A 569,155-nucleotide genomic window follows, 5' to 3' on the forward strand; every position below is an offset into this window, starting at 1 on the left:
TTTATTTGTAGAAATAGGATTTTAGCATGTCAGCAGTATTATATCAAAAACATGACCTAAATAATAAAACCATTGCATATGCTAGCAAAGCATTGTCACAGGTAGAGACCAAATTTAGTGAATGTGAAAAAGCGCTTCTGACCACTGTCTGGGCATTACAACAGTTCCGCCCCATAATTCAAGGTGAGCCGGTGATTGTTGAAATAAATCACTAGCCATTGCAATTTTTTCAAAGTGAGAGAATCAGATCAGGAAATTTGGCCCAGTCACTTCCTGGACATTAGCACTTCAGGGATTTCCTGTAGAAGTGGGATATGGACAAAATAAAAATGAGCCCAGTTGCTCAAGGACTAGCAGAGTTGCATGATTGTGCAGCTGTCTGTGAGCCTGATGACACAGAGATAGAGACAAGTTTGAATGAATGTGAGCAATCCCCACACAAGGCATTCAACGAAGAAACATGCAAGGATTTACGAACTGTGTATGTAGATGGATGTGCATACCATGTAGAAAATCATACAGAAAAATAGCTTGTAGCAGAATAGGAAACATATGGTTTAAATGTGACAACATTCCAAGAGTAAGCATGAGGATAGGTCACAAAAGCAGTCAAGTGCCAGAATTGACCTCTATTTATAAGGCAATATCTACAGTAGTAGAAAATAGACACAAAGAAATAGTTCTAGTAACTGATTCTGACTATGCATGAAATCCTTTTGTGGAGTATATACCTGCCTGGAAGGTGAAAGGCATGCTCACCTATAACAAGAAGCCACTTAAACATGGCAAGATGATTCAGGCTATAGACAAACTTGTGTCAGAAAATGACCTGATAATCCGTTGGAGGAAACTACGTAGTCATTTGAAAACACTAGGTGAGTATAGGGAAGTAAATGATAAGGCAAATAACTTAGCCAAAATTGGAGCTGTGATGGGGGAGTTATTACCTATTGAACACCTGCTTGGTGAATACAGGTTGATGTGATAACACATTCCAAAACTCCAAAAATAGTTGAACTGCCTGTGGCACAATGGAGTTTTGATGCTCCAGATCAAGACTTGATCAAAACACAAAAGGAAGATCTTATTATAGGCCCATTCTACAACCATTTGCTAGAAGCAGAACAAAACCATTTGCTAGAAGCAGAACAAAATCCTCTGACTGAAGGGGACTACAAAGGGAAAGAGGAATTAAGGGTGCTATTAAAAAACAAAAAGATAATTAGGGTACAGGATGGACAGATGATTGGAGAATCTTTGACAGGCCAAATCCAATGGGTAGTGGCTTTCTCATTTCAGGGATTGATGTTACATAATGCCCACAATTCCATAACTGCAGGACACAGAGGTTGACAGAATACCTTGGAAATTTTAAAAGATTACAGCTATTGGCCACACATGTTCCAAGATGGTGAGCTCTACACCAGAGGGTGTTTAGTATGTGCACAGTTTCAACCTGCGTCACCAGCTCATAAAGCACCATGGATGAAAAGGGGCTTGACACTCCCATGATCTGGTTTACAAGTCGACTGTGTCAGGCCCGTGAGGAGATCAGCAAGGGGAAACAGGTGCATTCTGACAGTCACTTGTCCAATGTCTAAATGGGTGGAGTGCATTCCAGCTCCAGACTGCAGTGTGCAAACGGCGGCCACTTTACTTGTAAATCGTATTTGTTCAAGGCTTGGTTTACCTCAAAGTATAGAATCGGACCGTGGAAGTCATTTCACTAGTGCAATAATGACACAAATATGGCAAATCTTGGGAGTGCAGAGGAAGCTACACATTTCTTACTGGCCCTCCTCTTCAGGGGGAGCAGAATGGTGTAACAGATCGATAGTTGATATGTTGAAAAATGTTGTAGCAGGATCTAGTTGGGATTTGCTGCTTCCATTTGTACTAATGGCTCTCAGGTCGACATCCTCTAAATCAACAAATCTCAGCCCCCATGAAATCTTGACAGGAAGACAAATGGTTTTGCCACAACATTTACACTTCATGAATATGTGGAAGAATTGAGAATGCACTTGCAATAAGCGTTTGCATTTGCGCAGTGAAATTTGGAAAAGGCTGCTGACGGTGCAAAGACATATTATGATAGGAAGGCATCTGCGAGAGAATATGAAATAGTAGACCAGGTATACACACTTTGGAAAGAATAAACATGAAAACTCTAAATTCCTTGCAGCATGGGAAGGGCCATATAGAATTGTACATAAGGTTTCACCTGTGGTCTACAGAATTGCTAAAAAGGAGGGAAAATTAACAGTGGAACAGTTTGTCCATGTTAATCATATTAAGCCCTTTCACCCAAAACCTGAAGTGAAAAGACTAGAGCGGGTTGAGACTAGCAGGGAGTGAAAAAGTGAAGCGCTTACCTATTAAATCGAATAAGCAGAGCAGGAGTATAGGTGTAAATAGTGCGAAGATGTCAAAATGAGATTTAAAGAGGTAAAAAAAGGGAAAATATATAAAGTTAGTGAACATAAATGTAGGTAAGTAACTAAGAGAAAGGAGTGTGGTGTTTGAGACTGTTATCTGAAAAATACCATGTGACAGTAGTGTGCTTAAATCATGTTATTTTCATTTGGTCATAAGGAGATGGATGTATTATGTATTTGGTATAATCTGCACTTGTGTGCATAACTGAATTTGATTCCAGATATCCCAGAGAGAAAGGAAAAGTAAAAGATTTGATCTGCTTGATTCTTAAGTTGTCTTTACGTTTTACCCTAGAAAAAATTATTGTTTTCCCTGTTAGCGCCGGATCTTTGGAGCACCGGATCCCTGGAGGATACATCTGGGATGGATTCCCCTGGAAAGCCCCCCTTGACCGAAGAAGGGGGTGAAGATGATGACCCCGAAAGATGTGAATATGAGAACCCCAAGGGGAAAGTCTGATTACAAAGAAAATTACGACTGGCTGTTTTTTTCCATGTAGCAGAACAAAAAGGGAAGTCTTTTGGCTACTTTAATTTACCTGATTAGACTTATATTGCACATCAATGGACCTGTAGGCATAATGGCACGGACAGAACACAAAACAGATACTTGTACAAAATGGCCAGAAAAAATAAGAGCCATGAAGAGTAGGCGGACAGGACAGGCGGTGCTTAAGCAAACAGCCAGGTCTTTAACTTTTTCTTAAAAGGCTCGAGCTGCTGTTCGAGCCTTAAGTCAAGCGGGAGGTTGTTCCAGGCGGCAGGATCCGCTGCTCCAAAGGCTCTCTTTTCTGCCTTCTTCGTTGTACTTCTAGGATTTGTCAACATTTGAAGTTTGTTAGATCTGAGTGTTCTAGAGGACATCTTATACACTAACAGGTCTCTCAACTAACTCGGCATGGTCCCCATAAGACACTTGAAGGTAATCATGATGAGGCAAAAGCGAATTATAGCCTCCAAAGGGAGCCAACATAGAGCTCTTCTTGCCGCTAAGACATGATCACGTCGCGCCAGACCCGCAACAACCCTAACGGCTCCATTTTGGATCACCTACAAATGATTAATTTCAGCTTTACTAATGCCAGAGAGGAGACTACAACAGTAGTCAATTTTGGTGCCTATTATGGCTCTCGCTAATGTTTCGGCATTGGCCTGAGAGATAAGGGGGCGCATGTGAAAGAGAAGTCTGAGATAGTAAGCAGCTCCCAACACCACGCTCCCATGTGAGCTTTCATTGAGAGATGTTGATCTAGAATAACCCTGAGGGATTTCACCTTTTTGAGTGTGTTAATCTTCACATTGCCTAGATGGAAACTCAGATAGACAAAGTCCTGTTTGGCAAGTACACTGGGGACCCTACAATCATTAGCGCAGTCTTTGACCTGTTAAGGGCTAGACCCTTCGCAGCCATCCAATTTTCTATACAAGTATAGGCTTTGTTTAATCTGGCTGTGTCTGATGCGTGGGACCCTTCCAATGGGATGACACACTGGGTGTCATCTGCAAAATTGGTGAACCAGATCCCTTCCTGATCCACATTGGAAAAAAATGGAACAGTGAAAATATTATAAAAACAGGGGGAAAGACTGTCTCCCTGAGGTACTCCGTAATCCGTCGGTATAGCTGCAGCTTCTGCAGTTTCTGAGCATACGCAGTTTAACCTGTCCTGGAGAAATCATGTGACCCAGTGGGAAGCTGCTAGGGAGAAAAAAGCCACATCTTCGAGACTGGCGACCAACATATTGTGGTCGACCAGGTCGAACGCGGTAGAAAGATCCAGGAGCACAAGCATAGAAGCCAAGCCTTTATCCATTCGCGAAAGGAGCCTAGATTAGAGTTCCAGGAAGGCTGGCTCAGTACTATACCCAGCCCTAAAGCCTGATTGTTGGCAGTTAAGGATGGGAAACGAGTTGAGATGGAGGGCTACGTGATTATAGGCCACCTTACCCAGTATCTTCAGTAAAAAGGCTGTGTTGGTCATGGGCCTATAGTTCAACGGGTCATCCCTGGGAAAGTCGGATTTCTTTAATAGTGGTGTGACCCAAGATCGTTTAAGGTAATCAGACACAATGCCCTCATTAAATGATGCATTACCAAACTGAAGTATGGCATTGATAAGGGAGCGGGCAAGTTTTAATGATGATAGCTGAGTATGGGTCCCATTTACAGCTGGTGGTCTTAAGATGCACAACCACTTCTGTCAACTCCTCCAGGGAAATCGGGGAGAAGGTGAATTCAGGGACAGTAGGACATTGTTTGAACTCACTACAGCTTGAGGTACTAGCCACCTTAGCATGGACACGTTTTTTACCCAGGACCCTGGACTTGATGCCCTGTAACTTAGCACCCATCGTGTCCTGGATCCCTTGGCACCATGCTGTGTCTTTCACTACTGCACCCACATCGGGGTCTGAGGTGGACTTGTCTCTGATTTTGCTGCAACAATCCTGCCAATGGAGGAATTCTTTTTAGCTTCCAAAAGAGCTGTTTTATATGCTGCTTTATATTCAGCCAGTCGACTAGGGATGTTAGCTGTAGTAAAGCTTAGACAGACAGGATTTGAGTCTGTGAAGATTCGGTGTAAACCAAGGTTTATTCTTGGGTTGTACTCCTCTATTCCTCAATTGTACAGGGGCCAGACAATTGGTAATGTCTGTGAGGATGGAGATCAGAGCTTTTGACATACTCTGCAGCGGATATGAGGGGGGAATTGGATGCAGTTGCCTAACAGTGGGTTCATGTTTTTCAGTTTAAGTGACTGCGGATTTCTGCCCTTAGTGGTGATCCCGTTTTTACTTCTGTTTTTGACTGGGAAAGGTGAAACAAAAACAAAATTAATAAAATAACGGTCTGACCAAGGGCAGGGGATGACCTATAAATCCTTGATGGACACGTTGGTGGCAGATACCCAATCACGAGTGTGGCCTAAGCAGCGTGAGGGCTGATAATTAAATTTGTCCAGACCCAAATTGGTCAGGGCTGACTCCAGTTCGCGGCCCAAATGATCATCCTGGTGTCCAAGCCAGTGATTAAAATCACCCATGACAATGAAGCTCGAGCATAGTTTAAGGCAGGACACTAGGTTGTTAGATAATGCATGGCCAAAATATTCCACAAGAGAGGGGGTCTATAGATCACTAATAAGTTAAGAGTTGACTCAGCATTGAGTCCGATTTTAACCTGAATGCCTACCATAATGGTTCATTTTTGTTCTTAAATTGTCAGGTGGGATTTAAAAATCAGAGCCACCCCCCCTCTACCCTCAACCCTATCTGCCCTCAACATAGAATATCCCTCAGGGATAGCCAGATTGAGTACAGGGCACGCGGCACTATGAGCCCAGGTCTCTGTCAAAGCGCGGCTTCTGTGTCTAAATCTTCAATATGTGCTGCATACTCAACAGCGTGTTTCAGCATGAAACGAGTGTTAAGTAACATGCAAGACAGTTTATGGATGGGTAGGACTAACCAAGGGTCTTTAATGGGCTTGTCATACTGTTGGTATTGGTAGCTATGAATGCTCCATGTGTCATGTTTGCAGAAGGACACGTTCTGATAGAGCCGGGACCGGCATCAGGAATTGCAGTGAAAGAAGCACCAGGCTTTATATTAGGGAATTGAAGGTTGTTGTACCAGAACATGTATATTAGCCTAAATCCTGATTTAATCATTGAAAAGGTCCTTAATGGGTCAGAAATAAAATCAGAGCAAGTGATGGAATGGGTGCAACCCCGTAAAGAAGAAGCTCAGAGGGCAACCAAAGAAATAATGTTACAGTTAGAAAAGACTGAAATAACAACATCTAGAGGTGTTAAGCAGGGTTGCCCCTTAGGAGCAACGCTGTTCAACCTATTTATCAAAAACATAGGGAGAAAAATCGACAAAGTGAGAGCATTTCTACCAAACATCAATGGTAACCCCCTGAGCTAAATGTTGTACGCCAACGACATAGTACTGTTAGATCTTTCCCCGATTGGCCTACAGCGGAAGCTCTCTGCATTGAGTAAATACAAAGAAGAAAATAGTCTTACGTTAAATGCAACAACAAAAAAAGAGATCCTTGCACTGCAAAATCTAAAGGGAGCAAAAAGTAAGATTGGGAACCAATTTACAAAGACGATTGGTCAAGAATCTGTAAAACGTACGCTCCAGGCACAATATCTGGGTGTATTAATTAACTCCCATCTAACAGATGTTCCACTGGTTAAAAGAATTAAGAGCAAATATACATTTTTGGCGGTACAAGGAGCTATAATACATAAAAAGCTAGATAAATTCTCACTGAAACCAGTGGTGGAATTTTACAAAGCAAAGGTCAGACCGACCCTGATATTTGGCTGTGAAACAATGCTGGTGTGCCCTCACTCAACATGGTCCGCATGCGAGAACATATTTTGGAGAAGAATCTTACAATTGCCTAGAGGTACGCTGACGGCTTGCATCAGATACGAGCTAGGCTTAACCTCGAGCAACGCAAGGGTTCTGTGGAACACGCTCTCCATTTATCAAAAAGTTATTGGAGCTGACGATCTTCCTCAGTATAAAATCTTGAGTGTACCTGCACAGGAAGCAGGGGAATCAGTCTTTGACAAATGGAAACAAATTTGTGAGTCACTCCTCGAACAACTAAACTCGAACAAAGAAACCTTGGTAAGCAATCCGAATGCTGTAAAAAAAAGCCTGTGGGATATAGACTGGTGCGAAACAGCAGATCAAAGATCTATGCATAAATGTATGGCACAAGCCACATCTGAAAAGAGAGCAAGAAATACACTCCCAAAGTATTTAGAAATATTTCCATGTAACATGTAGCGAATAATCTTTATGAAGCTACGTTTAAATCTATTTTGTACAAAAGAGATTCTCAACCTGAGAAACAAGAGTCCAGAGGATAATTCCCAATGTAGGTTCTGCAATACATGTAAAGAAACATTGAAACATCTAGTGTTGTATTGCAGGAAGCTTAGAGATATTAGAACCACATACATGGGTAGTGAACTTGCTAAAAGACCGCATTTAAATGGTGAGGAATGGTGGAATGTGATGGCAGAAGGGAGTGATAAAAAGCTGACCTTTGCACTAACATTCTACCTAGAACAACTGGAAACTAGGTTAAGAGCCGAAGAGTGATGATCTGAAGACGTAAATTAAAACAAAGATGGAAACATCAAAAACCTCATTGGAAAAAGACTTAAGAGGCCCCTGCTTATTGTTGTGGACGTTTTGTGCTGAAATTGAAGCTTCTATTGGTTTTTTAAACAATCAAATGACTGAGTTGACGTGTAACAAGATTTGAGAAATAATACATTTTAAAAGTTTGTAACAAACTGTATAAAATGGAAAAAAGGAAAAAGAAAAAAAAGAAAAGACTTTTATGAGTTCATCTATTGTTAAAAAAGGAGGGGAAAAAGGATGACTGGTTTATTAGTGGTGACAATTGTGATGACCATAATTGGCACTGTGGTGGGCACGGCAATATCTACAGCCAATGCTGTATCTGTGAGCACACTGAGTAACAAGGCACATGAATTGAGTTATGATTTCAAAGAGTTGCAACAAACTTTAAATGGGCTCAGGGGTGGACAGAAAGAAGTGATCCGTTATATGAATGAAACAATTCTGGCTCTTAATGAGCAAGCCACAATATTAGAGCATAGTACCAATATCATTTTTAAACATGATAAACTGCTGCATGATATTTCAAATGTGGTAACTCCATTTGAAAGCATTATGAGAAAGTATTTACGGAAAATTCAAAATGTGGTATCTCAGTTGATTCACAGCCATCTACCTCGGTATTTTGTGTCATCTGATATCATTCGTCAAATGATGGCACGGATCACACAAAGGGAGGTGGAGATAATCCAAGAAAGAATTGTGTTTGAAATAGGGAGTGCAATACCATTATATATTAATATGGAGAGAATGGAAATAGGTTTCCTACTGTGCATTCCGTTTATCACCCCCAGAGATGATCTATCAAACTAAATTGGTACGTAACATAGGTTTTTGCCAAGATGACAAATATGTAAAGATTGTAACTCTAGAGATTGTAGCATTTCAAACATGGCAACCTGAGGTATATTTGATACCAAAGTTAGATACCTTTGTAAAATTCAAGGAACAGAATTATATATGTCCAGGCAAGCCATTTATATTTGATGCAGCGGATGCTATTTGCGGGTTGAGGTCAGATCATGGGTTTTCTAAGGGATGTGAGGTGATTATAAGTAATACAGAAGTTGAGTTAGCCCGTGCTAGATTGATTAAGGATAGGTGGTTAGTGAGGTTAGTGAGTTCTTTGATGACTCACCTTAATCATGGCTCTTTTATTGTGAAACTGTAGCAGCATAGCGTGTTCTACATATCTATCCCTAAAGATACAGTGGTGTCAGTGGGTGGATTGAGTCTGTTTCATGCCGATGGTGATTTGTGAGAAGGGAAAGTGGAGAACATTGATTTCTTTCAGAAAAATACCTTTCCTATTGATCCAGATATTCAATTCTTACTGAAACATAAAAGCATACGCACCATTAGAATGAATCTGAATAAAGATAGCATTACTGTGAGCAGCTTAGGCCTGATAGCGGCAGATAGGTTCAACTGGGGGAGCTGGGTGGAAAGATGTTTAGTGATATTGGCAGTTCCATTGGTGATTGTTTTGATATGGTTGATTGTACTTACCATGAAGATGAAAATGATGATGTTTGTTGTAATGGCGATGGGGAGAGAGTAGATCCAATTGGGAGAAGCACATGTGTTTTAGAGCATATATGTTTGTTTTTCCTGCAGTGATTTCGGGTTATATCGCTGCGGAAAAAAAGGAGGCGATGTAGGAAGAATCTAGACTCTGCATTTCAACATCTATGCTCTGCACTTCAGCATTCACATTTTAGCAAGGGTTTGAACTTCAAATAGGGCCAAGGGTGTGGGACTCATTGCTGGACTCAAGAGTATGAGTCTCAGGCTGAATTTAAATAGATGCCAATGCACAGAGCACATAATAGAAAATGATCACTTTGCTCCATGATGTTATTTTAATGGGCTGAGCTGCACTAAATAATATAACACTAACACAAATCTAATGTACTAATTAATCCAACCCATTTAACATGTAACAGATTCCCATAGTATCATTTAGTGCAAAATAGTCCAGGAAATAAGCTGGATGCAAATTGAGTGAAATGCATGATGCTCTGAAAAAGGGAAAGAAAAATGATTTGAACATGCAGGCTGGGTCTTTGTTGTAAGCTGAGGAATGTGAAAATCTGTTATACTATAATTATGGCATTCTATTGGAGAAGGAAGCACAAGAAAAATTGATCATTTTCTCTGCAGCAATGTAGTTAGCACATTGAGAAATCATGTGATGTTTTAGTGGGATGATCTGGTCAAGGGCAGGTGCTCTTGGCTGACAAGGGGTTTGATAAAAAGGGTTTGAATCAGAGTTAGAGAGGCAGTACCTTGCTTGCACTCACTGATGGAGGAGCAGAAAGCTTGTTCTGGGCTGACTATCCTGCTAACCCTTGTTACGAAGCCAAGGTTGATTTAGCAGAGGTTGGCAAAGATAGAGCGTTGAAAGCCATTGCAGGAAAAACTTTGCTTACATTGTGAATTACAACGTGGGTGTACATGACACTCTGTGTAACTTGCATAATTATAGTTTGTGATAAAGAACAAGTACAAAAAGGTAATTTAGTCTCATTGTATTTCTTCGGCATTCAGTCTCTTTGATTTGACATGCATAGAGAGATAAGCGTGCAGTAAGAAATGTCTCAAAGCAAAGTTAACCGCAGTAAATTGTTTTACTTAGAGAGGCTGAATGAACGTTTTGTATTTCATTTTCATGCTTTACATTTGTTAAAACATAGCCAAAAGGGCATACGCGTGATGTTCCGAATAAAGCATCACAGGAGAGCATGAGCCATTTATCCAGAGTGTTTTAAGTCCAGTATTTGTTTGTTGTTAGTGACCCTGGTGAAATAATTATTAGGCAGCATTCTGCAATTGGTCTCACCACTATAAAAATACCACCATAACAAAATACCACTATAGCAAAATACCACAAAATACCACAACATCCTAGATATAACCCCAAAAAATACATCCTACACATTTTCCTGTCCAGAAAACAACATTTTAAATAACACTGGAGAAAAGGTCTGCTTTAGATGTGTTGATGGGAATGCTGGATTATTTCCCATGTTTTAGTTATGTTTGAGTGCAGCAGATTTTTGGGAACAGGTTCTTCTGCAGTTATCTCCATTCACTGGGACTGAAGATCCGTACGGCTCTTTAGGGTGTTAAAACAGTGGATATCAATCTTTGTTCAATGGCTCATCTGACGATCTCCTTGGTGCACTCAAACACATGCATTTTAATAACATGGAACTCTAATTCCCCATTATCAATAGATAAATGATTGAAAGAATGATTGTGATGCACTGATTATGAATAGATGTATTGTGAACATGTTTCTCCTAAAGTGCGACCTAAGGCTATTTGGACACCTTTGCACATTGTTTACTATATAATGACAATTCCAATATTCCTTTACAAAATAATGGGAACGTTTGATCTTGCACTGTAACCACTGTTTAAAGATACTTGTTCTCTTTTGTTGAGCTATGTAGTATGGTGTAAAGTTGGCCGCTATATGTCTCTCACTTATATTTTAGGAATACTTCTACATTCGTATTTACCATGTTCAAAGCACTTTGGGTCTGTTTTGGGGATGTGTGAAGGGAACAATAATTACTACTGTTATGATTGAAACATATTAAGGAATGTGAGCATGATGTTGTTCTGGGGTGTGCACTTTTGTCAACTTCATTTGTTACAGTTATCTTTCTCTTTTAAGTGATCAATAAAAAGAACAAATGACACTTCAGAAGATATATCATGAAAACAATCCGTTTATACACATATGGCTTCATTCCGAGTAGGGCGGTAAGGGATACCGGGCACCACCTATGGGGGCTCAAATGGGAATGGGGAATTGCTTTTTCAATGGGGACTTACCGGTCCCGCAAAGGTCGGACTACACCGGTAAGTCCCCATTGAACTAGACCGGTGCCGGTACCGTTATTGGAGGCAGTCATGGCGCAAATAGCGCCATGACTAACTCCAATCTCGGAATGAGGCCCATACAGATTTAAAGAGAGTGTTAAAAAATAACCAGTGAACTATATACATTGACAAGCAATATTTAACTAAAAACAGTAAAAAAAATATTTGCAAAAGTGGAAGTATCAAGGTAAATGAAAAGTATATGTAATTAGGACCCTCATCGTGAGCTAATCAACTAAAGGTATACAAATGAGCAGAATATTGTTTTGGAATGTTCCTGTTAGGCCGAGTAATAGTCCACATGCATGTTTCGGCTATGCAAAAGAAGAAAACCTTCTTCAGGACCAGTAAGTTCAAATGGCTCCTTTCTTATATGGGGAAGTTTAATGAGCAAGGGACCACTTTTTTATTTTGGGGCTTGTGGGATGTGGTCAAAACATGATAAGAAAAAACAATTTCCCAAGAACAAGCTACCTATTGGTGTCACACATATGGGCTTGAGGTCTAGACAAAGATTTGGCACATTTTGACAATAATCTTGTGTTTGAAACAAATATCACAAGATATAACACATAGGCTAGTATTTTATCACAAATATATTAACTTTTATTAATCTTCATAAAATATTGAGCCCGGTGGGTTCAATTATTAAAAGAACACAAAGAACAATAGAGATAAATCACAATCCTGTTAAGTAGCATGAAACAATCATATGGAGATAACACAGTGTGAGTCAACTTGTTTCATCCTGATCCTATATCAAAACACTATTGTTTCTCAAGGTGATGTTAGTCATTCTAAGGGTGACTTGTCAACATGAATATTTTTATAGTGAAGCTATTACAAAGAGTCCCCAGTTGGTACAGTCTGTGGGCATAAGCCCATCTATACAAAGTGTCGACAGGATAGCTCTGTTTCCAGCCTTATAGGTACAAAAAACAAAAACGTTTTTTTCATTTATAGCTGACTGTTGTCCATTCAGCCAGTGTAGGACCAAAATAAGGCTTTCATCAGGACACGTTAGAGAGGTGTTTTTGACCCAAAACTCAGCGTCTTCACAGTGGGTTTCGAATATTAACTGGAATATCTCTAGAGACAAACAAACCAAAAGATTAAAAACTAGCTGTGTTTGAGATATCATTCATAAACATGCCTCACCACCATTTCTATGACCTGCCCTGTCTTCTCTTGATCATTGTGCACCCAAGAAGAAATCTCTACGTGATTTTTCATATATGACTATGACAAAATTAAATTAAGTAAGTTATTTTGTGTTGTCTTTGTTGTCACTTTTAGAACACCTTAATGTGCACATACATTTCCTATTTTTGCATAATTCTACTTTTGTTGATCATTTCATTGTAACAAGGTGTTTGTTATTTTTAATACCTTATAGTGTAGCTGAAGTTTGTTGATTTTTTTTTTTTTTTTTTTTTTTTTTTCAAAAGGTTATTTCGAGGTCTTAAAGTACCTCCTCCATTTCTGTCATAGCGGAATGTGTCAACAAATGACCTTCCATGGCTAAAAAGGAAAAAAAAAAAAAGGAAAAAAAGGAGAAGAGTGCATAAATGCACATGAGATGTGGTGGCACTATCTCCAAAAGATTTTTTATTTATTATTCCTAATAACCTATTAGGATGAGGGCCTGTGTCACTCTTCCTACCTTCCGTGAGCGCTGAAGGGGATGTCATCAGCGGAAAGTTAGTGGAATAGCCGGCGTGATGCAGAAATAGTAGCATTTGTTTCGAACGCCGTTCCGGAAAAAAGCCCGTGCTGAAAGATAACAAAGGCACATGGAAAGTTGTAAAATAAAACTTTTCCAATGTGTGCTGCGGTGTAAGGCAACTTCCTATGCAGAAAGACTTACTATTGCGAAGAGAACGGGACTGTTGCTTCTCAACCTCAGACGATCGCGTTGTCTGTAATGGAATGTCTCGACAGTCATGTGATCTTTTTTACATCTTTTTAAAGGTTTAGGGACGTGCCGCTGACGTGATGACGTCTGGCCGGATGGAATAGAACTACACCCCGGACGTCTTACAAAGACTTTTTGTGTAAAATATACCGCCATTGCAAAGTCAGGAAGACCGCATGGCTAAACCGCCATTACCAAGTCAGGCTAACCGCCTGGCTATACCACCATTATACGATCAGGCTAAACGCGTGTCAGAATGTTGTATATATCAAAGAAAGGCGGAATGTTAGTGTCATTATGAGAGATGTTGTTGAAGATCATATGTTCATACTCATTTTGATAAAATAAGATTGTTGCCACCTCTCATAGGTGCAGGATTGGAATTATTTGGACCGGAATAGACCCTAGATATAAGGATGTTCAAAAAGAAGAAACAGAATTACCACGTGATTATTTGTGTAAAAAAAGGTTCCATTCAATGTACAAATTTAGTCCACTGTTAACAGAATCTTGTTTGTGGATCCATTTTTGTTCTAATTTACGTAAATTGAGGTCCCTGTCTCCCCCTCGGGGATGTTGATCGAGAGTTTGTAGGACAAACCAGGTAAGGTCATTGAAAGAGTGTTTCATTTTACTATAATGATCTACTAGTGGTTTGTCTTTGATGTTATTTTTAATACATGAACGATGTTCTCCTATTCTCGTTCTGATGGTACGTTTGGATTTTCCAATGTACATAAGATTACATGGACAAATGATGCAATAGATTACCCATTTCGTTGCACAGTTGGAAAAAGTTTTCAAAGTCCATGTTCCTGTTTTTACTTCAACACTTTTGACATTTTTAGTGAAATTGCACATTAGGCATTTTCCACATTTAAAATGGCCTACAACTGGCGGAAGACTCCATAATGTGGGTTGAGTCAAAGACGTGGTGGGTAGTCTCGGGTACGTGTGAACCAATCTATCCCCGATATTTTGTAGCCGTTTAAACGCAAAACGGGGGGGAGGGATAGAAAAAGCTTCAGTATTAATCATTTTCCAATGTTTGAGAATAGTTCTCCTCAAGGCATTACTGATCGGAGTGTAGGTTGTTACACAGGTGATTTTTTCTAACTGCACACGGTCCTGTTTTACAAGGCAGGCAGCTCTAGGGGTGTTTTTTGCCCTTTTATAGGAGTTGAGTTTTGGGTCAAAAACACCTCTCTAACGTGTCCTGATGAAAGCCTTATTTTGGTCCTACACTGGCTGAATGGACAACAGTCAGCTATAAATGAAAAAAACGTTTTTGTTTTTTGTACCTATAAGGCTGGAAACAGAGCTATCCTGTCGACACTTTGTATAGATGGGCTTATGCCCACAGACTGTACCAACTGGGGACTCTTTGTAATAGCTTCACTATAAAAATATTCATGTTGACAAGTCACCCTTAGAATGACTAACATCACCTTGAGAAACAATAGTGTTTTGATATAGGATCAGGATGAAACAAGTTGACTCACACTGTGTTATCTCCATATGATTGTTTCATGCTACTTAACAGGATTGTGATTTATCTCTATTGTTCTTTGTGTTCTTTTAATAATTGAACCCACCGGGCTCAATATTTTATGAAGATTAATAAAAGTTAATATATTTGTGATAAAATACTAGCCTATGTGTTATATCTTGTGATATTTGTTTCAAACACAAGATTATTGTCAAAATGTGCCAAATCTTTGTCTAGACCTCAAGCCCATATGTGTGACACCAATAGGTAGCTTGTTCTTGGGAAATTGTTTTTTCTTATCCTTTCTTATATGTCCAATGGAAAGGACATGCTGTGTTAACAGACCCACCACCCCTACAGAGAAGGGCAGACTCTATAACACTCTGGAGAGTCTCAAATCTATCAGACAACAATGGTTTGGGCAGGCGGGAGCCTAGGTATGCCCTAAGATTAACATTTTAAGCATGTTTGAATCACTAAGGGGATGTAGCGCTGAAAATCTCTGCTATATTTGTATTATTTAAAGAATTTATCATGAGAGACAAGTAAAGAAATTCCGGACTGGAGCATGCTACCTTTGTTTCACTCTCAGAGTGCTTATTAGAAATACTTGGAGTTGAACAATGTGATGTAAACTTGGCTCCCAAGGATAAGGTAACATGGTGTACACCCACAGGCAGCTGCTTCTTAGCAGAGGAATGCAGGGCATTCTCGCCCAGGAAGCCGGCTAAAGGACAGAGGCAAAGGGCAGCTCCTTGCTCGGCAGCTCATGCCCTTGTCTGCCCCTGTTCGTCCATGGCCGACCGAACAAAGCACCCTACAGCTGCAACTACGATAAGGTGGTACGTGCTGTGAACAGAGCCACTACTGTACTCATTTAAAACCCTGCCACTGCCACATTACCACCATCATAACACTGTGTAGATTACCTGCTTCACCTGATAGCCTGATAGAATTATTGGAAGTTATCTGTGTGCAGCACTTAGATGTATTTTGGGGGTAAGAAATGTGCTACTCTTAAACTGATTGTTTGGGGCTAGGAAATGTTTTGCACTTAGCTGCATTTTGGGGGTAGGAAATGTGTCACACTTAGATGGGGTAATGTATTGCACTTAACTAGCCATAACAAAAACTCAATATTCTGCATACTCACCTTCAAACTCCAAACTAAACATAACCCTCCATTCGGCTCCATTGACCCAGCGATGCTCGGACAGGCAACAGCCTTGACATTGAGCAATGATTGAACTACAACCATACAGGCATATCTCATTCCACTTTCCATGACTCAGATTACTTTCCTTGCCTTGAGAAGGAATCTTAGGGTTCGAAACACGTGTCGGCTGACCACTTTCTAGACTATTTGTCTACCCTTTGTACATTAAAAAACACTATCTCAGACACTGCATCTAGCGTGTAAATTCTTGTAATCACAAAACTCTATGAAAATAAATCGCAGCAAGGTAACCAGGAATTTCTATTTTCTTAAACATAACCCCACCTCTACCGCACCACAAACTGCACACACTTCACAAAACCCAACATGACACCAAATACAAGCACACACAAAGCACCCATGCACAATCATATCCCAACACCACATGATGGCTACTAACCAAAAACGCACCAATGCTCAGTGACTGTTTTTTCCAAACTGAAGCTGCCAACAGCCCATCAAAGGTCTCTTGTTTGTCTCCCTCCAAATCCCCCTAACAAATCAGGCCCCCAACCCTCCTTCCATTTCAGATCCGCCAGAGCGCCAAGAGACCATGCAAGGGGCAGCAGTGCGCAGTACAAGACAACATAACATAACACATTTCCTACTTCATGCCAAACAATTGGTGAGCAGAAAGCTCCTCTAAAAATGAAGTCAGTAAGACCAAACAATAACCATCAGAAATGGTTTAACCCTACGTTAGTTGAGCTAAAAAAAAGAAAAAAGCAGAAGAGAGGAAAGATAGCAAAAGAACCATCACAATGCAATAAAGACAGTTGGAAAAAAAGTGATAAAGCTTACAGGAAAGGTATAAGTGAAACAAACAAATTACTTTAACGAAAAAATTAAGTCAGCAGAGAATTCAACCAGCAGACTGTTTGAAATCTTGAAAACAATCAAAAAACCCAAAGCTTTAGACCCTTTATTCTCACTGTCCCAGGGAGACCGTGACAGAGTACAAACAGCTTTCACAGATAAAATCAAGAAATCTAGGGACGTGCTAAAGGAAGCGCAAAAAGCCATACTCGGCCAAGCCGATCCACCTATAGTCCTCGAGACAGCAAATGATCAGGAATCTTTCAACTTTCATAATATCACCACAGAAGAAATGATAAAAACCTTAAACTCATTGAAACCCAGCACATGCGCTGAAAATATCACTGCCCCTAAACTCATCGTGTAAAATATAAATATCTTTGCTCCCCTTCTCACTAAAGTCATGAATGCATCCTTCCGGGACAGCTGCGTCCCAAGCTAACATCAAAACAGTGACCATCACACCCCTGGTCAAGAAACCGGAGGCGAATCAAAGGGACCTGGGTAACCTAAGACCGATCACAAACTGTAACTTCATTCCTAAGGTACTAGATAAGATTGGCATCTCCCAATTTCAGACTTTTGTAGAGGCAAACGAGATCCTACATTGCCAGCAGTCGGGCTTTCGTGCGTGACACAGAACCGAAATGGCAAAGCTTGACTTACAGTCACACATGCTAAGCGTTATTGAAAAGGGTAACACAGGGTTACTTATACTACTCGACCTCAGTGCAGCATTTGACCTTCTGGATCATAATCAGCTTAAACTAGCACTGGAGAAGGGTGCAAAATGCTCTAAAGAAGCTACTAACTGACTAACATCTTTCCTTTCAGATAGAAAATCCAAGGTCCACTGGAGCGATAATTTCTCCTGTGAAGAGATCATGAGCTGTAGAGTTCCACAAGGGACACACCCATCACCGATTCGTTTTAACCTTTATATCAGGTTCCTCTGCGTGGTCCTTGAAAAAATCGGAGCATTTTTCTCTAACTACACTGATGATACCCAGCTGGTGGTCGAATTGAGTGAGAATTACCCCCATGATAATTGCAAAGTTGAGGATCTCTACAAACAAATAGAGATCTGGATGAACAACAACTGGCTCTGTTTAAACACCAAGAAGATGGAGCTAATGGTCTTCGGAACAAAACAAGCTGGGGCTAAAATAAACCACCAATACAAAGCCTTCAGCGTCAGCGTAACCGATTCCCAAATCAAAGCTATTAACAAGGTGAAAACATTGAGGATCCACATGGACGCCTCCCTGAGTGCGGAAACACAAGTCATGCAATTAAACAAGACCTGCTCCTATTACGTACGGCTCCTCGGGTTAATACGCCCCTACCTGAGTGTGGAAAACTGCTCGGCCACGGCAAGAGGGACCATATTGTGCAGAATGGACTACAGAAATGCACTCTTACTAGGAGCAAACAAATGACTTATTTCCAAATGACAAATAATTCAGAATAACGCGGTAAGAATCATAAAAGGGAAATCAAAAACATAACATATTAGCGAATAACCTTCCGACCCAGCTAAAATTAGAATCCTCCTACACACTCTTTCGTAAAAAAAAACTTAAAACCCACCTATTCAAATAAACTCCCCATGTGTTAACTGAGCACCCAATGAAAGTTATTTTGTGTTAAATGGGTGTCCAGTGGCCTGTTTCATACTTCATCTATGTCTTAATGATGCGCCCAAATGCCTGCGGGCTTACAGCGCTGTATAAACAAATAAATACAATAAAATAAAATAAAAACATGATGCCTTCACCGACTGGCACGGTTGATCATGGCATCATCAGGGCGAACGTTGTTTCTATTTTATGCCAGCAGCCGGACAGATGATCATAACGGTGGAAAAGTGATGAAATACACCTGTGGTGCTTCCTCAATGTATACATATCTCATACACAACATGCTGAGGCAGGGAGGAACTACTATCTAAAGAAACACCACCATCAAAAGGATTGCACTGCGCTCTGGCTGCTGTTACAACATTTGCACGAGCAAGAAACGTCCACTTCAACCCACATGGAGGAAGAGTCTGTAGCTGCTGGTGTCCAAATGAGGGCTCGCCAAAGCCATTCGCATATTCTGCAGTCTGTCTGATAATATGTGCACAAGCCACTTGCATGGGGGAAAGGTGACTCAAAACCTCAACATGCCACATCGTTTTCAGCAAAATTCCCCTCCCTCTTTTTGCAAGCGAGCCGGTTGAAACTGCTCACCTGCGCCTTGATGACGGCTGGGATTTCCCACTCAGAAACGCATTGGAAACTCCATCTCCATTAGGAAAACATCCCTTCAAGCGGAGGTGTTGCCAGGAGGACTGGCAGGCCTATAGCCCTGGGTCTTTTGGTTGTAGCCCCGGACAAAAGCTTGGGGGCTACAACCAAAAAGCTAGCTAGCCCCGAGTCCCAACAGACGTGACATTAGCATAGACCCGAATCTTTTCCAGACCTAGCAACACCCCTGCCTTCATGGGGCAATGCGTGCTTCCACAAAGAGGCATCGTAGTCGCTACATTACTCTTTGTTTCCCACGTACTTTGTCCTAAATGTACTAATCTCGATTCTCCCCAAACTTCACTGCTGCTCTCGTTACTAGAACCCCCCACCAAACCCAGGCCACAGATTCTCCACAGTGGGAGGCGCCATGTTGCTGTGTGAGGTATTATCTAGCAATAGATACACTGACATAGTCATAACCATGGACCAGAACCTGCTGCATAATTTCACCGAATATTTTTAGTGAGTGCAAATTCGTGACATACGGCCAACGTATGAGAGGGAGGGCATGATTGAGCCAATAACAGTGAGACTCCTCCTCAAAGCTTTTTTGCAAGTGCAAACACATTTCTTGTCCTATACAACCGGGTTGCATACACGCAAATTGCATCTGATTCTCAACAAGGCCACAAATCGAAACGTGCATTCAAACACTTGCACTTGGGGTTCTGCGACGGGGTGGTCACCAATGGGATGAGCACTAATGAACCCCCAAAAATGTTCACCTGGACAGTGGCAGCGTCCAGATGAGTGGCAATGGACAGGCAATGCAAATGATTTACACAAGTGCCCGTGTAGAGAATGGTGTTCCTCAACACATCACCTGCTCCTTTCCTTTGGTCCTAACTTTACCCTTGTTCCAGCCAGTCATAAAAGAAAATCTGCTCGGTTTCATTGACCTTTTTAGCAATGTATGCTGGAAGAGGTCACGTCTGTCCCTGTTTGGCATTATTTTGCCCATCACATGTGTAATTGCAAATAGTTTTACACTTTCTCTTCTCTCGGAGTAAACTCCCTGTCATGGACTTGGTCCTGGCAAATTTGCCCATTTTTGAACTGCAGTCGGGTGCACTGTGTGCATGGGATTCTTTGTAAATCACTCTGTGCGCACACGCAAATTGCTCCTGTCGCGCTCTGGTCCGGTCGGGCAGTTTCCTTGATAATCTAGATCAGTGTACATTGCATCCCTGTGCACTATTCGTGCATAGCATGTGAAAAAATATTATGTGTGAGCCAAAATCAAGATCATATGGGGAAAAGTTGATATTAAGCAATTTAGCTCTATACCCATAACAATGACAACATTTCATATCATTTCAAGTGATGCACACAATTATTCTGCAGAGAAAACCTAACCCAAATGAATACATCAAAGAGTAAAGTAATTGAATGGGGCAAGGGATGTGGCAAGTTAGCAAGGACCTTTTACGTGAATTATGAACCATTGGAACAGGTGAATTCTTTCATTTAATTAGGACCCACATTCTGGCAAAATCGGGGCAAGCTTGCGGTGGCATCCTCCGTTTACAAAGACCTTTAGAACAGACTTAAAATGGGAGTCGAGGTCATTGTTGAAGAGGATGTCTATGGTGTTTATGGTTACTCATCTTGTGGCCCGCCAGATGTTTTGGACTTCTGCTCCCAGGTGCTCTAGCCAGCTTAGCAAGTGATGAAGGATCATGGGAGTTGTAGTGCAAAATATCCGGAGGGCCTCATGAGCAGTATCTGGCCTGGCATTGCATAGATAGGAATAAGATGGATGTGAGCACGATGTTGGGCATGCCTGCATCTGCACTTAGGTTTGCAAGATTTTGGGTGCAGTGAGAAGTCTTGGGGAGTGGGATATGGGGTATGATCTTCTGGAAGAGGGAGTAATGGAATATGGATGATAGGGATTGACAGGTCAGAGGCGAGAGGGGGATGGACACTTTCTACCAAAAAGCATTCCGTGCTCGACAGAGCACAGCAAATGATGGGGCTAATCCACGTTGCAGGGGATGGTGTGATAGAAAGAGGGGTGGATGTTTGGTGAGGAAGAAGGTGGCACTTTGATAGTTTGGCAATCTGATCAACCACATCAATTTGTTTAAGAAGGAGAGGACTAGGATAGAAAATTCTGCATAATTTTCTTATTTTTAAAATACATTAGAAAAGCCCATCCCTTGAAAATTGGGAGGACTGGTTTCAATCGCATGAGCTGGAGATTAGGAGAAGGAGATTGTGTGAGAATTAAGGGATGGTACAAGTTGTTCATTGTGCCGGACGCTGACAGGATGGTTGCAAATTAATTTTAGCTGGATCACATTTCTATCTTTTGGAGAATTGAATTTAGAAACGTAATGCATCTGTTAAAAACATTAGAAAGTGTGCTATTTTACTCTGGTCGAATTTATAAAATTGGTCACTGGTTTTTTCTAGTTTGAGTCGTTTTTGTTGTTTCGAACACCCCCACAATTGCTACAAAAAGGTCATCAGACAGATTGTTGGTGAAAACTAAGTGAAAAAGTTACCTGCATTTTTACTTACAGCCAATTAAATTGAAACCTGAAGCACATTCATTTAACCCCTTTACTGGAGTTAAATGGGTTGTCCATTAAACATCCTCTGTATTATCTTTTCGTTCATTTTTGGTGGATTACTTTTTTTTAGCAAAAGTGAAGCATGTTTACTTCAATTTCACATTAACTTTGTTGATGGACAAAATTCACATTATGTTTTCCAGCCTTTTCCCCTGCAAATGTGCCAAAGCTGTAACTGTAAAAGAATTTCATAATTTTGCAATTGTGCAAGGCACATTGTGGGATAAAAACAACCAATTTACTATTGAGAGAATTAATTTTGCTTACCATTAGTAAATGCTACTTATGGGTCTATTTAAATGGATAAAACAGAAAAATACAGCAGGAAACATGTTATCTTACTCCACATGGGCACAACAGATGCGCAACAATTGATGCAATGAGTCTGCTGTACCTATCATAGGCAAGACAAAATGTATGGGAAACAAGACAAGAGCTATGGCGGCAATGGCCTAGAATCTCCCAGATTGATGGAGGGATTAGATGAAATAAAAGATAAATTCTGTACACATTTATTTTGTTTGTAGCCCTTGCACGCTACTCTTGTTTACTGTAAACGATCAATAGAATTATACCATTTTACAATCTTATAATGTAGACATATTCATTTTTCAATCCTCAGGGAATATGCAAAAAAGAAAAGTAAAGGAAAAAAAAACTGAAAAAGCAAATGGGCTCGCAGGTTGACAGGGTCCAATCATGTGCATTCATCTGCTTGATATCGAATTGATGGCCACTAACTTGACGCAGGCACAATGACAAAATCCTGCATGAGGTATTGACTATACGTGAAATAATTGATGGAGGGCTGATCACTATCAACATTGGAAAATAACTGATATGGACGTGATCACGAGTAACATAACCGCTCGAGGCCTCATTGCTAAGGAAATACCAGGTGGGCGCATGATATCTGGCAAAATAATTGTCTAGAGCCTATGTTCGGCCGCATAACTGGTTGGTGAATGATTTCTGCAACAAAAAAAAAATAAGAATCTGGCAAAATAATTGGTTGAAACGTGATTTCTATAAAGTTAACTGATGGGACTATATTTGCTGGGAAAAAGACTGACCGTGACATCATTACTGGAAGATTAACTAGTTGGGCATGATTACTGGCAAAAAATAGATATGTGTACAATTAAAATAACTGATGACGACATGATTACTGGCAAAATAAATGATTGAGCCAATCATTATTACTATTATTATTGGCCGGGAGGATAGCTCAGGGGCAACACGTTTGTCGTGGAGCAAGACAACACAGAGCAACATAGATCCAAATCCCTGCGGTAATAAGAGCGTTACAAAAGATTAATGAATTCATTATTGTTTGCGTGTATTCGGGTTTTCTGTTTTATGTGACTTCACCATCACAGAGAGTTTATAGTAGGGGCACAGTGACCTTTAGCGGATTGGAAAAATAACAATAATCAGCACGGCTGTAGTGCGTGGGAGTGTAAGAGCTGTCATCGTTCTCCTGATCTTCATCTGGTCTAACTCAAGGTGCAGAGTGAGCAGCAGACAGCAGAGAGCGTTGGTAATAGAGGACTCTAACACCAAAATATCGGTACTTGTGTTGGTGGGTTGTTAGCAGGATTTGGGAGGCTGCCTCTACTAGTTTAGTGAACAGTTTGGTGCAGGGCTCTAAAGGCTTTGTGGGCCAGGCAGAGAACCTAAACTCTTTTGGCCTGATTCAAAAAGCTGTGCACTGAAGCAAAATAAACGATGGCAGTGAGGATCCCAGATTTGCACCTGCTATTTTATAACTGACTCACTAAGTCCAAACCTGGAGCAAACCTAGAGATGTCAGGGGAATATCAGTGTGGGGTGTGGAATGCAACTTTAGGACCTAAACTGAACTTTCCTGGGAAGTTATGCCTCAAGGTGAACCAGGGGAAATTCCAAGATGCACCACTGAGCCTGTTTAAAGGGTCTCAAATTGAGCAGAGGTGCCATATAACACTGCCCATGTGTTACAAAGATTGTGTGCACTTCACAATAAGCCAACTTTCAAAATAAAAGCGAGCAAGGGCATGGGTTCCCCATATGTGGTAACCCAGGGGAAGCTATGAAACTAAGCTGGTATTGCTTTGTACTGCAGGTTTGTAATTAGGACCCTCATCGTGAGTTAATCATCTAAAGGTATACAAAGGGAGGGCAAAACAACGATCTTACTAGGCCTTGTGTCATTGAGCTCGCGCATTTAGGCTCAACAGGTGGAAACACATCATTCCAACACTAAGAACTCCCTACTGGCTAACAGTTAAAAGAAGAATAGACTTCAAGGCACTCTGCATTGTCCACAGAGCTCTTTAGGGATACAGAGCCTAATTCACACAAGCAAAGATCACCCAATACCAACAAAGAAAGACTCTAAGATCCCGCAATGGTTTACAAGTACAGGCCACACTTTACACCAGAGGGAGACACTGAGGGTCAGCCTTCACCAACATGAGGGACACACTGAAACACTCTACCAGAAGAAATTCACAAAATCAAGAACAACGTTATAATGTATGGGGACATATATGTATGGGTACATTATTCCCTGATACCCCTTATATTCAGGAAAACACAGAAGACCTGGCTTTTTTAATGCCTAATCAACTAGGAAACCACCCAACAACCAGAGGAGCTTTAGCATTTTATGTCAACCAACAACCCAGAAGCAAGCACAAGACAGCTACACATGGACTGAGCCTCAAGTAATTTTTCCCAGGGAATATAATAGTAGATCCCTCTACCTCACCACTTCAAGGGAATGCCATACCAGCTCCCTCTGTCCCATCTCCACCACTATGTCACTGAACCAGGGTTGTCGACCCAGCTCTTTAAGACGAGGTAGCAATACTTTGAGATGAATGGGGATGCAGAAGATACCCAAACATCAATAATCAAACTAACTCAGGAAGTTGGCAAAAGTGTAACTGTTTTAATGTCATTTATCTAAAACAGGGAGTACAACGGACATCAGCGGACGTCTCACAGAATGATCTCCAAGCAATTTATGAAAAACATCACTTTTATAGCAAAAACTCATCATTGCTGACGTTAACCAACGTAATTGGTAATGTCATCCTAAGTGGCAAACTACAAAAACCTAGTGACGAATGTGATAGGCTTAGAGGGAACATCTAGGTATACGTTCCATACAAATCTAAGAGAGTGATAGGTTTATGAACATCAGGTGGGACTATTAAGCCCACTCTTCAAACAGGTCCCTATGAACGTCACTAAATACATGATGTGATGTCTCATTGGTTACACAAACTATAGGGCCCTTAACTACGTGGCCCCCTACAATTGGTTGGCACCCTCATCCCCATCAGTACTTTTCCACATACGCCAGCAGCACGCAAGCTGGACTTCCAGGTGCCGTTGAGCTGGTCATAGCCATAGCTTCTCACCAATTAGCATATCATCCATAATCACATGAGTTGTCTGCACGCCAATTAAGGCTTTGAACTTGGCCTGGGAAATGTTTTTTGCTCTGAAGAATATGAGAGAGTGGAGGCACGCTCTGTCTCCTTGCGTAGGTGTGGTTCTCATTTTTGTCCAGTTTCATCCCTCCATGTGACTGAAGACCACAAAATTGAGCTTTGGTGTATTTAAAATACTATTATTTAATGAACCTCTGACATCTCCCTTGTTTTCGTGCACGTCCTCTGAGCAGGAGTTTCATTCTTTCACACAATTGTAACTACTGTCAGATCTTCCGAGCCAGGGCGGCCTTGACTTCTTGGGGCTGGTCCATCCTCGCCCTTCTGAGATTCACTCCTGTAATTCAATTGTAGAGTAGAGCACTCGCTTTGACATCCATGCAGAGCCTGCTGACGCAGGTTCGCCAAACTCAGCCTTTCATCATCCCGAGGTCGATAAATGAGCACCACACGTCGTGGGTGATAATAAGCAGTGCTCAGATGCCTGAGGGTTTGTAGGGCTATATATATGAAAAATTATTATTATTATTATCATTATTATTATTATTATTATTGTTTTTGCTTTTCATCTGCGACACACTGGAAAAAGGCCTTCCTTTCCTTATCCAGCTCTGCTATAATGCATAGTGGAATCATCCATCATTCACTCACTCCTATATATGTATACAATGTCGCATGCCGCAAACTATGCACTACATAGCTAGCCTCAAGAATACTTTGTCTACTTGTGTTTCTTTGCATCTGTACAAAATAACTTGGTATCTTCATCGTTTCTGTAGCATAAGCCTATTCATCTCGAGCCCGAGATGTTGCTTATCTTTGATACTTTCTTGATCCCTTATAGAATATCTACATTTTCTTGTCTTTGCATCTTTTCTGGATACACCAGCCTTACTTCATGTGATGTCACCAATCTGCTTTTTCGTTCATTTGTCCTGTTTCTTCAGGAATTTCATTGAAACGGCCATCATACTGTCTTGTATGCAGGTATGGCTTTCTCAATGGGAACCTTGCTTCCAGGATCCTCCTTGGTATTGTTGTTTTCACGTGTTTCACATTTTGGTTTCCAACATATAGGCAATATGGGTGAGGTACTTGGGGGTGGGGGGGTACTTGACTCTTTCTTTACATCACTCTTTCGCCACAATGGGACTCATGACTGCCCAATGTATACCAGACTTTTGCCAGACCATGTGGGTGGCCTGTCTCTGTCCTTTTTCACATGTGAGACTATCCTAAGTGCCACACCTAGAGGCCTACGAAACACTACCCAAGAAACTACAGGTGATCTCTTTTGTCTCAGTCAGTCTTTGCCAATCTTACCAACTAACCGTTCAAATTTTGTGTTCAAACGTGATACACGCAAAACAGCTAAGCTACTCACACACTGCCTCTTAACACTCATGTAACCAATCTGCAAACAGAACACTACACCTCTACAACAAATGTACATAGAACTGCCCCTGGCCAATGCTTCCTAACACTGGGCCCAAACTGCTCAGTGCTCTTTACTAGAAACCCACACACAGGCTGCACTGAGGGTATTCCCAGTCAACTCGTATTTCCCCAATAGCATAGCAATTTCACACTTTCCCGCTAAAACTGACTAATGGAATCCCACCCACTCTCTTTCAGAGCCATTGGAATGCCTGGAGATCATGCGAATTCCAGCAGGTTCCGGTATAAATCCTAATATCATAACATAACTGGCATCAGCTGGAGCAGAAGGGCACCTGCAGTGTATGCACATGGTTCTGCCAAGCAGAGTCTATTCTGAGCTGCTTCCAGCTCCAATGGAGTGAGAATATCTTGGGTTTCACTTTTGTTTCACCAAACAGCATTGTGAAGCACTGAATGTAGAGCATGCAGAGATAACGGCAACAGAAAGGGCTCAATTGAAGGTCAACACAGAGGCAAGAAAGATGAACTGACCATTAAGGACAGGTTGGCTGGCTGAAAGCAGGCATATCAATGGAGCGAGGTGCAGAGCATTGTCACAATGGTATGTAAAATGATGACTGGCTTGGAGCGAGCAGGTGGTATGAGTGGGCTGGAGGACAAAGGATAGGGAACACATTAAGAATACAGCACAAATGTAAGGTTGTGAAGCAGAGCCTGAGCCGGAAACAGACATGACTTACCTATTCCCTCAACTCACTCGTCACAGACAAATAATGAATGGAAACATGACTGCTGATAAAATTCTGCATGGGCCATAGGGGCAAGGTTTCTGGCAAAATGATAAGGACTCAACAGCACTCTTACAGGAACCCCTTGGGATCACTACATTTATTTATGTATAGAAATCACAGGAAAAGCAATGCAATTTTGCCACAAAACGCGTACAGAATTTACCATTAATAATAGAGCGGAGGACATGGGTCCTTTACAATGGGTTGAGAGAATGTGACTTGAAGACCAGATGTTGCAGGGGAAGGTGGACACAGAAACCAGGGATGAGGACAGGACAGAATTACATAGGAATGGGATGGTGGCGGAAGTACTGTATTAAGGATGGAGAGGTGACGGAAAGTGCTGTAGGGCTGTCCATGAAGGATAGGAAGAGAGGAAAACAGGGTGATGCAGTGGTGTAGAGTGCTAGGAAAAAGGTTCTTAAGAAAGAAGGAGAGCTGTGAGGTTGGATTTAAATAAAGGTAGAGTTGGAGTAGTATGGACAAGGAGAAGAAGAGCATTCCAGAGTAGGGGAGCCAGGAAAGAGAGAGCAGAAACGAGAGGGAGCACATGTGGCTCGGGTAGTGGCAAGGAGGTGAGCTGAGGATGATTTTAACGAGCGAGGATGAGAGTAGGGAGTGAGATGAGCAGATAGTATGGTGGGGTGAGTCCATGGGTAGTTTTGAAGATGAGAAGAAGTTTATACTTAGCACTTTGTTTCATAGATAGCCAGACAATCTGACGACGGGCAGAGGAGGTAGACGTAAAGCGAGAAAGGATGGAAAGTGTGCGGACCACTAAGTTGAGGACTTTGTCCGGAGATGAAAAAGCATATTTGCGAAGGCCATGGACGGGACTGGTGCAGCAGTCAAATTTAGAGGAGGAGAATAGCTGTTTAGCAGTATTGAAAGGAAGATGATGTTGGATTTTTCTGATAGTAAGGAGGCCGAGTCTGGCTGCAGTGGAAGATTTGAAGATGAAGAGCGAGAGCTTGTATGATGGGTCACCAAGGTTACAATGCGTCATCAAGGTTCCGACCAGAAACATAGTAAGGAAGGTAATCAGGAGAGAAGAGAAGAAAAGGGGGAGAGGAAGAGATAGCCTATTTAGATGGCAAGTAGATAACTACAGTCTTAGTGGAGTTGAGCATGACTGAGTTAGATGCCATTCAATATTGGATGGCAGAGAGAAAGTTTGACCTTTTTGACAACAGCACATCAGACAAGGAGGGAAAGGAGAAGATCTGAGTGTCGTTAGCGGAGATTTGATAGGAGAAACCATAAGAGGATATCATGGTTCTAAGAGCTGAAGTAGAGAAGTGGACCTTGGGGACCTCCACCAATAAAGGGGGCTAAGAGAGTAAGTAAGGCTGTTACAGGACGCCTCAAAGTGTCTGGGGGAAATTATGAAGCAAATCAAGCAAGGGTCTTATCTCTGATGCCAAGCAGAGATAATGTTGAGAGAAGGTTAGAATGGTCAATAGTATCGAAGACAGCAGGGAGGTTGAGAAGAATAAGAATGGATGAAAGGTTTGCATGCCAAGCGGAAGAGATGAAGTTGCTGATATTGAGGAGATGTGTCTCAGTAGAATGCAGAGGCCAGAAGCCAAATTGAAGAGGGTTCTGGAGGTTATAATAAGCAACTCAGCGAGTCGATTGAATACTACTCATTCTAGGATTTTGGAATTGTGTGGTAGAAGAGAGACAGGGCGAAGGTTGGCAGGACAGTTAGGATCTAGACCAGAATGATGACAGTAGCTGTCTTATAGGTTGAGGGGAAAGTGGCATTGTCAAGACAGGCGTTCAAGAGGGAAGTAAAATGTAGAGCAACAACAGGAGCTATGTGCTTCACAATGTGTGGAGGCAGTGGGTCAGTGGGGGCACAGGAAGGGTTAGCCTTGAGGAGTAGGGCAAGAATCTCATTAGGGTTTGTGGGGACAAAGGAAGACATAGTAGCAGGAGAGAAGGGTGGGAGTGGTGGAGAAAAGTGAGCAGGAGGACAGGATAGAAGGTAATTAGCTAGGGTTTTGTGAATGGTAGACATTTTAGAAGCAAAGTAAAAGCCAGATCATTTGTATAAAGAGTAGAGGAGATGGAGGTGGGTTTAAGATTTCAGAGAATTGAATTGATATATTTTTGCAGGTGCATAGGTTGGGAGGATTGAGACAAAATGAGATATCAAGGTCATGTTTGGCAGAGTCAAGAGTAGAGGAATAGTTGGAATAGTTATGAAGAGCAGTGAAATAGAACTGGAGATTAGTGGCGTGTCTTGACCTTTGCTAAGTACGATACTTTTTCTGTATTGTTGTTTTCAGGGTGCGGATGAGAAGTGCAATCCAGGGCCGTGGAGGGGAGGATTTGGGAGTGAGTGTACTAAGAGGGCTGTGAGAAGAGAAGGGAGCATAAAGAGCAATGCTAAAGTTAGTGATGACTTCTTCAGTGGATGGAAAGGTAAGTTCAGCATAGGAGGAGAGAGAGGGTGTGGGTCAGAGATGCAGTCGGGGAGTTTGGAGGAGGGAAACCTGTACTTAGTAATAGTTGTAGTAGACAGAGAGACTGAGGAAATAGCAGAAGTGGAGACTCAGGCAAAGACAATAGAGTTATGTGATGAATCCTGCAGTGTCCACACAAAAACTATACCTAAAGGTCTCCTCCCAGGTGGCCAGGCAAAGGCAGATGCTTCTTGTCCTGACCCTGGGGGTGGTATTAGCCGGGAGGATTACCTGGGAGGATAAAGTGCCCAGAGGAACAGGAGCACTCCGTTGGATGAGACGCAGTATTTATCTTCTTCAAGGAATGAAGTACCAGGAGTACTAGAATATGTGATGTCTTGCTGTCAGAGAGAGCTGTTATTTTCCCAAGTAAACTATCTTGACGTGGGTGAAAAACATCATAGCCAGTTATCTATTAGGAATGAAAACAATCCTTTTAAAACCACTGACATTCATAGAGATGAAAGCTCTTAAGAGTCTCAGGGGAGCCTTAAAAATAAGTCTGTAAACATTATTCACTTAAGCTCTGAAAACCGTAATTCACAAGTAAAACGAAATTATTTACTAAATCCTTATAATACACCTTTGGGGAATATAAATAAGGAAAGAGAGAAATGTGATGTTGATCTATCCGTTAGTAAAACTGATTGTCACATTATGGACTCCAAGTAAAAAAAAAACCAAAGTACTTGGACGAAGAAGAGGGACTGTCAAGGGTTTTGACCCATGTTGAATTATTAGATGGGGTAGATGTGGGGATGAGCTGTCGCCGCCCATCATTCTATCCCAGAACAAAACTAAATCAATAGACTGGGTGGATGTGGGGATGAGCTGTCGCCGCCCATCATTCCATCCCAGAACCAGGAAAACCGCGCGGTTGTGCGCACACCAAAATGGTTGCCTAACCTGCCACCCACCAGTGCCAGCATGATGGACCGGAAGCGCCAGGGGTGAAAGGTGGTGTCAAAGGAAAAATAACAGTGTTGTTAGACCAAAAGCGCCTTAAAATCACCTTTGTTTTCCTGAATGCAAGCTCAAAGTGCCTATTTCGAACATTGCAGGATATTCAAAAATCTTACTGAACACCAGCAGACATCTGGCAGAATGAAGTGTTGTGTGCATACAAAATCTGGGAAGATGAAGAGCCCAAAACAATGTTTATAACAAAACTGGCTGAGCTGTGGATGTCAGCAGCTTAATTGAAATTGGATTTAAAACCACTAAAATCGAAATGTTTAAATTAAATGAGTGACCTACTTTTGAGTGTCACATAGTTTGCAAATGTTAAATGTCATGGTTTTGAACTTAGAATCAGCATTGTAGCTGCATGTGTAAAAATTGTACATTTGATTTAAACTGGGAACAAACAGGACATTTAGCTGAAGCTTGACTTAAAGAAATTGAATTCTGCCCGACAATTACCCCCGACAGGAGTTGAACTGGCTCAGCAACTCTTCCCAGGCCTGGCTGCATCCTGCTGCCCCCACCAAAAGGAGATCACACCTCTCTGATTGAATTAAGGGAGGGGTACCTGCAGACTGGAAGTTGAACAAAGCCCTGTCCTGGGCTCAGGAAAATGTTATATTGGGGGGGTCGTAAAATGGGAGAAACTGGGAGGGGCAGTGCCTGTGAGAGCCAGCTGAGCTTGGGGGAAGTGGATAAACCAGTTATTCCACCATGTGATGTGGGAAGCCACACCCCTTTTTGACCAGGGCATAATTTTAAAAAGATAGATAACTCATAGTGCGGACTGGTCAAAATTATATAAATAATATCATTATTCTTAGGATTTTTCCGTGCACATTTTAAAAGGCGTTAGGACTCTGTACCATGTTCTCAGGCAGAACCCCGCTATTTATTGCTATTGCAGACACTGTGATTAAGCTAGACAAATGAAAATTTACTGGAATGTGTGTAGAAGGGGGGTGTACAGTTGTGTCAAATCTGGAATGGTTTAAAGGTCGTTATCTGGATGAAAAGGGGCAGAATTCTGTCAAAAGTGGACACGACATCGTACAAAGACAGGGATCGGATGGTTTGGTACTACAGAAAATATGTTAACTGGACCTATAATATTAGAAAAATGGTACATAGATAAATGTGTGTTTGGATCAAATATAGATTTGTGTGCAATTTGACAGGGGAAGGATCCTCGGACCATAAAACCTACAGCATGGGTGCACAACATACGGCCCGCGGGCCAGTTGCGGCCCGCCATGCTCTTTTGTCCGGCACGCGAGGCACAAAGACTTTCCTAATGGAGGGCGGCCTGTGGCCGCCCTCCATTAGGAAAGTCTTTGTTGTCTTCCGGGCCGGACAAAACACTGGCCCTCATTGGCTCAGCACACACACACACCACGTCGCTCCTACGAGCCACGAAATGCGTGTGTGCTGCACCAATGGAGGGCCAGCACTACGGCTGGCGTGGTCCATAAGGCTTGATGCCGGAAGGCATTTCAGCCTTGGACCACGCCAGCCGTAGTACGAGTCCAGCGTTCCAGCTTACCTGCCGCTTACCTGCCTGCCTTCCAGCACGTCTCCGGTAAGTGGTCTGTTTGTGTTTGTGTGTCGGGTCTGTTTTGCTTTGTTTGTGTGTGTATGTTGCGAGGGGGGGTCGGATGTGTGTCGGATGTGTGTCGGATGTTTGGATTTTAATGTTTTTTGTGTGTATGTTGAGATGCGGGGGTGTCGGATGTGTGTCGGATGTTTGGATTTGAATGTATTTTGTGTGTATGTTGAGATGCGGGGGTGGGGGGGTGTTGGATGTGTGTCGGATGTTTGGATTTTAATGTATTTTGTGTGTATGTTGAGATGCGGGGTGGGGGGTGTTGGATGTGTGTCGGATGTTTGGATTTTAATGTTTTTTGTGTGTATGTTGGGGTGGGGGCGTGTTGGATGTGTGTCGGATGTTTGGATTTGAATGTATTTTGTGTGTATGTTGAGATGCGGGGATGGGGGGGGTCGGATGTGTGTCGGATCTCTATGAATGTTTGGATTGTAATATTTTTTGTGTGTATGTTGAGATGCAGGGGTGGGGGGGTGTCAGATGTGTATGAATGTTTGGATCTGAATGTATTTTGTGTGTATGTTGAGATGTGGGTGTGGGGGGGTGTTGGATGTGTGTCGGATGTTTGGATTTGAATGTATTTTGTGTGTATGTTGAGATGCGGGGGTGGGGGGGTGTTGGATGTGTGTGGGGGGTGGGGGTTTGGGTCTGTATGTTTGCATGTTTGAGAGTGTGCTGAGTTGGGGGGTGGGGGTTCGGGTCTGGTTGGGTGCTTGTGTGTGTGTGCTGATTTGGGGGGTGGGGGTTTGGAGTTGGGGGGTGGGGGTTTCGGGTCTGTATGGGTGCATGTTTGTGTATTTGCTGAGTTGGGGGTGGGGGGTTCGGGTCTGTGTGTGTGCTGAGTTGGGGGGTGGGGGTTTGGGTCTGTATGTTTGCATGTTTGAGAGTGTGCTGAGTTGGGGGGTGGGGGTTCGGGTCTAGTTGGGTGCTTGTGTGTGTGTGCTGATTTGGTGGGTGGGGGTTTGGAGTTGGGGGGCGTGGGGCGTTCGGGTCTGTATGGGTGCATGTTTGTGTGTGTGTGCTGAGTTGGGGGGTGGGGGTTCGGGTCTGGTTGGGTGCTTGTGCGTGCCGATTTGGGGGTTGGGGGTTTGAAGTTGGGGGGGGTTCGGGTCTGTATGGGTGCATGTTTGTGTGTGTGCTGAGCTGGGGGTGGGGGGTTTGGGTCTGTGTGTGTGCTTATTTGGGGTGGGGGGTCGGGTCTGTATGGGTTCATGTTTGTGTGTGTGTGCTGATTTGGGGGGTGGGGGTTTGGAGTTGGGGGGTGGGGGGTTCGGGTCTGTATGGGTGCATGTTTGTGTGTGTGCTGAGTTGGGGGTGGGGGGTTCGGGTCTGGTTGGGTGCTTGTGCATGTGTGTGCTGATTTGGGGGGTGGGGGTTTGGAGTTGGGGGGTGTGGGGGGTTCGGGTCTGTATGGGTGCTTGTGCGTGCTTATTTGGGGGGTGGGGGTTTGGAGTTGGGGGGGTTCGGGTCTGTATGGGTGCATGTTTGTGTGTGTGCTGAGTTGGGGGTGGGGTGTTCGGGTCTGTGTGTGTGCTTATTTGGGGTGGGGGGTCGGGTCTGTATGGGTTCATGTTTGTGTGTGTGTGCTGATTTGGGGGGTGGGGGTTTGGAGTAGGGGGGGTGGGGGGTTCGGGTCTGTATGGGTGCATGTTTGTGTGTGTGCTGAGTTGGGGGTGGGGGGTTCGGGTCTGGTTGGGTGCTTGTGCATGTGTGTGCTGATTTGGGGGGTGGGGGTTTGGAGTTGTGGGGGTTCGGGTCTGTATGGGTGCATGTTTGTGTGTGTGCTGAGTTGGGGGTGGGGGGTTTGGGTCTGTGTGTGTGCTGATTTGGGGTGGGGGGTCGGGTCTGTATGGGTGCATGTTTGTGTGTGTGCTGAGTTGGGGGGTGGGGGTTTGGGTCTGTATGTTGTCATGTTTGAGAGTGTGCTGAGTTGGGGGGTGGGGGTTCGGGTCTGGTTGGGTGCTTGTGTGTGCGTGCTGATTTGGGGGGTGGGGGTTTGGAGTTGGGGGAGGGTGGGGGGTTCGGGTCTGTATGGGTGCATGTTTGTGTGTGTGCTGAATTGGGGGGTGGGGGTTTGGGTCTGTATGTTTGCATGTTTGAGAGTGTGCTGAGTTGGGGGGTGGGGGTTCGGGTCTGGTTGGGTGCTTGTGTGTGTGCTGATTTGGGGGGTGGGGGTTTGGAGTTGGGGGGGTGGGGGTTCGGGTCTGTATGGGTGCATGTTTGTGTGTGTGCTGAGTTGGGGGTGGGGGGTTCGGGTCTGTGTGTGTGCTGATTTGGGGTGGGGGGTCGGGTCTGTCTGGGTGCATGTTTGTGTGTGTGCTGAGTTGGGGGGTGGGGGTTTGGGTCTGTATGTTTGCATGTTTGAGAGTGTGCTGAGTTGGGGGGTGGGGGTTCGGGTCTGGTTGGGTGCTTGTGTGTGTGTGTGCTGATTTGGGGGGTGGGGGTTTGGAGTTGGGGGGGGTGGGGGATTCGGGTCTGTATGGGTGCATGTTTGTGTGTGTGCTGAGTTGGGGGGTGGGGGTTTGGGTCTGTATGTTTGCATGTTTGAGAGTGTGCTGAGTTGGGGGGTGGGGGTTCGGGTCTGGTTGGGTGCTTGTGTGTGTGTGCTGATTTGGGGGGTGGGGGTTTGGAGTTGGAGGGCGTGGGGGGTTCGGGTCTGAATGGGTGCATGTTTGTGTGTGTGCTGAGTTGGGGGGTGAGGTGGGCCAGGGTGAATAACATCAGAGACAACTGGCAGCCTTGCCTGGTGCCCTGTAGGATCACACAGGCAAGTGAAATGTGTTTGCCAGTGCAAACCCTGGCCACTGGCCTGATGTATAGCAACTGCACCCAGTGTGTAAATCCCGGGCCAAACCCAAATCGGCATCACCATGTAGCTCTGTTCCCATTTAGTGATGCTCTTTGGCATTCGCTGCAGTCTCCTAAAGATCATACTCCTAGGTCCAGAATTGTCCCTGGACGTGGTATGATAGTAACAAATGTTTGCCCCCCACCCCCACTTACTATCCCCTCTCCCTCTCCAGCACTATCTGAAATGTCGTCAGGCCTAGTACAATAAAAGCTTGTTTTGTTCCTCTCCCTCCTTTCTACTCCCCTCTCCCTCACCTTGTGTAATTCTCCGGCTCTACCAGAAATAAACTATCATAGCATATCATTAGAGATGTTGGGCCAGAGTGTCAAGGGTCAGCAGTAGGTGTGGTTATTTGTACATTCCTAAAGCTTTCAAAATCGGCTGCAGCCTTTTCTAGTAAGGTCCTGGATGATGTCTGCTCCTGTAATTTTGCAACTAAACCTCGATCAAGCGTTTGAGACCCATTGAGTGTGGGTAATTGTTACCTTTCTACAACCCCATCAAGCATTGTTCAGGGGGATAGAAGCACAAGCAGAAACTATTTCTCTGGCGCTCCTGCCAGTTTTGCCCTGCCCAGGAAGAAACTGAGATCAGTTTCTTTGTATGTTCACTAAAGTAATTGGTCATCCTGTGATAATTCCTTTCAAAAGCTCATAATTTGGCAACAGCTTGTGCTTTGAAATGTTATTTTTTTTTTAAAAGTATGTCCTCAATTTCCACCTTAATCTCAAACATAGCAGGTTGATATGCTATGCAGCCCGCTATTCCTCAAAGTATCCATCAATAAGTGCATGAAAAGGTATGCTGGCAAGGCTATGTTCTTTATCTGATCTTGTTCTTTTGTCGCTTCTAGGATTCTCCAAAAAGTATATAATTTGTATATACTCTAGACTTGGACCGTCGTAGTGGGAGCATAACAGTGGATTTCGTATCTTTATCCAAAGATGTCCCTGCCAATGTTTAGTGCAGTAAAAAAAAGAAAGATTGACCAGGAGCACCATCAATTTAAGGATGAGTGGACTGAGAAGTTTTTTTTCATCGAGTCCAAACCTGATGTGTACTCGTGTCTCATTTGTCTCGAACGCATAGCAGTCCCCAAGGAATATAATATCCGCCGCCATTGTGAATCAAAACATTCACAATATAAGGATTTGCAGGGGGAAGCGAGAATTAAGAAAGCTGGGGAGCTAAAAACACAGCTGGCTAAGCAACAGGGTGTTTTTGCCCAGAAAAAAAAAGAATCTGAATGTGCCACCTTTGCGAGTTATAAGGTTGCTCGGCTTATTGCAAGGTCAGCACGTCCTTTCACAGATGGGGATTTCGTTAAAGACTGCCTGATGGAGATTTGCGAGGCAGTGTGTAAAGAAAAAAAAGATGTTTTTACAAATGTTCCCCTTTCACGTATGAGTATCCAGCGGCGTATTGTAGATATGGCTGACAATTGTTACAGCCAACTGAAAATGCAGTGCAAGGATGTCAAGTTCTTTTCAGCTGCCCTTGATGAGAGCACAGATGAAAGTGACACAGCCCAACTCTTAATTTTCATTCGTGGGGTCGATAATCAATGCAAAGTATTTCAGGAACTGGCTTCCCTGGTATCTTTCCATGGCAGGACTACTGGTGCTGACATTTTTAATGCCTTTCAAAAAGTCATTGATGATTTAAATTTGCCATGGGATGCGTTGGTAGGCGTGACGACTGATGGGGCGCCAGCCATGGTTGGGGAGCAAAATGGGTTTATTGGCTGCTTGAAAAGGCACTTAGGCGAGAAGGCTGTCCATTTAAAAAATTATCACTGCATAATCCACCAGGAGGCATTATGTGCAAAACATTTGAAATTCACTCAAGTGATGGACTTTGTTGTGAAAACGGTTAATTTTGTCCGTGCACGCTCTTTAAATCACCGATTGTTTCAGGCGTTTCTAGAAGAGGTAAAGGCGGATTATGGTGATGTCCTATATCACACCGATGTTCGATGGCTTAGTCGTGGCAATGTGCTGAAGCGATTCTTTGCTTTACGGCACGAAATAAAAGCATTCCTTGATGAAAAGGGAATGGACACTTCTGTCATGCTAGATATTGACTGGGTAGCCGACTTTGCTTTTCTGACTGACCTTACAGGCCATTTCAATGATTTAAATTTACAGTTGCAAGGAAGCCAAAATCTCATATCGGATCTGTTTGAGGCAGTTTGTACCTTTGAAATAAAGTTAAGGCTTCTGACAGCCCAACTGGAGAAAGGGATGCTGGCACACTACCCCGCATGTGCAGAGGTTTTCCCCCATGACAAGTATGGAGGGTGGTATCGGCATGTGAAGGTCCTGAAGGAACTGCAAAATGTTTTTGAGAATCGTTTCTTACAATTCAAATCCCAGCGAGCCTCTTTTAAACTTTTTGCAGACCCTTTCTCAGCTGTTGTTGACAGTGTGCAACCTGAACTGCAACTGGAACTGATTGAACTTCAGTGCTGTAGTGCCCTCAAAAATAAGCACAGAGAGATGCCTTTATTAGTCTTCTATCAGTCTCTGGACACTGCGCAATTCCCCAATCTTTCACGGGAAGCATTAAAGATGGTTTCTATGTTTGGCAGTACTTACATTTGTGAGCAAGTTTTTTCACAAATGAAACTACATAAATCCAGCCTAAGGACAAGACTAACTGACCAACATCTCCATGCTATCCTGAGAGTAGGAACAACCTCACTGGAGCCCGAGATCCAGAAACTGACAGCTGAGAAATGCTGCAATGTTTCTCACTGATCAACTATGTCTGGTTCACTGTTTCATCCTGTATGATTTGGGAAATGTATAGTACAACATGTAAGTTTTAAATACAAATAAAACGGTACACCTCCAAAAAGATGTTTTTTCCAACTGCCATAGTGTTTGGTTGGGGGTAAGGGGGTCCTGGGGCATAGTGTTTGCTTGGGGGTGAGGGGGCAATGGGGAATAGTGTTTGCTTGGGTGTGAGGGGGCCATGGGGCATAGTGTTTGGTTGGGGGTGAGGGACATGGGGCATAGTGTTTGGTTGGGGGTGAGGGACATGGGGCATAGTGTTTGGTTGGGGGTGAGGGTGCCATGGGGCATAGTGTTTGATTGGGGGTGAGGGACATGGGGCATAGTGTTTGGTTGGGGGTGAGGGTGCCATGGGGCATAGTGTTTGGTTGGGGGTGAGGGGGCCATGGGGCATAATGTTTGGTTGGATGTGAGGGGGCCATGGGGCATAGTGTTTGGTTGGGGGTGAGGGACATGGGGCATAGTGTTTGGTTGGGGGTGAGGGACATGGGGCATAGTGTTTGGTTGGGGGTGAGGGGGCCATGGGGCATAATGTTTGGTTGGATGTGAGGGGGCCATGGGGCATAATGTTTGGTTGGATGTGAGGGGGCCATGGGGCATAATGTTTGGTTGGGGGTGAGGGGGCCATGGGGCATAATGTTTGGTTGGATGTGAGGGGGCCATGGGGCATAATGTTTGGTTGGATGTGAGGGGGCCATGGGGCATAGTGTTTGGTTGGGGGTGAGGGACATGGGGCATAGTGTTTGGTTGGGGGTGAGGGTGCCATGGGGCATAGTGTTTGGTTGGATGTGAGGGGGCCATGGGGCATAGTGTTTGGTTGGGGTGAGGGACATGGGGCATAGTGTTTGGTTGGGGGTGAGGGTGCCATGGGGCATAGTGTTTGGTTGGAGGTGAGGGGGCCATGGGGCATAATGTTTGGTTGGATGTGAGGGGGCCATGGGGCATAGTGTTTGGTTGGGGGTGAGGGACATGGGGCATAGTGTTTGGTTGGGGGTGAGGGACATGGGGCATAGTGTTTGGTTGGGGGTGAGGGTGCCATGGGGCATAATGTTTGGTTGGGGGTGAGGGGCCATGGGGCATAATGTTTGGTTGGGGGTGAGGGGGGCAAGGGGCATAATGTTTGGTTGGGGGTGAGGGGGGCAAGGGCCATAGTGTTTGGTTGGGGGTGAGGGGGGCAAGGGGCATAGTGTTTGGTTGGGGGTGAGGGGGCCATGGGGCATAGTGTTTGGTTGGGGGTGAGGGACATGGGGCATAATGTTTGGTTGGGGGTGAGGGGGCCATGGGTCATAATGTTTGGTTGGGGGTGAGGGAGCCATGGGGCATAATGTTTGGTTGGGGGTGAGGGGGCCAAGGGGCATAGTGTTTGGTTGGGGGTGAGGGACATGGGGCATAGTGTTGCACTCCAAGAGTGAACCCAATAATAAAGCTAAAACAGGCACAGTTGGGAGATGTTCATCTTTGGCTTTTTGAGGAAACCTGACTCAATGAAGGCCATACTCCTCTTGGGCAACCCAAATAGCAAACTGTAGCAGTCCAAAATAACGGCATGTCCAATCTAGGGTCAATAAAATATATATAAGTTAACTAAACATGCGAGATACAATAACTAAATAGAAATAAATTATAACAATGGAAAATGTGTAGTACAAAATGTAAGTTTGAAATGCAAATAAAAATCGTTACCCCTCAAAAACATTGTTTTTCCATGTGTTTAGTAGAAATTGGGGGTTTAAAAAGCCTCCTGCCACGCCCCGCCTACCGCCTCGCCCACATTTACTTTTCGGCCCACTATAGCCCTCATGTAAGGTACTTTCGGCCCTCTGTCAAAATCAGTTGTGCACCCCTGACCTACAGCATCACTCTGACTCCATTTCCTTCCCCCAATCAAGGGAGAGAGGAGGAATTGGCCAATGATAAGTGAGAGGGGCAGGTTTAGTTATGACCAGGCACACACCCATTTTCTAAAGACATAAAAAGGACCACTGAAAGACAGACAGGAGATTCACTTTCCACTTTCTTGCGGGACGCTTTGCCGGGAGACTCCAGACTTCAAATCCATCAACCTCCAGAGACCAGAGATCCAGAGAGACCAGAGATCCAGAGAGACCAGAGATCCAGAGAGACCAGAACTGTGCAGTGCTGAGAGCAGAACCAGAGACCAGACCGCTGTGAAGAACCGCTAGCAGAAGTCCAGCCAATCCTGACCCGATTGGTGACGAAGCCATTCCTGTCCAAAATCTAGTGTGAGTACCCAGCTAGCACTGTGCCAAAACCAATCTCTTAGTGTAAAATAATGTAATTAAAACTATTTTAACCTATTTAGAACTACCTCATAGGAATCGTGTGTGTCATTCTGTCCTTTTTAAAGCTGAAAACTGTCACCTGTCATTTTGAACCTTTAAATTTCAAATCCGAAATACTACCTTCACAAAATCGTCCGTATCTCCGGAACCGTTTGTGCTAGGAGCGAAATTTAACTTTTATCCTAAAGCTAAGACTCTGGGCTTTCCAACGACTTGCTACTCCTTATAGGGCCTCCGTAATTATGCTCGACGCACACGATTAAATTTGCCGCGATTTGACATTTTGCACAATTACAGCCACGTGTAAAAATCAGTAGTTCCTTGCTTTCTTTTGCTAAAATTCGTTTTAACCTGCTAGTTACTCATAGAGCATTGCTAAAGTGAGCCTGAACTAATATAAACTAGATATCACCCACCCTGAACCTCTAGAGGGAATTAAAAGCATTTTTAGCACATTTCTCACTTCATTGTCATCACATTCAAAGCATTTTGGGCCTGTGTTTCAAACCTCTACCTGTTTTCCTCTAAGCTTGCTGGGGGGGAGCTGCATTTTGTATTGCATTTTGTTGGGATTCTTAGAGACTGTGTGCTCTCCTTCCATTTCTTACATTGCATAGGGGGGGTGAATTGTCAAGGAAAAGTGATTACATTGTCTTTTGTTGAAGCCATATCAAGTTATTTTCTGTACTGCATTTCATTCATCATTGCGTTTCCTTGAACCATATAAAGCATTCTTTCCCACCTTATTCTTCTGTTCCTATTCATAAGTAACCAAGAACTGTGCTACTGTAGGATTACCTCTTGCTGATTACTGCTCATACTCACAAGTGTACTATCCATTATCAATTTATTTATAGAAGTGTGATATATATATATATATATATATTTGTTTAATTTTTCAAATACACCTTTTAAATTTGCAAAACAAGCCTACTTCTTGGCTCAGTGGGGTCAAGGGGGATTCTAAGAGAGGGGTGTTATACAAGGGTTCATCATCCAGATTATAACTTGCCATAAAAATATATAAATAAGGGCTTCCCTTGGGCATCCCAGACAAGGCACTGACTTAGTGGGATTGCATGATTGGAGTCACTTACAAAGTGGGGGCTCGTAGCTGGGATATTCTGGATTAGAATTACCACTTGTGCAGCTTAATACAGTGTGTCAACTGACCGGATACACATATCCGATTAGATCACCACGCTGTTTTACACTGTGAAAGCACTCCTCAAAGGAACGCTCTAAGGAAACGGTCTGTTTTGCAAAATAAAATACAAACTTCTGTAAGTCAGGAAGGAACTCAAATTCAAGAATGACGACCTTGGTAGATATGAATATAGCTAGGGAGCATCTCTTACATAAACTGTTTGTGAGAGGTGAATGGTCTGAACAGGACCAAAATATATGGTTGCAGGCGATCACACAACAGGTCACTACAACTGGGTCAGAGATGTGGAGAGATCAGGGTCCCTTACATGTGGGCCTGAGTGAACTATATATGGCCCCTAAGGCCAAGGATGAGCACAACAAGATTGCCAGGGTAGCGCATATTTATATTTACATATGGGAGCCATGCAGGACAAATGTGCTGAAGGCCAAGATCTGGCAAATAGGCAACAGATGGCGTTAGAAAAGGCCCAATCTGACCTGGTCTCTTCTGAGCAGAGGCTGCGCAGAAGCCAGGAGTCAGAAAACGAGAGTAGACAATACATCATTAAAATGAAGGAGGATATGGATATCCTGCAACAGGAAAAGCTGACCAGGATACCAGAATTCTGGCTTTGCAGAAGGAGCACCAAGACAGTTTGGACTCCTTACTTCAGAGCCAGAAAAAGCTGGAGCAACAGATAGATTTCAACAGGGCATGCACAAAGCAGGTAGACACCCTGCAAAGCCAATTGGATAGAGAAAAAGAGGAGAGCAATAAACTGATTCTGAAAGACCTGGACACCCAGACAGAATTTCAGGAAGAGGGCCAGAAAGCTGGTGCCTTTCAAAGGCAGAGTGACGACCTGGCGGCACAGATGCAGGCTCTTAGTCAGGAAAGGGACACCTTAGGCCAGGAAGTCTGCCAATTAAAAGAAAAAATTGAAGAAAATCACCTGGCCCTCCAGGGGCTGGGTGACCTCCAAAAAGAGCATCACGACTTGCTAGAGCACACCAGGAGGGTGGAGGAGGCTCTGGCAATAAAGGAGCAGGCCAGTAGGGATGGGACTCAGGAGGTAACCCTCCTGCAGCAGAGACTGGCCCAATACTCCAGGACCAATCAGGAGGCACAGAGAGAAAATGAGGCTCTCTGTCAGCACAATGATAGGCTCCAGCAACAGGTAGCCATGCAGGAGAGACTGATAGAGTCTAGTAAGGCCTTAACTGAGGAACTGAAAGCGCAGGCTCTTGCATTGCAACAGGGAGCAGGGGCTGATAGAGATGAGGTTCGCTGGGAAAAGGAAACGCCTGAGCATAACCTCAGGAGCCCTGGTACCAGAGGCCTTCATCTCTCCCAGTCCCTGGACTCTGCCACCCCCATGTCCCCTGGCGCGCATGAGCACAGGGCCACAGGAATGGCAGATTACCATCCAGCCAAAAGTATGGGGCTCATAGGCCAGTGCCACCCAGGAATGGAGGGGCGGGCATCCGGGTATGGGCACCCAAGCACAGTGCAATTTAGTGGGGAACCCCAGGAGAATAGGCCCATTAAGGGCATCCTGAAAACCTCTGCCCAGTTAGGTCTGTGGGGGGGGCACCCATCAAATCCTGGCAGCAAGGAGGGATCTGAAGACTCCTCTGAGCGTTACAGGGCACAGGAGACCAGGTCCCCACATTCTGCCAGCCATTCCCAGGCTCGCAGAATCCGGGAAAACCTGGAAGATCAGACGGGCACCTTTGGGAGCAGTGCTTCAGAGTCAGAGGATGAATGGACCAGGGTTACCCGAACCAAAAAGGCCAATAAGGCAAAAAGGGCCTTGCTTAAGGACCCATTGAAACAAATAAAGGCAATAAGGAGTGTCATCACGCCTTATCATAAGAATGCCAAGTATTCTGTTTGGGAACACTTGGAGCTCTATGAGCAAATGATGGAGACTTTCCATTTGAAGGACAGCAGTAGCTGCATCCAGTACGTCACATGGACATTCTCCCCAGAATACTCCAGGTTCTTTGCAGGGCTGGAGGACCAAAACCATTCAAGATGGTCTGCATATAGGGCGGCCATCTTGAAACATTTTTCTGTTCATAGAAATCCTCAAGAGGCTCGAAAGGCAGCCTACAATTTGCAATGTGGGGAGGATCAAGCCCCACAAGAATTTGTGCAAGAATTGAAGCGTGCCTTTGCGCAGACCACCAGAAGGGTGCGCACGGACAGCAGAGAATTTGTCAATACTTTTTTCCATGCCTTGCCCAAATACATCATGACCCAGCTAGTGAGAGATTTTCACGAGAAGAGGTCACTAGACTGGGTCATTGAACAGGCTACCCGGATCTATGAGGTGCTGAAGCCCATAGAAAATAAAAGTAATGCGCAGAAAAACCCCAAAACCAACAGCACCCCTGCTGCTGCCAAGGTGGCGGAGGTAAAGGTTGCCCCCGTTTTAGATTTGGAGATGGGGGGGCCTAAAAACCTGCCTGCACCAAATAATTCACAGCCCAGAAGGCCCTCGGGCCAGTCACAGACAGGGAGTCGAGGAGGTAGTCCCACAAATGGGGTCCCCCGCTCCCCTGATTATGTAAGTCCCCGCTACAAGGGAAACCGACCCATCCTGGGTTATGTGTGGACTCCTCCAGTCCAAGGGAGGGGATCCAGCCAAGCACCTGACCCAGGGAACTTCCCTCCTAACTTCCCCCAGGAGGGCATAAATTCACTAAATCCTGGGCAGAACTTTTTTCCCAGGTATCCACCCAATTTCCAGCCCCAAAATCATCCATCCTTCTTTCCCCAATTCCCTGAGCCCAGACAACCTAATCCGGGAGAGGGGAGGCCAAGGGTGGAGGGGTACCCAAATCTTCCCAATCCGGGGTATTACCAGAGAAGGGATAGCTACCCTTCCCGGGATCAGCCCAGGGGAGAAAATAGAGCCCCGTATCAGCCTGAGCGGGTTTCACAACTTGAGCGCCAGGTCCAAAATATGGCACGGGATCTGGGTCACATACTGAGGGCTCAACAGAACCCTCAGATGAGCATGCCACCGCAGAATGCCCAAAACTCTGGGCCTGGTGCTCCAGAACAATGACGGGGGCAGCACCCCGATAACCCACCGGTTCCCAGGGAGGAGGCACAAGGGGAAGGGGGGTGCAAAGCCTGGGAGGAAGCTTCCTTCCCAACTTGTAAACAGCCCCTGGAAAACCAGGAACGGGAAACAAAATCTCCTACCCCTGAAAGTCTGCCACCCAAAGAGCAAAGACGAGGTAGGAGAAACAAAGGACCCAAACAGACCCATTTTGTGGAGGAGGTACAGGTCTTCCAATTTGAGGGAGAGGGATCCTCAGAGGACGCTGGGAAAAGGATCTTCTCCTTCAGAGATGGGGGAACTCCTCCCAAGGAAAAATGGGTCCCAAGAGATTCCAATCCAGACTGGGTAGATGTGGGGATTGAGCTGTCGCCGCCCATCATCCTATCCCAGAACCAACAAAACCAAAAACCCCTGCTTCAAACCCATCCGGGTGACTGCCTCCCAAAAGGCAGGGGCGGCCCAGAACCGGAACCAGGGGAACCTAAAACCGAATCAACAGACTGGGTAGATGTGGGGACTGAGCTGTCTCCGCCCATCATTCTATCCCAGAACCAACAATACCAAAATCCCATGGGTCCAACCCATCCTGATGACTGCCTCCAAAAGGGGGGGGGAGGGGCGGCCCAGAACCCGAAACCAGTTGCCAACTTTTTCTTTCAGATTCCCCAGGCTCTCCACAGAATTCTGCCCAAATCTCTTCGCTAGTAATGTCCAAAACCAGAAAGTTAGCCCACCAGTTGTCCAAAAATGTGCATTATCTGTGCCCCCTTGAGGAGAAGGAGGGAAGATACTATGCCCCGGTACAAGTACAGGGGCAGGGTACAATTTTGGCACTGGTGGGCACTGGATCCCAAGCTACCCTTCTGTCCAAAAGGGCCTTTGATGAACTAAATGCAGGAAGGGGGGAGAATTACCGTATTCCTCTCACCTCTCTTCCTGGACAACTGCAGAACTTTGACGGGAAGGAAATTCCCGTCGAGGGGACTGCAGAGTTGGACATCAAAATTGGGCGACACAAGGTGAAACACCCTGTCATAGTATTGACTCCAGCGGGCACCCCTTTTTTACAAGGGAATGACCTTCTGAGAAGGTTGTCACCCCTAATAGATCGCGTAAACAAGGTCCTCTGGACCCAGACTAGCCGACCAATAAAATTAAAACAGAGTGTCAACCATGTTAGTTTAAACGGCACCTGCCACATGGTTGAACAAAAATCTGACCAAGTAGAATTTCACTTCCAGTACAACCAAATTCCAGACGTGACAGTAATAGCAGTAGGACAACAGACTGGTGATGGGGGGTCCTCTCTATTTCTGAAAATCAACCTTCCTTCCAGTTTAAGGTGGTATTCCACACTGGAAGGAAACACTCTGAAATTCTTTACTAATCCACAATCAGAAACTCCCACTCCTATAGTCCAGAAAGATGTGAAATCAGCTCAGAGCCTGGCTGATATTCAGCAAATTGGAGATCAGTTGTTCATCCCTTATCAGTTAAATGATGGGAAGGACTCTGATCTCGCTCGAGTGTGTGTGAACTACGGTAAGAGCTTCATCGGCGAAGCCATGTTCCGCAAACTCCCAAAAGATCCAGCCATTCTCACATTCAAACTGATAGACAAATGGGAAATGGACCTGGAAGCACCTAATTCCAAACATCTCCTGCCAAGCAGGTGTATGCTCAAAATCTCCATTGGCAACAAGAGCATAGTCCATAATTGTTGGGTCGTGCGAGACGTCACTGCCGCCTTTTACTTAGGCAGTGACATTCTCAATCGCTTCGCCATTAGTTTGGACCTAATAAACTTCAAAGCTTGGTCCCGATTAGCGGATAATCCCATGGGCTTTGATGATCTAGAAAAAGCATTTAGGTCAGCTCAATTGCTACCTTATGCAGTTGAAATTCAGCTTAAAGAGGAAGTCACCATCCCAGAAAGGACCCAACAATTCTCCCTGGAAGTGAAAGTTAAAAGAGGACAAAAATGGAAAAACCCTGATGCTTATATTCATCTAGATGCTTCTCTCCAACAGCAAGGGTTGGGGGTAAACCCAACACCATTAGTCAACATAGAACATGACACCATTCCAATAGAGGTGGATAACAGCTACTTAAAGAGTATTACTCTAGCCGCAGGCACCATTATTGAAATGGCGGTTGATGACCGACATTTCTCCATTGATTTAGGAAATGAACTCTTAGGACCAATCCCCAAGGACTGTTTTGACAGTGACAATGAGGACAATACAACACCAGACAGGATTTTCACCCGGCATGGGGGGAACTTCCTGGTGTACACTTCTTGCCCTTATGGTAAGGAAGATGTGACTTGTGACTTCAGAGGGGACGAGGTGATTTTCCAAGTCCATGAGGGCTGCCTTTCCCACCTGAAGCCTCCAGTCCAAATCAGCACTCTGACCAGGGACTTCTCCACACAGCTGGAGGAGGCCGCTGAGATAGCCAAACCAGAGGTCTTTCCAGGCTTCAGGCAGATGGTGGAAGAGAGAGTCAACCTAGCTGATGCCTGTGTGACTCTGGAACAGAAGCAAAAGTTGAAACAAGTTTTCTTGGATTTCCAAGATCTCTTTGCGGTAGACTCATACGACTGTGGTCGCACCGACATCCACACAACAACAATTCCCACGGACCCTGGAATGACTCCAGTGTTTGTGAAGCAATATCGTTTGCCTCTCGCATCCATGGAGTCCCTTACTGAAATAATTAAGAACCTTGAGTCCCGGGGAATAATCCGTCCAGTCCACAGCACTTTCAATAATCCGGTTCTGGGAATATTGAAGCCAAACGGCCAGTGGAGACTCTGCGCCGACCTTAGGGAGCTCAACAAACGGGTCCATACTTCCCGATGGCCTCTGCCCTACATTGACCAAGGGCTGGCCCAGATCCAGGGGTCACAGGTGTTCACTGCAATAGACCTGACCAATGGATACTGGACCGTGCCTGTCAGTAGGGAGGACCAATACAAACTGGCTTTTACCTTTGGGGGACAGCAGTACACATGGACCCGGACTCCCTTCGGATACCTCAACTCCGGCAATGAATTCAACATTTTCCTACATAAGGCCATGCCCGACCTGGATGCAAGGGGTAACCTAGTTTATGTAGATGATGTCCTCATCAAATGTTCATCTGTGGAGGAACACATAGCGGAGATCCGTTATGTTCTGACACAGTTGAGGGCCGCCGGAGCAAAACCTTCTTTTCTGAAAGCACAGTGGTGTAGAACCCGTGTTAATTTCTTGGGGCATGAGATTACTCATCAGGGTCTCTGTCCGCAGGAAAAGAAAGTGGAAGCACTTCAGAAACTGAAAGAGCCCACCACTCTGCGGGAACTAAGGAGCCTCCTTGGACTGACTAATTACAGCAGAAAGTTCATTGAGGGCTACGCAGAGATCACCAGACCCCTGATTCATCTCCTGAAGGGGGGGTCAAGTGCGAATGGGGTCCAGAACAAGCCGAGGCAGTAAGACAACTCACAAGAAGCCTCTCACAAGCGCCCTGCCTAGCTTACCCTGTCAGAAACAAGGAGTTCTTCCTGGAGACAGGGTTCTCTAATACGTGCTTGACGGCAGTATTATACCAAAAGCATGACAAGGTCAATAAAGTAATCTCCTATGCGAGCAAACCTTTATCCTCTGTGGAGGAAAAATTCAACGATTGTGAGAAGGCACTCCTGGCAACGGTGTGGGCATTGAAGAATTACCGCCCGTTCATCCAGGGGGACCACATCATAGTGGAGACTCCACACCAGCCTCTGCAATATCTCTAGAGTGACAGAATCCGGGCCGGAAATGTGAGTAATTCCCGAATTACTTCCTGGATTCTGTCAATGCAAGGCTTTCCTGTGGAGGTCAGATATGGCCAAAACAAGAAGAGTCCCCTCGCGCAAGGTCTGGCTGACTTGCATGATTGTGCCAGAGAAAACTGTCTCGAGGAAGAAAGTCTAAAAATCAAGGACAACATGGAGGCATACCTTAATTCCCCACACAAAGTCTTTGAAGAAGACGAGTGTGAGGGAATGCCCACTGTCTATGTGGATGGATGCTCTTACCATGTTGACAACAACGGGGAGAAAGAACTGGTGGCCGGCGTAGGGAATGCATGAGTGAAGGAGTTTCCAGAACCCTCCGCTGGATACAAAATTGGTCCCCGAAGTGGTCAGGTGGCAGAATTGATGGCTGTGCATCAGGCCATCCTCACTGCTGTCCAACATCAACTCCACGAACTGGTCATAATCAAAGATTCGGATTATGTACGGAACGGGTTCGTGGAGCACCTGGTCAATTGGAAAACCAGAGGCATGTTATGTGCTAATAACAAACCCCTGAAACATGGGAAGCTAATCCAAAATATTGATGACCTGGTCACATCGAATGGGATGACCATCTACTGGAAAAAGATCAAGGGTCATTCCAAAGTAGAGGGACCAGACAAAACTGGAAATGACTTAGCTGATCAGCTGACCAAAACCGGGGCCATCCAAGGGGATCTAATAGAAATAGAGTCCCTGTTGGGGGAAATACAGGTCACTGCTATCACTAGGTCCCAGACAAACGCTCACAATGATCTTTCAACTGCACAATGGAGTAAGGGGACCCCTGATGCTGATTTGATTACAGCTCAGAAAGGGGATCCAATAATTGGTAAATTTTACCAACACATTGAGTACCCTGAGAACTTTCCCCTGACGGATACCGATTACATTGGGAAAGAGGACCTAAGAGTGTTGATGAAATGTCCAAAAAGGTTCCGAATCCAAGACGGTTTGTTGATAAGGAAATCCCAAGCTGGCCAGCCATGATCAGTGGGTGGTCCCTACCTCATTCCGAAACCTGGTGTTAAGTCACGCCCATGATGCGGCCACCGCCGGTCATAGGGGGTTTCACACAACACTTGAGATCTTAAGAGAGGTTGCATACTGGCCACACATGGGGCAGGACCTCGACCAATACTTGAAGGGGTGTCTTGTGTGTGCACAATTTCAGCCAACATCCCTCACACACCGGGCGCCTCTCCAAAAGAGGGGGATGACACTGCCATGGTCAAATTTTCAAATCGACTTCGTAGGCCCTGTAATTCGCTCGTCTAGAGGAAACAAGTACATGCTGACCGTTACATGCTTGTTTACCAAGTGGGTGGAATGTCTCCCGGCCCCAAACTGCAAGGCAGAAACAGCAGCTGCCCTGTTGATCAATCACAACTTTTCCCGTTTTGGTCTACCTCAAAGGATTGAGTCAGACAGGGGTAGCCACTTCACCAGTGAAGTAATGACAAAGATGTGGGAGATACAGGGGGTCAAAAGGAAGCTACATATTGCTTACCGGCCAGCTTCTTCTGGGGCAGTAGAACGCTACAGCCGAACCATTGTGAGCATCTTAAAAAAGTTTGTGGCAGATTCTGGGCCAAGTTGGGATATCCAATTAGCTCTGGTCCTGATGGCCATCAGATCGACCCCTTCATCTGCAACTAAAATGTCACCATTTGAGTTGATGACTGGACGCAAGATGGTGCTTCCCCAGCATTTGCTCTACAGAACCGAAGAGCAAACGTTGATAAATGCCTCCACAACTCATGAGTATGTGGAGAATTTAAGGAAACACCTCCAACATGCTTTTGCCTATGCTCAGCGGAATCTAGAAAGATCAGCCGATAGCATGAAGACCCACTACAACCTGAAAACCACCAGGAAAGTATACGAGGTGGGGGACCGGGTCTATCTATACAATTTCCAAAGAAACCTGGCCAAACAGCGAAAATGTTTGCCTACATGGAAGGGACCGTTTGAAATTATTGACAAAATCTGCCCTGTAGCTTACAAGATCCGCATCCCCAAAGGCAGTTCGGCAGAGGGGGAAGACAAGTGGGTACATATAAATCAGCTAAAGTGTTGCCATCCCAGGAACACACTGCAGCAACTGGAGGAGTCCTCTGCAATACCAGAGGGGACCGCTCCAGATTAATTCAGTTCCCATCTTAGAATATCCCACATATAGTCTCTCAAATAATATGATTGGAAAAAAAAATGTTTCATGATGATATCTTGTTTTTCAAAATAAGAATGCTATGATCTATTCTCGTGATTTATAAAATGTATATGTCGCTCCACTATGTCAATAGTGGTGGAAAAATGTCTATGAATAGGTATTGCCGCTTTTGCTTTGTCGTCCTAGGAGAAAGAAAACCTGGAGACTGGCCAAGGAGGACGACCGGGGACCGGGAGCAAAGATCCGAGGGGCCCGGGGTACCGCCCAATCCTCCCATCAGGACCGGCGAGGAGAACTGATCGATCCAACTGGATGGAGGAAAAGATGCAGAACTGTGCCATCTACAGAATTGGGTGAAGATGATGCGGACATACCAGCGTGTGGATCAAAATATTCTTTGCACCCGACTCCCCCTCGACTCAAATTCAAAGTGCAGTCGGGCGGGGGGGCTTTGTCAAGGGTTTTGACCCATGTTGAATTATTAGACGGGGTAGATGTGGGGATGAGCTGTCGCCGCCCATCATTCTATCCCAAAACAAAACTAAATCAATAGACTGGGTGGATGTGGGGATGAGCTGTCGCCGCCCATCATTCCATCCCAGAACCAGGAAAACCGCGCGGTTGTGCGCACACCAAAATGGTTGTCTAACCTGCCACACACCAGTGCCAGCATGATGGACCGGAAGCGCCAGGGGTGAAAGGTGGTGTCAAAGGAAAAATAACAGTGTTGTTAGACCAAAAGCGCCTTAAAATCACCTTTGTTTTCCTGAATGCAAGCTCAAAGTGCCTATTTCGAACATTGCAGGATATTCAAAAATCTTAGTGAACACCAGCAGACATCTGGCAGAATGAAGTGTTGTGTGCATACAAAATCTGGGAAGATGAAGAGCCTAAAACAATGTTTATAACAAAACTGGCTGAGCTGTGGATGTCAGCAGCTTAATTGAAATTGGATTTAAAACCACTAAAATCGAAATGTTTAAATTAAATGAGTGACCTACTTTTGATTGTCAAATAGTTTGCAACTATTAAATGTCATGGTTTTGAACTTAGAATCAGCATTCTAGCTGCATGTGTAAAAATTGTAAGTTTGATTTAAACTGGGAACAAACAGGACATTTAGCTGAAGCTTGGCTTAAAGAAATTGAATTCTGCCTGACAACTACCCCTGACAGGAGTTGAACTGGCTCAACAACTCTTCCCAGGCCTGGCTGCATCCTGCTGCCCCCACCAAAAGGAGATCACACATCTCTGATTGAATTAAGGGAGGGGTACCTGCAGACTGCAGGAAGTTGAACAAAGCCCTGTCCTGGGCTCAGGCAAATGTTATATTGGGGGGGTCATAAAATGGCTTCCTCTTGGGAGAAACTGGGTGGGGCAGTACCTGTGATAGCCAGCTGAGCTTGGGGGAAGTGGATAAACCAGTTATTCCACCATGTGATGTGGGAAGCCACACCCCTTTTTGACCAGGGCATAATTTTAAAAAGATAGATAACTCATAGTGCAGACTGGTCAAAATTATATAAATAATATCATTATTCTTGGGATTTTTCCGTGCACATTTTAAAAGGCGTTAGGACTCTGTACCATGTTCTGAGGCAGAACCCCGCTATTTATTGCTATTGCAGACACTGTGTTTAAGCTAGACAAATGAAAATTTACTGGAATGTGTGTAGAAGGGGGGTGTACAGTTGTGTCAAATCTGGAATGGTTTAAAGGTCGTTATCTGGATGAAAAGGGGCAGAATTTTGTCAAAATTGGACACGACATCGTACAAAGACAGGGATCGGATGGTTTGGTACTACAGAAAATATGTTAACTGGACCTATAATATTAGAAAAATGGTACATAGATAAATGTGTGTTTGGATCAAATATAGATTTATGTGCAATTTGACAGGGGAAGGATCCTCGGACCATAAAACCTACAGCATCACTCTGACTCACATTTCCTTCCCCCAATCAAGGGAGAGAGGAGGAATTGGCCAATGATAAGTGAGAGGGGCAGGTTTAGTTATGACCAGGCACACACCCATTTTCTAAAGACATAAAAAGGACCACTGAAAGACAGGCAGGAGATTCACTTTCCACTTTCTTGCGGGACGCTTTGCCGGGAGACTCCAGACTTCAAATCCATCAACCTCCAGAGACCAGAGATCCAGAGAGACCAGAGATCCAGAGAGACCAGAGATCCAGAGAGACCAGAACTGTGCAGTGCTTAGAGCAGAACCAGAGACCAGACCGCTGTGAAGAACCGCTAGCAGAAGTCCAGCCAATCCTGACCCGATCGGTGATGAAGCCATTCCTGTCCAAAACCTAGTGTGAGTACCCAGCTAGCACTGTGCCAAAACCAATCTCTTAGTGTAAAATAATCTAATTAAAAATATTTTAACCTATTTAGAACTACCTCATAGGAATCGTGTGTGTCATTCTGTCCTTTTTAAAGCTGAAAACTGTTACCTGTCATTTTGAACTTTTAAATTTCAAATCCGAAAAACTACCTTCACAAAATCGTCTGTATCTCCGGAACCGTTTGTGCTAGGAGCGGAATTTAACATATATCTGAAGGCTAAGATTCTAGGCTTTCCAACGAATCTAGAAACGACTTGCCACTCCTTATAGGGCCTCCGTAATTACGCTCGACGCACACGATTAAATTTGCCGCGATTTGACATTTTGCACAATTTCAGCCACGTGTAAAAATCAGCAGCTCCTTGCTTTCCTTTGCTAAAATTCATTTTAACCTGCTAGTTACTCATAGAGCATTGCTAAAGTGAGCCTGAACTAATATAAACTAGATATCACCCTCCCTGAACCTCTAGAGGGAATTAAAAGCATTATTAGCACATTTCTCACTTCATTGTCATCACATTCAAAGCATTTTGGGCCTGTGTTTCAAACTTCTACCTGTTTTCCTCTAAGCTTGCTGGGGGGGAACTGCATTTCGTATTGCATTTTTTTGGGATTCTTGAAGACTGTGTGCTCTCCTTCCATTTCTTACATTGCATAGGGGGGGTAGTGAATTGTCAAGGAAAAGTGATTACATTGTCTTTTGTTGAAGCCATATCAAGTTATTTTCTGTACTGCATTTCATTCATCATTGCGTTTCCTTGAACCATATAAAGCATTCTTTCCCACCTTATTCTTCTGTTCCTATTCATAAGTAACCAAGAACTGTGCTACTGTAGGATTACCTCTTGCTGATTACTGCTCATATTCACAAGTGTACTATCCATTATCAATTTATTTATAGAAGTGTGATATATATATATATATTGTTTAATTTTTCAAATAAACCTTTTAAATTTGCTAAACAAGCCTACTTCTTGGCTCAGTGAGGTCAAGGGGGATTCTAAAAGTGGGGTGTTATACAAGGGTTCATCATCCAGATTATAACTTGCCATAAAAATATATAAATAAGGGCTTCCCTTGGGCATCCCAAACAAGGCAATGACTTAGTGGGATTGCTTGATTGGAGTCACTTACAGGACGCAAAGGCACAAGACTGCAAGGTGCAGCCCATTATGATAAGATATGGCATTTATAACACACCTATACACAAGTGTTTCAAGGTGCAATGAGGCAAGCGAGGGGGAACAAAGGGAAGACAGAGCCAACGATCTTTCTAGGCCATGTGACATTGAGATTGCGCAAGTGCAGTGGAGAGGGGTGGGGAAAAGTGTGAGGGGAAAGGGGAGTGGCAGTGCAGTACATGGGATCAAACAATAAAAGAAGTGCGGCCAGCTGGTGGCAGTGCAAGGGTAAGTGCAGACAGCAGGTGTCCAAAGTGCTGGTAGGGGTACTGTAGGGTTACAGATACAGACCCAAAATAGGGAGCAGTAATGACCCACACCCGAGGGAAACTGAGAAGCATAAAAGGCCCCCTCAAGTGAAGGCCATAGGGAAGAGTAGCAGCAGGAGGTGGAGGAGCCATGGTCTCTCCATGTTGAAGCAGAAGCAGAATCTGGAGGAGAACAGAGATGCCGGGACCACTGTCAAGCAGTTGCTGGTCCTGAGAGGGTCTTGAGGCGTGATTGTAAAAGGTTGCGCAGCAGGAAACGTTGAAGTTGGAAGCTTTCTCCCTGAAGGCCGTAATGCAGAAGTGACACAGTGGGAAGCATAAACTTTGAAAGCTTTGCCCGAAGTAAGGCTGGCTGCGGTGACAGGTAAGCACAGGAGAGCTGCTGGAGCATAGGAAGCTCCTTTGTCGAATGGCGTATGTCGCAGGAGACCAAAAGAGGCAGGTTGCCGAGTCACGCTAAGCAGCAGAAGCAGAAGACCTTAAGGCAGCGGACTTGCACGGCAGACCCGGAGAGTTCATTGTTCAATTGTGACCCCGGTGCGTCCTATAATCATCTGCTCGCCAAGTCGGGGTGTTCCAAACAGAGAACGAGTGTACAAAACGTAAAAGAGATAATTAGCTCTTATTTTGAATACTGAACCATTGTGAAGTTAGCTAATCATGTATATTACAACAAAGCTGATGCAAAAAGGAGGAGGCAGAATAAGAATGTGAAGAGGTGTGGGTGTGAGTGCATGGGTCAGAATAAAAGTCAACATCATAAAAGGCAATAGTCAGAGAAAACAGTGCAAGCAACTATTGCCAAAGCCAGCACAGACTTGTCCCAAGGCAAGTTAGAAAAAAACAGCATTGCCAAAGCCAAGGAAGTGCACTTAAGATTTCAAGTGTTTGTGAAACATATTGCCCGCACATAACGAGGGTCCTAAGAGGAACTGACTTAAACACACATGGCCAAAACAAAAGAAGTGTAAGAGTAGAGAAGAACCATTATCAGCACTTGGTTAATATTGAAGTAGGGAAACAAAAGTGGCTGGAGGGCTGCCCTTCTGGTAGGAGGTATTCAGAAGGAGTGGAACATAACCCACATTGTGTGTGGCAATAACAAGAGTGTAATCATCATCACCAGTGTGTTTCTTGTCCCAGAAGATATACTTACACATTGAAGTTGTGAAGAAAAAGACATTGTTATATGGTGGAAAGCAAGCCGATACCACTGAAGTACTTGTAGTAGTTAGCAGTCACATCTATCCTAGCAAGAGAGTACACCAGGACAATAGACCCTTGTAGTAGTAGACCTGGCAGGGGAGTGGACCAGGAGAAGATTAATGAAGTACTGCAGTATGATTAACAGTCACGAAGAAGTGGCAGAAACACTGTGTTTTGATGAAAAGTTACAGATCATCCTGACAAATTAATGTTGTTGAATCAAGCGTTATAGGAACTGCTGCAGAAAAACTAACATAGTTAGTGTTTTGTGAACTGCCAAAGTATGTTTGGTTCATGAAAAGAAGTCAACCAACTTCTGTCTAACCCAAAGTGGGTAAAACTAAAATTAAAAAGGTTTGATTGGATTCAAATATTACAAGTGGCAAATATGTCTAAACTGACGGCACACTTGCCTCTGGAGGGTTGGAAATTAGACTATGTTTCCCCCTACCTGAAGCAATTCCCAGATAAAAGAACACGAGAGAAGTTCCTTCAAGCACGGTTGAACTTATATCCGACAAAAGAGATCCAAGCAATAAGAGGCCTGTCGGAAGACAAGTGCTGTCGATTTAGCAGAAACCGGGAGGAGTACGAAACATTGACTCATATTGTTACAGGATGCCTTGGGCTGAGAGAACTTTGCACCATATGTTTTAGGTATCTGTTTTCAGACTTTGAAGTATCTGACCATGCAGGATGGTGGCCCTTGTTGATAGATGGTCAGTATGTAATTGCACTTAATTGCACTTGTTCAATTTCTTGAGAGACTGTCCTTTGAATTGGGCTCAGTGAATTGATGTAATTTAACTTGATTTGAATCATATTTACTTCTTTACTTTTTTTTGTTTCCTGTTTTATACTGTTTATTTGTCAAATGAGATATATTGCTAAAAAATTGTTAACAATTTATATGCAATAAATAAATAAAAAAAATAAGTTGCTTTAATTGGTAGCTGAATCCAAGTTGGAACAAGCAAAACTGTATTGTAATTTTTGTTATCAAGTGGAACAAACAGAACTGTGTTGGAACTTTTGTTGTCAAGTGGAACAAACTGAACTGTGTTGGAACGTTTACTCTCAAGTGGAACAAACAGCACTGTGTTGAAACTTTGTATAAGATAGGATTTCCTTCTCACTTTGGAACTGTTGAACCGAATCCTGCTTGAATCGGGGGAAAGGGGGTATTCACCCAGATTATAAGGAGAGACAGCCATCAGGCTGTGAACAAAACTGCTACATTTGTGTTGTCTTTTGAAGTGCCATATATAACCTTGTTTAGTTATTGTATGTATAAGTGTGAGGCACATTAAACTTTTGTTAGAGTGCTTCCTTTAGTTTATTTTAGGTAGGGAAATCCTCATCAGGGTAGGGATAATGAGGCGATTTCCTAACTTTTTAATAAAATGACATCTTTTAAAAACCCTTTACAAAGTTGTCCACCTTACATTTATGTCCCCTTGCATAGACAGGAGGGAGAAGGCATGGTGGAGACATTAGAGGCAGAGAGTTGAAAGGATTTGAAAATAAGGTCCAGGTAGTTTCCATTTGAATGGGTGAGCAGAGAGTGGACAGAAGAAAGTGTGTGGTTAAGTAGACTAGAGTTAAAGTCAGTGGATAGAGCAGCAGAGAGAGAGGGGATGTTGATGTGGTCGAAGAATTGACCTACCAGACCAGGTGGCCGATAGAGAGAGCTAATATGTATGCCATAAGGGCAGTGATTATGGCGATAGTTTATTCGAATGATGTAGAATTAGTGGGAGATAGGGGTGTAGCAGAGATAGGAAGTTTGGAGAAGGAAAACCGTTCTATACCACCACCCCTGCTAGTGGGGCAGGAGTGAGTGAAGTTGTAGTCAGGGTCATGTAGAGCAGCAAGGGTTGCAGAGTCAGAGGGAGAGATCCAGGTTTCATTAAGGGTAATGAGGTCAAGAGAAGAAGAATGAGAAAGGAAGAAGCCAGATATAAATGAGTTTTTATTGCAGACAGACTGTGCATTCCAAAAAGCAATAGAAAGAGAGTGAGATGTAGAAGCATAGCGACATTGAGTCACAGGACTAGAGAGGCTCTGGGGGTAGATGTGAGAAGAGGAAGTGACATGGAAGTTAGGGTTGGAGTAGGATTTGTGAATAGAAAAATGAGTGGAGCGAGAAGAGAGGTGGCATCGAGTAGAGGAGATGATAGGGATAGGAAGAGAGTTGATATGGTTCTGAGCGGATGAAGAGAGAAGTAAGAGGGAAATGAAGAGATAGCATGCGAAGTGCATTGTGAGGGTGAAGATGAGAAGAACCAATAAAGGGTACTTACAGACAAGTAGCAGGGCAGAGCAAAGTAAAGGCTCATATGCTAAGAGGCGGAGAAGCAGGTCAATGGCTGGCCTTCACCTTTCACAGTTCCGGCCTTAACTGGGATGCCCCTGGCTGGACGCCCCCAGGGAGTTCAGAAGGGATAACATAAACTCTCACCACCTTGTCCCCTAATGGTGTGTCACTCTGATATTGTTTTTTTTTTAAACTTTATTTTTGGTTGCAGTTCACATTACACACGTGTGAGTGATATAGGATGTACACAGTATAAACTTTGTTATCTTCCATTCAAGTACATACATAAAATAACATTGCATTTTCTGGCATTAGACGTGTATTGCTGGAGTTAAGACCCAAAGTTCCGTCGGAGTCGGGTTCTCCAGCACCTGGGGAGGTGGTATGAAGGTAAGTTCGGAATGCTGACCATATATCCTTATATCTACACGGAGAGGGGACTAATCCTATGTATGTTTCTTCACATTTGTGAACATATGTCAGTGCTGTTAAGAATTGTTCTACGCTAGGAGCGTGGGGACTTTTCCATTTTTGCAAAATACATTTTTTAGCCACCACACATGAAATGTTGAATAGCCTCCTGGTTTTTTCTGGGAGCTTTCCAATGTCGCCAAACAGGTATTTTTGGGGGTTGAGTTGTGCAGGGACTTGGGTAATGTCTTCCAGTATGTTTGCTACTGCCTTCCAGAATCTAGTTATTTCAGGGCAGGCCCAGTACATGTGGTATGAGTCAGCTTGAGGGTTCTTACATTTGGGACAGTTCGTGTTTGTGGACTCCTTAAATTTAGCCATTTTGACAGGGGTATAGTGAAGTTTATTAAGCATTTTAAATTGTATGAGTCTGAACCCCGCATTGAGGGAGACTTTCATTGTAAGGAGGCAGTATCTGGGCCACGTTCCCTCCTCTATTGCAATGCCCATGTCTTCTTCCCAGGAGGTCTTTATATTATTGGAGGATTTCGTGTGCGTTTGGACGATGTTGTATAGTATGGAGACGCCTACGTCGGGTTGTGCGTGAAGTGCTTGATAGCAGGGGTGCTCGGGCGGTTCAGCCGGGAACGATGGCCAGCGTTTTTTGAACGCTGCTCTAATACGGTGATATTGTAACATGACCAGTTGACCCCTCCCCACTGTGTCAGCGAAATCCTCAGGGGTAACGAAACTACCATTCGGGAACATAGCTTTCATTGTGATGTCATAGTTTGGAATCCAGGCTTTATGTATACCGGGGTCATACGAGGGTGCGATGCCCAGGAAGTTCCATAATGGAGTTTGGGAGTCATAGGGGATTTCAATGTGAAGGCGCCTGCTGATTGCAGCCCAAGCTTCTATTGTGCAAGATGCGGGGTCAAATTTGCATTCATCTTTGTGAGATTTCGCGAAGATTATGGATCGCAAATCCGTTGGGCGGACCGAGTGCCGTTCTATGGGAACATGTGGTGCTTCTATTGTGGGGTTCTGCCAGTATTTGGCATACTGAGCCTGTGACACTAGGTAATACAGCTCGTAATCGGGCGCTGCGAAGCCCCCCATGTCGTAAGGTTCACAAGTTTTTCCCATTTAAGCCTGTTGGCACCCCCGTTCCAGATGAAGGTGGTTGCTATGGATCAAAGGTTTTCAAAAAAAGTTTGCCTGGCCATATCGGGATGTTGTTAAAGATGTATAGCAGCTTGGGGAGGATTACCATTTTGAGTACTGCAATCCTACCAGCCAGCGATATGGGCAATCTAGTCCAGATTTGGAGTTTAGTGTGGATCGTCTGCATTGTAGCCTCGTAGTTATCTATGTATAGTGATTGTTTATCTCTAGATACCAGGATCCCCAGGTATCTGATGTAGTCAGGGGACCATTGTAGGCCATGTGTGTGTGAGGGGCGGGTGGTGGCCTGTGTCAGTGGGAAGATTTCAGATTTGGCTGTATTGATTTTATAACCTGAGAGTAAGGTGAAGTCCTGTATTACTGCCAATATGGGTTCTAAGTTGTCCTCAGGCTTGCGTACGTACAATAAGGCATCGTCCGCATACAATGAAATAGCTTGGTAGCTGCCGGCCATCTTAATGCCCCTCAGTTCTTGTTATCTCCTGCTCGCAGCTGCCATTGGTTCGATAGTGAGTGCAAAAACGATGGGGGAGAAAGGGCAACCCTGTCTGGTGCCTCAATTAAAGTAAAGTGGGTAGAGAGGGTGCGGTTAGTTAGGACCCTAGTTTTGGGAGATGTGTAGAGCAGCCTGACGCAGTGTGTGAAGTATGGGTCAAAGCCAAGTTTTTTGAGGACCTCAAACATATATGTCCATGAGACAGAATCAAATGCCTTCTCGGCGTCAAGCGAGATGGCCACTGCCTGTGCGTCTGGTTTGATTTGTGCCATAATTCCGAACAGTCTACGCAGGTTCAGGGCAGTGGATCTCGTAGGAATGAAACCACATTGGTCAGGGTGTATCAGGGTTGTCATTTTAGGGAAAAGTCTATTTGGGAGAACTTTTGCGTATATCTTGGCGTCTGTGTTTATAAGGGACAGTGGGCGATAGGACGAGCGGTCATGGGCCGGACGTCTAGGCTTCAATAAGACTGTTATGACTGCATCAGTTATTGACTCTGAGAGTGAGCCGGAGCTCAAGGCTTCCTCCCATACGTGAGTCAATACAGGGGATAGTATTGATGTGTATGTTTTGTAGAGGTCGGAGCTTAGGCCATCAGGACCTGGGGTTTTTCCAGCCACCAGTGACTTAATTGCCTCAGCGACTTCCTCACTAGTTATTTCTTGTTCCAGGGCGAGATTACCCTCGGGTGTGAGTCTAGGGAGATTGATCTCATTCAAGTATGTTTCAATGTCCACCTGACTTCGTGTATCGTGGTTTGCGTATAGGCTGGTGTAATATTTAGCAAATTCAGCGTTGATTCCTTCCTCTGTGTGCACGGGGTCGCCGTTGTCTGTAATGATGCTAGTGATGAAGGGGGTTATTTGCGTTTGTTTCGTAATATACGTGCCAAATGGTTTCCTGCTCTATTTCCTTCACTGTATTTACGGGCCATAGTCGGGGTGGACATGTATTGTAGTTCTTGGGTGGCTAGTTCATTGAATCTAAGAAGGTGTGAATTGATATTGGCCAACGTGTTCTTGTTGTGTGTTACACTATAATCATTTTCTAGGGTTTTCAGGTGTGCTTCGGTCTTGTTCAGGGTGGATCTGACGCTTTTCAGGAGGCCAGTGGTTTTAGACATAAGATTACCCCTTACCCAGACCTTAAATGTTTCCCATACCGTGGCCCACTTCCCCACCAACCCCGTGTTCAACTGAAAGAATTCCTCGATCTCAATATGCAATAATTCAACCACATTAGGATCCTTCAGGATATTTGGGGGCATTCTCCAGCGCGGAGCCGGACGTTTAACGTTCTGGAGTGATATCTCAAGCGTGACTGGGGAATGGTCAGAGAGTGTACGGGGAAGAATTTCACAGCCCACCACAGAACTCAGCAGGGGAACGGATATAAACCAGTAGTCTATCCTGAATTCAGAGTCATGAACTCAGGAATAGAAGGTATATTGCCGGTCTGTAGGGTGCACCCCCCTCCAGGCATCGGTCAGAGCCCTGTCCTGTAGGGCTTGATGTATGGTATTGGAGGATCTGGTGAGTGTCCTTTGTTGGCTGGAGGACCTATCCAACAGTACATCCAGGACGGTATTAAAGTCTCCACCCCACAGCACCCATGTGTCAGTTGTTGTGTCGATTTCGTTGAAGAGATGAGTGTAAAATTCAGGATCGTCTGAGTTTGGACCGTAGGAATTGACCAGCACCAATTTTTCCCCCGCCACTGTGCCCCATACCACAACGTATCGACCCAAGGGGTCGGTTTTACTTTTTTCGGGGGCAAACCCAAGGGAAGGGTGCATCAATGTAAGGACACCTCTGTTCTGTGATGAGTACTCAGTATAATACCTATTATCCCCCCATTGTTTCAATACATTTTCACTAGTCTCCCGCAGTGCATGGGTCTCCTGAAGCCTTACTATGTGCGGGTGGTGCCTGTTAATATATGCCCCCACTTTACTGGATTTTGCCCTATTTTTTAGACCTCGGATATTCCAGGTTAACAGCTTAAGTGTCAACCCGCTGTGAGTGTGGGGTCTCTGTGCCATATTGATGAATCAAAGTCAATCTTGGGAGGAAGGGGTGTCATCATGGGGGGAACAGCGCGTGACATTGTGACTGCGTTTTTAACATTAAACACAACAGTTAACTGCTTTCCAAAATGCCCAACAGGGGCTTTCGACCTGAACAACCATATATCTGGCCAATGAAGCCAACCCCGGTTCCCAGTACATACCCCCACCCACACCATCTGGCCCACCTTGATGATGAACCCCATTTAAAACTCTGTGGCTTCACTCGTAGAGGGGGATGAGTGCTGCAACACTGCTTTCGTAGCCGAGCACATCTCATCCAGCTATCTTTAATCATTGGAGAGCGATAAAAAAACAATATTGAAAGAGCAGTTCTGCCTTACTCCGTTGGAACAAAAGTGTGCGTCCTGCTGAAGAAGGAATGTGGTTAAGTGCTGCGGTCGGTCTGTGTTCCATGACGATACCTATACCGGCCGATGGAGAAGATTTTGATCAGGATCGTTTCCTCCAGGGGGTAGGGGAATGGCGGATTCCACATAGGCCAGTGCAGCTGCCGGGGAATCAAAGAAGTGCGCACGTCCGCCGTGTTGTATGCGTAGCTTTGCTGGAAACTATAGAGCATATGGGACTTGTCTCACCCGCAGCTGACGTTTGATGGATTCATATGAGCGTCTCTGGGTTTGGACTCCCGCAGAGAAATCCGGATATATATGTATATTGTCATTGCCGTGTCTCAAAGGGCCCTTTTCTCTTGCCAGTCTCAAAACAGCGTCTCTATCTCTGTAATTCAGTAGTTTTGCCACTATTGTGCGAGGAGGGGCACCTGGTTTGGGCGGTGGGGCCAGAGTGCGATGTGCCCGTTCGACAAAGAATTGAGGAGAAAAGGAGTCAGACCCAAGGAGGGTCCTCAGGAGGGTTTCGATTTGGGTTTCCATCGGGCCTTTGCAAAAGGATTCTGCTAAGCTGATGATTCGTATATTGTTCCTTCTGGACCTCGATTCCAGGTCATCACACTTATCACAGAGTTTGTTCATTTCGCTTTTCAAGACAGTGATGTCATGAGTGTTTTGGTGGGTTGAGTCCTCATTTGCACTTATTCTGTTTTCGGCATCCGTGATTCTGGCGCTTTCCTTGTCTACCCTAGCTTTGAGGGAGCCTATTTTGGAGACGATATCGTCTAATTTTACATAAATTGCCAAGAAGCCGTTTTGGACCGTTTTTAGTAGATGGTCGAACTTGGAGTCTTCTGTGTTAGGAGGGTCAGGTCAGGGTCAGGTCGTTGTCGATGGGCTCATGCCCTCTGGGAGTGCTTGTGAGTTTGTAAAGGGGTCCATCGGCCCGGTCTTCCTGCCTTTAACCACATTTTTTCCGGGCATCATGCAGGTGTCCACCTATTTAGATCAGTTGTGGAGAGGATCGTGGGTGGTCACTGGGGGACGGTCCACCCCTGCTTCTAAGTGGGCCTGCGCTCCCGCCGCCACTCCGGTCGGGTGGTTTCAGCCGCGACAGTGACGGGTCTCAGGCTATGGTGGCCAATCTGTCCCGCCACTTGGCAAATAAATCGGTATGAGCAGCTATAGGAGGAGTGTCAGAGGTTACTCGCCTCTATGATTTAAATAGCCTTAAACGTGTACCAGGGTTCTCCGGAATGGACTGTGACTTCACACGTATTTGCGTTGTTGCAATCTTGCCAATCTTATAGTCTGCCCGATCCTTATTGCTGTGCCGCAAGGCAGCAGGTTTTTTGTGTGTCAAGGAGTGGGTTGCTCCGTGGGATGCACGCCTGATGGTGTTGTCCAGATTGTTGTATGGATTCTAGAGGCGCCCGGCCTCAGGGGCGAGGTAGTCTCCACACATGCGGAGGGCACTTATGTGTTGTAGGAGGGCTTTTCCCTGTAATTGATTTTTCCTTTTTCCCTTTTATCAAGGGTACCTTCTAGCGAGGCTTCCTGCTAGAGTATCAAATGGACTCGGATCCGATGTTTATTCCGCGGGCCGGACCCCGTTATCTTGGTCACGGCAAGCCGGACGGCCTAAAGTAAGGGACACTGGGCCTCATTACGAGTCCGGCGTTAACCGAGGCGGTAAAACCGCCTGGTTAACGCCGGACTCGTATTACCATTCCGCCTCCGTGATTCCCGGAATTACCGGGGCATCACAACCCCGGCTTTCCGGGAATCACGGAGGCGGAATGGTGTAAATCCCCATTCCCATTGAGTCCTATGGGACTCAATGGGAATCGGGATCATGGAAACACCGGCAGCATCTTGTAATGCTGCCGGTGTTTCCTCGTCCGCCTGCAGGCGGGCGGTGTTAAACCCGCCAGGTCAGACCTGGCGGGAACATCACCTCCCGCCTGCAGGGGTCGGGATCAGGCGGTCCGGAAACAACGGTGGCGGCGGGTTTACCGCCACCGTTATTTCCGGACCGCAAGGGTCGTCATGAGGCCCACTGTCTTTTATTGATTTTTTGTTTCTTCCCCCTGCTTCTCGTTTCTCAGCCACTGGGACCAATGGAGCGAAGGACGCCTCCGGCGCTGGGTAATTAAGGGCTAGTTTGGCGGTGTAACACAGGATGAGCTCCGGGGACAAACGGCGCTTCTCCTACCAGTATGGATCGCCGTCTTCGTAGCGTCGTGCCGTCTCCTTCCCAGCAGCTGCCAGTCGGTGCGGGCACAGGCTGAGGGCTTCTCCGCCTGCCGTCTCAGCGGAGCCGGGGCCGCCCACTGCAGGGCCCGCTCACCACCTGGGACTGCAGCACTCACGTTGTTTCCCCTGGAGCCGCGGAGCAGTGCGGGGCTCTCCTCTCGAGTCGCAGCTCGTATCAGGGCACTCCGAGTCCGATTTCACCCGGTGTTTTTCCGGTGGGTGTAGGACAGCCACTATTGTCGCTGCTGATGATCTGGCCGTGCAGAGGAAGGCAGAAACAGGATGTATTTATGGAAGGATTGTACGCCGGATAGGAGCCCCACACTCAGGCGGCCATCTTGTTCCACAACAGCACCCCCTCCGTCACTCTGATATTGTTAACAAAAAGGTCTGAGAGCCCCTCTATGGAGCACTAACACGGCCAAATAACCTGTTCTATGGGAAGGTGCCCCCTCGGGATGGTCTACAACCATGTTTCAGCTCACTGTACCTTTCACAGAGGAGAAATATCCATTTGTATGTCAGTCTGGTCCCACCCACTTAGGCAGTCCAGCACCAAAATGATAGTCAATTCTCCCCTGAACAAGAGTACCAACAGCAACCCCCAGAAATGAGTTTTGGCCTAGTTGGGCCTCATCAGTGAGGTGAAGCTGTGCCACTCTAAGCACATTGAGCAAGGGGTCCAAGGTCTGAATTACTCTGGAAAACCTAGGGATGACACACACTCTCATCACCTGATTGCCTAGCCCATCAGTGGTTGGTCTCTCTTATATCATCCCTGGTGATGCTGGGATGAGGCGATTTCTTCCTAATTGTGTTCCAAGAGAAGCCTTGTGTGGCATTCGGCTGGAAATTGTGCTGATCAACGATGGCTGCAGGAAGTGATGTCACCAATCCAAGATGACCAGTGTAATTGAAGTTTTCAGACAGAAACTGAAGCCAAAAACCAGAAGGGATGACAAACGCTCTCATCACCTGATCACCTAGTCCATCATTGGTTGGTCTCTCTAATATTGCCCCTGGTGTTGCTTGCAGATGCAATTTCTTCCTGATTGGTGTTCCGAGACGAACCTCTTGTGACCTCTGGCTGGAGATTGTGCTGATTCAAGTGATGTCACCATTCCCATGTTTATTTCCTAGTGGGGTTGTACCCCTACTTCTGTGAACCTTTGCATAAATTCTGCTCGCATTGACTGTATGGACTAAATAGTCCTGTTCTTTTCTCTTTGTAAATTGCATTGTTTTTGTATGTTTTTCATGTTGTATGTACTTATTAAATTGACACATTGTCTTGTTACAAACTAACAATTAAAGCAAGTTTATAATTTTTTTATGCCAATGTACTTTTTCCCCCTTTTTTTTGCTCATAAAGGTTACTTTGACTGGTGAGAGACCAGTAAATTTTGAATTTGATTTAATCTATTGTTTAGGCTACCAGGAGAATAATACTGTTAGCTCCACCAATTATATTTTTTGACTTTGTATGTTCAGGCACACCCTTGTGTTTATAGATGTCTGTTTGCTCCATTTGAGTGCCTGTACGTTTTGGAGTCCCTCTTTTGTTTATACCAATCCAAGATGGCCACCGGAAGTGATGTCACCAATCCAAGTTGGCCACTGGAAGTGAAGTTCCAGACAGAACATGAAACCACAAACCAGAAGGGATGACACACACTTGTATCCCATTGTTTACATCTGTGCTCCACAAGTTGGTAATAGGGTGTGTAATGATATTAGGCAATGTATAGATGCTTTGACACTTTATCAAGGTGATTTATTTGATCAAGTGGTGGGTATTTGAGGGTTTTCCTGGCCAGGGAAGATTTTGTTCAGTCAAGTGCTGCCATTAAATACCTTCAGTGTAGGGAGCGACAGGGGAGTCTGTGTGTGTGTGAGTGTGTGTGTGTGTGTGTGTGAGCAGGCAGGCCTCACCATCCTTTATCCTCCCCAGACCATCCCTCCTGGCCTCCTGTCTCTGTACTGCACTCATAGATGGGCTCTGAGTGGTCTTACCCCACGAGCTAGCTCTGCAGTCCGAATCCTGTTGCAAGAGCACAGCTGGAAGAGCCACAATAGGTATAGATGGCAAAGAAACAAACTTACTCATGGGTTGAGCTTAGCTCTGTGATGGCATTCTCTGTGCTTTGCCCCCGGTGTGTGAGGAATCCACTAACCTAGGAAAAGATTCACCTAGGCATACATGGGTACTCCCGGTAGATGGTATCCAGTGCCTTTTCATAAAGTAAAACACAGCTTACTAAAATCTGTCCACTCTCTGATGGGATGGAACATGCAACTTTATTAACGTTCAGTCCTTTTCGAGATTACTTGATCACTTTGATATCTTCAATATTTCTGGAACCACAGTGGATGCCGTAACAAATTATTTGATTTATATTTTTCTGGTTGCCACAGAGACACAGGTAATCTCCAACAAATATGTTTATTAATAAGGCAATTTATGGGCAACATAGACTGGCGCATTGCTTTCCCCACGCTCATCTACAACTGCTAAAATCTTCCTGCTGCCCACAACATTTTATAATATCGCTACCTGTTGCGTAGAAGGTGACACTGGTTGTGTGCCACTCGACATGGAACAGTCTATGTAAAACATGATATAGCACCCTTTTTTATACAAGGAGCAAAAGCAAAAGCACACTATGCATTTCAGTAAAGAATGTGCAGAGAGGAATAAACTATATAGCAATTAATAATAGCATAAATAATCCTTGACCTTGGTAGGAACACCAGCGTTGTCCCTAAGGTGTTCCCTTGTTCTTCATCTAGTGCACGCCTCACCCTTGCTTGCCTCAATATTTGCTTCTGCATGATTGTTTTCTACAGCTCCATCACTCCTACTACCTCCTAATGCATTACCAGTAGTGTTGGCACCCACTTCCTACTTTAGAAAATCCACATTACGCACAGGCCCTGGCCCAGTAACTGTTCCATGCCCTTCAGTGCATTCTTCCATACCTTTGTCATTTGATCGTTCATCCAGCCACCATGAGACTTCTGCCAGTACCTCCTCCACAACGTGCAACCACTCCCTCCTTATTCCATCACTTCCCATCACTTACCTTAACAGTAGTGTGGTTGGCATCAGTAACAAATTCAGAATCATAGTACTGCCATGCACCTTCTGCAACCTTGACCAGCTTCCTTACGAGTACCTCATCACCAACTTGCTCATCTGCTTTCCATGGATAATGCTGCAAGTTCTCCCGTCCTGCCATGAACCTGCCTCCACAAGGCCTCTCGGTAGCCTGGTAAGTGTGTTCTGAGGCCTGCAAGCCTCCATTGCTCCCTCCTCCTTCTCCCCGCCTCCCAGCCTTCCCTTGAGAATTGCTCTTTCCCTCTGCCGCACGATTGGCTACTGATACTGGTTCATCTCATCCATCCACAGCTCCTCTTTACTGAAGCCCCTAGGGCAGCCGGATAAGGGTATCTCCCTAGGCAACTCCATCGCCTGTTTGCCTGTTCGCCCTGGGTGCACAGCCAGACAAAACCTGCTTGCTGCAACTATCAGGTAAGCTGTGAAGATGTGGGTGCACAGTCAGTGCTGAAGTCTTGCCACTCTGTTGAAGGTAGTTGCATTGTGAGTGTAGCCACTGTTTTAAATCCAGCTGCGCTTTTAATTTTTCCATTGTTTTAAATCTAGCTATGCCCTGAATTGTGCCACTGCATTGAATCTAGTTGTATTGTGAGTGAAGCCACTGTTTTCAATCCAGCTGTGCCTTGAATTTTGGTACTGTTTTAAATCTAGAAGCGCTTGGAATTTTGCCACTTTGTTGCTCCTAGCTGCATTGTGAGTTTAGCCACTGTTTTAAATCTAGCTGCTCTTTGAATTTTGCCACTGTTTTTAAACCAGCTGCACTTAGAATTTTGCCACTGTGCTGACTCTAGTTGCATTGTGAGTGTAGCCACCATCTTGAATCTATCTTCCCCCTGAATACTGCTACTGCCTTAATCTAGCTGCAGTTTTCATGTAGCCACTGCTTTGTATCTAGCATGCTTTGGAGCTTACCACCATCTTTAATCTAATCGCCAGATCATGCTGATAATGCTGCAGGCTCATAACCACGAATCTAGCCGCCAGAGCAGAGGCAGCAAACTATCCATCATACCAAGCAGCTCCATGGTTAGAGGGGCACTATGGCACACCAGAAACCTGGCCAACTTCTCTCCCTGCCCACTCCCCCACCGTATGCCACACTCTCCACTTGTCCAGCTTTCTGGAGGAATACTCCCCTCTCCACCCATCCCCCAGAAACCTTCCTCTGCACCACCCTCACAGACCTCCCCATACCATCCCAGTCCACCCGCTCCCTGCCCTCTCAACCCTAACCCATCAAGATCTCTGCATCCCAAGTGCTGCTCGGACTACCTTCACCAATACCGCTCTCTCGGCTGCTCCGCTATTGCACAGGATATTTGTTCTAGAACCGCCGCCGTCACAAGTTCACTCTTGAGAGATCGTAGGCACTGGGTATAAGGCACTCTCCCGCCGAGTTTCGTTCACCTAGGTGCCCTAGGTCTGGAATTAATAGAGTACACCTGAACCTGAGTGCACAAGGTCACTGTGTCGCCCAGCCGTGGTGACGAACTTCGAGGGTGCGCTGCTGCTGTGCCCCCCTTTGCCCTGAGAGGAGCTGCATTGAAATTGAGTTGATCCCTTCACCAGGAAAGGAGAAATCGTCACTTTTCCGCCATGGAATCATCCCTGGAACTCAGCCTGTGAAAGCCGCAGACCGCACAATTGCAGCATTTGAACCCGCAACGAAGGTGGACTCGACTGCCGAAGTTTGGTCCAGAGTGCGCCTTGGGTCGTTGAGTACTTGCAACCCTTACCGATGGCCCCTGGCGCACCCATCAATTTTTACACACGAGTGTCCCCTGAGGGACACTCACCTTTTATTGAGGTAACCTGTGCTACTGAGCTATTCCCAACTCTTGGAGTCTGCTCTGCCCTCTTGGGGAGACTCTCCTTGAATAGTGGGAACTTATTCTTCACTGCCTCACCTACCTTCCTGAGCTGCTACAGCCCCTGCAAGAGACCCCGTTTTTGCCCAACAGCATGATTGCGTGCATCTGCATCCAAAAGTACTTTTGAGCATAAGGCCTCACTCGTCTTAGGGACTGAACTGCCTTTCAGTTAGGGTTGATAAAGTGAAGGACTGTCTAAAGTATATTTGCACTGTTTGCTCCCTTTCCTTACAGGTTGTGGACCCTTACTGTGTGCCATTCCGTTAGGACATTGGTATCTGTATACATGTTTTATAGTAGTGTTGTGTTGGTTTAAGTATTACTGCTGATCTTTGCTTGTGTTTGATTTAAAAGGCCTGTAATACATTTATATGTATTTTTTATATATAACGACCAAGAGTAATGTGTAGTGTCCTTCACTGTGTGTGCTCATTGTGGGTTTTAGATCACCCTCACACCTCCTGAGACCTAGTCTTGACCACCGCCAATGCTACTTTGATTGGTCTGGTTTGTCCAGAATGTTACCCTGTTCCAAGAAACTAGGCTGGTCTTCTCAATCTGTGCCCACTAGGTCAGAGTTCAGAAATCCATCTTAACAACCAGACCCGCTCATCCCTGCACACTTCACCCTATTTCCCCCCCAGATGCTTGCCTACACCTCTCACTTACACCATTATGACCTCCCCCAACTCACCCAACCCAGTGAAACCACTCTTCAATCCATCCTCCAACACCCCTGGCACTGACCCCATTCAGCCCTCTCAACACTCTTTTGGAAAAAGCAACCCAACATCATCTCCAACCTTACATCCGCCCTTCCTCGTTCCTATCTGCCTCCACTCATCTACAACCCCTCTTGGTGACCGTAGTCTCCACCCTGCACCCACTCCAGCCTCCCTTCCCACTTCTGATTCCACACCTCTGATGAGTGACCCATCTGCAATTCCCTCACACACACACACCATCCACTACCCTCCACCAGACCAGACCTCCCCCTAATAAACACACATCACAAGCACTCTTCTCACACACTCAAACATTGCTAATATCCCCACTGGAAGCTAGCCTGTTAGATGGGAAACTGCTGGGGAAAGTGGTCACTGCACTTTACCAGGTGATCAACAACTTCACCGCCACTCCCCTGAGCTAGCTGAAGGAACGTTGGGAAAGGGACCTGGGAGCAATTGAAGAGGAGGCCTGGGCGGGGGCATTGGGATCAGTAAGGGAAGCAGTAAACTAAAACTGGTTCAGTTTAAGTTTATGCACAGGGTGTACTTCACCAGAGTCAGGCTCCATAAGATGGGGAGAGCAACGGACCCCAACTGTCTGAGGTGCTGAGAGGAGGCAGGCCCCTTTTTCCATACCACATGGGCTTTCCCTAGGCTACAGAGGTTCTGTGGGATGGTCCGGGAATCGGTGGGGGAGACAGTAGGGAAAGAGATACCAAACTGTCCAAGGTTTTGTTTGCTGCACATATGGGGGGAAACAGACTTCACTGGCAAGGAGTTATGCCTGATAAAGACTGCATTGATAGTGGCCAAGAGAGACATTGCTGCAACTCACGGAAGGGGGACAGCTCAGGGTTTCGCACGTGGCTGAAGGGCATAGACCATTGCTGTGAGATGGAGCAGCGGGTGTACAGAGACAAAGTTTGCCCTCGCAAACATGAGCAAATCTGTTGAAATGGAAAGAGGTAAGTTGAAGGGGTGGCACTTCACACAGGAGGTGGGGGGAAGACAGGGGTTTCTCTGGATGTTGTTCTGTACCTACTTTGTTAGAAAACACAATAAAAAAGTTTTATAAAAAAAGAAACATTGCTACAGCCTCCTTGCAACAACAGAGACACCTCATCCTCCCCTAACAGGATCACCCCTCCTATCATCCCACACACTACTCCCCTCACTGCCCACCCTAACTTCCCACAACTCACACTGATCCCCCCACTGGGCCTCCTCAAGGGGATCCCTGCCCAGCCCCCCCTTGCATGCCTGTGCCACTCCCCTCTCAGAGGGCCAACAACCTCTGTCCATCTAATCAAATTTCATGCATCCTAATTAACCCCAGATCTGTCGCAAAAACCGACACAACATATATAACTTAATTTTCTATGAAAACCCAGGCATCCTTTTCATCGCAGAAACCTGGTTCTCCAGGCTACACACTAATCATGCACAACAGACCAACAGAGCAGGCGGGATCGCCATCCTCTACAAATTACACCTCACCATCTCACACTATGAGGAAGACACCTGTTAAGCAGATTGCAAATCTCTCCAAGTGAAATGTATCACCAGTCCCTGCCTTACTCACAGCTTCTTACTCATACACAGACCTCCCGGCTATAACAGAAACATCACTGATGCTCTGAGCGACTCCCTGGTCGCCCACCCATCCCTCACCATGTTAGGAGATCTCAATGTTTGATTGGATGCCTCACATAACCCCATGACATGACCGCTCCTTGGCAACCTGGAAGCCCTCAACATGACACAACCGATATCAGGTGCCACTCACACCGCTGGACATACCCTAGATGCAATATTCAGCTCCTACGATCTGATCTCCATGATTCTCCCTGACCACTTATCTGGACAGACCATGCAGTCATCTTTTTCTAGCTATCAACTGCAATCCCTCCTCTCCGCTTGACTAAGTCTGGATCATCCACCTGCTGTGTAACAAGGCCATATTAACTCCGTATTCGGCTGATTCCCCGCTTGCCTTCCTTTCCCAATCTCCCTCTCAAGGGAGGTCTGCCTTCCATCAGCTTTTTTGACCTATGGCTCTCCAATGCTCTCTGACTACTCACCCCCTCTAGATCCTCCTCCCACAGACAAACCCTCTCGCCCTCCTTCTGGCAAATTACAGATCTACCTCTAACAACTGCTTCATAGCCAAGCTTATTGACTAACAGCCTACTCTCAGCTTTGCCTCTTCACTGAATGCAACCTCCTCCTCGACCCTATCCCAGTCTGGCTCCAGACCCCTTCGAGGAACTGAATCATCCCTAGTCTCCATCTGGGATGACCTAAAAAAACACAGTCTCAGAAGGCTGTGCCGCACTTATCCTTCCCGACTTCTTTGCTGCCTTTGACACTATCAACCATTTCATCTTCACAGACAGACTCCACTTGCTCGGCATTAAAGCCACAGCATTAAGGTGGATTTCTTCCTTCCTCGCTAACTGATCACAAATCACCCTCATTTCTCCATTCTCCTCGCGCCCCCTACCCTGTCACCAAAGGGGTACCACAGGATGTCACCTTATCCCCCTGTACTTCAACCTCTACCTGAGCCCCCTCCCTACTCTCATTCGCTCACATGGCCTAACCTGCCAGAACTATGCAGATGACACCCAGATCATCTTCAAGATCCCTAAGAGTTCTTCTATCCCCCATCCCGACCTCACCTCATGCCTCTCAAAAATCGACCACTGGATGACGTCTAAATACCTCCTCCTAAACCCCGGAAAAAACAAAATAATGATCTGTGGGAAGACGGCACTCTTCACCCAACCTATCCCTTGACCGTCCTCCCTAGCCCTTCCTCCTGCCGCATCCAACTCAGTAAAGAACCTGAGATGTACCTTGGATGCAGATGTGACACTTTCACACCACATCTACTATGTGTCTAAATCTCGCTATATACACTTCTGCATTCTCAGATGTATATTCCCTTACCTCTCCTACCCTCACAGAGTCCTAGCAATCATAACTGTTGTCCTCTCCCACCTAGACTATGCTAACTCCCTTTACCTCGGCGCCCCACCATATCAATTCAGAAAGGTCAGCTGGGGCAAAATGAGCTTTGTTTGAGGGGGAAAACATTGATGAACTGTGTTGCAGTTAAAGACTCAATTCCAGTAGGGTGCATGTTAGGCAATGATCTCCCTGATCCAGATGTAGTCGCAGCAGTCAATAGAGTGAGAACTCTACAAGCAGCACCAGAAGAAGCACTTGAGGCCATAGGCTGTGGGGTTCTTCCATCTAGAGAGTGTAAGAGAGCATTCTTACCGGTAGCTGCCAGTCGAGTCCTGAAGTTCCCTGAGGCACCTACTCCTGTAGAAGAGGGCCAAGTGGCCACTGCAGTGTCTACCAATGCAGCAGGGGATGCTGTGATTTCAGGGTTGCCTACTGGCATAGAACCAGAACCTAAGATGGAGTACCATGTAGCTTCAGACCAGAAGGCCCTGCTAGAACTGAGCAGGTTGCCCATTGCTGGGGGCCCAAGTCAGATTTAATTTTTCCAGGAACAGAGTGATTGTTCCACTCTGGTGGGTCTGTGGAAGCAGGATGGGGTAGGCACAAGGTGAAAGACCCGGGCTTTTCTAAAACAGGGAGCAAAAGCAGGGCGACAGCCCAGTCTATTTGAATACAATGAACAGGCGTAAGGCGAGAGCCCTGGCCTGGTCAAAAACAGTTAGTCCAAGAATTCCGAGGCAAGAAACAGCCAGAAGTGTGTTATCCTCCCAGGCCTCCTCCCAGGCCAGATTTCCCAACAGACGTGGCCCCTGAAAATCGGACTGGTCACTTAGAGGTGACCGGGACATATGACCGCTTGTTGGATAATTTTGCCGGCCTCCGGAGGGTGTACAAATGATAAAAACAGTATGCTCCTTCCGTTTTTTCCAAGGTTCTGGTAAGTCAGGAGTGCTGCCTGAAACCCCCACTTAAACCTCCTACGTGTGGTTGTTAGGAAAGATTTCTTAATTGTGGGTAATTTTCCTTCCATGTGGCAACCCCTAAACTTTTTGCTGTTGTTTTCACCGTGATCTAGACTTTGCCAGTGAAGTGCAGCCTTCTGCCGCACTCCTCTGGGCTTTCGCTCCATTCTTACGGGGAAACTGACATGCCCTTAAGACAGTCAGTACCGGGAAACGTTGTTTTCCGTAGTTCTTATATCATGTTGCAGCTTTCGCGCAACATGGCACAAGAGGGCACTGTAAGCTATGTTACTGCTCTCTTGGTTCTCTAGTCTTCTACAGGCCCTAGACACCCCCTTTGGATTGTTAACGAACGGTGCAAGTGAATCACGGACGGGACTGGTGACAGCAATCGTTTCTTTGTGTTTTGAGCTCCTTTTGCCTGTTTAAGCGCGTTTCTCACGCTTAGCCCAAAATGGTTTGTCCTGCCCTCTGACCGGCTTGCCCCCTTCACCTTCCCCAGGTCGAGCCGACCCGGGGCCTTCCTTATTTGGGCATGTACTTTCCCGCGAAACACAGATGCTTTCGCGGGCTTCTACAGGCCTTGTGTGTGCCTCCAGGATGTGGGCTGGGATGTCTGGTCCCAATACACATCTTGGGTGCCAGAGAGTCTAGTGTGTCGTGAATGCCTGGGACCACTGTGGTCCGTGATAGGTCCACGTATGGTGTGAGTGTTTTGTGAGCAGATCTCCCATTGGGTCCCCTCCGTTTTGGCGCGAAGGGAACCGTGGATAAGAGGAGGCTGGAAACACCACTATCATGTCGATCTCCTGAGTTCTCACGAACGAAGGAATACAGGAGCCAAGTATCCTGCAACTACGAGGCTGAACCGAGGAATCGCTGGTGACCCGCTGAAGGACTGCTCCTCTGCACTGCTGTCGCTTTGTGAAACTCTTTCTACCTCTGATCGAACGAGAAGGGCTGTACTGGTACTTCGACCCTTTGGAATAGTGGGAACAACTATTCTCGGCATCTTCACCACCTCCTGCACGTAAGCCTTCGGAAGTGTCTCTGGGCCATCCAGTGGACTGACCAGCCTACCCAGGAGTCTTGCTCTGTAACCGCCGTCAGGTTGCTACTGTATTACGAGTCCTTGCCGCTCTCACACGATTCGTACACTTGGCGTTCCCAGGTCTGAAGTGAGAAGTGTACTTTGGGCTGAATTACACACAGCCGCTTGTTGCCCTGCTGTGGTAACAATCTGTGCGGGTTCACTGCATTTGGGACATCCTCAACTCTAACTTCTGCTGCCGCAGAATCTACATGACACCGAGACGTCCCCTGCTCGCATCTGAACCTGCCAGCACTGAAACTGACGTGGAGAAGCCTGGGTCTTCCTGCATGGGGGACCGGTGAGTAGCATCGCTAGGAACTGGTCGCCCTCCTGCAGTAGCCCGTAGCTTTTCATCGCTGTGTTAAAAAGCACACCTTTTCCGTACTTGCGCTCTGCTTCTGCCCACAGTGGAGGCTGCGCTTGAGTCGCGGAGCTCTGTTCATCTTCAATTGTTCACCAAACTGAACTGCCTGATTCCCTTGAAGAGACTCCCCTTTGCCCGTTGGCACCAGCGTGTGCAGGTACTGCCTGCCAGCTAGATGTTTAGTACTGGAATGATGGTTTGAGTGTGTCCCCTGTTCTAGAGTTGCCAGACTATGAGCAGGGAATCATATGCCAGATGGGTACCTTTAAATTGGGAATTGGAGCCAATTCATTGTAGCTGAGCTCAGAAGGGGTTAATCAGCTCATTGCCTAACTTAGCAGGCGGCTGATGGGAAGAAGGAGGAACAAAGACACAGTTAAGAAGAGTCCAGGGCTTTGGCTTTGGGCCATATACCTTCAAATATCCCAAATGGACATATTGTCTAAGCCTGGATCGCCACGCGTCAGTATATTTCCTCACCTTGAGGATGAGCCAGACCCTTGGAAGGGTGAAGGTCAACCATTTTGGGCAGGGGCGGGGGTGTGTGGCAGAAAGGCCATCTGCTAAGGGTGGGATAGCCCGAGCTGTTTTGGTTTTTACTGTTATAAAATGATACAGGTAATTCTGCTTCTGAAAGGGAGGTTTGCTAATCAAACCCCCTTTTGTAAATGTTCCATGACAAAATCATAGTGCACACATAGTCCTTTGCTGAGACAGCCTCCTGGCGCTGTCAGCATCTGCCCTCCGGTGGCACAGCGCAGGTTCAAAGGTCATTTGTGCATTCCTGACTGCTGCTGCTGGAATCTAAAGTTCCCGCAGACATAGGTGGCTTTTTAAACTTCTGCACCTCTGTTTCCAAGATTAATAATTCTTAGTCAGTCTGGTGGCACACAATTATGCAGCAACAGTAAGTTGATATCGCACTAGTGCACGCTCTGTAAGCAGGACCCAGCTATGATAGGACTGATGTGTATTGGTGTCTGTCTGACTGTTTGCACAGCTGCTACTTGGAACATTGGCCAGAATGCTGTCTCTTTGATCCCCATGCAGGAAGGGCAACACATTCCCCCAGGGCATGGGAACCCTGCCTAGGAGATCTTCTGTAAACTGTTGTTTCAAAGGCAGCACTGACATAACAAAACCACATTCACACCAGGATGCTGTTCACTGGAGTTCCTTTAAAGACGGTGGACATGGGAAGGGAGCAGAGCTAAAGTAGCATAGATAGAAGGGTGTGCCAGGAGTGGGGTTCTACCATCTTGGGTCTGTTAGCACTCTCTACCACTTTCTCTGCTCCATTTCCTGCAGGCAAAGCACTCTGGGTGTGATGACAGAAGGCAAATGGAATTTCTTACAGCAGCCTGGATTGGACCCTTTTCTGGCAGGCTTGCTTTGGACCAATCCCCTTTTACATGTTTCCATCATAAGGAAGTGGCACCTTCTTTGGAGTGTTACTAGGACAAGAATGATTCACTGCACCTCTGTTGGCAGTATAGTGTGCTCCAAAGACCACTGCCGTAGAGATGAAGAGGGAAGGCATCCAAGGCAGGGGAGAGCTCTGTCCCCTAACCATCCGTAGGGAACAGTGGGGGTGAACTGCTGTAGACCAAGGCAACTCTTCTGGTTGCACTGGAACTAGGACCCAGTTCACTGGAGGTGAAGGATTCCTTGTTGGTGCCAGCCATGCTCCCTGGAGTGTGAGTACAGAACTGGAGGGCTCACCTTGTCCTGGACCCACCACATTGTGACTCCCAGCAATCCTGAAGCCCAGATGCAGCTGGAATACTGCTTCGCTGCCATAAGGCATCTTCAAATGTGATCTACCGCACTTGACACACTAAGGGCCACCGCAGGTCCCATTGTGATGCTTTTGGAACCCTGCACATCTTTGCCTCGCGAGCCATCCATTGTTTTTTTTATAAACTTGATTGAAGAACCTTTTTAAACCATTGTACTTGTTTTTGGTTTGCTACTATTATCAGCCCCGGCTGAAAATAATATAATCTGGCTCTGCCGGTGCTACCAAAAGAGGTGAAGGAGGTACACATTTCAGGCTGTGCCTGTTTTTCCCTTTTGATTCGTATCACAGCTGGTTTAGTAGTGGCGGGGGGGGCTGATTAAGCAGTTAAGTCACAACTCTTACCTGTACTCCCGCAGAGAATTTATTATTTCAACACTGTGGTTTTGCAGGATATGTCTTTAATACTTACACTATATGTGGTCTCTCCCTTTTTCCCATTCCACTTGCCCACTTTCTCTCTCTCTTTTTTTTTGAAACCCCTTCCTATGTATCACTCAGCCAACGACACCCTTTCTCCCTTTTGTCTCTTTCCCTGCCCTCCCCCTCAACCCCTCTCTGGTCTCCGTCTCCAGCCCTTTGTTCTACTTCACAGCGTCTTCTCGCCTCTCTCTTCCTACTCCCCATTCCTTACTTACTTAAACTCCCCCTCTGATCCCTTTTTGCCAACCTGTCCATTTCCTTCCTTCCTTCCTTCCTTCCTTCCTTCCTTCCTTCCTTCCTTCCTTCCTTCCTTCCTTCCCTCCCCTCCTCCCCTCCTTCCCTCCCTCCCCTCCTTCCCTTCCTTCCCTCCCTTCCTTCCTTCCTTCCTTCCTTCCTTCCTTCCTTCCTTCCTTCCTTCCTCCCTCCCTCCCCTCCTACCTTCCCTTCCTCCCTCCCTCCTTCCCACCCTCCCCTCCCTCCCTCCTTCCTTCCCTTCCTTCCTGCCCCACCCTCCCTCCCTCCCTCCCCCTTCCCTTTCCTTCCTTCCTTCCTTCCTTCCTTCCTTCCTTCCTTCCTTCCTTCCTTCCTTCCTTCCTTCCTTCCTTCCTTCCTCCCTCCCTCCCTCCCTCCCCTCCTACCTTCCCTTCCTCCCTCCCTCCTTCCCACCCTCCCCTCCCTCCCTCCTTCCTTCCCTTCCTTCCTCCCCCTCCCTCCCTCCCTCCCTCCCTCCCTCCCTCCCTCCCTCCCTCCCTCCCTCCCTCCCTCCCTTCCTTCCTTCCTTCCTTCCTTCCTTCCTTCCTTCCTTCCTTCCTTCCTTCCTTCCTTCCTTCCTTCCTTCCTTCCTTCCTTCCTTCCTTCCTTCCTTCCTTCCTTCCTTCCTTCCTTCCTTCCTTCCTTCCTTCCTTCCTTCCTTCCTTCTCCCGCCTTCCTTCCTTCCTATTCTTAGACCCCCTTCTCACAAGTTTAAAGTTCACCTCTTCTGTTTATGAGTGCAAGCGCGAGATCATTTATAGACAGGTAAACGCTGCACACGCAGTGGTCCATGCGGTCATGACCTCCAAATCCCCTACACAAGCACAGACCTGACCTGAAACAACACATGGCATTTCGTGCAAAGTTCACCGAGAACAGCTAACTCTGCAGTCCCCTTCTATGGGCTGCGTTGTGCGCCTTTAACCAACTCATACATACATTAACCTAGAGCGCTGGCCGTGCATGCATTATAAAACCCGGACTGGCCGGGCTGAGGCAGACATCTCACCGGAGGCAGAGACCTTGGACTGGACTTCACAGAGGTAATGCGACCGTGCCAGAGTGGAGCAAACAGGGACAGGGCAAGGCAAGCCCGCCTTAGTCTAGCAGATCAGTCATCGCAGACCTATCACGATATTCAAGTTGGTCTTGATTTAGCACGCAGGTGAAGGAGTACTGTAGCACATGGGCTGCAGGTGTGCACCACTGTCAGGAATGCCACTGCAATGTACATAATGCGGGTGCGTGGCTGCTTCATATTCTACGCTGGTGGGTCTCACTGCATAACAGAAGGGATGCAGTCCAGTACTCCGTGATGTGAGGCGATGCAATCCTGTCTCTGTGTTGCAAGATCAAAGGTGATGCAGCAATGACCCTGTGCTCTATTGCAACATAGGGGACGTGCCACCGTCGCCAGGGCCTCATGGTAGTTGCAACTCTAGGGTCTAATACAGAAACGCCTTGGCAGTAGTGTCCCTGTGCTGCAGTGCAACACAGGTGAGGCAGTAGTGTGCCTGTGCTATATTGCAACATGGGTGCTGCGCCACAGTCACTTCGGTTCTAGTAGTAGTTGTAACTTCAGGGTCTAACACAGAAGAGGTGAGGCAGTAGTGCCCCGGTGCTGTAGTATAACAGAGGTGAGGCAGCAATCTCCCTGTGCTCTATTGCAACATAGGTGATGCACCTCTGTCCCTAGGGTCTCATCGTAGTTGCAACAATAGGGTCTAACACAGAAGAGGTGAGGCAGTAGTGTGCCTGTGCTATATTGCAACATGGGTGCTGCGCCACAGTCACTATGGTTCTAGTAGTAGTTGTAACTTCAGGGTCTAACACAGAAGAGGTGAGGCAGTAGTGCCCCGGTGCTGTAATATAACAGAGGTGAGGCAGCAATCTCCCTGTGCTCTATTGCAACATAGGTGATGCACCTCTGTCCCTAGGGTCTCATAGTAGTTGCAACTATAGGGTCTAACACAGAAGAGGTGAGGCAGTAGTGTGCCTGTGCTATATTACAACATGGGTGCTGCGCCACAGTCACTACGGTTTTAGTAGTAGTTGTAACTTCAGGGTCTAACACAGAAGAGGTGAGGCAGCAATCTCCCTGTGCTCTATTGCAACATAGGTGATGCACCTCTGTCCCTAGGGTCTCATAGTAGTTGTAACTATAGGGTCTAACACAGAAGAGGTGAGGCAGTAGTGTGCCTGTGCTGTAATGTAGCAGGGGCCAGTCATTAGAGTAGAGCAGTCCTTTCTCTGTGCTGTAGTACTGCAGCAATGCTGCATTAGTGTGCATGGGAGAGGCTGTGGTATAGCATAATAGATATGTAGGATCAAAGAGACCCAATGGATCATGGTATTCAAATCCCAATGTACTGGGTTCCCCAGGACCATTGTGCCCAACCCTCTTTGGTGGTGCAGAACCAGTCACGGCACTAATGTGGTAAAACACCCTGGGCCATAGTGTTAAAACATCTGCAGTGGCTGTAATAGTATGATAGGATGCCCTGGATCTTTGTGCCCAACCCAAGGCAGTGGTGTCAACCCCCAGCTGTGGTAATGTAATAGGGCGCCTTGCTCATCGGGTCCAACCCCCTGCTTTGGTATGGGGTCTTTGTTGTGCTAATGTAGTAGAGAATTCTGGCTCATTGTGTGTTCTGGATGACTGGCTTAAGAGGGTTCCATGTAATAATGTCCCCCCAAAAACGTCTACTGAAAAAAAAGTAGCTGTTACATTGAACATGCAGGGGACACCCCCGCAACCTCAGTTTTTTTTTTTTTTTTACAAGGGGAGCAGCGGACATCCCCGCAACCCGTCCCCATACATAATGTCACCATATATAATGTGGCCAATGGCTTTTCCCGGCGACATTATGTGTATCGGGACATTATTACCAGATACCCTTAAGAGGCACTGCAGTGGTACAGGACCCATCACTGTAATGCATTTGGGACTGCGGAGTCATTGGGCCTCATTACGACCCTGGCGGTAGAGTGATAACGGCGCCGGTAGTGCTGCCGGCACCGTTATCACTCTACCGCCACATTACGAGTTCTGCTCGCGGGGCCGCCCTGTACGCCTGGTCAGACCAGACATGCAGAGCGGCACCCGCTAGCAGAACAGGATGCTAACAACGGTCCCGTTATTAACAGGACTGTTGTTAGCATTCTCCCCATTCCCATTTAGCCCTATGGGGGCTCAAATTGGAATGGGGACGTACCGGGTCCGGGTCCCGCGAATGGTAATTACCTGCGCCGCAAAGGTCAGAATGACCCAGTAATTCCCATTTTTCGGGTCCCGGACCCGAATTTGGGAGTAGCCATGATGCTAAAAACGGCATGGCTACCTCCAAACTCGTAATGAGGCCCATTGTAATGTAATGTAATGTAATGTAATGTAATGCAATGCAATGCAATGCAAGTGGTCTTGTATAACGCCCTTTTGCCACTATTGGCGATCTCACTGCGCCTGTCCAAGCCCTGTCCTGGAGAACAAGCTATTGCTTATGTATGAAGAAGCGACCATTGTTGTCTTGAAAGAGAGTGCATCATAGCCTCTTTGTACTTATTTAAATGCTCCACTGAAATATATCCCTTGCTAACGCTTCCAAAGTTATTTCTCACTTTACCATGGGGCCAAACACAAGTTGGCCAGCACGCGTGCAGAACACAGTTGCACTTTACTATAGATGGTGCATTGAGAAACACATTTAAGAATATCAAAAGTTTGAAGCATGGTTGGAAATTGCCCTGTATTGTATTTAAATATTTTGCCATGATGTGTGATTCGGGCTTGCTGTACTTGGGGGGATTGTGTGAATTTCTACTCATGGCTTTGTTTTCTTTGGTTTTGTAATTGAATATTTATACGCACATGAGGAAGGGCGCTCAGCCAATCAGGTGGCTTTAAATACGGGTGACAACTGCCAGTCAACGCCCACGTTTTCCCAGGGTACTCCCTGGGTTCCACCATCTTGATTTTCCTGATAACCCCTTAGCCCCGCCCTGTTGCTTCCCCCTGCCCCCACCCTCGCTCCAAAGACATCCTGCATGCCTTCCCCCACCTCCCTACTTCCTACCAACTTACCTGCTGGACTGGAGCTTTCTGATTCAGTCGCAGCGCTCCATACCCATCCTTGATACCCACCATAGAAATAGAAAAGGGACTGAGTCCCTATTACTTGCAGTGGCCAACTTTATTTTGGAGACAGGAGAGAGCCTGTCTCCAGTAAAAATCAAAATACAACTATTCTCACCACAGATGGACCCTGGGGCACAAATAGCTATCACCCCCTTGTCGGGGGTGCGTACCTGGCCGGTAACATCCCTGAACCCTCGCCGAGACCCGAACAGCTCAGGCTGTTGGCCATTACCGGCCACAAATGCCCCCTGACGTGGGGGTGATTAATATATTTTATTTTTTGGAAGATTGCAGAAAAGACAAACCGAGTAAAAACTGCCCAAAGAGCTAGCAAAGAGATGTATAATTATAGGAAGTAAAAGCAGAGATCTCAGGGGCTAGGTGGGCAGAAAAGAGATGAAAACTAAGATGTGACTGAAGGACCTAAAGCAACACTAACCGTAAGATTTCAAAATAATGGAATGGGCTAGGAGGGACAATCAGGTGGTAAGAACCAGGATTCAACATGGAAGTAAGAATGTGCCTGAATTTTATTTTCCTAAAATCGACCACCTAGTGCCTCTACTTACAGAGTTTGTACAGTTGCAGTGTTGCTGTAGTTCCATAGAGTAGTCACATAGTTGATATCATTACTAGCTCTACGTGGTGCGCTCCGCTACACCAGGCTTGGTGCCTCCTTGATAGCATGGCTTTACCTGGAAAGAGCAGGTCTTCCAGTCATCCTGCCTAGTTCCTGAAGTAGCCGGCTTGGGTTGACCTTTGAACCCACTGAGGTAACTGTAGGACAGGTCGGGAGTTTGACAAGGGTTACTATATGCTTATGGATTCCGAGAAGAGCTAGCACCGCGTCAAGAGTGGCCTGTCTTCAAGACACAACTGGACCACCACAAGAAAACATTGCAGGGCAGGAAGGCTTAAACAAAACATAGGTGACGGCTGGAAGGTTCAGAATTTATCTTAACCTTTGGCATAGTTGGGTAACCCATCAGACATCATTCTGCAGCCTGCAAATTCATGCACAATAGCACACGGGAGTCTACCGAGCCGTAAATCCCACCCATGCTCAGCGAACAGTGCAAACCAAACTGAAGCTGTCAACAGGACATCACCACTCTCGCTTTACCTCTTCCCGCTATGCCCCTACTAACCCATCCCACACTCTTTCCTTTTCAGATCTGCCAAAGCGCCAGGAGACCACTCCAGTGGGGTATAAATGATCTTTAACCAGGGCTCAAGTCGAGGGTGGTACACGCAGGGGGATGGAGTCTACCCACTTTTTTCATAGGGTGGAGCAGGGGGATGGAGTCTACCCACTTTTTTCATAGGGTGGACTCAGTCGCCCCCAGCTAATATGAGAAACATTGATTGTCCTCTTTGAATTTATGCATTAAAGCTGAACTCGGATTCGAACCACAGTCATCAGGTTTGCAGGCTGGACACTTCACCACTGCACTATATAACCTGATGAAAATTAACAAACAACTAAATATAAATTGTCCAATTTCGGCACTGTAGGTCTCCGGGAAAACATTTGTACTGGTTCTTGGAGTTTAAAACATGCACCCCTTTTAACGTTTTCAGCCAATTTAATGAAATGTGCATATTTCACCTTGATATACAAATTTCTGATGACGTCACATCCCATTGCGTTTTTTGAGGAGTTCCCCCACTTTAATTTTTAGAACTTGACCCCTGTCTTTAACATTAACATGAACATATTGAAAGGGGAAAGACCATATGCAAATCAGTCATGGGCCCTCATTACAACCCAGGCGGTAAGTGTTTAACGGCGCCGTAAAGAGCGTCCGCGCCGTTAAACACTTACCGCCTGATTACAAGGTCCCTAAGCGGGATGGTGACTTTAACACCTGCTTTTTGCAGGCGTTAAAAACCAACCCGCTAAGGGACCTTGGCGATAATTACGGCAACCGTAATTTACGGTGCCGTAATTATCACCTTCCCCATTCCCATTATGCCCTATGGGGCAAAAATGGGAATGGGAAAGGGGCCATTGGTGAATGGGGAATTACCGCCCCACTCACCTTGTAATGGGGCGGTAATTCCGCCATCCACCATGGCGGAATCGTAACCTTAGCGGCATGGACCATGGTGCTAATAGCACCATGGTCCTCCGCCAAGGTTGTAATGAGGGCCATGGTCCCACCCCAAAAGGGAAGTCCAACCTGAACTGCATGTTCACATCCCTTCTGCACAAGATCACATGCAACACAGGACATGTTTGGGCGCCATCAGTGAGGTGTAGCTTGGGTCTCAAACTAGAAGGCTGCAGGGAAAGAAAACAGAATGTCGGAACTCGATTGAAAGTGTCAGTGGCTCTACTTATCCCCGCCCCACCCATCCCAGGAAACATGGATATCCCCCCCTCGCAGCTTTTCCTATAATGAGCACACCACCCAGTACTTACTTAGTCCCTGAAGTACCCTCTCTGGGTTCACCCTGAACCTCCAATTAACCCTATGAGGTCACTGTGATACAGGGAGGGGGCTTGGGAAGGAGTAGTACGTGCACGTGATTTCAAGAAGTGTGTAGCACTAGTTTAAGAGGGGCCATTATGTCATACACCACTGGGCCCCAAAGGGAGACATGGTGGGGCAGGAAGGCTGCTAGTTCAGCGGGCACGGGCCAGGTGACTCAGTGTGGAATTTACAAACAGAAGCCTCGCTCAGTACTTTAAGTTGGCAGGGATAGTCGGGGCCAGGCCCCAGCAGTCACCTAAAAGTGGGGCAGAGCTGGGACCCAGACGGGGCCCCCCACCACACCACAGCAGGACACATTATCTCACCACAGCCATGACGGGAGATGCACCCGCCATTTTCGAGTCAGGAAAGCTAACAGAAGTGCCAGCCAGCCAGTCGCAGCTCTTGCGAGGGGTCACAGAAGGAAGTAACTGCCCTTTTGTTCCCCCACGTCTTCCCCAGGTCACCGAGGCATCTTTGACCTTCAGCGAAGCTGGGTACTCCATGCAATATTTTGATGTTTTTAAAAGATGGCTTAAAAAGTACAAAATTCAAGGCATCATTTATAAAGCTTTGCCAACGGACAAAGATGCCTCGGACTTTGTCCATCCTCAAAGCTTTATAAAAGATGCATTGAATTGTGTACTTTTCAGGCCATCTTTTATTCACACAGAAACATTTCTATGCTTAAAAAAGATGGCTTGAAAAGTATGCAAACCATAAGGTACGTAGTGGTATGTGTACTTTTCAAGCCATCTTGAAGTACACAAACCATAGTAAGGTATGCAAACAAATATATAAATGGAATCATTTATATATTTGTTTGCATACCTTACTATGGTTTGTGTACTTTTCAAGCCATCTTTTGTGAACATATAAACATTGAAACATAGAAATATATAACATATTTCTATGTTTATAAAAGTTGGCTTGCATATCACACAAATCATAGTAAGATAAGCATACAAATATATAAATGCTTATATATATCTATATATTTGTTTGCATACCTTACTATGGTCTGTGTACTTTTCAGGCCATGGCCATCCTGCAAGCCACACCCCCAAATGAGGCCAGACCCCTCGATTTCTTACCCCACTTAAAATCCTGGCTTTGCTCCCTTGGCAGAATCCTCAGGGCCAAAAAAATATGTCTGATGAAAAAACATTCATCAGACCTTGGGTCGCCAATGGTGTAGTGAAGACTACTTCAAAATTTAATTCTGTTCATTTACTGCTGAAAAATAGTCTGTGCGATTCCATTTATCTGACTAAATGAATAGACTAACAAAGTCTTTAATAATTCTATGAATAATTTTAATGTCAGAAGTTCATCTTAGAGTGAGGAGGCAGAATTCAAGCAAATTGCCAATGCATTTCGGACCAGACTTTTGGTCCTTCTTCAGGGCGAATTCTATTTTACAAAAAACAAACAAAAGTACCTATTTTAGTCATTGGTGTATGCCAAATAAGGCTATTACATTCATTGTTCTTAAGCGTCAGAGTCACATTCATTTTTGGTTAAAGAAGTGTTAAGTCTCATGTATTAAACCTTAGTACAAGCGTTATCACTGAACCACACGTAGATGTCCAACCCTACACGCTTTACACTTAATTATAGCACAAGTACCTGCATTTAGATGAACCTTAGCCTCATATCTTGATGTGGCCACCTAAGATAACCTGTCCTTCTTAAAAAGGTCCAAAGTACGATCACATTAATCATATTCAGTTCACACTAAAATTTTCTTTAGCTTGCATTCTCTGCAAAAATATAGAGAAACACCTTCTTGCTAGTGTGTACTTGCTTACAGTGTGTCAGATAGCTACAATAAGATTGCATGTCATAAGTACGTGAATATCAATGGTTAACGTTCATACCTTATCAGAGAAGTAGTCCATCTTAACACATAAGTCTGTGTAGTGCGGCAGTAAATGCGATGTGATCATAGTTAGAAGTGTGTTTCTAGCGCACCTGCTCTGGTGTGAGTAGGGCTTGCATTGTAAGAAAATGTGTATAAGCAGTTGGATTGCCAAATAGTGATTGAGAAACAGGAAAAGCTGATTGTGCTGCGATCGCTTACCTGGATGTAGTTCCAGCGCGTTCTGTTGCTGAGGTTTTGGCGGTTCGAAAAAGATGCGTTACTAAAGTAACGCTAATATATGCAACGTAACGTGCGTGCACGTCATAACGCGACGATGCCTGGCGCTCCTGGTCGCCCAGGCCACCTGGATAATGTTACTAGCTCTAAAACTAATCGTTCTAAAGTTACAACAATGCTAAAAAATAGCGCTGTAAAATCGTATTTAGATACTAATGTGTGGTTGTTGAAAAGGATGATTAATGCAACTTACCATGATGGGATTATTAGTAGCCTTGTACTAGGTTTGAATATAGATAATCTTCAAGTTAGACCGTACTCTTTGTGTGTGGCTAGAAGTCTATATATACCCCATCTTTTAAGACTTTTTTTTAAAATAAGAAATAAATCTACAAAATGTAAATAGCTACCTGAAATAAGCAGAGCTGCCCCCAATATTCAGTAAATTGCGTGCAGTCATGCTTACCTCAAGGTTTGTAAAATCAACCGTGTAAATTCGCTTGCTAGTGCTGAATAATCAACCACAATATTTGCTAATGACTAGACCGCTGCAGTGCTCAGAAAAACAAAGAAAATGAGTTATGTTCACATGAGTTAGAAAGTGAATGTTACCAATTAAAGAGACAACACAAAATGTAAAATGCAGAAAAATATACTAAATCATTTTTCTAATCAGTGCTTCTGAGATCCACATTCATGCCATCCAGGCATGTTGCACTTTATCTGGTTCTTTTTCCCATACAGCATAACATTCTAATTTTGCATAGATGTTTAGACATAGCAATGCAAATCCAATTCTTCATTCAATCCACGAGGAGACACCGTGTCTAATCCAATAAGCTTCACCTTGTTGTAATTTCTTGGTCACGCTGATTCCAATGTCTGATACATCAATGACTTTCAAAATTTGAACACACATTTGTGAAACTTGATGGTTCACTTGATTGAAGTGTCTGGCAACTGGAGAGTGCTGATTTTTGGTTCTAATGTTGGATTTATGCTAATTCCATCTGACTCGAGCTTTCCTGCTTGTCTGTCCAATATACAACATGCCACAGGGGCATTTAATGCAGTATATAACCTTTTCTGTCATGCAAGTTGAATAGCTCTTAATTCTTATCTTTTCTCCAGTTCTGGGATGCGTCACGGTGTCGCCTTTACTAATATTATTGCAATCACTGCATGACATGCAAGGAAAAGTTCCTTGTTTCTTTGAAATGAGACTTTACTTTGGTTTAGTCTTGACAAGCACATCTCTTAGATTGCTGCTCCTTTGGTTAGCAAAGACTGTTTTTTCTTCAAATATATTTTGTAGCTTGTCATCACAGGTCAGTATAGGCCAATGCTTGAGTATAACTGTCTTAATCTTAGGAGACTGCACGCTATATATACTCACATATACAGGTGGGTTTTCTGTGGTGGTTTTGATTTTGGTAGCCAGCAGTTTAGATCTCGCCTGTGACCTTACTTTTTCTGAAGCAGCTGACAGTTCATCTTCTTTGTATCCCCGCTCCTTGAATTTGTTCAACATTACTACTTTCTCATGTTCATATTGGCAGTCTGTATTGATAATTCTCTTTATCCGAAGCAGTTGGCTATATGGTAGGCTCTTTATTGTCGCTTGAGGATGAAAACTCATTCTATGTAAGAGGTTGTTTTTGTCTGTCGGTTTATGATATACGTTGGTGTTGCATGTGGGTGCTTTAGGGGTCACCAGAACATCAAAAAAATGAATACTGGGATGTCCAATCTCAGACGTGAATTGTATCCTAGAATCAATTGAGTTGATATATGACAAAAATAAGTTTAGATTCTCTTGGGTATCATTCCAGATCAAAAAGATATCATCTATATATCTCCGCCAATGTTTTATGTACCTTTGCCACACCGGGTGTTTGATGATGTGGTCATTTTCAAACTTCAGCATAAATGAGTTCGCATATGTGGGTGCTATTGTTGCCCCCATTGCTGTTCCACTTATCTGTGAATAATACTGTTTTTCATATTGGAAGTAGGCTTTCTTTGCAATAAATTCCAATAGTATCATGATCCATTCTTTTGAGGCACCTACCTCTTCTTCTTGGAGTAGCAACCATTCCACTGCCTGCTGTCCTAGACATTGTGGAATTGAAGTGTACAGGCCATTGACATCAATAGTTACTAAGAGGTCATGTTCTTCTAGTTCAATCTGTGCAAGTCTATTGAGAAAGTCTGTTGTGTCCTTGATATAAGTGGGATGTTTTTGTATAATAGGTTGCAGAATGGTATCTATGTAGATACCTAGTGGTTTAGAATGCTTTGAGTAGCAGCCACTATTGGACGTCCAGGTGGTTTAAGAAGTGACTTATGGATTTTGAGAAGCAAGTACAGGTGTTGTGTTTTCGGAAAGCTCTGTGTCAGAAAAATGTTTGTTTTATCGCTTATCCATTTGTTTTCTTCAGCCATCTCTAAAATCGCTTTCAAGTCTTCTGTGATTTCTCTGATTGGATTGCATGGTAATATCCTGTATACCTTTGTGTCATTCAATTGTCTTAGGCATTCTTCTCTATATTCATCAGTATTCATGACTACTAATGCCCCACCTTTGTCTGCCGGGCGGATAGTGATAGTCTCATCTTCATATAAGTTTCTGATTATTGACAGTTCACTTTTGTTAAGATTACGGAAACTTGGAGTTTTAAACGAAATCTTCTTCAGGTCTCATAAAATAGCTTCATGGAAGATATCAATTGTTCCATCCGGTAACAGTGTTATAAATTGACTTTTGGGTTTCAGTTCCAGATAGTTTTTAACTGTCTCTGTATCTGGGATGTCAACGTCTGCAAAATATGCCTTCAATTTGATTTTGCGAATAAACTTGAAGAGTTCTATTTTGGTATTAAACAAACTAGTGCTGAATGTTGGTACAAAACTAACTCCTTTCTGTAGGATGTTTCTCTCTGCCATGCTTAAATGACGATCAGATATATTGATAATTAGGTCTTCCTGCTTGGATACCTGTTTGGTAGTTTCTCTGTGCTTCCTTTTCCTGCCAATCCTCTGGGTTCTTTTCTTCCTTTGTCCTTGTGTAAAAAAGGCTGCCTAAGTGGTCTATCGTCTCCTGTTGCAGAGTTCTCTGTGGTAGTTGTTTGTTCATCATTATTAGAGGGAGTTGGAATTCTCGATGTACTGGGACCTGGTTGAGAGTCAGAATCAGAACTTGATTGATCAGAGGAGATTTTAGTTTGCTGTGATTGGCCTAGTATTTTTCCATCCATGTGTACACCTCATCATTGTGGTAGTCATAGCTATCCCTCTTATGCTTGCACATTTTTTTATTTTCCAATTCTGATTTATATTGCTCCAATTGTCCATTGATGTCATCTAACCTGGTTACCATGTCTTCTCCACTAAGGCACTTACTCAAATCTGTTTAAATTATCTCAATGTCAGTTGCTATGACTTTCAATTCATTAGCCAATTCTTGCATTGTTAGGAGAATCAAGTCTAGTGAACATTTATTGAGAATATTCTCCCATTTACTTACAAATTCTTTGTTTTCCTTGCAAAGGGTTGGACGTATAGTCATTCGTAATCCTCTAGGGATACGTTGTGATCTGTAATACTTTGTTAATGTTGTAGCATGCAGTTTACGATAGATCTCTTTCCTGATCAGGTATTCTGGCTGTTTGATTTTCTTATTCGGATCTGTATTTGTTGAACTGGTACTTGTGTCTTTGATTAGATTTAGAATTGCTTCTGCTTCCTCTGTCGAAAAGCCCATTGTCTGTACATGTTTATCCGTAATTTTTGAAATATCATCATACGACATATTAGCGTTGCGATGCAAAGTGCGTGCCTCCGTCCTTGGTAGTGTAAAGAGTGAGACAAAACAAAAAGGTGTGGGCGGGCACTGCTCGTTAATTCAAGTTGAACACGTAATTTAGTATTCCTTAAGAAATTTATGGCCAAACCAAACAAAGCCAGTGTACACTTACACTGTAGTCAACTGTAAGCGAAAAAATATGTCAGATGAAAAAAACATTCATCAGACCTTGGGTCGCCAATGGTGTAGTGAAGACTACTGCACAATTTAATTCTGTTCATTAATGAATAGACTAACAAAGACTTTAATAATTCTAATACTAATTTTAATGTCAGAAGTTCATCTTAGAGTGAGGAGGCAGAATTCAAGCAAATTGCCTACCTTACTATGGTTTGTGTACTTTTAAAGCCATCTTTTATAAACATATAAACATTGAAACATAGAAATATATAACATATTTCTATATTTATAAAAGTTGGTTTGCATATCACACAAACCATAGTAAGATACGCATACAAATATATAAATGCGTATATATATTTATATATTTGTTTGCATACCTTACTATGGTTTGTGTACTTTTCAGGCCATGGCCATCCTGCAAGCCACGCTGCCAAATGAGGCCAGACCCCTCGATTTCTTACCCCACTTAAAGTCCTGGCTTTGCTCCCTTGGCAACTATGAAACGCCTGTTGTCTCTGTCTCTCATTGTGGGCCTGCAGGCCTACACCGTGTGATCATGGTCCTGTGGCCCTGACCTGCAGGCCCCACACTGTGTGACCATGGGTCTGCAGGTCCCTGCTGGTCTGGGCCCCCCCAGACAAGCCTGGTGCCCTGGTTCCAGCCCAGGCACCCACCATCCAGGATGTTACCGGAATCCAAGGTGCTCCGGCACCTAGGCTGTGCCCCACAACTACCTATAAGTCTGGGTAACCCCGGCGCACCAGTGACCGCCGCCGGCCCCACAATTATGGCGATGAGGGAGTGGAATCCCTGCAATGTCCCCAGCTCCATTCCTGTCCCTCATGCCCTTGCATGCTTTGCCCTGGCAAGGCCCTCATTCAAGAGGCTGCTAGTGCTCTGAGGGAGCAAGCCACACCCCCCCCCCCCCCCCGCAGCCTCCGCTGCAAGAAAAAAAAGTGTTGGGCTGCCCCGCCAGGGGGAAGAGAAGAGAAGCGGCAGCGGATGAGGAGCCCTGCTGGTGGATCCTTCCTGGCCGTGGGCCTCTGCGAGGAGGGTGCTCATGCAGCCAGCCTGCAACCCCCTGCAGCGTCTGCCACCAGAAGAAGGAAGATACTGTGCGACCGCATTTGCCTGCACAGAAGGAAGGACTGCAAAGCACTCCATGACAGCGCCCCCTTTGATTATCCCGGCCCGCTGGCAATGGAGAGAGAGCAGCACTCCATGACGGTGAATGTGATGATGGCCCCTACTGGTCCCGGGCCCAGTGGCGGTGATAAAATGTGCAGCTCTGTGTCAGAGCAATGACAATTAAGAATGCGGCCCCTGCATAAAGCCTGGGCCGTGTGGCGGTGAACATATGAAGTGCTCCGCTGTCAGAGCTTTTGAAGAGGTGAGGCTCCCTGCGTGATACCCGGGACTCTGGCAGTGATTCTAATGCAGTGCTCTGTGCCGGAGTAAAGATGAAAAGAAGCCCCAGAAGAATACCGGGCCCAGCTTGCGGTGAGCGAAAAGAATGAAGCTCTGCGTGTCAGTGTTATAATAAAAATAAAATGTATGGGACCCTCCGGATCTCGGCCCCCTCGGTGGTCCTGTATTTGTGCTCCTGACATGGGAGCAGGGTGAATGGAGCAGACTCCATTTCGAGGCAATGGAAACAAATGTATATGGCCCTCTGCAAATCCCGGGCTGCACAGCGGTGACATTTAAAGAGCTCTGTGAGAGCTGGATGAGGAAGGTGGCCCCAACACCCTCCCACTAGCATCACCCTGCCACCTGTGTCACCCTAACACTGGTGTGCACGCTCCTGCCGTGGAGAGAACTGTCCTGCAAGCGGCCCCAACACCCTGCCACTAAAGTCACCCTGCCTGCCCTACAGGTGGCTTCAACACTTAATGTCCCCTGCCTGCCATACAATCCGTGTGCTACCCGTGCATCCGGGGCCAGGGATGGTGAATGCCAACCCCTGGAAAAAGAGGGGGAAAGTGTGTGGCTGATGCTGCTCCAGGAAGAGCAAGTAGCCCACCGACACCCAGCCACCAGTGTCACCATGCCTGCCATACCATTTTAGGACCAGGCCAAAGTGGGCTCGGGGGCAATACCTGCCGGCCCCCTGAGCTTGGCCAACAACTTGTGTCTGACCAACCAACACATGCAGCCCTGACACCACCACCACCAAGAAGCAGTGGGCAAGGTAAGGGTTGCAGCTCCTCACGAGTGCTTGTGCCCCCTTCTGTGCCCCTGTAGCAAAGTAACACTCCTGACTGGGGAGCATGGCCAAAAAAGGGGTGTGAGTGATATACTGTCACTCGAAGCCCTATTAACGTCATGTAGCGACCCCTAGACGACCCGCATCTCGCTGCCTGCCCAACATCAAGGGACTAAGCCGATGTGGCCCTGGTGCCTGCCAGATGCGGCTTTGCTGGCCTTGAACTGTACCAATAGACATGGACCCGTGAAAGTGACTCCTGAACGGACAATGATTGAAAGTCAACTGGTCTCCTGCAGTCCTGCAATTGCTTAAAGAGGACTCAGTAAACATGGGTATTGATGCTGTGAGCCTGCATATTAGCTACATGCTTAAAGTGGTCTCAGTAAAGAACAGTGATGTGATCCCGCAGTTTGTAGGCATGCTCTATATGGTGCCAGCAGCTAACAATGGCGCCATTCAGTGGTTGCAGTTCCGTACCCCAGGTTCATAAAGAGTTTTATAAAATGTGGTAGAACTGCCACCATTCCACCGGCGGTTCACCAACTACGACTGTCACCCACTGAGTAGGTTTAGAGTGTGTTATTATGTTTTATGTCTGTAACTATCTGAGTAGCTAAGTATGTATCAGTGGCATATCCTACTATCTGTCTACCCCACAATTCCCAAGTGATACGTATTGTCATTCTGTAACCGGGGGCTTGGGGGGTGGGAGGGGAATCATGTATTTCTCAGTAACGTTTGTTTTGTTCGTTATGAAAAAGGAGGAGTGTGATGTGTGACCCTCCCATGTGTATTTCCCTTTTAACATGGGCATGAGTGTATCATGGCCCAAGCTAATAAAATCAGCCCCTGCAGGCACGTGCAGCAGAACGGCTGCAGACTCCAACTATGGAACTCCTGTTGTCTCTGTCTCTCATTGTGGGCCTGAAGGCCTACACCATGTGATCACGGTCTTGCGTCCATGGCCTGCAGGCCACACACCATGTGACCACGACCCTCACAGCCTCACAGGGCCCTGCCCTGCAACTACCTATAAGTCCGGGTGACCCTGGCACACCAGCATGGTGCTGCGCCCCCCAGCATCAGTGAGGCTGGCCGCATGACCACCGCCAGCCCCAGAATACCAGGGACATTTATTTATTGGGGTGTTATAAAGCATTACGTTGTTAGCAAGCTGCTTCAAAGCACCCTCAGAAGTGTGCAAAAGCAATAGCACAGATTACCGCTAACCACAGCTTGCGAATGCCACTTAGAAAGGCAGTTAAACATTTTAGCAACAAGGCGTGTGCCTGCATGTGACTGCTAGTGCACGGAGGGTACAAAGTTGAGGGGGGTCCATGGTCATGTCATCCTGATGTGCTCCCCAGGAGGCTCATATTGAGCATGAGACCTGGAAGGCTCTTCAGCTTAGAGCCGTTAGGGTAGCATGCATGCAATGGATGGTTGCAGAATAACTCTGACACCAAATAATCAAACCAACTCATGGAAGATGGCAAAGTTTACTGTTTTAATATCAATTGTCTAAAACAGGGAGTTACAACGGACATTAACGGACGCTTGCTCGAACTTCTCGGCTCATTTCACATAAAAACACATTTATATACTAAACATTCATCATACGTGACATCATACTACGTGGCAAATGAGAAAAACCTACGAAGAGTTGTGATAGGCTCAAAGGAAGCATCTAATTATACTTTTTATTAGGGGTGGGATTAGAATTGCATGCTTACCTCTAAAATGTGTCATCTTCAACACTATTAAGTAAACGATATATCATTGGCTCTCAAACTATAAGACCCTTCGTTATATGGCCCTATACAATTGGTTTGGCATGCTCGTGCTATGCCTGGAATATTCGGTTCACTTAGCAGCACGTAAGCTCAGACCCATGTGCCAGGAGGTGGACTTGACTTTGCCTCCCTAGCCAATTAGCCCAACGTCTCTCATCACCCATGCCTTCTGCCATGAAGATTGTCTTTGAACTTGGCCTTGCAGTGTATTCTTGTCTGTGGGAATATAAGCATGCACTATTGCTTGTTCTAGAACTCCATGTCCAACTCTATTTCCATCCTTGGTTCACGTGACAGGAGACCATGATTTGGGCCATTTTGCAGCATTTAAATGTCTTAAATTAATAAAACTTGGCGCGCCTGGTATTATTTCTTTGCGCCTTAACAAGGGATGATTCAGTTTCTCACGTTCACTGACTTCATGGATAGCTAACCGGCCTTGGCTGCTTTGACTTTGATATCAAACCAAAGAGCCTCACCAGAGCCATCTTAAGCACTTTGGGGGCCCATGCACAGACACCTCTGGGGCCCCTCTCCAACAGACCAAAGAAATTAAGGGATATAGAATATCTGGTGTGCTGCACGCCGTGTCACGATAACAACCCATAGCTTGATATGCTGCCTCACAGAGATCGAAATAAGCATGGTAAACTTCCTTTCAGATACCTTACACTCTTCATTCATGTTGTAATCAGAGTGATAAACAAGTAGAATTTCAAGGGCAACATTAGCAGTCTACGCGAGCGTACTTGTGTACAAGCATAGGTACAGCAAACATTTCATCAATAGCAGCCATGTGATGTACTGTGCTGCAGAGCTTCTGGGCGGGATGTGTTGTGAGAATCTAGGCTGTTCTAGGGCGCACAGTCCCACGGGACCTGAAAATGATACTGCTGGGTATTTGGGGTGAAGTGAACCTCAACAAATATGAGAAGGCTTTTCTGGCAGTGGCCATGGGTGCAGGGAACCGACAAACTGTGACACCTTAGGGCTCTGTGGCGGAACTTAGTCTGAACAGATGGTCCAATGAATTGGACAGATGTGTGTCTCTAGAGCAACGTATATATAATGCCAGTGGGTGCCCAAAGAAATTCCAGAAAGTCTGGGGGAGGTGGATCGACGTTTGATGCCTCAAGACTGTACACTTCCAAACTCCCTTCGGACACCAAGGGAGCTTTTAGTATCCTCCCCTGGAAAGATTGATTCTCCTCCCAAACCCCCCTGCAGTGGGAAAGGGTCAATCCTGAGTGGCTCGAACGCTGATTCTGTGAATATGCCTACTGTATGTTATGTGACTATGGTGGTTGTTTGACGTTGTATTTTGTTTCCTAAACACCAAATAAAAAGAGTTATAAAAAATTAATAATAAAAAAAAACAAATAACACCCACGTGGAAAGCATACTGGACATAGTATAACTGCAGGGCACAGATTTTATGACAAAGGTACACATAATCCAGAATAGTCTGAGATTAGCTGCCTCCGAGACAGCAAAAGTGCTCAAGCATGGACACAGACGACCAATGGGAAGCAAGGATACAATTACACATACCATAGCATACAGAGTGGATGACGATTTTAAGATACCAGGATGGTGCCTGTATCCAGACAGACTGAGATTAGAAGTGGGACATGGTTTTCAAGCAGTTTTGCCATTCGAGAGCAAAGAAACAGGTGGCTGTGGTGTGCAATATATCAATGCTCACTATCATTATAGAGGAAACAACACTATAGCCAGTGAAACAATGAATGAGTCTTTTTTAAAGATCATACCCTGACAACGAAATCACCCTGAAGGGCTGACAATTTTGAAAGGTTTAGGGACTTGCAATTTTGACAAGTGAGGAAATACAATATTAAATGAGATACCCAGGATCACACATTGATTAAGACGGGAAGCTGGTATTCGTACCCACAATTTCTGCTCTTTACCAATTTATTTTCTAGTTTTTACATTGAACTAAAATAATCCCATTTTACAGAACTGACTTGGAAAATATGAAAATCACATAATCCAATATAAACATTTGTAAAAACAAAACTATATAGAAACATATTTTTCAAAATGGGAATGATTCCAGCTTCATTGGCCCTCATTCCGAGATTGGAGGTAGCCATGGCGCTATTTGCGCCATGGCTGCCTCCAATACCAGGTCCGGAACCAGTCTGGTTGAATGGGGATTTAACAGGACATTCGACCTGTGCGGACCCGGTAAATCCTCATTCATCCAACCATTCCCCATTCCCATTTGAGCCCCCATAGGGCTCAATGGGAATGGGGAAGGCGCTAATAACGGGCTAGTGAATAGCAGGCCCATTATTAGCACCCTGGTCCCTTAGCGGGACCCGTAAAGGACGTGTTGTGACCACACGTCCTTTACGGTTCTGCTAAGGGACCTCGCAATTGGGCGGTAAGGGATTACCGGCACCAGTCTCCTTACCGGTGCCCGGTATCCCTTACCGCCCAACTCATAATGACCCCCATTTTCTCCATCATCAAGGAAAATATATAAATACCAGCATACTAATGGATGTGATCTTAAAAGATTTCAGATAGGTTTCTCTTTTGTATTGTAAAGCTTTAAATACACCACAAAAACATGCTTTTGCAAGGTGTCTTTAAAAACGTGCAGAAAAAACTTTGAATTGTACAAACAAGCAAACCGTTTTGTTGTCACATAAGCAGACCCTGAAATATGCTCGTAAGAAGCCTACAATATCTGGTCTGCTCTCTTCTGTCTAGAACTCCTTCCACTCAAATGGCCTACATGATAGGAAAGATCAGGTAATTGGCCAAACAATGCCACCAGTACGTGAGAAGAAATCTTTTCATAGAAGGCAGTGCAGTACTGTCAGTGATATAAGGTTTGTCCAGGATCACTGTATCGTCTACTGGCAAAGCCAGGATCCAAGCATGAATGCTTTGGTTCCACAGTCTGGAATTTGGATACATAAACACCTCTAACACTTTATTGTCATCATTGGAGGTGCCTGCCTAGGTTTTACAACTCCCCATCTAAACAAACCAATTTCTAGACCATCACCATACTGATGCTATGTTAGTTTCTATAGCAACCGCTATTTAGTGCAGATACATTGGTGATGATAACACCAGGAGTGCTATAGAACAAAGTACATTTACATGCAGGCTTAACAACTTCATACATTGGAAACACTGAGTCGGCCTTGCTGGAATTTGGTATTGTAATCTTGCATGTGAACGCATATCTCTGCAGTGAGTGCTTAACACACTGAGCTATCCTCTGAACCATCGGGACACTCAAATGTATCAATATGTATTTCAACTTTGGCTATTCCACCTGATCAATATAATCCCCACAGAAAGGTGAGATGGCTACAGGTGTTGTGCCACGCAAACTATGTATACCACAGTGAACATAGCATTACAGGATGAAAAGATCAGAACAAAATGTACTTGTCAACAACAGACAGAAAATAAGTTTAGCCTTAGCAGCACACCATAGAAAATCCTGATGTTTGATACTTAATTTTGTTGACTTAGGGAAACTGACTTTTTTTTTAATAAGGTTCGTTCATGGGGCCCCCTCCAAGGTGGGGGCTTGGGGAAAGTGCCCCTTTTGCCCTCCCATGAAGACGTCTCTAAACCTCGCCATCCATATCCACGGTCTCAGCTAATTCTTGCTGCGACACAGTTCTCAGCTTCTCTTCTCCATGGGTCCGAGCTTACTAAATTCATAACATTGATGTCTAGTTCCTATACAATGGCGGTTCCACCTGCAGTCTATTCACTACGTATAGCCAGCTTCTATGATCACCTAATCTACTTGCATTGCTGCATCTGTACAATTATGGAACGACTTGCATTTTCTGCAGTGCATCACACACAGGCAATCTTCTTTTCGCACATGAAAGTTTACTCGATTCTTTACTTCGTCGTCAGTTTCTATAAGGTCCATGCATTCTCTTCAGCCAGCCTTCACAGTGCATCGTGTACGACTCTCGTGACGTCACCAGCTCCTCTTTCTCTTATTTTCATATCTCTTCAGGGAGTTCCTCCCTCAGATTGTCGTCTCTTCGGGAATACATTTGATAGGGTTTTCTCAGTGGGTACCTTCTTTCGAATATACGCAGTGGTATGGTCACAACCGCTGTTGTCAAACATGGCACAATCTCAGGCTTCCAACATACAGGAGGTAGGGGGCGGGATTTCCTGCAGAGACATGCAGCTGCTCCTCTACACTCTGGTGAACAGGAATGTTTTCAGTGATGTTCCACGTTTTCTACGGTTTTGGGGTCCTGGGGCCATGGGAAACAACAGAGACCCTGCGGGCAACCGAGGCTCACTCTGTTTGCTGCAGCTGGACGAACCGTGCATTTTCCGGGGATTTGAACATATGGTAGCGTCTCAAAGCACATGGAAACAAAAGAAATATAGCATATTATCCCTACTTAACACACCAGAACAAGCAAAAGAAACATTGCTTATAGTCGCAAAGTGTGCAACTGAGCTCTGTGCGCATCTGGAGTTTCCACTTCCACTGAAGATGCTGCTGTGTGCCAGAGCACATCTGGCAATACACTGCCAGGCGTGAACAGGTTGATCACTTACCGGTCATCATTTGTCCAAATCCATGTCTTTCTTGTCACAGTCCTTATTTACATGAGACAAAGGGCCTGATTCATGGAAATCGTAGCGCAGTGCAAAGTTACTTTGCACTGCAAAAGTACTCTTTGCCCAGCGCTAAATGGGCCTAAATCACTGTGCAAAGAATACATGGCTCTCGGGTGGCTTCTTTAGCTTGGCAAGAGCCCTTTTATCGGATGATTGGTTCTCGCTGGGGGGTGGAGTTGGCTCGTAGGTCTGGAGGCTACATCAATCATTACTTATTTACTTGAGAACTTTGTGTGTCCTGGTTTCGGCTTAGGCTTTCGTAGGGTCTTGTGAACAGCATATACCGATTCCTTTGGGTAGTAAGCGCCACGCCTCTGTGGCCAAGGCTGCAAATGGATGCCCTCCCTGCCTTCCCTTTGTATTTCGGCACCCTGAGGAAAGACGGTATGACACTATTGTAACTGTGTTTTAATTCATGCTTGTGGCATTTTCCAGCTGAGTTCCGTACCCTGCTGAGAAAGATCCAGTAGGCTGTGCCAGCTGCCTTGAATTGAATCCTGCACCTGACTGGCACCCAGTGACTGGCACAATGCAGGTGTGACGCGTCCCCTCTTGTCTACTCACAGAATCTGTCAGGGGGCGGCAGCGTTATACTCTGTAGACCCCCCCCCACCCCCAAAGAGATCTTGCAAGGCACACATGTTTTTGTCACGTTGTTCAATTCTGTAATTATGTAAATGGGTTAATCAGTGTGTTTTCTTATGATGTACAAAAGCTGTTCATTGATGTTCCTATTAATGTGAGACATCACCTATTATATCGAATACATTTTGTAATATATTTGTAGAAGTGCTGCCTATACTTTTTTACTTTGTGGAGCTTCCTTTGTTTAGACTTCTCAAAGGTATACTGGAGTGGCCCATACAAACGCTCTTTCCGTAGGCAAGTTTCCTTACAACCAGGGAGAAAACTATGAGAATTCTGTGGAGTAAAAGGAGGAAAGGCAGAAAGTGCCAGGTGGATGTCAGCTGAAAGGGGCATTTCCTGGGTAGGGATGTGATGTGTAGCTGCAGTCTTTGGGAGCTGCCCATGAGGATTCTGAGGTTCTCAGCACTTTGGTTGTCTGTGGGTCTGCTTCCACCTCTTCTGTTCTGGACAGGGAATCAGGGCTTGTTGCTTTAGTGGTGCACATCACAGTTTCTATTTTGCTTCAGTTACAGTTCAGTGAGCTCTCGGCCATTCACAAATCTACTGGGGCGCGGGGGGGGGGGGGGCGCTCAATGACGTCTGGTAGTGCTTTCCAGTTATCTGTTACAAGTTTGAAGACAATGGGCTTCATTATGAGTTTGGCTGTGTGGTCAGAAACGGTGGTAATTCAGTGGTAACAGAGTTACCACTGCATTACCCCCACATTACAGCACTGCCGAACTAAGGGTTTGGAGGTAAGCTGTAGAAAAAACCTCCAGCAAAATGCTGGACGTAATCCGCCACTTTACTGCCAAAAAAGGGCAATTTCGGCAGAAATACAGCCGGTGGTAATTCCACTGAAATCCCCATGGAGGCCTATGGACTCCATATATGGGGACTAACACTGCCACACCGCCACTTGTCATCTGGCGGTAATTCCGCTGGACCAAGTGGTAGTAAAGGTCAATCCATTTTGTGCTATCTCTGTGGATTTACCGCAGAGATACGACCAAACTTGTAATGAGGCACAAATGTGTTTGTCATTGGTGTATGTGAGGCAGTTTTCTCTTATGAGTCTCATGAGCTGTGCCATGTTCATTTTGAAGAAGGCCTGATGGCCATGATTTCAGCAGTTGCCCGTGGAGATCTAGTTTGCTTGAAATGCTCTGTATGGATAGAATCTCACTAGCCAACGTTAAGCAAAGTCAGTCAAGCCAGATTCCTCCAGGGCTTTGATGAGCTTGCTGTGACTGATACTGTTGAATGGAGTGGGGGTGCCATATAAGATCAGGGCTCATGGTCTGTTGGCACTCATGCTCTCCTTTTGGTCATCCCAGAAGGATAATAAGCTGTTTCTCTTTGCTTGCATACTCTGAACCAACTTCCATGCCAAATGTTGCTTGCTTCGAAGTGGCTGAGTAGTTGGGGAAAGAAAACCTCTCTGGGAGCTTTTCCAGTTAGAGGAAGTTATATGTAGGACAGTTCGCTGGATCATCTGGGTTCCCTGCCACACTCTTCAGGAGGATTTTGATTAAGCGCCTTTAAAGGCTGGAAGTACCACTCCTTGTAGGTAAATATTCAACAGTGCCACTGTTAGGTTATCCTCATTTTAGGAGTTCCTATCCGACATGTAGCCTGCCAAGTGTGTCCCTCTTTGTGCTCATTACTTGAGGTGCTTGGCTTCTAGGTTTGAGATCAGGCACCTTGTTGTAGGGATGGTGCTGTGAGAATGTGCCATCTCGTAAGGGTATTCAGGCCCTGGCTTTTTTATTTGTATTAACACAATCTCTGACAGGGTGATCTGCTAGACAAATCCCCCTTTCCTAAACTCTATGCAGCACCTGCTCTCCAGTGGCCTAGAGCAGGTTCACAGATCACAGGTGCCCTTTTGACAACAGCTGTGCCAGCCATGTCACTTCAGTACAGAGGCAGACTTTATTTAAAATCATCTGCACCTCTGTTCCAAAACCACATAGTCATGAGGAATTGGCAGTTTAATCTTTAAACATGATCCCATTCCTGAGTTTAGGGTATGGTGGATAATAAGTCACATAACTATAAGAAGCCACATCAGATTGTTATTATACATGTGGCAGCTCTCTGAGCCCAGGCCAGCTGTGGAAGGAGTGTGTGTATTCTGGTAAGGCGGTCTGGCGCTGTTAGCCTGCAGGACAGGAGACTGAATGACTATGCCTTTCCTTTGATCCTTTGTGAGGTCTGGTAATGCATTGCCCCATCAGGACAGCCTCCCAGCAGGAGAGGGTGTGGGAAACAGGAATCAAAGGGCACACCCATCCCAAAAGGAATAGCCTCATGTCAGGGTGCTGAATATCAAAAGGGGCATTGATGCCACGGACAAAGGAAGGGGCAGGGTTAGTGTAGAAAGACAGAGCTCAGCATAGTTGGGTGAAGATTCCACCATCTTGTTTCTCTCTATGCTGCTCTTTCCTTCCTGTCCCCTCGGCTTCCTATTGAACAAAGGACTTTGGGTATGATGTCAGAAAGCAAAGAACTCTTGTCCCAGGGACAGGCATTGGACCCCTTAAAGCAGGCTGCTTTAGTTCAGTCATCTGTGGACCTCTGCCTGTAAAAGTGGGGGCCTCCCACTCCTTCTTTGATTCACCTTTAGACAAACACTTAAGGGAGAATTCATTGTACCTCTGTTGGGAGAGTTGACTTTCCAAAGTCCTCAGCCAGTGAGGTGAAGACTTAGTTTCCAAGCTAGAAGAAAGCTCTGCTCCCTAACCATCCCCAGGGCACATTGGGGGTTGCCTGCTGCTGGAGCAAGCCCTACCTCTCTCCCATCCGACCAGTACCCAGAACCACACCATGCTGCAGGACCCCTGCAGGGGAGTGTCATCTTCTCCATGTTCGGAGCATGAGGACAAGGATCAATCTTGTCCCTGAGCCACTGGATTTGGACTCACAGCAACCTGAAAGCAAAGACAGCCAGGATCCCTGTGTTTTCATCATCAAACAGCTATAAGACGTAATTCGAGCCTGTTCCGCTCTGTCGAATCAACAGGACCCTCTGGAGCTGCCTTTGACCCACTCCTGATCTTTGAGCTGCTTCACTGCACTTTCTTACCAGTTTGCCAGAGCCCTGCCCTAGCTGAGCATGTTATTGCCTCAGCACGAACTTGAAACTCATCGCTGCACCAGCCATGTTCAAGCCACTTTTCAAACCACCAGCATCTTCATTGCCGATCCACATCCAGAGTCAAACTGACCCTGGTGGCCTCGTCAAACTGCACCCTTCAAACGCTACATAGAACTGCCTGACTCAAACTGCACATCTTTGTTAAAGAGAAGAGGGGAGAGAAAGGATCCCTGGAAAACACCACCTGGGGTGGAGAATTATTGGAAAGGAAAGGACTCCGAGACACCTGTTAAGATAGGATGCGTTAGAGAGTCTGTGTGCGTGTGGGTGTGTGTGTGTAAAAGTGTGTGTGCGCGTGCGTAGATTAAGCCTTTGTATAGTTACTTGGGTTTGTACACTCCATCACAGAGTGCTTATGTATATTTATGTGTATAACATGCACCACACACTGAATTGCTTCTGCAACAGTGGAGATATTTCTCAGACAGTGTCACAGAATGGAAACCCATGGCTACATACTTCAAGCAAGACAGACGTGTAAAATCTGCTGATGCGGTACTGGTGGGGAGTTTGGAGTCAGGGAGCACAGTGCTGTGCCCATAGACTTTCGCTCGTAGATTACAAGCAGCATTATCCCGCTGGACAAGAAAATTCCTATCAATTGAGGAGGATCAGAACAGGTGCAGTGTCTGTTTTACCCTAAATTGCATGAGGCTGGAGGCGGCGGGGAGATGTTCTAGCGGTGAGTTGTGATGGAGCCTCTCAAATGTATTAATTTTCTCCTTCCTTCTTCTTCCTCATCACAGCCCTTAATATCATGTGGTTATCCACCCCAACGGACGTTCTCTGTGGCTAAAACAAACCATAAACTCATCTGGTCTCATCACAAGGTTTTACCGGCAAGGCTACCTCCAAACTCGCATCCGGGTCCGGCACCCGCATATGGGCACATGGTCAATTACCGGGCTATTCTGACCCAGCCGGACCCAGTAATCGCCCTTTTCGCACCGGTACCGTTAATAACTCTATCTCCTCTTTCGTCTTTCCACCTCCTCTATCCCCTGCTCTTCCTTCCCTTTGGCTGCCACCTCCCTCCCTCCCTCTCTTCCTTTCCCCTTTTTTTGCAGATGAGGTTTCTCGACAAGTCCGATCTATGAAAGTCTCGTCAAAACAGGTTCACCCCTGTTCCTCTAAAACCATCAAGGACCGCATCAACTCCCTGGCTGATTTCTGCAATCACTCCTTCGTCACTGGAGTCTTCCCATCCCCCCTGAAGCACTCCCTTGTGCACCCTCTTCTTAATAAACCCTCTGCTGACCCCTCCTGCCCGGCTAACTATCACCCAATCTCCATCACTCCCTTCCTGGGCAAGCTCCTGGAGAAACTGGCCATCTCCCATCTTAATCTCCACACCAAATCTAGAAGTATGGAAACTGCTCTCCTGAACATCCGTGAAGACCTTCTCTCCAACCTTGACTCCAACACCCCGTGTGTCCTTATCTTGCTTGATCTCTCTTCTGCCTTTGACACTGTCAACCACGCCATCCTGCTCAACCATCTCCGTGATAACCTGGGTATCACTGGACAGGCTCTGGCGTGGCTGACTTCTTTCCTCTCTGACCGACCCTTCGAGGTCCAACTTGGGTCCTTCCTCTCTGATATCTTTTTCTCTACCTGTGGCATCCCCCAGGGCTCTAACCTCTCTCCTTGGCTGTTCAACCAATACCTGGCACTGCTTGCCCACCACATCGCCGCCCTCTGCCCCAACTTTCAGTGCTATGCGGATGACACCCAGCTCATTTTCAGGCTACCCTCGGCCTCCTCCTCTCCTACCCTCATCTCTGACTGTCTGCTATCCAGGAGTGGTGTGCCACCAACGACCTCTGCCTTAATGCCAGTAAGACCGAGATTCTACTAATTGGCACACCCTCTCTCTCCTTCCCTTCAGCTCTCTGGCCGGCCTCTCTTGGCCCTCTTCCTGCTCCCACTTGCAAGGCTAAAAACCTCAGGGTCATCTTCGACTCCACACTCTCCTTCTCTCCTCACATCTCTGACGTCTCTAAGAAGTCACACTACCAGCTGCACCTCCTCATAGGTATTCTTCCTCTCCTCTCCTTCCCCCAGAAGCCCTGGTTCTCTCTAAGCTGGACTATTGCAACAGCCTCTATCTAAATCTGCCTGCCTCTACTCTCCGCACTCTTCAAGTTATCCAAAACAAGGTCTGAAATCTCTGCACTGGCTTCCAGTGGCTGCAAGGATTAAATTCAAAACCCTCTGCATTATCCACAAGGCCTTCTGGGGCTTGGGACCGCATTACCTTCAACTCTCTCTTCCTAAATACCTTCCTTCTCGGGCTCTTTGCTCACCTGCCTCCAACTCACTCAGGGTTAGCCGCTTCTCCAAGCAGTGAGTTGGTGGTCGATCTCTCTCCTCGGCTGGGGCCTCCCTCTGGAACAGCCTTCCTGCCTCCCTGACACTCGAGGAGAAACATCTCCGGTTCCGGAAACACCTCAAAACCTTCCTCTTTACTTCTGCTTTCTCTGCCTCCCTCCCCTGCTGAAATTCCCTGCCGATTCTGCACTGATTACCTGGCCACCCTTTCTCTGATCCTGGGGCCAGGTCCCGCCATTTGCTCAACTGCCCTGCCTCCCTGGCACACCCCCTGCACTTGGGGACTGGTCCCTTCAGTCCCGGTACCAGCACTTTATCTGCTCTTACCTTGCACTTGCCACCATCAGGCTGTTTTTATTTATCGTATTTATTCTTCTTCCCATGTACTGCACTGCACTTTCCCCTTTCCCTTCCCCTTCCCCTTCCCCTTGCACTCTTCCCTTTCTCCCTACCCTCGCACTTGCGCAATCTGAATGACACCTGGCCTAGTAAGATCGTTGTCTGTCTTCCACTGTTTTCCCCTCCCTTGCCTCGTTGCGCCTTGAAACACTTGTATATAGGCGCGTTATAAATGCCATATCATATCATATCATACATGTTTTGCTCGCGGTGCCGGTACGGTCACCAGGTCAGACCTGGTGACCAAGGGCACCCGCGAGCAGAATTCCTGGTATGTCGGTACCGTAGCAACGGTGCCGGTAGATATACCGGCGCAATTGTTGCCTTACTGCCATGCTTGTAATGAGGCCCATGGTCTCTGTATCCTGCCACTCAGTGAGAAGTCAAATACCTCACTCTCCTCTGGAAGCTCCTGTTTCTTCTCGCCTCCCTGGGAGGGTTCCATGTAATAATGTCGCCACAAAAATCCAGCCATGCAAAAATATTGCAGATAAATTGCCGTTTTTTGTGGCAACATTATTGCATGGAACATGCGGGGGACACCACCGCAACCCCCAAACTTTTTTTTTTACATTTTTTTTTGTTTGTTTATACCCCTGTCCCCATATATATGGTCAACCATATAATATCGCTGCGACCTTTTCCCGGCGATATTATTTACGGCGACCATATATATGGGGATAATATTACCTGATACCCCTGGGAGAAAGTACTTTGTATTCAGTGCTCTTACCTGGTCGGATAAGAATATACTAACGCTGTTTCTTTGATTTATTTATAAATACTGGCTATATATGGAGTCTTGAAGCTTTGTGCCGCTGTTCTGACGAAATCTGAGTCCGCGGCCATGAGTGATAGTTAGACGCCCTGCTTTGCAAGAACAAGGTTGTCCTATTCCTCCAGACAGAGCCGGATTTAGGCCTGGGTGGCTGAGGCAGTCGCATGGGGCGCTACATTAGCCCCCTGGCATGCAAAACTCCCCTGAGCTGGCATGGTGAAGGTGCCCTATTAAAATTAAAAGTGACTGCTCTCGTGCTGGCGCCGGGCGCTCCAGCACGAGTGCAGGGCACTTTCCACTTCAATAGAGCCCCACTGCTACACCAGCAGGGGGCAGCCTGCTGGCCACTGCTGGTGTAACAGCATCGCTATAATCAAGTGATAAGCGCCCCGCTCCAGCACGGGAGCGGGGCACTTTCTATTTCTATTTCCCCTGCTGGTGCACAATGCCACATTTGGCAGCAGGGAGGAGGGGGGGTTGTTGGGAGGTGCCAAATTTAGTTTCACCTCGGGCGCTGCAAGGGCTAAGGCCGGACCTGCTGCCATACCCTATCACTCAAGCACAGCAGAGTCAGGCATTTGGGGGAGTTGTGGAGCGAGCGGGTGCCAGACTAACAGCAGGGAGATTTTGGCAATCCCAGAGTTTTCCTGCCGGTTTAACAGAGTGAAAACCGAGAGTGTTCCAAATCCAAGATGGCAATTCAGTGGGACCGGAAATCCAAGGAACCCTTTGCTCATTTAAACCACAGGCCAGGTGTAACAGAGAAGATGTCCCCTTTCTGCTGCTATCTAGGGCCTCATTACGACCCTGGCGCTAATGGGTTAACGGCGCCGTAAAAGGCTGCGGTGCCGTTAACCCATTAGCACCTTACTACGAGGTCCCTTTGCGGGACCCAACCTGAACTGCTGGTCTAGACCAGCCGTCAAAGTAGGGACCCGCAAAGGGACCTTGATGCTAAGTACGGTACCGCAATTTGCGGTACTGTACTTAGCGCCTTCCCCAGTCCCATTGAGCCCTATGGGGCAAAAATGGGAATGGGGAAGGGCCAATGTTCAATGGGGAATTACCGCCCCGCCAACCTTGGAATGGGGTGGTAATTCCCCATTGAACATTGGCAGACTCGTTACGATACCGGCACCAACCATGGTGCTAATAGCGCCATGGTTTAGCGCCAGTATCGAAATGAGGGCCCTAGTGTCTAAACCTTTAAAAATGAAGGGAGAAGGCACTCTGAGAAATCCAGGGCACGATCTGCTCTAGATCTAGGATCGCCACCACAAAAAACAGTCGAGGCATCACAGGCATGGCAGTTCTCGCTCTGCCGGAAGTCTTTCTAATGCGCCAGCTAGGTCTGAAGCCCCTGCTGGTCCTCTGATACACATCCAGTTTCCATCTGCAGACAGAGCTAATGCAGATCACTGTGGAAATGGACGATGCTGCTTTGGACAAAAGGCTACCGGCAGCCCCTGCTCTAGTGTCTACCATACCTACCACTTCATCAGACGCAAATGGAGCAGGGCAATTTCCCAACCCAACACTCACGATCCTCATACAGACAAGCGGCTGAGTGGGGGGCAGTGGGACTTTACGTCTGTAACAAGGTAGTGGAGGAAGTGGCAGCATAACACTCCATGAACCTTGATGTAGCTGTCATACTCTTCCTAGCCCTGTTAAGGTCCAGGATGCAGACAACGGACACCAGGTTGCTCCCAAGCAAAGGCTTAGACAGGGTAGGGCCTGAGCGAGCAAAGCCCACCCACAATCTGTAAATGACCACTCAGTAGTGCTGTGTGTGCATTTACAGATATTAGTGTCACTGCCATGAGACCAGCTACATTAGCTTCAGGCCCCACTTGTTAGACAATCCTGGCTATGCCTTTGCTCCTAAGAGTGATATCCTGTTACTACAAAGTATAGGAAATAGTGCAATGCAACCGTGGAAGGACCCTGGTAGTCATTGGTCCTACGCTATTAGGATAGACTGTATTCCATTCAGGGATTCGCTGATGTGCTGAAAGTCAATTCTCTTATTCGATGTGTCACTACTGAGGAGACCACACCTACAGACAGCATTGACGAAAGGAGGAAAGGGGCTTCAAAGCGTCCCCACACTGCCTCTAATATCACTCTCAGAGCTGTTGTGTGCTGACAACCGTGCATAGACTCTCGGCAAGGGCTTCCAGGCTCTCATGATGGCGTGGGAAACGGGGGCTGACTGTGGTTCTCCGATTCATGATGGAAGTGCAACTATTGCTGCTGCTGATATCGCTATCATTGCGAAAGGCCACAGCTCTGGAATGAGTCTCTATCGTGGCAGGTTGCAGATAGCTCCGGTGGCGTGCATGGAACAGGGAAGGTAAACTCTGAAAATGTGATTCCTCGGTATAACCCATCCTTGGAGAAGAACATTCAGAGCCAAGATGGGGGAGCTAGTAAAACAGGCGACTGAAGATATCAAAACAGAAACCTTCCCCCTTCAGAGAGTCCATCGGATTGTCATCCAGCAGAGGTTCCAATTCTGCAAGAGGCTGTTTAAGGGGAAGAGCTAGAGGCAGGGTGCCCAACTGCCTGGAAAAGAAAAGCCTTATTTCACTGCACTCATCCTCAGTCCTGACTGGGCCACCTTAGGTCTGTTGTCAACTCCTCCTCCTCCCTGGCCGCATTCAGGTTCCTTTCTACAAACCCAAGTGAACACCAGTAAGGTTTGTCTCCTTCTGGATCCTTTTGGATAGTTTCTGAATTTGAAGACATGTTCACTTCTGCATTCCCAGGTACTGGAATTCATTGGGGCCTCATTCGAAATCTGCTCCGGGAAAGTGTTTATTCCTCAAGCACGAGTTGTGAAACTCCAGAAGTGAGTACAACATTTTTGGAATTCAAGGTGGCACCAGCCTGTATCATTCCAGCCTGAACCTGGTACAGGGGGATATGTCCTCCAGAGTATTTGTGGTACTGTGTCCCAGAATGCATCTGAAACCCCGGATGTACCATCTGCTCTTGCATTGGGCTCTGGACTCCTTGGATCACCACTTTCAGACCCTGATCACGCCCATTATAGCCAAGATAGATAAGGCTCTTAAGAGTGGGTGCGAATTAGAACTATCTGTCTTCTGGGACTTCGTTTGATCTTCCTCGTCTGCTGGCACTGACTAGGGTGCCAGTCTGCTGGGATGGGTGCCATCTTAGATCATGTACAAGGACGGTGTTTCTGGGCATGCATGGAACAGTATCATTCTTCCAACTGGAGGGAACTATCAGTGGTCCTGATGGCGATATTGTGATTCTCAAATAAAAGGCAGGGCTTGGTCCAGATCAGGGTGTAAGACAACGCTACTGTCGGGGGGAAATTCTGCCGGGGTCGGCCGGGCTGTCCGTAGACCTCCGGGCACGGAGGCCCCAACTCCTCCCGTATATCCCAAAAGAGATAGAGTATGAGACACACGCAAGAAGCAAGGTGACTCTGCTGTTTATTAGACAAAACGGCAGGGATGGGTCAAGGATCGTACGCGTCCGTCCTGACACCCACAATCGTGGGGCTCGCAGGCCCTTTTTACCTTAGTATGACGCGCTACTTGCGTCACCTTGGAAAGTTTAGCAAAAAACCTATTTCCACTCTGGATTGGTTACTCGAGTGGTAGGGTTAGTATAGCATACATATAGAGAACGGTGTTAGTGGTTGAGGGTTAGTCAGGTGGTATACTTGGGCTGTCCCTTCAATTTGATACATGAAAATTGTTACATGAAGACCTCTGAGGATTGGTCAATGTTAATGGCGTCAGTGATAAGAGCCCCATGTTCTGATTGGTCCGCTTGCGAGCCTCCCAGTCTGAGACTATCGCTGTTCCCAGCTCGCGGTGCACCTGTCATTTGCAACAATGTTTTACTATGGGTAGGTGTAAACAATGTGAGGATTTATTCATATGTTGGGAGGTCGACTACTCCCACCGCTGCAGATGTCCAATGAGTCTTTTAATTGTATCTGCCTGTGTCTTGAAACGTGGGATTCAGGCGTCTCCTTCCTCCTGGGCTTGGCATCCTGTCAAGTTTGGCTTTGTCACATGAGGTGGGACCGTGTTTGAGGCAAAATTCAGCACAATTAATATTGTTTTTCCCACTGTGTGCGTGGTTTATCTTTCAGGTGCGACCTTGGCGTCAGCTTGCGGCGTGCGAGATTGCAACATCGTGCCCTTGGCGGTGTGCTTTCGCCGGGCTCATTTTGCAGGGTCAGCAACCGAGCTCTTGCTCATTCAATGTTCATGGAAGATTTTGCTTGCGGCCTACTTGGGCCTGGTGCATAGGTGGAACCGTTTGATGCAGAGCGCTTTAGGTTACGGTATCATATTGCTCTATCCTCAGTATCGTGTCTCCGTTATATTCTTCATTATGGTACATGGTTCTTAGAAGAAGCGTGAGCAAGCCTTTTTAGATAAGTTCATTATGCGTCTTGCGTTTCTGCATTTTGAGAGCCTATGTGGAAAATAATAAAGATGCACGTCCGTGGGTATGTCTGTCGCCTACGTCATAGCACTGAGTATGTTCTTCGTGTGGATTGGTGTGGGAGCGTCCGGTGTGCATGTTTGCACAGGTGTGCTGACCGTTGGCTAGGTCGTCATGGCATCTCTAACGAAGTGTAGGTTTAGTCGAGTTGATCCATGCCGCAGGTGTCGGCATGGACAGGGCGGGCTGCTGGGCAGGTAGGTGGGCACATCCGTATGTTCCTGTACCAGGGTATTTGGTCGTCTGGTAGATAGGCAAACTCCTCTCGTGGCGGGTGTCTAGGCCGTGATCCTCTAGGCCAAGCGCGAGAGGGGAAGGGCGGGAGCCTGTTCTTCCATTCTCCCACTTCACTACTGTAAAGTTACATCTACTAGCAGGGGGATAAGGTCTGCCCTAATAGCAGCTTTCACTTGCCAGATCATGGGCTAGCCTGCACATGTCCTGGACTCTGGGTCTTGTGTTCCAGCTGTCTCAATTTCCTTCACACTGGCAGCTTCTCTCTATCCTCTCCCTGCGACACATGATGTCTGTGGAAGAATCAGATCCTGTGGAAAGCTCCCATAGGGGTTTTACTCTAACCTCATGGCAAACACTTGGAATCCTTCAGAAAATGGCTCCAAAGCGTTACTCATTGCGCTTTCTCCATCTCTGAGTTCCTGAGAGTATTGACAGTACTGCCTCGTAAATTGAAAGATTTTTCTATAGCTCGAACCCAGGTGCTGCATTGTTTGGAGAAGGCATCTTTCAAACCACTCCTGCAGGTGCAACTTATATTCATTTCGTTCAAAGTACACTTCCTGATGGCAACTGCATCTGCCAGGTGGTCGGGAGAGTTGGATGCCATCCTTTACCAAGGACTCGGGAGGATAGCTCATGGGCAGCAGGATGCTAGCATTGGAAGCTAGATGACATGCAGCAACACAGCTTCGATCCCCAGAAACCTCTGGGTATTAAGCGCGTTATAAATAACTTACCATATCATATCATGCGATCCTTAGGTTCCTTCCATCAGGCCTAGTATTTGCTTGTATCCTGACTTCACATCGAAAGTCATTTCTGGTCACCACATCAACCAAGATCCTTGTTCTTGCTCGTCACCCGTGGTGTAGGGAGGGAGGTGAGAATCCTTCAGTTCCCACCTGCATTACTCTGTTATTGTACTTTAAGCTCCCTTGCTCCTACCCTAAGTAGATGGATTCGCTCAGCTGTCCCTTTAACTTATGAGCTCCCTCATGTGTCATTTCCTGCAGGTGTGCAGGGGAGGTCGACGCGTGGTATGGCCACTTCATGGGCTGCTTCTGGGGGTGCTTCCAGGAGTGACATGTGCAGAGATGTTATTGGGCATGCCCTGTCAAGCTTGTAATTCGTTGCAAGCTTTGAGCGTTGGAATCTTCACCCAGATCCACGGTCCTGAAAGCTCTTTCCAAGGTTTGACTCTCCCTGTATTTTGGTATTGAATACATTCCCCGTTGCTGACACTGGGCCTCGCTGCCGCCCTTTCCTGTAAATGAATGGATATCCTTACGTTTGAGGAGACATGCCCTCATGATATTAAGGACTGTGACGAGGAAATGGGTGACGTTGTCGTGCTCAGATTACTTGCTGGTGATCCGTATGGCACTGCATACTCTTCCGCGTCACCCTCCCAGGTGATTCTGGGGGATTTTCATGGCTTCACTAGGCAACAGTGTAGGTTCAAAAGGTGAATGAGGTATGTAACTCCTCCCTAAAGAGGAGGGGCCAAAGACCATGATTGTTCTTTTCTTTTTCTTTTAGAAAAGGATTATCTATGGGTGGGTAACCTCCTAGGGTCAGACTACAGAAACTTTGCACCAGTGTATAGGGAATGGTATTAGCCCTACGGCAAACTTTTCACTGTTTCAAAAATGCACCAAAAGCAAATATTTTTTGTAGGGCCATTTTTGCCTTAGCGCTTGTACTGTGAAAAATGGCACTTGTCACGGTGCAAATGTTTTGGAGTAGGGCCCCAATGTTTTTTGAACTTGGGCAAACTTTGCCCTAGTGATGATACGGTGCAACGTTGCACTTACACCGGTGAAAAGTTTCTGTAATCTGCCCCCTGGTGTTAAGAACCGTGACGTAGTCTCCAGGCTGGGTTTGAGCAGTGTAGAGCCTGGGTGCGGTGGCAGAGCTTTCCAGGCACTTGTAAATGAGACAGAAGTGACCCTTGCCTGCTCCTGAAGTCAGTTCATGCTTCCGAGGCGAAGTCGCCTGATATTTCGGGTGGAGATTTTTTCTGTAGAGTAACATGCGCTGGTGTAGTCTTGCCCGACTGTGTTCATATTACCACGTTTGCACTCTAGCTTGTGTTATTGTGTCCCAACACGTGTGTGTTCAATAAGAGCAGCATTATAGTATTATAGTAAAACGTGTATGCGTTATATAGTTGTATACTGTAATATGTTATTTTGTACTGCAATCAGTGCTTTAAATGGGCCGGGCCTACCTGGCCCTCAGTACCTGCACTTGTTATTTTTGAGCATTTGAGTACCTGCACTTCTCAAAGCCTGAAAGAGAGTGCCAAATTAAAGCTTTTCATTTCACTTTATCACAATCCCGATTCATGACATTTTTTGCACGGTTCAAAGTGACTGTGCACTGCTGAAAAGTGACTTTGCATTACCGACAAACCCTGATTTATGGAACTGTGCAAAGTCATTTTGTACTGCAAAAATTACTTTGCACTGACTTTGCACGGCAAAAAAAAAAAATTACTTTGCACGGCAAAAATACACCTTGAACAGATCCATAAATCAGGGTTTTTGTCGGTAGTGCAAAGACACTTTTCAGCAGTTCAAAGTCACTTTGAGCTGTGCAAAAAATTCCATGAATCAGGCGCTGAGCTTCTGCAGCCTTTGCTGGGGAAAGCAGTGCCCTCTCCCTCCTCCTCTCTCCACCACTCGCAGTGCCCATAATGTCTCCTTCAGACCCCCGCCCCCCTGCAGATCAAAAGGAGAGACAAACATGCATCTACTGAGCTCTCAGCACAGTAGTCTCGGAACACAGTTTCGCTAAGTGGGCTTCACCTGTTACCATTGGAGTCCTTTGATGGAGCAGGGATTGATTTGGAAATCCCGGGAAATTACTTTCTTAAGATGTTTCTTTGATATTAGCAGTGCCTAGTCTCATATGTAAATGTTTAAGTAATTGGAGTTGTGATGGAACTTTTTCGACTGAAAACTCGCACACAGCTCCAGTTACCAACTGAATTTCTAACTAGGCAAAGAAAGCGGGCTCAAATAAAACTCCCCTTCTAAAGCTTAGTTTACAGCCATGATATCTGCTAGTCTGAATCGCAAAAAATAAAGTCTCATATTCAAACTTTATTAACACAATGCATAACGACAGACTGGAAGTTTGTGTGCAAGGATCTCAGATACACTGCTTTGCCAAAGAGTGTGCTACTTGGCACATAATGTAACCTCACTGAGCATTGCCTGAAAACAACATGGTGTGCCTAAAAGAGACCTGTGCTCAGGGTGCTGCGCCGAAATGACCAGAGACGAATGCGCTGCACCGGAATGTCCGGCTTCATAGATTGGTGAGTACCTGCACTACCGGAATGTCCGGCTTCATAGATTGGTGAGTACCTGCACTTCCTTTTTTCCATTTAAAGCACTAACTGCAATACAGGGGTGTGTTGTAAAATGTTCTTTTACTCTCATATATACGTGTGTGCATACTAATGGTCGTTTCTAGACTGTGGGCCTCATTACGAGTCAGGCGTTAAGGGGTTAACGGCGCCGTAAACGGCGCTGACCCTTAACGCCTTATTACAAGGTCCCTTAGCGCCATGGTGATTTTAACGCCTGCTTTTTGAAGGCGTTAAAATCCATGGCGCTAAGGGACCATGGTGCTTATTACGTCACCGTAATTTACGGTGGCGTAATTAGCGCCTTCCCCACTCCCATTATGCTCTATGGGGCAAAAATGGGAATGGGGAAGGGTAAAATAGGAAATGGGGATTTACCGCCCCACTCACCTTGGAATGGGGCGGTAAATCCACCATCCACCATGGTGTAAACGTAGTTTAAACGTAGTTTACACCATGGTGGTAAGGGTACGACCCAGGCGGTAACTTACCACCTGGGTCGTAATGAGGCCCAGTAACATTAGCACACATTTTATACTTTTACAACTGCGTATGGCCATATGTTTCCGAGCAGAAACACAATCCCTCAATAGCAGACAGTATTGATAGTCAACACTATAAGAGTAATTTTAGCAGGTGGGCGTGGGGGGCAAGGATGTTTGCCCACCTCAAAACATTTGTGGCACGCCATTTTGTCCCACTTTTTTGACAGGGGATCCTTTCATTTAGATAATGTCTCCCCCCACCCCAATATTTTCAGAAACATTACTCCACTGGTCAGCACCAAGATACAGTTTGATGTCTAGTCGTCGCCACTTTTAAAAATTACGCTACTCACTCACTCACTCACTCACTCACTCACTCACTCACTCACTCACAACAGCCTTCGTTCTCTGTTATTCTTAATTAGAATTCAAATATGATTATGTGAAAGTGATGGTTTTCTGAAATCAGGAGCGCACATCCGAGGCTTATTAATGTTTATTTGCATGTCAGCACTAAAGATTGTGCGCCACTCTCCCACTTAGGGCCTGATTCGCAGGACGTTCCCATGTTAAACCCTTTTTGTAAATCAGGCACTTGCTTTCTCGCTGATGGTGGAAACACACTGCGGCGTGGCGTCTCCCGTAAACCACCAGGCTGTCCAAGAATGCGCATTATCACTGCAGTCCAATGACTCAGGATGCAGCTGGAACTTTGGCCCTGGGATCGCTGCCAACTATCCCTGCAAACAGACTTTTGATTCCAGCAGCGTGGGTGCGTCAGCAAATTCACACATCTCCAGGAAGCAACCTTACACACCACTTCATGGGAGGCACGCTCTAAGGTACTTGGCGCAAGCAAGGTTCCATGGTGGGTAAAAATCAATGGTGTGTTTGTGTGTCTGCCTGCGGACACAAGGTTTATTTATTGATTTCATTTATTTATTTATTTATTGTTTGCTTGTTAGGTGCTTATGCAGCAAATGAATTCTGTTTCAAATGGCCCACATGGCAACGGGCGTTGAGGGGGACACGAGATTGAAGTACATTAAAAAAACTCAAATATAAATACAGTGAGCGAAGGGACGGACAAACCTACTATGCCTTGTGAGTATTCAGAAGGTGCAAGTGCATCAAGGAAGAGGGCAGTGGGGTAGTTACTGGGATGTCCGTGCTTGCTGGTGAGCCATAGATGAAGTGCAAGTTATGGTAAGTGCTATACGGCCTGGAGTCTCATTGGGTGGAAAAGTGTGAGTCTCCAGTGCAGAGGGTGTGCTGAGGCAAGTGCTGAGGGTAGACAGAAGCTGGGAAGATTGGATGTGAGTGGTCATGGGCCCTGTGGATGCATAAGGGTCCAAGACCCCAATCACAGCAACTGTGTGATTAGTAGAAGAGGGAAGAAGGGAAGGAGGAGGAAAAGAGGAAAGTCTTGAGGTTGCTTTTGGAATTTAAGAAGATTCTGCTCAAGACGTAGAGGGAGATGAAGGGTGTTCCAAAGGAGGGATCCAGCTAAGGAAAGCAAACAACCTGCTGCTCTCTGTTTAGCTAAAGGCTTCCCACACAAGGAGTTGGTACCAGAGGAACAGAGCGGTCTAGGAGGAGATTATTTTGTAAGAGAGAGTTGCAGATAGTGTTGTCCCTGGCCGCAGACAGCCTTGTGGTTGATGCAGAGGGATTTGAATTGTATCCGTGCGCAACCTGGAGCCAGTGAAGATGTTTTAGGGCAGTAGAGACGCGGTTCATGGGTTTAAGGCCAATGATAAGTCTTGCTGCTCTATTCTGGATTAGCTGAAGGGGTCGTAGAGTGGAAGAAGGGAGATTAAGAAAGAGATCATTGCAATAGTGAAGCCTCGAGAGAACCAGGGCTCAGGAAACATTGAGCTTTTGGGGGAAAGTGAGAAAAGGGAGAATTCCTTTGAGAAGGAAGAGTTGAAAGTGGGACTTCTTAGCAATGTCCTGAGTGTGAAGGAGGAAGGAGAGAGAGGAGTCGAAGATGACTCCAAGGTTTCTGACTTTAGAAGAAGGAGCAGGGGAGAGCTCATAGAGGAGGCAGAAGGGTTCCCAATCGAAAGGATCTCAGTTTTGCATGCATTGAGACAGAGATTGTTGGAAGTGCACTAGGCCTGGATGGCAGATAGGCAGGTAGGGATGAAGGAAGGTGCGAGTGAGTCAGTAGGAAGTCTCAAAAAGAGTTGAGGGTCATCTGCATACCATTGGAAGTTGGGGGAGAAGGGGGAGATGAGGAGTGCCAGCTGAGCAAGCTAGATGTTAAAGAGCCATGGGGAGAGCATAGATCCCTGAGGGTCACCACAGGCGGAGAAGGAAGTAGGAGAGGAGAAGGTGCCCAGTATGACTTGTTAAGAGCTGTCCATTAGGAAGGAGGCCAGCCACTCCAGTGCCCGTTCCGAGATACAAGGGTATTGTGGGGCCTTTTTATGAGGATGGAGTGGTTGACAGTGTCAAAGGTGGAGGCAAGATCAAGTAGGATGAGGATATCTGGGAGTTGGAGTCCAGGGATGTGAGCAGTTCTTCACAGGTGTTCAGAAGAAAATGCTCAAAATCCAGACTGATGGTCGTGGAGACCACCAACAAGTTCAGTGTGCAAATTGAGTTGGGGCAAGGCCAACTTCTCCAGCAGCTTCCACAGGAAGGGGGTGATTCAAATAGGGTGGTAGTTGGCTGGACAGGTAGGGTGTGCTGAAGGTTTCTTCAGGAGGTGGCACACGAGGGAGTGCTTGAGGGAGGTAGGGAAAAATCCAGTGCTGAAAGAGTGGTTGCAGAAATCAGCGGGGACAAGACAGGCAATGTCGTCCTTGATGGTTCTGGATGAGCAGGGGGGTGTGCTAGTGTGTTGGCGAGAGCCTGGGATGGAAGAGGGCAGAAGGAGACTGTGGAAGGGTTGGCTAGTTCCCTTGAGATTTTGAAAAGTTCGGCTGTATTATTCAAGGCATCAGATATCCGTTCCTGAATGTGGGCCCTTTTCTTAGTACGGATGGAGAGTCTGTATTCCCTTTGGAGCAGGCGGCAGGCCTGCTTGTCAAAGGGAGAGCCTGAGGTTTACCACTTCTGTTCCACTGCTCTTCACTTTTATTTCAGCGCTAGCTGGAACTACCATGCATTCCTAACTTGGTCTTTCCAGCTCACTCTATCTATGACAGCCAAATATACAATTCTGCATTCCATTTCTCGCCATTGAATATTTTTGATGCCCCTAACACACTGGATCTTGAAAGGAGATGGACTTGTCCATAGTACATATTCCATATGATAGTCCTTAGCCAGCCAATCACCTCAATGGAGGACACCTTGGTAAGCCTCTATAGTAGGCCCACTCAACACATGTCCGCCATGAGTCTTCATTCACACACACCAAGCAGAAGAAATCTTGGATCATTTATTTCACATTCTACTGCCAGGTTCTTTCCAATCCTTTCTCAGCTGGGTCTTCAGGGACACTGCCTTCTAGGTCGGGCACTACAGGGTTATTTTCCTTCTTCTTGGTTCTCTGTGGAGCAACGGTTCTAGGCAAATTGGATCTAAACCACATCTTTGCAGACGGTCATGGCAATTTCTAGCCCCAACTAATGGTCCCTCATTCATAGTCACACCTCCAGCCCACAGGATGCTTGGCTGTTGACTTTTCCTTGATTCTACCCCACAGGGTGGCTCCAGGCTGGGTCATTGTGTCCCCTGTTCTGGTCCCTCCGTCTTATTTCAGAAAGGAAAATGCAGAATCTCATTATGCCACCCCGGTATCACCATGCTCCCCCTCTGCATCTCCTTGGTCTCCAGGATTTTGTTTCCAGAGCTGCAGGACCTGCAACTTCCCCAAGCGCCATTCCCTTGAAATGCAGTGCCAGTGCTACAGTCTCCGCAAACTCCTGCGCTTCAGCCACGGCGCCACGCATGAGATCCATGGGACAATGAGGTGTTGTAGTGTGTACAATGGACCTCAGAGGGGACGATGCAAGAATTCCTGGGGGATAACTTGTGATCCTCCAGGAAAGGAAACATGCACATGGGAACAGGCACAGACCTGAAGGGATTCCCAGTGCCTGAGGCGAGGGAGAGTGCGATGTGGAGGAGAGTCGAATGCCACAATAATGTCTTATCATTACTGACATTATCGTCCACATTTCCAGATGACAGTTGAGAGATGTGGGAAATAACATCAGCAATTTTGGAGCAGAAAAGGAGACTCTGGACTGGAGTGAGCAGACTTATAAAGGGGGTTCCTGGGGCTCCTGCCCGCTCCCAAGTCGGTTCAATCATTTGTGTGGATGAAGTGGGTTGTATGGTTTGAAAGAGTTCAATTGTTTGTGTAATGGTCTCGCCAAACAACGTCAGTTTTTCCTGGTGAGTAGATGCACGCAACATCCAGAGACCTGCGGCATGAACCAACAGCCAATCCTTCACACTGTGACATTCGCTGTGTACGTCATAGCTCCCAACCTTTTTTGTTACCATGGCGGGTGAAAACACCAGATTTTCGTTTTGGCGGGTGAGAGGCCCATAGAAGTGAATAGGCGTATGATGGACTTGGCGAGTGATTCATCTGCTTTCAAGGCGGGTGACACCCGCCAAAAGCAGGTAGGTTGAGAGCTATGGTGTACCTGGAGCCACGTGTAGGGTTGTTAAAAGTTTCATAGTCTTGGTGAGAGAGTGAGTTTAACAATCTGGGTGGTGGAAATTACTTTAACAATCTAAGTGGAGAGCGTGAATTACATGATGTGGATAGTGGGTGTGAGTACCAGAGTCTAGGTGGTGTGCGTGAGTGTCAACATTATTGTGGGAACAGAGTGTTTTGATGTTTAGGTGGTCCTTGTGAGTGGCAGAGTCTAAATGCTGACAGTTCCACAGTTTGCAGGTTGGGCTAGGGTGCCAGGAAGCTTGGGGTGGTTGAGGGAGGATCTAGTGTCCGGGTGGTGGGGCTGAGTTCCAATGAGTTGTTTGAGTGAGTTACACAGTCTGAGGCATGAGAGTGAGTTTCACAGTCTGGCTGCTGCAGTTTCGCTTGGTCCTTTGTTTGGTAGCAGTCGGTTCCACTTTCCTGGTAGCTGAAGTAAATTCCACAGTTTTGTATTTTGAATGAGGGGCACCCTCTGCGTGATGCCAATGAGTTCCAAGCTCTTTGTGGCAGGATTGAGTTCCACAATGGAAATGGTGCAAGTGTCCTTCAAAGTCTGGGCAGGGGTGAGTTCAGCGATCTGGTGGCAGTGGAATGTTGCACAGTTGGGTGGCATGTTTGAGTTCCACAGTCTGGGTGGTGGGAGTAAGTTCCACATTCTGAATATGGTTGAGGGCCAGAATCTGGATGTTGGGAGTGAGATATGCAGTCTGAGTTGTGATATAGTGAGTTTCATTTCATTTCATTAAGCTTTATATCAACAGTAATGTCATAAAAGCCAGCAAGCATATTATACAATACATAAACAAAACAACAATCATTAAGAAATATGGCAGAATATATCAAGCTCACAGAACTAAAATAATCTGTTAAGAGGGAATACAATATCACAACATGATAATCAATGCAAACAAAGGGGGGTCTGGGAATCTCTCTACCAGCACGAACACAGCCCAATGACCTATTCTTGGGTGAATAACCCCTGGGAGAGACTCTACCAAGTCTTTAGCTCACTGTCCTTTTCACAGAAAAGAAATTTCCCCGCATATCAGCCTTTGTCCTGCCCAGGGGCAGTCCAGCGCCGAAATGCTAGGCAATTCTCCTCTGAACAAGAGTACCATCAGTAACCCCATACACGTGTTTCAGCCTTGTTGGGCATCATCAGTGAGGTGAAACTGTTGCCTCTCTAGGAACAGTGAGCAAGGGGTCCACGTCTGGATTGCCCTGTTAACTTAGGGTGAAACCCAAAGTTAATCTATGCAAACAAAGGGGGGTCTGGGAATCTCTCTACCAGCACGAACACAGCCCAATGACCTATTCTTGGGTGAATAACCCCTGGGAGAGACTCTACCAAGTCTTTAGCTCACTGTCCTTTTCACAGAAATTTTCTTCTCTGTGAAAGGGACAGTGAGCTAAAGACTTGGTAGAGTCTCTCCCAGGGGTTATTCACCCAAGAACAAGTCATTGGGCTGTGTTCGTGCTGGTAGAGAGATTCCCAGACCCCCCTTTGTTTTCAATAAATTAACTTTGGGTTTCACCCTAAGTTAACAGGGCGATCCAGACGTGGACCCCTTGCTCACTGTTCTTAGAGAGGCAACAGTTTCACCTCACTGATGATGCCCAACAAGGCTGAAACACGTGTATGGGGTTACTGATGGTACTCTTGTTCAGAGGAGAATTGCCTAGCATTTCGGCGCTGGACTGCCCCTGGGCAGGACAAAGGCTGATATGCAGGGAAATTTCTTCTCTGTGAAAGGGACAGTGAGCTAAAGACTTGGTAGAGTCTCTCCCAGGGGTTATTCACCCAAGAACAAGTCATTGGGCTGTGTTCGTGCTGGTAGAGAGATTCCCAGACCCCCCTTTGTTTTCAATAAATTAACTTTGGGTTTCACCCTAAGTTAACAGGGCGATCCAGACGTGGACCCCTTGCTCACTGTTCTTAGAGAGGCAACAGTTTCACCTCACTGATGATGCCCAACAAGGCTGAAACACGTGTATGGGGTTACTGATGGTACTCTTGTTCAGAGGAGAATTGCCTAGCATTTCGGCGCTGGACTGCCCCTGGGCAGGACAAAGGCTGATATGCAGGGAAATTTCTTCTCTGTGAAAGGGACAGTGAGCTAAAGACTTGGTAGAGTCTCTCCCAGGGGTTATTCACCCAAGAACAAGTCATTGGGCTGTGTTCGTGCTGGTAGAGAGATTCCCAGACCCCCCTTTGTTTTCAATAAATTAACTTTGGGTTTCACCCTAAGTTAACAGGGCGATCCAGACGTGGACCCCTTGCTCACTGTTCTTAGAGAGGCAACAGTTTCACCTCACTGATGATGCCCAACAAGGCTGAAACACGTGTATGGGGTTACTGATGGTACTCTTGTTCAGAGGAGAATTGCCTAGCATTTCGGCGCTGGACTGCCCCTGGGCAGGACAAAGGCTGATATGCAGGGAAATTTCTTCTCTGTGAAAGGGACAGTGAGCTAAAGACTTGGTAGAGTCTCTCCCAGGGGTTATTCACCCAAGAACAAGTCATTGGGCTGTGTTCGTGCTGGTAGAGAGATTCCCAGACCCCCCTTTGTTTATGATAATCAATGCATTTGCACCTTTTTTGAGCGTGTCCTCCATGCCTACACAAGATATTTACATGTAGCAAAAACTGCTGAAACATCGCTAGAGGTAGTGCAAATCTACAAGGCTCCATCAATGGCCCAGCAGACTCGTGCCAAAATTAGCAGCCTTAAATGGCCTTTCCTCAAAGGCAATGTGGTTGGGTATATCAATAAAAAATGAATCACAGTTTTATTAGTGTAAACACATAGCGGACACAAGGAAGGCACATTGATATTCCTCTTGTGGCGGAAACTTGCAATCGGTAGGATCCCTATGCGTAGCTTGATATACAGCGCTCTTTCCTGTGAGTTTCACAATCTGGATGATTGCATTATGAGTGTGTTGCAATGTCTGGAGAAGTGAGTGAGTTCCACAGGTTGTTTGGGTACGGGACGTGGGAGCTCCAAAGTCTGTGAGGTTGGAGCAAGTCCCACAGTGAGGGTGGTGGGAGTAAATTGCAGAGGACACAGACTCTAAAAAGAATCTGACATTGGAGTTGATTTCCTTGTGCCTGGAGGTTGCTCATGGCTTTCCTTGCATCAATTTCCGCACACATGACTCAACTTCAAGCCACGTATATTTTGGTTTTTATTATAGTGTTTTTTTGGTTAAATCATAAGCTTTGAACACTTATAACACAATTCCTGTTGAAAAAAAATCCAATATATTACAATATAAAACATTCAAAACAGCGCAAAAGCACAATATGATAAAAAACGACGATTCGTCTGAATTATATTAATCTTAAATAACTAAAACAATTCCTGTAATAATTCTTAAAATTGATAAAAGATCTCCCTCATGAAACATCAGACTCATTAGCAATAACAGATACACATCGATTAATTTGACCACTTCTTGCCAAATGTGATACATAGTAAAATTCGAAACCTGGTTTTCGCCTGAGTATAAAAATGCCCAACATTGATCCATCTGTATATCATTTATATCATGGAAAAAATCTCTATAGACATTCCTGTACAATCCCTCTAATTTAGGAAAACCAGTCAAGAGGTGGCCGGACATCTCCACCTCAAGTATACATAATCTACATAAACGATCTTAATGCGCAATATTGGCCCAAACTCCCTAACGGTTCAAATGTGGGCAATTGTTCCAGCCGAATTGCATAATAAAGCATCCTACCTTAGCATTGCAAGTTTTTATGACATAATTCAAAGGAGGGTTTATTGGAAACCCTTGCTGTAGGTACAGAAAATAAAATGCTTTCATGATTAGCCTACATATATTTCCATCTCTACCGCACACTGCAGCTTTCTCCTTAATTTCCCTAAATGCACAATCTCAATTCATCGAAGTAATAACAATGAAACCACGGTCCCCATAGAAATTTGTAATCATGCTAAACCAGGTCTTAACAGCCCCAGTCGAACAGTTACCTTTCACTATATCCCAAAAAATTGAATATATGGAATATTTATTTTCACCACTTTGAAGCATCTTTGACAGGAACAAACTGCTAGCAATTCCTGTCTTAGAAGACAGCGAGAACAGCCCCAATTCACTACGAATAGCTTCAACGGGAGTAGAATTCGATAAAATCAAGGTAGCACACCATCATTTTCTTTCTAAAACAACAAACCAGTTAGTTTCTTTGTGAAGATTTCTAAACCAATTAAAGCACTTGGTACATTACTAGATCTATGGATCTGTATCTAACCTTCTATAGAATGTCCTCCTTTGTATGCAGCAAAACTCTTAACTGCAGAGAACTTTCTCTGCACTTTACATGTCATTTGTTTAGTAACCAAAGTGGGATTCAAGGTGTCAAAAAATAGGAATTCCTAAATATAAATATTTATTTACTACCTCAATGGAAACATTATCAATTTTCCAAGTGAAGTTGCTGGTTTTCCTTTTATTTGCCTTGATCATCATTACTTTTGTCTTCTTTTGGTTGATGACAAGATTAGAGACTGCGCTGGAGTCCTATGGGTGTAAGGTCAAGAATAACTGTATCATCCGCTTAGGTCAACATGCTATTTGTTGTTGTACCACCTTTGGAGGAAAATTGTGGCTAGAATGTAACTGCTCAGGTAAGTCCACAACATACAAATGATACAAAATCGGGGCAAGATTGCAACCATGCTTCAATCCATAATTTGTCTGTATAGGATTGCTAGGATTAATTTCCTGATTTAGTCTAGGCTGTACCGACATACCGGTATAAAGGGATTTAATCAAAAGCACTCCAATTTGGACTGAAGTATACTGTGGTAATCTATGAAACACAGATACAAGGTGCCATCTTTGGTCTGTAGAGTGGTACGGATTACATACCTTATGGTTCATAAATTAGACACGGTGCTCAGACCTTTCCTGAATCCTGATTGCTGAATACTGATCTAAAATCCATTTATTCTACTTTTCTAACAAAAGACAAGAGAAATTTTAAAGAATAGCAATAAGACGATAATTGGAAGGTAATTCATGAGAAAGCCTGGTTATAAACGGGGATCGAAATTGACCTTTTCCAACTATCCGGGATCTCCCCAGTATTAATTACCAGAGACAAAGTTCTGTATAATATTAGAGAGCAATTTTTCAGGTCTTTCTTAATATATTTGCAATACCATCAGGGCTGGGAGCTCTAGATGGTTTAAGCTTACTGATTACACTCACATTGGGCCTCATTACGGGTCTGGTGGTCACCTTGCCGGTGCTACCGGCGCGTTGCCACCGGGCCCATAAAAAATTACTGCTGCATGCCTTCCCGGTGCCACTGGGCTATTCCAAGCCCAGCAGCTGGAAAGTCAGGCAGCGGTAATTTAGTTAATCCCCATTCCCAAAGAGTCCCATAGGACTCTATGGGAGGGGGGACACAGAAGCACTGGCACCGTTGTGAACGGTTCCAGTGCTTCCGTGACAGCTTTGCCTGCCTTGACCGTTGTGCCCTACAGGGTCAGACCTGTCGGGCACAGAGGCTCTGGCAGGTAAACCCGTAGTTTGCTGGTCCGGGAACAAGGGGGCCAGTGAGCTTATCAGCACCCTTATTTCCGGACTGGCAAACTTGTAATGAAGCCCAATGTCTTCTGGCATGAAGTTTAAATAAGCATTGACATAAGGCAATTCTCAAATATCTCCATAGAAGCATCTGAATAGTATGATTATGATTGGTTATTTATAACGCTTTTAATACCCGGAGGTTTCTAAGCACGGACCAGGGGATCGAACTCTGCGTCGTCTTGCTTCCAAGGCAAGTGTGTTGCCCCTGATCTATCCTCCTGAGACGATATAATTGGAGAATATGCTTTATCCAATCCAGCAATAGGGTTAACTTCTCTGTTACCGTTAGAAGCTGCTGTGTGCCTATTTTATATTGCCCAGAATTTCCGAGAATATGTATTATGTAGGGCATTACACATTATCTGCCATTTGACATTGGCAGAGGACCCTTTGTGTACACTAATTCAATTTTTATATTTCATCTTCAGACTGGCTATGGCTTTTTGGTTATCCAGAAACACATTTTATATCCAGCTTAAGTTGTCTTTTTTATACATGACCAGTGCATCACAAACCCTGCAATTAAAATTTGATTTACAGCTAAATTTCTTTTGAATATTCACTATCAAATCAAACATCCGATTGGTCCTTCCATAGTAGTCATTAAAATGTGCCATACCCTCAATAATATGTTTCTTTAATGCCAATTCATTGAATGCTTTTGTATTACGTTCAGTCCAATTAACTCTATTCCCGGATATATTTAACCTGTAAGTCCCCCTGATATTTTGTTGACATCGAATGGTTTGATATTGAAGAGAGAACGTAATCACAGCATGATCACTCCGAGTAGTTGGGAGCAGTTGAAAATCAATGACATGGTTGAACACTACGCGAGGCATCAATACATAATCAATCCAAGAGTATTAACTACCACTGGACCAAGTACACAGAAGAGAGTCAGATGTATCACACTGCATCATGTGCTTCCATTCTGAAGAGATGGCATATATTCTGTCAAATGAATGTGATTCTTTACACCAATTATTAGACCTCCAAATGTCTGGCCAAGGTATTATGCCTGGTCACCCTATGGACAACCTGATATCCATCTAAAGAGTAATTGCTAGTCAGCCAATGTTTCTGCAACTGGAAAAGATCAGCTTTGAACAATAAAGTTTGGCCTAACGTGTTTTAGTGTAAATTAATTAAAACCTTGGGTGTTCCAAGACATAACAACCAAAGGTTTAGAACACAGGGTGATAGGTCAGGATACACCACCAAATTCACTTTTTTTCAATGTTGAGGTTATAACTTTCTAGCGAGGAACCAGCATTCAAATTTAAAGCAGTAACAATTTTCTTGCAAGCATATACATTTCCTGTGTATTTTTCGTTGATTCATAAGGGCATCTCTCCATCTCAAATCCCATTCTAGCAAACTCAAAAGAATTAGACATAATTAACTATGCAATCGTAGGAGAAACAAAGTGGACAAGTGCCCAGTTTGCTTCAAGTTCAGTGTGCGTTATCTATCTCTACTACAGAAATGTCATGGGTAGATATGACCTGTTACTGCAGCATATGGTGTAGCAATTGAAGCACATTTACACGATTCAAAGAAGAAATGCTAGAAGCAGCATATGACTCGAAAATCTTAATCTTTTTGGTAGAACATTTGTTACCACATTGTTCTTCAAGAACATGATGTAAAAAACGTGCTGATATTTGAGGTATCAGGTAATAGTATCCCCACCAAAAATATCGCCGTATATATGGTCGTCGGGAACACCATAGGCAATATTTTTTGGGGGGATAATTTATTAGATAACCATGCTTCCAAAGAACGAGATTTCAGTTTACATAACACCTGCTTAGAGCTAGAATACGACTTAGTAACCTGCACCAGCTCATAACAAGTCTGAGTTTCCCCACATTCCAAGTCCCTGGTGAAAAGTCAAAGCTAAGGATTGTGTCAGGTCAGCAGGACCCTTCAATCTCCCAGGTATAGATTAACTAACTTCAGTCTTCCTCTAATCATTAACACATTTTCTTTTCCATTGAAGACGAGCAGTCTTGTTTTTCTTCTTTGCTCCTACAGTTATTAGAAGTAAACTATAAACCCAACATTTCTCCTGGACTGAACCAGTAAAGTAAATTACTCAATAAAGCTTCTGCATACATCTATTACTGTATGTGTATCGGAAAATCTTCATCTCAAGTACGTGTGGCAAGACCATAACCTAGGACCCCACCCAGCTAAATGAAACCTTGTTATATTAAATTGCAAAACAGTTTATTAAGAAGTACAAAACATAGAACCACCAAAACTGACATCACAAAGTTATCAAATGTATCCTATACATACATAGATAAAATTCTCACACACATATATAAGCATGGTTTAGACAAACAACATTTCTAAAGTGAAAAACTTCTATTTACAAACAAATGCATATCAGAAGTTTGACAAAATACATAATGTTCATAAAATCACCTGAGACCCATAATCCACATCCCGAGGATAGCAAACACCACTAGGCTCTAAAAAAAAAAAAAATAGATGTGCTTTAAGATATGAATTCAACGGTTGCATCTAATCACTAAAAATGAGGCCAACTAGATGCCTAACAATTGCAAAACTCTATATCTATTTTAACCAGGCCTATTGTGATGATAGATCCACCAGGCCACTATGGCCTACAATTGTCCTAGTTTCAACTCTACAGAAAGGTCTTCCTCAGGGCCAAAGAACCAGGAGGACACAATTCTTCCATCTGCGACCAAGTCGCCCTCCAACCTTGCATTATATTCTACGCAGGTATACAAGCTGATAGACGTATCATTCTTAGCAGATGTTGCTTCCTTCTTAACAATTGGACACTTAAACAGGTCCAACCTTTGCAACAGTTTATGAACATGCATTCCTTAATAGATTATTACCTCAAATAGCCACCCTGCATATGCGTCGCTTTTGAGCCCTTTCATCTCACACATGGCGAGAAAACCAAAGCTTTTCTAGTACAACTTCAAAACATGGTTCTGTCTGTCCGGTTTTATACCGAAGCGCCGCTGTGCCTGTGGTGATTTCCTAGATCTGCTAGTTATTAGTAGTAGACCACTGGCAGTTATCATCATCAGGTACAACATTCGTATTAACCAAATTGGCTTTGGAGCTATCAGAGTCAACGCCTATGGATAATACAAGGTCAACACGGCATGTTAAACCACTCTTCGCAATTTGCAGTTCTTTGTTCATGTCCTTACACAAGAAGAAGAGGGCAATCTTTGACTCAGGATCAGAAAGATCATCATCATCCGATGACTCAGCCCACATATGAGAAGTATTGTTTACTGGAGAAGGTGTATAAACACTCTCAGCAATAGGCAGCGAGTCAGGCAATGTAGAGAGAATCACGGAACGTATTGGTGCAGGGCAGGCAGTATTCTCGAAGCTGCTTCTACAGGTCGAATAGTAATAGGCTGTGAAGTGACGGCCACTTCTTTTTGCAGGCTCAGACAATGATTCAGTAAATATTTGTTATCAAAATTGGATCTAATGCAGAGAGGTCTGCTTGATCCTGCACAGGGCCGGTCTTTGCGTCAGGCAGCCCAGGCGGCTGCCTGACGTCAGTCAGCCTCTAGGGGGCGCTTCACCAGCATTCCACAGTGCTAGAATACACGTGTAACACGTTTGTTTCCTAACTTTATAAAAGTGAATGTGCCTGTTCATTTTTATAGTGTTAGGAAACTAACGTGTTACACGTGTATTCTACCACTGGAACTGCTGCAGGCTGTGGCCTTGGCCAGGGCAGTTTCTAGTCCATTTGGTGCCCAGGGCGAAACACTAGGAATGCACCCCTCCCACCGCATCCCGCGCTCCACTCCTGCCGCACCCCGTGCACCACTCCCATCGCAAACTGCGTGCCATTCCCAAACTACACCATTAAGGAACTCCTACCCAAAGTCAAACAGCCTGTCACACAAGGAATGAATTGCCATTTGTAACGGTGGGCCACTTTTTCACTGGTGCCCAAGACAATTTTATGCCCCTGTCCCACTTAGGCTGCAGATAATGAGGACTGGGCACACCAACCAAGAGACCATGAATATGGCACAGGAAGCAGTATATACAACCAACAAAGAACACAAGATGTTGAAGGGGGTTTGGAGGCAACCTAAGCCAAAAGGGCAATGACAGGGAGACACCTGACCCCAATAAACAATCACTTTAACATTCTTTGAATGGGAATTAAGGGTTATGCTTTGATACAGTAAAGTCTTGACTGTTGTAAGGATACATGGACCAGGATTATTTATTTATTTCATGCAATGTTTGTCGGGTACCTGCATATTTATTTATGCAATGTTTGTCGGATACAAGTATCCGACAAACATTGCATAAATAAATAAATTATCCGTCTCCATGTACCCGACAAACATTGCATAAATTGATTGATTGATTGATTGATATTTTATTTCTATCGCGCTCGTACACAAGTGTTTCAGAGCGCGACAAGGCAAGGGAGGGGAACAGGGGAGAACAAAACAGCGATCTTACTAGGCCCAGTGACATTGAGAATAAATAAATAAACCGGTTCGTAGCTTAAAGAATATTTACTCAGCCACACTGGTCAAAACGATTATCCGCATAGCGAAGTAACCCATCACCAGTGCCATGCAAGTTGTTTAAAGTGTAATTGATATATAGTTTGGAAAAGAAGCAGCATGAAAGAAATAGCGCTGCTTTCATCTATTATTTTGTCAATTTTCTGGGCTTGCAGGACGCACGATGCATACTTGCCAACCCTACCGATTTAGGCGGTAGGATACTGCTTTTTAAGCAGTCCTACCACCTACCGATTTATTGGCACCAAATACCGATTTTTTTTTAACATTTTTATTTTTTTTGCCCACGCCAGCTCGGGGGAGTCTTTCAAGGGCTCCCCCAAGCTGGCGTAGCTGGAGAAGGCGTAGCATGCAGGCTTTTGATGTCAAAGGCACCCACGGCGGTGGGCTAAATGCGCCCCTCCGCCGCGGGTGCCTCTGACAAAAGGCACCATTAGCCCCCCACCACGCCATCTCGGGGGAGTCTTTCAAGGACTTCCCCGAGCTGGCGTAGCGGGAGAAGGCGCAGCATGCAGGCTTTTGATGTAAAAGGAGCCCACGGCGGCGGGCTAAATGCGCCCCCTCCGCCCCGGGTGCCTTTGACAAAAGGCGCCATTAGCCCCCCACCAGGCCAGCTCGGGAGAGTCTTTCAAGGGCTTCCCCGAGCTGGCATAGCGGGAGAAGACGCAGCATGCAGGCTTTTGATGTAAAAGGCACCCTCGGCAGCGGGCTAAATGCGCCACTCCACCGCGGGTGCCTTTGACAAAAAGTGCCATTAGCCCCCCACAACGCCAGCTCGGGGGAGTCTTTCAAGGGCTCCCCCGAGCTGGCGTAGCGGGAGAAGGCACAGCATGCAGGCTTTTGATGAAAAAAGCGCCCACAGCGATGGGCTAAATGCACCCCTCGCCGCGGGTGCCTTTGACAAAACGGCGCCATTAGCCCCCCACCACGCCAGCTCGGGGGAGTCTTTCAAGGGCTCCCCCGAGCTGGCGTAGTGGGAGAAGGCACGGCATGCAGACTTTTGATGTTAAAGGCGCCCACGGCGGTGGGCTAAATGCGCCCCTCCAATGCGGTTGCATTTGACAAAAGGCGCCATTAGCCCCCCACCACGCCAGCTCGGGGGGGGGGTCTTTCAAGGGCTTCCCCGAGCTGGGGTAGTGGGAGAAGGCACAGCATGCAGGCTTTTGATGTAAAAGGCGCCCACGGCGGTGTGCTATATGCGCCCCTCCACCAATCAGTGCCTTTGACAAACGGCGCCATTAGCCCCCCACCACGCCAACTCGGGGGAGTCTTTCAAGGGCTCACCCGAGCTGGCGTGGTGGCAGAAGGCGTGGCAGGCGCCTCATTGTCATTGAATGCACCCGCGGCACCGTGCTCATTCAATGACAATGGGCTGCTGACGCACCCTATTCCTATCATTACCTCCTCGCCTGACTATTTTTGAAACTTTAAGATTCCTACAGATTTTTGGTCACAGAATGTTGGCATGTATGCACCATGGGCCCAAACGGGTCAGGGCCCATGGTGCGTCCCTGCAAGGCACGCACACTCCCCACAGCCCACTGCACCTCCCCTCCCATCTCAATGCCAGCACGAAACCATTTAGTGACTAATGGGTCACCATTAGCAGTTGCCTGCCTGCATTGTGATGGAAGGGGCTGGTTTTAGCTGCAGGAGGACCTAAAGTGTTTTTATTGGTGTGCTTATGCCCCCACCCCAAGTGGCGCAAAAGTGGTCAGAGGGAGCCTCTGACTTCTGTGATGTCACGTAGTACTTTTGTACTATGTGACATTACAGTCGGAAGGGGCATCGCCAGCACCTGACCTGCGGAACTTTCCCAACGTCAATGCGCCGCCCCACAAACTGGGAAATTCCATCCCCTCCAGAGGTTCCAGGGACCACCTCGTCCGGGCCAAGAAACAGGCCTGGCCTCGGCTCTCAGGCAGGGCAGGGCAATTGGCAAATAAATTTGCAACATTTGTTGCTTTATTACCTTCCCCCGGCACCGGGTGGTGCCGGCGCTGCTGGCACTAGCCAGGCCCATGGGCGCACGTGCGGTGTGCCCTCCTCCAGGCTATGGGCGCGCACTGACACTGAAGTGTGGATGGATTGGGGCTGGCTGGTGTTGTCGGCCCCGGCCATTACAGAAAAGAGGAGCGAGTGGGTCACTAAATCCTGATGTGGTTCCCATCACAAGCACACACTGCCAACCAGCAGCAGAATCAGCAAATACAAACAGTTTCTGCATCCTGCCCTCACTAATTGGCCTTGTTTCAGGAAACCCGGATGTAACTACAGCCTGCCGAGGCAAGCACACTTCTTTCCTCCTGCTCCCGTCCTCGCAGGTGAGGCCTATTGCTGCATAGGCGTTTTATTTATTTTAAAATGGTATTGCAGAGATGACTGGGCCATCCAAGAACAGCTTCTGGAGGCCACAAAGCTAGACACTTTTGTCAATGCTCAAGTAGTCATGATAAAGGAAGCGAGCACTGGTGGTGGACTCTCCTCAGGAGATCAAAAGGCCGGTTCTCGGAAGACCTGGGCAGAGTGTCACCGTCAGCAGATCTTAGACAGTTGCACGTTCCAGCAGGGTTGGATTGGTCAGTCTGTTGGCCGGGCCAAAATCACTTTGAGGGCAAGGGGGGCCAGAACTACGCTTGGGCCGGTTTGAAGGTTACTACGCCCCCCTAGTTCCCGCTCCCGAGCATATTGTTCATCGTTCCCTCTTTCCTGGGCATGCACTGCTGACTTTATTTTAGTGCAAGAGTTTCATACATTTCACTGTTCTCTCAGACTTGTCTTATACTCTTCTTTGTCGTTGTGCTTCTTTTGTTTGGAATAGCAATCGCACTAGTCTAACGAGATAAAAAAACACTTACACGAACTTGCCTTGTGAATGATGGTGTGAACGATGGATGCCGGCGCTGGACCAAAAGCTGAGCGAAGTCTGCACAGCAGCTGGCTTGGGAAAGCGACTCAGCAACTACAGTAGAAACCGTCTCTGTGGACAGTTGGCCCGTCTTCCGTATAATGCAAATACCCAGACTTGTAGGATGCATGCTTCACTTTCTTTGTTCCATTGGGGGCGACATGCTGTAGCATCAATTCATGGCCTTTAAAATACCCTGCATGGTGCAGCTTCCGATCTCCTTTAACACAAACGCTGGGATATGGCCATGACTAGCTAACGCCACATCAATCAAAGCCAGGTCTCTAAAGAATGGTTCAAGTGTTGGGGAATCACATGCTCACACTTTGTCGTGTGACCAACCAGTGCGCAGAAGATGTTTCAGAGCGTGGGGCTTTTGATGCCACCCATTTCTGCATTTGATACACCAGCAGCTAAACACACCCTGCGAGGCAGCTCCTTCTACATAGTCCATTTCTCTCCCAAGATCGGGACAATGTTCTTTACCATAATGTAGAATGTGAAAAAGCGCAGGGCTGCAAGGCTGGGGGGGAGGGTGGAGGGCAAAGCCCACTACGCTTGGGGTACACTGGAGATGCTTCCCCTGATACCCGCAGTACTCCAAGTCCCTTGAAATGAAATTCGTCTATACACTGCACAATGTGCAAGGGCCGCTGTTATTCAAGCAGCATGCGACTACTAATTTGCAAAAAGTAAACTTAACGAATCCCAAGAAAAGGTCATGTTCCACCCTTTAAGAATTTGATTGCTTTTGTTTTTATGTTGGGATGGTAGACATCGTTTTTCTTTGCGATCTTAGAGTTTCATGGTGCTGTCGGGAGCTAAAATGAATGATCACGAAGGAAACATTTAAGAATTTGGAGAGTTCACAAGTATGAGCGAAACAAATCCCAATACTCGAACTGCCATTTCTCTGCCGCGGTAATCCACTGTAGTGTGTTTCAATGTAAAGTCCACAATGTAATGTCATAATTTTAGAACGCCACCTCTCCAACATTAACATTGGGAGCTATGTTGAATTGTACATGCATGTTAACTCTCTGCATATGTTTAAAGTAGACTTTACCACTCACATGGTGTAGTGATATTGTTTACGTGTGTCCCTCCTAAATATATTTAACTTCCAGTGAAATATTTGATGCAATACATATTGCATAAATGCATGTATTTTAATGCTGAGATAGACGGGCTTGTACAGCTATCAGTGGGTATGTTTCTGGTGCTCGTTCTTGGAGGTTCGAGTAACACTGTTCAAGACCAGTTCATCACCTTTTAAGAGTGGCTAAATGTTTGAGGTCATACGAATGACATTTGTGTAGATCTGAAATTGTCGATTCTCTGACCAGAGTCACAGCAGCAAACTGGTCATTGTTACTAAAAATGAAGAGCAAAAGCAGACTAACATAACCAGGCCTGTTCGGGTTTGACCCTCTTATTGCTGTTTTCTGAGGTTCATGAAATTCAGCAGATACCAGCATTGACAATTTTGTTAACTCATAGTCCCCACTCCCGCTGCTCAGCCCATGACACATGCATGAAATCACAGGTTGTGGAAGGGGGTTTGGCGCCAACGATGCTTCCCGCCTGGGGTGAAATCTGTTGTAAAACCGGCCCTGATCCTGCACCTAGGGAACACCAGCCACTGCTTTGGCCATGGTATACCCATCCTCAGTAGTTGATATTGTCTGTGGTTTGAGAAAGGCGGTAAATTTAACCTGGGTATCTTGCGTGATACCGCTCTTTTCACAAACATCATTTATAATGCCCACTGTCGCAGACTTCGATTAAAGATTGTTTTTCCTGCTTTTCTTGAATTTCCTGATCGTGTTTATAGCACGATTGCATGTAGCGTGAACAGCTCTGCGCAGCTGGTATTTTTGCAAACTGCGGGCATTATGAGAAATTAGAAACGGCAGGGCACTTACTTCAATTATCAAGGCAGAGCCACTACCAACCTGTCAAGTGCACAAACTGCACACAGCTGCACACTGCGCATGCCCCGTGCAGTGTGCAATGTTTTAAAGTATGCAGGAAGTCCACGCTTCAAACCAGCAATAGAAATGGAGAAAACACTCTGTTGAACAAAACCAGCGTCTCCTGCAGACACGGCACACAGCCTCACACCGCCTGTATTAATTTAAACATAAACACAATAAAACATGTTTTTTAAAACGCAGTAGCAGTGAGCAGTGTTGTCAACATAGAATCATCGTATGGCAGAGGACTGAAAACAGCATGGAGATGACTGTTACTCATTCTGATCAAATCTATGCAGACATATCTCAACAGTAGTGCGGAGCTCTTTCACAAAAATCGGTAATGTCATAGGTGGTGCAGGCAGCCATCAAAGTAGCAATAGAATCATCTTGGGAGAAGTCAGTGATCTTTGTTTTAACACCCACAGAGGATTGGCCAGATTAGGGCCTCTTTTAAAATCCACCGTACAAACCCTTGCCTGGTTGGACACAGAGGCCGCGAGGGATGTGGGAATTAGCTCAGATTGGAAGCGCAGTGTTTGGCTGTACAATGAAACTCATACGTTTATGGTGAAAACTCACTATTTCACACTGTGCACCGCAGCTCCCTGTTGCTCTAACTGAAACACATATTTTTTTACAAACACTACTGTTAGGAAAATGCACTGGTTCTCCCATTGAATGCAATTTTTCCTATAGAGATGCATCAGTGATAAGATAATGCAATCTTTGGCAAGTTACTACAAAAACCGCAAAAGGAAAAAGTAGATGCGACAACCCAGGGTGTGCCTGCTGTTTCCCTTAACGTATTAAATCGCATTCAAATCTATCAATCTTTCTCATACGGTGCAGAGCCTTTTGCCACAGAAGGCCCTCAGGTTTGGGATACTTGCTCCTCATGCTTCAGCCCTGTAAGGGGAGTTTGGTACTGGAGTAAATGGCACAGCCAAAGTTCCAGACCCACGTGATTGTCACATGTAATCGGCAGTAGGCTTCTTGAGAGAAAGCCTCAAATAAACCTTGATTTTTCAATGGCATGTCCTTTTTTTAGCGCTATCTTTCAAAGTCCACTGGCCGTCCGTGGATGCATTGTCGTGACCAGACTATGGGTATAGGGCGTGACAAAGCCCACGCTGTTTCCAGGAGGGGCATTGGTGACTTTGTCATTCCAAGACACAAGAGGGTCTCATGGGCGAGAGACAAGCTAAGGTTACCCTAAAAACATTAGCATACTAGGTTTGTCACATCTGAGAGAAGGCTCTGTAGACTTTCTCTGGTTCTGTAGTCTAGTCGAACAGCCATACTAAGTGTCAGGATTCAGCTCTGCAGCTCTAAGACAAAGGGTTACATCGACTACCGCAATGTTAGCTACGGTGCAACCTTCTCAGCAGTAGAGCCAGATTGTTTGAGCTATCCTTGATCTAAATATGATCTTGGCACCTCATATGGACCAAGACTGGAATATCCTTCATTACATATGTGGGGTTCCAGTCAGCCCTACAGATAAGGGGTGTATCGGCCACTTTTAGTCCCTACAAATTGGTAAATATTCCCCAAAAATAAACATAGGGAGAAAAAAATACCCCCAACAAAAAATAGGAAAAGGACATGTAGAATCGTGCGCTCCTGCTTTCACCCACACAGCTACATGGATATGTTTGGACCAGTAGTGCGCGTAGTACCACAGGAAGAAACTACTATTTTAACTGCCTGATTGTAAGAATAAAGAAAAACTAGGTGCAAAAAAAATATTACGAAAACATTTGTTTTTCAGTTAAAATATATTTTTACTCGCTTAAAAAATACTCTAATTGGGAATTGTACTTATATTTTTACAAAACTCATATTACTCACAACTTTAAAAAAAAGCGAGTAAAATACTCCAACTTCCAAATCTTATCTGGAAGACTGGTTCAAGTATTACTTTCCTCGTAGACCCTTGATTGAATAATAGAGTATGTTATTAAGGAGGAAAACTAACAATGCTTAAGAGAATCAATACATATTTGTTAGAAAAGCACTTGAACTGCATATATAACCCCTATTTCAATATAAAGTAATTATGTTACACACCACCTTACATACAATCATCTATGCAGCTCTCTAAAATCAAGCACCCAACACAGTTAATTTTGAAAACAAATGTGTCCAAATGCTCCTGTGCAAATATGACAAAAGGTTTGTGTTCATGTCCCAGTATGTGCCAAATGATTAACAACTTTGATTACATCAGTTACACCAGACAGTTGAACTCTTTATATCAAAAGTTCTAGCTTCTTAATTTTGGTCACATATGCTGATTCAAATGTGTCCTCACATGATATAATAATAATTTGTATTTTTTTCTCTTTGTATATGCATTTAATTTAGGAACAGGGGTGTCAATTTCGATCAGAAGTGACTTACAATTGCACATTTACAGAAGGCAGAAGCATTCCAAGTGAGGGTGCCTGTACAATAGCATAAAGATGAGAGCAAGTACAGAGCCAGTTTATGAGGGTGTAAAAGGTTAGGACATACACCAGGAACAAAACCAGCAGAAACTAAATGTATATAAGACAACAGATGACTTACAAATGTAACATTAACCTAATGGGACAAGTGCTTCAAACTAAAGAGAAGTACTTAATAAATATGTTATTTTATGTTGACTTGTACCATGCACCACTACCACTCACGGGACGGTCTCCAGGTGCTCACGTGGCTGTGCAAGAAACGAGGGTGGGGTGTGTTAGTGGGGATAGGATAATAAGATAGGTTCAGAACCAGAAGAAACTGCAGTCTGTGTGTGTTGTCTTGCGTGTGGGTTTGTTGTGGGACCTGGCTTCCTGTATCCATAAGGGTAAGACTCAGTGAAGCAGCTATGTACTACTGTTTATGTTGGCTCTGTGTATTGTGTGCAGTTAGGGTGATAGTATAATTGTGCGCAATGGTTTGCTGTATCCGTAAGGGGAGTGTACAGTGTCATGGTTGTTAGTTGTATGCAGGTGAGGTTCTGTTGGTGTGTGTTTTAGTGTGGTTTGACTAGTGTTTTTATTGTTGATTGTGCTGGTATGTTCAGTCCGTGGGTGGATGCAGTGTCTGGGATGTTTGTTTTGTGCAGTTGTCAGTTAAGTTTGGTGCCTGTTTTTGCAGTTTGGCTAGCCCATAGGTGTGTATAGTATTGTGAGTTATGTAGAAGGAGCAGGAGTAGCGTGGATTAGGTAGTGCGTTAGTTACTCTAGAAAATTCCTCCAAGTATGTCCTCAGAGGTCCTCCAGTTGCAAATCAGCGATATCCTCCAAGACATCCAGCTGCAGAATGCTGACTGCCCGGCCACCTCTCCAAGCTTAGAGCGCTACCTTCTCCCACAGGTTCCTCTGAGTGTAACACATTAACTACTTGCATTGGTCCCTATTTCTTCAGCAAGAATTATTAGGTACAATTGTGTTTCTGTGTGTTGTAAGATTAGCAGCTAAGTGACGCATTATTAATATTCACAGACCTTCTGGAAGTGATGCGTGGCTGATCTACCCAAACTATTTAGGCAGACGCGTGGTTAGTCTTCACAGTTCTATCTAATGTGGCGCATGGCTAACCTTCCCAGATTTGTCTAGATGTGGCGCATGGAATGTCTTTACAGATCTGTCTAATGGAGGCATGGCTACTCTTCACAGATCTATCTAGGTGTGACATATGGCAGGGAGAGGAGGAGTGGGGAGGGTTGGGGTATTTCTTTTGGTCCTCATTGGTTTAGCTGCTATTGTCCCTTTGTGTTGGTCATTGGAAGTTGAATAGCAATTTTTTGAGTCAGTTCCTGAAGATGAGGTGGTCTTCTGTGGTAATTACTTTTGGCATTGAATTCCATAGGTTAGCAATTAGGTGTGAGAATGCATTTCCTTTGAATTGCCTTTTTTCATATTGTTTTGTCTCTATTTGGAGGTCGTTGATTGAACTTAGGTCTCTTCTTCGCCTGGAGGAATTCGGCTGCTTGTCTGTGTAGAGATTTGTGGGTGATGCAGAGGGCCTTGAATTTAATGTATTTCTTTACTGGCAGCCAATGAACGCTTCTCAGAGCTGGTGTGATATGGTCTTTTATGTTTAATCTCAGGAGTATTCTTGCTGTAGTGTTCTGGATTCGTTGACGTTTTTTAGTGAGCCATTCAGGCATTCCGAGGTAGAGGCTGTTTGCATAATCGATTCTTGACAATATCAGGAATATGAATTTAAAGGTTCTATGTGAAAAAGAGAGGTATAGCAGCATCCCCCTGCATCCCCCTGAGTAGTCTCAAGTGCTGGGAACACTTCTTTGTGTTAGCATTGACACAGGGTTCAAGAGATAATACATTATCCATGATCATTCCTAGGTTGTTTATCACACATGATGTCTCTGGTTGGGTTCCCATACCTGGTGGCCAGCCCATTTGAGAGTTGGTTCCATTGCCCTCTGGGGGTGTGGGGGTGAGATAATTATTTCTGTTTTGGCCGGGTTCAGTTGGAGGTTGTTCGTTTTCATCCAGCTATACATGTCTGTGACAAAATTGTTGAGGTTATTGTTTGGTTTTTTGGTCATGGCTATCTTCACAATCAGTTGTGTGTCGTCTGCGTAGTTGTAGGCGGTCAGTCCGTGGGTTCGAATGATTTTCATCAAGGGGGGCATGTAGATGTTGAAAAGGAAGGGGGAGAGGCTAGATCCTTGTGGCACTCCACAGAAGATTTTTGGGTGTTTGAAGTGAAAGGCGCTAGGTACGCTCTTTCAGTTCAATTTGTGAGGAAGGAAATTGCCATTTTAAGACAGTCTTTTATACTGCATTCCACCAGTCTTTTTATTTGTGTTGCATGGCTGATTGTGTTGAATGCCACTGAGATGTCGAGTATTATGAGAGCAGATTGAGTGCCATTGTCTGCATTCATTTTTAGGTCGTACCATATTGATACCAGTACCAATTCTGTTCCTCTAATTGGTTGGAAGCCAACTGGCGAGTGGTTGCGTGTTCCATTAGTTTCTACGTAGTTAAGCATCATTTTGTATACATGGTTCTCCAGTATCTTTGCCAAGTAGGGCAGGTTGAATATAGGTCTGTAGCTGCTGGGGTCTTCCGCACTTTCAGTTTTCAACTCAGTGGTGTTCGGTTGTGTCGATTCCAGCAGATCTGTTAAGGCTTCCAAGTGAGGACTCTTCCAGTTTCTTTTCCTAGTGGGATGAAGTATTGCGTTTCTGGGCGGTAAGCGGGTTTGAAGTTTGATGTGAATGATACTAGGTAGTGATCACTCCATACCATTGGTGTTGGCTGGGTGAATGCACAGAGTCCTTCTCTGCAGAAGATTGCGTCCAAGGTGTGTCCAGCGTTGTGGGTGGATCCATTTACTATTTGATTGAAGTGGAGTGTTTACCAGGACTGCGCAGAGTGAGTTTGCTGTGGTTTCATTATCTCTTTCTTCAAACCAAGGTGTTGTAATCTCCCAGTATGATTAGGTTGTCATTGTAGGTGTATAGGTTGGCAATGCAGTCTGCGAGTTTCATCGCAAAGTCTGTGTTCTAGGATGGTGGTCTGTAGATCAGCAGGAACACTATGTTGGCTTGGTCATTGAGTTTGATCTTGATAAGGAGGGATTTGCAGTCTTCAATGTCAGTTGAGGAGAGTTACGCAACGCAGATGTGTTCTTTGTGCACCATTGCAATTCTGCTTCCTCTTTGGTTTTTTCTGTTGACGTCTAGTCATTTGAAGTTTCCCGGTATGGCTTCATGCGCAATAGTTATGTAGTTGTCTGATAGCCATGTTTCTGTGAAAAAAGCCACATCTGTGCCTCCGTCGCTTGCGAGGTAGTCAATTTCTGTTTTGTGTTTAGCCATGGATCTTATGTTGAGTAGACTGCAGTGTAATTTATCTATTTACCCTTGTGGGCTTTTATTAGTTCTTTCATCTGGCTAAGTCGGTGTGATGTTTCTTGGGTTTTCATTACTTTTGGTCCTCTCTTGGTTGTACAAGCTCAGTAGGAATATAAAAAAGTAACATTTTTAATGTTAATGTTAAAGGACATTTGTACCGCGCACTATCACCACCGGAGTGGTCCCCTGGCGCACTGGCGGCTCTGAAAGAGGAAGGGAGGGTCAGTTAGTGGGAGGAAGCAGGAAAAGTGCAAGAGAGCAGTGATGTGCTGTTGAAGACCACAGCCCAGTGGGTCCGTTGCCTGGGCCTGGGGTGTTTGGAGCCGGTAGTCGTTGTGTACTGTTGTGGAGGTCTATGTGTGTTTTTGTTTTGTTGTTGCATTGTAGTGAAGTTTGTGCGGTTTGTTGTGCTGTAGGTTTGTCGTTGTGTTTGGTTTGGAGTTCGAGAGGTGTGTGCAGAGGTGGAAATTGTTAGTAGAATTGTTTAGTTGGCATCTCTATCCTGAATTGGGGGGCGCTGGGCTTGCAAAGTATCTCCTGATGCTCCTCTGTCCGGAACTGGGCCCATCTTGCACTAAGGTCCCTTTCACATCTGGCCCTCACCTCAACCAGCCTCCATCACAACCTCTCCTGTCCTCCTTACCTGCTCTTGTGTCCAGTGCACCTGCACCACTTGAGGCAGTGATACGGTCAGTTGAGGAGGGTAGGGGAGAGGAGAGGGGGTGCTCCCTCTCTAGCAAGTAAATGAAGTTTAAGCTGAGTTTTAACAGGATCTACAGTTGATCTAGCTTTCATTGTTATGGGCAGCAGGTTTCAGTGGAGTGAGCCGAGTAGGGTGAAAGAGCAAACAGGGCATAGAGATGGTACGGGACAGTGAGGATGAGTGCAGAGGAGCATCAGAGGGAACGAGATGATGAGTAAACTGAAATATAATCAGACATGCACTGAAGAGCAAGACCATTGATAGCTTTGTAGACCAGGAGAAGGAACTTTAAAGCGAGCGGTTGTGCATGGAGCCAACCAGCTTTGTTGTTGTTGGGAAAAATTGCGGGAGGATATGGGTATGCTGTAGAGAGTCCAGTTACAAAAAGTTGAGAACTTTGCCTAGACGGAGGAAGGAGTAGAAAGGAAGGCCAAGGTGTAGACTTGAGTAGTAACCCAGTTTGCTGAACACAGGAAATGAGACTAGAGTTTTTGATGAAGAGTGAGAAAAGTAACAAAAGGGTGCATTTTATGAATGAGGAGAATAAAACAAGCAGTAGACGCAGTGGTAGTGATTAAATCATCGCCTCTGCTAAGCACTGCAACTTATCCTCTATCCTAATTCTCTTTGACTTGTCTTCAGCCTCTGACACTGTGGATCACTCTGACCTCCTTAATACTCTCTTTTTGGGATTCATGATCCAGCCCTTGCCTGGATTGAATCCTACCTTGTACCTCACCAATTTGCTGTCCCCTAGATCAATAACACCTCTCAACTCACTCCTCTATCCATTGGTGTTCCACAAGGCTCTGCCTAGAATCCACTCCTCTTTACACTCTACACCTCTGCTCTTGGGCCACTAATATCCTCTTTTGGGTTCTCGTACCAACTCTTCGCAGATGACACTCACATCTTCTCTTTTCTGGAACTCTGCTCTGATCTCTCTATCAAAATCTCAAACTGTCTCTCTGCCATTAAATATTGGATGACTTTGCACTCTCTGATGTTAAACTCTACCAAAACAGAGGTAGCCTTCTTCCCTGCCAAAGGCTCTCTCTCATCTCTTCCTCTGCCAATCCAGTTTCCACCTGAAACTCTCCCCTACTCTTCCTCTCCTCAGCGTCATCAATGACCCTTCTCACACCTTGTCTACTTTCCTCTCCAAAAACTGGAACATCAGCTCGCAGCTACCTCCTAAATATTAGGAAAAACAGGCACCTTCTTCCTTTCAACACTGCCAAGCACTCTTGTGTTCTCTAAACTGGACTACTTTGCCTTCATCCTCTTTGGTATTCCCAACTATGCATTCTGTCCTCTCGACAAGACCATTAACTTTGCTAAAAGAATCTCTTTGTACTCCCCCACTTCACATATACTTCCTCCTCTGTCCAACTCAACAAGCCTTATTGTAATCTTTGCTGTGCCTCCTTGAATAACCTTGTGGCTCTTCGCTCTCCCTTCTAAACCTTCTCTCTTCTTGCTCCACTTGCATGGAATTCTCTAACCCTGGACATCTGAAAAACAGTACACACATATTTGTTCAAAAGCAAGCTATACGCCTGCCTCCGAGCTACCCTCATAACTTACCTCTCACCTTTCTTCTAGCTAATATTTTCCCTTGCTTCTAACCTGCTTCTGTCCCTCACTGTACCCTGCCTCCATTCTAGCGCTTCGCCCATCATGGTCACATCCAGAGCATAGCTGGCCGCACCACCTACCTGAACTTTAAAATGTCCAATGTTCATTGTCCTTAAACTATGCATTTCTACTTATATATTGTCCCCAGTGAATGTTCAATTTACTCCTCTCCACAACCTGGTCAGAATGTCCCTCAAACTTACCCCATTGTAAGAAGCTCACAGCTTCCCGTTAAATCAGATTTTTTATCTTTTGTACTTTGTTTTGTGATCAAAAGAGCATTGTTCCTACTGTATATAAATAAATAAAAAAATGGTTGCAGCATAGTTCGATATCAAAGTGAGCAAGAAGGTTAGGTGGTAAGGAGATAGGACGGGATGGAAGGGACACCATTGGAACCTGGGTGAAGGATGACTTCCATTTTTGAAGAGTTCAGCATGAGGTAGAAGAAAGCTTTCAAGTGATGAATTGCAGTGATACAGTTTGTAATGTGTTCCGAGATGCAAAAGGTGAATGAGGGAAAGGAGAAACATATTTGAGTGTCATTAGCAAAAAGGTGATAGTGAAAGCCAAAGGATGAGATGAGTCTTACTAGGGCAGAGGTATCGACGGTGAAGAGCAGAGGACCAAAGACTGATCCTTAGGGGATGCCGACAGGGAGTGGGGTGGGGTCAGCAGTTTGTGAGTTCCAAGAGATTTTATAGGATCAACCTTCCAGGAGCATATTTGAAAAACCCAAGACCCTGGAGAGTGAGGAGGAGAGAAGAGTGCTTGAGAGTGTTAAAAGAGGCCAACATTTCCAAAAGGATGAGTATAGAAGAGAGTTTGGAGTGTTGAGTATTAGAGAGAAAGTTGGAGACATGCATGAGAGCAATCTCGATGGAGTGTTTACCTTGGAATACAGATTAAAGTGGATCTCAACAGTCATTATACTCAAGGTACTTTGTGATCCGGTCGAAGACCCAAGTGACGGGGCGGCCTGCCTCAAATAACCACACTGACTCCAGTAAATTCGAGGGCGTTTATTAAAGACTTTTGATGGTCAGAATGGTTGATTCACAAGGTTCTTTGGGGTCTGATGGGGCTGGGGATTTTGGTGCTAGGGCCGGCCCTTTCCTCTCTTGGCTTTCTCAGGCTTGGTTCTCACTTCCCTAGCCCAGACATGGCAATCGGGGTGGTTTGTAACTCTCAGATCTGTATCACCTATCTGTCTTTTTCTTCTTTACACTTTAGGTGCTTTCTCTGAGATGATGACTACCTGACTCCATAGGGAACTTCTAACTTTCCCTCTCCTGTCATCGGTTAGAACTCAGGGAATACGGAATGGTGCTTTTTTTCACCCTGTGTCACGTTTACACCTTTCCCCCCCTTGTACCTGACCCTTCACTATACTTATCTCTAAAGCTGTCTCCTCCCACCACGTTACTGTCCCTCCAATCTCTCAATATGCCTTTCCACGTCCACCCTTCAATCTTACTTTCTTTCGCACTCCTATTCTTGCTACTGCTTATATCTCCAACTAACCGCCTTCCTCCATCATTCCTTTCCCTCCTCCCTCTCACTCTACTCTACCTGCCTCTTACTGGTTCTCTAGTTAAAACTTCCATCTGCACCAATATCTACTCCTACTCTCCCACTCACTGTCGCTCTTCCAGCTGTACCTCTCCTACTACTCTATTCTGCTACTACCACTATCTCTCTACTACCACTGTCTTCCTCTCACTGGACCTCCAGGGATATCGTGCCCTGATCACCTCTCTCGCTAGCCTTGGGTCAGACCCCCAGGAACACCCAGGGATATGGTGCCCTGCACACCCTCTACTATGCACTACCAACTATCATCTTCACTTGCTACTCCCACTGCCTACTTTTCTTATTTCCAGTTACTACCACCACCTCTATCAATACTTCAGTATTCCACTACTCCTACTCTACCTCTAATACTCAGACTCTCCCTCTCTCACACAAACTCTCCTGTGCACTACAGTCGCTCTCGCCTACTCTGGTCTCTTGGATATCCTCCTCCACTCTGGACGGCACCCAGTTGCAGCCCACACCAAACAACTCACAAGCTCCCTTTTATATATCCCCCCACCCCTTCTAAGGATTGGCTACTTAGCTTACCAATGGCTTACCTTGCTTTCAAGGGGTGTGACAGGGAAGGGCTTTGGAAGTTACTTAAGGGCATTAAGCCCCGCCCCCTTTTCTAAACAGCTTTGCTCTTTTAGGGAATTTCTCTTGGTTAGCTGTCTCTTCTTCTTTTCTATAATGCATCGTGATGCTAGGTCTCGCCATGGTACCATCCTGGCAGGTAAGCAGATGGTGGGAGGAGGCCTGTCTACACATTCTCTGCCACCTTGGGTTGTTGGGGTCGGGCTCCCTCTCACCCCTGACAGGGCTGGATCAACGACCCTGTCACACCACCCACTCAAGGACATTTGAATAACAGAGATGGAGAGAAACTGGTTGATAGTTTGCTGGGACATTTGGGCTAATAGATGGTTTCTTCAATAGGAGTAAAACATTTGCAGATTTAGAGGCGGTAGGGATGAGTCCAGTGGGGAGAAAAAGTTTAAAGACCTCAGAGGGATAAGAGCAAGTCATTGAGAATAATAATTTGGCCATTTGGGGAGCAAAAGGGTTGATATGAGTATGATATGGGTTGGCCCTGCCAAAGATATGTGTTAAATTAATAGGAGAGTTAGGGGAGGGAGAGGGAGGAGGGGTGTAAGAGTGCCATGAATTTTAGAGATTTTAGAGGGAAAGTAGTGAGCAGAGTCATTACCAGAAAGGGAGGAGGTGATGGATATTGTTTTTGGAGTTATGAGCAAAGATTTGAGGATAAATGAAAGTTTGGGGGGGTGATTGCGAAGGGAGGAGATCAAGTTTGTGAAGTGGGAAGATTTACTAGAGTCCAGTGCAGCGTTTAGGATAGCAAGGGAATTTGTATGGCCTAGGAGTAGGGAAGGTGTCTGTAATTTGCACCTGCATCATCACAGATCACACGTATGTTTGTTTTGAGGTTCTTTATTTCAGAGGTGATACAAGGTTGAGAATGTAAAGGTGTACATTTGTGAGCAGGATACTGTTGGTAAAATCGGGTCATGAGCACATTGTTTTGAACATTAAGGAAAGCACTGTCAATGGAAGAGGTATGAATAGGAGAAAGAGACAGGGGAAAGGTCAGCACATCACAAGGTAAGGGACAAGAGAGTGCCATAATTTGCTATTATTGGACATTTTAAGGGAAATCCTTTAGCAGTTTAATACATATTCTTTAAGGGAGTAGTCTTTGACTAAATCCCCTAGTCCTCTTTTCTGTATATCACAAGCATTGTAAAATTACTCATTCTTAATAGCCTTTGATGATACTGAAAGGACTTATTAGTCCTTTGTGTGTAATATGAACTCTTTTACATTATAGTAGGAAAATCTACTCTCACTGGACATTTTTCAATCCTAAAAATAAATGGTGTGCCGTGGGGTGCTCCTGTATAAATTAATATAAACAGAGAGAACATGTAGAGGAGCTACTGCATACAGGAAACCCGGCCCCTCTCCTCCCATATGTTAGAGAGCTGAGATTGTGCCATGTTTTACACCAGCAGTTGTGCCAATACCGCAGCATGTGTTCAAAGGAAGATACCCATTAAGACAACCCTACCGAATGTATTCACAAAGTGATGACAACCTAAGGGAGGAACTCCCTGAAGGAATATGAAAAAGAGGAAAGAAAGAAGCCACAAGTGACGGCACAAGAAACATATACAACCTCCCAAGATACTGGCTGAAGAGGATGTATGGATCATACAGAAACTTGAAACTTTGGCGAAGTAAAGAGTTAAGTGAACTTTGAGATACCGGGAAGATTACATCTGCACGAAGTACTGCAGAGAATCAATTGTTCCATAATTGTACAGCTGCTGAAACGCAAGGTAGACTAAGTCATCATAGAAGCTGGCTATACATAGGAAATGGAATGCAGGCCAGGCGCCATTGTATAGAAGCTGCACATCGGTATCGTGAATTTAGTATGCCAGGACCCATGAAGAGGGAAGGGAAAAAAACTGTGTCGCAGCAAGAATAAGCAGAATCGTGGAGCTGCATGGTGAGGTTGTCTGGCCTGAAGTCAAGACTGAAGCAGCCAAGGTCAGCTATCTATTCTGGAAAGGAGCGATTGTGCGAAGGATGAATCATCCCTTGTTAAGGTGTAAAGAAAGAACACCAATAGTCCCAAATTTTATTCATTTACAGCATTTAAAACCTGCAAAATGAACCAGATCGTGGTATCATGTCACGTGGACCAAGGATGAAAATAGTGTTCGAACTTGGAGTCCGAGAACATGATAGTGAGTGCTCCCACTCCCATGTACTCTAAAGACAAGGATACTTTGCAAGGCCAAGTTCAAAGACAATCATGATGGCAGAAGTTATGGGTGATGAGAGATGCTGTGCTAATTGGGTGGGGAGGTAGTGTCATGCCTCATCTCTGTGCACCTGGGTCTGGGCTCATGTGCTGTTAAATGAACCAAATGTTCCAGACTTGGCACAAGCGTGCCAACCAAACATAGTAGTCCATATATTAAAGAGTCTTATAGTTTGAAAACCAATGAGAAACTGTGTATCTAATGTTTCTGAACATTATATGTTTTAGAGGTAGGCACATGTTGTCCACCTGATATCTGACAGCCAGTCACAATCCTAGTTCCTATAAAAAGTATACTTAGATGTTCCCCTTAGCCAATATGGACCCTTTATAGGTTTTTATTATGTGCCACGTAGTATGACGTCACCTCTGACTTATTTCTGATATAAGAGCTATTGTTTGTGGAAAGGTCACTGAGAGAACCTGACCGTACGTCCATTGGTGTTTGTTGTAAATTCCCTGTTTTATATCATTGTTAATAAAACATTACTTTGCCATCTTCCTGAGGTGGTTCTGTTATTTGAACTTGGAGTTATTCTGTGTGATCCCATCCATTACATGCACCTTCCTAAAGGGCTCTAGGCTCAAACCTAAACTTAACAATTCAAAAAAAGCAATGTCATTGAGACACCATTTATTATGGTTTATGTGAATTTACCTTACTTATGCATCTTCCTGAGATGTTTACAGATCCATTTATATAATTGATCAGGCCCACTCATTGATAATTGCTGCAGTCATTATTTCATCAGACGCCTAGTGTTCTTCGTTAGTGATGTTCATCCCAGTAAGGCCAAAAAGGCCAAAAAGGATTCCTATTCAAACCTAACGTTTTTCCATATTTGGCCTAACGTATTATAGTATAAATAATTCATAGGTTCCTGTCTTTATTAATTGACATTACCATCTTAAACTGCACAGTATGACCATCAAAATCTACAAAACCAATTGTTGTCTTGCATTTTAGGTGAAGACATAACTTATGTGACTGTGTGATGATATCATCACATATGTAGCATTATTGTGTTATGTAGAGGATGACATTTTGCAATAGCTTTGGCAGAAACTAATTCTCATTAAAGATACAGCTCAAAAATGCTATTAGCAATATGGGCTATTTCTATATTATAAAAGTAAAGTGATCATTGATAAACAAATCATACTATTCCACATTCATTGTAAACGTGTGCTAATTAATGTTGATTAACTTTTGTCTTTAATTTTAATCTGATAAATAAAAATGCCACTTAATTTTATTAGATCAGTTTTCCTTTTGGCAAATCCTTGATAATGATTGTATTCAGGATATTATAAGCAGTTTTCTGAGGAGTCTGTTTTAATTTAATATTATACCACTCTTTGGCCTTTTTCAGGCCAACTAGATGACTCTGGTTTCAAATATTAATTTCTATTCTAGTTTTAGTAAACACTGGTCTATGTCAACAGGGCAAGTGCTTTTAATTATTTGGTTGATTATCCTATGAATATCTTCATATTTGTGTCCCTGATTGATAAAATGTTTAACTAATGGATCAGTCTCAATCTTATTTTTCATGCAGCTCCTGTGTTTGATGGAATGGGTCTTAGCTTTTCTAAAGGTTTTGCCAAAAATATTTCAAGCCACAAGAGCATGTGATCATATATTAGTAATTTTTATATTAAGACTGATCCCTGTCTCTGTGGTGTTGTTGTATTTGTACACTGGGCATTTAGCACAGGAATAGTGTCCTGTAATAGGTTCCACTCATCATGTTTCTGACAATCGGATTTGCTCTTGGCTTGTTTGTAATGTCATTTCTGATACTCATATTTTGAGTACTGGTTCTCTTCTTAAATGCAAATAAAGGGTACTGTGATCCATTTTGTTTTTTGTCCAGACCCTGTGAGGACAGAGAGCAGCCATGCTGTGCTAACTATGGAGCAAGGTAACGCTTTAACTCAGAACCTGGAATGTATAGGTCGAACAGCATTGTTCTATCCTTGAACAAGTGCCACAAAATGCAATAATTCAGACTTTCATCGGGCTGAGATTCTGGCTAAAAGGAAAGGCGGGGTGGTTTCTCTGGTTACTGTTCGCCACCTTGCGATCAATGAAGGTGTCAGTGGAAAGCTACACAACATAGGAACTCACATAATGATGTAGACGTCAGGGAAGTGGTATGAGTGTCATCTGATGAGGGAATTCAATTTCCAAAATGCATGATCTAGTAGTACCAGCTACCTTTATTGGTATGTTAACGCAGAGGTGCATTGGATAGAGATGAATAGAAATGATATGTGATCTGCATAAACCAGTGAATCCCCCCTCTACATATTCTTCAATGTATACTGTCTGAAGCAGAAATCCTATGCAAGTTCTGTATCTAATTAGGTTGAGTCTTGGATTATTCATTCAATATGTACTGCTAAGTCAATGTGAAACCTTTAGTACAGAAGGGGCACATTGCTGACTGGCATCTAATTAATAGGATTTTATAGGGCTTTGTTAATCAATGTCTGGGCGTATGGGTCAAGCGCCGGTCTCTGCTCTCTGATTGGAGAGCAGCCTGATCTTCATAAGTTTGAATCCTGTGGCGGGGCCGACTTCGCTTTTCATCGTTTTGAGATTAAGTAAAGTACTATGTATTTGGGGTAATAATGACACCTGTTATTATAGCGTTTGGAGGCTGTAGGAATCTGCCATGGAGCACTGTCTGAGAACACACATAATTATTATTGATAATGCACCCGACCCTTTGTCTTTTTAATAATCAGCTATACTCGTCAACATTGCAGTGCTCAACAACCTTCAATGATAATCCACTGGACGGGTTGTGGTTAATACCTTCGAAATTTTAGGAGCCTTTGTTGTGTAACTCTGGGGGACATGCCCTGCGCATCAATGCCATACGCAGGGAACACTCTCAGGTTGGCTACTCATTTGTTTATTGCCTGATATATTAAAAAAACAAACAATACTCGAATTTACAGTCGTAGCGTTTAGAAAAGAAGAAATCCAATCCAGAGCCATCCTCACCCACAGCTGACTCATTGGTTAAGTGATTATTGGTGTCCAGTGCGGCAGAGGGATCAAGCAGGCCCACGGCTGCCACCTCTCAGCCCCCTGTTGGACGGCAAGCCACCTGGCACATTTTGGGACACTCCTCAGTGTGGTGGTTGTATGCGCCTTGAGGAGGTGGATTCCTGTTTGGGGTTGGTGCTGCCTATCCTTGCAGGTTTGATAGGCAAATAGTCTACACAGCGTGCATGATTCCACGGAACAGATTGCTGTCGTTGTCAGTCAGCTCTTGTTTCAGTATTGTGTCATGCCCGGGTAGATTTGAGACTGGGCATGTGTGGCTGAACTTGGGTGGATGTAGGGGGCATATTCTTGTATTACTTGGAGTTCAAATGCCTACTTCAGTGGGGCAGTACAGAGCATGCCAATGGTTTGGATGTACTGTACAGTTGATGGGGCAGGTTTTGTGTGTGTGTGCAGTCATAAAAACTTTGACTAGTGCGGTGGGACATGGATCTTGTTCATCACTCACTACCTAAATACATCAAGTATCATGCTTTGTTGGTTCTAGATATTGCCAGCACGATAAAACTCTCCTCTAATTGGGCTGTACTCTCCTGAGACCTACTCCTATGTTTACCAATAACTTATCACATTTGAGAAACATGCATCTCTATTTCGATAACCATATCCCCTCTCATTCATCCCAATTGTTTTTCCTCTCTGATTTTGGTCATTATATTTTCTGATTTCTCTTCCCTATCACCTCCTCCCCAAACCCCTTCTTCCTTTCCACAGACTAAAAAATGGACGACACCCTGGCAGGGTCCCAATATGGGACCTTTTGGGCAAGGCCATGCGCTGTAAAACCATTACAGTGGTCATTGGCAACAGCAGCTTTTGGTGCTGGGGGCGCTGCTAGCTCCTGAAGGGGAACCAAGTTTCTAAATGATTCATGGGTGAGCCCTCATGGGGGCTGGTGAAGGTTTTCAGTTATGCGTCCCAAGTGTTTCCTCAAAGTAATGCAAGCGACCAAGTGTAACAAGGGAGCCCTAAATAATTAAGATGGAGTTTGGGGGGTTTCCGCTCCAGAATCTTTTTTTAAATAATGTGCTGAAATTTTGCATTTTGCAGCACAGTTTTTTTTTTTTTTAAATGGGAGGAAAAGTTATACAATGTATAATTGGTTTTCTACCGAAACAACAAAAATGACCAGGAAATGTCTTGATTCATGGGCAGTCCTGCCTGGTGAATATTTTGAGTTGAGGGGCCTAAATATTTCCTCAAATTAGCGCACGTCGCCGAGCGTAGCGAGAGAGCACAGAATAATTAAGTGGGGAACAATCTTTTAAATAACTTGCTGAAATAATACGTTTTGAAGCACATTTTTTTACAAAAGAGGTAAAACGCCATACAATTTACAGTTGGATAATATGAAAATATCCGGGAAATGCCATGTCAACAACAGTACACTAAATAGGAGCACTTTCTATTATTTTCATTAGGCTGCAGCCACAACCTATCTATGCCAGTAATGGTCACTTTAAATCACATACATGAGGCTGTTACCACAACCTATCTATGCCAGTAAGAGCCCGTTTTAAATCACATGCATGAAGCACTTCATGCATGTGATTTAAAGTGACCATTACTGGCAAAGTCTATAGCTGTAGCTATAGCGAGGGAGGCTGTACCAACCAAGGGGCTTTGGGGTGGGGGAGGTATAATATTGGGTTAAAATGTTGCATTATGCTGCACAATTTCTGTGGAAAAACTGGGTAAATAGCCAAACAGTTTGCAATTGGTTTTGTAGGGTATCTCCAATCCAAACATGCAACAGATGCAAGCTTCCAACAGGGCACAGGAACATTTCAAAATGCCAACAATATATGCCAGCATAAAAACATTTCTCACTGGCTGTGCCCATACATTTCCATGCTCAATGTGCCAATATTTGCTAGCATTTCTATATAACAACACACTCATGTTTGTTTTGCACATAAGGCCAGTGATGAAGAAGAAATAAGAAAACATGTCCACAATGGCTCTGCCAATGTATGGCAGTATCCCAAAAAAAGAACAGACTGCCTTTAAAAACCATGTCACAATAGGAAAATATGTCCAAACTGGCTGCACAATGTATTACAGTCTAAACACGTACTAGCACATATTATATGGCTTTATTCTTGATGCACAGTAAAAAAATGCCATGCCACAGTAAATAAATAGCTACACTGGCTGCACCAAAATGCCAGTATAGCCACATAATAACTTTTAACATGCTTTATCATAGAAGCACAATATAAAATGCCAAGCCACAATAAGAAATAGCTAGACTGGCTGCACCAAAATGTAATTCTAGCCAAGTAATAACACATACCATGCTTGGCTTATCATACCAAGCATGGTATGTGCTCATCACGCCTTGAAACACTTGTGTATAGGCGTTATAAATGCCACATCATATCATAGATGCCCAGTAAAACATGGCATGCCACAGTAAGAAAGAGCAGGACATGCTGCATCCAAATGCTAGTCTAGCCAAGTAATAACACTTAACATTTGTGTATTATCAGATGCCCAGTGCAAGAAATGTCATGCCTCAATAAAAAATCACTAAACTGCCTGGCCAAAATGCCAGTCTAGCCACGTGATAACACAACATCCTTTCTTTTATCAACCAGCGGTTGATAAAAGAAATTATGATGATTTTTTTACTTCCCGTCAAAGATAGATGTCCAATAAAAAGTGTGTTGTTAACATGCCCCACCCTGGATATCCACTCCCCGGCCCAGCGCAAACACACATGTGCATACACATTCGCACAACACATTCACACACAACATCCACATGTGCACCCATAGGTCATACTCTCACCCGCACACATAATACATACAAAAATAAAATCTTACCTGCACGCAGCCCGATCGTCATGAACTCTGCTGCCACCTCTAGCTTCAGCTTAGCAAGAACAGGAAGCGAGCTTCCTGGTTCCTGCATGTGCATGCAGGAGCCGGAGCACTGATGAAATGTGCGGGGAGCCACAGGTGCACAGCACCCCCTCACACATACAAACGTGCCACATGAAAACCTGCATCCCCAAAGGGGCATTCAAGTCTGAGGAAGCAAAACACCCCAGCCTTGCATGGTCCATTTAACATTTGCAGCTAGGGTACGCACTGTCAAAAGGAAACCGCATTTCCCTTTGACAGTTCAAGTATGCCCAGGAGCGCTCCCTCAGCTGCAACAAGCAAAACTTCAGCTTCCTACGTATGACTAAAAGTGACCATTACTGGCATAGATGGGACCATTACTGGCATAGATGGGACAACCTATCTCTGCCAGTAATGGTCATTTTAAATCACAAGCATGAATAGCATGTGATTTAAAGTGGCCGTTACTTGCATAGATAGGTTGTGCCACCAGTTTTATGCATGTGATTTTCTTGCAGTGACCATGACTGGCACAGATAGGTTGTCACAACCGATCTGTGCCAGAAATGGTCACAGTAAAACACTATGCCAGCAGTCTGTGCAAGGGATTTACAGTGACCACCCATGTATGATCTGTCACTGTAAATTCCTTGCAGAAATGATTCAAACACATGCACACACACACTCTTGTCTAACATAAACAAGCATGCATACATGCATGCACAGCTCGACTCAGTCTATTAGTCATTTATTTTAATGTTATTTTTTAAACGTTTTATTGGTTAGAAGTCAAATATGTAAGACCAATCATCAATTTACAATAAACCTTTAACATTACATTTCCCGAGAGCATCAATAACCAAACAGCAACACATTCTGATCCCTTACATTCCCACTTAATAAGTCAGGACAAACCATAGGTAATTAAATCAGAGCCGACCAACTGAGTTCAATTAGTCCTCACCCTCAATCCTAGGTGGTCCGCCCCAGTTTGATAACACAGCGTTAAGCATTTTCATCACCGCAATAACCACCCTGCACTAATCACCAATTAACATCCACTTCCACCATTCCGCACTTGTAAGAGTTGACCCCATCTGTAGAGAGTCCTCAAGAAAAAACGCTTGAGTCTCCCTCAGAGCTTTGCAATTCATCACTAAATGCTCCGGGGTTTCCACATGCTGGATCCTCTTACAATACCGACAGGTTGCATCATCCACACCCACCATCTTCCTCCTAAACAGAACCTCTCTTGTATGGAGGATATTCAGACAACATCTAAGAAGTAAATCCCGATATTTTGGGGAGGGGAATTTTATCATAAATGTGAGTAGCTCCTTGACCCTCCCACTCTCAGTGGTCATCATTTCTCTAGACTTTAAGCCACCACATTGAACCATGGTGAAGATCCAGTGACTATACAGCAATTACTTTCTCACACTCATTGGATTGGACAGCAACAATTCCACAGAGACATTCTTATCCAACAAAAAAGCTTCCACCTTAATCCGCCATTGTTCCAACTAGCCATCTCCCACCCTACTATCTAGTGCCAAGATCTTAAAAGGCATCACCACACTCTCGAGGGCACACCTTCTATATAAAGAGGCGGTCTTCCACACCACCATTGATTCCAGAGACTGGAGCTTTAGTTCAAGCCTAATCATACACATCGGGAGGTCATTTGGCAGTTTTAAGATCTTGCGCCAAAATTGACCCTCCAATTTCTCCCAGCAATCACATGAGAGTTAAAGAACCACCTTGGCGCAATAGGTGAGTATCTGCGCCACCTTCTGCTTATAGAAGGTCACAATAGGTAGAAATGTAAATTTACCGAACGTCCGGTGGAGCACCCTACCCTGATTGACGTGGGGGATCATTCTCTGCCACAGATATGCATAATGAGCTGCCTCATTAGCATTTCTGTTAATAGTGACTCCCAAATACACAATTGAATCCACTATCTCCAAGGGTATACCCCCAACCCTCCAAATACATTTCTCTTTCTTAGTCAATCTTGCATTCTACATCGGGAACACCTTAGCATTTGCTGCATTGATTCTCATACCATTAGCTTTGAGATATCGCTCAAAAGCTTGCAGGCGTCGTTGGAGTCCTATTGGAGTACAATCAAGGAAAACCAGGTCGTCCACAAAAAGAATCCATGAAACCTGGACTCTGTTGATTGTTGGAGGAAAGGCCCGAATATCCACATGAGACAATCCCAAATCAGCTATATAGCAGCATAAAAGGAGCGGTGTAAGAGCACACCCCCGATAGGTGAAGATTTTACTGGATAATGTACCCCTAGATGACAACCTAAGTCGGACTGAAGTGTCTGTATAGAGTGCTTCCATTGCTTCTACCAGGTCAACGGAACAACCCCACTTCTGCAATTATGCCCACAAATGACTCCTGATAACACTATTGGACGCCTGTTCAAGGTCCATAAAGGCCAAGAACAGTGCCGATCCCTTCTCAAAACTCTTTTCCTTTAGTAGATTCAGTAGAAAGAGATTTAAAGATGCTCCCACTCCCCTCACAAATCCCGTCTGTCTAGGGTCTAGTAACCCACTCGCTTCTACCCATTTTTTCAGATCCCGCAAATGGAGAGTTGCATAGAGTTTACCAATAGCATCCAAAAGGGCGATAGGACAGTAGTTTTCAGGATCCGCCCTATCACCCTTTTTGAAAATAGGCGCAATCAGGGCCTCTCTCCACGACTCTGGGATGGACATATTAATCATGATTTGTCTAAACATCATAGTCACAACACTAGCCCAATGATCTTTGTTCTGTTTTAATTCATGATTTCGAAATCCAATTGGGACCAGTTGCACTGGAAGCACTCGGCTTACCAATCATTAAATCAATTAGTCATTTATGGCAAGCACACACACATACAATCTATTACATTTAAACACATTCAAACATAAATAATATATACATATACACACATACATTTATAATATAATGATAATGCATAATAAATACGAATACATACAAACAACACTTTTTTCAGGGCAGACCAGGGCAATGCACATGGGCAGACAGCACAAGTAATTAATGCAGCCGCACAATGGTGGTACATTCAGGCCTTCCTGGGCATGACGGGGCTGCGTGTAATAATGCCAGCCTGGTTGTCACGGTAACCCTGTGAGTGGTGCACTGCACTTGACGACCGCGCAACTCACAGGTTTATTTTATATATCATCAGGGATGGTGGTCAGCACACTGACCACCAGCCCTGATGATGATACATTGAAAAGAAAAGACCCTGTGAGTGGTGTGCTGCACTCATCTGCACTCCACTCGCAGGGTTTTGTTTTTTTAATCACGGTTTGCGATCAGTCAGTGCCAGCCCCGAATGAGCGCCAGCCCTACGGGCAGAATGGGGTGTGCACTGGGCACCAGGGGGGAGCAAGGAGGGCAACCATCCCCCATACCGTCCTGGCTCCACCACTGGTGACGGGTGCAGTATAAATATGGAATAACATAACATACAATGTCAACGGGGTGAGTACATTCCAGACATACCTGCTGGCGCAGCAAACACCTCTCTCCAGCTATCTTTCGTTGAAGTGCTGTGGCCCATAAAAATACAGTTGTGTCCCTTAATAAATTCGGTCCAATTGTACACGTAGTTCCTCTACATTTTTCTTCTCATGATTTCCTGAGCATCTTATATATCCCCCCTCCATCATCCCAATAATCTACCCAAATGTGCTCTCTGTTCCACTACTGCATGTTCTATCATACTCCTCCTTTGCCTCTCCGACAGGCAAAGTGCTTTGACACCATAACCTGTGGCATGAAGCACTATACAAATGCAAGATAACATACCATAAGAAGTGGTGTCATCTGGGGCTTTCGTTTGCTCAGTTGTGGTGAAATTCAAGGCACCAAGAAGAGTAACAGCGTGTTGTAATAAAGCAGTGTTGATGCAGTCCTTGCTCTGTGCTGCAATATAGCAAATGGCTTAGTTCTGCCTCTGTTCCGGCTTACAATGTCCCACCGCAGGGGTCATAGAGTCCTGCCCCTTTAGGGTGGCCAGATTTTGAAAATAAAAAAATGCAACAGGCGACTGACATAGAAGTAGGACTACAGCTTCAGCGGTGAAACTGTAGTCCTACTTCTAAGTGGGTGGCGCGTTCAGTTTCACGTTACAGCACGGGGTTCCTGAGGCAGGGACGTCATTTAGGGGTCGCCAGGGGTCGCACATGGTCTCCCTTGCTACCCCTAAAAAATATATATATTTTTATCACGTTACAGTCATATTGTAACCATATTTTTCGTAGTGTACTTAGGAACAATGCTATGTGATGTCACTTACTGTTTTGTCAAGGGGTAAAAGGTTGTATTCCATCGCTTCCCGTGATGTCACTTTGGGGTGGGGTCAAATTACATCACTTCCTGTGTTGTCATCAGAGATCAAGGTTCATGTGATTTCACTTCCGCTACCCCTGGCATTTTGGTGAAGACGTCCCTGTCCCGAGGCTACTTTAAGTTTAAAAAACCTGTCCGGGATTTGGGGATCCGGTGGCTACCATTCCTGTTTTTGACAAAAATCATGATATCTGGCCAAAAACCGGGATGGTAGCCACCCAATCCTCAAATCCCAGGACCGGGTTTTTAAACTTAAAAAAGTCTCTGGACCCTGGGACGAGGTTCAAATACCTGGACAGTCCGGGCAAAACCGGGACGCCTGTTCACCATATGCTCTTTGCTGTGACCCTGCACAGGTAATGCATTCCTGGCTCTGTGCTGTCACACTAGAGAGTTCAGAGAGTTTGCAGCAGTCCTGTCTCTGTGGTAATGCAGAGTTGGTGCAGCCGTCTCTCTGCTGAAATACTAGAGAGTTGAAGCAGTCCTGGCTCCGTTCTGTAATAAGGCAGACTGCTGCAGTACTGCCTATTATGATTTAATGCACCAGAGGCCGGCTCGGACTTACTTCATCATACGTCTAGTCGTTTTGACCAATATTGCTGAATAAATATCTTTAAAATGCACAATTTGCATCGCATGTTATCAAAAAACTCCCCCTTGGGCACTATTCAAACAGTCTGTCACAAAAAGAACGAATGGACATTTGCAACTGGGGTCGCCTTTACATTGGTGCCTGAGACAATGTTATGCCAGAGCCCGACCGTGATCAGAGGTGCTGCCAGGCCTGCTTTACGGCGATCTTGTGGGTCCTGTGCATGTTGCGACATCGGAGCAGGTCAGTCGGGGCAGCTGTGGGTTGGAGAGTGCTGCTCCTCCCTCCGCCCCACCCCGCGGCCCTCTGGGTCCTGCATTTCTGCCGAGCGCACACTTTCTATATAGAATTTGCGCTGGCTCAGGCGTTTTTCGGTTTCCTCATTTTCTCCCCGTATAAGCGGCAGGGGCTGCGGTGAATGCTGCAGGCTGGGGAGGCCTGAAAAGACCCCAGCTGTGGGGCTCACGTGCATTGCGAAAGGCCGAGTCTGGGCTGCACGCTTTTCAAAATCTTTTTCTGGCCCTTTCCTCCGCCTGCTGGGCAAAACCTCTGTACGGGGCAGGACAGCACACGCAAGACAGCCGAGCTATCCCACAGTCCAAGTAGGCCTGATCTGATACAGCTGAGCGTCGGCGTGCACAGCTGCCATTCACAAAGGCTCTGGGCAGCAGAGCTATGCTCACATTAGAAGAGTTCAGTGCTTAATTTGTAAAAGAAATAAGTGCCAGGGCCCAAATATTATCTGGCACTCCTGTGACACTGCAGGTGGGCAGTTCCCCATCACTGCTGCCCCCACCCATAGCTGCCCCCACAGTGTCGACACCTGCTCAGTGTGGTTGATGGATGCACTGACCATCATCACTTCATAATTAAAGTGATTTTCAGACAATGGGCCTCATTACGACCCAGGCGGACTTCGCGGTGCTAAATGCACCGCGAAGCATGGCGGAAAGCCGCCGATAGCGCCATGGGGGTTGGCGGATTTACCGCCCCATTCCGACCTCGGCGGAGCGGTAAATCCCCAATCCCCATTTTACCCTTCCCCATTCCCATTTTTGCCCCATAGGGTATAATGGGAGTGGGGAAGGAGTTAATTACGCCACCGTAAAATACGGTGGCGTAATTAACAACGAGGTCCCGTAGCGCCATGGTTTTCTCCGGCTGGTAAAACCAGGCGGAGAAAACCTCCATGGCGCTACGGGAACTCGTAGTATGGCGGAGAGGTACGCCATGCACTACGCTGGCGTAACACCCTCTCCGCCAGGGTCCTAATGAGGCCCAATAAGTGCTGGGGCTGAGCCCTGGAAAACACCCCCACAAATGAGGCACTGCTTACACCTCATTTTAATGGGTGCAGAAGCAGTAAAATTCCATAAAAAATGTGTTAAACCTAAATTTCACTGCTTCTGATCTTTCTGACTTCAGGGTGCAGACCGTTGATATTCAGTATGACCTAGAGCTCCACAGTGACATTCAAACCGTGCATGCAGGTTTCCTTGAATTCTTGTCTGTGCTCCCTTTATGTGTCATTGGGTTAGACCAGAGTTCTTTTACTGTGGTCCGTAGAGTAACTCAAACCACTTTCTCCAGTCTTGGATATGGGGCAAAATAGTGATTTCCACGCACTGCACAGTGCCAAAGGGAAGTTCAGTGCCACCACAGGTTTTCCCAATATTGTCGGTGCACTTGACTGCATCCATGTGGCTCTAACCCAACCAAAGCGCAGGAGGCTGCAGCATGCCTGATGTGTGGTGTAGACCCTTGCATCATGCATGTATATACCTGATCACTGGTTCCAAACATGATCTACGCAGTAAGAGGTAGCTGCCTGCTATGAATAAGGGAGATGCAAGGGCTGCACGTGACCTAGCAACTAGGTATGTAAGCTGCACCTGGCACACACTCAAAGCCATGGCTGTACCATGTGCCTGTGCCCGTATCTATAAGGGCACCTCTGGTAAACCCAACAACACGCACAGACTGCCATAACGTGCATGCAAGAACATCACTATGTGCCTAACACTTTTTCCTATGATGCATGTGCAAAAAATCGAAATTTTGGAGTTGGCGCTATACTCGAGGCATGTGTAAAAAGATGACAACATCTAGTGACCTGCAATGAGGATGAAAGCCTAGCATTTAAGCAACTTCGAGCTTACACTGGGCAGTACAAGTAAATGCAAGTCATAGCACAAGCAACGCGTATGTAAACTGTACACATGAGGCAGAGAATATTTTGCCCACACTCGCTTCAAGACACACAACATCATTGAGTGGTCTTGGGGTCTGAAAAACAGGCTTTGCTGTCAGCCCAAGACCTGGACTCCTTGCATTATAACACAGAAAAGGGATGCCATGTTGTAGGATTGTCCTGTACTAAATCGTGATATGATGCAATGTGACCATACTCTCCCAGGAGGAGAGCGATAGCGATAAAGATGAGGACCATGAGGAAAACATGCAAAATGACGGATGATGCGGATGACATCATGATGAGAATCAATTCTTTTGACGTTTTCTTTACATAACTTACTAAATCAAACATTTAAAACCTCAAATTATGCTGTTCCCTAACACCAACCATCCCTGTCCGCAAGTCGACATCGTTATGTGGGCGGGTCCTACTTGAGGCCCGCGCGTGCGGAAGCCAAGGGACATGACGTTGGGGTTGGGGAGGGGCGGGCACGGGTTTCCGGCAGTTGCTGGCTTGTTAAAATAAAGTACAGTCACACTCCTTATCAGCTCTGCGTTTATTATTTAAGGCCACCCGCCCGCGCCTCGCAAGAGCTCAACAATGGCGATGAGGGGTTACCAACCCGCCCGTGCCTAGGAGAAAGGCCTGTTCAGCGCGTCGGCATGCCTCCCACGCACAATGGACACGAGCAGAGGCCGGGCCCGCTGTTTCGCGCATACATAATACGCGGGTATGAAGCAGGGCACACGGCGCGTCCGCGGAACGCCGGCGCTACAACGCCCAGTCCAGCCGAGCAGCACACGAGCCAGCACCTGCACGGCAGGCCCCTGAAGCAGCAGAAAGGGTGAGACGAACCCGCGAGGATAAGCGGACGCACGACAATGCTATTCTGCCACGCCCAGTTGCTACTGCTCATGCGCTGCTCCCTGCAGAGGAGACAACATAGGGCAGCCTACATATCAAGGCATCTAGACCAGCACAAGAGGGTAAGCACCCCAGGACACCAGCCACAACCACAAGAAGAGCCTCACAAGCACCAAGGAAAGGGAGAACACTGGAAGGAGGGAGAAATAGTGGAAACACACGGACAAATATCACAAAAGAAGACCACTCAGAGAAAGAAAGTCTGAAAAACCTAATAAAATCCAGGGCCCATACACAAACATGTCTGATACGGCACAAGCAACTGTGTCATCGTCAGGAAGCGCAGACAACACACAAGGAGATGGTCAACCTGCACAGCCGGAAGGCGGCACGGCACAAGTCATGCATATGCCGAGCCCATTCGAAGTACGAGATACATCAAACCTAGGGCCCCGCTGGACCACATGGCTCCAAGACTTTAAATTCTACGCAGGGGCTAAAGGCCTAAAAGACAATGAGAAGCTCAAGAACATGCTGTTTATGGCTGTGGGGCCGGCAGTAAGAGACATTGTGGGCGAATTGTTAAATGTCGAAACTGTTACATACGGAGAACTCTACGACAAGCTCTCACAATACTTTGCACCGCACACCAATATCGATTATGAGCGCCATATATTCCACACCACAAGACAAGAGAAGGGCGAATCCATGGCCAATTTCGTCATGCGCCTCCGCATCAAATTGAAACACTATGAGTTCCACAAGTACTCGAATGAAGAAGCATTAAGATCACAAGTAATTGCCGGATGTCTTTCACAACCTTTCCGCAAGCAACTGTTACAGAAACAAAGATCTTTAGATGAAATTCTAGCGCTGGCTCGCATGGAAGCTGCAGTATAGTCACAACTGGATAATCTGGGTAAGGTTACCATACAACAACCCACAAGCAATCCGGACATCATCAACAAAGTCTATGCAGCCCCCAGCCAAGGTGGAAAGCGCCCTGAAGTCACCTGTTACAGGTGTGGTTATGAATATCCGCACGCAGGGGAATGTCCCGCCATGGGACAACAGTGCGCCTCGTGCGGGTGTATGGACCACTACAGAGCGATGTGTAAAAATGCACCAGGCCCGCCATAAACAGACAACGAACCCATGACAGGCGAAGAACAGCCCGCCACAGCCCTCCCAGCACAAGAAGAGAGGATGAACCCGCTACGCCCCGGAGAGAAGACAGAGACCGCATGGGTCCGCTCCCACGCGAGGACAGGCGATCACGTGAAGGGACCAGATGCTCCCAAAGGAGACAGTTCATCAGGTATATCGAGATGCGCTCCCCCACTAGTAGTGAAACTCCGTCGTCAGAAGAAGGCCAGAGGAAAAAGGGGTACGTATGGGCACTCAACAACAACACAGCCACCCAGCATAGCCCAATCCTCACGCTACATGTAAACAACAGCCCATTAAAGTTCCTAATTGACACAGGAGCGACGGTCAACATTATAAGTGAACAAGCATACGAGTCACTCACCCCACCACCGAAAGTCAAACAGACCACTGTAGATATTTACCCATACGGGGCAACAACACCACTACCGTGCAAGGGTGTGATTATGGGGTGGTGCACCCACAAGGAGCATGCTGCAAAAATTCCCCTGCACATCTTAAAAACGGAAGCCAACAGTGGGTGAATCCTGAGTTTTCGAACTGCAGTAGATATGGGACTAGTGCACATACTATATCAACTGATGGCACATAAATACTTTGCCAAGCCTGAAGCCATAGAACAAGTATTCCCCAAATTATTCAGAGGTGTCGGCAAACTAAAAAACAGGAAGGTGCACCTGCACATCAACCCGCTTGTCAAACCGGTAGCGCAAGACTATCGCGGCATACCGATTAATATTCAAAGACAGGTGGAGGACGAACTGGACAAACTCATCAAAATGAACGTGATCGAGCGTGTCTCGGGCCCCACACCCTGGGTATCACCCATCGTCCCCGTCCCCAAATAATCCCCAGGCGGATCCATACGTCTGTGTGTTGACATGCGAAGAGCCAACATAGCCATCGAGAGGGAAAGACACCAGGCACCCAGAATAACGGCCATGATCCACCTCCTTCACGGGGCGAAAATCTTCTCAAAATTAGATCTAATGAATGAATGGATACCACCAAATTGAGATAGCCCCAGAATCCTGGTACATCACCACATTTGTAACCCACCTCGGTCTAGTCCAGTATAAACGGCTCAGTTTCGGCATCTCTTCTGCAGCCGAAATATTTCAGGAGGAGATACACAGGGTGATCAGACATGTCCCTAACTGCCTGAACTATTCGGATGATGTACTTGTATATGGGAAAACACAGGAGGAACACGACAGAGCACTACACAGGGTGTGCCAGGCCCTTGAAGAAGCAGGACTCACGTTGGATAAAGCCAAATGCGAATTCTCCAAACGAGCACTGCAATTTTTTTGGCCACAGCTTTTCAGAAAAACAGATGCGACCAGACCCTGATAAAGTCAAAGCTTTGAACTCGGCCCCACCCCCCAAAAATACATCGGACTTACGCTCATTTCTAGGGCTAGCCAGTTATTGCCCCAGATACCTAAAGGACTACGCCACCATAAGCAACCCGCTAATTCTGCTTACCCGCAAAGACACATCCTTTACCTGGTCCACGGAATGTCAGATGGCATTCGAGAAAATCAGAAATGCCATCTCGCACGTGGAGGATATGGCTTATTTCGACGCCCAGAGGGAAACCGAAATCATCGCCGATGCCAGCCCGGTGGGACTCGGTGCCATCCTCACCCAGAAAGACCCCACGGAACCGTCCAACATTTACATCGTAGCATACGCCAGCAGGAGTCTCACCGCCACAGAGCAGGCATACTCCCAAGCAGAGAAGGAGAGCTTGGCAGTAGTGTAGGCATGCAAGTATTTTCACTTGTTCCTGTTCAGCAAGAAATTCACGATAGTTACGGACCATCAGGCCCTACTGACCATCTACGGCGATCCAAGAGCATGAATGCCCCTGAGGATAGCCAGGTGGAGCTACGTCTACAGGACTACAAATCCACGGTGATGCACCGCCCGGGAAAGGACGAGAACCCAGTGGACTACGTATCTCGACACCCCACGGGACCAGCTGAGTCGCAACCCTCCATAGCAGATGCATACATAAATTATGTAATACATCACCTACAACCACTGCCCGTAGGGTGGCCCGAACTGGCCACACACTCGGAATGAGATCCAGCCCTCAGGATCGTGAGACACTGCCTACAATCAAACAAAAAAGCGCTCATGAGACAACAAGCTAGGCCTGAAACGGAAACGGTACGTGAGGACGTCAAATGGCTCGATCAAGTTCGAGATGAACTAACAGTAGTAGAGGATCACATAGTGCTCAAAGGATGTAAGGTAGTCATTCCGAGGGAGCTCCGCGAACGGACAGTGCACCTGGAGCACATTCTACCCGCTCCATTAAACCCAGCATTCACGGAACCACCTATTTTCACTTCTCTGTTGGCAGGACGGAAGGATCAGGCGTTCTTCAGGTACAGCACCTGTTGGATAATTGTGGAGAGAGCTGTTGGGGAAACCTAGAGGGCTCGGGGGAGGGACATCAGAGCCAGTGGTTCTGCCCTACCAGAGTACATGGACATAAGGGAGACTGGACATAAGGGAGACGGACAGCTGTCATGTTGCACAGACCCATGTCATCCCGGAAACTGCAACATTTTTCCTCCCAAGATGGTGGAATGCTCTTCAGTGCGGTTGTGTTCAGCCCTCTCTTTTCTTGCCGCTCAGGCCTGGTCTTCGCTTCTGCTTTCCGCAAGAACACATGACGTGAACGCTGGATCCTGGCGTCTCAACGCTTGGTACACGGTTTGCCCTACCTTGCTCTGCGCATGATTTCTTTTTGGTTAGCTTTGCTTCGAGCTTGTTTCTTTGCCGTCCTCGTTTCTGCCTCAATCGTTTTTTAGGCTGTTGTTCTTCCCTGGCAATCTTATACTTATAATTAGCCTGACTTTTCCTTCCTTTTTCTTTTCTGATCCTGCCCCCCTTGGAACCGTTTTCCTGTGGAATCTTGTTACCCATTTTGGATAATCTTTTACTGGCATTTGTTCTTCTTGGCATCTTCTCCTCTGGTCATCTGTGGCCCAACACTACCCAGGATATCCTCGCAGCACTCAGGCTTTTTTCTTTCCTGTTGGAAGTTTTTTTTCTCCTGTTTTGGAATTCAGCTCCAGACCTCACCAGCCCTGAGAATACCAGCACCGGGTAGGGTGGCGTCTGGAGAGTCTCGTCCATATCTACACAACACCTGCACTTGACTGAAGGCACTGCAGGGATTGTCTGCAACCAAGTCAGCATGCAGGAGGACTCAGGTGAGCCAAACCATAGAAGATCCTGACAGATTGAGACGTACAGAAACTACCACTGCTGACAAGATGGATCCTTTTCAGACCTTATCCGAGACATGCAGGAGCTATCTACTGAAATGTAGAACTTAAAAGCAGAAAATGCTGCTCTCGGCCAAATGGTTTTTGACTCGAGATGTATTAGCCCAAGAAAGTCCAGCCTTGTATACTACACTGGAGAAATACGATGGTTCCCCGTGAAAGCTCTGACAGTTCTTGGATTCTTGTCTCATCCTTTTTTCTTTTGAACACCTTTTTATGCCTCTGACCAGGCAATGGTTGGGTTTATAGTATCCAATCTAATTGCAAATGCCTTATCTTGGGCAACACCTTTGGTGTCTAATGAGGATCCTTTACTAGATGATTACGCAGCTTTTCTTGGGGCTTTCAAGACCGTGTTTGATCGACCGGAGATGTTTTCTTCAGCCCAAGAAAAACGACTGGATTTTCAACAAGGTACCCAAGACACGCTAACTTATGTTACAAAGTTTAAACAATTGGCTAAAGAAGCAGATTGGTCTATGAATGCTTCTTTCACACTGTTTAGGTGTGGGCTAAATGAAGATGTCAAGGACCAATTGGCTAGAGTTGCAAGACCCGACAGTTTCTAAGCACTTCTTGACCACACATTGACTTTCGCATCCAGGAAAGAAAGGCTGAAAAGAGAAAATTTCATCCAGCAGTTGCTAGACCACTATTGGTTGTACATCTACTTGCTGGTGCAAACTCTACTCCACTGAATGAACCAAAACCTATGCAATTAGGGTCTCTCCGCAGTCCTCTTACCCGAGAAGAAAGAAGCTGCAGAATGGAAAAAGGTTTATGTTTGTATTGTGCTTCACCTAATCATATGGTCAGCAACTGCCCTATACTTCCACATCGACGGGTGGGAAACACCAACTCCAGTTCCTAAATGGAGCACGGAAACGGGAGATTGATAATAGCTCCTACCCTTCCTGTTCATTGGACTCGCCTGCGTGAACTAAACAAGTTGTTTTGTAGGTCATGTTGAAGACCAAAGAGAAAGAACCAATTTCTCTTCCAGCCCCAGTGGATTGTTGAGCTACGGGTCTATTCTGAGATGATACCTGGGCTACCCAAAACATAATTCATCTCAAAGCAAAGAAAGGATCCAAACTGTAGAAGGAATCAATGGTGTAGACCTTTCTTCAGGTCCCATAACAAAGCAGTCCTAACCAATTGTTCTAATGATTAACAATTATACTGAGGTAATGGCCTTTAACATAATAAAGGCAGCACACTATCCTGCAGTCCTGGGAATGCCTTGGTTGCAGCGTCACAATCCTTACATAAACTGGGCAGCTGGTACGCTTTTCCTAGGCTCCGAGAACTGTATTTTCAACTGTCTGCAGGAATCCAAGGAATTGGTATTGGACACTACATACCCCCCCAAATATCACTAACTTGAGGATGTCTTTTCAGACTCACAAGAAAAAACCCTTTGTGAGGAATTCAACCATCCGCTCAGTGGGTGTGCGCTCACCTGGGCTTTTTTGAAATTTTATATGAAATGGAATGATGACAGATCAACCTTTGGGAAATGTGTGGGGCTAATCTGCAAACATTTTCCTAAGCTCACTGCATAACATACACATAGTTAGACATGTGTACTCTGGGTGGACACAGCCTACAGGTGCAGTCTTCCCTGTCACATTTCGTTGGAATGTGACAGCCTGGAGTACATCAAGGCATCTCAAAAGGGAGAGGGCAAAACCTTCCTCCTGCCATGGCCAGCTAATTAAATAACAAAGTCTCCATGTATCCGCCTTGTCTATTGTCAGTTCTGCTGGTGGCAGCCTCGCATGCTAAACAGAGTTAATTCAAGCAGGCCCAGGAACTACAAAGAGCTAAATTAACCACAGAGAGCCTGTGATCCACACAAGACAGGAAGATGGATGGGACTTAGTAATACATGTTTTCACCCCTTTACCTTTTTTGTTGCAAAACACTCTGGTTATGACCTCACGTATAACAGAAAACTGGTGATGGGGACCCAGGATTGGGTCATTAAGGTAGGCTTAGCTGTTAAGGATTATTTGAACGGTCACTCTCAACTTGTAAATCCTTCTCCCCCTGAGCAAAGTGGCGTACAATAAAGCACTTTACAGATTCAAATTTGGTGAGGCCTTCTACCCATCTCGCACTCCCCTGACAAGCCCCCTACCAATGAGCTAAGAACCAGGCTGGTGTATAGTCAGAATATATATTTATTTAAGTTTGGACAAAGAAGACTAACAGCCAATACCTGCCACCAACACTGAGGTACTACACCCAAAATCACAACTCTATATTTGTTTCTGTTATTAAAAGAACACAGGTAAAATTATGAAGCATGCAGTCACAATTTACAACAGATTTAATTTCAAATTAACCAATATAAAACATTCACAATACAAAGGAATAATAGTTTAGCAACACACATCCAAAGGACAGGCAGTGCTTTGGGATTCTGGTTTGGGAGGCAAGGGAATACATGGGACATTTCAGTTTTAGGCTTTCATTTGAAAAGGCACAGTGGGAAAAAGAACTCAAATGGGGAAATCGTTTTCAACTTTTATTTAAGAGGCAAGGTTGGGAAAGGAACTCAAAGGGAAATCATTTTTTTTCACACACATTTCACTGAGATGTGAGACTTTGTAATTCTGACTTTGGAATCACTGGGAATAAATGGGAAGTTTTTTTGTACCCTCTACATTCACTTGAAAGGTAACATTTAGGATTACTCATTTTGGGATTATGGATACCCCCGCATGGACAGGACTTGGGGGTTTCAGAAGGACACTCACCCAAGTCTTTTTGGTCTATACCGGCTCCAACACACTGGGCATGAACTTTGTTAGTTTTGAATTCCAACAACACTCATCCCGTGATTTTCTATATGGGAATGTATTGATTTAACTTCAATTCAATGTGCTAAGGATCTACACAGCTTCCCCCTCCCCACAATTTATTGCAAAGGATTAAGCGGACTGTTCCCAACATAGACTTTGTGCAGGATAAGTAAAGTACGCCTCCATATTGTCATTGGTCCTTAGCCTTCGTCCTCAAGACAGTTTTCTTGAGCACAGTCATGCAAGTGATTCAATCCTTGTGCTAGAGGACTCTTCTTGTTTTGGCCATATCTGACCTCCACAGGAAAGCCTTGCATGGACAGAATCCAGGAAGTCATTCTGGAATTCCTCATGTTCCCTGTTCAGATTTGGTTGCTTTGTAAGTATTGCAAGGGTTGGTGAGGAGTCTCCACTATGATGTGCTCTCCCTGGATGAAGGGACAGTAATTCTTCAATGTCCACACCATTGCAAGGAGTGCCTTTTTGTAATCGTAGAATCTTTCCTCCACAGAGGACAAAGGCTTGCTCGCATACGTGATTACTTTGTTGACCATGTCGTGCTTTTGGTATAATACTGCCGATAAGCAAGTATCGGAGAATCTCACCTCCAAGAAGAACTCCTTATTTTTTATTGGGTAAGCCAAACAAGGGGCTTGGGAAAGGCTTCTCTTTAGTTGTTTCACTGCCTCAGATTGTTCTGGACCCTACTCCCACTTGAGCCCGACCTTTATTAAATGGACCAAGGGTCATGTGACATCTGCATAGTCTTCAATGAACCTTCTACTATAATTAGTGACTCCAAGAAGGCTTCTTAGTTCTCGCAGAGTAGTAGGGTCTTTGAATTTCAATAATGCTTCCATTTTCGCCTGGGGACTGAGACCCTCAGGGGTGATATCATGCCCTAAGAAGTTCATTCAGGTCTTACACCACTGTGCCTTCTGAAAGGAGAGTTTTGCCCTGGCTTTCTGCAACAGGGTCAGAACATAGCGTATTTCAGCTATGTGTTCCTCCACAGTTGAGTTCTTGATTAAGACATCATCAATGTAGGCCAAGTTTCCCCTTTTGCCCAAATTGGGCATGGCCTTATGCAGGAAGATGTTAGATTAATTGCCAGAGTTTATATATCCAAAGGGGGTTTGGGTCCATGTTTATTGATACCCCCCAAAAGTAAAGGCAAGTTTGTACTGGTCTTCCCTAGTCACGGGTACTGTCCAGTACCCGTTGGTCAGGTCAATGGCAGTATATACCTTTGACCTTGGATCTGGGCCAGTCCCTGATCGATGTAGGGAAGGGGCCATTTTGACATGTGGACCCATTTATTTAACTCCCTACGGTCTGCACAAAGTTTCCATTGGCCATTAGGTTTGAGAATCCCCAAGTACCGGGTTGTTAAAGGTACTGTGGATTGGATGAATTATCCCATGTTTTTAATAATCTCAGTGAGTGACTCCATAGACGTGAGAGGAAACCGGTATTGATTCGCAAATACTGGAGCCATCTCGGGGTCCACAGGTATGGTGGTTGAATGTATCTCTGTGTGTCCACAATCATATGTATCCACTGCAAAGATATCCTGAAATTCAGCATCTACCTTTGCTCCTCAGTGTCACAGGCATTAGTGAGATTGATTAATTCTTTGACCATCTGCTTTAAGCCTGGAAATACCTCAGGCTTGGCAATTTCTGCAGTATCCTCCAGTTGGGTGGCGAGATCCCTTGTTATGGTGTTGGCCTGGACGTGAGGTTCCAAGGATGGGAGGTAGTCACTGTTCACCCGGAATAACACTTCATCCTTCCTGACGTCACAGGTCACCTCTTCCACACCATAATCATTGGTCGAAGTGAGCGGGAACGGTCGGGAGCAGCGTTCCACTACTTTTATTTTTCACTGTTAACAGTTCCACTACTTTTTGCAACCATTTTCTGTATTCCGGAACTGTTCTTTGTAAAGTTAAAGCACACTTTTCCACTTAACCATTAGCCAGTAGTTATAGTTAAGCTGAAATCTGTTTCAAGTGAATTGGCTGTCACCGGCCTGGCTGGAAACCGTGAAAAATGTTTTACGCTTTGCTCCCTTCCTGCTACTTTGTGCCCAGCCAGGGCACAGTTCCACTACTTTTTTTGGTACACTTCTACCACTGACCATAAGGGCAGGAAGTGTACACCAAGAAATTCCCCCCTTGCCTGGTGAAAATCTTTTCCGGAGGGATATCGTCCTTAAAATTGCAGCAGTAATTTGGAATTGGTCCAATAATCTCATTACCTAAATGAATACAATAATGTTGGGCATCAACCACCATTCCAATAAAGGTGTCTGAGCCCAAAGTCATACTTCAAGGGTCACTGTTACCCACCAATATTCGAATGGTGTCCTGTTCTAGGTCAACTAGGGGTGTCGGATGTAAATACAAACCTTGTTGTTGGAGATGATAATTCAAATTTTTATAGGCGTCCTGGTTTTTGAGGTTCTGTCCTCTCTAAATATTTAGGAGAATTGTAAATTGTTGCAGCTGTCCAGGGATGGTAACCTCTTCTCGCACTTGAACTTCAACTGCATACGGCAGCAATTAAGCTGACCGGAATGCTTTCTCAGTGTTGTCAAAGCCCATGGGATTACCTTCCAGTTGGGACCAGGATCAGGCTTTGTAATTAATTAGGTCCAAATTAATTGTGAATCAATTGAGAATGTCACTGTCTAATTAAAAGGTAGAGGGGACTTCTCTCACAACACAACACATGTGTCCTATGCTATTAATGCTATTTATTAATCACCCAACGATAAAAGTACTGGTGCAGGAAACTTTTAAACATTGCTAAGGTATTTGTAGTAATCATGGATCCACAGCCCTAAGGTTAATAAGGGCGGTTGGTGAGAAGACCTCGGGGGATGGGATAGGCCCAGTGTACCCGAACAGAAAAGACCTTTCAGAGGGGGAAGTGGAAGATGGCGAGGAAGACAGCATGAGCAGTATTTCTCGCCAACCATCCCGCCGGGGGAAAGCATGGTTTCTCAACACTCTAGAGTGTCAGTGAGGTTAGGGGCTAGTGCTGCATCCCACAGGTCCCAGGCCTCAGCACAGTCTCTAAGTGGCCCGGTAACTTTTCCGGCTGTTAAATAGGTAGCAGCTAGAAAGCTCCTGCTTGAGGAGAGGATATTAGCGCTAGAGGAACAGAAAAAGTGGGACATGGTCACCATAGAGCTGCACAAGCTGGTACTTGAACAGAAGAAGGGGGCCAACAGATCCAACTCTAGTGTAAGCAGCAGTAGTGGCTCAAACCAGAGTGCTGGGATAAGCCCCGGTGGCACATCCCCAAAGACTTAGTGCAGGCTTAGGTGAAGGATGTTTTTGACTGGTTTGAAGTGCTTAATCTGCCTTTTCACCTACAGAAGGTGGACAAGGTACTATGGGATGCAGCCCTGAAGGTGTTGTTTACCAACATCAGAGACTGATGCAATTCTTCAGTTAACTCCTGAGAAAGGGCTTGTTTATGAGAGCATGGAGGCGGCCCTCCTCAGGAAGTTCTGTAAAACCCCAGAACAGTATCTCAAGTGCTTTAGATATCTTGAAAATAAAAGTGGGCAGACATTTGACGCGTTGACACACTTGTTGAAATATGTGAGCAGGTGGGTGGCTGGTAACCAAGTTGACACATTTAAAGGGATGTATAATTTAATTGCATGTGAATGGTTAACCTGGTTTTGTCTGGGCTGGACAACCTCAGGGTCTCCTTTTTAGACCACGTTGCTGTGCTCAGCCACACCTGGGAGGATCACTTATCTCACATGAAACAAGTGCTTCAGGCACTGCAGAATGCAGGTCTGACTATCAAGGCCACAAAGTGCCAGATAGAGCAGGGCACAGTGACTTACCTAGGTCACCTGGGCAGTGGAGGTAAGAAACAACCTCTTGAAATAAAGGTACAGGCTGTGAAGGATTGGGACACCTCCACCACACAGATGCAGGGGAGAGCCTTTCTAAGTCTCACTGGTTAGTACCAGTCATTCATCAAGGGGTATGGGACCATTGTCATGCCCCTGAATGATGTAACTTCCAAGAAAATGTAGAAGGTAACTTTGGCCTGTCAAAACTACTTTCAGGATTTAAAGGATGGATTGTGCAAGGCACCAGTTCTGAAAGTGCCAGACTATGGTCAGGAGTTCATTATCCAGACAGATGGCTGTGATTTTGGGATTGGAGTAGTGTTAGTACAAAGGAACTCTCAAGGGGTAGAGCAACCTGTCGCCTACATTAGCAGTCGATTGACAAAAAGGGAAAGGAACTGGTCTGCCATTGAAAAAGAGGCTTACACGGTCATGTGGGCCGTAAAGAAGCTGAAACCCTGCATCTTTGGGTCACACTTTACAATTCAAACAGACCCCTGTCATCTTCGATGATTAATGGCCATGCAAGGGGAGAACCCAAAGCTTTTGCATTGGGCCATATCCCTACAGGGATTAGATATGGACATCCAGCACAAGCCAGGCTCCCAGCATGGAAATTCAGAAGGCCTCAGCTGGTAGTTTCACCTTGATGATGAACCAGTCCCTCAGTAGGGTGGTTGTTCACATGTTGAAGCTGCGGAGCATGTGAGGAATTTGACCATCCGCACAGTGGATGTGCGCTCACCTGGGATTTTTAGAAATTTTAGATGAAATGGAATGATGGTAGATCAACCTTTGGAAAATGTGTGGGGCTAATCTGCACACATTTTCCTATGCTCACCGTTTTGAGGAGCAGGTGGACACCTTCTCCCTGGTCTCCACCCCCTTAACACCGTCCCATTGGAATGACAGACAAAGAGCCACAATTGGGACCCATGCATGAGTCCTTGCAATATTCCTCTACCACGTTGAGTATATGAGAGACGTTATGCACTCTGGCAACCATTTAGAGTGTAGCCTGTGAGAAACCTGAAGGTGTCTTCCTGACCCGTGCCAGGGGGTCTGTCATCCAGGAGGCCAGGATGCAGCCATCGCTATTGGATCCAGTTCCTGGGGTTGGATCAGTGAGGGGGGATCGCCTGGATGGGAGGTCCTCGGGGAATGGAAGTGGGACACCAACGGGTGAGACACGGTATCCCCCTTCTTCCAACACCTTTTCCGCACGACGAGACAGCTATCCCAGCATGGCAATTCAAGAGGAGGTGAAAGGCGGTGAGAACTGAAGTGGAGAGAAGCGACCTTGCCCTTTCCGACCCAGACCCGCGAAGCCTCCCTGAAAGTAATTGTAAGACTGCGAACAATAGCTAACGTGTGTTGCAGCAGATGTCAACGGTACACAGAGCCCTCCTACACTGATAACCAGACCAGGGAGAGACGGCTGCTACCGTGGTACCGTCCTTGAGAAAAGCCAAACAGTTCATCAGAGCTGGTGTGTCGAAGGGATAGCCGATAAGAAACCCAACTGTGCTGAACGATAGTAGCAATTGGCAAATTGGGGAAAGTGCAAAGAGCTGTTAATACCTTAGGGGAAAATCAGCAGCAGAGAGGTCCGGCACCACGTGGGTGCTTACTCGAGAGACTCTGGTTGATTTACCTTTTTGTTGAAACTACCGGTACCAGGAAGCCTTAGGAGAGCCGAAAGGAAATAGTCAAAGTGGTCATACAGGGGTCTTGCAAAATACTCTGTACAGTCAAAAGTATTTGACCAATACATTAATGGGAAAGCTAAGGGAGACAAATCCCGCTTAGTGAGAAAGGAGAAGGTAGTGTGTGGTTGGCAAGAGTGAACCCAACAGAGGGATGCTGACAGGAAGGGGCAAAGCTTGATGCCCTAAAGAACATTGTTATGACAAGAATGAACCCAACAGAGAGATGTCCACAGTGCAATGTTTAAAAAGACATTAAGGCTTGTGAATGCAACAGGTCAAAGTGTTTTGTGAAAAGCCGTAGTGAACCTGACCGAGGGAGGCAAACAGGGTCAGAGCCCAGAAGAGGAGGATCTAAAGGTGAAAACCATTGTGAAACTGACAGAGGGAGGCAAACATTCGCTAAGGGTCTGAGCCCAGAAGAGGGAGACCCAGGGGTGAAGAATCATCACCATAGCTGTAATCAGAAAGGAACTTTTTATTGGTTATTTTGAATACACCAGGTCCTCGAAGGAAAGAGACTTTTTATGAAAAGAGACTAAACCAAGAAAGGTCCTGATAGCTGAGAACGGAACTGTCATCTTGTGCTGGCAAAGTTCGAGAGTGTGCTGTGCTCAGGAGTCCCGCCTTATCCCGTGCTCAAAAGGTGGGGAAGGGACTTTCCGGCTACCACATCCTGCCTTAACATTTATGAACACTTCTTTGTTTGTTATGAATATTATCCCACACCCTTTTTGTATCTAGTTGTAAGGTTTGGCAATAGTTTTATTTTTAGCATAGGCCCGTTTATTTGACACGACTCCACTAGGACTGCTTTATTTTCATTTGATGTTCTTAGCTTGCGCCCATCTTTGATTTAGGTTTATATTAGGCATTTCCTTTCTCCAACCTGCATTAACAGTATAATAAACATCCTTCAACTGTGATCACTTGTGTCTGTCTCTACTGTTGACACCATGAGTTTCTTATAACCCACAAGCTGGCATAATGGAGGAAATTTACCAAGAAGGATGCTCTTTGCCAAGCTGTTGAAATGCAGCCATGAACAGAATGGATGTAGGTTAAAACGAAGTCTTACGACAGCAAAAGAATGTCATAACGATGGTATAAGAACCTATTCTGAAACAATATCAAAATACTTAAGGATGACGATGTAACTGAAGCACTAAGAGAAATATGTACCCAATGATACAGTTATCATGAATACAAAGAAGAATGAAGTGATTCACTGGTTAGTGACAGTAAATACACCAAAACGCAAGGTAGAAAGAACTTATAGAAGCTTGCTTCTGAGAGCTATATATATTCGACGTTTAAGACGACAATTAGACGATGGACAACAGCTTATGTCAAACACCCCAGCTACCTCAAAATACGAGCCCAGGATCCTAAAGTGAAAAGATGATGAAGATGTTGTTTTTCCATTGCAAAATAGAGGACTACATTGGCCTAGGACCAAGGATGCTATTTCGAGAGATGAAGGCAAAGTATGAATGGAGTTCAATGAGCAGACCATGTGCGAAGGACATATTTCTCAAGATTAGGAGGAACAAAATCATTTACGGATGCCAAATATTGGACAATTAAAAGTGCATAAGGTTTAGATGGGATAGAGTGAGCAAGTCTCTAAAGGCCAAGATGAGCAACTGAACCCAGTATAATTGAATTAAAGAGTTCTGAATAGACTGTCGAAATGGACAATTTTGTGGTCTCTTCAAACCTGATGAAGGACTCGTAAACAAGGGCTATTCATTAGGTTTGAAGCTAAGATAATGGTGTGCCTACATTCCCTTGAATGTTCCAAACCGGTGCAGACTGGCAAGGTCAGCCTTCAAACAGAGGACATTGGCATGAGGCCTACAGATCGAAGAGGGTAGACTAATTGGGAAAACAAGGGGAGAGCTGACGCATCTCCAAGCACCTGAATTTCGTTTCTGTGAATATGCTGCTAGTGAGCCGAATGACCAAGGTTGGATTGGGGTTGCCAACCAATCAGAAAATCTTGACATGCACTTTTACATACAATGCTGCAAAGTATTATTCAGCTGCTATATTCTCTGCTGGAATCAGTGTTATACATATTTAGAAGTAGCTCAGGGTGTGTCCTACAGACAGGGACCACCAATGAGAGACTAATATTCATCCATTCTATATGTAGACATGTTCCCCTAACCAATCTCATTCCCCTCGATAGGTTTTTGTAATATGCCACGTAGGATGATGTCATAGATGATGCATCTAGCATTATATAAACTGTGTATTATCAAAAAGACATTGTGATCCTGCATGAATCAATTTGATGAATGACGATTAACCCTGCTTTCCTTCATTGAGATAAAAGCAGTATTTTACCATCTTCTTTGAGCCTGTCCGGTTATTTGGTCTGAGACATTTTATTGGTAATTCCATCTAGCACAAAGACGCTTCAAGGTGCTAGAGCACAACCGCATGACTTCAAGGTGCTAGAGCACAACCTCATGACATACACATAGACCTGTGTACTCTGGGTGGACACAGCCTGCAGCACAGTCCTAAATGTCACATTTACTTGCAATGTGACACCCAATGAATACATCAAGGCATCTCAAAAGGGGGAGGGCAAAACCTTCCTCCTGCCACGGCCAGCCTAATTAAATAACAAGGGCTCCATGGATCCGCCCTGTCCATTGTCAGTTCTGCTGGTGGCAGCCTTGCATACTAAAAAGAGTTAATTCAAGCAGGCCCACAAGATACCTGGTCGCAGGGCTAACAAAAGACAGGAAACCCCAACACGTATTATATGCATCTGTGTCAACCTGAAGCCAGCCCCCGCCTCTGAGTATCAATGATAGTGAGCTGTCATGTCTGGTAGATGTGTTTACAGTAGGCAACCCCCACAGGGGGACCCCATTCAGAGGGTAGGAGTATGTGATTTGATGGAGACAGAAAGTCTATTCTCGCCACAAATTCAAGGAAGTCCTACCTTTAATCAGGAACACAGAGAGATCAATTAACCAGAAAGACCCTTTGATCCACAACAGCCAGGAAGATGGGTGGGACTTAGTAGTACATGTTTTCACCCCTTTACCTTTCCTGTTGCAAAGCACTCTGGTTATGACCTCACACATAACAGAAGATTGTTGGTGGGGACGTCAAAAACAGTAACAAGAAGAACTCATTTGGATCCTGGCTGAAGGTACAGTCTGCCTTACAGCTTCCGCCAGTGAAGGAAGGCAGGTTTTCCAAGAGGGAAGCAAGATCCCTCCCCTAAACATCTGCCAGGGAAGAGAGGGAAAAACTAAATCCAGAGGACCCTACAAGCAGCTCCAAAACCGGTACCCAGCCAGCACACAGCATGCCCTGCTAGGTTCTGTAACCAAACCAAGAACAAGGCTGTTACTCGCAACACTCTCCTCAGCTTTGGGCCGTCCGCCTTAAAGAACGACACAAGCCCAGTGAAAAAGCTTTGAGGAGTGCATCGACAAGCATCAATCAGTGTCTGCCTTAAAGGACATTTTTGAGCCAGTCGAGCACCTCGAGCTGCAACCGACTGCACCACTGACTGTCATCACGCCGCAGTTGCTAATGTCGTCCGAGACATCTGGACCAGTGCTTCAGATCCGCCAACCAGCAATGAGATAACGATTCCTGACCCAAGCCACTGTGTAGGCCAGCCTGCCATCCATAAAGCCTCGCTCACCGAACAGCCTGCCGCCTGATACCCACAGCTGTCTTCCGTCTTGAACTATGTTGCAGAGCCCCAAAGCACCCTGAAACCGACTCGACCCTGTCGAGCACCAAGAACTTCTACAAGCACAATGTAGATTGTGGTTCTGTCCCCCTGGTCCTTCTCCGAAGGCCCCTAGTCACATTGTATAACCTTTGTGTTGAAACCAAGTATCATTGCACTATTGTGATTAATTACTTTACCGACTACACTCCTGTCAGTATCCAGAGTACATCCCCTTTCCTTCTTGAAACTGTCTGTCCTCACATTATTTTGCAGGGTGGGTTGTATTTTGTAGTGTGCTAGAACTGTCTGTTGTGATTATAATAAAGTAGATATTTTTATCAGGGGTGTACCGAACTTCGGCTTCGAGCCACTATTCGGCCGAAGTTTGGCTAAAAAACAGCTATTCGGTTTCAGCAGAATAGTTTCTGCCATAGTGACTCGAAGCCGAATCCACTTTCTATGATTAGCTGTCTTCTCCCTGTTTGGGAGATGACAGCCAATCATAGAAAGTGTGGTAGTGTCTAGGCCGCAGAAGCCAAATAAGCTGTTTGCTTATTGGATACTGCAGCCTGACCACAAAGGATGCAGCCTCTGCAAGTTGAAATAGGAAGTGAAAGAAGGGAACAGTTCTTCCCTTCCCTCCCTTCCTATACCAACAGACCAGCAGATGCCAGCACCGCCAGAGATTAGACTGCCTCGGTAAGTCCTTGTTAGGCAGAATTTCATGCAGTACCCTCTGGGACCACCACATACAATTAGGACTACAGGTGTAAGCAAAAACCAACCTTTGGTATAAGTCTGTACTACACAGTGGGCCTCATTAGGACTCCGGCGCTAAACTATGGTGCTATTAGCACCATGGTCCATGCCGGAGTCCGCCATGGCGGAATGGGGAATTACCATCCCATTCCATGGCCCTTCCCCATTCCCATTTTTGCCCCATAGGGCTCAATGGGAATGGGGAAGGCGCTAATTACGGTACCGCAAATTGTGGTACCGTAATTAGCACCAAGGTCCCTTTGCGGGTCCCTACTTTAACAGCTGGTAAAACCAGCCGTTAAGGTCGGGTCCCGCAAAGGGACATCGTAATTAGGCGCTAGGTTTTTAACGGCGCCACAGCCTTTTACGGCGCCATTAAACACTTAGCGCCTGGGTCATAATGAGGCCCAGTTTGTGGTAGCAAGCTGAGCAGCAAGGCTTATCTAAAGAGGAAATGTGAGCCGCACAAAGATGATACACGGAGGTCTTACAATCACAGTGGTTCAAGTAGAAACTTACACTCAAGGTTTCTTGGTAAAACACTTATTAATTTATTACACAATCATTTTGAAAACATTCACTAGAAGGAGGCAACTTAATGTTATACTCAAATATACTTCAATACCAAACCAATAAGTTAATTAGGCTCCCCTGAAATAGGAGCAACATGGCATTTCAGTTACTTTGAATGGAAGTAAAAAAGCACAAGTTAAAGTTAATAGAATAGATCGCAAATAATTTCTTAGGCAGTGCAAATAGTTTCAGTTCACTAGAGGACTCGATTCAGTTCAATAGGCCTAGGCCAAAGTCAATGGGCTAGTGTCTTGGATAGGAAAGAGCAGTTCTTGTAGTAAATGGTAAAGTCTTTGCCAATGTTCTCAGAAGTAGTTTGTACGCAAAAGAATCATATGTTGTGTCATAAGCTGATTAGGCCTGTAAATTGGGAAAGTTTAACAAACTTTCCCCGCGAGAGGTAAATTCTCTCAATCGGGTTGGCACAGTACCTTAGTATAAAGAAAATGATGCAGCTGAAGACGTTGGTTCCTGGCAGTTCCTGTAGATCTCACTGTTCCTGATCCTCAGTCGTGGGGAAAAGAGGGAGGACGTCGGGGGACTCCTGCACTGCACAGGGACATGACAAACAAGCTGGCAAAAGGGAAGATCTTCGGTTCGAGTAGCCGTTGTCAAGCACACAAGCTGGTGTCCTCCCCCTTGGTTAATCCTAGCCAGCTCTAAGAATGGTATCCAGGTGGCTTACTAGTTGATTCGTCCCACCAACTGAAAGGAAGAAGTCGTCCTTGAAGGGGCTTCTCTGTTGAGATGAACTTGGCGATTCGGACCTGCAGCAGGGCTTCACCGGGCAAATCAACGGTCCAGGAGTTGCAGCAGCCGTCCTCTTCCAGCTCGTCTTCAGTTCATTCGTTCCAGTGGTCGACTCTGCTTTCCAGTCCAAGAGACTCACCTTTTAAACAGTTTCCTCCCTTTCATTCCAGCCTAGCTGCCACTCACCCAGCAGGGTAGCTGTCCTTGCCGGACAGTCAGCCAGCCAATCATGCCAGAGTGCATTTGGGTAGGAGACTAAGCACAGGGAGCTTCGGGCACCTCCCTCACTTCCTGCCCACCCCAGACACTCGGACGCCAGAGGCGGTCTTCAGTCCTGTAGTGTGCCGAAGGCACAGAAACAAAGGGACCAAACCTAGTTTGGCGTGCAGAGACAAACTCTAGAAGGACCTTTCCAAAAAGAAATGGTGAAAAAAGAACACCAGGACCAGTTTAAACAAAGGGGTTTACGGCGCCATCTTGAAAAACATGGCTCCCGCGACTTTTAGCTACCGGTGTTCGCGGTCGGGAAAAATCATGGTAGTTTGTTGTAAAACCACTGCCACCAGCCATTTCAATAGGAAAGGGTAGCATTTGACTGTTACATGAGTTTCTAGACATAGGGGATGCTAGGTAACCCCTCCAGCACCCTATAGGAAGATAGTGTGTGCTGGGTCTAGGAATTTAAAAAGACTAGTAAAGTCAATTTAACCTTACATTTTCTGGGAAACAGTAGTTTATACCTGAGAAGGTATTTAAACCTTTGGGAAGCCTAAAAAGACATCCCTGTGTTACTGCAATGAGGGTGCTGTGTAACACAAATAAAAAAGATGATGCCTATGGAGTTGTTTAAAACTCCATAACCAAGGAAAATAAACACAGAAAACAAACAGAATTAAAAAGTACCGAGTCCCAAAGTTCAGCAAAAGAGCTGGGGTCTCTAAGGTAGAGAGGAATTAGCACATTTTGAGAATTCTCCCTAACACTTGTCCCCTCCAGACTAAGGCACAGGAGGATCTAATCCCCACCAGGTTTGATCTCCTGTTGCAAGTCGGTTAAATGGCCTGCTGAGTACACCCGCAACCTTTTGTAACCCTTGCTATGGCACCTTTTATCAGGTGTTTTCATTTGCAAGCTATATGACCAACAAACCTTGTTTGGTACATCTTTCTTATTTAAGGTACAGGAGTTCTGATCTAACAGTCCCTCAGAAGTTGTAAAAACCTCTGAACCTACAATAGGCTTTTTCAAGGGGTCCTTAGAAAGGAATCCCTTAGACCAAGAGGGGCCTCCATGGTTCCTCACCACCTTTCTCTGAAGAGCAGGTTGGGTCTCAGGTATCTTGGTTGGAGGGGCTCTGGTCAAGCAAGGTACATGCTTCGACTTCCTCTGAGATCGGGTTTTACCTGTTTTAGAGGTTTCCCTTCTAACACTAGGATTTATACTGGAGTCTTCAGTAGAAGATCCAACAGTCTTAAGGTGTTTAGGCTTAGACCTATTTTTCCTGGTTTTCCACCAGCTTTGAGAATTACCAGTTCTCACAGGCCTAGAGAGGGGTCCAATTTGTCTATCCACCCCTTTCTCAGAAGCAGGGGGGATCAAAGACTTTACAATTGGATGGAAAATGATGGAGCTTGGTTGGGGCTCCCATTTCCTACTATTCTAGCCTTAGATTTGCCTTGGTTAGAGGTCAACTTACTAACACAAGGGCTTACCGTGGGGGTCTCGGTAGAGGGTCCCACAGGCTCAGGGTTGTCTTTTAAGGTTGCCCCTCTTGCCAATTTGGTTTGGTTCTGTTTCCTCTCACTGGGAGGCCCGGGGGTACTGGACACTACTCCTAAAGTTTGTGAGTCATTCCCCAACAGGACTCTCCCAAGCACCTCATTCTAAATACTGACAGGAATCCTCACTGTCATATTGCTACACAGAATGAGAGCTGATAGAATTGGAACCAATTGGACAGGGCCTCCAGCAAATCTAGTGGGACCTTTGGGTGCCCTAGCAACATCCTCAGGCTTGAAAAAGCTTTCATCCACTACTGTTCTTCTGGTCCCAGTGTCTCTCATGGCAGGAGTGTCCTGGCCATTTACAAGAATACCGTCCATATAATACCCTCTAGAGTTCTCTGGAATGGAGTTGTACACATCCATATTCTGTTTCTTACCCAGACCCAGGGGCTCTAAGGATACATCGGCTTGAACACCCAAGGGTTCTTCAGCCAATAGGTGAAAGTGGACACTAGCCATTTGTACTTCTTCCTCTGGGGAGAAGGCTAAGGAGGCAGTGCTGACCCCTGCAGGTTTACCCTGGCATCTGGGATGTCCTTTCAAGTGGTCTACAGACCCACAGACATGGCATTTACCAAATGCTCTCTGGAATGGGGGCTTCTGCTGACCTCCCTCTGGTTGGACACCAGAGGATTCACTAGACCTACCAGGTTTCCCATGGGATCTACCCTTATGTGGTTTGGGGGGCCTCTTCTGGTTGGTTGGAATTAGAATTATCTTTATTCTCATCTTTGTGCTGCTTCCCCTCATCCTTTTTGTGAGTGGCCCCAGAATCCTTATGAGTGGCCCTGTTGGCCACCCATGAGTCAGCAGCCTTTGCTAACTTCTTTGGATCAAGGTCCTTAGAGTCAGCCAAGTGCTGTCTCAGCTCAGGAGAGCAGGCATCAAAAACAGATTCCAACAAAAATAGATTTCTCATTCCTTCAAAAGTGTTAACTCTGTAACCCTTTTCCCAACCATTTAAGTTCTTCAAACATTCACACACCCAGGTAGCACAAGGGGTACCATCATGCTTTTTGAGGGTCCTAAACTTCTTAAGGTACTGGGAAGGAGTTTTCCCAAATCTAGCTATCAAAGCTAGCATCACATTTTCATACTCCAATCTTTCCAGTTCCCCCACCTCCATTACAGCATGAGTTGCAACCTGGGGGAGCCTAGACAAAAGCCAAGGAATCAACGGATTCCCTGTGAAACCCTGAATCCCATAGTTATATTCTAAAGCAGCCAACCAATCCAAAATATCAAGTCTCAACTCATACATACTCACAGCTTCTTTAGGCATGCAAGGTTTCTTAGGACTGGAAGACCTAGAAGACTCTGGGATAGAACCATTTTCAAGAGACAATTTCTTCATTTCAAGAGCATGATTCATTTCCATTTCTCTGAGTTTGATTTCTTGATGTTTACTTTCAATTTACATTTATAGCCCTTTGAACTCTAACTCAAGTCTCATTTTTTCAAGTGAGACACATTCTGAACTCAGTACTGGACCTGGTAGGGTCCCTATGGCTATAGATTGAGGGCTTAAAGCAGGTAGAGGTGCAGTGGGGCTCACATCCTGAGACTCCTCTGACTCTTCTAGCGCATCAATAACATTAGGGTTAGACTATGAATCATTATCATCCTCATCAACACTATCCACATGTGCTGAGGGGGTAGGGGTTATAGTTCTACCTCCCAGTCTTTGATGATTCAACAATTTCTCAATCAATTCATTTTTCTTGCCTTTAACAGGGAGAGACCTGACGATACACATATCTTTCAGTTGATCTACTGTTAGAATGATCAGGGCTTCCTGTTTGAAGTTATCCATATTTAGCATTTTGTAAAACAATTGCTTTTCTAGTGGTGCTTAGCCTTGTGAAAGTTATTTGAACAAAAGTAAGAGCAGCACTCTCAATGTAACAACTATACTTTATCCTCACCGCTTGCCACCAGTGTTAGGCAGAATGGCATGCAGTACCCTCTGGGACCACCACATACAATTAGGACTACAGGTGTAAGAAAAAACCAACCTTTGGTATACGTCTGTACTACACAGTTTGTGGTAGTGAGCTGAGCAGCCAGGCGTATCTCAAGAGGGAATGTGAGCAGTACAAGAGGTTACACAGAGGACTTAGAATCACAGTGGTTCAAGTAGACACTTACACTCAAGGTTTCTTGGTAAAATACTTATTCATTTATTACACAATCATTTAGAAACATTCACTAGAAGGCGGCAACTTAATATGATACACAAATATACTTCAATACCAAACCAATAAGTTTCTAAGTAAATTAGGCTTCACTGAAATAGGAGGAAAATGGCATTTCAGTTACTTTGAATGGAAGTAAAAAGGCACAAGTTAATAGAATAGATCACACATACTTTCTTAGGCAGTGCAAATAGTTTCAGTTCACTAGAGGACTCGATTCAGTTCAATAGGCCTAGGCCAAAGTCAATGGCCTAGTGTCTTGGATAGGAGAGAGCAGTTCTTGTAGTGAACGGTAAAGTCTTTGCCAATGTTCTCAGAAGTAGTTTGTACGAAAAAGAATCATATGTTGGGTCACAAGCTGATTAGGACTGTAAATTGGGAAAGTTTCACGAACTTTCACCGCGAGAGGTAAGTTCTCTCAATCAGGTTGGCACAGTACCTTAGTATGAAGAAAAAGATGCAGCTGAAGACGTTGGTTCCTGGCAGTTCCTGCAGATCTCACTGTTCCTGAGCCTCAGTCGCTGGGACAAGAGGGAGGACATTGGGGGACTCCTGCACTGCACAGGGACTGGTCAAACAAGCTGGGAAAATGGAAGATCTTCCGTTCGAGTAGCTGTCGTTAAGCACACAAGCTGGTATCCTTCCCCCTGGTTAATCCTAACCAGCTCCCAGAATGGTATTCAGGTGGCTTACCAGTTGATTGGTCCCACCAACTCAAAGGAAGAATTCGTCCTTGAAGGGGCTTCTCTGTGGAGATGAACTTGGCGATTCGGGCCTGTAGCAGGGCTTCATCGGGCAAACCAACGGTCCAGGAGTTGCAGCAGCCGTCCTCTTCCAGCTCGTCTTTGGTTCTTTCGTTCCAGTGGTCGACTCTGCTTTCCAGTCTAAGAGACTTGCTTTTTAAACAGTTTTCTCCCTTTCATTCCAGGCCTGCTGCCACTCACCCAGCAGGGTGGTTCTTCTTGCCGGACACACAGCCAGCCAATCACACCAGAGTGCATTTGGGTCTCCTAGGAGACTAACCACAGGCAGTTTCGGGCACCGCCCTCACTTCCTGCCCACCCCAGACACTCAGACGCCAGAGGCAGTCTTCAGTCCTGAAGCCTGCCAAAGGCATAGAAACAAAGGGACCAAACCTAGTTTGGCGCGCAGAGACAAACTCTAGAAGGACCTTTCCAAAAAGAAATGGCGAAAGAAGAAGACCGGGACCCGTTTAAACAAAGGGGCTTAAGGCGCCATCTTGAAAAACATGGCTGCCGCGATTTTTAGCTACCGGTGTTCGCGGTCGGGAAAAATCATGGTAGTTCGTTGTAAAACCACTGCCACCAGCCATTTCGATAGGAAAGGGTAGCATTTGACTGCTACATGAGTTTCTAGACATATGGGGTACTAGGTAACCCCGCCAGCACTCTATAGGAAGATAGTGAGTGCTGAGTCTAGGAATTTAAAAAGACTAGTAAAGTCAATTTAACCTTACATTCTCTGGGAAACAGTAGTTTATCCTGGAGAAGGTATTTAAACCTTTGGGAAGCCTAAAAAGACATCCCTGTTCAGCAAAAGAGCTGGGGGTCTCTAAGGTAGAGAGGAATTAGCACATTTTGAGAATTCTCCCTAACAGTCCCTCAACCCCCAAAGAAACACAGTGAGACTGCTCGGTGTTCTGCACCCCCACGGCCTTACCAAATTGGCCAGCTTTATTTGAGTCGTGTACCGGTGCAAAGCTATTGGCCCTGGCATTAATTTTTGTATGTTTTTTCTTTTTTTTTTTTTTATTGTAAGAGAAAACTACAGTTCAATAAATCAATATCAAACTTTTGTTACAATTGAACCTCTTCCACATCACGTCGGTCCTCTCAAGTCTTTAATCACAGTCTATTCTTTGTGATGGTGGTAAGTTTGGGTCACTATTGGTTAGATTTTTAATTTTTCTTATCACAAGTTGTATCACAGAGAATCATGGCTAGATAGTCAATTACCCTGCATGATAGTTTGATGTTATGGCCGGCGCTTACATATGACCACCAATCATTCATGTCATGGTTCTGAGGTTTGAAGCTATTCAAATGCAGGATCCGCTGGGTAATTGTGCCTATGCATTCAAGTACCAAATGCTTAAGGGATTCTATTTCACCCGCGTCACAAAATCGACATTTATTGTCTGCGGTATCTTTCTTTTTTCTTATCCAGAGTATTTCTCGATTGTTAAGGGCATTTAGTCTGAATTTTAGAAACATGTTCCTGTGATATCTTGAAGGACAGTCTAGTAGGTATTTCGGTGGCTTGTGTAATTTAATTTCTCCTAGTCCTAAAGGAAGACCTGGCTTTAGTTTCCTGCGTTTTTCAATGTTTTGCATCCAGTCCCATTCTTCTAGTTTTTTTTTCGCGTATTGCGGTTGATTGATTAGGTCGAGTCGACTTATATTTGCGGCATCCATGATGGCTTCAAGTTTTTGTTTCCAAATTTGGATTAATATAGCTTGGGTGTCGTCGTTTCTGATCTTGAAAATTTCATATGCTGGTATTTTTTTGCTACAATACATTTTCCTAATGTAATGATGGAGAGGGATTTCCAAATTACTGTCATGTACAGTGAGTTGAGTGCAAGTTCGTATCTCAATGCCAATGTTGAGATGTAGTGGGGAAGCCTCAAGGCACGTTTCCAGAAGGTACCTTCCAGTCTTTGCCATAAGCGAAAGTCCAAGTTCCAACTGGCTTCCGCTCCAAATACAATGGTTGGAATGACCTTCTGTAGATAGAAAGTCAATATTGGTGCAATAGTGAATTTCCCGTAGTCATGGTTGATTTTTGCTCCTTGTAAACCAAGTTTGAGAGTTCTACTGGTCATGTCATTGACTCATGCTGTTTCGCAGATGGAATTGTTGAACATCACACCCAAGTATCTCATGGATGTTACAATATTGAGTTTATCACTGGCGATTCGCCATATGAATTTTTTTCCTGCGTTCTTGTTAGTGTGACTGATGCTCATGATTTTTGTTTTGTCTGTATTTATCAGTAGCTCATTTGACTTCATGTACTCGTTCAGTCGTGTCAAAAGGCGCTGTAGGCCGATCTGTGTGTAATCGATTAGTACTACATCTGCATAGATGATGCATTTGATTTGGGTGTCCTTGATCCTCGCGAAAAACAAGGTACTGAGTTTAACCATTCCGGTAGGTCAGCTATGAAGATTTTAAATAGTTCAGCTGCCAACGGGCAACCTTGCTTGACTCCTTTATGAGTTATTACTGGTTGACTCAACTCACCTTGTTGGTTTAACCTGATCTGTATCGAGGTGTTGGAGTGGAGAGCTTTCAGTGGTTCCAGGATTGTTGGTGGACATTCCCACTTTTTTAGCTTAGACCAAAGTTTCTCGCGGTTTATCGTATCGAAAGCTTGCCTGAGGTCTATAAAAGCAAAGAAGATTTTTCTCTTTGTGCGCAGAGCCTCAAGTTTTAAGATGTTCAACAAGAGTAGGTTTACGTCGACTCCGGCCTCCTCGGTGAAGCCTGTTTGTCGAACATCGTATATATCTGTCTTGAGGGCCCATAAAGTAAGTTTCTTTTGAAGGAAGGAGCCATAGACTTTCCCGATTGTGTCAAGAAGGGCGATTGGACGATAGTTCATCGGATCGTTCCTATCGCCCTTCTTATAGATCGGTACCACAATCGCCTTTAACCATGACTCAGGAATTTTCTTGTTTTCCGACACTATTCTGAACAGAGATTCCATGAACTTGGCCCAATGTACTTTGTTTTTCTACAACATGATATTTGAGATCTGGTCGGGGCCTGCTGCTCTTGAGTTTTTTAACTTCTGTATTGTTATTTCTATTTCGTCGCTTTGAGGAGTTATATCCCACGGTAGTTCTGAGACATTTTCTTGAACTTGTATGTCTTCATTCGGGTGTTTATATATTTTCTTGAAGTGCTCAACCCATTTGTTGCCATCAATCGGGTTTGAGATTGTCGGTGTTGCTTTTGTGTTTCCTTTGTTTAGGATGGCCCAAATATCACACATGTTTTTTGTGATCAGCAATTGAAGCATCAGCTCCGCACGGTTTTGTTCTATCATTGCTGAGTGTGCTTTTAGCCAGTGTCGATATTCTTGACGCCTTATTTTTACTTTAATTGCAATTTTATCTGATGGGAACTTCAATTTCTTGATCTGCCGCAAGTCTTTCCTCATAATCCTTTTTGCTTTTGCGATGACATCGATGTACAGGTGTTTATTTGAGTACCCAATTACTCTAGAGTTTATGACTTCCGGCCGGCAGTCCGTCAACAAGGGAACGTAATTCACGGTGTTCTCTTTGGTTATTTCGGTTGTGAGTTTCCCAATTTGCGAACGCTTGAGCCTCAAGCGATTTCCCGCTGCTTTCGATGTGACTTGTAAGTCAAATTTTTCAGGAACGTCTCCCCAGTCCGTCTCCAGAACTAGGCGGAGTAGATCATGGTCGCTTTGAGGCATTGGTATGACGTTTAGGGAATTCACTTGGTCAAAAAGATGGCTAGAGACCGAAATATAGTCTAGTGTGTTATGGCTATATGGGCCGTGCCATGTTGGGTTACATGGTTGGTCTCCTTTGCTTTTCCCATTGACCATGGTACAGTTTCTTATTGCTAGGGCATCAAACCAAAGCTTTCCTCTCTGTTCAACCTTATCGGGTTTCTTCAGCGTATTTGTTTTTGTAGTTTTATCGAATTTGTACCAACTACAATTTAGATCACCACATACTATGATGGTTAGGTTGTTGTATTTCAGTGATGCCTCATCAATTAAGGTTGTCACTGAGCCGATGAAACTATTTGATGAGATCTTGGCGGGATTCCAGTATCCATTTATTAGCAGTAGGAATTGTTTCACCTGCGTTGTTGTAGCAGTTATTTGTACCAAGGTGCCTTGAACAAAAGGATTTGGGTTTCGGGATTCGAGCGGCGTCAGCCAGTTTTGGATCTTCAATAAAGTGACTAGCCCAGAAAACGGACGGCCAGTTGCATTCTTCCCAGCAGGATTTAGGAATGTGATAAAGCCGTCTCGAATTGGCAGCTCACGTAGCCAAGTTTCCTGTAGACATACGGCGAGGATGTTATTCATAGGCACCTCGAAGTTGTTGAATAGGTGAATGAATCCTCGAGTGTTCCAGTATAGCACAATTTGGTCCGTGTTGTTCTTCTTCAATCATTGTTAATGCTGATTTCCTTGTTGGAATTGGTTTCCGGACCTAATTCGACCAGGAGAACCACGTGGCTTGTTTCCATTGTGTTTTGCAGCAGGATACATTAAAGATTTCCGCAGATTTGCACGTTGGATGTCTAATCCTACCGTTTTTTCACGAGCATTGTTCTCCAAGGTATTTTGTTGCAATTCGTGTTCTGGTTCCAGCGTTAGATCGAAACCAAAAATTAGTAGGTCTTCTGTGGCTCGTAATAGCATGTTTTTCACCGCTGAAGAGCCAATGTGTAGTAGTACTTGGTCCGAAGTTAACTCAGTTGGGTATTCAATGATTTTTATGTCGTCTGACGATATTGTCCGTAGCACTGGAATGCATGCGAACAATTTCATGACATTTGCTCTATTTAAGTTGACCTCATTGTCGTCAGATTGGATATTTTGAAGTCGTAATTTCCAAAATCGGTTGTTATGGGTTTGATTTTTGCCTAAATGTACTCTGGATGTGTAACGGGTTTTGGAGTTTCTTTGATTAGACGTTAATTTTGGATTTAGCTTGGATACGTGTGGTAACATTGGTCTCCCGCCCGATCTAGTCACTTCTTTTTGTGGGCCAGACCTGCTTGGTTTTTTCCCAGCCAATGTTTTATGTTGTTTCCACGTGCGAGATCTCAAACTTTCTTTGGGATGGGATATATTTATTGGCTCATCTGGGTCATCACCTTCTGCTGAGTATGTGGAAAGATCACATAGATCAATTGTCGAGGCGTTCACAGAACTGTCTCTACTCAGCTCTTCTGAGTCGAGACGCCGACATTTTGTGGATTGTTTGTTAGGCACATAGTCCTGACCTTTATCTAGATCTTGGTCAGGCACGTCATTTAACTTCTGCTTGGATGTTCCCGTTGTGCGGTCGAACAATCGTGGTTTTGTTGGCGTTGTGAGATTCCTTATACATTTTTTCACATTGGGATGTTTTGCCTTTGTTTGTCTTTTTTTATTTTCTTGGAATAATGGATTGTTTCCTTGCCCTGCCGTTCTGATAGATTTTTCTGTTGTGGAAATGGTTTTGGATGACCCAGTAAATATGTTAAATGAGCTCTTTATGATATTGGAAGGCATTGTAAATGACGTGTTCTCGCGATTAATTGTTGAGGCTGGTAGCATGTGGGCCTCTGCTGTTGATGAAGACTTTTCGGCATCAATTTGCAAGAGGGTTTTTGCATTTGTAGTGACTTCAATGGTTTGGTGATGGTTTGCTTCTGGTATCTTGACATAAGTTTTGTCAGCACAGTGTGGATACCACCTTGCTTGAGACTCAGGTTTTTTGCTAAGCGCTGGCAGCGGTTGATTGTCATGGGGGGGCAGCGCCAGTGGTCGTAAGCTTTCAGCTATTGGGGACGTGGTTGCCAAACTAGGACCTTGATCCTTTAGGATCTTGTTTTCGCTTTGTGAAAGGGACGTTTTTGGCGGATTGTCTCGCGTCGGAAGGGAGTCGTGCCTTTGGATTTTCTTGTCTACCTCTTCAGACTGGTGACGCATCCATTTGACTGCATCCAGCAAACCTTCGGTTAGGTTGTCGTTTTGGCAATGATGTCTTGCAGCCAAATCGCATAACCGTTCCTGCCAACGAGTAGATAGGTCTGCCTGTAATTCAAGTTGTTTTTGTATGAAGCTTGTGAAAGATTCGAGTTTTTCCATTTTGTTTGTTAGATTTGTAAGCATCGCTCCTTGGTCGCTTATTGTCCCATTCAAAGATTCGTACAGTTTGGTGAAGGGTAGTAAGACAATTGAGGAGGCAGCTACAACGTTAGTGTGTAATTGAGTTAGAGTATCAGCAGATAAGATCACTTGTTGCACCGGAGAGGTGGTTCCATTAGATGTTTGGTGTGAGTGTTCCATATCAGACTGATCTTCTTGAAGTGAAGAGTTTAGGGCTTTTTCAATATTTATTCGGTTTGAACTGTTTGAGTTTTTGGTGCATGGAGTACTGACGTTTGTAGGTGCTGACATTGAATCGTCGAAGGCTGACTGGTTTAGTTTTAATTTTAATTCGATGATTCGTTGAAGGCGGCGAGCTCTTGCAATGGAGCTTGAGTCCTTGCTTGCCAGCTTCGATGTTGGGCTAAATCGCCTTTGGTCTGGGGCCATCGGAGTACTGCTTGATTTGGCCAGGTTGTTTTCACTTGAGTCTTCGGGGGCTTGGCATGCATATGCGCTTTGGTTTTCACTTTCCTTTCTCTGAATGGTTTTTCGTGTCTCCATGTTTCCGTAGGTTAGATTTCCTGCGGGCTTACTTCGAGTTGCGGGCGAGTTGTGCCCTTTATACGGTTTTTGGACATCCTTATGTGTTTTTTCGGCTTGTTCTCTGGGTGCATCCAGTACTATGTTCTTGTTGTTTTTAATGCTAGGTTTGGTTCCGATTGTGTCTTGTGGCTTTGCATTTGAAGACAGGGTCTCGATTGTGGTTGCATGTCTTGCCGGCAGAGACGATTGTATTGGAACAACACGGGCGTTTTTGCTCAGTATTTGTGTAGATTGATTTTCATTTTCGTCAGAGGTGCCTTTTGGCATAGCCCCTTCCTCCTGCTCTTGGGCTTTATTGAAGGGTGTTTCTTGGTCCACGATCGGAACATTGGCGGAATTAATTAGCTCAGCGTCGGTGACCTCGCTACCCGGAAAAGGGGGGTTGAGATTGCCGAATGGGTCACCAAGATCACTATTCGTTTTCATGGACTCCTTTGTTTGTGTATTAGGTGGATTGAATAAATCAGGCGGCGCTCACTGGATGGAGTGTTTAAGCGCCGGAGGTAGTATTGTTGCCAGGGTTGTCGCAGTTTCAGGTAAAATTGTACTTTTGAATTACGTTTACTTCAATTGCCAATTGTTGATGATCTTGTGAGGTGAGAGTACTATTGTTTGGAAAGTGATCGTAGGAGTGACTGTCCGTGCAATTATTTATGTCTAGATTTGCAAGGGGGGGCGATGGACATACGCCATCATCGCATACAACCGGTAAGTCCTTTGACAAGTGTGTAGTATTCAGTTCAGTAGTCGATATTTCCTGCAGATGTGCAGAGGAAGGCCAGGGTGCACTTTTACTTACCTTGCCGCCACCATCCGCGGGGGCTTTTAAGGCAGTCCATGGATCTGCCATTCTGCGGTAGTTGAGCGTCTTCCTCCGAGTCTGGGGGCCTTCGATGGTTCGCGTCATGTACCCAGTAGCACTTTTTTTTTTCTTTTCCTCTCGAGCGGTTGCACTAGAAGCCTTGCGGTCGGCAGACGGCAGAAAAGCAGCAAACAGCCAAACAGCAGGAGTCTCTGCAGTCGCCCTTTACGCGGCCGGGCTTCACGCCGCAAGGGGTGCTGGGATCTGGTTTTGTGGACTCACTTCCTGGAATGGGCGGAGCCAAAAGATGGGCGGGGCTTTCCACCCGCTTCGTCGCATTGCGGCAGTTCACTCGCTCGCACACAGTCGACCTCACAGAGTGCAAGGGACGCGAGGGGAAACACGCCGTTGAGGGTAGGTAGGTTGGAGATTGGCAGTTCAATATTAAATATTGAAACAAGTAGCAGGAAGTAGCGCTTCTGCAGCGCAGCACAGCCAAACAGCAGGAGTCTCTGCAGTCGCCCTTTACGCGGCCGGGCTTCAATTTTTGTATTAAGAGGGCTGCTCCCCTGTCTGGGAGTGGGCCCCAGACTCACGATGCCACCAGGGCACTTTGTTCCCCCACGGCCTCACCGAAATGGCCAGCTTTATTTGAGTCGGGCCACCACTGAAAAGCTGGTGGGCTGACCTTCATTTTAGTATTAAGGGGGCCGCTCCACTGTCCGGGAGTGGCCCCCAGACACACAAGGCCACCGGGGCACTTTATTCCCACGGCGACCTTGAAATATGTAAAGTCCCCCCCCCTCCACCCAAACACACAGTGAGGCCGCTGGGTTGTTTTGCACAGCCGCACCCTCACCAAAATGGCAAACTTGATTTGAGTCCAGCCACCGGTGCAAAGCCAGTGGCCCAACCTTCATTTTAGTATTAAGGGGGCTGCTCCACTGTCTGGGAGCGGTCCCCAGACTCATTAGGCCACCGGGGCACTTTGTTCCCCCGTCGGCCTCAAAATTTGTAAAGTGCCTCCAGGGTCGGACAGGGCCATAAAATGGTCTCTGGCACCAATGGAAAAGTGGCCCACAGTTGCAAATGCCTATTCACTTCTTTTGTGACGCTGTTTGACTAGTATGCAAGGGGGTCTTTTTGGATAAAAGGTGATGCAAATTGTGCATTTTAAAGAATATTTATTCGGCACCATTGGTCAAAGCGATTAGCTGCATAGCAAAGTAACTCATCAAACTGGCCCACAACATTGCCCCAAAAAAAGTGGCCAACTATGACCCCAAAAAACTGGTCCATGATAGCTTTTTGCGTTTTTGGTTCAGGCATTTGCCCTATTGCCCACTCCAAACTTGGATCTGGGGCCACCAGCTTTGCCTCAATATTGCAGCAGCCAGTGGGTGTTAGGACCTGCATGCCAGAGGGCAGGGATTTGCAAGGTGGGGTGGGCGTCTGACAGGGGGCTGCATTGGCCTCTGGTCAGTGCTGAGGGCTTGCTGTGTTGGGAGCTTGGGGTCTGGCATAGGAGTATAAGTGCGGGTGCTGCAGAACCCTCTGTGTGAATATTTGTTGGTAAGCATTGGTGTATCCTGCTCTCAGCCACTCACACCTAATCCTTTACTTTTAGTCATACAACTGCCCTGAAAAGACGCAGTACCAGCCCAGGAAGCTCATCTCCGAGACCGACTTGCCATTCCACCTTGATGCAAATCACTGCCTAGTGCCTTAAACTCTGGTGAGTACTATGAGGGTTGTACTATTCAGGGGAAGCTTGAGGTGGGAGGTCACCACTTGGTATGTATGCCTGATAAATGAAAGACTGCTATATTATCCTTGCGCAGCGACTGGATGTAAATAAATAGCTTCCCACTCCTGTCAATTTCAAACCCAGTATTTGTCATTCTATGCTCATGTTTCCTTTTTTACATAATTTGACATGCCCATACAATAGAATGCCTCCTTAGTTTATTCATTGAAATGTTGTTTATTATTCCCTCGATCATGTTCACCTAAAAAAACAACTATTCGGTTCTCTATTTGGCCCCGGCCGAATAGCTAGACCAACTATTCGGTGTTCGGCCGAATAGAAAATTTACTATTGACAGTCCCTTTTATCATTGGGTAATAATTGTATTTTTGCTGTGTTGCAACTAACCAATGAGCCACGACCTTGAAGAGATAAGCCTGCCTTTCCGTCCACATTACCAAAATTGAACACGGAGATTTATAATTGACTAGTGTTTCCAATCTGTTCGGATCCCTTCTAGTGTAGTACAGGTGTGGGGTTGATTGATGTTCAGCCCTGGACCACTGCTGCCCCGGAGGTTGATGCGTCACACGCTGCCTCCTCATCATCCTGAAGACTGCGATTGAGAACTTACTTGAAGCTATAATACTATTTGGCAGGATGTTTATATTATCGTCCCCAGAAAAACTGGCTCTAGAGGAATACCTCGAAATAAATCTCAAGAACAGCCCCATTAGACTGTCCAAATCCCCAGCTGGTGTATCATTGCTTTTTTCTCTAAAGGACACAACTGAGCTTTGCCCTAACCTCGACTATCGTGGTTTAAACCAAGTAACACAAAAAGACAAGTATCCTCTATCAATGATAGCCGATATATTGGAGGTGCTACATGAAGCCATGATATTTTCCAAGTTAGATCTTCAGGGTGCATATCCCCTCACCCACATAAGATCTGGAGATGAGTGGAAAACGTCTTTCTGCACACCTTTTGGCTACTATGAATATCTAGTGATGCCATTCGGCCCGATGAATGCATATGCGGTTTTCCACTCATCAGGTTTTTTCAGATATGTTATTCCAATATGTAATTGTATATTCAGATGAAAACCTTATCTACTACAGTATGGCAGAGGAACCTCAAGACCACATCAAGCAGGTACTCGCCCGATTACGTGAAAACCATCTTCTAGCCAAATCTGAGAAGTGTCAGTTTCATCGTTCAACCATCCACTGCTTGAAATATGTACTCACTCAAACCGGCATCTCAATGAGGTTTCGCCCATTACCACCCGGCCTTCTCCAACGCCTGTGAAACACATTCAGTTCTTTTTAGGTTTGGCTAACTTTTGTAGGAAATGTATACCTGGGTTCTCCAATATTGTTTCTCCGATCACTAGCCTTCTACAGAAAAATGTCCCTTTTTAAATGGACTTCAGAACAAGAGAAGGCTTTTCGGACTTTAAAGAAACTCATTACAGAAGTCTGAGTATTACGACAAACAGACACTTCCAGACTTTTCATTGTGGAAACCAATGCCTCAAAGACCTCGATAGGAGCTGTATTGAAACAGACACAAGAGAACGGTGAAGAACATCCCTTAGCCTATCTTTAGAGAACGCTTGAAGCCAAAAGACATTATTTGGTGCTAGAGCAGGAACTAATGGCCATACAACAAGCTTTACTTGGTTGCAGAAACCTTTTGTTAGGCTCAGTTTATCCTGCACACATAAGGACGGATCACTGCAATTTACAGGTATTGCAATAAATTGAGTGACGCAATAGGTGGCAAACCCACTGGGTCTATTTTTCTGCTCAGTTTCAATTCCATCTTACATACATTCCGAGGCCTAAGAACGTCCTGGCAGATGCCTTATCCAGAAGACCGGACAATAAATCAATAGCTCCTGTTTCATATCCCACCATTTTTCAGAAGAGAGTGTTCTTGAGTCACATGGATAGTTTTCAACAACAAGTTGGACAAGATACCAGGCGTTCTCAAGAGTGGCTACGATTGGGGGGGTGTGGCCAGCGTGCAAGCGATGAGGACGTGAATCCGCTGTGCTCCCAGGGCCACTGGCTAGATCCTGCTAAAATCCTGTAAAATATGCAGTGGAACTACTTGAAAAAAACCTTAGATGCAGCGGAACACCACTGGAACACTTTGGCAAAGTGGGGAAACATACCGGTGTGGAAGTGAGTAGAAACCTGCAGAAGAAAGAAGCGCTGATCGAGGGAATACACCAGCCAAAATGGCCGACGGCACGAACAAGTGAGAGAGAACACTGTGACGCGACCAAGCGACAGCATACCTCCTGCGGTGTAAACTGAAGAGACCGCATTGCCATTGGGGCGTAGAGAAGAGCACAAACATCCAGAGAGAATATCACTGGTTGAAAGTGAGAAGTGGTCCACCAGAGACGGCAAAAAAACAGAGGCATCAAAGGCTCCCAATGCACCGTGCATCGGTGGTCTGTGGTGCCAACAAGGGCTGCCCTCGGCGTCACTACCTACGGGACCGGACTGCAGGGGGAGACTTGCTAAGATGTGCCGCAAACACACTGTATCAACATCGGCACGCCGCAGAGACTGCCGGTGGGGAGGCTGGGACACCCAGTGGAAGTACGATCTCCCTTAAATTAGGGGCTGTCCTGTGCCTGTTGAAAACGAAGAGAGTCACCAGCTGACAAGGTGCTGGGGAGCGACTCTGTGCCATTGGCAGACCGGGGGGACAAGGAGCGGAGCCTAACACAGAAGGTGAATAGGGCACAACAAAGCTTACCGCAGCTTCCCGCCCTGTGACTGTTTAGTGCGAGACTAACACCGCATCCACTGGCGGATCCCGAGTGAGCACTCCTCGGCTGTGGTCTAACTGGGTTGAGCCCTCCCTGCTAATCAACCTGCGCCGAGCATTTGAAGCAACGCATGCTTATCAGCCTGTTACACAACAGGCCAAGAACATAGACAACAACAGGACAAGACCGAGGCAGTGATGAGATCATGTGGCTAGCGGAGGTACAGCCGATGCAGGCGGCAGCAAGATACTGATACCGAGAACTACTGAATCGACGGACTCATGCATGAAATGCTGAAGCCCCAGAAACTGAACCCGGAGGTAAGCGGCTAAAGGGGCCAATATTCAACATAGCCTAATGTGCTCAGACTACAGGTGCTGATTTGGCACAGCAATGCATGCAGGGCTGTACTGCGGTTGGGGAGTGTAAACATAAAGGCCGCCCTGCACTTTCACTGCTAATAAGACGGGGCCCAGACATTGGCTACTATCGACACCTATAAAGTGCCCTGCATATACACAGGACACACCAGACTTAACCAGTGATCAGAGATAGTGCTCTGAACACTATACAGATAGCTGCCAGCCCACAAACAAAAGTTGAAATATTACGGGCAGCTCCCTGCTAAGAATATACAGGTGATGTATAGGTAATCTCCATAGCACACCTGGGTGCACCTGATACGAAGCGCACTTGCTGCAGAAGCTGGGGGTTTCACTTTGTTAGATCGGAAGACCCGTACATACAAGGGACACAACTCCTGCGTCTGTTTCCCCAACGAGATACCTCCAATCGAGCGCAGAAGGGTCTACACGTAGTGGTTCAACAAACTCACAAAACTGCACACAATTAGCAGTAAAAAGTAGCAAATGGTAGCGAATGGTTGCCCGAGACCCCGAGAGGGCTAACCAGTCATCTTCTGGGATCTGTTAAGACAGGGCTCCCCACAAGAATCTGGGATAACTGCAGTGCCTGGGTACACCACAGTATAACAACATAGTACCCACGGCTAACCATAGTGCTACGCCAAGAATACCTCAGGTGCACAGGCCTGGCACAGCAGGGGCGAACATACCACTGAACCAATTTGCACAGTAAGACAACTATGGTCAAGGAGGACAAACAAACTATAACATTGGAAAACATGACATGGGTAAGGACAGGGCAAAGAATGCTACCACGCAGAGCAAGATGGAGCAATACACAACCTCCGCCCCGGCTCCCCCAATGGACCAAGCTAAATCCGATGACTCACAGAGCGCAGAGGATGTCATACCCCTCAAAGACATCATGAATGCCATTGCTGGCTCAAGAACTTCCATGGAAAAAAAGATGGATGGAATCAGCACAGAAGTGTCTCTACTACGACATGATCTGCAGAAGCTCACCTCCCGTAACGGAGAAGCTGAAACCCGCATGACAGAGACGGAGGATGGCCTACGCACTATAAACTATCAAATGACTGGAGTAATGGAACGCCACAAAACGCTGGAAGAGCGAGTGGAGAAGGGAGAGGGAAGATCAAGACGCGATAACATCCGGATTCTCGTACTGCCAGAAAAAACAGAGGGCCCGAGTATGGAGCTCTTCCTTGAGCAATGGCTGGCGGACCAGTTTGCTCCTAAAACTTTCTCAAAGTTTTTTTCAATTGAACGAGCCCACCGTGTACCATCTGTCAGACAGATTCCTGGATGCGCCACAACGTACAGTGATAGCAAAACTCCTGAACTACAGAGACCGGGATGCCGTGCTCTAGATGGCCAGAAACAAAGGGTCTACAACATACAATGGCTCCAGAATCGCTTTCTTTCCAGACTTCACTAGGGAAGTGCAGAAGACAAGGCAATCCTTTGACCCACTTAAAAAGTGCCTCCAGACTCTCAACATAAAATATGGACTCTTATTCCCTGCACAACTCAAAATATACCACAATGGAACGACTGTACACTTCACGGATCCAAGAGAAGCGTGGAACTGGGTGGAGCGGCAGCTAGAAGGAGACTGGGGATCACACAGAAGACAGGAAAATGGCAGAAATCGGCTGCGACCTGATGCAGAAAATGATCAAAGTGAAAGAAATTGAGCTGATAAAACGCGATAATTAACAGCGGGGAAAGCTGCTCCTTCGCTACCATTCGTACATTCAGAATGTACCACTGAGAAACCCTGCTTTGATGATAGCTGGCAGCCCAATGCACAAGGACCCTCACTGGTTCTTTGCGAGATGGATAAGTGTAACTCTTATCTATTTGTAGTTTAACATTGTTTTGAATGTTGTGTTGATAGGCTCAACGACTGTCAACCTATTTGTTTAACGGTTGAGTTCTTCATTGGGCGACAGATGCTTCAGGTTGGGGTGGAGTATGGGGTGGGGGAATGAGAGGCTTTTCGGTTGTTTTATGCACGGGTCCACTAATCACACTAAATAGGAACCATAAAATGAGACTTCATGACACAGTTATGGGCATGTCACGGTGACCACAGTTGCCTACACAGAGAATGATGCCCCAGGTTAGAACCAACACTAAACAATTGAGATTCCTGACATGGAATGTGAATGGCCTGGGTAACAGTTTCAAAAGACGTCTGGTAACATGGTTCATAAACAGACACACCTCAGACATAGTGCTTTTTACTGAAACTCACCTAGTGGGCACACAATGTAACTTCTTTAAAAGAACCAATTATTGCACAGCGATACACGCAAGATTTTCCTTTGGATCAAGGCGTGTACTGATCTTACTGCACAAGAGAATTCCATTTATAATCTCTAGCATAACACAAGATACAGGGGAGAGATTTGTATATATAAATGGCACGATATGGAACCAAACCTTTGCTATAATGGCGATTTACTCACCTCCAACATTCATGTCTGCCTTATTTGAGGATATCACACCCATACTGACCAGTAACATAGCGGATAACTGAATTATACGGGGGAGACTTCAATGACGTAATGGACGTTGAGGTAGACCACACACACATAAGAGGGAGAAACCCTGCAGTTCACACCAAACTAGCTACCTTCACCTCAGCACTGGGATTGAAGGATGTATGGTGTGACCTACACCCTGAGGTGCGTGAATACTTGTACCACTCGGGAGCGCATGCATCACTTTCAAGGCTAGATTATTTCTTCCTGCCCGCAACAGATATCCACAAGGCAACTGACGCAACACTACTCCCCCGAGGCATCTCGGACCACTCCCCTCTACTGATGCTTATCGAAACAAAGAGGCCCACCCCCCCCCCATCCTGGCATCTTAACAACTACTATCTGGGATTCCCAGACCTAGTGAAGAAAATCCAAATTGCCACATCCTCATACTTTGAGGTGAACACAGGATCGGTAGATAGCCCCGTAGTGCTCTGGGAAGCCTATAAACCAGTTCTTAGAGGTGAGATCCTAGCTTGGACAGCAGCACACAAAAGATCACACAGGAATGTTGTGGAAGACGCTGAACTAGAAGTACGTGTGCTGAAGTACAGTACGTAAACACCAATTAACCTGAGGCAAATAGAGCCCTGATTCTGGCACAGAAGCGATTACAAAACACAACATTAGATTGTGCCAAGCAAGCACACATAGCGATAAGAGCTAGATTGTATGAGACCGGTGACAAGGCTGGCAAGCTATTGGCATGGTTGAAAAGGCAGGATGAGGGACACCAGCAAGTTAGGAATATCTCTACCGAAAATGCAGGACCGGTGTCAGCAGACCAGGACATTGCAGAAAGCTTTGCAGGCTATTATGAGGAATTATATAGCCTCCCCATAGCCCCCATAGACACCACAGTACTAGATGAGATCACTCTCCCCTCACTAGACATTACCCAGAAAACTCTTCTTGAGGAAAATATTACAGAGGAGGAACTAGTAGCGGCCATATTTCAACTTCAGACTGGGAAAACACTGGGGCCAAATGGCTTCCCGATAGAGGTGTGGAAAAAAATAGAAGGGAGCGAGATAGCCCCACACATTCTTCGCATGTACCTACACTCGAAGGAGTAGGGGATTCTCCCTCTGGACCTGCGAAAAGCCAGCACAATAGTTATACCTAAGGAGGGCAAGCCCCCAGACAAATGCAGCTCCTATAGGCCGATTTCCCTTATAAACAGCAAAGCTAAAATCCTAGCAAAGATACTCACCAACAGACTACAAGTGGTAATAACGTCTTTGATCCATCCAGATCAGTGTGGCTTTATGCCAAAGAGATCCACAAGAATGAACATTCGAAGGCTTCACTTGGCGATTGAGAGAGCACCGGCCCTTCAGGAATCTCTTGCATTGCTAGCAATTGATTTCAAGAAGGCCTTTGATTCGGTCTTTTGGGAGGTAATAATGCGAAGGATGGGCTTTGGGGAACAATTTCTAGGCTGCGTACAACTCCCCTGAGGCAGAGGTTAAAGTGAATGGGTGGTCATCACGGAGCATTAAGTTGGGAAAAGGGACAAGACAAGGCTGCCCCCTGTCCGCAATCTTATTTGCACTGATAATTGAACCTCTAGCGGTGATGTTAAGAAATACGCAGTCATGGAAGGGTTTCCGCTGGGCTCACAACTGGGAAAATAGCGTATCCTTGTATGCCAATGACTTATTAATATATCTAAGTAACCCAACTGACTCTTGCCCCATTGTCACACAAACACTGGAAAGATACGGATCATTCAGCGGACTGAAGGTAAACTGGGGTAAGTCAATACTGTTTCCAATCAAGGGGATAGGTAATGTTATTCCCGGAATCTGCCCATATCGAGTTGAACTGAGGCAGTTCCGATATATTGGCATTCAAATCACAGCTAATCTTGAGGACTATATACCTAAAAACCTATGCCCAATCGTGAGTAGATTTGCAGGCAATGTGAGTCATTGAATGGCATTACCGCTAACCCTACTGAGCCGGGCGGCGTTGTTCAAGATGCTAGCCCTTCCTCTCTTTCTGTATATATTACAAAACGCCCCGTTACACATCCCCTGTTATGTCAGGGATGAGTTCCGCAAAACTGACATAACACTTAGAAAGTTACTATGGGGAGGAGGACACCCGAGAATAGCAGTGCGTACCCTACAACGCTCTATATGGGAAGGTGGTATTGGACTCCCGTACCTACAGACATACTACTGGGCCACCCAGATGGCGATCATAAATGACATGCTACAAGGCAACATGGAACTACCACACATTCGTGCCGAACAGAATGCAAGGCAGGGAAGCTGCCCACAGGAAAGCCTCTATCAGGCCATAAATCACCCACCTCCTCGCACAATGGTAACCCACACAACACAGATCTGAGTGGAATCACACAAACACATAGGATGGGATGGGAAAATCACTTCGATTCAAACTCTATGGAAGAATAACATCTCCCCTAAATCAACAAACTTCCGAAATGGGAGGACTGGGAAGTGGCTGGAATATCAAAGGTCGGTGATGTAATAACAGAAGGCAAATTAGTGCCCTTTGAGAGTTTAGCGACCCACTTTGGTCTCCCAATGACGGAACACTACCATTATAGGCAGCTGACTCACTCATTAAGGGCACACTTACCAGACCTCTCCAACTTGCCTGAATGTACACCTATAGAAAGAAACATTGTTCTAGATCTCGTCGATGCCACCACCTCAGTTATGTATAATGCGATTTTCTCCTTTGCCACGCCAGAACTCTGCAGTCTAAAAGCCAAGTGGGAAAGGGATGTTGGTCCTTTAGAGCCTGAGGTCTGGACCATAATTCTAATGTATCCTCGGGAAACCGCCGTATCTGCTAGGATCAGGCTTATACAACTGAAAGTGTTACATAGGGTATACTATCCAAGGGTGGCACTCGACCGCTGGGGCAAATCCACGGATCCCAACTGCCTGAGATGCCATCAAGAGGAGGGAACCTTCTATCATATGCTATGGGAATGTCCACGAATTCAACAGTTCTGGCAGAAATGCTGCTATCTACGGTTATGGGCCGCACGGTCCCTAGAGATCCTAGACTGATAATACTGGGGGTTCATGTGGAAGGAGAAATGTCCCGTTTTGAAAAACTATTGCTCTCAACAACCACGGGACTAGCCAAGAGAAATGTGGCACAACTATGGGGTTTGGGCATTGTCCCACAATATGATCAACGGGTGGCGGAAGTGGATGCGTGCATAGCAATGGAGCACCGAGTTTACACAGCTGGAGGCTGCCCTGGGAAAGCTCTCAAAATCTGGCAAAAATGGGACGAATGCCAATACTATGTGAACTGTGTCTTGCTGAGAAGCGTGTGTGTAACCGGGCTACAGTCTGTGTATATATAGTGCAATGTGCCCAGATGACCAAAGAAATTGACCCAGAGGTTGTGATTCAAAGTGCTGTGACCCGTGCATTATGTATGTAAGGTATTCATGTTGTTAATGTGATGTTTGTTGTTGTTTTCAACAATAAGAAAAATCAATAAAATGTGTTATTAAAAAGAAAGAGTAGCTACGATTGCCTTGTGCTAATCCTTGGGAATTGATCAAGAAGGCCTCTACATAAAAAAGCCAAAGAACATCTGGAACTGGACAGGGAGACAACCAAACATTTTGCTGACCAGAAACGGAAAGCCAGTCCTTTGTTTGAGGTCGGAGACAAGGTATAGCTCTCGACCAAATACTTCACTCAACATCTTCATCGCACCAAATTGTCTCCCCTAGACTATGGACCATTTTCAATCACAAAGAGGATAAGCACTGTTGTCTTTCATCTTCAATTGCCTTTTACCTGGAATAGGATTCATCCGGTTTTCATGTTTCCCTCTTGAAACCTTGCACATTCATATCACTATCTGCCAGTACTCCACCCCCGCCCACTGCAGTGGATCAACAGTTGGAATTCAAAGTGTCTGGGATCTGTGATTCCCGTTACCGTAGGGGACCCCTACAGTATTTGGTGGAGTGCAAACGTTATCTGCACAGTGAACGATCTTGGGATCCTGTTTCTTGTGTACATGTCCCCATTCTTCTCTGACGTTTTCATCATCTTCAATCTGGCGAACCAGGTGGTGCCAGGTTTGAGAGGGCGCATGCTGTCATGTTGCACAGACCCTGGTCACTCTGGTCATCCTGGAAACTGCGCCCGTGTCTTACGGGCACAATTGTTCCTCCCAAGATGGCAGAACACTCTAGTCGTGTGGCTCAGGTTCGGGCTTGGCTTCCACTTTCCACAAAAATACAGGACGTGAACGCTGGATCCTCGCATCTCAACGCCTGGTACGCGGTTTACCCTACCTTGCTCAGCACATGATTTCTTCTTGTTTAGTTTTCCTTCAAGCTTGTTTACTTTCCCTTCTCGTTTCTGCCTGAATCCTTTTTTCGGCTTCTGTTCTTTTCTGGCAATCTTTTACTTGTAATTGGCCTGACTTTGTCTTCCTTTTTCTTTTCTGATCCTGCCCTCTTTGGACCCATTTTCCTGTGAAATCTTGCTACCAGTTTTAGAGAATGTTTTACTGCCATTTGTTTTTCTTGACATCCTCTCCTCTGGTCATCTGTGGATCAATACAACCCAGGATATCCTCGCAGCACTCAGGTTTTTTTCCTTCCCGTTGGAAGTTTTTTTCTTCTGTTTTGGCACTCTGCTGAGGACCCCACCTCTCCTGGAAATACCACCATTGGACAGGGTGGCATCCGGAAAGTCTCACCGCTATCTACATGACACCCGCACTCAACAGAAGGCACTGCCAGGATCGTCTGCAACCAATTCAGCACGCAGGAGGATTCAGGTGAGCCAAACCATAGATGATATTGACAACAGCTCATTTCGGGTCAGCGTCCCAGTCATGCTGGCAATTGGTCAGGCATGTTCAATGTTGGCTGTGGCTGTCCAAAACAAAAGAGGTGATGGGTGGATGGTTCAGAATTGACCTTTCCTCTGATGTTGTTCTAGGCAAACCTTCAAGCCATCGTTCTTCACCTGCCAAGCCATTACAAAAGGGGAAATACCATATGCAAATCAGTCCTGGTCGCACCCCAAAAAGTGGTTGTCCAGCAAAAAACTGCTTGGTCACATCCCTGCGGCCCGAGACCACAAGCAGCCCCAGACATGTTTCAACCTCGTTGGGCCTCATCAATGAGGAGTGGCTTGGGTGCCTAGGCCCAGCAGGCACAGGACCCACGCCTGGGCATACCCGTCCCACTTGGGGTGACTAAGCAAAACATAAGAGTTGATGGCTAGAAGCTTTAGAATTCATCTTAACCTTTGGCATTGCTCTGTGTAACCCTCCAGACCATTGTTCTTTGCCTGCCAAGCCATCGCAAAAGGGGAAAGACCATTTGCAAATCAGGCTTGGTCCCACCCTTGGGAAAGCTGAGGACACTCTGGAATTCCTGCATCATTATATTGAGTGGCAAAGACAAGGCAGGCCTCTACGTGGTGGCCTAGGTAAGGGCTATGGGGACATCTTTCAGGTCATCCTGCTTCTGGCAGCAGATGATTTGGGCCGCCTCTTTCCTGGCATGTGTAGCCTAATTCCTTGCTTTTGCAGCCTCTTGACTCGACACACGGATCTTCCCTAAAGGTGTTGGCCACCTGCTGCCTCTACTGAATCAGCCCTAAGGTCTGGGTGAGATGGGTCATGGCTCACACAATGTCCCTCCTATGTTGAACCAAGTACTGCTGGCCATCCTGATGACCTCGACCCTGGCCACAAACACTGCCGTTGACTGGGACCATGGTGATCTGATAGGATGTTCGAAGGATGGGTTGTGGTCCGTGGACTTAGCCAGGCGTAGTCAGCTTTTCTCTGAGGACACTCCTGCAGGAGGTGGATGTACAGTGAACAGAGCGGGGTGAGAGACATGGCTGTGCTCTTCCTCTTCAATGTTTTCACCAAATGGCAACGGTTGTCATCCTCATCACTGCCCTCCTTAATGGTGCCCACTGTTGCTGTGCCCTGAGCATTACCAGCCAGAGAGAGCAGGGCATGAGCGTGCCTCAATCTACGTGTGTGTGGACAACATGCACACTTTGACTGTCATGTATGTGCTATGCACATGTACATTGGTTCTCATCGTATTCTCTGCATAGACTCAGCCCGAGGAGAGTTGGTGGGCCACCTCCTGTGTTGTGGGACCCCTGCCAGTGTTCAGGGAATCTCCTCGGGCTATGCCAATTCAGCTCATTCCACATGTTCTTTAGTTCAGCCAGGTTATGGGGTTTACAGCCAGTGCGTTGACTTGTGAGAGGTGACAGGGCATTGTGTTGACATGTGAGGGGTGTACAACCACTTTGTTGACTTGTGAGAGGTGACAGGCCACTGTGTTGACATGTGACGGGTGTGCAGCCCTGTGTTGACATGTGAGAGGTGTACTGTTACGTTGTTGACTTATGAGCGGTGTACAGCCGATGTGTTGACATATGAGAGGTGACAATCCACTGTGTTGACATGTGACGGGTGTAAAGCCACTTGTTGACTTGTGAGAGGTGTGTAGCCACTGTGTTGACATGTGGGAGATGACAGACCACTGTGTTGACATGTGAGGGGTGTACAGCCACTTTGTTGACTTGTGAGAGATGTGAAGCCACTGTGTTGACATGCGAGAGATGACAGGCCACTGTGTTGACATGTGAGTGCTGTACAGCCCTGTGTTGACACGTTAGAGGTGTACAGCCACCGTTTTGACTTGTGAGTGGAACATCTCACAGCCTGGCCCTGATTCATCATGGGCTCTTGGTCATTAAATAACAACACAGAGACCCATCACCTGCTCCGCAACGCTAGCGAGATCTTCCATTCGTCAGCAGAAAATTATGTCTTTCCCGGTTTCCTGGAAAATGTCTGGTGGATTCTGATAGTTTGGGTGCGTTGCAGCAACAATTTCCAGGAGGTCACATGCAGTTGCCAGTGTCGTAGGGCAGAAAGCCACCAGTTATGGAGTGTTGAGGCAGACCTCAACTTCTGGCAGTGGAGCGAAGGGCTGCAGAAATCAGCAGATGGTAGCAGAGGTGGACTGGCCTACAGGGAATGCTGCGACATGGCTCGCTTCTGTGCAGGTTCTCTGGTTTTCTGCTCCTCTTACCCTCTCTCCCATGCACTCCACCCTCTTCCTTCCATCTCCCCTCATCCCCAAATTCCTTTCAAGTAAAGAATGTGTTATCGGCTTCCAGTAAATTATCCCTCACTCTTACCAAAAGTTATGTCTAACTACATAATCCTAATAAAGGAATGTAATTATGTGGATTCTTTTTGCCCAAATGTTCTTGTGGGAGAATCCCCAAACTCTAGAGGGGCTGTGCGGGCTTCCACTGTGTAACATGGTGACACATGTATTTCCAAGGCCACTAACCTGCCCTGGATGGTAGTTACACAGTGAGGAGCTGTTGCAAGGCACAGGGAAACAGAACAGCAATAGATTTCCAGCACAGGTAGTCAGGAAACATTGCCGTAAAGAGTATGGACATTTTAAATGTAGGCCTGTTCAATGCTTTAGCGCCTGCATTCTGCATTTCATCATGCGTGCCATCTTTTACATGAATAACCCATGAAGATGCAATGAAACTACGTCATACACCGACACGGCGTGACAAAGCGGCACAGCGTTCGTTAACATCACACTGTGGTGTTTGAGCAAAATGATGTAAAAACAGTCCAATTTGCAAAGGGCAGGGGATGTTCCTGGACAGCAGGTCTATCGTCGGTGTAAATAGATCTCATAGGCTCGGATTGTAGGCCTCGGAGCTCTCCCCCAGGATGGCCAGATCCTCAAGGCTAAGGTATCCATCAGAAGGCTCGACCTCCAGTGTGGTGCTTGCGCATGCTCTGTTTTTTAAGAGCTTTCCCGTAGGAAACAATCAAATCACTATTTCAGGCCTCGTGCAGCAGTTATTGATTTGACAAGCTGTGCCCTAGAGAGCGGAGCCATTTCTCAGCTTAGACAGTAGTGGCAGAGTTTCTGAACTGACCCAGAAGGCGCGTCCCTGGAACTTCTGCATAAGTGTCTGCAGAATGTTCGCGAGTCTCACTCACTGATGCATTTCAGGGGGGCCTTCAAATACTCGGTGTGGAATTCAGGCTTCCCCTCCCCCCACACGCCGAGTGTTAAACACAAATATGTGTTCATTTGCTAGCCTTGTGCAGCTGGCAGGAAAATAAACTTGCACCGCCGGCTGCACCGGGCAGGGGGGCTCGGATTCCTTTTTTATCTTTAACCCTCATTGATGCATCGGGGAGGGCTTTTACAAAATGATAACAACCCCGCAGGGGCGGCCCACACCCCCGGGGTACAGGGGAGCAGAGGACCTAGTTCTTCTAAGAAATCCTTTTTTATCTCCAACAGCAGAGGCGGAGCCCCGCAGCAACTCAATTCAGGCATCAACCTGCCAACCCTCTGGTACCCTGGCTAGGGTCAGAGTGGACTCCGGAGGCATCATCCTGCCAACTCTCCGGCACCCTGGCTAGGGGTCAGTGTGGACTCCGATGGCATCATCCTGCCAACTCTCCAGTACCCTGGCTAGAGTCAGAGTGGACTCGGAGGCATCATCCTGCCAACTCTCCGGCACCCTGGCTAGGGGTTAGAGTGGATTCTGGCAGCATCATCCTGCCAACTCTCTGGTACCCTGGCTACGGTCGGAGTGGACTCTGGCAGCATCATCCTGCCAACTCTCCGTCACCCTGGCTAGGGGTTAGAGCGGACTCCGGCAGCATCATCCTGCCAACTCTCCGGCACCCTGGCTAGGGGTCAGTGATCTCCGGCGGCATCATCCTGCCAACTCTCTGGCACACTAGCTAGGGTCCAGAGTGGACTCCGGTGGCCTCAACCTGCCAACTCTCTGCCACCCTGGCAAGGGGTCAGAGTGGACTGTGGCAGCATCATCCTGCCAAATCTCCGGCACCCAGGCTAGGGGTCAGAGTGGACTCCAGCGGCCTCAACCTGTCAATTCTCTGGTACCCTGGCTAGGGATCAGAGTCGACTCCGGCGGCCTCAACCTGCCAACTCTCGGGCACCCTGGGTAGGTGTCAGAGAGGACTCTGGCAGCTACTAAGAGAGCAGTCGGGATACATGCCACTATGAGAGCAGTCTGGATTTGTAATCATTTTTAGTTTGATGTTTGGAAGTTCTGGAAGATTCATAAATTGTATGAAACGGTTAATTAGATTTTTTATCCTGCCAATGCAGGGCCATAGCAAGGATAGTCTGCATCATGGTACAAGGAATACAAATTGGCCTTATCCGACCTATAAAAGATCTGTTATCCTTAGGCCTTCTTTTCTTTGCAAGCAAAGCAGGCGTTGAATTTTTCACTTCAGTGCCATGGCGGAATTCTCCATTTGTTTCATTTGATGCAAATGATTCAATACAAAGCAAAGTTACCTTTTTAATAATACATTTTACATCAACTATCTAGTTAAGCTTTATAGACTGAGGAAGTTTCATAATCGCATTATAATTGAAAGGTAGGCCATACTTGTACCACTTAAATATATTGGAGTACCCCCTGATCACGCTCACACCAGATTAATAATTCACCCCTCTAGGGAATTAAGGCCAAGAGTCTATCTTGCAAAAGATAACACATTTCATCTGTACAGAAGTGAGGATTGGCAAATACCTCTGCTCCAGAGCGGTATAATCTGTTCCTCAACCACTCCCAGGTCCTGACTGGTGCTGAGCCTGGAGCTTAAATACTCTTGACTTGGTTACTGGATACCGGCTGAGCTCATCCAAAACTGTTCTTGCCATACAAGGGACGCTGTAGTCTCCAGTACTGCATGGTCAGGTTTACATTTAGACCAATCCTGCTTAACATACTGCTTCCTCTGCAGGAATACATTGTAGCTCTTGCTTAGCATCATTTGCTATGTTATAAACATTCATACATAAACACATCTCCCTGCCATACTCTCAACACTTCACTCTATATTCTTATATTTCATCTGGTCCAGTAATTTCTACTTAAAACCCTTATTTTTGCATAATGTTGCATTTTGTGCATGAGCACGTACATTCTCCTATTCTTAGTCTGCATGGGCTTTTGATGGTCAGGAACAGCTGCTCAGCCACTGTGTGCTCTGCCAGCCTTTCTGTAGTCTACTTTTAGCACAGGCTGCATTCACTGTGTGCTTTGAGCAAAGCTAACTACAATTTAACAGTTTTACAAATATATCCATCTAAATAGTTATTTGCACCTTATATTTCAATCCTAACTATCTTTATTTAGTGACCCTCCAACCCCCTGGGCTCTTGTAGTGCTTAGAAAACAGTAAACAGATGTCTTGCCTAATTCTAAAGCACTTGGGAAGTTTGGGAATGAAGGAAAGCACTAGTCTCCTTCCCAACATTCCCCCCTTTCCTTACTTCTACAGTAACAAACTCATCCCGCCCGACATATCTCTAACCCCAGAAATATGGGTTTGAGTTTTGCTGATTATTGTATGGCAAGGTGTTTTAGATCCCCCAATTGATACCATCATCTTTGCACTATTAGGGACTATAGGAACACACCAGCAACCCAATTGGCATGTGCAGAAGAGAACCAAGAAGAACACAATCACAGGAACTAGTATTTTTACTGCTGCCTCCAGCCATGACGAGACCCAATCAAAGGCAAGCGATAGCCAATCTGTGTTCTGAACTCCACCTTTTTTCTTCATTTGAACACCTAGATTGTGCACCCCATGATGACGTGGGATAGTGACACATTCTTAGCATCCTCCAGGGGTAGAAAAGTGCAGCAGCTGCTTGTACCACAGGAGCCAAAAAGGATGAAAAAGAAAGTCTCTGCTGGGCTAAAAAGCCGATACTCATCAAGTTTTCCTCTGAGCAGTGCAGAACAGTTTTTTGAGACAGTTTGATCTCTTCTTTCTTCCCCGCTGTTGAAATCGTCCTTTTTCTGGCAGCATACCAAATTCTTGTGCGATCTGCAAGCTTCTTTATGTTTCTTTAGGTGCTAGAGGGGCTGTTGGCACCTCAACAGGCATTTCTTCTCCCTTCAGTTGTTCTTCCAGGATTACTAGTAGCACTGAGTGCAGCGTGGCCAGTGAACACTTGCCCCTCCAAGATTGTAGGAGGTGCAGGTAGGCTTGTTGGCCACAAACCCAGTAGTAATCCATCACCCCTGCTGTACCTTTCGTCCTACCAGGCATCACAAGAGTGTGGTTGCACTGTATGTTTGCGCCACCAGGAACAGTTCCTTCATTGCTAAAATAAAGTTCAAAGTTTTTTCTCTATGTAGTCACAGTGGCTTCTTCATTGTTGCAATCTGTGTCAGCCTTGTGATGTGTTGGGGCCATATTTGCGCACAAATAGTCTCTATTTGGGATATTGCTTCTCCGCTGTACTCGATCAGCCCATCTGCCAGGCACATCACTGTGGTGCCCTGCCATTTGTCATTGTCATTTGAGTAACCTCCCAAGGAGAAATATGGTCCTTGTAAACACTGGTGGTATTTTGTGTTGCCATTGCATAACGCTGGATCTAGATCAATGTTCTTCAATTGCACACTATGTGCCTGGAATGTGCCCTTAATACCCTATAGTGCAAGATGTCCCGGGTATTATGCCTCTGTAATTGAGAATGGATGTGGAACTAAAACCTTAGGAACCCCTGATGTGTGCGGGATAAGTGCACACATCTAACATCTTTCATTGATTTCCTTCCTGCAATCCGCATATCAGAGTACCAGCTATTCAATGTTTCTACATTCTGGACATCAGAAATAGTACTAAAGCCCAACCCGTTATATAAATCATACGTCATTCATACTTCCCGTTTCATTTGTCTAAGAAAACTTGTAGGGGTGGCCGGCAGAAAGTGAGACATTTTGTATTTCCTTTTTTATAGACATGATAGCATTTTCTCCCAACTGTCCACCCCCCCTATATATGGCCACCCCATATAACAGACATACCTTCATCTACCCCAACAACCACAACCAGTGTCATACAAAACATCATAGTATTAAAAAGAGGCACTACATAATTTCTAAAACAAATGTGATATATTTTAACTTTATCCCAACATAACAGAGAGTTTGGTCAGCCATCTTTGCTTATTCCTGCAGAGGAGAAAAAAGGTTATCAAGAAAGAGAGAGAAAGAGAAAAAGAAAGAGAAAGAAAAAAAGAGAGAGAAAGAGAAACAGAGAGAGAAGAGAGAGAGAAAGAGAGAGAGAGGGAAAGAGTGAGAAAGAAGGAGAGAGAGAAGGAAGGAGAATGGGAAAGAGAGGGAGAGAGGGAGAGAGGGAGAGGGAAGGAAAGAGGGAGGAAGAGAGAGGGAGTGACAGAGAGGAAGCGGGAGGGACCCTTTTTCCTCCAAGGCCAACATTTTCTTTGCAAAATAAAAAAAAAATGGACAAAAGAAAAAATTAAAAAATTAAAAAAGAAAGAAAAATGAAAAAAGCAGGTGTTTGCCACTGCACACCACTCTGGCATGGATCATCAAAAATATTTCCTCTTTGGCTATGCCATTACTAAACTTTGCCTTGTCTCAGGTGCTCTTAGGACATCTGAGAGATGCACCCAATATCTAACTCCTTCACACGGACGGCGAGAGGAGTACAGAACACCACCTCATATGGACCTTTAAACCTGGGGCTGATCAGTTCCCCAGATAATAATGGTCCAGTTGTAATATGGGCAATGCTATGTATGGAACTATGGTCTTAATTTCTACAGGGGTGGTCACTATTTCTGCCCCCTTTACTGTGTCCCACTACAACGCCTGTGTGCTTCTGTCCAGTCCCCTGGTCAATTTTTTATGACCCATCACCATATACTATTTCTCCTTCTGTCAATGCATGAGCCATTCATCAGAGTGGGAAAATAAATTAAACTTCTATATATAATCCGGAGTTGCTAAAACAGGGGCCTTGCAAATAGATTAAGACTTCAAATTGTCTAGTTATTTTCAGTCCATTCAAATGCACTTTTAAGTCCTCTGTCCTTCCCTGAGACTTTGTAACAGTGGCCTTGTGTAGGTGTAGACTGCGTAGTCTATGATCCATGCCCTACAATAATTACATAAGCCCAAAAAGCTGCTACATTTCCTTCACAGTACTGGGCCTAAGGCAGTTGCGTACTGCCACCACCCTATCTGATACATTTTATTTACCATTACAAAAATGAGTTGTCCCAAGTATAGTCCCTCCTGTTGGCAGTGTTGTAGCTTCTTTGTATCTGCCTTGTACCCTTTGTGAGCCAGCAATTGCAATAATGAAACAGAATTCCTCCTGTACTGATGTTTATTTCACTACATCCCAACTGATCATTCACATATTGGATGATTTGTGCTAAGCATCTTACTTCAATGTAATCTTGTACTGGGGTCACATCTCTCAGTAACACACCATCATGTGGATTAACAGTCCATAATTGTGTTGGCACATATTGCATGTCCTCCTAAAAAATAGAAATATCTGAGTTACCACTGCCATCAGGGGGCACTGTACCTCCCTATACTACACCATGATATCACAGGGGATGCAGATTCCCAAAAAAATCTCCCCGTTTTACTCACTGTCCTCCAATTACTCCCTATTCATCATTTCCTTTAATTACACTGTCGGGTCTATACATAATTTTGTGTACCAATCTCACCCGTCCTGGTCTGTTCCAATAAGGACTACTCTTTTGTCTGATGCTACTAGTCCTTACACATCTAATAACAATATTGTCCCTGTCACCATCTCGGGTGGCACCATGGGTCGGACAATAAAATCTGTAGGTACTTGCCAACACTTTGTCGCAATTTGAGGCACTGCATTTACTAATACCTTAATACCATTAGAAAATATATCTTGGACCACAGGAACCCCATGTACTACTGTCTCCCTTGCTACTGGATTGATTATTACCATTGCTTGAGTTACACACATCCCTGGAGTGGAATACACAACCCCTTAATCTGTGACTGATATAGTTATATTTATTGTACTGAGCAGATCCCTACCCAACAAGTTCACAGGGGAACTCTCTGAATATAACAAGGGGGCTTGTACTACCTCCCCTCTCACTTTTATATCCAGCTCCTCAGTGTATGGAACGGTAGAAATAACCCCAGAGAATCCCTGCATGTAAAGAGTTTTACCTGATAATGGAAAGTTCCCCTCCATAATGTATGATTTAGTTGCACCTGAATCTACCATAAATATAAATTGCTTGTTTCCTATTTCCTCTTCCACTCAGGTCTCCTCTTCAGGGTGTGCGGTTATCAATAGGATTGGACATGCAAGTGCTTTCTGTGGGCTGACCTAATAAGAATATGTATTTGTCCTGAGTAATGAAAAAGGGCCGCCCCATCATTGTAACTCCTTGGAATGGGGCACCTGTTCCCTCTGCCATTCTGTTAAACAGTGTTCTATCATCCTGCTGTAGTTGTTTCCCATGTTGCCCTTGCCTGTCAGCCCCATAAGGGAACTGATTTTGACCCCCTTTGCCAAATTTGCAAAATTGCTGTTGTCTCCTTCCTTGAGGTCCTTGGAATCCCTGCCCTGGAGGTGATGGCCCATAATTAAATCTCCTAAAGGCCTGTTCCTGCACTCCCTTGCGAAATGCCCCCATTTTCCGCAATAACAGCCCTGTGATATTCACAATCCTCCTCCCTGAGGTCCTATCCTCCCAAAGCCTCCTGCTCTTGCGCCTCGAAATCCCCCTTTTCCCCTTGGTGTTCCTCTTCATACTGTCACTGTGGGTTGGGGTACTGCCCCCCCCACACCATTGTCCCTGTCCTCCTTCACCCCATAGTGCTGCAGTTGTGGCATTCCCAATTTGTTGAGTATCTCTTGTCCTTTTCCCCTGAGCCTTTGCCTTCACTGGTGCTGGAACAACAACCTTAGTCAGTTTCTTTTCCACTAGTTTTGCCTCGTCAATTTGCCGCTTCTGGGCTGTCTGCCTGTCCCGCCCCTTGATTCTCTTACAATTGTGGACTATTATATTTTGTATCTCTGCCCACCCTTTGGCTTCAATTCCCACAATTTTTCCTAGAGCCTTCTGGACCTCTTTTGGTAGTTCCCTCTTTAAAATAAAATAGAAAAATGGTACTGTCTCAACTCTCCACATTTCCTGTAATCTAAGAATAAACCTAACTGGGTCCTCATCATCACCCATTGTGCATTGCATTACAGAATGTAAATCAGGGTTATCTGGGTACATCCTTCGTAGCGCAGCCCATACCCTTGCCCTTACCTCATCAAAGGCTGCTCGATCATGTTCTTTATCTGCAAGACTTACCCCAGCCCTTGCCCATATGTCCCCAGCCTGGTCCCCAATTATGGTGACCAGTAAACTCTTAAAAACTCCTAGTGCTAAGGCTACCCCTGTTGTTTGTTTTTCAAATTCATAGCCCCATTTACTAGCTCCGTCTATAAGATGGGGGAGAGCTTTAGTCAAATTATTTTTGTCCGATTGAGGCCATGGCGTTATCCCTACTTCTTTATACTAAAGGCATCTGCATATCTATTTTGTTTTCTACGCCTTGAGTATTCTTCTGATCTTGAACTACCATGATTAAATCTGGTCTATTTCTTGGTCTGTCCCTCCCAACTGCCTCTTGTGGCAGGGATAGGTTTCTCACGGCCTCCTCTCCTTGATCTTCCCCTCAATTATCCCTTTTTTGTTCTACTTCTTGTCCCAGAACCGTCCATACCCTCTGCCCATCATCTTTTTCAACACAAACATTTCTTATTGCCCCAGGGTTCAATCTAAACAAAAAATCTCCTGACTTCCTATCCCCTATTTTCTGTACCGGTACCCTTATTTCTGGCGATACTTCTTCAGGTTCTTGTAACCTAACCAACCTTTCCCGCAATGCTCTTAACTCACTGTCTATGTCTACTTGTGGACCCTCTGCGTACACCAATACTATCAATTGTTTATTTATTCTGTCACAACACAGTGGCAGAACCCTATACATGTGTTTTATTGGAGTTTATTCCTCCATAATGTTGTGTGCATCCCTAATGCTTCACTTAAACACTACTGCTATGCTGCACGTGCTTCAAAAATACAGATCAACCCACTGTTTCCCCATCCCCTTACTTTTTCTCATTTTTATTTCACCCACACACACCGGGACTCATCCACCTTCCTTCCTTTTTTACCACAAAAGACATCAAGCGAAAATATACACAAAATAATTGACTACCATCCAGACCCATTCCTTATTCTGAGCCACTACTGTTTTTCCTTATATCCTTTGTAATACCACCTATTTCTTTTATCATCATAAGAAAAGTAATGTGTGGTTCTACCTTCTCAACCTGTTAAGACTGAGGATACCTTACCTCCCAGTCTTTATAAGCTGGGGATCCCTTTCATCTCAGTCTTTTATATGCTGAGGTTCCCTTTCCATAACAAAAAGCAGAAAAACAGAAATACATGACAATTTCAATACATAACCCGCTTCTTATCCAATCTACTCCTTTACACATCACCTGAAATCCAATCCAATCTATCCTATTCCAATCTTTTTCCTTATCAACAAGTCCTATTTTATACATCACCAATACTACATCACCAAAAGTCTTATGGCATAATGCATCACCAAGTCCTATTCCATCTATTCCATTCACCTCGTACAACATCCACATCAGCATAATATCTTTCACATCACCAAATATTTTGTTCACATCATCATTTCATACATACACATCACCACATCACAATATCATACATACATGTTCCTATTTTGTTATCACTTGCAAGAGAATACTCACGTGGGCGTTGTTCATCTGGGTTTCTTCCGTTCTGAAGCTGGCCTGTCATTCTGGAGCCATGCCCTGCTTCAGTGAGCAGAGAGGATTTCTTTTAAAATGGCTCCTCCTAAAGTCGCTCAATATACATGGGTTTTTTGATTAAGGGGACCGATCACTATAGCTGGGCATGGCTCTATTCCTGGTGACTAGGCCAGGGCTTCGCAAAGTATAGGAGTGAAACTGAGGTCATATGGGGGTCACCACTGAAAGGTAGGCCAAACTTGTACCCCTGAAATATATTGGGGTACTCCCTGATCACGTTCACACCAGATTAATTCCCCCCTCAAGGGAATTGAGGCCAAAAGTCTATCTTGCAAAAGATAACAAATGTAATCTGTACAGAAGTGAGGATTGGTAAATAATTCTACTCCAGAGTGGTATATTCTGTCCCTCAACCACTCCCAGGTCCTGAAGACTGGTGCTGGGCCTGGAGCTTAAATACTCTTGACTTGGTTACTGGATACCGGAAGAGCTCATCCAAAACTGTTCTTCTTGTTATACAAGGGATGCTGCAGTCTCCAGTGTTGCATGGCCAGGTTTACATTTAGACCAATCCTGCTTAACATACTGCTTCATCTGAAGGAATACATTGTTGCTCTTGCTTAGTATCATTTGCTATGTTATAAACATTCATACATAAACCCATCTTCCCACCCTACTCTCAACACTTCACTCCATATTCTTATATTTCATCTGGTCCAGTAATTTACACAAACACCCTTATTTTTGCATAATGTTGCATTTTGTGCATGAGCACGTACATTCTCCTATTCTTAGTCTGCATGGGCTTTTGATGGACAGGAACAGCTGCTCAGCCACTGTGTGCTCTGCCAGCCTTTCTGTAGTCTACTTTTAGCACAGACTGCATTCACTGTGTGCTTTGAGCAAAGCTAAGTACAATTTAACAGTTTTATAAATATATCCATCTAAATAGATATTTGCACCTTATATTTCAATCCTAACTATCTTTATTTGGTGACCCTCCACCCCCCTGGACTCTTGTAGTGCTTAGAAAACAGTTAACAGAAGTCTTGCCTAATTCTAAAGCGCTTGGGAAGTTTGGGAATAAAGGAAAGCACTAGGCTCCTTCCCAGCATAATGACCAACCCCAAGTTGTTGCCTGAGGCCAATGTGAGGGCTATAAATTGCGGAAGGGTCACTATCCCAAGCGATAATTCCCTGCATTCTTTTCATCGCTGTACCTTCTTCTATTATCTCGCCATCTCCTATTTTCTTTCCACCTCTTAGCCTTGTGAGTGCACATCACGCTCGCAACTTGGGCTTTATTTGTGATTCTGCCTTCTCTCTCCAAACTCAAATTTGTATTATCGTTCAGTTTTGTGTTTTCTTTTTAAAATATTATGAAAATTAATAATTTTCTAACTTTTTCTTCCACAGAAGTATTATTGCAAACTTGTGTTTTGTCTCGTCTTAATTATTGTGGTTCACTATACATTGATCTTCTGGCAAATACTCATTTTACTCTATGCTCTGTTCTTCACTTGGCTGTTAGGTTATTGTTTTGACTATAATATTCTACTATTATTTCTCCTTTTTTGATTCAACTCTGCTGGATTCCAATTAGACCATTTGTCTGGTATTTAAATGTGTTCATGCATTGGCTTCTGGCTACTTGTCTTCCTTAATTTCTTGATATCTTTCTCCCAGGTGGCAATGGTCCTCTCGAAAGCATTTTTTATGCTGAATCTAACAGAAATCAAATGATTTGTGATTAGTTCAATGCATGAAAGGTCATATTCTGTCTCCTCAAGTGTATCTGCTAGTAATGAGAATGTATCCATAGTGACAACATCGACCCTCCTTTTCCAAAGCTTAAATTTGTTTTGAAAGCTGATACTATTTGCATGCATTTTAAATTAAATGCTTTCTGCGCCTTCAAAGGGAGGCTCAGGGAATTTAAACTGTCCAATTTGGGCCTCAATATGAGTGCGACAGTGCAGTAATAACGTGCCGGTATTACCGCATACCAGCAGGTTACCGCACCAGCACAATCCATGTTTGCCAGTAGGGTGGTGGATTTACCTCCAGCTCTGAGCTGTAGTTATATCCACCACCCTATCGGCAAAAGACTGCAATACTGGTGCCGGCAATACCAGCAAATCCCCCCATGGTGTCCTATAGGACTCCATGGGATGGGGATTTACCGGTGTTGGCGCCACTTCAAATCTGCTTTTAATTTTGCAGACCAAGTGGCGGAAACGGTTTTACAGTTTGCCGGTATCCCACTGATAATACCGGCGGGATAGCGGCAAACATGGAATGAGGCCCTCTGAATTTGTGTTCTGTAAACTCAGGAGACGTGTTGCACTTCATTTCTTAGGCCATAAATATGATTTAGAACCTTTCCCCTGGGTAGCCACCTGACCTCTGTGTGAAACAGCAAAGCATCATGTTCTGCTCCCATTTCTGAACTTAATTTGGCTAGGAGACGGGCTTTTTGGGGGGCATCTTTGTAAAATGTCAGCACCTCTGTGAGTTGAAAGGCAATGCTTCTGACAGCCAAGCTTTCCCAGCGTATCATACAGCATATGTAGAGCCACTGACGACACTGCAGGTTCCAGCGTACGACACATAAATGGTCACCAGCTCAAGCACTGGCATCCCACTTCAAGCTGAGGAAACATAGGAAGTGGTTAAGAATGCCAAAGACATTGGATGCAGTTGCTTGGATACTTCAGCTCCACGACAATATCCAACATAAGCAAGCAAATGAGCTGCCTTGGATAATGTCATTGGCCGCATCCAACTGTAGGGCAAACTGACTGGGTTTTAAATGAAATATCAATTGTGAACTGAAGTCTGAGAACAGATTGTGTAAATTGTGGTGTTTATCAGCATGCTTGTTTTGCATGACTCTGTTGCAATGCCGTAAAAGAAGGTACTCTGGGCGCTAATGCGCAAGATTCTTTGGTTGGTTAATAACAATATACGTCAATTAGGATTACACTCGTACATCAAGTTACAGAAAAATGTCTCAAAAGAGTGCATGATTTTAAGATTGTTTTTGCCTACACTTTGCACGTGTGTGCTTTTCACCCCCTGGGATTACAATATTGAACAAGTATCTTCAATGGAGGATTCCTAAAACTTCTGTGCATATACTTGAACAATGTCCACATGCTATCGGATCATGCAAAGTGATTGATATTAATAGATAATATGTCCTCTCAAAAGCACTGTTTCATGTGCCTTTCTGGCCCTCAGCTGCTGCCACTCCAGCTTCCCCAAATGCAGGCCTTTCCTTCGGCCTACCTGCCCCAGCAGCTAACCCCCCACACAGGTTCCCCGAAGGGCAGGCATCTTCTGGGACATGTGGCAATGTGTCTTACCAGTCATCTATGTCCCTTCTTTCCGAACTTGCATGTCCCTCTGCACGTCATAGAGGACATTGGATAGAAAGCCATAGGATTTACAGACATTTCTCAAGTAGAACTCATCGGGTGATAGTCCAAGATTTCAGATGACAGGTCAGCCACAGCAAACCTGAGAATTCTTTCCAGCAAATCGTGTATTTGGCCACCGGAAAATGACACCACCTCAGATTCTGCACTGAGCTGGCATCCTAGCCGTGGCCTGACCTAAGTAATAATTATTCCTTACAGGGTAAAGGAACACTTGAAATCTGTTCCCAGGTCTTGTGACCCCTTCCTTGTCATCCCTCTATTCGCTCCGCCCTGGTCTCATCACTACTTTTTTATTCTTTTTTTGAGATTTCACCACTCAGTGCCTGATCTTGTAACCAATGTCTTTCATTGTTGTTATTCAGGAACTGTACCCAGGTTTCATGGCCCCTTTAGCTTCTCTTGTTTTGGGAATAGACCCCTGGTACTGATGTCCATTTTCTTTTCTCCATTTGGGACAGGGTCCCAGTTTCAGGGCCTTTAAAGACCCCTAGGCCTCCCTCATCACCCCCCCTGACTTCCAGCTCTCCCTGAGGTCTCGTACTCTAGAGTACTGTTCCTCTAAACATGTGGCTGTACAGTCCTCTTCCGAGAAGCTCATTTGAGCAATGGCTGCACCATGTGACTGCCATGATTCTATGGTGGCTACCACTGCTGGATAGTTCCCTGTCCCTAACAGTATAATTTCCTTGGCCCAGTAGTTTGTAGGTGTCCCTGGTTCCATTGTCCAAAGACACTAGCCTAGTGGCTATCTCGCTCCTCGACACTCTTTCAGGTCTGCAAACCAACTCAGATATTCACTAAATATGTTATTATACTATGACATGGTCAGTTTACAAGATTGACCTAATCACTTCTCCCTCTCCTTGCCCAAGCCACCACACCTTCACCAGATTGCTTGCCTGTCCATCGGGTATCCTGCTCCTGCAGCTCCCATCCTCCTCAGCTTCCTCAAATAATGGGCCACGCTTTTTAGGCTGCCTTACCCTGCAGTGGCCACCACGCAAGTTTCCCCAAATGGCGGGCCTGTCGTTGGGGCTTCCTGACTCTTCTGCCCATCCCCCACAGCACAGCCAAATGACAGGGGTCAAAGGGAGCAACTCAAGCCATCTACAGTCATGAAAAGACATGTCTTGCCCAGGATCTCCTTTAGTTCTTCCTGATCTTGCACATTGCACCTGATGCTTATCCCGCAAACCTTTCAGTTCCACCCTCCATTTGTTAAATCCCTCACTTGCTTCGGTTCACTTCCAAAGAATCCCTGATGCTCATCCTCATCATTGCCATTCCTGCATCATACAGATGACCTTTATCTGTAGGTAAATACCGTAGGGTTCTAAGAGTAATTAAGCAATGTCATGTATATCCCTTACCCATAGGCTTCAAGAAAATTCCATTTACCCATTTAAGCCCTTCTTAGGTCCTACAATGCAGTCTTGCCACCCGCCACCCCACCAATCCAGCCTCTGGATCATTTCTGACCGAAAAACCTCTGTGTTACCCACAATACTGCCCAGGTGCATAACGGTTCCCAGCATTGTATCAAATGGTGCACCCCTTCCCTCTTCTGCCATGTCATTACCTCCAAGTGTATTACCAGAATGACATCACCCATGCCACGATTGGAGCCAAACTCGATTACTGTAAAGCCCTCCTTGCAGGCACCTCAGCTAAAAATCTCAACAGGCTCCAAATAGTTCAGAGCAACGCGCTCTGTGCAGCCCTCAGCATTTCCAAAAGAGATCACATCACAAAGGCTAGATGAGCTGCCCATTGGCTCCCAGTCAATGAAAGAATCAACTTCAAGATCCTCACGCTAACGCACAAATGCATCAGTCACTCTGCCCCATCCTACTTATCAGAAACCATTCCTAGAGCCACCTCTACACGCCCCAAAAGAAGTAATCACGCCAGCCAACTCTGTGTTCTCACCATCAAAAGAGCAAACGCTGGTGGTTTATGTTTTCCGCACACAGCACCCAATGCCTTACCCAACGCACTCAGACCGGAACCCTCCCTATCCACCTTCCATAAAACCCTCAAAACCATCCTGTTCAACTTACACCACCTACATTCCCACTCAATCTCCCTGCATCGCCTTCTCGGGCTTGCTACCTTCTTACCCTCACCCAATATTTAATGTAACTAACCTCCTCTGCATCACATGAATGTAATCATTAAGTTCTCTGTACCATCTGTAACCAGCAAGTATTTCTGTAACAGCGCCACGATGCCTAATGGCTGTTGAGCGCTTTATAAATGCTAATAAATAAATAAATAATTGAGTGGCATGCTTCCTTAGCCATTTTATCACCTCGACAAGCAGTTGTCCCCACAACAGTCATCCTTTTCCCATCCAGAATGTGCTTGTCTTTTTAGGCCCAAGTTAATACCAGGTTTTCCTTCTCTCATGCCTCTCGCTGCTTGTGACACAAAGAATTGTCCTATGACCCACATCACCTTTTGCTCTGAAAAAGAAAATGTGAAATTGTTTCCATCATTTATTGTGCGATAGCATACACTATATACAAAGCAGTTGTGCACTGCTTCCCACCCGACATCCCTTACTGAGCTTGCGCCCCTAGCCAACTACAGTTTGTAGTGTTGTAGTTCTCCACCCTTTCCTCTTTTGTGCTGTCCCGTCACCCCGTTCTTGGTTTCCACTCAACTGTCTAATGTGACGATTCATGGGATATTGTCACTTAACCCTAGAGAGGAGCCCTTCCCAGTGAGGCTAGGGAGCTGAGCCCGCTACGCAACAATACCCTTAGTGGTGGCGTAATGCAGGACCTCACAGTGAGGGACTCCCCTCATGGGGACAAGGACTCCCATTCCATGATAGAACTCCCTAACCCCCTTACCTTTGAGAACATGCAATCCTAGAGGCCTTCCAAGAACCAACCAGAGAAGACTACTGCCTGTTATGGTAATACTCCCTCCTTTCCTTATGAAAAACATGATATTACCAACACAAGGAGGAACACACAGAGTGATCATGAGTCATCTTTCAAAAGTCCTGATAAAAGGAAGATTGAAGGAGTGATGCAAACTACTCCTTTTCTAAGTATTAGCAGTACTGAGAAGAGGTGGCCCCAAGGACACATGAATAATATCTCATCGATACAAAAGAGGGATTCTGGCACTCCGCTAGAGAGGACCCAGCTACAGACCATAAAAAGCAAGAAGGGACTTACTGAAATGAGAATCTGGCGTACGTCAACCTTGGGAAGTTCAAAGCTGGGAACGAGGAAGCGATCAGAAGAGGTCCTCGGCCGTGAGGGGTCTTGTAGAAGGCTCAGAAGAACTCATCGTTGGAGAGCTGAAAACTGACCTAGGCTGAAGCTGGAACCAGGCTGAGGGTGGCGTGACCTTTGGGAGGTGGACAGTGCCATCCTTCAACTAAGCCAACACCGAAATGCCTAGTAAGCCACAGAGCCAATGCGGTACAGCAACAAGGTGTGAGACCAACACCCCGGGAAGAGCCAGTGATGTGGCCCCATGAGAAAGAAGGTAATGGGTGTCACTGGAGACCCAGTAGCGGTTTGGGAAATACTGCAAAGTACTTTGGGAGTAATCTCCCTCATTACAGTAGTTACTGAGAACGTATTGAGGTTTAAGAACATGTCAGGAGTAATCTCCTTCATCACAGTAAGAGTGATAAAGACATCACAACAGAATAGTGCATCAGGAGTAATCTCCCTCATCACAGTACCAGTGCCAAAATTACCAAGAGTGAGGAGGCCGTCAAGAGAAAGCTTCTTCCTCAGAATAATCAACAGGAAGATTGTAAAAGCAAAGAGTGCCTCAGGAGAAATCTCCCTCATCACAATTATCATAAGAGAGAAATTGAGAGCCAAGGAATAGAAGAGGGGTCTCTTTAACAATAGTGCTGTTAAGAATAGTGGAAGAAACCAAGTGTACTTTGGGAGTGACGTCCCTTGGTTCATTACTCAAGGAGAAGACATGGGAAGCCTGGGACTCGGTGTTGTATTGAAAAGGAAGAATTGTTGGTGATTTGGTCAAATCAAGGCAAGTCCCTGTGAGGAACTACAAGGACTCTTGAAGGCTGCCATCAGAGACTATCTGAAAACTGCCTTTAAGACTGATACAGTTTGAAAAGGAGAGGCATTCTCCTGGTCTCACCTTTTGTTGAATCAGAAGCTATTTCAAAAGATTGTCAGGAACACAGCCCTAAAGCTGAAGCAGCAGAACCAGTTGAAAAGAGTCGTTCTCCTGGTGATCTTCTGTTGTTTAGAGTATCTTTTGTTAGTGGTAGGGTCAGAGTAGGAGAGTTTTGCACTGAGGACGGACACTTTAGTTGGTAGCCACCCTGTCGACGAGCACGCAAGGTACAATGCAGAGCAAACCCTTCAGTTGTAGGGAGAGAAAGGTCCTTTTTCTTTTTGTTAAATAAAACTCTTAAATTGAAATGCCACCTCTTAGTCTTAGTTCTTCTTCTGACTTGCCACACTACAAATTGGTAGCAGCATATGTCACACCCCACCTACCTATGTAGCACCACCCATCATATCACAGTTGTGTAGTGGTGTATTTTACAGCACGTTCTTACTTGTGTGCATTTTATCCCCACAGACTCTTCTTAGTTATTATAATCTGGTATTTCGCTTCCCAAACCCCTATTATGCCACCCCACCAGCTGACTGCTCATGTGCAGTGCTGCATTTGTTTGAACTAAAAAACCACCTGTGAGGATTGGATTTCTTCTCGTGCAATTGCTCTGCCATGTCTCAGCCCACTGTCACCCGTCCGTATTCTCTAATACCCCTACTCTTGTTAATTGATCCCAGGCACACCTTTTATCGGGTCCTTAGAATGTATAACAGAGAACGTATAAGTGAACATCTCAGAACAATGAATGAAAGACAAAAGGTTTCCTTTAGGAGCCCATTGGAATAGACCAGACATATACTGATGTAAAATATGTATATACTAACGGCAAGTGACAGAGGGGGGGATTGGGATAATATGTTACAGAGAAAAATGGCAGAGTTCCTTTTCCATTGTAACACAACAAAAATAGGATTAAACAGGGACAACGATTTAAATGTATTTTTGGATAAATAAAGGGTTAGAAAAGTAATGTGCAGATTTATTGGAAATTATTAAATCAAAACTGGATCTGGTATTGCCAGCTACTACGTTTATTCAATCACTACTAGCACTAGATTAGGGGATATAATATAACAGTGTATGGTAATTGATGAGACTTTGTAAATAACACTAGAATTAGATTGCTATAAGGCATTAATATGCATAGAGCACCAGAAATAACACGGAAATTGACCATGCTATTTCTGTAATGGGTCATAACATTTTATTTTATTTATAATTGTACATATTATTATAAAAGTGTGAACATAAATATCGATTCAGCACAAAGATTGGTCCATATTCATTTAATAGATTCTAGCACCGGTACTGCTATGAGTCCAAAATAAATATATTTTAAAATGGCCGAATATGTAGTAAAATATAGTCCTTTCTTTATTCTCATTGGAATAGCCCAGCTTGAGCGTTTAGAAAGCTGAAAACACAGAGGAAATTGTACCACGGCAGACGGCTGCGCGAGTAGGTAAGAATACAGTAGAGGCTATGTAACATAGCAGAATCAGTGTAGCTCAACAGTTTTCTTAATATAAGTCACCACAGAGATTTGATGGGTGATTATATTTCCTCTATATAGGCCATCATACCTTGAATATTATTAAGAAGCTGGGTACAAGATTTAGTACAATGAACTATCACCTGACGCCTGGAAAGGCACACACTCGCAGAATTCTGAGCATGGCAAGTAGTCTCGGGAGGAAAGCTCAGTAGGCAACGTGCTCGCCTTGGAAGCAAGACAATACGGAGCACCACAGGTTCGATCCCTGGGTCCGCGCTTAGAAACCTCTGGGTATTAAGCACCTTATAAATAACCTATCATATCATATCATATGCCGGTCCGGTAACAACGGTGCCGGTAGCTTACCGGCACCGTTGGTACCGGACCAGCATACTTGTAATGAGGCCCAATGTATTATACTAATGGTATTGGAGAACCAGACAATACCATTTCCATTTATATACATTTAAGGTAACTGAAACTATTTGTCTTGTAGCCCCTGAAGAAGCGCGCGCTGCAGAGGGACTATTTTCCGCATAGTGCGAAACATGTGTTGGGCGAGGAGAGAAACCCTGAAGGGCATTAATATCAAGACTTGATTACACACAAATGAATGAATGGACAGGGGCGAGCAGAGAAACCCTGAAGGGCATGAATATTAAGACTTCATTATACACAGATTGATTGATGGACATTTAATTGAAAATCAAAATAAGAATTACATTGATGAACTTTGTTTCTTACTTATAACAAAGTGTTTTATGTCCTTTTTTATACGAAAAAAATGAATAATTTGAGAAATGATTTGTGTTTATGTTGTGATAACTACATATGTTTTCCATAACAAGGAAAGAGTGTCTTTGTTACTACCGTGCATTCATATTGTGATGAGCAAATCACACCAGGGTGCAACTGTTTACACTTTATTTGTATTATTGCATTATAATATGTGCAATGCATATGGCACCCGGATAGCTGCAAGGGCTAAAAAAAAACTATCTTTTTTTAAAAAACACATGTGCAGCTGTCCCCTTTGCAACCACAGTTTAATTTGATCCTCTTATCTGGTCCTTATTTGCCTTTGTAGTGCATGTACATTTTGAACCTATAGACTCCCTATTTCTTTTATTCTGTCATCTCCGTGCCCCTGGATGTGGGGCCCATATAGCAGCCCATATCCTAAAAGAATGGGGCGTATATTTCCACTTTGGCATGTTTGCCTCCCTAGAATGATTTCCAAAACACTTTTCACCCCGGACGGTGTCAATTGGATCCCATATTTTCAGGAGCGGAGCCAGCCCCAACATGTTGGTGGGGCTGGATGACAGCTTTGGAAGCTGAATCCATTGGGCTGTCCACCCCTCGGCCCCTTCTTCTGAGCCCAGGAGGCTGTCTATCTGTTTCACCTTGGTGGAAGGGCACCCTGTTCATAGGCCATTTAGTTTAACAAAGATACTAATCATTGGAGGCTTGGCCATCCAAAAACTGAGCCCAGCAGTTAAGCCTTTGACGTCATCATAGGGATATATTTATACCACCTGGGCAGGCTTTTACCCTCGACCTCTATTTATTTCCTGGCGCTGCTGCCCCATTAATGGTTGTTTAAATAGAAATCCGTTCTTCCAGGTGAGAAATTTGACAGGCTCTTGCTGTTGTAAGCGTTTGCCATCAGAGCCCTGAGCTGGGCGTCACAGCAGAGGGCTGTCTTCTGCCTCAAAGTGGGAGGGATTTAGAGCTCTCGAGCCTGGGCTGGCGCCGCCCATGCGTGTTTGTGTAATAAGAAGTCTCTCTGAACCTATGGGCCGACAGAAAGGTATGTGTAATAACTTGGAAGCTGAAGAACACCCGAGCCAGCAGGTAAGTTATTAAGTAGATTTATTGTAGTTCAATGCCAGGGACAAAACATTGGCATGTCCTTTCCAAGTCAGCATAACTCCAACTGCCAACCAGAGAACCTTCACACACTAACACTCCACTCACACTGACATCACTACATTCCATTAAGCAGTGATGTCACCCACTCAGCTAGGAAGCTCATTACAACAGTATGCCACCAGAGCTTACATGTGGCAGCAGTACGCTCCATCGCGCAGCTTTCACCTGTCTCCCTTTGTCTGCCGTTAATCCGCTCACCTTCAGTGATCTGCCTCTGTCACGTGGTGTCCAGTCCTACTATCCCGCACTCTGTTCTAGACCTTGGTACTCATTCGTTCTTAGTGCTGAAAGAATGGCTTGTGTTAAAGACACCCTAAAGACCGTCGTTTCTTACATGAAGTTCTCATTCCCCAGTTGGTCTATTAGTGAAAGCAGTGGACTAGATTTAATGACAGTCTGTCCTCATTGCCTGTCCACGGGCTTGCCCCTGTTCCACCTTCGCCCTGCTGCCCTTAGTTGAAGCTGACCCTTGAGTGTCTCTGTCACTCCAGGGTCAGTTGAGTGGACCCTTTCAGGGTAGTGGAGTGACCCTGTCCTGCTAGTTGCATGTAGAAGGACATCTCACTGTCTGTTGCCCTAAGCACACATGTCTTTGAACATCCTTCTAATGTGTTGTTCTTTTGCTCTCTGATAGTCCATGTCCTGCTTCCATTCTTGTGTCCATGCTATGAATTGCCATAGCCTGCTGTGAAACAGTTTCATAGCCCTCTCTGCATGGGGATAGGCCTGCCTGAACCCCGACATCTATCAACATGAAAGTGTGTCAGCTGCTTTTTTATGTACACCGGGTATGTGGCTTGCCCTCCATTAAGGGTTCAATTCTAAACCCACTTTAACCAATGGCCTTACAACCCCATAGTTATTGGGAAGCGCTGTCTGAATATTTATGGCTGTAACAACCCTATTGTTGTCAGACAAAATCATTAGGAGTCTTTGAGAAAGACCACTATCAAAATGTGAAAGGCCATTAGAACAGGAAACATGTCCAAAACATTGACATTTTCACACCATTCTTTCTTGTTCCATTTTTTAGGATAGTTGTCTCTACACGAGCCGCAGCCCCAGCCACTGTGCCTGCCGCTAGCTCTAATATGACCCTAAAGCAGTGTGCCCTAAATTAATCTAGAAATAGTCTTTCCTGTGCCCACAGCACCCATGGTGACTGCCATGTGCACACACAACAGAATACCCAACCACATTCTTAGATCTTCAGAAAACCCCACCACATTCTTAGGTCTTCAGAAAATCCAACCACATTCATAGATCTTCAGAAAAGTCAACCACATTCTTAGGTCTTCAGAAATCCAACCACATTCTTAGGTCTTCACAAAACCCAACCACATTCTTATATAACATTCTTATATCTTCAAAAACCCCAACCACATTCTAAGATCTTCCAAAAAACCCAATCACATTCTGAGTTTTTCCTTGTAGCAGCATGCAAACAAAAAGGTCGTGGGATGTTCGCACACTGCTTTTAAAAGTGAGCCTAGCCTTGCCCCTTCGGGCTATGTCTCGACCCATCATTGCCCACCACATCCTGCTTCTATTCCGACCGTTTAACGTGCTCATTTCCCCCCAATCATAGGGGCCTCCCCATGTGCTATGCTCACTTATCCCTCCTGCTGTTGATATGTGGAGGAGTGAAGAGCAGGGTTCTCTTGGGCTGGTGTGCGTCAGGGCTAGACTCCAAGACTTCCACAAGTTTTGGTGTGGCCACTGACTTTTCTTAGCAATATCACCGAAATCCGAATTGACGTAGACTGGGGCTTCCCCCGCCCCGTGCAAGGCATTTGCTTTACTGTGAAATAGCGCCCTCTTTCCTGGTCTAAGCAGTTGTGCCATGGGGTCAGGTTTCTGTTATACAGCTTCTTTAGAACAATTGCGACCAAAATCAGTCAAACTTGGGGCCGGATTCACTCAGTGTTCTTCTCTGGGTATCTTCATTTCTCATGGAAAAATGAGAAATCAGGAATATCCGCATACCCTTTGATCCTGAGCTCACCTTTACAGCTCAGACAAACTCGAAACTTTTGCTCGATCAGCAAAACCCACCTGACACTTGATAATGTTAAAATTAAGTGCTACCATTGCGCAAGCTGTCTCAAGATGTGGAAGTCACTCAGGCCCTAGTCCCATTCAAACGGGACTGTGGAAATAGCACATATGTAGGAATTGGCAGAAATACAAAAGAGAGATACATGACTAGTCCTCAAAAGGGGGGTCATTTGTCTATATCATCATAGCTCATCATGACCCGCGCGGGCTAACGAGCCAACACTCCAGCACAATAGTGCATGCCTCCCACACAAGGTGTAATGCATTGTTCACAGGTGGGAAACACCTCACTGATCACCTCAAGCACTTCACCCCGTCAAGGAACATCTGCTCGCTGGACGTGAAAACCAACCCAGCACCCTTACATCCATTGAGAAAAGAGTCGCATATAAAGGCCGGGAACTCGGCAATAGTCCCCCCATAGACTTGAGCAGTGCTTTAAGCGGGGCGAGAAATCGAGTTGGGGGCTTCCATTTGGGAGCATAGCTTAAGCAATGGTTGTGGCCTAAGAATTCATGGGCAAGGTCAACCTCAGACATAGGAAAGGTAGAGTCAGTCTTACCAGAATGTGGTACTGTGATCTGGCATATGAACAAAGATCTCTCTAACTGGTGCTTAACACACTGAGCTATCTTCTGAACCCAATTGGCACTCGGATTGATCAATATGCCTTTCAGCTTTGTTTTTGCAAGTGATCAATATATCCTGGCCACAAAAATGTGAAAACGCTACAGGAGTTGTACTAGAGTACAAACGCAAACCGTATGCAATACAGTGAACCCAGGAATATTACATGATTCATTGATATTAATGGGATGTACTTTTCAACAACAGATAAGCAGCTGGTTTATAACTTCAGCGCACTATCAAATATCCTAACACGTTATTTAGGATTGAACAAAGGGGTAACGACTTCTTTGCATTGAGCAGCCACGTGCCTCCCATCCAAAAAAATAATAATAAACCTGTAAAATAGGAGACTGGCTGATCTAATCTAGAAGCATCCACGAAGTACTGCTCCCAGCATACTAGCTTGCAGGCTTCTGAAAACCGCGGTGCGGGGAGAGAACAAGTTAAAGTTGGTTTCTCGGTTGCCTCCCAGTGCCCAGATACTCACTCCTCAGGTGGCTTTGCCGTTTCCTAAGTGACCCCCCTCCACCCCCCTGCTCCTCTCACATGGTGCCGCTGGATCTAGCAGACTCACCTCTGTCAGTTCTTTGGTGTATGGGTGCTGGCAGCGGCTTCAGCGGGAAGCCGGGACTGCAGGAGCTCAGGGCAGGCGTCTGGGGCCGCATCGCATGCCTTGCAAGGTACTGTGAGAGCAGCTCTACTCTCGCTCACATCTCCCACTGCCGAGCAGTACTATGACATATTGTTGGGTCAACGGGGAGCCCCAGCAGAGCCCCGGCTGAACGCCAATTTTTGGAGACTGCCAGGGTTCTGCCCCGGCTAGCCCCAGCCCACTTAAAGCCCTGAAGTGAGTCTGCAATCAACTCTATTCCGCAATGCCTTTCCTGACTACCTCACAACATAATTAGCCTGCTTCTCCTATGAACCGCTGCTCCCACCTTGTAAATATTCCCCCCATCCCCCAATCTGGGCACAGTATTTAGAAACTACTTTTGTGTCCATTTACTTATCTAAGAATTAGCTAGATACTGCATAGTGTATTATGTATCTGGTTCCTACAATGCAACACTCACTGTCGGCTTTGAAGGACTACCATGTGTTCCTTTACCCTTTCACAGTGTATTTTCCTCTCACCTCGTTTCCTTTGCACGCAGCCCTTTTTTCCTCTATGTGCCTCGCAATGTATTTTAAAAAAAAAATACATTAGTAAATACTTGGGGCTGTACTCTGAGATCAATAGATGTGTGCTCCCAATGCAAGAACCGCAGGCGCGGTGCACATAAGAGGAAATACCGGTTCCTGGTTAGTGCGTCACTTGTTGTTAGGATGCACCAGCTCTCTCATCACCCGCCGTCACGAAGGAAACAGAGGGAAGGATTGCAGTTTGGAGATGACAGCGGGGTACAGTGAGAGAGCCGTTTCCCTGACTGCCTGCCAGTTTTTACTTTAGGAATTAGCCCTGAGGTGAGGGGGAGGTGCTACACGTGTTTACCTTTATAAGCGACTGGGTTTGGTGGTTTGTTTGCTTCGGGTTAAGATCTGTTAGTGAAGTGCAAAAAAAAGTTACTTTCAGAGCTCATGGGCCTGGGATGCACCCGCGTCTCTTGCTGTGGGAGAGGCCAGGCCACAACACGGAATCAACCAAGAACCAATTGTAAGGAGAGGGACAGCTTTGCGCAGCGGGTACACGTTGGAATGGAAAGGTACGTAGAAATACTTACGTAGTTAAACCCGACTTGATTGGTTTGTTTGAGAACATTAGTGTGGGTCAGGAATCAGGAAGTGTGTGTGTCAGGAACCAGTGCCTGCATGGGACAGTACTATCCCTGGCAGACAGCCAGACAGGTCGGATTCATCCCTCTAATGGGCCTCGGCAGGTAGAATTCATCCCTGTGGGGGACCCCTGTGGGACCCCTATGCAGTCAGGATTCATCCCTCTGAGGGAAATTATGCAGGCAGGATTCCTCCCTCTGAGAAGGCCTGTGCAGGCACGACTCATCCCTGAGGGACCCAGCACAGGCAGGATTCATTAATCTGAGGGCCCCTGTGCAGGCACGACGAATCCCTGAGGGACCCAGCACAGGCAGGATTCATCTCTCTGAGGGCCCCTGTGCAGGCACGATTCATCTCTCTGAGGGACCTTTTTCAGGTAGGATCCATCCCTCTGAAGGACCTTATGCAGCAGGATTAATCTCTCTGAGGGACCTTTTACAGGCCACTTTCATCCCTTTGAGTCCCTGTGCAGGCATGATTCATCCCTCTGAGGGACCCAGCACAGGCACGATTCATTTCTCTGAGGGACCTTTTGCAGGTAGGATCCATTCTTCTGAGGGACCTTAAGCAGGCAGGATTCATCTCTCTGAAGAACCTTATGCAGGCAGGATTCATCTCTTTGAGGAACCTTATGCAGGCAGGATCCATCTCTCTGAAGGACATTATGCAGGTAGGATTCATCTCTCTGAAGGACCTTATGCAGGCAGCATCCATCTCTCTGAGGGACCTTAAGCAGGCAGGATTCATCTCTCTGCGGTACCTTATGCAGGCAGGATTCATCTCTCTGGAGGACCATAAGCAGGCAGCATTAATTTCTCAGAGGGACCTTTTCAGGCAGGATTAATCTCTCTGAAGGACCTTTTGCCGACAGGATTCATCTCTCTGAAAGGTCTTATGTATGCAGGACTCATCCCCCTCATGCACTGTGCAGGTCGGATGCATCCTTCTCGTGGGCCATGTGGAAGCAGGTAGGAAGGATTCAAGCCCTTGAAGGGCCCTATGCAGGCAGAATTGTTTCCTCACATTTGCCTTGCCAGGTAGAATTCTGTTCTCTGAAGGGCTTTCTTCAGGCCAGTTCCTTCCCTCTCAGTGTTCCTATGTGGGCGGGGCTTATTTCCCCTTAGAGGCCCTCTGCAAATAGGATACCTCTGTTTGAGGGGCCTTGCACCGGATGGCTGGGAGGTTAATCACTTTTTAGCCTTTTTTCAGACCATTGGCAATTACACTACCCCTCTGTTCCCAATGCCAGGTTTAAATATTAAATATTATACAGAGATGCTGTCGCTAAAGTCATTCTTGTGAAGTAGTTGTGTGGTGGAAGTTCAGTTTTCATGTATAATGGATTTTGTGTAAGAGAAATGGTTGATTTGGTTTGAGTGTTTGTTCTTTTTCTAGTTTTATGTTGTCCATGCCAGTATTCGTAGACTTCACATTTTTATCCGTGTGAGTATGGATATCAATACCTATATCTATACAGTCTTGAAGCTACATATAGCAAATCATAGCATGGCAGAACAAGGCACAAATCGCTCAAGAAAAGATGAGAAGTCACAGAAAAGCATAAAAATGCATAACAAGGCAGAACAACTTGGCCTTCCTTCTGCACTTCTACCAACGGCCTCTGCAGACAGCTCCCATCTAATTTTCTCACTTTGTCACTGCCAAATCCTGTCTCTCTTTCTCACTCAAAGAATCAAAGAGCTAAGATTACTCTAGCACAAATTAAACTCTACAAGCAGTAGAAATAACAACATTAAGGTACAAACACTCAATATATACCACTAAAACTCCAACCTTAACATTCTCCTTCTCTTTAAATATTGGGATGTTACATCATTTGCATAGTCGAAGTGAGTGTTAAGGTTGGATTTTTAGTAGTATAGACTGAGTGTTTATACTTTGAGTTTCATGGTTACATTTGTAGTGGTATACTATGTACCATGTAACCATTACCTTCACAAGCACCCAAATACCTCTGGGTCAGGTGCGCTATACAAATAAATAAACAAACAAACTAACAAACAAACATAGAGTGAGTGTTTGTACATTTTCATTGTCATTTTGTTTGTAGACTTAACGTTTTGCTAGAGTAACTCTTTCTTTAAAAAGTATTTTTTTCAATTATATTTCAGTGTTTTTGGTGCGGATTATGGCGTATAAGTAAGTAAGTAAGACATAAGTATAAGACATAAGTAAATGTCATATAATTGTATGTTGTATTGGTGAGTGGAGTATGCGTGTATTAGCCTATGAGTGAATGCACTATGTGTATGTCATATGAATGTATTGCATATGGGGGTAGCAAGTGTGAGTGTATGGTGCAAAAGTTATAATTACTGACTGATTGCATAGGGCATGTGCGAGGTAGGCATAACACGTGTGAGTGGATGAAATATTTGTTTATGTCGTATTTGCTTATGTTATGTTTGCATTGTGTATAGCATATGAGTGTATGGTGTATGAGTGGCACATCAGTGTTTGGTATGTTAGCATCTGGCATATGTGTGTGTGGCCTTTTAGGGTCAGGTGTACGGTTTATGGCCCTATAGTATGTGATTGTATAACGTATGAGTGTGTGGGGTGTGAGCGTATGTTGTGAGCATATGGGGTATGAGTGTATGGTGTATGAGTGAATGACATACTATATGACATATGTTTATGTCAAATTAGAGTATGGTATGTGAGTGTACGCTATATGAGTGTATGGTAAAGCACTGTATGTCGTATTGCTGTATAGCATAAATATAGTCTATTGTGTATGGAATATGTGTTTATGGTATATCAGTAGCATATGAGTGTTTGGTATTGTAGCATGTGGCATGAGTGTCTGGCATATGAGTGTTAGGTGTATGAGGTATGTGCGTATGATGTGTCAGTGTATGTCGTGACAGTGTATATCATGTAAGTGTCTTTTGTGTGAGTGTATGACGTAAGACTGTGTGGCATAAAAGTGCATGGTATAAGTGTGTGTGAAGTAAGAGCACATGGTGAACGAATATGTGGCATAAGTGTGTGGAGTAAAAAAGTATGGCTTATGAGCTCATGGCATACAAGTGCATGGCATCGGTGGGTGTGGCATAAGAGCGTGAGGCATAAGCATTTGCCGTAAGAGCAGATCAGGTGGCATAAGCACATGTGGTGTACGAGTGTGTCTTACGAGTGTGCAGCATGTGCGTGTGTCATAAGTGTATGTGTTGTAAGAGCATGTTGTAAGAGCATATGTTGTAAGAGCATGTATAATATGAGCTAGTTTTGTAAGGAGTACATTGAATAAGAGCACATGGTGTGAGAGCACGTGGTGTTAAAGCATGTTTTACAAAAGCATGTATAGGAATGTGTGTTCTAAGAGGGTGTCATAAGTGTGTGTCATATGTGTGTGTCATAACAGCACGACATAAGAGCATGTGTCATAAGTGCATGTGCTGTAAGAGTGTGTCTTGTAAGAGTGTGTGTCTTTAGTGTGTGTGGTGTAAGGCATATGAGTGTTTGGTGTGTAAGTGTCTGACATGTCAGTGTATGGCTAATAGGTTTGGTGTGAAGTCCTATGAAATACACATGTCCTATATTCTTACTACAAATATGAAAACTCAACTTAATGTGAGGACTAACTTTGATTTGAGTTTTTTATGTGTGTAGGAGGCGTATGGGGGATGTACATTTTGTACATGTATTCAATTTATTTACTGCACATCTTATATTCATACTAAAACTCACATCAAAGTCAGTACTGACTTTCATGAGTTTTCATTCTTATGAGTTCTTATTCTCAGGTCCATGCATGAACTATACATCTCCTACACGTTTGTGTACAGTTTGTATAAAAGATGCACTTTCATTTTAAGCATTTGTGATACACAGATAAATCTTGAATTTTGAATATCTCAGAAAGTGCTAGCTTGATTTTCAAAATTGAAGCAGACAATTTTGAGATATTTGCACTGAAATAAATATTATTTCTCTATGAGTACAGCTGTTCAAATTCCAATTAAAACAACATTTGAAAAAACATTACATGGCCTGCGGTAGCAGCCATGTAGTTATGGTTAAGTTGCTAAACTCATAGAAAGAGCACTTTTTGGGCGGCTTATAACTTTGCTCCCCGTGGACGAATCCTCACCAAACCTTGCAAAAGAAGTATATGGCCCACTCTGAATTCGTTTATAAAGTTTGGTGATGGTTGGTACAGGGGGGGCAGAGTTATAGGGGGGATCCCATAAAACATAATGGGAAACAATTTCTGTCGTGCCTAGAGTCCAAAAAGCTGGACAGATTTTCACCAAATTTGTGGAAGGAGCAGCGGCTTGGTTCCGAAAGCGTGCTTTTGTTAATTTGGTGTAAATCCGTCCAGTAGTTTTTTTTTTAAACGAACAAAACGTATGGCAAAAATAATTGTGATATCTATGACCGCTCCGCGGAGACACTTCCCTGTTCGCTCCACGGAGGGGACACCAATTAGACAATCAGCTTGCGTCATGTCCGCGGACATGCAACGTGTTGTCTGATTGGCTTGGATGAGGCGAGAGGTGCGTCAAATTGTTTCGATGCACCCGCCATATTGCATGCGCAGACATGTACTGGAAGTGAGCATAAATCCAATCTTGGGGAGTGTGTTGGTGTGTTTGAGTGCTTGGAAAGGGTGGGGGATTAAGAGATGGGTCAAATGCTGTATTTGTTTAGGTGGGAGAAGGCTGGGATGTGTTTGCGGTGTCCACGGTCACCGCGGTTGTCCGCGGACATACTAGACACTGGGCATACTACTTGTTATTTTAGCTTAGTATGATGTTGGTTTTGGGTCGTTAGAAGAGCATTGGGTGAAAAGGGTCTGTATTGAAGAGTTTGTACGTTGGTTGTAATTATTTTAGAGTCATGCCGCGATGGTTGTAGCCAGGGCCTAGAGTCTTGGGTTCATGGCCAACATCCATAGGCCATGAACCCAAGACTCTAGGCCCTGGCCACAACCACCGCGGCATAACTCTACAATGCTACCAAACATTTTGTTTGTGGTATGTGGGCTGCTTAGGGGATATGTTTTAAAAAATGTGAGTACTGATTGGTAGTAGTGTAATAGTGTTTGTAGGATAGTGAGATAATGTGTGTTTGTTTGTTGGATTGTGTGGGTGTACTACTGGCTATTTTACTTTAGTATGATGTTGGTTTTGGGTCGTTAGAAGAGCATTGGGTGAAGAGGGTATGTATTGAAGAGTTTGTACGTTGGTTGTAATTATTTTTTAGAATGTTAATTGAAGTGGATAGTTTTGAGGTGGATGTATTATGTTTTTGGATTGTGGTTATTTGGTAGGTGTTTGTTTCTATGGGTGTGTTATGCTGTGGTGGTTGTGGGCAGGGCCTAGAGTCTTGGGTGCATGGCCATAGGCTGTGTGTTTCAGAAAGCAGATTGTCTGGATTTTTGGAGATTCGTAGAAAAATTGGTTGGAGGTGCATGCAGATTGCTGCAGAGTGGCTGTACATCTTGGATTCCCTCATATGGAAGTGCACTGGCATGGAGTGCGTGGAATGAAGTGGCTGGATTTGGTACCTCTTTGTGCTACTTTGGTGACACAGTGTCAGCCAGACATTATTATTATTCATTGTGGAGGGAACAGTTTAGGACATGTGCCTGGAATCTGTTTACAATTTGCAATCAAAGAAGGACTTGGGAAAGTCCTGGACATGTATCCAAACTCCAGAGTAATTTTTTACCCCCGTATTGCACAAAGACAAATGTGCCTGCGTTCGTCTTCATTTGGTCCACAAATGGAGAAAGCAAGGCACAATGTTAACAAGGCTGTCTGTGCCTTTTTGAGAGATGTTGGTATGTCCTTTTTTCACAATGAAAACTTTATGTTTTATAGTACACACATTTTTCGCAGAGATGGAGTACATCTTACTTATGCCGGCAATCAGGTTTTTCTGCGAAATATACAAAATGCATTGCAACCTTTTTTGGAATTACAGCAATCCATTTTGCAGTAGGTGTTGACCATTTGATGTTTTCGAAATACAAAAAAACACCACAAAAAGTCTCTTTTCGGAGCCACCACTTCCTCCCTGTGAAAAGTGCAATAGTTGTGACAGGGCAGCACCGCAAAGAATTTAGAGGTCCACGGACATCCCCGCTGTCCCCGAACATTTTGAACACCAAGAAAGGGCTAAAAGAATTCCAGAAAATATGCAGATCGCCAGGGACATAGTGTGGGACATGTGCAACGGTGAACTTTCTCAGGAAAATACCTTGGATTAGTGAGAAAAACACTTTTTAGGTGTCCGGGGGCTCAGACAGTGTTAGTTAGGCTTAGCACGGGTACGGTCACATGATGATGTCAAGGACACGTTGCCGAATGGGACGGCTGTCCATCGAACACCAAATGCATGTGGTTGGGTCTACGCATGCGTGCAGGTGTTCTACGGACAGTGTTCCAGTCCCCGAACTAATTAAAAGTGCGACACACGTGCGGCGGACAGTTGCGGACAGGCACGATGTTCGTAGGGGTAAGGGTGTGCTACGCATGCGCGTGGGTGTTCTACAGACAGTGTTCGTGTCCCCGAACAAAACAAATGTGCGTCAGAAGTTTGCGAACAGGTGGACGGGCTATGTGTTCTACGGACATATTCATTCTGGTTACAGACAATGCAAACAGGGGAAATGTTCTTAGGACACTTTATTTTGCATAGTTACGAACATGCGGACGTCTTTAGTGCTCTGTGGACACCCCTATTTTGATAACAGCCAATTTGAACAGGTATAGTGTCCTTAGGACACCCCCATTTTGGTTAATTACGGACAGGCGGACCTCTTGTGTGCCCTAAGGACACCTCCATTTTGATTGCCAAGAATACGAACAGGTATGGTGTCCTTAGGACACCCCATTTTGGTTAATTGAGCCAGACAACCGCGCTGTCCGCGGACACCCTAACTGCCTTTAAAAAAACAAAAAGACACAGAGGAATATAATAACAACACACTTAATATTTTATTATTGTATAACAGTATAAAAATTATGAAAGAGAGAGGGAAGCAGAAACTGAAACAAACAGGGCAATTAGGGGTTTGGACATGATGGATGGGAGGGGAGGGGACGGGAGGAAGGGATGGAAGTCTCATTGTAACGTTTTTCTTGCTGGGGAGGTTTTGGGGATATTTGGCCAGGACATGGAGAGGGGGAACAGGTACATGTGGGACAGTGATATTTAATTTTGTCTTTTATATGGTCCTCCACAAAGTTTTTTATGAGAATGAAATTTTTCATTAACATATCCATTTTTAGCTCCATTCGCTGCAGAGGATTTTCTAATGTCTCTCTTGGTATATTATTTTTAATGTCTGTATGGTCTGTTAGAAAAAAAAGAAATGTGTTAAGTACACATAAAGTAATGGGTACTTATTGGCTTATATAGAGAAGTGTAGTGTCTACCATTAGTATCACTGTCTTCACTCATTTCATCCCAAGGAAAATCTTCTTCCAGCCATTCCAAAGTTCTGGACATTTCTGTGTAAAAAAATAATAATATTCATTTTAGTGTACCTAATACGTAAAGTTTATAAATATATACAATAAATGTAGTGTACTCGCTAGTTTCTTGCTAAGTTTTGCTGTTACTGCTGCGTAGGTGTCCTGTTGATTTTTGCTGTCCAATTTCTGTGAGGTAATTCTGTTGGAGGCATATTTATTGTGTTTTGGTATATTCCACTATGTTGCATATGCTATGTAATTTGACTGTTAGTGTCTTACATACACAGTTTCACTTCTTATTTATTATTGAATGTACTTTATTTATGTGCTGCTTTTTTAACATGTTTAGTGGTTTTTTTTGGATGATATAACAATGTAAGATACCCCCTGAGTTTTTGGATAGTGTTGATGTTGTCCGAGTCCGTCCACAAACAGACGCATGGTCCGCGCATATCAGACGCACTAGCGCAGGTGGGGGGTTCAGTATGTTCTATGTTATATATATATTAACTAAGGGCATCCTAGTAAACATTTATCAAATTTACATTATCTATATATGTAAATTCAGTGAAAAAACGTTGTTACAGGAACGTTATGGTTAAGTTGCACTAATAAAAACCTATGAAATTCAATCAAAAAACTTTGTTAAAGGGACGTTATCGTTAAGTTGTGCTACAAAATACCTTTGAAATTCAGTAAAAAAACGTTGTTAAAAGGATGTTATGGTTACAAGTAAAATAAAAAAAAAACTGAAATTCGCCAGTTATGGTAAGCTAAGCAACCATAACTAGCACCACCACCGTGCACTGCTAAGACTAACACCCAGGACATCAAATATGACATCACAAATATCATTGATGACATCACTGATGACATCACATGTCTAACCCCTTTATTTTTGTTCACTGACATATCTAGGCCAAGTGCTTTTATTTACTGACAGTCAGAAACTTAACATTCAAAAGGTATTACATTTATAGATGTTGCTATTCTGACATGTTCTTCCACTACTTTCCTAAGAATTTAATCGCATCTTATGATGTACATCTATAGGGGAAGAAGCAGGACTGAAACAAGCAATCCTTTTTTCATTTTTGTGCGTGAATGCAATCATGTAGGTTATACACAGTTGCTAATGATACTGCCTCTTGTTTACTTACTTTATTCTCCATATATAAGCCCCATATGTGTATGCATTGTAGTGTATCCATGTTTTGTGTGTATTAGTCGAAATATGTAGTAAGTGATGCATTATTAGCTACTTAGTACATGTGTCACAGTACGGAAAAGTCTGATACAGAAGCATTCACAGTTTTATTATATAACTTTGGAAAATCACAAATATTGCACCTATATGGTGTATGCTGCCGCCAATACCTACATTTCTGTATAAGTAGGTTCCTGTACTAGAAAGAACACAGCAATGGAATGTTCTTTAGAATACTACATTGTATGATGAAGTGTGTAGTTTATTACGCATCTCCTGATAATCCCTGATACTTTTTTGCCAACATTATATTCACAACCCCTTGTATGAAAAGTAAATGCACATGTGATGTCATCAGTGATGTCATCAATGATATTTGTGATGTCATCTTTGATGTCCTAGGTGTTAGTCTTAGGAGCGCATGGTGGTGGCGCGAGTTATGGTTGCTTAGTTTACCATAACTGGCGAATTTCAGGGGGTTTTCGATTTTACTTGTAACCATAACATCCTTTTAACAACGTTTTTTTACTGAATTTCATAGGTTTTTAGTAGCGCAACTTAACCATAGCGTCCCTTTAACAAAGTTTTTTCATTGAATATATATATATATATGAGACAGAAAAGGGTGTGAGGGGCGCACTCTGAGTCCCAGCTAGGTGTACCTTTTCCACAGTTGATGTTCTCCTCCTAGCGCGCTTTCTTGCCTCTTGCAATCATCAGGGGGGCAGTCTGTTCAGGTGTTTGTTCAGGTGTTGATGGTTACTACCAGTGATGGCCTCAGGGAATTCTGGTTGCTGTAGTCATTCAAGTAGCCAGGAAACAACTCACCCTCCAATTACAAAGTGTAAAACCCCAGTTGGGGGGAGGGGGGAAAACCAACAGTGTGGCTCTCCTGAGTAGGGGCATATGTCACCCCGGTGCCGCCGCCTCTGGAGCCCGGGACTCCCAAAGAACATTTGACAGAAAAGGGTGTGAGGGGCGCACTCTGAGTCCCAGCTAGGTGTACCTTTCCACAGTCCAGTTGATGTTCTCCTCCTAGCGCGCTTTCTTGCCTCTTGCAATCATCAGGGAGGCAGTCTGTTCAGGTGTTTGTTCAGGTGTTGATGGTTACTACCAGTGATGGCCTCCGGGAATTCTGGTTGCTGTAGTCATTCAAGTAGCCAGGAAACAACTCACCCTCCAATTACAAAGTGTAAAACCCCAGTTGGGGGGAGGAGGGAAAACCAACAGTGTGGCTCTCCTGAGTAGGGGCATGTGTCACCCTGGTGCCGCCGCCTCTGGAGCCCGGGACTCCCAAAGAACATTTGACAGAAAAGGGTGTGAGGGGTGCACTCTGAGTCCCAGCTGGGTGTACCTTTCCACAGTCCAGTTGATGTTCTCCTCCTGGCGTGCTTTCTTGCCTCTTGCAATCATCAGGGAGGCAGTCTGTTCAGGTGTTTGTTCAGGTGTTGATGGTTACTACCAGTGATGGCCTCAGGGAATTCTGGTTGCTGTAGTCATTCAAGTAGCCAGGAAACAACTCACCCTCCAATTACAAAGTGTAAAACCCCAGTTGGGGGGAGGGGGGAAAACCAACAGTGTGGCTCTCCTCACACCCTTTTCTGTCATATATATATATAAATTTCTTTGTAGGATGACATATATATATAAGTCATCCTACAAAGAAATTTTCCACAGAGGGACGGATGCCCCAAAAATGTACTGTGTGAATTATTCAGAATGTTTCATGGAAGGGTTCAAAAGTTATTAAGAAATTTCATTTTCTGAAATTCCATAGACAATTCCACTTAACCTTACATTTGCCATTTGCTAGCTCAATGGCGTAATATATAACTATATGAAAGGATAGCTTCAAAAATAGGCCAGGGCTTGTAAGACCCAAACATTACTCTCAATCCAGTTCACACCCGTCCAGGTATTCTGAGGGCTTCATTTTTTGTCTCAGGGTTCCCAAAATATCTCTCCCTTTTAGTTGGCCTTTATTGCATGGTTATCGTCCAGCATATATATATATGTGTGTAAGCACGTGCCTGCAAGCTCATGTTGTCGCATTACTGGTGTGTCCCTTTTATCATGTGCATTGAGATCTCTCCCCCTTTACAGAGCCTCCCCAGGAGCCCAGGGGAGTGTTGAGACATGACCTGTCTCCAGCTGATGACAGGGCGGCTTCACCAAAGGAATGGCCAAGCCCTGAGGGCAGAGCTCTGATGATTAGTGCTTCATGAAATGAATGCACATTCCTCTCCAACCGATAAAATGCTGCCACACAGGTCTGGTAGCAGGCGTTTCCTTAGAATCCCACCCTCAATAATGCTTCAAAGCATACTGAGCGCCTTTTGCAGAGATTTCGTGGACGTGCTGTTAATCAGGACTTGGTCATTTCAGCGTTATTTCATTGCATCTTTCCTTATTCATCTTACTGACTTCAGTTGCTTCCTTTAAACTCTTTTCATCGCCACCTTTCTTTTGCTCCATTTCTGCAACCTCTTTTCTGACTCTCTCCTCTCTTTATTTGCTTCTTCCCCCTCTCAATCAAGTCTTCTTGCTCTTTCTCTCATGGTTCTTGGAACCTCTACATCTTGCGCCCTTTTTGCTTTTCACTACTGTCTTCTCATTTTTTCTCTCTTCCCTTTTTCTTCTCTTTTCTTTTTGGTATGTCCCTTTCTCCTCCATCTCTCTCTTTCCTTCTGTGTTTTCATTGTCATTGTCTTTATCCCCCTCACGTACTGCCGTTCCTTCCTTATATCTCCTCCTTGCCTTCTTTCGATCTCTTTCTCTCTCTCTGCTTCTCTCCTTCCAATCTCTTTATTTTCCTCTCCTCCCTTCCTGACCATTCCCCTTTATCTCCCTCCTCTTTTTTATTTCCATCTCAATTTCGATCCCTGTTTCTTTCTTTCTTCTTTTTTACACTCTTCTGCACGATTCCATATTCCCTTGCCTCTTCCTTGCCGCGTCTTACTCTCCTTTTTATCTCTTCCACTCTCTAGTCTTCAAACATGTTCTCTCTCTCTTCCTTTATTCTCATCTCTTCTCCTTTTCCTTGGTTTTCTCACACCCTTATCTTTTTCAACCTTTTCTTTCTCTTTTTCCCTTTTTTTCTCTCTCCTTAATCTCTCAGTTCAACCCTCCTCACCCTATTTTATATAATTATTTTATTTGGGGTATTTACTAGATGTGAAACTAGCTCCGGGAAGCAATGGAGCACTATACATCAGTATGGGCTAAAGGCGTACATTTCATAATTTTAAGTGGGGGCAGGCCTTACAATATAACATTTATTACTGGCACACCATTATGGTAGCAGGGAATAGTTAACATTTTCAGTGCTGCAAAGAGAGGTGTATTGTAGAGGGTGGTCAACAGGAGGGATACTGGGCAGTGTGGGTTAGGTGGGAGGTACCTTGCGGGGTGTGAAGAAGATGCTTCTTGAAGTGGAGGACCTTGATTTCTTTTCGGAATTAAATGAGTGTGGCGTTGAGTCTGATGTTGACAGGTGTATGCTTACACAGTATGGGGGCGTAGATCGAGAATGCCTGTGTCCCACTTCTTTCAGTTGTGCATTTCTGTTGCTGTAGTCTAGCTAGTTCCTGACTTCTTTTGATTCGCTGACTACCAGAGATGGTGACGTTGCCGGGTAGAAGTGAGAGTGTCTGTTGACAGGTTTGTATAAGATGGAGCTGGCTTTGAAGGGACCGTGCCGCTATGGGTAGGCGTTGAAGTTCGATGAGTGTGGGTGGTATGTGGTCGTATTTGCAGAGACCTTTAATGAGCAGTGAAGCTACTTGTTGGAGGAGTTCCATGTCATTTCATCGCATGATGAAATTTCACAGGTTTTTTTTCCCACGGATATTATATAGAAAAAACTCATCAAATTTTTCTTTGTATTCCCGAAAACCCACACCCCATATATATATTTTTCTAACCCCTCTAAAAAATGCCACAAGTTTTTTCATTATGAAAATCACAACAAAAAAACAGCAAAATGTCATCCCGCGATGAAAGGACGTCATACCGTTGGAGGCTCCCATAGTTGCTAGGGTGGTGGTGAATAGACTGGTGAACCATTCAGCTGAGATAGGACTAGGTAATGTGGAACTGAGTCATGTGCCTAGTAGGAAGGGCATGAGTTTTCGCTAGAGGGCTAGCTGGTACTAATGCTTTCTGGTGCGTTCACTGTCTTTATGGAGGCTCGACTCCACAGTGGCCCAGCCTTCTTAGGCCCCGGATCTCACATCAGGTGTATCCAGAGTGACTCTGGAATGCTGTGGTTTAGTGATCATGGATGTGGGGCCCTCTGTTCTCCAATGGTCCCAGAATGGCCTGTAACCTTCATCCGCAAAGTACGTGTTCTGCAAATATAATCAGCCAGGTTGTTCATGTCTGTATGACATGAACGATGTATTTTAAGATGCCCGTTTCTCTTTACCCATACTGGGTGCCAATATCGCTCTGAAGTGGTAGACTAGTTAAGCAAATAGTGAGGGAGTAAATGTATTGCATTACATCATGCTGCGTTTTAAAACTTTGATTACAGAATATTCCCTATTAGTAATAACCCGCCCATCACACACACACACACATACATCCTTCAGCTTCTCACCACTCACTATCCTAGAGGTGGAAAATATCATCAGCAAACTCAAACCTTCTAACTGTCAGGGCGACACTTGCCCAGCGCCCATCATTAAGGAGTCTGCACTGAACTTGCCCCTTTCATCACTGCCCTCATTAACTCCTCGTTTCACTTGGGCATTGTACCTGATAACCTCAAGGAAGCCTGGGTCATCGCTCTTCTAAAAAAAAATACATTAGACCCTAGCATACCAAACAACTACAGGCCCATTACTACGGTCCCTTTCCTGCTTAAAATCCAGGACCGCACAGCCTACCTGCAAATACAGAATTATCTGGAATCTAACAAACTCCTCAGTCTGAGACAATCAGGCTTCCGACCTAAGCATGGGACTGTAATAATTAGACAAATTACGAGGAATTTGAATACACCGAAAGGTTACCTTAGAGAAACACCAGTCGTTCTCCCTCCTATGCTTCCTTCTTCAGAAATGGTTCCGACATGGGTAGAGAATGAGTGCCTCCCTGAGACCCTTCCTCCGCCTTCAATACAAGGATTAAGGAGGGGAAGGACCCCAGGGAAACCCTCTGGGGAAGAAAACCCTGTGTCGACGGCCACTGGATAGATGTCGTCTGTCTGGAGAGGTCTTTGGTACCCGGACTATCCGCTGGAGGGGAGCCGTCTGGATAAAGACAGAGGAAAGTGGTAAGTTTAAGAAGGGTAAGTAGAAGGCAGAATATGGGTAGAGAAGACGAGGAGTACCTGATTGGAAGGGGGATACGACTTATCGGGCTATATTGTAGGTCTTCCGATGAGACGCGGATAGGTGTAACCTCGAGGACGTCCCAGGAATAGAATGATTCTCAAATCTCAATGCTGCGGATCGGACCCCACATATCCCTGCTTCTGAATAGGTGAAATAATATCAGGTGTCAATTCTGGTTCTTCTTCTAACCCCCGATATACTAGGGACTGACTATCAATTCTCACGTACCGCACGCCAGGGAGAAATTCTCACTAGCGAACCGATCAGTGAGGTTCAGCTCGTAACGAGTGTGGCTGAGAGAGTACACTCGAGTCTCCGCTGTCGTGCAAGAGTTGGGAGAAGGAGTCAAGTCTGAAACAGGTGAATGAAAGGGTAGAATTACACAGAAGGAATGACAAACAAACACGTATACAATAGATCCTAGTATCGAACTCACGAAGCGCTGTTGTGGAAGAGTAGCAACGCATCCGCGCGTTGTCCGCAGGAACAGATGAACCGGCTCTGGAGCAGGGGGGTGGTCCTTCCACCGCACGGCCTTGGTGTAAGTCTAGACCCACACCATCCGTAGCGGCGGCCATCTTGGGAGTAAAGATGGCCGCAATCCGTCTAAGAGACCATCTATGCTACAGTGACCATGGTCTCCACAGGGGCGTGACAGGGACGGAAACAGCCTTGATTGACCTCAAAAAACAAATTGAGGATCTAAAAGACAATGGTAAAATGGCCCTGTTATTACTCCTTGACGTATCGGCAGCATTCGATTTGGTCAACCAACAAATCCTTTCCGCCACCTTAAAACAGCTGCCCACTTCTCAGAGAAAGCCACCAAATGGATCAGATCCTTCCTGGATAACAGGTCCATGGGGGTCTTCTCCCCTGCTGCTTCAGCTGTACCGTCACCTGTTCTTTGTTGGGTGCCACAAGGCTCATGCATCTCGCCGACACTCTACAATGTGTTTACAAAACCTCTTTTCGACATACTTGACTATCTGGGTGTCACCTACACTAATCATGCTGATGACACCCAGATACTCATCCCCATCACTGGGGACCATATTGTGGACAATAAAGCCCTCAATGATGTTTATCAAGTCATCCAGGCCTGGATGGCCCAACATGAGCTCTGTCTTAATGATGACAAGACAGAGCTCCTCATTTTAGGCTCCCAATATCGATTGAACAGACTTGATCCATCATTTAAAGCCTTTAATTTTGACGGCAATTCCATCAAGGTCTCCAATGACACCAAAACTTTAGAAATCTACCTTGACTCCACACTATCACTCAATAGACAAACCAATGCTGTAATCTCTGCCTCTGCTTATACTTGTAAACTCATCACAGCGTGTAGCCCCTTCCTAAGCACCTCTGACTGCATTACACTTGCCAGGACTGTGGTTATGTCAAAACTTGATTACTGCAACGCTCTCTATCTAGGGACAAACCAATGTAACCTGAACAAACTTCAGGTTATTCAAAATAACGCCATCAGGCTGCCCTTAACATTTCCAGATCTACACACATCTCCGACACTAGGAGAAGTATACACTGGCTCTCAGTAACACAAAGAATATCTTTGAAAACTCTTGCCCTTACACACAAATGTGTGACCAATCAGGCCCCCTTCTACCTGGCCAACCACTTTTCACAACACATGTCCACCCGTCCACTGAGATCAGCCCAAGCTCACTGCTTGTCCATACCTAGATACAAACTGCAGAAAGCAGGTGGGGTGAGCTTCCCAGTTCTTGCGTCTAAACTCTGGAACTCACTGCTGATCTCTAGCAGGACTGAACCCTCCCCCTCTTCATTTAAAGAAAAAGCCAAACTCTGGTTAATCACACAAAACCATTAAACTCCTCATCTGTGACCCACTGCTGGTATAACTTATGAACCACTCATGCAAACCTGCTACCTGGTTCCTCGGCTTGTATAATCTGTGTTCTTAATGTGTATATCGGTGTCTCATGCTCATATGTAATTTTATTATTTATCAGTATTAATGTGTATATAGGTCTCTCATGCTCATATGTAATTTTACTATGTATCAGTATTAATGTGTATATAGGTGTCTCATGCTCATATGTAATTTTACTATGGAACTGTATTATGCTGTATGACTTTGTAACTGTAACCAAGACATGCGCCCAGATGCCCTCGGGCCAGGCGCGCTATACAAATAAAATAAATACAAATACAAGTTAGAATCCCAGAAAATAACTCAGTGGGTTGAGTGCCCAGTGTATATCATAGGTTTAGAGCCTTGCAGGGATAACTCAACTTTTTGAGAATTTATTGAAATCATCTTATTCATTAAGCAATAATAACACCAATGGCAATATTGCCAAGAGACATTTCAGTCTGTGGTGTGATATACAAAAGTACAAATTGTCAAGGCAACAACGCATCCTAAACAAACTGCATGTGTAGCTTTTTACGATTTAACAGTAGTCTCAGCCAAACCTCCTCAAATCTGATCCAAGCCCCCATAAATTGGGTATCCAGTCAATGTACCTATGGAAAATTCAGTGTGGTATGTTTCAGTTCAACCAAAATACCGAAAAATACAGAAAATATTAAATTAATATATAGAGGGTAGTGGGGCAAGGGTTAAAAATGGGTCCGGGTGTGTTTGCTTGGCATTAGAAGAATAGAAAAATGGGGGATTGGGCGGGGACCCCCCAAATAACAATAAAAAAACAGTATTTTTTGGTATTTTGGTTTCACTGAAATGTACCACTCTGAAATAACTGTGGGTGATCCGCAAACATTTGCAGGTCTCAATGTTACTCCCAAATCCCACCACAAGAACTTGCTGTGGGATTCACAAGTCCCCACCCCAGAAATATAAATAACACGCATTACGAGTTGGGTGGTATTCCAGCAGTAAATCCGTGAGAATACCGTCCAACTAAATTACTGTTACCGCCACTTGGTCCGGCGGGATTACGGCCAGATTACAAGTGGCGATGACGGAGTAAATCCCGATTTTTTTCTAAGTTTATTGAACTCTACGGGTCGATTTTCTTAAGGACAGTGGGAGGATTTACCTCCAGCATAATGCTGGAGGTAAATTCCCACTCCAGGGACATACTTGTAGCATCGCAGTGCAGGAAAAGTGGCGGTGATTCCGTTACCGCCAATTTTTCCTGCACCGCCATACTTGTAATGAGCCCACTTTTTCTAGACCATGGTAGTAGCCATTATAGCTTTCGTTTATTTTTATTTTCAGCGTGGCAGGCCTCAGGCTAAAACACAATAAATATTATTTCCAGTGCGGCCCAGGATAATTGGAAAAGGGATACAAATGAAAATGGAAATCTACTTGTTCACCACACTGTGAATTGGGAGAGGATTCTTGTCAGAATAAGATTTGCTGATCACTTCTTTTTTCCTCTTTTTGTTACTATTTGATTTGTTAAAGCACTGAAAATTCGCCATTGCGGTAGGTAGAATTTTCCCCCACCTTGTGGTGGGATGGGTCTTGTTAGGGTGACCACACATGTTGGGCCTAAAGATGAACTTGGACTTGCAACAGACCTGTTAGGCGTGGTAGGGTGCTTAGCCCCGCTGGATCCTACATCGAGTGATGCTTTTCTTCACTTCCAAGGGGCTGAAGACCCTCCTCTTCCACCGCTTATTCAGTATCCCTGCCATCTTCTCCCAGTTAGTGTCATAACGCCTCTGGCAGTGCCACCCTTTGCAGGTGGCATGATGTGGCTGCGTGTCTACACAAGACGTGTCACGGGGGGTCACGGAAGACATGGCAATGGGTCCATGCAAGTCATCGAAGCATGTCCAAAGAAGGGGTGGGAAACCAGGGTGGGTGGGTTCCATTGTCATTTAAATAGGATCTTGGGCTACTTGGCATCCCACTTGGAAACAACTTTCATTAAGATGTGTGCCCTCTGAAAGCATTTCTGGCACTGTCATAAAAGGATACACTTATTATAAATAGTCAGCATTAGACATTTTATGGGGGGAGGAGGCTAGGATGTTGGCTATATCCCCTAAAAATCCTTACAAATATGAACACTTCTTGCCATGTTATTTTACCAGAATTCCATGATGTTCTATGTATATTGCCTTTTTCTATGGTGTCGTTAACCGTCTCATGAGAAGCCAGACCCTTTATCCCTCCCTCTGTACTGTCTTGGCCCTGTGGTCTTTCGAGAGGATGGACCATCTCCTTATACCCCTCTTCCATGTTGAGTGGTCTTGTGAGTAGACAAAGGTTCTACTCATTCTACTGTTCTATGATGTACTCATGGTCTTGTGTGAGAATGTCACATCTCCCTCTTCACTGTGGTGTTGTTAACAGTCTCCTGAGGAGCCAGACGCTTTATCCATCCCTCTGTACTGTCTTGCCCCTGTGGTCTTTCGAAAGCATGGACCATCTCTACATCCCTCTCTTCTCGGTTGCGTTGATGACCTTGTGAGCAGGCAGAGGCTCTATCTGTCATTCTTTTCTTTTTAGGCATTGTGGTTTTCTGAGTAGATATTCTACCCACCCCTGTTTTCTATTTAGGTCTCACAGTCTCAAGACTCTGCACATTTCTTGGTGGAAGTGGGCTTCTCCTTACTGTTCCTGTTCAGCGTTCTTCCTCCTTCTGCTTTCACTTCCCATATTCCACACGCTCTTGCTTGATATAAATGTGCCCAGGCTGCCCTTTCATGGCTCTGCTCTGATGTGAACATTGAGGGCGCCCTACCTTAGGAACCCCGGGCTTCTGATCGGTGAGTAGCAGATTCCCTACTCAAGCCTGTATTCTATCTCCTCATCCACCTTCTCTGCAGCTCTCGGTCTATGTGTGGCATGCTATCCTTCTGTATCACTGACTATGTACTTCTCCTGTCTTTCGTTGCATCTCCTGCTGTCATTGGCTATGTCCCTCTGCCTTGATATTTTTTAACCAGTTTTTGTCTTTCTCTCCCTTTTGTATGTCTGTACTTTACAGCTCCTCCCTCTCTCTTTCGTTCTATCGTTATCTGTCGTTGCATACGGCTTTCTATCTCTGTTCAAGATTTTCTCTATCTTTTTGTTAATTCAGATTTGTATTTGTAGTTCAATTTTTCTTGCACCTGTTACCCATTTTACTCTCTCCTGGCACTTAACTCTGTGCGTTTCTATCTCTATTTCTTAAACTCTCTAATTCTGTGTCCCTGTCTATTTCTGTATCTCCTCCTCTTTCCTCCACTATGTCTCTACCTGTCTCTGCCTGTATTGTTGAACTGTATTTTTCTCTTTTCTAGTCGCTCAGCCTCTCTGCCTTTATAACTGTCTTCCTCTGGCTTTTTATTTTTTCTATGTCTTTCTATCTCCCTGTTTCTGCCTTCCTAACAGGCTCCCTCGCTTGGCTCGCTACACTTCTGTTCGTTTTCTGTGTTCCCTGCATTTACCCTTCTCTTGTTTCTGTTGTGCCATTACCTATTGTCTGTTTCTTTCTGTGTCTAGTTAACTAGCCATGCATGTTTAGGTTGGGCTGATGGGTGGGGAAGGTACCGGTTTTCCGGCTGTTGTCTTTCACATGGTAGATGCCTGAGGTGACGGAGAGAACTAAATACTGCCTTCCAAACACTCCAAGCTGTGTGTGTCCTGCTGCTTTCAGAGTATGTCAATGCAAATGGATGCACGTAGCATAGAATGCTGTGAGTGCCTGCTGTGAGTCAGGGATCCCTTGGTGGGGTAGGGTAGCCAGGATGGCATGCCATTATCAATGCTTCCTTCTTTTTCTCAATGCTTATTTAAAGCTTTACAACCTATTTGTTAGTAGTATCAATAAACATATTCTTCAATCTCTCGCCTTCCCACTGCCCTGGAGTTAGTGGTAGATGTACCCCCAACACTCTCCATGTCTACCTGCCTGCCTCCATGTCTGTCTGTGTACCAGCCACTGTGTCCGTCTCTTTCCATGTCTACCCATCTACTCATCTCACAGTCTGTCTCCCTGTGTGTGGCTGACTGTATATCTGTCCCCATCTGCCTCCTTGTCTGCTGGACTGTCCATCTGTCCACCTCCATTTCGGTCTGTCTGTCTGTTCACCTCTGTCTGTTTCTCTCCATGTCTGCTTATCCCTTCATCTCCCAGCGTGTCTCTGATTGTATATATGTCCCCATATGTCTCCCTATTTGCTGGACTGTCTATCTGCCCATCTCTATGTCGTCTGTCTGCATATCCGTCACTTGGTCTCTTTCCATATCTGCCCATCTCCTCATATCCCAGTCTGTCTCCCTGTGTGTGGCTGATTGTATATCTGTCCCCATCTGCCTCCCTGTCTGCAAGACGGTCTGTCTGTCTGCATATCAGTCACACTGTTTGTCTATCTCCAGGGATGTCCATCTCTTCCGTCTGTCTCCCTGTGTGTCATCCTGTCTGCAAGACTGTCTATATGTCCGCCTCCAAGTCTGTCTGTGTGCATATCAGTCACTCTGTGTCTCTTTATGTCTGCCCATCTGTCCATCTCCCTGTCTGTGTGTGTGTGTGTGTGTGTGTGTGAGCTTTCTGTATACATGTCCCTGTCTGCCCCCTGCCTGTCTGCCTGCTTGTCAGTTTGTTTCCCTGCCACCCTCCATGCATGTCATGGTTTGTGTTTGAGAGCCTGCCCATCCTTCTACCACTACTCTCCTGTGCATCCAGCTGTCCGTCTACCTGTACACCCAGTCCCATGCCACTACTACTGTAGCCTTCATCAGCTGCCTTGCAAAAATCATTTTCTCTTTCTGTCTATCTCTTTCACTCACTTTCTTGTTATGTCCAGCTCCCTCTTTTCTTTCTTTTGGTCCTTGAGCTTTGATCTCAGCACTGCATCATGTGCCTTATCTTAGAGCTGCCACAAGACCCCCTGAACCCTCATATCCAGGGGTCCGGGCTAGGGGAGGATAGATTCCAGTACATAATTGAACTAGAACTGGAATGGATCCCCTGGGTTTTCATATCAAAACTCCAGCACCAGGGCACTCTCGGCACTTCACAGATATGGATTTAGAGCAGGTCTGGGACAACCTGGACTCCATACCCAACTCATTGTTACAGTCTCTCTACCTCACACGGACCTACCTCCAATTCAAGTTGGAAGATTTCTCATTCGTCGTCATGGTCGGTTTATTTAGGTATGCCACTCATGAAAATAAGGGAATGGCACCTCCTTACTATGAGTCTGCCTATTCTGCGTTCATGCATTAGGAACTAAAAAAGGGCCACAAGGCCTCTTTTATAATATCAAGGTCTGTCCACAGTCGAGCAAATGACACAAGGTGCCATTTCGCCAACGGGTATGTAATAGCTTGCTAGGTCCAGGACTGCTATAGTATACTGAAGCTTTTTGCTGTTGCAATAAGTCACTTATGTGAACATTGATTGTCCGATCATGAGATGGAGAGAGGAAGAAGGTAAACTTGGTGGAGGTTCATGGGGGTGGGGTCGGCTAGAGAAGCACATTCCGGAGGGGATTGGAGAAAAGATAGAAGAGGTCACTAATGAGGAGGTTGGAAAGAGAAATGAGGAGAAGGAGGAGAAGAGAGAGGAAAAAAAACAGGTTTTGGTTATGGCCAAATGATAGGCACAGTAGGAGTTATAGGCATTGGGTAGTCCCATGCCCCTCCCAAAAAGGTCTATGAAGAAGCACCTCTTCCATATGAAGAAGAGTGTCCATGACTAATCTTGGGATCTTGTGTTGCCATAAGAGTTTACAGATTCCCCTCTCTATTCTGGAAAGGTCTTATCTAGAGATCCTATATGTTATGACCTGTAAGATACTGCTATCATCTTGAATATGGCTGCCCTTCCTATTAACATAAGTGGTTGATATTCCCAGCGCTCCTCATCAGCCATGAATGCATTCAGCAATGACCCCTCCCATTTCAGATTCAAGAAGCCCCCCATTCACTCGCCACCTGTATGACCAGATATGCTAGTTGTCTATGGGAGTTGTGTCATTGTCGTCAATGATCAAAGATCGTGCAGAAGGTAGCAAGCAATCTTGAAATAATTATTCCTTTATTGGCCTTAGTTGGGCAGACTCAGTTGTCTAGGTTCTGATGTCCAGTTGTAGGAGAACTCCATGAAGTAGACTTTTATCAGTAGATTTCACCCAAAAATCAAGGTACCAGTCAAAACAGTGAAATACATGCCTTTCCCACTTGAATGATAGCAAGTGACAGTTTAGGGACATGTCAACGACTGAAAGCGAAATCTCTGAAGCAGAAATGTGCGCCTTCTAGTGTTAAGCGAGAAGGAAAGCCATTCAGGAAGTGTTGTTATATGATCCTGGCTCTTCTTGCGGTGCTATAGTGGTCTGCAACCTTTGACTCTCTGGATGTTTTGGGCTGATATTCCCACAATCCCTCACTATTGGCAATGTTGGCTTGGACCTATGGGTATTGTAGTTCAAATCATCTGAAGAGCCAAAAGTGGAAGACCCATGCCTGATAGGGTTAAAAACCTGGATACACAAAATGTGGGTGATGGGGTAATGCGACAACCTTGATTTCCAGCTTGGAATGAGCTCAAAGGGGATCAGGCACCACTTCCATCAAAGAGGGCTTGTTAAAGGATGAAAAGATAACTAGGCGGGATTTTGGCCAATACAATAAGTTTGAGTACTTTGCCAGGAGTCTGCCATCCATAGCATGTTGATGATATCTTTGGCCAAAGAATCCTCAATTTCAACAGCGTGGCGCACTGCTGAACAGGGTGGGCGCACTGCTGAACAGGGTGGGGCGCACTGCTGAACAGGGTGGGGCGCATTGCTGAACAGCATGGCACACTGCTGAACAGGGTGGGACGCACTGCTGAACAGGGTGGGGCGCATTGCTGAACAGCATGGCACACTGCTGAACAGGGTGGGACGCACTGCTGAACAGGGTGGGGCGCATTGCTGAACAGCATGGCACACTGCTGAACAGGGTGGGGCGCACTGCTGAACAGGGTGGGGCACAGTGCTAAATGGGGTCGGGGTGTTACAGTTAAGGGGGAAAGTGCAACAGTGAAGTCTTGAAACATCGGTGATTATGGTGTAACACTAAACACTATGGCCTGATTCAGAGAGCGTTTTCCTATGGGATTGAGTCATCATAAAATGCTTCTGTCAATCAGGCCCTCTAAGTTTGCAAGCACAGAATCACAAATGGGGTAAACACTGTGTGCACTGTGTATATTCTTTTGGCCCATTCCCTTGCTGTGCTGCAAGGCAATCAGTGGGGTGCTCATGTGTTAATGGTACTGATGGGCAGTGGTCTTTCACTTACCTCCTGGCCTCTTTTCCTTTGTAGGAGAAGCCATTACTCTTAAGATGGCCTCCCAAGGACCAATGAAGCCATTGAAGCGCGTGCTGGTGGCTGGGGCTACCCACGGTAATGAAATGTCAGGGGTCTTCCTTGCCAGACACTGGCTGAAAGACCCCGTGGAGCTGCACCGGTCTACGTTCAGTGTCACGCCTTTCATTGCCAACCCCCGCGCCATGGAGAAGTGTGTGCGGTACATGCAGCAGGATCTGAACCGCAGCTTTAAAAAGGAGTTCCTAACGTAGGTATCCTTCCAGGGGCCTTGGAAGCTTATGATAGTCATGATGACATCTGATTGGGTCAGTTCTACATAACACACACACACATGAACGCATGCACGCATGCGCACACACACACCCTGTTCCACACAGCCATGCACAATCCAATCTCAATGCACCGTGTACAGCTTTGATGTGAACCTAAAATGATGCGCCTGCAAATCCTATACCCTGATCTCCCCTTCCCCCATCCCCCCCTTCCAGTGCTGCAGATTCTGAAGATGAGCCGTACGAGGTCCAGCGAGCCAAAGAAATCAACAAAATGTACGGGCCGAAGGGCTCTCCAGAGGCTTTTGACTTCCTCTTCGATATGCACAACACCACCTCCAACATGGGTGCCTGCATCATTGTGAACAGTCCAGAGAACTACTTTGCCTTGCATATGGTAAACTACATACAGGTAATGATGCGCTCTTGGTGTCCTCTAATAGAGCCAGTGCCATGGAGTGCATCCCAGACAAAAAGTTAAAAACACACATCAAGGACTAGATACAGAGGCCCTGATTCATGGATTATTTGCGCCGAAAAAAACAGGATTTGTGTGCCATTTTGCCCGCAAATCCCCATTTGTTAAACAGGGATTTGCGGGCTCTAATATTTGCATTATTGCAGCCCAGGAGCTGTCTACTTTAAATTTGAATGACACCATTGCATCCACATGATGGGATAGGGCCTGGGCCATCTGCTCCAGCGTGTTGCATAGATGAATGACCATGAGACATCTACCTTATCTGGAATGCATATTCATCATGTAACGAACACTCCTGGGAGTCATTGAAGGGCAGTGTTTCCACTCAAGGGACAGTATGGTGGCCAGCTCTGTTTCGGGCTATACGCCGGGGCGGGGTGTGTGTGTGTGTGTGTGAGAGTGTTTGTGTGCGTGTGTATGTGTGTGTGTGTGGGTGTGTGTGTGTGTGTGTATATATATATATATATATATAAAATATATATATATATATATATATATATATATATATATATATATATATATATATATATATATATATATATATATATATATACGTAAGAGCCTTGGAGAATGCAAGAGTCACTATAATTCTTGTGTGCCTGCGCACTAGGTTGAACAAATGGAAATGTTGTGCTGTGTACCCATACTTTGATTTTCTTTAGATATGAAGTTTTTTCTTACACTAATTGTAAGAAAGCACACAAATATGTTCTTGTAAAATGGCTAATAAACTTTGTAAAATATTATAAACTTTTGCGATATAATACAAACGTAAGACCAATTAACCTTCTTTTCTTGCATTCAAATGTGGCGTTTGCAACCCGTTCCACGGGCTACCCCATGGTGCAGCTCAAGGAACGGGTTACTAATGCTAATAGCACCCCGATTACCAAAGCAGTATTTGCATTCATTGAACGGCACACCACGTGCGTCCTGTTTAATTGTAATTGGTTATTTACAATGCGCTTAATAACCAGAGATTTCTAAGCACGTACCCGGTGATCAATCCTGTGTTTCTCTGCATCTCGTCTTGCTTCCAAGACGAGCCTGTTGCCCCTGAGCTATCCTCCCCAATACTTTGCCAAGATGGCCGCCATGGTTGTAGAAGGCAGAGCTCGTATGGAGCGTCTCTTCCATTACCATGGTGGCCAGACAGGCGAGAGGAAGTGAAGATGCTGCGGCAGCGATGTGAGGTGCCACCGCAGCAACAGTCAGGTATGGGGGCAGCAGAGGGGGGTGGAAATAGTAAACAAACAGGAGGGTGGGGGGCTGATGGCGGGCAGAGGAGGCAGCCTGCTGGTTCCGTGGAACGCAAGATGAAATCAGAGGTTTCATCCCATGATCCGCGGAACCTGATTGGCTGTATACCCCCACCCCAGGTGCTATTATTTTAGGAAAAGTAAACATATTTGCATTTAAGATTGGTCTTATAAGCAAGGCAAATAATAGACCTCACAAAATAATGTATCAAGTCCTTGATGTGTGTTGTTCATTGTTTGTGATTCTGACTGGTACCGGGTTGTCAGGACTCAGCATCGGGTACCTCACATCGAGTATATCCAAGGCTTCATGCAGCAATAGGAACTCCATGTATAAATACTTAATTATAATTACACCGGATGCTTGCAAATATGTATATGCACACAGGTTTTAGTGATGTTTGGGCTTTTAACAATAATACCCTATATCCCCATATTGTGTTCGCCGTCGAATCATATTTAAAGTGAGCATAACAATTTGGGGTACTCCTTTTTTCCTTAGCTTGTTTTTGTTTCTCAATTCCTGTAGGAAGTGTGGCTGTGTGAGTATGTGCATCCCAGTTGTGTTGTTATTTGTGACATCGTGAGCAACATATTATGTTGCCCGATTTAGGGAGGTTTTGCAATGGCGGTAGCTGAGCTATTTTTGTTTTAGAGTCCATACAGACACGTCTTTTGAGTTTTGTTTTTTTGTGTTGCAACCATACTAACCCTTTGACAACATTTTTGCAATGACTTTCCATGCTCGTTTAAGGGAAATGTAACCATTACAACTCTTCAGTCTACGTTTTTCACCAAATTTCCATGCTTTTAGCATGATATACACTAGCATACCTACAATGCCCACTAAGCATGGCCAGTGGCCATGCTTAGTGGGCACTGCCCCAGCCAATAGCCAAAGGGGCAATAGGTGGCATGCAAACCACGAGATGTGTCAGCAGACCTCAAACCGGGTCTGAGACGGGACTCAAGTCTGCAGATCTGGCTGATGGCAACGAATCCTGCTCTCACAAAGACCATTTGTTCCTAGAATCCAGGGCCATATTGCACACCTCTGCCCTCGAAATCTTCAACTGCAAAATGCCTATGGCTGGTGGCCGGTGGGCAACTTGGGTCGCATGGACCTTCTGGGTGGCCTGTGGGCACTGTGGCCAAAACAGTCTTCTTTCAATTTCCCATGGCACATTAAACCCCTCTGGGCCCACTGCCCAGGAGGCTTCTACTTGCCAATTGGAAAACATTTTCAGTGCAGGATTTGAAGGAAATGTTGTGGACAGGCACACTTTTTTCAGCCTGGTTTCAGCCAATACCTTTTCTGAATTCTTACCAGTTGCATCCACAGACTGTGTGAGCCCCTACAATGTCTCTACATATTTTGGGCCATTTTGTCCCACTTTTTTTGTAAACTGCTGAACAAATGTCCGCCAAACTAAAGCTTGCAAATATACCCCGATACCAGCACCGACAGTAAGTTAGATGCCAGTTGGTCCATTCGTTTTTGCTATAGGCATTCCCAAAGGGAGTTTCAATGCAAAATTGAACTTTTGGTACCCAATAATAGCTTGCCCCCCACCACCAGATTGATGCCTTGTGAAACCTTCTAAAACATTTAAAATCCAGTGTTTTTTTGGGGGTGGGAGGGTGGGGATATTCATGCAGTTTTTTTTGAAGGGTGACAAAGTTATTGGCATCTCAAAAACGTATCTTCCCACGGAAAGCCCAACCTTACTATAACTCAAGTCTCTATCTTCGACTTCGTATGTTGTGTATGGCTTCCATAGGTATCAGCCCAATGCTTAAACGCCACATCGTTCTGTTATGATGTCTCAGGGAGGTAGGAGGGCAGAAGGACGTTGGCGTGGGGGAGGGGAAATAAGGCCACATGTGGGGGGCAGGGGAGATTGACAGGGGACAGGTAGTTCACCGGGAGGTGGGGGTGGATGACTGGATGGCATCAAGCATGACACAATTTAGGGTGTCAACATGGCAGCAATCATTTGTACATTTACAATATCACTGGTAATATCTGAGTCCAATAAAATTGTTCCATCGGAACCCAGGGCTCTACTTATAACCGTGACAAAATAAAGTGATGACAGTGAACCAACAGCATATCTAAGGTGGCGCTTGAGAGCTTCCTCACAGAAACTGGGTGTGGATCCATATTTGGTGGGGGAAGGCATCGCTATGGTTGAATCCTAACCCATCTGAAAATGGTAAATTGTTGTACTGGCCATGCTGGCATCTAGCAGGAGTTGACCAGATGGAAGACTTATTTTTGGATGGAAAATGTATTCCTTTTGAGACGTTCAAGAACTGGAGGGCCATGGATGGTGGTATATGTGGCCAGTATAGAATGATTACAAATGTTATAACCAGAAAGTGTGGAGTTGGTAAGGGGGGAGGAGATATAGGGAGGCCTCTTTTACAGAGTTGTTCAGGAGAACAAGTTGCCTCATTGATGTACACTTGCTCCAGAATTCAGAGCCTTGGTATACAGGGGTGGAATCTAAATGGCCTCGGGCATTAGGACATGAAATTACAGTGGGCGACTGGTCTGAGCTTTGTGATATGATTGCACTGTGCTCTCAGAGTTTGGGGAGATACAGTCTGCCAGATTAAAATTCTTCATAGAGTCTTTTGGACACCATCAAGAATGCTTGAAAGAGGAATGTGTGATTCAGAAACGTGCTGGGGTTGTAAACATAGAAATGGCTTGTTAGAACACATGCTTTGGGAATGTCCCGGATTAGCACTTGCTGGTAAAAAGTAACAGGGTCAATTAATAAAGTGTAACACACAAACCTAGATTTCACATTTGAAACACTGGAAAACAGTGATGCTGCATACTAGATTGGAATGGGTTCAGGAATTACGAAACATATCTTTGATTGAGAAAGTGCTATAGAAAACCTGTAAGATACTGAATATTTTTTGGGACGTATGGTCCTGTTTCTTGGAGATTGACCTCCGAGGGTGAGAAGAGGAGGGAGATTTCGGGTGCACTGGTTTAATATTTCTGCTTGTATGTTTTTGTACCATGTATTTTCTTTATAAAATAAAATAAAATATGTACATTTAAAAAGACAATATCACTAATGCTTTTCTAGGCTATAAAACTCAATTTTAATTAGAAGGGTGATGCTGAGTTACTGTTCCCTTGCATGAGACAAAATGAATGACATGGGATGCATGAGGGTGGCCCTGTAGTCAAGGTTGTTTAAGTACTTTGATCGGAAAATCAATGGGGGTTCGTTAGATTAACCCATAACCTTCACATAACTTCAACTGAGGTATTTTAAGGACATTCTTGACGTTCTATGAAGTGGTGACTGACAGTGCTGAAACTGACTGAAAAGTAAGGCTAACTTCATTTCACCTTAAGTATTTTCAATTAATTTCTGGTGCTTTGCCCATAAGCCTTTGATGGTATTTGCATTCAGATTTGTACTAGTCTGGAAGGTAAACTCTAAACTGCACCTCACCAGTCTTGAGAACCTTTGACAGACTGGTCCATGGTAGGCCTCATCCCATCAATATCGTCGTCTGCGCGTGCAATCTCCAGTCTAAAATCTTCATTGTTTCAGAATGGTTCCTCGTGTTCATCTAACCTTCTACTCTCCAATTCACCTTGGCTGCTTTCCAAAAGTCATCGCCCATTTCGAGAGCACCTGCCCTCCTTCAACCCTTCCTGAAAAGCAATTTGGCCTGATTCTCGTCTTTCCTATTTTTACCCTTTGGATCCTGGGATTTGGGATTAAAGATCTGATTTTCAATAAGGGGGCACCAACACCAGTTGGCACTCCTCAGAAACAATCCCTTGCAGGCCGTGTTGAAGCCCTGCACCCCGTGCCCTGACTCTGATCCCTTGGGCTGTATTTAATGTTTTCCTTTTTTATTTGGGGGGAGCACAGGGAGTCTAGGATATACCAGTCCTGCATACCTAACTAAGGTGGTGGACAAAAATTGGAAAATTGGCAAGGAACTGTGAGGTTATAAGTAACCCATCGAATGGCAGAAATGTGCTGGCAAATGACCCACTCAACCATATGTCCAGGCCACCATTGCTCAGCTGAAGACTGTACCGCGCCCCTCTGGGGGTCGTGTGACCTGCAGCTGGTGGCTCTTCGTGGCTACACATGCCTTTGGAGGGCATCCAATAAGCGTTGGGTGCCAGCCAATCCATTTTACGTACTTGGGGCTTCTCACCAAAGGGGTGAGGTGCATTGGACTGTGTCTAGCTGCAGAATGTGCACTCTCCAGTGCACCTCTGCGCCGCAGGGAGCATGTCAAGGCCCCCCACCCCTTCTCACCTCCTTGGGGAGCATGCAGTCTACAGCAGGATTGTGGATACAAGTATTAGTTTCGAAAGAGCAGAACCATCATCGTCTTATGAAATAATGTGTAATAGACGGTTTATGGTGATAATGTCGAAAGACAAAATGTAGAAAGTCAAAATGTAGAAAAAAAAAATGTAGAAAAAAAAAATGTCGAATTTTATTTTATGACGTTTTTTATTCGAAATGGGGGGTCTCCCCCACCCCCCTTTTTTTGCCTTTTTTTTTTTTGTTTTACCTATTTTTTTTTATTCCTGGACCCCAAAATAAATATATAATTAAAAAAAAGGGAATTCTACATTTTTTTTTCTACATTTATTTTTCGACATTATTGTCATTCTACATTTTATTTTCGACATTTTGACTGACCACCGTAATAGACGTTGATCTGGCTGTTACTGTGTGAGAGTCACAACAGTAAACGATCGCATTCATGTCCTTTCTCTTATTCTTACATGTGTGTGTTCTGCGCTGCTGCTCTGTCTTCAAGGTTCAGTTCTTTAACCTTTGGCATCCTTCCGAAATATTGCCCAGCTCTCCTTGCTTAATATGCACAGGGACCATCTTCCAGAGGGTTCTTCGTACCTGTGATGACAGGAGTTTTGTCGAAGTCATTATTGTCAACGAAATTACTTCTAAATAAACGAATCAAATTGTATTTTGTTTATATTTGAGGGTTCCCTCCCTAAGCCCCCATTCCCTATATTGTTATCCCTACACCAAGCCCCTCCCTATCCCTTCTATCCCCTTACTCCCCTCATATATGTGAATGAGATTTTTTGAAGTAATTCTTTTGTTAAAAATTACTTCAAAAAAACTCCTGTCGGCAAAACAACGTGACACCCTCCAGAGCTGCCTTGGTTTTTGGAATTAGCTGCACATTGTTCTTCTTTGGGAAGTTTCAGTCATGTTACTAACACCTGCGCACGTGCTGGTTCTGTCATGTAGCAGATTGGCGAATCACTTGCAGGTGTGCATGACAACCTCTGGTGTGTCACCTGGAGCTGTGGACAGCTGCAGGAGTTCCTCTGTCAGTGAAGGCAGAACAGCCAGTGGCATACCAAGCGGGGGGCAGGTGGGGCAGCTTGCCCCCAGTGGCTCTTTCAATAGCCAGACCGGGACATTTGGCAGCGGAACACCTCTCCTGTTTGGAAAGGTGTCCCGCTGGCTGGTCGGACAATGGGGGTGCTGGGCCGCACAGTGTTCCTGCTCAACACTCTCATTGTCCTGACAGCAAGACACCTTTCTAGCTTGGCACCTGAATTGTTAATGAGGGTGCTGAAAGGGGGAGGTGTCCCTCTTCCAGGACAATAGGACTCATTAGAAGGTTGAAGGTAACCATGCCGCATTTAACGGCATGATTGCCTCCATACCGCAATCCGGGCCCGGGTTCCTCGAATGAGGAGTTACCGGGCCATCGCAACCTTGGCGGACCCGGTAATTCCCCGTCTAAAGAACCCAGACCCGGTCCATCCCCATTCCCATTTGAGCCCCCGTAGGGATCAATGGGGATGGGGAAGGAGCTAACAACGGGCCCGTTAATGATGGTTTTTCCAGGCGCCCATTGTGGGTCCCGCGAGGAGACCTCGTAAAAGGGCGGAACGGGTTTACAGGAACCGGCACCTTTACCGGTGCCGGTAAACCCATTCCACCAACCTTATAGTGTGGGCTAATGTCATTTGGAGCGCCCGGCAGCAGAGCAGCTCTCTTGTGAACCTCACACATTGCTCTGCATCAACAGAGCATTACAATTTGAGCCATTAGCCACTGATGTGAGGGACGATTAGCAGGGACTTTTGTCCCTTAAGAAATGTGAATGGGGTGATCAGAAGGGAGAAGAATGCTGCATGCTTTATGAAATAATGAGTATGGGGGTCATTACAAGGTAGGAGTTAGCTATTAGCGGCATGGCTACCCCCTTACCGTGTACTGGGTCCGGGTTCCTCGAATGAGGAATTACCGGGCCATTCCGACCTTGGAGGGCCTGGCAATCCCTAATTCGAGGAACCATTCCCATTTGAGCCCCCATGGGGCTCAATGGGAATTGGGAGGGTGCTAACAACGGGCCATTAATAACGGGCCCATTGTTAGCACCCTGGTCTGCTCGTAATGAGGCGGTAAGGGGTTGACGGCTCCGGCACCATTACCGGTGCCGTTAACCCCTTACCGTCTCACTCTGAATGACCCCCTATGGCTTTAAACCCCATGGGGGATTTGTTATGCTCACATGAATCGGCATGATGCTTTTGTGACTGTGCTTGCAGGATGGGGACATTTAAAGCCATACTCTTAATGCTCAACATATTTCTATGGTGATGTTTGTAGTGCAAAGCACATGCAAATTAGGAGATTTGCATGCATTTTGCCCCACAGAGCCTGGACAGAGCTGTAATAGATGAGTGTCCACCATCTGTAATGGTCCTGCAGTTTTATTTTTTGTTATGTGTATGCGTTAAAATGCCATCTCCCGCTAATGTTACCAAAACAGTTGATTGGGGTGGTGAGGAGAGGGGAGTTTGGGGGCACGAATGAGATGTATGGAATCGCCCTCACTGCATTTGGGTGGCAAAGCAGCAGGAGTTTTTTTGTGGCTTGCCCCCCGCTCTTGCAATGCTGGTGGATACTCCTGTGAGCATAGACCAACTGGTCAGGCATTCTCTTTATCATGGCCCGTGATACTGGAGACACTATCACTGCTCACTGCTATCTGTACATGGAACCTTGGTAGTGACTGTGCATTCTTGGGTCCCATACCGTTTGCTATTTCATGGGTTGCCAAGTACCTAAAACACTTGCCAGTTCATATGGCTGCCAGAGGTCATCATCTGGTTACGTCTTCTGGCCCACCGATACAGCTGAGCTAAAACCACAACATCGGAGTCCACAGTCTGAAGCAATACTTTGTTGTGTCTGTTTCCGGGTTGCATGAAATGCATGCAACAACATAAGACTGTCAGTTTCTTCATGGCCACATGGCATAAGTGAGGCCACATCTGGCATATGTGGCTTGCTCGGGGTGGCCACCCCATTGGCGGTGATGAGTTGCTTATCTTCCTGGTTTAAGTCACATGAGGACTGCTTCAGTCAGGAGCTAGAACAGCTCTGTCTGATTAGTGGTCACCCGGAGAAGGATTGCCACTTTCTTGGAATGGTGGCTTCAGCAATCACATGTCTGCCCATGTCTTTACCACGCTGTGCTCTTGCGCTGCCTTTCAGTGAATCAGCAAGGTACCTGTCCCAGATCAGATCAAGGCGTGAAGTAATGTGTAGCTTGGTAGACAGGTGTGGAATGAAGAACTCGTGAGAATGGCGACTGAAGATCTTGGGTCCATCTGGCTTCAACATCTGGACAATGTGAGGAGATATTGCTTTGCACCCAGTTGCAAGTTTCCACCACCTGAGAGTGCAGGACGACAGGTTGTCTTATGTCCAATTTTGTTTTGCAAGACGTTTCTTGCATGCTGTAACCACATGTATTCTTCGGTCTGCCCTTTGAAGCCATCCCTGATTAGTGTGATCACGATAGCATCTGGGAGACACAAATTCTCGTTGCCGCCGGTAACAGGAGGCACAAGAGTGTATTTGTGTGGCAAGTGGCTGCTGGTTTTGGAGCTTGCATCCCCAGATCTTTCAGAAAGGACACTGCTTCCATCTATTCCTTCAGCAGGGAAAGAGGGATGCTGAATGAGAGAGGTAGCAGTGCTGTTCTTGCACTGAGATTGTGATCTACATTGCCGGAAGCGGCAGTTGCGCAGACTTTGACATGCATCTTCAGGGGACAGCCGCTTGTTCCCTGTGAAACTGCTGACAGACGCTAATTCCCTTTTGAGCCAAGGGTTGAAGACCGCGGTTGTAGGAGATATTCAAGCCCAGCTTTGATAGCCTGACAACCAGTTCCCTCTTGCATGCGTGAGCATGTAGCAACTCTATAAACTGAGATTCTCTCCTGAGTACAGCGGTGTCGAACAAGGCTTGCTACTGTAGTCCACGGGTCCGCTCATTTTCACACTATGGAACTTCAGCGTTTAGACACTGGCTAGTGCTGCTTGTGTTGTGTCTGCCATCTGATCTTTGATACTTGGACCATCTGGGATCACGAGTACCGGGGAAAGCAACATTGAAGGTAAAGATTCTCCTTGGCATCCTTTAGGGAAGCCATTGAATGACTTGACTTCTCCAAACATGCTGTGATGCACAATTTGGGCATCATGTGCAGGATAAACTGCATCGTTGTCATGTTCCAGCTCGCAGGCTATTCCGAGAGCCATACCTACGTCCTCTTCAAATGCTAGGGCGGCATCTCTGCCCTCACTGTGTGCCCGCATGTCTGGAAAATGAGCAAGGAGCCTCTGCTTGAGTTGTGTAGAGTGAACAGTGGTGCCCCGCTTGCTTCCCAACGGTGCCATCCTGGATGGATAGAGGAAGGTGAGATCAGACAGCTTCCATACTGAGGCTGTTCCTTCATCTAGCCTAGTCACCACAAGTTCGGCAAAGGCGACTGCTGAGCATTCTTGATCCGTGTTCTAGGAGTCATCGGACTTGACATTTCTTGCGCTGCTGTACCGACCCAACAAGCACTTAGTGTGATATTTGGTCGAAGTGGCACACAATGTCTCCAGCACTGACCCGTTGACCCAGCAGTGCCATGTCTCCAAGAATCTCTGCATAGTCCCTCACATGTTCGTCCATTTTGAATGTTGCTGCTTCATGGAGACCTTCAGTCCCAGTGGGTTGCCCACAGAAAAATATATTGGATTGCTTTATGAGTACATGAGTGTGATCTGGTGTGTTTACATACAGTGGGTGCTTCCTCACTGTTACCTTCTATATTGAGTGCTTGTTTTTCTGGTCTTTTAAGATGTGTATGTTGTAATTTAGCCAGCATGTATTATGGTACTGCAAATTCTTTTCAATGATGGCTGCATCAATGCCATGACCTTCATCAAGTCTTTCCAATTGGAGAGTTTGTGGAAGTTGTCGTAGTTTTTTAACTTTATCACATTCTCAGATAAGAAATTATAGCTTTCCCGCCCCGGCTGGGGGATGGACATGGGGTTTAACAGCCTGCCAGTCCTGAGCTGTGGGCCATTAAACCACATGTCCGCCCCCCAGAAGAGGCATGAAAGCTATTCGTACACCGGGATTTCCTGGGGTGCGGAGAGTTTTCTTTTTTTTTTTCGTCCGACGAGCGATGAGCTCAGCGCAAGCCCATCTCCCGTCGGAGGAACAAAAATGTCAAAAAAATGGCCACGCCATTAAAATAGAAAAGGGACTGGGTCCCTTTTTGGATGATGGCGGCCATGGAAAACATGTTCCAAAATGGCCCCCGTCATCTGAAAAGAGACCTAGTCCCTGTTCTATTTTAATGGCAGCGGCCAGACGACAGGAGCATAGGGGACCAGAGCGCAAGGCTCTGGTCCTGCAGGTAAGTTGGGTTGGAGGAAAGGAGAATTGTGTTTTTCTAACGTGGGGAGGCAGCAGAACCTCCCTGTTGCCTCCCCACATTAGGAAAAAAGAAAAAGGAAAAAAAATAACACGACCCTGGGAAGGGCCTCGGTGGCTGGAAAAGCGGGCTGGAATTGTGTATTCTCGCCCACTGTTCCAGCCACCTGAGTGTACTTTCTTGGCCTATTTATTTTGTCATATGGACTTAGAAGGAAAATTAAGCATTGCTTCCACTTAATGTGCACTGGAAGTGAAGATGTTTGTGGCACGGGCTGTTTGAGATCAATTAGTCTTATGTTCTTGGACATTATACCTATGCTACCTATGCTACGGAATAGTAGTTCCAGGCAACTCTCTGTTTAGTATAAAAGCATCAGCAACCACCACTATTAGTCTAAAGGCTTGAACAAGGATAGAACTTTCAGCAACTGCGATGACTAAAATCTAGTGTTCGGGTAGCTTCTGGTGATCAGCAACCACATCCAGCAACTTCTGGTTCAACTTGCAAATATGCAAACATGTTTACAAGTTAATGTTCATTTTCTGCTAGTTACTGCTCTGGTACTTCTATCACCACCACACAACCCTGCAACGCATGACCACAACAGCAGCAAACAAACTCAACAACCACAACCACCCACCTACCAGTGCATACTGAGCAAGTAATGTTTTCGATATGCATTATGTTATTTCATTTTAAAACTAACCATACAATGGGACATTTACAACATGGCGTGGTGACTGATGTGAAAAAAGTCAATGGCATTACTGCAGTAAGATGCTTCTGGTGTTTGATGACACCATACAGTGTCTGGTGCAACATAGACAGTTAACACTTTAAACGTTAGTGGCAGCCATATTGTTAGTAAATTGATGGATTAGACTTAATTTGATGATGGTTTATCCAATAAATAGGGCTTTATAACAATCTCTTCCCCAAGCTCTATCAACATCTATATCAAGCAAAATAACCTCCTATCAACATAAAATCCTCCCCAATTCACCAGGTATGTGAATTCACACTACTGGAGGTAGCCATTTCTAAAAATGTCTGCCACAGCTGATGGAGGCCACATCTGTAATTGCTCGCTATGCCAATCAATTCATATTATAAGCATCTACATTTGTTCCAGTTTTGGTGCTTTTTAACACAAAAAGCACAATTATCATGGGCGTTGGGGCTATGCAGTGCCACTATAATTCCCACTCCAAAGAACCCAAACCCAACCCAGCTCCTTCCTAAGCACCAAGAGGCGCAAAACATAACATGACATATGCCCTAGTACACAATCTCTCTGTGATGTTTGCAGTCCTTAAGGGAGGCTTTCACTGACTGCGCTTAGAAGGTGAGTGGGCAATGCCGTTGCTAGATGATTTTGTGTGAAGCGTTTAAGTCAAATTCGAGATGGCTTAGAGTTTCATCCTCTGGAGGGTGCTAAAAATTCCATTATTGATTGATCCACATGTTATCCTGCACTTACGCCAATGATAATGATAAGGCTGCTGCCTAATCATGTTCCTAAACTCACATTCACCTTGCAGGAATTGGGCCGCCATTCCCAGTATCTGGAAATACCAAAGGCCCATGCCCGAGACCCCATACAACACAGTCTCTCCAGTGAGCAGCTACTTCCAGCTCCCTGAGAGTCACTTCTAAGTTAAGAAAAGAGCTGCTCTATTTAAAGTGTGAGTAATGATAGATGGCTTCAGACACATCCGGTAGTGTGTAATTGGGAGTAGCTATGTCGGATGGGAATGTTGGGCAAATATTTTGGGAAAGTTGCCCTAAGCTGCATCATGTGCTAAACAATGACTATAAGCAGGTGAGGGTGTCATGCATTTTCTTTAACTGTGTTTCTTTCAGCCTTGATTGTAGAGTTGTAAAACCCAGAGGAAATCTTTCAGGTCCACATTACTTTGCATGCTGGTAATTGTAAACTTCCATTCAGGTTGGGGGAAATAATACTACATTTAAAATTTTTTGCTCAATATGTTAAAAACGAGTCCTATATTGTCAGGTTGGGTTATTGTGGGGTTTGTACACCTTTCAAGTCATCTCTATAAAATGGAGCGTTATGTTGGCTCTGTTTTTATACACTTTTCACAAGCTTTTCATGTGCCTGCCATGACTGCACTCCTAGTCCCAGCACCCATCACCCTGTTCAGCCTCCCTCTAACAGGAGGTGGATTCCTATAGTACAGTTTTGCCATTTTCAGCAATGCACAATCACCCAAACATTCTCCCCACTGAGTGCATGGGATTGGAGGAGAGATCTTGGGTAATCTTTGGCAGCACTCACCGTCATTTCTTCCTGTTGCTTGTGCTGCTTTCCCAAAAAACAAGTGGGGTCCTGGGAGTCCCTCTGCCAGACATTAGTCCCAGTTAGGAGAACCTTACCCAGAGTCTTTAGCTCACTATCTTTCACATAGGAGAAATATCCAAAACATAGCAGTCTTTGTCCTGCACCAAAATGCTAAGCAATTCTCCTCTGAACAGGAGTTCCAACAGCAACCCCAGATACGTGTTTCGGTCTGGTTGGACCTCATCAGTAGGGAAGATCTGTGCCTCTCTAAGAATAGTGAGCAAGGTTTCCATGTCTGGATTCCCCTAGTAACTTAGGGTGAGAACCAAAGTTACTTAAATTATGCAAAAACAAGGGGGGTCCTGGGAGTCCCTCTGACAGACATTAGTCCTGGTTACGAGAGCCTTACCCAGAGTCTTTAGCTCACTATCTTTCACAGAGGAGAAATATCTAAAACGTATCAGTCTTTGTCCTGCCCTAGGGCAGTCAAGCACTGAAATGCTAAGCAATTCTCCTCTGAACAAGAGTACCAACAGCAACCCCAGATACGTGTTTCGGTCTGGTTGGACCTCATCAGTAGGGTGGAGCTCTGCCTCTCTAAGAGTAGTAATCAAGGGGCCCAAGTCTGGATTCCCCTAGTAACTTAAGCTTTCACAGAGGATAAATATCCAAAACATAGCAGTCTTTGTCCTGCCCAGGGACAGGCGAGCACTGAAATACTAGGCAATTCTCCTCAGAGCAAGAGTACCAACAGCACCCCCAGACACGTGTTTCAGTCTGGTTGAATCCCATTTGTATGGTGGAGCTGTGCCTCTCTAAGAATAGTGAGCAAGGGGTCCATGTCTGGATTCCCCTAGTAACCTAGGGTGAGACCCAAAGTTACTTAAATTATGCAAAAAACAAGGGGGGGTCCTGAGAGTTCCTCTATCAGTCACGTGACATTTCAAAACTTCTTGGGAAGCGCACAGGCAATCAGGACAGCCACGCATCCAGGCACCAGATACGTCCGGCACTGCTTGATTTGTCTGCTGCACGGATGCAACAATGATGTGGAGGGTTTTGCCGAATCTTGTCTCTCACCTCACATTCTTCCATCCCCTATCCCCATTAGTTTAAGGGTCTAGAGAAGAGGCCTGGAAGCTTCTTTGACTTTGACAGTGCTCTTCCTTTTCTCCCTTGTCGCCGACTGCCTTCTATACAGTGGTGAAAGTGGGAGGGAGCGGTTGGTAATGGTGCTCCTCTACTTTTTTTTAAATTAAGTTTTACTGTTCTTATACTTTTATTTTAAGAAGAAACAGTTCCAGAATGGTTTCGTTTTAAAATAAAAGTGCAGGGAGCAGTTGAAACCTGCACTTTCAATGCACTGCACTAAATGTTCTCTTAAACAGCAGGCACATTTGTTTGGGGGTTTGTATTGTGCGCAGGAGTGGGCGTGGCGATGGTGTCTGTAGGGAGCGTTGCAGGCCAGCAGGGAACATAGTTCCACTACCTCTTTTCATGCACTTCGACCACTGCTTCTAAACTAGTAGACAACACATCCTAGACTTGCTTGGATTGCTGTTCTTCCAGGAGGTTGATACTTAGTCCCTTTTCCCTTCAGGGGCATTCACGCCTGGACACACGAGCCAAGGGTGTCTAGAAATAGGGTGATGCTTGCTAGTGCCTGCTGGCTCCTGCAGGCCCCATCTACAGACCTTCTGTTTACCTTTTGCCAGTTTCTGCATCATCCTTACAGTGGCTGCCCTCACTCGGGAGGGTCAGAGGGGTGGCTCACTTTACAACATCTGCACATTCCTACAGAAGACAACAACCAGGAATGCATGCGTGAGCTGGGGAATGCACGCCTGAAACCTGGGCGGCCTTCTAAACTGCTGCTCCTCAAAACGCAATGGCCAATACGCACCGATGCTTGATCACAGTCTACTCTTTAGGGCCCCCAGAGACCTCTCTCTGCATTCCCAAAACCTGACTATGCTACCATATGGGTAACAAGGGAACAGGAGTGGCCCTTGTATGAAAGTGTTGCAATAGATATGAAGTAGAGAAGGTTTTAGGCTCTCAAGATGCAATCCTGTCCTTGACAGGGCATTTATTCTCCAATGAGTCTGCCTCAGGTGAATCGACTATAAACCATCAGGCCTCATTAGCAATATCTACCATCTATACATTCGGAGTGATTGCATTACTTACCTGGACTCTCGAACAGATGTCCTAATGAAAAAAATGTTGGGTGGCCCTCCCTACTCCATGTCTTTGCTTGGCTGTCCCTGGGTGCCCCCTCACTTCCTGGGTCACCCTCATCCCCATTCCTGCTCATATTAGCTTGGCTAACTACTCCCAACAGGTTTCTGCTTCTCTTTTACTGCCAAAACCTCCTCAAATTTGATAGTGCCCAGAAATGGGATTCCAAGCATCATTCTTTGTCCTACTTGAGGGGGTCTTCTACCTGCTGCTCTCCAGATATTTTGGACTATGACTCCCATGATCCCTCCCCATTGACTATCCTGGCTAGTGTTGATGGTTGTTGTAGTCCAAAATATCTGGAGAGCCAAAGGTTGCAAAGCCCTTTCCTATGTGAAATGTTTAAAAACCTGCCACTTCTTCATTACTGCCTTCAAATCAGATCATTGTGTAGATTACCTGCTGCACTCCTTAGATAGGCTGATAGACGTATTTTGAAGGGCAGACGTTTTCAACTTTAGGCATTTTGGGAACGGGCAGTCAGTCGCAGTTACATTTATTGGGGGAGGTGGGCAGGGAATGTGTTGCACTTAGATGGATTCTGGACGTGGGCAAAGTGTTGCACTTGCATATATTTTGGGGCTGGAAATGTCTTGCATTCAGATGTATTTCGGGTCTAGGCAATGTATTGACCTAGACACATTTTGGGGGTGGGCAATGTATTGCACTTAGACAGATTTTGGGGGTGAGCAATGTATTACACTTAGACACATTTTTGGTGGGTCAATGGATGGATTCTGGGGGTGGTAGGCAATTTATTGTACTTAGATGGATTGTGGAGGGTTGGCAATTTATCACACTGTAGGTATTTGTGAGGGTGGCCAACGTGTTGAAATTAGAAAGGTGGTCATTGTTTCTGCTCTTGGATGATTTGTACGTGTAGCCAAAGTTTTGCTCTGTGAATATCCATTAGGGCAGCCAACATGTTACACTTAAAAGACTTGTGCGGTTAGCTATTTTGATGCACTTAGAATAATTCAGGAGGGCGACCTAGGGGTTGCTCCCAGAGGAATGCAGGTACTGGCAGAATTGATTGATTGATTGATTGATTGATTGATTTATATAGCGCTTTACACCAAGGCGCTGTACAATGGAACAACAAGATACAAGATAACAACAACAAATAACAGTGGGAGCAAAAAATGACATCATGAATCATTCAATAAAACAGTGGAAAGAGCAATTAACTGAAGGGGGGGCAAAGGGGAGTGGGACTAGATGTGGGGGGGTGTTGGAGATGGATTGGACGAGGGGAAAATGGAATGGAAGAGAGAGGAGGAGAGGGGAGAGAGGAATCAGGGAGGGGGAGGGGAAGTAGAGAGGGCAGAGGGGGAGTTATCAAGGAGGAGAATGGAGGACGAGGGATTTAAGGGAAGTGCAAAATGAGGAGAAGGTTGTGGTAGAGCGGATTGTGAGAGGGAGCGAGTTCCAGTGCAGAGGTGCAAGGAGCTGGAAGGAGTGGAAACAGGAGGAAGCGCAGCGGGATGGAGGTACAGTGAGAAGGAAATGGTCAGCAGGACGAAGGGAACGGGAGGGGGAGTAGAAGGAGAGAAGGGAGGAAAGATAAGGAGGAGAAATACCATGGAGGGATTTAAAGACAAGGTAGATAACGTAGAATTTTAGCTGTGAGTGGAAAGGTAGCCTTTACTGTTGAGTGGGTTCTTGAATGTATTATTATAATATTTTTTTATAAAACGCTTTATTCCAGAAAACCAGTTTCTAAGCGCAGGCCTGGGGATAAAATCTACGTTGCTCTGCATTGTCTTGCTTCCAAGGAAAGCGTATTGCCCCTGAGCTATCCTCGCGGCCCATGTACCCAATTAATTATAGCGGGAAGCATACAGATTATATACACCATTAGGTATCAACCCAGATGTATTAGAATTTGCTGAATGTACCAATTCTAGGCTTTAATTTGATTATAATAAATGCATTTTTCCTCTCGCACTCCATGCTTTTGGAATTAGTCAAATATGCGGCCACACTCCTGCACGCACCTGCTTTCACATACAACTCAAATGACACTTTGCACAACACTTCTGCCATAAGAATTTAGCTACCTTTCATGACAAAAATTCAAACTGTAGCTACACACATACATGACTTCCATTACATACACCCTCCATCTTATTTCTCTGGTGTACATTTCTCCACCCATACACATGCCAATTAGCTATGGGTGGCTAGCAGGGACTCGGCCAAGCCCTCATAACCTTTAATGGCCATTATGCACAGACCCATACTAGCGCCTCCTAACCTTTCCCACACTACAGACTTCGGTGCCTCCGAGAGCTTTCAACCTCCAGCGCGTTGGGACCATACCCAGGGTGAAAGATGCTATACAAATGATGAAATTAAATGAAAATCATAACACATGTCAATGTGTAAAGTCTTGGAGTTCAACAGGGCTAACCTATACATAAGGTAATGATGCTGATTCCACATTCCCTAAGTGAGTACATACCCCCCAGCCGAACCCCCATGCATTCCCTGGTCCTTCGCATAGACCGTTTCCCACCATTATTTGCTTCTTTTCCCAGCCTCCATGATATGATATGATATGTTATTTATAGCACGCTTAATACACAGAGGTTTCTAAGTGCGGACCCGAGGATCAAACCTGTGGTGCTCTGTGTCTTGTTTCCAAGGCGAGCACATTGCCCCTGAGCTATCCTCCCGAGACGCATCCATCACATGAACTAAGGCGTGTTCCTCCGGGCCCTCTTGCATACATACTTTTTGTGTTCCATAAAATACTTGGCTTGATGATGAAGTGAAAAGACTAAAAAGCTAAGTGAGGCCTTAGAATCCAAGTAGCCAATGCCTTATTGGCTGAGAGCATTGACCACAAGAATGGTGTATATTCTGCTTTATTCAGAAGTAGTGCACTTTAATGGCAAGCACACTAGCACACTCCTGCCTGTGTTTACATGATTGTACCTCCTCCCCTACCTTTAAACTCAAAGTAATGCTTACTCAGCGGCTGCTTAATAATCTGTCAGATTTTCTCACAAATAAAATAGTCAATATAAGGGAATCCCTCACTGCAATGTAGACCCCGGGAGAAGTTCCCATAACCTTTGCCCCCTTTCCATCAGAAACGCACTGTCTTTACTTTCCTCACCCACCACTTCATCTTGTAATTTCACTTGTATCCTGTATTAGCACCCGCTGGAGAAGCACCAGTCAATTAAGTGTCCGAGAACACAGGCTTTATTCACTAAAAGTGCCTGAATTCCAATCTGGCCTAGTCTGAATGGCTTTTACTGGGAAAGTTCCCCTTCTCCCCCTATGCCACAATTGAAACTTGCAGCCCAGTACCTCACCTTCCTCCATTTACCGTCTGTTCTCGCCCTCTGCCCTTTCCTCGCTACCCCGCCCAGTCTCACATCCTGGGAAACAATAAAGGGATTGCGTCCCTTTTCTATTTCCATATTTCCATTTCCTTTTCATAGGGCCATGTGATTTGTAGTTTTTTTAATGGGAAATCAATTCACATGCGCCATACAAAACCGATTTCCAATTGAAAACGACTATTTGGAGCCCTGATGATTGTCCGGGGTGCTAATAGAGCTAAAGCCGATATTCAGAGGCATTCCTGGCCTGTAATGGCCCTGGGCACACATGGAGGCTTGGGATGGTGGGCTGTTACCAGACGTGAACACCCACGAATGCCGAGCTTAGTGTTATATTGAACCAGTAGCACCTTGATGTTTTTTTCGGGCCATAGTCTGCGCTTTATAAATCTTAAATAAATAAATAAATAAATTGAACCTATTGCTTCCTTTTATGATCCTGTCCCTCATCCACCCTAAAAGCCGCCCCTGGTCTTTTTGCTCTGCTTATCGGGTAGCTGTTTAAGACTTCCTTTCCAGACTGTTTTAAGCATGCTCTACCTCAAACTGTCCTAAAGAAATGCCTTCCGTGGATCCCAGTGTACCTGCTGGCTACAGAGCTCTGCCACTTCTCCATCAGCTGTCCAAAACTTTGGAAACAATAGCCTCTTACCACCTGCAAGAGGTTCTAATCTCACACACTATGTTCGATAAATATCCATCAGGGTTTTGGTCATGGCATGACAATGAAGTAGGCCCTCCAGCTATGTGGGATAATGCCTTGGAGGCAGCACTCAGAAGTGCCGGCAACATGCACTATCTGCTGTACCCCTCAACAGCATTCTACAAAGTGGACCATGAAGTCCATCTACAGAGTCTGGGACCTGCAGGAGGACGTATTATTCCTAGTTCTGAAGTGGGCGAACTCCTACCTCCCCAATATATAACAGAAGGTTCTTACGGGTCCATTCACATCCTCTGCATCCTATCTAGGATGCGTGATCCCCCTGGGCTGCTAAATATCCTGCTCTTGTTTCATTTGTGCCTTCACCGGCTAACCGGCACAGAAGATCGGATGACTCAACGACATTGAAGATAAACTCCATCTGAGTTTACGGTATGTGTAAGCGCACCACTTTGGTGGACATCCGCCGCAGGCACGGCTATCCATCCACGCACTCTAGAATGCAGCTACAACTATGTCAAATTCAGTCTAACTGGTCACATAGCAGTTTCGCACCGAAAACCAGACCTGCCTCAACACCCATGCCATTAGAATACAGCGACAACCTAAGACAAAATTCAGTCCAGCTGGGTACACAGAGTCTCCTACACTAGCGCTCTGTCTTGACCTCCCGAAGAACCTGCCCACGTGCCTGACCTCTTGGGTTGATTACTGTAGTCCAGCCAGCCCTCCTAAATCCTAATCTTGGCCAAATGCACACACGCATCTTAAGCCTCCTCTTAGAACTTTCCCATTCCTGGACCTAGGCCCCCGAGGGCATTCCAACCACAAAGCATATTGAGGCCATACAAGTGGGGAAATGACGCTATATAAAGGACGACTAGAATACAATGTGTGATCCCACCTGGGCTGCTCTTATTTCATTTGTGTCTTTGCATCATCTCTGTGATGTGCAATCCCCCCAGTCTGCTCATTGTCCCCTGCTCTTATTTCTTTTGTGTCTTCCCATTGTCTCTATGATGTGCGATCCCCCAGGTCTGCTCAATTTCCCACTCTTATTTCATTTGTAGCTTCATCTCTTCTTTTGCTTATCGAAAGATTTGAGGTATTTTATCCTTTCATTCCTAAACTGTTGTTACTCAGCTTTATAGTCACATCTCTAATTACAAGGAATAACAAAACACACTTAATAATTGTTTAGTGGCCATTTAAGACAAAACCGATGACATATGTTTTGGGCCAGCAGACTTGTTTGGGCCAACGCCTCATTATTGGCTCTTCCAGCATTATTTAACTCTGCACCCCTGCCTCTTAACCAGTTCAGAATCTGGGATTCTGGCTGGACTCGGGCTCTTCTGCTAAATCAGTAGAGTTAGGCAAGATCATTTCTTTTCTCCCAATGATGATGTTCGCATTCCTTCAAACTTTCCTGCTTTTGTCAGACAGCCCTGACAGAGTCTCAGATTCATTACTGCCAGCAAAAATCGTGAATATACTTATGCAGAGGCAAAATTTAGCAGGCTTCTACTCTTTATTAGTACCCTGCGAGGGTCAATCAGAATGTAGCAAACATTCTGATTGGCCCTCGCCGGGGCTTTACCCGACTGGGAATCCCTTGGCCGGGATTCCTTTCCTTTGTTCCCGGCGGGGGCGTGGCAGCCCCTCAGCCAATGAAGAGGGTCGAAACGGGGCAATCCCCGTTCTGAGCCTCCTCATGGCTGGAGGCTGCCGTCCTCCCTGCTGGCGATTCAGGTATTTTCTTTCTTCCTCCCCCTCAACAGCAAACAATCCCCTCCCTGCCCTCCAACCCGCACGTACTTAATTTATTTTTATTTTTTTACATTTGTAGATTGCACTACAGTCCAAAGGCATTGAGGCGCTTTTACATGAAAGTGTACGTAGGCAAGATTACGGTTACAGCATGTGGTTACTTGGTTACATAGTAGGTGGTAGGTAAAAAAGTACAGTTGGGAATATTTCATGGTGTACATGGTAGGTGCTAGGAGTTAACAGTTCAGACAAATAGCCTAGTTTTGATGGCTTTGAAGGCTAGGTGAGAGTTGATTCCCCTGAGGTGAGCGAACGCGCTGGGAACACTTCTGTCCCCAGCGCGTCCGCTCCCGATGACTGCCAGGGAAAGGGAAAATGGACTTTGTTTTCCCTTTACCGGCGGCCATTTTTTTTAAACATTAATTTTTTTCTGTTTCGAAATGCTGCAGCATTTCAGAACAGAAAATGTGCTATTAGTACGCCGTTCTTGCAGGCCGGGGTGCTAATAGCAATAAGCCCCTCACCGCAGGGTCATTACTGAGTCAGGTAATGCCCCGGGGCCTTCATTAAGGCACTCACTTCCCTCAGGCCTATAACGATGGGCCCCGGGCATTACTAGGGCAACCGGGCAATTAGGGGTATTACCTGACTAGGTAATGCCCCCGCGGCTTGTGGCTTATTGCTTAAAGGTGCTATGCAAGAAGTCATATTTCCACAGCTCAGGCTTCGCAGCACGGACTATGAAAAGCTGGATCCTATCCACAAATGCCTCATAGGAACATTAGATATGTCCATTGTGTCTCTCATTGCACCCCACGGGCTAAATGTTATACACGAGAAGGACGGCGGTTTGAGGACCTGACCAACGGAGAGAATTGGCCACTGCCCTCCAGAGGGAAGAGATTCATCCAAGATTTAGAACTCTAATTCAAAGACGGCTTTTTATCAAAGTGAGGTGTCAGCCTTCATGCCCTTAGTTTGATACAGTTTGTGTAGTCAACAGCCGCAACAAAATGGGAGTAAGTCTTCATTGCATGCTACACAAATGATCTCACTCACTTGCCTGGTAACAGTCAGATAGCACATTGAGTTGAGCGCTCGTTCTAACATCGGTGCGTAGCCTGCTGAGGCAGGTTTGAATCCCGGCAGGGCCAACTCAGCCTTGCATCCTTCTGTGGTTGATAAATTGAGTACAATGCAGTGGGATATGATATGATATGACATGTATAACACACTTAATACCCACAGCTTTCTTAGCACGGACCAAACCTGTGGTGCTCCTTGTCATCTTGCTTCCAAGGCGAGCACCTTGCCCCTGATCTATCCTCCCGAGATAATAATTTCAACTGTTATTGCAGTGCTTAGATACCTCTGGGTTTGCAGCGCTTCATAAAATGATCAATGCTAATAGTCCAGATAAAAAAATCTCTGAAGCATGTGTAGAATCAAATAATTATTATCAGTACGTGGAATAGCTCCAAGAACAAGAATATTCATTTTCTTCCTGTTCACTCAATGGAACACCACCTTGAGATTTCCTGGTGGAACCCACTAATGACATCACCAATGATCGTTTGTTTAGAGGGCGCCTGCTGATCGGTGCTGATCTCTCATCCCTGCCCTCCATTAGGCAGACAAATAAAGCATTCCCTAGAGCTGGAATTTGCATTAAGCACAAATAGGTTTTCTGAGCTGTTGGTTGTACTGAAGGATTTCTTGAACCCTGTCTTGGTTGATGCATTTGAGTTACATTTCCGTGAGCCCACTGGCGGTGTAATAAAATTGCATAATATTTAATCTACAAGAACCCAAAAGTTAGAAGTGATATTTTCGCAACCTCTGTTACCACATTTGTTTCGATCACCATTGAACCCAACAAATTATTTAGCAGCATGTATTTCTTTATATGTCTACATGATGCCTGCCTCTCACTGCAGATCACTTGTAAATCATGAGGTTCACCGTGATATTAATCTTCTGGCCCGTTAGTTGCAAGTTACTATGATGGGCGCAGTCTCTTTCCCAGGAATCCAGGCGCTGGTAGTATTGCGTCAGAGTTCAGGGCTGGTTCCTTTATGGTCATGGTGGGTTTGCTGGGTAGTTTTGGCCCGTTGACCGGCAATATAATATCTGGTCCTGGAAGGGATTTAAGCCCAATTCCTAGTGTGCGGGATATGGCATGAGCCCCTGTTGTGGCCAAATGTTTACATAGAGAGAGGAGTCCAGTGGTCCTTCAGGACAATTTGAGAGTTCTGCTGTATTCATTTAGCTCCTAAAGCAAGAGTGTTGGAGGCTGCAAACATTTTATTATTTAACCTTGTGGCATCACGCTCTGTCCTGGCTGGTCACTAGTGGTTACCGAAGCATCTGTTTGCATTGTGGACAGTTTTTGTAGTTACCTTTTACCCTTTCTCCAGTAGGTCTATAGCAGGATGCCTCGAGCATTGAGTTTTACTACAGTGAAATAAATATGATTATGTGTTTCGACATCCCTTTAGCTCAAACACTGTCCTTTCTCAGGGACATTAGGTTGATCAAGGCTCTCACGCCAGTTATAGCAGGTTGCACCTCGGGGCATAAGCGAGGGTATTGTGCCAGCACTTTAACAATTCATAATAAGCCCTGTACCTAATGAATGAGAATGAATCATTCTTAACTGCACAACCTCAAATGGTCCCTCTTTGGAAAAGGCATCACAGCCAAAGGGCAATGGGAAACCTCAGGAGCACTTGGATGTACATTAGGTTTGGACTTCTTCCAGTTTTGGGGAGGCTGAAACTTCTCTGCACCCAGAATGGTCCAGAGCAGACTCCAAATGGGGGCCATCCTAATCCTCTGATTGTTGGCATTCGGCAAAACAAATTGCAACACTTTTAATCAGACCTGAGTCCCATAGTGTAATTCCTATAAGCAAGGCTTCCTAGTTATCCAAATCCATCCTTGTGTAAGGGAACCTACCAGTCTCAGACCTATCAACACTTCTGTTCAAAGTCTACAAGCGGCATCAACCATCGCCGCCAACTTTGTGTTCATGTCTGTTTCGGGGTGGACATGTAAATGATGTTGGATGCCTCTCGGAAGGGGACAATACATTTAAAGCTATGTGGTGGAAAAATGAAAGTTCTGACAACAATAGTCACATCAACTCTTGGGCCAAGACCAAAGCCACCCCATAGTCCCCGAGCATCGGACTCGTGCCAGACTCGAGCTGTCAGTGGTGAGCCCAATCTTGCCAAATTGGCAAAATGCTGCAATCTGAGCGCGACTCGACTGTCTCTAGAGGGATTCTTAGCACTCCGGTGGGCTCCACGCAGCCCACATCTTGGTGCCGGATGACTTTTCGGTTTTTACCGATGACAACAAAGAGCACCTGCTGTGGGCTCTCTACTTATTTTGACAGTTTTGCCAGTGAAGAACTTTTTGAAACCCCAGCACATCATATCTCTAACTTGATAATGTGGTAACATTTCCGCCACTGGACCTGGGAGATCTAAGTTTGTCCGAAAACAGATTGGGGAGAATTTCTGCACCAAATTGTCTTAGCAGATAATAACAAATCACACTAATTTGGCCACAAAAACTTGCCAAGTAAATGACAAATACAAACCGATATGTCAGAAATCAAATCTCATATGTGTTCAGTGTGTTCAGTGTGATGCAGGTGTGGGTTCCGGGACGGCTGTCTCAACCCTTCCTCCTTCCAGAGTTGATGAGGTAAGTGCCATGAGAAATGTAAGCATACATCTATCGTTCATTGCAGCACTTAGAGGCGGGAGTGATCCGGCATCAAATGATGTTTAGCATATTATTATTTTTTTTTAAATTAGATTTTTGGAAAACTAAGTCATTTCTAGATTTACAAATCTTTAGCCTCCTCTTCTTTCACACACCGTCTACCCCCAAATTTACAGTGTGGCGAACCAGGCGATTTCAACATTTTAAAAGTAAGTACATCACATTACATTCTCAATTTCCACCAAACATGAAATTCGCATAATGTATATTCTCGCCTGAGATACCAGTTGGTAAAAAGGGCAATCATTAAAGAAAGATTTGTGTATTTTAAATAAACGTTAAACTAGATAGAGCTACTTACTTTTGAGAAAACTCTGCCAACGGTCTGGACGCGTGTACAGCCTGCAGGCAATAGGTTTGAATCCAAGCCGGGCCAACTCACCCGTTCATCCTTCCAAGGTTGATTAATGGAGTACTCTGAAAAACTGAAAAACACTTGAGAATAGGTGCGTTATAAATGCCATATCATATCATATCATATTTGGCTGTCATGCTCTGGCGTGGGGGGCACAGATAAAGGTCCTCAGCGAGGGCTGTGGGCCATTACCGACCATGACCTTCCCCCCTCGCTGGAGCGTGAAAGCCATTCGAACCCCGGGGTTCATCCGGGGTGCAAATGGCTTTCTTTTTTTTCCTCCGTAGATTGGCTGCCGGAAGCGACACCAATCTCCAAATGCAAAAAAAAAGAAGAGACCAAGATGGGCACCGCCATAGGGAAAAGGGACATAGCCCCCTTTCCATTTCTATGGCAACCAGAGTGGAATGTTTGCCGGAGCAGAGCATAAAGCTCTGGTCCTGCAGGTAAGTGGGGAGGGAGGAATGGGGGGTTGGGTTTGGTTTGGGGGAGAGGGGAGGCAATAGGGAGAGGATCCCTGTTGCTTCTCCACATAAAAAAAAGGTGCCACCTGGGAATGTGCCTCGGCTGCTGGAACAACGGGTAGAGAATGTATATTCTCACCTGCTATTCCGGTCACCTGATTGGCTAATGGCCCTTCCCCGGGTGTGAATGTAATAACACCTAGTATCACAGGGCTTAAAGGCAACATGGAAGCCAGTATGGCATGCTACATAGAATTTTAGTTTTTTAAAATGCATTCTGTAGTTTTATAATTACATTTTCCTGGGTATTATGTAAATGTTTTCCTAACTCTTGTGGAATTGCTCTGAACTTCTTCTCAGATCCATCTGGGCAAATGGCCTCTGCTCACTCAGCTGCAAACAAGGTCAGGTCAACGCTCTGTTCCCTTACCCCGTCCCCCTCTAACCCCTTACCCACTTGATAGATTATCTGGTGAGATAGCCCAGCAAGTTAAGCACTGGTAGTTGTGTGCAGTCTGTAGTCAAGGGTTTGAAACCAGACAAGATTAACTCAGCCCTTCACCCTTCTGGAATTGATCATTTCAGTACCTTTTTTGTGGAAAATATCAACTTTTATTATCAGCAGCAAGAGATAATTCATGTTGTAGTGTACGTTGTATAAATGGTAAATATCCCATATCAATTAAACCCTCAAAGACAATTATTAGCTTCTGGATGCCAACATATTTAGAGACATCCACCCTCACATTTCAGCGATTCGTTGAAAGGACCCCTTTTTATTTGGCAAGGCCCTAATCGTGTATAAGTGACCCCACAGCCTATGATGTTACAGTGATTGTGTTAGGCAGCATCTAGTATTAACATGGCCCTGGCAGGCAGGCATCAGCCAATGGCTTCCAGGAGCTGTAATGGTAGATGTCGACGGCAGATCTTGCCTGTTTACTGGCTGTCCTACTACTGCACTGTTGATACAACTGGGTTCCCAGTTTTGTTTTTGTTCTCAAACAAAGATTGCTTCCCTTTGTTTGTCCTATGACTTCCTGAACTTTCCCTGAACACTTTCCTCCTGTTGCTCCTGAGCCCCTAAAAAAAGGCTTACTTAACTGCGCCTTGTTCTAGAGCAGAACATGGAAACTGGGGCTCTCCGGATATTTTGGCCTACAACTCCGATCAGCCCTCTTGAGTATAGTCAATGGTGAAGGAACATGGGAGTGGTAGGCCAAGACATCTCTTTAGCCGCAGGTTGCCTACCCCTTTTCTAGAGCTCTGCTACTGCAGGAATATTCTCTCCTCATCATTGTTTGTATGTTCCTTAGGTATTAAAAAGCTTCACATCTCAAGAACCTTAGCAGATATTTTTCTAGAGTTTGGAAAGGAAAGACCAGGAGTTTATGCAGGGCTTGAAGTAATTTCTAGGACTGCAATGATGCACACAATCATCCTACAAATATTGTTTCGAAATGGAAGCTGGAGTTTTCCAAAATAAATGAATTTATTTTGGGGGCTGGATACAAATTGTAAAATTGTAACAAAGAAGACAGTGTTCACACCTAAGGCTTCTGGACAAACATACTGCTTGCCGGGCCCACAAGTGCACACATGGGGTACTGCGTCCATTCAAAACATGGCTTTGTGAGTATTTGGGAACAAGCATACCTAAATCATGGGTACTGCGTCCATTCAAAACATGGCTTTGTGAGTACTTGGGAACAAGCATACCTAAATCATGGGTACTGCGTCCATTCAAAACATGGCTTTGTGAGTACTTGGGAACAAACATACCTAAATCATGGGTACTGCGTCCATTCAAAACATGGCTTTGTGAGTACTTGGGAACAAGCATACCAAAAGCATGGGTACTGCGTACATTCAAAACATGGCTTTGGGAGTACTTGGGAACAAGCATACCTAAATCATGGGTACTGCGTCCATTCAAAACATGGCTTTGGGAGTACTTGGGAACAAGCATACCAAAAGCATGGGTACTGCGTCCATTCAAAACATGGCTTTGTGAGTACTTGGGAACAAGCATACCAAAAGCATGGGTACTGCGTCCATTCAAAACATGGCTTTGTGAGTACTTGGGAACAAGCATACCAAAAACATGGGTACTGCGTCCATTCAAAACATGGCATTGTGAGTACTTGGGAACAAGCATGCCCAAAGCATGGGTACTGCGTCCATTCAAAACATGGCTTTGTCAGTACTTGGGAACAAGCATACCAAAAGCATGGGTACTGCGTCCATTCAAAACATGGCTTTGTGAGTACTTGGGAACAAGCATACCAAAAGCATGGGTACCGCGTCCATTCAAAACATGGCTTTGGGAGTACTTGGGAACAAGCATGCCTAAATCATGGGTACCGCGTCCATTCAAAACATGGCTTTGTGAGTACTTGGGAACAAGCATGCCCAAAGCATGGGTACTGCGTCCTTTCAAAACATGGCTTTGTGAGTACTTGGGAACAAGCATACCAAAAGCATGGGTACTGCGTCCATTCAAAACATGGCTTTGTGAGTACTTGGGAACAAGCATACCTAAAGCATGGGTACTGCGTCCATTCAAAACATGGCTTTGTGAGTACTTGGGAACAAGCATACCAAAAGCATGGGTACTGCGTCCATTCAAAACATGGCTTTGTGAGTACTTGGGAACAAGCATGCCCAAAGCATGGGTACTGCGCCCATTCAAAACATGGCTTTGTGAGTACTTGGGAACAAGCATACCAAAAGCATGGGTACTGCGTCCATTCAAAACATGGCTTTGTGAGTACTTGGGAGCAAGCATACCAAAAGCATGGGTACTGCGTCCATTCAAAACATGGCTTTGTGAGTACTTGGGAACAAGCATGCCCAAAGCATGGGTACTGCGTCCATTCAAAACATGGCTTTGTGAGTACTTGGGAACAAGCATACCAAAAGCCTGGGTACTGCGTACATTCAAAACATGGCTTTGTGAGTACTTGGGAACAAGCATACCAAAAGCATGGGTACTGCGTCCATTCAAAACATGGCTTTGCGAGTACTTGGGAACAAGCATACCAAAAGTATGGGTACTGTGTCCATTCAAAACATGGCTTTGCGAGTACTTGGGAACAAGCATACCAAAAGCATGGGTACTGCGTCCATTCAAAACGTGGCTTTGGGAATACTTGGGAACAAGCATACCTAAATCATGGCTACTGCGTCCATTCAAAACGTGGCTTTGTGAGTACTTGTGAACAAGCATACCTAAATCATGGGTTCTGCGTCCATTCAAAACATGGCTTTGTGAGTACTTGGGTACAAGCATACCAAAAGCATGGGTTCTGCGTCCATTGGAAACATGGCTTTGTGAGGCCTTGGGTACAAGCATACCCACAGCATGGGTTCTGTGTACATTGGAAACATGGCTTTGGGAGTACTTGGGTACAAGCATACCAAAAGCATGGGTTCTGTGTCCATTCGAAACATGGCTTTGGGAGTACTTGGGTACAAGCATACCCACAGCATGGGTTCTGTGTCCATTCGAAACATGGCTTTGGGAGTACTTGGGTACAAGCATACCCACAGCATGGGTGTTTTGTCTATTCGAAGCACGGCTTTGTGGGTACTTGGGTACAAGCATACCCACAGCATGGGTGTTTTGTCTAGTCGAAGCACGGCTTTGTGGGTACTTGCGTACAAGCATACCCACAGCATGGGCGTTTTGTCTTTTCGAAGCACGGCTTTGTGGGTACTTGGATACAAGCATACCCAAAGCATGGGTGTTTTGTCTAGTCGAAGCACGGCTTTGTGGGTACTTGCGTACAAGCATACCCACAGCATGGGTTCTGTGTCCAATCGAAACATGGATGTGTGGAAAGGTAATATCTTCTTTGTTGTGAGACGTGTCAAAGACCCCGCCTCTTAACGTGACCCTTGTGTTTTCTTACCATTAGAAAAACTACAAGGAGACCAAGTGCCCCATCTACATCTACAAGCTGGCGGACGAGGAGGCCTACACCATCGACTCCGTGTGTAAGAACGGCGTGGGTGAGTCCAACCTGCCAATTTCTGGGGTGCAATGGAAGAGTCAATACTTTAAAACCAGTGCTGTTAGTGATGTCCCGCGGTCTGAACCATTTCTTCTTTCATGGGTTATCAGTTGGTATAGAAGGAGCTGTGAGTCAGTCTGAAGGCCCACGGGATGTCGCTCCCACTGCTGGTACATTCACAGTGATGCCACAGGACGTAAGAGATATGATAGCACACTGGCTATCTTAATAGCCTCTGAATGACATCTCTCATGGAGTTACACATATCATCTCTCTTTGGTTAAGGTGCTGGCTGATTTCTTTGATGGTGTAAGAGTGTCACCTCACACCGGTCATAGTTCACTCTACCCTGTCGCTAAATTACTATACAGACAGTGTGATGTCTTTCATGTTGCAAGAGATGTCATCTCACACAGGCTATATGCTAACAGGTGTTCGGCTGTTGTAAAATGTGTAAAAATGTGTAATCTCACACAGGTTATGAGGACTGTATACTAATTGACCTTTTCACAATTAACCTAGGGAGAATTGAACTCTGGAAAATTTACCAAATTTAGAAGGTCAGTTAGGATATATATGTGGGGGGAAACCCCTGCATACCCTCACCCAATCCAAAACCACCCACCCCCTCACCCATCCAAAACCAACCCACTACATATATAAAATAACTAAAATAATATAAAGGTCAATTGTGCAGAAGGTCAATTAGGAACACTATAATTAGGTCAATTCTGCAAAAGGTCAATTTGGGTAATACTGTTATGAGTAAACAGGTGCACTGATTGATGGTGCGAGTTGTGCCCTCCCACAAAGGTGATAAGTAAAAATGTGCCCTGATGGGATAACAGGTGTCTTCTCATTCTGGTTGCAACTTAATATGAGTTGTGAGAGTTCTGACAGAGGAAGAGATATCCTGGCGCACTGCTTTTAAATTGGTGCAGTCCCTCAGTGGTATCTTTTATGGTGTAAGAGTTTTGCGCTCATGCTACTGTTTCAATCTTTTTCTTCGCCACCCAGCACTGGAAGTGGGCCCTCAACCGCAAGGCGTCGTCAGAGCAGATGCCCTGGCTCACATGAAAGCCCTCATCAAACATGGATTGGACTTCATAGAAAAATTCAACCAAGGTCTGTATTATTATAGATGCTTAAGTACTGATTTCCGTGTTTTCCGAAGTGTCCAGTTTAGGGCACTTTTCTAGATCAAGCAATACACATATAGAAGTAAACACTAAAAGATGTGGACACCGGTAAGTTATAAAGAGTAAGAGGCAGAGGTCAAGACCGGGGGAGAAGCTGTGTGCCTGGGAAGAGTTTTGTGAGATTAGAAGAGGGCAAAAGAGTTAGAATGGGGCTGCCAATCATTTGTGTGCCTTGTCTGTGGTTTTACTCTGGCCTCTTTCAGAATATGGAAGTGGAATGTCTTTGACTCGGTGGAGTGGAGGTCCTAGTCATGGTATAATGAGGGGCCACTATCCACCGGTATTTAGCCACCGGTATTTAGGACCCGGTTCACAGAATGCATGTTGAATGGTGCAAACTTGATACCGAAAGCCTCCTGGAGTCAGCTGTGGTTTCTGAGAGGGTTTCTTGTGGTCCCATTTGTTTCAGAGGGTCCGTCCAGATGGCAGGTTTCGTATTCTCGACAATCTCTTAATTGTGTTTTTGAGAGGTGGTGATGTACAATATTGTAAGTGTCCAATCGACCATTGCTTGGAATAGCATCTTCTTTGTCGAAGTGGTAGAGTTGTATTTATTTATTTATTTTACATTTATATAAGCGCGCAAACCTCAAGAGCATCGTGGCACTGGTTACAGAAGCATCGTCATCTGCAGATAGGTGGTGGGGTGGGAGGAAGGCTGGATGAAAGGGAAGGAAGATCATTTGAAAAGTAGTGTTTTTAGTTGTTTCCTGTACAGCCAGCAGGATGTTTTAGCACACAGGTGGATCGTCAGAGAGTTCCAGAGACGGGAGGCAATGGATGTGAAGTTGGAGCCTCCTGCTCTTGTGTGCTTGATTCGTGGTGTGGTCAGATGGTGGCTGCGGATGGATCTTGTAGGTCTGGTAGAAGTGGTCTTGGTTATTTTCTGTGAGTGAGAGGATGGGGCAGAGTTAGAGAGACATCTTATGTCATTGCATTGATAACATGATAACATGAAATTGGTTCCTTTGATCACTGTGTTGTATTGAGATGATAAAGGGTCCCTACAGTCTGTGTCGGAGCAGGATCTATTGTAAGGGGATTGCGTTCCCAGCTAGGCCGGAGAGTGCGCAAACCTGTGTTCTGGTGCTGTTGTGGTGAAATAAGCTCTTCTTCGTCCAATGGCCGGTGGCATCCAGACGCTTGGTAATTGTACCCCAAATGGGTTTGTGTAAATTGGGTTTATCAGTTGGGCCAGTTGCACATGCATACATTGAAGAGGAGTGGGCCACAGAGTGACTCCTGCAGTGTTACAGGTGGGACCTTCTGATTGGAGAATTCTGACTGTATTTGTCAAGGAGTGGTCCCTGAGGCTCCGATCAATACCTTTAGGCTTTGGAAACCGTATGTTATGATCTATGGTATCCCAGGACATAACTTTTTTTAAAAACTGTCTTTATGACAGTTTTATTCATATCAAGATAGGACAAAAAGGATCAGCTAAGAATTCAGAACTTACTAACTCTGACAGAAGAGAGAAATGTGCTGACTTGTTGTTTGAACTGTCATCTGAAATATATTAGCTATTAAAATAAGCACAGACATCTTGCAGTCCCAGTCTTCCCGATAAAATTGCAGCATCTATGTATTATTCCAGGGGTAACATAGATTACGGGAAAACCACAAGGCATTCCCCACATCAAGTTGAAACTGCAATATGAACGGGTCGACCGCTTCATGTTTCGTTGACCTGATGTAATATTATGAGATCTATCCCCATATAAGAAGGGAGTTCGACCAAGAATGTAGTTTCTCGCTTCTGGACATATATCTTTGTGCTTGAAGGTTGGTGGGGAGCAGATTACCATCAAATGTCTCCCTCAGCCTTACATGGAGCAGGTTTTTTCTGTGCAAGATTACCACAAGGGACAGTGCCTTTATACCATACTCTAGAGATCAAAGATTGAGGCACTACAGATGACGTGCCAAAGAGGTGGTGCTTGATCAAGTCTCCCATCTGAAACCTTCCAAAAACCAGATCTAAAATCAATATAAACTCATCTGGTGCAAAGTGGTAACAATATGTGGATATCTCTGGCGACTTATTGCATATTGAGCAATGGGTGACATCTTAGGTGCCAATAGTGTTATTGGAAAACATTTTTAGAATGTATACAAGAGTCTACAGTATAGATGATCAGATGATCGGAGCAGTGATTGTGCCCCTAGACTTTTAGTTGTTCTGCTTGCCAAAAATTGCCATTGACATATAAGTCACCAAAAGTCAGAGAATGGTTCTGGAATTGTAACTCAAAGGTAACATCAGCAAGAACCATTGCAGGCATAGAGTGTGTATTGATAGTGTCCACTATGTAGTGTGTGTTGTCTGGATATTCGCGCACACGGGCCACTACTTTTTTGCCACCTATATTTTAGACACGCAGTAAAGGTTTGAGATTTGCTTGTAGTTGGCTGGGACCTTGGGTTTCGCTGTGGGAGTCTTCGGGGGCAATAGGTTAGTAAACTGACTACCAGGAATATTTGACTGGGGAAACAAAGAGGTTAGAGCTGTGCATTATGAAACGTGGTGGTTACCTTCACCCTATCCGATTTGTACTATTTTTAAGTAAACAGTATAAGCAGGGCTCTCACTGTGCTGCTCTATGGTGCTAGGGCTTTCCAAGACTGTCAGATTTGAAGGGTTCATTCTTCATGGGAAAGCTGACAATTTGAGGTTGTGGTTTGATGTTTATATGTGATTTTAATGCTGGGATAACATTGAAATGCATATATAACGAAACTTAAATAACTTTTAAAAAATTAGTTACCTTTTTCATTGCACATAATATCTACATGCAGTCTGTATCTATAGTCTGTTTGTGCCATCTAGTGGACCTTTTAATAATTCAATTCCTGGTTTTATGGTTGTTTGATGTCTTTTTTCTAACCCTTATTCCGTTCTATCTACATTTGCCTTACAAATACCTTTTACAGGGGATACCCACAAACTACTCTGACTTCTCCTACCCTTGAACACTCTTCCACTCTCCCATTTATACTATTTTTGACTGAACTATAATATGTACTTTTTTACAACTAAAACTCACACCTGTAATTCTACATTCATACCTTCATTTCGACATGGGTACCTCTTGTAGATATTTTTTACCCTCTTTATTTTCTAAAATCATTTTTTTTACTCTTCATATTGGTACACTATTTTTTTTGGTTGACTACATCACTGGTTACCGGTTAGATGAGTAAAGTATTTAAAGGCAGTGCCTAAAACTGGAGTTGTGAAGTTACTGATTCACTTGCAAAGGAGCACAGGCACTGTGCGTAGAAAGCATGGTAGACTCCCCTTTTGACCTGTTTTTACCCAGTTCTCAGGGTAGTGCCTACACACCACCACTACTTGATGTACTCATCGAGGCACTTAGTATATAGTACCTTCTTGTTTCCCTCTTTATTGCTCTGTAATATCCTCTTACATGGATTCTACAGAACATTTTATCAGCTTTGAGGTTGGACTGCTGGTGTTCCAGATGCTTGCCTGCCTTTCATAGGTTAGCAAGATCCAAATTATACCACGTATTAGATGATTTATTTAATTATGACTCTCTTTTTATTTTTATATTTTATTCTCTGTCACCTTAATCATATTGCTAATGTGTGTGTTCTCCTAAAAAAATGCATCTTGGTGCTCCTTTTGTATAAAGTCACATGGGAGGGCGTTATTCTTAAGAAGGAAAATCCATATCCATTTTTTCTGAAAGCTAGATGATTAGAGGGGAGTGTACGCTGAAATGTCAAAGCATTCCAGAGGGTCAGTCCATGAACAGAGAAGATTCAACCTTCCCATAGAACTCTGGCGTTGTGGAGCTGACAGGAGGGCCAATTGATTGATCAGCAAGACGAGGCGTGATATGAACACATTGATGGTTCCCTGTTAACTGGTGTGCTCCTTCATTGAGTACCTTTTGAGTCCCAACAGAATTTAAGTGTAGGTAATTTGCACAATCAAGTCAGGAAGAAATTAGGGTCCTAATCACCGGTTTCTTAGTGAAAAGAGCTGGAATGGGCACATGTTTCTTTAAGGAGGGCAACACGAGAAAACATGATGGTGCTTGAACAGAAACGTGGGAAAGGAAGGATATCTTGGTTTGCAAACCAAAAGAAGATGATTTACTGACTCCCCTGTGGATGAGGGTGTGGTCAAAGAGTCTCCAAACAGCCACCAAAAGCCAGGACCTCTGTTTAACATCCACTAACATTTATCAAACTGAAGCATGTTGAATTGTCAGTCAAAGGGCCTCATTACAGGTAGGCGGAGGACCAAGGTGCAATTAGCACCTTGGTCCATGCCGGTAAAATACCGGCACCGCCTTGGTGGAAAGGGGAATTACCGCCCTATTCCAAGGTTGGCGGGGCGGTAATTCCCCCTTCCCCCATTGCCCTTCCCCATTCCCATTTTTGCCCCATAGGGCTCTATGGGAATGGGGAAGGCGCTAATTACGGTGGCGCAAATTGCGGTACCGTAATTAGCACCCTGGTCTCTTTGCGGGTTGGTTTTTAACGCCTGCTAAACAGCAGGCGTTAAAGTACCTACCCGCAAAGGGACCTCGTAGTAAGGCGGTAAGGGTTAACGGTCACCGGTACCATTACCGGTGACCGTTAACCCTTACCGCCTTCCGTGTAATGAGGCCCAAAGATATGTATTACATAGCAAAAGGTCTTTCCATGATACATCATAACAAATTCAATGTTATTGTAAAAGTGAAGCGAAAAGTCATCCCCCTATTGACCATATCATAATTATAATTGTTCTATTATAACACGCTTAATACCAGAGATTAGTTTCTAAGTGTGGGGTCAGGATTTGAACCTGTGTTGCGCTGCGTTGTCTTGCTTCCAAGACAAATGTGTTGCCCCTGAGCTATCCCCCTCCTCTCCTCAGTTCCAGATCCAGTGTTGAATATAATGCCCCATTTTCCCCAAACTATATAATTTAAAACAACACACAAGATGCTAACATTTTTTAAATACAATATTTCAAGCTCGTCTATATTTACAAGTTAAAAGGAATCTAATAAAACATGTCTTTGTTTGAAACAATTTGGGAAGAGCCAGGGGTGAACTGGGAACCAAAAGAGGCCCCGGAAATAATGTTCAAAGTGGCCCCATATCGCAAATTGTCAGCAAGCTCACTCCTTTTCCTATGAGAACATTTGGAAATAAAACAGGTTACCACAAAAAAGAGGCCCATGGTGCAGACGCCTACCAGAAAATCTCCAGGCTTCCCTATGGGCAAGTCCACCACTGTGAAGAGCCATCAAAATGTGCAGGTCCGCCATATCTTAGTCGAATGCCTTTGCCCTAACAGGCACACATGTTTTTCCTTTTTTTGCGCCATGCCCTCCCAATTAAATTGGCCATTGAAAACGTTGTCACATTGAGGTTTGTACTGGGTACTAGGGCCTTGAGTGAGGCTTCCTGCCCTTCTGACCTTACACCTTTTCTAAGAATTAGTGGCACCACCCATCTGGTCCTGGGGAGGAGTTTTTAATGTGGACACACAAAAAAAGAAATGAATCAGGGTTTCAGTATGTCACCCAACGCAAGTGAACAAGTAGGCGTGGTGTTCAGATATTTGCCACACCTCTATAACCATCCTTAGCCAGAGGACACTTAAGGCCTCATTACGAGTATGGCAGTGCAGTAAGAAGTGGTGGTAGAGTGGCCGTTACAGATGTAATGCCACTTTACTACACAGCCATGTTCTTGGTTTTGTGAGAAAGTGGAGGAAACACCTCCACTACCTGACTGGGGGTTGTTTCTCTGCTTGACCTCCGAAAAATTGAGCATTTATCCACCCACAGTGAATGCTCCAAAATCCAAATGGATAGGCACTAACTCCTCAACCCACCGCCCATCCTTTGGCTGATATTCCACCAAACTAAATCTGCCTCTTAGTCTAAACTTTATGTGTACATGCACCTCTTGCTAGATCCATCCATTTGCTCCAGGTACTGTTAGTGCTTCCCTCCTCTTGGCAGTTTAAGTAAAGGGCCTGCACATTGACTGCAAGTATGTAATCCTCTAATAATACTATTCAAGCCCGGGAAGCTTTTTACTGTGATTATTTTGAATATTTCGCATTTGAGCCTATAGACCTTCACACCTCAGCTTAGTTAGCCACCTCTTCTCTACTGTTTCATCCAAGTGATTTCTGCTGCCCCTGACACAATCCCCTAACCTCAAATAAGTGGCTCTTGTAGATAGGCACCCATAGCCCTGCCCATATTCTGAAAAACACCACAACGGGTTGTAACCTAGACTGCAGTACCATGCTCTTCACCGGCCAGTTCCCATCTCTGCATTATGTTAGGGCACCTCTTTGGAAGATCCAGCACTGGGTTTTTGTCTCCCATGCACAAAGTTTGACCCCATCCAATTGCACACTTCCATGCAAGGCTTCCGCCGCTGCCTTGACTTGATGTGCCCCAACGGAGTCTCGATGATGAGCTCCCAAACTTCTAGATGAAACTCCCATTGTCCCCAAGCATTCCTTGAGGGTACCAGAGATTCAGTCACCATGTTCAGAGCTTTAACCTAAAAACTGAAATCACCCCCGCTTCGGTGTAAGTCTGCACTTAGCAGCAAAATCTTTTCAAGTCATCCAACAATGCTATCTTTTGCCATAACATTTCACCAGCATCTTCTGGCTCAATATAGTTTCATTCCAAGCACAGATTGCCAAACTACCACTATTTTTGCCCCCGCTCTCCACCTTTTAAAGACAGCTGAGAAAAAGTGGTCTAAACATTTAGATTATTTTCTACCAAAAACCAGATTACCTGCTACACCACTCATGAAAACCATCTACTCTTCATCGCCTAATTTCTCCTATTATTTCGAGATCAAGATGTGCTAGTCTCTTGTCCCTCGTCTTTTTAGTGTCATTTCCAGTTCAGCACTTTATGGTCTATATAATTTGTGAAGGGCTGCTGTGGCCTTGAAACACTGAGGTATTCCACCATCAAGCAGAAGAATGGATAATTGGGAGGTGTGGGGAGTCATGAGAGGAGGTGACTGCAGGGACTACATGTTAGAATTGAGATCAATGTATCGTGCACCTGTGTGGGGCGGGCTAAACAGCATGCACAGACTTTGGTAACGTTTGCCTCCTACGTCCATTCTTCCTACATTCTGCAATCTTTGTAATCATTAGGCAATTGTATGTGAAGACCATGTTCAGGGTTTGTAATTTAATTGTGGAATTCCTCAAAATGGAGTATGACTTATACTGCAGATAACAATGTCAGTTATTAAAAGCAATATCAGGACTCTTCCCCAGCAACACTGAAGTGTCCTCTCCACCATGCATTGGTCCTGCACTGTCGGATTAAGAATGAAGGTGGAAATGGCTGAACATTTTTTAGAAAGAAATACCTTTTTAATAATACCACCGACGGTGGTGGTGTTTCTGAAATATCACTGGAGGTGGTAAGTTTCTCCAGCAGTAGTTCATAAAAAAATGCACCCAACTCTAAATGACTGTCTTAGTTTGTAGTCTACTAATAATTAATACCACCCTGTTTTATCTTGCTGTGCAGATTTTTCAGCTGTGTCCAAAAATGAGTAAAACAGAAAGTCCAACAGCCATTTCTATAGGCACCATATATTCACATCCATGGGTGCTTTTCAGGGTCCTATTAAACCCTTTTTGCAGTGAACTCACCGGTAATCAAGAAATTCACCAGAACACAGAGGAAGCATTCTTACAGAATGAAACCAAGGACAAACTTTAGTAGATATAGTCAATTAGTGTTGTGGCAAGTAGGAGTCCTGATAAACTGCTGACGATTGAACCCGACCAATGGTGTTTGGGCCACGTGCTGCCAGCATTACCATCATGGGTCACAGAATCTGCCAGTTCAATGTGAACACTGCAGCTGGGAGGTGTGACTATGCACCTGAGTCTACGCCCATTTTCCTCCCACTCACTTACTGGTTAGGCCCAATTATGGGGCCAACCAGGCCCCTCTGCAACATTCCTGAAATCGGAACAGGTGCCGCCCCCCACCTACAAAGAAGCCGGGCAGGCCGTGCAGCACTCGGTCCCTTTGAGGCAGGCTAGATTTTCCAGGAGTTCATCTTTTTCAATTCTTTTTTTTTACAAATTGCAGCTCTGGTCCATAGGGGCAACAGCCCAGCAAGCCTGAGGAAAATGTGCCCGTGTCAACACTTCCCAGTGCACCCCTGCACTCTAGAGCATGTACTTTTCTTGAAAACTGACAATAAATAGCGGATAGCATTTGTTATTAAAGGCTGTGTGAACAGGTCATAATACTAAAGTAAAATGATATGCTAAGCATTATTACTATGGCGGTATTAGCTCTAACATCACCCATAACTCTTTACGTAGCGGTACTCCTATATTGAGCATCACTCTGGTAGCTTTCAAGAATGGCCTTTCATATGAATTCTCATTTCAGTGAAAAGAAATGTATACATTCATATTAAGTATTGTTTTCTGCAACATTCAACATCAGTTCCGTTCTTGTGAGGCCCGCCTGGTACTAAAAAAAATACTAGGGTCTGGAGGGTCTAGGACAGGAGGATAGCTTTGTGGCAACGCGTGGGTCTTGGAAGCAAGACTACGCTAAGCAAACACAGGTTTGAATCCTGGACCCGTGCTTGGGGAAAAAAAGAAAACGAGCGCGTTATAAATAACCTGTCCTTCCACAATGAAACTAGCACCTAGATACCTGCAGGTTATGTGCGCAGCAAATAAATGCTAAATAAGCAAATTTACGAAAACGCCCTTATTCTTGTATCTGATCCAATCTATTATAGAATTTTGTCTGGGGTGTTTTTCAACGGCTTTGGAGTGCCCAGAGGCTTACCACTATGTACCTGCAAACACTACTAGTGTCCAGTGCTCCATTGCTTCCCGAAGCGAGATTCGATCTCAATAAATACCCAGAATAAATACAAATGGTTTGGAGTTGCCTAGAGACCAGTATCACTTGGCCAATTTCCTTCTGGAGTAACACTTGCCGTTTCCTTCACCAGTCTCAATGTAATGTTTTTCGTAGTTCTTTGCTGTCGTTCTCACCGGAGACTTGTAAACCTCGACTTTCCTACCTCTTGTACTAGTCACCACCCTCACAGATCAGTCATTACTGATAGTTTCATGCTTGGGTTGGCCAATGCGTGACCATATAATTTCCCACTGAAAATATTTTCTCTCGAGAAGCATGTAGGTTCAACACCTCATTCGTGGGCGGGCATCCTGCCCGAGCCAAAGTAGGCCTGAGTGAAGCGAGGGCATCAGCGAAGGCTGTGGGCCATTAGTGGGCAAGCCCGCCGCAAACAGGGCTGTTTATGGTAAGTGGGAATGGGTTTCAGACTGTACATGCGAGCCAATTCCAAATAAAAAAAACACAAAAAAAAATTGCTGCTGCAAACATATACAAGGTATATTGTCCATTCATGTTTTCATAGTGTGAGGAGGCTGACGGGGACGTGGAGTTTGTAGGAGTCGGCAGTAGGCAGGGAAGGAAGGTGGATGGGTAAGGATATGTATTTCGTGGAGGCCATGGGACAGGTGCATAGCGGGTCAAGTGGGGACCAGGGTGCACACGTTCAAAGATGGCAGATGTGGGAGAGGTAACGGCCGCCACTTTGGAACGTGGGCAGGTAGTGGAGATTCACGCCCAGGTTCTAGGCCTCCTGATTGTCTGGTGCCTCCCCTGGGTGATAATACTCATATATACATTTCTAGCCTGATGACAAGGTTCAGAAGGTTCTCCGGGAGGCTGGATTGATCCTGTTGATTTGTAGTTGAAGTTGAACAGGATGCAGTACCTGGTAAGAGTCTGAACGCTTCCACGTGCTTCTCTTCTTCCATACTGTCCATATGTGCGTTGGTCATAGGTGAATTTATTAGTACTTTAACTTTACTGTCAAAGCTGAGCAGAGATTCAGACTAGATGCCTGCTATTCATTTTATTTAAATCCTCGAACAATGGCCCTCATTAGGACCCTGGCGCTAAGTGTTTAACAGCGCCGTAAAAGGCTGCGGCGCCGTTAAACACTTAGCGCCTTACTACGAGGTCCCTTTGCGGGACCCGACCTGAACGGCTGTTAAAGTAGGGACCCGCAAAGGGACTCTCGAGGTAAGTACGCTACCGCAATTTCCTTTCTGCCTTCTCCAGTCCATTGAGCCCTACGGGGCAAAAATGGGAATGGGGAAGGGCCAATGTTCAATGGGGAATTGCCGCCCCGCCAACCTTGGAATGGGGTCGTAATTCCCCATTGAACATTGGCGGACTCGTTACGATACCGGCACCAACCATGGTGCTAATAGCGCCATGGTTTAGCGCCAGTATCGTAATGAGGGCCAAAGTGTCTAATCTGCAATCTCTTTATCAGACACGTCTCGCTCTTACTCAGCTTTTCACTTGCAGTTTTATCCATATCTTATGCACCCCTGTTTCTGAACCTCAGACCCTTTAACCATGGATGAAATAGACAGTCTGCATCATCACAAGTTTGGCAGTAACTCTTAAATGAGGTGGTAACGCTATTACCGCCGCATTTAAGGGTCCACCAAATCATGGGTTTGGCAGGATTTTCCCCCAGCTATAAGCTGGGGGTAAATCTGCAGCGATTTTGCTGATTTTCGGTGTTATTACTGCGCGCTATTACCGCCAACGGTAGTAGCGCCGAACATTCCCCATTGGGCCCAATGGGGAATTGGGAATTCCCGAATGGGTCCAATGGAGAATGGGGAATTACTGTTCTGCCAAACCCCTGATCCGGCCCTAATAACACAGGGGGGTTTGGCGGTAACAATAATAGCCCCAGCGGTACCGCTCAACTCGTGATAAGGCCCAGTATCTTTTAGGATGCTCTACCGCTGCTCCACGTTGGCACCTGAACATTTTATGGCATACTTTATTTTTTATTTAGGCATCAATAATGAAGTGGGAATAATAATGACAGAAAAAGATTTTGTAGCTCAGAAAAAGTGCAGGTAGTTGTTTGTATTTAGAGCTACCAGATGAAAAACAGCTGAGACACATGCCCCCTTGACCTGCTGGAAAATCATCCCTCAAAGCAAGGAGTCTCGAGTTCAAATTTGCATCAAGGAGGGAATTACATTGTGGGAGGGGTTGGATAGCAATCCAGTCTCAGTGCTGACCCCATCAGGCGCAGCAAGTCACACTGCCTTGGTTCTCGTACTGCCAATTCTACTGCACCAACTCATGCCACTGATGATATCCACCCCATGGGGTACCCCCCGCCCTGCGGAGTCCATCTTTGGCTCCCCTTCTGGACCACCAACTTTTCTCCTTGACCACCGACCTTACACTTAAATCCCAGGCTCACAAATCAACTTTCCGGGTTTAACACTAGGATTTATTTATTTTGTGGTGTTTTGTGACACACTAGGTTGCTGGCAAGGTACCTCTGAGTGCAAGGATCGGGAGAACGGGGTGGGGGCGGAAGGAGACAGTAAAGGAAGGAGTGGTCTAGGAAGGAGATGTTAATGTTAAAGGATATTTATACCATGCATTATCAACACCGGAGTGGTCCCCTGGCGCTCTTGCGGATCTGAAAGGGAAAGAGGGAGGGGTGGGTTAGTAGGAATGAGCAGGAGAAGAGCAAGAAAGCTGTGATGTGCTGATGGCAGCATCAGTTTGGTTAACACCATTTGCTGAGCTTAAGTGTGCTTTTCGATTGGTTGCAGTCATGTGCTGTTGTGCGAGACTATGGGCCTCATTACGAGTATGGGGGTAGCATGGCTACCCCCATATTGGGTACCGGATCCGGGTTCCTGGAATGGGGAAATACCGGGCCATTCCGACATTGGAGGGCCCGGTAATTCCCTTTCCCGGGACCCCGACGCGGTACATCCCCATTCCCATTTGAGCCCCCATAGGGCTCAATGGGGAGGATGCTAACAATGGGCCTGTTAATGACGGGCCCGTTGTTAGCATCCTGGTCTGCTAGCGGGTCCATCTAAGGATGCCTGGTTTTACCAGACGTCCTCAGTGGGACCCGCGAGCAGACCTCGTAATGAGGCGGTAGGGGGTTAACGGCGCCGGAAGCTCTACCAGCGCTGTTAACCCTCTACCACCTGGGTCGTAATGAGGCCCAATGTGTGGTCTGTTTTGTTGTTGCAGTGTAGTGGGCATGTTATTAGCGCCTTCACATTGAGCCCTATGGGGCTAAAATGGGAATGGGGAATGGCATTTGGAATGGGGACTTACCGGGTCCGCCTAGGTCGAAATGTCCCAGTAAGTCCCCACTCCACCAGACCGGACCCGGACACGATTTTGGAGGCTAATAGCCCATGGCTACCTCCAAAGTCGTAATGAGGCCCATAGTGTTGTTTTGGTTTGTTTTTTCATGGCAGGTTGAGCTGTAGGTTATATTTCTAGGTGACCACGCCACTACAGCAGAGAAATAAGTAGGGTTTGTTGCTATTGTACCAGGTGAAGGGTACGTAAGAATTTCTGTGGGTAGTGTTGTAAATTATAGCCCAAAGGAGCGCCCGGTTTTTAAGCGTTCCAGCCTGTCATGGGTAGTAGGTCCAGCACTACGGTTAGTTTGACGCACAAAGGGCATTTGTGAGTCAAGTTACTGGCCCAGTGAGGCAGTGTTGGTCTTGTGTGTATGTAAGTGGACCTTTATGTGTATGTGGTAGACTGCAGCTACCCTAGGTTGGGGGCATCCATTGGTCCTCACAAGAAGCCGTTCTCTTATTTAGTTACTCAATGTTCCTCATAAATATTTGGAGATGCAAAAGAAGGGTGTCACTTTACTATTCATCTAGAAGATAATATTAAGGCAATGTATCTAAAGAGTGGGATTCCGGTTGGCTCATGGCCTGGCACACACAGGATATAAATAAGGTTCCCATGCATGAACTTACTAATTGACATGTTTCTTTCTTCCACGGCATCTGTTAACAGGGCCATTCTTTGTTTGTAAGTAGGGAATATATTATCCATTGTAGTGTCAAGAAATCAACTGTTGGTCTGGAAACTTGGTTATGAACTAGGAGTGTCCCTGACTTTCATAAAGCTTGAACATAGGGCCTGATACTCCTCAGTTTACATTGTAGGAGCACTGTATTGATGCAATGTATATATGTATTTATTCTTTTATTAATTCATGTTTGGGGAATACATATGCCAATCATGCCTTGTCCAAGAATTGATGTGAATTATTTATTTATTAATTCGTGTCTAGTATATAAATGTCACCTACCCAATATTGATGAATTGATGCTATTTATTTATATATGTATTAATTCAGGTCTGGGGTATAAATGCTACCCATCCATGGTCAATGATTTGCTTTTATTTCTTTATTTATTCTATGATGCCTTATATATAAAAGTCACTTTTCAGTGTTTGCCAACTCATGAGTGGTGCCTTTATTTCATATACATTGGTTTCTGCCATAGTAACGCGCTCTAGGTGGTGACTGTTCCACACAGCCATAGGATCCAGGTTTATGCTTATGGTCACTGTGTGCCCCCTGACTCTTGATTTCGCACTCAGGTGCGGTAGCGGGTGTGCCTATATTTTTTTCTCCTGATCCTTACACGTTGCTACTAAGAGTGTTGTGCACATCCCACTTAGGGGTTCCTCATCACCCCAGGCCACACATTCCTTACACATGGGTGCAGGGAAAACTCTGGACATTGATATAGAGCCGTGTCTTTTTTAGGTGAATTCAAGGAGAAATGGAAGGGATAGACTTTGGCAGTGAGAGATCTCTCTGTCGAGGTGTACGAAGGCGTCTGGCGGGCACAGAGCTGTCTTACTGTTTGGTAGAGACAGGTGCTCTCTCTCTATTTGTCACATTTATGAGAAATATTGGGCTTGCGGGGACAAATAGAGCTTCAAGGGAGGGCAGCATCCCTTTGTAAATAACATGTCTGCCTGGCAGACCGACGTATTTGCCTTCCCTTCGGAGCTTGGATCTCTTTATGCCATGGTGGAGCGAGGTCATGTACTATCGCTATCCTTCATACAGTCCTGGAGAGCTAAGCAGAGCAAAATGAGTATGTGATGACAAGTCGAACCCAGTATCAGTGACTTCTCTTATAACTATCAAGCCTTTAAATATTAGCGGGATAAAGGACAAACTTATTTGGCTTACCCATTAAGTAAGAGGTAGTATACCTGCAATGCACTCATTCTTTTACCCATGATGTAAGAGGTAGTATACCTGCAATGCACTCATTCTTTTACCCATGAAGTAAGAGATAGTATACCTGCAATGCACTTATTCTTTTACCCATGATGTAAGAGGTAGTATACCTGCAATGCACTTATTCTTTTACCCATGATGTAAGAGGTAGTATACCTGCAATGCACTCATTCTTTTACCCATGATGTAAGAGGTAGTATACCTGCAATGCACTTATTCTTTTACCCATGATGTAAGAGGTAGTATACCAGCAATGCACTCATTCTTTTACCCATGATGTAAGAGGTAGTATACCTGCAATGCACTTATTCTTTTACCCATGATGTAAGAGGTGGTATACCTGCAATGCACTCATTCTTTTACCCATGATGTAAGAGGTAGTATACCTGCAATGCACTTATTCTTTTACCCATGATGTAAGAGGTAGTATACCAGCAATGCACTCATTCTTTTACCCATGATGTAAGAGATAGTTGACCTGCAATGCACTTATTCCTTTACCCATGATGTAAGAGGTAGTATACCTGCAATGCACTTATTCTTTTACACATAATGTAAGAGGTAGTATACCTGCAATGCACTCATTCTTTTACCCATGAAGTAAGAGGTAGTATACCTGCAATGCACTCATTCTTTTACCCATGATGTAAGAGGTTGTATACCTGCAATGCACTTATTCTTTTACCCATGAAGTAAGAGATAGTATACCTGCAATGCACTCATTCTTTTACCCATGATGTAAGAGGTAGTATACCTGCAATGCACTCATTCTTTTACCCATGAAGTAAGAGATAGTATACCTGCAATGCACTTATTCTTTTACCCATGATGTAAGAGGTAGAGGTAGTATACCTGCAATGCACTCATTCTTTTACCCATGATGTAAGAGGTAGTATACCTGCAATGCACTCATTCTTTTACCCATGAAGTAAGAGATAGTATACCTGCAATGCAATTATTCTTTTACCCATGATGTAAGAGGTAGTATACCTGCAATGCACGTTTTCTTTTACACATGATGTAAGAGGTAGTATACCTGCAATGCACTTATTCTTTTACCCATGATGTAAGAGGTAGTAGAGGTAGTATGCCTGCAATGCACTCATTCTTTTACCCATGATGTAAGAGGTAGTATACCTGCAATGCACTTTTTCTTTTACACATGATGTAAGAGGTAGTATACCTGCAATGCACTTATTCTTTTACCCATGATGTAAGAGGTAGTATACCAGCAATGCACTCATTCTTTTACCCATGATGTAAGAGGTAGTATACATGCAATGCACTTATTCTTTTACCCATGATGTAAGAGGTAGTATACCTGCAATGCACTCATTCTTTTACCCATGATGTAAGAGGTAGTATACCTGCAATGCACTTATTCTTTTACCCATGATGTAAGAGGTAGTATACCTGCAATGCACTCATTCTTTTACCCATGATGTAAGAGGAAGTATACCAGCAATGCACTCATTCTTTTACCCATGATGTAAGAGATAGTTGACCTGCAATGCACTTATTCTTGTACCCATGATGTAAGAGGTAGTATACCTGCAATGCACTTATTCTTTTACACATAATGTAAGAGGTAGTATACCTGCAATGCACTCATTCTTTTACCCATGATGTAAGAGGTAGTATACCAGCAATGCACTCATTCCTTTACCCATGATGTAAGAGATAGTTGACCTGCAATGCACTTATTCTTTTACCCATGATGTAAGAGGTAGTATACCTGCAATGCACTCATTCTTTTACCCATGATGTAAGAGGTAGTATACCTGCAATGCACTCATTCTTTTACCCATGATGTAAGAGGTAGTATACCTGCAATGCACTCATTGTTTTACCCATGATGTAAGAGGTAGTATACCTGCAATGCACTCATTCTTTTACCCACGATGTAAGAGGTAGCATACCTGCAATGCACTCATTCTTTTACACACGATGTAAGAGGTAGCATACCTGCAATGCACTCATTCTTTTACCCACGATGTAAGAGGTAGCATACCTGCAATGCACTCATTCTTTTACCCACGATGTAAGAGGTAGCATACCTGCAATGCACTCATTCTTTTACCCACGATGTAAGAGGTAGCATACCAGCAATGCACTCATTCTTTTACCCACGATGTAAGAGGTAGCATACCTGCAATGCACTCATTCTTTTACCCACGATGTAAGAGGTAGTATACCTGCAATGCACTCATTCTTTTACCCACGATGTAAGAGGTAGTATAGCTGCAATGCACTCATTCTTTTACCCATGATGTAAGAGGTAATGTACCTGCAATGCACTCATTCTTTTACCCATGATGTAAGAGGTAGTATACCTGCAATGCACTTATTCTTTTACCCATGATGTAAGAGGTAGAGGTAGTATACCTGCAATGCACTCATTCTTTTACCCATGATGTAAGAGGTAGTATACCTGCAATGCACTCATTCTTTTACCCATGATGTAAGAGGTAGCATACCTGCCATGCACTCATTCTTTTACCCATGATGTAAGAGGTAGTATACCTGCAATGCACTCATTCTTTTACCCATGATGTAAGAGGTAGTATACCTGCAATGCACTCATTCTTTTACCCATGATGTAAGAGGTAGTATACCTGCAATGCACTCATTCTTTTACCCATGATGTAAGAGGTAGTATAGCTGCAATGCACTCATTCTTTTACCCATGATGTAAGAGGTAATATACCTGCAATGCACTCATTCTTTTACCCATGATGTAAGAGGTAGCATACCTGCAATGCACTCATTCTTTTACCCATGATGTAAGAGGTAGTATACCTGCAATGCACTTATTCTTTTACATATTCTTTTACCCATGATGTAAGAGGTAGAGGTAGTATACCTGGAATGCACTCATTCTTTTACCCATGATGTAAGAGGTAGTATACCTGCAATGCACTCATTCTTTTACCCATGATGTAAGAGGTAGTATACCTGCAATGCACTCATTCTCTTACCCATGATGTAAGAGGTAGTATACCTGCAATGCACTCATTCTTTTACCCATGATGTAAGAGGTAGTATACATGCAATGCACTCATTCTTTTACCCATGATGTAAGAGGTACTACATGCAATGCACTCATTCTTTTACCTATGATGTAAGAGGTAGTATACCTGCAATGCACTCATTCTTTTACCCATGATGTAAGAGGTAGAGGTAGTATACCTGCAATGCACTCATTCTTTTACCCATGATGTAAGAGGTAGTATATCTGCAATGCACTCATTCTTTTACCCATGATGTAAGAGGTAGCATACCTGCAATGCACTCATTCTTTTACCCATGATGTAAGAGGTAGTATACCTGCAATGCACTCATTCTTTTACCCATGATGTAAGAGGTAGCATACCTGCAATGCACTCATTCTTTTACCCATGATGTAAGAGGTAGAGGTAGTATACCTGCAATGCACTCATTCTTTTACCCATGATGTAAGAGATAGTATACCTGCAATGCACTCATTCTTTTACCCATGATGTAAGAGGTAGCATACCTGCAATGCACTCATTCTTTTGAGTTGGCTATGTCTGTCCATCGGGGTGGGACTATCTATATTTGGTTGGCCTGGTTATGTTATTGAGCATTCCTTGATTTATAAAGGGGGTCATGGTCCAGCATGGAAATTGAGAAGAAGCAGCTGGATGTTTTTGTTCAAGTGATAATCTGATCCCAGTTGTTGTTGAAACTCTTACTTATGTTTTGGAGTGGTGGCAGTAATGGGACTTCATTGTGTTTAGGGGGAGTAACTATGGTTGAGTACGAGGGCCATTGCTGGTTAGTGTTGGGAGGCGTATCATGGATTTTAATTAAAGGGCCCTTTTTCAATGTAGAAATGACAAAGACCAGCTGTGCAGATTCCTGATAAGCCAACAGGGTTTTACATAATGTAGCAGTGTGTACAAAAACACGGTGAAATTGGGAGCTGCCTGCTGGAGATAATGACATGCAGTGACGACCCCAGTTATGCAACCTAATATATGTATTTAGGAGCGTCACGCATTGTTTTTTCAAGTAGGTTTTAAGAGTTTGTGTGTCACGCAATCAAGGTTTAAGAGAAGCGTAAATATCCGCAAAAGGGAAATGTAATGGCTCTTTTTCTGATGTATTGAAGACGCCGCTCCAATGACATATTACACTAGACAGCCCGGACATTTTAAGACATTTTCTGAATTATGCTGCTGATTTCATTTGTAATGAGCTATGAACAGTTGTTATTGGTAAAGTTTAGCAGTTTATTTCATCTGGACTGGAAGGAGGATCCGGTTTATTCCCCAGACTCTACTGCGCTTTTCCTCGCTTCTCTCCTTTACTCCTCATTCCGGCACTCGCAGTGCCAGTCTCGCCTTGTCTTCCCCTTAATCTCATATCTCTCATTAGCCACCTGTGTTTTTCGTCTGTCCCCCTCGATCTTCATCACTCTAGCTCTTCCTTCGCCCCTTCTTGCTCTACTGATAAATCTGTCCTTCACTTCCATCATAGCCCCTCATTTTATTTCCTCTCCCCCTCTTCTTCCATAGCCTGACTCCCTTCCCCCTCTCACCGCCACACTCCTACCCCATCATCCTTCCTGTACTCTCCATGTCCAGCTTTCTCTCTGTTGGCTTTTCCCATCCCTCGCTTTCTCTCACCTTTTACACTTGTTGCTTTTCTCCCCCACGTGGCCTCCCTCCCCCTTTAACACTTGGCTCTCATGTGCACTGCCTTTGTCACCAGAGCTCCCAGCCTTTCGTTTAGTGTGGTTTCCCTTCTCCCTCTTCATTTCCTGTAGGTACGACCTTCCCGGAAGCTGAGGTGGAAGCCTTCCTGCTCCTCAGTCGCGAGGACTACCCTCGACACACCGATGGAGAGATCTCAGGGGTAATCCACCCCAACCTACAGGTCAGTTAAGGTGTCGCTGGCTTTTTTTTAATTTTAGTATTTGTTGGCAGAAGGGATGATGTGTGCACAGGGGTCTGTGTTTGGTATTGAGTGAGGACAAAATGGCGAACACTTAGTCACATTGCAAAACAGAAACATGCATGTGGAAAGAGTGTGCGAGTGAACTACGTGGGTACTCCCAGCACATCAATGGGGGATATCCTGTCTCCGTTTACCCTGCAATCTTCCTGAGCAGGCTTTGAGGTCAATTCTCTGGGGACTCAGCCCTTGACCTGCTCTTTTGAAGTTGTGTGGGTGGTAATGCAAGGTAACTTCTACAGCATGATGTGTTCCACCCTCAGGGCCTGTTTGGTGGTGCCTGAAAGTGGCAAATTCCTTGCTTGGGTGTCAGTGCAGGAAGCTGCTGCAAGATTGGGATACAGTTGTGACACTCCTACTTGGCAAATTGGCAGAATTTGACTATGGGCGGTGTACTGTTTACCTTTGAAATGATGACTACGCGGGTGTCAGTTTCCAGGAGTTTGTGAGGTCCACATGTTGCTATGTTTAGATTTGTGAGGTGTGTTCTTAATACCACGTAGTGACTTTGGGTTTCCCATGTGTGTTTGAGTCAGAGGTATGTAGTGGGTACCCACACAGTGTTGTTGGTAGATGAGTTTGTGGTACTTTGAATGGACTGCACAATGTGCAGCTCTTCTGATACAAAAAATACCTGGGCCTAGTCGGGTGAAATAGATGTGTCAAATGCTTGGATGGCCCAAAGGCTGTGCCAGCAGATGCTGCTGTGGAAGCTGCTGTGATGGGAGATTGGTGTGGATGCAAAGTGGAAGGCTGCGCCAGCAGATGCTGCTGTGGAAGCTGCTTTGATGGGAGATTGGTGCGGATGCAGAGTGGAAGGCTGCGCCAGCAGATGCTGCTGTGGAAGCTGCTTTGATGGGAGATTGGTGCGGATGCAGAGTGGATGGCTGCGCCAGCAGATGCTGCTATGGAAACTGCTGTGATGGGCGATCAGCGTGGATGACGAGTACATGGCTGCACAATCAGATGCGGCTGTGGAAGCTGCTGTGATGGGAGATCGGCGTGGATGCCTAGTAGAAGGCTGCGCCAGCAGACGCTGCTGTGGAAGCTGCTGTGATGGGAGATCGGCGTGGATGCTGAGTAGAAGGCTGCACCAGCAGATGCCGCTGTGGAAGCTGCTGTGATGGGAGATTGGTGTGGATGCTGAGTAGAAGCCTGCGCCAGCAGACGCAGCTGTGGAAGCTGCTGTGATGGGAGATTGGTGAGGAATGCTGAGTAGAAGGCTGCACCAGCGGACGCTGCTGTGGAAACTGCTGTGATGGGCGATCAGCGTGGATGACGAGTACAAGGCTGCACAATCAGATGCCGCTATGGAAGCTGCTGTGATGGGAGATCGGCATGGATGCCCAGTAGAAGGCTGCGCCAGCAGACGCTGCTGTGGAAGCTGCTGTGATGGGAGATTCGTGAGGGATGCTGAGTAGAAGGCTGCGCCAGCAGACACTGCTGTGGAAGCTGCTGTGACGGGAGATTGGTGAGGGATGCCGAGTAGAAGGCTGCGCCAGCAGACGCTGCTGTGGAAGCAGCTGTAACGGGGGATTGGTGTGGATGCCGAGTAGAAGGCTGCGCCAGCAGACGCTGCTGTGACAGGAGATTGGTGTGGATGCCGAGTAGAAGGCTCCGCCAGCAGATGCTGCTGTGGAAGCTGCTGTGATGGGAGATTGGTGTGGATGCCGAGTAGAAGGCTGCGCCAGCAGACACTGCCGTGGTAGCTGCTGTGACGGGAGATTGGTGAGGGATGCCGAGTAGAAGGCTGCGCTAGCAGACGCTGCTGTGACGGGAGATTGGTGTGGATGCCGAGTAGTCGGCTGCGCCAGACACTGCTGTGTGAGGGATGCCGAGTTGCTTACTGGCAGTATTTTCCTTTGAGGTTTCACAGTTGGGGTATTTTTCCCTCCTCGGTTATTTTTCTGGGGGCAGAGTGCATGACGTTTTGATCATTAGCCAGTGGTAAAAGTGTACAGAAAAAAGTACAGAAAAAAGTAGTGGAACTATGATATCGGCGGGGGACAGGGTAGGTGGGAACATTGTGTGCCATAACAAGGTGTTGCGACCCGGGGCATTGCAATAGTCCAAGTGACTGGTAACTAAGGCTCGGTTCTATGTCATTTCAACGAAAGAAATTACTTTGTTGTAATTTACTTTGTGTACATTACTTCGCCGGTGTATTCTTTTAAGTTGTTCGGTGGCTGGTTAGCGTTTTCTTAAGCAACGCATGAGCCTGCCAGTGTCCTGCTAGACGGTGTGCATCCTTGTGATTTCATATTCGGCGAGACTGGACAAGAAGGCATTGCAGAAGTCTAGCTTTAGGTTTGCAAGTGCTCGTACCACCATTGGGTCTTAAGTCGAGCAAGGTTTCTTTGTGGAGTTTCATTGGTTGATTTGATTGGTTGATGCAAATTTGACAAGCGTGCCGATCGGTGACTTCCTAGTGATGTTAGCATTCCAGGTGAAGCCTAGGTGGTGTATCTTGGTTGTTATGCGAACCGTTCCTCAAATGAGCCTGGGGGAGCATAGTGAGGGTATTTCTTTGAGGAAGTGAGGTGAGCCAAGGTCTTGGATTCAGTGTTAGCACCATTGAGCTTGAGGCTGTTTTACCCCAACCACTTTTTAATGAATTTAATTCTCTTTAAAACTCAATCATGAATTGGCCCCATTGGCCTATGACCCTTAAGGTAAATGTGCTTCATTATAGGAGTGGAGGTGAAGTTAGTGTGTGCATATTAGACCCATGAGTGATTTGCCAAACATGTTAAAAAGTAGTGCCGATAGTGCCCGCTCCGGGGTACCACGCACAGCATTGGATTTGAACTATAGGCTCTCCCCCCACCCCCTCTCTTCCCCTACGCTCCTTGTCATGCACTTACTATATGGCAAGTAATTAGGGCTAGCACGGCAGCTTATTGATTGTTTGCTCTTCCTCTTCCCCCCCTTCCCTCCTGTCATGCACTTGTACTAGTAGAAAAGCCTCTGGCCTAGTACACTAGTTAATTTTTGTTAGATCATTCGGAAATTTTAAGGCCTAAGAATGACTACTGTTTTCCCTTCCCGCCTTGAAGCGCCTTGAAGCACTTCTCCTGTGTATAAGCGCTTTACAAATAAACAATTACAATTACAAGTTGTGCACTTTGGCTGTGGTCAGAAATGAAAGTCATGATCCACCCCGGTACCGGATGCAAGAAGTTGACCGCATGTTGTGGGCATTGTAGAAGAGAGCATGGCCCACTATATGAAAGGCTGTGGAGTGGTTGAGGGTAATCAGCAGGCTGAGAAGTTCATCATGGTCTGCCAGGTGTCTAAAGGGATCCCATACTGAGACCTGCGCAGTGTCGTCTATTCCGCCATGTGGTGGGGGTAGAATCCTGACCCGTATGCGCCCAGTGTGCTCTCGCATTCTCTGTGTGCCTAGGACCGTGCAGTGACAGCAGCAATAATAATATCATGTATTTCTCCTGCTTCTAGGGGCTGTAATATTAAGTGTTGTTACTGTCCTAGTCAGTGGTGCTCAATCTCTGTCGGCCCCAACGACATATGACCATGTCACGTGGTGGTAGTTGAACTTTTGAGGGAAAACTGCACATATATCTGTGATGCAAGCTCTGAACCTGCTAGCATAGCAAAAGAATAAAACAGTGCCTGTCTGCCCTAAATACATAAGTGATATGTAGGGTGACCAGAGGACCCAGTTTTTCCAGAACTGTCTGGGTATTTGCACCTCCATCCCAGGGTCCCGAGACCTGTTTAAGTTTAAAAACACCATCCCAGGATTTGGGATCGGCCAAAAACTGGGATGGTATCCACCTGATCCCCAAATCCCAGACAGGGTTTTTTAACTTATAATAGCCTCAGAACCCCGGGCGCTGCAACATGACACGAGACAGGCCACCCACATAGAAGTAGGACTACCGTTTCACCGCTGAAGCTATAGTCCTACTTCTATGTCAGTGGCCTGTCCCATTTTTTTATTTTCAAAATCTGGTCCTCCTAGAAATATGGGGTAATGAAATATGGATGAAATCCGCAGACAGCGAATAATCAGCCCACTGTGAAGGGTCAGTGAGGCCATTGCTTACTGTTTAGTCAATTCTGCAGTAGTGTTCCTTCCTCCGCTGATCTTGTGTCTCTTTTGGCAGGCTTGTGCCCATCCTTAGTGCAGGAATAACACCATCATTCTTTTTGGATTCCACCCAGGACAAAGACTTCCTCCCTCTGAACCCCGGGGACGCCATTTTCCAGACCTTGGATGGGAAAGAGCTTGCCTACAGTGGAGATGTAACCATCTACCCGGCCTTCATCAACGAGGCTGCCTACTACGAGAAGAAAATCGCCTTCGCCAAAATGGAGAAGAAGACGCTTTCCATCCCAGTCATACAGGCGCAGATGGACTAGCATGGGTGGGAATGGGTATGCAGAGACCTGCAACACTGTACAACTGATCCCGACAGGGGCGCACTCAGTATATTTAGCTTGGGACACAACAGTGCCCATACCGCAGCAACCTGGAAAAGAGCCACAGTTTCTAAATATCCGCAACTGGCCAAAGACCTGAGAGTCTGGTGAGGACAACCCCCTGGAGGCCAACGGAGGAACTACCAATATTTTAGGCCAACGATGAGGAGCTGCAAGGTGCCCGAGATGTGGAAGGGCACATTTGTAGTTCTGCAGGACAATAATTGATTGAGCAGACACACATTACAAGTAGGGGGCCATTTTGAGAATGGTCCACGGGGGAAGTTATTTCATGTAGCACTTGGGGAACAGCTAATAAGCAGAGTGGGTTCCTGAGAGGAACAGAGGGAACAGACTAGTGCGTTGATCAAGAGGGGCGGCAAAATAAAGGGAGGGTACAATCCTAAGCGTAGAGGAGAGGAATTCAAAAGTCAAAGCCTGGAAAGGAATAGAGAAGGCAGATGAAGTCATGAACCAGGTGGGAGGCCGGGGGAGGGGTGAACTTGCAAAGATAAAGGTGTAGGATGAGAAGGCGAGGAAGACTAGAAGGACCTGGAGAGAACAGCGGAAATTGGAGGAAAGAAAATATTTTCTTTGTGGAAGTACTTTGGAACATGCCCGTGCAGAACAGGGATGAGTACCCTGAGGGGCAAAGGAACCTGCTAAGACTTCCCTGGGGAAGGCGAAGGTGGGGGATGGCAAGGCAATAGAGAGAAATCAAGAGGTCCCAAGAACAGGAGTCAAAAGGGGCAGAGGAAGGGGCATCTGCATCACAGTTCTGAGAATAGGATGAAGAACAGATGGGTGCAACCAAGGGCTATGGTGCAGCTATCGCCAAACTGCTGGGATGGGCACTGCTTCCCTTTATGAGAGGAACTCGGAAGCTCTCTGGGGGCATGAAGAAGTGAGGTCTTTCTCTCATCGGGTAGGTCGCACATCTCAAGTAACTATGCAATACTTTGTGAAAGGACTCTCGTGACATCTACAGGAGTCCACGAATGCTACCTCCAAGTTAAATAGCTTTGCACATTCAGTCTAACAACCCTGTACCTCATTGCGTAAGTCACAATCACTTATGGTGACATCAGCCTTATTATTTGACATATTGTATATGGTGCTTTTTTCTCCAATAAATGTGAATGAATTGATGAGCAGGGTCCATATTGTCAAGCCCAGGGCCATTATTATCTGACACCTGGATGGCACGTAGAGATCATGGTCAAGCGCCTGCCGGTGATGAATTCACAGTTCAGCCACTGTACAAATATGAACGATTGAAGATGCGTGGAATCTGATAGGCCCACCAGTGGGTGTTTCACCATTTACTCTGCAAAACGTGAACTTTGAGAAGGTTCATTTATGAAGCCTGTTCTGCCGAGTAACCCGCCTCTTTGCACTGGTAAATTTTCAGAGGTGGCGTCACAGAGGTCTACAATGGGCTGTTTTGAATGAATCCTGGGCAGGAAGTGATGTCAATGAGACAATCATCAGGAACAATTCTGAAACTTTGCTGATGGCTTTAAGAGTGTGTTGATGTCTGATAATGCGAGAATGACCTCTAACATAGTTCAATGATTATTGAATGACTCCAGTATGGTCCAAAGTCATCCTTTCAGACCGGGGAATGCCCAGGTTTGTAACTGCAACCTCTCCACTACGCTGGGCAGAGGCCAATAGAGCTATGGGGGAAATGCAGAGGCAGGATTGTAGCATGGTCGCTTAATCATCACTTCTGTCTTGCTTGATTGGGAATGAGCATTTAATAAAAGCATGCATTCTGGAGGGTGTGTGCCACTCAACTGTTACTTACAATCCAACCCCATAAGCATCTAACCGCTTACTTTTGAAAAAATAAGCAGAAATTCTGTGTTCCATATAAAGATCATGCCGTAAAAACAGTATGCTCATCTTTCAGTGTCTTAAGGTCCTAAAACAAACCCCCTCCAGAACCCTTACCTGCTCTCTTGCATCCTCATCAATGCTAGATCTGTCTCCAAAAACAAGCACAGCATTTTCAATTGACTCTCTGAATACCCGGACATCCTTCAGGAAAGCGATTAAAACTTTGCTTTTTGTATGAACTGACCCTTCTGGTGCCAATGGCGTTCTGTATGATACTCTGACCTGTAAACACCTAGGTTGTAACCTCTTATTTCTAAAATCTCGCTTTGTATGACTATACGCTCTGTAACTGGTTCCATGAACAATGTAACCTTACTGTAACTAAGACAATCTCATGCAACAGCGCCTCGATGCCCATGGGCTGTTAGTGAGTTCTACAAATGTAAAAATTAAATAAATAAATCCTCTACATCACGGAGAACCGGTTCTCCGATGACTACGAACCCATCACACACGAGGCCTCCCATCCGGGTACTCTTTGATCGTGCACAATAGGTCCAGCAGAGATGGAGGGCTAGCCATCCTACACAAACAACACCTTTCAGTCCTACTCACAGAGAAATCACCCTGCAACACTGAATGCAAATCTTTTCTAGTAGAAATTCAGCTCTCCACCTCCTCCACCCACAGTTTTGTACTCCTATATAGGCCTCCCGGCTACAATAGGAACAGTGCAGACTCTGTCAGTGACTATTTACCATTCTAATACAGCACCCGTCCCTCACCACATTAAAAGACTTCAACATCTTGTTTGACGTTCCTTCCAACCCTAAGACCTATTCTCTCACAGACAACTTGGAAGTTTGTTCAACATGACCCAACTGATATCACACCTCTCTCACACAGCAAGACACACCTGTGGCGCTTTATTAAGCTCCGCTGATCTAATCTCCACCCTGCCTCCCTGACCTCTAATCTGGACTGATCACTCTGCTATCTTCTTCTCCCTCGTGACATCCTTCCCCAAACCCCCGTCCCTCAAGCCTCTCTGTTTCACCCTCTCCCTCTCCTATTCCCCTCTGGAACAAAGTCAGTATAAACCCCGACCTGGCTAGCTCCGTTCTAAACTCCCTCCCAACGCTCTCACTCCATGAAGGACCCCGCTCCATTGATGTCTTTGATCATTAGCTCTCCAGCGTCCTCCTCCCTCTCACATCAATGAGACGCGCCCTTCATAGGTCAGGCGCCAGTCCCAAACGGTACACACCTTCCCTCAAAGCCCTAAAAACCCTGAAACATTGCCGGGAGCAGACTTAGAGGACGAACCCCACGCTTCAAAACAAAAGCTCCTATGCCAGACTGACCAGGGCCTACCGGACTGAAATTAGAAAAGCCAAAAGAATCTACTATGGAAACCGAATCACTAACTCCTGTAACCCTAGCAGGGATTGCCACAGGATCATTGCAGAATTCAAGACTCCTAGCTGCACAAATGCCCACTCACTCTTATTTCCAAACACTCTGTGATGCACCTTTTGGCCACTTTCACAACATTGCTTTTGAGAGACACTGCTCCTCCATCATCTCCAAAATAGCCTTGTACATCCCCCCATTCCTTCCCCACATAGCTCCACCCCTCCTCTGCCCACACTGCCTATGCTATCCTCCTTCTTTCCCATTAATTTCCCACCCGAGTGCTTGAAACATCTAGACAAATGTTGCCCCTGCGGCTCCCCCAGAGATCCCTGTCTCCTCTTGGCCCTTAAGAACAACCTCTCCACCAGCTGTGCAGGCAGTGTTGCACGGTCCATAATTAACCATTTTCTTTCTTCCGGCATCTTCCTGGTATACTTCAAAACCTCCTATGTCAAGCCCCTTCTTAAAAAACCCTCTCTCATCCCCCTCCTTCCTTCTAACTAGCACCCTATATCAAACACCTTCTTCATTGCCAAACTCCTAACCGCACTGCACACGTGCAGCTTGGCCTGTTTACAGACTCCAACTGCCTTCTAGACCCTGCCAAATCTGGCATCTGACCCTGTCGAGGAACAGAGTCCTCTCTTGTGTCCATCTGGGATGACTTAAAAAGAACAGCAGACTTGGAAGGGGAAGGCTGCTCTGCACTTATCCTCCTTGACCTATCAGGACCCTTTGATACTATCGACCACGCCTTACTCACAGACAAGTTCCACTCTGGTGTACAGTGTTTATATTAAAAGTTTTATATTGAATGGTCATATATCGAGTTTTTTATATTTAAAACCTTTATAGTGTATGCATTTAGGGGTGCAGTAAAGGGTTAAATATTTTTGGGAAACAGTCGGTGTGTTTTTAGGGGTTTGAAACAGGGGCTGAAGGCCCCTCACCCCAGAAAAATAGTGCATCCACTATAAAGGTTTTCAATATAAAATATTTGGGATATGTGCTTTCACTATAAAATATTTCGATATAAAGACATGCAAGCCTCCACTCTCAAGGCATCAGAGACACAACGTTCTAAGATGGATCTCCTCCTTCCTATCCAACCGCTGTCATATCATGCTCCTCCCCCTTCTCCCCCTGCTAACCCTGTTCCCAAAGGAGTGCTTCAAGGAGCCTCTCTTTCCCCTTTTCTCTTCAATATCTACCTTAGTCCACTCCCAGCACTCATCCACTCTTATAATCTTGCATTCTATCACTACACAGATGACACTCAGATGATTCTAAAGCTCCCTAAATCACCAGTATCCCACCGCCCTGATCTCATCTCCTGCTTCTCTAAAATCAACCAATGGACAAGGAATACCCACCTCATCCTCAACCCAAGCAAAACTGAAATCCTAATATGCAGCAAAACCTCTCTCCTTCCCCAGCTGACCCCCTGGCCGCACTGCCTAGGATCCCCACCCGCAGCATCCACATCTGTAAAGAACCTTGGATGCACACTGGACTCAGACTTATCACTCTCTCACCACATCAACACCATGTCCAGAACATGTCACTTCCACCTACGCATCCTTAGGCAAATCTTCCCCTATCTCTACAACCCACACACAGTCTCTGCAATCCATGCTATCATCCCTCAATCTGGGCACCTCAGTTTATCAGCTCAGGAAACGCCAACAAACACCAAACTCTGCAGCTAGACTCCTCCTCGCACCCAGAGAACACATCGCCCCAGCCCTCAGAGTACTAGACTGGGTTCCTATCAGCCGATGGGTGACCTTTAAGGGCATGTGCTCACACGCCGTGCCCTCTATAATACTGGTCCAAAATTCCACCAGGACAAGCTTATACACTACCAACCCACCAGAAACCTTAGATCTACTTCTGCATTCCTCCTCGTGATCCCCCTTACAACTGCACTGTAATGGGAGGTTCCACCTTCTCCATCCATGCACCCACTATATGGAACTACCTTCCACTGCACATCTGCCGCAATGAGGACTACCACTCCTTCAGAAAAGCCCTCAAAACCTGGTTATTCCCTTTAGCTACTTCACAATGTTCTCCCCTTCTCACCCCATCACAGCATCATTTGCCTTTCAAAGCTTTTTACTTCCAGCATATATCCCTCAGAGAGAAAAGTAAAGTTTGATTCTCAGTACACTCAGGATGGCGAAGATTCACTCAGCAACATCGAAAGGCAAAGTGACAGGCAGAAGATTAAGTTGCATAGCCAAGCACCACTAGGTGGACACCAGCCACAGTTACAGCATGCCACCCACACGCATTCACCCATACTCCACTCTTACACACAAAGCACAACAGCCATTAGAAAGCAGCTCTGACCTACGATAAAATTCAGTCTAGCTGGACACATAAGGAATCTCCTGCACTAGAATTCAGCTTCGACCTATCACAAAATTCGGTCAAGCTGATCACTTAAAGAATCTCTTGAACTTATTAACTCTTCTGACATCCCCCAGCAGCCTTACATATGCCTGACTTATCAAGTTGCTTAACGGAGCACGACCAGCCCACCTAATTCACTAACTTGGCCTAATGCACACCCCCATTCTACTCTTCCTAACCAAATTCCTACTTGGACTTCGGTCCCCGAGTGCTTTCACGCACAAGTGAGTTGAGGCCATACTAATGGGATGAAGGTGCTAGATAAATGACCCATGACTACTACCACATCAGTTTATTTTGTGATAGTTTCAAGCTGAAGTGGTGCTATTTTTATTTCCTGACCGTTTCTTTAATTCTAGGGGTGTTTGTTTATGTGTGTGAATTAATTTTTTGTGAGTTTACCATTCACACTCTGTGCCCTTGGATGCACTGAAATGGAAGATCTATCACCACCAGGGACTGAGAGAGCAGCACAGAGGCCAAGCTCCATTTGCATTAACATGGCGACCATTCCGCTGAGGTGCAGCAGCCATCAAAACGAAAGGCGATGTGTCAGAAAGTCAGTAAAAACTACATAGATTTTAAACAACATCAAAGCATGGCATTCACAAACAATATTCAATTTGTCAAAATACATGCAAAATAAAATCTGATAAGGTAAAACGCTCAACTAATCTGAGTACATAAACAATGAAGAAAAGGGTTAAATAGTGACAACGTCATTGGCATCAATTTTATTCCTAAATGTACTAGTAAATAGCTGAGCCCTCAATCGATGCTCACATTGCATGGATTTCTCACAGTGGATGCAAGAGTCTGTCCAACTATAGTCCAAGCTGATTTTCCTTCGTTTCCTATGCTGTCATGACCCTGCGACGATCTGCCGAGTGGAATTCCTTATTACTGTGCGCCGCATAGCGACTGGAAAACTAGACTGCGATCAGAAACTACTGTACCAGATTTCCTGGCCAGTCCACTACGCCATCGCTCATGATGTCCGCGTGGCAACAAACACGCACTGTGATTCGCAAAACACTGCAGACCCGGAAATAGGAACATGCTTTGCTGGACCGTGGTGCTTCTCGACCGTTGATTTTTTGGCTACTGTGTTTTCAAGTACAGTTGGGTTTTGCTTTTTAAATTTCCTGGAAATGTTGACGTTTTTTTCCTGATCACCACTCTGATTCTGGACTTGCCCTTGTTGTGTCTTCTTGCCAGCCAGGGATTAACCTGTTTTCAGGCCTAAAGAACTGCCTTTTGCATTCTCACTGGGATTGTTTGCCCGATCAGTACCAGTCTCTGCCGTTTTTCCCTCTTCACTGCCCCGAAGATGTGAACATTTTACATTGGGTTCAAGGGTCCCTTATGCATTGCTCACACTCCCTTGGGCTAAACTGCACAAAAACCCCAGACTCACATGTAGTGGAAAATGTTGCATTAATGTGACAGGCCACAATTCACAAATAAACGCTGACCTGGCTCCTTGGCCTTACAGACTACAGATCATTAACAATCACCAAAGCAATCAATTAATTCAATACTTCATTAATTCATGCCCCTTATTTATCTCCCCTCCTGCTCAATTATTCTCCCTCTTCATTCCCCCTTTTTCCCCCTCCTTCTCCCAGAGGCCACACCCCCTTCTTCTTCCATACATTTTCCCTCTTTTTGTAACCCTGGACTAGCCTGTCCGTGCAAACTGCGCTAAACCCCTCCTTTACGCTACTACACCTTTTAGCTTCCCTCAACCGTCCTCCAAAGTGCCATGTCCCCGGCAACCCACTCTGGATAGACCTCTCCCTCCTGCAATGTTCCCCTCAACATAAATCTCCTACTGTCCTACTCTTGGCTGCACAGCCGGGCCACATCAGCAACAACAATAACCATTTAGCATGTCAAACCCCCTAATGCCCCAGCCTGTCACACCAATGCCACCATCCCCCCATTCCGAGGCCGACCGCCATCCTGCTCTACACTCCCCACCCCCACAAAGGGCCTACCACCCCTCCCTGGCACCCGCCCAAAAGCAAAAACCAACCAAAAGTGTGGGAGGGAGGGAAACACGACTACAGCCACCAACCGTCAATTGCTCCCAAACCTTCCCTGCCCTCTTTTAGCCCCAAGAAAGGAGTGCTCTACCCCCTCACAGCTCGCTGACCTGTGCAGCACCCAAATTACCCAGAGGGAAATGCATACGTGTACCCCTCCCGAGACACCCTTGGGCTAAACTGCACAAAAACCCCAGACTCACATGTAGTGGAAAAGGTTGCTTTAATTTGACAGGCCACATCTTACAAATAAACGCTAAGCTGGCTGCTTGGCCTTACAGACTACAGACCATTAACAATCACCAAGCAATTCATTAATTAAATACTTCATTAATTACTGCCCCTTTTTTACCTCCCCTACCCTCCCCCTCAATTAATCCCACCCTTCATTGCCTCTTCCTCCACCATCCATTTTCTGCCCAAGGCCATGTCCCTCCTTCTTCCATACCTCTTCCCCCTTTTTGTACCCCCTGGGCCAGCCTGTCCATGCAAACTGTGCTACTCTGCTCCCTTACCACAGTACTACCCCTTTTAGCTGCCCCCAACCATCATTCAAAGGGCCATGTCCCCGGCACCAGCAAACCCTCCCCTGAGGTGTTCTTTCAGCTCCCCCTTTACCTCCAACCTTTTATGACGTCCCCCACCACTAACCTCAAGTCCAACAAATAGTACAGAGTCCCCAAAACTGACAAATGAACACCATCCACCCAGAACAAATCAAAATCCAGGTGCACAAGTGTCTGCAACACCCAAGACATGCAAAACTTCAACATTTCCCTGTTCATTTTCTTCCTCATCCCCTGTACCGCCCCTCCTTGACAGCTCCCCTCCATAACCTCCTTAGCATCAACTCAGTCCAGAGCAAAGCAACCGCCGGCCAAATCTCCCTCAACCAGCCCCGGTCCCTCTTCATTTTCTTTATCAGCACCACACCTGGCTCCTTAACTAAATCATTCTTCCCGCCATGTTACACCAAAGCCGCCAGCACCCCATGGAGTTCCCTCTACCCACCAGCATTGGCAGCAACTGGTCCCAGCTGAGCCCCCACCCCAGACCATCTCAACAAAGGCATCTCATAGCTACACCCCAAATGGGTAACAAAAATCCTGAGTGCTGCAGCTTTTGCTGCCCATTTCACTATGGAATGGCCGCATATCCATATCTGAGGCACCTCTCCACTCCTTCAAGCTGCATCCAAAAGAGAAAAGACAACGAGCTTCCCAGCTGAAAACCCCTCAACCCCCCAGCAGTCCCCCTCACTGAAGGGCTCCCGTCACCCAGCTGTGTGATGTATGCCTTATAGTTTGACGATGTCCAGCACCCTAGTCTCTTCACACCAATCTTGGACAATCCTAGCCTACTCCCCTCTGATGCCACCCCAATCCGAAACAAATGAGTCCCAAACACCTCTGCCTTTTCGCCTAAAGCCACCAGAGCCTTCCTCATCACCTCTAAAACCTGTGCAGCCGTCCCCCATTCCCGCTCTCATGCTGCAAAACCAAACCCTCCTTCCCAGTACATCTCTTCCGCCATCCCAATCCTGCTCTCACCGGGCACAACTCCCTACTTGTCCTGTTCAAATGCATCCACACCCCTCTCCCCAACTGATCCGTCTTTGATTTACATATTTTTATATCCACTGTGTCTTCTGATAGACAGACATCCCTTCACATCAGGCCCTCTCCAACTCTGCGCCCCCCTCTCAAAAATTGAAACCATGCTCTCCTGTATGTTGCCCGGGATCTTGGGGCCTGTGAACCCTCCACTAACTGCAGGGCCCTTCACCCCCTAGCTGCCTCAGCTCCTCCGGGATCCGATGCCCTTCCACCTCTGCTTCCAGGGCCAACCCACGGAATCTCTGCCACTGAAAACAAAATAATGCATCAGCAATGTCGTTATCCTTTCCTGGCATGTGCATCACCCTAAATACCACATTCCATTTCAGGCACCTCAACACAAATTCCCCCAAAAGCCTGGCCACCCTCAAATCCTTGGCAGATTGACTGTTCACAATATTAACGACAGCCATATTGTCCATGTCGAATTTACCCTGGTATTCTCTAGCTCTCTACCACACAAGTGCAGGTCCCCTAGTAACAGAACAGAAAGATTTCCAAAAAGCAATGCTCCTCCCCCTTACTCCAATGCTGTTGTCACCTCTCTGCATACCATCTGCCCCTCCAGTACACGCCAAAACTTCCAGCACCCGCTGCATCAGAAACAACCTGCACCTCCCAAGCAACCAGGTCACCCAGCAGCCACATAGACAGATCATTAAAGTCTTCCAGAAATCTCAACCACACCCTGCAATCCTCCCTGATAGTCCCTGACACCCTCGCCCTCTGATGCGGATGCTTCGCCCCGCCATAGAATGGGCCATATTCCTACAAAACGTGTGGCCCAGGGGCACCACCTGGCACATAACATTAAGATTCCCCACCATCCTCCACATGTTCACCAACATCATCTTATGCACCACTACCGCCCTCTCCAACAACGGTACCAGCTTGCTTGCCTTGTCGTCTGGCAAGCGTGAGGTCATAGCCATTAAATCCAATTTGATACCTAAAAAAGTCAGAACCACTGCCGCCCCTCCGTTTTAACCTCTGCAAAGGAACTCCCAACTCAAGCATGAATTTCTTGAAAGCCTCCAGCATCTGCTGGCATTCTTTTTCCCTTCCTGCACCACTAATTAACAAAAGATCATCGAGCGCGCCATCAAATCCTGAAGTTTAAGTGAAAATCCATTGCAAAAAGGAGCTGCACACGTCACTGCAAAACCCACAGGCAATGCTTTGTCTATGTCAATCTGATCCACAAGCTGTGTCCGCAACAACCAAAAATCCTCTGGATGCACCGGCACGAAAAGCCGACTTAATGTCACACTTGGCCATAAACGCACCGCACCCCTTTTCTCTCACATGCACTGCCTGATCCACGCTCGCGTATGACACCGCAATCCCAAGGGGCAATGAAATCATTAACAAACATGCCCTGCGGCCATGATAAATAGTGAATCAATCTAAATTTACCAGTCACCTTCTTAGGCACCACCCCCCCGCTGAACCATGGGACCCTGGTACCCCAACTTAAACCCCTCCCGCCAGTAGACACTAGCGTGTATAAAAATGCTAATGTCCAATTCTCAATTGTAACAGGCACCTTCGGCCTCGCTGACAGCTCCTGCCCCTCCTCTTTTGACAAGTCGTTCACTCTCACTTTCCTGTGTAAGAGCTTGAAGACATCCACTCCTTGACCCAAATCTTTTCTTTTGTAGCCACCATCAAATGAGCCCCCAACGGCTTTGTAATACCCATATAGGGTAACTTCTGCGCCTTCTATGCACTCTCTGCAGCACCAGGCACACTAGCTTCTGCCACCACCAGTACTACCTCCTCCGGTACCTTATCTGTCTGCACCTCCACTTTGTTTACCCTCCTCCCTTATGCCCTCACCAAGGCCACGGCTGTCCCGCCCCTATCCTTCAACCCTACCTCCTGTGCACCACCAATCCCCTCCTTTTGGGACCCCCACCTGGCCCCCAACCTAACCCATGCCACAGACCATTCCCTACCCTGCTCACCTCCTGGCACTCTGTCCCCAGTGCCCAGCCGCACTATCTTGGCCTCCACACCGCCACTCCTCCTTTCCTTCCTCAAACAGCTCCTACTGTGGTAAAAAAACATCAGCAGCTCCTCTCTGCCTGATAGCCTGCACCCCGGTCCCATCTCCTTGCCACCTTTCTCAGACTCCCTCCATTTCACCAATACCGCCCACCCTATCCTCACACCCCACCCATTCCTCAACCCACTCCCCCAACCCATCTCCTCCATAACATCTAATCCTCCTCCCCCCTCATCCTCGACAACCATATACTAGTCATGTTCTGCAAACCTGCTCGGGCTTGCCAGGTCCTCCTCACGCCAGCAGGGGGCATCCACCCTGATGTGCCTGTGTCATCTTCTCAGAGAGACCGTATCAACTCCTTCCTGCTCTCCTCTTCTCGGGCGAGGCGTCCCACCTTCTGCTCTGCGGTCCGCTGTGCCAAGGGCCGAACTGTACCCTCTAGGCTGCCCAATACCGCTCGCCAGCAGGACCATCCTGGAATCTTCTCCTTCCTCTTCCCCGCTGAAATGGGGGATGTGCTGCACCCTCCGCACTCATTATTGTCGACCAGGGAGTCCATCCCATACCTACCCCTTTCCTCGCCATCTACCCTGGACAGTATCCGCCTACTCCCCCTGCACTCTTCTGCAGGCATTCCTACCTTGCCCCCTCTTCACTGGCCCCCCATCATGCTCCGACCCCTCCTACCCTCGCCACTGTCCACCCTCTGACCCCCTTCACCCCTGCGCCCACCCCAAACCGACCACTATGAGCCCCTATTCTTCCTTGATCCCCTTTCCCACCACCTCACCGCCCCTGCTGCATTCCTCCGCATGTCAACCCTGCTCCTCCTGTCCCCCCTCCTCCTACCTTCCCCTCTCCCTGCCGAGATGCTACATGCCATCACTGCTGCGAGGACCCCACCCGAAGCTGCTCTGTGCTGGGGTCTACCCCCATTATGCTCCCACTCACCAGGGACCTCCTGCATCCCCCTCATCCTCCAACTGGGCTTCAGACGTCCTGCTGATAAAGTTCAGTGCCTCATGCAAGGCCTGGGCATCCAGGAAGCCCTCCGACATGATCACACAACTGTCCTCCTCCCCACACTTTACAAACTTCCCCTATTATTTATTTATTTACTTTATTATTTTATATATATATATATATGCTGGCGGTGGTGCCCAGGCACCTGCACCCTGATCCCACAGCTGCCCCCTGCAAATCAACCAAAACCATACTGCTATCAAAATATCAAAAGCCCCTCCCCAGCCACCACAATCCCTCACAATAAATCTGCATGCCAGTCTGCCACTGGAACACAGCACTGAAACTGTGCAATACACCGCCACCCAGAAGCACGTTCTGTGCACCGCACTCAACCCGACCCCGGGTGCACCACAATGGCTTGGACCCTGGAGAAGAGGCTCCTTGCCCCAACTGCCCTACGCCACAGCCCCCGCATCCCAGAGCACAACGTAAGTGTACTTTTTGTTTTTATATATATCCTCACTTATTCCTTTATTCAATATTTCTTTTTGAATCCACCTGTTCCCAATGGCCTAGCCAAACCACCCGGTCTGGCCTAAAACTAAGCAGGGAAGGAGCCGGCTCAAACAACGGTCCAAACGCGACTACAGCCAGCAACCGTTGCTTGCTCCCGAACCTTCCCTGCCCTCTTTTATCACCAGGAAAGGGGTGTTCTACCCCACTCACAGCTCACTGGCCTGGGCAGCACCTAGATTACCCTGGGGGAAATGCATACGTGTACCAACCCCCCCCCGGGACCGCCCATCTTCTGCACTTCAAAATATGCATAGTTTGCATACCTACGCCCATCCAACTAAAATGGCATAATGCGCTGTAAACCCACAACATTGAGGAAAATTCCATTAGAAGTAGAAGCAACCAAAGTTCCCTTTTATTTACCTTTTTGTAATAGTGTTCAGTAGCATAGATAAGTATTTGCCCCAATGGAGGTGACAATTAGTTGTAATTTCTGATTAGTTTCAAAGAGAAGCACTTTCTATAATTTGCATCATTCAGCTATAGTGTGCACCACATTGTACTTTCCAGTTAGAGTATGCAAAAGGTGGGTGTGACCCTTTCTTAGGTCTGAGCTCTGCTTCTTGATTCCGATTGTCTGAGTAACTACGGGCTGAAAGGAGAATAATACACAGAAACTCAGGCCAAGATTCCATAGTAATTAAAGAGGGCCGGGTGAGTTCATCACTCTCAACCTGTGCCAACTGTGTTAATGAGAACATGTACGAGACGCTTAACAATGACACGCTATGTAGGCTTTTGGAAGCTGCCGCCTTATTTGTACCTTAATCGCACTAAAAACAGCATTTGGACGATTTGGCACGCTGCATTAATTGAAATTTGAATCGAAAAACTTGTTTAAAAGACCTGAGGAAGACCGCAGAAGGTCGAAACACGTGCTAGCTAACACCGTGAAGATAAAAAATGTGAAATCCATAAAATACACATGACCCTGTTCTCATTAACAAAGTTGACACAGGTTGAGAGTGATGAACGCACCTTGCCCTCTTTTCTTTCTAGGTACCCCCTCAATAGGTAATGGTATTACAGTAGAGTGCCACTCAGGTACTCAACCCTATGTAATTCAGACTGGGGTTCATGTTTACCTTATTGTACACGGGGCAGGAAAGTCCACACCAACATATTATTTCAACGGTTAGTGCTGAGTGAGCAGAATTACCCCTTACCCACACTTTGTTCTAAGAATATGTCTTCACTAGCCGTGACTTTTGTAAGGAACTCATGGTGGCAACAGTAAAGACAGAATCAAGTGATCACAGTTCAAGGGTGTTTATTAAACTGTATAGGTAGGTTGGAAAAACGCCTAATCTAAACCTAAATCTAAGATGAGAGCAAGTTACCACCATCAAATAATAATAAGGCAGTCCTAGAGGCGTCTTGTCAAATAAAAGGGCCTATACTAAAAAAATAACGATTGCCAATCCTTACAACTAAACACAAAGAAGAGGCTGGGATTGGGTTTGGTTCAAAAGAAAAAAAAGTGTTCACAAATGATAAGTCAGGATGTGGTAGCCGGGGTCTCCCTTACCCACATTTTGGGCATGGGACAAGGCGGGACTGCAGAGCACAGCACACACTCCAGCTTTCCCAGCACAAGACTACAGTTCTGTTAATCTTCAGTGCTTAAGTATCTTTTCTACAAAAAGTCGCTTGCCTCTGAGGACCTGATATATTCAAAATAACAAACAAAAAGTTCCTTTCTGATTGCAGTTAGGGTGATGAGTCTTCATCCCTAGGTCCCCTCTTTTGGTCTCAGACCCCTCTCGAATTTCGACCTCCCTCGGTTGGGTTCACTATGGTTTTTATTCCAAAATAATTTCAACTGTTGCATTCACAAGCCTTGATGTCTTTTTAAACAGTTCACTGTGGACATCCCTCTGTCGGGTTCACTCGAGTCAACACAATGTTCATGGGGCATCAGGCTTCACCCCGTTCTGTCGGCATCCCTCCGTCGGGTTCACTACTTGCCAACGTCAAAGTTCTTTCTCTTTTCTCACTATGCAGGATTCATCTTCCTTAGCTGTCCCATAACGTACAGGTCAAAGACTTTCAACTGTGCATGGGGTTTTGCTAGACCCCTGTATGACCACTTTGACCTTCTTCTTGTGGCTCCCCTAAAGCCTTCTGCCTTCTGGTATCGGTAGTTTCAACAAATGGGGGCTGAACCAGAGTCTCTCGAATGAGCATGCACGTGGTGGCAGACCCCTCTGCAGCTGGTTTTCCATTAACATTAACAGTTCTTTGAACTTCCCTTAATTTGCCGTTTGCGACTTTCATTCAGCAAAGTTCTTATCAGTTCTCCCCTTGACTCACTGCCTGTGATGAACCGCTTGGCTTTTCATGTCTCTGGTGTCAAGAACGGTACCACGATACCACAGTGGTAAGCGCATCTCCCTGTTCTGTTTATCAATGTAGGCCTGCTCTGTGTACCGTTAACATCTCCTGCAACACACGCTGGCTATTGATTGTGGTTTTATGATTCCTTCCATGGAGGCTTCGCAGGTCTGGGTCGGAAAGGGCAAGGTCGCTTATCTCATAGTCACCCTTTCGGTTCTCGCCATCTTTCTCCTCGTCTTGAACTGCTGTGCTTGGATATCTGTCTCATTGTGCGGTCTTCCTTGCTCGTAGTGTGCTCTCATGCTCCACCTTTTATCCCTGTGGGGAAACGAAAGGGGCATCAGGTGTGTGTGATTCTGGTCAATTGCCTGACTTTGCCTGACCCTTGTGTTGGGACATGTCAGGTAAACTCCTCTGGTTTTACTCCATTGTCTTCTCTGTGGTGTGCAAAAGTGTTCATGTCGGAAAAGGGGGGGGTAGAGTTTCTGAGTATCCAACGTGGTAGGATGGGGAAGAGATGTTATACGAAGGGGGATACCGCTTCTCATCCATCAGTGTCCCACTTCCACTACCCGAGGACCTACCATCAAGGTGATCCTCCCACACTGGTCCACCCCCAGGAACTGGATCCAATAGCGATTGCTGTGCCCTGGCCACCTGGATGACAGATCCCCGGGGACTAGTCAGGGAGACACCTTCAGGTTTCTATCACTTTCTTGACAAATTGAAACATTAGTAAATAGTATATCTAGTGCTGAGGCAAGCACAATTATCTGGTCTTAGAATGAACCCAGCTGTAAACACCTGTATGTCAGTACAAGATTTATTTTCAGAAATTACATCATTTTTATTTTTTGGAGGTGGCAACAAGGCTGTAGACTTCTAGACTGCGAAGTCAGCTAGTTTTGGGTGGTCACAGGAGGTAAAAGCTCTTTCACTGCCAGAAGCAGACCTAAGTAAAGTGATTTTACCGAGATGAAAGACTTGCGTTGCATGGAAAAGGATAATACCTTTAGGTAATTACCTTTTTTTTCTCAGCCTGCCCTGCTCGTGGTTTTCCTGAAACGTCTGCAGCATTGATGGTTTCTTGGGGGTTTTTTGTGGGTAAGTTGAGCTGTCCTCTAAGTTGGAACCTAACAGTGATCCTTCAACGCCTCCACAACTGCTCTGACTAACTGTGGTGGACCTTATGATGCTTCTGTTGAGAATATCACAGTTTCAACTGCATTGTACTTGGGCTGAGTGGACATCGCTTCATGTCCCTCCTTGTGATTCCTGGCCCAGATCTGTGCAGTCCCCACATCCATGGGCAACTGCCATTGGGCGGTATACTAGTCTCTGGAGTCTGGCTTATTTTCTAGGAAGGGATGGCTGCTTAGGGTAACTTGTGGGATTCTGCTCTGTCTGAGTTATCCTTATGCTCCTGGGGTAGAAGTAGTAAGCTGCTGTAGTGGAAGTGAGTATTTGTATAACCTTATTACCCAATTGTGCATTCTCTCATTACAGACAGGGAGAGAAGTGTGCAGCATGTGTACCAACTTTATGCCTGATTCCACTACCACACAAGTAGTACAAAAACCTCTTGCATGGTTCAGCTGCCTGGGTTCGCCTTATCTAGCCCTCATGACTTGACATGGGCCCACAAAATGAAGTGCCTTTGCTGCTGAGGAAGACACTGCACACTCTGCACCCCAAAACAATGGCACCCTCTCATGCTCAACAATACACACTCTGCAGTACTCCACACCAAAGACACTGCTCCTCCACTCACCATGCACATCCTAGATGTTTTTCTTTCCCCTCTGCAGGCATACCCACATTGTACAACACTTCCATCATGCTGGCAAGATTTGGTGAAGTTTTGAAATCATTCGCAAATCCACCGGGCCATTGTGTAGAAATCATGGGGTTCTGTCTCTTCTCCCCAGGGGGGAACCTTTCCTTGTGAGGCTACGGAGGTGAGCCTGTTACGCAATACCCTCCCTAGAGGTAGAGACAAGTGGGACCTCACCAGCAGAGATTCCCCCCCATGGGGATAAGGACTCCCATTGCAATGAGGAACTCCCTTCACAACCCATTCAACAAACCTATAACAACAATCTTCCTGAGAGAATACAAGAAGAATCTCTATACATTTGTTATTGTGATACTCCCTGTGAAGAACCATACCTAGTCAGTACTGACACAAAGAAACCCAAGGGATTTATAATGAATGTGAAGGAAACACAGAGAAGGGACTTCCACGAGTTGCTGGGGAAGTCCCAGAGTTGTGTCATAAAAGTGGGAGGAAGAGAGAGAGCAGCCCGTGAGTTTCAAACCAGCTGGCGCTCTGCTGCTGGAGAACACAGGGAAATGCTGCTTCTCAACATAGGTCATAGTGGCAGAGGACAGGGGCACTAAATGCCCTTTACAACGAGCAGACTACAGAGAGTCTGTGAAGAGGAGTCGAGTCCCAGGAGGGACACCCAGAGAGGAAGTGGTAGCTGAGCTGGAAATGAAGAAGAAACCCCAACCGGAGCCGATACCACTTGTGAGGTGAAGCCAGGTCTGAGGAGGGGACAGCCTAGGAAAATGTGGTGGCTGAGCTGGAGAGCAAAAGGAACACCCCGGCAGGGGCTGATTCCACTTGCACGAAAGTGCACAGGAACGTGTAGGGAGAGAAAGAAACCAATTGAGAAACAGAGACATCCTGACCAGAAAGTGTGCATATAAGGAGGAAGGTGTGGACCCGGTGACACAGCCCTGTTGTAATGAAAGTAACCGAAAGAGTGGAAGACCTGGGGTACAAATCAAACATAATGCATGGCAGAGTCATGATCGTTACAGAAAGTGCAACAAATATTATTATTGGAGCAATCATCCACGAACCAGTGGGAGGGATACAACTTACAAGCGACATAGTTGTATTTGCATGTCTAATCAAAACAAATATAATGATTTCAATTTCTTAATACGTCAAGTGAAGCAAAGAGTGGTAATCATTACTGGGCTTGTCCTACTTATCCCAGTAATACGTCAAGTGAAGCAGAGACTGAAGATCATTAACGGGATCATCCTACTTGTTTCAGTAATACAGCAAGTAACCAAGAGAGTGAGAATCATTACTGGGCTCATCCTATTCGTCCCAGTAATACAGCAATTAACAAAGAGAGTAAGAATTATTACTGGGTTCATTGTACATGTGCTAGTGAGAGACCAAGTGAACAGGAGATTGAGAATCGTCACTTAGAGTATCATACTCGTCCCTGTTAGAGGTCAAATAGCCAATGGAAGACTTAGAACTGGAACGATAAGGAGATTGGTCCTAATTTTCAGAAGGTAAGTTTGATATTAAAGAAAGAGAGACTTTCAAAGATAATGGAGAAAGGTGAAGTGAATTAAACGCAAAGGCAAGGAACACTGAAAAAGAGGATCTTGCAAAACCAGTTGGAGGGGAAGCCAGGCAGGGACGTCATTTGGGGGTCGCCAGAGGTCGCAACTGCGACCTCTGAGGTCTCCCTTGCGACCTCTGTGGTCTCCCTTGCGACCTCTGTTAAAAAAAAAGAAATAAAAAAAAACAATTCTTTTTTTTTTTTTTTTTTTCCCCCGTTTTTTGTAATGCATGGTCCTGGAGTGGCTGGCTCTCATGTTCAGGCCCTTTAAAAAAAAAAAAAATAAGACAAATAAGAACAGGAGTGCCACAAGTCTAACACTTTCAGCACTGACCCTAAATAAGAAAGAATAGGAAACCAAATAATGTGTCTTTCTGGAATTCTGTACAATAATTGCTAAACTCACTAAAGGTTTATTTCAGGCACACTTCAGCCAGGGGCTGAGTCACTGATTTAGTCTGTTCTTAAACGCCTCAACTCAGCCTTTAATCCTCCTGAGGTCGATAAATGAGTACCAAGACAGGTTGGGTGATATTGGGTGTATATTTTTTCTATATAAAGCGCTTAAGTGTAAGTGCTATATAGTAACACATCATTATCATTTGGTAATGGACGTCTGCTTGCATTCACAGTAATTTGGTAATATGGGCCTATACACACTGACCTTAACGCCACATATGGCGATCCATTCTTGCATGAAATGTACATCACATTATAGTGATATCGTAACCATATTTTTCGTACTGTACAATGCTGTGATGTCACTTCCTGTTTTGGCAACGGGTGAAAGGATCGTGTTCCATCGCTTCCTGCGATATCACTTCGGGGTGGGGTCAAATGATATCAGTTCCTGTGATGTCATCAGGGGTCAAGGGTCGTGTGATGTCACTTCCGCTACCCCTGGCATTTTGGTGAAATGACGTCCCTGAAGCCAGGCATTGCAAAAGTCCCCTCAGTGAACTGAATTTAGTAGTTTTGTGTTTGCGGTAGGGTCAGCGTAGCTTAGTTTTGGACCGAGGACAGACTTGCTTTTTTCGACTTCACAAACAGGCAGCGAGCACCCTAGTTAGTTTTGTTAGGCAGGGAAATCCATAGACTAGGGATAGTGAGGCTTTTTTCTTATTATTTCAATAATGAGATTGATGAAAATGACAAGCCCTGGTCTGTTTCCTCTTATAACCCACCACACCATGCACTGCCCAAGATCTTACCACACTCACCTCCACGGAGCCCTTCACATGCCACTTCTCAATCACACCCACATAGACCCTCGCCTTTCACTTGTTCTACAGACCACAGATTCTCAACAGTCTTACTCAATTAAATCACTGACCTTGTCACATCTTCAACCATCAACCTTTCCAACAACATCTTCCTCAGGAACCTCAACCTTCCAGGAGATCCTGCCAAAAGAATACCAAAGAACCACTCTTCAGTTTTCATTTACCCCCTAAACAACAATCAACATGGGACTGAACCAACGCATATCGTAAGAAGCACTCAACCTAGCATTTACTGCACCACCAGTAATAAAATGCCTACTCTGATATCACTGGACAGGACAGATCACTCTGCCATACCAGCCTCCCACCACACCTTCAACCAACAGGAGTTAACCCACAACCACAAGACATCGTACTCTTTGTTGAAGAACTTCCTCATGTACAAAAGCAATGAAGACTTCATCCTGTGTGGATAGCTCACAAGTTAAGCACTTTCCTCATACATGAGTACCATTAAATGGGGTGATAATTATACCTATTTTTGCAGCCCTTGAAGTGGGAGGAATCTGGAATGGTGTGCTATATAAAATCAGGATGCTGTTATTATAACCTCAGTAGACTTCTGACTGCACCTTTAGCATTGCCACTCTCCTGTAGTGAGAATGCGTAAGAGGGGAGCGGGTTGGTTTGAGTCAGTGTGTATGGGAATAACCCATTAGTGCAGTGGTATAGGGAAAGGAAGGGGTAGACACTCAGAATTTGGCTACACCCACATACAAGAACAAATTAATGAAAGAAACTACAATTAAAAGATATCAGCACACTCATTGCTCCTCGCACAGAAACCTCATCACAACAGAGAAAGTAATTTACTGTAGGATCCCTAGGGGAAGCAGTCATCAAAAGCAAAGTCCACTTCCAAGTTGCCGAACTCTGTACAAATCCACTGCCTGCCCTGGAATTTCCTCACCCGACTGACAAATGCAACCTCAAGCAACCAATTCTCCACAAACAAGATCAGACTCTGCATCGTCAATACCATGAAAACCACTTCCATCCCAGAGCATCCTGCCACATTCCCAGATAGCTTGCCTAAAACAGCGCACCTAATTAAACAACCAGAATATTTGTATTTTTTTATCTGTTTTTTTATTTTTACTTATGATTTGGTTTGTTACAAACCTTACATAATTTAAAAATAAGTAGATTCATATATACCAAACACATAAGTACAGACCAATTTGGAAAAAACCTTTCCCTGTGCTCCACGTCACAGCATTACATGATTCAATCTACTACTTTAAATATATACTTACAAAAATCAAGTAAAGTTATTTTTAAGGATATCTCATGTTGCTATAAGAGACGTTCCCAGAAACATTCCCAGTATTGGGCGAACATCTCATGCCTGACTCGACCACATGCTCGGCACGTCCGTTTGTGTCGGGATATGTTTCTTATCAGACCAACTCTCAAAAGAGTTGGCAAAAGATTAAACATGATTCTCATGAATACATTCCTATAAATTGGATATGGAAATTGGGGAAGATATTTGGAGATCGTTCATAGACTGCTCCCAAAACACAGATTGTCTTTCTGGCAGTGGTCGAAGTGTGCGAAAAGAAGTAGTGGAGCTATGTGCCCTGCTGGCCTGCCCCTGCTCCCCACAAACCCCATTGCCACAACCCCTCCCACACACAATACACCCCCTCAAACACTTGCACCTGCTGTTTAAGGGAACGTTCAGTGCAGTACACTGAAAGTGAAGGTTTCAACTTCTTCCTACACTTTTATTTTAAAACAAAACCATTCTGGAACGCTTTCATTTTAAAATAAAAGTATAGGAGCTCTACAAGCTAATTAAAAAAAGTATAGGAGCACCGCTCCCGACCACTCCCGCTCACTTCGACCACTGCTTTCTGGTGGTGATCAAACGGATGGTGAGTTGCTGTTTTACTGCAGGAATATGAGACCCATTTTCTCCTTTTTCCACTGGGGGTGTGGGTGGCTCCCGCAAGTTTACTGTTTTAAGGATGTTTGGGCAGATGGTGGCTGCCTGTATACCTCAATGATTGGAAGTCAAACGATGCATCGATTATTAAGTATGGGTATCCCTGTGTCTTTATTGCCTGAGATCCATCTGACCTTTGAGGCTATCTTCTTGGATCGGTTGTCGTAGCTTCCTAAGTACCTCTGCATTTGGTGCCGGTCCTGCACGCCTACATAGGTTGTGAGGCTGTGAGTAGTTCAGCTGCTGGTCGGGTTGAATGGTTCAATTTGTGGTTGGAGGTCCCTAGCACTGTCTTAACAGATGGTGCTGTTGTGTCTTTGTGGGTGGTGTTAGCTGGTGGCAAAGATTTTAAGGTTTGTCTAGCTGGCTTGCACCTGCCATTCTTGAATATGTGTATAGTGTGATTGCCATGGTTGGGGGTTGTTTGGCCACTGGACAACATCCATCTGCACTTTATCGTGACTTTCAATGAAGCAGTGCAAGGTGGTTCCAGGACTATGGCTCCCTAACGGGTTATGCATGTGCAGTTGTGCACATACATATGTCAATCCGTGAACCATACCTCTAATGCCTAGAATAATGTGCCTTTTCACAGTAAGTCAAGACATGGACATTGCATGGACATTGCATGACACTGCATGTATCCAGCACATCTGAAAGCATGAAACACCAGACCCATCGGTTTACATTGTATTTTTTACTTTCTGGAGGTCCAGCATGACTTTGTGGACTGAATACACCCGACTCCTTGGCATGCCGGGGGTTCTGAGGCGTGCACATCCTTTTATTGAGGGCACCCACCACATGCCGAGTCAAGCCCCGGCGTGGGAAACAAGGACCTGCCCTTCAATTAGCATGCCATACAAACACAGGGACGGGTGCTGCTCTCCCATGCTTTGTTCAATAATGGAACACTGCATCCTTCATGTGTACATTTCATCTACCGCATCCCAAGATGCTTTGCAGACTCTAGTCACTTCAGAGTAACGAGGAGTGAACATGAAAACAGGGTGCAGCAGGAAGAGGGTAGAGGTAAAGAGGGGAGAGCCAGGTCAACGTGCACAGCTACACACAAGGTGGCGCCCAGAAAGAGACAAAAGAGATTTCTTTAATGTGCAAATAACGGTTTATAATTGCATTGAGATATCTATTGAAGGGTGCAATGATTGAGAGTGAGATGATACCCAAAATCAATTAGCAGCCTTTGATGTCTCATTGGTTCTGTGGACTGGTGTGCAAGTCACTGTGATAGGGTAGGAGTTACATCTTATTTTTGCCAAAAGGGGAGAGGTGGAGAGGGGGGTGGTGGGTGGACAGAGCGGCTAACAACAGAGGATTGGCTGAAATTCCAGGGGGGAATTATAACGGGAGGCAGTTAGCAAGGTGAGGGTCAGGAGAGTGAATGGATTTATATATGAGAAGTAGAAATGTAAAGAGAGTATGATTTTGCACACAGAGCCATCCGGCGTGGGAACGCTGCACCGTGGTGGCCGTGGATCGAGGTAAGCTGTAGCGAGTACAAGTAATAAAGCCAAGGACTCTGTTGAGGGGAGAGAAAGACCAAGGAGTAAGCTGGAGCAGTAGTCGAGTTTGTTGAGCACAAGGGTAGTGATTAGCGTTTTGTCCGAGTTGTGGACAGACTTGTTTGCTACTGAGAAGGTTGATTCTAGCAGTCATGGCAGTAGTTGGGATGAGGTCTTCAGCTTGTGGTTGCTATGAAAGATGACTCAGAGGTTGCAAGACTTAGGTGAGGGGCAGAGGACATCCGGGGAGAAGGAGATAGGAGATTGGAGGGTGGGGCTGGCACGGGAGACACCTAGGAAAATTATATAAATTTACAACAGGTTTACCATCGAACAGCGCAGAGCCATCTAGTGACAGAGGTCTGTGAGGCAATCGCTGATGCAATGAGAAATGTCACAGGTGAAGAAGGGAAAGGAGTAAACGGTCTGGGTGTCATCAGCAAATGAATGAATGACACTGGAAGCCAAAGGAGATGAGTTTGCTCAGGGAGGTGGTTAATGGAGTCAAGCGCAGAGGGCATAGGGCAGATTCCTCTGGGACCCCCGCAGGAAGGAGTGTAGAGGAGAAGGGATCGGAATTCCATGAGATGGAGAAGGAATGGTATAGAGATAAGAGGCTAACCATTTAAATGTGATGACCTTGCAGCCAAGAGGGGAGAGGGTTTGGAGAGGTGTGGGGTAACCCACAGTGTCAAAAGCTGAGGAAAGATCAAGTATGATTCAAATGGAGCAAATGTGAGACTGCTTTGGTGCAGTATTTACTCCAACATCCTGATTGGAGAGGGTTACACAGTAAGTGTTCCGCAATATAAATGATGATCCAGTTGAAGCGAAAGCATTAATGAACCTTGGGGTGGTGGGGCAGGAGTAAAATTGATTTGTAGAAGGAGGGATTGTTCTCATCAGTCCATTTCTCACTGATGTCGATGGCTGTGGTTCATTTATAACATGCAGGAACGATTCCTGTGTACAGAGAGAGCTTGAATAGGGAAGAACCAGGGTCGTCATTTGGAGGTCACCAAGGATCGCAACTGTAACCCCTGGCAACTTCTGTGCAACCCCTGGCACTGTCTCGGGGGCCCCAGGTCAAGGGTTGCAGGGGCAGAGAGAAAACAAAAGTAAAGACGGCTCAGACAAGAGCCCTCTTTGCATTTATTTCTTTTGGAAGTCACTCTAACCTCAGAACCGTTACAGAAATGTCTTTTTAAAGTCAGAATGAGTTCAAAACGCAATTATTTCTTAAATCCAGGGCCCTGCCCCTCCAGGACATGGATGTCTCCAGTTCCTCGGCTCTGCGCAAGACAGGAACCAGAGCTGGTTCCTTGCTTGCGTGGACCATGGAAGCCAGGGAGACCTAACTGCAGTTGAGTTCCTTGAAGCAAAAACGGATTCAGGGAAAAAGTAAGAACAGGTTTTTTTTGTGTGTCTGCATGTGTGCATGCAAGAGTGTGTGTATATTTATATTATGTAATGTGTGTGTGAGTGCATGATGTATGGGTGGCTGGGTGTGCATGTGTGAGTGAATGGGTGCACATGTAAAGTAGCATATGAATTCTGTGTGAGTGCGCATGTGTTCAACGACTGATTACTTACAGGTATTCTTCATTACTCCTAGTCCTACTCTTTCTCGTCCCAGTACTTGCTAATGAAGCATCTTGCCTCATATGTAAGTACTGGGATGAGGAAGAGTGGCTAGGCAGTAATTCTGGGCCAAGGAGCTGATTTTTGGGTTTTTAGGAGGAGACTGGTAGGTAGCTGGGATGTGTGGGGAGGGTGACATGGGTGTGCTTAAACGGAATGGGCATCCTTGATAAAGCAGGCATGATATGTGTCATTTTTTGCAAAACTGGTATTTTTGTACAGCCATTATAGTCATTTCTTACTGTGGCATGACATTTTTACTGGGCATTTATAATAAAGTAAGCATGATACGTGTTATTACTTGTCTAGACTGGCATTTGGGTGCGCCAGTCTAGCCATTTCTTACTGTGTCATGGCATATTTTTCTGGGCATCTATATTGAAGTAGGCATTCTACCTGTTATTACGTGTCTAGACGAGCATTTTGGTGCAGCTAGTCAAGCTATTTCTTACTGTGGCTTGATGTTTTGTACTGGGCATCTCTGATAAAGCAATCATGATAAGTAAGTGTAATAACTTGGCTAGACCTGGCATTTGGGTGCAGCCAATTCTTACTGTGGCATTGTACATTTTTCTGGGTATCTATGATAAAGTAAACATGATAAGTGTTATTACCTGGTTAGATCGGCCTTTTGGTGCAGCCAGTTTAGGTATGTTTTACTATGCCATTTTTTATTGTGCATCATAAAGGCTAAAGCAAACATGAAAAGTGTTGTTACATGTTTGGCCTACATTGTGCAGGCATTTTTACCAAGTTTTCTTATGGTGGCATTGCATTCTTAATAGCAAAGCTGTAAGATAGTTTAGCGAGTTGAGCGCTTGCTTCTGCGATCTGTGTGTGATCTGCGGATGGCAGGTTCGAAACCTGGCTAACCCAACTCAGCCTTTCATTCTTCTGAGGTTGATAAATGAGTACCAACTTCGGTTGGGATGATAATTGTATGTACATATGTGCTATGTACAGCGCTTTGGCAAAAGCGCTATATACATAACTCATCACTGTAGTGACTTGCTTCTATTGGATATTTTGGATATTATCACAGAAACTGGCAATGCAGAGGCTCTACTTGTCATATAATGACAATGCCTGACATGCAGCTATACTTTTCATAATATGGAAGTAACTGGCCATACAATGCTGAAGTGGCATATCTATGAAAGTGCTTCAGCCGATGTTGTTCTATTGGGTCTAACTCTGTTCTATCATGACCCCATCCATGGCATATGATGGCAGAACCCTTGTTAAAATGTGTTTGGTGTCTAAACTATTCTTGTCTGCTTTAGTACCTATTTGCTATTTTAAAATGTTTATGTTCTTTTTTTGTATGCCCGCAAGCCACTTCTGGTGATTTCACCAGGGTTAAAGAGGAACAGATACCATCCGGGTCAATGGTCAAGTGAGGTCACATCCTGTGATGTCATCGGGTCTGTGATGTCACTTCCACTACTGCTGGTATTTTGGCGAATCGACACCCCTGGGAGGAGCCGTGGAAGAGGTGACAGATGCAAGTTCTTTGGTTGTTTGGAGTGCAAAGCAGTCGATAGGTCACAAGATGGTTTTGCTAAGTCGACAACAGGTAGGAGTTTGCTCTCGCTAAGTGGAGGATAGGTAGGGGTTTGATGGGTGAGGTGGGGTTAAGTGTAGAAGGTGGACTGAAGGAGGAGGCATTGGAAGAGACAGGGGGGTTGCTAATGTAAAGTGTATTTGTTGTGATTTGGAGGGTATGTAGGAGGCAAAGTTGTAAGCTAAGAGAGAGAGAGAGGAGGACTAGGAGCGTGCATGAGCTGTTTCCAAGGGTTCAAACGGAGGAATGATATAAGGTCAGTGTAGTAAGATGATTTAGCAGAAACAAGAGCAGGCAGTGGTGAGTGCACAGAGAGAGTCTTTACAGGCAGTGAGGAGGAAGGGTAGTGGTATTTGCAAGAGCAGCACAGGCACAGACACATGGATGGCTTAAATCGTTTAATGATTAGGGTGATCCTTGGTTGAGGGTAGGAAGAGGCGATCAAGGAGTAAGCAGGATAGTCATGTTTCCTGGAGGTGGCAGGAGGGCCATTGAACTCTGCGGAAGCTAGATGAATGGATTGGGCAAGTGGCGGAGAGAGGGCTTGGTTGGAGAACTTCCATTGTTCCAAGTATGTTACCATGGAGCCAGGTCCAGAGATACGTATGGAAATCTTTGAGCAAGACACAAAGTGTGAGAGTCTCTTGGGTGTTGATACGTTTGCCTCAGCAGCAGTGTGCACTGTCTTTTAGCAATGCATGTTGTTTAAAGTGTTCTGTTTTAAATGTGCTTCCACTGCAAAGCTCTGTACTTCATCATATGGGCGGGGCATGTATGCTTGCAAGTCCACTCAGCCCTTCATCCTTCTGAGGGAGATGAAATGAGAACCATTGAGTTGGGTAGCAAGAAGCATCTGTTATCTGATTACAAGCAGATACTTTATAAACACCACGTGTTTGCTGTAACTATATCAATATGTTGTGTGTATGATAAAATGTAATAGGATGTTTGTGAGTATTGTATACATGGCTGATGGGTGGTTGTCATCAATCTCTCTCGCTCCTGCCTCTATTGTGGCACCTGCCCTTCAGCTATACGTGCCAGGCTCAGTAACGTTTTCCATTTAATGATCTCATGTTGCCCAGAATGGGCATGATCCTGGACTGAAATGGGCCACATTCTGTGCCTTGGTCCCAAAACACATGCATTGCACTCCATGGGCTCTGAGATCCTTCTTGGGACTGCTGCCAGAAGCCAGGGGACCCCTAGGATGTGTCTCTTTGCACCCCATGTACTCCAAAAGCCCTGTCTCTTCTTCTTCTTCTTCCAAGAATCCCAAGTCCTGGAGGCAATGGGTGTTTGTATACCTGGCTACGTCCCCAGGTCCCTTCCCTGCAAATCTCAAGCTAGGTTTGGAGATTGCAGATAAATGTGTCAGTCAGGGAGTGTGTGTAAGCAGGAATGCATGCATGCAGATAATGTAAGAGAAGAAAGAGAGCAACATATCCCTATGATATTTACTATAACTGTATCAGTCAGGGAGTGTGGGGGGGCAAGAAAACATGCATGCAGATACTCTGAGAGTCGAAAGCGAGAAACATTTCCCTATGATATTTACTATAACTGTATCAGTCAGGGAGTGTGGGGGGGGCAAAAAGCATGCATGCAGATACTCTGAGAGTCGAAAGCGAGAAACATTTCCCTATGATATTTACTATAACTGTATCAGTCAGGGAGTGTGGGGGGGCAAAAAGCATGCATGCAGATACTCTGAGAGTCGAAAGCGAGAAACATTTCCCTATGATATTTACTATAACTGTATCAGTCAGGGAGTGTGGGGGGGCAAAAAGCATGCATGCAGATACTCTGAGAGTCGAAAGCGAGAAACATTTCCCTATGAACTTCAAAAACATGAATGTATTCTTGAAAGAGACCCTACAGTTTGGCAAACAATCTGGGTGTGACTGCCATGCCACTGTCCATTGGGGTGTTTCCAGTGGCGTCGCTGGGTGGGGGTGCTGGGGGGCCCATGCACCTCCTCTGAAATCCTGGACCCTCCTTGTGCCCCCCTACCTCAGCTGGGCTGCCCTCTGCACTGTCAACACAGGAGCTGAACAGCAGGATGATGTACCGTTGTGCAGAAATAGATAGTGAACGGAGGCTGTCATAAGTCTTCAAAAGCACTCGGCTTGAATCATAAGCACAATCAAAACAGTTCAATACCCTCTGCAGCTAAAACCAGCCCCTCCAATCAGAATGTAGCACATGAAACCGCTAATGGTGGGCCATGAATCACTGGATTGTGGCTGCATTCTGATGGGAGAAGAGGTGCAGCGGGGTGTGGGTAGTTGGTGTGCACAAAAGCCTCTCTGCAGGAGTGCTTGTGATGTCACACATTCCCTTTCATATGTGGCCCCCACTTTTGTCTGTGGCCCTCTACTTTTGTCTTTGGCCCCCTCTGTGCCCCCCTTAAATTTGATTCCTGGCAACGCCACTGGGTGTTTCTGCTCATAGAGTGATTGTTCATTCAACCACTGGTGTCTCTTTACCTAAATGAGGCGTAGGTCTGCAAACACCAAATGGAACTCTGCCTAAGCTCCTTCCACGTGTCCCACAGCGTTTCCCAGCAACGAAACCTTGATATCTCACGCGAATGGCCATCAAAGGAAATGCATTGCTACTTTCAATGCACCCAGCGTCACCAGAGCACACACATTCCAGTTTGGCGATTGACTCAAAAGCAAACTAATGCACAAAAGCAAAGATGCATACAAAATGTAGTAGCAATCCTTACCTGGAAAGTCTTGGGAAACGCCATCATGGGCAAGGAGGAAACGTGTGGAACATGTCCAGAATGGGAACATACTGATACACGTTCATATATTTTTGTAGAAACCCTTTTTCATTCCCATTCAGCAATGCAAAATCTCCCTTCTCTCAGGGTACACTTTCACACTTTCCGTAGAAAGTGACCCTTTCAAATCAGGGGCTTTATTCTGTTCCTTTGGTAAAACACTTGTTATTCCCAACACAAACACTCGGTTATTCAGTTAATCATATGGGACCCCTCTGCCTTAATGCAGGGTTGAAGGGATAGTTTTTTTTTTAAGTCACACTGGAAGCAATGTTGTAGATTTTGAACTTCAACAACATTACTCCATATAATTTGGCTATACCGGAATCCATTACATTATTGTTTAGTAAAATTGCTACGGGTCTGCTACCAGCCCCCACCCACTAATTAAAGGAAAGGTATTAACTCAAGCAGATCTCCACAAGACTAGGTTGAGTTGGACAATCTGGTTGGACAAGTTATTTTAACGCATAGGAAAGGACAGCCAGGTCGTCTTTCAGGTACAGGCATCTGGTTAGAAATCCAACATCAGTCATGGATATTCTAGGTAACCCTTCTTTCCCCTGCCTCCTTTGTCCAAAGTTCCCCAGACACTGTCCCTTTCTGGTGGTTAGCTGCTCCACCCAGATGATTTTAGTCAATCCTTCTCATTAATTTGCCAGGCAGTTCTTCCTGAGTTCCCTTGTCCGTCGACTTATGAATCTTTTACCACCCCCAACAAAAAATGTCTAAATTATCATATGCCAGTTTATTGGTCATCAGTTTTGATTGGACAATTATTTCCCACCCCATTCTTCGATGAGATGGCCTCTTTTCTGTGATGTGTCTCTTCAGTTTACCACGGCCAAATTGGGAAGGGGTGAGCTCAACCACTTGCATTATTTTTTTACACATTTCAATGTTTAACTTTGAAAATCACTACATGGCAACTAATGTGAATTTATAGTTAAGCATAATTATATTTAGATGCCTAAAATGGTCTGCCCAACCTGGTTCTGATGAAACGTGTCTCATCTCAGCACGATGTTGCTTGTGCAAATGTTTTTTTTGTGATTAATTCACAAATTATAACAATCATCAATAGGACATTTTCTATACAGACATCTAATTTGTTAAGCCATCACCTCCCCAGCTCTCCTCTTTTTGACATTTTCTGGGCATCTAAAAACACAATGTAGGTTGTAACTCTTGTTCCCGGGGACAAATGTGTATGAGAGTTAAATCAACAGGTAGGCCTGTTCACACTCTTTACAGTGATAATGGGGTTATTTTTCTGTAACTTACGGATCTCAAGATAATCAACATAATATGATTCTGAATGTAAATCTAGGGCATTGTATTAATTACACACATACTATCCCTTTAATTTTCACATTAAGTTTTGTTTTTTCAAACTGCACAGGGGATCTGGCCATCTGTTGCCTTCTGTTGACTTTGGCTGGTGTAAATACATCTGCATTCTTGCTCAGGTGGATTGGTGACCTGTTTCTCATTTTGCAAAGCAGAGCCAATTGCCCCATCCTCTGTGTTCATGGAAAATCCCACGGGAACAGTCCTGTGATCAATATCTCGGAGCTGACCACAAATCTAATTTAAATACATTTATTTTTAAGAATTGTTCAGCGTTCACCCCATTATGGGCTGGCTGTCTGTTGACTCAGCTGTGTATGAATACAGCCCCTGTCTGGCCCTGAAACTTCAAAGATATTGTCTTTCAGATAGAGAGCATAGCTGAGCCCTGGCATCCATTGGGGTGAGGTGGCTTTGAATCTCTGTGTTAAAGTCAGCACTAATGAACAGAAATCTGTACTTTAAATGCCTCAACTTATTTATTTAGACGTGAGGCCTTCTACTATCTCGCATCATGGCATCAAAGTCCATTTACATTATGATACATATTTCACATGACTCTGGCAATAAAGATTCGTTTTTCCATGTGTTTTTTGTTCTTAAACTGCAAATGCACTCCTTTCCATGTTAACTGTTTATGTATTTTCAGAGTTACCCTTTATTCTTTGCTCTCTGTGTCAGCAAGATTATACTTAAAACACACCATTGCCTGTAATGGAAAGTAGCCCTCTGGTTTCGAGCTTTGACAATTGCATGCAAGTCCTCTTTTGTACTCTTCATTTTCAATGTACACAGCATTTTGTTGTGTGACAGTTGCGAGTGAAATGCTGCCTTTTGTCTGTCAGTCAACTATGGGCATTTCCAATTCCCTTCTGCAGACTGCTTTCATTTTTCACATGTTTCTTGCTGCAGAAGTAAATACATTTGAATTCACTAGGCACATTGGCAGTGTTGAAATTTTTGATGCTGGCTTTTCATTCTGCCAGAGTGCCTTCCCATGACAAGAAGGTATTTCTGCACATTTTGGGCCTGACGTGGCCTTTTAGTTCATTTGATACTGGGGCTGCCATTAAACCCCACACAGGGTCAACTTTTTGTTTTAGTCTAAAAGTATACAGATAGCACATCCGTTTCTAAGACTGGAGTCGGTCCCTTATGGTAGAACAGATAAAGAGACGTGAAAGAAGAGGATTAAGCCCTAACATATCACTAGAATAGAGAAAGCACAGGTGATGTCATAGTCTGGTCAATACAATTTCTAGAGGTAGGAGAGCCAGAGCCGGCTAAAGCCGAGCAAGAACCAAATGACTGGTTATGGCCCAGCTCAAGAACCTTTCTGAAAGAATAGCCCAATTCGAACCCAGCCAAGTATTATCTCATCCTCTGTTACCTTCGCAGAGTACATTAAAGTGACACTGCCACTTATTGACAGTTAAAAGTACTGCATGCAATCATCTACTTCCACAGAGTACTTTGCGTTTCTCTTGCCTGCCAGGAATTGCATTTTGTTGCAAAACTGAAGATGCAATGGGAGCATGTGGGCTCTTGCAACATTACAAACTGTGTAAGCAAAAAACCTGGGTTCCACGCTTGACCAATCTATGCAATTCTGGGCACATCACTTTACTTGTAGGGGTTATATTTCCCTTTGGCTGCCATAATTGGGATCACTTAGAAGTGATTATGTCACACTTGCACTACACAAAAACTACCCATATGTATAGTGTATTAAACTAAGGTCTGTTCTCCTAACATAATAAAAATTTGTATCGTTTATAATGTGCACACCACATGCTGACATACCACTTAACTTACTTGTTGCTCTGTCACTTATGAGCCATGTTTCTTTCCTAAAGGAAAAGTGAAATAGAAGATGTACTACACTGTATGATGGGCAAGATGATTTGCCTGGATCATTTTCCTTTACGCTATGAGGCGCCTGCCAGGACAATTTCTTTTACTCTCACCCCAGGCTTGGCACACTGGCTATGGGGTATCCACATACTACCCAGGTTGTGAATAAAGCAGTAGAGAGTGACACGGGTCTTAAGCAAGCGGAATGCGTGAGACATGAGAGGTTCCACCTGCCACACAGCCCTTTAGTTTTTGTTCTCACTCCTGGAAATGTGAGTGCAGCCAGTTGCTCGCGTTGTGCCTACTGACAGACTTATGGTAGGTCCCCTAGAGTTTAAGCATACAAAAAGCTGTGTACAATAACCAGCTCCACGTTTGTGTAAAACAATACCTACAAGTAGCTCAACTTCCCAAGCACTTTGGGGTTGTGTGTCTAACTCTTGAAGGTACAGTTGCAAAACACAGGGACTTCTTTAGACCAACATAACTTTGTACTCTGGTATATCCACAATGGTGAAATTAAAGCTATAATCTTTTTGATTAACCTAAGGTTTAATATACTTATCAGGTTGGTTTATGCTGTGAATTGTATACTTCTAAGTCGTCTTTATGAAACAGAACATTATTTTAACTACTTAGAAAAGTATTTTAATACCCAGAACATTATTTTAGCTACTTAGAAATGTATATTAATACCCAGAACATTATTTTAGCTACCTAGAAATGTATATTAATACCCAGAACTTTATTTTAGCTACCTAGAAATGTATATTAATACCCAGAACATTATTTTAGCTACTTAGAAATGTATATTAATACCTAGAACATTATTTTAGCTGCTTAGAAATGTATATTAATACCCATTTATTTAAGCAAGAGATGAGAAAGTATATGGGCAAATGTCTAAAGTGCAGACTGGGATCAAGTCCCGTTTTACAGAACGTGTGTGATCCTGGACAAATCATTTAATCTTAAAGTGCCACATCTTCCAAAATTGGGATGCCGCGTATGGGTTTCCTGTTATAGGGTTTGTGTTGTGGCGGAGAGGGAGAAGGAATTTCTGTTGTAAGGGTTGAGGAGGCAGGATGACAGGTATGGGTTTTTTGTTTGAGGGTTGGTATGTCGACTGGCTCGAATTTGGAGCCAAGCGAAGCCCTCTGGCTTGGATCTGGATTAGTTCTACCCATGAATACTTCAGCTCCCCCACTTCTAAACATTTCCAGGGTGCATGATACCATCCTATGCTGCTTTATCGCTGAGTCTTGTTCTGACCTTTCTCTACTGGTGCAGAGTCATACAGGTACAGCAGGCCAGACAATCTAGCCACACCCCTTTGATACGTCTATTAAGTAGATGTGCATTGCTCTTTACTTACCCCTGAAATATGCACGCGTCATAGTGATTTGCACAGTGATCTGCGACCGTAAGACAAAGAGTCCTCTAGTTGCTGCCTCCTTGTTACTGGAGCATCAGCTGTATTAGAACACCCTTGCAGGTGTTTCACAATCGTGATTGGTCAATCTGCCGGCGAACTGTTATAGCCCGCAGATTGAACACAGCCCGCAAAAAATGTTTAAATGACTTATGTGTTGCCGCTGCCGGCGCCCAAACTTGTTGCATTGGTCTGGGTGTAATGTCGGAATGGAAATAGTTAACTTTCCAATTCCGAATTACATGTTGCAAGACCAATGTGTGCAACGCAGCCCCACAGACCCATTGCAAGCAGGAAGAAATGCTTTCCGCTTTGGCTGTGCAAGGAAAGCGTTTCAAACATTGTAAAAATGGCGAGAAAGAAAAGCTTCCGTTTTCTTTCTTGTGGAACGTGGCATTTTCTTGTTTCACCGCAATGAAAATGCGGGGAAGCTTGCCCTGACCTCCTCACGTTGTGTGGTTGTTTGGAGCAGCATAGTATGTATGGAAAGGGTAATGGGAAACAACAGCAGGCAAATGTCAGTAGATAGCACGCTAAGGTAATTAACATGCAGACAGAGTTATCTTGGTAATGTTTTGTTACTGTGTGTTTTAGTGTAATTGGAAGCATATGTTTATGTAGGGGGAAAAAACACCTGAAATTACCTTAAGCACAAACACTGGGCAGGCATACCCACACCTGATTTCATTTAAAGGCATACTCCTCCCACCCAATCACCTTCTTGAAGTAGAAAAAATGGCCAATTGACACATACCACCCTATAAAAAAGACCACAACCAAGTCAATGTGGCTGCAACATTTATGTATCATTTGGCAATTTTTTTCTACTTCAATAAACATGTCTCATTTATTGTACTTTAATAAAAAAAAATGGAGGGGGTTCTAATAGCTTTATAGATCTGCAGCTCGGACCGTACCGGGCGTTGTGGTCCCTGATACCTGGTTAAAGGCTCTCTCTTCGCTCAGGTCATTAACTCGGTCTTCAGAGCCCATAACAGCCGGTGTGGCCCGAGCTGCAGGTCTATAAAGCTATATTACACTAAATGCACTGGGGAGGTGGGGGTGCAAATCTGGGTGCCGAATTTCAGTGTTATTTTTCTCCAGTGCTGCTAAATTGCACAAGGCAACCGGAGCAATATCAGGGCTGTGCCATCACTCAGGTTCATCTCCGTTATCCACCTGTCAGTGGACCACAAAGGAGACCTTAAGACAAAATGGCTGCCGTCAACCTGCCAGCTGTGGGGCAATCTGGAGACTACGTAAGAAAGCAAGAGTGGGCCTTCTCTGGTCTCATTCACCTGCAGATAACTTGATGCACCGCGCACGCAGGTGATCAACATCCCCACTGGCGTGGGGAGTGCAGAACTGCACTGGGGGCCCGGTCCACACAGTCCTCTCAGAACCCGAACAGCCCAGAGAGGTGGAGCCCCCACACTCCTGCCCACCGCTGATACTACGTGCGTTTGGCAGAGTGAGAGAGAGGCGAGGAAGATAGAGAGAGTGTGTGGGTGAAAGAGAGAGAGAGAGGCGGGCACGGGTGCTAAAGAGAGATGGGGAAGATAGAGCGAGAGAGTGAGAGAATGTAGGTGAAAGAGAGAGAGAGAGAAGCGAGCACGAGAGCTACAGAGAGGAGGGGAAGATAGAGTGAGAGAGAGAGATGGGGGAGGAAGATACAGGTTGAGTGAGAGAAAGCGACCGCCGGAGATACAGAGAGGAGAGGAAGGGGTGTTTGAAAGAGACAGAGAGAAAAGGGGAGAAAAGAGAGGAACATGAAATGAGAAAGACTGAGGGGCAGAGAAGAGAGCACTAGAGAGAGAGTGAAAAGGGAGAAAAAGAGACAGAGGGGGAGCCGGATAGAAAGAGGGAGGGGGGAGCAAGACGGGAGGAAGAGAGAATGAGAGGGTGGGAGAGTGTGAGAGAGAGGGAGCGAGACAGGGACGGAGAGGGAGAGGGGAGAAGAAGATAGAGAGTGGCTGGGTGTGTAAGAGAGGGAGAGAGAGGGGGAGAGAGAGAGAGAGAGAGAGAGAGGGGAAGAGAGAGCGAGACTGAGAGAGAGAAAAAGAGAGAGACAGAGAATAGGATTGGTTTGGCCTTGTCCGAGACATTACTCTTCCATGACAGTCCCTGTGCATGGAGGGGAGCAGCGACATCTGGGAACAAGGAGAAGACACCTGCAGGCAAATTGTGACAGCAGTGACCAGACAAGCAACGGGTGACTATCCATAGCACGTGATAGGGAAGGAGGTAAGATCACGGACGGAGGGAGTTCCCAGGCAAGGGTGTAGAATGTTTCCGAACCTGTCTCGTGAAAGGAGTTGCGATGTTCCCAAGTGAGTGAGTAGGCAGGAGGTGTGACAGCGAGTACACAAGAAGGAACGGCCAGGGAGAGGCACAGACTACAGGACAGCTAGGTCTGAACACATCCTGAGACACGGCTAACGCAGGGCCAGCGCAGTGAGTGAGTAGGCAGGAGGTGTGACAGCGAGTACACAAGAAGGAACGGCCACGGAGAGGCACAGACTACAGGACAGCTAGGTCTGCACACATCCTGAGACACGGCTAACGCAGGGCCAGCGGAGTGAGTGAGTAGGCAGGAGGTGTGACAGCGAGTACACAAGAAGGAACGGCCAGGGAGAGGCACAGACTACAGGACAGCTAGGTCTGAACACATCCTGAGACACGGCTTACGCAGGGCCAGCGGAGTGAGTGAGTAGGCAAGAGGTGTGACAGCGAGTACACAAGAAGGAACGGCCAGGGAGAGGCACAGACTACAGGACAGCTAGGTCTGAACACATCCTGAGACACGGCTAACGCAGGGCCAGAGCAGTGAGTGAGTAGGCAGGAGGTGTGACAGCGAGTACACCAGAAGGAACGGCCACGGAGAGGCACAGACTACAGGACAGCTAGGTCTGCACACATCCTGAGACACGGCTAACGCAGGGCCAGCGCAGGGTATCCCCAGAACAGCCGCTGAGGGGAAGGGGCACTCCAGCATGGCCTCGGCAAAGCAGAGGGTGTGCGGGACGACCACCCCGCCAGTCCCACTGAAGCCTATGTCCCGCGTCGCCGTGTGCGGAGGCACGTTTGGGAATAAGATGGCGGGTGTCTACCTCGCCAAGGAGTGGCTGAAGGACCCCTCCGAGCTGCGGCGCCAGACCTTCAGTGCCACCCCATTCCTCGTGAACCCCCGAGCAGCGGAGAAACTTCTGCGCTACGTGGAGAAAGACATCGGTGTCTGCTTCCTGGACAGTATTCTCAAGTAAGTAGCAGCAAAGTTGCCAGGGCCTTTCAAACTGTTCAATTGAAATGGGCCTCGAGCCTCAGTGGGGCCTCGAGCTGCCTGCCCATTTTGGCATTCTTATAATTAAGCAAAAATACTAATTTAATTCAGCACAGTGAATGCCACCTGTGCCTCCGCGGTCTTACAGTATCCAGCATTGTGCACGTGCTAATCACCTCGTTGCCTTTCTACCCCGGGTCTCACCTACATTAGCACTTAGCTGACTGGTCCTTTAGGGGGGGGGGCGGCTCCCCGCCCTTTTTTTCTGCAGTGCAGAAGCAAATAACCCTATCCCTGGATTATTTGCAGCAGCCCAACCCTTCCCTCCATTGAGTGATCTAGAGATTTTGCCGCAGAAGGGCTCAGCAAGGAGCGGTGTATGGTGTGGACATAGCCCCATTGTAACGTATGCACCCCTGCAGAGCTGCTGCCTCGGACACGCCTTCCCAGCTGTGGGCAAGGGAGCCCACAAACATCATTTTACAATGGGCCCTCACGACCCCTCCCCCCCTGACCCCCCACGCAGCTTCAGCCGGCCCCGGTGAGAAGGGATAGTGGGAGTGCAGGAGCTGGAGACAGCTGTGCATTGGGCGGAGTTCTGGGGTACGAAGGAGAATGGTAACATCTCTCGGTGGTGCGATGCGGCCACTTTCAAAATCAGTATGGAACCTGCAGGTCAGAGGTTTGAAAAAACAGTATGCCGGACTCAACATTTCAACCTTCAAAGTGTGGTCAAATGAGGCCCCTTGAGCTGAGAAACGGAACAGCTGCCGTGACAGCTTTACCTATTTTCCTTCAACTCTCTCTCTCCATTTGTTCCTCTCTGTCTTCCTTCCCGCTTTCCCGCTCCTCTTTAGTTTTAGCTAGGAGATGGCGCCTTAGCGCCACCTATAAGCTGAAACTATTGCATTATAATACAGATAGGGAGGAATTTGGGTTGTTTTACCGTAACGGAAAAACTTGCGGCCGAAAAGAATGTAGCGGTTTTGACCGAAAATATGTTTTTTCCGTTAAGGTCAAACAGCACAAAATAAAAACATTACCCGCTCCCCCCAACCCCTTACTTACCTTGCGCCGGCACACTTTGATGTGTGCCGCCGACTCGCTGTGTCCCTGCAATGCCTGTTCCCCTTCACATTCGTGACCGAGAACCGGCGCCACAGGGTCCTTTCCTTTTTTTTAAAAAAAACATTGCGCAAATGGCTGCTGGGGACAGCCCCGCAACCCCGCTGACATTATAGTGAACAAGGGTGTGGTGGACACCCCAGTAGCCCTTGTTCACTATAATGCTCCCAATGGGGGATTTAGTCACTGGTCGAAGTGGACGGGAGCGATTGGGAGCGGTCCTCCTCTACATTTTTTACAATTTCACTCTTGGTGCAAGTGGTACCAAGCGAAGCCCCAACATGCTTCAGACCCCTGCTTAGTGATGGTTCTTCTTCAGGGGAAAAAGAGAGATGGTTGTGTGGATGCCTCAGAGTTGGGAACTAGAGTAAACAAAATTGATCAAAAATCCCAGGCAAGAAAACCTGGAAGAGGCCAGGTCTTCTTTTCCTTTCCTTTGCTTTGCGCATGCGGCAATACTCACCTTCCCGTTTTGCCACTAGTTCTCCACTTCCATTATAACATTTCCTAAGTAGGGGGAAGTTCTTTCCCAGTTATTGCTAATCGAGAGTTCTACTTTCAAAATCCGGCTCCACGCCCTGAGGTGGCCATTTTATCTAGTCCTGATAAAGTCTTTCTAATTAATATGACCTATCAATGAAGAGGAACATCCCCCTCATCCATACCAGATTGGTTTTTCCCCCAATTTTGTGTGCTTTTTGAGTGAGCAGTGACCGGATTTCTTGTTTACTCAATCCCTCAACTCCGACACATTGCATGACTGCCTCTCTCTTTTTACCCTTGAAGAAGGACCCTCACCAAGCAGGGGTCTGAAACATGTTGGAGTTGCATTTTTCCCCTAATTTCAACAATATGCCAAACACTTTTACAATACTGAAATTGCAACTATTAGTGCCAACAAAGGTGTACTTGTTCTATGTTTTCATTTCTTTTAGAGTATTTCGCGAATTTTGATTGTCGTATTTTATTATTCACGTTTTGCGCATTATATGTTTGTGGTTAGTGTATTTATCCAAGTATAATTTATTTATGTATATTAATTTGTACCACAGTCAGGTAGCCTAAGATGTCTTTACTATTTTATGTAAATAACCATTGACTAACCTTTGACAGTCAGACTGTGTCGGTTGCATCACATCTGCTCACCGTTTGGTACTCACCTCATCACACGTCCTTTACAAGGGTCCTGTGTGTATTCAAACTGTGGACTCCCGGAATGCCCTTGTTTAGCTATTGTCCGGGGTTCCCTTTTTTTGCCATAGACTAATTATCTATGGAACTCCCCACAAAAGCCGATCTGTGTTTCCTTCTATTTAAGTGCATGAGGAATTGGATCCCTTTTTTCACAAATGCTCAGGTCACGTTGCTAAAAAAAAGTCCCTCTCAAAAGCTGCAGGAGCCGGGCCCCAGGAGGGGTGCTGCTAGGTCTGGAAAAGATCTGGGGCTACACTAATATTGGGACTGTCGGGGCTCAGGGCTAGCTAGTAATGTATCCTGCCTCCTGCAGGATCTGCCCTGGGCCAGTAACAACAAGGAACAGGAACCAGGCTGACCCAGGTATGTATAAAAGGAACACGCTTTATTGTCTTGGTTACAGGTTCAGTATAGAATATAGGAGAGAGAGATCATCAGTAGCTTCTACCCTGGTTCCCTGCCTGCTCCCAGTCTTTAACCATCTCCCTTGGAATCCCCAGGTGCCCCAACACTCCAAGCTCCCCCAGCATTCCAACACAGCTCTTACACTGACTCAGACCTCATTCATACATATGCAGGATACAACAGCTAGCCGTTTTGGTTTTAGCCCCTAAGCTTCTATCCAGGGCTGCAACCAAAAGACCCAAGTCTATAGCCCCCTAAGCCTCCCCCCAGCGACGCCTCTGTGCCCCTCCGATGCACGGATGCTTCTTCTTTGGGATGTGCGTGTTTTAAGCATGTGTTTGACTGGCTTTGCAGCATGCTGTCATGTCTCAAAGGGGGAGGAAGCACAACAAATATTCATGCATGCTTATGGTGATGCCTTGGCACAGCTTTACAGATTGCTGCACCATACGTTGTCCTCTGCATCACAGCCCGATACATGCTTTCACTAAGGCAATAGTTCTTACTTTTTTGGTAAGTGTGAGTGAATTGGTGAGTGGTGCAATGTGAATGAATGTGATTGTATAGAGGGATCGATGGAGGAGTGTGTGAAAATGGCTGTATGGATTCTGGATAAGTCATTGAATATGGTTGCATAGGTGAATGGATGCTTGAGGGAATCTGGTTGCATGGGTTGATCGATGGATGAGTGGGTGATTATGGCTGTATGTATTCTGGATACGTTGTTGAATATGGTTACATAGGTGGCTGGATGGTTGAGGGAATCTGGTTGCATGGGCTGATCGATGAATGAGTGGGTGATTATGGGTGTATGGATTTTGGATAAGTTGTTGAATGTGGTTGCATAGGTGGATGGAGGTTGAGGGAATCTGGTTGCATGGGCTGATCGATGGATGAGTGGGTGGTTATGGTTGTATGGATTCTGCATAAGTTGTTGAACATGGTTGTATAGGTGGATGGATGGTTGAGGGAATTTGGTTGCATGGGCTGATCGATGGATGAGTGGGTGATTATGGCTGTATGGATTCTGGATAAGATGTTGAACATGGTTTCATAGGTGGATGGATGGTTGAGGGAGTCTGGTTGCATGGGCTGATCGATGGATGAGTGGGTGATTATGGCTGTATGGATTCTGGATAAGTTGTTGAACATGGTTGAATAGGTGGATAGATGGTTGAGGGAATTTGGTTGCATGGGCTGATCAATGGATGAGTGGGTGATTATGGTTGTATGGGCGAATGGGTGGTTGACGATGTGTTTGTGGCGATTGAAAATGGAGAGAAAAGCAAAACACATTGGAAATTACAAACTCATTTTTACAATTCGTTCATGAAATGGGACTTCTGTGCATGAGTGACATTGAGGCTGCCACCACAGGAAGCAGCAGAGCCACAGGGGGAGAGCCCAAAGAGGAAGGCCAGAGTGAAGGGAATAAGGGGGAGCCGATGGGAAGGATCGCAGTTTTACAGGCGTTGAGGCAGAGATCATTGGCGGTGCACCAGGACTGGATGGCAGCTAGGCAGTGCATGTGAGGGTTGTATGAGTGCCTGGCTGCTTGTAAAATGAATGGGTATTATTTCAGGGGTGGCTTGATCTGTCAGTGCCCTCGCTCATTATGGAAGAACCTCCACTAAAACTGTCAAAGGGAAATGTGGTTCCCTTTGACTATTTCTGTGTTCCCCAATGCATACGGGGTGCTCCCCAGCCTTGCAGGGCCCATTGGGAATGTCATCTGAGGAATGTGCAAAAGCACTCCTGCACCTGCCAGCACATTCAGATGGACTGGGACGGTGCCTCAGGGTCGTTCTGGCTCTTGCAAGCAGCTGCAGGAACTAGGAAGTGCTCTTTGCACCCTGGTTCCTGTTCGTACTGTCGGAGCAAGAGGGCTTTGAAGAAGGCACAGGCTGTGAGTAGCATATGGATGGGGCAGAAGGTGAGATTGAGTTTAAAGTTTAATGTGTGGGGGCGCTGTTGAGCAGCCTACAAAATGGCTGCTTAGCTCTGAAGCTCCGTGCCTAGCCGCTGATTATCCGGCAACATCGGCGGTTCTTGCCATAATCCTTAATTTTCATCTGGCCCCCTGTGTTGCTGACTGTCTAGGCTACCTGCACGCCTGATCCCGAAGCGAATCGGACCCCCCAAGGCCCCCAACTGACTACTACGCTGTGCCTCGCTGGAGGCCGACTCTGGGCCTGCGGGGTGTCGCGGTGACCGCTGCGAGCCGGCTGTGTGCCGCCCTCTGGAGCTTCCGTCTGCTGCCCCGGACCTGGCGCTTCCAGACCCAACACTTTCCCCGGAAACTGGTCCGCTCCACACCCGCAGCCTTCCCGACTGGACCCGGGCTGCCGGGGACCTCCGCCCCTCGCGTGTGGCATGCGGCTGCTGCTCGCCCTGGCGGTAGGGTGTTCCGGTCCTGCGCCGATTGGAGGGGGCGAGCGGGGTCGCTGAGGTGGCCTGCACTTTCCTCCCTTGCTCTCTGGACCCGTGGCGAGGATCCCGCTTTGACCGCCTGCGGGGGCCCGTGCCCGGCGCCCCACGGCGGGAGTTCGTCCCGCTACTACGTGCGGGCACTCCGACTCTGCTGAGCCGCTTGGGTGCGCGGTGGCGCTCCTGTCCTGGGTCCTCTGCCTACTGCTGGAACTCTGGGGCTCCCTGCTGAGTTCTTCCCACTTGGGACCGCGGCCTACAGGTGAGGAGCTTTGCGGTGGGTCCATCTGCCGGCCCACCCCCCGAACTGCCTAATAACAACTTCGGTCCCTATGGGGCTGTGACCCATTGGAGCTGCCCACGTCAACGAGGGCCCCCCGCCCCCCCAGTGGCTGCGCTGCTGTGTTCCCTGAGGTTGGGACCCCTCCATGATTCGACCAACTGGATGGTCGGTTAGCTGCATACCCACAGTAGCTGGTTGCCCTCACTACGCCTAGTCTAATCTGCCGACACTGTCACACCCGCTGCAGACCCTCCACTCCACAGAGGCCCGCTTCCTCCTCATCACCATCTCCCCCCACGGTGCGACCACACCGCACCCAGACTCCTACTTCCTGCAATGTCGAGCCGCTCCAGAGGAACTGCCAAAGGGGGTACCATGGATAAATTCGCTAAGGCGATTTCTCGAGCTGAAGCAGCCCACATGTCGCCCCCACAAGAGGAGCTTGATAATGACACCATTCCCGGGGTTGTGGCACCAGATCTTACCACACTAATGGAATCGATGGCCAAAAACTTCGCCTCATTCCACGAAAAGCTTGACGACATCAATGCAAACGTTGCCTCACTTAAAACTCGTGTAGATCAGGCGGGATCTAGAATCACGGAGGCCGAAAATAGAATCTCCACTAATGAAGATGCCATACACACGCTCCAAGACACTGTGGCCTCCTTGTCGCGTGACATGAAGAGTGTAAGGGCGAAATGCGACGATTTGGAATCACGTTCCCGCAGAAACAATCTGCGCATCATCGGGGTCCCCGAGAACGCTCTCAAAGGGCGGATGGAAGACGCTGTGGAGAAACTGCTTAAGGACCTGCTGGACAATCCGGCCCTCTCCCCATACTTCACGGTGGAGCGAGCTCACCGGGCCCTATCACCACGACCTAAACCGGGCGACAGCCCTAGGCCCATAATCGCCAAAATTCTCAACTACCGCGACAGGGACCTCATCCTCCGCCTGTCACGGGAGAAGGGTGACCTACGACTGGAGGCCCACACCATTAGAATCTTCCCGGACTTCTCGGTGGCGGTGCAGCAGGAGAGTCGTCAATTTCTCGGCGTTAAGAAACTGCTCAGGGAGCGCAACGTCCCATATGCCATCCTGTTTCCCGCACGGCTCAAGATCACCCATAATGGCAAATTGTACTTTTTCACCGTCCCAGATGAGGCGGTAAAATTCATCGAGATGCAAATACCGCTCCACAATCCGGGGGACGGCCACGCTGGCAGCATCTGAACACGCACTGTGTGGCCCAACAGAACTTACTGAATCTGCTGATCCCTGATTTGTGATATGCTATTGGCAACATGGTTCTGTTTACTATGATGTTGTGGGTCGCTACTGCATGCATTTATGTCGTGGCCTGGCTCCTGAAGGGCAGGTGCTGGTCTCTCCTTTCTGCTGGACTCGGGGGATGACCAACCGCCCCGGCCTTTGGCCCTGGCTGACCTGGGGGGTGCCCTCGGGCTCCGGGGTCCGACCCTATAATCCGCCCGTTGCAGTAACATGTCCCGGTCTGCACATGCTGCCTTTAGTATGCTTAAATTAACGGCTGCGTGGTGTCAACTCATCCCACTAATGCAAAACCATAGCCCGTGCCTTTTAGGTGCTCTGCTTACACGAGGCCCAGGAATCTCACTAGGCAATGCTGGCACCCCCTATTAACCTCGTCTCAGTATTCACCATGATACATAGCTCTGGTACGCACACTTCATTTGTCACCTCGGAGATACACTCCATGGGGCCAATGCATTATTGATCCGGCCTGCCCTTTAATAATCACTGTCACTTGTTGCTTAAATCGCAATGCTCCGATGCCTCTGCGGCAGCCCTTATTTCCCATTTGAGATGAGGGGGCATCCACCACATGACTGCTGTAAATGTCTGTATTGTAACCGAATTGCTACGACGCATATGCTGGTCCCTGTCTCCCACTTAGACAGGCGGGGCCATACATTGCCTGACCGCCAACACTGCTCGTCTTGTAACGGAACCATTTGGTTCCAAGCGTGCTACTTCACGCCAACGGCGCACCCCACTGCGATTGCACTGTTCGTGGATACACCTTTGTTGTGGGTTAGCCCCTGTTGGGCTTTTGGACAGTATGAGACAAGTTGGGGACGGCTCAGCTGCGTACAGCTCGGGGAGGGTGATGTTCACACTACTAATCTTGGGTTGGTGCTGAGGGTGGCGGGCGGGAATGGGGTGTTATTCCAAAAAGGCACACAAGGTTTCGCGGCGCATGTATTGAAGGGCAGCAAGCGCACTTTCAATCCCAACTCCTTGGGCTCACACTATCACTGGACATGGGATGTTCACTGAGTCGTGCATTGTGCGATTAGATATTTACCAATGAAATGTCTACCGTCATAATGTCCTGGAACATCCGGGGTTTAAGTAACCACACCAAGGCCCGTAAAATCATGGCCTATGCTAATAGGCATAGCTGTAGGGTACTATTTTTACAGGAGACACACTGCAATGGTCACATCCCAAGGACCATAGCCCCATCATGGGGCCCCGCCAGATTCTTCACCTCTTACTCCTCCCAGTCTAGGGGCGTACTTACGATGATCCATAAATCAATCAAATTCATATTGCATAAAAGCTACATAGATCCTGAGGGACGGTATGTTATATTACATTGCACTCTGATTAATAAAGAATATCTTCTGGTCAACACATACTGCCCCAACATAGACTCTCCTGAATTCTTTGGCGCTGTAGCCACCATACTGCTGGGCTTCGTGGGTGTACCATTTATATGGGGAGGAGATCTGAACCTTATTCTGGAAACTGTCCTGGACAAAACTGGAACTGCTACCAGAGCTCTGTCCAGTGCTGCACGTCAGTTACGCAGCCATATACAGACACTGAACATCTGTGACGTCTGGAGGACACTGCACCCCCAGTGGCGGGAGTACACCTACTACTCGTCTGTGCATGACAGCTCATCTAGGATAGACCTGTTCCTGGTGTCAAGGGAAATTATGGGCAGGGTGGGGGGCTCATGGATCCTACCTCGCACACTATCAGACCATGCCCCAATTACAGTCTCGGTGGAACTGGGGATGCCCATCCCGACGTTCAGCGCCTGGCGTTTTAAATCCGAGGCCCTCAAAGACATTGTCTTCAAGGCTGAAATATTGGCTGACATCGAATCTTTCTTTGAGTGCAACTCTCTTCAAGATACATCAGCCGCGGTGAGATGGGACGCCTTTAAAGTTTATATTAGGGGAATGTCTATCTCCCGAGAGGCTGGAGTACTGAAAGCAATAAGAGCTGCCCTTGGGTGCTCTGAAGCAAAACTGAAACAACTAGAGCTGCAAAGCTCCACGGCTGCTGACCCCGGTACACTCGCCCAAATTAGTGATGAACTCCAGATATATAACACACTTGCTACCAACGAAGTCCAATACTTCAGCCGCCCACAGGCCGCCAGGAAGTATGGGGAGGGGGACAGACCCGGGAGAACACTAGCAACACTAGTAAAAAGGGAATCTGGCCGGACGCAGATTACCTCCATCAAAGATCAACATGGCAACCCACAATGGGTGGACCAACGTATATTAGACATATTTACCGAATTTTATAGATCCCTCTACTCCCAACCTACCAAACACACCGAACAACACATGCGCGAGCTCCTTGACCAGATCCCCACCACTGAGATATCCTCTCATACCCGGGACCAACTGGACTCCCCGATTACATTGGACGAGATAGTGACGGCCATTTCAGACCTACCCAAAGGTAAAGCACCGGGCCCCGACGGGTTTACCACTGAGTTTTTCCAAGAGTACATCGCTATTTTGGCCCCTAGGCTGCTCGAGATCTGGGACGAAGCACTACGCGTCTCCGTCCTTCCCCCTTCCATGCGTGAAGCTGTCATCACGGTGCTGCTCAAACCTGGTAAACCTGACGACGAATGTGGGTCTTACAGACCTCTTTCCCTTATGAACCTCGACACAAAGATCTTTGCTAAGATCATAGCGAACCGCTTTCTACCCATCATGACAGACTTGGTTCACGAGGACCAGGCAGGCTTCGTCCCCGGTAGGTCCACCTCCCACAATATCAGAAGGTTGTTCAACGTTATGTCCCGTATAGACCAGGACGTCCAGGCTGTAGCAGTCACTCTGGACGCTCAAAAGGCCTTTGATATGGTCTCCTGGAACTATATGTGGCTGGTACTTGAAACAATGGGCGTTGGCCCGAACATGATCGGGTTCATCAAGTTACTATACACTTCCCCTATTGCAAGAGTAAGAGCTAACTCACTGACATCTGACCTCTTCACACTTTTCAGGGGCACCCGACAGGGTTGCCCCTTCTCCCCGATCCTTTTTGCACTGGCGATAGAACCGATGGCGGATTATGTCTGTTCACGCCATGCCCGCAAAGGAATAAGACTGTTTGATGATCCTGAAATCATTTCCCTATACGCTGACGATGTTCTACTGTATATCAGGGAACCCACGGCCCATCTTGACCCTATACTAAGAGATATCACTCGCATCGGCACCCACTCCGGGTTCACAATTAACTACTCGAAGTCTGAGATCTTCCCTCTTACTAAGTCTACCATACAACCCACCACAGAATACCCCCTTCATTGGTCTCCGGATGGTGTCAAATATTTGGGTGTGCAAATATCCCTAACCAAATCCACCTTGCTCGCCGATAATTACTCAGCTGTAGCACAGTTAGTTGAAACCAAGCTCTCACGGTGGCGCACCCTCCCATTATCCATGACAGGTTGTCTCTCCCTCATTAAAATGATTTTGCTGCCTAAGCTCCTCTATACTTTCAAGAACATACCCGTATAGCCTGGGGTGGAATACTTCTCCAAACTACATGCACTATGTGCACAGTTGCTATGGCACTCCGGTGCCGTACGCAAGAAGTGGACTGATATGGTGCTTCCATACAAACGAGGGGGAATCTCTGCTTCGGACCTGCTGCTATATTGGACTGCGGCCCAGGCCCAACACGCCACTCATTGGTACCCCGGTTCTCCTGCTCGCCCACATGTTAAATTGGAACGACTAGCAGCCGCCGGCACTAACATAATGTCCCTCATACTGCATCAGCACTATATATCTGACTCCCCCATCAATCCTATCAGCGCGACCCTGCGTGCCTGGGCACGCCTGTTGTGTCTGACATCCGACTCCTTCCCTTACTATAAATGGCTCCCGGTTTGGGCGTTCCCAGGCCTGGAACCCATGCATGACACTGCTCTTGCCCGTCACTGGGGCACATTGGGGTACCAGGCATTATCGGATTTCTATCCGGAAGGCAGGTTCATTAACCCCCAAACATGGAAACAGGGGCACACCAGATCCGCTCTAGAGACCCTCCAATACTATAGGCTCCGAGCTGCGTTTCGCACTAAATGGCCCTCATTTCCAGATGAGCCCCCTGATAATCTGGCGATCGCATATATCACAAACTCGGGTGGCGCCCGCGGCGTCTTCTCCTCATTATATAAGATCTTACAGGACATCACCCCGATCCCAGCGCTCAGAGCACGCGACGATTGGGCAGCTGAACTGGGCCTAGAAATATCCGACAGGGTCTGGGAGGAAATGTGCCTACACACCCAAGAGGTCTCTCTCAATTTCCGCCACCGGGCCATGCAATACAAACTCCTAAATAGGCTTTACTATACCCCGCACAGGACTTCGAAGTTCACCCGCACCACGGTGCACCCCTGCCCTCGCTGTGGAGCAGAGGGAGCTGACCATCTACATATGTTTTGGTCCTGTAATAGACTTTCTGAATTCTGGGAAAGCATCCTAAATACACTCACCGAGATTATCGAAACGGTGGTCGACCCTGATCCCTTAGCAGTCCTTTTCGGGGCCTGGAGAACGGAGGACACTAGACGTCTGGCTACATTTTTAAACATAAGCTGTAAAATAGCCAAGAAATGCATACTCCAGAGTTGGAAAAGTTCCTCCCCTCCGGCCTTTAAGAAATGGCTGAATTTGCTCACCTGGTCACGAAACTGCAAGGAGGAATACCTGACCATGTTCCCCGCCCACTCTCGCCCCAAGAACACCTGGGTTGAATTTAACACCTATCTTAACAACCAAAGTGAAACTACACCCACAACTGACTTGCCCCCTGCCCCACAAGGGACATCCCCTACATCATGAGGCCTTATGTCCTCTGCTTAAGGCTCGCCCGAATTGCTATTGCTATGACTGCTGTACTGTGATTACTGTGTTGCTCAAGAATAATATGTTATACACATGTGTTGCCTTGATGTATGTACCTTGTGAACCTCTGCCTGCAAAAATAAAAGTTTTAAAAAAAAAAGTTTAATGTGTGTATGTTTGCATGCATGCATGCAAGTGAGTGTTTGATGTATGGGTGCATGTGTGAATGAGTGAGTGAATGCTATTTTTGAATGAGCGGGTGAATGTATGTATGTGTGTGGACTTGCAAGGCTGGGACACTGATTTTGGCAGAGGGAGTTCAGAGGGGGATTATGTGCTGATTTTATTTAATGGGCATCTATGATAAAGCAAGCATGATAAGTGATATTGTGTGGCTAGACTGCCATTTTGATGAAGCCAGTCTAGCCATTTCTTACTGTGGCATCACATATTTTACTAGGCATGTATGATAAAGCAAGTATGATACGTGTTATTATGTGGCTAGACTGGCATTTTGGTGCAGCCAGTGCAGCCATTTCATACTGTGGCATGACATTTTTTAATGGGCATCTCTGATAAATCAAGCATGCTAAGTGTCATTACGGTGCTAGGCACTGTATATATCTATATATATTTATGAAAGTCTGTTTGCATGTTCGGAGTTGGCTCCAGCCCCATAACAGTTGGTGGGCTGAACCTTTGGCCCAAAGTCGGTATACCATTCTGGGGTGTACTAGCAATAGTGAAATTTCGCCAACCCCACCCATTCGCCCTGCACAGGGTGGGGTACAGTCTTGTGCTATCAGTATAGGCGGTTTTGAGAGACTGACGATTTTGGGATTGGTGGCACTAGCCACACAACAGTTGGTGTGCTGAAATCGTAGCCTGAGGTCAGCATACCAGTCTGGGGTGTACTGCCGATAGTGAAGTTTGACTAACCCCACCAATTGGCCCTGCAAGTAATGGTGGGATTAAACATTTTTGAAAAAAAGCTTTCACCTGAAAGGTGAAAGTAGGAAAATCCATTTGAGAGGAGTGACACACACAGCGTCCCTAGTAGCCATTACTGGAAGTTCACTGCTAGTTCTGAGCCACACAGCAAGGCATTGTGGGTATGCAAACTAGCCACATTGCAAACCTTTTCTCCAGGAAATTGACTTTGTCTAAAGGGCAGTGCTACTTTATACATAGCTTAATCAACCCAATACAGAGATTGTGCAAGGCTGTCAAACTACATACCTGGTTGTGCCCTTATTAGGGATCATCAGTGCAGTATAGTCCTGACAATCTACTTTCTTTCTTTCTTTAAATTATCGAAAGCGTGGGCAGACCCACACAGGCGCTTCCCCATCCTAATGGATGATGTGCACCTAACCCATCAATGATTATTTAACTTACATAAACTCACAGTTCCTCCAACCTCCCCGTCTGCCTCACAAAATCCAACAACACACTGCTCTTCTTCCTGCCACTCACCCCGTCACCTCCAACAAAGCCTTCCCACTCAACTCAGCCACACCCAGCGCAGACATCCGAACTCTCATCAATTCTCTTTCTGCAACATGTCTCTCACATCTAAGTAGAAAATGTCCCACTGTCTCAGGCACCCCACACACCGCACAGTCCCTCGACTCTCGCTTCCCCACTCGGAACAAACAGTCATTCAGCCCCACATGCCCTATCCTCAATCGATTGAGCATCACCTCCTCCCCCCTTCTCCATTCCAGACTTCCCGCATCTACCTTCTTTGACACTTTCCCACGAACACCAAACATCTACCTGCCCTTCACCCCACTCACCCACCTCTCCTGCCACTCATCCATGACCCGTCTCACCATCACAGCCTTCACCTCGTCCACACTCAAAGGCAACCTCACATCAACCGCTTCCCTTCTCATACCCTCACCCGCCGCCCGATCCACCAACTCATTACCCAAAATGCCGCTGTGACTGGGGACCCACGCCAACTCCAGATTCATCCCCCCACGCACACACCGATCAATCTTTCTCCTATGACATGTTTTCACAACACCAAGAAAGGTATGGTGGGTTTACAAAGTTTTGAAAAAAAACCTTTCACCTGAAACCTGAAAGTAGGAAATCCATTTTAGCAGAGTCACACACTCCACAGTGCGCCTAGTAGCCATCGCTGGAAGTTCACTTCCAGTTCTGATCCACAACTGCAAGGCATTGGGGGTATGCAAATTAGCCAAAATGCAAACCTTTTCTCCAGGAAATTGTCTTTTTCTAAGAGAACAATGCTACTTTGTAAGGCAGGAACAAACCAAGTACAGCCCAGTGGAAGCCGGGATGTTATACTCAGGGCAAGGTCGTCTTCTTACCCTATGCCTTCAGTGGGTGCTTAGAAACCCTAATTTCTAGGAGGGGGCTACAATTGTTCACCAATTTAAGCCAATGATAGACTTCACAATCGCCTTATGGTGCTGATTACTATCAACCCCCCGCCCCTAAATTATGACAAACACTATGGTAAATAAGCCCTAGGAAGAGCCATTGTAAGATTCCCAAACCTTCGCCCATCACATCCCTCACAATAGCTGCAATTACTTTTTTTGCACATGCTATCTATTTTAAGGAGGGCCTTTGTAATATGGGTTCTGCAAAAGACACCTCGCTCAATAATGAATGATGGGTGGGAGTACCCCATTATATGACAAGTTGTGGCTTATGTTAAGTGTTAATGTTTTACGATTAATATTCAGATGGCATTTATCCATGTCAAGCCCCTAGTTGGATAAAAGGTAATTGAATCATGAAGTAAACCTCTTTTTGTCTACTCTATGATGTTTGCTTTTAAAATGTGCAAAAAACATTTTTTCTATTTTTCTGGCACTAGGACTTTCATTCACATCAGATATATACAAAATCTACGAGCGTGTCTCAAACAGTGACTAAATGCAGGGGATTGTATTATTACACTCTTCTGGACTTTGTCTGTATTAATATTGAAAGTAGTAAAGCAATCGAGAGAGTTTACAGAAATGTCAAGTTTTCCCATTCCAGGTGTTAAAAAATCAATTTGTCCTTGAATTTACGCTCACCCCATATTGCAATCTGGTACTTATTGGCCTGCAATTATAGTGTGAAAAAATACAGGGGTAGCAACGTCTTCCCTGGTTTCCCCTGTCGGCCCCTGGCATTGCCCTGGACATCTCTGGGTGTGTGAGGGTGAGAAGACAGACAGGGCTCCCGTGTATCTAGTGATTGCCCCTGAAACATTAGCCTGTGAAAGTAGACAGTCCCTAGGCCCAGCTGCCACTTGTCTCCATAAGCGTCTCCATAAGCTAGGAAATTAAACATCTCTGCTTTGCTTGCACACTTCTGAAGTGTCAATAGTACATCACACACTCTTTCTAAGGATGTCCATGAAATAATCGAATTTGAAATGTCAGTGGAAAAAAAAAACGAATGTTCTTTGAATGAAACTGACTTTCATTTTTTTCTCCTGCTCACATTTTTGGCAACCCGCTAGCTCCCACCCCCTTACCTGTTGGTGGCACTCCTCGTTGTGTGCCGCCGACTACTCCATCCCTCTGCAACGCCGGTTCCCTTCACTTACATGCTTGGGAATCGGTGCTGCAAGGTCTTTTTTTTTTTAACTCTATCCTATCGGGAGTGGGAAGCCCCCCACAAACCCCAACGCCATTATAGTGAACAAGGATGTGGGGGACACCACTGCAACCCCCGCACCCCTTGTTCTCTATAATGGCACTGAATGGTAAATTCGTTCGACAAAGAAATGCTCGAATGAAAAAAAAAAAAACAAATGGTAGATTTGATCGAATTTCAGCTGCACGAAATACGTACAGCTGAAATTCCAAGAAATCTACCATTTGTTGTTTTTATTTTCATTCGACCATTTCTACGGATACCACTTTCTACAGGTACTTTCTCAGTGATAGTCAGGCCTTCTTCTTATTAGATCTGACCTAGGCTGGTGTTATTTCAATCCAGTGTTTTACCACTACTGCTGCTTTTGTATAAATGAGGAACATTTAGAGTTTGATGCATTTTTCTTTTGTTACTGATCATGCTAATGATCACTGTTTTGCTGCTCCATTTTGTTTTTAATAAAAGCAGTTGCCAACAGCCTGCAAACACATTATACATGGGAGGGATTTAAAATAAAGTATGCATTTTCTGACCATCAATGCATATTCTCATATTAGCAAAATAATGAACCAAATAAACCAAACAATCCCAATGTGCCACTAAGTTATCACTTAGACCAACATAAGCAGTAATTTTTCTTTCCATTTATTAACTACTAGCTGTCCCCAGCCATGCGTTGCTGTGGCTCAGTCTGGTTAAATGGAAAAGAAAGAAAAGAAAAAGCGCACATTTCTCATATGTTTAGTTTCACAATGCTTGTGGGTAGTTTTTAATGGCTCTGGCGGGTTCTCCAAGTTGAGGCAGTTTAATTTTCCCGGCGGCGCACCACATTCCTTTCGTTTCTCTGTTACATTTCAGAGCCTTGCAATAAGGACACACTTCAGTCATGGTGCCGATGAGAACATGCCGGCTGAAACTATAATCATCAGCTGGGTTTTACTGGAATGCAAGGCAATTGTAATCATGTGATTGCTGAGCACGGAGTCATGTTTGACGCTGATCTGCTGTTTCTCGTTGACGTCTCTCAGCCACTCTCAGCCTGTCGCGTTCATTCTGTTGAGAATGAAGCAGATCTGAAGCTGCAGAATGCGATCGCTGTGCTCGCAACCATGCATCCTGAAGTCTGGCTGCACGTTGCTCTGCTGCTTCCTTGGCACATATTTGAGGCATTCTAAATCGGAAACTTTGAAATGGAATCGTAAAATATTTAGTATGGCGTGTGTTGCATTCACGTCCAACAGATGGCGCTGTTTTTCAGTAAAATATTTAGTATAGCGTGTGTTGCTTTTATGTCCAACAGATGGCACTGTTTTTCAGTAAAATATTTAGCAAAGCATGTGTTGCTTTTACGTCCAACAGATGGTGCTGTTTTTCAGAAAAAGCATGTTTTACCTGTCACAGGTGTGACATCTATGTATAGTTGGTATATAAAAACACGCGCCTATTCCGATGCAACGTTGGGCCTCATTACGACCCAGGCGTTAAGGGTTAACACCGTCGTTAACCCTTAACGCCTATTCTGATTTTAACGGCTGCTTTTAGCAGCCGTTAAATTCCATGGCGCTAACCCGCCATGATGCTAATTACGCCACCGTAATTTAAGGTGGCGTAATTAGCGCCTTCCCCACTCCCATTATGCCCTATGGGGCAAAAATGGGAATGGGGAAGGGAAAAGGGGAAATGGGGATTTACCGCCCCACTCACCTTGGAATGGGGCGGTAAATCCACCATCCACCATGGTGTAAACGTAGTTTACACCATGGTGGTAAAGTTGGCATACTTAGCACCTGGGTCGTAATGACCCCCGTTGTGTCAAAATTTCAAAGCAATCGGTGAAGAACATTCGGAGATTTAGGATTTTGAACAAACAAACATTTACATTTTTATTTATATAGATAGATAGATTATCAACTATTATATATCAAATTTCCCAACCCAAATTGAAGGTATTTGAGCCAATCTCATGAATTACCTTTCTAGGCCACTCCCTTCTTTTTGCGCTGCTCTTCTCAGCGTTCACCTGAATACATTATTTTCAAAAATATTGATTGATTCTGTAAATGATAAACCCACCAGTAAGAATCCTCGTAACCAAATCCCCCTTTTCCTTCCTTGTTTATTTCCATATTTGTGTGCCATGTTAAGCACATAGTTAGGTGTCCCTTTCTTTGGGGGCACCATCTTGAATCCCTCTATATGTTGATAAACCTAGGAAGAGGACAAACACGTTGTAATATGAAAATCTCATCCACATCTAAAATTAAACATGGGCAGGGATTATATACTCTCTTAGCATGTGCTGGCTATAATTACAACGCTTCAACAAATATATATATATATACATTTGTCTCGTGTGCCTGACATTCAACTTTATCACAAACTCCTGTTTATAAATAGCTATTCAAATTGAATCACTTTTCTGACTTCAAGATAGTTAAATAATAACTTCATACTCGTGTATGGTAATCGAGAACCTTCCATTTAGTTTCAATCTTCATGGTCATAAAGAGAGAATACAATCTCCTCAGTTGTCCCCGTATTGTGTGGCGAGTAATAGAAATTGAAAAAAGACTATGCTTCCCTATTATGCTTTCTGCAACCTTCCATTATAACTATTTCTCTGCAGACCCAAAATTCTAAAATATCCACTGAAATCCTACAATTCCTATTGATGAATATACTGTTAAACCCTTAACTTCACTGATCTCCCTCATGATTCATTACCCATTATGCTTTGCAGGATGTGTTTCTATCCACTGTTCTTTTTAGATCCTTGTTTTCTCTCATCCTCGCCCACCTCAACAGATCACCTCCACCTTTTGCCCCAAAATTGAACGTTAATGGCCTGTATATTCAATGATCATCGTTGTACCAACTTAAAAAAATCTCTAATTTGAAAGTTATTGATCACACATTCCTGGGAAAAAGGGACCTCCTAGTGCATATTATTGAAAATATGTTCAGATTACAGTTTCATTATGAGAAGTTACGATGTAGGTAATCCCCAATGGAATCTTCATCCAAAGGGAAATGGTGCGTAGTGCAACAGAGAAAAGGGGGAAATGTGTGAAGATATGAACAAATTATTAATGAAATCAGACCATTTCAGACTTCAGTTTAGAAACTATCATGAGCCCTTGTTCTCTATGAATGACACTGGTGTAGTCCTAAATAGTGCTACAAAAAATACAGTTTATTAATGCTATGAAACATATTGATAAAAAACACATTCACAAACATACATATATATTTACAAAATGATGTGATCATTAAAATACAATTCATGATGTGCTAACAAGTCCCATTGAAATGAGTTGCAACTAGTGAGTACCATAACCATTAACTATTGAGATAAACCTCCCATCCACAACATTCAAAAAATCAAGCGGGTGGTATCAAGAACAAAAAGAAAAAAAGGCAAAGTCTTCTAGGTGAGACAACAATTGTGGACTGGTTGCCTTCTGGTTGCAGCTCATTAAGGAGGCTTTGAGGTAATAACCTCCCCTCTAGTTTCAGTCTGTAAGTCCCTTGTTTTTTGTCATAACATTCGACCCATTGTTACAAATGTAATTGTTCACAGAAATGAGTGCATCCATCCCATCCGGATTCATACTGTACAAAATGCAGCAAGCCGGCCCTAGGTCTTTCCATGCTTTTTCTGTGGCTCAAAATGCACCTCACTGCCGCTCTTCTGTGATTGGGAAGGCCCTCGAGGAACGTACTCTATGTTCCTAACTGCGACCGTTATGCCTCACGCTCATTACAGTTTCAGCCTAGAAAGTCATGCAGTTCTTGATCCGTATTTAAACCATTAGCATTAGGGTTTTTTGGTTAAATCTTTGGGATACAGGTGGGGGTCACATTAACCCAGTGCAGACTCAAAGATAACAATAGGTCATAGGATATTGAAATATTGAAATTAAGTGCAAGGATGATCATGTAGAGGAACCTGTAATAGGTTTTGGCGATAGCAAAATAATGACACAGGATGCGCTGTTTTGCTAGTATTACGTTGGAGCATATGAGGCTGTGATTGGCATTTGATAATAGCCACTGCATATGTGAGGATGCACCTTCATTCTGGTGACCGTGCATTGCATAGAGTCTGCGTTGATAGCTCAGTAGGTTAAGCACTCTCCTCTGATAAATGCAGTACGGTTAAATTGGGTTAAAATTACGGCTAATATAACAAAGCTTATAAGCAGGAACAACTAGCATGAATCAATATATAAAATCCTGATGTTATAATTATGAGCCATTACATCATAATGAATAGCATTACAGGAGCAATTGAGGCTGCACTTGGTGTATGTTTGTAGCAGCTGGACATGAGAGTATGTGCCTTAAATATAATGACTATCTGATACATTAACCCTCATTAAATGCTTTTCTGGGTCATTTATGACAGTGCGTGGCACATGATGTCAGCCCCCGAAGATGAAAATCTGTGCCTTATATATGGTGTGTTTATGTTATGTAAATATGTTTTTATACTGCACCAAATCACCACAAACGTATTATACTGCACCAAATCACCACAACAGTAGTTTCAGAGTCCCAAAGCTTGTCTGTGGAGTGGCTTACTGTGTGCCCAGTGGTATCCACACCATAGTCTGCTGGAGGAATGACAATGAGCAAGTGGGAGGCTAAGAGTATGAGAAAGGGGGAATTAGATAAGTAAACACAGGGTGGAAGTGAGAGGTGTTTTATAATAGTGTGGGTGCATATTACTCCTCTTAGGAGGACCATAGTTCTAAAAAAAGGGAGGAGGCAGATATAGCCTAAAGTGTTCTGATAGTTGGGCTGTCTTTCAAAGGCAGATTTGGAGAATTGTAAGTAATTAGCTCCACACAAATGTGGTAAATGAATGGAATTACCCCTGTTGAATTACCAGATGCGGTAATGCTGCATATCCCCAATAGAGTCCAATGGGACTCCAAAGTGGGAAGTAACTAATGGGTCCACATAGCTCTAAATCAAACAGAGCCTTACTGTTACCACATTTTAACCGCATTTCCTAATGTTCAGAGTTTGGGGAGGTAATATTGCCAATCTTTTGCCAATGCCCTAAGACAGAACAGTAAAAACTAGGGCCAAACCCAAGGGAGGAAAAGAGAAGGAGGGCATGAAAGAGCAAGGGGCTGGGCCTAAGCTGATGACGTGGTGCTAAAGGATCAAACTCAAGTTAGCCTCCAAAGAAACTTAAATGTTATTGAGCAACATTCTAGAGATTTAAATCTGGAAATACATTTATGAAGGTTATTAAAAGATGAGGATTCAGTTTCGTAAGACCCTAGCCCCTTTAAATGGTATCTGAGATCAAAAGAACTGGAGGTGGTTGATGAATTCTGTTATCTCGGAATACTTGAATGCAAGTCAGCTGAAATGGAGACCTGTCGGACCATGAAGGGGGCCAGGGCCTTAAAGGCAATGCTTGTTTGAAAAGGGTTTGATGCTCAATATGGAGGCCATTCTACCTTTAAGAGAGGTTTACACATAAAAGTTGAGTCCAATCATTCTTTATAGGCTGGAATGACTGATGAATAGTAATGTTAGCTGGATTGCTTGACTCAATGCACAATCATGGAAAGCAGAGAATCTTCCCATCCAATGCATACAATTAGAACTACGCCTTGTGTATTTACAAACAACTTTATCGGTGAGACAGCTATGAATTATTATCATTATTTTTGTTAAATACGTTTTTTACTAAGCATTCATAAAGAATGAGAACAACAAGTTAAATTCGGCAGTTAACATAGTTATTAATATAATCTTAACAACTCTTGAATAAATACAAAGGCTTTGATAACAATTTAGAAGAGTCAAAGTGGTGTATCAAGGTTATAAATAACAATGAAACATGACATTATGACTTTTACTTGGCCTATTACAACGAGTGGGAAACTCTATACGTGAGGTCATATTGACGACAGTGGAAAAAGACAGGAAGGATTATCTATATAGGTGCAATCATGAACTGGAAGTGTGTTTACAGGTGATACATAATAATATTCCCTAGAATAACACAGTTGAGAATCTTCTAAAGGAGTTAAAAATGGATAGCAAAACAGATTACTGTATAATTTCGGCTATCTGGAATTGAGAGCATTGTCAGCGCAAGGTATGAAAACCTGTACATTTTTCGTTTAGAAATGAACAGATTTACATTACTCCTTTTCCAGACAGATATGTCCATTAGTAATGTATGTTGCTTCGATTCAACAGGCTGAATGTGTTAGAAGTTGTGGGTCCTTATAAAGGTTGGATACCAATACAATATTATGTAGATTATGTGGAAATGAGGTGGAAAATTTGAAACACCTAATTGCCTACTGTAAGAGTATGGATGAAGAGAGAAAAGGATAGTTTTCTAGATTTATTTATAACATAGTATGTATCAAACAGAGAGTTTTTGGTCTTGAATACGACAAGGATGGCGGATATCTTTAGTTGGAGATGTCAGCTTTCTGGGAAGCGATAGAACAGGATCTCAAATCAGCTTAATTTTAATTTGGCACACTTTTTAAATCATAAATCATCTGTTTTTGATTAAATTGGAAGTTTCTTATACTGGGTATTATAAACTGTATCTAAGTTCTGTCATATTTATAACTGTTTGTTTATGGTGTGAACGGTGTAATGAAAACTATAAACACACCCCAATCAAAAATATCAAGGTACAAGCACAGTGAAGGGAAATCAAGCTTTCAAGGAAATCAGCTTTTAACCAGACGGAAACAGACAAGAAACAATGCTTTCCTCTTATCCTCACATCTTGAATACAATCATAAGGATACTTGATAAATAACACTGTAAAGCTGCACAAAGATATGGAAAAAATCGGATGCTTTCAGAATAATTCACATAATGATTGAAAGGCATGATAAAGCGAGGCAGAGGACACGAGCAGAGTTATTAGACGTATATGACTTACATTAGTAATTGTGCCTTTTCATAAGTTAGTGTGAGAGCGGTTGAGGTGATATCGAATGTACTTGCAACAGCTATGTTTAAAGCTATTAGAGTGAGTGGGGGAGGGGCAACCATGGTTTCATTTAGAGGAGAGGGTAAGCAGGGGTCAAGTCCTAAAATAAATTGGCGGTACACATTAACATACCAATTGAATGTGGTGGTCACCAGAAGTTAGCATATCAAGGTGCCCTGTGAAAAAAGTGGGGCGACTTCTGAAAAAAGTGTGGGGACTCCATCCACCCGCGTGTACCCTCGACTTGAGCCCTGGTGGTAGGGCCGCAGAAGGGCTTGCGAGTAGTGTTTAGAAGGCGAGAGAGAAGGTGTATCATTCAGCGGCCAGCTATAGAAGCCCACCAGAGCGGGCTAGGCAGAGGGTGATTAGCAGGCCGCTCCGCATGGGTACAAGCATGATGTAGGATAGCCACTGCCTAGTATTTTGCTGGATTTTTCCGCTTTGATGGGGTTAGTACACATTCCGCACACACCCTCTGAGGGATGTGAAAAGTCCTGCCTTTGCTGCGGCCCCAGCCTGAACAAAACTCTTATGAACTTGGAGTTCACACTTCGTGTGGTGGTTGGAGCTGAGGGTGTCAGAACGGCTCTCCCAGAGGTCTGTGCAGCATCTTAATAGGTTGCTCTGTGTCATCAGAGCATTACAACAGGAGCAGTTAAACACTGATGGGAGGAAGTGGGACTATTAGTAAGGATTTGTGTCCCTTAAGAAATGTGAATGGGTATGATGGCAAGGGTTCATAGTGCAGCATGCTATGTGTAATAAAGAGTTCATTTAAACCTCAAGCAAGATGTTTTGGCTCACATTACTTTGCCTGATGCTAAGGTGACCTTCCATGCAGGATGGGGAAAATAAAGCTAAAGCCATACTCATTTTGCTCAACTTGTTTCTATGACAATTTATATAGCATATGGTTAGTTTATTATGACATGATAGTTTATTGTGTTGTGTGCGTCTTTTTCAATCTGTTTCTATAAACAAAGCCTTAATACATATGTATATGAACTAAACCTGGGAAGACGTGGTGAGCTGCTTAAAATGCCCATATCCCGTGTTCACCCCATAACCAAAGTGTGTGATCCTGGACAAACTGTTGTATCTCATTGTGTCTGATCTGGAGTCCCTGTAAGTGATTCAGTTCATAGCATATGTTTTTATATTATTACGTTATTATACGCTATTATAAAACAGTCCTCCCTCATGGTTTAATGACTATAAAGTTGTTTTATGAATTTTACACCAGTTATTTGCCACTCAACTTCCTTATGACAATTTATTGCAATGTCAATTCCCATGGTACCTCTAAGTATCAAAGACTTTTGCTGCTTCTTGCAGTGCACTTTTCTCTGGTGTCAACTCATTTGCAAATTAAGAAGTTTTCATATATTTTGACCCACAGGCAGGCGTGTTGCAAGGTCTGGATAAGATCCGAGAGTACGCTACTGTCGGGACTGTCGAGACTGTCGAGACTCGGGGCTAGCTCGCCTTTTGGTTGTATCCCCTGGGCTTCTATCTGGGGCCCTCTAAGCCCCCCCCTATCAATGCCTCAGCCCACAGGGCCTGGACAGAGCTCTAACACAGATGAGTGTCCTGCGTGTATAATGGCCCTAGAGTTTTGTTATTATTTTAATGCTGTGTACGTGGTAAAATGCCATCTGCCACTGATGTTACCCAAAAAGTTGATGGCGTGACACCACATGGAACGGTACACGCTGTAGGCCGCTTCTGGTGAACTATCCCGCGAAACCATTTTGTAAAGTTGGCCACCCTAGCCTGGTGACAGCAAGAAAAAATGAAAATACAGTTAGTAATGAAATTACAAGCCTGGTAGCGACCAGCAACAAAAGGCCAAGGTTGGTAGTGACCAGTGCGCGGCAGGGGTTTGTGCTGGGCTGCAGTGGGGCGCAGATCTGTTAAGTAGGGTATATGGGTGAGGGTGGCATCGGCCATCTTGTTAACAAGAAAATAACCCTTTCTGAGTGTCCTTCGCCAGGCCATCTGAGGGGCCGAACGCACTAGTGGAAAATTGTAGCTGTTTCTGTGATAAATGAACAAATGGCCGGGAAGAAAGTCCGGGGCAAGGTCTTGGTCTCAGAAGCAAAACAGCACAGAGCAACTTAAGTTCAAATTCCAGTCCGCACCTGGAGACTGGTCCCCGGTATTAAGCGCGTTGTAAAATATGAATTCATTAATTAAAACGGGCTGGGTAATTTAATCTCCAAATTCATGCAGTCGTCAAGACTTCTGTGTGCCAAACACCCCCACAAACTGGCGTGCTGATGCAGCCCATCCCTGCCATGGAGAGGGCACGGTTTCTCGGAAGGGAGGGATAAGGTTGTGTGGTTCATTTCGCAATATTCCTCTTACCACTCCTCTTTTTGTCCCCTCCTTTTTGCAGGTCTCCAGACACGCATGACACTCCCTACGAGGAGAAACGAGCCAAGGAAATCAACCGGCTTTTTGGTCCCAAGGGGTCAGACGAGGCCTACGACCTGCTCCTGGACATGCACACCAGTCCCTGTAACATGGGGGCCTGCATCATCGTGGACAATGCGCAGAACTATTTTGCTATGCACCTGGCCCGCTACGTACAGGTGAGGGCACCCACCTTTACATGTGCGTTTATTTTAGGCACCCCGTTCTCTGTTCAAAGATGCAGCGCAGCCCTGTACCGAACACACGAATTGTGTTCAGCCGAGTGTGCAATGAAAATGCATACGATTGTGAGAGAAAGAAGAGAGAAGAGAGGTCAGAGGGCAACACATACAGGTGTGCAATGCCTTATGACCGGAGTGGGATGTGTAAACTGAAGGGCAAGCGCCAACTCTAATGGGAACTGGAGAGTCAAAGCAAACGCGCAAACGAGGTGCCATCAGGAATTGTTCTCATGGCCAAATCATAAATACATTTGCATCATACGGTGCAGCATGGAAATAAATCCCATCATGTAAGTGTTCAAGGGATTGGCTTAACACGTACAACGTGAAAACAGAAGAAGAGTGATTATAGCACACTGAAAAGATGATTTCAAAACGAATTGAATAAATGGTTTCTTTCATTAATTCAAATATTCAAAGAGATAGCAAAAATGATTAGTAAGTTCAGAACCTAACCAAAATAGGTTAAGGGGCAATGAGTAATGAATCAGCATAGATATGGGTCAAAAACATATGAACATAAATACATAACTGAACATATGTGCAAAGAATATATAATTCTAAAATCATACATAAACAAGCATGAGTAATGGACAGAGATGTCTGGGGTCTACGCCAAGAACACTGAAGTCACAGTGGCGTTTCGGCAGTGTCAAGAGATAAGAGTCGCCTTCTTCAGGACCAAAGACAGTTTGTACCCTGTAAAGCGTAAATAAAACAGACTCTGAGACTGACAACATAAGAAATAAATGCAAGAAAACTTTAACCCAAGTGTAGCAAGACACAACAAAGAGTGAAAACACAATCACCACTGAGAGGAGAGTGCCACATTGTGCCAACCACTCTAACCACGCTCATGTTCCAAGAATCCTTTGGGGGAGACAAGTGGAAGAAATGCAAGCCTGAGGCCTGAATACTGGTTGCCATAGGGATAACACTTGGCGGTGGTGAAAACCATGAGTGCAGCGGACATAGACCAGAAATAGAGGAAAAGGGTGTGAGTTAAATCCCAAAGAAGAACGACCCGGCTACGAATGAGGGGCCCATGGTAAGAGGAGGAACCGTCTTATCACTGGAGTGAAAGTCTATTCATCGCTTGCTAAGAGGGTGTGCAGCAGTGGTGCATGGAAAGCTAGAAGGAGGGGTTGAGCCTCCGCTGCGGCATACATCTGACTGAAATGGCACCTTAAAAGGACAGAATTCAGGTAAGCAATCTTGATATGTGAAAGCAGAAACTTGCTGTAAAGCAAGTTGCAGTAGGCAGGCACAACTACGTCATGCCATGGGTTGTTAAGCTAGAAAGAGATGGTGATAGCTAAGTGCAAGGCACCGGTGAGAGCCTACCTCAGAAAGCTGCCATGAAGTGGCACTGCTGCTTGCGCCTTCGTCGGAGCAGCTTCCGGGGAGTCCAGCGTGCGGAAGGCACATTAGACATGAATAATGGCCCTCCACTCTGTGAAAACAGTGATCCCGATCTACAGGGACTGAGAACAAATACATATGAAATGAATGAGTGATCCCAGGAGTAGCCTCGCTTAGTGAATAGCGAGAGTATTCCCGAAGTTCAGCCTGGACCATGAAGAATTGTAGAGGATGACTGGGGACCAGCTAGGGGTCGCAACTTACCAGCATAAACGTCAGTCTGATCGCCATGAAGATAACTAGGCACGAGATGCCAGACTGGATGCAAAAGATATTTGCTACTCTTGTAGGGAACTGACGAGCTGAGCAAATGAATAAAAAGAGGACTGCTCAGTTCAGCCAGAAGAAGGGAATTTGCCAGAAAGTGAGAGGGGACTAAAGAGTGAGCTGCTCCATGGGGAGGTGCTAAATAAGAACGGCATGTTGCAAGGGGGGCCTGGAGTGTGCTAAACATGCAAAGGTTTAAGATAAAAAAAATGAAGGTAGTAAATAACCAGCTTGCAAAAGGAGAAGAGAAAGACAAAATCAGACAAAAGCGGACGAGGAAAGAACAGAGAAAAAGAACTAATGAGCAATATCCCAAAAGAGATACAACGATGGTATTAAGCCTGAATATCCATCTGGCCTCTTTGTTTGACTGAAGAGTGTGTGGGTTCGAGTCATTTTTGACAGTGTCAAGCAGGGGCGTTGCTAGGGGGGGCTAAGGGGGCTATAGCCCCTGATCTTTTGGTTGTAGCCCCGGATAGAATCTCAGGAGCTACAGCCAAAAGACTAGCTAGCCCCCAGTCCCAACAGTTCTGACATCAGCGTAGCCCCGGGTCTTTTCCAGACCTAGCAACTCCCCTGGTGTCAAGGACCCACCACAGAATTTCATCGGCTGAGTGGCCGTGCTCCGTATAGTGGCCAACCTGGGGGCCTGTGGCGTTGCGACACCTGATACGTGACCAGTGTTCAATGAACTGGTTGTGATGTTTTACCCACACATCGTACACTACAGGGTCATTGTATACAGTAAATAGCCCATGGTGTCCTGCAGTTTGTGTGTTGGCGGAGTTCCCTTTGTCTGCCAGCTATGTCAAACTACTTGTTTTTTTGCAGAATTTACAGATTGTACAAGTGCTACACGGAAAACGTTCTGTAAGTGGTCTCAAATCCCAGCTCGTGGTTGCAGACCTGTTGGTCTTGGGAGTCAAGTGAACTAGCTGATCCCTCAAGTTTATTTTGCATTTAAAAGGGAACAGTGGTAGTGGTTCATTAGGCAGGTTAAGTTGCACTAAAGGTCAAAACCTGTGAATCCGTTTTTGGACAGAAAACGTGTCAGGGCTGTAGGTAAGTGGGCAGACCAGTTTATCCTGTTTGGTGCTAGTTCTAACTTGGAAAAGGATCTATCGCGGGGTGTATATCACTCTTTTAAGTGAGCAGGTCACTAGTTTTTAGGGGTAACCTCGCGCTCGTAGTCTGGTGCTAGATGCTCGGCATTCTGGTCATAGTCAGTCAAGTTCTCCTTCTGGAAGCATGGGTGGAAGCTCGTAAAATGCAGTTCTGTCAGCTTTTTGTAACGAGAACAAATTAGCTTGTTCTGATGGTGTTTAATGGTTAAATCAAGGAAATTATCTTTGCAGTATACTATAATCACTATTCTTCTGTTTTCACAATGTACGTGTTAAGCCAAGTCTTCGAACATGTACATAATGGGATTAATTTCCATGCTGCACCATATGATGCAAAATCGTTTATGATTTAGCCATGAGAACAATTCCTGATGGGAACATCCTTTGCGTGTTTGTTATGACTGGAGGGGGTCTTAAGTGCCCTGATCCGAATGACCAGACACACATTAGCCAGTGATGGACTATTTAATGGGGTAGGGTGGGCATGGAAGACGAGCAAAAAGCGGGGCCACCCTTCCAAGGTGCCATGGGCAGGCACACCCCCGGGGCCAGATGCGTTGCTAGGGGAAGTCTGGGGGGGTGACTATGGCCCCTGGTCTTTGGTTGTAGCCCTGGCTAGAAGCTCAGGTGCTACAACCAAAATGCTAGCTAGCCCCAGGTCCTGACATTAGTGTAGCCCCAGATCTTTTCCAGAACTAGCAGCACCCCTGTCCGGGGCAATGTCCCTGCACTGGCAAGCAAGCCTACTCCTTGACCCTTTTCGCTGGCTAGTATCTGGTCCCGGGACGCAGTGCACCACTTTGGTCTTTACATCCGAGGTGGCGAATGAAGCAGGGTAGCTTTTAAAGGCAGTGGCTGTGAAAGATGGAGGAAGTCGGGGATTGTGTCAGTGCCTTTCCAACTTTTCAGTTGAAAGGGCCCTGAGCCTCAAGGGGAGAGCTAGCAACTGCCTGCATGTTGGCAGAAAACTTTCTTATGATACGGCCAGGGACGTCTCTATGGTGGGCAAACGGGGCACGTGCCCCGGGCCCCCATCCTGGAGGGGGCCCCCACAGATCCTAGAGTGTGAGAATAACACGTGCCAGCCTGCCTGCAGTAGGAGGCACGGACGCACGGCTCCCCTTCCCCGGATGTGACTTTCATTTAAAGTTCAAGTAAGCAATATCATAGTACTCTCCTCTCTGTGCCCCCACCCCCACCGGGCCGGCTTACTGATTTCGAGTTGACAACAACAAGTGAAGTCACGTGAGTGCCAGTCTTCCACTTCGCTTGGATCATAAATCATTGTTGCAGGCCATGGCTGGGCCTGGGAGGGACCAGCAATAGCAATGCAACAAGAAACTGTTACAAACAGCCAATGAAAACTACCATTCTGTTGTTACTATGCAGTATTTGATACATTCTGTATAGTAACACAGAATGTGCAGTTTTCATTGGCTGCAGTGAAATGACATGGTGACATGTTGTTGTTGCCACAGGAGGCAGCGCGGCGCCACCTTCATTTCACGAGTTACTGGGAAGGTGTGGATGTCTAGGCATGTTCTAGGTCTTGAGACAGAGAGAGCCTGCTGCACTGTGTGGTACGTGTGTGCGGCCTAGTTGCTGCCTGGGGCACTGCCAGTGTGCCACTGCCAGTGTCACTACAACTAAGTGTCAGCAGTGCGCACCGGCCGTCCCCCAACCCCTGAGGCCCCGACAGGAGACAGAGTCCCTGCCGGCAGATCAGGTAAGTGACGTGACTGTAAAAGCGCACTCAAAGTGATTCCAACCAAGGCCCCCAGGTCCAGGTCGGGCCCGGGCGGTGGTGCGATCCCTGCTGCTGTCCTGACTCCTGGTCCTCCAGGGCCCAGGGCCCTGGCCAGGACCAAGCAGCCAGGAGGCGTCAGCACACCACCACGTTACTGCGCCGCCGCCCGGGCCCACCTATATGTGTGACCTGACCTGCTGCTGCTGCCAGTAGTGCCAGGCCGGGCAGAGGTCACCGATTCCGTGACCAGTGGAGGCCATGAGGGGCAGAAGCGGTTCTGCGAGATGTGCACATTTGTCTGAAACACCGGCAATAAAAAGCGTAGGACCCTAGTTCGCATTTCTTAGAATTTGAGATGGCACTCAGAGTTGTCTCGGGCGTAACCCTACTTTTCATGGGAGATGTGCCCAATGGACAACCTGGGCCCTCTGCCTGCCGTTCCTCAGGCGAACGGGGCTCGGGTCATAATCCCCAGTCCCTCTTCCTTTGCCCCAGAAAGGCCTCTGGCAAGTTGTTTCCTGAAACGAAGCTTACCTGAACATCCTGCTAAAATGGGTATATTTTCAGTAGCGTTGCGGCAGAGGGGGTTGTTCTGCGAGGCGTGCACATTTGTCTGAAACACAAAGATCTTCCGGCAATAAAAATCGTAGGACCCTAGTTCGCATTTCTTAGAATTTGAGATGGCACTCAGAGTTGTCTTTTCATTCAAGATGCATATATTATATACTAGGGTAGGTTGGTTTGATAAATTGCGACTCATGCCTTTGAGTAATAGAAACATCTGTTATTTACAATATTCTAAAATGGCCAACTATGGTACATGAAATAAAATGAATGAGTTTGAATGGCCTGGATTGTACTTAGCTGCTTATGTTGTGTGGCACTTGTAAAGCGCTTAACTGTTGGTGTTTCCCCGAAGTGATACAAAAAGATCTGTGATTCAGGAGCACCGTGGTTTATCTCCCGACATTGTATTTCATAATCAATGCATACATTTAGCACCTGGGGCGAAACACCGCCTCTCCAACAAGAGAAATTAGGCTAGGGGTCTGCAACCTGAGGCTCTCCAGATTTAGTGGCCTACAACTCCCCTAGTCCCTCCACGTTGACTATGATGGCTTAGGCTGATAGGAATTGTAGTCAAAAACATTTGGCGAGCCAACGGTAGTATAAACTGCTACCACAGCTAACAGTAGAATAGGATGCAGTCAGAGCCTCGCCTCTCTGCGCCATTCCCTACCTCCACCCAGAAACTGACTGACTTAGAGTTAAGGGAGGCAACGCCCCTCCTGTTCTATCTAAAATATGCACTGCCCGGTCACAGGGGCCGAATAAGGGCCTCGTGTATCACAATGAGTGTAGCTCATGGTCAGACTGGTGTTTGCGTCTCCACAGTCAGGAGACTTAAGTTGTGTCCCGCGGGTAGTTGCACTAGTGGTACAGTGTGGTGGGCATTATTGACATGCATTATTATTCTGAAAATGACAGGAAATGACACAACATATCTACAGCACAAGTCGTGTTGTGTATGCTAACAGTGAGCGCTAAACTGTACTGTCATGTACAATAATTAGAAAAGTCTCTGATCTGCCTGGCAGAATGGCTGGGGCAGGCGTGCTGTTGACAAAGTACTGTGGCAAGGAAACACAAGATTGCACCTGTCTTCTGTATACGCCTTCCTCTATATTCTCCCAGTGGAAAGGGGCTACATAGCATATGCCCCAGCATGTAACTGATCCCAGAAGCGGGGTGCCACTCTGACCATCAGTGGTGCACTCGAGTGAAGTTACACAATGAGTGCAGGTCCTCACAGGTTGCTATGCAACAACAACCATTAGCTTGCATCATAATAATCAGGCACAGCTGGTCTTGCATTCCAGGTAAACAGACATCGCCCTTTGAAAAGATGCGGATATACACCTTTAAAAAGACCAAAGGCCAGAATGCGCCAAACCTCGAGTGCCAAGCACAAGCGGTGAGCCCTTAGCGGAAGGTTACCACCTGATCCTGTTTTAGTCTTGGCAGCTTCGTTGGTAGAACAGCTATACTCGAGAATGTGATCACACCCAGAGAAGCGAGCACATTCATCCATCAGGCATGGCATAGTTCGTGGCAGTGGGGCGGTGGAGGGGGAATGTGCACTGGCCTGATGGTTCATCATTTTTTATTTATTATTACATTATAGCGTTATAGCCATATACATAGAAGAAGAAAAAAAACAATAAAACAGTTCATGACTTTTAACACTTATAACATACAGATATAATAAAATCCATACTAAAACAATAAACAGAATGATGCAAACTGGAGAGAGCCCCAATGCACTATTAACTAAACTAGAAGGAGACAGTGGGGGCCAAAACAGTGGTTCTAGGGAGAGAGACGGAAAACACAGACTAGAGGGGAGAAAGAAACAAGAAGAAACAACAACATAGAATGAATAGCACACACGGAGAGCACACCCCTTGATAAATAAGTCTGCTAGCCATGATCCATCCAGTTGAAAGGCTGGTTAATAATAGCGTGTAATGTATTGTTGGTTGTTCTGGGATTGACCCTGCACTGGTTTCTCTGCTAAATCTGGGTGGTGTAGTCCCGGGAGGATAGCTCAGGGGCAATGTGCTCGCCTTGCAAGCAATGCGACGTGGAGCAACACAGGTTCAATCCCCGGGTCTGCTCTTAGAAACCTCTGGGTCTTAAGTGGGTTGTAACTTACCGATTATATTATTATTATAAAGTAATTCAAATGAAAGACATTAAAACGTGCAGCACCGTGAGATGAATTGCTCCAAAGAAATGAAACATACCGTCCTGTTAATTAATCTTCAATCCCCTGTCATATTCTCTATATTGTTTGTGACTGTTGGTGGGTGGGAAAACAAAATCAAATAAAAAACCAAAGCCAATTTAGAAAAAGGCACCGGAAGAGGAAGGATTAGAACCCAGCTCCCTTGGCTGCTTCTGCTTCGGAGGCAAGCAGTCACGCTTCACTGCTAGTCCAACTTTTTGGAGCACGTTTTGCATTGGGACATAATGTGAGTGTAAGGTGTGAAAATCTTGCATAATAATGTTATGCTTTTCATTCACATCACACCCTATTTTTCGTCAATTGGTATGGCGTAGAGGAGGGCGGAACGCAACTTACATTCCTGCCACTCCCTTCCTCTCCACCGTGGAAATCCTCCAGCGTTTGCGCCTGCCTGCATTTTCATGCAACCATGTACCAAATCACAGATTCTTGTTTTGTCGCACACGGGGTGCAATGTATCTATTTGAGACAGAGGGAGAACAAAAGAGCGAAAGAAAGAAAGAAAGAAAGAAAGAAAGAAAGAAAGAAAGAAAGAAAGAAAGAAATTGCTAATGGCAATGTGAGCTAGGGAAACAGGACTTGTCTGCAATAGGACAGTGCTAAGTGCTGTCAATTGTTTTACCTTGTAACTCCTTCTCCGCTCTCTTCCCTGTCTAACCGACTCCCCTCCAAGCTCTCCTACCACCTTACACTACACACACAAATCCCCCACAATTGGCCACCACAGGCCTTGCCATTGGCAAATCAACATTAATCCAACCATCACTAAGCTCTGCTCTTGAGTCCTATCACACTCTGCCACCTCAGCGGCTACCCATCCCAAAGTGCTGTCGTCTATCAGATCTCCGGCTCTTTCCTATGGATACATGCTCTCAAATGTCTCCGCCAAAACCATGGAAAGCATGTTGGCACTTGTGATCCGCAGCCATCAACCGCACCGATGTAACACCTGCCTCTCCCAGTTACCCACCAATAACCCCACTCCTTTTTTCTTACAGAGCCACAGGCAGCGAGGCCACCCAAAGTGGCAGACGGATGCTATACAAGACCACTTACATTATATTCGATAACATTACTAATAAATAAATAAATAAATAAATAAATATCAAGCCTGCAGAGGTGTGCATACAGTATGCTTTGACACAGCAAGGCAGACCATCATCTGCCAGCAGGTGCTTGTGTCATGCAAGGCAGGCCATCATCTGCCAGCAGGTGCTTGTGTCATGAGTGTGAAGCCTGAAGAGGTGTGCATGCAGTATGTTTTGACACAGCAAGGCAGGCCATCATCTGCCAGCAGGTGCTTGTGTCTTGCAAGGCAGGCCATCATCTGCCAGCAGGTGCTTGTGTCATGAGTGTGAAGCCTGTATAGGTGTGCATGCAGTATGCTTTGACACAGCAAGGCAGGCCATCATCTGCCAGCAGGTGCTTTTGTCATGAGTGTGAAGCCTGCAGAGGTGTGCATGCAGTATGCTTTGACACAGCAAGGCCGGGCATCATCTGCCAGCAGGTGCTTGTGTCATGAGTGTGAAGCCTGAAGAGGTGTGCATGCAGTATGTTTTGACACAGCAAGGCAGGCCATCATCTGCCAGCAGGTGCTTGTGTCTTGCAAGGCAGGCCATCATCTGCCAGCAGGTGCTTGTGTCATGAGTGTGAAGCCTGTATAGGTGTGCATGCAGTATGCTTTGACACAGCAAGGCAGGCCATCATCTGCCAGCAGGTGCTTGTGTCTTGCAAGGCAGGCCATCATCTGCCAGCAGGTGCTTGTGTCATGAGTGTGAAGCCTGTATAGGTGTGCATGCAGTATGCTTTGACACAGCAAGGCAGGCCATCATCTGCCAGCAGGTGCTTTTGTCATGAGTGTGAAGCCTGCAGAGGTGTGCATGCAGTATGCTTTGACACAGCAAGGCAGGCCATCATCTGCCTGCAGGTGCTTTTGTCATGAGTGTGAAGCCTGCAGAGGTGTGCTTGCAGTATGCTTTGACACAGCAAGGCAGGCATCATCTGCCAGCAGGTGCTTGTGTCATGCAAGGCAGGCATCATCTGCCAGCAGGTGCTTGTACATGCAAGGCAGGCCATCATCTGCCAGCAGGTGCTTGTGAGCCAACATCTTGTGTATAGGAAAAGAGAGTGAAGAGGTGGTGTCACTTAGACTTCAGGCCTATCGCTTATGGGGGGAAATAAAAATAAATTCCCCAGAAGCCAATCACTGAGGCAAAGGTTCTCGTATTGGGGCAAAAGTTGCATTTCGTGTAAGCCAATATGGCAAACGATGATAAGCACCATTTCTTTACCAGTGGGCCTGATTCTAAAACCGTGACACTCAGCGGATGCACTGCTTTACTCGTGTGATTTTACAGAGCGCCAAGGTCACCCTAATCACCAAGGTGACATACGCTGTCTGGGCATCTGTGCACCAGCGCAAATGATGCGCTGTGCCCAGCCTTCTTGCATTCGTTGGTGTTGGCAGAGTGCTCCTGACTCCAATGTGCGATTGGCTAGCAGCACGCACCTGGGTGCTGGGAGTGCATTTCATATTCACAGACCCTTAACAATCCTGTAATTGGCAACAAAAAAAAAAAGCTGCTGTTCCATCCCTTTTCAGGGATAGAAATGCAAGTGGGACTAAGAAGAAATGCATTAAGGGGCGGGAATTGCCCTCTCGTGAACTGTGCACACCACTCAATTTGTTGGAAACAGGTGCAGGGGAATGTGTTTTTCCCCCCTGAAGATTGCAAAGCACATCCCATTGGTGAATTTGGAATGTACATTGAAAGCCCCCCTGCTTTGGCGGAATTGAGCACCTGGGCAGGGCGTCTGAACGGGTGAGTCCAGGATCTGCACATTCACACCCCTCTTTTGAATGTTATACTCATGTGTGGTTCAACACAGGGCTGGCGCTAGTCCATCACACCCCTTGCACAGAAAAGGATTCCAGACTCAGACTTGTGTTTTTCACATTTATTTGCCAGCTCATTCATCAAGTTTGATTTTTCAAAAGAGTGTTAATTGTATTTCTAGTTTTCCTACCTAATGCTTTGTATGTCTCGTGCTTTCTCAATAGTCTGTCTCCTGGCCTTCAGAATCTCCCCTTTCCTTCTTGGCAGCGAGTCCTTTCTCTGTGATCGGAATTTGAGGCCCAACCGAGTGAAATGTTATTGAAACCCTCAAGTAGGAAACTGCTGCGTAGTGCACATCGTTCACTCAACATTCCGCTCACCTGCAAAGGTCCTGTGCTTCCTTTAATTCGAGCCATTGAGTCCCCATGCTTCCTCAACTCTAATTCCATGAGTCCCTGTACTCCTCCCACCATCCATGCCTCCCCATTGTCGGGAAAAGTCAGGCTCACCCATCAGTTTTGGGTGATATTAAGCAGAGGAGATATTTTCGTTAGCTTGTAAAGTCAAGAGAAGCCACATCCTGTTTCTAACAGGACCACGCCCAGCTGGCCTGACCCTCCGTCCAGACCCCTTACCTTTAACTGTTCACGTGACTAGGGAATTTTCGAGAATACTACGACAAGGCCTTCTGCCACATGTATCCCTCGTCCAAAAAGAATCCCCCATTCCTGAAATGCACAGTCCTTTCACACTCTCCATTACTTGGCAGGACATACAGTGATGCCTTTCTGGTTAAGCGGATCCCAGAACAAGGGGGATAAGTCCATCCTCCATTACTACTTCCGGCCTCATCTCCTCAGCCGAGGGGCATTGGACGTGCACGCCTGTGACGACTTCCTATAGAGGAGCACCTTCGGTTTGACCCAATGTGTTCAAACCGCTGTACACAGGCCATTGACCTTGCCCCAGCGACACGGGCTGGTCCAATGCCTGCAGTCATCGCTCCTTATGAGCAGCGTGAATGATCCATCGTCCAAACAAGCATTGCCAGTGTTAAAGGCGAAATGCTAATACAAGTCTGCTTATTAAGGGACAAAGGGATATGGGCGATGTGACCTCACAGGGGCAGGGCAATATCATTCAGTTCATATTCATAGGAGCCCACCTGCAAGAGGAGTTCCTGTCCCTCATTCTTCATTCCCATATGCATTTATTTATTTATTATTTATTTATTTATGTATTCAAACAATCGTCTCTCATACCATGCTCTCTTCTCATAGTCCAAAGGCCCTCTGCGTCCTCCCTTTGCAGTATGATATGATATGATATGATATGATATTTGTAACGCGCCTATACACAAGTGTACGAGTCCTCTTGCTCAGTCCACTCACAGTCCATGAGACCCAATACTCCCACCACTCATAGAGCATGCGCCCCATTGCTTCCATGACTTACAGTCCTTGAGTCCCAACTTTTCTACACTCATAGTTCACGAGGCCTTGTGCTCCCTGCCCTCTTAGTCCATTAATATCCGTGCTCCCTTTACTCATAGAACGTGAATCTCTGGGCTTCCTCCATTTAGAATCCTTGAGCCCCACGCTTCCCCCACTCACATTCCATGAGTCTCCTTGTGTCTTCCACTGATATTTCATAAATCCGTGTGCTGCCTTCACTCATAGACCATGAGCCGTCATGCTTCCTCCATTTATATTCTTTGAGTATCAAGCCTCCTCCACGTATAGTCCATGAGGCCACATGCCCTGCCTCACCATAGTCCCTGTGCTCCCTTCACTCGTTGTTTATGAGTACCAAGCCTTTCCTAGATCATCTTTTGAGTCTCTCTTCTTCATTACATAGTCCATGAGCTATTATGTCAAAAAGTGTGTGTACTGCAGCCAATCATTGCAGAAGGAGAGGCGTGTCCTGAAAGCGGCACATGGTGCTCCCGCCAAGGGTAGCCAGACTGCGGACCCCAGAGGAAAGAGAGGAGTAAAAGGGAAAAGGTGTCCAGGAAAGGAAAGGGGGCAAAAAGAGGATGACATAAGACAATCAAGGAACAAAGAGAGGGTGGATGATGCTCCAGAGAAGAATGGCCGTGAATCAAGTGTGCAGAAATGCACCCGGGTACATTCCAAAGGCGTGTCTGGCTGTGTGATGGATTTGAGATGTGCACAACCCCTTGAAGTCTGCAGGATTTGTGTTGTCAAGTAATGCATTTAATTTCACTTAGTAACGAACCCCATCATGAAATTACTCGGACTGCCAGGCCAGGAGGCCAGGAGCAGCCGGGTCCCGGATAGACTGTGTGAGAGATGCATGTTAACAGACATTCACCGGAAGGCGAGGGCAGGACTGGAGTCAGCAACGGGGGCCTAATTCTATGAATTGTTTCATATTTTTATATACATTTTATTGTTGGGGCAAAAGTGTTAGGTTAATTTACCGTAAGAGGATAGCTCAGGGGCAACGTGCTCGTCTTGGAAGCAAAACGTCACGGAGCACCACAGGTCCGCGCTTAGAAACCTCTGGGTATTAAGAGCAATATAAATAACCTATCATATCATATCATAAGAGTACATCATTGTCTATTAGGGTCCCTGTGCTACCTCCCCACATGATCTGTTTAACCCTGTGCTCCCTTCCCTCATTGTCATCCATGAGTCCCTGTGCTCCCTCCACGCATTGCCTGTGAGTCCAGCGCTTTCTTCACTTATAGTCCATGAGTCCCTGTGCTCCCTCCACTCATAGTCCATGAATCTTCATGCTTCCGACCATTGTAGTCCACTCATTGGTCATGACCCCTGCTCTTCCTCCAAGTAAATTCATTGAGTCTCATGCTTCCTCCACGTGTGGTCCACAACGTCCCCTTGCTTCCTCCCCTTGCTTCCTCCTTTTAAAGTCCATGAGTTCTTGTACTCCTCCATAATCATGCCACCCCATGCCCCCTCTCTTCATAGTCAACGAGTCCCTGTGCTCCCTCCCCATACCATGAGTCTCTGTGCTCCCTCCACTCAAAGTCCATGAGTCCTGTGCTTTCTCCACTTACATTAATTGAGTCCCCATGCACCCTCCACTCATAGTCTGTGCGTCCATGTGCTCCTCTAACAATAACAGAAAGGTCTGCATGATTAGGTATCATGTGGCCCTTTCCGGGTATATGGTATTTGCTGCATGCAGTAACAGTAAATGAGTTTCATGGTAATACCAAGAAACTCATAAGCAGGCCTTTGAGGTAAAAGAGGAACGAAGGCTGTTGTTCTTTGTTTAGATGGGGGAGCGTTGTCAAGTTGCGAAGCAAAGATTCAGAACATGGGTGTCACCTCACAACCCACACAACTGAGGGTTTGCATGCTTTTCAGATAGCTCTCCACAGGCCTTGTGCCACACTGGGAGTTTTGGCCCCATTCGGGAGTCTGAATGTGTCGAACTTGCTAGTTACAGTGGCCCCAAATCACTGCAGGAAGCGTTCTAGGTATGTGGATCCGCGTAAGCTAGACTGGCAGGCCCCCCGATGCCACCTTCTCTGCACCGTGCCTTCCACGCCCTGGTGTCCAAAGCTCAGAGATGCCCTGCAAAAGTGAGCGGGAGGAGATGTGTCGTTTGGACACTGCAGGTTCGAGTTGATGTACAGTTCGCTGGTAGGACATGCTGCAAAAGCCCCTTTGGTTCCATGAAGGGTATTCCACCTGAAGCTACAGGCTCTTCTGCATACACCTGGCTGCAAAGCCCTATTTGTCTTGGCAAGGACAGCCTCTCTAATTAAATAATGACCTGTTCAATTTGTGTAAATCCAAACTAGAAGCGGAAAAGGCAAATCATGAAGGGACCCCTCTTTAGGTTTGTGCAGAGTGAAAAAGTACATGTGCTACAGATGGAGTCATCCTATCCGACAGCCTTATCACGTGCAGGGTGATGGAGTGCCTCTCAGTCTCCCTTCCTTCAAAAGTGATCACATCTTCCCTCAGTTCCAGATACTGGGAAAGCCATCTATTAGACGCGATCCGTCCTCCCTCAGGTCCAGATAAGGCCCTTTGGTAGACTTGCAAATGTTGATTGGATCGGCCTCCCTCTTCACCAGTGTCTGATGACCGCCTTCAGTAAATGCCTGCAGTGGGATCTCATGGCCATCTTATATAACATTGGTCAGGCCCAATTCCTGTTGCCTCAATGGCTTTCTATTTTTCTTTCCTTTAGAAACACTTTGCAGTCATGAAGGCTCCCATCTACTTGAACATGTCTCAGAAGGAGAAGTCTGGACGCATCACCTCCATCGCTCGATGTGGAATCGGTATGTTCTGGTTGTAACTGACAACATTGTTATTATTGATTTTATTTTTGAAAAGGATGAATTATCCAACCGGCGCCTTGCACTCTGTGGGAAGTCAAATATACTTTTTTCCTGAGAGATAATTTACTTGTCCTGAGCACGGAAGGTGTGTTATTCTCTCTGCTCTCCTCTCTTCCCTCCTCCCAAACACATCCCAACCCCAATGCTAGGCGGGACTTTGAAGCTCCCTTCAGGCAAACCCCAAAACAAAGTCACATTGAGAATGAGATCAACTTAGCAAGGTAGTAAGTTCTTAAAGACACCACGATGCTCGATTTCTGACAGGACGAGCCGTGCAAAAGCCCCCTCTTCAGAACAGCACAGAGCATTGGCAAATGCTGTGTTCTGTTACAACGCTTTAATACTGCATTACATCACTGCTGCAATGGACTCAGAGTTACAAGGCTTGCCTGAAAGTTGCTGCATTGTGCCCCCACCAGGGATAACCAGAGCCTAGAGTGGGGCAGAAGAGGAAAAGGGATAGAAGTGGCAGAGGAAAGGAAATATGATAAAAATAAAAAAGGAGTCAAGCAGAGGCCAGTTAAAGGGACACTGTTTGTGATGGCGTGGGTGATTGTTGATCCAGCCAACAAAGATTGCGTATCCGAGTGCAGAATAATTTGGAGGGTACATTTGAAGCAGTGGCGTCGCTAGGGGGTGAGCATGGGGGGGGGAAGGCCCCCCATGTTAAACCCTGTGCCCCCCCATGTGCCCCCTACCTGAGACGAGCAGTGACCATGTTCTCCGCCTACTTTTGTCTTTGCCCCCCTACTTTTGTCTTTGGCCCCCTCTGTGCCCCTCCTAAATTTGATTCCTGGCGACGCCACTGATTTGAAGGTGTCTGTAGGATGGGGGAGCATTCACTTGAAGGCAGTTTTGAGAAAGATTATTAAACATGAATTCTTGTGGTGTTTGGCTGTGTGATGAACCTGAGACGCACTCAAGCCAAGTATAAAGGACTATTCGCTGTCGGGGAATGTGTTTTATTTCTCTGACCAAAGAAACTCCAGCTTAGTTATACAGTGACCGACCAGCCTAGAGGTCAAGAGTGGCAAAGTCAAGCTTAGACAGAGTGATAGGTGAATGGAAGGGATGACATTTGGGGGAAGAAGGAAGGGAAATGGCAGCTGTCCATCCTTCCACATATTGCAGAAGCCTGGTACCCTAATGTTATGAAATGGTATAGCCCGGCACCCAGATGCATGATGTGCTCCCGGGTGTAACAATGGCGTGATGGTCGAGTTCAGTCTAATAATGGTTCATCCAGCGCCGATCCTGCTATAATGAACTTAGACTACCTCACTGAAACAGGATATTGTAGAGCATTAGCATCACCCATCTCTATGGTTATTAACACCGATGACACAGTTTAAGGAAAGGCAAATAACCTTGTACATTGAAATACCTCGTGACGTTGCCCAGTTCCTCAGAATATCCCCACATACAGAAAATAATAACAAGGAATAGGAACACATGGAAAAGTTATGAAAAGGCATGATGGGCGCAACAAAACATTAGAAGCCGTAGCAAAGCATGAAACAGCGCTAGCAAGCGAAATGAACCTGGTCTTCTCACTTTACGCTGAACTCTGACCTCTGCTATGTCACCTTTCCACTTTGCAACTGACAAACCCTGTCTCTCTCTTTCTCTCTCTATCTAACGCCCTGCGTCTCTCTCTGTCTATCCATCGCTTTCAATACATTGGGCCTCATTAGGACCCAGGCGGTAAGGGGTTTACGGCGGCGTAAACAGCGCCGACCCTTACCGCCTGATTCCGAGGTCCCTTAGCGCCATGGAGGTTTTAACACCTGCTTTTAGCAGGTGTTAAAATCCATGGCGCTAAGGGACCTTGGTTCTGTGCTCAGTGGGCCTTCTGTGGATTTTGCCCTTTAGGGTAAAACCCGCAGGGCAATTAACAGAGTTTTTCAGAAGCTCGTGAGTAAGTTAGGGCAAGACCCATCACTCCTGGGCGTTTCTCCCAGATGGCTGCCCAAGTGTGTCCAAAACTCCTAAATCCCCTCTGACACACTGCACACAGCCACACTCCAAAAATAGCGTTGCCTGCCCTCCTGGCATAGTATTGAGGCAGTGCCACAACTTTACTTTAAGAATGGGGCTGAATCCCTGCTTGAGGTATTTCACTGTAATTCAATTAAATGCAGTTCGTAAATAGAATTATTAAATAAAAAAAATCTGCAAATACTCCAAAAACAAAGCAGGGAGAAAAAAGTGTAGAATTCATGACTTGTGCGAATGGCAATGAAACAAAATAATACCTCTAACACCCTCATTCTGACCTGAGCGAAATGAGAGGGGGCAGAAATGAAAGCCAGGCACAAATTCGTCATGTTTTGGTTAAAGATTTTTATTTTAAATGAAAAAGGGTTGGGAAAATGTCTCTTGCACACTATTTCTAAAGAGGAGTTTCCCTACCTAAAAACCAAAATCTAAGGATCTGTCTGCATCAGGATGCCAATAACTGAAAAGCGATCTCGTGTCCGTTTGTCCTATCCTTGCCCTCACACTATAAACAAAACAATAAAATGTGAAAGGAAATGTCTTTAACCTGATATTGGCAAGAAAGTGTTCACAGCTAAAAATAAGAAATGCTCCAATGGAAATGTTCTCCAAGGTGAAAGACCTTGGACCCAGAGGGTAGTTACCTTCTCGTGGATTATTGAAATAGACTGGCAATGTCTCTTTTACTAACAGTCCCTTGTGTCCCTCCTTGATTCACAAAGTCCTTGTTTAAGCCACAAGTTCTGCAACAGTATTTCATTAACACAAGTATTTATTTGGTTGAATAAACACTGTTGTGTTCTAGTTTTCCTTGTAGGTTTGCCACTCGCCTGGTGTACTGTCCTGCGAGGGCTTCTCTTGTGGTTTTACTTGCCTGGTATACTCTCCTGCCAGGACCTCTTTATGCAATTCCCACTGCCTGGTATACTCTCCTGCCAGGGCTTCTTTTGTGCTTTTACTTGCCTGGTATACTCCCCTGCCAGGACTTCTTATAGTTTTTCTGTATCACCAAACCTGCTTATACCGTGGTGCACTCAGTATATCTGTCTGTGGTGATATGTGTTCAAATTAGCCCCACACTTATATCGCATGCATTTGTATCTCATTGGGCCTTGGCTCTGTTATTTGGCTTTTCAGCATTCAAACAAACTTCTTATTAGAGTTTCATTCTGTACTTTGCCTTTTCTGCATTCAAATAAACTTGTGTTTTCTGTGCCAGTACGAAAACATTCAGAGTGTTGTTGGCGCGGTTGCCGGAATGCCCTGGGGTCGACACTTGCTTTGGGTCGACAAAACAGTTCTCTCCTGCGTCTTCGGTCCTGATTGTGCTTCTGTGGCATGGATCCACCATTGGATTTCCACTCTGGCTGCTTCAGATGTCTTTGGGCTTCCTTTGCAGCTCTGCGGTCACACGCCTGCTTCCCTTCAGGTCCCAGAGTGAAGAACGCTGCTTTGTGGAGCTGCTGAGTGCCCAGGAACTCTCTTGTGGGTCCCGGCGTCTCCACAGCACTTCCTGCTCTCGCTCTGTATTTCTCGTTTTCTCCATCTGCTTCTGCAGATGCCTCTGCTCCACCACACTGGTACGTGCCTCATGCACACGAAAGCCTTCTAATTGGAGCCAATGTCTTCTCCTGCACTGCCACACTCAGTAGTGCGGTTGCCATATTTAAATGTCCAGTGCAAAGGTAATTTGGGAAAACAACTAGACTACATGTTGTGCTTCCAGCTCTTGATATCGTGTACAAACTACTTCATCCTCCTAGTCTCAGTACTTGATGGATTCTAGCAGCTGAAGTCCATAGGTGTCATTGGACACACAGTGTTTAAACAATTCTTCTTAGTAATTTTACATAAAGGTACTTCAGAAGCAAAACATTTTGCATTGGATCAGTGTGTGTTTGGGTCTTAGGTGGGGATTTGACTAGAAAAAGATGAAGAAGAGGTTTCTTTACTTCCTCTAAAAGGGGGAACAAGCAGCTGACAATAGACCATTTAGATTTTTCGGTATTAGAGGGTCTTCCTGATGGTAAAGGGGGAGATACTATATCTTGTCCAATCATGTCATGACATCTCCCTGGCAGATGTCTCCTCCCATGTGATCTTCCCTCATATAACCGCCCCCAGAGTCAGGTTCAGATAGTGGCTGCTGTCCCATGGCCCCATGGGAGGAGGTCACCACTGGGGAAACTGTGATGACTCCATTGGCTTCATCACAGAAAGCAGAGTAAATCAACGCAAAACAGGTTTACACAGATTTCCTCCATGCCATGTCCTTCAAATCCACTCTGGTATGAGGATTACCACATGGATGCGGAAGACCCACTGGGATATCCCATTAGCGGAATCCTGTGCACTATTCTAATTTTCTTACCACAGGGGATAACCGTTCCAAGCATGGCAGACTGTCTTGACTTGAATGGATTCTACCTAATTTTTCTGTGGCTGGTAAAAGCAGCAATACTCTGTGGAAATCAAATGGACAATTGCAGATGCCATGTATTCAATGACAGCTAGCATTGCTAATCTCTGCCATGTTCCTGTGTGTACAGTGGCAATCATCCAGGATTCAATGATGTTTAATAATAGACCAAATTGCCATAGATGTATTGCTTCAAAGGACATGCAAGAAGGTAGAGAAGAAAATTAGGCAAAGTCAGGGACCGTAAGAGCTAAGCCAGTGGGCTACATTTAGAGCTTGACTGAGAAAAGAGAGACTAGAAGGGCATGGGCGAAGAGAGGGGGTACTAAACCCTGGATGCAGATCTCGAATGAGGAAGGAGAGATAGGTGGTAGCAGAGTGGGTGTACGAATGCAAGGGTGGGGCAAAGAAAGGGAATAAATGCAATGCAGCAGCAGTCCAATACCATGCACTGGCAAAGTAGCCCAAATCAAGTAGGAGTTTGGTTAGGCACTGGGCTGGCAAGTTATTGGAGCCACTGATGGGGGTCAGTCGGGGGTGGGAGCCGAGTCTGGTTGCAATCACGGATGACATCTGACCAGGGGAGCAACAGATTTCAGGAACATTGACCAAAGTGTACAGCAGGCGCAGACAATGCATCGCATATGCTTGTACTGATGGGTGATGATGCAGTTAGGGAGTCCTGCTCTGCTCTGCAGTGATCCTGTAGAACGCTGGGTCATGTGGAGTTGAGGGTGAAGAGGCAAAGAGGAAGTTTCTCTTGGCCTACCTCACTTCTCTGAGTCGCCCAGGTGAGCCCCCCGCTAGACCAAATGCATTTGATGTGTATGAGGCGATCACAATGCAACACACTATATAACCCGATCACAGCCAGGGGTCATCTCAGTAGAGGAGTCGAGGAGCGAGCTGGAAGTGCTCTGGGCAATTAGGGCCCTCATTTTAGGGCACCAGCATCTTAAAATAGCTATGGAAGTTGGGGTCCACATGAAAAGGGGGCTCTGCAGCACGTCTCACAAAAATCCCCACACTGGTGGGCTCAGGATGGTGGACTCGGCCACCAGATCAGCTGGCAGGACTACCCGGGGGAACAAAGAAAGCATAATCATGGAGTGGCACCGGGGGGCTCTAGCATGACTTCAGAAAGGAGATGTCAACAATGGGCTGCTTGGGGGTATCTCATGATATCACACCACTGGATGAGATGGACAGGTTTGGGATAATGGTCTATCTTACTAGGGTAGCTTCAATTGTCTGCAGCATCCCAGATGTAGTTTGTTCTCAAAGGATCCCCACCCATTTGTGCATCACTTTCAGGTGTTCTCTACAGCAACACCTGGGGCCTCCCACATAGCTGAGCAGTGGCATGCCTGTTGGTTACATATTTTTTATCCTGGCAGTGTGTATCCTCTTTGAGTCCCATAATAAGCTTGGGTTGAAGATTTGAGATTGTTCATAAACAGTGGGACCTAAAATGCAGGACTTTTGCACTCTGTCCACTTCATGATTCTGTCGAACTTTCCTGCATCCCTTGAATAGCGGCTACTGAGCCTTCTGTAATCTCATTGGAGGAAGGTTGGGATTCTCTTTGGATTCCTTAAAACATCACCTTATATCCATTGCGGTTGCAAGAAGAAAATATCTCTGTTTAGTCTCTCCCAGGGAACAATCTAGGGTTACTCTCTAGGATCTCCCCAGGAGATGGTTAAGGTCATGCCATCCAGACTCCCTGTGTTTCACTCTTCCTTTTCCTTCTTCACTCTTCCTTTCCTCTCCCTCAATCTCTCTCTTTGCTCTCCCTTTCTCCTCATGCTCACCTCCCCTTTACTGCACCCTCTGGCTCACCTCTCTCTCCCAGGATCTATCTCCACTGTCCCACCGATGTTTGCTTTCTACAGTCTATGTCCACACTTCGATCTTATCTTCTATTTCCTCTCTCCTTCCTCTCACCAGTACCATGCTTCCCGCTCCACTCCACTTCGACTCTCCAGTCCACTCGTACACTCCCTGCCCCTACTACGCTTCCCTCTTCACTCCACTACCATCATTTTGCCCTCTCCCACTACACATCACTCTACTTTCACTGGGTCAGTCACACTTTCATCCGCTCCCACCATTCCCACTGGCACTCTCACTCACACTACTGGCATGTACATCCAACATAGAGAACCACTTTGTCTCACCAACCAATACATTACCTTTTCTAGAATTCACCTCCACACTCCTCCACAATGTCCATCCTCCTTCTGGTCTCTTGGTCCATCACCTCTGCCTCCTCTGACCTCACCTGAGCAATTCACATTTTAATGTTTCCTGTCCCTGGGTTGATCCTCCGCCTACCTCTCCCATTAGTCTTCCCCCACTGGGCCCATCAGTCCCTATCTTCCCTTCATAGGACGGTTCACAGACTGGTAAATGCATAAAAGGTTGGCAAATCCCCACCCCTTTTCTCCTGTGGGTCCGTCTGCTATTCTCATTGGCAGCCATGCTGAAAAATATCCAAGTGTGTGTCATGGAGCCGCTGCACAGCAAATCTACAGGAAAGCGGTCCGCCTGGACCAATGTCTAAGTTTATGTCAAGGAGACGCTTGGTGCTTTTGTTAACACTGCTTCATCGCTTCACCTAGCGGTTTGCTCTCCAGTGGCATTGGAGGGAGGCTCGTAGGAGCTATCTTTCTTGAGACTCCGGTGGGCTGTCTTGCAGTATTTTCTCCTCCAGGAATGCTTGTACATGAGGTTTTCTGTAAGCAAAAGCAAGGGAACGACTGACATTTTCACATAGAGGCATGGCTGATCAAGAGTGGTGCTGTTCATGATCAAACGGGCACAAAGTGAATGGACAGGGACTCAGACCCTTCCAACTGCCAAGATCCCCCTCTGGGGTAGGAATGGCTCTGGTTTCCACCTTAGTTGGCCTCCCACCACAGGCTGAGAGGAGTCGCCATCCATTCTTGATATAATCATATTAGTGACCCTGGCCCACACCTCCAGCCTTTCGTCAAAGTCCTCCTCACCCTCACCACTGACTGCCTAGGAATAGCGGGACGAGAAATCGACTGTGGCCTGTTTTGTTCCAGCTTGATGTTCCACTTGTAAAGAATAGTGCTGGAAGGCCAAGAACCACCTTAGCTCATAGGGGCTGGTGACATTGTTCCTTGCCATCCACACCAAGGGAGCATTGTCAGTGACAAGCTCGAATTGGCGTTCAGTGAGATACTACTTTAGGCTGTTGACAGACAACTTGATCGATCGCTGGGCGCTTTACTTCCATCATGTGGTAGTTCCTCTCCAGTGGAAAGAGTTTTCGGCTTATCATAAATTATAGGTTTCTCTTCCCCCTCTTGCACTCTTGCATCTGAGTCAGCACTGCCCCTAAGCCAATGGAAAAGATCCCCCTCTGGAGAATGCACTCTTTTGTGAATTTGGGTATTACCAAGATTTGGCCTATAGACAGAGCACTTTAAAGAATTTCAAAAGCTTGCTCGGCTTGAGGGCCTAATTGGATGATGCTAGGATGTGATTTGACCAATTTGTCAGTCAACGGAGCCTCTGTTCATAACTGACCAATCACAGGAATGCCCAGATGTGTCTTTTCGTTATAGGTCTTGGTGCATTTTGCACTGCTTCCACTTTTACTTGCTGAGGTAACACCTGCCCATTTCCCACATGGAATCTCAGGTGTTGTACATGGGATTTTGCCAGGTGATCTTGGCAGGGTTAGTTGTGAGAGTGGCCTTCCTGTGTTGTCCTCATACCGCTTCCAAATGCTTAGGTGGTGTTTCCACGTGGGTCTGTGGACAATGATGTCATTGAGATATGCTCCCGCAAAGACTGCTTGGTCCATTAACCTCTGGAAGGTAGTTGAAGCACCCTGTAGCCTTAAGGGCAGTACAGTGAATTGAAAGAGACCTTCAGGAGTGGGGAAGCCTGTCTTCCTTTTTACATCTTAATCAAGGGGGGGCTTGCCATTATCCCTTGGTTAAGTCTAAGGAGGAGATTAACTTTTCTTCCCCAAGAGTGTCCATCAGCTTATTGCTCCTAGCCATTGGGTACACATTGAATTTTGATATTTCATTAAGCCATCAGAAGTCGATGCTAAACCTCCAGGTGTTATCCTGCTTTAACACCAGGACACTCAGGGAGGACAACTCACTATGAGACTTCTCGATGATGCTGAGCTCCATCATCTTATTTAGCTCTTTTGTTATGATTTTCTTTTGGGCCTCTGGCATCCGGTAGGGTTTCAGGCAGACCTCTCAACCGGGGGAGTTTGTAATTTATGAACAAATCCTTTGACTCTCCCTGGTTTAGTGGTGAACACATCCGAGTATCTCCCTATCTATGCAGCTAGCTTCCGGTGACTAGCTGTGGGGAGACCCGGTGGTATGCAGCTCCTGTGCACTTGGATCGGCAAGGAAGTCTCTTAGTTGATATTAATGTAGAGAGCCAAGAGTTGTCTGTTACTGTTTTCCCTCCAGGCCTTCAATGTATTTATGTGGTACAGTTGGGAGGGCTTACGTCTGTCAGCTTGTTGGACTGAATATTGCGAGGGTTGAGATTACCTTGGTGACAACATAAGGTACGTGCCATCTGGCCAATAACCTATTCTGCATGGCAGGAAGCAAGGTCATCCTTTTGTCTCTGACCTGGAAGGGTCATAGTCACTGGAGTAACTTTGCTGAAAATGTTGGGAGGGGGGCATGAAATCTAAAGGAAAGGGGCCCGTGCCAAATGAAGGGGACGGACACCCTTGCCCCCTTAAAATCATGCACATGTGCTTAGCTTTTCATCTTTGGTATAGTCTCTTTCTTGTTTCAGCTGTGCAGCTTGGAGATGAGTCCTGTTGGACTCTGCACTTTTTCCATGTATTCTTGGGAATGTTGGAGCACCAGATGGTTGCTGGTCTGGTGGCTGACTGGCCCATCCCATTCCTCTCTCATGATGTCCATAGCATCAGAAGGGTTGTGGCTTTAAACCATTAGTACAACGAGATTGCCGTAGAAGAATTAGGTGTCTTCAAGTGGAAAATAGGGTATACCTCATGGTTTCTGACTACAGCTTTGCCACATTTATTCGGATGATTCTTTTGGATCTTTTTTTATGCAAAGCCATAGTTGGTCATTTTGGGTTTGGTAAATGCGGCGGGGGGAGGAGTGGGGAGCATGCAGGGATTTCCCCCTGCTTTTTGCAGTAAAAAAGTGGTCAAATCTGCAAAGAAACATCAGCAATGTGGTATTCGGCAAGAAACACTCAGGAAATCTTCAGCAATACGAAAATAGAGCCCACGGTACTAGGTGATCCAAGTTTTGTCGATCTTCTGCCACCAGTTTTCTCAAGATTAATTTCAGGGTTTGGTTGAATTGTTCTAGGGAGGGCGTTTGCCTGTGGGTGGTAAATGAACGTCCGTAGCCTCTTGACATTCATCCGATCCTTCATGTCTCTCAGGAGTCTGTACAGTAAACTGCTACCCTGGTCTGTAAGCATCTCTGCGTAAATTGTGTTAGGACCTTGAGAATGTTGTGTGTGGTGTTACTTCTGAGTGGAAAGGCACTCAGGATAATTGGTAGCCTTATCGAGGATCACCAGGATATATGTGTATATATATATGTGTATATATATATATTTTTTTTTTTGCATTTTCTTTTTCTGACCCTGATGGCTCAAAAGATTCTACGATGTGCAAACCAATTCTGTAAAAGGGAACCTCGAATATGGGAAGCAGTTGCAGTGCTGCTTTGAGTACATCAGCATGAGTTGTCTTTTGGCAGATCAGAAAGGTTGCACAAAATCTTCTACATCTGCATAGACTTCTGGTCATTAGAACATGATGAGTAATGTATTTTGTGTTTTCTCCGAGCCCAGGTGTTATGCTGTAAGTTGGCATCAGCCAGTTCCAACGCAGCCTTCTTGAAGCTGTTTTGGCACCAGGAGTTGGTGATAGTTTCTTCCTTCACGCGTGGGGTTCACATCCACTCAGTACAGTAGGCTTCCTTTTTCCACAAAGTGGGGACTTTTGGCTTTTCGGTCTGGTTCCAGAACCGGATCCATTCTCTGTGCTTCAGCGACGTCTAGCAAGGCTGGTCCTGAGACATCACCCAGTTGAGTGTCTCTCTCCTGGGCTTCTGTCATCTCCCCATAGCATGCATCATCTCTCTCCATCATCTCGCTGATCTTTTCAACTTCTTCGGTCTTGAGTATTTTAATCTTCACACAAATTAACTGGGCTATGGGTTGGCCCGCTTTGGAAAAAGACCACCTTTTCCTCTCCCCTGTAGTCCTCATTGATCACTCCTGCCCCACATCTAAGGAGTACTTGTGGGCCAGTCTGGATTTAGGGGCAGTTCTCCTGTAGGAACGTTTCAGCTAGTTCTAGCTTAAATATGTTCTGGACAAGGGCCTTGCCATTGCCACCTCTGTATACTTCACATCCTGCTTCCCTGGGGGTTGCCCTCATGGGGAGTTGGCCATCCTAGGCAACTCACTTTCACCAGCATCTCCCTTGGCTGTGGGAAAGCTCAGAATTTGAGTCTGCTGGATTCCAAAATGACACTGCATGCCACAAATGACCTTAAGAACACACAGATGAGGTTCAGTGTGTTATATTAATACTGTTTCAACTGACCTAATGGCTCTCCTTCTTTCACTAACATATGAAATGATATGATATGATAAGTCATTTATAAAGCATCTGTACACAAGTGTTTCTAGGAGCGACAAGACAAGGGAGGGAAGACAGAGGGCGGACAAGACAAATGATCTTACTAGGCCTTGTGTCATTCAGATAGTGCATGTGTGACAATGCCAAGTAAAGGGGGAAGGGAGAAGGGGAGGGCAGCACAGCTCTGGTAAGTGCAAGGCAGCAGGGGACTGTAGAGATTACAGTTACAGCCCGTAAATGCGTGGTATGCCCAGAGGCAGTGCAGGGGAGACGGATCATGGAGGAGCCTGGTACCCAGTGAGACTCTGAAGGTAGCCAAGCAACCAGTCGGCGCCGCAGACAGGTGGTCAGCAGGGCAGGGAGAGAGAGAAAGCGGAGGACAAAAGGAAGGTCTTAAACTGCTTCCGGAACTTCAGACGGTCCGGCTCAAGTTTGAGAGAGGCAGGGAAGCCATTGCAGAGGGAGAAACCTGCAGAGGAGAGAGATCTACCCCACACTTTCTGCCTGGTGAACCTTCTGACCCCAAGAGAGTTGGAGGTAGCTGAGCGAAGGGCTCAGGAAGGAAGGTATTTTGGAAGAGAGTTGGATGTAGCGGGACTCCCAGCCCCAGAAAGCCTTGTGGTCTTGAACTTGATCCTTGCAGCCCCGGGAGCCAGTGGAGAGATTTCAGGGCTGGCGAGATATGGTCCTTGGGCTTGAGGCCAAGGATAAGTCTTGCAGTCCTGTTCTGGATTAGTTGCAGAGGGCTGAGAGTAAATGAAGGAAGATTGATTGAAGATTAAAGACTGAGAATGAAGCTGTTGCAGTAGACCAGCCTAGAGAGAACCAGGGCTCTAGAGACAGTGAGCTTCTGGGGGAAAGTGAGAAAAGGAAGAATATCTCTGAGGAAGTGCAGCAGGAAGTAGGCCTTCCTGGAAAGTTCTGTGATGTGTGAAGAGAAGGAGAGGGTGAGGTCGAAGATGATACCAAGGTTTATTGCCTCGCAGGAAGGTCAAGGAAGAGGGCCCTAGGAGGGAGGCCAAAGTGAGAAAGGGAAAGCAGGAGCAGGGGTCTAAATGAAAAGGATTTCTGTCTTACTGGTATCGCGGATAGACAGTCAGGAATGAGCGGGAGAGGAGAGGAGACTGACGGGAGCCCAAAAGAGAGCTGAGTGTCACTCGCAATACACTGAAAGTTAGAGGAGAAGGCAGAGATCAGGTGGGCCAAAGGGGCCAAGTAGACTTTGAAGAGCTGGGGTGAGAGGTTAGAACCCTTGGGAGCACCACACGTGGAGAGAGAGGTGGTGGAGAGAAAGGACCCAAGTTGGACCTGGGAGGGTCAGTCCAGGAGGAAGGAGGTGAACCACTCCAGGGCCTGATCCATGATACCCAGATTCTCAAGTAGTCGCTTGATCAGGATGGAGTGGTTGACCATGTCCAAAGCAACGGAAAGGTCAAGGAGGATGAGGACAGAAGAAAGGCTGGAGTCAAGATTAGAGACCAGATCTTCATGAGTGTTCAGGGGAGCAGTTTCTGTGCCTCTGGCTGCTCTGAAGCCAGACTGATGGTCATGGAGACATCCAACAGATTCAGTGTGGAGAGTAAGCTGGGAGATAGCCAGCTTTTCCTGGAGTTTGCCCAGGAAAGGAGTGATAGATGCTGGGCAATAGTTTGCCGGACAGGTAGGATCGGCAGAAGGTTTTTTGAGGAGGGGGTGCACAAGGGAGTGCTTGAGGAGAGAGGAGAAAGATCCACTGGTAAAAGAGTGATTGCAAAAATCGTCCAAGGCTGCAGCAAGGGTGTCAATGTGGTCCTTCATGGTTCTGGAGGAGCAGGGGAGTACCTGTTTCGATGACACTTTCATAGATCTGACTTGTCTAGAAACCTCATCAAGTGTAGTCAGAGAGAAAGAGGTGAAAGGATGAGGAGAGGCGGCCAGAGGGGGGCTGTGAGAGAGGGAGAGGAAGAGGAGAGTCAGAACAGGGTTTCCTGAGTTTTAATGGTGAAGTGAGATGCCAGAGCCATACAGAGAGCCTGGAGGGCAAGAGGAGAGGTGGAGACTGCTGAAGGACTGACCAACTCCTTGTAGATTTAAAGAGTTCAGCCATGTTGCTAGAAGCCACAGAGATGCAGGCTTGGATGTGGGCTCTCTTTTTGGACAGGATAGAGTCTGTATTGCTTTGGAGCAGCAGGCAGGCCAATTTGTCAGAGGATGCACCCGGGGACCTCCACTTCCTCTCAGGCACCCTGAACTTGCATTTCAGGGCGGCAAGGTTGTGGTCATACCAAGAGTTGCACTTGGAGGTAGGCTTCAGATGGATTCTCATGACAGGGGCAAGGATGTCCAGAGTGTTGGAGATAGAAAGATACAGGTTAGAGAGGGCTGTGTCAGAGTTTGAGTCAGCCACAGGAGTAGGAGGAGCAGAAAAAGTAGAGACAAAGGCATCCACTGACACACGCTTCATGGGCCGAATGACAGAGAAGGTAGGTGCCCGTGCTGGTGTGTGCTTTGCCTGAGGGAAAGAGAGTTTCAGGTGAGAGGAAAGCAGAAAGGGATCAGTCCAAGAGAGAGGAGTGGTGAGAGGGTTAGAGAGGGAGATGTCCAGGGGTGGACTGGCATGTAGGAAACTGTGGAGATTTCTCGGTAGGCCTCTGCACTCTGGGCCTCTTTTGTGTGGTATTTCCAATTTTTTACATAGGAAAATGGTGGGGCTTGCTGAAAATGTGTAATATGGGCCACTTTGAAAATGGAGAGAGAGAGTGTCGCAGAGGTTGCGGAAGAGCATCCAGATGGATGTTGAGGTCTCTGAGGAGGAGAAGTTGAGAGGATGAAGCAATGATAGAAGAGGAGAGGACAGCCCACTCTTAGAGGAAGAGGAAAACCTGGCCAGGTGATGTCTATGAACCACACCGTAACTGTGCCACCGAAATCTAGTTAACTCAAGAAACGATTTCCCTTTGTCACTGTGATTGCAGTTAGAAGACATTTATTATTACTTTGCCCCCTTGGTTTATACGTGTTTCGGCCTCTCAAGGGCCTTTGTCAAAACAGAACGTTTTCTGGGAAAGTTAAATCATATTCATGCTCAATTCGAGTTCTGTTAATTCACGGGTTAATCCCTGTTGTTGGCTGCAGATATGTTTACTCGCGACGGCACCGCTGCTACTGAAATACTAATAGGTGGTACATTGGGGTCGCCGGCATGAGAAGCTGTACCCAGAACAAACCCCCAAAAAACTACGGAACCTTGCAAGGTGGCCTGTAGATGGTGGCCACAGTCGGAGAGAGGCCAGGAAAGATAGAGAGCCTGCAGATCAGGCATTCAAAGGAGGTGTAGGCCTGGGCAGGAATGGCAGAAGCAGGGACCCACTCCGGAAAGATCAGAGCTACTCCACCTCAGGATCAGTTGGTTCTTGGGTCGGAGAGGATCTTGTTGCCATTAGGGAGGAGAGTATAAAAACTTATGACAGAGCTGGCCATGAACCATCCCAGATTGTGAGAGGCCCATCCACTCTCGAAAGGCTCAGATTATTGACCCTGTCTCACACTGCACATTATACTATATAATAAAAGGCCAGGTATGTTTGTTCAAAGCCATCCTGCTGGCTTCACCTGCTATCAGCGCTAGAGGGAGCTACGCAATAAGACTTCAAGTTCATCTTCCAGGCGAACAAAATGTGTATTTCAACAATGATAACATAAAATTATCTGAAGAAAAGGCCCATGACAGGGATACCACTTTAACATCATACTTCCAGTTGGGGGGCGCTGTTGCACACAGAGGAAGATGGCGGCTTCTGTGTAAGCTCCGGCAGGCTTCGGTGCCGTAAGCCAGGATAATCGCTTGTAATTGTCCCGATTCCCCATGAAACTTGAGAGGAGCCTGCAGTAGCACCCTCGGAAGACGCACAGAACATTTGAGGCCAGACAGAGAAGGGATCGCCGAGTAATAAGCCCAACAAGATCCCACGGCACATGGAGGAGCGGCAACCGAGCACGGCGGGGAGGAGCACGGATCCAAACCTATGCGAGCTACGCAGGCGAAAAAAAAGCAGGCGAGTGCACTCGCGGGGGGAGAACCGCGGGCGTCCGAACATCCTGGAGCGCCTGCGGACCCTCTCGAGGTCGCCTGGATGGACCGAGAGAGAGGGGAAGACTCCGGTTTGCACCGCAACGCAGAAGCCGGGAGGTAAGACGGACCACCCCCCTCCCCCCGCCGATACATGCGACTCTCCCTCCGTACGAAAGCCACGTAGAGCGGCACTAAGGGGGCATAAACTGAACACTACAGGCACCGGCAGAGGTGTCGTATAATTTCACAGTGCGGAGTGAGGTCCCCCCACCCTCAACTAACACGAGCCCCGGAGATAAGGAAGTAGCACGAACGCTAGGCAAGGTGCGATTCAAGACGCATAAACTGCTCCCTCATCTCATAAACTAACGCAAACCCACTCCCCCATCTCAACCCTCACGTCGGACAGGCCACGAAATCCCGGAAAAGAAAAGAGATCTAGGGAAAAGAGCCTGCTGGTGAACTGGTTAACAATATCTGCACCCTAAACGCACTGGGCAATTGGGGCATTCACACGACATATAAACGCAGCAAATACTCCCATAAATTAGTCGGAATCTCCGGCTAACTCGACGACAAAGCGAAGCGCACCTCCCAGTTAGAGGAAATCGGTGAGGTCACTCCTGCGAAGAATTTAACGTTGAATTCAACTGGATAAGCGACGATGCCCAAGAACTTTGGCCCCAAAAAGAACAGAGGCACAATAGACAAATATACAACCGCAATCCAAAAAGACACGGCATCAGAGGTCGAAGGGGAGATGGAAGCACAGGACAATCAACCCCCTCCCACAGCAATGATGAACCCTCAGGAAGTTTTCACGGCCATGCAGCAGGGCTTCACAACGCTCACTGAAAAACTTGACGGATCACAGCCAGTGTGGCCACCATGAAAGCACAACTTGACAAGACCACCTCTCGTATGACAGAGGCTGAAACAAGAATATCAGGCACGGAAGATGCCCTTGAAGCATTGAAATACACAGTTTCCAATATGGCTATTGAACTGGGCACTGTGAAAACCAAATGTGAGGACCTAGAAGCGAGATCTCGGAGGAACAATGTTCGTATTATTGGGGTCCCGGAAGACGCAATTAAAGGGCCGATGGAAAAACCGATAGAAGACCTCCTACGCTTGCTATTAGGGGATCCTGGATGGTCCCGATGTTTATAGTGGAGAGGGCACACAGATCAGTGGCCCCGAAACCCAAGCCAGGGGCTTATCCGAGACCGATCATTGCACGTATATTGAATTACAGGGATAGAGACCTGATCCTGAGAACCTCCAGAGAGAAACAGGAGTTGAGATGGGAGGCAAATATAATACGCATCTACCCGTATTTTACGATGGCGGTCCAACAGGAACGGAAACTCTTCAATGGGGTCAAGAAAATGCTACGGGATCGGCAAGTGCAGTACGCGATGCTTTACCCCGCCAGATTGAAAATCCAACACCAAAACAAGCCCTTTTGTCTTTACAATCCCTGAGGAGGCAGCAAACTTTGTAGAGACACATATTCCTCCGAATAAGGAGCGATCCGCAACTGAGGGTGACTAAGAAGGGGAGAAAATGGCCACACTACCACCAGCACACCAAGGAGCGAATGGACAATAACAAGGCAGGCTCCACACGGAACTCTACACTAGGGTGCGTCGGAATTCAACTCTCATCGATTGTCAATATACACCCTAGACAGCACGATAAGAACGAGTAACGGGACAAAACCAGAAATGGCTCAACTCCGGCAGCAGCACCGAAGACGCCGCAGCCCCCCCCCCATAGCAGGTGCTTAAGATGTTGAAGGGAGGGAAGGGATGGACAAACTATTGCACAGTTGAAGTTTGGGGAACTGTGAGGGTGGGGGAGGGGGGACACAGGGGATGTTGGGGGTTTGTTATTTACAAAGGGCCGAAAAAAGAAAAAGCACACAGGGGAATGACACGTTTGTACCAAAGCACACAACGGGAGGCTACCGGAGCGCAAACCAAAAGGAATACGTAAGAGACAATGGGTAAACTAAGCAGAGATGATATAAATGCGATAAGCTGGAATGTAAGGGGCCTGGGGTCTAAGATTAAGAGGAGAAAGATCATGGCATATCTAAACAGACAAGTTGCTAAGATCATCTTCCTTCAAGAAACACATATTGGTCCAGGACAGACTGAACATGTGATACCTAATTGGGGCTCTTATCAATACTTCACCACATACTCTAGACGAGCGAGAGGGGTCGCAATATTGCTGCATAAATCTTTACCATTCCAGCCAATAGAGGCAGAATGCGACCCGGAAGGGAGATATGTGCTACTGCATGGCAATCTCTGTGACAAAGAAATAGTCTTCCTAAACATATATGGCCCAAACGTAGACCAACCAGATTTCTACACATCGATCTTCGAGAAACTATCAAGCTTCCCAACGGCTCAAGTGATCTGTGAGGGGGACTTCAACACTATCTTAAATGTACAACTTGATCGCACATCCACTCAACCTAGGACATTAACTAAAGCTGCCCAGTCAATCCTCACATATATGTCAGACCTGAAGTTGAGGGATGCCTGGAGAGCACTACACCCAGACACGAGGGACTATACATACTATTCATCAGTTCATGATATGCATTCCAGAATAGATCTATGGCTACTGGACCCGGGAAGCATGACATGGGTCACAAACTCCCACATTCACCCTAGGACATACTCTGACCATTCTCCGATACAACTAACACTGAGAATCGCAGATAAGACATATTCCCGCCCACCATGGAGATTTAAGCCGGAGGCACTGAGGGACCTAGTTTATAAGAATTCAATGGAACAACACATACAGGAATATTTTGACTTAAATGGAAACTCGGTCTCCACACAGGCCACTTTATGGCAGGCATTTAAAGTATGCATTAGGGGGCAGTCGATATCCATAGAAGGCGGAATACTGAAAGATATTAGGGGACGGTTAACCCGACTTGAGACACACATAGCTGCCCTACAGGCCCAATATGCGACCACTCCAACGCCCCAAATTAGTTTAGAGATCAAAAACGCGCTCGATGATTACATCGAGGCAGCAGAACAAGAGATCAGATACTTTGATAGACCAGTGGCAGCACGTAGGTATGGAGAAGGGGAAAGGCCAGGAAGGCTATTGGCTAGGACAGTGCGAGGTGAAAGGGGCCCGACGACTATACCCTGTATACGATCGGCGGATGGTGCAGTAACCACTGATCAGACAAAAGTGAAGGACATATTTTATGCATTATACAAAGACCTATATTCTCCACAGAGCACTGTCACAGATCCCGAAATAGAACAGTATCTTTCCCAAATACCCACGACCCTCATAGCAGATGCCACTAGGGAATCGCTGGAACAACCCATCACTGAGGCTGAGATTAGAGAAGCAATCAAAGCACTCCCCAGCGGGAAATCGCTGGGCGCAGAAGGGTTGGGGGCGGAGTTCTATAAAGAATTCAGTCAACTGCTAGTGCCCAGACTTCATGCAACATGGATAGAGGCGATACAAAAAGGAGAGCTCCCAGAAACCACAAGAGAGGCAATAATAACACTGCTACTCAAACCGGGGAAGCCTCCTGAAGACTGTGGGTCATATCGACCACTCTCTTTAATAAACACGGACGCTAAGATCCTAGCAAAGATTCTGGCCATCAGACCCACGCCGCTGATGCAATATATGGTTCATGAGGACCAGGCTAGGTTTATAACAGGCAGATCCACAGCAACTAACATAAGGAGATGTCACCACATCATTTCCATCATCCCCCCCGAGACCCAAGCGATAGCAGTCTCGCTAGACATGAGGAAAGCGTTTGATACGGTCTCCTGGCCCTTTCTCTTTGGGGAGCTGCGAAACTATGGATTCGGCCCGCAATTCATAAAATGTATCAAAATATTGTACACACGACCCCAAGCGAAGATTAGGATCAACGGAACACTCACAGAGGTCCTGGAACTACTGGGTGGTACGAGACAGGGTTGCCCACTATCTCCGCTCCTTTTTGTGTTAATAATAGAACCAATGGCAGACATACTTAGATCACGCTATAACACATTTGGGATCCAGAGTGGCGGTAAACTTCATGTAATAACACTATATGCCGACGACATCCTACTGTATCTAAGGGACCCGGATCGCACACTTAATAAGGTTCTGGCAGAAGTAGAGAAATTCGGTGGGTACTCAGGGCTACGCCTTAACCCTAACAAATTGGAGATATTCCCGCTGACCGAAAACACAGCCCAGCCTCGAAACATGCACGGCCTCATATGGAGTCCAGTTCATCTCACATATCTAGGCGCACACATAGCGAGGACGGCCCAACTGTCTCGCACCCTGAACTACTCCTCTCTTGTAGAAGACCTATGCATCAAAATGAAATGTTGGAATGCCCTGCCCATATCTCTGATGGGAAGGATAGCACTGATTAAAATGATTATACTACCAAAACTCTTCTACCTTTTCAATGCTGTCCCAGTCTGGCCAGGCCATGCTCTGTTTTCCAGGATAAACAGTGCCTGTATAGCGTATGCGTGGGGTGGGCCCCCGAGATTAAGCTGGAGGGTTATGTCTGACACGTATCCTAGGGGTGGACTGATGGCACCCAACCTGGAAGTATACTACCTTGCGGCACAGGCACACCATGCTACGAGCTGGGCCACATCCTTCATAGACCCAGGCCCCTCACCCCCCATATCAGTGGAGCGTGAAACAGTGATGGTGCTGCAAAGGATCACTAGGCCGACCCCCAAGCACTATAACGCAATAAACCCAACCAAAGTCACGATCACGGCATGGACAAAAATCACGGAAATATATGGGGCCAGTAAATTATACCATCCAAGCATGCCAATCTGGGGCGACCCTTATACATCTCTATCTGAGGAAAGCGTAGTAGCGAAGCACTAGAGCTCGAGAGGAATAACACAATGGGGACAGCTATTCCCGGAGAAGCAGTTTGTACTCTGGGAATACATTAAAGACGTACTGGGTAACACAAATACACATAAACTTCAATACGCTCTGGTGGAGGACACCACACGTCGTATGTTCCCCTCATTCCCGAAGGAGCCGGAAATTAGCATGGCACTAGGCTACATTTACACTGGGGGAACGCAGAAGATAACCGCCTCAGCGTTATACAAGATTATAATACAGACACGACCGAGAGTGAATCATTCAGCCAGGGGTAAGTGGGAGCAAGATCTGGGACAACAGATTGAGGATCAAGAATGGTCTCAGATATGCTCACTAACCAAACAAATATCATGCAACTCAAGATTTAAGCTGATTCATTATAAGATAACACATAGGACACACTACTCCCCAGCCAAACTCAAGAAAATATATCCCACCTTGCCCGGCAACTGCCCCAGATGCAACAGTGAGAATGTGAACATATTTCATATGCTTTGGGATTGTATAAAGCTGAAACAATATTGGGCTGATGTATGTGGAGCACTGGACATGATGGCAGATCAGCCAATGGAATGGTCCCCGAAAATATGTATGTTGGGGGCGGTGGGAAAGATGAACCCGGCATGGCGTAAACTGCTAAATGTGAGCCTACTAATCGCTAAAAGGGTCATACTGATGAGGTGGAAGAATATAAGCCCCCCGACCAGAGAAGACTGGAATAAGGACATGATGTGGGCTAATGATAACGAGGAATTGTACATTGACTCTGTGTTACCCCCCTCCAAACCTAGAAACATATGGTCAAGATATAGACAATACTTAACGGAGTTAAATGACCTTGAATCGCCAACCACTGAAGAAATCCTGCCAGCCCCGGTTGTGTAAAAGCCGAATGTACGGTATAATGGTATGTTCATAACCTGTGTGCAAATATAAATAAAGTTGTTAAAAAAAAAACATCATACTTCCAGTTGCATAAAGTAAGAAAATATATACATTTAAAAAAACACATGAATAGAAATTCATTTGATTGAGCACTATTTTTCTAACAAAACAAATCACCTTTTTTCAATCTACTTGTGTATTATGTCATTATTCATTGTAATATTTACTGATACGTATTATTATATCAAAAATATTCATAATGTACATTTTAAACTTTATTTGACTTCTATTTATTTTATTTTGTGATCACATGTCTACTTTGAATCATGATGCACGTGAATTGTATTGTTCTGGCATCCCTCAACATTTTATATTTGAGTCCAAAACCTATAAATAGAATTCAAGACAATGAGGAGCAGATACAACAATTGGCCTATGCACTATGTTGAACTTTCAATGGATTCTGTGAGATTTTATTTCAGGTTACTGCACCACGTAAAAAGGAGCACGATCCTTTACAAAACTATTTTTTTTCTATCAACATAAATTGCATTAAAATACACTACATAATATATTTACCCTCTGAAAATGTCTTCCTTTAAGCACATTAGCACATGTACAAAGGCTTTTCCACTAGTATTTAATACTTTGGTTTCTGAATCTTCTAGTTGAAATACATCCGGTAGCATTGTATGTGGCATCAAAGCACAGTGAGATGTTTTCCTTAATTTGGTTCGTATTGCCTCCAAAATTGTGTGTCTTATTTTCCAATCAAGTATTTCTAAAAACTTGACAAAGTTACTTCATTTTGTTGTCTATAACTAAAAGAATGGCTAAATTGATGTTTTTAAACAGATCCCAGTGATGAGTTGTAGTGGGTCTCAAGGTTTAGGTCATCACTCCCAAACCTGTTCTTTTGTTGTCGACCAATTTCAGCGGTTTTAAATCTTATTGCTTTCTTCAGGACATGTAATCATTTGTGTACATCATATTATAATATATAGCAATTGGAGACACTCTTTTCATTAGTGTATTGTTGCCCCTGTATTGGACTCAGGAGGATTTTCTCCGGGTTTCTGTTGGGCATTGGTGATTTATTTTCACGTGCCATGTCTTCATATGTTATAGTGTGGATCACTTCTTCGGGTACTATCAATCATCATTCTTCAGGCTGCTCTCTGGCTATCCTGTTGTATGTGCACCAGTCTTGCATGTGTTCAAATTTGTGTACTTAATCAGTCATCTGTGTGTAGGATTGGACTTAGTTGTGTTCCCATATATCTCGCACAAACAATCTTTTTTAAAGACATTTTCCTTGTATTTTGATTCTTTGAGTTTTAGTCTTGATGCGATAATCTCAAGTGGTCTGCCGACACGTGTTTTGACCCAAGAGTTCTTTACCAAGGCTGGTGCGTTATTGTTCATTGACCGTTTGGAGGGTTGGCTATTGGTGGTGGGGACAATGTTCGCAGCAGTAACAGGCTAACGAGCAAGCCTATCTAAGGAGTGTAACCCATCTACCCAAACCCAGGGTCGGACTGGGACATGAAATAGGCCCGGACGCCCAAAAAAAGTGGGCCACCCCTTGCCTCAAAAAAGTGGCCCATCCCTCGCCTCAAAAAAAGTGCCCCACCCCACGCCTCAAAAAAAGTGGCCCTCAAACCCTCATCCGTGAATCGCGTCAATTCACGACTTTACAGAAAATGCTACATTACAACACACCTCATAACATTACTTTGCATACAGTTCTCTGACCGGGTCCACAGCTCCGAGGCGCAGGAGTGGCATTAACACGACCTTTCACCCCTTGACAAAACATGAAGTGGCATCAAATAGCATTGTTCCTAAGTACACTACGAAAAATATGGTTATGATTTCATTAATGGGCTATACATTTCCTACAAGAATGGATCACCATTTGCATCATTAATATCTGTGTGTATAGATCCATATTGTCAAATTACTGTGAATGCAAGCAGACACCCAAGACTGAATGATATGTTACTGTATAGCACTTACGTTTTAAGCTCTTTTTTTATAGTTTCCCTGCACTTGCGTGATCTCAATGTCACCTGGCCTAGTAGGATCGTTGTCTCTGTCTCTCCATGATGTGACAGTGACAAGCATAACAATGCTTGACTATTTTCAAAAGCAATGGGACAACTCTGGATAATAAATACACGCTCCTCTTGTCATCATACGTTTTCTTATTCAACCACAGAAAGTCCTGTGTTTAAAATGGGAAACACTGCACAAAAGAACCCTGAGGCAAAGTGACCTACCTTTGACTCCTCCTGGCTCATGCGGCAGCTGCTCTGTGCATCCGGTCTCTCCACGCTGTCTTCCATCACGCTGCTCTGAGGAATCATGTTTGTTCCATTAGTCAACATTCTTGCAGATGCTCAGAAAAAAGCAGCAAAAGATCCCACTTGTCTCGACTGCGTCCTTGTAGCTCTATTTATCAGCACAGCATGCACTAGCATTCTAAGCTTTTCTTAGCTATACAGAGAGGGCTACTACGCCAGTGGCACCCCGCTATTTCACTGTCTCCCAATACTCCACCACAGTGACGTATGAGCACCGGTCAGCAGGTGCGTGGCTGGTGGGTGTGGGGTTAAGGGCTGTCAGTGCCGCCTGTACGCCTCTCTTTCTCGCCCTTTCCTGGGTGGATGCACAGAGCAGCACAGTGCACTGGCTGGCTGGCTGTCATCCCATGTGATGGAAAGGAGAGGGAGTGGCAGCAGAAAGCCAGACCCGCTTCCACACGAGACCCAGAGGACGAGCCGTGCTATAAATGCCTGGGATGGCTCGCATGAGCGTGCAGTGCTGCCATCGGCCGGCAGTCAATTGAAGTGCGCACTGCCAATGAATGGGAAGCCAACGACGCATACACCTTTCAATTAAGTTTCCATTAAGTTTCCGTAACGGCAGCAGGGCTCCCTGCATGCGCCATTTATTGTATGTGGATGGCATTGGCAGTTATTGAGTTTGGGAGTTACAAAAAAAACTAAATCTGCTACCAGTTTATGTTCCAGTGTACTACACTGAAAAGAATGGTTTCAACCTGCCAGCGACATGTAAACAGACCTACCTGTGCTTCAAAATGTCCAACATAAACTGAAAGGCAGCAGGTCTCTGCGCCCCGATCATTCCTTGCAAGGCACTGCCGTGTCTGTAACACAGAGGCTACCCAGTGCCCACTGAGCACCAATGGATACCATCTTTGGTAAGATTAAAAGAGACTCGCAGTGGCCATGAACTCAGCATGGCAGCCGCTGTTCGTGTGTAAAGGGACCGTGCCCTCTGGACAGCAGTAGCATGGCGTCTTGTGAGGCGGCAATACAGAGTGATTGCAGCCAGAGTCTGTAATACAAAACACTGGGAGGGAGCAGGCCGGCCTGAGGCAGCCCCTGCCCAGCCCAGCCCTGCCGCTTCCTCCCAGTGTTTTGAAGCACTGACTGCTGCTGGCTCCATGGTGTCGCAGCCTGCCGCATTTATCAAAGGAAGGTAACACTTAGGTGTTACCTTTCTCTGCCTCTGCGGGCTGCGGCGGCCTGGTGGCAGCGGGGCTGCAATTGCAAAGGATCTGTAAGATACTTACTTACAGATCCTTTGTAACTTGCGTCCGTCCGGCGGCGGCGAGGGGGAGGCCCTGGGGGCCGGTTCCTGAAGTGTGAAGGCACAGACTTGAAGCCCATGACTGAGCCGGAGACCGGCCCAGCGTGGGTTTCAGGAACCGGCCCCCAGGTCTCCTCCATGATTTTGTATCGGCCACGGGCCGATTGGCCGACGGCTCAGTCCAGCCCTGCCCAAACCCACCTCCAAGAGCCAACCAACCAAACGGTCAATGTACAATAATGCACCAGCCTTGTTAAAGACCCCTTGGGTCGAAACACATGTCGGCTGACCACTTTAGATTATCACATCAAGAATAAAATACTAAAAGTAAAATATCTCATCCCTAATTGACTCCACTTGATACATATGGATTTCCAACATTGCCCTAGTTTGCCGCCATCCCCCGTCATCAATATGGTGTGCACAACATGAATCCCTCGTAATAAAAGGCCCCCCCCCTTGACCACCCTGAGACACCTTCACACTATACTTCAGAGACTCATCCCATGTCCAGCCAGGCAATTGACTCTTAGGAACCAGTAACCACTGTATCAACCACAGCAACCAAAAGCTTTGCAGAAAACACAACTACTTATAATGAACAGTTTGAACTGCACATGTGGTCTACTCTGTTTTCTAGTTGCATAAAACGGGAGCTATGCTTGTATGCACTGCTGCATGTTCTGGATTGTATATAGTGTGAATACTAGCTGTATAGCAACTAAGCACTGTAGAAGAAGCGGAAACAGTGATAGGTTACAATAGTATGGAAACATAAAGGCTATTAAATGTGTCCTAGAAATAAGATGCAAAGTGTTACAGTCAAGGGATACAAGTTAGGGAAGAATGTGTTAGTGGATATGCAGCTGAGGTCCCGATGAAGCTATTTTCCTTTGAGTTTCACACAACCTGATTTTCCTGTTACTGTTGAGTCCCTGCCTCAGCAATTCCCCCTTTTATCCTTTTCTACTATAAGAGAGGAAGCAAAGTGTTTTGTTTTACATTTTAAAACCTCCCACCCTACCAGAAGACCCCAAAGAGGCACACCATTAAGCATTGTGTACCGCATTCTATATGCCTTTTTTCTATGTAAATCCTCCAAGAAGACCCCAAAGGCAGCCAGACAATAAGCAATACCTCCCCCATCTTCCCCGCATTTCCGTGTCCAGGGGTGAAAGTTCTAATATGTTGATAAGATCCTTTGGGGACAGGTCATTAACAGACAGGGGGGGTCATTCCGAGTTTGGAGGTAACCACGCCGCTATTTGCGGCATGGCTGCCTCCGAATTCGTCCAAACTCCGGCATGATGAATGGAGTAATTACCAGTCCATTCCGAGGTCGGAGGGACCGGTAATTCCCCATTCACCAGGGCCACTCCCCATTCCCATTTGAGCCCCCACAGGGCTCAATGGGAAGGGGGAAGGCAGCAATAACGGTACCGTAAATGACGGTACCGTTATTGACCCCGGAGTCCCTTTACGGGACTCTGGGGTCAAAAGCAGGCGTTAAGGAAGGACCCGCAAAGGGAACTCGTAGTAGGGCAGTAATGGTTTAACGGCACCGGTCTCGTTACCGGTGACCGTTAATCCTTACCGCCCTACTCGGAATGAGGCCCAGGGAGTTAGTCTATTGGTTGATGGTGAAGGTTTGTTGTTTGATATCTTAGGTATGGCCTATTAATATGTGAAGGATTCTTATTTTTGATACAATAAATGTTTTTTATTTAGGAAAGGGTCTGCTCAGGTGTGGGTAGCATAGACTTGATTGTCAGTAATTTTGGTGAATGGGAGTATTGTGTACATTTCATCTGGTGATTGTGCCTTTTGATTAGATGTGCCTGGACCAGGACTAAACAGGTAGACCCTTAATAGAATACTCGTTTCTAGTAACGACTAGGGAGAAGAAAGTCCCAGAGATGGTTGGAGAGGGTCAATTACATTCAATCACTCTAAAGCAGAACGCATCTTGTCATGACCAAGAAGGAAAGAATTTGGATAAGGTTGAATGAGTACGGATGAGTTTGGAAGCAACTCAGGAGTGACAGTGAGAATCTCACGTGAACTCAGTTTGACTTGCAAGTTTGGCAAGACTAAGTTCTTCCAGGCTTTGATCGGAATTGAAACCCTGCATGAGGTTTGTTTAAGCCCACCAGAGGTAGACAGATCAATCTCTCTCTCTCACTCTCTCTCTCTTTCTCTCTCTCTCTCTCTCTCTCTCTCCCTCATCTCTCCCTTCTGATAACCCTGATCACAGTTCCCTTCCTATATTCCCAGGTCTGGAGCTAGGCCCTGTGAGCCTGGAGAGACTGCGTGCTGAAGACTACAAACACATGCGGACCCTGATAAACTGCTGCCTGGACTTCACTGACAAGTTCAATCAAGGTAAGGGGTCAAAGGGCTAGCCCAAATAGGGCCCCGCCTAGGCGGGGTTACAAATGCTATTAACAACTGAAAGTCAGTCCTGACTTTGGTGTGAGATGTCATACGTATAGTAGTGTACAGGAAGGAAATGTACATCTCCTACACATATGAATTCAGTTCATAGAATAGATGCATATTCATACTGTGCATGTGTGGTATATAGAATAAAATGTAAAATGTGAACATCTCAGAATTGCTCAGCTCAATTTAAAAAATATGTTTTCAGTGCACCAAAGCCTGATAACATGGAAGTGCATTGCAAAAATGGAAGCCCCAATTTTGAGTTATTTGGCAGAAAAAAAAAATTTTCCTCATGAGAAAACACCATGTTAAAGCTAATCAAAACACAATTAATACATTTTTTTGAATTGTGAAGCTATCCGTGAAAACCTCTGACATTTTCAATGTTGGGGCAGATGCCGCTGAAATTTACTGTGGCAATTTTTCAGAAGTTTTGTAGGAATGACTCAAAAGGAAATCTTATTTTCTGAAACTCCATAGCCAATTCATCTCAACCATAACTACTTAACTATGCTATGCTTGAACACAGTACCATAACATAAATATATATATTATAGGGTGGATGGTCGTTGCTGCCCTATAGTTAAGGTGAGTCGGACTCCCATAGGAAACCCGAAAAATATATTGCCATATTATGCCCTCCACCCACCCACACTGCACATTTTGGGAATGATTTGTTACAAAAATAAAAATGTTATTAAGAAAATAAAAATAGACAAGATGTGGCCCAGTCCCTATTCATTTTCCCATAGAATAAAAGGTCAATGTGTTCTGTACCGTACAGCCGAAACCGATGTGCGCATTTGGACGAGGTGCAAAACAAGATGGGCACAAAGCGTTGAATGAATGCCCTTTTGTGGTTTGAGGTCATTCCATCCAGTAGTTTTTAAAATATTTGATGGGGGTGTCCCCTTTTCCAAAATCGATAGCTATATCTCAGGTCAATTGCCAAGAAACCGGGTGCTTATAAATGAAACAGCCGCCATTTGTTTTGTTCTCGATGCGAGAGATAGCCGCGGCAATAGCCGAGGGTATCTGAATAGGAACTGCAGAAAAAGCCATTTGCAGGTCGAACACCATGAAAATGCCATCAGGCTAAATATGGGGGAGGCAAGATGACACCAAGTGAAATTTGGGAGTTGGAAGGGGTTTGGGGACTGAGTTTGCAACACAAAACTTTCCTGTATCCTTGGCTATCGAAAAGAATAGCCATGAATAGCCGACATTTCAGAGCAAACTGCATCACAAAAACAGCAAGTGTTGTAGGTGAATGGCAAAGGGCAGGGGATTTCAGGGCGCCATCATGGGTGAGGGGGGAGTAGGCACATAGGAGGAGGGCACTTGGTGAGGGCCTGGGAGGGTTGCAGGTAGCACAATTTTTCTAAAAAACGTGGGTATAATGACTACAGGTAACAAAGGGTATCTGTAGTCCTGTACCCTCAGCTATAGGAAAAAAAGTTTTTTTTTCCCAAAAATATATTTTTACAACTAGATCATGGGTGAAAAATCACTGGCCATGCATCTGGGATTCCCATCCATTCAATAACTGAGACTGACCCTGCATAGCTTTAAAGCGAGGAAGGGGCTGTCACTATCATCCATGTTGCCTGATAAATGAGCACAAGTTACAAGACTGCTTAAAGCCACATGGCCTTCCTCGCTTTGAAGCTAAGCAGGGTCGGTCCTGGTTCCAGCATGGATGGGAGTCCTGGATGCCTATCGTGTCACTGGCCATGGCCATTGATTTTTCTCCTCCGACGTCACTTTAGCTGTCCAGAGAATATTTCACTACAGATCTGGGTTTAAAAGGTGAGCATGTTTTATACTTTACAAGCATATTTCTTGGAACTTTTCCTCTCTCTGGTTATTTTTCTGGTATTCATTACTTTTTTTTAAAGTCCAATGCTATTTTGTCTTGCTCACTTTCTTCTAAGGGAAAGGTCAATAGAACTACATTTCAATATTTCACTTTAAGATATATGCTCACTTACTCTGTGTATATTCATGAATGCCAGCTTTTGATTTTCGCTATGGGGGCAAAGATACCTGGGCATATGTTATTTGGCATATGTTATTTTTGCAGCCGGTCATTTGTCCCCTTTTCTCTGCTGCTTAAATGCAGTTAGTTGGGGTTGTGCAATGTGTCACAACAATCACTTAGAGACCGGTCATAAAACAGTACGGTAGTGTTTTAAATTGGATAGTGGGAACAGTCAAAGGTGGTGCCACGGGCCATTGGCGAAGGCCATGGCTAGTGGTCTGGTAGTGTTCAAAAATGGACAGTGGGCAAGGGCAAAGGCCATGGCTAGTAGTCTGGTGGTGTTCCAAAATATGCAGTGGGAACAGCCAAAGGCCATGGCCAGTGGGGCAATAAAAACAATGGAATTAACAAAAGCCTTGAAATTCAAGGAAAAAACTTTAGGTGCAGGGATGTTAAGTTGAGAACTTAAGCGCAACAAAACCCCTGAAATTCAACTAAAGCCCCTTAACGTTGTGCCCCCTGTTGTGTACAGGGTCGGACTGGGACAAGAAATAGGCCCGGACACCAAAAATAAAGTGGCCCATCCCCCGCCTCAAAAAAGTGGCCCACCCCTCGCCTCAAAAAAGTGGCCCACCCGTGCCTTAAAAAAAGTGGCCCTCAAACCATCATCATTCGTGAATCGCGTCAATTCACGGCTTTACAGAAAATGCTATGTATGGAGGGTTCATGTGTCTGTTACATTACAACACAACTCATAAAATAACATTACTTTGCATACAGTTATGTGACAGGGTCCGTCCACAGCTCTGAGGCGCAGGAGTGGCATGAACCAACCACCCCCAGTGTGGTTTTGGGACCTGCTGCAAGTCAATGCTTATACAGGGCTCTGCAACCCCAGCAGGGAATGAGGGTTAGGGTGACGATGGTTGGATAGGAGGAGGGTAGGGAAACCGGATTCAGGTTTAGGGAGAGGTTATGGATAGGTTGTGGGATGTAAGGCAATAAAACACACACACAGCAGGATAATAAAATATAAAACGGCAGGCTCCCTGGTGCCTCCTATCAAGGCAGCCCCTGTGCTGTGTGGGCCCGAAGACCTGCTTCTTTCAGGCCCGCCCCCGCAGGCTATGACACTTGATTCACTGTTTGGTTGGACAATTCAATTTCCCCAAGGTACCGTGTGGAATTCACCATTTAATCCTTGACTAGGTGCTCTTCCTTGTTAGGGATTAAATGTCTAATCGTCCCCATTAGGGCATACCGGGGTCATTCTTGAATAACTATGTTCACCCATGTTACTTAACTTCATCAGACACGATATCAAAAAAGGTATGTGCGTTTTAGGGGATCCTTTCAGTAGTTTAAGTGGGTCTGCCACTCCGTTTCCTAGTAAATCTGCTGGTTCAGCTCTACACTTACCAACACTACCCAATGTTTGATGTGGAGTTGGGATGGGGTAATGCAACAGGAAGATGTGCTGACAGTTTTGTACATTGAGGTTGTGGTGAAATGTGAGAGTGACTCAAAGCGAAGATTGGCAACGGAGGAGTCGGTCAGCCAGGGTGAATGTTATGTAGCCTTTGCATAGCAGTGAGGCAATGCTAAAGTATTCAAAAATAGTAGGTGAGCGGCATATATGCAAAAATTGAGAAGTCTGGTAACGGAGGTAACCTATAGTGCAGCCTCAGGATTCTGGCACAGCTAGATTCACAAAACATCACACTCACAACAACCTGACACTATGGTTCTGGGGGCTGCTTATATTTCATCTATATTGCCATTGGTCCACACGTGATGACATTGCTGTACATGGGAACAGATCTGGATAAACGTCAGTTGTGTGCCCAGTGGGGAATAATGCACTGCAGCACTCGAAACATATATAGTCAGTTGTGTGCAGTATAAAAGTAACGTTTCTAGTTGGTCGGTCATGCAGCACAAGGCTGTTAGTGCAGTTTGGATTTTGGAAGGCCATCCATCTTCTCTTATGGCAGACCATATGGTTTCTGGATCTTTCTAATTGGGCAAGAACGCTTTGTTAACTTACAGATCTGTGTGCCTTTTAGAGATGCGCTGAAGGGACCGTAAACCGTGGACCCGGGGATCAAACCCGTGTTGTTCCATGTCATCTTGCTTTCAAGGCGAGCACGTTGCCCCCCTAAGCTATCCTCCCGAGACCTAGTTCGTGTGTGATTTTCTTTGGGCACAACTTGCAGCAGCCTGTGTTGGGAAGAAGCCACGAAGGGGCAGTTTGGGGAGTACAGAAAGCGGCATGCATGGGCAAATATAATCTAGGCTCCCCCTAACTAAGAGCAGAATTGGAGGAATAGAGCTGAGGGAGAGCCGCATGAGGTAGAACCGGGCACTGGGGCAGAATAGAATGAAGGGGACACAAAGCCACGAAGGGGCAGTTTGGAGAGTACAGAAAGCGCCATGCATGGGCAAATATTATCTAGGCTCCCTCTAACTAAGAGCAGAATTGGAGGAATAGAACCGAGGGAGAGCCGCATAGGCACTGGGGCAGAATAGAATGAAGGGGACAGCGCGCGATATATTGGGGCAGAACCGTAACCGCAATGTAAAACGCATACGAACGAAGTCCTATGTTAAGGCAATAAAACACACACACACAGCCCCGCCCGCCCTGTGCCTATAGTATCAAGGCAGCCCTGTGCTGTGGTGGACATGGACCCGAGGCGAGGACCCAACCTGCTTCTTTCAGGCCCGCCGCCGCCCCCGCAGGCTATGACATGAAGGGTAAAGTTAAACCGCGGACCCGGGGGATCGAATCGAACCCGTGTTGCTCCATGTGGGACTCGTCTTGCTTTCAAGGCGAGCACATTGCCCCCCGGGCCTCTAAGCAGCTATCCAAGAGTTGGAAATGTGCACATGAAACTGTCACCAAACACGAGCCCGCCCCCACGAACCATTACCTTACTTGACAGTCGTGCCGCAGCACATCACAGCTCCTAGGAGTGGCACTGCACTCGGAGTGCCATGCAGGGAATGCAGCCCATTCATGCCAGCTCTGGTACCACTACCAACCTGCGCCAATGAACCCACTCGGACCCCCTAAATCCGAGAACTGGGTAAACATCGAGATCCCTGAGAGGCCGGCCCCATCTGCTTGCAGAGATCAGGTGCTGCTCACCCTAGTGTTGGGCTTCACCCTCAGCCCCACTGCATCGCTGTGAAGGGGGGGGGGTCCCATAGTACATTTTGGCCATTTCCAGCAATGTGCACATTTGCATGTTTCAAACCATTCCATTGAAGGCATCGAGTGCATGCTGCTGCACGCCCTCCCTTGTTGGCAGACCTCCCGAGACTACCTAGTTTGTGATTCGTGTGTAATTTTCTTTGGGCACAACTTGCAGCCACGCAGCCTGTGTGCATGCTGGACCAACGAAGCCACGGGCATGAAGGGGCAGTTTTGGGGGAGTACGAGACTAGTACTGTACAGAAAGCGGCATGGGCAAATCTAGGCTCAAGAGAGCAGAATTGGAATAGAACTGGGAGAGGACTAGAGCCGCATGGCATGAGGTAGAAGGCAGGCACTGAGAGGAATTTGGGGCAGAATCGAATGAAGGACAGCGCGCAAGAACCTACCTAACCTAACCGATGTAAAACGAAGATATGAACTTGAAGTCCTGTCCTTACCTGATTCTGCAGTGCACAGTTCGAATCGCTGGCAGGCTGTGGACTGGCCTGGTGGCCCTGGCGGCCGGCCTCCTCCGACTCACCTGTCTGGCTGCAGCCCTACTGGTCTCAGTGGCTGTGGGCAGGGCACTAGTGGGCACTAGACATGGGCTGGCTCCCTCCCGCGAGTTTTTGTGGTGGTCCACCACTGGACTGGTCACTGGTGAGCGGCTGCAGACGTGCTCAGCTGGCTCAGACTTTCTCTGTCTCTAGAGTCGTCTCTTGTATGTGCCCGCTGTCCTATGCGCCATGGTGTGGTGCACTGGTGTGGCCGCCAAAATCATGCCCAGGGTCAGAGAGGCCCTGCAAATATCCTCAATCATCACGTCACGAGGTGTGACGACGTCGTTGGACCTGGCGGCACAGAGTCTGTCTACTCGGGCGCTGCCGCTCTGCAGAAGAATTTTCATTGGCCCCCGCCTTGTTCTGCGGCGGCCGCCAGGCCCCAGGCACAAGTTGCTGTTTAGACTTTGCAAGAAGTGCAACTAATTTGTTGCTACTTCCTGCAAAGTTGAAGTGAAGCAACTGATGTATGTGAGTGTGAAATGTTAATGTATGTGTCTGTCACTGCCTGGCTGCCTGCCGTGCCGAAGTGCCAGGGGCCGAACCCAGGCCCCAGGCCCAGCTCCCAGCCCAGCCCCAGGGTCAGGAGGACTCATGCATCATGCATTGCAAATCATCATCAAAGCAAGGTAACAACAACGTGTGTGTTGTTACCTTGCTTTGATGCATATGCTTGCTCCACCCTCCAGGTCAGGAGGACCGGCGGCAGCTCCAGGCTGAGCCACTGGCTGAGGGAGGCTTCCCCCTGGCTGGGTGGGCGGCCCTAGGGCCCCTGTCCCCAGAGAGTGCGAGGGCGAGGCATGCGTGACAGGCTGACAGCATCAGCGTGTCAGTTTCATTTTCAATTTAAATTGTTGTATTTGTTTACTTTTAGGCCCGGCCCCCGAGGCGAGGCACGGCACGGGACATGATGCACCATGCGCGCAGAGCGCGGCGCCGCCTGACAAAATAAACAAACACTTAATAAATAAAAAACCGGCCCACCTCAGGTCAAAACTGGCCCCCAGGTCCCAAAGGTCATCGGCCAGTGGCCGATGGGCCGATGCTGCCAGTCCAACCCTGGTTGTGTAGCCTATGACCACAATGAAGAAAGCACAGATGACATCGTCAATGACATAACTGATGACATCAATGGTCACATCACTAATTATATCATCTATGGCATCACTGATGGATTCTCTGATTATATTTCAACAATAACTGGCTACGGCCAGTGCTTACGGCCTTTGGCTGTGCCCCTTGTATATTTGAACACATCAAGGAGCCACTAGCCATGGCATTCAGCCATGTCCAGTGGCCACAGCTTTCGGCCATGCCCACTGTATCTTTTACCACATTAATGGCCCACTATCCATGGGCTTCATCCATGTCCAATGGCCACGGCCTTCAGTCATCCCCCCCGTGTATGATAAGACATTACAGTGCAGTAGCTATGGCCTTTCGCCATGGCTAGTGTCCACGGCCATCGGCCGAGCTCTCTGCATATTTTCAAACTCTAATGGACCCCTAGCTATGGCCTTTGGCCATGGCCAGTGACTAAGGCCTTTGGCCATGCCCACTGTATATATTACAACACTTCGTCCATAAGCATTAATGTCAGCCTACAACCGTACCCACTGTATATTGTAACACATTAAGGGGGCACTATTTGTGGTATTTGGCCATGGCCAGAGTCTACGGCCTTTGGCCGTGCCTACTGTATATTGTACAACAATAACCAGACACTAGCCATGTCCTTCGGCCATGCACAATGTCTACAGCCTTGGCCATGGCAAAGGGCACAGCCTAAATTGTTATTTAGTTAATTAAAGCTTTTATTAGCTAAGTCATAAATGGTATTATATCTGATACCATCACAGATGTGATCAGTGGTGTTATATATGATGTAAACAGTGATGTCGCCAGTGATGTTACCAGTGATTGCATCAGTGATGTCATAGATGATATAATTAGTGATGACATCAGGGATGTCATCTTTGTTGTCATCATTGTGGTCATAGTCTGCACAACATAGGGGGTGAGAAGTTATGGTAGCTTTTACTGAATTTCAGGGGTTTTGTTGCATTAAGTTCTCACCTTAATGTCCCTGCAACTAAAGTTTTTTCCTTGAATATATATATCTATATTCAGTGAAAAAAACATTTATTAAGAGTGTTCAGAGAGACTTAAGGTGATTAGATTTAACGCAACAATTTGGAGCAAGTCCACCTTAACTTGGTGCCCCCTGTTGCACAGTGTATGACCACAATAATGATATCACAGATGACATCAATGGCCATGGCCATGCTAATCCCTATCAACATTCCCACCCAATTCCTGCCCCTTCCTGCCCAAAACCCCTCCTCATGGGAACTCTTTAAGCTTGCTTTAATTAAGCCTTATCATCAAACTTTGCACTGGAAGTGCCTGCCAGGGATTTTTCAAGGCAGTCTTCTGAGGGTGAATCACTTAATTAGAGCTATAAACCTGCTACTGGTGTAATAAACATGTCTTAACTAGGTCTGCCTTCAGCCACTCGATGTATAAGCACTCTGCATGTCCTTCACCGGAGTGAAGTATTGGCAAAGACAACAGTTTCAACTTGTGTATAAGAAGTAGACCTATTAGCTGCCAAAGTGCTCGCACCATTTTGCACTGCCTACCATCAATAGCCAGTTAATACCACTATGGCAGTGCCTTTCCCATACATATAACAAAGCCCAAACTATTGGCTTTGCCAATGCTTGTTTATTACGGTTCTTGCATTTTTCCAGTGGGGGTTCCCTACAAGGTCTCAAAAGAGTTTATTAACCCTGCACGTTCTAATAGTGGCCTCTCCAACAGGTCGCTGTCTCTGCCCCACATCTTGGCCTCTACATGGGTATCTTATGTTTACTGTCCTTCTTTTCTTTCTGCTGCCCCTTTATGGTTGGCTTGCTCACCAGCCCCCTCCAAGATGGCTGCCGTGTTCTGTGTCCTATCTTATGTGCCTGCCCTCTCCCCAGAGTGATCATCAACTCGTGTGTGAGAGAGTCCCATCTCTTTGTACCATTCAATATTTTTACTCTCGCCTGAGAGGTTACAGGGATTCAAACCTGCATTATTCGACAGTACGTGCTCTAAAGCGGTTATATTTCATTTTTATAAACAAGCAAACACTTGCTGTACTTTTTGGCAGGGGGATGTGCAAAGGGAACGGGTAGGTCACGAGAAAAACAAAGAAAAAAACTCTTGTTTTTGTTTCATCTGCAAGCTACAAAACATTGAATTCAATTGTGTGCCTCTTGCAAACTCTGTCATCTTTTCCTCGACTTCTACGCAAGGTAAAGGCATGGAACGTGCCAGTAAACACATCATTCGAGTGCTTAAGAACCATTTTATGAAATGGTGTCCATGGTTCGTCCCACACCCTGTGTGAAGTAACTTTTCTCTGGGGTATTGTCTAGGTGATCTTTCTATAGAACAGGACGGCGGTACTATGAAGTGTATCGAAATAGTTCCTAGTTGTTGCCAAACAGGCCCTCCAACCTGGCCTAGGAGGTGTGGTGACTATCATACCTCATGTGATGTCTACAGCTGCCAAGTGCCACTTCGTTCTCAGTAGGATGGAGCGGCTTTTGGCATAAACTAATGGATACTGCCTGTCAGGCCCATCCAGTCTTATCCTAACATGGGTAGTTGGGTACTGCTCGCCCCCCTCCCAACCGGTGAGCTACCTACAATCCTATTGCAGCCCACCATGTGTAAATAACTGGGGCCAGACCATCTTCTCCATTTGTGGCATAACAAGGCTGCAGTTAAATAATCACACATTTCACACTGTCACTGCAAACCAGCCAATAACATATTCAATACTTTATTACAATCGCAGACGATCGTCAGCACTTTTTTGTTTATGCATTCCTTCGCACCCCCCTTACACCTTCATCTGCTCCTTTATTTATTTCCAGCCAGCTCTGTTTTACTTGCCATTCTTTTCCAGCATACCTAGGCCCACCACTCCCCGAGCCGCCCAGAGCCTCTTGGCCTGGGTGTAACACATTGGCATCCGTCGCTGATGGACTGCAGGGAGTGTTATTGTGCTTTTCTTTTTCCACCAGCCCACGCTGGAAGCGGACGACCATGGGGGGTGCGTCTCCTCTTTATATCGTACAGGCCCCCACTGTGTTAGGTTACCAGGGAGGAAGTTAGTTTAGGCACTGCGCAATCGCCTGAGTTACCACCACAGCAAAAAGCGAGTTCTGCCCCTTTGCCACCCCCATTCCTGCCAAAACTGGCCTTCTATTCACACCCTCGCCCTCTCTGGGTGTTATCCAAATTCAGCAAAAAAAGGTACCAGCCCATATCCGATAGTTGCACCCCATCCTCTTGATAATAAGCGGGCACTCCTAGATTAATGAGCTGATTAATAACTGATGTGGGTCAGAAATTATTCCTAGGTTTTTATGGAATGAGGCCAAGTCAACTGCAGTGTCCAGAAAAAAGCTGAACGTGGCTAAGTCCAAATCTGGAAGGGGGCCGGCGTCTTAACAATCATGTTAAGATTGTTACCAGCCTGGTTTGTCTTTGACCTCCTCAGCAGCTTGGCCACATTTTGTTCCAGCGCCACATCTGCCTCCCTGAGGCCGCCCTCGCCGTCCCCTGTTTTGTTAGCTGTCACCAGCTCGCTAACCCTAGAAGCCCCAAAGCAAGTTAAGTTGAAAGCCACTCTGAAGAGGCAAGTCTCAAATTCCTGAGCATATGGTTGTGGCCTCATTCATAATGGCTGCCAGATCTAGGAAGGTGATGGGCCACCTGTGATCCGTCTCCCTTCCCCCTTCATGGCTGCCTTTATGACCTCGCTCTTGTTGGGGTGGACCTCCCTTCTGGTCCTGGTAAAGAAAGCCACTGCCGCTAGTGCGGTGGCTGTCAATTCCCTGCTTCTGCTGGCCATGCGGGTCCCTGTTAGGAACTTCAGTACCTCCTGCTCCCCAATAGACCCACTGGGCTTTGCTAATTCCAGAAAGCTCCACCAATGCCACTTGTACCGTTGCAACGTACCTGGGGCCACCGAATTGTCCCCAAGTGTCTTTAGAACATCATCACTATCCTCCAGAGTCACTCCGGTGCCACTGACATCTTTTTTGCACCTGGCGCGAGCTGCCTGAATATCTGCCACTGTAAACGAAACAAAGTGTCAGCAATTCTGTAATGCACGCCCGGGATATGCCTCGCCCTCACATCTGTGTTCAGTCTGAGCCATGTCAGTGTTAAAAACCTTAGCAGGGCAAGCACTAACGGGCACCTAACTGTGCCGCTATTCACTACCTGCACCACTGCCAGGTTGTTGCACCACAAAGTGCTCTTCTTATTGACCAACCTCTCCTGCCATATATGGAAGCAGGCTGCCATGGGGAACAGCTCTAGGAATGTTATGTTCCCTGCAGACCTTCCTCAATCCATGCCCCTGTCCATGCTCTCACGCACCGGCTCCCTGTCAAGTATGCTCCAAACCCCACGCCACCTGAGGCGTCTGTGAACAACTCAATCTCTTGGCTGGACTGCCATGGCTCCCTCCATACTGACACCCTGGTGTAAGTTTCCAGGAAACTCTCACACACTCTGAGGCCTTTCTTCGGCCCAGCCCCAGCCGCATGTGGTGGTGACCCTGTGCCAGCCCTATTGTCTTAAGAGCCAGTCTTCTTGCAAAAACTTGCCCGCTTGAATCACTATGCCTGCAAAGTTGAGTTGCCCCATCAGCTTCTGCAATTCCACTAGGGTTGCCTTCTCTTTCCTATGCAAAATTCGGACATCCTTCCTGAACTACTCTACTTTCGCTGCTGGTAACCTGCAGAGTCCCTCGATGGTGTCGATCTCAATACCCAGGAAAGTCAGGTGCGTGGTTGGCCCCCGGCTAGGGGGACACCAATTCCTCAGTCAGTTGCTCAAAAGCTGTTAGCGCCAAACTCACAACCTTCCTCGCCACTCCTACCCACAAATAGAAAGTCATCCAGGTAGTGCACCACTCTTGCCCCTGCACACCTACTTCTACCTGCCCTCTTGAGGAAAGTGCTGAATAGCTTGAAATAATGGCACGAGATAGCACAGCCCATTGGCATGCACATGTCGAAGTAGAGCTTGTCCTGTAACTGGAGCCTCAGCCTCAGTACGGGTCCACCCGTACAACCTAAAGAAGTACGGGTGGACCGGCAACAGCCAGAATGCTGACTGAATGTCCCCTTTTGCCTACAGTGCCCCTCTACCTGCCTCCTACACCAGATCTAGTGCCTCATGGAAGGAGATATAATCACCAAAGACTTTTTCGGATCAAGCCCACTGTTCACGGATGCCCCCTTTGGGTATGAGAGATGGTGTATCAGCCTGAACTGCCCCACTTCTCTCTTCGGGACCACTCCTACTGGGGACACCACAAGTTCTTTGAATGGGGGCTTTGTGAATGGTCCCTCTATCCTCCATAACTGTATCTCCTTGGTAGGTTTCAGCTCCACTATCTCCGGCTTGCTAGCTGCCGACTTCAGTTTTTTTTGGGACCACTCCACTGTGCACATTGACACTAGGTATCCTGAAACCCTCTGCGAAACCCCCCCAAAAGTGCAGCAGCGGCTAACCTGTCACAATAGGAATTCAGCAGCAGCTGCATTGTCTCAAGCTTGATAGGGGTTGGGACAGTTACCCCCATGCTAGGTACCCCCTCCCTTCTGCTTAGGCTACTCCCCCTGCTTGGGGCCTGTTGTTCCTTAATTCTGCATTGGGCAGCCGTGTGGTCTCCGCCACAATTGCTGCACGCATGCCTGAACTTGCCGTTTGACCTCCATGTGCAGTTCCCTTTCTCAAACTTCCAGCAGGTGGTGTCCCGTCCTGATCTGCCGCCCTTGGACCAAGCACCAACCCAACCCCGAAAGAGCCACCTTTTCTCTATTGTTACCCTAGCAGGACCTGTCCCGCCAGCTCTGGTATTTCCTCTCCTCTGGTTGCTGCTGCTCTCCCAATGGCAAGACCTTTCACCCCTTGTTCGCTATCATTTTATGGATGTACCCTGCCACATCCTCATCATCCCAGTTCATGCTTGGAAACATCTGCATCTTCAACCAGAATCCTTCATCATACTCGAGCCAATCCTTACCCCCATACTCTTCATGAGCCTCATGCATGCCCTGCTCGTATGTGATGAGCGCAGCAGCGTCCCTTGGGAACTTCTCCACCATGATAGCGGTGTACCTCCTGAAGGCATATAGCCAATTCATGATGTTCCTTTCTTTTCTTACTCTCTTCCTGCTGTCCCTCCTGTTGTCCTCTTTCTTGGCCTCCTTTACTATGTCCAGCCACACCTGCTCTAGCTTGAGCAGAGTGAATATGTCTATGAAGACCTTGCTCCAAATGTTTTCCTTGACTTCCAATGGCACATGCCACACTAAGCCTGCAGCCCTGGTGGGCAATGGCATGCACCCTGGGCCCCTCCTAATCCCCACGCCGATGCACCCATGTCGGCTATTCCTATCGCCACCTCAATGCCCCTTTTTTTGAGCCCCCATGTTTCTTCAGGAAAGCCAATTGGGAGGGCACCTGCTCTCTCCCTTCCTGCTAATTCCCTCTGCTTAGCTCGGGAGCTGCGCTACTCCCCTACGTGGACAAACCAGGTGCTGTGCTGCCCCCACCGGCACTCCCCCAACCGCAATGGCTCCATCGTCTCCCCCTGCTGCGGGCCTGCTTCTCTCTCCAGTGTTGCGCTCAGGCTGCCTCCCATATTTGCCCCGGCCTGCAACCCATAGTTATTCCTGCAAGCATTCACATTATTGACCCGCCTGCTGTCATGCAAGCTTTTCAACTGTGTCTCTGTGTGCATTTCTACAATTTTTGCAATCCTCTCACCAAGTGCGCCCTGGTTTGCCACTGCTGTTAAGGCCCTAGCGTCTTCTTAGCCCTGGCATTTGCCTGCTGCTTCTTCTTTGGTGTGTCTGTCTCCCCACTAGCCTCTGCCACCTTCCACAATGTTTTCCTGTCTGTTTGTGGTCTTTTTGCTGCTGGTGGGTCGTTCTCCTCTTCCATGCCTTTCCTTTTTAGTGCTGCGTCCATTCCCTCCGGCGCTTGGGATTACCCCTCCATTGTCATACCCTCTGTCTCCTTGGGCACTGTACGCCCACTCGCCGGGGGTGTGCCTGGTACGTAATCCTTGCCCTCAGTGTCGTTCAACACTACCAATGTCTCTTGCTCATTCTCCTCCTTTGCCGTTGCCTTCGCTATGAGCCTGTCCACCCCTCTGTCCTTTGTGGCTGCTCTGATTCTTCTCAGAAGGTCCGCCACCTCCTCTGGTGTTTCCATTCCCTGTTCTCTTCTTTGGTCTTTACCAAACTATTTCCCCCAAATGTGTATGTATGGACCTGCTTTTAGTTCTGCGGCCCCTGTATGATGGGACTTTTGTGGCTGCTGCTTGCCCCTCCACTAAGACCGCAAGCGTGACTCTATCTATTGCTTATCTTTTCTTTTCCCCAAAGCACTGCAACGAGGAAGATGAAGGTGCTTGTATAATCTCTTTGTATTGTTCCTCATCCAAGATAGCCTCCATTTATTCTCATCCCAATACTGTCTTTCTTTTCTTTCTGCTGCCCCTGTATGGTGGGCCTGCTCACCAGCTCCCTTCAAGATGGCTGCCGTGTTCTGTGTCCTATCTTATATTTAAGGTCGAGGGGGTATTTTCTCTCTGTTCTCCTTCAGTGCCTGCCCTCTCCCCAGAGTGATCACCAACTCGCGTGGGAGAGAGTCCCCTCTCTTTGCCCATTTAATGTTTGTACTCTCGCCTGAGAGGTTACAGGGATTCAAACCTGCATTATCCACCAGTCGGTGCTCTAAAGGGGTCATATTTCATTTCTATAAACAAGCAAACACTTTTTTTGGAATGGGGATGTGCAAAGGGAATGGGTAGGTCAAAAGAAAAACAAAGAAGAAACACAATACTAATGTTTTTGTTTCATCTGCAAATAACAAAACATTCAATTCAATGGTGTGCTTCTTACAATATCTGTCATCTTTTCCTCGACTTCTATGCAAGGTAACGTGCCAGTAAACACACCATTGTAGTTCTTAAGAATCCTCTTGTGAAATGGTGTCCACGATTGGTCCCACACCCTGTGTGAAGTCACTTTTCTCTGGGGTGTTGTCTAGGTGATCTTTCTATAGAACAGGGTGGCGGTACTATGAATTGTGTCGAAATAGTTCCTAGTTGTTGCCAAACAGGCCCTCTAACCTGACCTAGGAGGTGTGGTGAGTATCAGACCTCATGTGATGTCTACAGCTGCCAAGTGCCACCTCCTTCTCAGTAGGGTGGAGCGGCTTTTGGCATAAACTAATCGATACTGCCTGTCAGGCCCATCTAGTCTTCTCCATACCGCAATGACAGATGCAGAAGCCTAGACCAGACAATGCCCGGCTCTGCCTTAGAGCTCACAACAGGACAGCTTCCCTCCCTCTGTCTCTGAGGGTATTAAATCTGGCTAGAGACAGGTATACTCCTCTTTTACCAGTTCCAATACTAATGTGAAAAATCTAAGTCTCAAACAAAGAGTCAGTGTGTGAACGAACGTGTTCGGGGTGCACAGTCCAAAGATGGAAGCTGACTTCAGAGAACTCCAGCTCCTCCTCCTCTTTCTCTTTAGTGAATGGTAGTACCTGGAGGGGTGTATCCTCTCTAGGATCCCCACTGGTTGAATTCATGTAGTATGGTTCTATCATGCACCGGTTCCCACCCTCAGACATGACACCTGGCATGACCCACACGGCATGTGTGCCTACCATAAACAATTCCATGTATGCACCCAGCCTCCTGACTGCAACCTCTGAACCAAACCAAAAATGCCATCAGTCCACTCAAGTGGCAGGTGTTCTATGTACACATTCCACTTAGCGTAACATTACATAACACCGGGGTCTGCAACCTGTGGCTCTCCAGATGTTTTGGACTACAACTCCCATATGCCATCTCATTGACTATGCTGACCAGTGCTGATGGGAGTTGCAGTCCAAAACATCTGGAGATTCAAACGTTGCAGACCCCTGACATAACACATAGAACAATGTACTAATGACAGCAGCAAAGTCAACCCTAAGCAGCAAGGTTGGTATGTATTAAGTCAGAGTTCTCAAGTTATCCCATGCCATGCTTGGGCAGATCATGCAGCCCGGGTTGTTTGCATTGCATTCTGGCATGTGTTGTGTTCATTTTCCCATTATTAAAATCTAGGACTCAAGTCCCAAAATGTAAAGAAAAATCTTCACTGGATGAGCTACCGATGCCTGACCTGGTTAAAGTTTCAATAACTGATCAAGCAGCCCCTTGCTTCCCCATACATCACAATTCATTTCTCCACTAGTAAAGGCCTCCTCATAGGAGTCCGTTTGACCACGAGCGCAACATAGTATAAACAGCTAGCAAGCATGTGGATATCATGTGTGAGACCTCCAGCCAGTTCTGACTTTTTAGACAATAGCAGTTTAAATGCTGGGATCGGCTGACCAATGCTTTCATTGCATGGACCGGTCAGTGTCCCAGAAGGCCACATATTTCTGTCTGAAAATCCAGAGCAGGCTAAAGGTGTCACACATAGCGCAGGGGCTACTTGACAGCTATTAGCACAATGTGCATGAGAGGTCGTAAGATATGTGGAATTCCTACACTACACAGGACAGGACACACAATAGAGATGGCGAGTCCATGACTCCATGTCGCCAGAAACCAATTTTGCAATCCTACGATTCCTTTTTACAAACCACTAGCATCAGCGGCTTAAGGTTTCCATTTTTCAATTTCAGTTAAACATAACTCGTAAGAAGTTAAATGAAAGCCAAAAACAGGAAAAGCAGTTTGTGGAGACAGATTCATTTGCAGAGCTCACATGTTAGGCGTGAGTAGACAGTATACGTGTGGCTTTGATCTTTCCTACATTCTGGAACTTCTTGGTTTGCTTTTCCAATTATACATACAGGACTACAAGTCACAGAATGCAAAGAATACTAACATACCTCGATCAATAACTTACACCAGACATGGAACATCTTGAGAGCTCTTGCGCTGATCAATGGGCAGAACCTGCCTACACAGCAAGAGCCACCTCACAGGCAACACTCCGCCTGATGGTCCCCCAAAGTTCAGGCCACATCATAAATCACAGCTTGACTGGAAGAGCCAATCAAGTAGCAGGCCGCATACCTGCATGGCCCAGGCCTCAGAGAGAGACATAGATCCTGCCTCGCACTTTGCCACCATTGAGGTGTGTTACCTTTAGAAAACACCACCCAACACAAGCCCCTGCGCAGACTGTTATGCTATGTTAACTTAAAGGATTTTTATACCATGCACTATCACCACTTGTGTGGTCCCTTGGCACTGGATGGATCTTTTAAAGAAAGAGGGTAACGTGTGTGGGGAGGGGGGGGTAAGTTAGTAGGACTGAGCGGGACAAAATAGCAAGAGAGCTGTGATGTGCAGTTGGCAGCTTCAGTTCGGTTTACAGCTGAGCATATGTGTAAAATTTCGGTCGGTAGTCGTCATTTGCTGGTGTGCGAGTATTTGTGGTTTGTTTCATTGTTGCAGTGTAGAAAAGGCTGTGCAGCTTGTTGTGCTGTAGAGATATGCGTGTGTTTAGTTCAGAGTTTGAGACGTGTATGCAGAGGGATGAGGTTGGTTAGTGGCGATATCGTATCCCTTCCGTTTTGACTGCCTGCGGCACATATCCCTTCCATTGTCGTACATTGTGCCGCGCTTCAATTCCCACTTCTATTTTCTGTGCAGGGGTGTGGGTTGTTAACAGGGCTGTTTAGTGGTCACATCTTCTCCACCCCCTGTGTTCAGACTAATGGATGTCCACATCACTTTGCCCCCTAGAAAATCCCGGTGTGCAGCAAGCCCGGCCTCCACGGGTTGGTACTATCATCTTCTTCCTTTTTCTATGAAACTCCTTGAATCCCTGGTCTGTACTTTTCTCACTGCTTTTCTCATGGGGACTTCTTTCATTCACTCTTCTCAGTCTGGTTTCAGGCCAGGGCATGGAACCAAGAGTGTCCTGGTCTCGGTCGTGGACGGTCTAGCACGGAAACATGACAAGGGCGGCATTAGTGCTCTGCTATTGCTTGACTTCTCAGCTGCCTTTGATACCATCAATCATGGGGTCCTGCTGAATCGCCTGGTGGGAGACGGCCTCTTGGGCACTGTCCAAGCCTGGTTCTCCTCCGTTCTTTCAGACTGTTGCCAAACTCTCTCTCTACTTCCTTTTCTCTCTCTGGCAACGGACCTCACTTGTGGTGTTCCTCAAGGGTCCACCATATCCCCAGTCTTACTTAATGCTTATATTCAACCTCTGACCAAACTCATCTTCTCCCATGGCTTCCTCTGCTATTCCTATGCTGACGACATGCAAATCCTGGTACGCCTTGACCTATCCATCTCTAAGTCGGTGGCCATGTTTCGGTGGGGGAATGGATGCAGAACAATTGGTTCAAGATGAACGGGGATAAAACCGAGGTGTTGGAGGCGGGTCCTCCCTTCGCCTCCTCATTTTGGACTACAGACTTCCTGCCTGCTTCTTTAGGCCAGTTTCCTCTACAGGTCCCAATTGTTAAAGCTATAGGGGTGAAACTCACGTCTTCCTTGTCCATGGAGCCACAGGTAAGCACAGTCTGTCAGCGGGGCTACTTTCAGCATAAGCTTCTTTGTCAGGTTCTCCCCTACATCCCTGTTCATCTCCAGACCCCTGTAGTCTCTACTCTTGTCACGTCCTAAATTGACTATTGTAACTCTGTATTTCTCGGTGAACCTGTTAGTATTCTACAATGTCTTCAAGTCCTTCAAAACTCTGCTGCTCATCTGGCTACCTCTACTCCTTGCTGCTCCCTTATTTCTCCTGTTCTTCGAAAGCTTCACTGTCTCCCTGTAGCCAGTCGCATTCATTTTAAGAGCCTCTGTTTGGTACATCAAACTTTCTACGGTCAAGGAGCCGAATTTCTTGTGGCTAAATTTTGACGATACACACCTGGCTGGGTTTTGCACTCTGCCGATGCTTGTCTTCTCCCACCCCCTTTGGTTAGATGTAGCCGAATTGGTGGCCATTCATTTTTGGTAGTTGCCTCGCGCCTTTGGTATTCTCTCCCTCCTTCCCTTGGAGCCATAGCTGTCCACTCTGCCTTTCGTAAGGCTCTGAAAACCGATCTCTTTTAACTTCTCTTGTCCTTGGCCATGCGAGGAGCGCCAAGATACCCTTTGGGAAAATGTTGCGCTTAATAATTTCTAAAGGATAGAGCAGAGGGAATGACAGCAGTGACTAAAGGACCAGTTAAGGGTTGGTGGAACAAATGTAAGCTGAACGCTGTTGGGTAGAATCTAGGATTGGAGGGAATCCTGACTTTTCCTGATTCCACTCCGTGGTGTGGAAACAGGTGTGCTGCAACCCTTGCCTCCTCTGGTCCAGTGGAATGGCTTTCCCTTTGCCTAGAGTAGCCAATGCATTCCAGTCAACCAGAATAGACTGTGCGCTATGATTGGCAAGGAATGCCGTGCTTTATGGACAATTAGATGTCCAGAACCTCTCAGCCACTCTCATTGGCTAAAATTCAGGCCATTTCAGTACAATCGTCTCCCCTATTTGCCCATGCCTGCTCGAACTACTGGAAAAGGCATGGTTGTGCACTGGAGCCCTACACACCATTTGGGAACTGCTACGTTTCTAGTCCAGTGGGCAGAACAAAGCCTAGAGTGAATTTGTACATTTCTACTTTCTCCCAGAATATACTGCCCAGCCATAAAAGTCAAAGGAACTAGGGCAGAATATGGGAGTCTCGAGACATGGCGAATGATACAAGGACATTAGTCATCCATGTGCATCGCTCACAAAGGTTGTCTAGAAACATCTGGGACAGAGTAATGATGCCTAACCAAACATATCGGCAACTACATACTGGCTCACACCGAGTGTTGCGTAAATCTCCAGTGACTGGAGTCACACCTTTGCATTCGGGGACCAAAATGGTTCCCAATAAATAAATTACCACTAGTAATCCCAAAAAGGAGCGCACACCAGGTAAGAGGTAATGCTGTTTATTACAGCTGGGAAAGCACAAATCAAATAGCACAGTGGAACAGAACTGATTGCTGAGAGATGACAAAAGGGCTCCTGGCGGACAATATTTTTATACCGCTCATACATTGTAAATACAGTTAGTAACAGTTGTGCGTGGAACTTCACGTCTTCTCTGTTCCGATGACGCTGACTGGTTTCACTATGTCATACCCCTATAGCTAGACATACATTAGTTAAACATGATTGGAGAAAAATAAACCTGCCCTCTCCTGGCTCATCCCCTCAAAGTGTGGCACCACACCACACTGCTTCCCATTTTACCCCACAATGTTCAATTAGTAATGACATAATTGTGCTGATGTCCGGATCTTTATTTGTCTGCCATTGGTCAGCACCAAAAAGGAAGGAACACGAGACACCCTGAACTAGTGAAGGGAGACATTCACACGGCACCTGCCTGTTCGTAATCTTCGCAAACACTGTTGTGGATCCTCTGAGAGTTTGTTACGTTCCGGGGACACCAAAACCTACCGTCTGATTGGTTCTTCTTGAAGTGCCCCTCCATCCCACCTCTGCATTCCCATGCCTGCCGGCCAAGGGGCGATTTGAATCTGCCTTAGGGCCATGTGAGTGCATCTCTAGATTAGGTCAATTTCCCCAGTTCCTCCTGAATCGGGACTGGCTCGCCGGCAGGGGTGTTGCTAGTTCAAGAAAATATCTGGGCTATGCTAATTTTGGGACTGTCAGGACTGGGGCCTAACTAGCCATTTTGGTTGTAACCTCTCATATTCTATCTGGGGCTATAACCAAAATACCCGGGGCTATAGCCCGCTCAGCCCCCCCTAGCAATGCCTCTGCGAGTCGCCGGCCTTGATTGTGTCGCCCAGTGCTGTTCCCAATGACTGCGGTCTGCTGGAGATGAGCAGCATGACTTCAGCTTCCCCCCGCCCTCGGCCGTGGTGTACAGATAGTGTGTTCAAAACTGGCCCACGGGTGGGATGTACCTGCGGTGCCCACACGGAGTGCACTTCACCTGTGGTTTCGGCTCCCTCATATTTGTGTATCATGATCCCTTGTGTCCATATCGTGTTATATGCAGAGGGTCTTCCATTCAATATCCTCTATGCTAGGTCACTGGGGATGGCTAGAGCATCCAGAGACCCCCTTGTGTCCCAAGGCCCCTTCCCTTACTCCTTTAATTGGTAGATGCCCCCACTGTCTGGTGCTGAATCAGCACCTTCATTACACTTTATAAATGGTAACTAGCTGCAGTGGGCTATGCCCACATCAGAGTCAATTCTTGGTCTGTGGGCAGTCTATCGGATTCCAAGAAAGTCAGTCGATACCACCATCGCCAATCTGGGCGAGAGCCGAACATAGGAGAGTCATCCTATGCCAGGCATCCCAACTTTGGTGCTGTATAAATGAGAAGGCACAGAGCGCATTTACTGTCTTTTGGTCCTGGCAGTCCCCCACTTGAACATGTCCCCAAGTGCATCATTTGAAATGTCAGTTTGTTGTGATTGGTTTTCTGCCCACCATCCCTCGCCAGGCTCTCAACCCAGGCAGTGGTTCACCCTCTGGTTGGTGACAAAGCCGAAGATACTTTGAAACTGTCTCATAGGCATTTCCATGGGGTTCTTAGGTACCTAGCAAGACAACCCTACCCAGCCTCCATCTTGGAGGGCACTAGTTTCAAGAGAGGTCGGATGACCTAAGTTGTAGGTGGCATTCAAAGTATGAAGGAGATTGTAATGAAATGGGCCTTAACCGTAGTGTGTATCGGACCTGGGAGGGCGCCTCGTGTATGCTAGCCGATTGGCTGAGGTAGGGAAGGCAGAAAGTGGGAACTGGGATCTTAGCAGATCTGAGAGCAACACAGCTGGCCCACACAGCCCCTAACACAGTATTCATTAACCAACATTACACACAGCCTGCAAAGAACTGTAAAGAAGAAGCAGCACACGAGCTCTGGGCGAGGCATGGAGGTTCTTGTATATCCATACACCTGAGCCATTCCACTGAGGTGCAGGCGGAAGGGGGAAGAATCGCAAGGAACGCACTCCTAACCCCTGAGCCAGTCGGGCCTGTTGATTGATTGATTGATTGTTCATTTATATAGCGCCTATACACAATGTGTTTCAAAGCGCTTTAAGGAGGGAGGGAACATAGGAAAATACAGTTACATTCAGTTAAAGTCCTTGAAACAATATAGAATGTGAAAAATGACTATCGTACTAGGCCTGTCGACATTTCTGATAGTGCATAGAACAAGTAAGGCAAGAGGGAAGGGAAAGAAAAGGAGAACAAAGCAAACAGTAACATTACTATGTCTGACGACAATTGATGTAGTGCAGGTGGTATACAAGAAGAGGGCTAGGAGGGGGGCACGGGGGGATAAGAGAGGGGAGAAGGAGGTGAACAAGGCACGCTACTGTGCAAATTTGTCACAGACAAATTAAAGAGCAGGGGTGGGGAGGAGGGAGAAAACAAGGAGGGGAGGTGGGGAGACAGACAAGCTGCTATCAAAAGTCCTGGGAACAGATGATAAGAGTACGTGCTAAGAGGGGGAAGGCTAAGAGGAGGGAGAAGTGGGAAGGAGGATGGTAGAAGAGGAGGGAGTTATGGAGGGGGCATGGGGGCAACAGACACTCACGGGGGGACATGGGGGCACACAGACACTCACGGGGGGGCATGGGGGCACACAGACACTCACAGGGGGAATGGGGGCACACAGACACTCACGGGGGGCATGGGGGCACAACAGAAACTCACGGGGGGGCATGGGGGTACACAGACACTCACGGGAGGGGCATGGGGGCACACAGACACTCACGGGGGGAATGGAGGCACACAGACACTCACTGGGGAGCATGGGGGCACACAGACACTCACGGGGGGCATGGGGGCATACAGACACTCACGGGGGGCATGGGGGCACACAGGCACTCACAGGGGGCAAGGGGGCAACCAGACACTCACGGGGGGGAATGGGGGCACACAGACACTCACAGGGGGCAAGGGGGTGCACAGACACTCACGGGGGGCATGGGGGCGCACAGACACTCACAGGGGGGCATGGGGGCACACAGACACTCAAGGAGGGGCATGGGGGCACACAGACACTCACGCGGGGGAATGGGGGCACACAGACACTCACTGGGGGCATGGGGGCACACAGACACTCACGGGGGGCATGGGGGCACACAGACACTCACAGGGGGGCATGGGGGCACACAGACACTCACAGGGGGGCATGGGGCACACAGACACTCACAGGGGGCATGGGGGCACACAGAACACTCACGGGGGCATGGGGGCAAACAGACACTCACGGAGGGGCATGGGGACACACAGCCACTCACGGGGGGCATTGGGGCACACAAACACTCACGGGGGGGCAAGGGGGCACACAGACACTCACGGGAGGCATGGGGGCACACAGAACACTCACGGAGGGGCATGGGGGCACACAGACACTCACGGAGGGGCATGGGGGCACACAGACACTCACAGGGGGGCATGGGGACACACAGACACTCACGGGGGACATGGGGGCATACAGACACTCACGGGGGGTATGGGGGCACACAGACACTCACGGGAGGGGCATGGGGGCACACAGACACTCACGGGGGGAATGGGGCACACAGACACTCACAGGGGGGCATGGGGATACACAGACACTCACGGGGGGCATGGGGGCATACATACACTCACGGGGGGCATGGGGGCACACAGGCACTCACGGGGGCAAGGGGGCAAACAGACACTCCCGGGGGGAATGGGGGCACACAGACACTCACGGGGGGCAACGGGGTGCACAGACACTCACGGGGGGCATGGGGGCGCACAGATACTCACAGGGGGGCATGGGGGCACACAGACACTCACGGAGGGGCATGGGGGCACACAGACACTCACGCGGGGGAATGGGGCACACAGACACTCACGGGGGGGCAAGGGGGCACACAGACACTCACGGGGGACATGGGGGCACACAGACACTCATGGGGTGCATGGGGGCACACAGACACTCACGGGGGGCATGGGGGCACACAGACACTCACGGGGGGGCAAGGGGGCACACAGACACTCACGGGGGGGCATGGGGGCACACAGAACACTCACGGGGGGCATGGGGGCACACAGAACACTCACGGAGGGGCATGGGGACACACAGACACTCACGGGGTGCATTGGGGCACACAGACACTCACGGGGGGCAAGGGGGCACACAGACACTCACGGGAGGCATGGGGGCACACAGAACACTCACGGAGGGGCATGCGGGCACACAGACACTCACAGGGGGGCATGGGGACAGACAGACACTCCCGGGGGGAATGGAGGGGTTGGAGGGCATTAGTGGTGTGGCATAGGATGTAAACTAGTACTAACCGTTCCGCAAGAGGAACGCAGGGCTGCAAATTGCGAATCCCTGAACGCCACGCACTCGGGCGCCAGATCAGACTTCTGCATCTGGGGGCGCCAGATCAGACTTCTGCATCTGGAGGCGTCCCTGGTAGATGGAAGTTGCAGTCCAGAAAGGGCAACTCACGGACTGAATGCAGGACAGAGAGGTGATGGAGAAGTTTGACACCCACTTGCCTGAATGAAAATCATTCCCTTCCCAGAGCAGTTAAACATGTTTAATAAGCAGAATGTAGCGTTTATCAAACCGCAGTCTCTTGCTCAAACAGTTAACAATAAAGGCGACCCCGCTTCAACCCCAACTAAAAGTGAATTCCTCTCCTCAGATGTGAGGCGTGCTGTGGCTGCGCACACTGCGACCCTAAACAAAAGGGGTGCAGTTCCACTCAGAACAGAACCTTAAACAATGATATAAAGCACACACACGAACATTCATTAATCACCAGATCTCCCCCGTCCCATCTTCAGTTAGCCAGGTCATGGGCTTTCCACCTCTGAGGAGGGAAATTCAATCTCCCATGTGGTGTCTCCATCGCTCACTTCTTGTTCGAGACTTTGGAAGATGGCAGACTGCCGTGTGGTTCTCCAGAAACACCTTCTGTGGCTAGGCCCGGCACTGGTATCCTCGGGGGCTGGATATTGGCCATTGTGGCTGGGGAGCAGCCCATGGAAGGCTGTGGAATTGTACAATCATTTTTCAGAAACCTGTACCGTTTTTGTTCCAGTTCTTTGTTCAGTTTACTCATGAAGCATTTGGGTCTCTGTTGGCTTGCGGCAAGCTCAGGGTCATACAGGTGTGCTTCATACCAAGGTGATCAAGATACTTAGCAAATTCTCTCCTTTTGAAATGGTGCCTCACACTGGCAGTCTTTATAGGCTGGGGTATTCCATGCGTTGCCAATATGTTTTTCCATTTGGGAAGCCCGCTTCTGTGCTGATGGATTCTACTGCTTCTTCCTTTGGGTATGTTATTCTAAAGGATATTTATATCACGCACTATCATCACCTGAGTGCTCCCCTGGTAATCTGGCGGATCTGAAAAGCAAGAGGGTAGGGTAGGTTAGAAGGAGGTAGTGGGAAAAAAGCACGAGAGGGCTGTGATGTGCTCTTGGCAGCTTAATTTCCATTTACACTGTTCGCTGAGCGTAGGTGTGGTTTTTCGGTCGATAGTTCTAGTTGTCATGTGCTGTTATGAGAGGGTAAGTGTGGTTTGTTTCATTGTTACGGTGTAGTGAAGTGTGTGCGGTTTGTTGTGCTGTATAGGTATGGTGGTGTTTTGTTTAGAGTTTGAGAGGTGTAAGCAGATAGATGAGTTTTTTAGAGGGTTGGTTAGTGGTGGCGCTCCATCGTATCCCCTCCACTTTGGCCACCTGTGGCACGTGTCCCTGCCAGTATTGTGCATTGTGGTGTGAATGGGGGGGGTCTCCCTCCTGTATTCAGTGCAGAGAGATGTGGGTTTTCAGCAGGGTTGTTTAGTGGTGATGCCTCCTCCACCCACCCCCACGTGTTCATACTAATGGATGTCTAATCCGCTTTGTCCCATAGCATATCCTGGTGTGCAGCCACCATCGCCTACCTGGGCCCGCCCCTTGAGGAGGTTGAGGGGGCGCTTCCCTGTGTCCTTGAACTCCCTGTGCCCTGTGGTATATCTGCTTGGTCGCCACTCCTTCCAATCAACTCTAATGCCCTCTGTCTGTGGTTCAACGTAGGGCACTCCCATCTCTCTCCCTGGCCTCCGGCAGGTCCCTCCTTGGGAACGGGTGCACCCAGGTCTCCCTCCCACTCGGACGTCTTTCCACCTCCCTGCACTTTTTCGTAGTTCAGTCTAGTCATCCGTTTTGCCATTTGTGTGTTTATTCCGAGGGTTGTGGGTGTTTCTCATTTTTTTTCCATCTGGTTCTGAGTTGAAGAGTTGAATAGACAGGTTTTTAGGAGCTTTCTGAATTTGAGATGGTCCTTCATGTTTCATATTTCTCTCCGGAGGGAGTTACCAATTTTAGTGGCGAGGCAAGAGCATGCTCATCTGCCACGTTTTTTCCTTGTGTATGGTTTAGGTTCCACGTGGATGTCGTTGCTGGATCTGAGCCTTCTGGTCGGCTGGTAAATGGTGATTTTCTTTTGTAAGGATTCTGCTTCTTGACTGTGGATTGCTCTGTGTGTTATGCACATTGTTTTGAATGTGATATACATTTTTTGACTGCCAGTGGTCGCTTTGTGAGAATTTGAGGAGAAGTCTGGCTGCTGCTTTCTGCATACATTGCAGTTTCTTCAGTAGATAATCCACCATTCCGAGGTATAGGCTGTTCGCGTAGCCTATCTTGGACATGATGATGGAGATGATGGCCATTGTTTTGGGCATGAAGGAGGGGAATGGTAGGATCTTTTTTGATTATGTGCAGGTGGAAGAAGCATTTCTTGATTATTGTGTCTAGAGTAAGCTTGATGTCCATTAGGATTCCCAGGTTTTTGACTAGTTTGGATGGCCTGGGTGCTGTTCCTAGTTCTGTGGGCCAGGGGATGTATTGGTTGCTTCCCTGGTTTTTGGGTATAATCATGATTTCTGTCATGCCCGGGGTTGATATTGAGGATGTATGTGTTCATCCATTCATAGAGTTCTTTGAGACAGTCTACTAGCATTGTATTCTCCTCTTGTACATCTTCGATTTTGTAGATGATTTGGGTGTCATCTGCCTAGTTGTAGCAGCTGAGGCTGTGCCTTTTGATGAGGTTTATTATTGAAGTCATGTAGATGTTGACGAGGAGTGGGGATAGGGAGGATTCTTGTACTCCACAGGTGGTGTCCTGCGGCACGGATTTGAATGGTTTTATCCATACTGTTTCTGTTCTTTCAGATAGGAAAGATTTCATTGAAAGCAGCTCCATGTCGGTGATCCTTATATTTTCCAGTCTCTTTATGAGGATGTTGTGGCTGACTGTGTCGAACGCTGCAGAGAGGTCAAGTAGTATCAGTGCAGAGTTTGTGTTGAAGTCTGTGTTTGTCTTTAGGTCATCCCAGATAGAGAGAAGTGCCGTCTCTGTCCTTCTCATGGGTCTGAAGCCGACTTGTGCCTGGTATAATAGTTGGTGATTTTCTACATGTTCCAGTGCTTGTTCGTAGACATAGGACTCTAGCAGTTTTACTGGACAGGGAATGTTTGATATCGGTCTGTAGTTAGAGAGGTCTTCCACATCGCTCATAGTATCCTTGAGGAGGGTTTTGATGTACACAGATTTGAAAGCCTGCAGTACTCTACTTGTTGAGAGTGATTGGTTGAAGAGGTTTCTGTGACATTCCAATGGCGTGTCCTGTGTAAGGATTGATTTATAGATGTCTGGTGGACAGGGGTTCATTGGGGAGCCTGCTTTGTTGCTATGTGTCACAGCTTGACAAATCTCTCTCCTGATATTTGGGTGAAGCTTTGCAGCTTGTTCTGTGATTCCATGGTAGGTAGGGCATGGTCTGATTGATTGGTCATGATACGATGTATGTCAGTGATTTTATTTTTAAAGTGGTCTGTGAGGTCGTTACATCGTTTTTGAGAATGTACCAGTGTGTTGTTGCATCCAGGTGGGTTTCTCATCTCATTTACAATGTTGAATAGTTCTTTCAGGGTGTTGGTGGCTATTGTGATTCGTTTGTCATAGTATTTCTTTTTGGCTTTGAGCGTTTACTTCTTGTATGCTTGGATTTGTTTTTGATAGTTTATTCTTTTTGCCTGGATGTAGTTTTTCCTGCATTCTAGTTCAAGTTTCCAGTTTTTTTTCTTCATTGGATTGGAGTGGCGTGTAAACCATCTTGCCACCGCTTTCTTTTGTGATTGATGAAGGGTTATTTCCAGGGAGATGCTGTCTATTGTTTCGGCAATCCATTTCTGGATTAGGTCTGCTTTTTCGTCTAGGTTAGTTCCATCCAGGTTTGGGGTTGATGGTTCCGAGGATCCCAGTTGTTCTTTTAAGTTAGTACTTTTTATGGTATTCCAGTTCCTTTTCAGATCGCAAGGAGCTTTTTGGGCTGTTTGGGTGCTTTGGCTGGTATTTGGATTATGAATGGTATGATGAGGTAGTCACTCCATATTATTTGTATTGATGGCGCAGTTGAGATCAGTTTTTTGTTGGCGAGAATTGCATCAAGAGGGTGTTCTGCTGTGGGTGTCACTCCTTTAACTGTCTGGCATAGTTGCATCATCTTGGGCTGCTTGATTAGTGATTTTTGTGAGTTTACGTTCTCTTCTTCAAACCATATGCTGAATGTTGAAGTCCCTGAGGATTATCAGGTGATCGTGTTTGATAGCCAGGCTCGTGATGGCTTCTATGAAGGTGTCTACGAAGGTTGCCTCATAGATTGATGGTCTATAGATGAGTATGAATGTGAGGTTTGTTTTTTAGTTCGCTGTCAGGTGAAGGACGAGGGATTTGCAGTTTCTGATGATCAGCGGGTCATCTGTTTTTATTTTCAGGTGTTCTTTTCAGGCTATTGCAAATCCTCCTCCTCTTTTTCCTTTTCTGTTTACCTATGTAATTTGAGGTTTGTCGGGTAGACAGCTGTGTAGTGTGACTTTGTAGTTGTCATCTAGCCAGGTTTCTGTGACGAATAAGATGTCTATTGCATCATCATAGAGTAGATCATAGATCTTTGTAGCATGTTTGGACATTGCAATGATTAAATTGAAGTGTATTTTTTTAACAGAGTTTTGTTTTGTTCTTTGTTCTGTTTTATGGTGGTCTTGTTGCCGGGTTTCCATGTTGCTCTCAGGATGTGACGTGTGTTCAATAGGGTCTGTTTCATCATTGATTAGATCTGCTAGGTTTCATACTGGGTTCCTGACTTCTTCTGGTTGCTCTCCTGTGTCTCGTTCCAGTTGTTGTTAGTGACCTGGAGTTATGGTGATATATGGAGTGAGCGTGTTGTTACCCTCTTGTTCATTCTGGATGTTTCTGGTCTTTTCATGTGTGGTCCCAGTATCTTGCTGGAGGGCATCTATCATTGTTGGTGGTTGTGAATTGTTCTGGTGGGTTGTCCTTCGAGCGGTATGGTGTTAGGTATAAAGATGTTTTCCTTCTTTTGGAGTTTGTTCTATTTTCTGTCATGCTTATGGGCATGTGATCTGTTGTTCTGTCTGTGTTTGTTGGCATGCTGCCTTGGTGTGGTTCCATTTGATTTGCTCTTATGCTATGACACAGAACGGGACGATGCAAGAGAAAACTAGGACTATTATGGTCCTTTGGAGTCTGGGAGCACAGTACTGGATGGAGGGGAGGATGTCTAGATTTCTGTATAGAGGGAAGAACGCCTAAACTTCAAACACAGCAGCAATTGCAAAACACCTAGATTTGAATTTCCTAGATAGAGGTGGGGAAAAAGCAATATTTCAAGACACATTAGCAAATGCAAAACACCTATGTTCGAGTTTCCTGGATAGAGGTAAAAGACCCTAGGGATCAGACACAGCAGCAAATGTAAAACACCTAGAATTGAATTTCCTGAATAGAGGGAAAAAAGCCTAAATTTCAAAACACAACAGCAAAATAAAAAACACCTGTATTCGAGTTTCTGGGATAGAAGAGAAAGGACTACATTTCAAAACACAGCAACAAATGTAATACACCTAGATTCGGGATTTCTGGATAGAGGCCTAACTGCCAGATATGGCTCACTAACACAATTGCCCTAAATGCCAGATGCGGCTAACACAATTGGCATCAATGCCAGATATGGATAACTAACGCAATTGGCCTAAATGCCAGATACACAATTGGACTAAATGCCAGATGAGGCTAACTAACACAATTTGCCTAAATGCCAGATATGGATAGCATGCAACTCTGGGTGACATGAAGCAGGCTACAAGCTTTTTGGTAATCTGGCCCCTACATCCATTATTGGAAGTAGGTGGGTACCTCCTGGCAAGGAACACAAATCTGCACTGATCTACTCTCATGGCAAGCTACCATACCAGTGGCTTGACATGGGATGCCTGTGACAAGGATTCCTTGAACCAGCTGATTGATTCCTTGAAATCACACCTTGTCTGTTAGACAAACATTGGTCTTGACAATTCCTTTAGTTCCAAGCAGTATCATCCCTGTGAGAGTGATACAGGAATGCCAATTATCTTGCCTCTGAGCAGAGACCTTTCTTGGACTGTGAATGTTCATCATAAATAGTGGACATGGCTCCAGTCACTGCTTTAACTTTCAATGTTCAGAGTTGTTGTTGGCTTAGTAGGATCTTCCATTGGCCCGTTGCAGGGTGGATACAATTTGAATGGATTTGTTGTTATCTGTTTCTATTCAGATGTCTTCATGGCTCAGCGCTTTGGAAAGCACCTTTTTCACATGCTCTTTGGTGTCTTCATCTTGTAGTCTTGTAGCTGATGCATCCCCTGCTCAGTCTGGGCTGGTGGCCGGGAAGGAGAGCATTAATAGCTTAATATCTGCGATTGCTTTGAACCTTTGTCTGTATGTGCATAGGTGGAAATGCTTGATCCTGCACAATACTGCTATTGGTTCTCACACTATCTAGGAATACCTTTGCAACATTGGGGTTAGCGGTCTTCTTGTGTATGAAAATGTGTGGCATTTTCTGAGTTTATTGTTCTGCGTAGGAGAAGCCCACAGGCCAGAGAACTGCCAATTCTTTCTCTCGCTATCATGGTCTCAAAGTAGACCATTCTGGTGTCAGCCATGAGGGTACCCAGAGTCTTCTGAAGAGGAGCGGCTTTGTGGTGCTCACTCCAGTCCCACACAGTGGAGACCTTTGTCAGGTAGGGACACAGTGAGCATTCCCATCTTTGGCATGAATCTCCCACAGTAGCTGGCTATGCCCGGAAGCTGCACACAGATTGCGGCAGCAGTGTTTTCTTGATGTCTTTCACTTTCTTCACATTGGCTCTGATGTCTTTGTAGCTCAAGATGTATTCAAATAATTTCAGGTGGTCTTTGCAGGATTCTCAATTGTTTTCTGTGAAAGATCGGACCACAGCTGTTCAATCCCTGAATTACTCCCCTTAGCTTTATATTATAATTAAAGATTGATTGCACGCAGTGATTACATGTAGCCTCATCTTCATGTAGGGCTGTTTATTTAGTACACCAAACTGAAATGCAGTCATCGCATCAAGATATGCTAAGACAGTCACCGGTCATCCATCCTCACTGTAGTCCGGCCTCTGTCTCAACTGTTCATCATGTATCCCTCCTGTGGGCAGCACGTGAAAGTTCCATGATGTCGGAAGTTCCATTCTGCAATAGCCTGTCTGCTACTGAGATGGAAGAGCAGGATATAGCACATGCTCGCCTTCTGCACTGTTTAAAAAACATGATAAAGCTGACATCACTTTGTAAGTTCTTCACTATATACTAACATAACTTTTCATGCGATATTGTAAGTTGGTACTCTAATTTGTAGGGTCTGTAGAACACACTGCTGATCGGGTTTTCAGGGCACTGAACAGAGTGAAATGTCCCACCCTGTAGATCCTGCAGCAATCCACATGGAGAACCTTCCCAAAACCCAGGACCTGCCGCTTCCTTTAAAGCTGTATTTCAAATAACGATTTTATGTTCACCAAAAATGCTTGAAGCGCAAATCCTCATATTAAATAATTGTATTACATCCAGGGTGCATCGTGATGAAGGGGGGCATGCGTAGTGCCACTGCGAATAAATGTGCATTCTACTTCACGGGAGGGCATACTACACCGCCATAAATGGTACCATTTCAAACACCATTCTGTGGCCACACCCACATCACAAAATCACCCCCCCAACCTTAACTCCCAGCTCATAAGCTTGTACCTATGACATGTTCTCAGAGCAAGAGCCAAAATCTGCGGATCAGGCAACATTCAGAATTTCCACAGGGTACCCCCCAAACTACCCTCCGACCCCCTTATCATCCTCCCTCTCTACTCCCTCACTACCTATGCCCCCCCTCCTTATGCAGCCCATACAAACTACCTCCATTAGGCTCCCTTCCCCAGTGATAACCTGCCTCCATGAAAACAGTCTTGAGGCCCCTGGCCTGTTAGACCTATGTCGCACACTCAGGTTATGCTTCTCCCATGGTTACCCCCACCCGAGTCGCTTTTGAGCTGTTTGCACTAGAACTCCAGGGCCACACACCATCCAGCCCCCTGGCTTCTCCACCCGCGGTCCTGCCTCCCCCCCACTCTTCAGTGCCCATACTTCTCGAAAAACAGTACCCATAGGCCCTCATGTTAATTCGGGACTCGTCGAGCAGATGCGTCAGGAATTCCATATCATAGATTGCTCGGACCTTTGCCACCCAATCCCTTTCGGCTGGCATCATCAGACTCTTCCACACCTGGGCGAGGCAGCATCTAGCGGCAACCAACATCATCCTTACCATGTGCCAGTCTCCCCCTTCTGCCACCCCTGCATTGATCCATGACAAAACTTCCCTCCAGTATGTTTGTACCCTTCCGCAGCCCCACCACATGTGGCCATAGTCCCCTTTCGCCCCCCCCCACATTTCGGTATGCAGTAATAAAATTGCGGCAAAAATGTTGCCTTTACAAAGAATCGCGGCAAAAATGCTGTGGTTTGTCCTGGTAAAGGTGTATCTCGTTATACCATTTAAGGGGAGCGAGGGTTGCGGGGGTGTCCCCCGCATCCTTTACATGGATGGTGGCGGCAAAACCACAGCCATTTTGCCACGATTCATTGTGTAAACGGCCATTTTTGCCACGATTTTAACACATGGAACCCACATTTCCAGCATCCCGGGTCGTATCCTTTGCACATCTTTGCTACCACCGCTGGCGGGTAATGCCACCTATGCAAAACTTTTAAGATCTGGTGCCGACATTGCAGGGAGGCTGTGGAACTGGTAACCCTTCTGCACATCAACGTACATAGAGCATTAACTTTGAAACTAGATAGTTTCCCATATTGTTCCAGGCCGTCCATAGGTTTTGGCACAGATTGCGTCGGTTCTTTGATGTACACCAGGGAGTCATCCGCAAAGAGTCTAATCTTATACGTATGCCCCCCATCACCCTCCTAATCCCTTCAGCTTTCCGCACCCCTCTGACCATGGCTCAATCACCAATGCATAAAGCAACGGAGAAAGTGGGCATGCCTGTCTTGTACCCCTTTGCAGATGGAATGACTGCGATACGATCCCATTCACCACCGCCCTGGCTGTCGGTTTTGAGTATAGGGCTGCGATCCACTGCTTCCATCTCCCACCCAAACATATTGCTGAGAGGACTTCCCCAATGAAGGCCCAATTTACCCTATCAAACACCTTCTTGGTGTATAAGGCCAGCAGTAGGGCGCCTCCTCTCGCCACTACAGGCAAGTTGAGAATGTGAACCGTTTTTCGCATATTGTCAGCTCCCTGCCCATGCAATATAAATCCTGTCTAGTCTGCGTGTGTCTGCCTAGGAAGATCTCCAAACAGGACGCCAACACCCTGGTGAAGATCTTTGCATCCACATTTATTAATGAGATGGGCCTATACGATGCGCAGCTGGTTGGGTCCTTACCCAGCTTTGGGAATACCCTAATCAGTGCTTGGAGGAAAGTCGGTGGGATGGATCCCTCCCCCATGATGGAGTTAAATAGTTTGGCCAGGGGCACTGCTGAAAGGTCTTGATACTGCTTACACAAATCTGTAGTAAACCCATCCTCCCCCGGGGCGACCTTGACAGCCTTTAGCTTGCAAATCGACCACAACACCTCTGCCCGCGTCACCTCTCCGTCCAATGTTTCCCTTTCCTCTGTTGCCAGACTAGGTAGCTGCTTCCCCTCCAGGTAATCACGGATCTCCTCTCATCCTACTGCCGCAGACGCAAAGTATGGCCCCTGGCAGTACTCCGCAAATTGGGTTGGGACCTCCTACCCCTTCTCCTCTATGGTCTCATTTACTCCTCAAACCCTATCAGCCTTCCTCGCCACCCTGTCACCTCTTACCCTATTTGCCAAGAAGGCCCCTGCTGCGTCCCCCTGCTCGTAATATTTCTGCTGCGTGCATCTCATTCGCTTGACCACTTCCCCTATGGAGATCGTATGTAATTCCTGCTGCTTATCTCTCATTTCTCCCAGGAGTGTTCCCCCATCCACGTCCTTCTGTGTCAAATGGGCCCTCAGCGCTTTCAGTTCCCAAAGGAGCCTGGCTTCAACTAGCCCTCTCTCCCTTTTCTTCCGTGCCCCCTCTGAGCAGTCCCCTGAATGGCGATATGGTGGCCTTGCGCTCCACAGCCATGTTCACTTCCCCATTATCATTGGTTGTAAAATACACCCCTATCTCCTTCCCTAGAAAGTCACGAAACACACAATCCCTTGCCAACGTATCAGTACACCTCCAGTGCGACTGCCGCCTCGGTGTGCCCTCTATCTTCCATTCACGCACCAGCAATTCATGGCCCTACCATGTTATTACCTCTACTCTAGGCCCCCTTACTCCCTCCCTCTACTCGCATGGCACCAACAGCTTATCTATCCTGGTATAGGATTGGTGTGGGGGAGTGCACCCTGTGTGGTGATCCCGCCACACATCCACCCAATGGTAATCCTGTAGCAGATTCCTGAAGTCAACATTCTCTTTGGTCTCCACCCTCTGCTTATACTTCTTCTCTGACTAACAGTCCACCACTGGGTCACCCACTAGGTTAAAATCACCCCCCAGGATAGTGATCCTGTCTGCTCAGTTCTCCAACATCCTGAATATCCCACGGAGAAACCTCACCTGTCCCACATTGGGTTCATACACCAAAGCTAGTGTGAATTGTACACTCTCGTGGAGACCCTTTACCCCCAGAAAGCAGCCCCTGAACCCTTTCTTAACCCGTGTCACCTCAAGCCGAAACGTTTTTGCCATTATGATACCTGGCCCCTCCTTCTTGCAGCCTTTATGAGAAGCCCAGTATGTCCTACCGATGTCACTACCCTTAAATGGGGACTCCGCCCCCTATTTAAGTGGTTCTCCTGTAGAAAAAGAACGGACAAGCGCTGTTTGTGAAACATGTTGCCAGTGAGCAATCGCTTGTTTTGGGAGTTAATCCCCTTTACATTTAACGTGGCTATACATAACTCAGCCATACCCCTTTTTCACCTTGCTCTCATTATCCCCCGGGTGTCACAGGAGACATCCCTCTCCCTATTCCATAAAGTTGGCTGCATAAGATCCCCCTCCCCCTCCCTCCACTTCTCTCTACCACCTCCCTCCACTGCTCTCTCCCTCCTCCCCTTCCTTCCCCAATTCCCCCTTCCCCACCCCCTGCCGAGGCCTATGGACCCACATTTCCTGTACTGTGGCTTCGCAGACCGGACCACCAGGGCGGAGACCCCTATCCTAGCTCTTCTAGCTCCCTCTAACCTCATCCCTAGGCATTGCAGCCTCTTTACCCACGACATGCTGCACCCGCTCGCCCCTTCGCCCTCCAACAAAACACCCCTGTTAATTCCCCCCTTCCTGTCATAGCAACTGAACCAAGAGGGAGGCACACCAGTATAACAGTCCCCCTCAGAGATCCCAGTGCCCCTCCTCTATCCCCTCAAAGAAAACGTGCCCCAACAACTATCAAACTTAATGGACCCCCTCCAGCATCGAAGTGCCCCTCGGGCCAGGCCAGAAGCCTCACCAAACAGTGCCCTGTTCTCTTCAGCTGACCTCCCTTTGTGAGGGTGGAATATTGCGCTTCTGTAACTTCTTGGCACCCTGGATCCTGTGGCGTCCATGTGGCGTCTCAAGTCCCACTGGTCCATTGGCCTGGCTGGGACCCCTCTTGTCAACGGCCCGCTTGAATCCCGTCCGCACCCCAAGAATTCCAGGATGGCCCTTTTAATGTCTTGCTCCATTATCAACTGGCACCTCTCACCCTCCCAGTCAAAGATAAGCAGAAAAGGGTATCCCCATGTGTACTATACCCCTTTCTCTTGGAGCCATCTGGTTAGGGGACTGCATTTTTTGCACCTCAGGAACGTCTGGGCGGAAAGGTCCTAGGAAATGTCCACTCTCGAGCCCTCATATTCAATGGCCCCCATGCATCTGGCCTTCTCCACCACGTCCACCTTGTCCCGGTAGTTATGCATCCTGGCAAGGACCGAGCAGGGCTGCTTGCCCCCACCCACCGCCCAATGCACTCTGTCCAGGGGCACCATCTCCCCTTCCTTGGAGCCCAGGACCATCCCCATGATCTCCTGTATCTTGTGCTCGAGCCCGGCCGGGGATTCCCCCTCCTTCTCTCTCAGGCCAAAGAAGCGGAGGGTGTTGCACTGCTCCCTGTTCTCAATGTCCTCCACCTTGAGCCGGAGTTCCTCCTCTCGCCTTTCCACTTCTTGGAGGTGGGTCCCAACCTGCGCCTCGAGGACCACGAATGAGGTATGGTTTGCCTCCAGGCCCTCCATCCAGGGCAGAGGTCTTCAAACTGTGGGGCGCACCCCCCCAGGGGTGCGCGGCCGCATCCCAGGGGGGGGGGGCGATGCCAGAGCCCAGCATGAAAAGTAAAAAAAAAATGTTTTTTTTTTTTTAGATTGGAGGAAATGGGAGGGGGCAGCTCACATGGCCAGACTGGGCCATAAAAACGGTCTTAGGCACAGATAAAAAAGGCCAGCAGTTACAAATGGATATTCAGTCCTTTAGTCACAGACTGTTTGAATAGTACCCAAGGGGGTGTTTTTTGTTCAAATGTAAACAAATGGTGATATTTAAAGAATATTTATTCAGCAACAATGGTCAAAACTACTATTTGCATAGTGAAGTAACTCCTCAAACTGGCCCACATTGGCCAAAAAAGTGGCCCATTTTGACTGGCCTACACTAGCATTTTGCATTTTTGGTACGGTCATCGCCCTATTGCCCTATAGGCCAGTCCAAGCCTGCCGGCTCATCCATAATGGGTGAGGGGCGTCCACCGACTAGCCCCCTCACCTATTATGGAGGAGCCGAGGAGCCAGCCCAGTGAAACACTGAGCACTCCCTCAGCTGCTTTTTCCAGCTGAGGGAGTGCTCCTGGGCTGGCCGAACTGTCAAGGGGAAAGTCTTTTTGCCTTTGACAGTTCATCTGCCCAGCCGCACATGATCACGAGGTACGTTTATGGTGATTTATTTTGTATTTAAATGTGTATGGATGTGTGTATGCTTGTGTTATGGGACTGTGGTGGGAGCAGGATGGGTGGCAGCACTGGGATAGTGGTGGGAGTAGGGTGGGGAGAGCCAGGGTCTGTACTACGAGTGGGGTGCGGTGACGGCAGGCAAAAGTTCATAGCAATTTCTACATACTGCCCATCTGGCACTTTTGGGGAGGCCTGGCCTGCCCATACTTTGCTCTGGGGGGGCCCAGGCCAAAACAGTTTGAAGACCACTACCCTAGGGTAATCGCTCTTGCAGAGAGGTCCGCAACTTTGGTGCCAATATCCGTTCTCATGCCTTGTATCTCCTCCTGGATCCCTTGAATGTCATTCTTGATGGTGCCTGTCTCCGCTGTACATGGGTGGGGTCCCCGTCCCCTTTCACTTTCGCCCTCGCCCCGAGTACTGGTACTGTGTGAGTGGCGCTTTCCAGCTCATCCACTTGGGCTATCATGCACCAGTAGGCCCCCGTTCACCGGGTCCCAGAACACACTGCTTTCGCTGGCCCACACACAACCCCCAGGCTCTCCAAGTTCAAGTGTCTCCTCCCCACTCTGTCCCCCACTTCAGGCCTGCTCTCTGAGTTCCCAGTCCTTGGGCTCTCCTGCCAAACTCTCGGGTGTTCCTGTTACGGCTCCTCCGCCGCACTGCTCCTTGCCAATACAGCGCCACCCATATGTCTGGGCATGCATCAGTGAGACCTCTCATGCCAATAGCCACCTCGCCCTTCACTGTCTTTTGTCTTCAGCTCCTGTCCATAAAGAGGGGGCACCAGATTCAACTCCTACATAGGCACCACCGCCTGGCCAGTGGGGTTCCCCGCTCGTCTGTTCACCCATGGAGAACCTATACAAGAGCACTCCTGGCTCTGCGCCGGCCTCTGCGCCACAAGCGAGGTCCGCTCCTTGTCCTCTTCTTTGCCTGAGGCCGCGGCAGTCACACACTGGGGGAGATGCGAACTCACCCCTGCGGCCTCCGCCTCAGTGCTCCCCTGCGGGGGCGCAACACTGCCACACGACGTCCCCCGCAGCCGGCAAGGAGGGGGAGAGGTACCAGCTCCAAGCCCTCCGGTCGTCGGTAACAGTGGGATGTTGATTCCTCTCCTGAGCGCGGGTGCCCCAGGGGTCTTCCAGCACCCCTCGTCCACAGTTGTTCTTTAACTGTCCCTATTAGAGCTGGACTTACCACACAGAATGTTACACAATCTGCAGCTGTTCGTTTGTTACCAACTCTTTTAAGTACATTATTATTATTTTTTGGAGTTATCAGTTCCACCTAGAGTAAAAGCCAAACCGCTGCGAAATTAAAGACTGCGAAAGTCCCAGGGGGCCTCTCCAATGCTTCGTTGCCACTCTTCTCAAGTTGTTAGGACTTTGAAACTGACAATTCCGCTGCGGTAATATACAGTCCTGCAAAGTTCCTCAGAGTCTCGTCAATGCTTCCATACATTCCCCACGTTGTCGTGTCCTTTTCTTGCGGCAATTGAACACCTCCTCGTAACGTTCAGGACGTTGGAAGGTCCTTTTCTTCATGATGTTCCCAGTGAGGACTGCTGCGTTCACTGGAAACCATTGCTGTCCCCGTGCGTGCACGCCGCTGCTGCCTTAAGCTCATGTCCACAGTTTGAGGAATAACATGTTGCTTTCATTTGAAAAAAAAACATGGCTCGTTCTAAATCTGTACACGCTTCAATTGTTAAAGATCTGTAATGATATATGCGCTGTGTACTTACTGTTGTTTGAAAGCATCCAGTGTGCCTCCATTTTCATTGCACACTTTTTCAACAGCTATAAATTTCCCTTATTGTGACATGAATGTCTCTTCTGCTCAATTTACTGTTTTGCTTGGCCCTCCAATGGATATCCATTGCATACTTAACACCTTTTGTTTAGGGCTTGTACTTGTTTCCCATACACATTTGTTGTGTTATAATATAAAGGCTCCTTCTGGTCATCATTACATGGGTTTTTACACAAAGGTGCTTTGTCCTTCGTGGCCATGATACCCTGTTAGCAAGTGAATTCTTCTTTACTTCCTTTGCCACTCCAGGGTGGATGAATGTCTTCTACTCTTCTGGGGGTGGTGACTGTACTCCAGACTTCCCCCGCACAGCAGCCTTTTCACCTTGTCACCAAGTATAATACTCAAAGATTGCATGCAGTGATGACACACCGCCTCATCTTCATGTCGGGCTGTTTCTTCAGTACCGCAAACTGAAATGCAGTCATCTCATCAAGATATGCAAGACAGTCACCGGTCATCCATCCATACTGTAGTCTGGCCTCTGTCTCAACTATTCATCATGCAACCCTCCTGTGGCCAGCATGTGAAAGTTCCATGATGTCAGAAGTTCCATTCTGCCATAGCCTGTTTCCTAATGAGAGGGAAGATCAGGATATTACACTTTAGCAGGTGTTCTTCCTCCACCCGAGAGTGAACTAGGATGTCATAGTTCATGTTTATGTGGCCATCAAGTCCACTAAGTATGCGGCATATCAGAAGACATCAGGGGCAGACGAGAGGCCAACATTAAGGCATCAATATCTTCGGGGTCAGGGTATTGATTGCGAGACCAATATGTCTTTCTCTGCAGGTAGCCGATTTGGGTAGGCATATAGCGAAGGAGGTGCAGACTTGCCCAGGTTGTTTGGCTTTCTTCTCGGTCACAATGTGGTCCCTGCTGAGTGGGGGCTTGTGCTTTCTCTAGAAAGCTGACCTTTTCTAGGGCTGTCAGTTATTCTTCTAACTTGGCCTGCATATGGAATGGCACTCATCGGTGGCTCGCAGCTGTGGTTTGAACAATCTTGTCAATGTGGAGCTTGATAACTCTGTCTTTCATACAAATTTACCTTAAATGTTTTTGGGAATTCTTCTAGTAATTAGTGTAGGACTGAGGTGAAGATTTTACAGGTGAATCTGATCAGTTTCAGGAGTTATGCCACTGTGCAACTGAGGCCTGGCATGGATCTGCGGAATGTAAAACTTCCTGCAGTAGAAAGACTTTATAGCTAAAAGCACTTAAAGCCAAATTCACTGGAAAAGGGGAGACTTTACCCTCAAGGGTACCATTTGCCTATATAAACAGCGATTAGCCCGACCATTGTATACAGGGTGGAATGCCTCTCTATTCTTGATTTGACATGGTTACAAAGAATACAATACTGGCTCTCCCTACGTGCATCCCAATGGAGATACTGTGACTCGAATTCGGTCGTATCTCTTTGGAAGGTGCCGTTAGGAAGAAACGTGGCCGCCTATGTATCAAAGCCATGACCAATCCTAAATGCCAACTGTTACATTCATTGGGTGTGGCGATGAAAGCTAGGCGCGACTGCGAAGTATGAGAGGTCAATTACCGACCTATTTACAATCGTTGACTGGCATCCAGATTGGGAAGTGGGTTATTATGAATTTAAGCCAATGTATGTAAATAAGGTTAGAGAACTGGTATTTGTGTCACAACTTCTCCCATTTGGCAGCATTAAAATCATTTGCTCATTCATCAGGAATGCTATATACATACAAGAAATCCCAGCCTTATCTGGTACTGTGTTCTTCTAAGCACCGCCATAGATTCATACTTGTGGTCCCCATTATTCGCCTACCAACATAATCGGTATTAGGACCTGCATTCAATTTACCTGCAGAGGCAAGATGTTGTTGTATATGCAAGAACCCAAAGATACTGGAGTCGGCTAAACATGCATTAACGTAGTGCCGTAAACTAGGCTCAATGTACATGTGTCATCTTGGGGAATATGTTCACGATCAAGAGTCTATTAAAGTTTCATGATTTTGGAGATTCTGCATGAACGCTAAGAGTAATAGTCTACACTTAGCTCTTTATAGAGTGCGGTTAGTCGTGTCCCAAAATTTGGATTAGAAATTCGTTAATGAATTGCAATTCTTGGATTTTTATGTACTTCATATGAAAGCTTATGTTTTTATTAATTTGAAACAATCATGAATATTAATTTTATAGATTTGTTTATAAACGTATTTGATACGCGTAAAGTTTTAAACTATAACACATTAATAATAAATAAAATGAAGAACACATTATCTTCCTGTTCCTTCTGATAGGCTGTTGCCTCATGGCCATCCAGAGGTGCCATTTTTGGCTGCCCTTCCTGGCATTGTACGTGTATCTACAAACTGCGGCAAAGTTGTTCACATTACCAGACTGGGAGCACATATGGCCTTGTGCAGAGCATCCAGAGGCTGACTGTAGCAGGTAGCCACAATACCCTCAGGGCTCTGAGGCTTTGGGCAGTGCCATGTTATCTGCTTCCAACACCTTCTTAGCCAGGGACCGAGAGCCTGAGCCAGATTTGACCGGAGCATCGTCCTCCTCTTTCCATGGGCCACTTATCACACTCTTCATGTTGGAGGCTCTAGTGCACATATGGGGTTCATGAATCACGAACCTAGCTGAGAAGCAACTGAGTGATGTACATTGGGAATGCACACAGGACATTCAAAGCAAGGTTGGAGGGTTAGTGGCAGAGGCGTATCCAGGGCAGTCTAACACGTGGGGCCCAAAGCTAATGTATTTTGGCCCCAGGGAGTGACATTAACATTTGTAAATGCCCATACAGTGCTGCTGAGTAGGAATTTACAGATTATGGGTGAGCCTTGCCCACTCGGGCCCTATACTGTCTACGCCTCTGGAGTAGAGGAGCTGGGATGTATAGGAGAAGCAGTGGACATTGAGCGCTCCAGAGCAGGGAGTTAGGGTTAAATTGAGCGATCAGCAATTGGAGAGATGTGGTTTGAAGAGTAGCATCTTCATGTCCTTCCTGAAGTATCAGATGGAGGGTGCCAATCTTAACTGCATTGGTAACTTGTTCCAGGGACAGGGTGCATAGCAGGAAAACAAGGCCTTTTTTCATGTTTTCCTCCCTTGTGCTATTCTTTGTTTGTGGCCTAGTGATGTTTTGGCTTCTGCTGATACGCTGGCCTCTGGTAATCATGAGTTTCCAGGATGTTCTCCAGAGTGATCCACGGTTCTTGAAGAGTATTTGCAGTGCTGTGTTCACGCACACACTGTTAGATCACTTGGATATGAATGTCATCCTTGGTGTAAGAGGACCCCTGCATGAAAACTGTCAAGCAATTCATTCTGCCTCTGACTTGCTTGTCGGAGGCTGAATTGTTCTCTGCCTGGGTTGACCTGCAGGGGGGACGGCATTGTGAGAGTCATGGTCCATTTTCTAGTCATCATTGATTCACTTACCTGGGAGTAACAGCAATTGTTTTCACATGTTTTCAATAACAAATGCAGGAGCATGGCCATCTTCACTGCAGGGTGTGATTCCTGGGTAGCGCAATGCAAGTTGTTCAGCCGCCGACCAAGGATGTCAGCTGTTTGAAGATCCACTGTTGCCAATATTAAATGGTGGAAGCTGAAGGAGGCTGGATGCACTAAGGGCACTGTCCGCAGCTGCATGCTCTGCGTTTAACATTTCCAGGTAGCAGTCTGAGTTGTGACTCTGCACAGCAAATGAGCTTGTTGCTCCTTGGGGTGGTTTCTGATGCACATTACTGCCAGTTGGTACATGATTGCCTCTTCAAGAGGAACTAGCAAATATGTGCCTTGGAAATATCAAGGGCGGCGCAGAATAGAAGGCACTGTGTGTTTATTGCCACCTATGTCTTCCAGTTTTGTACCATAGTTGGGACTTTATTCACTGCCAGTCCTGAACAAAACACATGCAATTCCAAAGATAAAGTCCTCCCGCACTGGTTGATGTAATTACTCAGGCTTCCCTCACATATTGGCATCCCCACCGGGGCAAAGAAAGCGACTATGTCTTATAGTTCTGGAGTTGTGCAGCTGCTGATAGCCAGCTCTAGCAACTCATGGGCGCAGCGTCAGGCTGGCTTAGCACAGAATGGAGCAGTGAAGGTGCCGGCACAGCGTCTTAATAGGACAGCAAAAGCGGAGCATTTAGCCTAGGGTAAGGAATTTGCAGTTCCCAGCGCCCATAAATTAATGTGGCCCAGCTTCAAAAGGCCTAAAAGGAGCAAAACCAGAAAGTTGCTCCTCTCTGCTTTTATCCTCTTAGAGTGCCCCATAGACTATTTATTTTCACAATCTATGTCTCTCCTCCCCACCTCCTGATTACAGGACAATTGGCTGCCCTATCACTTAGAAGAGTGAGGTGCATCCTCCAATGGACGCTAAGCTCTTGTTACAGAGGTTCCTACACTGTTATCAGTTCACATGGGATGCACATTTCAATCAGGGCACCTATATCCCTGAACCATTTATGCTAATGTAACAAAAGCCTCCTGGGGGTAAGGCAAACTCTTAAGGCTGAGGATGCATGGTTACCGTAGCCCACTTTGGAACCAACACTTGTGGGCAGCCGTTTCATTTATCCCTTTAGCCTTACAGGAGCTCTAAAGGAACTTACGTCTATCTGCCCCAGCCTTAGCCTGGGGTTGGGGGAGTAGGACTGCCTTATAAGGAAATTAATTGTCAGCAGTGAGCCATTCAGCCCTCCCTGGATGTCAATACACTTTTGTGCAAGGAAGAGACATATGGGCAGCCAACTGGGAGTACATTTGTTTAATCACTGCTTCTTACAGCTGAAAAAGAAAATGTCTCAACTTTGTACTTCACACATCACAGTTGTATACATGGCAACAGATTACTCAATCATTTTATGCTAATATGAACCTTATATTTCAATAGGCTTTGAGTGGCCATTTTACTTAAAGGGCAAACATTACTTGTTTTCTATTGGACATAAACACTTACTGAAACACATGTTTTTTATGTTAATTAGCAAGACTAGGTAGTTTTTCAAATTTCACTGAATCACAAGATCTATGTTGCAACCTTTAAACTGACAGTGCAGGTTCTGGAAATGACAAATTCATTTCAGACATGTTAGTGCATTTTGTCCAAGGCCATCTTGCCCTGCTTATCTACTTTTGACTGTATTCCAGTTTCCTTTTATGAGTCATACCTTTGAAAATCATATATTCTGCTATTAAATTAATGTTGCCAAATGATATGCACTTGTCTTCAGCTGCTCTTAGTCACCTTAGCTGGGGCTCAATGCACTCCCTTTTAGCACACAGCACTATATTTCTGTGTCTGCTCAACACTTTTAAATCTTCATGGAGTTTTGAGGCCTATAGCTATCTGTAATACAATGGCTGACTTTTGCAAACCTATATTCTACATCAAAAATCCATGTTCTGTGTTAATTATGTTGTGCACAATGTAAGCATTCCTCTATGTTTATATTGCCCTAAATAGGTGTGCCCAGTGCTACCAATTTCCAATGTACTTGCCTTAAATAAGGTCAGCCTAGCTGCCTCAATAGACAATACTCCTGATGTTTACAATGTTGGACAGGAGGGAGGGGTATTGGCCCTAAATACCATATATACATGTCTGTTGCAGAGGGAGAGAGAGAGAGGCTGCTCCTCTACAGCTTTATCCAGGAAGCTTAGTGTCTCGGGTAGGTAGGTAGTACTACACCTTTGTTGCCACCCAGGTCAAGAGGGAGTCCTTGCTTCTTCATCCATCGCTATCACGCCCCTTTGCCAACAGTAATTACTTTGTGGTACTTTAACACAAAGTAACTCATTTTAAGTTTCATCTAATTATGTAGGCAATTGTGGGGTAAGGGGTAAAAAGGGGTAAAAAGGGGTTGGGGGATTTGGGTAGGGGTTTGAGTAGGGGCAGTAATGAAGGGTAGGGGCGGCATGAGGGGGATCCTCCCCAAATGAAAAAAACTAATTTGATGAAAATATTTGAAGCAATTACTTTGTGATAAAGTACCACAAAGTAATTACTGTTGGCAAAAGAACATGGAACCCCTCCCTCATGTGTGCCTGTGGCTGGAGAGTGCCACGTGGCCACCAGACCCTCTAAACTAAGAGGAAGCAGGGGTCTTTGCCACTGTTCCTTGTGTACTTGTGATTCTCTTGGTGTACCAGACACTTAGTAGATCCTGCCACATATATTGTTTTGGCACTTATTAATGTGTCCTCTTAAACATTCCTAAAAGCCCTGACAATCATGCATGCTTGCCTTGCAGAAAATGCATTTAGGAACCTTGAACTATGGATTATAGGTGATTCCCCAAAGTCTCTGCCCTAAATTGCCAATTATACAAAATCAGCAAGTGGGCCTTTTGCTAGAAACCTGGACGCAACAAGACTCACTACCTAAAAGGACCTAATAGCAAAGGTGTCTCCTCTGATTGGATTTAAACATCTGTCAATGTCATAATGGGGGTTGGTGTGTTAAAAAAAATCTGTCAGAGGGAACATGCTTTGTCATAGGGACAATAATGTTTGTAGCACCTTGGCCTCCTAGTCATTTAAATGTGTAGGATTTCCAGGGCTGGATATGGAAAACATTTACTGGGGGAACTCTCTCATCCTTGGACGGGCAGGACTGTGAACAGGAGGAGGCGGGATACGAGGGGTGTGCTACAGGCCAGGTCACATAATACAGTATCTCTTCATAGAACCCAATCTTAGGGATTTGCATAAAAGCAATGGGCATTATGGGAACATAATATCCAAAATGTTAAACTTGAAACATGTATTATAGTGATTAAGAAACCCTTTAGAGCTAATAAGGGAAGTTGGGCTCTGCAGGTTTGATTGGTCAAACCCTAAAAAAAAAGTCTGTATATTGTAGGACTTATATACCAATTTGGACAACTGTAACAAATATGTGAGGGTTTGGCTGTTTCTGTATTCGAGTTGCCATGTCAAGTTTACTGAAAGTGTTTGCTTGTTGAAACGTGGGTTGCTCGTGTATGTGATAACACAGCTTCAGGACAGATCTCTCTTGGAGGATCCTGTTCTGGAGCCAAATCATTACACACGAGCGAACCCGTTCTTCCAAGAGCAGACTGCTTTCAGAAGACATGGCAGCGCTGCAGAGTGTTCTGAAAGCCTCCAGCCAGTTGAAGTGCGGGTTGCATGTCCGTGCCATAATGTGACTTCAGAGCAGATCTGTGAGTGCCGTGGGCAAGCCCCTGGATCTGGGGACAGAGTAGCGCTTGCGGAGCCCCGCTCTGTCTTGTTCCAGCCCATTTCCTGCTTTTCACAATAGCTCATGGGGCTCATCCACAGTAAGCATTTGTACATTTGCTTTTATGGCAGAGCCTGTCTCATTCTCAAGGATCTGAGTGGAATAAGAGTTCAGGAAAATGCAAGGTGCTTCAGAACACACATTAAAATATACACAGAGAAGGGAAGTGCAGTAGCTGGCAAAATAGCTCAGTGAGTTAAATGCTCACTTCAGAGACCTGCGTGCAACCAGAGGTCAGAGGAATACACAGGAATGCCATTAGGATTTAATCAGGCCATCATCGTTTTTGGTGGATACATTGAGTACCATTATTTTGGGCACTATAACATTGTAGAGCTTGAAAAGGGTGGGAATATGGCATAGTACTCTTAACCATGACGCGTTACAGCTATAAATGAGCCATTCTAAAACACCAAGGCATGTATTGCATTTCCACAGCACTCACTGAAAACTGCCCACTATTCACACGCACTGTCCAGCCAGCCCTCCTGGGGCATTATACTTGGGTATTCCCAGACATTTTCTATTAAAGATTTAAATAAACAAAATGTAGGGGGAATTCTCCATACCTTTGCATGGCCAAGGTCAGAACGGCAGAGGTCGACCGAAGCTCCTTGACAGTATCCTCCCTAAACTCAGTCCTTAACAGCCCATGTTTATTGATGTGCTGACTTCCTCTATGTCAGTGGTCTACAAACTGTGGGGACGGCAAAAATAATTTCACTCAATGGGGGCACAGCAGCACTATGTTTACTCAGCGGGGGGCTCAGCAGACAGAGTTTGAATACCACTGTTCTATGTGCTGCATCTCACGATCATCGAACTGGAGGCTAAATGGTTGGTCCTGCCAGTAGACTCCAGCCACCACTGAATTTTGACTATAGCCAGTCTCCAGCATGGCATGCGCCTCACACGCTGCACACGTCTGAGTCTGGAGCTTCTGCAGGCCACGTATCCATCCATTCGTGTTCAGTCTCGCTTCCCCTCATCTGCAACTATCCTGAGCTGGTCGCGTTTTACTCCTCCCCTCTCATTCGATGAATGTCCCTTTTCTATTCTTCTCTTGCCCACGTTATTCTTGTCACCTTCTAGCCAGCCCATCACCTGCCTAAAACCTTTTTTTCTTTTCCAGGTGGAATGTTCCCAGCCTTTGAAGTTGAAGCTTATCAGTTCTCAGGTCTGGAAATGTTCCCACAAGGCCCTGATGGGGAGGTCTCGGCAATGGTGCATCCCAAAATACAGGTGAGTCTACATTTGAGTGCAGGTGGCTCGTCATACCTGGAACTGCGCTCCCAACTCGCGCCTGTAGGTGTCACTGTAAAAGCATTATTTGTATCGCACTTCCCCAGGGCCTATCACTTCAACAACACACCCAGACCCTGCCAAACCGGCGCCACTCTAGAACCTATCCTCGTTGCCCCTTTTCGAAAGTCGATGACGTCTACAACACTGTCCTGTTCAACATCTGCCACTTTAAAAGTTGTGCCTGACTTCCTCTCTATCCGGTTTTGACACGTCCTCACAAGTCCCAACCCTAGCCAGTAGGTGTCACTGTAAGAGCAGTTGTGGCTCCTTCCTCCTCCTGTTTTACTGTAAAAACATCAAAAAGGTGACAACGGGGAATTTATAATAAGCTCTGGCAATTGCTCAGGGTAGTCTCATATTCCAGAATTGTTTTGCCCTGCCAAGTGGAACTTTTAATGAATATGATTAATTCATAGATCAGTATCGTCCCTTTTTACTAGTTTCTTAGTGGTGCACTTGTGCCGTGTTATGGGTCCAAAGCTCGTTCTGTCTATGTCCCAAGCTGTCTGACTGGCAGAGCCCAAAGAAGGAGAAGCATGTCTGGGTTTGCTTGTGGTCTTGTGCAGAAGGGGTCTGACCTAGCAGTTCATGCTGACCTGACACTTTTTGAGTAGGACAAATGCGAATGTGGTGTGGCTAGTCCCTTTGATGGCACCGCAAGCTAAAAGGTGATGGAATGGAAAGCTGCGCAGTGCAATTGCAGTGGTTATGGTTAATGCACATCTGACTCTCGGCCAATGTTTTGCTCTGCAAAGTTGCCTGAAGCAGCAGAAGTATGTCCAAATATGGGTCTGGAGCTCGCTGTTCATAAGGTTGCAAGTAAAATCACACTGATAATGCCCAAAGAGGCCAAAACATGCCTGGTGTTGCCTTTGGTCCCCTGCAGAAGTGATGTGACCAAGCAGTTCCATAAAAATGGAATGGAAGTTTGGCCAGAGAATATGGCAGCAGTTATCGTTACTTCAAAGCTTACCATTCGGCATTTGTGCTGTTTGTTTGGCTGTGTTACTCTAACGTCACTGTGGAAGTAGGACTTGTTGGCTGCTACATATACAAACATTCTCGCCTTGGCCAGTGTATGTCACTGTAATCGCAGTCTCTGGATCTTTCTCCCCAGGTTCTATCAGCTTAGGTTCTATCATTTTAGAAGCAGTGCCAGTTCTGACCCGCAGGTGTCACTGTGAGTGCAGTTATTGGTTCAATGTCCATATGGTTCGGCATTATTTCCGCAGGCAACCCAGCTCTGACCAGTAGGTGTCACTGTAAGAGCAGCCTTTGACTCTTTCTCTATCCCAGACACTGATCAATGTTCTGTTTACTTCCCTTCTAAGGATCATGATTTCCTCCCTGTGAAGCCCGGAAATCCTGTTTTCCAGACGTTCCAAGGCCAAGACATCGCCTACTCCGGGGACGCATCTTTCTGCCCTGTCTTCGCCAATGACGGTGCGCTGTTCCGGAGCAAAGCTGCTTTTGTGAAGACAGATAAGCTCAGGTTCTCCATCCCAGCCATACAAGCAACAGCAAAGAGCAGTGAATTGCCACCTGAGAAGGACTCTACCTAAAATGGGCCATCCTGTTGTAAGAATTTGGCATCTTCGTCTTCGGTGCACAACTGTTCCAATCTAACATCAGCCTGTGGATCCAGGCCTATTTTAGCTTGCCTACTACGAGCACGTGCCTGCAGTCAGATTGCATCTCCTGGCTGCATAACTCCTAGCTTTTAGGTTCTGCCAGGTAAAGACAATTCAGCAGCAAAGTATGTGGTACCTACATGTAGTGGGACTATTTTTCTTAACCTGACAAGAGCGCAGATTATCTGTCGAGTAAATGCAATAGAAATTAAATAAAACTATACATTTGGTTCTCATTTACTCTACCCTTGATGTGAGGGGGGGTCTTTTCAATTTTAATTAAATGGTTCTCGTTTTCTCCCCACAGTTACCCTTATCTGCCTATCCTGGTGATACTGTAAATTCATACACAAGCTCTATTACTTTATATCACCAGATCACCATTTTATTTTCTTATTTCCTCTTTGTCATCCCCTCCTAGGTGAGAATGGACAATTTTGCTATGTATATTGTTTCATAGAAAAGATGAAAAAAATGAACCCCTTATGAAGAGAATGTTTTTCTCGAAATGTGTTGGGTGCCAGTAATAAAAGATAATCCACATGTTGAGCTAACTGTCTCAAGTGACATCCATATCAGTAACCATTGGGTATTCCTCCTTTCCTCTCCTTCCCTCAGAGGCTCGCTGTCTCTAGAGCTCTGGTTCTCTCTAGGCTGGACTACTGCAACAGCCTCTTCCTAAATCTGCCTGCCACTACTCTCCACCCTCGGAACTCATCCGGAACAGGACCCAGAGACTTGTCCTTGGCCTCAACCCCAGGGATCGTATCTCTCCAGCCCTGAAATCTCTTCATTGGCTCCCAGAGGCTGCAAGGATTACGTTCAAGACCATCTGCATTGTCCACAAGGCCTTCTGGGGCCTGGGTCCGCAATACCTTCAACTCTCCCTTTGGAAATACCGTCCTACTCAAGCTCTTCTCTCCTCCACCTCCAACTCCCCCAGGGTCAGTTGCTTCTCCAAGCAACGAGTTGATAGTAGATCCCTTTCTTCGGCTGGGGCCTACCTCTGAAACAGCCTCCATGCCTCTCAGAAATTTGAGGAGAACCATCTTCGGTTCCGGAAGCACCTCATGGCCTTCCTCTTTGCATCTGCCTTCTCTCCCCTGCTGATCTCTCTTTCCACACTGGGCTGCTGGCTACCCTCTGAATTCGGGCCCAGGTCCCTGCCCAGCCAGCTTCATACCCACACTGCCTCCTGACAACCCTTGCACTTGGGTCTGTATCTGCAACCCTACAGTCCCCTTACCTGCACTTATTAGACACCCCTTGTCAGTGTTTAATTTTTGCACTTGCCAACTGCTGGCCGCACTACCTTTTGTTGTTTTGATCACCTGTTCTGCACTTTCCACTCCTCCCTTGCCCCTTGCACGTTCCCCCTTCCCTCTCCCCCGCACTTGTGCATTCTCAATGTCATTGGGCCTAGTAAGATCGTTGTTTTGTCCTCCCTTGTACCCCTCCTTGCCTCGTCGTGCCTTGAAATACTTGTGTATGGTCATGATATAAATAAAATATCATATCATAGGATATTTTGGAAAAACTGATTTCAGTAAATGTTCCTAGAACATATATGAATTTACTCAAATGTTTGGCTCTAATTTGAAGGCCTGTGATAGGGTGCGGGGGACGGGTGTTTCCTAACTGGCAACTTCTTTTATGCTCCTTGTTTAGTTATGCGATCCATGTGTCAGGGTCAAGAGTTGCTCCTCCGCACCTGAAGATTATTAAGATACCTCTCTAAATATTTGCACCAAATTGGGTTATTTATTTAGTGTTTTTTTTTAAAAGGTGTGCAGTGTGTATACTCTTTGGAGTATGGACATCTGACCAGACTGTAGTTGTATTTGCTTGATAGCGATTCTACTGCTGCCAGCTTCATATAGAGCTCTTAATAATGTCCGTCTTCTGTTTTTGAGGACTCAAAATTCTGGTGGATAAGTGAAAACAGAACCATAGATATAAAATGGTTCGCCAGGATCACACAATGTTGCCAGAGTTAGAACCAATATCTTCAGGGTCACTAATGAAACCTTGTCCCATAGGCCATGTCTTCCTCTCAAAGTTGTACTAGAGTTTAGGAAAGTCTCCAAATCTGCATCCAGAATCTACCATAGAGATGGGGTTTCAACATATGCTAATGGCACCGAGGCTCCTAAAGTGCACTGCTGTATTCCATCTCAAGAAGCATCCACTCTTGGGGAATCTTTAGATTTTAGCCCCAAATTCTAACAATGTGTCAAAGAAATAGCACCTGGACCAGAGATATGTGGAACTGACCAATTCATCCAAGTGAGTGTGAGCTTTTGTAAGTTTGCTGTCCATATCCCACTACTGACACTAATGACACACATTTAAATGTGTACCCAAAACTGTCATCCTTCACCACAAATTCTATTAATTTGAAGAGGAACAGCTCCTATCTGTAAGGCTCAGACATCTAAACACTATTTCTTAGTTGAGGCAGTGACTCCTCCAGCTAAAGGATCAGATCTCGCTCAGGCACATAAACACTACTAATGTTCTTGTGAGTCACTCCTCTCACTAGCACTAGGATGGACTGCTGCGCTGATGTAGTGGCTCCTCTCACTCATCCTAACGTACCCAATGCTGCAATGGAGCTGAAGGAGCAGTTTTTTTTTCTCTAGCAGGCAGACATCTGAGACTACTTCTGAGTTGCTCCTCTCACTAGCATGCTAACATTTGGGACTACTAATGAGCTGAAGGGGCACTCCTCTCACTAGCATGCAGGTATTTGAGACGACTGAGCTGAAGGAGCAGCCCCTCTCGCTAGCAAGCAGACATCTGTGACTACTGCTGGGCTGAAGGAGCAGCTTCTCTCACTAGCATGCAGACATCGGAGACTACTACTGAGATGAAGGTGCAGCTTCTTTCACCAGCATGCAGATGTCTGAGACTACGAGTTAGCTAAAGGAACAGCTCCTCTCACTAACATGCATGCACCTGAGACTACTACTGAGCTGCAGGAAAAGCTCCTCTCACTCATATACAGACATCTGAGACTACTACTGAGATGACGGAGAAGCTGCTCTTAATAGCATGCAGACATCTGAGTTGACTGCTGAGCTGAAGGGGCACCTCCTCTCACTAGCATGCAAACATTCGAGACTAATAATGAGTCAACGGAGCAGCTCCTCTCACTAGCATGCAGACATCTGAGATTACTACTGAGCTGAAGGAGCAGCTCCTCTCACAAGTATGCAGACATCTGAGAATACTACTGAGCTGAAGGAGCATCTCCTCTCACTAGTATGCAGATGTCTGAGAATAATACTGAGTTGCAGGAGCAGCTCATCTCACTAGCATGCAGATGTCTGAGATTAACCACGAGCTGGAGGAGCAGCTCCTCTCACTAGCATGCAGACATCTGAGATTACTACTGAGCTGAAGGAGCAGCTCCTATCTGCAGATGTCTGAGACTACTACTGAGCTGCTGGAGCATCTCCTCTCACTAGTATGCAGACATCTGAGACTACTACTGAGCTGAAGGAACAGCTCCTCTCACTAGCATGCAGATGTCTGAGATTACCCATGAGCTGGAGGAGCAGCTCCTCGCACTAGCATGCAGATGTCTGAGATTACCCATGAGCTGGAGGAGCAGCTCCTCTCACTAGCATGCAGACATCTGAGACTACTACTGAGCTGAAGGAGTAGCTCCTATCTGTAGATGTCTGAGAATACTGCTGAGCTGAAGAAGTGCTCCTCACACTAGCATGCAGACATCTGAGAATACTACTGATCTGAAGGAGCAGCTCCTCTCACTAGCATGAAGACACCTTAGACTACTAGTGAGATGTAGGAGCAGCTCCTTATGCTGTCCCCAAGCGAGCTGAACACTACTTATAAGCTAAAACAGCATCTCGTCTGACTAACCTTAAAGAGACTGAACACTACTGGTGAGCTGACGAAGCAGCTCCTCTCACTAACATGCAGACGACTGAGAATACTGCTGAGCTGAAGGAGCAGCTCCTCTCACTAAGCCGACATCTGAGAATACCACTGATCTGAAGGAGCAGCTCCTCTCACTAGCATGCAGACTTCTGGGACTACTAGTGAGATGTAGGAGCAGCTCCTCTCACTAGCATGCAGACATCTGAGAAAACTACTGATCTGAAGGAGCAGCTCCTCTCACTAGCATGCAGACATTTGAGACTACTAGTGAGATGTAGGAGCAGCTCCTCTCACTAGCATGCAGACATCTGAGACTGCTACTGAGCTGAAGGAGTAGCTCCTCGCACTAGTATGCAAGCATCTGAGACTACCACTGAGCTGAAAGAGCAGCTCCTCGCGCTAGCATGCAGACATCTGAGACTACTAGTGAGATGAAGGGGCAGCTCCTTTTACTATACACAAGGGAGCTGAACACTACTTATAAGTTAAAGGGGCATCTCCTCTGACTAACCTTAAAGAGCCTGAACACTACTGTTGAGCTGAAGCAGCAGCTTTGCCTGTCAGCCCTATGGAGCATATGGAATCTTATGAGGCCTATCGAACCCATCTGAGCTGAGCGATCAGCTCCTCCCACTAACACGCAGTCATCTGAGCACCACTATTGAGTTGAAGGTGGAGCCCCACTCAATAGAACCCTATGGAGCCTCGACACTACAACTTGGAGTAATGAGCAGCTCCTCACACACACACACATCTGGACATGACAGCTGAGCTGAAGGAGCATCTCCCACCACCAACCCTGAGGAACTTGAACACTACTAATGTACTGAAGAAGCACTTCCCCTGCTATGCCTGGGCACCAGAACACTACTTCTGTCATGGGAGAGCTGCCTTCTATACCTTGCTTTAGAATCAGTGATGGCCACAATGTTAGTACTTATGTATGACTGCAGTGACAGATGTGGCCTGATTGTGGGTGTTAAGAATAGTTGGAACAGAACTGCCACACTAGGACCCCTTCACCTCCAGGGAGCCATAGGTGGCCTGGTCACAGTCTGGAAGCCCAATAAAATCCGGGGGGCTCTAGCAGGCTGTAGTACAGTCACAAGGCCCCATGACTGCAGGGAGGCGCCATAAAAGCGATGGGGCCACTTTGAAGATCTGCTCAAAGTTAGGTTGAAAGACCCTAGCACACAGGGGTTCTAGCAGGCTCGCTTGAAATCACTAGGCCTGATCACAATCAATAAGTGCAACGAAAGAGACAGAATTTTGGAACATCTGATCACGCAATATGGCTCTGTCCGAGCAGGCCATGTCACAGTCAGGATGTCCTGGAAGGGTTGAATACAGTTAGGTGGCCGTATCAGATCCCGGGGATTTTCACAGTTAATAGGCCCTATCCTGGTCTCGAGTTAATACTGCTGGCCTGATAAGGCTGGTGCTTGGATGGCCGTAGCTGCCGCGTTGTAGAGGTGTCTCTCTGTCGAATCTAACAGACAGGGCGCAATAATACCTAACTTTTCCATTCAAAATGTCCGTCAAGGTTGAAACACGTGTGGGCCGACCCCTTATGAACATTTGTCTTAAAACAGTAATAAAACCACAATTGGTTTTGAAAACTTTTGTGTAGATATCCATCAATCCTATTAACTAGCGCATGTTATCCGGGAGCAAACAGCATGTTGCGTTAACGCACACTATATCCACTATTGTGGTTGTGTGGTGCTGAATAGCTATCCAGGAATTACGTGGCTAAAGGGCTGCCCTTCCAGTGAAAATAAGTAGGCCTTCAATCGTCTGTGAAACCTTCAATGGTCAGACATCATGCAAAGAGATGGAGGCTCGTTCAAAAGTTAGGCACTTTTACAGCAGATTTGTGGACCCCTAGACTACCTATTCTGAAACTGGGGTTTGCATTGTTTTGCATTTATTTATTTGAGGTAAGAAAGTATTTCGATCAGAAAAAGTCCCAGTAGGCAGAGTAATCCTGTTTCCAATGGTAAGGTAATGGAATGCCAATGAAACATCAACCAATTAGAGAAGGGGGAAAGGGACAACCAGGGCTGGACTGAGCCGTCGGCCAATCGGCCCGTGGCCGATACAAAATCATGGAGGAGACCTGGGGGCCGGTTCCTGAAGCCCACGCTGGGCCGGTCTCCGGCTCAGTCATGGGCTTCAAGTCTGTGCCTTCACACTTCAGGAACCGGCCCCCAGGGCCTCCCCCTCGCCGCCGCCGGACGGACGCAAGTTGCAAAGGATCTGTAAGTAAGTATCTTACAGATCCTTTGCAATTGCAGCCCCGCCGCCGCCAGCCCGCCGCAGAGGCAGAGAAAGGTAACACCTAAGTGTTACCTTCCTTTGATAAATGCTGCAGGCCGCGACACCATGGGCTGGTTTTTTATGAAGCCACCCCAGGGCCGGTTTTAAAAAAATAAATAAAATGTTTGTTTATTATTACATTTGACTCGCTGCCGGCACAGCGCTGCAGCAGCCAGCCAGTGACACACAGTCACAGTGTGCTGTACAGCGCTGTGGGCGCAGGCCAAGCTGGGCCATTTCCATTTGAAACATTTTTTTTATTTGTTGCCTGCAGTGTTTGTACAATCATGGATTGGCTTGGCTGCTGCCGACAGTGGCCACGCCAGCAGCTCGCCTTGCTAGCAGCAGGCAGCGCCAGTGATGGAAACTGGCACTCTGCAGGAGGGGCTGGGGCTGTGCGCATAATTATTCATCAAAGCAAGGTAACAACAAACAAGTTGTTACCTTGCTTTGGTGATTTGCATGCATCATAATTATGATGCATGCATATTATTAATGCCTGATCAAGTAGCCTGGACCCTGGGGTAGGGCCGCTGACATGGTGCAGCCACTCCAGGGGGAGCCGCGGAGTGCAGTGCTAGTCGCCGCTCGGGCCCGCCCCGGTTCCTCTGAAATGCTAATTCGGCTACAACTACAACACCTACTGCAGCCAGGCTCAGCCTCAGGCTGGCTGGCTTGCTCGCCTCCTGCCTGCAGGGCCGCTGGCCTGGGGCTGGGCTGACCTGGGCCCGGCACTGGGGGCACGGGGGCACCAACCAAGTGCAGTCTCATACCAAGTTGCTTTCAACTTTGCAGGAAGTAACAACAACGAATTTGTTGCACTTTGCAAAGTTGAAAGCAACTTGTGCCTGGGGCTGGGGATGAGGCTGATCCGGCACAGACTCTGTGCCGCCATTGGACGTGTGACATGTGACCCTCTCTCCCTGGAGAGAAAGGATATTAGTTGAGCCTCTCCTCCTTGCCCTGCATGATGATTTTTGCCACGGGCCACTGTCAGCCAGCCACAACACGACACCACCACAGGCTGCATGCAGCACAGCAGAGGCCAGCCAGCAGACCGAGACAGTGGACCGTTACTCCACACCGGCTGCAGGCAGCACCCGGTCCGAAGTTCTTGCTGATCCGGCTGCTTGCCAGGGACCGGCTTGCAGTGGCCCTGCCAACTCAGTCTGCAGCACTGGTGGTACTAGCAGGCAGGCAGCACTGTACACTGTCTGCTGGTGACTGCCGCCCCGGCCTGGCACCTCGTACCTGCGCCACCACCTCACTCGGTGGCTCAGCAGTGCTCAGCCCAGGTCTGCCAGCCCCCGCGGCAGCCAGCAGCAGCCAGCCCAGCAGACAACATCCAAGAGGAGACAGAGAGAGACTCTGCAGCTAGGAGCCGGCCCGTAAGGTAAGAATAAAGTCCAGGCACTGACTGCACTGGCCTGGCAGTTCTTCTCCTCCTTTCACCTACTGACAGCCAGCCCGTCAGCCGCCCACGAGTCCTCCCTCCCTGAACGTGAGTCCCTCAGTGGGCCGGCGGTGATGTGTGTATCGTGTCGCCCTGCTGTGACTGGGCACGGGCATGGCACTGGCTGGCACGGCACCAGAGGTCTATTTGGCCTATTTATTTATTTAATTTTACGTATCGTGCATTTGTGTGCACACATAGAAAGAGATGCATGCTAGACTGGAGTACAGAAATAGGTGCATTCTCAATCGTACAGTACAGATAGGAGTTCAAAACTGCCTTATCGTGCATTGTCCAAACTGTGTAAAGTAACTTGCCTTATGTATGGGATTATTAGTGGATATTGATTGGCAACCGCAAAATGACCTCAAGTAAGCACCAGGACTGGATGAAGTGATTATACTTGCTCCCGTGGATACGGCAGTGGAAAGGGGTGTTCAATGCACTGTATTATATTTAAAGCGAGTCACACATAGCCTGGGCTCATCATGACTTCCATAAGCAACACGTTACAGACCATGTGACATTTAATACTTTTCTACAGTTGTTAAATGGGATAGGCAATTAAACCACATTAAGTAAAGTCTACCAACTTTACTTTGTATAAAAGGGCACAGTCAACTTTTAAAAATGCAGGTGTCTGTTTCACTCGGACTAGACAGACGGCCTGCATCCCTAACTGTGTTATCTCTCCGTTTTTTTGTTTCACTGGTTTTCCCCAAAGCTACATGCCAATGCAGACCTGGACTTGGCATCTCGAGTGCCAGCATGCGTCACTTCCTCCTGACAGGGTAACATTGGAATTAAACTATAAGTTGGGATCACATTGGCACTATTAGAGCTCATCCCCTTTGACCTCCAGGGAGTAGCATGTCCCCTCAAGGTGCTAATACATCAAGTACATTGTGTTTAAGCTCTCCTCTTATCAGTTCAGAAAAGAAGCATCGGGAGCAACTGGTGCCTGGTACCCAGCCATGCAGCCGTCATCTGCCCTTCAACGTCTGCAGTCACGTTGCTGCCATCACATCTTGCTGCCTGGCATGAAGGGAGTCGGGACCGGTGGTGGACCACCACCAGGATCTTGCCCCCTATGAAACAGTACCTAGTCTCACCTGCTGACAGACAGCCCGTCAGCCGTCCACGAGTCCACCCTCCCAGAGTGTGACTCCCTCAGTGGGCCGGCGGTGGTGTGTGGCTGGCCCCAGGCCTGTGGTTGTTCACCCCCACCCCAGGTGCCCGACTGGCCGCCCCTGCTAATATTATTTGACCAGGATGGCAGGCCCTACATTGCATTGCCCTTCACTTCTGGTGTTCTTTTGTTATTACCAAGACGTTTATTGTCTGCTATCGTTTTTTACACGTTTAGTGAAGAACACATTTTTCGTAATGATGCTGATGATGATTTAGATGTATGATTGTTTTTTGTATTTAGACTAGGTTCATTATTTCGTTTTTCCTATTTCTATTGTTGCCCACTTTCTTTGCTTCCTTTTCTCTTCTATGTCTTGTTCTGTGCTCTGTTGTATGTCTCTCGCGCTGGTGTTTCTTTTTCGTTCTCTATGTTTTCTCCTGGTGGTCAGTGAGATCATCAAGGTAGGGCCACACAGTGTGCTAGCTTGCTTTTCGGACGCACTAACATCATTACTTCATTTACTTACCCATGTCTTTTATCTGTCTCATTATGCAATTCCGCATAGGTGTCACCATCTCATGACATTGAATCACACATCAAACTCGTAAACTTCTCCCATATGTCACAGCTTTGAATAGTCCTTTCACCCTTTGGATCCCTTTATAGTGCATCACCGTAGTGCAGATTTCCAAGCTGTGAGGCTCCTCAGAAAGAAATGTGATCTCAGGAAAGAGGGGCAAAGGGCTACTTCTTTCACTTTCGTGGACGCGTGACCTGTGGTGGGAGCTTATTGTGGGGGTAGCTGGGAGGGGATGCGGCTGAATGAGGTGAGGGAATGGAGGAAGGGTCAATGTAGAGCGAGGTGGTGGGTGACATCCTGCCCAGAAACTCCTGAATGTGGCAAAGGGACTCTGCCAGGCAGGTCATGGCATAGTGAAGGTGAGCTGTGACTGGGCATGGCACTGGCTGGCACCAGAGGCCTATTTGGCCTATTTATTTCATTTTATGTATCGTGCATTTGTAAGGTGCTTATACATCAAGTAAATTGTGTTTCAAAGCACCCCCCTCTCTTATCAGTTCAGAAAGGAGGCATCGGGAGCAGCTGGTACCCAGCCGTGCAGTCTTCATCTGCCTTATCACTTTCTCAAGCGTTTACACAAAACATAACATGCAACAGACACATGAACCCTCCATGAGTAGCATTTTCTGTAAAGTCGTGAACTGACGCGAATCACGGATGATCGTTTGAGGGCCACTTTTTTTGAGGTGAGGGGTGGGCCACTTTTTGAGGCGAGGGGTGGGCCTTTTTTTTTGGGGTGTCCGGGCCTATTTCTTGTCCCAGTCCGACCCTGGGGACGACACCTACCATGAGTTATCCTTTACACAACAATATACATGAATGCACAGGGAATCGTACTAAAATGTCAACCAAATAATGGCAACATGACCATTACTGCGCCTTTGCGCCGTAAAACCATCCTGACTCCCATTAATTACACAGATTAAGGGGAGGAGGGGTTGGAGGGGTGCCCCCCGCTTCCATTAGATGGATAGCAGGGGACAAAAAGTTTAAAAAAACGTTTTTTATAAAAAGAAAAATCTGCTGCGCCTGCTCCAACCCAAGTAAGCGGGTGGGAACTGACTTTCCATGTATAGAGGGGAGTTGGCAGGATACACAAGTGTGCTGCCGAAAAGGTAAGTAGGGTGGGGGGAAGCGGGTAGGGGGATGCAGGGAACAAGTGATCTATGTGATCACTGCGCCTCGCCGTAATGGAAGTCAGCATTTTCAGACTCTACATTTTCGGTGGCGCAATGATCACATATATCCATGCACAGCCGTTCACTTACAGACAGCGATCGATATTTATCTACTGTTATGAACTGGGAAGACTATCACTGCGGCCGGGGTGATACCACAATAGGTCTTGCAAGCTCCTTACAATGGATACTGGGTACTTTGTAAGGTGATTTAAAAATCCTGAACAGATCATATGTTCTGATTTTTTAAATTTTGTTCCAATATTATGGCGCTAGGAGGAGGAAAGAGTGGAATCGAGAGACAGCACAGGGTGGGCTTGGAAAAGAGAGATGCAAAGGGGCGTGATATCACAGAATGCAAGAAAGGGTATCTTAGGTTACGGAGCTAGGTAGGCGGGTGGGGGGTGGCTGTAGAGAGGGACCGGTGGTGATTAGAGGGTCAGCCTGAAGTGGGGCAACGGGATGAGATTAGTGGGGGGCAAGAGATATTGCAGGGCCTGCAGGTGGCAAAGTTGAGTTCCCAGTTAGGTGGAGTAAAGGGAGTGTCACACGAGGAGGTTGAGGCAGTAATCAAGGTTTCTAACGACCAGAGTGAAAATCAGGGTTTCGGCAGAGGGGTCAGTGGATAGAAGCAGAATTGACAGATGTGTAGTAGGGTCAGCGTTGCTGTGGAATGAAATGGTAAGCTCTTGGAGTGTAAGATCACATAGCAGGGGTGAGATGTTGGTAGCCAGGAGGAAGATGACCTCAGTTCAGCATTAGTGAGCTGAGTGCCATGCTGTGATACATGGTGGAGAGGCAGATGAACATGTAAGTGGAAAGCTGTGAGGTTAAGGGTGAGAGGGGGTGGAGGAGAGCTGGTTATTGTCAGCGAATAGCAGGCGGAAGAAGCCAAAGACTGTGATTGGTTTACAAGGAGAGGCAGTGTAGTGTGTGTAGAGGAGGGGACGCAGGATTGATCCTTGGGGACCCCCATCTTTGAGTGGGTGTGAGGGGTGGTTTCATTCTTAGAAGACATGGAGTATTGGTCGGACGGGGAGGTCATCGAGTCAAGGGCTGTTCCCTGGAACTCGAGGAGAGAGGGAGTGTGCAGAGAAGAGATGGATGGCCAGCAGCATTGAAGGCAGCAGAGAGGTCAAGGAGGATGAGGGTAGGGGAGAGTTTTTCGAGATCAGCAATATTGAGGGAGTTGTAGATGTGGCTGAGTGCCAAATCAGTAGAGCATTTACTGCAAATCCTTGATTCGAGGTGGTTCACACATGCTGTTATTCTCCAGATAGGATGCGGTCCAAATGATTACCACTTGTTCCAGAATATTTGCGTATTGGGGTACAGGTTGGGTTCCTGGGGTCAGCAGGTTTTTTTTTAACTGAGAAGGGCAAGAAAGATGCTGCTACCTTCAAGTAAATTGTCAAGGTTCATCCTCTGTAGGGCCAATGGATCGATAGGAGCACAGGATGGGTTGGCAGCTTGGAGGATGGGTGCCGCTTCTGCTAGGTTTGTGAGACGGAAGCAGCACAGAGATCATTGGGTGGGAGTGATGGGTGGTGGAGAGAAGAAGGAAGGCAGTGGGAGAGATATGGGAGCAGTGGGGTACTCTCTGTTTGTTTGTGATTGTAGAGCATAGCTGGTTAAAGGCTAAGTAGTCAGCAGAGAGAGAAGATAAAATGGAGTGCAGCAAATGTGGGTGGAGGGGATGGCGTGTCCAGCAGATGTGAGGATAGTTTTTTGAGGATGGGAGCAGAGAGGAGAGCATTATCTAGTAGTTGCATTTAGCAGAATCCAAGGAAGAGGAGAGAGAATGGAGCAATTGGTTAGATTTGAGAAAGAGAGCAGCAGGACCTCTACCAGCGATGGATGCGGAGGTGCCTGAAGGGGGTGGCTGGCTTTGATAAGGGGTGTTTATTATATCCCAGGAATAGGGCGTTCTCTTGTAAAACTTCTGATCTCCTCCCCTTTCCTACTCTCCCTTTGCGGGGAGGGAGCCCATTACCTTGCATCGGGATTGCTTGCTGAATTGTGGGACTTACTGGTGCCAGGTGTGTCTTTCAAGAGGGAGAATTCCGGGGCTACAGCCCATGTAATTCCTCTGATGATAGGTTGCTGTCAGCTGGCTGGGAATACTCGACAGAGGGACTGGAGAAATGACATTAAGGGAGAGACTTATTACTGCTAATCGTTTGAGTCTCGGAAGTGGGTATTGCTTTGGACTAGATATGTAGCTTGACTTCATTTCGATCAAAGGTGTGGTTTTTCCACACACCTTGTAAGCATCCCCTCATATTTATGTTTCAGGGGGTGTAGTCCACAAGCCATCAAGCTTTGCCTCCTGCCTAAACTTTATTTTAAGGCGGGGTAAAGGCTCTGTAGCTCTAGACAACCACTGTGTTTATTTGTTCATGTTTCTGGTCTCTGAAAATCCAGGGCATGTGTAGGCTTCATCCACCCCCTTACATTCCCGAATGGGGGACGGGGGTGCCCTAAGCGTACCACAAAGTAGGTCTTTACCATTGATCAGTCTTCAGGTAAACAGTCGATGCCATAAAATGCCACTGTGTTCTATATCTGTGTGCCTCGCAGATTAAGGCCACCGCCTGTCTGCCCCAGTCAGTCTGAGGTAAATCTTTTTTAAAGGTGATGTGGTCTGGGTCAGTAAAAGAGAGGTGTGAGGTAGAGGAGGGTATTTTCCCCATTGAAAGCATCCACCGAGGCAGTGCCTTATTGAGTGTTTCAATTGGCATCATTACAAGTGGGGTGATCCGAAAATAAGGGTGCTAGTCGCACCTGCCGGCACCCTATCCAGACCACCACACTACAACTCTCCCTACCGGGGCCGTTGCACCTGGCAGATCCGACCTGCCGGGCGCACCAGCTCCAGCAGGCAGAGTTGTCACGGACGCACCAGCACCGTTAGCAACGGTGCCAGTGCTTTCGTGTCCCCATTCAGGACTCCACGGGAATGTCGGCTTACAATTTTGGCTGCCTGATATCCTGGGCGGCCAGGACGTAATGCCCTGCTGGCACCGGGATCTCAGATGGTGGAAACAGTGTTACGAGTCCGGTGGCAACCCGCTGGTAGCACCGGCGGGTTACTGCCCGACTCATAATGACCCCCATGGGACCCATTACAAGTGTGCCGGTCTGGAAAAAATGCTGGTAATCTCCGCTTTAGCATTTCTTCCAGACAGGCACACTTCAAGTTTGTGGTTGGGGCAGTGATCTACCGGCAGGCTTGACCTGCCGATAATTGAGACCCCTAACAGCAAATAAATGCCAGAATCACTAGTACTACCGGTACTGGTGATTCCTGAATTCCCATCCCAGGGAGTCCTATGGAACTCCCGGGAATGGGAACTTACCACCTTCTCCGCCACCCATAATACCCCACTAATACCCGGGATATCAGGTGTCAGAGACGGTAGGGGCAGTTACCCATATCCCACCGGAATTACCGGCGGGATACCAGGAAACTCGTAATGAGCCCCATTCTCTTTAGACTGAGTTCTATAACCAGTGATGTTTTGTGGGATCCATTTAATGTGTTCCTGGTTTAGAAACAGCTTCAGCTGGGGCAAACAGCTCCTGATCTGTTTAGTGGAAAAAACACATTGCGTTAATGTGTGTCTGCCTATTTACCCGGAACCGTACTTATGTATTGTTAATGTGCACATGGTGATGATTTGATCATTGTTAAGCCTGCTGTCATGATGCCTACCCCCGGGCATCCGGATGAAGCCCATCAGCCCCGGGAGCAGGCATCCAGATATTTAATAAAACCCCAGCAGCCCCGGCTGGGGGAGGTCTGGGTTCAGTCCTGCTGCCTTAGGCGCCAGGCTTATACTAGAAATCAGTCCTGGCGCCATAGGCGCCAGGCTCATAGACTTTACTTACCTCATGCAGACCATGCTGCAAATGAATCCAAGCCAACGTGAGGCCTGGTTGGGACTATTTTACTACAGGGACTATTTTTTACTCGGGTGTGGTTCTAGGGACTTCTTACCTGGAACTACTTTGGAGGCTATTTAAACCACACCCGAACAGCAGCACATGCTTTGCGTTATTCTGCATCCAGCAGCGTAACGCTCACCGTGCCTGCAGTCAGCATCCAGTCTTCAGCCACGCCCGTCTCGAATCCAGAGCTCCTAGCAATAGAAGAAAAAAGAAGGAAAGGTTAGAACACAGAAATTATTTCAATCCTTACCTGAATTCCGGATCCATCACGTCTTCGAACTTGAAAAGGACATTATTATGCACGCGTCGCATCGCCAGCTGCAGCGCCGCACCATACTCACGAGTCCTACCAGCATTTTACGATCCGGCGCAGCCTCCATCATTTTCTTCGCCGAATTCCACCATCTAGGGGACAAAAGAAACATAAGGTGAGCCGAGAGAGCCAACAAATACAACCTCTCCACCATAGACTTACCTGATTAACAACCAGAGGCATTATTCTGTAACAAACCGCAACTTCTTATGCCGCACCTGTAAGGAGAGAGAAACCAGAAATTTAAAAACACGCATCTTTTACCGGACAGTGTTGGGTAATACATACTCTTACCTGAACACCATCAGCTTCCACAAGACAATCTTCCCTTGGATCCAGCTGCAACACAAGAAAGGAATGTACAAGAGTGAACATCGGACATATTGAACTCTTTGAACTTTATACTTACGGGTTCTCGTCTGGAACCTCAGAGTCAATATTCATCCGGAACTCTTCCAACGCCTTCAAACCAGTGAAGTAACTGGTATCTACGCGCCCCTGCATTCCACGCAGGATGGAGAGCTCATCATTTAAAAACATAAGGTGAGCTTACTAAAAGTGAATATCGGTGGTGATTAGTGGGGGGAACAGTGGGGTGCCATTACTAGAATCCACTTGCAGGAGAATACTTATACGGGTGAAGCAGACGAGATTAGGCGGTCCAGTCCAGTGTGTCATCTCTGCACTCCGCTTCATGTTGGAGGAGGTCGCAGCTGTCCCGGTCCGATCAACGCCCCTGTGGGAGCCAGGTGAGCGTAACACCTGCTCACTTTACTAGTGGAATGACTTAACTGCCTCCAAGATACATAGGTTGGTCACCGTTGTGGTGGTGATCCTTTTGTTCACCACTTTAATATGAGTCAACCGTGGTTCATAGCAAGCTCTCAGACCTGGTAAGTGGAGGCCCTGCCAATGCCATTTCTTTAAGTGGTATTTCTATTGGTACTGTATTAACGCTATACCTAGGACCCTCAATCTCCTCCCTCTGGGGGCTTCAGTAATTACGATGGCATCATAAGAAAAAAATGGCCATAGCCCGCAGAGAAAAACTGGCTTCAGAAAGATAGGTCAGGTTTGAATCTGCGTTTGGTGATGGGTGAGGTTGGGCGGAAGAATGAAGTGTAGAGAGATGGAGACGTACAGGCAGGCATTATCGCAGAGAGTCGATGTGATGTTGGAGGAAGAAGAGTAGTTGAAGGAGGACGCGAGGAAGGCAAGGTCAACAGAGTTGCCATGAGCGATGGTTTGCAGGCTGTGGAGAGACTAGTGGTCGGACCAAGAAAAGTCACAATAGTGGTGGTGTTCATTGGATGAGTTTGGTATGATGAAGTAATTGATGAGCGTAGTGGGGGTCTCTGAGTGTAGGGAGTCGATGACAAGGTCAAGATCCGCCACATCTCTTTGGCAGGTCAGGAGAGTGAGAGAAGGTTGCAGATTTCCTGTGAAGAGCAGCAGTTTTGGCCATGAGGTAATAAGAGTTTCATTCACATAATTATGAGTAAAGGGGACTCAATATGGTGGGCGAGAAAGGAGGTTGTGCTAAATACTGCCAGAGCTCACGGGTGAGGTCAGTGGGAGGGTATAAGGAGGTGAGAGGTTTTTTTTAAGTGAGAGGGAAGAGGGGTACTTAAAGGTAGAACATTTGTGCTGGCAGTGGCCACTGTGAGGTAAACATGATAGGGCTGGGATCAGAGGATGAGAAGGGAGTGAGCAGCCATGAAGGAAAAGTGATGGGGACTTCAATGAAGCATTAGGACATGGGTAGAGAGGGAGGACAGGAGTAAGGAATGGAAGCATTGTGTGGGCAGGTGGGTCAGACGTTGGGAGCATCGCAAAATTTCCTGCTAGGCTCTTAAGGTAGGGGATGGGGGGATCAAGGAGGCTTTGCGGGCTCGATAATGTACTCCTCTGTGTGCACGATGTGCTCACACAGAGCAGTTCACGTTACTTAGGGTCTCGGTGATCATTGTGTTTACCAAAAGGATTATGCTCTTGTGTGCACAGTGAGCTTTCAGCTCTGTCACGGGGTCTTTGACCCTCAGCGAACCTGGGGGCTGTACTCAACAGGGGAGTATCCAGCATTGCAAGAGTGGGGGGAGGGGTGAGTCACAAAAAAAGTCCTGTTACTTTTCCCCTCAAAGGCACTCCGTGCAATTCCATACGGTCTCATTCACGCCCCCAAACCGGCCACCCCTGCCCCAATATACTTTTTTTGGAACATTAGTGGTAGATGGCATTTTAACACATAACAAACAAACAAAAACGACATGATCATTACAGATGCAGGAAGCTCATCTATAAGAGCTCTGTCCAGGTGCTCTGGATGCAAAATACATGCAAACTTCCTAATTTGCATATGGATTGCACCAACAGAAGTGTCTTCACAGAAAAGGACATTTCAAGCAGCATCGTCTTTGATACCTGAAGGCACCATGGAAATGACTTTAGATAGAATAAGTTGCCATAAGTAAATCAAGAGGCAAATAACCCTGTGGTGCAACATGTCTAAATTGCACTATTACTATATATGGAGCAACTCTATAGTCACTGAACTTTTGTTTTATAATAGCATGATGTATTAACATAAGGTTCGAAGAAACAGTGTAATTTAATGATTTCCCCAGGATCACACACTTTAGTTAAATGGTGAAACCGGGATGTGGACAATTTAGGCAACTGGACACATCTTCACAAGTTTGGCTGATATACATAATTATTAAGGTTTTGCTTCACCTTTCATGTGCTTAAATAATACTTTATTTATAGCAGTACCTTGGAAGCAAACCACATTACATACTAAAATAGCCTTTCATAGTAAACAAACTATACACTAAATTCATTGTCATAGAAATCCCCCCATCCTGCATTCAAAGTCAGCCTAACAAATCTCCCTTGGGTTTTAAAGCATAGTCATTATTTCATAAATCATGCAACATTATGCACACTTCTCACTCCCTCCCATTCACATTTCAAAAGGTACACAAGTTCCTGCTAATAGCCCCCCCCACCATCAGTGCCTAATGTCTCACACAGAGCAACGTGAGATCCCTGAGCAACGTGAGATCCCTCTGCTGCCAGGAGCTGCTTGGGGCCTTGTCCTGGCAGTAAGACACCTCTCCTGTTCAGAAAAGGTAAGGTGGCCTGCTGCCAGGACAATGAGCGTGCTGAGCAGAAATTGCGCAGCACACATTGTCCTGCCAGCGGGACACCTTTGCCTCTGTGCACCCTCATTGAGGTGGTGCCGACTCAGACAGAGCACATTAGATTGTGCACAGTGCGCTCCCCAGAGCACATTAAATCACGTGCGAGTGCACTGTGCACTGTCTTGTGACAGGGCTGCGGCAGAGGCAAGCCGGATCCCGAGAACTGTCTAGAGAACTGATGCCGGATCTCGGATCCGGCGAGAGCTGGCATATTAGCCAGCGCTGGGAAGAACCATGTCTTAACCTCTTGATGGCACTGAGGTAGCAGAGTTAGACTTCAGCCCAGAGAGACCCCCGGTTTTTCACGGTAATAACAGGGATGTGGGTAGAGCCCAAATCCCCCAGCCTCATGGGATCAGGAATGGGCAGATTTTGGTTTGCTGACAAAGAGGAACTCTGACTTGGTCACGTTAAGTTTTTTAAAGTTTTGGTCGAACCTATTCTGGATTGGGGGGGGGGTATCCTGCATGTTAAGTCGACCAGGAAGGATTGAAAGTCATGTTAGTAATTCAGTACAGTTTGGAATAATCCAATCTTTGCATTTGCAAAGCGGACTGGAAGGGGAGTGAAGAAGAGTGACAATTGCTGCAGTCGGACAATCAGGTGGCCAGGTGCTGTTGCTGGTGACTGTCCCCAGGTAAGGCTGTGCTTCAGTCCCCAGATCCCTCGATGCATTAACGACCAGAGAGTAAGCTGATAATTACCTCCCGAGGAGTTCTGCCCAGTGGGATTCGGGCCGTGCATTCATTCTGTGGGAATTGTCAAAGGATTTACTGAAGTAATTTACATTGTGAGAATTTGTATTAGTAATCAGACTGGCATCTAGTACCCGGTAGTTCAGTGGTGAATATCGTGATTATCGCTGCAAGTGCATGTATGACTTAAGAAGTGGTGCCAAGCAACGTAGTATGATGTCAGTTGGGATCCAAAGTCAACATCGTCCAATAACCGACCAGGAAATGCTGCTGCCAGTAAGTCTTCCGCTTCCCGTGTCACCTGGAAACGGTCCGCAGGTATTAAATGAACGCGGCACTGCAAGCAATGATTAGTCTTCTTCTTTACAATGATCTACTCGGGGGACAGAGCCTGCATCCCCCATACTACAAAGTAAAAGGTCCTCTCACCCGGCAATCCTCCCGGGATTACCCGTGGGGGTCCTTGTGAGCAAATGCCCCGTCACGAACATTCAGACAAGATAGAACTGCCTGGGCCAAGTATCGACTTCACGACGCACATGACTCAAAATGTAGGCAGCGGAGGCATGGGCTTGCATGATGAGGAAAGTACTCTAGGGAAGAAGGGGGAGAGTGGGGTCTCTGGGCCTCATTCAATGAACATTGCTTGTGTGAACACTTCCCCCATGATGGACACTCCCCCAGATCCGGTTACGTTTCTCTCACAAGACTTGGATTCTTCTGTCTCTTCTTCTATGTCCACCCTGACCCAAGTCAACAAGCTTGGCTTATATTCTCTTAAATGTAGGGCACAGTGGAAATTCTTATCTCTACTCTATAAAATCTTGATTCCAGTTAAGAATTTCTTCTTAATTGATTTAAAGAATGCACGTGAGGCAAAGGGAGATGTATTTATTGTAGGGTTCTCAACTCATTGCTCTAACCTGCTCGAGAGATTTGGTCTATCAAAGGAGGATCTAGTGGAGAATTCTGGTTGTGTGAAGAGGGTCCTTTATCAAATCGATTGGGCCACTACTATAGATAAAAGGCACGGCTATGATTCCATGAAACATCTGGCATGGGATCAAAAACATCTGCGGGTCAACTCTCCCTATCTGGCGATTTATCCAGATAGAATCGCAAGGAGGATTTTCCTATGATTTAAATGGAACATACGAAGGCAGTCCAGGCGAGGTATGGTCTTTTGCCATTAGCCCAAGCAGATTGTAGATTCTGTTGTGAAGTGGGGCAATTAGAGACATTGAAACATCTATTCATCACCTTCCCGGCTGTTCATGGGAGGCGTATGAACTTCCTGAAAATATTTTCTAACTCACTACTCTTGGGTGGGAATGAGATGGTGTGGAACCAATGCCTGACATGTAGGATAACCTCTTCTGTTCTTGCCATTATGGGATTGCTAACTTTGCTAGAATTAGAGTAGTTTGAGTTATTTGAAGTTGTTCAATCCCCGCGACCTGCTTCCAGAATGTACTGCGCCTCTGATGTTTTGTTTTTTAGAGAGAAGTTGAGCATATGGCCCTTTGGCAATGCAATGGACCGGGATGCAGAATCGCTCTGACACCAAATAATAGAACCAACTCAGGAAGATGGCAAATGTTCTGTTTTAATAACAATTATCTAAAACAGGGAGTTACAACGGACATCAATGGACGTTTGCTCGAGCTCTCAGTGCATTTCTCATAAAAACATCCTTAAATGCAAAGAATATGTCATCAGTGATGTCATGCTACGTGGAAGATAAGAAAAAACTACGAGGAATTGTGATACACTTAAGGGGAACATCTAAGTATACATTGCATAGGGACTAGGATTGTGATTTGCTATCTACTGTCAGGTGGACAACTTATGCCTACCTCTAAAAACATATAATATTTAACACTATTAAGTACACAGTTGATCATTGGCTCTCAAACTAAAAGGCCCTTAGTTATACAGCCCTCTACAATTGGTTGGCATGCTCGTGCCATGTCTGGAACATTTGGTGTATTTAGCAGCACAAAAGCCAATTAGCCCAACATCTCTCATCACCAAAGCCTTCTGCCATGCAGATTGTTTTTGAACTTGGCATTGCAAAGTTTCTGTGGTAATATATGGGAGTACAGGCTTTCAGTATCATTGTTCTAGGACTCCATGCTCAACTCTATTTATGTTTGGCTCATGTGACAGGAGACAACGATTTGGTCAATTTTGCAGCATTTAAATGTCTTAAATGAATAAAACTTGACACGCTTGGTATTCTTTCTTTGCACCTTAACAAGGGATGACTCAGCTTCTCACGTTCAGTGCCTTCAAGAATAGATAACCAACCTTTGCTGCTTCAGCTTTTGATGCCAGGCCAGACAGCCTTGCCATTTGTTTCCAGAATCTCCGCTTATTCTTGCTGCGACACAGTTCTCAGCCTTTCCTCTCCATGGGTCCAGGCTTACTAAATTCATGACACCAATGTCCAGTTTATATACAATGCCGGCTTTGCCTGCAGTCTATTCATTACATATAGCCAGCTTCTATGATCACTTAGTCTACTTGCGTTTCAGTGTCTGTACAATCATTGAACGGTTGCTTATTCTGTAGCACTTCGCACACGTGCGATATTCTTTTCGCATATGAAAGTTTACTAGATTCTTAACTTCGTCATCAGTTTCTGTAAGATCCATGCATTCTCTTCAGCCAGTATTCCCAGGGTGTCACGCTCGTCTCTTGTGATGTCACCAGCTCCTCTTTTTGCTCCTTTTCATATTCCTTCTGGGAGTTCCTCCCTCAGATTGTCATCTCTTTGAGGATACATTTCATAGGGTTTTCTGAAAGGATATCTTCTTTTAAACACTCGCTGCCCTATAGTTACAAGTGCTGGTGTCAAGCATAGCACAATCGCAGGCTTCCAACATGTAGGAGGTAGGGGGACCAGATTTCCTGCAGAGGCATGTAACTGCTCCTCTACAAAGTGTAAGACAGGAATGATATACTCTTGTTATGAAATTAGGAATGTAATTTAGGTAATTTTGGAATGTGTTTCTAGGAATTGTAATGTATCGAATTGCATTTGTTGTCTTGGTGGTTATTTTAGTATATGCATATCTTTTCTTATTTATTTATTTATTTATTTATAAAGCACACGGAACCCTGGGTCATCTGGGCGCTGGTTTACATGAAAGACAAGGATACAAACATAGATGGTGCATACATGGTGCAAAGGTCTGAGTTTCTAGTCTATGTGGAGATGACAATTGCCGCCTGCTTATAGGGTTGTGTGAGTTCATTTAGTTTAGACGGTTTTGGTAGAAGAGCCAGGTTTTGAGGCCCTTGCGGAAGGACCAAAAGGAGGCATCTGATCTTAGAGCTAGAGGCAAGGCATTCCAGTGTTTGGCTGAAATCACAGGGAAGCTGCATCCTCCAGCCTTCTGAAGCCTGTGTCTGGGAATGGTAAGTAAATGTGAGTAGGCAGTCTGCGTAGGCCTTGTGGATTGAGCTTGGAGAATTCTCTGGACAAGTAAGTCGGGGCAGTGTTTGATAGACATTTGTGGGTCAGAGACAGCGTTTTGAACATGATACATTCTTGGACAGGGAGCCAGTGGATATTTCGCCTAGGTATGGGGATCTGTTTTTTTTGGGATGTTTAGCACGGCTCTTACGGCATTAATCTGGATGACCTGTAATTATGTTATGTTGCGGGAGTTGGATACTGCAAAGAGTGAGTTACAGTTATCAATTGTAGATAGTATAAGGGCTCTGGCAAATGTGATGCAGCTATCAGCAGTCAGGAAGGGCCTCCAGGCATTGATCAATTTACAATATGTATGCTGCTGCCGATGCAATAGCATTTACCTGTCTAGTGAGGAATAGTGCAGAGTCTAAGTATACTCCTAGGGCTTTTACCTCTTGAGCAACAGTGATGATGTTCCTGTCGATAATAAAGGATTTGTAGGAGTCGATGAGTTTGTTCAGCCGGGATTGTGTGCCAATAAGGAGCAGCTCGCTTTTCTCATCATTTAGGCATAGTCTGTGTCGTGCCATCCAGGCCTGAATGGGTTGGTAGATTTTACTCAGTGCATTAGAGTCAGTGTCATAGTTGCCAGAGATAGGTAGGAGGATTTGGGTGTCATCCACGTAGTTAGTTTAGGTGACACCCAAGTCGTCTAGGAGGTCAAAGAGGGGCCCAGTAAAGATATTGTATAGTGTCGGTGAGACACATGAGCCTTGTGGCACTCCGCAAGTGACTGGGGTAGGCTAAGCTGCCGCAGAGGTGGAGAACACTCTCATATTGTGGTTAAATAAGAAGGACTCTATCCAGGCTATGACTTTGCTCGAGAAATGGGCAGCTGAGGAGAGTTGTTGGCAGAGGATCTTATGATTGACCAAGTCAAAGGCTGCTGTGAGGTCCAGTAAGAGGAGGATGGCCAGGTTAGTCTTGTCTTTGATTTTATCCATTTGGATTTTTAGGTCCAAGAGGGCCGATTCCATTCTGTAACCTGGGCGGAAGCCCGATTGGCGTAGGCCTAGGAGGTTGTGAGTTTCCAGGTATTTTTGGATTTGCAGGTAGGCTGCTCTGTCAAGTATTTTAAGGAGGAAAGGGACAGAGTCGTGATAGGGTGGTAGTTGGTGGGAACGTTGGCGTCTAAGGTAGGTTTCTTGAGGAGGGGGAGTACGCAAGCTTCTTTTAGGTTCTCTGGCACACTGCCAGTTGAGAAGGAGTTATGGATCAATGGCGTAGTGAAAGGGGCAAGCTCTTTGGTGCAGTCTTTTACAAAAGAGGCTGGACATATGTCTCCTTAGCATCTGAATGGTTTCAAGCTTTCGATAATTTTGGCAGTTTCCATAGTCGTGTTCATGGTGAATTCAAACCAGGGAGTGGAGATGGGGGGTGGGGGCCGCTGGTCTAGAGGCTGGTCAGCTAATGATAGTTTTGTTTTTTTGCTGTGATTTTGGTTTGGAGTAGGGAGATTTTGCCCAAGAGTGCATTTTGGATATTCGCACCAAGGGAGGTCTATAGTGCAGTTATCTGGTGAGGGAGCTGGTGTTTCGAGTTCCGGTAATATATAGTGAAAATCTCTCTTGTACCTGAATTAGCTTTTTCATTTCTCTCATTGTATGTATCGCTTTTGATTTGAAGAATGGCCTGTTTGTATTTTTGTTAAGAGCTAAATTGAGATCTCCCAGAAGAATGATTCTGGAGGAAGGTTTATTTCTTATTTAGTTATTTATTTATTTGTAATGTGCCGGTAACCCGCAAGCCTTGGGGCGCAGAAACAAGGACACGAGAGGACAAAACATATATAAGACGGGACAATTCTAACTAAGAATATCTCAGGAATCGGTGAGTCAGAGGTGGCATTATTAGTCGAAGAGGTAAGTTTTCACTAGTTTATGAAAATGTAAGTAGTTGGGTTCTTTCCTTATGTTAATTGGCAAATTATTCCAGATGCCTGCTGTGATGAAAGGAAAGGATTTACCGAGGCCCAGCTTGCGTTTGTGTGGCGCTACTATGATCCTATTTTGATCCATAGATTTTCGGGTGCGGCTGGGACCATAAGAGCATATTTTGGATTTCAAGTAGCCAGGGGCCTTCCCATGGATGCTTCTATGAGCTATTGTAAGAGCTTTAAAGTGGGTTCTGCTTTCCACTTTAAGCCAGTGTAGCTCCTTCCTAGAATTGCTGATGTGGTCAGATTTTGATTTGCATTTGATTATCCTAACCGCATTGTTTTGGATGATCTGATACACCTGTAGACTTTTTTTGTTAGCTCCTACCATTAATGTGTTCCTGTAGTCTAATCAGGATAGGATGGTTGCTCTGGCCACTGTGGCACAGTTGTTCTCTGAAAGATAGGGTCTAATAGCTTTAAGGGGTCGTAGATGGTAATTGCATGTTTTTTTTATGTACTGAGTCTGAGCTTCAGCTCCTAGGGAGGCTTCCATCATCATACCTAGGGTTTTCACCTTCTCAAGTACTTTGATGTTTGTGCCTTCAATCTTAAAGTTTGTGTAATCTGGGGTTAGAGAGTTTCTGGCTTGAGTGGATCCAAAGACCATCAGCTCGGTTTTGTTGCCATTCAGGCACATCCAATTGGAGTCCATCCATTGCTCAATGGTGTTGTATATTCTGAGAAGGTTATCGTTGTCAGTTTTATGGTCCCCACCATGGTGTTGGTTGAGAGGAGTTGTGCAATGATTTCCTCAAAGGAAAACAGAGGGCCGGGGGTCTGTAAATTAAGTGGATTGTAAGGGTGGCTGTAGCGGATAAGGAGATTTTAATCGAGAGCAACTCGCCTGAGCGGATAGATTGGTTGGAGATTTCTCTAATGGCTAGGAGGTTTTTGGCAATAAATGCTACTCCACTTCCTCTAGAGTCCAGTCTGTCTTTCCTAAAGATAGTGCATCTGTCTGGGATGGCCAGGGAGAGGGAAGGGCCGGCAGGTGGATGCAACCATATTTCTGTGATTGCTAGGAAGTCAAGGCTGTTGGGGGTGATAAGATCAGATATGTTGAGGGTTATGGGCAAGAAGGGATCTGACATTGATGAGTGCTCCATTTAGTTGTGTTGTAGCATTCACTTTTGTGTCAACAGTGGGGGTAGGATTGTTGGATATGTATTCTAGGCTAGCAGGGGTCGATAGTTTGCGTGTAGCGGAGGCTATGGTAGGTGCTGTGGGTGCTATTTCTAGGGTGGTGGTGCTGTAGGTTATTGCTGGGGTAGCTACCTTGAGGTTGTAGTGAGATTTGCCCATGGCATCATCACAATTGGGCTCAGATATGCATGTGGCAGCATCACAATTGGGCTCAGATATGCATGTGGCAGCATCACAGTTAAAAACATTGGGCTCAGAAGTGCATATGGCAGCATCACAGTCAATAGCATTGGAGAAGCATAGGGCGGCATTACACTTGAGAGCATTGGGCTCAGACATTATTAAGGCATTGGCACAATTAGTGGCATAAGGCAGACCAGTATGTGTGCCCACAGTGCATTTGCGGATGGTAGTGCAATTAGTGGCAGTGGGCATCGGCATACATGGGCCAGCCACGCCATTATAATTGGTAGGCTTTATCGAGTGTGGGTTGGCAACATAGTTGTAGGTATAAGGCCCTGGGCAGTGGTTCTAGAACTAAGGCGTGCATTTCCCAATTTGAACGGAAGGGTGGTTGTCTGTAGGTGCTACCGGCACATAGCTAGGCGAGATGCTAGTTGCCTCTTCCAATTGTTGATGGAACTCAGTTTACTAGGGCTCACGGCAAACTTGTGTGCAGTGGCCTGCAGGTTAGTGGTGCTGAGGAGCGGCCATGCCCTGGGCAGGAAGAGTGACGGAGGGATGCTGTGCGAGTTGGGCAGCATATGTGACATGTTTAAGGTAATTGTGGGTTTATATTTAGAAGTGTCATGTGGTAGATAGCAGGTTGGGCAGTCTGTTGAATTCTGGCTACTAGTGGCTTGGCAGGGCCAGACAGGGGTAAGGCCAGGCCTTATGCATGGACCTTTGGTAGGTGCCAGCATTGCTTGCCGGCTCCCAGGTGATTCTGGATTGAGGGGCTGCAGTGGCACGTAGTGCGAGGCAGAGGTGGGCTCCACGAAAATGGGCTTGGTGTGCTGTTGCACAAAGAACATAGAGGAGGTGTGGTTTTAGGGGAATGCCTATGGTATCAAGAACCTCTAGATTCAAGTGGAAGTTGTGTTTCAACTGCCACCTGCATTTATGAAAGAAAAGTAATGAATTGGTTAAAGTTGCCTAATCACAGCGTATGCTTGAATGTGTTTGTATGAACTTTTTTGTAATGAATTGCATTTGTTGTTTTGGTGGCCATTTTAGCATATGTGCATCTGTTTTTATGACTTTTATGAAACAAAAGTAATGAAATGCGTGATTGAGTGATCTTACTGTTTTTTATAAATGTGTTTATGATTGTGTATTTGATATAAAAGAAATATGTTAAAAGCTGTTTGTACAACTATATAACATAATAACATTTTTTTTTAAAAGTTCAGTTTAGCGTGAAACCTGTTAGCCTAACATCCTGCAGACTTTTCATTGGGATGCTGAGCCGAACAGTATTAGATCCTGTAAAGCGGTGCAAAAGAATCAAAGTTAAAACATCATTGGCATCTTCTATTTCTCTGGGGTCACCCAAGACTGCAATCAGAACATGGCAATGCATGGGACTAAATCCAGCCTGTTGAGGATCCAGTGAGATGAATTGTTCCTAACGACTTCGAAGATGGTATATTAGAAATACTCTGGCAGCTATTCAGTTCCTGTGGATCTGCTGAAGACGTGGTTGACCCTGGCACCTTTCAGGGCATACAGAGATTGATGCAAGTGTTAATAATGTTTAGGGCTCTCGTTTTCGGCAGAAGCTGTTTGTAGACAGGGTCGGACTGGGACAGGAAATGGGCCTGGACACCTAAAAAAATGCCCCTCACCTACAAAAAGTGGCCCTCAAACCCTCATCAGTGAATCATGTCAATTCACAACTTTACAGAAAATGCTACTTATGGAGGGTTAATGGTGTTTGTTGCATGTAATTTTTTGTGTAAACACTTGAGAAAACGAGTGATAACATTCCTTTTCAATGTCCCCGGCCTTTGATGATGATTTGTTATTTAAATAGCGCGTTTGCCAAAGCACTGTACATAGCACATACCTACATGCAATCATTCCCAACCAAAGTAGTTGGTACTCATTTATAAACCTCTGATTAATGAAAGGCTGAGTTGGCCTTGCCAGGATTTGAACCTGCTACCTGCAGATCATGCATAGATCGCAGCAGCACCAGCCAGCGCTCAACCGGCTGGTCTATATTACTGGAGTAAGCTAGGAGGAGCAAGGAGTTCCTTCCTTCTTCCCTCCCATAATCCATCGCTCCCTTATCCCTCTCTCCCTTCCTCTTGATTTTCTTCTTTCTTTTTTCTTTTGTTCCTTCCTTTTTTCTTGCTTCCCATGGCATCTTTCCTCTCCTCCATTCCTTTCTCTCTCACATTGTTTCCTTCCTGTCTCCCTGCCATATTTCCTCTTTACTTTCCCCCCATACTTCTACCCTCCTTGTTTTTGTCTCTTCTACCATTCCTCCTTATTTCATTCCTTCCTCACTCTCCGTAATTCCTACCCCATTGTTATATTGGAAAATAGCAGTTAAAGATAAATTAGTGTGCATGGGTCAACAGACTAGGGTGCACTCAAGTCGAGTGCAGTGATGGGCTCTGCAGCATTCTTGAATCACAGCTGATACCAAAGGGCAGCTGCATCACCAAGCCCTTAGTTGAGACAGCATGAGAGTGTGATAAATCCATGTTCAGACAGAAGCATTTAATCTAAGCATGCATGAACCCCATATCTGTGTCTATCTAGCTATAGATCTCTCACAGGATCAGGGGCCAGGATTTACAATGCTTGTATATGTTGTCTAGTCCCGCAGGTAAGGTGCCAGGAAAGGATGATGTCTGCAAGCATGCGGTTTCAGCTACGACTTAACAATGCCACAATTCACCACAACCATAGTGCCACCACACACCTCATGCCGCTCAGACAATCCCCAATCTAAAGCAATGCCACACTACGGTTACCACCTCCCCAATTCTACCCAATTCTACAGTGTGAGAACCATCCCTCGTTAAATCATGGTAATGCACCTAAACCACTGAGGTGTGAGTGCTGGTTGGAAAATTAGAAAATCTGTCCTCAGCGCACCACGTGATGCTCATACCAGTATGACACAGCGTTCTGCAGAACAGGCACTAGCGATAACCTGGCTTTAGATCGCTGTATTTAGACTTTAGTGAAGTGAAAAGCTCTCACTTTCCACAACTTCCTGTTTTCTGTTCAAAACTGTGAGCAAACATGCCCTACACCAGAAAACACGTATTCAAAGGAAACATGGTGCAACAAACCTTATGGCCCAAGAAAACAGGCCTTGATGCATCTTCAGAAAGGGTCCTCAATGCAGCCACTGAATCTGAACCATACACAGCCTCTGACAGGTCCCTTACTGAGGGGCCTGTAACAAAACTCCCAATGCACAGGGAAGCACGGAGAAAACATTGTTTCATATAATTTTGTGTATTGGGGTTCAGCTGTGCAAGTGCACACGCACAATAAAAGGTAAGATCTGTACATTCAACCATACACCCAATATATATTAAAGTAGGCTGTTTGGCATAAGGACCAGCGTTTAGATGCCAGATACCGTGACTAATGTTGGAATAAACAAAACAGAGCTTTTAAGAGAACATTATTGTACGCCTCAGGTATCAGCAAATTAAACTGTCTGCCAGCATAAATGTTGTTTTTATTTCACCCACCCTTGACCGGCAAAGGTAAGGAGGAAGTAGTGAGCAAGGTATTCTGGGAAATTGTTTTTTTTAATTAAATTAGTTTTGCTGATTGCCTTAATCCCCATATTCTGGATAAATAGTATATTCTGAAATACAATCCTAGGGCTTATAGAGGACGCGACAGCCATTTGCTGCTAAGTTTGGAAGCAAGGTCAAACACTAGGCCCCAAAGCCAACAGTTTGGACTGAGAGCGAAAGGACCACATTATGACACATTATAGTGCACACTTGTGCTTGCCACACTTTATACCTAATGCAGAAGTACAATTGACTGTCTATGTCCCATAATTGTACACTGGAACTTAGGAAATCAGCTCTTACAAGAAGCACTGTGCATTGGACACTCCTAGTCAACGGGCACGCACAAAATACACCTACATGCAGCAATATTTACTACAGTTTAAGCGACATTTCCATTTCTGTAAACTAAAATTATGAAGCTTTGTCCTGGCCTGTAGCAGTTTGTCCATGTCGAATTTCAGACATTTTTAGAAGATAAGAGCTTTCACTCATAGGTTAAAAAGAGACATGTGGCATGGTTGCAGTTAATTTTCAGTCTTAGCTTTCAGAGAGGCTTGATCATGACCTGATAAGTCTAACATACATACATACAATCTCACTGCATGAAGGAGCGAGCAGGTACGATAACATAGACCCTGGGCAGCCCAGGTCGAAACTCAGAGCTTCCTGCACATATTTATTGTGACACTGGAGCCACCTAAATACTGTATCATCACCACTCCCTCCCAGACCACCCAATTTAACCTTTACAATTAACTGCCTTAACCATACTTTTTTAACACTGGCACGCTGAGTAGCATCAAATGCCTTTACCACTGTGCAGCACTGAGTGCTTTCACCACAGAACACCATCACATTCACATGCCTTTAACACAAAGCACCACTGACAGGAGTGTAGCACCTTTGACAGCAGCGTAAACATCTCCTTCGCTGAGTAGCCTCACACAACAGCATTAATGTTTTATACATTCGGCTGCACATTTGGTAACTCTGTCCTGACTTTGCTGCAGCAGATAACCACTTCAAAACCAGTCCTGCCTGATTCGTCTAAACTGTAGTCGGACCTCCTCCATTTGTGGAGCCCTCCCACCGAGTAGCACCCCAAAGAAGTGAGGGCCTGGGAGAAATCGGATTCAATTGAATACTTGGGGCCAGGCTTCATTTAATATGGAGGGTGGAGACAGGAAGATAAAGGTAAAAGGGGAATGGGAATTTGGAGCAGGTTGACGCTTCAATTAGTAGAATTAAAGAATGCACAATGATACTATTTCTGAAAACTTCACATCAACCAGGGAACCTAGGCCCTGCATGCGCCACCAGGACAGGACCTTTCACCTGACCCTGTACCTGGTCTATCCGGGAAGCTCTTCCATGTGGGCTGAGTCTGCACTACTTTAAGTGTGTTGTTCTGGCATTCATTCAAATTGGCAATCCTGCACGCCACATGTATGTGCACACAAACGTGTTGTTTTAGGATTAAGGGTTCCCCTCTCCCATGGTGCACTTTTGTAAGGACTAAGACTACTACAAAGGCCGGCCCTCCACTGCTGTCTAGCCCACACTGAGCCAGGTGTTGCAAGCAATGACCCACGCAGACCATGACACAGCTCCCTTCCGCACCAGCTCAAGATACAGTGACAGGAACAGCATCGAGTTTAAATCATCTCATGCTCCCACCACCATATCCCATGGATGGGAGGGATGCTGCTGCCTGCAACAGGGGTTTGAGAAAACCTAATCTTCATTCAAAAGACACTCATTTAGTCTGATTGGAAATGTGATTTTGTTTTTCATATTTGTTTTTGTCTGTGCTCAAACATCCCCTTATGGTTTGAGTGGCATGTGTTGTTAGTCATGCTGACACAATTATTGCACGGCCGTAACACATACTGACTGAGTGGCAGTGCTCTGACCCTTTCTCGACTAGCAGAGACAGTAACAATTAATTACAAACGCTTCACTTGACTGTTCTCGTTCAGAGGGACTGCCTCTTCTCAGACTCCCGACCCCCTTTGGCCCATTCAATTTTATGATTTTATTACTTACTGTGTGTAGTCCACATGCACAAATTCTGTCTCCAGAGACTCTCCATGGAGTTTATGGCCTGGCCAGGAAGCTCGAATGAGCCCCTTGTTTTTGTTGTGTGTGCTTTGATTGGGGCTTGCTCCCTCCTCTGTCATCAACACTTCCTTTTGAATATCTGTGCATTGTGCAGGGTGCGGCACCCAGCAACACACCAATGCGCATGGCGGCCCACACGTCTTCGGTATGGTTGGCTGCCACTGCCATCCTGCTACATATCAACAGGCCCCCTGAGCCTGCCCTGAGAGTGCGAGGCTAAAGTGTCATCCTTAGGTCAGCCACACCCTGCCCCCCACCCAAGGCGGGCAAAAGCAAACATGATGTAGAGCCCACCACCCACAACAGGAATTGTTGGTGTTCTCAAAGAGAACGTGAATCTGCCTACCTGGTGGCAAGCCAGTGGATGGCTGGGCACTGGCAGCCCCACGACTCATGGTATTGGTGCACCATCAAAGCAAAGTTAACACTTACTAAGTGTTAACTTTTCTTTGATGATGTTCTCCAACTGACACTGTGTGCATTCTAATCATAAATACATCCGTTTGCTGCCGTGCAACGAGCTGGCAGCATGCAGTGTGAGGCAACGTAACAAGTACAACTTCAGTTGCAAAAATTCATGGATATTAATGTGGCTCATAAAACCGGCCCCAGAGTGGCTTATAAAATCAGCCCCAGAGCCATCCAAAGTCCATTTTGATTCGGCCGGTGGCAGAATGGCAGATAGGCCAGTCCGCTCCTGTTTGTAGACATTTCCTGCCAGTGTGATCTTGACCGTTTACTATTCAGAACAAAGTTCAGCTTTTGGGGAGGCAAGAGTAGATGAAAATCTTAAGCCGTGGCCTACTGACGTTCGGTTGTCATGGTATCAGACTCAGTACTCAAAGATGCTAGTATGCTATGGAGGGTCCTGAGTATTTCAAGAAATTCGGGGATGAAGGAAACTTGGGAATCCTATAGTTTGAGGTGGACAGAAGGTAGTGGCTGATGGTATTGGTTTCAAAATGTATCACTAATCCGAAAGAGTTACAGCAGAGGAGTACCGGCTACTAGGGATCGATTGGTGTAATAGGGCTTTCAATGGATCGTTTTACTGCGGAATCATGTTTAATTTCATAGAAAATACCACATTCTATCAGTCTTTTGACAGGAGTCTTTTCCCATGGAAGGGCTTCTTCAGGGATTTTCCCTGGGCTAGCATTGAATTGGTCCACTGAAAATTGTTCAACTGTGATAAGAGATAGTATAGAAATTAAGCTGTCTCTGGCATGTCTCGCCTCATTGCTGCAAGAGGAAAAGAGTGTTTCTATATCAACCCTATCAGTCTGGAATTACGATGGAAGCACTTTGAGGGGATCATCGAACTTCATCTTCTATCTTGGGTGAATTTATTATTGTTGGTCAGGGAAATATTTAGGAGAGTCAGAGGCTCTGATTAAAAAAGATTCGGCACTTGTAGAAAGTGCAGAGAGTGTGCGTGTTACACTTGGTGATCCAGAGGAATGAGCAGGTCAATGCATTCGCTGAGGGGGGCGCTGCCTTTCTTAAGGGGCATGTTCCAGCATGTTAAATAGTAAAGTGTCAGTATCACAGCCTCTGGCCACTTACGTGGGTGCTGGGAGCGTTCTTAGCCACAACAGACCATTACATGACCTGTAAAATGGGGGCAAGGCATGTTTATTGCTGTTTGAGGGGTAGAAATGCAAGAGAGAGAGCAATGGGCCGGGAAGCGGTTCATACCTTTGCTGTCCTTGTTGAGATTCTCAGGAAGATCAGAAAGGAGCCTTTGTTGCAGGTGCCTTTCATTTTTAGGTATTTCAAAGCACATACCATTTGTGAATTTAGCGGTGCTTTGAAAGCCTTGAAATCACCCCTTTCTGTCCCCTGTTTTGGGCGATTGTGCACACGGTGGACAACCCTCTGAATGTGCGCACCCAGGAATCGGTTAGAGGAGAGAACCCTTCATGCATTGGGTCCATAGTACTAAAAAATGAAGACTGGAGGAGGTACCTGACGTGAGGCAGATTGAGATCTCAGTGAGTGTCCCTTGAATCCATTAAACAATTATAAGTAAATGATTCCAGGTGTGCCGTAGCTTGGTGGTGCACAATGGAGAATGTATGTTTCTTAATGCAAATCGAAATGGATGACTTCCCTGGTTTTATCATTGTGGTTGCGTAACATGAGCGACACCTTGAACTTCATTAATCTCCAAGTATATTCATGGCCCCACACCAAAGAGCTGAACCCATGATGAAGCATGTCTTTAATTATCATGGGGGTGATTAGTGCCCTCTGCTCACTAGAACAAAGAAAGGTAGCCGGCAGGGAAGCAGAACATCTAAATTCACACTTACTATAGCATTATTTCTGTCAGTGTCACAGAACCCCTCCCCATTGGGCATGGAGTTCCCATTTCAGTTGAAAGACCTGACCCCTTCCCAGTTGATGTCCTTACTGCAGTGGAGGCTGGACTTGTCATAACCTTACAGTACCCTTTGCGAGCACAGAGGAATGTGTAAAAAGTTGCCGCTCCAGGTCGACACCAGCCGAATGCCCAAGCTGACCCTCAGTAATGCTGGTCCAGCTTTCCTGGCCCAACCTCATGTCCATCTCTCATCAGCCACCAAAGCCCAACGTGGAACAACATAGATGCATGCTAATATCGATCACCGGAGATGCATTCTCTATTAAAAGGGCATTCGCCCGAAGGAGGAGGTATTTAGATTCGACTTCAAAGGCCGCTCTGTTGGGAGCAGACTGCATGGAAATAATGGAGGCAAGCTCCCATCCACAGCTCCTCTTGGTATCAGGTCAAGTCAGGATGGTTCTGTCTCCCCCCTCTTTCCTACCTGTGCCGACAACAAAGTGGAGGCTCATCAGAGTCTCGGCATTCAACTCCCCAGTCCTGCCACACATGTCAGAGGGTGGTCAACCTGCTACACCATTCCCATCTCCTCCCCAATGGCCTAGACCCATGTGCCCTTTCCCCCAAAATAAATCATCCTCTGGGTGCTGGCAATGATCACTCACACCACAACTCCCCCAGTGCAGGCAAGTCCAGCCCCGCTTTTATCATGCACCACATTTCTGCTCACCGCACCACAAGCCTGCCAACCGTCACCCCCCTGACCTCCCACTCAAATGATCTACCATACTTTTAATGGAGATTTTCCTTAAGCCCTGTGGTCAGGATCTTCAGGTGTATCTTCCTGACTTCCATACTGTTTGTGATCCCTTCAAGCTCACCAGGCTCTCTAAGAGGCAGTGTGGCAGGGCATCCCAGGTGTAACTCTCAGGAGACGGAGTGGGACAGTTACCAGGTACAATGCTCCCTTATAGTAATAGCCAATAAAAGAATGTCCACACACTATATTTTTATACAAATATCTTTATACATGAAAAGGCAAATAGAAAAATGACTACATTTACAGGTAAGAAAACTTTGTAAAACGAAACATGTCACAATGTATCGGGTAACTAAAACCGTTTCAAGAAGAGTTTTTAGGGTTCAGTGAAACGGTCTTTCTTAGAATAGAAAATATAGTAAAAGGTAAAAAACACTTTTCCTATCTAGGCCAGAAACTTAGGAGTGGCCAAGGGAGACCAAGTGGGCAGATATGGGGCAGTCTTTGGCTGGAAAGAATGACCTTCTGTGAAAGTTTCCAAAGGAGAAGTTTCGGCTGCTCCAGCGGAAAGAAGCTCACAATCTTGATGTTGCAGAGGGGGTCCATTGATGAATAAATGGGGGACGGACTCACCAACAATGCTGGAGAGTCAGGAGAGCAATAACCTCAGAACGGAAAAGCAGTCCTCCAGCAGGCCGAGGTGATTGCTATGCATGTTATTTGGTGATCACCTTATGCTCCAATGATGGCCACGATGACTAACTGCTGCAGAAGGGACCCCAAGGCCCTTGGGAAGGATGATTAGTCATGATTTGGTGATTCTGTGGACGAGGGTCCAAGCCAGAGGAGCGGAAGTGTGGAGTGGCTGCAGTCATTGTTGCAGGGTTCCCACATCATCCATGGGTATAGGAGTCAGCTTCTGGGGATGGGGTCAGTTTGGAGAGACCTCAAGGAACAAGGACATCATTTGGGGGTCACCGTGGGTCGCAGCCATGACCCCTGGGTTCTCCCTTGCTACCCCTGCTATCCCTGTAAAAAAAGAAAGGCGAAGGCTGGCCCGGGACTTGCAGCGCGAGATGGAAGAGCTCAGTAGGGGTTGGAGCTGACTGTGACATTTGGCACGTATCACATGCAACATTCAGCTCCAACCCCTTCTCCTCCAGCTTCCTCGGGGCTCATACACAGGAACCAGGAAGCTCTCTCAGCTTCCTGGTTCCTGTTTGTGAGCAGCACAGAGGAGTCGAGGGTGACCTGGAGTGACGTACCGAAGCTGAAAAAATAGCTAAGAAGGCTTTTGAAAAAAATGGATGTGTATTTTGCATGTGTGAAATGCTTGTCAGATGTATGAATATGCTATCGGTCAGTGAGTGGTGGGTGAATGAGTATGGATGTGGTAGTGTGTGTTTGAATGTTCTGGGTGGGTGGGTGGCTGTGTGCCTGTATAGATAATGCAGTGAGAGTGGATGTAAAAGAAGGTGTATGAGTGAGTGACTAGTGAGTGACTAGTGGGAATGTGATAATGTGTTTCAATGTTCTGGATGGGTACGTGTCTGTGTTAAGAATGCAATCTGAGTGCATGTGAGAGAAGGTGTATAGGTCAGTGAGTGCTGGGTGAATGAGTTTGAATGTTCTGGGTGAGTGCGTTTCTGTGGGGAAAATGCAGTGCAAGCAGACATGAGAGGTTTATGAGTGAGTGAATGGTTGGTGAGTGAGTTGGAATGTGAGTGTGTGTGTAAATGTTGTGGGTAGGTGAGTGCCAGTGTAATTGTATGTGAGTGAAGGTATATGGGTGAGTGACTGGTGGGTGAATGGGTATGCATGTGATTGTGTGAGTGCATGTTTTGGGTGAGTGTGTATCCCTGTGTGGTTAATGAAGTGTGAATTAATGTGAGAGGAGATGTATGGGTGCGTGAAAGGGTGTGTGTGTGCGTGTGGGCAAGGCCCTGGAAGACTGGGGATCACTAGAGCATTTTTGGCACATCTTTTATTGACTTTGCATATTTTACTGGTATTTTCGGTCAAAGTCAAGTTCATGTGTGTCATTACCTGGCTATAGACTGGCATTTTGGTACAGCCATTCTAACCATTACTTGCTGTGGCATGACATGTATTACTCATCATCTTGATAAAGCAAGCATGATTAGTTGTATTCCTCGCTAGACTGACATTTTGGTGTAGCGGCCTGCATATTGCTTAGCACAATTTCTTTCTTAACTGAGCATCTATGATGAAGCAAGGATGATAAGTGTTGTTATGGGTCTAGACTGCCTTACATTGCAACCAGTTTGGACATGCTTCCTTATTGTGATATGTCCCTTTAATGACCAAACCAACAGGAGTATTTGTATTATATAGGAGTGCTGGGCATCTATTGGGAGAGCCAGCTTTGTGCCCAGTGCCAGTAATGATACTATAAAAAAAAATCTCAAAGCTAACATGAGTATCTCCTTATATGGGAATACTAGCATAGTTTGGTGCAGCCAGAATGGAAATGTATGGGCACAGCCAGCATGAAATAGTTTTTTTATACTGGCATATATTGAAGGGACGGAATGACAGTGCATTGTGAAACTTTTGTCACTTTTGTTGACTTGCATAATTTGTACTTTTTTTGGACTTTTTTTCCATGTGTTAGCCTACACCCCACAAAACCGATGGCAAACTGTCTGGCCTTCTACCCAAATGTTCACAGAAAGTGTGCTGTGTAATGCACCATTTTACCCCTTATTCAAAACATTTTCTCATGGGAGGGGGAAGAACCCCCCTGAAACCCCCAACCCCATTTTCGTTAGTTCAGGCCCCCTCGCTATGCTTGGCTGCAATCGCATATTTATGGCAAATATTTACACACTCCAATGAAACAACTCATATTTTTTCATATTTTCATACCAAGCACCGCTCCCTTCTTTCTCCCTTCTTTCTACGCTAGGTGAAACATTTAAACTTTGATTAAAAAACATTATTTACTTCTTTCACTTGGAGTAGTGCATGCTCCTGCAGCGGCATAATCAGCATGGACATTGCGGCCATGTGGTGGCCCCGGACGGCCGGGGGCTGGCGTGCCCTGTGCTTTATTAAGGAGACGGGGGGCCTCAGCATGCCCCCCAAATATTATGCTACGCCACTGATTGGGCTCTGCTCACCTTGAACGCATTCAAATGTGATGTGAATGGTTGAGAGGGGCCACAAACTAACAAACTCGACCAGGACCCTGCTCTGGTGACACAGTGTTTAAGAAAATAAGCATTGGACACAGAGGGGATCATTACAACCCTGCCACTTCGATAACAACTCTGATGTTACCGGACCGGCAAATTACAAGTTTGCAGGCTGGATGCCCGCCCGCCAGGTCTGACCTGGCGGGCGGAACGGCACCCGCTCGCAGACTTTCACGGTAGCACCAGCACTGTTTTTAACGGTGCTGGTGCTACCGTCATCCACATTCCCATTGAGTCCTATGGGACTCAATGGGAATGGGGATTAACATTTTTCCGGTGCCTGACTTCCAGGAACACCAGAGTCCGCCTGCTGTTTTTACTGACATGGCTACCGCCGGACTCGTAATGAGGCACAGAGTCGAAGAAGTGAGAGAGCCATGGAGTGACCCACCACTCCCCACCAAACTCCTTCTTAAAAAGAGCTATGTGGAAGCTTCATTCATAGGGTGGTCATGGGGGGGTCATTGAATAATGCACCTCACACATAGAGCTTTGAAATTCATAGATGCATTGAGCCCCACTCTTGAGGGAAGTGTAGCGCCTCTCCCCACACCTCACGCCATTAAAAAAGATGGAAGAAGAGTCATGTATCAAAGCCTAGGACATTAAGGTGTTATATTCGGCTCTGAGCTGTGGGGGACAAAATGTTGCTTGTCACATAACTTAGAGATAAATTCACTCAGAGACAGATGGCCTCAGCTTACACCCGCACAATAGGTTATTTCTATCGTAGTGGTAGCTGACTCATAGATACATTTATAACCAGGGAAAGTTGTTGATACTAATTCCTGGTCAATGATTTAATTTTCAGGCCTTGCTCGTGCAGCATTTTGCTCTTGGGTAAACAGACAAAGCATGCCTCCCCAGGTCAGTTCTTTTTTTTACTTGTTTAACATATCAATGCCACAGATAATAAGTACTTCTGTGTCCATTGATCTATAGATATTTCATACACTAGCTGCAGCCTGAATTAGAGATTTTGGTTACCCTGTTACAAGTACTGCATTATGTATATTTTACATATAGACTCCACATCGAATCTGGAAAATTACATTCCCCAAATGTGTGATTGTGGACAAATCTCGCCTCCCTCTGTGCCTCAGTTGCTATATCTCGCTAAAATGAGAGCGCCTGGAAACACGGATGTTGGATGCATCGGAACGTTGAGTGCCATCGCTTCCTGTGATGTCACTGGCGCCAGGGTCAAATGACATCCCTTCCTGTGATATCATCAGAGGTCAAGGGCCATGTGATGTCATTTCCGCTACCCCTGGCATTTTGGTGGAATGATGTCCATGCCAAGGATGAGCAAATATTGATGAAAAGATTGTGTAGGCATCCTAGAGAGGATCGAGCTATAGAAGAAAGACTGGAAGCTGACTTGAGTGGTGGGGTTGTAGGATCAGGGCAATGACAGTCCCATGGAGCTTCCCAGTCATGGGAGATCAAACCTCAACATGTGTCTGATGTCCTGGAAAAAAGCTTCTGTGGTCAGTTCGGCACAGAGATTCTTTAGAATCCTGGAAGCAAATGTACACCTGCTTCTGGATCTGATGAATCAGACACGGGCAGGAGCTTTGGGGAGATGACTTCGAGCAGGAGCTGTAATCCAATCTCCACACCAGATCAGGGGAGATGAGCACCACAGTGGGTTCCTTCTGGGTATTGTGGCGAGGCAGAGATTCACGATCAGATTCTTTGCAGCATCAAAAGATATTGGTGCAGAGCTTCAGTCCTTTCTAGAGCAGCAGGTGTTGCAGGAATACAGGTTGGCAAGGTGAGTGCGTCAGGAGGTCCGCTTGTATTCCCGTCTGCGGTCACTGAGTGGACATAGAACACAATCACACATCAAGAATCATTCAAACAGAGGGGTTGTCAGCCAATGCCAGACCATCCGTCCAGGCACGCCCCTGCTTTCTGGAAGGGTTCTCATACAAATAAATTAATTCACACTATCCCAAACAGGCCTTTGCAAATGCCAGTCAGAATTGCTTTTAGCCTAACTATATCCTTCCGTTCTAGGATTCAGGCATCTAATGGCCAAAGAGGGCCACCTATTCCTACATACACAGAGGGAGACAAAGGCTAATCATGTGACCTTTCAGGTCTTTGAGGCAAACAAAGACAATCTCAATGTTGCTGAATTGGGAGAAGGGGGTCAAAAAGGACCTAGACAGGTGAAATCGATTCCAGCTAGTGCAACCATATTCCACTGGTGAAGACGCCACCACCAGCCTAGCTGTATAACTAACAGAGAAGAAGTACCTTCTATTAAGGCAAAGTTCATAAAAACAGAGCCACCTTTGGTCAAGCATTAATGTAAGCCTGGTTGGGAGGTAAAATAAAGTCCAAAGCCCAGAAAACCAGCAAGAGGTGCAGGGGCTATCTCACCAAGTACAAAGTGGGCTTTCTACCGAATACTCCTCCTCTGTATAGGCTGATGACCTGGTCTGGAGATGGCATGCGTTCTAAGGGACTGGGGTGCTTTGGTCCCCAGACATGCAGCAGGCAGATTTGTTCCTGAATTCCCACTGCCCAGGCCGTATACACAACAATAAGCAGATTTTATGGTGGAACAAGCACCAGTCTCAGGCATGGGAGGATGCAAACAAAGCCGTCGCCAGGGCATGTGAAGTCCACCAGCACATTGGGAAGAATGCCGGAAAGGATCCTAGAAGATGCTTGCGCAGCTGCCACAAATCAAAACCACCAGAGCCAAGACCAGGGTGCAGAGTTCAGGAGGGCAGCAGTGCACATGTATGACATTTATATAGCACAAACCAAGCTAGGAAACAGCAGAAGGCTTTATGAAAGCAAGTGTGGGGTTTACAAGAATGACAACGTGTTGCAGAAATCTCTGGCAATTATGGTGAGAAAGAGCCAGACTAAAGGAGTATCATGGGTACATGTGCCTGCTTCTTCACAGCACACTAGCAGTGAGTTTAAGTGATAGAGTGGCAGAACAACCTTTCTCAGCTAGATTTCTTATCAACAGCTAATTCACGATATTGAAAGTGGATCAAGAAGCTTCCTCGTAGATATTCTTAAAATATCCAGCAAATTCTGTTCAGATTCCTTCATTACAGAAAATCACCATTCATGCCATCTTAGTCAGCTAAACGAGAGGTTGTGTGGGTGTGACATTACCATCTTTATAAAAGGAAGTACCATGGAAAGTAAATACTGCCCCATCAGGAGGTTATATAAAGGTTACTTACTGTCAGGAGTTCCTATCAGAGTCAGGAGGGTGTGGAAGGCTTGATTACAGCCAGAAGTGTTAATATGCAAATGAACCATCCTAAACACAAAGGAAAATACAGGCTGCGAGAATACGCAAAACGCGAGAGTTCCATGTTGTTTTAGTGTTTCTGACATTTTTTGGATTAGGCCTCATTTCTGCTGCATCCAAGAGAACTTTTAAAGTTGCCAAGTATGTGCCTGGATTGCCAGACAGTGCAAATATTAATCATATTAGTTATTGTCTGAAGGATGAGGTTCCTGGTAAATTGTCTCATGAAGCTTTTCCTAGGGGAGTCGAACTCACAAAATAATAACGATTTATGTCTTTAGCATTAGTCAGATGGAAATACAGTAGTTGCAAAAGATTTGTGCTAGTGTGAATTAGGCCTCCGGTTGAGGCACTGCCAATATACTGAATCAGGCTTTGGATTTAATGCCCTCTAGTGAAGTCTTAGGACTGTTGAGTTTGTGACTGAGTGGTTTGGTAGCAGAAATAATACAAGAAATTACATCTCAAAAGTGGGGTCTCTGTTAGATGTTTTTCTATGAGTATCTCTATTTCCCAAGCAAGATGAACATCCTGCAAACTAACAGTTTCTGTCCTTGGCCTTGCTGAGTAATGGCGACAGCAACATGTATACATGTGGTAGTTGCAAAGGTATGTTTCACGATGAGGAAGCTGCAAGGTCTGGGAATGGCATAGGGTGCCAAGATGTCTGGTGTCATGGGAAAGGACGTTAGTGTATCTACTATTTATTGCCACAAGGTGCTGATTTTACTTTTCACTGATTAGCCTATTAGGGCATCTGCAGGGGGATGGATTTGGGATCTCATGTGTAATGTACAATTCAATAGAGAAGAGTAATGTATGTCGATCTTTAGGTTTGTGAATGGCAAGAGCCAGTAGTAAATTAGTGATTTGCATTTACTTAATGTTTGGAATATATTGTAATTTTATGGTTTCTGTCTATAAAACTGTAGCCCAATGTTGGGCGGGTTGAGAGTTCTCAGCCTTTTTGTCATTTGATACTCACTGACCTCCCTGACGATAATTGTATGCATTAAAGGGCTGTCTTTCTGTAATTTGTGCAATCATAGGCGGTATTGATGGTCAAGGAGTCTTCTGCCTGATTACCGGCGAGGGGGAAAAGACACTGAGCGTCATCCTCATGATTTGCATATGTAATTCCCTCTGAATCCAGCAACTCAAACAAGGGCAGAGTGAAGATGTTAAACAAGGTTGGCGACATACAAGTGCCCTGTGGAACACCACAGGGAAATAGGAAGCCCTGTGCAGTCGCATTTTCACTGTGCAATCTGGCTGTGATATCAGAATGGAATGACAACACCCAACCTGCAGCTTCCTTGGAGAAGGAGGCAATCTCCTGGAGCCTAGTAACTAGAGTGGCATGATCAACTAAGTCAAAAGCCGCGGTAAGGTCCAACTGCATCAGGAGTGAACATTTTCCCTTATCCATAGACTGCATGATGTTCATTTTTAGGTCTATTAGGGTAGACTCAGTACTGCGGTAGCTTCTAAAACCAGACTGTTTAGGACTCAAGATGTTGTACTGACCCAGGTAATCCTGGATCTGTTGCTAGGCAATTGTATCCAATATTTTAATCAGGAAAGGTGTGCTGGTTATGGGACGGTAGCTACCAGTCTCATGTGATTTCTATGATGGCTTCTTAAAAAGAGGGGCAATCCACACGTGTTTAATGGATGCGGGGACTGTTCTTTCTCTAAAGGAGCAGTTTACAAACTTGGTGATCAGAGGCGCAAGTGGAACAAGTTTTGACTATGGTTGCAGGGCAGGGGTCGCTCTTACAGTTAGTTGGCTTCAAGGTGCTTTATGTGTCTCTTCTCTGATGGTTGTTTCTGTTACTTCAGAGAAAGCAAAGGGTGGATTGTACTCCAAGCCCATTTTTGCATTACTGTAATGTGTAGTTTAGGCAAAGAGGCCAATTTAGCTGAAATATCTGCCTTAATGTTTTCCACTTTACTATGCATGGAGCCCAGGATCAGCTGACACCATTGTTTATCCATTTCATGTAAGATTTTGAACAGTTCTCTTGGGTTGGAGGCTTCTTTGACCCTCTTCTCGTGTGACTGCTTTTTAGCTTCAAAAATAGCCTTTTTTTGGCTCTTTACCTTTCCCAAGTAGTTAACTTTGTAATACACCGTAGGGGATTTTTGCCATTGCTTAAAAGCCTTATATTTTATGACTTTCAGATTGTGTATCTCTGTAGAGTACCATGGTTTAGATGGCTGGGTTTTGACCATTCTTGGTTTGAGGGGTGATAGGTTGTTAACGGTCAGTAGCATCATTTCGTCATATGCTGAGGCCAATTTGTCTGCTGAATCTACGTCATCTGAATTGTTAACTACAGCAGAGAAGAAGGTATGTAATGCCTGCGGCGTGGGTTTACGTAAGTTACAACAGAGCGTCTTTTCATGTATGCATCTCTTTTTCGGCGCAGGTAGAATTTTAGGTAACTTAAAGAACATAAGCGAGTGGTCAGACAAGGGACAGAGATCAACTCCAATATTACCCACTGCTAGGCCACAAGAAGCTACCAAGTCCAAGGTTCTACCTGCGGTTTGTGTAGGCAGGAGAATGTGCTGCTCAAAGTCTGAATGGACTGAGCTAAGGTGTCATTAGAATCATTGAATCTTAGATTCAAGTCTCCTAGTACCAGCACCCTAGATAGGGGTTTAAGAGCAAGGGAAATCCAGTCATTGAAATGGATCATACATTACGGCATGTTCTGAGGAGGGCGATAGATGAGAAACATTTTTACTGTAGTGTTAGGATCAAGTAACATTGTTACATGCATGGTTTCACAGCTGCAAATCCCCACTGAGTTCATACTGTGTATGTTAAGGGATTTACAAAAAAAGGGCAACTCCACCTCCCTTTCCTTCAGGTCTATCTGCTCTCAGAATTGTGTAGTCCTGGGGAATGGCTAGTGTGAGAGAGGGCCCTGCAGCATCATGTAGCCATGTTTTGGTCAGGGCACAGAGGTCGAGTTCATGTTCGAGAAGAAGATCTGCTACTTCTCTAGAGTGCCTTAGTAGTGATCTGTTATTCAGCAATACTCCTTTCAGATCTGTTATCTGCATTTGGTTAGTGCTTCTAGTGGGGTTAATGAGGAAAGGACAGGTTATCCCTCAGTTCAGTTAATGAGGAAAGGACAGGTTATCCCTCAGTTCAGTTAATGAGAAAAGGACAGGTTATCCCTCAGTTCTGAAACAGAACTTGAGGAGGGTTAAGGACCCTCACCTCGAGGTAAGGAGGCAATGGAAGGATCTATGTCATTGTGTAACTAAATGGGTTTTTATTGCAGGGGTGTTCGTTGTGAGGCATTGTTAGCAAATTGTGTATATAGAGGTGTTAGGGGGTAGGGAATGTTTGGCAATTGCACAAGTGAATGTGGGCTAGGTTATGGTGTTTTGCAGTGTTTATGTGACAAATTGATTTATTGGCATGCTGTGAGATTTGGAAATAAGGCACTGCTGGTCCGGTGTCTGTGGATTTAGTTTATTTTGAGTGAGGTTGCAACCTCATGTTATTATGGATACTCCATTGGAACATATGCGTAAAGCTCTTCTGCAATATAAGGAGAAGATTTTAAAGTACTACAAAGAATGGGTTCAGGGGACAATGGGTAAACTGTTTGAACCATTGCCCAAAGAAGGCAAGTATCATAAAAATGTACTAGAACATACGCACACGTATTTGTTATCAACGTATAAGTGGAAACAGTTGAAAAATAAGCAGTGCATATTTGATCTATGGAAAATGTTTGTAGAGAAACAGAAGCCCCCTGAGGAGGGTAAGGAGGGATTCAGTCAAATGCCCAGGTAGGCCACCGCCCGCCTGCCATAGGATAGGCTAACCCCCAGTTCTCACCCCAACCAAAGACACAAAGGGACACCACCAGAGACCCATTGATTTTACAAATTAAGAATAAGGCTCACGGACAATTAGAAGCAGCATTACAGAAAGCAGAGGAGGAGCTGGCAAAAGCAGCATAGAGGCAAGGGGGGGAAGTGTGCATTGATAGGCACAGACCAATTGAGGGTGCAACAGATTATTTTTACGAATGATAGTAAAGCTATCGAAGATCCTCAGCTAGCTGCAAAGGTATCAGGTAATAATATCCCTATATATGGTCGCCGTATATAATGTCGCTGGGAAAAGGTTGTGGCGCAATTATATATGTGACCATATATATATATAGGGACAGGGGCAGCGGGGGTTGCGGGGGTGTCCCCTGCTCCCCATGAAAAATAAAAAAGTGTTTCGGGGTTGCGGGGGGGTCCCCCGCATGTTCTATGTAATAATGTCCCCACAAAAAACGGCCATTTTTCAGTGATTTATTTGCATGGCGATATTTTTGAGAGGACTTTATTACATGGAACCGCTGCAAAGGAGGAAACACCCAATTTAGGGGAAGCTACGAGGGGTCTACGAGACATGAACGGGCATAACCACAGTGTAGACTTTGACTCGGTATATACCAATGGAGAAGTAGAGGGCAATGATAATGGGTGGGAGACAGAGGACCCGGAAGGAGTAAAACCAAGAGGCCAAAGGCTTAGACCACGGTTGGTCGAATGGCCCTAGGCAAGGATAAGAAGCGAGGAAAAGTATTGCAATATAAACAATCAAGGAACACAGCTCCCATTGCTGCAGAAGGGACCAGGGAGATTTCATTATGTACCTTGGCCGCAAATGGATCGGGACAACTTAATGCACACCTTGCCCTCCCTCACCATGGGAGCTGGCAAGAGGATTTATGCCCTAGAGAAGTACATATCAGGAATAACTTTAGCTGTAGGAGATATAAAGAGTTGGTTTGCCTCTTTGATGGGTGAGCAAGCTGATGAAATATTGAAAAGGGCAGGGTATGGGGGAATGATGTTGCACAATACCGTCCATGGTGGTGCTCCATTTGAGAACTGTCGGGCATAAATATGGAAAGTTTTGAGAGACATGTACCCCAACAGAACTGACATAAGTTCTACCATGGCTCGCACAGTCAAGGTGGGTGAGGACCCCACACACTATATCCAGCAGATACAGGAGATGTGGGGGTTAGAGACAGGAGAAAGTTGGGATAAAATATTGCTGTTTTCTATCACATGTTGCGCTAGGTTCACCCTGCGGAGGTACAAGCCGATTTGAATAAGGTGGTTGGAATTGAAGCAAAGGGATGGCCAAGATAGAGGCACACATAATACATTATTGCAGACAGAAACAAGAAAAGGATAGGGATAGGATAGAGCAAACCCAGAGGACTGAAGCAAAGCTGGTGCAGAAAGAACTGGCTAAACTGAGCTAGGAATGGGTAGTAATAACCAGCACCGTGGAAGGGCAGCATGAACATTGCCCCATACAGGGAAGGACAGAGGGATCGACAGATGATAGAGGGGAAATGGGAGGTTTCTAGAGGGGAACATGGTGTTTTCAGAAAGGTAAAGGGAGTGGATTTGGGCGCATGAGACCCAGATTTGGACGCAGTATTGGTCCTGTGGGAGGACAGGTCATTTTGCATGAGAATGCAAAAATAGACCAACCGTGCCACACCACCCTAACATCCTAGGGTATCACCCTACCTATTACCCACAACCTCAATTTCCACATCACCAGTTTGCCCATATTCCCTAGCCGCCATGCAGCAACAGCCAGTACAATACCCAGCACCAAATCTCATCCAGTCACATAAGCAGATGTTACCTGCTCAGCTGTGGAATAAGAACGCCTTGCCAAAGGGGATGATAACTCACTACACAGGAGCGAGCGTGTTTGGGGGAAATCCCTTCCCACTCCCAGGTACGAATGGTCACCCGGAATAGGACAGCCCACAGAGAGTTCTGACGTGCCCAGTACTATCAGTAACTGCCGACCCGAATGAGGAACCCTAAGTGGGAGTGAAGATGGTAGATCGAACATTTTCTTTTTTAGTTAACACAGGGGCTACCAGGTCCTGCATTAAGGAACAAAGGTTCCCTTTGTCTGACAAAATAATGGGAACGGAGGGATTTCCTGGGACTATTGTATTAGTTATTTTCATTGAAGACTCACTTATCACTGTAGGAACACAGGAAGTGTCAGCACCTTTATTGTATTCATGAGACATCCAGGTCAACCACTTGGGCAGGGACCTCATGGCCAAGATGAATATAACCATCTCATTCAGAAAGGAAGGTATAGTTTGTTCTACCCCAGGAACGTGCCATGCTAGGGCTGTAGAACCAATACAGGCACTCTCTAGTTACAATTACCTGCGGGGTGTACAGTTTCATCATCATTTGTTCCTTTATTCGGTAGAAAACCTGTTAGGTTGGGTGCACAGGATCAAGGATAAGATTTGGCGCATACTTGCTGAGTTTCTATTCAGACCAACTGTCCCTCAGCAAAGGGCACCAGGCACCATTATCAAGATATATTTGGAAGCAGGGATCACCAAGGCAAACATTGTAATCCTGTCTGGTTTGGACGAAGAAGATCTTCAATGGCGCACAGTTCTATGCATTGACCCAGCACAGCGATTGAGGGATGGCTGTTCGAAGGCACAGAAGATGAGGGAGAAATATTTGAAATTTCCATACCGTGCCAGATAATTGTAGAGCACAGAGAAGTACCCCACACCATGCTCCTTACCAAGGCATTACCACTGTACATGCAGAAAGATTAAGAGAAGGTTCCGAGTGACTTATGGACCAGTAGCCCCCCCAATGTAGGGCTGTTAAAGTGCATAAGGGCGGTGTTGCCCTATGTAAATCAGTATCACATGTCAAAAGAGACAGAGGAGGGGAGCTATAACACTACTTTTGCTTTATAGCAGCAGGGCATAATGCTGCTATCAGAATAACCATGGAACACAGCTATTTAATCCGTCGAAAAAAGAAAAAGGGTAATCTGAGAGGATGGTTCAGGACCTCCGCTCATTGAATAACATTGTAGAGGCAGAATTCCCAGTGGTCACAAACCCTGCTTCCACCATTTGTAACTTCCCCACAGAAGCCACTAATTTCACTGTAGTAGATCTCAAGAATGCATTTTGTTCCATCCCATTACACCCTGTGTCCCAGCCCCTCACAGCATTTGCGTATAGGGGCCAGAGGTTCCAACACTCATTTGCCACAAGGGTATTGTGAATCCCCTAGTATTTTTAACATAGTATTGCAAATGGACATAGGAAACTTACATGTACAAAGCACAGTCATTCAGTATGTGAATGACCTACTGGTCTGCAGCACAACAGAAGAGCAATGTATACATTATTCAGTAAAACTGTTGACTTTATTGGCAGAAAAGTGTTACAACGTGGACAAAGAGAAACTGCCCTCTTGCCAGGAAGAAGTTGTGTACCTAGGACAGATCATATCATCGGCAGGGAGAAGAGTAACTCCAGAAAGGGTGGCAGCAGTACCTCACACACCACAATCAACCACAGTGAAACAGATGAAATAGTTCCTAGGGTTATGCAACTACTGCCGAGCAGGGATATTTGATTATTCTTCTTATACCAAACCCCCATTGCAAGGGTTGAATGAAGCCCAGAAAGTTAAGGGGCCAATTATGTGGACATGTGAGATGATCCGATCATTTCAGGAACTCAAAAATGCAATCAGTAATGCATCAGTTTTAGCAATACCAGATTACAAAAAACAATTCTTCCTGTTCTCACATTCTAATGGCCAAGTGACAACGTCTGCCCTCACCCAACAAACATCAATGGGACATAAGCCTTTGGCTTATTGCAGTGGGTTCCTAGACCCAGTCAAGCAGGGACACTTCCCATGCGAGCAAGCACTGGGAGCAGCTATTTTTGCTATACAGAAGTCATCTACCATCGCTAGATGGTGCCCGGTCACTCTATGTAGAGCATGCAGTTTTTGCAGTATTAGAAACATGAAAATACATTCTCACCACACTACGAGCATCAAGGTATGAGGTAATTTTGTCCAACCCCTCCATTCATATTGAAAAGTGCCACACTGTCAATCCAGCAACATTCATTGCAGAATCCATACTGCCAGATGACATAGTGCATGATTTTGCTTCTTTTTAAGATATTACAGATGACACTATTCACATTAGGGAAGGCGAACTCAAAGAAGGGAAGGTGCTCTCCATTAACAGTTCATCAAAGATCAATCAGAACATGGAACAAAGGCACATAGGAGCATCAGTAGTGATCCTTGAATTAGAAGACTATAGCTGTTAGCAAAGGAATTACTGCCTGTGCACTACTCTGCTCAGGCAGCAGAACTTGTAGCACTCATAAGAGCATTAGAACTATCCCGAGGATGTCCTACCACCATTTATTCAGAGTCAGCATATGTCACCTCTAAAGTGCATTCAGGTCTTACCAGATGGCTATGCAGAGGGTTTAAAAAAAATCAGATGGCACATCAGTGCAGCATTCAGCTCTTCTCTCCAGGTTAATTGATGCATTAGCGCTCCCTACATCAGTGGACACACTTAAGTGCACAGCCCACACACACAATACAGACCCCATTGCTTCAGGCAACAGTGCAGCAGAGCAGGCAGTAAAAGAAGCAGCATACTCAGACAATGCCGATGCCACAGTATCACCTAAGGTAGTATCCTTACAATGCAATACCTTTCCCCCGATGGGAGACATGAGATGTCCTGAGATAAGACAATGTGACTCACATTTTCAATGAGATCTCCCCTTTATTGGGCATAAAGCACAAACGGTGCTCAATCAACCACCGCCAGGCCCATGGGATAGTGGAGCGCTTACATGGTTTATTAAAGGTAAGACTTGTGTGATACTCTGCACAAGAGCTGGCTGCCCTGTATCACCTTCCACCTCATGAGATAGTGACTGGCAGGAGGCTGCATACACCCCTCACACCTGCATGCACAGCCGCCGATGCACATAATTCTGCTGAAATTTTAGGTAATACATTTGGGGGAGGGTATTTTAGGGAACTAACAAAATCTGTCAGATTTATATGTCGCCATATTGGGCACCACCAAAAAGAGCGTGCTCCAACAGTGACTGACTCATCACAGCTATATCTAAGGATGTACAGCACCATACAGATGATACATGTGCGGGAAGAGAGAAATTGAGCAAACCTTGTTTTGTTTGTTTGTTATTCCACCATGCAACAGCCACTCCTATATTTTTTATGCCACAAGAAATACCACCAGAGGTGGCACAATGTTTAGTGCACCTGGCCTTATGCAGGGTGTGAGGGCTGTGTAAGAAACCTGAAGGTGTCTCACTTACTAGTCCCCGGGGATCTGTCATCCAGGTGGCCAGGACACAGCCATCACTATTGGATCCAGTTCCTGGGGGTGGACCAGTGGGGGAGGATCACCTGTATGGGGGTCTTCAGGCAGTGGAGGTCTCTACCCCCCTTTCCAAACATGAACACTTTCCTACACTGTGACAAACAATGGACTAACACCAGAGCCATTTACCTGACATGTCTCAACACAAGGGTCAGGCAATTGACAACAACTACACACACCTGACAGCCCTTTCTCTTCCCCAAAGGGATAAAAGGCAAAGCAAAAAAGCACACTTTGAGCAAGGCTAACTGCACGAGACAGCAGCTTTTGCAAACTGGCAGGTCAAAGAGAGACGGAAGGTGGCGAGACACGAAAGAACGGCAAGGAGTGAAGTGCCCTTGCCCTTTTCAACCCAGACCGGTGAAGCCTCCGTAAAAGGAACCATAAGACCAACATATACAGCTGGTGTGTGGCGTGGTGGATTTCAATGGTGCACAGGGGCCTCCCGCGTTGATAGCCCAGGCTGGGAGGCATGCTGGCTTCTGTGGTAACGTCCTTGACTCCAGAGACAAGAAATGCCAGAGAGTTCAGCACAGCCGGTCAGTTGGAGAGAGCCGATAGTAAACCGGACTGTGTTGAGCTGAAGGTTGCAATCAACAACATATTGTGAATGCAAGGACTTATGAACAAAGGACTTGTGTGTGTTTTGAACTTTAAAGAAAGCCTAGATAAGGTCCAGATGCAGAGTGGTCCGATGCCACTTGGGCATTCATTCGAACGACTCTGACCGGGACCTGTTTGTTGAAACTGCATATACCAGGCCGGTATGAGGTGTCAAAGGGGTCATTTGACGGTCGAGCAAAACTCCTCGTACAATCGAAAGTCTTTGACACGTTAAGAGGCAAAGAGAATTGTGTGACACGTTGAGAAACAAAGTGAATTGCATGAAAAATAACTGTGTGTAGCTTGACTAGGGCTGAGACCCGTACTTAGGAAAAGAAAAGAAACTAAGGGGTCTAAAAAGACTGTCTTGTTAACTGTGGCAGGTGTGAACCCGACAGAGGGATGCTGAGAGAAAGCCAGGGGAAGGGAACTCCCACTTTCTGAAGAGAATGTTCTGTGAACTTTGGCAAGTGTGACAACGACAGAGGGATGCTGAGAGAAAGCAAGGGGAAAGAAACCCTTGCTTTCTTCATGAGAAGAGCAAATCATGAACTGTGTTAGAAAATCATGAACTGTGTTAAAAATGGATATGTGAACCCGACGGAGGGATGCCAAGGGGAAAGCTAAGAAGAATGAATTCCATATTGTGATAAACCAAGTTGAACATTGTGATGACAAGAGTGAACCCAGCCGAGGGTTGTCCACATTGAATGATTGTTGAATTTCTGATTGAAAGGCTGTAGTGAACCCGACAGGGGGAGGCCAACACTGAGAGAAGGATCTAAGCCTGACAGAGGGGGATCCTAAGGTGAAGAGTAATCACCCGATGGAGAGGATTTTTCGGAAGGAACTTTTTGTTTGTTTTGGCACTTCGGGCCTTCTGAGGCAAGAGACGTTGTGTAACAGAGACTTAGCCACAGAATTCCCTGATATTTTGGAACTGAGCTATAACATCATGCTAGCGAGGCCCAGGAGTTTGCTGTGCTCAGAAGTCCCACCTTGTCCTGTGCTTAAAACGTGGGCAAGGGAGACCCCAGCCATACCATCCTGACTTATTCTTGGTGAACACTTCTTTCTTTTCTGGTCAACATTATCTCACACTCTTTTGTAATTTAGTGGTAAGGATTGGCAATAGTTTTTTTTCAGCATAGGCCCTTTTTATTTGTCAAGACGTAGGGCTGCCTTATTTTCATTTGATGGTCGTAGCTTGCTACCATCTTAGATTTAGGTTTAGATTAGGTGTTTTTCTCACGCATTCATACAGTTTAATAAACACCCTTGAACTGTGATCACTTGTGTCTGTCTTTACAGTTGTCACCATGAGTTCCTTACAGCTGATTCAGGGGCACAAGGTTGAAGTACAGTAGATAGAAGTTAACACAACAGTATATGAAGATAACTACGTTAAACTGAAAAAGATGACAGAGAGAAATAGTTTGAAGAGTGTTATACTCAGCTATTGAATAAATACAAAGGGGGAAAAGGTGTTGTTTTTATGGTACAGCCCACGTTCCAGTGTTCTGATGAAGTAGCTTCACTGAAGAAGAAGACCACGGTAACAGATAAAAGGTGTTATTTTCTACAAAAATGAATGGGTCAAAGGGCTGATTGGGTGCAAAGCAGGAGGAATGCTTGTGTTACCAAAGAGTGCAATACTCCAAATAAATGAAACTTGTTTTGCTGTCAGACGTTGAAGGTGGATAGATCAATATAAACCCCTTACAAAGATCATGATACTTACACAATTTTCCTTGTGTTTTAGAGGCAACAGCAGTATGTTTGTGGGCACTAACAAGCAGGGTGATAGGACAATTGATCTCCCAGGCATCCAAGCGGGTGCAGCAGCGCTTATGGACATTTATTGGATCTGTGGAATGATGGCTTATATACAATTACTGCTGTCCTGGGGAGGAATATGTTCCGTGGCAGGATTGAAAGCCCCCATGTTAGTAATCCCAGAAGTTAACCTCACAGAAATCAGCAAACACCCAATGACCAAGCCTGTGTACTTAATGCAACAGCGAGTCTGGCGCTCTTTGGGCCAAGCAACTTCACCCCAATAGCAACTACTTGTCCCAGGACTCCAGTAATAAGCGTATTGACATACCTGATGAATAGAGATTATTTAGCAAAGCCGAAATATTTGTTGCCTCAATGTTTACTCTTTTGATACAAACAGCAGCCATAGCCAAATGGCTCCAAATAACGAGGTGGGAATTAGTACAACTGGCTAATGGAACCAAACATGGGTTAAAGGCCATTGAGAAGAACTGAGAGCAATTAGGCTTACCAATCTTCAGAACCGATATGCTTCAGATTTACTAACTGCAATGGAATGTGTTTTTTGTGCAAAACTGGGTACTTCTTGCTGTACGTGTATACCTTCCAATGACACAGACAATGGAACACTTACCCAGGTAATGCATGCAATACACAATTTCCACACCACAATGGAGAAAGAGGGTGGGTTGAAGGAAAATGATTGGTTCACGTCATTGTTTTCCTGGGAGCCCACATGGATGAGTAATATTTTGAAGCTGCTGATTCCTGTTCTTGTTTTGCTGCTTTTTCTTTTTTTTACATGCAATTGATTGTGGAATTCTGGGCCTCATCACGACTTGGGCGGTAACGGTAACGCTATTAGCGCGGGCGGTATTAGCCCTACCGCCGAACTCCCCGGCGCTAATAGCACCGGATCACGAGTTCGGCGGTAATGTCAATACCCATTCCCCATTGAGGCCATTCGAGATTGCCCCATTCCCCATTGGGCTCAATGGGGAAATTTCACGCTAATACCGCCGGCGGATTTCCCGCCGGTGGTAATAGCGTGAATTTTCGGCGGATTTCCCCCCAGCTCAGAGCTGGGGAGAAATCTGCCGAAGTCCTGCTTTGGCGACCCTTAAATCTGGCGGTAATAGCGCTACCGCCGGATTTAAAGGTTACCGCCGAAGTCGTGATGAGGCCCATAAAACAATGCCCATGATGTCACTCACGGGTGGCGTGGCCAGCACGCATGGAGTGAAGTCCATGATCTAGCGTGCTCCTGCCCATGATCCTACAACGGGAGATATTGCGGTGAAAATATTGAAAACGCAACGATAAAAAACAGACACAGGTTCAGGGGAACTCTTTCACAGCACTCGACCAAGACGCCGCCGGGAATCGGGGTTTATAACACAGAAAACGGAGCGTTCGCAGAAGCTCTCCCCAACATCCAAGATGGCGGCCCCCGCCACGGCGAGAAAGGAAACTCTGCTACGGTCTCATTAACCCAAGTGTCGGCGGGCCCGCTGGCAGAGGTTGCTGACCGACGCCTTTGAAAACAGAGTTTCATCACTTCTACTAGTATTGCAACCAATTGAAGCATTGGCGCCGTCCTCGGCTATCAGAAGTAAGGGCTAGAAGCACATTGGGAGTCCTGTTACGCGAGGACCCGAGAAGCCACATGAAAAGTAGGGACCCAGAAAAAGGATGTGGACGCGAGGTGGACCCCGCTGAGAGCAGCGGACAACGTGGGTGAACGAAGCTGAGGCGGGTACCTGTTACTATCCTCCATGGAACATCGGAAGGAAACACCGACGCTACGCCACTTCGAACGAGTGAAGCGGGGCTGCACCTTGCACCCGTGCGGGCATGACCACACACAGAGTCTCGCCAAAGATATCCCCCTGGAACATGAGTTGTACTCATACACCGAAACGGATGCAGTAAGATACAGTAAGATAAGCGGTGAGTGCACGAAGGGGATACAGTTGGGTGACAGTGGAGACAGATTTAGGAGAGGCACGCCATAACCAGCCACAAGCTACTATTAAAGCCATAACATTAAGGCGCAGCATTAATATCTAAAGGGCGCTGGGCAAAGGTCTACTAATAAAGCTTGGTGGCCACCGCTGCTCACCGGGTGGAGCATTTTCTCTAACACCTGATTCCAGGATAACCCACCCTGGGCCACTAAAGCGCACCAAGCCAGAACCACCCCAAATTTAGCGGCAGCTCGAAACACGGCGAGCACCCGTTCCTCAAATTGCCGAATATTGCTCATCAGAACTAGACACTAAAGCCCAAAATAACGCCCCACGGTGAGGAGATAAAACCTGGGTGGAGGAAGACCACCAACGGCTACAGCAGCTCAGTACCAAGGGGGAGAGCCGGACAGGTATCAGCAAGCCCGGCGGTGCAGCCCACACCACAATTGTCCTACACTGGTGCCAAACACGCCAAAACGTGTGTTAGAAGACTAACGGCTAAAGGCAGACCACAAGGCCAGGTGAAAGAGAACCCACACCCAAGCAGGACCAAGTCCTATAACATTACAATACCCAAATAGGGGCCGCCCGCAGCAGACCACTAGGCACCTACATAGCTTATCAACCTTGTGAGCGTGTCCCACTACACGGAATCATTATCCTGGTGTGGGGAAATGCTGCCCCCCAAAAACAGAACAAATACAGCGACTATGGACTCCTTCACAACAGTCAGGCCAAAGCACCAACTACAGCAGGATGCCAATGACACAACAGAACCACCAGCTTTGGTGGCTGACCCCCGGGACACGCAAGTTCTACAGGCCATTGCAGCACTACGAACATCCATGGAAGACAAGATAGGCGAAATAAGATCTGACATCCAGCTGATGAGGTAGGATGCCCGCAACTTAACAGAAAGAGTGACTAAAACGGAAACATCCCTACAAGAAACCAACAAAGCTACACATGTGCTGCAGGCTAAGGTTCAAGAACTGGAATCAACAGTGGCTAGACTGGAATCCCGCTCTGAAGATGCAGAGGTCCGCGCCCGCCGAAATAACATTCAAATACTCGGGATTCTGAAGATATGGAAGGCTCAAACCCTACTGAGTTCATAGAAACGATGCTGCTACAGGAAATTGGAGCAGGCAATCTTACCCAAGGGTTCTCTGTAGAGCGAGCCCACCGGTCCTTGCAGAAACGACCCCCGTCGGGGTCTTATCCACGCCAAATGATAGCAAAAATTCTCAACTTTCGGGACAGAGAGGTGATAGTGCGGTTCTCAAGAGAAGGGGGAACGATCCAAAAGAATGATTCAGCAATAGTCATGTACCCGGACTACACTCCCACGGTGCAACGAGCAAGGAACTCCTTCATACCCATTAAAGCGAGGCTTCGGAAACTCAACCTTAAGTACATGCTACTGTACCCAGTGATGTTTAAAGTACTCTATAAAGGAAAGGCAATTTTCCTAGAAACTCCGGCAGCAGCAAATATGTGGCTTGAACACAATAACCTTGCAGAAGGTGCCGAAGATTCAGCACAAGGAGGCAAGATTTGAATCGATGACTCGGACTGCGCAAGATAGTAACTGGAACACCACATATACACGGCCTCCCCTAAGAAACACTAATCAACACCGCAATGAACAGAAGACGCAAGTGTGCAGGAGCGCGAAACCCAAAGCACTAAGTAATCGACGGCCCAGCCCACCTAAAACAGTGTGAACAGAATGCCTACACGTCGCCCGTACTGAAAGGCCTGGAGAGGCCCAAAAGGCTCGGGAGCCCCCGAGCGTTGTAAGTTCGAAACAATTGCTGGGGGCAGTTTAATGTTGTTTTCTCCGGTTAAGTTAAGAAAGTTGGTAAGTCTCCAAATAATGAAGCTAAGATAATGGGTTGGAGGGCGAAAGGAGTTAATCTGTGGAACATCGACTGGCAACGAATGGGAGTCTGTGGGAACACAGCTATAATCGCAGAGGTCCCCTGTGAGGTGCAAGCGCACCTTGTACTTTCTACGAAACCTATATGGCTATATGAATAAGGTTCGTGACATGGAATGTGCGGGGCTTGGGTACATATCTTTGCAGAAACAGAATCAAATCCTACCTACACAGGAAGAGAGTGGAGATAGCATTACTGCAAGAGACCCACTGCATGGCTGAATCGGAGAAGAAACTTAGAGAGCATTGGGGGGACAAGGATTTGGAGCCTCCTACTCCAAATACGCTAGAGGGGTTTACACCTGGATCAATCCTCAAACACCATTCCACCTAACTAAAATGGAAAAGGACCCAGAGGGTAGATATGTGGTGGTGTGGGGGATCCTCGAACAAATGGAAATATGTATTGTGAACTCATACTTCCCCAATATTAACATCCAGGCTCACCTGACAGTGCTGGGTACCAAAATACTAGAATACAGGAGCTGCTTCTTCATATGGGGTGGAGATTTCAATTGTGTCCACAACCCAGCCCTAGATAGGTCCTTGCCTCCACCGAGAAGTCCTTTAGCGGCCACTGCCTCCCTGAACGCCACGACTGATAGGCTGGACCTAGCAGATGTATGGCGTGAATTACACCCCGATGAAAGAGGATACTCTTACTATTCATCCCCACACAACCTCCATACAAGATTAGATTACTTCTTTGTAGGCAGAGAACACTTACCCCAGCTAGAAGTTGCACAATACCTGGGAAGAACTATTTCAGACCATTCTCCACTCCTGATCGAATGGACCCATGCTGGCCCCAAACCTCCAATTCCCATGTGGAGAATGCCTGTAGAAACCCTGAAGGACCCGGCATTTAAAGACGAGTTGCAGGACACAATAGATAAGTATGTAATGGAAAACACTGGAAGCGTGAAATATGCAAGCACATTATGGGACGCCTTTAAGGTGGTAACTCGGGGGGAGGTCATGGCTAAGGCAGGGGGCATCAGGAAAATGTTGCGCAGCGAGTTGGATCATATTGAGCGGGAAATTGGGAATCTTGATGCTACCCCGATAGACACCCCAAAGAGGGCAGAAGGGCTCAAAACCCTAAGAGAAAACTGCACGGAGCATGGAGCAGATTGGCTAAATGTGACTTTGTTACTAGAACAAACAGAGCACACGCGGAGGCTGACAAACCGGGACGGTTACTGGCTTGGCTTTGCAGGAGGGAACACCCCAGACATATAACCACCACACTACAGGATGAGGCAGGAGTAATACATAGAACACAACAGGACATTAATGACACTTTCAAAGGCTTTTACGCACAACTGTATTCACATGCAGAGCAGGTCCCCCAAGAACAAATAACAGACACACTAGATGAGATAGGTCTCCCTAAATTATCCCCGACACAGTCTGAATCTTTAGACATGGATATCACACCCGAAGACATAACGGAGGCAATCAGGTCTCTGGCCACTTGCAAGACACCAGGCAGCGACGGGTTGCCTCCGGAGTTCTACAAGGCATACGAATCCTCCTTGACTCCTCTGTTACACGAAGTCTTCTCCGAGGCTTACGAAAGAGGGACCCTACCCGACAGTATGAAAGAGACCCTGGTGGTTCCAATATTCAAACCCAATAAACCCACTAATAAGTGTGACTCTTACTGCCCAGTTGCCATGCTTAATTATGATGTAAAAATATTAACAACAATACTAGCGAAGAGATTATCCAGAGTAATAGGGGACATAGTGCACACGGACCAGAATGGCTTTATACCAGGTCCAAATAAAACCATGAAATTGTGCAGACTTCAGCACGTAATAGCCCAAACCGACATGAAAGAGGAGAGTTATGTGCTGGTATCCCTGGTTGCCATTAAGGCATTCGACTCCATATATTGGGAGTGGCTGTTGGCAGCCTTAGAGAGATTCAGCTTTGGCAAGGGGTTCGTCAGGTGGATCAAAATTCTATATGATAAACCATGGGCACAGCTGAAATCTGGGAAATATGTATCAGAAGCTTGGGACATTTGCAGAGGAACCAGGCAGGGATGCCCGCTTTCACCAATGCTTTATATACTGGGTTTGGAACCCATCGCTATCTATTTTAGACAACAATTTTTCAATGCAGGTGTTCGGCTAGGTGGAGTGGATGACATCATCTCGCTTTATGCCGACGATGTGCTTATATATGTTAATAACCCCCATCTCAATGTACCAACGATGCTGGAAGTTCTTGACAATCACGCCAAAGTCTCAGGCATTCAATTCAGCAGAACTAAATCCTGCCTCTTCCCCCTAGCAGGCCTGAAAAATAAGAGAGCAGAAGACCTTCCCTCAGTAGGGGTAGAATGGCAGATCACTTCTTTTTGATACCTAGGGATCCAGATAATGCACACTCCAGAATTAATGCATGAATATAATACAAGGGCGGCGGTACCCGCGCTATGCAAATCTGTGGGGTTCTGGGCAAAGCTACCCTTATCCATGATGGGCAGGGCCTCAATTGTAAAAATGATAATCCTTCCCAGATTCTTATATGATTTCCAAAATGTGCGCTTTTACATCACTAAACCCTTCTTCCAACTACTTGATATAACAATCCGGGACTTCCTATGGGGAAAAGGCAGATACCGGGTGGCTCTATCCACACCAGTTCTACCATACAATCAAGGAGGGATCCAACTCCCCAATTTAGAAAAATATTACCTGGCAGCTCAGCTGAGCTTTGTGACTAAATAGTTGGAAAATGAAACTACCTCAGAGACCCCCTTGCTGCAAAACATGATCTCCCCGATACAACTGAAAGAATTAATATGGGCTCCTCAAGGCCTGGTGCGTAAAGCACCCTATCTTGCGACTCTGGGTAGGAAAATATGGCACAGAACTAAAATGATTAAACAATTAAAACAAGCATATTCCCCAGAAGTGCCGATAATCTCGGGGCTAGGTAATGTGGAGATTGCACTGAGCAATATCCGGCTCTGGGAGGGAAAAGGGGTGTATACCTGGGGTGATCTATACGCCGAGGGAACTTTCAGAGAGTTTTCAGCACTGCAAGCCGAGGAAGATATTCATGTAGGCCAATTTCTCTGGTATCAAAAAATCCGAGAAATAGCGCGAACGAGATGGGATACTTGGCCTGAGGAACCAGACACAGATCCCTTCATAACACTAATGTATAATCTGGGTGAGAGTGGGAAAGTAGTGTCCCAAATATATGGACATTTAACCGACACTCCCAACCCTCGAAGTGTCGAACTCAAGGCAAAATGGGAAACAGACATGAGTCAAGAACTGTCGGATGGGGAATGGGAGAGAGCATTGGCATTCCCCAAGGAAGTTTCTAGGAATCACAGGTTTCGGTTAATCCAGATAAATGTATTGTATCACACATACCTGACTCCTAGCAAACTGGCTACATTCAACAAATCCTCGCTCTCAAATTGCACTTGGTGCGGGGCTGAAAACGCAAACTTGATCCACATGCTGTGGAACTGCAACAAGACATAGAGCCTCTGGGCAGCTATAAAACATACATGTGAAAAAGTAGGAGTAACCAGATATAAATGGACCCCATCTGAATGCCTCTTAGGGACTTATCCCAGGCTCGCTAAACTCAAGCATTCAGTTAAACTAATGGACATAATGTGCATCGTAGCTTAAAGAACTATTGCTATGTCAAGGAAAAGGCCCATGGGACCGAACTACAAAGTGTGGCACAAAGAGCTGGAAAAGTGGGCGAATGCCGAAACAAGAGCCTGGGAGGACAGTGTTACCAGATCTACTCGAGTATGGCATTGGCAGCATGGAAAGACACAATGGCAAAATTATTCCATGCTTCTGACAATAAGCCCCCCAGAACAACTTGCCTAGATGAACCCCCATATCACGAGACTAACTATGTCACCCGACGGGTGATCAATGCAGCCCTAGAGGCAAACCCAAGTGGGGTGTTGCCCTCTTCTCCCCTTCCCCCCAGACATCCACAATCCCGGAACCCTGCTGACCACCCATCATGGTAAACGAGGAGACAGTTTAAGTTAATTGTTGTTAGACATGTTACTGTTTATTGTTATGCTGTAATTACAACTAAATGCCAATAAACACATTTTAAAATAAATGTTGTCACTCACACTGAAATCGGTCGATGTCACTCCCCTTTGGAAAAATGTTCACACCCAAATAGGACAATGGACTGGCGAGGACCCGCTTTGCATGGTTAGAATAGAATGACCAATTGGTTCAACATGAACAGGTTTCAATCACCTGAGTGACCCTGAAAACTATATTGAAACTTAAGTTGATTGCATAAGGGATGGGGATTGTAATTTTTACCATGAAGCCCAGAAGAAAAATGCAGAGATTTGCCTAATGTCAGTAAAGTGTGAGTACCAAAAACTCCTTTTGACAAGATGAAAGAGAGCGGAGCATAGTTAATGATTTAATTAGAGGGGGTAATGTTAATATGCAAATGCACCATCCTGAACATAAAGGAAAATACAGGCTGCGAGAATAGGAAAAACATGAGGGTTCCATGTGTTTTAGTGTTTCTGCCATTTTTTGGATTAGGCATTGTTTCTTCTCCATTCAAGAGAACTTTTTAAGTTGCCAAGTATGCATCTGGATTACCAAGCAGTGCAAATATTAATCATGATAGTTATTGTCTCAAAGATGAAGTTCCTGTTATAGTGCTTCATAGAGCTTTTCCCAGGGAAGTCGAACACACAGAATATTAACGATCTATGTCTTTAGCATTAGTCAGATGGAAACACAATAGTTGCAAATGGCGTGTCCTGGTGTGAATTAGGCCTCGGGTTGAGGCACTGCCAGAATACAGAATCAGGCTTTGGATTTACTGCCCTCTAATGAAGTCTTAGGACTGTCGAGTTCATGATGGAGTGGTTTGGTAGCACAACTAATACAAGAAATTACATCTCAAAAGTTGTGTCTATGTTACACATTTTTCTATGGGGATCTGTCTTTCCCAAGCAAGATGAGAACGGTCTAGGGTGCCAAGATATCTGGTGGGGTTTATAGTCATAATGTCGAAACCAATAATGTCGAAAGTCATTTTTTCGAAAAACAAATGTCGAAAAAAAAAATGTCGCATTTTTTTTTAATGCATTTTTTCCGAAATGGGGGGGTTCCCCCCAACCCCCCTTTTTTACATTTTTTTTTTGCTTTACCCATTTTTTTTATCCCGAACCCCAAAATAAATATATAATTTTAAAAAACGGAATTTGACATTTTTTTTTTCGACATTATTTTTTCGAAAAAATTGTCATTCGACATTATTTTTTCGAAAAAATGACCAACCACCATCTGGTGGCATGGGAAAGGATGTTAGTGTTTCTACTATTTGTTGCCACAGGTTGCTGATTTCACTTTTCACTAATGGCTTTATTAGGTCATGATGTATTCGGGACTTCACATGTAATGTGCTAACCAATAGAGTAGAGTAAAGTATTTTTGATGTATGGTTTGTAAAGGGCAAGAGCCAGTAGGAGAATAGGGATTTGCATTTACTTAATGTCTGTAAATATTGTAATTTTGTGTTTTCTGTCTATAAACACTGAGTCCGAAGTTGTGCAGGTCGAGAGTTCTCAGCCTTTTGGTTACTTGAGTCTGACTTACCTCATGGTCGATAACTTAATGCATTGAAGAGCTGTCTTTCTGCAATTTGTGCACTTCCTTATTGTTGCCTGGATTTATTTGAAGTCCAACAGAAGTCCGCACCCAGAGGTAGTTCCTACCAAAGCCAGGATTCCATATAAGAGTCCAGATATCCTACAATGCTTGTTTAGATTTTCATGGTCCCTATCAGAGTCAGGAGGTAGTGCCAATGAGAGTCTGGATTCACTGTTACAGTCCGGAGATCTCACAAGGATTGAAAACAACCATAAGTGCCTATTAAAGTCAGGATGCCGATCACAGTCCAGATATCCTACAAGTCCCGATTACAGAATGGAGTCTCTATCCGATAGATAGACTTTCAATGCTAGATTACAGTCAGCGTGCCCTATCACTTTCCAGAGATCGTACAATGCTTTGGTATGGTCATAAAGGTTGAGGGTCCCCGTCCCAGATGGAATCTCCTTTAGTGCCAAATCGCAGAAAAGCTTCCCCGAAAGTCCAGAATAATTTCAGGAAACCCAATAAGATCCAGAAGACCTATTGCAGTCAGAAAGAGCTGTACAATTGTTCACAACCAGAAGGCCCTATTACCGTCAAGGGCCCTAAATGGCTTCATTAAAGCAAGGAGTTACTTTTTGGGTACAGAACCTGAGGTTCTTCAACAGACAGGTTGCCCTAATAAGCCTCAATGCAGTATTGAAGCCCTGTTTGAGTCTGGATTCCCTAGCACATTCATATGCGTCTGAAAACCTGTATTTCAATCCAGAACCCCTACTTCAAAAAGCCTCATTACAGTCCCTAGTATAGTAAGGAGGCCCTATCACAGCCTGAAGGTGCTAAAGGGTCTGATTTCAGTCTGACTGGATCTCTGTGGTAGTCAGGGATCCTGGTAACTGTGCAGTGAAGGTCCTACCATGGCAAGGTATGTCTTGCAGTACTGCTTATGATCATTATGCTCTATATCATTCAGAAGCCCACGGGGACAGATATGATTCGAGGGGACCTAGCATGTTCAGGACCCCCAGAGGCCATATTAGATTCAGGAGGCACTATCCTACTCAGGAACCACAGAGAACAGATCAGGTTTAGGAGGCTCTACCTTGTTAGGAGCACCAGGAGCCCAGATTAGATTGGTGACCCTATCATAGCCAGGAGCCCCCAAAGGGCAGATTAGATTTAGGGTGCTCTACCAAGGTTAGGAGCCCCCAAAGGACAGATTAGATAAAGTAGATCCTATCATGGACACAAGCCCCCAGAGCCCAGATTAGATTTAGAAGGCCCTGTCATGGTCAGAAGCCCCCAGAGGACAGATTAGATGTTGGAAGCCCTATCATACTCAGGATCCCCCCTTCCCCCTCCCCCAGAGGATAGATAAGATTTAGAAGGCCATGTCATGGTCAGAAGCCCCCAGAGGACAGATTAGATGTTGGAGGCCCTATCATACTCAGGAACCCCCCTTCCCCCTCCCCCAGAAGATAGATAGGATTTGGGAGGCCCTGTCATGGTCAGAAGCCCCCAGAGGACAGATTAGATGTACGAGGCACTATCATGGTTAGGAACCCCCTTCCCCTTCCCCAGAAGATAGATAAGATTTAGAAGGCCCTGTCATGGTCAGAAGCCCCCAGAGGACAGATTAGATGTTGGAGGCCCTATCATACTCAGGAACCCCCCTTCCCACTACCCCAGAAGATAGATAATATTTAGAAGGCCCTGCCATGGTCAGAAGCCCCCAGAGGACAGATTAGATGTTGGAGGCCCTATCATACTCAGGAACCCCCCTTCCCCCTCCCCCAGAAGATAGATAAGATTTAGAAGGCCCTGTCATGGTCAGAAGCCCCCAGAGGACAGATTAGATGTTGGAGGCCCTATCATACTCAGGAACCCCTCTTCCCCCTCCCCCAGAAGATAGATAGGATTTAGGAGGCCCTGTCATGGTCAGAAGCCCCGAGAGGACAGATTAGATGTTGGAGGCCCTATCATACTCAGGAACCCACCTTCCCCCTCCCCCAGAAGATAGATAGGATTTAGGAAGCCCTGTCATGGTCAGAAGCCCCCAGGGGACAGATTAGATGTACGAGGCACTATCATGGTTAGGAGCACCCAGGGGACAGATGACACATTGGAGGTCCTATCATGGTTAGATGCCCCCGAAGACAGATTAGATTTAGGAGGCAGTATCATGGCCAGGAGCCCCCAGAGCAACATTAGATTCAGGTGTCTCTATCATAACCAGCAGCCTCCAGAGGACAGATTAGATTTAGGAGGCCCTATCATACTCAGGAACCCCCCCCTCCCAAAAGATAGATAAGATTTAGGAGACCCTCTCATGGTCCGGAGCTTCCACAGGTCCAGAGGACAGATTAGATGTAGGAGGCCTTAGCACAGCCAGAAGCCCCCAGAGGGCAGATTAGATTTAAGATGCCCTATCATGGTGTTGGGGGCAGAGGACAGGGGAAATACCTTCCTACTCGAGCTCTTCGCTCATCTGGGTCAAACTCCCTCATGGGCAGTCGCTTCTCCAACCAACGAGTTGGTGGTAGATCTCTTTCTTCGGCTGGGGCCTCCCTCTGGAACAGCCTCTCTGCCTCCCTGAAACTTGAGGAGAATCATCTTCGGTTCCGGAAGCACCTCAAAACCTTTCCCTTTGCGTCTGCTTTTTCTCCTCTTCCCCCCTGCTGACTTCCTGGCTGACACTGAAACAGCACTGGTTACCTGGCCACCCTCTGTTCTCGGGCCCAGGTCCCCTTCGCCACCAGTCGCACTCCAGCACTGCTTTCCCGGCAACCCCTGCATTGGGGGACTGTTTCTGTAGCCCTACAGTCCCACTACCAGCACTTGACACCTGATGTCTGCACTTACCCCTGCACTTGCCACCTGCTGGCCGTACTTTTACTTATTGTTATTTCTTTTCTTATCCCATGTACTGCACTGTCCTCTTCCCCTTACCCCTGCACTTCTCCTCCTTCCCTTCCCATGCACTTGCGCGATCTGAATGACACCTGGCCTAGTAGGATCGTTATCTTCCCTCTGTTCCCCCTCCATTGCCTCGTCGCACCTTGAAATACTTGTGTATAGGCGCGTTATAAATGCCATATCATATCATATCATGAAAGGGGACATATCTGACAACTGGATGGCATACTTAAAAATAAGCTGTATTAGGCATTAAGCCGCCCGTAGCTGCAGTATGAAAATCTCATGCTGTGCTGTTTTGCCGTCAGTTTTGGTCCTGCTGGCAGATTGCTTGGTTGCTGGAGATGGCGGTGGGTGGCAGCCTTGCTGATTCTTGGCCCTGTCGGTGGACAGGAGAGGAATGAAGACGCTCCCCATTGCCTTTGGGGCTTTGCTGGAGCAGTGATGGAGCTGTGCACTGACATTCCATCTTAAACGTGTGCATTTGTGAAAGCTGCATTTGAAGCAGATTGTTCCTGTTCCACTACTTGCAGTTTTTGGACACTTTTATTTTTATTTTTTAGACCTTGCCCCCAACACGGTGTGTGTTTTTGTATTTTGTGGGTGGGATGGTTCTATTTTATCGTGCAATGAGCAGGTTTGCAGGACTTTCCACATTCTGGTGATCTGGATCACCGTTGCATTTTCTTTCTACTTAGTTCTCTTCCCTTTGCTCTGTCTTTTTTGTTTCCTGCTGTATTTTTTATCATCATTTCACCAATTTTTCCATCACATTAATGATTGTAAAGCGTTTAGGAGTAGGCACTATAGAAGTAAAATAAAACAAAACAAATGGACATTGGGTTGGACAGAGCAGAGAGCTATTTGGAATGGGCAAGGTGGCGGAACACAAAACTTCACTGGCTAATAGGCGGATCTTCAGTCTGGCCTCGAGTACATCCATCAACTAGAAAGGCTTAAAGACTTCATTCAGTGTTGAGGGGGCCAGTGAGGTAACAGGAGGTCCCACAGGGGTGGCAATGATCCGAGAGGATGTTGAGGGCAAGAGAGCAGAGATCCAGAGCAGGATAGGAGAGTGCGTGGGTTCATCCAGCTAGTGGGGGCAAGCCTTGGATAGATTTGAAAACAAGGAGCAGAAACTTGAAAATGCGTGCTTCTGCACAGAGAGCTACCTGGTGTGGCGGCGTTATGCCAAGGTGGGAGAAGATCTAGGTACGTTTTTGAGGGGGTATGTGTGTAAAAGTTGAGCGTTTGAGTGACTGGAGTGAAAGAGCAGTAGTACTGCCTACTGACAAACAGATTTGAGAGGAGAGTAGTCTGTGAAGTGTTGACTGATCTTCCTAATATTTGGAAGCTGAGCCTGGCATCAGTGATTGGGATGAAATTATGTCATTTGAATTGACTGTCAGAGAGGATCCCAAGATTGCAAGCCTCGGGTGATGGCCTGAAGAAGTGGCTATGAAAGTAGATAGGGGTCGTGAGAGTGGGTTTGGCATTGTAGGCTGGAATAATCATTTCATTTTTCTTATGAATTTGGCATCAGCCAGTGTGGTGCCGTCTAAATTTAGTTGGCAGTGTGTGATGTACTTCAGAAATGTCTGGCGTGATGAGAGAATGGAGAAGAAGAATGGAGAAGAAGACCTGGTCATCACGCACAAGTAGATGGTATGAGAAACCTAAGGGTGGTATTGGTTTGCCCACAGAGGCTGTGCACACGTTAAAGGGGAGTGATCCAGTACCTATGCTTGTGTGGAGTGAGTGAGTGTTAGAGGTTATTAGATCTCCAGGTGATGGAGAAGGTTAGTTGTCGAGGAGATTTGAGTCCCTCCATTGCAGAACGGTGTCCTTGATGCTAGGGCGAGGAAAGAGTTTGGAACAGGGAGGGTTCACAGCTTTGAGTGTGGCAGAGAGATTGAGAAGAATGAGGGTGCGGGAGGGGTGGGGGGATGAGTGGTAAGCAGCAATAGTGAGAACATTTGAGGCATGAGCAATAACTGTCTCAATGGAGTGTCAATCCAGTCCAGACTGGCGATGGTCAGGCAGGGCCCTCACTGGTCTACTGGTAGTTCATGATGTGGTTGAAGACAAGAGCTAAAGGATTTTAAAGTGGTGGCGGGCGTAGGGGAGATGGGTCGGTGGAAAGAGGGATTGTTAGGACCAGCAGCTATTGTGTTGTAAGTGGTTGTGATCAGGACAACTTTGTGAAAGGCTTGGAAGATGCCAGCTGACTGGGAGGTTGCTAAGGGGGAAGATGGGTAAGCAGGTAACTGATGCCAGCTCCACGACTGTTTGGGTGGCACAAGGGCCAAAAAGAGCACAGGGAGGGCAAACTGAGCAGACGGGTGTCTGCTGAGCAAGAATGAACAAAGTGTGATAGAGAAAAGAGAGTAGGCTGGAGGGCGGCGGAGAGGGCAGGTGGGGCGATAGAAGGCTAGGTGGGCTAACTCATATTCCGAGGATTTCTGGAGAAAAGTAGAAGGCAGTGTCATCAGCTGAGAGAGAGGAGGGCATGGTGGGAGTTTGAGGAGGCAAGCATGGTCAGGGGGTGATGGAAAGGTTGTGAGGGGAGCACCCTTAAAAGGATAGGCACTTAACATAGCAGGGATATGTATGATTGTATACAGCAGTGGAGAGGGCTACAAGAGAGTACTTGCAGGCAGCAAGGAGAACTGGGCTGGGAAGCAGGCTCTGTGCCCGCAGTGCAAGTTAAGACATGTGGTTGTCCTGAGCTGTTGGATGGCTGGGGTGATCGATGGTTGGGGGGGGGGTGGGGTGAGGGCGAGGGCGGTGAAAGATTGAGCTGGGTAGTGAAGCCTAAAAGGGGCAGACAGAGCTAAGTTGGTCTGTACCATGGCAAGATGGATAGTTAGCAATCGAGGCAGAGAGAGCGTGGCGGGAGATCCTGACTTGAGTGTGATAGGCAACACTGGGCCCAGGCTCCAAATGTCTTTTAGCAGTGATAGATTTGAGGAAGAAAGGGGTGGGGGACAGAGATGAAAAAGTGGACAGAGCGGGAGTGGGGGATAGAGAGAACAATGGAATGAAGAGGTACAGAAGATGAGGCCGAGCCGGTGTTGCTGTGCTTGTGGATGAGAAGACTCCATGGTTGACCAAAGAGCAGTTAGAGAGAGTGTGGTCCCACTGCGCCCTGGTGATAGTATTGAGGCTGAGATCACCCAAGATGACAGCATGGAAATCACCCAGGCCGGTTTACAGCAGCAGCTTGATGTCACAGAAGAGAGCCGAGTGGGTGGCCAATGAGTAGTCTAAAGAGAGGGGTGCAGCAGAATTTGGATGAACATGTCTTCAAAAGAAGAGGCGGGAGTATTCCGAGCCAGGAGCTTTCTAGAAATGTGCCCCTAAAAATCATATTGATTTCAGGCTCCAAGGCCCAGCTTCAGCGCTCTGGTGACATCTCCCGTTTCACTGCGCCATCCTCACCTGCTCTCATGTTGTTACCCTGCCTGTACATGCCCAGCCTCGTTACCACCCACCTTCCGACGTCGCCACATTTAAATAGAGAAAATACAACATTCCCAGGGTCCTTACCACCCACCTTCCGACGTCGCCACATTTAAATAGAGAAAATACAACATTCCCAGGGTCCTTACCACCCACCTTCCGACGTCGCCACATTTAAATAGAGAAAATACAACATTCCCAGGGTCCTTACCACCCACCTTCCGACGTCGCCACATTTAAATAGAGAAAATACAACATTCCCAGGGTCCTTACCACCCACCTTCCGACATCGCCACATTTAAATAGAGAAAATACAACATTCCCAGGGTCCTTACCACCCACCTTCCGACATCGCCACATTTAAATAAATAAAATACACACATTCCAGAGTCCTTGCCAACCAACATCACCAGATTTAAACAATGAAAATACACAGACTGTTTTCCTTGAAATCGTTTATTAAACATAATAATTGAGGTTAAAATAGGTTTCTCTGCAGCCTTTATACGGGGGCGTAGAGTAGGGACAAGGGGACAAGGAGAGGATTAGAAGAGAGCCACCCCCCCCCCCCCCTCCCCTCCACTCCCCGCCAGATTCATCTAACTAATGGGGGAAATGGGTGTGAGAAAACGCAGCTTCACTCGTGTGCTCAGGGCCCGCCCACAAGCCAGGCTCCCCTCCTGCAGATGTGTGGTTCCTAGAAAACCTCTGGGTGGGGCGGTGTCGGGAAGAAGGGATGGGCCACAGAAGAGTCACCTCAACAAGGAGGACTTCCATGAATTTAGGCAAAAGGAAACGCTTTGCACTACTACAAAGTGACGAGTAGACGTTCTAGATGTTACTGCCCCGTTCTTTCTAGCCTGTAAAATGCGAGGCTAGTTTTCACCACTGTGCACGAGAAAATCACCTGTTGTCCTCTGCTGAAGTGTACTAGCGAGACATGTAGTAACCACAACAGGTGCGCCTGGCACAGCTCGTTAGAAAAAAAGTCACCAATGCTTCATGTAGCTGAAATCCCACTTGCAATACAAGCAGCGACCACAAGATGCCGCTATTGGGCCAGGTGATTGAAAAGCTGTAGCCAGTTGCAGTGCGAACAGTGGTGACAAAATAGTGTCATTGTTTCAGTAGGCTGAAAGGCCATAGCTCCTTGCAGTGGCGATAATAACCACAAGAGGTACCATTATGTCGGGTGACTGAAAAGCCACAGAGAGCACACACAAGATGTTTGAAACGCTTCGCTTAGGTGGAAAGCCGTGCTCCCTTGCGGTACACAGAGTAGCCGCAAGAGGGCGCCAAAGCATCATGTGTTTAAAAAGTCATGGTTAAAACGTGGCCATAAAATGGTGACAGTTCTGAGTGTGGTCCAGAGCTCCACCACCCTAAAATACACAGCACCGAAGCAGGAGAGTAGAGCAGTGAATGGTCGCTGTTGGAATGAGGCCGTAGAAAGGCAAGCGGTGAAGAAGGCCCAGTAGACAAATGGTATCATTAAGAAAACAGATGAGTTGGGAGAAGCAATATAGATGTCTTAAAGTCAGACTGGACCCATCCAGTCTGACCGTTTCCAGGCTACTCTTTACTCACAGCCCGTTATGGTCTCTGAATCCTTGTTGACAAGGGTAACTTCTTTTAATCCGCCCTCACAGTACCATGTGAACACCACTGCTGTTGGGGGGTAATGGGTTGCATTTTCTAGGTCCAGGCAGCCCACAGTGTTTTAGGTAGCAGCACGGCTGCCAGTGTTCTTTTCGCCTCTGCTTCTGGTTGATGGCACTTGGCAAGCGTGTTGTTTTCCATAGGAGAGGTCGCGGGGGAGGCTGTAAAGGGGGCAGAGAAGCCGGGGGAGGACAGGAGAAGTGGTGTGCTTATTTGGAGGGCAGGGTGTAGCTTCCATGTGGGTGCCACTGCATGTCGCGGATCCGGCGCACAGACTGGATCTGGGGGTTGCGGGCCTTCCACTCGTTCCAGTGGCGGTACTCTCCGTTCTGGAACAGGTATTGGTAGCCACGGTAACCAGGGAACTGGTACCCCACCCAGCTGAAAAAGTAAAGAAAGAGAAGCGTTAATTCAGCATGTGGGCTTCCACTCCTCTCCCAACCCCTTGGCATCGTCCACTGTATTCCAATGCAACCACAGTCTGCTATGCTCACCATTCCTTCAAGTCAGTGGGGCATTTCCCTCAGCTCTATTCTCCACTAGCTGGATAAGACTTGTTTGGCTCCCGCCTAAACCATGTTCTGGTGCTGAGAAGTGTGCACTACTACACGCACATGCGTATCACTCTGTTTCCTTGGCTACTGAGAAATCGAGAATGCTACTGTGCTCAGTTCTGCCCCTAGTGGTGAGACTCGAGAAATGCTGCTTTCCCCAGCTCTGGCCTCTACTGATGAGAAAGTAAACGTGTAGCTACTAAGCTGCTCTCTAGTGGAGATAAAAACGAACTGCAGCTTGGTAAATAAGTGTGAACTACAGTTAATTTGTGCTTTTGCTCCCCAGCTGTAAATGTGCCCATTCCATGCTTTGCCCTCCAGGCGGTGATGTAGGGAGCTACAGGGACATGTCCCTCTGCCTGCTTTATCTGAGATAGCTGAGGACCACCCGTTGGGCAATGTCCCTCCCCTACTTGGCGTTTCCTTTGATAAAGCCTGTGTGACCAGATTTTCCAAACCAAAACAGGGATACGTTTGCACAATGAAACTCGGAAAAAGACATCCAGTCTAAAGCCCTACAATATAAACAACCAGAAAGGCTATGAACGATGTGTTTATCCGAGTTGTTTCATTTCTGCTTTTTATTTGTGTGACGACCAATGTAAAATACGTTATTTCGCCCGTGAAAGGACAAGTGTGCATTTCTTTGGGCCTCTTATATTTCTGCCAGAACACAAACTGTTTATGCTACACTATATGTCCTCCACTTGGAATCTGCACAGTCATCAACAGGCTTTGATAAGGGCCTAGCTTCCAAGCCTTTCCTAAAACGGGAACATGTTACTGTACTGACGGGGCTTGGAACAGAGGGACATAGTGTGAAAAGCCACGTCTATACCCCGAACCCTGGACGTCCAGTCAACCTCCACGACCAGCAAGAATGGCAGCCATCTTTACCTGCCGCAGGGGACGCTGACGCTGGCCACGCGGTCGGTGAAGCCGTAGCTGAAGAGACTGGGCACGTCGTCGTCAACAATCTCCATCTTGCGGCCCTTGAAGTCGCAGTTTTCATACAAGCTGATCTTGTGCTTGTCGGCCTCCTGTGGGGGGAAAAGGGAAGCCGATTGAGATGGGGATGGGGTTAGGGAGATGTCACACGAAGGAATTGGGTGACTGGGGAAGATGGGCTCCCCAGAGAACAATTGCAGATCAAGTGGAATAAAGACAAGTCAGAAAAGAAATGCAGCGGACGAAGGCACATTAACCGAGCTAGAGGCATTAATAGAGAACATTAAAAAAAATACCTGGAGTGACGGTGAAAGGCAATAGTGAAAAGTATATGAAGAAAGCGGCTAGAAAGAAGTAGGGAGGGGAGAAGAAGGAAGCAGGAAGAGAGTAAATGAGCGGAAAGGGATGGTCGCTTATTGAAAGGAAGTAGAGGAGGAAGTGGTTGTCCTTACCATGCGCACTGGGTGGAAGGACTGCAGGTACTCGTTCCGGTAGCTGTTGGACCAGGAGTCCCAGCGGGGGTACTCGCCCTTCTCCAGGATAAACATCTCCCCTTGGAAGTTGGACTGCTCGTACCCCACCCACCTGAGGAGCGGAAGACAAGTGTGAGAGGAAGGCACTGCTTAGGGGAACGATGTGGCCAGGCTTGCTGGGAGATGAGCTCAACCCTTCGTGTTTCACATGACTTCAGTGGGTCAACATACCTCTAGAGGCCTGCCCCCTCCCCAAGACGGCCCCTTGCCCCCACAATGCGCCTGCCAATGCTTCTGACTATGCCTCCCTGTTCTCCAGCTAAATGATCACACGGATGGAAGGTACACCAGCTGCAATTACATGCACACTCTCCGCAGAGATGCACTTTCTCTCAGTAGGCGGCGTGTTGATGTCGTGAACCCGCTTTGTGTTTACACCCCTTATCACTAAGCCAAACCATCATGAAAGATGGAGCCATTCGGGGTCATCACTAGTTTGGCAGTAACCCTTAAATGAGGCGGTATCGCTATTACCGCCGCATTTAAGGGTCGCCAAATCACGGGTTTGGCAGCATTTACCCCCAGCTCAGAGCTGGGGGAAATCCGCCAGGAATTGGCCGATTTTCAGTGCTACTTCCACATGGTAATAACGCTGATGGTAATCGCACCAGAAATTACCTATTGGGTCCAATGGGGAATGGGGAATTCCCGAATGGGCCCAATAGGAAATGGGGGACTACTGTTCCGCCAAACCCATGATCCAGTGCTAACAGCGCCGGACTGGGTGGCGGTAGCGCTATTACCGCCGTGCGGTATCCCAGCGGGAATACCGCCGGGATACAACCCAACTCGTGATGAGGCCCATTGTCTGCTCACATTCGTCTCTAAACGGTTTGCAGTGAGAACACGTTAGAAGGAATGGGACGTGATAGGGGACCTTGGGGACTCCTTGACACACCCCAGAGCACTCACAGTCTCGTCAGTAATCACAGCCGTGTGACACCCATGATCCAGTGCTAACAGCGCCGGACTGGGTGGCGGTAGCGCTATTAGCACGGGCGGTATCCCAGCGGGAATACCGCCGGGATACCACCCAACTCGTGATGAGGCCCATTGTCTGCTCACATTCGTCTCTAAAAGGTTTGCAGTGAGAACACGTTAGAAGGAATGGGGCGTGATAGGGGACCTTGGGGGACTCCTTGACACACCTCAGAGCACTCACAGTCTCGTCAGTAATCACAGCCGTGTGACTGCTAGTCTGGCAGTTTACTGATAAACTGGGCCCTCGCCCACTTGCAATGCACGCATGCTTTCTCAGAACGTCCAGTGACGTTGAGGCTACCCCACCATATCTTTTGATGATGGAGGTCACCGCAAGCTAGTGATGGTGGGACTTGTCCTCACACATATATAGATGATGGCCACCCATTAATAAAGAAGACGGCACGTGCCCCGGCACACACTCACACATGGCAGCTGAACTCTAGGCCCGCTTCCGCTTTTTGTGGCCTTTGATTGTCCTGCAACTGCTCGCTCGTGCTATTTTCCACTAAACCACCAGCACAAGTAACACGCTACGGGGTCTTGCCCTGCCAGTCTGCAACAGTGAGGCACTGAGTACAACTTCTTCTCTCCCTCACCTAAGTGTGAATGATACTCATTGGTGGACAGTGCGAGCAGTGACACTGGTGAGAAATCTCCCCACCCCCTGTCAGAGTACTCATCCGCTAGCGCTAAGTCACTAACTCATTCACCCCCTCACCTCTTCCCTTCTTCTCCCACTCGCTGGCCTCTTCTTTCGCTCACTCCCAGTCTCCGCTGCCCGCTCACCTATTGAGCGACTTACTCACTCCTTGACACACGTGGTGGATTTCCCCGTGAGGGGTTTGCTAGGAAATTAGAGGTGACACTACTCTCTGGGAAGGAGCCTAGGGATGCAGGTGTACTCACGGGCCACTCTCCACGCGCACGGAGCGCACCCGCTCGAAGCCTTTGTCGTAGACGCATGGGCACTCTCCGGACAGCTCGAAGCACCGGCCCTGGAAGTTCTCCTGGTCGTAGACGGTCATCTAAGGTAAATGAAGGGGGGGAGGTACAGTGCACGGGTTAATAAACAAACACATGAATGCACGGAAAGATGAATGAACGCATGGCTGGATGCCTGCTCCCTCGAGGCAATGTGGACATTGTTATGCTAAGGTATCCAGTGGGAGAAGGGGGGAATGCCATGATTGGATTAACTCTATGCAGGTGGTTCTCTTGGCCTGGTCTCCTCGGCCTGCTGTCACTGTCCTGTGATTGCCTTGGATCTGGATGATCTTCCCTGGGTGAGATTCTGGGAATTCCTTCGAGCTGGACCTGTCTTCCGCGGCGTGAGCTCCTGGCAATGCCCTGATCTGAGCTCCACTGTCCTGGTATGAGCTGCGAGAATGTCCTAGTTCTCGGGCCTGGTGTGAGCTGCGTGGAATGTGCTGGGTCTGGGCTCCCCAGCCCTGGCGGGCGCTGTAGGGGAATGCCCTGGACCACTGTCTTGCTTCCTTAGTGGGAATTGCGGGGATGGTCTTGGAAGTAGTTGCCTCTCCCCACAAGTGAGCTTCTGGAAATGTCCTCGATCTGAACATCCCCTCCTGAGCTGCTAGAAAGGACCTTGACCTGGGCCTCTCATTCCTGGCAGGAGCGGCTGGGAATGTATGTGACCTGGTCTCTCAGCCCTGTAGTGAACTGGTGAGGCCTCTCATCCCCATTGTGAACTGCAGGGAATGGTTTGGGACTGGGCTCCTCAGCCTTAGTGTGATCAGTAGGGAATGGTTTGGGACTGGGCTCCTCAGCCTTAGTGTGATCGGTAGGGAATGGTTTGGGACTGGGCTCCTCAGCCTTAGTGTGATCGGTAGGGAATGGTTTGGGACTGGGCTCCTCAGCCTTTGTGTGATAGGTAGGGAATGGTTTGGGACTGGGCTCCTCAGCCTTAGTGTGATCGGTAGGGAATGGTTTGGGACTGGGCTCCTCAGCCCGTAGAGAATGGTTTGGGACTGGGCTCCTCAGCCTTAGTGTGATCGGTAGGGAATGGTTTGGGACTGGGCTCCTCAGCCTTAGTGTGATCGGTAGGGAATGGTTTGGGACTGGGCTCCTCAGCCTTAGTGTGATCGGTAGGGAATGGTTTGGGACTGGGCTCCTCAGCCTTAGTGTGATCAGTAGGGAATGGTTTGGGACTGGGCTCCTCAGCCTTAGTGTGATCGGTAGAGAATGGCCAGGGTCTGTGCTCCTCTGCATTGATGTGGCTTTGCTGTGACCTGTAGGGGATGCGCTGACAGGTACTGGGCTCCTCAGCCTTGGCCTGATCTGTAGGGCATGGCTTGAGTATGGGCTCCTCTGTGTATTATTGGTGCGATCTTGTAGGGAATGTCCTGTATCTGGGCTCCTCAGCCTTGTTAGGATCTGCAAGGATGTCCTGGCAGGTACTGGGCTCCTCAGCCTTGGTGTGATATTTAGGGCATGGCTTGGGTATTGGCTCCTCAGAGAATTATTGGTGTGATCTTGTAGGGAATGGCCAGAGTCCGGTCTCCTCAGCCTTGGGGTGAACTCTAGGGCATGGCCATGGCATGGTTTCCTCAGCCTTGGGGTGAACTGTAGGGAACGGCCAGGGCCTGGTCTCCTCAGCCTTGGGGTGAACTGTAGGGAATGACCATGGCATGGTCTCCTCAGCCTTGGGGTGAACTGTAGGGAATGGCCAGGGCCTGGTCTCCTCACCCTTGGGGTGAACTCTAGGGCATGGCCATGGCATGGTCTCCTCAGCCTTGGGGTGAACTCTAGGACATGGCCATGGCATGGTCTCCTCAGCCTTGGGGGGGAACTGTAGGGAATGCCAGGGTCTGGTCTCCTCAGCCTTGGGCGGGGGAACTGTAGGGAATGGCCAGGGCCTGGTCTCCTCAGCCTTGGTGTGATATTTAGGGCATGGCTTGGGTATGGGCTCCTCAGAGAATTATTGGTGTGACCTTGTAGGGAGTGGCCAGGGTCCGGTCTCCTCAGCCTTGGGGTGAACTGTAGGGAATGGCCAGGGCCTGGTCTCCTCAGCCTTGGGGTGAACTCTAGGGCATGGCCATGGCATGGTCTCCTAAGCCTTGGGGTGAACTCTAGGACATGTCCATGGCATGGTCTCCTCAGCCTTGGGGGGGGGGGGCTGTAGGGAATACCAGGGTCTGGTCTCCTCACCCTTGGGGGGGAACTGTAGGGAATGCCAGGGTCTGGTCTCCTCAGCCTTGGGGGGAACTGTAGGGAATGGCCAGGGCCTGGTCTCCTCAGCCTTGGTGTGATATTTAGGGCATGGCTTGGGTATGGGCTCCTCAGAGAATTATTGGTGTGACCTTGTAGGGAGTGGCCAGGGTCCGGTCTCCTCAGCCTTGGGGTGAACTGTAGGGAATGGCCAGGGCCTGGTCTCCTCAGCCTTGGGGTGAACTCTAGGGCATGGCCGTGGCATGGTCTCCTAAGCCTTGGGGTGAACTCTAGGACATGGCCATGGCATGGTCTCCTCAGCCTTGGGGGGGAACTGTAGGGAATGCCAGGGTCTGGTCTCCTCAGCCTTGGGGGGGAACTGTAGGGAATGCCAGGGTCTGGTCTCCTCAGCCTTGGGCAGGAACTGTAGGGAATGCCAGGGTCTGGTCTCCTCTGCCTTGGGGGGAACTGTAGGGAATGCCAGGGTCTGGTCTCCTCAGCCTTGGGGGGAACTGTAGGGAATGGCCAGGGCCTGGTCTCCTCAGCCTGGGTGTGATATTTAGGGCATGGCTTGGGTATGGGCTCCTCAGAGAATTATTGGTGTGATCTTGTAGAGAATGGCCAGGGCCTGGTCTCCTCAGCCTTGGGGTGAACTCTAGGGCATGGCCATGGCATGGTCTCCTCAGCCTTGGGGTGAACTCTAGGACATGGCCATGGCATGGTCTCCTCAGCCTTGGGGGGGAACTGTAGGGAATGCCAGGGTCTGGTCTCCTCAGCCTTGGGGGGGGGGGGGGAACTGTAGGGAATGCCAGGGTCTGGTCTCCTCAGCCTTGGGGAGGAACTATAGGGAATGCCAGGGTCTGGTCTCCTCAGCCTTGGGGGGAACTGTAGGGAGTGGCCAGGGTCCGGTCTCCTCAGCCTTGGGTTGCGAGGTACTCACCTTATACAGCACTCCGATGCCGCTGCCAGTCTTGGAAGTTTTCTCCATTTTGCCGTCAGTCTGAGAAGTCATTTTGCCGTCGGACACTGCGTGTTATTTCTGCCAATGAGAAAGAGGCTCTAATTAATACAAACAATAATGAGGCTGCTTAAACAATAATTGTTCTTTCTTATAACCGAACACAAACGGCTTGCTCTGTCAGACCTCGCAAGGGTCAAAGAAAGGCTGAGTTGACGCCACAAAGATTTAAAGCTACTGTGCAACAGGTGCGCAGCCCAATGAGTTATCTAATTGGAGGAGTGAGGGGTGCTGCTGGCTTTCGGGCACTGTCTATGAGCCCCCCACTCAGGCCTCTCCTCTATAACGCAGCTTACACCCCATGCCTGCCTCTACTGATGAGAGTGTCCCCAGAGAGAGGCGTGCGTGTCCTGTGGGGCTTTGGGCACAACAAGACCGACCCACACCCCATAACCCCCACCCTCCAATTAATGTCCGAAAGGCCGCATTGGCTTTGAACGGTATCTGTCAGGCGCGGTCTGAAACACAGCGCCCAGAAGCGGCCTCACCCCGATGTAGACAGTGAGGAGAAAGTTCTATCTGACCAACCTCAATGTCTCCCCCTGGACTCCCCCGGCCCATGCTAGGCCCCCGGTCCTCCACTTACCGCCAGGAGCAGAGGAGGTGGACTGGAACCCGTTGAGTGAGATGTCCTGGCTCCATCCCCGCGCCCCTTATATATCCTGGCAGCGCCGCGGGGCCAGGATTAGGCGCTATGAATGGAAGTGCCGGCTCATCGCCGGCCACAGAATGGAAACCCCCGACTCATCACCTCGCCGAGAGCCCTGATTGGCCGACGTCCGGCCCGGGCGGTCCTGGGCCAAAAAGTGCACGCCGAGCAACCTATGGACAATGTATAGTGCGTCGCATCGGCAATCTACGTGCATTCTCTGGCAGCGTGCGGGGGACGGGAGGGGGCGGTTGCAGGGGAGAGGACCCATTTGAATTCGCGTATCGCCTGCTGTACGTTTTTACTCATATATGCACGCTTACACACACGCATGGACATATTTAATAGAGCAACACGGCACCAATTGATTGGTTGTGTTTGCTGTCTATTGGTGCGGCCATTCAGGCTGCAGTAACAGTGCAGGGAAACCGTAGGGTTAATCCAATTCTGGGATGGCCCAGGCATATGAATTCATGTTAGATAGTCCGAGAGATACTTCTGTGGGTTGATAGCATGCACAGTTGACGTCAGATCCCAGACAAGCCACTTCAACTTCGTGCAACAGTTTAGCATCTGGCAAACACGGGGTACATCTAGAGATGGGTGAACCCCTGTGTTGAATGATATTATGATATGATATAAGTCACTGATAACGCGCCTGTAGTGTTTCAAGGCGAGACAAGACAAGGAGGGGGAAACAGAAGGAGGATAACCAACGATCTTACTAGGCCTTGTGTCATTCAGATCGTGCAAGTGTGGGGAAGAGGGGAGGGGAGAGGTGCCAAGAGGGGGGGCGGGGCGAGAAATGGTGCAGGTGACTCAATAAGTGCTGCCAGAGGCTGGCTCTTAAGTGCAAAGAGAAGGGACTGTAGGGTTACAGATACAGGCCCTTAGGTGCTGAGGGACCCAGAGGCAGTGCAAGGGCAACTTAACATGCAAGAGCCTGGCCCCGAGTTCAGGGTTAGCCAGGTGACCAGAGTGCAGAGCTATCAGGGACATTAACAGGGGAGAGGAAGAGAGGAAGAGAGAAAGCGGAAGCGAAAAGGATGGTCTTGATTTGCTTCCGGAACTAGTTTGAGAGAGGCAGGGAGCTGTTTCAGGGGGAGGCCCCAGCCGAGGGAAGAGATCTGCCCCCCATTCTCTGCTTGGAAAAGCATCTGACCTTCAGAGAATTGCAGGTGGATGAGCAGAGGGCTTGAGAAGGAAGATGCTTAGGAAGAGAAAGTTGGAGGTAGAGCGGTCCCAGGCCCCAGAAGGCCTTGTGGACGATGCAGAGGGTCTTGAACTTGATCCTTGCAGCCACCGCGAGTCAGTGAAGACATTTCAGTGCTGGAGAGATATGGGGCCTCATTACGACCCTGGCGCTAAGCGAAAAACGATGGCGGTAAATGCTTACCGCCATCGTTTTCCGCCAGGTACGATCATGACCCGTGACCGTTAACTACGATGCCAATAGCGGCATCGTAGTTAACGCTGCCGCAAACAGCGCTAAGGGTGCGCGCACGCGACCGCCCACACCGTACTTAGCGCCATGGCGGAAAGGCACGCAAATGCCGACCCAAGCGGACATGCACCTAACGCCATCAATGAGGCCGCTAAGTACCTTACCGCCATGGTGCAAATAACGCCATCGCGAACCAACCGTAAAGGGCCAATTCAAGTGAATGCAGCTGCCACAGGTGCACAGAAACAGCACAGGTGAAGGCAATACAGACTCAGGGGAGTATAAAAAGAGCACACCCCACCCCTACCCACACCCAGTCACACTCCACAATGATGCCAATACGACTAGCAATGTTGGGGCTGGAGGACCTGATAGCAATGCATGTGCTACTACAACAGCAACAGCAACAACAACAACAACAGGCAGCACAGAGGAGACGCAGGAGGAGAAGGAGGGCAAGGCAGGCCCAGCAAGCCCCACCAGCACAGCCAGTGCCACCACGCAGGCAGCCCCCAATCCCACGCATCAGAGCCAATCCAAACAACCTCACTGCTGAGCAGATCCACACCCTGTACCGTTTGGACAGGGACACCATCACCGCCATCGTAGACATGACACACAACGACATCGTCAGCATGATAGAAAGTCCAACCGCCATCCCCCCCCTACTGAAGGTAGTGGCTGTACTCCACTTCCTGGCCACAGGCACCTACCAGCACACAGTGGGGCACCTGCATGGCATTTCACAACCATTATTCTCACGAACACTCATCCAAGTGCTCGATGCCCTCCTCAAGCACACAGACGACCACATCTCATTACCACGGACTGCCCAGGAGATTGCAAACACCAAAGTGGGTTTCCATGCACTAGCCAGCATACCCGGTTGCATTGGTGCCATCGACTGCACCCATGTGGAATTGGTGGTTCCACGTGCCATGGAGGTACCGTACCGCAACCGGAAACAGTTCCACTCTGTCAACGTGCAAATGGTCTGTGACTCCAACAAGATCATCACACATTGTTGTGCCCGATTCCCCGGATCAACCCATGATTCCATGGTCCTGAGGAACTCCACAATACCACGCTACATGGAGCGACATGCAGGCCCAAGATCCTGGCTACTCGGTGAGTGCGATGTCATGGAAGTGGGCATGGGAATGACGTACCAGTGCATACTCCACCTGGCTGAAAGGGGGGGGGGGATGATGCATACTCCACCTGGCTGAAAGGGGGGGGGGATGATGCATACTCCACCTGGCTGAAAGGGGGGGGATGATGCATACTCCACCTGGCTGTGAGTAACACAGAGAACGGATACAGAGGAAGGCCACTCACAATGCACAAAACCCCTCTGCATACATAGGGTGATGGCATGCAAAACAGGCCATGGCAGCAATGAGCATATACTGGTTGCATAGTGTGAATCAATTAGTGCATGTAGAAGTGAGCCAAGGTAACAGTTCCATGCCAGCCATGGTGGGACATCATGTTCCTGATCAGACAACATGACTGACACATACATTCTCGCCTACATACAGGTGATGCAGCCTACCCCCTGAAGAGGTGGCTCCTCACGCCAGTCCGGAACCCGCAGAACCAGCACGAGGAGGACTACAACCGTGCACATACACGTACTCGTGTGGTCATAGAGCAGACATTCGGCCTCCTGAAGGCACGATTCCGAAGCCTCAGCAGGTCTGGTGGGGCACTCCTGTATGGCCATGAGAAGGTGGCAAAGATCGTCATGGCATGTGTCATGCTGCACAATATGTGCGTCAGACGGAATGTGCCCCTGCCCCCTGACGCAGAACTGCAACCACCTGACGATGAGGATGAGGATGAGGAGGGTGCAGAAGGGGCGCCACCACATGGAGGAGGCGATGCACAGGAGGGGCGTGCCATGCGCCAAAGTATCATCAACCACTGCTTCTAGCACACACGGCTGGTGTTCATCGCATGGAGACTGCACTTGGGGCACTGTGTGACTCTGGGGCATGCACACTGAGGACTGGACACCAATAAAGCACACATACGCAATGAAAATGTCCACACATTTCCTTTTTTGAAACGAAAAAGTGTATTTGAACTATGAATTGTCGTGTCACACCCCCTCCCACCTCCCACCTCCCCCCTGCACACCCCAACACACCCCCTCCCACCTCCCACCTCCCCCCTGCACACACACCCCCCCAAACTCCCCCCTTAACTCCCCAACACACCACCCCGCCACCCCCCTGCACACCCCAACACACCCACTCCCCCCTCCACCCTCCCCCCCCCCCTGGAATCCCAACAAAGGTGTGAGTTGGTCTGTGCAGCAGTGTCAGTAGTAGGATTCCTACACTGTCCGGCCACTATTGGCAGCCCCCTCCACTGGCCCCCGGGGCACCCCTGCCTGTGCTGCGGAGGTTCCTCCCCGATCGGCGGATGGGGCTGCTCGGTGTCGAGCTGGCAACCGAGGAGGATCCTGCCTGCTCATTTGGACGCATGGCCCGTATTGTCTGCACAAGGTCAGTGATGGCGTGCCGCACAGCAGCTAGTTCCGCGCAGATGTCCTTTGTGGACGACTCTATAGCTGCCTTCACAGTCTCAGCACATTTCTCCATTGCTGCACTTGACCCCCCACATTCTGCAACATGTTCTTCGAGCAGCGAGGAAAGTTGCTGCTGCCGGGTGGCAATCGCCTCCAGAGAATGGTTGGAATTCTGGCCCATGGCTAATGGCAGTGGTATTCCCATTGGGCTGATCTGCCCCTGCAGCGGGGATGGAGTGGCTGGCCAATCGTCATCCTCTGGCTGACCCTGTGTGGCATCCGCATGCGGGCTGCTTAGGGACAGGTAGGGGGAATGAGGGTGGCCTGTGGGGCTTCTGACATCACTCTCCTCAAAGATCCCTGCTTCGCTATCGGAGGAGGCAGCAATGGCAGCAGTCTCCCCAATTGTGCTGCTTGCAGCAGAGGCTGTGGCTTCTGTGGGCATGATTGGTGTGATGTCTGCTGCTGCTGCTGCTGCTGTACTGCCTGCTGGGGTGGCTGTCTGTGCCCTGTCCTGTTTCCCTTGCAGGGATTTTGCCTGCTGTGGTGTTTTCCTCGGGACAACAGAGGTGGAGGGTTGTGGCGTTGGCACAGTTGGCCTGGCCCTCTTGGTGGGTGTGGAGGCTGTGGTGTCCTCTTCCTCAAGGTCGGAATTTGAGCCTGTGGTGGGACAGAGGAGGGAGAGTGTTATTGATGGGTCTGCGGACATTGGCCGGGCATTGTGGCGACTGGCATCTCATCAGTTAGTACATGTGGCACATTTCATGCAGGGGAAAAAAGTTGTCTCCCTTTTGTGTGGAAGTAGCATGGAGGTATGTGGGTGCCTGCAGTTAGGGTGTGCGTGCTGCATGTGTACAGGGTGCAGATCGGATGTATCTGTGGGCAGTCTCCTGCTGATGTGTTGCATTCACACTATGGGCCAACATTGTACTTCACATGAATGGACTTAGGTGAGATTTGCATGCCTTGATTTGAGCCACCTACCTGCATCGCCCGATGTCGGGGCTCCTCTCTCCATTCCTCCTACTCCTTCAATGCTCTGCATTCCGATTGTGGAGGCACAGATTTCCTCCCATGGCTGCAATTTTATAGGGGACTCCGATCCTCCCCCAGTTGCCATTGCCAGGTTCATGTTGGCTGATAGTATGCTCCTGACTCTGAGCCGGAGATCGTCCCACCGCTTGCGGCACTGTTTGACATTGCGGGGTGTTGTTCCCACGGCACTGACCCGCTGAGCTACCAGTGCCCATATGGCCTTCTTCTTGGATATGGCCGGTCTTGTCAGTTGGTTGGAGAATACCACTGCAGCGTTCTCCTGGAGGGTCTCCGCTAGAATGGTAAGCTCCTCTCTGGAGAAGCGGTCTTGCCGCTGGCGGTCACAGGCTTTTTTCAAAACTTTAGGCATCTTCCTGCAGGTAGAAGGTTGAAGACGGTATTGGCGGGGTCTCAGGCTCGGATGTCCAGTGGTTTCGGAGGATGGCAATGGATTGTGTTTTTAAAGATGGCCGCCGTGCTCTTTCCCGTTCCGCCGCGGTGACGCTACTTCCGGTTCCGCTTATCTACGGTCACCGCTAATTGCGGTGACCGCTAACTACGGTCACCGCTATGTACGGCGGTGGCGGTGGTGCACCTTGCGCCGCATACGATGCCGGTAGGTGCCGTTTTGGGGGCATTACCGCCATGGCGCTGTTTACATTACCGCCATGGCGTAATGCTCGTGCGCGATGGGTCCTAATGTGGCGCACTTTACGCCATCGTCCCACGGCGTTAACGTTCATTACGCCATGGCGGTAATGACGGCGGATTACCGCAAGGGTCGTAATGAGGCCCATGGTCTCTGAGCTTGAGGCCAAGGACAAGCCTTGCAGTCCTGTTCTGGATGAGTTGCAGAGGACGGAGAGTAGAGACAGGCAGATTTAGAAAGAGGCTATTGCAATAGTCCGGCCTGGAGAGGACCAGGGCTCTAGAGAGAGTGAGCTTCTCGGGGAAAGTGAGAAAAGGAAGAATATCTCTGAGGAGCTGCAGCTGAAAGTGTGACTTCTTAGAGACGTCAGAGATGTGAGGAGAGAAGGAGAGGGTGGAGTTGAAGATGACACCAAGGATCTTAGCCTCACAGGAAGGAGCAGCAGGAGGAACCAGGTTGGGCAGCCACAGAGAGGAAAGGAGAGAGCAGGTGTCCCGATAAGGAGGATCTCCGTTTTACTGGCATTAAGGCAGAGATCATTGGCAGCACACCATTCCTGAATTGCAGCCAGAGAGTCTGGTAAGAGAGAAGGAGCAGGGGTGGCTGAGGTGAGCCTGAAGGAGAGCTGGGTGTCATCTGCATAACACTGAAAGTTAGAACAGAATGTAGCGGTACGGTGGGCAAGAGGTGCCAGGTAGTGGTTGAATAGCCAGGAAGAAAGGTTAGACCCCTTGGGAACACCACAAGTAGAGAGAGAGTTAGAAGAGAGGAAAGACCCCAGTCGGACCTGGGAGGATTGGTCAGTGAGAAAGGAGGTTAACCAGGACAGGGCCTCACCACTGATACATAGGTTGTCACAGAGGCGATTGAGCAGGATGGCATGGTTGACAGTGTCAAAAGCAGAGGACAAATCGAGGCGAACGAGGACAGAAGGAATATTAGAGTCAAGATTAGATAGCAAGTCTTCACAGGTGTTCAGGAGAGCAGTTTCCATGCTTTTGACAGCTCTGAAGCCAGACTGGTGGTCGTGGAGACAACCAACAGATTGAGTATGCAGATTAAGCTGGGAGATGGCCAGCTTTTCCAGGAATTGGCCCAGAAAAGGAGTTATGGCGTTTGGGAGATAGTTAGCCAGAGAGCTAAGTCTCGACAGAGGGCTTCTTAAGAAGGGGGTGCACAAGGGAGTGCTTAAGGTGGGAGGGAAAGGTCCAAGTGGCAAAGGAGTGATTGCAGAAATCGGCCAAGGCTGTAGCCAGGATGTCATTGTGGTCCTTGATAGTTCTGATTGAGCAGGAGAAAACCTGCTGACAAGACTTTCATAGATTGGACTTGTCTAGAAACATTGTCACAGGTGAACAGGGGAAAGGAGGAGGGGACACGGCCGAAGACGGGCCAGGGGTGGCAGAGGAGGAGGAAGAGGAGGTAGAGGAAGAGAGAGTGGGCAGGATGTCCTGCCTTTTAGTGGTGAAATGAGAAGCCAGGGCATTGCAGAGAGTCTTGGAGGGAACAGGAGAGGTAGAGATGGCAGCAGGATTGGCCAGCTCCTTGCAGATTTTGAAAAGTTTGGTTGAATTGTTAGATGCTGCAGACATGGGCTTGGATGTAGGCTCTCTTCTTAGAGAGGACAGAGAGTATGTACAGCCTTGAGAGCAGTCGGCAGGCCAGTTTGTCAGAGGGTGCACTTGATGCCTTCCACTTCCTCTCAGCCACCCTGCACTTGCACCTAATGAGAGGGCTGTGTCAGAGTGTGAGTCAGCCAAAGGTGTAGGAGGAGGAGAGAAAGTAGCCACGGGAAAGCCTCCACTGACACACGCTTCGTGGGTCGGATGACTGAGAAGGTAGGGGGCAGTGCTGGGGATGGCTTGACCTGAGGGGTAGAGAGAAGTGGGAGGGGAGGGGGAAGTGGTCACTTCAAGAGAGAGGAATGTCGAGCGGGTTAGCGAGGTGGAGGTCTGAGGAGATCAGAACATCCAGGGTGTGCCCTGCAGAGGTGACTCGGGCCAGAGGGAAGAATAGAGAGAGAGAGACAGTGTTGCAGAGGTTTCAAAAGAGCCCCGTAGAGGGGTTGGTGGCCTCCAGGTGGATGTTCAGGTCTCTGAGGAGGAGAGGTTGAGAGGCAGAGGCAAGGAGGGAGGAGGAAAGGTCAGCCCACTTAGAGAGGAAGAGGGCGACCTGGCCAGGTGGCCTGTAGATAGTGGCCACAGTGAGAGAGAGGCCAGGAGACATAGAGAACCTGCAGACCAGGCATTTAAAGGAGGAGTAGTCCTGCATAGGAATGACAGAAGCAGCGATCCACTGAGTCTGGGTTTTTGTGCAGTAAGCCAAAATGCCACTTAGTGCATGCGCACACAGGGCCAGATTCTTAGAACGTTTTTTGGCGCAAGTGATGAGATGACCTAGCACACCTCATCACTCGTGCCTAAAGCAGGAGCAGGTCCATTCACAAAGGGAATCTGAATGAGCACAGTCAGATGCTTCTTTTCACCACTTTGCGCATGTGCGCAGGTCAGGGTGCATTTCTTCGCTTTCAAAATGCATCCTGAACTCACAAACATTGGGAACAGGCGCAAATCATTGCAGGCTCATTTCTGAAGCTAGTTTGATTATTTTTCTTTAAGTGTCACAGCAGCGGTTTGAACCCCTGTATTTCCATCCCCCAAACAGGGATAGAAATGCTTTTTTCCAGCGTTTCACAGAAACATGCCCTGTAAGTGTTGGTGCTGGCTCCCACTGCGAGAGTAGCCATGGGGCCTGATTCAGGGAATTGTTTGCACGGTTCAAATGGACTTTGCACTGCTGACACAAACCCTGATTCATGGAACTGTGCAAAGGTATTTTGTACTGCAAAAATGACTTTGCACTAACTTTGCACTGCAAAAATACACTTTGTACAGTCCCATGGAACAGGGTTTGTGTCGGCGGTGCAAAGTCACGTTGAACCGTGCAAAAAAATCCATGAATTGGGACCATAATCTTAAAAAGATGAATAAGACCGTACACACTCACAGTGCTGAAATAAAAGGAATTATTTTCAATCAAACTCTGTGTTTTCACTGAGCAATAAATAATTCCTTGACATATAAGTGTGTGGTCCAGCAGGCCAGGGGCTGCAGGGGTAGTTCCAGGGGTACCAAGGGTATTGGCATGGATAGCTGCGGGTAGCCCTATTTACTCCTAAAGGACATCTACCGGGGGATTGCAGTCTTCCCAGGGAGGCTCGGGGGCCGTTTTATGGGCAAAGAGTCATGGGTTTACCGTACAGGTTCATCTGGTCACGAAGGATGAAGTGTGCCCACCTTGGCTGATCCAGCTCCACCCGGGAGCCTCTTGGGTCTTTGGATCTGAAGTTGTGATCGCTCTGAAGAGAATAAATTGTCCCGGTTCTTTGGAATCTTGGCTGGTATTTGATGGCCCGCTGCGCAGGGGGGATCATGCATGCAGCAGGTCTAAAGGAAAGGCCAGAGCTTTACTCTAGGTGGTCCTGCATGGCAGAGGTAATGGCCAGACCCTGCCACAGTCAGCCGTGGCAGAAACCAGGGGTGTGTGAATCTTCTTCAGAGAAGCTTGTGCCTCGTCTAACTAGGGGACAGTACTGACATACCTGCCCAAATCCTTAATGGATTTGTAGAGGAGGAGTCAAGTACCCCCACTCCAACTGCCCCCCCCACATTACCTGAAACGTTGAACCAAAATATGTGACGTATACTGAACAGGTAAACCAACTCTGTGCAGTACCCATAAGAATACCCATACCTAAGAGAATATGGGAAGTAAAGTACCCATTGAAGAAACCATACTTGCATCCAAGACAATATGATGGCCATTTGAACGAGATTCCTGATGAAACAAAGAAACTGAATGACCAGGATGAATGGTGACATCATACAAAGTTGTATCGACACCCATATAGAAAGATAACCAGACCAGAGAGGCAGATGATTATAAAGAACAAAGAAGTACCAATAATAAGTGACATCTTGGGATCAGGATGAAGAAACTTATGCCACAAACGTGATGAAGATATTTAGTTAGTTTAAATGTGTACAGATGCAATGAAATTCAAGCAGCAAAGCAATCATAAAGCTAGCCACATGCTTAAATAGATTAGACCGCGGCAAGCGCCAACATATAACTATATACCTCATAGATACATATGGATTAAGTGAAGAATGAATGTTTCCACTACATATAATGCATACTGAACAACGCGGGAAGGTCTCATTTCAGTGTCGCAGTTACAAAAAGCAATTGAATTAAACAGAATACATTTCAGCCAAGGAGTTCACTGAGCCAAGACAGCCAAGGTCTTATCAAACTAGGAGGTGGCTGACATTGGATACAGTTAACGTGAAAGAACGGAAGCTCCTGTTCAAGAAGGTCAAGCAAAAACAAAAGACGTCAGAGGACTATTGAAGAATAAAATCAAATACACAAAAAGGCTCAATCAATGGTGTCCAGTCACGTGATGGAAGAAAGTTGGACGGACGAGATGGTCACACATACGCACGGAAGCTGGATAGTACGCATGCTTCTTAAAAATTCTCAGAGAACAGTACAGACTCAAGGCCAATTTCAAAAGTACTAATTGACACTAGACCATTGAGTTGATGATGGATCCCATTTTAATTGGAGGGAAGCTGGTATCAAGACGAGCTTATCCGCACCTGGTTGTTCAGTCTGCGTGCTGCTCAAACAGGTGGAAAAATACTGACGGGGTTTAGAAGCCAACCAATTGTAGGGGACAACGCAGTTAGGGGTCCTATAGTTTGTGTAGCTAATGGGACGTCGTACATTTAGTGGCTTTCATAGCGGCCATTTTGGAGGGAGGGCTTTGTTGCCCCACATGATGTTAACTATCCTATTATCTTTCTCCATTACTCCATACAGATATAGTACCTATGCTTAGTTCTTTACTTAGACTCAATCCCGCTTCCTGATAAGTTTCTGTAGTTTGCAACATAGAATGACGTTGGTAATGACGTAGGTCAACACGTCAGCTATGACCAATTATGTGTATAAGAACCCAACTTTTTTATGAAGTAGTTAGAGTCAGAGTATTGAGCGATTGCTGTTGTTTGTTGTACTCCCTGTTTGAAGACTCACATTAAAATAGACAAACTTTGCCAAACTATTTGTGTCATCTTGATTATTGATGTATGAGTAGAATCTGCATCCCCACCCATCTCCAGGGTATTGCTACTCATCTTAAAGGGCTGGAAGCCTCCAGTTCAGATTCTTTACCAAACAAATGAGGGGCAGACCAAGGGGCCTGTTTAAACTCTGATAAGGCCCCAGTTTAGGGTTGAATTTTAGGAGTATCTGTTTTGATGTTCATGAGAGATAGAGACATTAGCATCTCATAAAACACAAAAGGTCCCTTAAGCCCAATGTCTCACTTCCTCAGTGTCTACATCATGTCCTGTACAATTGGCCCTCTCTGCCAAGCGTACGCCCTTGATCATAGACCCAGATATATTAAGTAGCGGATCATGGCAGGACTGCCAGGCCTTATCCATACCCTTGGTGACATCTTTCTCATATGTGTTGAGGAGAGTACCACCAGTTTTGGATCAATGAAAGAGGCAGTAGCAGACTTCTGGGTAGAGAAGGCCTCGCATATCCAGACCTCATCCTACTACAAGTAGAAGACACCAGCTTCTTCTGGACGAAAGCTTATGCATACGCCCCAACGACCGGTAAGGTACCTCATTTCCAAGAGCTAAGGTGCATAAGCTTTTCTGGTCAAACATTGACTTCCCAACTGAATCCGGAAGCCCAGAGATGCCCTCCCTGTGGTCATCAGTGGGATCGAGTTCAGTGGGGTCTGTCTCTTCCTCAATGTTTCCCCTGTAATCCTCATAATCCCGATCAGGGAATAATGGGACTGTATCCCTGTCTGTATCCTTGGGCGATAAATCCAGATCCATAATAGTTTTCTTGGCCAACATCCACCCCACCTCGTGGCCTGAGGATTTTACGAGTGATTGAAGCAACTCCATCATAGATGTTCCCCATGATGTCCCTGCCCTGGGGTGACTGGGCATTAGAAAACCACTGTGACTATCCACGCATCTCTCTGGGTGTTTCCGTTTACTGGATACACACCCCATATCGCCAGTTTGTGTCCAATTGTGATCTGACATAGTGGGAGCACATGGATTACTCAGAGAACACGCTGTGGATACAGATACATCCAAGGACTTTGAGAGAAAGGGGAATTTGTTAGTAACTCTCTTGTACACCACCTTAGATAAAGAGGCATTAATAAATGTCGCAACCTCCCGTTTCCGGGCTCCCCTTCAGGAGGAAAAATTCTTCCTCATGCTCTGGAGCCTACTGCGGAAGCCCAAAATCTTATAACCACACTCTCTCCATAACTTTAATCTCTCCTTGCAATAAATAAACTGACCATTATTAGAAAAGTTAGCATTGATACCTTTGCTGAATCAATGAAAAAAGAAGCAGTTTACACTTCTTTAAGACAGCACAGTATACAGCTGGGAACCCGGTGTCTATGGTGCGTCCTTGCGGAAGAATGCAAGAAGCCGTGGGCTTTCCTGTAGACCTGCTGTATGCATGATTCCCAGCTAACCGCCAACGGTGTGGGAAAGACAATGGCTCTGTCGAAGGGCATCCAGCAATTATGGGTACCAGTCTGCTAAACCCCTGCAGCAAAACCTGAATCGCTGTGGCACCAACACAGTTACTTGCTCAACGGGACTCCCAATGCCGGTAATACTGTATTGCTACTGCCGACGCGCATCGAACCCTGACACTACCAACTATGTCAGGGCGAAAAATGCAAGTTGCAAGCTACTAGCCACCTCAATTCTATGCATACGCAGAGCACACCATTTCTTACTTGCCAAGAGTCAAACATCACTAGCCAATGGCTAGTGGCGAGTGGACATTTTTCACCCTGAACTAAGTAATGAGGAAAGGTGGAAGTGGCGTGTCAAGCGGACTGTAGCCTGGCAGCCTGAATACTGGAGGACAACTTTGGCGCTACGTATTACAGGTGCTAGCTGTTGTACACATCCGCTGACGCCTTTGAAGGGCGACTACAAAGAATACTGTTACACCCGAAGGCGCTGTGCAAAGTGGTATGTCAAAAGGACTCCAGTCTGAATATGGGAGGATAACTTTGGTGCTACTTCTCACTGGCGCTAGCTGCTGCCCTACACACATGATGATGCCTTTGAAAAGTGGTGTGTCAAGTGGACTGCAGTGTGGCAATCAGGCAGTAAGTGAAAGGCGGCCTATAGGAGGCACACCTTTTGTAAACATTAATTGGGTTTAGATGGTAGATGTTGGGCGGGGGATACAATCTGTGAAGTAAGTCTGGAATTATGATGGAGGAAGAACGCCCTACATATTCAACTAGTGCAATGACCTTGGTTGCTCATCGAGAAGGCTTGTGTGATAACATGACCTACAGAGCCTCACAGTAAAACCACATATTTTTTCTCCAGGAAACGGTGTTCTTCTGTCGACAAAGTTCCACTCCTGAGCTGGTGACCCATCCACGGCACTCCATTTCAAAGTCACCGCTCTCAGGTCCCTCACATTATTTTATCTCTGAACTCATCCATGTCACAGTTTGGAGCAAGAATGCAGTGAAGACCATGGTAACTGGAGTGCTTCAGAACATGTGCTTAACGATTCCCTCATTATGTTGGAAGAAATTGTTGATGCAGCTTCTCCTGTAATGGTGGTGAGAATTTGGATTTGATCATTAATCTCATGAACATGGTAACACATACGCCCTACAATCCATCCCTAAGCGGTGGGAGAGGCCTTTGCTAACCTCACTAGAGATCACACTGAACTACAGCCCTCAACAGTAGGAGAACATGACATTTTGTACCAGGCTTTGGTGACTTTGTCCAACTCTCAGACAGAAGACATTCAGATCCTAGATGAGCCTCAAACTAGATCAAACAAAAAGTGTGGCAAGGCCAATTCAGGGAAAATGAGACCTCAAAAACCTAAACGATCAGGTTGTCTAAACGAAAGACATGTGGATATCTTTCCTGATACAGAAGGCCATGGAGACATGCAGATTATAGATCAGCCGTATCAAATACCTTACACTGTGCCAAAATCCCCAGGCGGTATTCCACCTGAAGTTAAGGGGACAGCATCCAAAGATTAGTGTCTAGGCAAAACCTCCCGCTGACGAATATAACGATCAAAAGAGATCCAGAGGGGCGGTATATTCTCCTGAAAGGCCGGCTAGTGGAGCTTCCCATCACCATAGCAGCTATATACTGCCCAAACACAGAACAAAGCCTATTCCTGCGAAACCTCCTTCCTGTGCTTACAACCTTTACCGAAGGGCAGCTGCTCATAGGGGGCGACTTCAACCTGACTCCAGACACTAATCTGGATAAAACACTCCCCCCAGCCAAGGAAGACTTCAGCAAAGCCCTTGCTATGGCAGAATTCTTGAGGGAAACCGACTCCATAGATGTTTGGAGATGGGCTAACATGGGGACCAGGGATTACACATTCTTCTCCCACGCCCATCTGGGGCATTCAAGGATTGATCTGCTGCTCCTATCCAGCTCTCTAGTCCCCTGTGTTGAAACCATCCAAAGAGGACACAGAGCCCTCTCCGACCATGCTCCGGTCATAATGAAATTGAGGGTACAGAGCTCCCCCGAGCCAACCCAGCGACATTGGAAACTTCAAGACCAGATCTTGGCAGACATGGCAATCCGAACGGAAATGGCAGAAGCCTTCAAGAATTACTTTAAGGAAAACACCACTAAAGACACTTCAATTTCCACAATCTGGGATGCCATGAAACCTGTCATCAGGGGCACGGCTAACGACTGCACCGCCAGGCTGCGACGCCTATGCAAACTACAGCAGGACAAACTCGAAGCGGAGGTGCTTGAGGCGGAACGCATCCTGAACCGGGGTTGGAACAGGAGAGCAAGCCGCGCGCTCCAGAGAGCGAAACGATCTCTAGAAATGAATCTAGGAGATAAGGCAGCCGGAGCACTCACATACACCAAACAATTCTACTATGTGCACAGCAACAAAGCAAATCACCTCCTGGCCCACAAATTGAAAAAGCTGCACTCGCGGAACACCATCCAATGCCTCCAGGACGCCCCGGGTACGCCGCGCTACGCTAACCCAGAGAAAATGGACATCATGACTGCGCACCATCGAGTTATCATGTCAGGTTCCCCCACGGCTGCAGAGGCACATTCACAATACCTAGCTGGGATACAGCCGTGCGACCCACACCCTCGCCTGGCAGCCCTGGAAGCTCCTATCACGACGGAAGAAGTAAGCGAGGTCATAGCAAAACTGAAAATCTCTTCGCCCGGGCCGGATGGTCTCACAGCTCCATTCTATAAAAAGTTTTCATACATACTCGCCCCACATCTGGCGGCCCTCTTCAACTCCTTCCTTTCGTCGGGAACTACCACCCCCTCAATGGAAGAGTCGCTAACAGTGCTGCTTCTTAAACCAGGCAGGGACCGGAGCCTCTGTGCCTCGTACAGACCCATCACGCTCCTGAACTACGACGCCAAAATCTTCGCCAAAACCCTAGCAAACAGGCTGGCTCCCCTACTCCCGGACATCATACACCCGGACCAAACCAGGTTCATCCCCGGCCGTCGCACTCACGACAATATTAGAAGATCCTTAAATGTTATCGAATCAGCCAACAGGAAGGGTCAGGAGCTGATGGTTCTCTCGCTCGATGCTCATAAAGCTTTTGACAGGCTAGACTGGGGCTAGATACACAATACGGTAGTCGGTCAAAAAACCGAAAACAAAATCTTGAATAACAAAAATATCGAAACCAAAATCTCGAAAAACAAAAATCTCGAATTATTTATTTATTTATTTATTTATTTATTTATTTATATGTATTTGTGGGTTCAGGTAAGTATAAAAAAAGGGTAAAATAAAAAAAAAAAGAAAAAAGGGGATGTTGGGGGGGAACCCCCCCATTTCGAAATAAAAATGTATTAAAAAAAAAATTCGAGATTTTTGTTTTCGAGATTTTGGATTCGATATTTTTGTTTTCGAGATTTTGTGATTCGGTTTTTTCACTATAAACCACACAATAAATTAAGGCACTTTGGCTTCAGCCCCAAATTGATAAAATGGACACGAGCTAACTATCAGCACCCATCCACCAGGCTGCGAATTAACAGAACCAGATCCGACACAATCCACATTTCGAGAGGCACAAGACAAGGGTGTCCCCTCTCCCCATTGATCTTTGCCCTCTCTATGGAGCCGTTCGCAAACAGAGTGCGTCAAAATGCTGCAATCCAAAGCCTGACGATCAAAGCCCAAATATACTAAGCGGCCTTATACGCCGATGATGTACTCTTATCATTAACTAAGCCCAGGGAATCCATGAAAGCGCTGTGGTCTGAATGGAAAGAATTTGGGGAAGCTTCAGGGTTCAAGGTGAACCTTTCCAAATCATCGGCGCTGGGTATCAACCTACCTCGATCTATGATCTCGGACATTGCAAAGGAATATCTCATTCCCTCGCCCAACAAAGTATATAAAGCTAACTTTCCCCCTCTGTTCAAAGAATTCAAAAGTGATCTAACTCGGTGGCAGAAGCAGGAAATCTCCTGGTTCGGAAGAATTACGGCTCTGAAAATGAACCTCATTCCAAGGCTGCTTCACCACTGTTCAGCCCTGCCAATGGCTATCCCGGAGCAAGCGGTACAGAAACTCCAAAGGAACATCATGAGATACATCTGGGATGGAAAACAGCCTCGGATCCCAAGGAAACTCATGCTGCGGGGTCGGGCTGTGGGGGGACTGGGAGCCCCTTATGTGGCCAGATATATCCTAGCCGCCCAGCTCTCGCCCGCATTCGCCTGGCCACTGGCCAATCTAAAACCCTGCTGGCTAGAGCTGGAGGAGGCCTGGAGCCCAGTCCCGATAACCTCACTACCACATATAATACGCTCCAGTGACGGTCTGAACAGCGGGCCACTCTCAGCAACCGAAAACAAGGTGGCGAACTGGAAGAAGGCGGCGCGGCTATGGAAAGTCCGCAGTACTACGGGCCCACTCACCCCGATCTGGGGGAATCCGGAATTTTCACCGGGCACCAGCCCCAAGGACTTCTTGAGATGGAGGGAGGGAGGAATGGAGAAAGTTGGTGACTTCTTTGAGGAGGGTAATCCTCTGGACTTCGAGGCCTGCAAGGCGAAATTCAGGGTTCCTGAAAACGAGAGGTTCAGATACACCAAATTTAGGCATTGGTTCTCAAACAGGAGCATGAAAAACTTGGGAAGCAGAGACCTAACAGCCCTAGAGCAGACCCTCACATCACCTCCCCCCAAGGGTAAAATCTCCACCCTCTACAAGATCCTAGATAGAACCGACACGACCCACAAGGAACCATACATGCTCAAATGGGAGAGAGACATTGGTAGACCCATTGAGCCGGAGGAATGGGACCAGATCTGGACTAGAGCAAATAGAAGCTCGAAATGTGTGTCCAATAAGGAGGGAGCATTCAAGGTATGCTGCAGGTGGTACCGGACTCCAGAATCCCTCAGCGAATGCAACCCGGCGATCCCACCAACGTGCTGGAGAGGGTGCCCGGACAAAGGCACACTATACCATCTGTTCTGGACATGCCCCAAGGCGACGCAGTTTTGGAAAGCAGTGTTAGAGCGAATCAATGAGATCACGGGATTGGCAATCCCTTGGGACCCAGAGATCGTATTGCTCGGAGTGAGCGGCGAGGGCCAATTCCCCCGATGAGGCCAGAGAGCAGAACTTTGCTTCCACCTGCTGACTGCGGCCAAGATTTCAGTGGCAAGGCTCTGGAAAAACCCAGAGGGCCCTTCGGTCCAAGTGTGGTGGACTAAATGTTGGGACATAATAGCAGCGGAAAAAATCACCGCCCTCAGGTTTGGGAACAGAGACAAATTCTACCACAATTGGTCCCCCTTCTTGGATTACTTCTTGGATTACGCACAGTCATATCCATGTCTGGCCCGACAGCCACCCTCCCTAAGTTGGATGGACAAATGGGACTGAAATAAATTACGGAGGGATATTCGGGGGTGCCCGGCTGGGGAAGTCTGCCCCTGCCAGCAAATCTAAAGGGAGGCCTTCTCCCCTCCCCCCAGCAGGACCCTGTAGCATGCCCCACCTCCAGGAGTTCTGAATCCGATGAGGGGCCTCGTGGGGATCACTCCATCCGAACTTTGGCCTCCTCACACAGCTAAACCTTCTGCATTGACCAATTGTTTTGTTTATGTTTTTTGTTTGCTTCTTTAATTTGTATTCTCAAGCGAGACTTCACGGATTGAAATTCCTTAATTGCACATGACATAATGTATAACTTGCTTGTCCAAAACCAATAAAAATATGTTTTAAAAAAAAAAAGAAGGCAGCATCTGTCGAGACACACTATATGAGGAACCCTATGCCTCAGAAGGGAGCCACTTTAAAGACCCAAGGTCTCCCAGAAAGGCCAGACATTCTCCTGATGTCCTACATCTATGGGACAATGAAGATGTGGAATGGTCTTTTCTGGAAGATTTTGTGACTCTACTTATGGATCCTTTGTTGGGAGAAAGGGGGGCCTGTGCACCCCCGGGTATGAACAGTGACGTCCAACTATCACAGGCAAACCTGGAATGGAAACAGCAATCTTTTTTCATACATATGGAAGCCTTATTTAACAAAGAGTAGGCGCACTTCAATCAACAACATCCCTAAAATCAAAGCAAATAATCAAGGGTTTACAATGGTTTGATTTATTATTCTCACTGGGTTTGACCACCCGTAATGGTATAGCTGGACTAACATGAAGACGCATTCCATCTTGGACTTTATTTTTCAGTCTGCAAACATTTTTGCTTTATTTTGGCAGATAAAGATTATTGCAACAATGGCCAGTGATCATGCCTTTATTACTGACAATACCATTGTTTGGTCTATATTCCAGGAAATACATTCTCAATTCGTCAACCTAAAAGTTTCCTGATCAAAAAATCACATAACATGGAACACATTGAATGTTGACAAATGTACAAAGTACTTAGTGGACTATGTCACAGGCACAATTACAATAAACATGCAGAATTTTCAGCGGTTTACTGATCGATGAAACAAAAACGTTGAAGGAAATCACTATTCTTTTCTCTGAGACAGAGCTGCGTCTAGTTATCCCCATTTTGATAAATACATATTCATCAGAAAATCCCAACTGAAACACGATTTAAAAAAATCTTTTTCAGCCTTCTGGGAACTGTATATTCAGAACAAGTAACATTACAAAAACTGGATAAAATTTCATAAAAAATCAAAGCAGAGTGATGAAAGGGGCCAGATGCTTCGAGTCATGATGTCCAATGATGTGATATGATCTGGCATTTATAACGCACCTGTACACAAGTGCTTCCAGGCGCGACAATTACGCTAACCGATTCTGGACCCTTTTGAATGATAGTGGCGAACGGCAGTTGGCACAACAAATAAACGCAGTGGCCGAGGAGTGGATTCAACTGTTACCAGTCTGTATGACTATGAACCTCCAAATCCAATGACGAGCATTACATCCAAAGCCTTCCCAGACTACTTAGCGTTGGGTTTTTATGACAGCAAAATAAATGCTAGGGGTGGGGGAGTCAGGTGGGCGGAGCACTTTCTTATGATGCCATTTCATCTGTCATTAGTAAACTGCCCCTTTTGGGGGTGGGATCAAGCCTGATTTGCATATGGTCGTTCCCCTTTCTGTAATGGCTTCGCAGGGGAAGAACGATGTGCTAGAGGGTTGCCCAGAGTAATGGCAGAGGTTAAGATTAACTCTGAACGTTCCAGCCATCACCTCTTTTGTTTTGCATTAGTAAACTAAATCCATTGAGAGCTCCTGACCCCGGTGATCTTTCGAATGCAACCTTGAAGGCGGACAACCTGCACTGGGCTCAGATATTGGATACGTTTGTTTTTTTATATTCTTAACATATAGCATTTCCCTACCACATGAACGATTTCCTAGATTGACACAATGTATGAGAACGGGTGTTAATAGTTCCCCACCGAACTATCATCCCATTTCCCTGCTGGATGTTTCCAGAGGGGTTTTCTGTTTGCTTTTATTGACCCAATTACTAGACTGGGAACAAAGTAGGAATATTCTCCCAATATACAAAACCACTTTTAGGAAAGTAGCTATAACACATTTATCAATATATTACTGCTAAATACGTTAAAACAGGCAAGTCACATTGTATGCATGTCACTTTCCTAGACTTTTCAGCTGCCTTCGACAATATTGATTGAAGCAAATTATAGCAGGAACTCTGTAAATGGAGCATTGCAAGTGACATTTGGCAATTTGATTGGTTCCACGTGGCTACTACAGGTTGGACTGGATACACCGGGTACTTTCTCTATGGTAATTCCGACATCTAAAGGGCCAAGACAAGGATTTGTTTTCATCCCTCATGTATTCGTTTTCTGAGACAGGGAAAAGTAATTTTTAGTAGAATATGTAAAAACATGTCATGACTTCTTAACTCAAAGGATCTCTTCATCACGTTCTATTGATTGTCATTTTTTGTAATTAAATCGTTCAGAACTAATAATGAAGTAATTTATGGGATTGTTATAGGAATTAAAATTATTTGTGTGATAATGATTTTATAACTTCCTATCGTGATTTCAATCCTGGTCCGTTTTATAAGCAACCCTATATTAAGAAATGCCCAGCTCGCTATACGCTTCGATTTTGTTATGCATTTTAGATTTAATCTACTGCCTAATGGTGTAACCGTGGGGGCTTGAAACTGAAAACTGCCACAGGAACGTTTACGTCATTTTTGTATTGGGAAATCAGTTATAGAAACTTTATACCATCTTTGCAAAAAATGCCCACAGTTAAGACATGTTAGGTTATCGTACTTAATAATAATTTGTATTTTCTTTAGATCAGATTGAAACGATCACTTTTGGGCATGTTTGATGCCGGGAAACCGAGTTTCATTAACTGTAGCTTTATTGTGTTTTTGAGCAAGATTGTTAAAATAGGGGCACTGTACATTTGTGTATTTATGTTAATGCTCCATCACTGTGGTATATTGTAATAGATTGTATCTAAATATCAAATATTTCAATGCATTTTTAATGCAAGGTTTGATACAAACCAGGTGCATTTGATTAAAAAAAATAAGGACAAAAAATCCACTGCCATGGTTCCATACAAATGTAAACATATACTTCTCTTTTTATTAGTAAGAAAAGAGGATGTTTGTAGTTATGGACACTGATACAGGGCTTGATGCAGAGTGATTGGGGGAGGCATCATGGTGGGAATTATGGAATTGTAGTTTGATTTAAGTTCCATCCAAATGGCAAAGTGCACCCACTTCAACAACAGCTATCATTTCAACATATGCATGCAATGTATCAGTGTTAGGTTTCCCTCTGCTGTCCAAATGGCAAAGTACACCGACTTCAACAACAGCTGCCATTTCAACAAACAGAATGAGCACTGTTCTATGCAGTCACCTTCACCTTCCACTAACGCAAACATGCGGAAGTTACTTCCTTGCCCCCACCACTTCTCTTCATACAGGGCACTGCAGTTCCAGTGTCAATGAACAGTTAGTTAACGGCTCAACGTTTCAGTCTCTAAAGAGCGAAATACTGTAGGACAAATGCTTCCTCACGAGCTAAAACCGAAGGTAGGTGCTGTAATTATGATACTTTGCAATCTTATGCCATCACAGGGACTCTTAATTACTGGCTCACAGATTCAGTCTCTAAAAAACAGAAACTGTAGGTCAAAGGCCTCCTCAGGAGCTAAAATGGAAAGTAGGTGCTGTAATTATGCTAATTCGCAATCTTATGCCATCACAGGGATTATGCAGTGGTACAGGATCATTCCATTACTGCGACCAATTAACTGTGACCACCAAAAATGTCAACACCTTTTTTTCCGACCCCCTTTTCATCCCATATGTATGTGGAGGCGTGGGTATAGTATTTAATGCATGTAGGGGAGCTTCAGGGGGTCATCGCCTGCATATATATGGGGTACAAAGGGGGTTGAAATTTTAAAAAGGTTGACATTTTTGGTGGTTGCAGTTAATTAGTCTCAGTAATCACATAGATCCCAATGGAACAAGGTTGACAATTATGCATCTTCTACAAAGGCACCTCATAGAGGCCTGCGTGATCGATGGCACACATCATAAAGGCCTGTGTGATTGATGGAACTTAGATACTGTTCGGTACAAGGTTGATGATTTTGCATCTACAAAGACACGTCATAGAGGCTTGTGTGATTGATGGCACACATCATAGAGGCCTGTGTGATAGATGGAACTTAGATACTGTTCTTATAACGTGCATACCTCTCATTCCATCTGATATGTTTAGCCTTTTCAATGACCTTTAATAAGTCACACGGACCTACGCCCCCTTCCTGTTGTAATTTGGATATTTAAGAAGGGGCAAGGAAGTGACCCTATGAATTAACGACTGATATTGACCTTCAAAATATGCTAGAATGGTGTATGTTACGCCGGGAACAGCTAGTCACTGATACATGTTCCTCTTCAGGGGTTCTTTACCTTGATTCTGTTGGAGTTTTAGGACTTAGAAAGCAAAGATAAGCTCATGTATTGTGCTCCCAATTCATTTTCAAGCTAATGTAAACAGTGTAAGTAGATAGTCTCCATCTTGGCAAACCACCATCGACAATGGCGACACTGCATAGGGTCCCCCGTAACTGTTCACAGCACCCAGACAACATGCCTACCATGCATCGTAAAAGATGTAATATCCAAGGAAAATATGCATGCGTACCCTCATAAATGGGCCTGAGGCGGAGTTCGGGCAGAGTTCAGTCTGCGGCAGTCTCTGGTGAAGTCAGTTGTGAGGAGCTGCAGCTACTGCACAGACCGTGACTTTGTGCTCTCCGAGTTTTTGGTCTATACCTTTAAGGAAAAGAAGCTCAACCTCCTTTAAAAACCTGCCTGGAGCGCGGAGCGCGTGCGGAGTTCGGGAAGAGTTCAGTCTGCGGCAGTCTCTGGTGAAGTCAGTTGTGAGGAGCTGCAGCTACTGCGACGACCGTGACTTTGTGCTCTCCGAGTTTTTGGTCTATACCTTTAAGGAAAAGAAGCTCAACCTCCTTTAAAAACCTGCCTGGAGCGCAGAGCGCGGCGCGGAGTTCGGGCAGAGTTCAGTCTGTGACAGTCCGCGGCTGAACGCAGGTTGAGCCAGGAGTGTTGGGCTTACCGACTGGGGAAGGTAAGAATTCTAACCTGTATATTACAAACTTGATGGCTGAGCCGGGGCCACTGACACGTGCTATGGCCAAGCAAACGGTGCACTCCAAAGAGAAGTCGGACACGCTTCGTTTGGAAAGTTACCAGCTGCTCGGAATGGACGAGCGAGGACTTGCCGAAGTTGCCGAATCTATGGAGCTTAATCCAATTGATGGAAACTTTATTCAGGGGGACTTTCAGCGTAAAGATGGAGCGCTAGAGGGATACGAGTGGGGAAAACAGAGCGGGCATCATGTAGAAGGCGAAATGTTGCCTTCGGACGATTTATGCTCGGTAAAATCGGTTAGTCCCCACTTGGCGTCACTCCCTCTGCTACAATCATTGAGCAACTACCCAGCGCTACCTGACTTCAGGTATCACCATTGGCCTCCTTAACAGTGATTGATACCGTAGTACGACTGCCTGAATTGGAAGTGGATGACTCGTTCCAGCCGAGTCTTCTGTCTAAACAGCTAGTGAAGGTATTTCCAGTTGGAGGAACGTGCGAGCCAGCGGCTGGCTTTGGGAGAGGCCCGCATGAGGATGAGTGCTCAAATTTCCCAGCCAGCGCTCAAACTGAGTTTGAGAGAAAAGAAACGGCCGCCTCCATGAACGTTCCTCATCCTGTGACTGAAGTAAATATGGCAACGCTCAAGTCCTCATTTTGATGTGACGGATCATGAACTTTTAGAGCTTGAGGCGGTGTCGGAATGCACTGAAACTATAAGGTCTAAACTTAGGATTTCTGATAACAAGCGAGAAGACACACATACTATGGTGAGAATGAGCAGAGGATTAATCGACCGTGGGAAAGTGATGTCATGTTGTTTGCCAAGTCATGCTGTAATAGAAAGGCCGAAAGTCGCAGCGAGAACAAATGCTGACATTGTGACTAGTTTCAATAAAGCAAAGGCAATCCGGAAGGAGCGATGCGCCGCTGCAGAGCTGTTAAACAACTCTGCGCGTAGTGCCCTTGAAAATAACAGTACGGATTTTCAACAGGCGAGTTATAATGACTCGAATCATGTGCTGGATTTAGCCAGGCGTGAAGCTCGACTAGCGGAACGTCTGAAAGCTGACTTTGAGAGGATGAAGGAACGGTTGTCTCTCAGCTTTTCAAGACCCGAAATGGAGTTTGCCGATAAGCACATCACGAAGCCACCCTCCGTAGGTCAGGGCAGCGCTATAGTGGATCATGATCTGCCAATGGCCTGTCCTGAAACAAGGGAGGTGTTGGAGAAGGCGGACGAAGATGTAATCCTCCCTACAAGTGGACTCCTATGGCATGAGGCCGCTGGTGGTGCCATTTTTCCAAGCGACTTTCAAAACTCGAACGCGAGGACAGCGTCTACATGCTCGACCCCCAAGGTGCAGGCAGCTTTCAACACCTTGAATAACAAGAGGGCTGAAAGTGAGGGTCTTGGTGTAAAGAAGAAAAAGGACTTGGAAAATCTAAATTATGAAAATGAATCGCCGAAAGATGTAGCGGCAGCACTTAAATCAAATTTGTCGGCAGCAGCAGCACTACAAATACACAATAATGTGCTAGCCGCGACTTCGGTTGCCCTCATGCCCTTTACTAAATTCTATGAAAATTTACATGACGCCATTCAATCCAATGGAGGGCTGCTCTCCCACATCTTGGAAAAACTAGACAAGCAAGACCAACTCATCTCACAGTTGCAAAAAAATCCTGAAACCGAAAAAATTTCACTAGTCTTAATGCAAAAGCAAGTAAATGAAGGCATGGTCAAAGAGAACCAGGATAAGAAAGAACTGATAACAGCGATTACGGCCTGTTTAAATCAAACATCCACAACAATGAGATTGATGCTCCCGACAGAGGTCTGTAGCTCGGGAAAATTACAGGTCGCTAAAGCTCCTTTGGCGGCGTCTATTAGTGACTGCCTAAAGACAAGTCCACTGGGCGACTCACGAAAGTTGATCTCAAAAGAAAAAGAAATAGTTGGAACTACATCATCTGATATAACAGCGACTATGATGGAGGCGCCAGTAGAATCAGAAGGCATGACCGTTGGAGTTGTAGAGCAATCATCAACAGCGTCTCTTAAATCTAAGCAAGTAGTGTTGGAGACAGAGCAAAAGAAACTGGAATCCAAGAAATGTGTCAACTCAAGCTCAACTTTTGGGATCTTTAGTGGGTCAGCCAAAAACTTTAGTGGGTCAGCCAAAAACTCAAATAAAGAAAAAGAAAATATCACGAAATCAAAACATATGCAGTTGATAAACAATACTCCGAAAAAACGGAAAGAAAAGAAGAACAATTGCGAGCCTCGTCAACATGCTAGTAAATCAAGGAAATTCATACGCAATTTGACGACTCCAGTCAAACCGAATCTTTTCTCAAGATCCATAAAAAGTAATGTACCGCAGTTTTTTAAAGGGATGAAAAGAACTGGCAAAGACGTGTCAGAAACTGCGGACGAAAAGGGAAATCCCAAAAAACGACAAAGACTGGAATCAGATGATTTGGTAAGTTTAGCTGGAACGCCATCTATTGACTTATGCAATCTATCTACGTACTCTATCGATGAAGATTGCGAAGCTATTAACTCAAATGTGTTGAACAGCACGGTGAGTAGCTCTGATATAAACGAGTCCATCAAGTCTGAGGCGTCAGTGCTGAAAATCCATGGATCTTAAAAGCAAAATCAGGCTCTACAATCGCCGAGCCACAGAGAAAGTACGATCGTGGTATCACAAAGGCGCTCAGGGCCGCTACCAGTAACGCAAGGTCAAATATCAAAATGCCAAGTGATGGTTTGTCTGCACAAGGAAAACGTGGTGGCAAAAACAACCTGAGAAGTCTGAATCCAAAATTAACAGCTGGACAGAGATTAAATGAGGCAAAAAAACATAGTTCAATGGACCGTGAGCCTCGAAATGAGAAAATTCCCCGAATCGCAATTATGAACATACTTAAAGACGACCCTGATGTGAATTTGAATAGAAGAAATGTAATGCGTCTTTTACACTCGGTGTCGGCACTGAGAACTGTGACTACTGACAATATTGCGATCATTGAATATATGTCAGAAGAGCACGCGGATCAAGTATATTTACACATAACTTCTTATGCAGTGAGTAAGGTAATCCTGGCAGCAAAAGACAAAATATTGCAGCTTGGCTTTGAGATCAGCGAATCTCTGACTGAAGCCCTAAAATCTGTATCCCTGGGTGAGAGAAAGGCATCAAGCAGGTTGGCATACAGAGTACCGAACCAAGAGCAACGGAAACACGAATTAAGACAACAACTGAGAATAGAACCTCATCTATATCACTCTGTGAAACCTAATAAGCATGGGGAGATTACTCAGTAGCTGGCAGTTGATAAGGAACAAAAAGTGCTTTCATTGGTCTCTTGGAATACGAGAGGATTTCGTCATCTTTATGAAAGCTTCCCAATCGAGTTGGAAAACAATCTTATAATCTGTTTACAGGAAACGTGGTTAAGGAGCCCACCAGTGAAAGATGGCTATGTCACAATGTTAAATCCAGCAGGAAAAAATGCCCATGGACGACCGTTTTCTGGTCTAATATCTATGATGAAAATTGGCTGCGATTGGGAGGTGCTCAAAAGTGAAAATCCCAACATGTTTGTGCAATGCACGCTATTGCAAAGGAAAGGATGCAGTGTAAAATCACAGCAATACCTCCTAGTATTAAAAGTGTATTGGAACCCGGCGATGATTACAACTAAGAACTTTGCAGCTACGGTAGCAACCTCGCTAGAAAAACATATGCAAGAGAAGAGTAATACCATGATTATTATATGTGGCGACATGAACTTGACTTGGTTTGACAGGAATGGTGGCCGGATGCACAGCACCCAAACTCATGGTCTTATAAATCACAATAGAAGGAAAGTTTGGGATAACATTATGGAGTCCTATAACTGCGACAAGGTGAATG

General features: G+C 46.2%; 3 protein-coding genes across 6 annotated transcripts; 2 read left to right on the plus strand and 1 right to left on the minus strand.

Moving 5' to 3' along the window:
• Window positions 1-79,342: 79,342 nt before the first annotated feature.
• On the plus strand, window positions 79,343-312,490 carry LOC138513817 (N-acyl-aromatic-L-amino acid amidohydrolase (carboxylate-forming)-like). Of its 4 annotated transcripts, none has more exons than XM_069628920.1 (8): window positions 79,343-79,382; window positions 194,450-194,557; window positions 255,776-256,028; window positions 256,270-256,465; window positions 286,444-286,537; window positions 287,557-287,664; window positions 306,709-306,818; window positions 311,085-312,490. In XM_069628920.1, the coding sequence occupies exons 3-8, from the start codon at window positions 255,796-255,798 to the stop codon at window positions 311,280-311,282; spliced, it is 939 nt and encodes a 312-aa protein (XP_069485021.1). In that variant the 5' UTR covers window positions 79,343-79,382; window positions 194,450-194,557; window positions 255,776-255,795; the 3' UTR covers window positions 311,283-312,490. The 4 variants fall into 4 exon arrangements, with proteins under 4 accessions (XP_069485021.1, XP_069485022.1, XP_069485023.1 ...); XM_069628921.1 differs by lacking the exons at window positions 79,343-79,382; window positions 194,450-194,557 and adding exons at window positions 232,290-232,437; window positions 234,640-234,671; XM_069628922.1 differs by lacking the exons at window positions 79,343-79,382; window positions 194,450-194,557 and adding an exon at window positions 232,311-232,437.
• Window positions 312,491-347,643: 35,153 nt separating this feature from the next.
• On the plus strand, window positions 347,644-464,917 carry LOC138513819 (N-acyl-aromatic-L-amino acid amidohydrolase (carboxylate-forming)-like). Its single transcript, XM_069628923.1, has 6 exons — window positions 347,644-348,594; window positions 373,236-373,431; window positions 387,895-387,988; window positions 414,881-414,988; window positions 462,565-462,674; window positions 464,069-464,917. The coding sequence occupies exons 1-6, from the start codon at window positions 348,329-348,331 to the stop codon at window positions 464,297-464,299; spliced, it is 1,005 nt and encodes a 334-aa protein (XP_069485024.1). The 5' UTR covers window positions 347,644-348,328; the 3' UTR covers window positions 464,300-464,917.
• Window positions 464,918-533,201: 68,284 nt separating this feature from the next.
• On the minus strand, window positions 533,202-542,426 carry LOC138513019 (beta-crystallin B1-like). Its single transcript, XM_069627734.1, has 6 exons — window positions 542,205-542,426; window positions 541,541-541,639; window positions 538,342-538,460; window positions 536,371-536,503; window positions 535,868-536,010; window positions 533,202-534,797 (listed from the first exon to the last, which is right to left on the minus strand). The coding sequence occupies exons 2-6, from the start codon at window positions 541,610-541,612 to the stop codon at window positions 534,626-534,628; spliced, it is 639 nt and encodes a 212-aa protein (XP_069483835.1). The 5' UTR covers window positions 541,613-541,639; window positions 542,205-542,426; the 3' UTR covers window positions 533,202-534,625.
• Between the last annotated feature and the right edge of the window lie 26,729 nt (window positions 542,427-569,155).

This window comes from Ambystoma mexicanum, chromosome 12 (genome assembly GCF_040938575.1).
Source record: "Ambystoma mexicanum isolate Mex_15411 chromosome 12, UKY_AmexF1_1, whole genome shotgun sequence".
NCBI classification, from domain to species: domain Eukaryota; kingdom Metazoa; phylum Chordata; class Amphibia; order Caudata; family Ambystomatidae; genus Ambystoma; species Ambystoma mexicanum.

Coding starts and splice junctions, on each gene's coding strand:
- LOC138513817 (XM_069628920.1), top strand. CDS start 255,796: ATGGCCTCCCAAGGACCAATGAAGCCATTGAAGCGCGTGCTGGTGGCT. Junction 256,466..286,443: donor ATATGGTAAACTACATACAG/GTAATGATGCGC, acceptor TCTTACCATTAG/AAAAACTACAAGGAGACCAA. Junction 286,538..287,556: donor CGTGTGTAAGAACGGCGTGG/GTGAGTCCAACC, acceptor TTCGCCACCCAG/CACTGGAAGTGGGCCCTCAA.
- LOC138513819 (XM_069628923.1), top strand. CDS start 348,329: ATGGCCTCGGCAAAGCAGAGGGTGTGCGGGACGACCACCCCGCCAGTC. Junction 373,432..387,894: donor ACCTGGCCCGCTACGTACAG/GTGAGGGCACCC, acceptor TCTTTCCTTTAG/AAACACTTTGCAGTCATGAA. Junction 387,989..414,880: donor CATCGCTCGATGTGGAATCG/GTATGTTCTGGT, acceptor CTATATTCCCAG/GTCTGGAGCTAGGCCCTGTG.
- LOC138513019 (XM_069627734.1), bottom strand. CDS start 541,612: ATGACTTCTCAGACTGACGGCAAAATGGAGAAAACTTCCAAGACTGGC. Junction 536,504..538,341: donor GTGCGCGTGGAGAGTGGCCC/GTGAGTACACCT, acceptor TCCGCTCCTCAG/GTGGGTGGGGTACGAGCAGT. Junction 536,011..536,370: donor CCTTCCACCCAGTGCGCATG/GTAAGGACAACC, acceptor TTCCCCCCACAG/GAGGCCGACAAGCACAAGAT.